This window comes from Puma concolor, chromosome B2 (assembly GCF_028749965.1).
Source record: "Puma concolor isolate L17-30 chromosome B2, mPumCon1.1.hap2, whole genome shotgun sequence".
Classification (NCBI taxonomy): Eukaryota; Metazoa; Chordata; class Mammalia; order Carnivora; family Felidae; genus Puma; species Puma concolor.
The window spans coordinates 25,345,288-25,827,137 of NC_141671.1; the positions used below are offsets into that span (position 1 = coordinate 25,345,288).

The 481,850-nt window shown below is 44.4% G+C and overlaps 3 protein-coding genes, 4 long non-coding RNA genes, 1 other non-coding gene and 2 pseudogenes across 9 annotated transcripts; 4 read left to right on the top strand and 6 right to left on the bottom strand.

Annotated features, from left to right (window-relative positions):
- Window positions 1–110,079: 110,079 nt before the first annotated feature.
- LOC147580802 (uncharacterized) lies at window positions 110,080–213,175 on the bottom strand. Its single transcript, XR_015251115.1, has 3 exons — window positions 213,060–213,175; window positions 198,616–199,599; window positions 110,080–110,234 (listed from the first exon to the last, which is right to left on the bottom strand). It is a non-coding gene; the product is annotated as an uncharacterized LOC147580802 (long non-coding RNA).
- Window positions 212,176–397,239, top strand: SLC22A23 (solute carrier family 22 member 23). Of its 2 annotated transcripts, XM_086706405.1 has the most exons (11): window positions 212,176–213,411; window positions 253,273–253,376; window positions 259,175–259,329; window positions 345,189–345,357; window positions 366,413–366,540; window positions 375,761–375,863; window positions 377,841–378,073; window positions 379,725–379,757; window positions 379,890–379,913; window positions 380,988–381,111; window positions 392,761–397,239. In XM_086706405.1, the coding sequence occupies exons 1-11, from the start codon at window positions 212,743–212,745 to the stop codon at window positions 393,116–393,118; spliced, it is 2,100 nt and encodes a 699-aa protein (XP_086562531.1). In that variant the 5' UTR covers window positions 212,176–212,742; the 3' UTR covers window positions 393,119–397,239. The 2 variants fall into 2 exon arrangements, with proteins under 2 accessions (XP_086562531.1, XP_086562532.1); XM_086706406.1 differs by lacking the exon at window positions 379,890–379,913 and having other exon boundaries at window positions 212,178–213,411.
- On the bottom strand, window positions 286,609–286,710 carry LOC112853815 (U6 spliceosomal RNA). The gene has a single exon (XR_003222941.1). It is a non-coding gene; the product is annotated as a U6 spliceosomal RNA (small nuclear RNA).
- Window positions 347,970–361,950, bottom strand: LOC147580803 (uncharacterized). The gene is made up of 3 exons (XR_015251114.1): window positions 361,639–361,950; window positions 353,528–353,655; window positions 347,970–353,087 (listed from the first exon to the last, which is right to left on the bottom strand). It is a non-coding gene; the product is annotated as an uncharacterized LOC147580803 (long non-coding RNA).
- A 1,904-nt stretch (window positions 397,240–399,143) lies between the features above and the next one.
- On the bottom strand, window positions 399,144–409,504 carry PSMG4 (proteasome assembly chaperone 4). Its single transcript, XM_025917251.2, has 3 exons — window positions 409,244–409,504; window positions 402,714–402,789; window positions 399,144–399,334 (listed from the first exon to the last, which is right to left on the bottom strand). Exons 1-3 carry the CDS (start codon window positions 409,415–409,417, stop codon window positions 399,213–399,215), a joined length of 372 nt encoding a protein of 123 aa, XP_025773036.1. The 5' UTR covers window positions 409,418–409,504; the 3' UTR covers window positions 399,144–399,212.
- Window positions 409,505–438,957: 29,453 nt separating this feature from the next.
- On the bottom strand, window positions 438,958–442,557 carry LOC147580804 (uncharacterized). The gene is made up of 2 exons (XR_015251116.1): window positions 442,201–442,557; window positions 438,958–440,703 (listed from the first exon to the last, which is right to left on the bottom strand). It is a non-coding gene; the product is annotated as an uncharacterized LOC147580804 (long non-coding RNA).
- On the top strand, window positions 441,894–445,069 carry TUBB2B (tubulin beta 2B class IIb). The gene is made up of 4 exons (XM_086706408.1): window positions 441,894–442,081; window positions 442,890–442,998; window positions 443,282–443,392; window positions 443,748–445,069. Exons 1-4 carry the CDS (start codon window positions 442,025–442,027, stop codon window positions 444,806–444,808), a joined length of 1,338 nt encoding a protein of 445 aa, XP_086562534.1. The 5' UTR covers window positions 441,894–442,024; the 3' UTR covers window positions 444,809–445,069.
- Window positions 445,070–455,198: 10,129 nt separating this feature from the next.
- On the top strand, window positions 455,199–456,488 carry LOC147580805 (uncharacterized). Its single transcript, XR_015250783.1, has 3 exons — window positions 455,199–455,295; window positions 455,645–456,043; window positions 456,368–456,488. It is a non-coding gene; the product is annotated as an uncharacterized LOC147580805 (long non-coding RNA).
- A 1,802-nt stretch (window positions 456,489–458,290) lies between these two features.
- LOC112853396 (small ribosomal subunit protein uS12 pseudogene) lies at window positions 458,291–458,915 on the top strand (annotated as a pseudogene).
- Window positions 458,916–461,510: 2,595 nt separating this feature from the next.
- On the bottom strand, window positions 461,511–465,135 carry LOC112853395 (uS5 assembly chaperone PDCD2 pseudogene; annotated as a pseudogene).
- Window positions 465,136–481,850: the final 16,715 nt, after the last annotated feature.

Sequence of the window (481,850 nt, forward strand, 5' to 3'; positions counted from 1 at the left end):
AATGAAGCAACAGAAAGACAAGTAAAGAAACTGATCCCATTCACAATTGCACCAAGAAGCATAAAATACCTAGGAATAAATCTAACCAAAGATGTAAAGGATCTGTATGCTGAAAACTATAGAAAGCTTATGAAGGTAATTGAAGAAGATTTAAAGAAATGGAAAGACATTCCCTGCTCATGGATTGGAAGAATAAATATTGTCAAAATGTCAATACTACCCAAAGCTATCTACACATTCAATGCAATCCCAATCAAAATTGCACCAGCATTCTTCTCGAAACTAGAACAAGCAATCCTAAACTTCATATGGAACCACAAAAGGCCCCGAATAGCCAAAGGAATTTTGAAGAAGAAGACCAAAGCAGGAGGCATCACAATCCCAGACTTTAGCCTCTACTACAAAGCTGTCATCATCAAGACAGCATGGTATTGGCACAAAAACAGACACATAGACCAATGGAATAGAATAGAAACCCCAGAACTAGACCCACAAACGTATGGCCAACTCATCTTTGACAAAGCAGGAAAGAACATCCAATGGAAAAAAGACAGTCTCTTTAACAAATGGTGCTGGGAGAACTGGACAGCAACATGCAGAAGGTTGAAACTAGACCACTTTCTCACACCATTCACAAAAATAAACTCAAACTGGATAAAGGACCTGAATGTGAGACAGGAAACCATCAAAACCTTAGAGGAGAAAGCAGGAAAAGACCTCTCTGACCTCAGCCGTAGCAATGTCTTACTCGACACATCCCCAAAGGCAAGGGAATTAAAAGCAAAAGTGAATTCCTGGGACCTTATGAAGATAAAAAGCTTCTGCACAGCAAAGGAAACAACCAACAAAACTAAAAGGCAACCAACGGAATGGGAAAAGATATTTGCAAATGACATATCGGACAAAGGGCTAGTATCCAAAATCTATAAAGAGCTCACCAAACTCCACACCCGAAAAGCAAATAACCCAGTGAAGAAATGGGCAGAAAACATGAATAGACACTTCTCTAAAGAAGACATCCGGATGGCCAACAGGCACATGAAAAGATGTTCAGCGTCGCTCCTTATCAGGGAAATACAAATCAAAACCACACTCAGGTATCACCTCACGCCAGTCAGAGTGGCCAAAATGAACAAATCAGGAGACTATAGATGCTGGAGAGGATGTGGAGAAACGGGAACCCTCTTGCACTGTTGGTGGGAATGCAAATTGGTGCAGCCGCTCTGGAAAGCAGTGTGGAGGTTCCTCAGAAAATTAAAAATAGACCTACCCTATGACCCAGCAATAGCACTGCTAGGAATTTATCCAAGGGACACAGGAGTACTGATGCATAGGGGCACTTGTACCCCAATGTTCATAGCAGCACTCTCAACAATAGCCAAATTATGGAAAGAGCCTAAATGTCCATCAACTGATGAATGGATAAAGAAATTGTGGTTTATATACACTATGGAATACTACGTGGCAATGAGAAAAAATGAAATATGGCCTTTTGTAGCAACGTGGATGGAACTGGAGAGTGTGATGCTAAGTGAAATAAGCCATACAGAGAAAGACAGATACCATATGGTTTCACTCTTATGTGGATCCTGAGAAACTTAACAGGAACCCATGGGGGAGGGGAAGAAAAAAAAAAGAGGTTAGAGTGGGAGAGAGCCAAAGCATAAGAGACTGTTGAGAACTGAGAACAAACTAAGGGTTGATGGGGGGTGGGAGGGAGGAGAGGGTGGGTGATGGGTATTGAGGAGGGCACCTTTTGGGATGAGCACTGGGTGTTGTATGGAAACCAATTTGACAATAAATTTCATATATAAATAAAAAAAAAAAAGAAAAGTAAATCCAGAGGCATCACTATTCTGGACTTCAAGTTATATTACAAAGCTGTAGTAATCAGAACAGTATGGTACTGGCACAAAAATAGACACATAGATTAATGGAACAGAGTGGAAAACTCAGAAATAAAGCCAGAACTATGTGGTCAACTAATCTTCAATAAATCAGGAAAGAATATTCAATGGGAAAAAGACAGTCTTTTCAACAAATGGTGTTGGGAAAACTGGACAGCAACATGCAGAAGAATGAGACTGGACCTCTTTCTTACACCACAGAGAAAAACAAACTCAAAATGTATTAAAGACCTAAGTTGGAGACCTGAACTATAAAAATCCTGTAAGAGAACACAGGCAGTAATTTCTTTGACATACGTTGCAACAAATTTTTTTCTAGATATGTCTCCTGAGGCAAGGGAAACAAAAGCAAAAATCAACTATTAGAACTTCATCAAAATAAAAAGCTTCTGCACGGCAAAGTGGAGAACAATAAACAATAAACAAAACCAAGAAGCAATCTACAGAATGGAAGAAGATATTTGCAAATGACATATCTGATAAAGAGTTAGTAACCAAGATATATGATGAACTTATACAACTCTACACCCAAAAAACAACTCAATTAAAAATTGGGCAGAAGACATAAAGAGACATTTGTTCAAAGAAGACATCCACATGGTCAATAGATACATAAAAGATGCTGACCATCACTCATCAGGAAAATGAAAAGCAAAACTACAATGAGATATCACCTCACACCTGTCAGAATAGCTAAAATTAACAACATAAGAAACAACAAGTATTGGCAATAATGTGGAGAAAAAGGAACCCTTGTTGGTGGGAATCACTGTGGAAAACAGCATGGAGTTTCCTCAAAAAATTAAAAACAGAAATACCCTATGATCCAGCAATTGCACTACTGGGTATTTACCCAAAGAATACAAAAACGTGAATTCAAAGGGATACATTGCCCCTATGTTTACAACAGCATTATTTACAATAGCCAAGATATGGAAGCAACCCAAGTGGACATTGATTTACTGAATGGATAAGGAAGATGTGGTATACATATACAATGGAATATTATTCAGCCATAAAAATAATCAAATCTTGTCATTTGTAATGACACGGATGGAGCTAGAGTATAACGCTAAGCAAAATAAGTGCAGAGAAAGACAAATTCTGTATGATTTCATTCAAATGTGGAATTTAAGAAACAAAACAAAGCAAAGGAAAAAAATGAGAGAGAGAGTTGAAGCAAGAAACAGAACAATCTGATGGTTATCAGAGGGAGGATGAGTCGGGGGATGGGTGTATTACGTGATGGAGATTAAAGAATGCATATGTGATGAGCACCAGGTGAGGTATGGAATTGTTGAATCAGTATATTGTGTACCTGAAACTAATATAACACTGTATGTTAACTAACTGGAATTAAAATAAAAACTTAAAAAATTCTTCTCCCTGTTATGGGTCAGAAGCCCCAACACTGATAGATTCACTGGTGTCGTCTGTGCTCTCTTCTAATGCAGGTACATAGTGAAAGTTACCAGAGAATCAGCTACCCTTGTTTTGCCCTATTGGCTCTCCCTGACCCTCTGCTGGTGTCACTGCCGTGGGGGTCGCTGTTCAGCCACAGGGAATTCATGGTGGTGGTGAGGTAGGGGTTGAGGGGTGGGAGGGCAAGCCCAGACAGAAGGCCACCTGGGGCTCACTGCATTTAGTGTCAAACCCCTGTGGACACTCAGGAAGTGACATGACCAGACACGCCCACACCCAAGCCACCTGTGCATCCCTGACCACTTTCGTGAGGACAGGGAAGGAAAACAAAGACAATACAGGGAAAGAGAACAGTGGGCCAGGACATCTACTGTAGACTGATAGTCATGGACAGCCTCTGGGGAGGCGACAAGTACTGAGAGGAGATGGATGAGAAGGTACTGGCTAAGGAGGAGGGAAGAGCGGTCCTGGCACAGGGGAAGGTATGTGTCCAATCTTGGGGCAAGACTCCTTCTCTTCTTCCCCATGCTTCTCTCCTTGTTACCTCCTTCCTCCCTCCTTGCCTCCCTCCCTCCTTCTCTCCCCTCCCCTCCCCCCCCCATCCCAACACATCCCCTGAACCAGGCATTATGTTAAACAGGACATGACCATCACCCCTGATGTGGAGCAATCTGCTCTGGGCCAGAGAGACAGAAATGAAAGTACATTTATTTACACACAGGGAGTGTGGGGAAGAGCCCCAGCAAGGCGATGTGGCTCTGGGGTCAGTGTTACGCCAACCTCCTTCTGTCATAATTTAGGGGGTTGATAATGAAGGTCTTTGAAGAAGGGGAGAAGGAGTTTTGCGGACAAGGGCTTAAGAGAGACAGGGAGGACAGGCAGGGAAACGGATACCCAGGGTTTGAGTCTATTGCTCCAACCAACTCCAGCTGCCAGGCTTGATCTCCACAGAGAAAAGAGGTGTAGACAGATGGAGAGGCGCCATGATGATGACAGGCTGTGTAAGCCTTTGGGTAGACTCAGTGCTACCTCAAGGCCCAGTTGACAACTGGGGACACTCAGCAGCAGTGAAGAAGACCCCTACCTTCAGGTCCTGTGTGCCTGTGCTTTCCTCCATTCACCCCCACCATTCTGCCTCAGACCACTGTGGAGATTCGCCACCCTGAGGGTTGTGCCCAGTGGAGAGACACCAGCTGTCAGTGGAGCAGCGTTCTACTGAAGCTTAGCAACTGAGCTACATGCCATGTGGCCTGAGCCATGGGTCCCAGCTTAGGAGCTGAGGTAGATCTGCATGCTGGCTTTGTCCCTGGGCCCACATGGAAAACGGGGGTGGGTAGAGAGACATCAGGCCTTTTAACCAGTAGGAGAAGGAAGTGCCAGACAAATGTGAGTATAAATGGAGTCCATTTCTACCTTGGCATTCTGAGGCCTGAGGGTATCACATTAGATATTAAATATTATGTTAGGATCCACGTTACCCTGCATAGTCATTTCCATGGAGATTATACATTTACTCCAGGAAAAGCAGGAGTGTGTCTTCATACAGCTCTGATGGCCCTTGCACACATAACTTACCCTGAGCACATAGTAGGTGCTATGTGGACTCCAGGGGCTTTGGGATCTGCGTCCTGTTACCCGCGGATGAGCCGAGCACCGAGCCGCCTAAAGATAAATCAGAGATCATTTACATTGGTTCGTGGATGACATTGCTTTGGGCGTTTGCAAGAGATTTACCGTCCTCACCTCCCTTCGCGTAGGATGCTGTTTAAGCTTGCATTTCCTGCACATACCCTGCCTTCCTACAGTGTGGTGAGCTGCAGAGGGTGAGCAGTGCAGAGTTCTGAGATGGAAAGGAGGAACCAGAAGGACTAAACACTTTCCAGAATAATCTACCATGTTGAAACTAAAGGTGGAATTTGTTCTATTGCTTATGCCTTATTTTGCAGGGTGGAAGGCCAGAATACAATATGATTTTATGCCCATCCCAATTCAAATCTTTACTTCAGACAAGGTGCTTTTTTTTTTTTTTTTTTTTTTTTAAGAAAAACTGCAAACCTTTTTTGGAAAGGTGGGTGCATATGCCTCTATACCCTCAGAGAAATGCCTATGACTGATACTCATATGAGAGAGTCAGCTATTGAAGGTTTGGTATCCCTTAGGCTGAGGCTGGGCTGCACATGGCAGAGAACTTCTACTTCATAACAATAGTATAAACAAGATGTAAGAGAAATCCTCTCAAGCAAAAAACAAGTCTGAGTTACTAGTCAAAGCGGGTCTGTGGTATCATCAGGGACCCAGAGTCCTGTTTTTCCTGGGACTTCTTCAGCGTATGGCTTCTGGACAAAGGTTTCCTCGTGGTTCAACATAGCTTCTGGCGCACCCGCCATCACATCCATGTTCCATATTGACAAAGGAGAAACAAAAGAGAAAAAAAATCTTCTCTAGGCTAAATCAGCTCTCTTAAAGCAATTTTCCCTCGACTAGCTGCAAGAAAGGCTAGAAGAAGGGTCTTTTTCTCGATATGTTGCTACCTTGAATTAAATTCGTGTTCTGATATTAAGAAGAAAAGGAAGGAAGTTTCTTCTAAGACACCATGTCCCCATTTAATACTGATGAAGACCACTCCTCATGTGCCTACTGTACCTGGCACTCCACAACCAGAATGGAAGGTTGTTCGTTGAATATTAGTAAAAGTTACTTTTCAAACAGCTACTCCTGACTGTTCAGGACATTAGTGGTTCATTTTGCAAAACACTTGCTGATACTGGAGATGGATAAACTCATTCAGTGCAATAGACACTAAAATATGAAAGTGCATTCGTGAGCCAATCCAGAGCTGCACGTGTGGTCATATGTAATTTTTTTTCTATTCTTTAAATTATGTTAAAGTTTATTTTAATCTTTTTCTGCTTATAGAACTAATATATAAGAATTGATTGCAAAAAGTTTCCAACGTTGCAGAACAGATACCATGGGAACAGATACCAATGTATATTCTTCCTTTTGGAGATAAATATATACAATCATAATGGAGCTATACTTTCTTTTTCACTTAGCAACATATTTAAGAAAACCTTTAATGTCACTCTTCATGGATCCTTATTATTCTATTTCATTATGTTTGATTTTTTGTGATTATTAAATTGTTTATCAATGTAATACATACGTTATTTAAAAATAATACAGTGGTGCCTGGGTGGCTCAGTCAGTAAAGCCTCTGACTCTTGATTTCAGCTCAGGTCATGATCTCACTGTTTGGGAGGTTGAGCGCCATGTCAAGCTCCACACTGACAGCATGGAGCCTGCTTGGTATTCTCTCTCGCCCTCTCTCTGTCCCTCCCCTGCTCATGCTGTCTCTATCTCTCTCAAAATAAATAAATAAAACTTAAATTTTTTTTTTAAATAATACAAATATAGGGGTGCCTATATAGCTCAGTTGGTTAAGTGTCAGACTTCAGCTCAAGTCCCGATCTTGCGGTTCATAGCTTCCAGCCCCGTGTCAGGCTCTGTGCTGACAGCTCAGAGCCTGGACCCTGCTTCAGATTCTGTGTCCCCCTCTCTCTCTGCTCCTTCTCCACTCACACTCTGTCTCTCTCTCTCTCAAAAATAAACATTAAAAAAATGTTTTAATAATAATAATATAAATATAAATTGATTTATATTTCTTCTTCTCTATCCATCCCCATTTTCCAAACCTACCCAGCCAGGTAGAATTAATTCTTTTAGCACTTTATTTTGGTATTTACCTTCATGTTTCTATGGTTTTTCTTCTACTTGTTGATTCATCAATATTAAACATATTCTATTGACTTTCTATTATGGTAGATGATGATTTATCTCTCTTACACTTACCTCTGTAAGCCTTTCAAAATAGTTACATCGCCGACATATTAAAATCAACAACCGTGTTTACGATCCTCCAATTACATAGCTCACCACTGAGACAAACATCACATTAAAGTTCTGTGTTCTTTTTGGTACAACTTTGATTTTCCCACAGTTTTTCACTTGCATTATTTTCTATGAAACTAGTCTCAAAATTTTCAAAGAGCCCCATCAAACCTACCACAAATGTTTCATCATATCAGATGGTCCTTTCTCTCACTCATATGTTTATTTACTTATTCAGCAAACAGTTCAACTGTTCAAGTTCCTCCCTCTTCATATCTGGCCTTCTAGTGATTTTTCAAAATTATTTATCTTTTTTTTATTTCAAGTTTTTATTTTAATTCTAGTTAGTTAACACATATGGTAAAATTGATTTCAGGAGTAGAATGTAGTGATTCATCACTCACATATAACACCCAGTGCTCATCCCAACAAGTGCCTTCCTTAATGTCCATCACCCATTTAGCCCATACCCCACCCACCTCCCTCCAGCAACCCTCAGTTTTCTCTGTATTTAAGAGTCTCTTGTGGTTTGTTTCTCTCTCTCTCTCTTTCTCTCTCTCTCTTTTTGCCCCTTCTGCTGTGTTCATCTGTTTTGTTTCTTGAAAAAAAATTTTTTAACTGTCTATTTATTCATTTTGAGACAGAGAGAGAGAGAGAGAGAGAGAGAGAGAGAGAGAAAGTGAGCAGGGGAGGGGCAGAGAGAAATGGAGAGAGAGAGAGAGAGAGAGAGAGAGAGAGAGAGAGAGAGAATCCCAAGCGATTCAGGGCTCGATCTCATGGACCTGAGATTATGACGTGAGCTGAGATTAAGAGTGGGATGCTTAACCAACTGAGACACCCAGGCACCCCTCATCTGTTTTATTTATTTAAATTCCACAAACGAGTGAAATCATAGGGTGCTACAGGCCCAAAGTGAAGCTTGAACTCACACCCCAAGATCGAGAGCTGCATGTCCTACCCACTGAGCCAGCCAGGACCCCCCTAGTGATTGTTTTGAACTGTGCACATGCAGGGAGGCCACCAGCGCTGTGGACAGGCCCCACCTCCATTCACCACATGCCCTGAAGGCTAGGAGGGCCTCCTGTACTGGGAGAGACCTGGCTAACAGGAAGGCCAAGGGCTAGTAGCCCTTGGACCCTCAGCCCCTGGGATGGCTCTGTCAGTGTGGGTAGAATGTGTATGTGTGTTAGCAAGTGAAATAAAAACAGTTGAGCTGTGTAGTGTTTACATTCTTTAGGTAAAAGTGAAACACCTACTTGTGTATTTGCTATGAAATAGGAGGTAGGTCATTTCAGTGATTCCCTGTACAAGTTAGATGCTTTTACATTTACATTATTTATATTTAAAGCTGGCATTGCCCAGCCCAAAGATGAACAGGAAAAAAACCATGCTAGTAATTTATAGTTTTACTTTATATTTTACTTAGAACAACATCAAAAATCAAATAAAAAATACCAACACAGGTTGAGTGAGAGAACCTAGAAGAAAGGAAAAAAATCTATGTGCCTTGAATAGCACTTTTTTGTAAGTGCTTTTTGAACAAGGTGCTTCACATTTTTAATTTGCTCTGGGCTCCAAAAATTATGTAGCTTGCCCAAATCTTTCTTTCAATTCAATCCAAAGGAATTGTTTGTTACCTGTGTCTATCTAGATGCTGAGGCAATAAAAGAGAAGGAAAATTTAGACCAGAACCCCTGTCTCAGAGGAATTTATAATATGACTGGAGAAGCTAGATTTACACATAGCCATAGACCAACCCAGCACCATAATCTAAGGTAAGTTATCTGAGAACAGCCGTAAGTAGCAGAATAGGGGAGAGAGAACAGTACTACTAAAAAGTATTACTTGTTTAAAAACAACTGCCATACAAGCAAAATAGTTAGAATTGGGGTCTCCTGGAAGAGGACATAGGGGTATGCCCTAATTTATTGTTTGCATATTCTCTGAACCCCTAATAGGAACATGAAGGTGACAGAGCATTTGAATCTGTGGTCTCTTTCTGAATGCCAAGCCTTCATTTTCTGGAGTTCATTCTCTTCTCTACTTCATATTTTAGATTTAGACTTAATAACTTCTACTTCAAACATCTGCTTATCCTCCCTAAAGCCCACAGGGTTGTGCCTTACTTCCCAGAAGTCATGGGTATGTCTGGCACCTGAGTCACTGCTGTAATTAGCTATGCACCCTGCAAATTGAGCAGCCAGACAGTCCCTTTGCCTGGGTGGGAGAGGGACAGCCATTTAACGAGAAGAGGTAATCCAGAATTTGCAGAATTTTTTCTAAGTATTCCTTGGCTCCCATTAGCCCTGGCCTTTCTAACAGCACCACATAAGCCTCTGTTTTGATTGCTTAGCCATTAAAACAGTCCAAGTGGGGGAAGGACAGACAGAAAAGAATGGCAATTTACTTCCTCAATCAATAGGTGCCTGTGTGAGGAGGCTGACAAGCACACAGGAACAAAACTTGGCCCTTGAGCCCTCACTATCAAGTCCAAAATAGTATTTCCTTGTAAGAACAGGTGGGCATATGAAACACAGCAGTATACAAACCATGTCTATGAAATCGGTTACCTCAAATGTGAAACATACATACACCCCAGTATGACAAGTCTTTTTTCTCTGACACTATAGCGTAAGGGTAGGGGGTGAGGGAAGGTGAGCTAAGACAAAACAAACAAGGAAAACCCATGGTGCCATTTTATGGAGAGGATGATGTTTGCTACTTCCACCAACAGTTTACACCTGCTACCATTGGGAGTCTCCAACCATTTACAGCAAAGACACATGACTGGGGCATTTCCTACCACCAGTGAGAGGATAGGACTCAAGCCTGCATGAAAATCCCTGTACCCTACCCTAACACCATCCCTTTCCTTCTCAAAAAAGCATATCCAAATACATGAGAGTGAACATGTTATTGTAGGGATTTCCTTGGAAACTGCTTGAATTTATTATTTGTTAAGTAGCATTTTGGATAATAATAGTTACTATTAGGGGCACCTCAGTGGCTCAGTTGGTTAAGTGTCCAACTTTGGCTCAGGTCATGATCTCATGGTTCATGTGTTCAAGCTCCATGTTGAGCTCTCTGCTGTTAGCACAGACCTGCTTTGTATCCTCTGTCTCCTTCTGTCTCTGTCCCTCCCCTGTGGGCTCTCTGTCTCTCTCAAATATACAAACATTAAAAATAAAAATAAAATAAAATAAAATAAAATAAAATAAAATAAAATAAACTTACTGTCACTACCTACAAACTACCACTCCCAAAGCAATGGAACTCACTGGGGTCATACCCCAGGTGAAGACTGTGGATATTCCTGCTGAGGAGCTCTCCAGTCTCCACTGAAACCAGAAGAAATAAGATTTTCACTCATTGATGAAAGAATAAATAAGGAAATAAAGCGAGGGAACAAGCAACCCATGCTTCTGAAAATCTTTCTTCTGATTACAATAGTAATTAATATTCAAGTAAAATGTTTGGAGATTACAGAAAAGCACACACACAATCCTAAAACACCTATAATCTCACTACTCAGAAACACTGTTACCATTTTCCCTAACCTTTATTATAAAATTTTTTTTAAATATCAAAAGTTTAAAAAATGAATATTTTTTATTCTTAGATTATGGATTCAAAATTAACATTTTGCTGTATTTTTTTCATCTTGTTTACCATTATTTTAGTTTATGATATTCTAGCCTTTTTTTTGCAGATGAATTCCCCCCTTCACCCTCAAAATTGAGATCATAGAGTCTACTGGGTTTTTTTACATGTAACATCTTAATACATTAACATAAAATGTACCATCATAACTTTCTTTAAGTGTACAATTCAGTAGCGTTAAGTCCATTCACACTGTTGTGCAAACATCACTACCATCCATCTCAGAACTTTTTCACTTTGCAAAACTGAAACTCATTAAAAGTCAACTTCTCATTCCCCTTCCCCCCAGTCCCTGGTAACTACCATTCCACTTTCTGTCTTTATGAATTTAATTCATGTTGGTAGGATCATACAGTAGCTGTCCTTTTGTGACTGACTTATTTCACTGAGCATATTGGCCCCAAGTTACATCCATGTTGTAGCATACTGCAGTTTCCTAAAGACCAAATAACATTACATTGTATGTATATACCACATTTTGTTTGTTCATTCTCCTGTCAACAGACACTTGGTTTGCTTCTACTTTTTGGCTATTGTGAATGATGCTACTATGGACATGACAGTACTCAAAATAGCTCAAAATATGCTCAAAATATGCTCAAAATATGACTTGCAGTTCTTTGGGGTATATATCTAGAAGTGGAATTACTGGATCATGTAGTAAGTCTATTTTTAATTTTTTGAAGAACCACCATACTATTTTTTATACTGGCTACATTATTTTGCATTCCCACCAACAGTGCACAAGGATTCCAGTTTTTCCACACCAATTCTTCCCCATCCTCACTAGCATTTATTTTCTGTTTGTTTTTATACTAACCATCCTCATGAGTTTGAGCTGGTATCTCACTGTGGTTTTGATTTGAGTTTCTTTAATGATTAGCGATGCTGAGTATCTTTTCATGCGCTTATTGGCCATTTGTGTATCTTCTTTAAGGAAATATCTATTCAAGTCCTTTGCCCATTTTTTAAAAATGTTTATTTATTTTTGAGAGAGAGAGAGAGAGAGAGAAGAGAAGTGGCAAAGAGAGAGGGATACCAAGGATCCAAAGCAGGCTCTGTGCTGACAGCAGAGAGCCCTGCACAGGGCTCAAACCCACAAACCATGAAATCATGACCTGAGCCAAAGTCAGATGCTTAACCGACTGAGCCACCCAGGCACCCCTCCTTTCCCATTCTTCTTCTTCTTCTTTTTTTTTTTTTTTTTGTAATTTGTTTTTAATCTTTATTTATTTTTGAGAAAGAGAGAGAGAGACAGAGTGTGAGCAGGGGAGGAACAGAGAGAGGGAGAATTCAAAGCAGGCTTCAGGCTCCCAGCTGTCAGCACAGAGCCTGATGGGGGGCTCAAACTCACAAACCGTGAGATCATGACCTGAGCTGAAGTCGGATGCTTAACTGACTGAGCCACCAGGCGCCCCTCCTTTGCCCATTCTTTTTTTTTTTTTCAATATATGAAATTTATTGTCAAATTGGTTTCCATACAACACCCAGTGCTCATCCCAAAAGGTGCCCTCCTCAATACCCATCACCCACCCTCCCCTCCCTCCCACCCCCCATCAACCCTCAGTTTGTTCTCAGTTTTTAAGAGTCTCTTATGCTTTGGCTCTCTCCCACTCTAACCTCTTTTTTTTTTTTCCTTCCCCTCCTCCATGGGTTTCTGTTAAGTTTCTCAGGATCCACATAAGAGTGAAAACATATGGTATCTGTCTTTCTCTGTATGGCTTATTTCACTTAGCATCACACTCTCCAGTTCCATCCACATTGCTACAAAGGGCCATATTTCGTTCTTTCTCATTGCCATGTAGTACTCCATTGTGTATATAAACCACAATTTCTTTATCCATTCATCAGTTGATGGACATTTAGGCTCTTTCCATAATTTGGCTATTGTTGAGAGTGCTGCTATAAACATTGGGGTACAAGTGCCCCTATGCATCAGTATTCCTGTATCCCTTGGGTAAATTCCTAGCCGTGCTATTGCTGGATCATAGGGTAGGTCTATTTTTAATTTTCTGAGGAACCTCCACACTGCTTTCCAGAGTTCCTTTGCCCATTCTTAAGTTAAATTGGTTTTCACTGTTGAGTTTTAGGAGTTCTTCATTTATTTGCATCTTAATCCCTTACCGGATATATGACTTGGAAATATTTTCTCCCATGGGTTGCTTTATCACTTTGTTGATTATGTCCTTTGATGCGCAGAAGTTTAAAATATTGATGTAGTCCAATTTATCTATTTTCACTTTTGGTGTCATATTCAAAAATCATTGCCAAATCCAATGTCATGAAGATTTTTCTCTATGAGTTTTATAGTTTTAGCATTTATGTGTAGGTCTTTGATCTATCTTGAGTTGATTTTTGTATAGAGTTTAAGAATTCAACTTTGGCTGCATAGGATCTCTTCAGATTTCCCATGAATTTTAGGCTGGGATTTTCTATTTCTGTAAATAACATCACTGGGATTTTTATAGGGATTGCATTAAATAAATAACAGCTTTGAATAATATTGACATCTTAATGATATTAAGTCTTCCAATCTGTGAATATGGATGTCATTCCACTTACTTGTGTCTTCTTTAACTTCTTTCAGCAACATTTTGTAGTTTTCAGTGAGCAAGACTTTTGCCTCCTTGGTTAAGATTATTCCTAAGTGTCTTCTTCTTTTTTTTTTTTTTTTAATGTTTATTTCTTTTTGAGAGAGAGTGTGTGAGCAGGGGAGTGGCAGAGAGAAGGGGACAGAGGATCTGAAGCAGGCTCTGTGATGACAACAGCAAGCTCAGTGTGGGTCTTGAACTCACAAACCATGAGATCATGGCCTGAACCTAAGTTAGACACTCAACCAACTAAGCCACCCAGGTGCCCCTCTTATTCTTTTTGATGCTATTGTAAATAGAATTATTTTCTTAATTTCTTTTTGGGATTGTTTTTTTGTTAGTGTATAAAAATGCAACAGATTTTTGTGTGCTGATTTTTTTATCTTGCGACTTTACTGAATTTATGAGGTGTGTGTGTGTGTGTGTGTGTGTGTGTGTGTGTGTGTAATCTTTAGGGTTTTCTACATACAAGGTCATCTTGTCTGTGAACAGAGATAAGTTTATTACTTCCTGCTGAATTTTGATGATTTTATTTCTTTTGCTGCCTAATTGCTCTGGCTAGGAGTTCAAGTACCATGTTAAATGAAAGTAGCAAAAGCAGTCATCCTTGTCTTCTTCCTTATCTTAGAGGGAAAGCTTTTGGTCTTTCACCACTGAGTATGATGTTCATTTTTCATTACATGGTCTTCATTATGTTCAGGTGTTTGAGTCTTTGGTATTTATTTATTTTTTCTTGGAGAAAGAGCATGAATTGGGGAGAGGGGCAGAAAGAGAAAGACAGAATCCAAGGCAGGCTCCATGCCCAGTGTGGAGCCCCACACAAGGGCTTGATCCCATGACCCTGGGATCACAACCCAAGTCAAAACCAAGAGTTGGATGTTCAACCAACTGAGCCACCCAGGTGCCCTGAGCCCATGGTTTCTAAATCCACTTTTTTTTTTTCAAATTTGTGTCATCCAGATTTCTCTGTTAATATTTTTACATCTAAAATATAATCTTAAAAGGTATATTTAATAAATTTTCATTACACAAATAAAGCATCCCAGTTGCAGAGAACCAGGCAATACCACTATGAAAAGGAAGTCAAATAAGAAAAAACTGTTTTGTCATATAAACTCTCAAAACTGAATCAGGAAGAAATAGAACATCGACCGACAAATTACTAGCAATGAAATTGAATCAAAAATCTCTCAACAGACAAAAGTCTAGTACCAAACAGCTTCTCAGATGAATTCTACTAAACATTTAAAGAAGAATTAATACCTATTCTTCTCAAAATGTTCTAAAAATAGAAGAGGAAGGAGAGTTTCCAAATTCATTATATGAAGCCAGCATTACCCTGATACCAAAACCAGATAGATGCACCTGGGTGGCCCAGTTGGTTAAGTGTCCAACTCTTCATTTCAGCTCAGGTCATGATCTCACAGTTTGTGGGTTCGAGTCCCACATCGAGCTCTGCACTAGGCTCAGTGCAGAAGAATTCTCTCTCCCTCTCTCTCTCTATCACTACCCCACTCATGCTCTCTCTCTCTCTTGAAATAAATAAACTTAAAAAAAAATAGATAAAGACACCACTAAAAAAAAGTAGAGACCAATGTCTCTGATGAACATAGATGCAAAAATCCTCAACAAAATATTAGCAAACGATATACAACAATACATTTAAAAAATCATTCACCATAACCAAGTGGGATTTATTCCTGGGTTGCAAGGGTGGTTCAATATTTGCAAATCAATCAGTGTGTTACATCACATCAACAAGAGAAAGGATAAAAATCATATGACCATTTCAATCAGTGCAGAAAAAACTTTTGACAAAGTACAACATCTATTCATGATAAAAACACTCAATAAAGTAGGTTGAAAGGAATATATCTCAACATAATAAAGACCATATATAAAAAGCTCACAGCTAACATCATTCTTAATGGGGAAAAACTGGGAGCCTCTCCCCTAAGATTAGGAACAAGACAAAGATGTCCATTCTCACCACTTTTATACAATTAGTACTGGAAGTCCTAGCCACAACAATAGGACAACAAAAAAGAGGTATCACAATCCCAGACTTCAAGATATATTGTAAAGCTGTAGTAATCAAAATAGTATGGTACTGGCACAAAAATAGACACATAGATTAATGGAACACAGTAGAAAATCAAGAAATAAGCCAACAATTATATGATTTATTAAACTTCAACAAAGCAGGGAAGAATATACAATAGGAAAAAGTCTCTTCAACAGTGTTGGGAAAACCGGACAGCTATATGAAAAAGAGTGAAGCTGGACCACTTTTTCACACCATACACAAACATGAACTCAAAACAAATTAAAGACCTAAAAGTGAGAATTGAAACCATAAAAATCCTAGAAGAGAGCACAGGTGGTAATTTCTTTCAACTTGTCCATAGCAACATTTTTCTAGATAAGTCTCCTGAGGCGAGGTAAACAAAAGCAAAAACAAACTATTGGGACTACATTAAAATGAAAAGTTTCCACACAGTGAAAAAAAACAATCAGCAACTCTAGGAGACAACCTACTGAATGGGAGACGATTTTTGCAACTGGCATATCCAATGAAAGGTTAGTATCCAAAATACATAAAGAACTTATACAACTCAAAACCCCAAAAATAACTAACCCAATTTAAAAATGGGAAAAAAAACCATGAATAGACATTTCTTCAAAGAAGACATACAGATGGCCAAAACACACATGAAAAAATTCTCAACGTCACTCATCATCAGGGAAATGCAAATCAAAACCACAATGTGATATCACCTTACACCGGTCAGAATGGCTAAAATCAACAACACAAAAACAAATGTTGGCAAGGATGTAGAGAAAAAGGAACCCTTGTGCACTATTGGTGGGAATGCAAACTGGTGCAGCTACTGTGGAAGGGTATGGAAATTCCTCAAAAAATTAAAAAGTAGAACTACCCTATGATCCCCCAATTGCACTACTGGGTATTTATCCAAAGAATATAAAGACAGAATTCTAAAGGATATGCATCCCTATGTTTACTGAAGCATTATTTAAAATATACAAATTATGGAAGCAGCCCAAATGCCCATCAATAGATGAATGGATAAAGAAGATGTAGTATGTATGTGTATATATATAGATATAGATATAGATATAGATATAGATATAGATATAGATATATAGATATATATAGATATAGATATATAGATATATAGATGTATAGATATATAGATATATAGATATATATAGATATATATATGATGGAATATTACTCAGCCATAAAAAAGAATGAAATCTTGCCATTTGCAACAACATGGATGGATCTAGAGAGTATAGTGTTAAGCAAAATAACCAGAGAAAGACAAATACCATATGTTTTCACTCATATGTAGAATTTAAAAAACAAAAGAAATGAACAAAGGGGGGGTGAAGAGAAAAACCAAGAAACAAACTCTTGACTGCAGATAACCAACTGATAGTTACCAGAGGGCATGTGGGCAGGGGGATGGGTGAAATGTGTGAAGGGGATTAAGAGTACACTTAACATGATGAGCACTGAGTGATGTATAAAATTGTTGAATCACTGTGTTGTACACATAAAACTAATATAACAGTGTATATTAGCTATACTGGAATTAAAACAAACAAAAGAATAAGCTGCTTTGTAGACAAAAAAGAAGCTGCTTTGTAACTTCTCTCTGCAGAGACCACTATGTGTATTTTGATAACTATTTGTTTTTATCTATTTATTTGTCTATTTATTTATTTATTTATTTATTTAAGTTAAACTATTTTATTGCAATATATACAGAAAAGTACACAAATGATAACTGTGTGGCTCCATGAATTTTGAAAAACTGAACTCAACAATACAGTCCTACCCAGATGAGAAATATAACATGACCCACACCACAGAAGTGCCTTTTCTGCCCTTCCCAACATCACCCCCATCAATGAGAGCAAGTAACCCCACTTCTCTGACCAGATTTTTTTGCCTGATTTGGGATTTTATTTAAGGTGGATAATACTGACCGCTCTTTGGTATCTGACTTCCTTTGCTCATCCTTATATTTATGAAATTCACTCATTTGTGCTTATAGAAATTCATTCACTTTTATTGCATAAAGTATTCCATGATGGAAATACCCTATAACTTATTTAAACTATGATAAAAATATAAGTAAAAAACAAACTATAAAAATAAATCTATAATTTATCTGTGTATTCTGTTCTTGGTAGACATTGGAGTTATTTCCAATTTAGGATTATTACAAATAGTATGACTCTAATGCTTTTTCATACTTGACTTTTGGTGTACTTCTGTGAGCATTTTTGTTGACTATATACTCAGAATATTCAGCTTTAGTGGACATTGCCATGGGGTTTTCCAAAATGTTGAGAAAATTATACTCCCAGTGTTTGAGCGTCCAGTGCTCCATGTACCTGCCAAAACATAATATTATCAATTTTTGTTGTTGTTTTATGTTTTTAAGTTTATTTATTTATTTTGAGAGAGAGAGACAGAGAGAGAGAACAGCAAGGGAGTGGCAGAGACAGAGAGGGAGAGAGGATCCCAAGCAGGCTCCGCACTGTCAGTGCAGAGCCTGACATGGGGCATGATCTCACAAACTGTGACAGCACGACCTGAGCCGAGATCAACAGTTGGACGCTTAACCCATGGAGCCACCCAGGCACCCCAGTTGTTGTTGTTGTTGTTGTTGTTGTTGTTGTTTTAAACCATTCTGACAGATATGTGATAGTGTTTCTTCACAGTTTTAATTTGTGTTTTTACCTTTCAGAAGTTTATTGAACATTTGGATATCCTCTGTTGTGTGAAGTACCTATTAGAGTCTCTTGCAAGTTTCTGAAAAAAATTGGTGTCTTTTCCTTGTGTATTTGTAGGTGGGCTTTTATAATATACTCTGGTTATGAGCCATTTTATATATACATGTTTTAAATCTATCTCCCATTCTAAGACATGCCCTTTCAGTTTCATAAAGGGTGTCTTTTGATGCACAAAGGTTATTTCTAATGTGGCCTAAATTCTTTACCTTTATATTCCTTGTGTAAGAATATTGTCCTATCCCAAGGTCATGAAGGCATTCTCCTATGCTATCTCCCAGCAGCTGTATTGTTTTCCCTGTCATTATTTAAGACTTTGATCCATCTAGAATTGATTTGTGTGTATGGTGTTAAATTGAGACAGGGGTCGAAATTCACTTTTTTTTCCATATATGTATCCAGTTGACCCAGCTACTCTTTCCCCGCAGGTAAGGAGTAGCTCTGCCATGCTGCTTCTATCTAAATCATAGAGATAGTGAGAGACAGAGGGAGAGAGAGAGAGAGATGATCTAGCTATCTATTTATATATCATAGATATATTATATATAATGTGTATATATGATATATATATCATATATACACACATTTCTGGATTTCTGATATATATATATATATATATATATATCATATATACACACATTTCTGGACTTGCTATCTGCTTTCATTGGTCTATTTCTCCTATGCCATGCCATGCTAACATGATCGCTCTAACGTTATAATTGATCTTGCTATCTGGTGCTGGAAGACTTCCATCTTTATCTTTAAAAGGAAAAGCAGTGGAGAATGTTAATCTCACCTCAAGGCATTAACTTTTCCCCTGGGATTTTGGCCCTTAAGCCGTTACTGCATTTTGATGCCTTCAAATGGCTGTTTTCTAAACAACTGTATCCAGACTTCTTAGGTTCCTCAGTGTTAAGACTTGGTCTCATTTGAGCTGCTTAGTCATAGAGGGAAGCAAATTCAACCATTTATTCTTTTGTAAAAAGTTATCTTTACTGTGGTAAAACAAAAATAATATAAAATCTATGATTTTAACATTTTTAAAGTCTACAATTTAGTGGCATTAAGTACATTCACAATGTTGCACAACCATCCAGTATCCAGTTCCAGACTTTTATCATCATCCCGAAACGGCAACTCCTATACCCACTTGGCAGTCACTTCTCATTACCTCTCCTTTCAGCCCAGCCATTTATTCTTACCCTAATAACCAACATTAGTAAAGTGTTTAAAAATTTATAGATGCATTCCTAAATTCTCTCACCAGTTCTTTTGGTTGGCTGTGGTTCTTTTATGTAGTTATACCATATGACAGATGAGAAAAATGGGACCCAGAAAAATCTTGATGGTTCCAACTGGGAGCCACTTACTTGAGGTCCTGAACTGCCCGGTCACAAGCCTTGCAACCTCATTAGTTTGTTGGCAGAGAGAGCCATTTTCTGTAAGATTTAAAGAGGAAGGCTCTGGAAGTATAGACCGATTTACTACTATTTATAAATAGTAGTAAAAATATTGCCTTTTATGAAACTACTAAGTATATTAATTATAACTCCATACGTGGAGGAAACAGAGGTTCTTGAACTCTCCCTGAGTTTGCAGGATATGTTGGAGGCTGAGCTGAGATGTGGGCCAGGGTCTCTGAGGGTGAGCCCAAGACTTCCCGGTGTCATGCTCAACTGTGTCCTTGGTTCTCCCACCCCCTCCTTAGATACCTCCTCCTCCCTTCCAACCTCAGATCTGCTGGTCTGTCCTAAAATACTAACCAAAAATTAATACCTTACATAAAGCCACACTGGAAGCTGGAAAATTTCATGTGGTTGAAAAAGAGCCAGGGTATCTCCTTTCCCCCAAGGGAAAGTGAATAATTGACCATCTAGCTTGCTTTTTTGAAACCCCTGCTCTATTTCATGGAACGGAACGTACAGCTGCCAAGGGTCCTTCTCGGATATCACAGGTTCTAATACAGTGGAAAAGGATATTCTTTATTCTGGGACCGTCTCCAGCACCTAGCATGCTACCTGACTGTATTGGCAGAGAGTAACTGTCATGCCACGACCTTTCTGACTGCCCTGCATGGAGCTTACCAGAGCCGGGCAGCTCCAGTGGCCTGCATGAGAGCCCAGTAGAAACCAACCAAACAAACTTAGAGCCCAGGAGGCTGAAACTGGGTACTAGCAACCAAGAGTACTCAGGAGTCATGGCACATGGAGACAGAGAAAGGAAGACAGCAGCAAACAATTAATTAGCATCAGAGCCCCAGAAGCAGACACCGAAAGCATCTGAGTCACCAAAATGGTGAAGCCTGGTGACAGCTGCCCAGAAAACTGCAGTTACCGCAGTCCCTGCTCAAGATCATCATCTTCTCTGTGTCCCAGGGCTTGTGGGGTGTCCTTCTACCCAAGCTTCCTATGCTACTAACACTCAGGAGATATTCAATAATCCTGTGCCATAGACAGACATGAATTGCAGGGGTCTTGGCAGTGGCTGCGTTACATCCCAGCTTGTCCCTCCTGCACAGCCTAGCTGCAGTAAGAATCCTTGCCTCGTCACACCAGGACCAGGCAGGAGAGCAGCACAGGACTGGAGCTGCGAGCCTAAGCTGACTGTTGCTGTCAGGTGCTCCCCGATCACTCTCCAGCCCAGAGTGGGAGTCCCTGAGGCCAACAGCAATTGCAGACAACAAGATCTACACATAGCATGGGGCCTCTGCCAGACCAGCTGCTGGTAAGGACACAGAATAGATGCTGCTTATAGTTAGAGTTTCTGCCAAAGAAAGTACAACTCAAAGGTCTCCAAGTAAGAAATAGCAACAATAACATCCGCCAACATTCAGGAAGTGCGCACAATGTGCCCGACAGGTGGCTACACCCTTTCCAGGCACTACCCTACCTTCTATATGACAGGTATACAAATGGGGCTCCTATAACTCCCGCTTTAATGACAAGGGGTAAAGGCCCCAGAGGTTATATAACTTACCCGTATTACTGACGGGTGACACAGAAACCAAACTCTGATCTGTCTGATCTGTGACTTGCTTTTTAAAGGAAAGACTTTTTCTGTATCAGTGTATATAAATCCACTCCATTCTTTTCAGTGGCCTTATGTATTGCATTATGTGGATATACCATATTATTTGAGGAAAGACCTGCTCGTATGAATTTAGGTTATTTCCATTTCTCAGACTGCTATAATGGATATTTGTATACATATATTTGTACGTAGGTGTGCGAATGTATAGGGCTTATATTCTTCAAACTAAAATGCTAAGTCAAAAGTGATCTTCAGTTAAATTTTTTTCGTTTTGAAAATTGAGGTGAAATTCACATAGCATCAAATAAAATTATACAGTTTAAAGTATCAAATAAAATCAAATAAAATTATACAGTATCAAATAAATATCAAATAAATAAAGTATCAAATAAAATTATACAGTTTACGTCATTTTGGATATTCACAATGATGTGCAACCACCACCTCTATCTAGTTCCGGAAAAATTTCAGCCCCAAATGAAACTATAAATCTATTAAGCATTTGCTTCCCCTCCTCCTCCCAGCCCCTAGCAACCACCCGTCTGTTTTCTCTATCTATAAATTTGCTTATTCAGGAGACTTCATAGAAATGGAATCACATAATATGTGTTTTGTGTCTGGCTTCCTTCACTGACATGATGTTTCTGAAATTCATCCACATTGTAACACGTATCAATACTTCATTCCTTGTCATGGGTGGGTAATATCCCACCATGTGTGTAGACCACAATTTGTTTATCCATTCCTCTATTGATGGACATTAGTGTTTCCACCTTTTGGCTGCTGTGAAGAGTACTGCCATGAGCATTTGTGTACAAAGATTTGAGTGCCTATTTTTAGTTCTTTTGGGTACATACTTAAGAGTTGAACTACTAGGTCATTGTGGTCAAAATGTTCATAGATGCTGGCAAAATGCTCTTGAAAAATTGTACCAGTGTTCACTCCTGCCAAAAGTAAAGTAGAATGCAGGTCTTCTACAATATTGCTAACACTGGATATTATCAAAATGTTTAACAATATCCAGACACAAAAGAACACATATTATGTGATTCCATTTCTATGACTGGTGAAAAACGATACATTACTGAAGGGCAAAATTTCATTTCTTTAATTAGAGTGTAGTTGGGCATCTGGGCAGCACTATTTGTCACCCATCTAATAGGCTTCTATTTTGTTAACAGAATACTGATTTTGTTTACAAGGACAGTGCGCCATCATGATTAGTCTAAGCTGGAGGTTCTCAACTGGAGTGTGGGACTGGCCTTGGGAAATGTGAGAGAATTTGAAGTTGCTACAATGATGGTGAATGAGTGCTATTGTTTAGTGTCCATGGGTCAGGAATACCAAGTGCCTCATGATTCAATGAACAATCTTCTCAACAAAGAATTTTCCATCGACAAATGCAGATAATACTTTGTTGAGAAACACAGGAAGCCAATCACCACCAAAGCACTGATGTGCTGGGAATGTACTATATCTCTGAGGATGAGGGAAGCTTCACTTCTGGAATACTCTCAGACTTTGCCCTATGTGTCTCTTCTTTTGGCCTGTTCTGATTTGGATCCTTTTGCAATAGTAAAACTGCAGTGATAAATACAGTGCTTTCAGTGAATTCTAGGAGTTTTTCTAGTGAACTATCAAAGTGGTTGCTGGAGCTCCACTGGTCTGTAGCCAACTGGTCAGACGTAAGGGTGACCCTGGGGACTCTGAACTTGCAGCTGGTGTCTGACATGAGACAGGTTGTATTCCAGAGTTGTTATTGTAGTTTCATGATGGAGGTACAATTAATTGATCATTGGCCACAAGGTTGAACTCAATCTTCAGCCTCCTTCTCTCCCCAGAGGTCAGGCTGATATCAGATGACAGAAAGCCCCACCCCTCTATCAATGGTTGGTTTTCCCAGCATGGTCAGATGCCATATCAATTCACCTTGTCAGCTAAACTATCAGATATCATCAGAGGGGCCCACCAAGAAGAACAAAGACATCCTCACTTGGGAAATTCCAAGGGTTTAGATGCTGCCTCCTAGAAACTGGGGATAAAGACCAGTCAAATTCTTTTTTGTTTATTTATTTATTTATTTATTTATTTATTTATTTTTGAGACAGAGAGAGACAGAGCATGAGCAGGGAGGAGCAGAGAGGGAGGGAGACACACAATCCGAAGCAGGCTCCAGGCTTTTAGCTGTCAGAACAGAGTCCGATGCAGGGCTCGAACTCACGGACTGTGAGATCATGACCTGAGCCGAAGTCGGACGCCCAACCAACTGAGCCACCCAGGCACCCCAAGACCAGCCAAATTCTTTAGTATACACCAGTCTTCAACTAATCAGCCTCCCTTGCAGCTGGAGGTAGCCCTGTCACACAGCCCTAGCTGGTAAGACCTGAGTGAAAATTTGCTGGGATTTGTAGGAAAGCTCTCACCATCTTTTGTTTCCACCAACCCAACTCCTCTTCTTTGTCTTGAATTTACTTGCAGTATTTGGAACCGTATTACAGCTTGGATGACTAAAGTACAGGGACAACTTGAGCTAGAAGAAGGAAGTCTTTTAGGGCTGAACCAATGAAACTTTCTAGGTTCTTTCTGAACCTAGAAAGACTTTTAGGGCTGAACTAATGCCAGTAAGGGATTCCGCCTGCCTGCTGCAGATACTTTGTTATGTGAAAATGTAACCTGAACTGGCTTTGGGTGTCATCCTTTGGGCGCCTTTACCTGTAGCCACAAGCTCTCCTGACACAGCACCTTGTCGTATGTTTATTGGCTGCTTGGTTTTCTTCTTTCTAAGCACCTTCCGCTCATGTCTTCACTCATTTCCCATTGGGTCATTTCCTGTGTGTGTGTGTGTGTGTGTGTGTGTGTGTGTGTTTTAATTTCACATACACATATATTTTTAAAAATACAATGTCACTACGTTTTTGCACCATGCTCACTTTAAATACAATTTTTATTTTTATTTTTTTAATTTTTATTAAAGTGTAATTAACATGCAGTGTTACATTCATTTCAGGTGTACAATATAATGATTTGACAATTCCATATACTACTCAGTGCTCATCACGGTAAATGTGATCACCACACGTCACCAAACAAGTTGCTACCATCTTACTATTTTCCCTCTGCTATACTTCCCATCTCTGTGGCTTATTTTGATACTGAAAGTTTGTACCTTTAATTCCCTGTATCTATTTTGCCCATACCTCAGTTTGTTCTCTGTATTTAAGAGTCTGGCTTTCTGTTTGTCTCTCTTTTACCCCTTTGTTTTGCTTCTTAAATTCCACCTATGAGTGAAATCATAAGAATTTATCTTTCTCCATCTGACTTATTTTAGTTAGCATTATCGCCTCTAGCTACATCCAATCTTGTTGTAAATGGTAAGATTCCATCCTTTCTATGGCTGGATAATATTCCGTTGTATATATATACCACATCTTCTTGATCCATTCATGTATCGATGGAAACTTAGGCTGTTTGCATTTCTTTGCTATTGTAAACAATGATGCAATAAACATAGGAGTGCATGTATCTCTTTGAATTAGTGTTTTCAGGTTTTTTGGTTAAATACCCAGTAGTGCAATTGCTGGACCATAGAGTAGTTCTATTTTTTTTTACTTTTTGAGGAACCTCCATACTGTTTTCCAATTTGCATCCACACCAACAGTCCACGAGTGTTCTTTTTCCTCCACATCCCCACCAACGCTTTGTTGTGATTGACTTGTTAGAGAGCTTTGCATATTAGAGAAAATACCCCTTTGTCTGAAATACATATTGCACAATTTTTTTTCTGTAGTACACTGTCATTTGTCTTTTAGCTTTCTTTTCAGTGGCTTTACTCTAAATTACTTTTTACCACTTTAATGTGGTCATATTTGTCCACTCCTTCATTTTTGGCTTTTGGGCCATGTATCATTCTTAGAAATGCTTATTTTCTTCAAAGGAGTGAAAGTAATAATCTGTGGGGTTAGAAACATTATTTTATGATTTTACTTGCTACACTTAAACTTGTTTTGTCATATAAAAAAAGCGTTAGACATAGCAGCAGATAGTATTAAAGGTTTACCAGGCCTGTTTCCCTATTTTCCAAAGATCGTCTCATTTAATCTTCATACTAGATAGAAAGCAGACACTATTATTATCTTTATTTCAGAGATGAAAAACTAAAGCTTACAGGATTTATGTACCTTATTCAAGGTCATGCACAGACTGAGGGACTCGCCCAGGTTTAGAACCCAGGCAGTCTGAGTACAGAGTCAGCCCTCATAACCACTCTGCTACAGTGGTAGGATTATAGGAGTCTCCATTTATGTCCCACTTATATTTCTCTCAGTCTGTCTTTCAATTATAAGCACTGTACAATGTTTCTGGCTTTTGCAAATGGCTTCTTTAGACATGTTCTGATTCCAGCAAACTCTGTATTTGATTCCTACCTATATTTTGTTGGGGTTTTTTTTAATGTTTATTTATTTGTGGGGGGGAGGGGCAGAGAAAGAGGGAGATAGAGGATCCAAAGTGAGCTCGTGCTGACAGCTGATGACAAGACATGGGGCTCGAACTCACAAACCACAAGATCAAGACCTGAGCTGAAGTAGGATACTTAACCGACTGAGCCACCCAGGCGCCCCTTTACGTTGTTTTATCACCAAACTTACTTTAGAATTTGGGACCTGAATGTTAAATAAGTACAATTTCATGAGTGTAAAGGTTTCTCTAGTGGCTCCTGGTTTGGGCTGGTTGTTGTATCAGACGTGTTTTAAGGGTCCTTTTAGGCAGGATTTGTTTTGGCAAGGTATAGTAAGACACGCAGATGTGGAGATAATTGTCAGAAGAGAGAAGTGTGTTATGTTCACAGATCCCTAGAAACAGGTAGCACGGTACACCATGCAGAGCCACATGGGGAAGCACCGGTCAGGAGGCAGAAAGCAAAGTGCAGGCAAGAGCCTTTATTGTGGTTTCTAAGGCAGGGAATGGATAAAGCAGGGCATGCAGGTTAGGTTAGGGTTGGCTAACCATTGAATAACTCCAGTGGGCTCTGTGGCATAGGGACTGTCCCTTGTTGTTACAATGTGGACCCAGGGGGATCACGGCAGAGTGACAGTGGTTCCAGCATAAGAGCTCAATAGAAAAGGTGGTGGAGATGTGGGCTCTGGATCGGTGGTTTGCATGTGAAAGGCTCACTAGCAGGTGAGCTGTTTGCTACCTCAAGGAATTGGCTCACCCTGGGAGAGGCAGTTTGTCCAGGCTCAGCAAGGCCCCAAGATGCCAAAGCATCAAAAATACAGGATAAAAAAAAAACATTATTAGTATAAGACAGCTATTGTGTTCTCTGCCCAGCACTTTTCTTGGGACTGTCTCCCTCTTCTCTATCTTATGATGGGAGTAGTAGGTACCATTATGTCACAATTGTTTCCATGCTTTTAGCGACTGCCTAAGGAGTGAGCATCTTATCTTAGGCAGCCTGGCATTTCCAGGTTTTTTTAAGTAGAACTGGGACCCACTCTAAGGAGCCATGAGAGAATGTGGGCATACAGCAGGAGAGAATGGAGTTACAATGTGGAGGGAAGCAGAGAGGAAAGGGGGAGGAAAGAGAGAGGGAAGCCTGGGGCATTGAATCTCAAATCCAGTCATCCCTGAAGCTAACTCCATCTCTGTCCTTGATTACAAGAGCGAATAATTTGCTCTTTTGCTGAAATTAATTTGAATTGGACTTTCTTCATTTGCATTTTATCTTTATGGAAGAGAAAATGTACGTGTTTTAATTTGATCTTGGAAAGTTCTATGCTGGCTTTTCAAGGAGCAGCTCCCCTCATCTAAGGTGGCATTCCAATGATTTAATAAGTAATAAATCGAATTTCCTCTGAGGTGCCCAGACAAAAATTAAGAGTGAACTTTCAAGGCAAATGGGCAGATTCGGTTGGGTTTAATCATTTTTATTTCACAAAGTTAAGTGAACTTAGTGGTGGGGGTGAATCAAGAACTTGACAAGGAGGGGGAAGACAGCATAGCTCATGAAGTTCCTTGGCAATTAGGATAGGTTTTAAGGGAGTGACAATGGGGGCAATTAGGCAAATCATTCTCCAGCAAATACCACTCCCTACCTACCCCTCAGAGAAAGGAATATTAATGGGAGGTTAATCTCCACTGTCTGTTGGTGATGCTGGAGAGTGAGATGTGGGTAGGAACTGTAAGTGGACTATCAGGAATCTTACTGCAATCCAATAGGAAGATAAGCTGGCTCTGTTATCAAAGACATCATCTGAGACCACCATTGGCTGGTCTTTCCAGTGCTGGCAAACCCATCTGTGACTCAGTGTTTCTCACTTGCTAATGTTTATCATGCTTCTAATCTTGTTTATTTAAATTTGGACTCCTCTTTCACATGCAACTTGACATGTTCAAGAGGTTTTTTTTAATACACATTACTAAGCTCTCTTGGTCTATGTGCATCTTTTTGCAAAAACAAAAAACAAACAAAAAACCTCTAACTCTTTCCCCTGGGCAAAGAAAAAAACCTGGAGTGGTTTCACTGTGATACTAAGCTGGAGGACACTTCGGGTGGCGGGTGGCTTGATTGGCTGTGGGGACAGTAACACAAGGTAAACCACAATCACACCCACTGATGTGTTCTTAGCGCTGTCTTTGGGAGTTAGAGCAGGCTTCCCAGTGGGGATTTTTATTTCTGGACTCACTAATAACAACTGACTTTAAAAGCACAAAGTTGGGAAACCTTTTCTAAATATTTCTGGATTGAAAAAAATAGTATTAGCATTGCCAAAACCAAGTGGTGCCCTTTTCCTTTTTTGAATGCCTGACCTCTTCCTGTGGTTCTTTTTCTAACACTGAACTATACCTGTCGTTGGAATACAGGTGTGGTATTGTTCCTGTTGCCCTTTCAACCTGCTTCCTGGAAACATGGGGAGGGAAAAGGCAGATATTTAGATAATCACCAAGTGAATAATTATCTCTTTTGATATCCATGTGCATTCAATTTGTGAACAAAACAATTTGTGAACAAAGGGCAGTCCCCTTTGTTATTAATTATTCATTCATTCATCCATTCAGCTACGTGTTCAATAAACATTTATTAAATGCCAATTATGTATGAATAAGGCATTGTCTTTGCCCTCTTAATGCTCTTGTCTGTCTCCCCCTGAAACTCATGTTCTAATTATGGAGACAGGCTTGCAAATAAATAGCTAGGTGACTGTATGGTAAGGTTCATCCCTGTCACCTGCTGCTGATTTGAGGTTGTTGAGAAATCTTTCCTCAAGAGGAACGAAACTCAGGGAGCCTCTCCACATGCCCAGTACTACACAATGCACATCTGCTAGCTCACTGAGTCTTCTCAACAAGCTTCTGGTACATTCCCTCATGTGAAACTGAGGCTAATGGGCACTAAATGATTTGCTAGAAATTGTACATGGGGATTAGAACATGGCCAGTCTGAATCCTCAGTGGGTGCTAACTTTGTGACAGTGTCTCCTCCTTCTAGTAAAAACAAACAAACGAACAACAAAACTCTCTTGGCTTGGCAAAAGAGACACCACTCTCTCCCAGCATTTTCTTCCCTGATTCTACCCCCAGCCCTGCGGGGATGGTCCACGTTCTTTTGGGACTTGTCACATTCTACACATTCGATGGGGTGAATGAATATAACCCATGCACTTGAATGCAAAGACAGTGGAAAGATGGGTTTATTCTTAATCTTTAAAATTTTCATAATGTATAAAGAAGAGCAGCATTGTATTTTACATAATTTTCAGCAGAATAAAATCTAATCCACACTAAAGGTTCTATACATAATATGAACAGGGAGGTCCGCTATTATTATACACTGGAAATGCCCATATTCAAAGAAAACGGACATCAGTTTTGTGGCTTTTGGGATAAGTGGCATCCTGTCGGGGGGAAGGTCCTTTGGGCCTGGGTCAGGGCAGGTGACTAGAGCTAGCTGAGGAGGTATTCATCATGGGCATATGTCCAACATACGGACAGCTGCATGCTTCTCTCGGGCCCAGCCTGCTGGCAAAGGGTCACCACATTATAGTTGATGTTCTGTTTTGGATTTAGTGATGTGAATATGAGGGCTCTCTTCCTGAAGGAAAAGGACCACGTTTTGTAAAACAAAAAAACAAAAAAAACAAAACCATCTTTCTACAAGCTCTGCAGCACCCCGTTAACACTGAATATACACAAAAGTAAAATTACTTGACAACCGACTTGTGTCTTTTGTACAATACCCCACACTCCTTATTTCCCACTCCACAAGGTACTTGGCTGGGTTTCTCCAATAACAGGGAGCCCAGGGCCCTGCTGGGCAGCAATGGGAACAGGGAATGATGTGTCATGTTGGATAATTGGAAAACTTTGATTGGCCCCTCACATTTCAGGACTTTAGCCTCAGAAATTCCCTCCTTTGCTTATCATACCAGCACCGATGATAAGTTCACTAAGAGTAGGTGGTGATTCTTCTATGAAAAACCATCCTTTTCCAATGGATGGTTCCAATGGAACTGGTGGCTTTCATTGTTGAAGGCTTTGTAGGAAAGTGCCTGCTAAACTAAAGTGAAGGGGAATTTTGGAGAACTTTGTTCAGGGCCCATGTGAGAGCTCCTGTCCTCCTCTTAATCCAGGTGCATTGTGGCTGGGAGTCAGCCTCCATGTAAAGACTGGGAGGTCTGTCAGGCTAGGCAGGTGGAGGTGACCCAGAATGGAGCACGAGCAGAGCAGCTGGGTGGCCAGTATCTCCATACCAAACTGATGCTGGTCGAGTTCATATCAGACCAAAAAAACAGCAAGAATCAACATCCCAGTATCCTTGGGCCACTGTTCTGTCCCCTGTGCCCTCCAAGCTCCTGTTTCTGTCTTTAGTTTTTATGGAGGATCACAGGGTAGAGGGAGCACGGACAAGAGAGTAGGGGCAGGAAAGAGAAAAGAGTCAGTATTGCTTGTGGGAGGTTGGACTTCCATTATAAGGCTGCAAATCAAATACTAGATGCCCAGTTAAACTGAATTTCAGATACACAGCAAAACCACTTTTAGTGTGAGTATGTCTCAAATACTGCCTGTATTCTTGTTTGCTGAAGCTGGCAACCCTATTTGGTGATCCTGAGTTTTCTGCACCTTTTATTAAGCTGACCCCACCCTTCTCATAGCTTCCAGGTGTGACTCCCACCCATCTCCCCAGACCCCGCAAACAATTTGGGGGACCTACAGTCAGCTTGGCTCACATACGCATTCTCATTGCACCTTAAACAATTCAGAGACTCCTCCACCATCAGAGCCCAGCCCAGTGGCTTTTCCTGAGTGATGATTTAAGCACTGCTTCCCTAGCTAGCGAAGGATTACAAAACTCCCACAGGCTCCTGCATGGGAAAGTTGTTTGAATCAGTGCTTCTTGAATTTTAATTGAGTGTGAGTCACCTAGGGGAACTGGTTAAGGTGCACATTCTGATTCAGCAGGTCTGGGGTGGGGCCTGAAATTCTGCCTTTCCTAACACACTCCCAGAGGATGTCCGATGCAGCTGGTTATAAACCCAGATACAATTTAGGTTTGAAGCAGGGCAGTGACTCATCCCAGACAGCATCAATGTACATGTGGCTCTTGTTAGGGGCTAAACTGTGTCCTTCCAGATGCATATGTTAAAGTCCTAATAGACTTTTGAGACCCACAGAAGGGTCTCATGTGAGGACACAGGGAGAAGTTAGCATAAGCAAGCCAAAAAGAGAGGCCTCAGAACGAGCAAACATTGTCAATGCCTTAATCTTGGATTTCCAGCCTCCAGAACTGAGAGGAAATAAATGTTTGTTGGTTAAGCCTGTGGCACTTTGTTATGGCCAACATAGCAGACTGATACAGGTTCCTTAGTGGGAGGAATGGGTCAGGGTCACCCAATAGGACCCGCAGCACCTTGAAAATAAAGGAAGAAGTAGCCCCTTCAGGCTTGTAATTAGTCTCCAAGCAGAACAGCCATTCTCAAAAGGATATAGCTTGCATCCCAGCTGGAGAAATGAGATTCTTACCTTTCCTTCACCCACCTCATAGCTTGTGTGATCTTCACAACCCCCTGGATGGACCACTGATCATGCACTTTAAGTCCCATAATCCAGATGAGTAAACTGAGTTGAGTGCAAGAATGCTGTCTTCAGAGGCCACAAATCACAGCCAAGAAGAAAGGGGAAGAAGAGGAAGAAGCACTAAATGTTTCTCTAACAATTTCTACTTTTCAAAAAAAAGAAGCTTTAACTGAGGTTTAATTCAAATTGTTTCCACAGTCAGTTGGGTTTGCCCTTTCCCATTTCTCACTGGGGCTGGGTGACATTGGGGGCTTTATAGATCACTGAGGCATCAGTGGGGGATTGGTTGTTGTTATCTGTCCATGGTGGTGGCCACCAAGCTCCGCACACCCAACCAGCCTGACCGTGGTCATCCTCCCTGCCACATCTGGGAAACACCCATGTTCCCCACCTGAGGCACAGTCATTGGTCCTCCCAGAATGTTCCACTTTCCCTCACCCTGATCTCAAGTCTCCTCCAAGTCCCCCAGGTGTTCCTCACCTTCTCCTGAGCCATTCACCAGTGGCCATTTTGGATGACCTCCCATCTTCTCATAGCCCACAGGATGCTCTGGGCTGTCTCAGGCCCTTCCTGCCAAGACCAGGCCTCCACTTCTATGCTGAATCCACCAGGGTGACTGGGGGACATCTGCTGGGCCTGCAGCTTTCTCACTCAGGAAGTGACACATAACCTTCTCTACTCTGGAGTCCCCAGCGTATTTGGGAACCCTCTAATACCCTGTCCTGGAGGCTGGGCACAGGGGGACAGGGAGCAAGACCCGTGCCCCAGATCAACACTGTTGACCAACTCTACTGCTCCCCTGAGAGTCTCCCTGGCTCCCACCCTCACCTATCCAGTCAGGATATTTAGTACCTAGTTGGTGTTGGGATGGCAGCCTCGTCTCCATAACTAATCTTTCCAAGTCCTTAGGGCATTAAATTCAAGCCCTCAGTCCTTCTGAGTCTGGACTTTTGAAAAAAAAGAAACCCTTAGGCTCTTGCAACTCAAAATTTTGTTTTGTTTCTCCTGAAATTAGTGCCTCTATGATAGGTTTTAAGAGCCTCTCTTGAAATTCTAACACTGCACATCGATTCCATTTTTGCCCTTGCTGTCCTGTTGCAACAACCCCATGGGGAGTGCAGAGAAGAGCAGCAGAGCTGTCTGAATGGCTAGCAAAAAGGCAGAGGTAAGAAGAGTCATGAAAGGGGCGCCTGGGTGGCTCAGTTGTTTAAGCGTCTGACTTTGGCTCAGGTCATGATCTCGCGGTTCATGAGTTGGAATCTCGCATGGGGCTCTGTGCTGACAGCTCAGAGCCTAGAGCCTGCTTCAGATTCTGTGTTCTCCCCACCCCCACTCTCTCTGCCCCTCCCCTGCTCGTGCTCTGTCTCTCTTCTCTAAAATAAATAAACATTAAAAATTAAAGAAGAAGAATCATTAAGGAAAAATAATTTTAAAACTACTAAACATTATTACATGACACATTAAATGACTTTCCAAACACCTCAACCTCGTTATCTTCCTGTGATTCCAGGTCTTCTGCCCAGCTGCAGGCACTGGGAGCCCTGAATTTCTTGTCAGATATCCAGACTACTACTCACAAGAGCTAAGAAGTGGAAGCACCCCAGTGTCCAGCAGCAGAGGAGCAGATAGACAAGATGTGGTTTATACACTCAAGGGAAATGGATTCAGTCCTTAAAAGGAAGGAAATTCCAACACAGGCTATAACACGGATGAACCTTGAGGATATTATGTTCGGTGAAATAAACCAGTCACAAAAGGACACATGCTGGATGATTTCACTTATATGAGGTCTCTATAGGAGTCAAACACAGAGACAGAAAGTAGAATGGGGGCTGCCATGGGCTGGAGGAGGAAGGAGGAGTCAGTGTTTAAAGGGCCCAGTGTTTCTGTTTTACAAAATGGGGAGAGTTCTTTTTTTAACGTTTATTTATTTTTGAGAGAGAAAGAGACAGAGACAGAGAGAGACAGAGTATAAGCAGGGCAGAGAGAGAGGGAGACACAGAATCTGCAGCAGGCTTCAGGCTCTGAGCCGTCAGCACAGAGCCCAATGTGGGGCTCGAACCCACAGACCTCGAGATCATGACCTAAACAAAAGTTAAACCCTTAACCAGCTGAGCCACCCAGGCACCCCAAATGAGTACAGTTCTGATGGCGGTGACACTTGCCAGACAATATGAATGTACTTACTGACACTGACATGTGCACTGTAATTGTGGAAATAATTACAATGCTGAATTTTATGCTATGTATATTTCATCACAATTTGAAAAATTACAAAATGAAAGAATCTTAGAAAAAAATAGACTCCTGTTCAAGCCCAGTCCTCCTGCATCTTGCTGGTAACAATAAAGAGACTTCATGTTTCATAAACTCCCCAGGGGATTTCAAAAACCAATTTTTAATTAAAAATATGTGTATGAACGGGGTGCTTGTGTGACTCAGTCAGTTAAATGTCCGACTCTTGATTTGGGCTCACATCATGATCTCACGGTTGTGACATTGAGCCCTGAATTGGGCTCTGTACTGACAGTGTACTGATTCTGTACTGACAGGAGCTGCTTGGGATTCTCTTTCCCTCTGTCTCTGCCCTCCCCTGCTCTTTCTCTCTCTCTCTCTCTCTCTCTCTCTCTCTCTCTCTCTGTCTCAAAAAAAAAAAGAAAAGAAAAGAAAAGAAAAAGAAAAAATATCTGTGTGAGATGTGGTAGTGGGAAGGGGATTGGGACAGGGCTCAGAGGCATGGAGAACATTGGTGGAGGAAGGCAGTGGTTGCCAGAGGAGCAGTTGGGGAAGACAGTGTTATCTCAAGCTGATAGAATGAAGTCAACCCTTTGGCTTTTCAACGCACAGTGCTCAACTTTGAAAATCAAATCCAGCATCTTGATTTCATAAAGTCTTCAAAGGTGTGGAGACGTCTGGCTAACTGTGGAAGAAATTCTCCAAATCATGGGGTTTGAAATCTAGCCTGTCTTCAAGGCAGCTCAATGTATTCATTTCCTGTCTATTTTTAAATCAGACTCAAGAGAGATGAAATTGGAAAAGGAATCCTGCTGCAAAACACAGCCTCTCTACATCAGTATTGTAAAATACCACCACAATTTCTACAACTCCACCAATAGGCAGCTCCAACCTCTTCTTCAAACACTGGATAGAGAAAGTGCCTTATAACATATGCTTTTATCCTGCCTCCTGCTCTGCTGTGAAAACAAGCTCATTCTTCCCTGTGTCTTTCTTGAAGTTGACTCGAAACTACCGGCTCCCTCATTACCCATCTTTGAAGGGGACCTGAGCTGTGACTTGGCCATTTTACCTGTCAGAACTTTATTGAGCTACACCAGTGGAATAAGAGCGATCTTGTCTGATGCTCTGACGATGAGAGGTCAAACCTGCATTGAAGCAATATCATCCCAGATGAATCTGAACTTGAAGAATCACCCTATAGACAAGAACATCTGATTTTGTCCCTGTGGGAAGAATTCTAACCAATGCCTGGTGTTTGCATGCTGGCGCATTCCATACTCCAGATGATCCCAAACCACAGCTTGGAAGGCACATCCTGCAGGTGGCATCACCCTCTTTTATAGCTGAGGAGACAGAGAGAAGATTGTGCAAAAGTTTAGTCTCTGAGCATCTGCAATATGAGCTTTTGTCCTTGAAGTCTTTTGTTCCCATTCCAAAACCATGATGGCATGTCTCCTTTCTGATAGAACTCCACCTGGTTCAGGTGTCCAGTGGCCTTTCCACAGAGAAGCTGGGGGCAGGGGAGGGGACAGGTGAAGCCAGTCATGTGATGGGGGTCCCTGCTTAAAACAGGCCAGTTGTGATGGTGGATTTGCCCCAAACCAAGGAAGTCATAGTCGTGGCGGCGGCATGGTCTTATTAGAATTAGCCAATTGAACAAAAACAGACACATAGACCAATGGAATAGAATACAGACTCCAGAATTGGACCCATAAATGTATGGCCAACTAATCTTTGACAAAGCAGGGAAGACTATCCAATGGAAAAAAAGACAGTCTCTTTAACAAATGGTGCTGGGAGAACTGGACAGCAACATGCAGAAGAATGAAATTAGACCCCTTTCTTGCACCATTCACAAAAATAAACTCAAAATGGATGAAGGACCTGAATGTGAGACAGGAAACCATCAAAACCCTAGAGGAGAAAGCAGGAAAAAACCTCTCTGACCTCAGCCGCAGCAATTTCTTGCTCGACACATCTCCAAAGGCAAGGGAATTAAAAGCAAAAATGAACTACTGGGACATCATCAAGATAAAAAGCTTCTTCACTGCAAAGGAAACAATCAACAAAACTAAAAGGCAACTGATGAAATGGGAAAAGATATTTGCAAATGACATATCAGATAAAGGGCTAGTATCCAAAATCTATAAAGAATTCTCCAAACTTCACACCTGAAAAACAAATAATCCAGTGAAGAAATGGGCAGAAGACATGAATAGATATTTTTCTAAAGAAGACTTCCAGATGGCCAACAGGCACATGAAAAGATGTTCAATGTCACTCCTCATCAGGGAAATACAAATCAAAACCGCACTGAGATACCACCTCACGCCAGTCAGAGTGGCTAAAATGAACAAGTCAGGAGACTATAGATGCTGGAGAGGATGTGAAGAAACGAGAAGCCTCTTCACTGTTGGTGGGAATGCAAACTGATGCAGCCACTCTGGAAAGCAGTGTGAAAATTCCTCAAAAAATTAAAAATAGATCTACCCTATGACCCAGCAATAGCACTGCTAGGAATTTACCCAAGGGATACAGGAGCACTGATGCATAGGGGCACTTGTACCCCAATGTTTATAGCAGCACTTTCAACAATAGCCAAATTATGGAAAAAACCTAAATGTCCATCAACTGACGAATGGATAAGGAAGATGTGGTTTATATATACAATGGAATACTACTTGGCAATGAGAAATAATGAAATCTGTCCATTTGTAGCAACGTGGTTGGAACTAGAGGGTATTATGCTAAGTGAAATAAGTCAGTCAGAGATAGATACCATATGTTTTCACTCCTATGTGGATCCTGAGAAACTTAACAGAAGACCATGGGGGGAAGGGAAGGGGAGAAAAAAAAGTTACAAACAGGGAAGGAGGCAAACCATAAGAGACTTAAATACCGAGAACAAACTGAGGGTTGACGAGGAGTCGGGGAGAGGGGAAAGTGGGTGATGGGTATTGAGGAGGACACCTGTTAGGATGAGCACTGGCTGTTGTATGGAAACCAATGTGACAATAAATTGTATATATAAAAAAATAGAATCAGCCAATTGAGCTGGGGGTGGGTCCTGTGAGAATAAGCTCATCATAGGGGTTCCTGGGTGGCTCAGTTTGTTAAGCATCGGACTTCAGCTCAGGTCATGATCTCACAGCTTGTGAGTTTGAGCCCCCATGCTATCAGCACAGAGCCTGCTTTAGACCCTCTGTCTCCCTGTCACTCTGCCCCTTCCTGGCTTGCACATACACACACTCTCTCTCTCAAAAATAAATAAACATTTAGGAAAGAAAGAAAGAAAGAAAGAAAGAAAGAAAGAAAGAAAGAAGAGAAGGAGGGAGGGAGGGAAGGGAGGAAGGAAGAAGAAGGAAGGAAGGAAGGAAGGAAGGAAGGAAGGAAGGAAGGGGAAGGCAAGGCAAGGCAAGGCAAGGCAAGACAAGGGAAGGGAAGGGAAGGGAAGGGAAGGGAAGGGAAGGGAAGGGAAGGGAAGGGAAGGATTTTTTTAAAAAAAGAATAAGAATAAGAATAAGCCCATCATGACTGGACGAGAATCCTGGTTAGAAAAAAACAATCTTAGTAACCATTGCTCTTGGACCTATGGCTCCAGACTGGCTGATAAGAAAGGAAGGGAGGGTTAGAGAGTGGCTTCTGGAAAGTGGTCTTGAGTGTTAAAAAAAGACTCAAGTAACCAACAAGTTCATGTACATGGACGTTTGTCTGGAGTGCTGGTGGTGCCTGAAACTGCAGCAGCCGTATTGCAACCCTGAGAGCACCAGTTCAAGAACAAAGCTGGACCCACAGGAGGGCCAGCTGGAAAGTGCACTCTGGGCCCTTAATGGTGGCTTTGAACAGCCGCCATACACAAACATGGAAATGTCCTACATCAGGGCTTCTTCCTGTGTGAAACATGAAAATGTTCCTGCTGTTTCAGATGAGATTTGATTGGGCACATCTAACTAGAACCATTTCTACACGAAGAGTTCACAAAATAAATAACCAAAATGTTACCGTACTATAACAAACAGAAGCTTTATGGGGAGGAAAGCAAAGTTTGCATGAGTATCAGGATAGAACAAGAGACATCATAGCAATTTGCCACTCAGAATAGGAGACTTTGGGTTAGGCCTTTGGGTCATGCCTGCTCCCATCTACGCCTCAGCACTGAGCCTGTGCTAGAGGATATAAGGTCTTTAAAAAGTTCTTTGCTTACTTGTGGTAAAATATACATAGCATGAAACTTACCATTTAAACTCTTTTTAAATGTCCAGTGCAGTGGCCTTCCACTGCCATTACCACCAGCCATTCACAGAACCCTTCATCTTTCCAAACTAAAACTCTGTCCCCATGAAACACTAACTACCCCCACCCTCTGGTAACCATCATTCTACCTTCTGTCTCTATGAATTTTACTACTCTAGATACTTCATATAAGAGGTATTTGTCCTTTTGTGACTGACTTAGATCACTGAGCTTAATGCCCTCATGGTTTATCCATGTTGTAGCATCTATCAGAATTTCCCTCCTTTTTAAGACTAAAGAATGTTCCATTGTCTGCATAGGCCACATTTTGTTTATCCATTCCTCTGCCAATGACACTTGGGTTACTCCCACCTTTTGGCTGTTGTAAATAATGCTGCTGAGAACATGGGAGCACAAATATCTGTTTTAGTGTCTACTGTCAGTTTGGGGGGGTTTTACCCAGAAGTGAAATGACTGAATCATAGAGGAATTCTATGCCTAATTTTTTAGGAAATACCATACTGTTTTCCACAGAGGCTGTACCATTTTACATTACCACTAACAGGTCACGGGCATCCAATTTCTCCTCAAGAAGAAATGTGTTTCAAAGCAACATATCAAAGCCGTAAAAACATCCACTTAGGAAAAGGCTTTATCACATCCTGTTCACATTCAAGAACAAAGCAGTGGCCTAAATATTATTATTTTAATAATTTCCACATATAATTTCAATAAATACCATGATGTGTGGGGAAATGACATGTGTATTAAAGTCTAAAGTCTAAACTCTAATGGTGGAGGCAGAATTCTTTATCCAAACATGGACTTTAGGAATTTAAGTTTTAAAGCAGGACGGGGTGGCATGCAGCCATCTTTCATGTGTCTTAGAGCTGTGTGGAGGTGTGTCTCAAGTGGGAGGCAGTGATTAATGAAACAAAAGCTGTCAGAGGAAGTATGGACCAAAGAAATGATGGCACGTAGAATGGGAGGGAGGATTCACAGGGAATCCCAAACGTAGGCCAACTAAAGTCAGATTCACAAAGAACAAAAAAAGAAGTAAAGTGCCCAGGAGGACTGAGAAAGGTGTCTCTGTAAGAGGGGGTTAGAGACATTTTCATATGTGGAGACCAAGATATCCCATGAGTTTAGGGAATGGGGCAGGCTCAATTTTATCTGATAACCCTGGTAGAGCCTAGAGTCACATTTTTCAAACTGTGGGTTGTGACCCATTAGTGGCTCATGAAATTGGGTTAGTAGGTTATGAGCAGCTTTAAACAAAGGCTGGAAGATAAGCAAAATAGAACAGAAAATATCAGAACACATTGCACTTTGTTACGTTGTGTATAAGTGTGGTTTGAGTGTGTGTGTGTGTGCATGCATATGTGTGTATACTGTATTCCAATGTATGACATCTTTCTTACCATGGCTGTGGTTGTCAGAAAGCTGCTGAGTTAGGAGCTGAGAGTACCATATTCTCTGAAGCTTGGAGGAGCTAAGGAAAGTTCTGTTTGGTTTGGGTCAGGAGCCAGATAGGATGAGGAGGTCTACAGGAACAATACATCCTCTGTTCAGGATGTCAAGTAGTGCTTAGGGTCTGGACCTATTCCTAGTCACGTTCCCTTCAGAATGTTTGCATTGCTTGGATTTGTTTATGCACTTAAACCTCTGTGAGAACAGACAATAGTAAAACCAACAAGACCATGGACATGGAATGTGCCCAAACTGGTGAGTGCCTCATTATTCTGAATCCAACTCAGTGAGAAATTATGAGACCCAATTAAAGACCCAGTTGCTTTTGTCAGAAAGGGAAGTGGAAAAAGGCTTGGATTAGTCATGACTACAGCAGAAAAGGGCTATGGAAGTCTCCAGTGCCCCTTTTTGTACCTGCAGATCTCTTGCTGGCCGTCACATTCAAATTTTCTCTTCATTGAGAGAACACTGGATAGTTAGACTTCCTTATCTCTTGCCAGAAAGAGCCTCCCTCTGAGGTGGTAGAAAAATAACTATATTTAAGAGTCAAATGATGCAGAGCTTCAGGCATTTTCCAGAGGGGAAATATCTCACTCCTTCAATTTTCGAACATTTGAATATGTAGAGTTCATCCTTTATGACTTGTCTCTTCCTTGAGGTTGCTGTTTAGAGACAACTGGAGACACTGTGCTTAGGTACATTCCTGTTAAGGATGAAGAAAATCATTACAAAGAACAAAGGCTACTTGGACAGAATCCAAGAGTCCACTCAGCATCTGCCTACCCAATCTTCCACATGCAAGCCTGTCAATTTGGACTGTTAATGGGGGGGTAGGGGGGTGGGGCATGAGCAATGTCTTCTAAGATGCTAACTTCACACACCAAGCCTGTCTCCACACCTTCATAACATGAGCCTTTGACTTTGTGCAACCACAAACAGCACAACTGGTTTTTATTTGACCTAAGTAAAACTAAAGAAAGTCTAAGTTTCAAGAAATTGACAACCAAGATATGGCAGAACATCTAAGATAACATCTGCACCAAATGGTGACACATGTATGTGAGTTTTGACCTGCTTCTCCAGGAAAAATGGACACCATGTTTTCATGGGTAATGTTCCTCCTGAGGCAGGTTAGGCAGCATGTCAGAAAGATGGGGGCTGGCTGAAGATGTCAGGAGACTCCCCACTGAAAGCACTGAGCTGAGGAAATTCTTGTCACTGACCTTTAGCCATAGCAGCCAAAGCTCCCTGTAACCCAGCCTTCTGCTGAGAACCCCAGTCTTGGGAATAACCAAGATCCTTGACCTTCATCCAAAGGTATCCTGACATCCCTGGAGCCTTCATGGACTGTCTCTGAGAATCAGGGTCATTCCCTCGGGCAGACGAGGTTCTTCCATATGGCAAGAAGCTTGTCTCCCAATGGCAGCCACACCCCCTGTTACAGCTTCAGAAGCCAATGCCAGCTGAAGATCCTGGGTTGGACCAGCCTGGACCAGAGACTACTCTTGGAAAAACAAACCTTCACATAAACAAGTCATGTAAGTCATGGGAGAAAGTGGCAGTACTCTCATGAGTAGCACATAGTTGGACTTCAAGAGGAAGAGTTCCTAAAGTAGGGAGTGAGATGATGCTAGAGAGACAAAATAATATGTGCTCACTAAAATGTGAACCAGGTTTTCAGAAGATGCTGTTCAAAGGGGAGATGGTTACCTGAGCTCTGATGCCTAGTGACCACAAGCAAATAGTATTCAGAGCCAGGACAAGGAAAGGGAGTAAGAAGGAGACAGGTTTTGAGTAGCACAGAGGTGAGGAGTTGAAAAGTGGCCCCATATTGTTTCTGTCCTATTTTCCTTAATGCATGCTGGATGAGCAAACTTCACTTCATTGCCCCATACTCCCCCTCCTCCCTACTCTTTCCAGTCAGATGATAAAATCAATGCTGTGCTTTAATTTGATCAGCAACTTTATCTTTCCAGAACTCTCTCGTATTGACCTTCTGGTTATATACTGACACCAGCACTGTGATGGAGGCAGGGGTAGCTTTGTGCAGATGTAAACTCTGATTTTTATATTATAGAACTGGAGACATTGGCAGAATCCTGTAATGGAAATAACACAAACTTCACATTTAGATAGAGCACTGCTACTTACCGATCAGTGTCATCAGTATTCCTATCTGTAGAATGAGAATACTCTACCTACCCGTAAGGGGGCTAAATTCATATGTTGAGGTTCTAACCCCCAGTACCTCAGATATGACTGAATTTGGAGACAGGGTCCTTACTGAGGTGCTTATGGTTAAATGAAGTCATATGGGTGGGCCCTCATCCAATCTGACTGGTGTCATTAGAAGAAGAGGAGATCAGGACACAGATGCATGCATAGGGAAGACTGGGTGAGGACACAGGGAGAAGTCAGCCATCTACAAGCCTCAGAAGGAGCCAACCCTGCTGACTCCTTCATCTTCAACTTCCAGCCTCCAGAACTGTGAGGAAATAAATTTCTGTGGTACTTGTTACTGCAGCACTAACAGACCAATACACTACCTCATACAACTGTAGTGAAAACTAAAATAATATCAGTGAAATAACCTAGCACTGTGCTCATCATGAAGGAGAGACTATAAATTTACTTCTCTTTCCTTCTTTTTTGTCATCCCAGTTTCCTCTTACCCTATATTCTCATCGGTTTGGCTGTGAGCTAGAGCTTAAAGTACTAGGACCGGAATCCCCAGCAGCCCATCACCGGCAAGTCGGCCAAACCCAGCTCCTGGTCTCCATCTGCCACACCCGCCCCCATTGGTGTTGTATTGGCAGAATTATTCTCCACACCCCCTCTGTACATCTGCTTCTCTCTAAAGGTGTCAGATATTTCCAAAGTGAATAATCCACAGAAATCTGGTTCCAGATTTTGGGAGCAGCATTTTGGCTACAAGAAAACCCCCCGTGACTCTGAAGCCCAGATTACCACAATGACATCAAGCACATGGAAGCTAGCCAGGACTGCAGGTGAAGCTCGCCCTGCTGAACCTGCCCAGCAGCCCAGGGCTCTCCAACCTGTGAGCCAGCTTTTCCAGTTGTGTGCAGTTGTGTTTACTTTCCTCTTGCTCTGCCTGGGCTTTCAATAAACTGGACTTAAATGTTCCTCAGCCTTGAGTTGGCTGGAGAAGGATTTGAAAGAAAGGGTCCTGTCTTTGTGCTGTGGATATCACTATAGATATCCTAGAAAGGTGGGAAGGTCACACAAGCACCACCTCCACTAGTGGTGGGCAGTGGTGGTGTCCTGGTCTCTCTCCAGCCTCCAGGTTGTAACTTCAACGCAGCCTTCCAGAGAGTCATCAACAATCAGTAGGAGTCAGCACAGTAGATCAAACCCACTTTCCATTCCTGTGACAGAGCCCTGAAGGGGACGAGCATCTTGCCAGCCAAGATGGTGACTGGTGGCAGCCGTGGCATACGTGTTCCCCTTGCCACAGTGGGAGGCCAGAGGTTGAGTTTACTAAGGACTACCTCAGCTTCCCTAAAGCATAACAGAGACGCTCTCTGGAAGGTCTGGCCCACACTGCCTGAGATGACCTTTGTCTTAAGCATTTCCTGTATGGAGCGGGGGAGCCTTCACATTTTCCATTCACTGCTTGAAGGGGGGTGTACAGGTGAGCCTTGGCATATGACCCGGAAGTGAACACGTATGCTCCTGAATGGAAATTTTTTCACAGGTCTGTTAGTTTTTACAAAGACAGACATTGAAAGTGAAGGTAATGAGATAACATTTCTTAAAATTATCGCCAAGCTTAGAGGTATGCGGGTGGCTCATTTGGTTAAGCTTCCAACTCTTGGTTTCAGCTCAGGTCATGATCTCAGGGTTTCGTGAGTTCAAGCCTCACATGGAGCTCTGTGCTGGAAGCACAGAGCCTGCTTGGGATTCTCTGTCTTCCTCCCTCTCTCTCTCTGCCTCTCCCCCATTCACACTGTCTCTGTCTCTCTCAAAATAAATACACGAACTTTAAAAAGAAATTATTGCCAGCCTTGGTACAGGTATTTATCACACACCAAATCAGTTTCTCAATTGTGAGGAGGGTGACCTCTCACACAGACACACCCCTTTCCTCTGTATTCTTTTGTGGAAACAGACTCCCATGGGGGGTAGGGAAGGACCCCCACCTTTGCACAACAAAGTCCTTTTTTGGGTCAGAGCTCTGCCTCCCTTCCCCCCACCCCCCAGCCCGACCATCACCTCAAGTGGCAGAAAGGGAAATGACCATTTCCAAAAGGGTGCTGAGGCGTGAGCAACTCTTTCCCAAATGATGAGGAATCCCTACATATCCCTGCCCCCAGAACAGGACCACATTATATGGGCACCCTGAGAATAATTTGTACCCTTTCAAGATAATGTTTTAAATTAAATAGTAATCTAACATTTATTTAGCTAAGGTGGCAATTTCTACAAATAAATGTTATGTTTTTTTATTTATGTCCAAAATAAGAGATTTATTACATGCATTCATTAGACGTCACTTTCCAAACCACACAATTTATTGACAGTCATAAACAAGCTAAATGGTTTTAAATGTGTACAATAAAATAAATCACACATTTCTAATAAAAAACACTGCACTGTGCTTTCATTGTTTTCACAATTTTAGCTGACTCTGACTACTGGCTCTAGGTGACTCTTGGCTGCCCATCTCTGCCAGCTCAGAGGTAGAGGATGGGGGTGATGTTCACTCTAGTTCTTCAAGAGAGGGGTCCCACTGCCACTGCCTCCTGGAGCTCTGCACCTGTGCCACCAGGCAGGGGGCGAGGAGGAAGCCTGAATCACTCAGTCTCAGGGAACAGTCAAAATACCTGCACATGGGGGCAGGCAGGCACAGAGCCTGGATCTCTAGCAGAGCCAAGAGAGTCTGAAAGCCCTGTAACTGTGGCAGAAGAGAGCTTCCTGACCCAGCATATCAATTCTTCCCTGCTCATTTGGTTCCCATGCAACTTGGGTACCTCCGTGGACGCCAAAAGCCCAGGGACTTGTGGTCTCTGGCCGTTTATGCACTTCTTTCTTCCTCCTCGCATGGTTGTCAGTGAGTGGAAAAGGTGTGTACTTCACCTACACTAAAGAAACATGGATCCTTTGCCTGGTCTGTTAGCATATCTCCGTCAATTGGAGCATCATTTTTTTCAGCAGAAGTGGACCTAATGTTCTTACAACAGGTTATGTAAGGGGTCAACATGGAAAAGTGAGCTAAATGGCACCAGAGTTCCAATGTATCCCAGTGAGGTCTCAGCATCCCTTATGGCCTGGTGCCCTCAGAAGCCCCTCTCCACCTCCCTCCTCCATGGACTGCCCCTTGTTCTGTCTCTGAACTGGCTACACAAAGAACATCTAGAGTCTTCCCCAAAGTCGCCACTTGAAAGTGTCCCTCCAAACCCCACCCCATGTTAGCCTCACTCCTTCCTCCTCCAGAACACAATGGGGAGGAATGGGCATGGTCTCCCCATGTCACTGAACACCCACATCAGTTTCTCTCTCCTTAACTCACTGAAAGCTTCAAAATCATGACATGAGTCTGAGATATTGACTCCGAGTTTACAAAGGCCCCTGCCTGTTAGAAATTTTTGACAGGTTTGGTTAGAGAAGCCCTCTGTGCATAATAATGAGAATTCTGTCAGGCTAAATGCCATTCTGACATTTGAAGGAAGAGTCTCATGTAATTTTTGGTTGTTTAAGGGCAAGAAGCCTGGAACTCTGTCTTCTTGTTAAAATGACAAGGAGCAACAAGCAATTTTTCTCTTCTCTTCTCCCTTAACAAGTAGGGACTAATAAGAACTTGCCATATAATGAACTTACCATGTGAAAGAACTGTTTGTGTGGGAGAGAAACACTTCAGTAAGGTACACTTCTACTCATTATCATCATCATCATCATCATCATCAGCATCGTTACCACACACTTAATTACGTGTGTGAGCAGGACTCTGCCACAGGCTCAGCAAATGAACTAACTGCCATGGTCCCTGGCTTTTGGGATTGCAAAATCTAAGGAAAAGACAGCTGGAAGACAATAGAGCAAACTATACGGTCTGCCTGTAAATGTCCAATCCTGCTGTATATAGCATCACCCGTGGTATATAGATAGCTTCTATATTAATGTAATCTCGGAATCCCACGTCTCTCCAGTGGAGATGGGCAATGGCAAGAAGATAGTGTCAAGGCGATAGCTATCACTGGATCAAAGCCTGCATCCAGGCATTATCCCAAACCCAGCCACTTTCCCACTCACACTCTTCCCTTTCAGACCCAGGACCAGAGTGGGCCAGGACTTCTTCCTGAGGTTCCCTGAGGCTGAAAGGGCTGATTTCTCTCCTTCCATTCCCCAGAGTCCTATTTTTGCTGAACAAAAGTTGCTCCTGCTGGTTTGCATTAATCTGGGTGATTTGGGGATTTGCTCCTGAGGATAGGCACTGCTGCTGGCTTCACTCCTATCTATACACCTTACAATGAGCCTACAGTTTGGGAGAATTTATACTTATGGAAACCTTCCCCAGAATGCCCTTCTCTGGCCAACATTACTCAAAAGGTTGGATCTATTTAGAGAAGGAACTCATTTAAGCCCACTTAATCAGTCAGGAGATCCCTGTTTTTATATGAGGTGTTTTTCTTAGATAAAGATTTTTCAGTTTGGGAAGTATTGATATTTTGGGCTGGATCATCCTTTTTTGGGGACCTGTCCAATGCATTGTAGGATGTTTAACGGTATCCCTGGCCCCTGCCCACCAGATGCTGGGAGCACTCCTCCCCCAAGTTGTGACAACCAAAAATGTCTTCACGTTGGCAAACATTCCTGAGGTGGGGGGAGGGTTGCAAAATTGACCTCAGTTGAGAATCACTTGTTAGATGTACTATAGATTAAAATTTTTATCCTAACAATAATAACTGCACTCAGAAAGACCCACAATTAATGTTATTAATGTTATAAAATTAGCACAGAGAGTAGAGGGATTCTAAAAATATTTCAACATCCCATACCCAACCCACTCATCCTAGTTCCTAGGATAGCTGTGGAATTGAGGTAAATGTAATCCAAAGATCAGCCCAGAAGAGCCACAGAGCATTGGGCTCCAAATCTGGAGACCTATGCCCTCCATGTAGCTCTGTGACCCTGGAGGAGTATGGCAGTGAGTAAGTCACTTTTAGTTTGGCCCTTAGTTTCTTCCTTCTTAGGATGAAGTAAAACTGAATCTGTAGCTTTCCGGGTTTCTTCTGTTGTGATCCATGTCGACATTGGAGACAATCCCATGGACATACCTCAATTCTGATGGCATTGGTAATTCAACCTTCCAGTCTGAGTGTTATTTCCAGTTTGTAGTTGAAGTTATCATTTCTCATATCAAGAATTCCAGTACATTTTAACAGTCTGGATGAACTGCTGAAGTATATAATTTTTACTATTTCCTCTAGCACTAAAATTCTAGAGTCAACAAAGTGTCTTATTCTGTCTAATTTGCTGATCAGCCAATACAAGAACAATATCCTTAATATCTGATTTCTAATCCCATTACTAACCAGCAGGCAACTCACTCTCTAAAATGCCCCCTCACAGAATCTGCCATTATAATTTATCAATCTGGTTCATTGGTAATGAATTCAATCCAGCCATTATGCTTTCCTGTCAATGACTCCTCTATTTTTTTTTTACAAGTTACTGGTTGTGAGACTACAACATTATTTATGGGTTTATAAGTATTATGGCATCTTCCTTTGTCAGAAGATATACTTTAGAACACCAGTGACTCATGGGATTATCTGACCCCTTCCCTCACCTTCATTTCTAGAAATTATTTTCAGGTTTGGTATAAGTCCTCCCAGTCATCATTCCTACAGAGTGTTGGTTTGAAGTAGTGACATAAAAACAAGATTTTCATCCTTCAATAATTGCCTGAATGGGCTAGACTTGGTACAGTTTATTGCTCCTGGCTACAGTCCATCCCTTTTGCCTCTGTTCTTGGAGTGAGGTATTTAATCTCCCTTTGCCCTAGTTTTGGAAAGGACTCACTTCATCATTTGTTGACCCACTGAAGCCATTAGACATCTAAGGAGCCCCTACGGTGTGCCAGGAATTGCAAAGATGCTTGGAATATAAAGATGAATAACATTCAAGCCTGGCCCTCAAAGGATGCTTCAGTCTAGTAAAAACTATAGTTCCAACCCAATCGTTGCTACACAGAATGGTAAGCAGGAGAAATGAAAGAAGCTTAAGTCATATGGATGGCACAAAAGAAAATAGTCATTTTTCCTGTGAGACAGGAGATTGCATAGAAGTTTCACTTGAGCTGTGCCCCACAAGATGGGTAGCAATTCTTCATGGGAGACAGGCGGGGCAGATAATGAGTACAAAGGCATGGGGGTTTGAAACAACACAGCAAGTTTAGAGGATTATGGGTTTGCAACTTGTGGCATAGAGACGTGTGCATATGTGTGTGTGTGTGTGTGTGTGTGTGTGTGTGTGTGTGTGTTCACTGGCACTTCACTGTGTTGTAGGAGGACAGCTGAGGAATAATATGGTGGCCAATGAAAATGAAGTAGAGACAAATCATGTGCGGCATGATTACGAGTTTGAATTTGTTCACAAAAAAACGGAGAACTTCTGAAGGATTTTCAGCAGAGGCATTGCCATGATCAGATTTGCTTCCTAGGAAGACATCCAAGGACCAGAATGGAGGCACAGTTAGAGGCGGGCAGAGGAGGGGCTGGAAGACGTGTGTGGGATCGAATCGGTAAGGGAAGTGAGGGAGAAATAAAAGTCTGGAATGTTGTCCAGGTTTCAGACTTCAGCACAAGTTGGATAGAGGAGCCATTTGCCAAGAAGGGAAATCCAAGGAAAGGAAGGGGTTTGGGGGGAAATGGTAACTTTTGTCAGCAGCATATTGAGTGTGAGGTGTGTGCGGAACATCCTGGTGCAAAAGTTCAGTTCTCCATCTGTGATATGAAGCTTCATGATGAAAATGTGATTAAAATTATAGAAACACATTGAAATCTCAGACGAAAGGTAATGTGGAAGCTGAGAATCATTACTTTAGTGTATTTCATATACTCTCTCCATTGCCTCATCAGTCAGTCTTTCTTTCATGGTGAAGAAAACGCTTTCCTACTCTTGATTTTAATTGCCTCTAATGCCTGCACTAGCATATTCCAGGCAGAGGGAAGCAGTGCTGCAAATAGAAAATATGGGACAGGCTGGTGCAGAGAGGATCTGAAGTTCCAGTGCAGACCGTCAGAACTCGAGAGAAGTCTCTGTCCTCAGTCCTACAAGCTTTAGACTCAACCCCTTCCACTGAATCACCTGGTAAACCCATGCCCTTTTTTGGTTTGTTTACTCAGACTTGGAACTTTTCTACAACACTCAAAATCTCTTCTCTCCTGGCACCCACGACATGACTGCTATTGGGGATTTAAGACTGAACAGGACTGACACGGTCCCTTCCCTCACAGAACAAATTGTCTAATAGCAAGAAGAATTTTTAAGGTATCCCATGACCAAGCGAAAGGGTCAAAACCAAATCAAAAAGTCTCCAAGCAAATTGTTCAACCTCAGGAAACAAATGGACATTCTCTTCAAGGGAACCTTTGGAAAACCAGCCCCCCACATACCCACATGCATATACACAGACCCCGGGGGCTCCAAGAGGGCTCTACAGAGAAAGAGAGAGCGACAAAGAAGTTCCTTCTGTTGGGCTGACACAGGATGAATCACCACTTGTATATAATCTTCTATATCCTGGAGATTCAAAATTGGCACCTCCATCTTCCTCAGCTAAAGTGTTTACATGACATTATTACTATTATTTATGACTTACCTTGTTGCCTCCAGGTGCAAGAGCAGAGATGAGCTGAGAGTTTGTTTCAGGCAAAGGCAAGCAGGATGAAATGGTGTTAGAACCTGTACTTAATACCCCCATGGAGCTATCCAGCTTCATCTTCCCGGCGTGCCACGGGAGAGGAGAATGTCTACTCTGGTGAAATAGAACCGCACCTGGTAGAAACAGGGAACACAGGCATCTTGTTTCTACCTACTGACTATGCTCTAAGAACTGCTCATTAGAAGCAAGAATACCACTATCCCTGTGGGCATTGTGCCCGGAACAATGCTTTCCTTTCTCCCAGGTCCTAGATCTCCCTCCAATCCTTTGTTCCTTTTAATTCCATCCTCATTACTGAGCACCTGCTGTTTCAGGTCCTATGATGGGTGCTGGAGAAATACAGATAAAATACACAATTCCCATCCTTAAGAGACTTACCACGTGTAATGGGAATGTCAATTTACCATCTTCCCGATTCAGGGGGTCTTGAAATGCCTCAGGTTATATCCCCTAACCATTGTGTCCTCAGGACCTACCTTCCCTTTTGATGGGCTTGGGATGTTGCTGATGGAACATTGCAAGGGAGTTGTCTACATGTGGTTAATCAGCAGAGACCAAGCAATATTTCAAGGCCTGAACAGGATTAGAGTCTGTTGGTTGGTAGTTGGGATATTAGTTGGCTACAGGTGGATTAACACCACCCCCCTTACTCCCAGGGAGAAGCGATATGCAGCTTTTTGCCAGGGCACAAGCAATCTGAGCTTCCCACCTGAGGAATGGCTCAGCAGGAAGCCAGGAAACAACTCCTCTTCCATGTCTGCCTCTCACAGCTACTAGGCTGCACTGGTGCCAGGCTTGGGGCAAGAGAACTTTTGGGAGCCGTCTGTGGTCCCATGACAAACGGCAGCCCAAAGGAGTGGACTGGGGTCTGGGGGCCAGGCCATCCTGTTGGTTAGGGTGAGAGGGCATCAAACCATTCAGAAACTTTCTACCTTTGACTTCTTTCTTTAATCTATGGCTTCCACATGTCTTCCACCAAAATCTTTTCACCTTCATCTTAATCTTATTCCAAAAAAATCCACTTTCAGAAAATATTTTGTTTTATTATTACTTTTTTGAAAGCATTTTTTGTCCTTATAATTCTTTTCTTTGCCTTTTATAACTGCCTTTTTACTTCCTTCTTTTTCTCCTGTTCTTTCACAAGAACAAGAAAACATCATGCCAAGGGACTAAAACCTGGTTCCCCTTTCCTTAAAGACCCAAGTATCCATTTCAAACCTTTCTCAGACAGGAAAGAAAGAGGCACCCATATGCAAGTAAGCTTGTCTTTGAAAGTTGCAGAAGTTTCCTGTCCTGCCATGGGTATTGGAAGTGTCAGGAGCTGAGGAAAGTACAGTGCTGTGGGGTCATAATATGGGGAGTGTCTAGTTGGGCTTGTGGTATCCAAGCTGGGTCTTGCAGGATGAACAGTATTTTGCCAGACATCTGTGCCTTTTCCACGTCTCCTAGTAACTAACACTTTAAATGGGCTAAAATAAACCCGAAAGGTTATTTTAAGGAAGGAAACAAGAGAGTTGGGAGTGGAGGTGGGGTGGAGGGGATGGTCCATCCTGCTTTGGTGTTGGCAGAGGATTTACTGGGCCACCATCAGGTATGTGAACTTCCAGTGTCTTTACTGGTCTCTCATCAGGTGGTCTCCTTCTCTTACTCTGGTCCTGGTGGCCCCTTTCCCATACTCCTCAGCACAGCCTGGTATGAGGGTCCTAGTGTGGAAGACTGAGGACAATTTCTCCTAATTTCCTGTGTTCCATAGGTACCAGAAGTGAGAATCAAAAAGCTCTAAGCCCAAGAGGTCACAGTACTTTCAAAAAAGTACCATGCCATAGTGCTGGAAAACACAGGAAGATAAATGGGCATGGAACAGGTAGCAAAGGCAGAAAGCAGATGAGGGCAGATCATCGGTGGGAAGGCTAGTGGGCTGTGTAATGTTCTACATTAGTGTTTGATTTATGGCCAGGTTGTCCAACCAAACATATTCCCAGGTGGAAGTTACTAAAGTAACTCCCTGATACGCTTGATTGCAATGTCCATGTGTCCATGCTTTCAATAATAATTTACTGACAGTTTACTGCCTGAGCATTGGCCCTTCTTGTACTGGCATTCAGGCCAGAGAATGAATATCTGCATGGATTCCACCAAGACAATTCTGGGGGTAGACAGACAGACAGCCTCCCACCTCAGGGCCCAGTGCTACACCCCATCCAGAGGCCCTTTTCTCTTTCATAGCCATGTCCACAGCTGCTTTTGTGCTTTTACTGCTATTGCCAGCACTGTGATTGCTAATCTGTGCCTGAGATCTGACCTGGTCACCTTACAGTGCCCTTGACTGCTCCAAGGCACATACCTACACACCTGGCCAGGCCACTGGGCTAGCTGCTCAGTGCAGTTGTCCCACGTCCACAGGCCTGAGCCTGCTTGTGTTTGCACAGCTGCCCAATCCCAAAGCCTTGCTGGCACTCAGGTAGTAAGTTATGCTGGGGGAAATTCGTGATCCCTTCTGCAAAAACATTCAAAACTAGTGATGAAATGAATGTAATTAGTGCTTCAACAAAGGCCAGCTCCAGCTCAACCACAGACCAGAGCTATTCTGACATAGGGAAGGGCGTGCTCTTTCCTGGTGGTAACAAGTATTTCCTTCAGTCTCTACATATGGTTTTACAAACAATGTTTGGCACACAATAAAAATTACAGGACATGCAATAAGGGAAGAAAATAGGACCTTTGGTCAAGAGAGAAAACAGTAAATATCACCACATCTAGACTTATTCCAGATTTTGGACTTTAAAACAACTATGGTAACTGTGTTAAAGGATCTAGTGGAAAAGATGGGTGCCATGTGTGAACAGAGGGAGAATTGCAGCCCAGAGATGAACACTTAAAAAAAAAAAAAGGCAGGGGGAGCCGATGGAAATACCACATTTGAAAAATACGATACCACAAATGAAAAATTCAGCCTATGGGCTTTACAACAGACTGGATGTAACAAGACCAATTGACAGAAATTATCCAAATTGAAAAGAAAAGGAGGAAAGAGAAAGTGGGCAAGACCTGTGGAACAATATAAAATGATCTCAGATGCCCATCACTGAAGTCACAGAAGGAGAAAGGAGATAGAATGGTGCAGAACAAATATTTGAGGAGATAATAGAGGAGAATTTCCAGAAATTGATGGAACATCTACCAACAGGCCCAAACTTAGTTAATCACAACTCAAGATAAATACAAAAACAAACAAAAAAGGCACACTTATGCATATTGATGGTGAAACCACTGAACACCAAAGATAAACAGAAAATCTTAAAGACAGCCAGAAAGGGTTCCCAGAGAGACACTTTGTGTACAGTGAATAATAATATAGCTGTTGATTGACTTTTCATAAAAACAATGGAGGCCAGGAAATAAAAGAATAACATTTTTAAAGTACTGAAAGACTTAAAAAATATAATTTTATATATAGATTATATGTGTTTATGATATATATGTGTATATGTTTGTGTTTGTGTATACATATAAATATATATAGTGTGTGTATATATTATACACACACACACACACATTCCTTAAATGGACACGAATACCACTTGAACCCAAACACACTCATGTGCCCTGATATCCATGCACACTTATTTATCAGGATTATGAGAGGTCCTGGGGGCTTCTACAGTAACAAAAATTATGGGCTCCTCCCCTCCATCACCATCTTGTCTGGCCACCTTGACATGTCCAGGATCTACCACTCACAGGACCAGCACACCTCGTCCCCTTTGCACTAGATGGCAGCAAGACCCTCCTGTCCCCTTTACTCCCCCAAACCCCTTATTGCAGGCTCCCCCTTTCAGTGACTAAAGCTTCTACAAAAGACCTGACAACAGGCAGGAGCTATTAAAGACCTGGCTTTCAGCTTGGAAGAGGAAAGAGAGGGAAATACAGTGAACAAGACACATATTTATTGCAGAAAAGATCTTGCCACATGTTTTATCCCTGCAGCAGTGAGATGTACTGCTGGAAGGTGAGAATCTTTTTTAAGCATGGTGAGGCAGAGAAAATGATGTGAACTCCTGGGTCAGAGATAGCTGTGTTGATATATTAGGTTCTACACATTGAGGGGAAGAGCAAATGGTGTGAAAATATCCAGCTCTTCCCTTATGCACATTTCCTTGTCTCTAAAGAAAGATCATTCTTTTTTTAATGTTTATTTATTTTTGAGAGACAGAGCGCAAGTAGGGGAGGAGCAGAGAGAGAGGGAGACACAGAATCCGAAGCAGGATCCAGCCTCTGAGCTGTTAGCACAGAACCTGACATGGGGCTCAAACTCAAGAACCGTGAGATTATTACCTTTATGATCATTAAGTTGGGTGCTTAACCAGCTGAGCCACCCCAGTGCCCCCAAAGAAAGATCTTTTTTTTTTTTTTTAATTTTTTTTTTCAACGTTTATTTATTTTTGGGACAGAGAGAGACAGAGCATGAACGGGGGAGGGGCAGAGAGAGAGGGAGACACAGAATCGGAAACAGGCTCCAGGCTCCGAGCCATCAGCCCAGAGCCTGACGCAGGGCTCGAACTCACGGACCGTGAGATCGTGACCTGGCTGAAGTCGGACGCTCAACCGACTGCGCCACCCAGGCGCCCCAAGAAAGATCTTTTAAAGAGAGTCCCATGGGTCTTTGTTACTTTTTAGTAAGAGTTCTCTAGAGAAACGGAACCAGCAACACACATATTATTACAATAATATATAATACAATGTGATATGGAATATAATTACAATAATATACAATAATTATTACAATAAGAAAGAGACAGAAAGACACAAAAAGAAAGAAAGGGAGAGAAAAATATTGTTTAAAATTGGTTCATGTAATTGTAAGGGCTGGCGAGCCTGAAATCCATAGAGCAGGCTAGAAGTCTGGAAATTCAGGTAAGGTTTGATGTTGCAGTCTTGAGTTCAAAATCTTCAAGGAAAACTAGAAACTCAGGCACAATTTTTATGTTGTGATCTGGAAGCAGAATTCCCTCTTCCTTGCGGGACCTCAGTCTTCCCCTTGACCTTCAACTGATTAAATGAGGCCCACCCACATATGGAGGACAATTTGCTTTTCTTAGTCAACTGATTTAAACTCAGTGGTCTAGGGAGAGAGGGAAGATGGCGGCGTAGGAGGACGCTGGGCTCACCGCGCGTCCTGCTGATCACTTAGATTCCACCTACACCTGCCTAAATAACCCAGAAAACCGCCAGAGGATTAGCAGAACGGAGTCGCCGGAGCCAAGCAGACGAGAGGCCCATGGAAGAGGGTAGGAAGGGCGGCGAGGCGGTGCGCACTCCACGGACTAGTGGGAGGGAGCCGGGGCGGAGGGGCGGCTCGCTGGCCAAGCAGAGCCCCTGAGTCTGGCTTGCAAAACGCGGAGGGGCCTGACGGACTGTGTTCCGACAGCAAGCGCGACTTAGCGTCTGGGAGGTCGTAAGTTAACAGCTCTGCTCAGAGAGCGGAAAGGCTGGAGGACAAAGAGAAGGAGAGCTGCTGAGCCCCAGGACGACAGAGCTCAGTTTGGTGGGGAACAAAGGCGCTCGCCAGCGCCATCTCCCCCGCCCATCCCCCAGCCAAAATCCCAAAGAGAACCAGTTCCTGCCAGGGAACTTGCTCCCTCCGCGCAAACACCCAACTCTGCGCTGCTGCGGAGCCAAACCTCCGGCAGCGGATCTGACTCCCTCCTGCTGCCACAGGGCCCCTCCTGAAGAGGATCACCTAAGGAGAAGCAAGCTAAGCCTGCCCCTCCTGCCCCTGTGCACCTTGCCTACCCACCCCAGCTAAGACGCCAGATCCCCAGCATCACAAGCCTGGCAGTGTGCAAGTAGCCCAGACAGGCCACCCCACCCCACAGTGAATCCCACCCCTAGGAGAGGGGAAGAGAAGGCACACACCAGTCTGACTGTGGCCCCAGCGGTGGGCTGGGGGCAGACATCAGGTCTGACTGCGGCTCCGCCCACCAACTCCAGTGATACACCACAGCACAGGGGAAGTGCCCTGCAGGTCCTCACCACGCCAGGGACTATCCAAAAGGACCAAGCGGAAGAATTCCCCTCAGAAGAATCTCCAGGAAATAACAACAGCTAATGAGCTGATCAAAAAGGATTTAAATAATATAACAGAAAGTGAATTTAGAATAATAGTCATAAAATTAATCGCTGGGCTTGAAAACAGTATAGCTGACAGCAGAGAATCTCTTGCTACAGAGATCAAGGGACTAAGGAACAGTCACGAGGAGCTGAAAAACGCTTTAAACGAAATGCATAACAAAATGGAAACCACCACGGCTCGGACTGAAGAGGCAGAGGAGAGAATAGGTGAACTAGAAGATAAAGTTATGGAAAAAGAGGAAGCTGAGAAAAAGAGAGATAAAAAAATCCAGGAGTATGAGGGGAAAATTAGAGAACTAAGTGATACACTAAAAAGAAATAATATACGCATAATTGGTATCCCAGAGGAGGAAGAGAGAGGGAAAGGTGCTGAAGGGGTACTTGAAGAAATAATAGCTGAGAACTTCCCTGAAGTGGGGAAGGAAAAAGGCATTGAAATCCAAGAGGCACAGAGAACTCCCTTCAGACGTAACTTGAATCGATCTTCTGCACGACATATCATAGTGAAACTGGCGAAATACAAGGATAAAGAGAAAATTCTGAAAGCAGCAAGGGGTAAACGTGCCCTCACATATAAAGGGAGACCTATAAGACTCGTGACTGATCTCTCTTTTGAAACTTGGCAGGCCAGAAAGAATTGGCACGAGATTTTCAGTATGCTAGACAGAAAAAATATGCAGCCGAGAATCCTTTATCCAGCAAGTCTGTCATTTAGAATAGAAGGAGAGATAAAGGTCTTCCCAAACAAACAAAAACTGAAGGAATTTGTCACCACTAAACCAGCCCTACAAGAGATCCTAAGGGGGACCCTGTGAGACAAAGTACCAGAGACATCACTACAAGCATAAAACATACAGACATCACAATGACTCTAAACCCATATCTTTCTATAATAACACTGAATGTAAATGGATTAAATGCGCCAACCAAAAGACATAGGGTATCAGAATGGATAAAAAAACAAGACCCATCTATTTGCTGTCTACAAGAGACTCATTTTAGACCTGAGGACACCTTTAGATTGAGAGTGAGGGGATGGAGAACTATTTATCATGCTACTGGAAGCCAAAAGAAAGCTGGAGTAGCCATACTTCTATCAGACAAACTAGACTTTAAAGGCTGTAACAAGAGATGAAGAAGGACATTATATAATAGTGACAGGGTCGATCCATCAGGAAGAGCTAACAATTATAAATGTCTATGCGCCGAATACCGGAGCGCCCAAATATATAAAACAATTACTCATAAACATAAGCAACCTTATTGATAAGAATGTGGTAATTGCAGGGGACTTTAACACCCCACTTACAGAAATGGATAGATCATCTAGACACACGGTCAATAAAGAAACAAGGGCCCTGAATGAGACATTGGATCAGATGGACTTGACAGATATATTTAGAACTCTGCATCCCAAAGCAACAGAATATACTTTCTTCTCGAGTGCACATGGAACATTCTCCAAGATAGATCATATACTGGGTCACAAAACAGCCCTTCATAAGTTTACAAGAATTGAAATCATACCATGCATACTTTCAGACCACAATGCTATGAAGCTTGAAATCAACCACAGAAAAAAGTCTGGAAAACCTCCAAAAGCATGGAGGTTAAAGAACACCCTACTAACGAATGAGTGGGTCAACCAGGCAATTAGAGAAGAAATTAAAAAATATATGGAAACAAACGAAAATGAAAATACAACAATCCAAACGCTTTGGGATGCAGTGAAGGCAGTCCTGAGAGGAATAAATCTAACCAAAGATGTAAAGGATCTGTATGCTGAAAACTATAGAAAGCTTATGAAGGTAATTGAAGAAGATTTAAAGAAATGGAAAGACATTCCCTGCTCATGGATTGGAAGAATAAATATTGTCAAAATGTCAATACTACCCAAAGCTATCTACACATTCAGTGCAATCCCAATCAAAATTGCACCAGCATTCTTCTCGAAACTAGAACAAGCAATCCTAAAATTCATATGGAACCACAAAAGGCCCCGAATAGCCAAAGTAATTTTGAAGAAGAAGACCAAAGCAGGAGGCATCACCACCCCAGACTTTAGCCTCTACTACAAAGCTGTCATCATCAAGACTGGATGGTATTGGCACAAAAACAGACACATAGACCAATGGAATAGAATAGAAACCCCAGAACTAGACCCACAAACATATGGCCAACTCATCTTTGACAAAGCAGGAAAGAACATCCAATGGAAAAAAGACAGTCTCTTTAACAAATGGTGCTGGGAGAACTGGACAGCAACATGCAGAAGGTTGAAACTAGACCACTTTCTCACACCATTCACAAAAATAAACTCAAAATGGATAAAGGACCTGAATGTGAGACAGGAAACCATCAAAACCTTAGAGGAGAAAGCAGGAAAAGACCTCTCTGACCTCAGCCGTAGCAATCTCTTACTCGACACATCCCCAAAGGCAAGGGAATTAAAAGCAAAAGTGAATTCCTGGGACCTTATGAAGATAAAAAGCTTCTGCACAGCAAAGGAAACAACCAACAAAACTAAAAGGCAACCAACGGAATGGGAAAAGATATTTGCAAATGACATATCGGACAAAGGGCTAGTATCCAAAATCTATAAAGAGCTCACCAAACTCCACACCCGAAAAGCAAATAACCCAGTGAAGAAATGGGCAGAAAACATGAATAGACACTTCTCTAAAGAAGACATCCGGATGGCCAACGGGCACATGAAAAGATGTTCAGCGTCGCTCCTTATCAGGGAAATACAAATCAAAACCACACTCAGGTATCACCTCACGCCAGTCAGAGTGGCCAAAATGAACAAATCAGGAGACTATAGATGCTGGAGAGGATGTGGAGAAACGGGAACCCTCTTGCACTGTTGGTGGGAATGCAAATTGGTGCAGCCGCTCTGGAAAGCAGTGTGGAGGTTCCTCAGAAAATTAAAAATAGACCTACCCTATGACCCAGCAATAGCACTGCTAGGAATTTATCCAAGGGACACAGGAGTACTGATGCATAGGGGCACTTGTACCCCAATGTTCATAGCAGCACTCTCAACAATAGCCAAATTATGGAAAGAGCCTAAATGTCCATCAACTGATGAATGGATAAAGAAATTGTGGTTTATATACACAATGGAGTACTACGTGGCAATGAGAAAAAATGAAATATGGCCTTTTGTAGCAACGTGGATGGAACTGGAGAGTGTGATGCTAAGTGAAATAAGCCATACAGAGAAAGACAGATACCATATGGTTTCACTCTTATGTGGATCCTGAGAAACTTAACAGGAACCCATGGGGGAGGGGAAGGAAAAAAAAAAAAAAAAGAGGTTAGAGTGGGAGAGAGCCAAAGCATAAGAGACTGTTGAGAACTGAGAACAAACTAAGGGTTGATGGGGGGTGGGAGGAAGGAGAGGGTGGGTGATGGGTATTGAGGAGGGCAACTTTTGGGATGAGCACTGGGTGTTGTATGGAAACCAATTTGACAATAAATTTCATATATAAATTAAAAAAAAAATAAACTCAGTCGTCTAAAAATATACCTTCACAGCAACATATAAACTGGTGTCTGACCCAATGATTGGGCACCATAGCTTCCCCAAATTGATACATAAAAATAACCATCATAGCTTCTTTGCAAACTTCAAAAGAAACAGAGAAGAGTTAAAGCCAAGCTGCATACATGTAATAAAGTCCTAGGAGCTCAGTTTGTGAAACAAGTTTCTCACAGGGCCTGGAGTGGGTCTGCACTTATAGATATTCAATTAAACTGATTTCACTGGACTTCAGAAACGTCTGAGTCTTCCTACAACACCATGTTTGCAAACATAAGCTTTTAAGGAAGACAGACCAAGTTTGAACCCTGGCTTTCCCATTTGTTAGCTGTGTGGCCTCAGGCCAATTAGGTAGCTTGTCTGAGCCTCAGTTCTTACATACGCAAAATGGGGATAATAATAGCCATCATACAGGGGGATGTATTTAATGTGGTTAACACAATGCCACATGCAGAGGTAAGTACTCAGTACATAATATAGCTTTTTTCTAAAATCACCAAGAGGTGTAAAATGCACTCCCTTTGTTTGATCTTCACAGAAACCACTAACATCCCATTGGCTCTTTGATGCTAAGTTCATAATTCATGTTGACTTGTCTGTCTTTTTTCCCTGAAGTCTCTGTGAGGGATGGGAGCTCCCCCTCCTTGGGTCCTGGAAGCTTTCCTGGCTCCATCCCATGCTTTCTACCTTATATTTGTCCCAGGTAAATGCCCACCTTCATAGAAAGCTCAAACTCTACGACAGCTTCAGAAAAGCTTCTGCCAAAAGTGAACATGGATTGGTGGTCAATTGACAGGTGCTCTGCCCCTTGGGCAGGGGTTCTTAAAACTCTCTTCCTGGTCTGTGGAGGTAAGGACAATTTCTGGAAAAATGATTGCAGTAAGAAGGCATTGTTACATCAGGGGACATATTCCTTCTATGGGAAAAGCAAATCTCTTGGATGCTCAGCCTCAAGGGTATGGGTGATGTTGGGGTGACCTGACCTCAGGATCCTCCCATTTCGCAGCCGGAAAACAGAAATCAAAAAATTACAGCACAGTCCTGCCATGAAACTCCTTGTTAGTCCAGAGGTTTGGTTATGCGTTACAGCTCTTTCTCTCTCTGGGACATGTAAATTCTACATCACAGATGCTGTGCTTGGCATGATTACGTTCAGCCTGCTCCAGAGACTTGAAGCCATTATAGCGTCATCCATCGTCAGCCATGTCATAGGATGCTGGCTTATTGTTGCCATAGGAGGAATGGTCTGCCGAGACAGCCCACCAAAGGGGCACAGAAAATGAGAAGGGACAGGGGAATCCCGTTGGGGCTCTCTTCCCCTGCCTCTCCTTTCTGTTTATAGGTGGTCATCTTTCGGGCAGACTGCGTATCTCCATGAAATCACTCTTTTGTATGGCCCCTGCATATACAAGTTGCGCTGAATTCTGTTCAGAATGATAGAAGGTGTATACCTATGAACACGTGTATCAACAAGACTATTGTTTTAAGACTCACTTCAATTGAATTTAAGATGTGCATGGGTACCATTTGACAATAAACCAAGTTTTATTCAAGTTAGGCAACATTTTTGTTTTGAGAGACCGACAATAAAACACTGGCAGAAACAAATTAAATAGTCAGACATATGAAATGCTGGGCAGTTGAATTAAAACAGAGATCTGATTTTAACTGACAATAGTATTTCTCTACAGGTGTCCCTACCCCCCACCCCCCACCCCAGGACTGGAACTTTATTGTTAGACCCTCAAAAAAGTGTCTGAGAAAGTGAAGAAGGTGGTCAGGTAGCCCAAAACTCTCTTTCTGATGTTATGTTTAAATTTCTCCTTTAAATTTAAATCCAAATTCCTTTGAATAAATGCCTTTGTTTATTCACAATGAAGTGAATTCTATTTAAACGGGGACTTAATTTAAAAAATTCCTGGGGCGCCTGGGGGCTCAGTCATTTGAGCGGCCGGCTTCGGCTCAGGTCATGATCTCACAGTCCGTGAGTTTGAGCCCCGCGTCGGGCTCTGTGCTGACCGCTCAGAGCCTGGAGCCTGTTTCGGATTCTGTGTCTCCCTCTCTCTGCCCCTCCCCCGTTCATGCTCGGTCTCTCTCAGTCTCAAAAATAAATAAACGTTAAAAAAAAATTTAAAAAAATTCCTATGGCCCAGCTGTTCAAGGTTCTGGCCAGTAACAGTGTGTCTAGTTCTCCCTTAAAGCCAAGTGCATATCCCTAGATGTGGAAGTTATTGAACCCATAGAAAGATATTGAACCCATGAAATGTGGAGTGCTTCTGAAATGGAGTTTTGTATATTGTTACTTCAGATTATGAAAGAACTTACACGCACATTACAGAAACATCAGAAAATGTAGATGAGCAAATGAACCATATCAAACAGCTATAATCCCAATCATCTAGAAATGGTGACTGATAGAACTTCTTGGTATATTCATTCTAAGTGCTTCCATATGCATATAAACAGGCATGCACATCATATGTGTTTTTTGTATGTATACAAACACAGACACATATCATATGTGTCATTCACATGCTCACAAACATGTCTCCTATGTGCATGCAAACATATACATGCATTGTATGTGTCTCATATATAAACATAGACACACAACATGTATCTTCCATACACACCTAAATATATACGTACACCAGATGTATCTTTCATATACATACAGTTGTCCTCAAACACATGCATCTTTCATAAGCACCCAAACATGTGAGTAGATCACATGAACCTCCCTGCACATGCAAACATATATGCATTTCATGTGTGTCTTGTACATAAACATGTAAACATACACCATGGTGTCTTCCATATGTATGCAAACACATGCACACCGTATGGTTCTTGCATACACACACATATCACATGTGTCTTTTCTATGCATACAAATACATATGCATATCACATGTGACTCTCATGGACATACAAACTATATATGTATATAACATGCGTCTTTAATATGCATATACCCATGTCAGCTTTTATGTTCATATAAACATATGCATATCACAAGTGCCTTTACTGTGTGTATCTATTGTTTTTTTTTAATAGATGATATATAACCTAGTCTACTGTATCCTGATAGTTTCACTTTGTTTTGATTTTCACTTTTGTATGGTACACATCTTTCCACATCAAGAGGCCTTTTTCTGCCACAGCATGATTTTAAATAGCTGTCTAATATTACATTGTGTGGGTACATAACAATATATTTAATTGCCCCCTATTATTAGACACTTAGGTGGTTCTCTGCACTGTTTTCAGTAGAACATCCTTGGGGTTGCCATAGTCTCAAACAGAGCTGTCTCCAAGTCAGAATTAATTTCTCCCTTTACCAGAATCTCACAGCGTATTTACTTGACACTTTCATGGCACGTTCCAGCCTGGATTCGGAGACACCTACATACAGTTGTATTTTCTCCTAACATCTTTGCCTGGGAGCAGGGGTTGTGCCTGGAAGACAGGACTTATTTGACTGAATTTTGCCTTCTTGAACTGCAATTCAATTCCATTATAAACATTTGCTGAGCTCTGTCCCACAGACTCACACATATAATAGATTCTTGGTAAATGTGAGTTGAATGGGAAAATACATTTACAAGTGGAATCCTTGCAGAAGAACCTGGTGGGCCATTTCCTTCTTCATTTGTTTTAGAGGCAGCACAGTGAAGTGATTCAGAGTGCAAGCTTTGGAGCCAGACAGGCATGGGTTCAAGGTTTGGTTCAATGACTTATGAGATCTATGACCTTGTTCCTTGGTTCCTCAAGCCTCTGTTTCCTTATCTATAAAATGAAATGAATTACAGTACCTTCCTTCATGGAGGTGAGAAGCTCATTAAAGATAATGTAAATATGACAGCCCAGTGTCTAGTGTGCAATCAATGTTATACCTCTCATTATTATTATTATTGATTTTGGGTTCCTAAATCAAATAAATAAAAATTTTGAATTAAGTGCTAAGTTCTTAGTAGGCACCAAGACACCAAAGGAGAAGAACAGAAATTTCTCACTGAAATAGCTTTCAGAACCTCCGCAGGGTCTATCTACCCAAAATCATTGGCTTGAATACCTGGCGAGTGAGTCTGTTGAAGGATTTCTCAAGGTTCAGTGGGTATGAAGATAACACAGTTCTCGGTGACTGCACAATGGGTTTGATCTGAGGGGCTTAGGGCCTAAATTGTGTTACTTATGTGTATGTGACTCTAGTTTCCAGATGGAGAACTGCACGAAATTGCACTGTAGAGACTTTTTAAAAGTGATGATACCATATTGCAGAAGACTGATCTGTATCCAAGCCTGCGACTTAGCATCAGATTACTTCAGAATATAAGTATTCTGGTACTTATAATAATAATTGCCTCTCTGGTCATTGCTACCTCTCACTATTGGTTGCTATGACCCTTTGAGCAAGAATGACTTCTGTGATGAGGGTTCTTACACTCCGGTATGGATTTAAAAAACACCTTAGGAGGCTTTGGGTTTTTTTTTTTTTTCTTTTTCTTTAATCCTTTTTCTTTCTTTTTGTTTTTTAATTGAACAAGACTTTATTTTGTTTCCTCCCTGGTTTACTTTTTTTTAAGTTTATTTATTTTGAGAGAGAGACAAAGAGAGACAGAGAGAGAGACCATGGAGAGATGGAGAAAGAGAATCCCAAGCAGGCTCTGTGCTGTTAGCTCAGAGCTGACTTGGGGCTCGAACTCACGAACTGTTGAGATCATAACCTGAGCCAAAATTGAGTTGGACGCTTAACAGAGCCACCCAGGCACCCCTCCTCCCTGGTTTAATAAAATTAGAAATTTTCTTTAAATATTTTCCAAGTATTTGATTCAATCACTTTTAAGCATCCAGACTCTGCAAAATACTGTCATTATTACACTGTGATGGACAGTAAAGCAAACTAATACTAAGGGTTTTTCTATTCTGTAAATATAAACACTTTTAAGTTTATACTTACAATAGCTTTGTGCAGTAGGTATTGTCTTCATTTTAGCAGTAAGTAAACAGAGGCTTATTCAGAATCACTGGGGCCTAATGTATACACATATTCAACCTTATGACTATGAACAACGATTTTCCAAAGTGGTTGTGCTAAGTTATTTTCTGATTAACAGGGTAAGAGCTCTTTCTAGTTCTTCACATTATTTCCAACACTTGGCATGTGTGTCTTTTTCCTTGTAACCATTGTAGTATGCATGAGGTGGTGTCTCTTGGCAGTTTTACTGTTACTTATAAGCACTTTTTATATGATATTCATTTTTGACCATTTGGAGATCCTCTTTGGAAGTGCTCTTTTCTCCATTTTTCTTTTTCTTTTTTTTTTTTAATGTTTATTTATTTTTCAGAGAGAGAGAGAGAGACCAAGTGTGAATGGGGGAGGGGAAGAGAGAGAGGGAGACATAGAATCCAAAGCAGGCTCCAGGTTTTGAGATGTCAGCACAGAGCCCGACGCAAGGCTCCAACTCCCACACCACAAGGTCGTGACTTGAGCTGAAGTTGGACGCTTACCTGACTGAGCCACTCAGGCACCCCTCTCCATTTTTCTGTTAGGTTTTCCGCCTTTCTGTGATTAACTTAAAGAAGTTCTTGATATATTCTGAATACAAGTGCTCTCCCAGATGTAGGTATTGCAAATAGCTTCCTCTGTTGTGTAGCTTATCTTTTAACTCTTAGTGATATCTCTTGTTAAATAAGAATTTTTTATTTTAATAGAATCCAGTTTTTCTCTTTCTGTTTACTGAATCTCCACTAACTCAAGGTCATGAAGATCCTCTGCTGCTTTCTTTCGAAAACTTTATTGTTTAACTTCTAAATATTTGATTAATTCTGAAATTGAATTTTGTGTATGGTGTGAGGCAGGGATCAGGCATAATTTTTCCATGTGGATATCCAGGTGAATCTGTACCTTCTCTATTGCTTGGCAATGTCACCTTGTCATATCAATACACAGTATGAACACAATCTGTTTCTTGATTCTCTATTTTATAGGTTTCATTGGTCTATTTTATGCCAACACCACCATTTTGTCTTGCATCACACATCTTATTCTGAGTTCATTTGTACTTCTTCTCGAATATCCTTTTTAAATTCCTTTCAGCAAGGTTTGTTAGTGGAAAACTCTTCGTTCTTATCTGAAAAAAAAATTTTCCTTTACCCTAAATAAAATCCTGCCTTGATTTACAATTATATTTTTCCATCATCTTGAACATATTATTATATTCTGGGTTTCTTTTGGTGTTGCCAATCTAATTGCTGTCTTTTTATAAACAGTGTCTTTTTCCTCTCTATATTCTGCTGTTTCACTTCTACTTGAATTCCTAAGGGTAATTTTTTTTTAACTTCTCTAGCCTCTAATGTTCCCTAAATCAGAAGATTCATGTACTTTTGTCAACTCTATAAAATTCTGACATTATCTTTTGAGCAGGCACTTTTATTTTCTGTCTTTAGCTACAGAACCTCTCAGTCTATCTTACAATTTATCTTAGGTTTTCAGTATCTTTATCTCTATATTTCTCCTTCTGGGTAATATATTCAAATATATAATACCAGTGAAATAATCGTGTGATCGGTATGTGTAATTTTAAAGAAGTATCTTTTTAAATTTCTCAAGATAGATTTGATTTTTTTCCAAAATTATATGTCTTTTGGTTGTAGTATCTTGCTCACTTCCTATTTTATGTAAATTATTTTATGATTTTGGCCATTTGATAACAATTATTCTAATATTTTACACTTTATTATTTTCTCTTCTATTAATATATTTTATAATATTTCAACAATTTCTCTCTAATAATATTTCTATTATGCAACAAGGTCAGGAGACCTCTGCTGCTATTTGTATCTACTGACTTGTGCTTGTATTGGATTGTTTCCTTGTGTTGTTTCTTGCAACTCTGGACTGAACTAATCTTTAGAGGGGCTTTATATTTTGGGTTCTTTAATAAGTTTTGTTGAAAACATATCTCCAGTATAGTTTCCTGTTTCTTTTTGTTTTCTAAAAGGTGTTAGGGGACTTGGACATTAAGAGATTTTATCATGTGTATTCCTGAGCCCCACCAGACACTGGTTCCATGGCACTAGGGCCAGTAATCTGAATTCTCAAGCTGCCTCAGAGGTTCTGATTTGGATGCTTCACAGACCACATGCTGAGAAGCCTGTTCCATGAGCACTACAAAGGTTCCACATGAGAGATGAAGCCTTACGTTTCTTGCTTCTATTCTTTAATCACGAGGCTACACCCTCTCTTTAAATTCCACTAATAATACGATGTGAGGATACATCTGAGTTTGAAAAGCCCACGTTCCAATAAAACTGTCCTTCACAGCCCAGGAAAATTAACTGTTCTCTTCAATTGCCCCCTTTGTTCAGCTTGGAAGTTTCTGAGCTCTGTGAGATATACAATTATTTTATTTAAGGTTTCAGGCAATTTTTGTTGCCAAAATGTTTTGAAACTTGAAAATTACTATATGAGCTCTCAGTAGTGTCACTGTGCCAGTAGATTTTTGGACAACAAAAATAAGGCTTTTACTTTTCATCATTTGTAGTAGGTACAGCTAATATGAAGTACTTTTAAAAGGCACTTCATTTTCTTAGAAAGATAAAAAAAGGTTAACAAAGGTCTGCTCATAAGAATATTGAAGGAAAAAAATAACATACCTCAACATGTGTGTTTAATATTAATTGCCTTTTTTTAAACAGTTGACACTATTGCTAATTAAACGTTCATTTGATTTCCCATGACTTACCTTCAGCAGTTTTTATCAATTATTCAATTATGGCTAATTAGCATGTTGAAACTGATTATTACTCTGTTTTGAAACACCTATTAGTTTGTTTTGAACCAAATGGCATTGAGATTCATCTTGGCTGTCCTAGTGTATTACAAGAACAACAACTGCTGCGGGTGATACACCTTAACTTTTCCACAAGTATAAATAAATGTATGGAAATATTTACATACATACACAAACATGGAACAGAAGCACTGGTGTTTGATGGAATGAGTTTCATGCGGGATTTATTTCCTGTCTCTACTATCTTCTCAGGAGGTAATCTTGGGCAAATCACTTCGACAATCTGAAATTCAGTTTTTATTACAAGCAAAATGAGTACATATTTTCAAGGGAGAGAGGGCTCTAGGTGAAAATAGAGACTTGTCTAAGCACTGCTTTTGGGCCCCTTTAGCAGAGTATATGAAAAGGAGAGAAATACACTACCCCAACCCCCCAAACCCCCAAGACTTCCCTGCAGTTTTGAGGATTCAGGAAACCACACCAGTGGGGCTGGAGCGTCAGCAGCAGCCTCCAGGGAGGAATGCAATGGTTTATAAGCATGAAGAGCAACAACAGGCAAGGGGCCTGGGTGGTCAAACAGCAGTGGCTGCTGTGCAGCAAAGGCCCCTGGAAGAGAAGCCCCACTGGGGCACAGCACTGGCAGAGTCTGCTGTGCCTGGCAGAGCAGTGTGGAGGCCCAGCAGCAGCCAGCAAAAGCCACAGGAGCCTAAAATACATCCATGGAAATTACAATTACCTGGAGGTGGGGGAGTAGAGAAGAGTCAGCACACCCTGATCATTGACTGCAAACTACTTTATACTTACAGTGACTCTGTTCATACAAGCAGGGTATCCGTAGCTCCAATTCTTCGATGACAAAAGAGAACTGCAAGGCATTAAATGACTTACTTGGAAATGTAAGTACATTGTAGTACAGATGATAATCCCAGAATTCGTGTTCTAAAATTACATTTTTGGGGGTGCCTGAGTGGCTCAATCGGTTAAGTGTCTGACTCTTAATTTCGGCTCAGGTCATGATCTCGTGGTTCGTGGGTTCTAGCTCCACGTCAGGCTCTGCACTGATAGTGCAGAGCCTGCTTGGGATTCTCTCTCCCTCTCCCTCTCTCTCTGTCCCTCCACCAGGCACTCTCTCTCAAAATGAATAAAATAAATTAAAAAATAAAAATAAAATTACATTTTTCAATGCTTTAAAGTTACATTTTTCTATTTATAGAAAAATAAAGCCATCGTGTATATATGCCTACACACCTATCAAAATGGCTGAAATTTAAAAAACTAATCATGCTTAATGTAGGAGAGGAAGTGAGGAGCTGAAACCCTCATGCACTGCTGGTGGGAATGGAAAATGGCAACAATGACTTTGGAAAACAGTTTGTCAGTTACTTAAAAAGACTACTTACTTATGACCAGCCATCTACTCCCAGGCATTTTCTACAGAAGAATGAAAGCACTTGTGCACACAAAGACTTATGTATACACAAATGTTCATGGCAGCTTTACTTGTAAGAGCCCCAAGGAAAAGAACCTCAATCAAACCCCTCAACAGTTGAGCAGGTAAACACGTTATGGCGTGCAACAGGAACATTAGAAAGCAGGATAACGGAATGAACTACTGATACACATGGCAACGTGCATAAGATCACAGTAAGTATGCTGAATGAAAGAAACCAGACCTCCCTCCCACGCAAAAAAGTACACACTATGTGATTTCATTTATATAAAATTCTAGAAATGAGGAAAGTTGGGGATGAAGGACATGTTCGTTGTCTTGAATGTAGTGATGGTTCCATTGGTCCATTCATGGGTCAAAACATCAAATTGTACACATGAAGTTCATGTGTTTATTGTATGTGTACTACACCTCAGGAAAACTACCAGGAATGAACTAAAAGCCCTAGGCTACTCTTAATTCTGTCCTGCAATTTTGTCAGTATGACTTACGGATTTTTGGTCTCGTAAGGTTTCCAGAGATTCCTAGAACTATTTGAATTCTCTTTCCTCTTGGGTATGACACTGGATTAATGCTTGAGGCTTCTTAACACCTCTGCAGATTAAGATTTTCTTTTCAATATTGAAAAGTTCTAATTTTTATTTTGAATATAGAGACAATGTGGTTAATGTCGTCTTCTTTAGAGATGCACGCTAAGGTGTTTGGGGGTGGAGTATCATAATGTCTGCAGTCTATTGACTAATGGTTCAACAGAAAAAAAAAAAACCAACAGCAAAACCCCCATATATGGAAGGAAAAAGCAAATGTTGTAAAGTGTTAAAGAGTATATGCATATTTATCATACACCTCTTTGAACTTTCCTTTAGATTTGAAATTGTGCAAAATGAATGAAGTTGGGAAGAAAACAGGCAGAATTGCTTTGTAGTGTCTTCTGCCACTCAAGCTGATAGTGGTACACTTTCCCAAGTCCCCTGGCAAATTCAATTTTTCACTAGAGGAAAGAATTTCACAGGCTCCTAAAATGATTTGATACAAAAATACATTGCTCACAGGGCGCCTGTGTGGCTCAGTCGGTTGAGCAACCGACTTTGGCTCAGGTCATGATCTCACGGTTTGTGAGTTCGAGCCCCGTGTCGGGCTCTGTGCTGACAGCTAGGAGCCTGGAGTCTGCTTTGGATTCCCCACTCATGCTCTTTCTCTCTCTGTCTCAGAAATAAATAAACATTAAATAAACATTTTTTTAAAAAAATACACTGCTCACATAGAATAGGTACTCAGTAAATGTGTAAGGAAGTAAAGGAGCAACACAAGATGGTGATAAGGGAAGTAAAATTATTTTGTTATTACTCATAATCACCAAGCAGGGTGCTCATTTTCTTACACAACATTTCTTTCTTTGATGTCAGCATCAGAGACAGAACATTGCAACGGGTCCAACAAGACGTGATCTTGTATAACTTGTGTCTTCTGGAAAGACTGCATGGATAGGAGATAAGGTAAGTCCTGACTCTGCCCCTAAGTAGATATATGATCTTCAGTGAGTTACATATTCTTCCCATGCCCTAATTTTCTCATCTGTAAAAGGGGCTAGTAAAACAAACACTATCCCAGGGGATTTTATAAAGTTAAAGGAGAACCGAAATATAATTAAAACTGGTCTGAAAAGATTAAAGTGTCACACAAATGTAAGATATATAGGCTAATAATCTTTTATGTTCAATAATGAAGAATACCTCTTTACAGAGAGCAATTTGCAGAGATGAATTACTACTTATCAGGTGGAAACATGAAATTGGCAGATACTGGCAGTTTTATTCTGGCAAACACATTCCAAACTATTTCATCCAATTCAAGGAGGAATTGAATATCTTAACGCATGCTCGCTCACTTGAAATTTCCCAGCTATTATTTTGTAGGTTTATTTCTAAACGAAGCTCTAATTTCTTTTAGGTAGGAATATTTCTTTCACTGGCAGCACCACCAGAATGAATCATCAGTCTACAGGACAAGTGATCTTTGTGACAGAGTTTTAAAATGAGAGAACAGCAGGGACACTGGTATGACAAGGTATGTGGCTCATGTGGTTTTAATGTGTGCGTTTGTGACTCACCACACAAGCCCTCCTCATGGACTCAATGCCCCTCTGGCTATGGAGAAATGGGCAAAGCGATAGATTTAGGTAATTGCCTGGATTCTGCCACCAACCACTTGTGTGACCTTGGAAAAGCTGCTCCCCTTCTTTGACGCCTCGTCAATGAAATGAGGCTGTAAATAGCTGACCTTTCAGACCCTTCTAGACCTGACATTCTGACAGGTTGATGATATGACTGGTGAAATTTATGTTAATGTTTTACATTAGTACCTTCCTTTCGAGTTCCAAGATGTTCAGGTGGGTCTAGGATACACAAGCAAGACCAGTGGATGCACACTGCAGAACTGCAGATTTCAGTTGGATACAGATCACAGTGTTGGAAAGATTAAGTCCCAGGGTGCCCGGCTGGCTCAATCGGTTGAGCATCCAACTTCAGCTCAGGTCACGATGTCACCTTTTGTGATTTCAAGTCCCACATTGGGCCTGTGCTGACAGCTCAGAACCTGGAGCCTGCTTTGGGTTCTGTGTCTCCCTCTCTCTCTGACCCTCCCAGCTCACACTCTTGTCTCTCTCAAAAATAAATAAACGTTAAAAAAATTAAAAGAAAAAAAAAGATTAAGTCTGTTTGACAGTAAACTGGATGAGGGAGAGGTCAGATCTAAGAGGTGTTGTAAGCTACCTCTTTGAGGTGTGCTCTGTACTCCTTGGGCTCCAAACACACAATGAGGCAGACAAAGCAAAATCAAGAAAGTTACAATGACACAGCAGTCCTCAAAATCAAGGAAACATTTCCCCGACCAGAAATAGAACAAGAACAGAGCCAGTTAGTGCGGCCACGGTGCCAATCTGCTGGGCTCTGGACCCTGAAGTCGGTGAAGGTTGTTGGGAGCTCCATTCAGGCAGCATAACACAGACCAGTGTGTTTCATTCAAGGAGTGGGAACAGAGCCAGGCATACTACAGAAAGTGGAAGTCTGAGGGGAGTCTTCCCGTGAAGAAGGCTAACGAGCTACCACCACCAGGTCTATGGCCACACAGGGCTGCCTCCCAGGAAGGGCAGAAGCAGCTTGATGCCAGAACCAAGTCCAAGATGCTCGCCAGTTCAGTGACATAATTGCTTCTCCATCTCCCAATATCACACGCACTGGGTGCTGGGGGAAGGGAACAAGATGGGGCACCCCACACTGCCCAACCTTGCAAGATGAGTGAGCACAGAGAGAAAAAGCAAGAGGACAAAACACTCCACCCAAGAATAAGGGCAAGAGTCAGTTTCCACTATGACTTTTAATTGGTCTTTATCCCACCCTTACCCATATCAGAGTATCTTTAACAAATAATCAGAGGGATACTGACAAGATGGGAAGTCGGTCATGTCATTCTCTGTTGTGTCTTCTCTGGTCCCCTTCAAGGTCAAATCACAGCTTCCACCCTGGACTGTAAGTATCACATGATCTGGTGTCCTGGCACTTCTCATTACTGCTCTCTCTTGTCTTCCTCCTCTTTTCCCTCACTCACTACACTGCTTCCTGGGCCTCCTTGCCTTTTCTCCAATATGTCTTCTTCTCAGTGTCTTTGCCCTGTTTCTTCTGCCTGGAAATGCCCAGCCCCCAGCCAAGACACCCTCACATCTCAACTGCTCCAAATCTGCTCATATGTTTCTTCTCAGGGAGGCCTCTACTGACCAACCCCATGTAAAGCCAGGCCACTCTTACCCCCTGCAATCCCCCTTACATATTGCCTACACTTTCAAACACTTGGTTATTAAAAGTATGCTTTTAGCATCCCCTGGGAGCTTGTTAGAGATGCAGAACTTCAAACCCCAACTCAGACCACAGAATCAGAGTCTGCATTTAACAAGGTCCCAAGAGACCTACAGGCACATTAAAGTTTGAGAAGCACTATTCCAAAAGACCACATAATTTATTTCTTTATTATATTTATTGTTTATGGCCCTAAATCCCTGTACTAGAATGTTAATTCCATGAGGTTAGGGATTTGGGTCTGTTTTATTGATGATGAGTCCCAGAGGCTAACACAGTGCTTGGTACATATGTTGAATGAGTGGATGTTTTCCTATGAATTATCTGTAAAAGGATTTCCAACATTACCTGTACAATCCAGAGATTAAATTAATAGTCTTATATTTAAGTCTAGGGAAGAACAGTATAAAATTAAGAATTTTTTTTTCACTCCTCGGCATTAAAAAATATCAGTTCACTGAAGAATACATTCAAAGAGGGTTAAGTGTCTGGCTCTTGGTTTCAGCTCAGGTCACAATCTCTCAGTTTGTGGGTTTGACCCCTGCATCAGGCTCTAAACTGGCAGTGCAGAGCCTTCTTGGGATTCTCTCTGTCTCTCTCTCTTTCTCTCTCTCTCTCCCATGCCCCTTCCCCACTAGAACTGTCTCTGTTTCTCTCAAAATAAATAAACTTTAAAAAAAAAGAATACATTCAAAGAATAAAGCATTAATGGGGAAAATTAATGCATAGCCCTCTAAGACTCTAGAATATAAAGCAGAGAAAGAAACTGAAGAAACAAAAAGCAGCCTATGGATGTCTGTCCTCCTCTTTCTCTCGGACATGTGCCTGCATGTAGGAGCTTCTTCAGCCCTACATTGGATGGAGCTGGGCAGCAGGAGGGCCCCTTTCTGACCTGGGTGTCAGAAACCCTGAGCCCTCACTTCAGGTTTGACTATCACTGGCCAGGTAAGCCATTTAACCACTCAACCTCCAAGTCTCCATCTGGAAAATGAGGGAGTGGAACTGCAGGACCTTGTAGGTCCTCATAGGTCCCCTCTCCTTCTGTGTTCTATGAATCCATCTGGTGGGGCAACCCCAACCTTCACACCCATTTCTAGGAAAATGAGCCCCAGTGGTTATCATTTCTTTGCCTTTCCTCCCGTGTGGTGCTCCATCTATACTGCATTTCATAGACATGTCACTGAAACCTTTTTGTGTATAAACCCTACAGGTGCCCACTGAGGGGATATGTGTGCATGTGTATATGGGGGAGGGGATTGACCCCACAGTTGGCACTGACTCCTGGCCCACCTTGTGCCACAGATGATCACATTCCCCCGTCACACATACTCTTGCCGCTGTGGCCTGGGGGCTCCCTTTGCTGTGAGCACACTCCAGCCTGAAGTTGAGATAGTGGACAGACAACCACAGTAGTTTCCCCTTCACCCTGTGCCCAGTCTTGATTTGGGAATAACATCTTCTGTCCCTCCTTAGACTTCGAGGCCTAACTGGAAACTGTGTAAGTTAGTGAGTTTAGTAGACAGAAGCCCCAGACTCCTAGTGATCTAACTTGGGCAGGAGACCAAGAGCAAGGAATGCTGGGTATCTACTATTGTTGTCAAAAACTGCCCTTTGTGCTTTGGAACCAAAATATAACTCCAAGACAGAGTTTGGAATAAAGAGGAATGGTAGCTTTGTTGCTTTTTGGGCAAAGGAGGCTGTAACAGCCTATAAACTTCTAAAAACTGCAAGCCTGCACAGAGGGAGGGGCTGGGGGTTTAGAGAGAAATACAGGATCTAGCTGCATTTGCAGAAATTGTGAACTTGTTGTGGCCTCCTTTGTCATGTCTTTAGGGTGATACCAGATTCCTGAAATAAAAGGCTAAGAAGGGAGGTAAGAGGTTTGCAGAAGACCGTGGGTGGGGGGTGGGGGCGGGTGGGAAAGTTACTTTATTTATTTTTTTTTCTAGAATTTATTTATTTATTTATTTATTTTTCTTTGCCAAAATTTTATTTTTTTTTATTTATATATGAAATTTATTGTCAAATTGGTTTCCATACAACACCCAGTGCTCATCCCAAAAGGTGCCCTCCTCAATACCCATCACCCACCCTCTCCTCCCTCCCACCCCCCATCAACCCTTAGTTTGTTCTCAGTTCTCAACAGTCTCTTATGCTTTGGCTCTCTCCCACTCTAACCTCTTTTTTTTTTTTTTTTCCTTCCCCTCCCCCATGGGTTCCTGTTAAGTTTCTCAGGATCCACATAAGAGTGAAACCATATGGTATCTGTCTTTCTCTGTATGGCTTATTTCACTTAGCATCACACTCTCCAGTTCCATCCACGTTGCTACAAAAGGCCATATTTCATTTTTTCTCATTGCCACGTAGTATTCCATTGTGTATATAAACCACAATTTCTTTATCCATTCATAAGTTGATGGACATTTAGGCTCTTTCCATAATTTGGCTATTGTTGAGAGTGCTGCTATGAACATTGGGGTACAAGTGCCCCTATGCATCAGTACTCCTGTGTCCCTTGGATAAATTCCTAGCAGTGCTATTGCTGGGTCATAGGGTAGGTCTATTTTTAATTTTCTGAGGAACCTCCACGCCGCTCTGGGAAAGTTACTTTAAAATTGAGCTTCACTGAAGCATTAGTGCACCATTTTGATTTTTGTTCAACTTTATGCTTTTAAGAGGTTTCACTATGTACCCAGCACTGTAGGGGAATCTCCCCAGAGTGTACAACTGCTGAACACTAGTTTTATGGGGTGTTCAATGGTGTTATTTGGAGGTAAATTTCCCTGATCTAACAAGTTTGGGAAACACTGGGATAAAGTTAAATACAGTGAAATGGCAGTGTTTCTCAGTGTTAAGATGCAAATGTGCAGTGGGAATTTGCAAAAGGAATGATAGAGTGTGAGGGTGTCTCCCATACTTATTGGCCACACAGCCCCTTTTTGCAAAGGGTCCTATTTTGGGAAACACCGAGGAGGCGCAGGACACAGAATCACTGGCCAGTTGGCCCAGTGCATCACATCACAGATGTGGACCCTTGGTCCCAAGAGAGATGAAGTAGCTTGTCCCAGGGCCTCCCAGGGTCCCCCAGCTAAAACTGAAAGCCATATTGCTCATCTCTCAGCCAAAGTAAAAGACAAATTATTTTTGCAGGCATTTAGTTAACCATTAATTCACCTTAAGCCTGTGATTTTCAGAGACACACAGACATTAGATGAAAGAAATCATTAATAATGTGAGAAAAGGGGCTTTCAGGTAACAAAAGCTTTTTAACAGTCAAATATATGCTGCCTATTATTCTAATCCCAGTGAATGAATGAATTAGAGAAAAAATTTCATAGATATTACACCATCAACTTTGAGAGCTATACCTTTATTAACACAAATAAAATTGAGGAAACAAGACAAAATAATACAGACAATTATAAACTGTAAATTTTTTATAAAAGGTCTGATTCAATCTAAAGCATAATTATAAACTTTGCCAACCTCTTATGTGTTGACAAAAATTTAGAGTAAATTATATGATAACTTCGGTTGTTATCCTGATTATGTTCTTAAAAGCAAGATTTCATATTCTGACCATAATACATATGCTGACACAACAATTTTTAATCCTCTAAGTGGAAACCATACCTTAATCTTTTCGAAATCCCCTTATCCTTGTTTTGATAGAGGAGAAAATACTCTAATGTCAGAGAAAAACCAAAGTTCAGAACCACAATACATTAACTGGTTTTTCTGGAATTTCAAACTTATGCATAGTCCTTCCAGTCCGAAGGGAGATGATCAAAATGATCAGATTATCTCTGAGGGTCATTTCCAGGTGGTCATTCCAATCAGAGCCCATGTTTCTGAAAACTCTTTAAGTACAATATTCAGCATCTAATATAAATAAGGACTTGTGGGCTCCTGAGTTTCTTTTTCTTTTGTTTGTTCTACCTCAACACACAAACCTAATAAAAAAGGATTGTAAGTAGTCATCACCAGTCTTTTGTTTCATTAATAGGAATGCAAAAATGACTACTTCACAGAGCAAAACAAGTTAGTAAAAATGTATTTGCATACACAAGGCGTATGACTTCCAAGAGCCTGGCAATGATATTTTCAATAAAGTCAAGATCATTCCTTTTTTATCTCATCACCTTGTTCGTTAGCATGGGGGAAACCTTTTAGTAGTAACAGCTCATTTTCTTTCATGTACTTTGCTGTGCTCTCTCTTTGAACAAACACAGTAGCTTCATTTTAACACATGGATAGAAAGAATGTGAATCTATATTCCTTTTTATTCTGGGAGACAAATAGGACAGGGGCTAAAACTAAAACTGGAGGGGTACCAGGGTGGCTCTGGGCTTCTAAAACTAAAACTGGAGGGGGACCTGGGTGGCTCAGTCAATTAAGCTTTCAACTTTGGTTCAGGTCAAGATCTCGTGGTTTGGGGTTTCGAGCCCCACATCGGGCCCTTTGCTGACAATGTGGAACCTGCTTGGGATTCTCTCTATCCCTTCCCTACTTGCACTTTCTCTCTCAAAATAAACTTTCAACAAACAAACAAACAAACAAACAAACAAACTGGAGCCATTACTATAGAGACAGAACCAAGGCCATCTGTAATATGTGTAACAATTTCTAAAAGACAATGCCACAAGTTTGCTGCTCCAGGCCATGGGAGGTGTCACTGTCTTTACTTTGGTTTTGCAGACAAATCCCTACACGATTTGGCACATAACCACATCTTTGAGGCTGGCTTCTAATCTTTGTCTTAACTTGGCTTGTGATTAACAATTTGAAAATGATACATTTTAAAATAATTGTTTAGAATGTATATACTTTTTAGTTCTGTCCACTGAAATGTCCTAGAAACAATGTCCAACCTAGTAATAATGAGTCCTCTTGTCTCACAGGTTATGGTTTTTAAGTATTATCCTCCACAAACCAAACAAAATGAAAATCCACAGGGCTCCTTGGAGAAATGGATTACTCTAGGTCTGCAGTGGAGAATGTAAACAATGAATGAGCCTGGATTATCTTCTTCCCTCAGATAGTTACGATGTTCTTAAAGGCTACTAGGACTCATAAACCAACCTGAAAAGCCTCCTATCGGCCGAAGAAGATGGGACAATTAGAATACCAACAGGCCAAAGATATCAAAACACACACAGTGTAATTACTTCTTGAGTTCATAATTGTTAAAAACAAGCAAAAATTAACTAGCTACTATTGGGGGATGCTTAAATGAACTTGTTTTTTGTTGTTGTTGTTTTTTTAATGGGTATGTAAAGGAAAAGAATCAAATGTTTATCTACTTTTCCTGTACAAACTGTATTATCAATAAACAAATAGATGAGAGGAAGTGTTTTTCTTTAAAAAAGTATTCCAGCCAATAAATGAAGAAGGCATGACAGAGTGGCACTATTTTAAAACAAGCTAATGGATGCATGCATTGAGCTCCAACAACCACTGCTGTGGGAGAGAAAGAACAATAAGGTTCTTCTTTTTGTTTTTAAGTTTATTTATTTATTCCTAAAGGAAGAGAGAAAGCAAGCAAGCACAAATGGGAGAGGGGCAGAGAGAGAGGGAAAGAGAATCCCAAGCAGGCTCCACACTGCCAGTGTGAAGCCTGAAGTGGGGCTCGATCTCACAAACCGCAAGATCATGACCTGGGCCAAAACCAAGAGTAGGACCCTTACTGACTGAGCCACCCTGATAAGCTACTTCTTGATAGAACAAATCACCACTGTCTAGGAAATATCACCCTCCCTCCACTTTCTGACATAAAAGGAACCTGATTGATCAGTTGAGAGGAAATATAGAGGACTGAGGAAAGTGTTAAACCACACCATGAGGATGCCATCAGCCAATAGTCTGGGGGAAACACAGGACAGCAACCCAGTTTCCACCACACATAAAATGCAAGGGGAGCATTTAGACTGACAGAGACATAGGAGACATGACAATGAATCACAGGTGTGAGTCTTATTTAGATCTTGACTAAACAAGGGGATCTTATTAAAGATCTTGATTAAAGGGGGTAAATATGACATATATGAGTCAGTCAGAAATTTGAATGATTGAATATTTGATATTTTCAGGAACTATTTTTGATGGTTTAAAGGTCTTATAATGGTATTGCAATTATGTGGGGAGAAAAGAATCTTATTCTTTTATTTTTTTAATATGAAATTTGTTGTCAAATTGGTTTCCATACAACACCCAGTGTTCATCCCAACAGGTGCCCTCCTCAATAGCCATCACCCACCCTCCCCTCCCTCCCACCCCCCATCAATCCTCAGTTTGTTCTCAGTTTTTAAGAGTCTCTTATGGTTTGGCTCCCTCCCTCTCTAACTTTTTTTTTTTCCTTCCCCTCCCCCATGGTCTTCTGTTAAGTTTCTCAGGATCCACATAAGAGTGAAAACATATGGTATCTTTCTTTCTCTGTATGATATTCTTTTAGAGACACATAATGAAACATTTAGAGATTAGTGATGTGGTTTCTAGGATCTGCTTCAAATTAATACAGAAGGGGATGTGTAGGGGTGCTAAAAATGAAACAGTATTGCTTATGAGGTCATTATTATTAAAGCTTGCAAGTTCACAAGGGTTTATTCACCTATTCTCTATTGTGCTCCTTTGGAAAACATAATGAAAAGTTTAAAAAATGACTATATGTGAACCTAAAAGCGAAAGGAAGAAATTCTATGATTACTCAAGTAACAGTTGAATCAGTACATATCTTTCTTCCTTTATCCAGGGGCTCAGGGCATGAAGGGTCTCTCTACAGCCACCCCTCCCCTAAGAAAAAAAATTAGGATTGTAAATCTTGAATGAAATTGTGGTAAATATTGTAATACCCTTACATTAAATTCAAATTCTACGCCATGTCTACCAACTGCCACTTTTTGCATAATGATGTGTGCTAAAGGCTTTTCAAAATGTAATCAAAGCAGTACAGTGTAATTATAGTCCTTTAAACGGGCATGGGACTTGCCAGTTTAATAAAACTTTCATAGACATTTAATTGAACCCTCACCAAAACATAGGCTAGATCAGTCAAGCATTCTTAGTACCATTTTTACAGATCGGGGAGAAAAAGACAACATCCAAAATTGTACAGCTATTAATTAGTAGAAAAAGTAGAACCCATGTTCTTTTGCTTTCTGTTCAGTATTTTTTCCCTACATAATGATGTTTCTTAGAAAAGCAAGGTAAGTTTTAGTTTAAATGACATATCAAGATGAAAGCACATTTTGTTATCTTATGAAATCAAGAAATAAGATTCATATGATATAAATGATAAGATTTATATTCAAGAGTTAAATCAGTTTACATTTACTTTTTTTCTAAAAATGTGGTTCATAAATTTTAAATGATTTGGAGGTTTTCAAAACAAAAAAAAATTGACTCTCTAAGATAAGAAAGACAAACTTTCCCCTGACATATCATATGGTGATTTACAATATATATTATCAAAAGGAAAAAGAATGTATTTGTTCAGTTATAACCCCCAAATACTTTTTTTTTCCTTTTTTAATTTATTCTTTTTTTTCAAATGTTCATTTATTTTTGAAAGACAGATGTAGAGAGAAAATAGGGAAGGGGCAGACAGAGACTGAGACAGAATCCCAAGCAGGCTCCACGCCATCAGCACAGAGCCTGTTGTGGGGGTTGAACTCACATATCATGAGAACATAACCTGAGCTGAAACCAAGAGTTGTGCTCTTAATTGACTGAGCCACCTAGGTGGCCCTATCTTTTCCTGACTCTACATATAATATCTTTGAGAAATTTTATCTTTAAGAGATCCTGCAAACTTAAAGAAGGTGCCTACTACCAATGCCATGATAAAGCATCATCCTAAATGTCCTAAGCAATGTCTAAAGATAAGAAAAGCAAATGAGAAGAAAATGCTAGAGAAGCAAAGGTAAATGCATGATTATTTTCAGACAACATGATTTTCTGCTCAATAACCTAAGGGAATCAACTTAGAAACTGTTTGAACTTATAAATGATTTCAATGTTTCTCCTACGGACTAGTAATAACCAGTTATAAAATAAATGGGAGAAAGTGCATTCAAACGACCAACCAAAATATTTAATGTGAAGAAAACTGCAGGACTTAACTTAGAGACAAAAAAAAAAAAAAAAAAAAAGACTTGAATAAATGGAGAGATAAAATGTTCCTAGAATATTTTATATATTGTATATTATATATTATATATATGTGTGTATATATTCTTCCCAGTTAATTTATAAATTTAATACAATTCTAATCAAAATCCCAAAGTTTTGAAGTTTTTCTTTTTGTTTTTGTTTCTATTTTTTGTGATGAGAAGAAGGATTTGGAGAAAATTAACTAAATCATTTGTAAAGTTCATCTTAAAAATTAAATGCACTCTAATAGCTTAGTGTTTTGTTTTGTTTTGTTTTGTTTGAAAGGCAAGGAGAGTACAGTCTTGAGTTACGCAGTTATAATAATGCAGATTGCCTGGTCTTGAAATGGAGCAGTGCTGGAGTCAGACCTAAATACAGATGAATAATAATGAAATGGACAACATCTCGATAGGGTGGAAACAAATGATTAACCCATCGGGAAAGATTAAGTTAGAGTCTTTCCTCATACATTAAAATAAATCTTAGATGGACTAAGAAATACAAAATTAGTAAGCTGAAAAGCAACTTTGTCATAAGCCACAAAAGACTGGGTGAACAAATGAGCTACATAAAATTGTCAGAGTCAAGTATGCCAATTATCCCATGCCACCACAAATATAACCATGAAGCAAGAAACAAATTCTCCTTTGGCTACAGGTAACAGTTGCTGGACAACCACTGGTTTAAGTAGTAAAGATATTTCATTATCTCACATAACAAAAAGATGGTGGAAAGTGGTCCCAGGTTTGGTACAGCAATTCACTGATACTGTCAGTGACCTATACTCTTTCCATTTGCATCTCCATGATCCTCTAGTGTAGGTTTTTCATGCTCCTGGAGGTCATCTCATGTTGCAAAATGGCTGTCAAAGCTCCTGTCGTTAAATCCACATTCAAGGCAAAAATAAGTGGGAAGGAACAGCACAGACAATAAGTAGGGTGTTGTTATTGTTGTTTTTGTTTGCTGGCTTGTTTTTATAAGGAACAAAAACATTCTCAGAACTCCCTCTGGTTTTCTGCTTATGTCTCGATGTCTAGATGTGTACAACAAGGCCACTCCTAGACACAAGGAAAACTAGGATTTCTCTTTGCGGTCTCCAGAGAAGAAGGCAGGTAATGGAGGAAGGGGTTGGCAGTGTGTGACTGAGCTACCCAAAATTCATAGAAAAATGGCACAGTAAGAACATATAGGTAACAAAAAGATCTATCTGTACTCTGGGAAGAGTTTTTAAAAATCAGTAAGAAGAAAAAGGGAAATTATAATAAAGAGTCTAAGGATTTTAAAAGGTAATTTATTGGGGGCACCTGGGTGGCTCAGTTGGTTAAGGGTTGGACTTCGGCTCAGGTCACGATCTCACGGTTTGTGGGTTCGAGCCCTGCATTGGGATCTGTGCTAACAGCTCAGAGCTTGAAGCCTGCTTCAGATTCTGTGTCTCCCCCTCTGCCTCTCCCCTGCTCATGCTCTCTCTCTCTCTCTCTCTCAAAAATAAATAATAAACATTTAAAAAAATTAAGGTATTTATTGGGAGAAAAAAATGAATAACCATTAAATAGATGAGAAGCAAGTGATCTATCTAATCAGTAATCTAAGAAATATCAGCTTGAAAAATATTAAATAGGGTTATGGTGAGCTTTGCCTTTCTGTGGTTAAGGGACACTGCAGTCAAGTTTCTTCATGCTTCCTTACAATCAATTCTCTCCCTCTAGGCAGCCACTCTTATGATTTCTAGCATATATTACTTTTGTAATTTAAAAACTGCTTAAAACTTAAATATAAGAAAATCCTCACAGGAGCACTCTGCACCCAACCCAAGAAAATTACAAAAAACTTAAGCTTGAGCAAATTGGGCATGAAAAATACTGTTATTGTGGAATGAGAGACTTGAAAAAATGAGATATTTGTTCCATTTTAAAAACATTTGCAAACTCTCATTATTCTGCATCAAATCCTTCTGATTTCGTTTTGTTTTCTCATGATTAAATATGTTTTGCACACAATATTAAATATGAATATGCCACTTAGAAACAGCATTCCAGGAAGGAGAAGATTTAAAACCAGCCATTCATCTGGAAAAGTTAATTTCCTTCTCCTTATTTAGGTTGACTCTTTTGGGGAGCCAAATTGGGGAGGCTCATTAAATGCTATAGTATTCATACTGGATGTAATTAGTAAAAATACCCAAGACTTCTGCTCCCACCCCTCCCCAGCAATCTTACAGTCCAGGTGAGAAGACAGAACCTTAAAAAAATTAGTTCATAGCACAGTTATTAAAGACCACATTGTGAGGACCATATGAGGAAGAAATCTGTGATCCTTACCCTGCCCATGCGTTATAAGTATCACAGGAGTGTGTGACTCTGAACACACCCTGGAAAACACCTGCTACCATCTAGACACTTAATTGTGGTCCTCATGAGGAGGCTGGAGAGATTATGGAGTTCAGGTCATCAGATTCCACCTGCTAAGTCTTGACCCTACCACTCATCCGTAACAACCTGTGTGTTGTGAAGAATCTACAGTTTGTGGCAGAGGCAGGGGGGCGGTGGATTGGGAGGGTATGGGACTAGACAACAAACATGAAGCCAACTGTGATAACACGCTCTCATAGAAGACCAAAGTGGTCTGGCTTAAGGGAAAGGGTAGGGCAAGGAGGAGGCAGTTTGAGCAAAGGCCCTATATCAGTTTGTGCAGGCTGCCATAACAAAGTACCACAGGCTGGGGGCATAAACAACAGATTTTTTTTTTCTCACAGTTCTAGAGGTTGGAAGTCTAAGATCAAGGTGTCAGCAGGTCTGGTTTCTCCTGAGGCCTCTCTCCTTGACTTGCAGATGGCTGCTTTCTGACTGTGTCTTTACATGGCCTTGGAGCGGGGACGAAGGGGTGGAGGTCTGGTGTTTCTTTCTCTTCTTATAAAGACACCTGCTCTATAGGATTAGAGTGTCCCACCCTAATAGCCTCATCTAGCCCTAATGATCTCCTTAAAGGTCCTATCTCCAAATACAGTCACATAGTGATTAGGTCTCCAACATACGAATTGGGGGGCAGGAAACAACTCAATCCATAACAAGCCCCACAGTGAGATCCATGTCCTTCATCAAAAAGAAATGAACAGTCAGTTCTGGGGGAGCTTGGAGACATGTACTCCAGCACTGTGAGTGATAAGGATGGATAGGAGTGCAGCTTGAATGATTCAAGCTCTGAGCTCACCAACACCAGGGACCCACCATCAACATGGTGCCCCTATCAAGGGCCCTTGGCCTCGGCAGGTGTTTAGGCTGAGGTGGCCTCCACTCCCTCACAGAAGGCAGGCACAAAGCCCTCCTCACACTACTGGTCTGCACACCCTGGCAGTGTCCTCCAAGGGCTGAGGAGCCTGGGAAAACTGGTGCCATGTCCACCCTGAGGAAAACATCAGATCTGAATGGTTTTAAATCCTTTGGAGCATCTTAACCCAGTCACTTCCTGCTTGTGTAAACGTGTAAGGCCCTGCACACCCCAATCGGAATTTCTCCTGGTTTGAAGGGAACACGCTGTTGTTTCCACATGGCTTACTATTGCATCTGTGCCTCAGATTTCTTTTCTCCTGATCCTCCCTGTTACAGCTTGGTTACATCTGGTAGTGGAGGGACTTCCTATCTTCCATCTGGATTCTTCCCAGAGAGTGACCCCCAGTTGGCTTTGTGTAACTCAATATCCAGGAGCTCATTGAAAATCTCTAAAAGCCCACCCCACCTTTGAATTTTGATTCTCTGAAAACCCATGAGAAAATACTGTTTCTGCCCTGAAGACCCTGTGCATGCTGCTACCATGGTGACTTTGCAACACAGTTCCCTTTAAAGCAAGCTCTGAGGACAGCAAACTGCCTGGTGGGCCTCCCCATTAGCTCAGACGCCCACCCTATCAGGACTGCTGCTCAACCATTCACATGGTGCCGTGTGCCCTGGGTATCCTGCATCGGGACAGGAAACACAAAGAAACCTTGCCTTCAGGGGCACTCGTGCATTGGAGAGCGAGAACTATCCTAGAGATAGCATGGACTTCTTGGCTAAGAAGCTTCATGCTCTGAGTGAGACTTGGGCCCCACAAGCCTACCTGTCCTTCTGAGGATTTGGTCTGAACATGTGCCTGGTCTGGGCAACCTTGGGAAGCGAGGTCTGGGAAGTCAGAATCTGGCAGGGTCGTAGTTTGGATAGTCAGATTTGTCTGGTGTTGAGTGGGGCTGATAGCAAACAAGAAGAAGATGAGGTTAGGAGCTAGAAGCCACCTGTGAGAGCAGATGACCCGTGGCCATGTCTCCTTCTCTAGTCCAATAAAGTGGCTTATTTCTAATGAAATCGAAAGATGTATATCGATATCTGACTGTGTACCAAGCACATTGGTGGGCCTATTTCCATTTTTGTAGCATCTAAATAATAACATATTCTTTGAAAGGCTCTGTGAAATATATATCTATACTTTGTGTATCCTAGGATATGTATTATGCTCGAGAGCCTCGTTTCTTTTCATTGCCCACTTTATTTCTCTTTTTCCTCTAGAATGCCAACAACCTGTAATGCAAAGCACCCTTGAGTCCCTTCCCCACCCCAGACTGTCCTTGATACACACCCAACTCTGACAGCGCTTCCCCTCCTCCTTGTCTCTAAGGCCAAACAAGAAAGAAACCTACCAAGAAGCTTTTGTTCGCTTCTCAGATCTATATCTGTTCACTTGCTTTTGCTGCTACCTCCCAACTGTTTTCACACTTTCAGGAGCACTGTGACTCTGTCTGAGACCTTCCCTGGCCCGACCCTTGTAGGGCAAATGGAACAAGATGGCTCTTCCTTGCTCTACCACCACCAAGCACCCAGCCCTTTCCAGGGAAAGGGTCGGCTACTGGGTCCTGCCCTCACTCCAGACAGGGCTGGATTTAGGAATTTTCATGATGCCGATTTTTCTTCCAGCTAGGCTGACTGTTTCATTACAAGCATTAACACCATTTTATTCATTGTAAACATGATCTATTTAAGATCACAGACTAGGATGTTATAATCAAATTACATTAAGAGTGATTCAGTTTTAAAAAACTCAAAACATAAAAAGCTGAATTTATAATAACGCCCCAGGAAGCAACTTCTTGTATCAACAAGGATTCTTCACCACAGAAGTCCTTCCATCAGTAGCTTTAAGTCCACCAGCAGGATTCAGAGAGAGACTTTTTTTAGTCCAGTGGTTTTTCATAAACTGGGTCCCATGGAGCCAGGGGGGTTCTCTGCATAGAATCCCAGGGGCTGCCAACTAAATTTTCAACCTCTACTTCAAAAATAGCAGTTAAGGGGAGCCTGGGTGGCTCAGTCGGTTAAGCATCTGATTCATCATTTTGGCTCAGGTCATGATCTCATGTTTTCTTGAGTTCGAGCCTCATATCGGACTGTGAGCTGACAGTGTCAGCCGACAGTGTGAAGTCTGCTTGGGATTCTCTGTGTCCCTCTCTCTCTGCCCCTCCCCCCATTCACACTGTCTCTGTCCCTCTCAAAATAAATAGATAAACTTAAAAAAAAAAAAAAAACAAAACAGCAGCTTAAGCCAAACAAAAGCAAAACTCGTCAGTTTCACTCTGTCTGTTCTCCGTACTGGATTTCCATGGGTAAGATTTGTTTGAAGAAAAGATTATATGACTAAAATGTTTTAAGGAACCATGAACCCAATCTAACATCATTCCTTATACAGATGAGGCCACAAAAGAGCAGAGAAATAGAGAGTCTTGCTTGGGAGTCAGAAGGAAAATTTACATATTCTAACCCCATCCAGTGTTCACTAGTATCACATGCTGCTTTTGTGTAAAGGTTAGGGGCAGCAGAAACGGAAGGAAATTAACCAAATGCTTAATTTTTAAACATCAGTAACTATCTGGAGATCACTCAGAATTGAAGAGAGAGGATCGCTAAAAACACAAAACAATTTCTCTAACACATCAGTTTGGGAATGGCATCACAAAGTCTGGAAAGTCCAAAGGGATTATTTTAAAGACATGCGTTTAATACTTGTGAATATATACAATTAAGTACAGAGGTTCTTACAACATGTTTTCATTAATTGACAAGAACACTTTAAAATTCAGATCAATCATTTGTAAGAGGAACTTCAAAGATGATTTAAGTAATTTTTTCTCTTAAATATTTCAATGAGTTTGTTTATATTGTGTTTATATACTTAGTTTGCTTAACAAACCATTTTTTACATTTAATGGTAAAAAGTAAAATGTTGAATATTCTTCTGGCCAAATTATCAGAAATTCAGTGTTAGTGGAAATTTTACTCTATGCTCACACCAAGGGGTGGGGGTCAAGGACAACAATTTTTTTTTTTTTTTTTTTGGTGGGACCTCTATCTATATCAATGATTTGAGTCACTCAATATTAGCTTATCAGCATCAGTTGGCTGCCCAATTTTGTGACATCACATGAAAGAAGTTTGGTATCAGCCAGTCAGAATAAGCTACTTACCCAGTAACCCTGCCAGACAACTCTATATGCAAGTCCCAGAGCTCTGGGACATCTGGTCAACCCCATGCCAAGGATGGAGCATATTGGGTTGGAGATTGTCCCAAATGGAAGAAATAAGGACTGGGGCCCACATGAAATCAGACCAGGCTCAGGGTGCCCGCTCTACAAGACTGTCATTCCCAGCCACCATGGGCAGGACCTCCTTGCCTGGATCAAAGGGTACTACTGACTTTATAAGTCAAGACAGTAAAAGCAATGCATATATAAAAACTCTACATACAACTTTTCAGGACTATCTCTCTGGGCAGTAATTAAACTTGGAATTGAAAATCAAAAGAGAAAGGACTTCCATTACTGTCAAACCTACATTTTGAATATCTTTGATGTGAACAACTTGCATTTCCTGTTTCATGCATCACTGTGATGTTTCTAAAGAACTCCCTATACAATCCACTGAAGATGATTATTCTAACGGAATGTGAGGCACCAACTGCCTTTTTTCAGTCACCCCAGGAATTTTTAAAAGCGTATCTTTCAAGTTAGGCACAGCAGGGAGCCAAGCCATGAGGATCCGTTTTTCCATCTGACATTAAAGACCATGGTAGTTGGAACTTGACAGAACAGTTCCTGGTTTCCATGGCCGCAGGGGAGGCATATACATTGACAACGCCAAGCAAAGTTTCCCTTCTCCTTTCTATCGACCACACTGTGGTCTGTAGGCGCTGCTATGGGCTGTGAATAATGCAGGGCATGGGATGGGCTGCTCTTCAGCCATGCAGCAAGATGGGTTCATGATAAAACCTTGGTGCTTGCACCCTGAATTTCCACACCCGAGACAGGACGGTGATGTCCCCACAGTGCTGTGGAGAGCAGCTCTTCCCAGGGACTAATTTCCTGTGGGCAGAGCATGGCCTGGCAGCCAACCTGACCCAGTAGGAGGCAGGGCCTGGGGATCTGTGTGTATTTCAACATCAGAGGCACAAAGTGATTCCTCTTACAAAAGACAAACATTGGCTGTTATGTCCTCCCTCTTCAGAACAGGATAAGATCACATGAAACCCAACCACTGCCAAATCTAAGGCTCCAAACAAGTGGGATGGGAGAGGGACATCTTCCATCAGGTGTGTTTGCTTGTTTTTCATACTTCCCTCATATGGTTCCTCCACTGTGTTCATCTCATGCCCCCTAGAGCCACAGGAGTGCTTCTGTTTTCTGCCCTTGCCCCCAGTCCTTATCCCCAATTCCAAGAGTTGTGAGCTCTGGCAATAAAAGCAGCCTCCAGTAGGAGTAAAGCAAGTCCAGCAGCAGCCTCTCCAGCACCCCGCTCTGTCCTCGTGCAGACCAGTGCCAACCAAAGTCTCATCAGGACAGCATATCCAAATAGTCCTGAGAAGGGCACAAGTCACCTCTGAAAGGACATGTTTCTAAATCCCATGTAATATGAGTAGTTGACATATTTAAGTAAAAGCCTATCAAGAAAACAGAAGAATATCTAGATGTTTCCAAGAGCAAGAATCCTCATTCCATTGCTGTTTCTAGAGTTATCTCAGAAACCCTGGAGAGAAAATCTGTTCCCCTCCCCATTTCAGATCTCCGCATGGCTGACCTTGTCACCTCCTTCAAGTACATGCTCAAATATCTCCTCCTATCTCAAGACTATCTTGAGTACCTTATTTAAATGTCCCCACACACACACACACACTGTCAACACTGCCTTCCCCATCCCCCTTCCCTGCTTTACTTTTTCCTTTTCCTGTAGCATTTATCACCTTAAAAATGTACTTATTTATAAAGCCCACTGTTCATTGTCTGACTCATCATTGCTAAGATGAGGTGGGCAAGAGTCTGTTTTGTTCCCTGATAATCATATCCCAAGTACCTATGACTCTGCCTTCCACAGAGAAAAAGGTTTGTGCAATGACTCTCAGAGAAAGCAGTGAAATTAGACTGTGATGGGCTTTTAATTAGTTAAGACATTTGATTACTAGGTTTTTAAAATGAAATACCCAAATAATAGCATGAGACCGCATTTCACTTATCCTACTTTCAATGTTTATTTATTTTTGGGACAGAGAGAGACAGAGCATGAACGGGGGAGGGGCAGAGAGAGAGGGAGACACAGAATCGGAAACAGGCTCCAGGCTCTGAGCCATCAGCCCAGAGCCCGACGCGGGGCTCGAACTCACGGACCGCAAGATCGTGACCTGGCTGAAGTCGGACGCTTAACCGACTGCACCACCCAGGCGCCCCTCACTTATCCTACTTTAATGACTAACTTACTTATTCAGAAACCACATCCTATGGATTCTACTCTAGTTGTAAAGAATGAGGGGGGAAATGGTGTGTGTGTGTGTGTGTGTGTGTGTGTGTGTGTGTGTGTAGGGCGTGGTGATTAAGCTAGAGGGGGATCCATCAAGAAGATGGATCCCTCTGTATTAGCTGGGAGCCTAAGTCTGCTCAGTGGGGGCCAGTTCTAATTTTTCAGAGCCAAGATCTCTGCCCTAGCTATTGATGAATTGAAAATCCTCCACTGGGTTCTGGAATTGCAGGAGAGATGGAGCTGCCACATATCATGCATTATTTGGTCTATAAAAATGAATTCTCACAAAACTTTTGAGATCCAAATTTATCGAAAATGGCAGCTGCCTTGGACAAGGGTCCCTGGTCAGTAATAAATACTTCCCCAGATGTGGCATGGCCACTGGAGTAATGAGGATATGCTTTGAAGGCTGTCATCAGAAGACCTTCTCCAGTCTTCTTTGATGAACAGAGGTTAGTCTCCTAAAAAAGAATCCAACACACCAGCTTCAATTTGTTTAAAACAACAACAGCAACCATGAAACCAAAAATATTCTTTCGAGCTCAAATGCCTTCACACTTTTTGTCCTGGTTCAACTGTTCAGGTAAAGAGTGAGGGGGCATCTCTGATATAGTGTGGCAAATCCAGTTTTTAAAGGCTGAAACTTGTAGCTGAAACTTCTCCTAAACAGACCACTAAACCAGCTGTGTGTCCTTGAGCAAGTTACCAACCTCTCTGGTTTTCTCATCTCTAAAACCAGATTGCTTAGAGCTAATCCAAGAGCTCTGCTTCTCCCTACAGCAAATTTCTTAACCTGAGTTTCTTCACCTGTGAAATGGAAACAATGCTTTCCTCAAAGAGTGTAAGGCCGAACACATGGAAGGCACACAATTAGCTGTAATTCCCTTTTCCCCATTTCCTTCCTCTTCTTTTCCCAGATATTACTGTCATTTTGTTTCTGTTTCTTTCCAGGGCCTGTCAGGAGTCTCCTAATGGAAACCCTGTAGGCGGTGGAAAAATGATGAGGAAGAGCACATTTCCAGGGCCTCCACCGAGACCCCTCACTCATTCCTACTCATTACCAGAGGATGGGATTTGAGGGACACGTCCCTATGGACCTATTAATAACAGCAGCTATCCTTTAATGAGCTCCTCCCCCACCACTGGCTAAGCTGGGAGCTGGACATGTGTCATCAAAGCCCCACAACAACCTTATGATGTAGATGTTTTTACCCTTTTCTGCAGGTCCAGAGAGGCTACATAAACCTTGTTAGAGAGGCAGGATTCTGGCCAAGGTGTGTTTGACTCCAAAACCCTTGTTCTTTTGTTCTTTCTACAGGCTTCCAGCTACACAGTAAAGGTGGCTCTGCATTTAGGCCAGGCAAAACAGCCTCCTCTCCAGAGGCTGCACCCTCCACCCCTGAGCTTGGCTTTTGCTGGTTATTGAAAGGTGCTCTGCTGTCCATGTTGTATCTGCGTGCTAGGTGACCAGTTCCCAATGTAGGTCACAGAGGGCTGTGGCCAGCCTTCTCTCCTCCACTGACAGGCTGCCTGCTTATCTCTCAAATACCTGAGCGGGAGCAGCAGCACCACTTGAGAACTGGTTACAAACACAAATGCTTGATCCCATACCTGACCCACTGAATCAGAAACTCTGGTGTGGGGCCTGGGAATCTGTCTTCATGACCCCCCAGGGGATTTTGAGGCCGGCACCGTTTGAGAACCATGGATGTATAATACCATGCCCTGGGTAATCTTATGCACTAGGCTATTGAGACAAGAAGAATTAGCTCAGAAGTATCCTAATGCTGGAAAATGTTGCTGACTCTGCCTTTGGCAGAGAGCAATGATCGGCTGGCCCACAATGTGCATGGGGGTTGGGGCGGGGGAGTCAATGAGGAAAAGGTCTATTCCCAGCAAGAACAAGATGTTTCCTTTACCAGAATTGGTGTGAAATAGCCAGTGCCCAGCCAGAGGGAAGGTCAAGGTAAGCCAAAGTCCCCAGGGGAGGTTCAAACACAGGGAGCTTATGGACAAACACCAAATACAGAGGACCAGAGATGGGTCAAGGTGAGAGCCATGGGCCAAGATAGAAAAGAGCAGTGACATCTAGAGTGGTCATTAATACAGCTGCAGAGAGACCTGGGCCATCTGGTGATCAGGCAGTAGATGCAAGGTACAGTATGTCCAAAGCCTGGCCGGGAGAGACAGGACACCCGCCAAGTTGTCTCAGTGCAGACGTGTGGCCATGATTATTTTTTGATTAATTTTTTTGATTATTTACCTTTCCTTGACTATTTCCCTACTGTAGAAAGAATCAAGTCCTTCCCCGTACCAGGGTCAATACACAGGTGGAAATGGGCAGTGCTGCCTGTGTAGTGAGGCAGAGAGGGGAATGCTTTGGAAAATCATTCCAGAGCCCCTTTGTCAGAATTCCTCAAATTGGGATGATACTCAGAAATGTCACATTTAGTAGATGTCGTTGCTGGGGTAATGAAACCCATAGTTGGGGCGCCTGGGTGGCGCAGTCGGTTAAGCGTCCGACTTCAGCCAGGTCACGATCTCGCGGTCCGTGAGTTCGAGCCCCGCGTCGGGCTCTGGGCTGATGGCTCAGAGCCTGGAGCCTGTTTCCGATTCTGTGTCTCCCTCTCTCTCTGCCCCTCCCCCGTTCATGCTCTGTCTCTCTCTGTCCCAAAAATAAATAAACGTTGAAAAAAAAAATTTAAAAAAAAAGAAAAAAAAAAGAAAAAAAAAAAAGAAACCCATAGTTGCCATGGGATGTTATACTCAGATCAAATAAAACACACATCATTTTCATTTCTCAATATAATGTAGTCAAATCCTATTTTTAACAGATGCTTATATTTTCTTTTTGATATTTTAATTTATTTTTGAGAGAGAGAGAGACAGACAGAGTGCAAGTGGGGGAAGTGTAGAGGGACAGGGAGACAGAATCTGAAGTAGGCTTCAGGCTCTGAGCTGTCAGCACAGAGCCTGATGCAGGGCTCAAACCCACAAACTATGAGATCATGACCTGAGCCAAAGTCAGATGTTTAACTGACTGAGCCACCCAGGAGCCTCTTCAGATGTCTATCTTAAGCCAGAAGATGGTCCCTTTCTATTGCTTTCTAGAATCAAGTAAGACCAACCTGCTTCACAGTCCACACCTCAGGACAAGATGGGGAAGGAGAGGTGACCCAGGCACTGAGTGGGAGAATGATGACTGTACCATGAAGGGCTTGCTAACCCCTCACTGAAAGCAATTTTGAATTTGGTTTGGGACCACCAATTCTTTGTCATTTCCCTTCTCCCAAATATATCACAATGTAACATGTGAGATGATAATAACGAAATTACAGATTACAAGAGTGTGGTCAAGGCAAGGAGATTCTCATTGGTGATACTTTTCTTTTTCACTGTAGGGAAGAGTAAAATCTTCATGTTCAGAAGTTAAATTATTTTGAGATTTTGTACTTCACTGGTATATTAAATAGCATTTATTAAAATGCTTTTAATTCCAGAAACATGACAATGAAACATTAATCCCCTGAAAAATCAAATGGAGATCCTTAATTCTGGTGTTAATGGAGAAGAATTGCCAGAAGGATGGCATGGTAAAACTTTTTTATTACAAAAAAAGAAGCGGCTGTGGATAGAGACAGGGATGCTGAGAGAGGAGAGGATGGTGGTCAGAGGAGGCAGGTGTAAGGGGGCAGCTGTGGCAACCGGAACAGACCGCATGGGACACACAGAAAGAAGGAGGTGCTGACCTGAACTAAGGGAGCCCCTTAAGTATACCCAGGGACCACAAAGATGAGTTCTGGATATCAGGAATTTTTTCTCTGGGAAAGAAGCTGTGTGGGACAAAGGTTTTGATGAGAAGAAAACAGAAAGACCCCAGCTGATCTCTTAGCTTGTCCCATGGCGTTCCCCCAAACCATTCCCCAGGCTTCTGTCAGAATGAACCTATGGAAACCCCAAAGTTATCCCTGTAGCTATTCTCTACTTAAAACACTTAAAGAGGGGCACCTGTGTGGCTCAGTCAGTTGAGCGTCAGACTTTTGACCTTGGCTCAGGTCATGGTCCCAGGGTTGTGGGATCAAGCCCTATGATGCTTTCTGTGCTGACAGCGTGGAGTCTGCTTGGGATTCTCAATCTTCCTCTCTCTCTGCCCCTCACCCACTTGCTCATGCACATTCTCTCCCTCAAAATAATAAATAAGCAAACAAACAAACATTAAAAACAAACAAATAAAACACTTAGTACAGTCCTTACAAGGCTAAAGCCCTACCTTGTGTGGCCCATGCCTCCCCTTCCAGCCTCATCCCTACTCTCCTCTCACTGAGCTACAGCTTCTGTGGCCTTCTCTCCAGGCCACAGACAATCCACAGGACTCCTGGCCACAAAGACTCTGTTCTCTCCTGGTGTCTTCTGCCTGGCACTCCTCCTCCTTAAGATTTCAGCTCAAATGCCACTCCTGAAGAAAGATCCCACATTGGGATAGCACCCTGACCTTCTACCTCACTTATCAGTGAATCTGTGCACTTACAGATTTGTATGTGATTGATGTCTATCTCTGTTGACCTTCTGTGAGCTCTCTGAGGGCAGGAACAGCTCTGTATTTTTTATTATTACTCTTACCCCATGTCCAGTACAATACCCGGCACATTCTGGGTGCTTAATGTTTTGAATGAATGAATGAGTGAATAAATAAAGGAAGGGAGGAACAAATGAAGCCCATTTGGCCTATTAGTAAGTGCTGCATCCTTTCTCGCACATATCTGCACCCTGCTGCGGTACAGCACTATGAGGAAGGGTGTTGTCTCCAAGATGAACTTTGCTTCTGGAGTCAGATACCCCTAGATTCAAATCTCTTCTCTTCTACCTACTACCATAGGTAATTGCCTTCAGCCAGTAACTGAATTCCTTCCAAATTCAGTTTTGTCATCTGTGAAATGGAGTCATCAGAGTATCTCACTCATCTAGTGGAGAATGAATAAAATGCACTCAGCCACATGGATAAATTCCACTAACATCTATTGGACACTTGCTGTGAACCAGGAACTCTTCTCAGTTTTTGTAATATAACATCCCACTTTATTCTTTTTTTTTAATATTTTATTTGAGAGAGAGAGACAGAGAGAGCATGCATGAGCAGGGGAGGGGCAGAAGGACAGAGAGAGAGAGAGAGAGTGAGAGAGAATCTTAAGTAGGCTCCATGTCATGGAACCTAATGCGGAGCTCGATCTCACAACCACGAGATCACAACCTGAGCCACAATCAAGAGTCAGGTGCTCAACTGACTGAGCCACTCAGGTGCCCCTTAAATTTATTTTTAATTTTAATTTTAACTTTTTAGAGAGAGTGTGTGAAAGCAGGGGAAAAGGGCAGAGGGAGAGAGAGAGAGAGAGAGAGAGAGAGAGAGAGAGAGAGAGACTCAAGCAGACTCCACGCTCAGCACAGAGCCCAACTTGGGACTCTATCTCACGACCCTAGGATCATGACTTGAGCCTAAATCAAGAGTCAGCTGCTCAAGCAACTGAGCCACACAGGCACCCCTGTCCCACTTAATGAAGCAGATCCTCTCTTTCCCCCCATATTAGAGATAAAGAAACTAAGGCAGCATGAATCAGCACAACTACTAAGTTAGTGTCAACCTGGCTATGGGTTTCCTGAGCCCTCACACTCAGTTGTCACCCAGCCTGTCTCTCACATAGTGAGTGTTCGCTTGAGGGAAGCTGTTGTTTATTTTATAGAATCAAGAAACTTCTAGACTAGCCACAAAATAATGAAGATCAATAATATCCAGAGGGGTTTCACTCTTCACTGCTCACTCCAAGGAGTCAGCATGATAGAAATCAGAATGACAGTGGGAGCAGCTTTAGGGAGTCCCAAGAACATGTTCTCCCACCGAAGAGATGACCTCCCCTGAAGTCAGACAGGCCTTTGTTAGCTAATATGGCCATTTATTTCCCACATCCTGTTGCTGTTACCCAGGAGGTTCTAGGGACCTAGACCAGCAACAGCAATGACTTCACCAGGCCCTCATCAGCCTCAGGAACTCAGTTTACTCCCAAAAAAGACTACAGAAGGAACTCAGCAGGGTCAAGCAGGAATGCCTTTCAGGGGAGCATTTTCTAGGTATTTCCACTGGTTCTTTAAACTCAGAGGTAAGAACTGGCATTTTCCAAAAAGTCCACCCACACCTCAACCCTTACCATATACATGCTCTCTCTGCTGAGCATTGGTGTGTGGTTGGGAATGAGAGGCTCTGGAGGCACAACATAATTGAGCATACCATGATCCATAAATATTTGTTGAATAATGAAAGAATAAATATGCAATTGGTCAAGAGTTGACTGAGTGGCAATTTCCAAAATGGTGGAAATGACAAGATCAGATATCCTGCTCCACTGCAGCACTGTGCTTAGAAAAGGCTGCTGAATGTCCATCCCTCTTCCATTTTCCCTTTTCTTTCTTCACAAAGTTTACTTTCGATCTATATAGACCCCAAATCTCCCTTGTAAGACAAATTCTGATGACAACTGGTCACATTGGCTTTACAGTTTCATTGTGATATTTCAATCCAACATCAATCTTATCAAGAGAAGAGCAGACTTCTTTTAAAAAAGGGGGGGGCACTTTTTAAAAAAGTGGCACTCAGGTGGCTCAGTTGATTGAGCATCTGACTCAGTTTTGGATACGGTCATGATCTCATGGTTGTAGGATCAAGCCCCACACCAGGCTCTGCACAGGGTGTGAAGCCTGCTTAATATTCTCTCTCCCTCTCTCTCTGCCCATCTACCCCTCTGCATGCTCTTGCTCTCTCTCTCTCTCTCTCTCAAAATAAATAAATAAACTTAAAAAAGAGAGGGAAAAGAGCAAACTTCTTTAAATAAAAATTTATGTTGCTCACACTTACTTTTGAAGGATGTTCTTTGGAGGTAAAACTAGTATCGAGTAGAAGAAATGCCAGTGTATAGTTACCTTCTCTAAAACATTGAATGGTGAGACCTAACTTATCCAAAGAGGTGAGATCCTTAAAAATATAACTTCCAGTCATTTCTCACATGAAGTTTTATTAAACTCTGGAATTCAGTGCCATTTGGTCTTGAAGGAAGATTTATGTTTCTGTAGACTGTGATGGATAAGGTAGTAGTTAAGAGAGCTGGACATCACACACTGCATTTAGGACCTGGGGCAAATTACTTTACCTCCATTTACACCATGAAATATGGAAGGAAAAAAAAGAATCCACCTCATGACACAGCGCAGGTCATAGTAGAAACGCACAATAAATGGTAGCTGTCATTATTTTTACTTCACCTTTATTTTTCTGTAAATTGGAAAGCAGTGGGAAAAAGTGATGGGGAAATTTTTTATACCAAGCTTACTCTAAAAATACTTTATTTTTTCTGGTCTTAGGGATTAAGAACTTATTGAGAACAAAGTTAGTAGAAGAGATAATGTCTTCCTTCAAGTCTATATAAATCAACAAATCCTTAGTTAATGGCTGTTGAATTTAGATTTATGATTTCTCCCAAGGAGTTCAGCTTCAGTTTTTTGGGAATAAAAAAAGGCAAAGACCTACTATAAATTCATTCGGAATATGTGGATGTGCATGAGGTTTATCTTTCTCTAATGATGCCTATCCTTCTGGCAGTTTGGAATAGAATTGCTGCCTACCATGGTTGTTAGGGAGGAAATCATCAAAGCCCATTTCAGATCTTCCTCCAGACATTTAATTGTATCCTACTTAGGCTCAAGCCTTACTTCATTAATATAAACAAAATCAATTGAAAAAAAATGTTCTTCAGTATTTATTATGTTTATCAGGAAATATTTGTGATTATGCCTTATCATCTGGAGTATTTTTTTTAACTCCAGTTTATATTGAGTGTCCGTCATCTCTTTATCATCAACAAACCTCACTGGGCACGTCCTACCTAACAAGACTGTGCCACATATTGGCCATGAAAAGATGTGAAAGATTCAGCCATCCTTCAGAGAAGGATCATGTTAAGCCAGCCTCTGAGACCAGCCTCAATAATGCCGTCTCCCAGTATTCACATCCTTGTGTAGGTCCCTCCCACACTGCATTGGGTTGTCTGTGTAACTAAGAGTATAGGGCAGAAGTGATGAGGTCACTTGGAATCTAGGTTATTAAAGATATTGGCTTCTGCCTTGCTCTCTCTTGGATTACTCACTCATGGAAGTCGGCTGCCATGTTACCCCTGGGGCATCCCACGCAGTGAGGAACAAGGAGGAACTTAGAAAGTAAAAGTCTCCTGCCACAGCCAGGAGAGTGAGCTTGGAAGCTGATTCTCTGACTCCAGTCAAGCCTTCAGATGCCTGCAATCTTGGCTGATGGCTTGTGACCTTGTGAGAGAACTGAGCTAGCCCCACCCCACTAAGCTGCTCTTAGATTCCTGACCCTCAGTGACAGATAATACACGCTTGTTGTTTTGCAGCAACAGATAACTAACACAAGGGAACGTCTAGCTGAGAAGGCTGTCCACACACATAGCATAAGAGTCAGATCTGCAACAGAAACAAGAGGGGAATTAACATTCAGGAAAAAGAGAGAGAAAGTTTGAGAAAGAGAGAGAGAGAGAGAGAAAGAGAGAGACTGACCCACCTGCAGGATGGGAATTCCACTCAGTGCTCCATCCAGGAGCTTGCTTCTTATAGCATCTATTCAAATGAACCCTCTTTTGTTCTTTTCCAAAACCCCAAAGTCATTCTGGTTGGGGGCTTATCAATAGGGCTGATGTTTGCCTGATATCCTCTGGTATGACCATACATGTTGGAAAAAGTTGAGTTAGGTACTAGTTAGTAAAGAGCTGATGTCCTAAGGCTCTCAATTGTTTCCCTCACCCAGGTCTACCCACACTGTAACTAACAAGTTAATGAGGGGCCCTGCAGTGGTGTCCTGGACATTATTCCCACTACTGCCCCCAAGACCAGCACCAGTCTCACTGATGAGTGTCCATGCCATTTGCCTGCCAGATCAACCAATGTGAGCTGACCCAGGACAAAGCATATGATGGTACTGTATCTTTGTGCCTCACCTCCGAAAGTAGGGACCTGTTTCTGTTCCAGTGACACTCCTTTTGCTCTGCAGTTATAAGAAATTAAAAAGGAGATTTAATTAAAGTTTCCCTCCTTTCCAAAGCTTTGTGGTCATCTATACCACCCCAAAGAGGTACTTGCTAAGGTTAGTTGTAGCAAAATGAAGAGGAACATTATGGTCTGGTAAAGTCAACGCATACACATATATTTGACTGTGTGTGTGTACATATATATATATATATATATATTACATTCATAAGATCTATGAAACAGAAGTGTGACCTGATTTGAATGACTGGGAAAAATTGTTTTATTTTCAGTCCTTATCTCTCCTCTTTAAGTGTGAAGACTTTAAAAAAAACTTTCTAATTGTTTGTAATGCTCTATATGATTTTATAATATTCTCTTATAAATTAAATACAGGTGTCAGATGAATGCTACTCTCCCCAAAATTGAGGTCACATATTTGAAAGTGCTAAGTACAGTGTCTAGTACACATCAGCCCTTAATAAATGTCAGTTTCCTTTTTTTTATCATCTACAGACACATATTATGACTTTGTTTTATCAAAAGTAGAGGCCTCAAAATACTAAAATAGCATCAATTTTTAGAAATGGAGCAGAGATTCATCTGAAGTCCCCTGTATTGTGAGTAAACTGAACAGTGTCTGACTTTGTCAATAAGAGGGTCCTGGGGTACAATGTTCCTGGGCCCCTTTCAAAGGTTTACAGATATTTACCTTGGTGGTTTAGACAGGTAGCCAAGAGCAATTTCTTAGCAACAAAGAGAAGTTCTGTCAAAGGGCTTCTTACATTTTCACTGCTTCCTAATAAAACATCCTGTGCAAGGTTTAGATGCCTTCAGATAGATACAGAAGAGAAATTCCCCTTTCAGGGAAGAGACTGCCAATGAACACAATGGGTAAAGAGAATGCCAGCTTATCAGATACAGCATTCACCACATGCTTTCCACCTGGTTCATTACTAAGGGTGTATTTCCCCATTATAGGCACTGTTACAGGCCCTCAGACATACAAAGTGCATCTGCTACTGTGAGTTTGGATCCCAGATGGCATCGTCATGTCTCTGAGTCCTGGGCTGGGATGGCAGCCCCATTCTTGTTAGTCTAGCAAGGTGGGACTGCTCACTACCCATGTGGGATGTTAGTCCACCTAAGAGTTCAAATCCCAAGTAAGCTCACAGCCCTGTCCCTGGGGCCATCATGGCCACCCAGCCTGCCTCACCCAGAGGGTAGTCCCCTGTGACCATCACCTGGGCCTGTTTACCCTTGGTCTGAATGTGGCAGGGCAATGTGTTAATGAAATAGTTAAGCCCTAATTAAAAGGCAATAAAAAAAACTGGGAAAAAATGTTCATAATTCATATGAGAAAAAAGACAACCCAATTAAAAAAAAATACAATGGTCGCAAATAAGGAATCTATAAAAGAGATACAAATGGCCAATAACATATTTTAAAAGTAATCACGTGATAATCAAGTTCAAATTGAAATGGGATACTGGGGGAGTAGAGGGGGCAGAATCAGTATTGGTAGGAGACTGACAGATAATAAAGACAAGGGTGGGCCTGTGTATGGGAACCAGGCACTCAGCTACTATGGAGAGGAAGTGGATAGATATGACATTTTGGGAAGGAAATTGGCAGCATGTTTTTTTTTAATTTTTTTTAAGTTTATATATTTATTTTGAGAGAGAGAGAGAGACAGAGAGTCAGCTGGGGAGGGGCAGAGAGAGAGGGAGAGAGAGAATTCCAAGCAGACTCTGCTCTGTCAGCACGGAGCCCAATGCAGTACTCGAACTCATGAACTATGAGATCATGACCTGAACCGAAACCAAGAGTTGAATGCTTAACTGACTGAGCCACCCAGGCACCCCTGGCAGCATGTTTTTAAAATACATGTATACCATGACCCACAGATTACACTTACAGAAGTCTGTCCTAGGGAAACAACTGGGCAACTGTGCAAAACGTACATGCAACCACGTGAATCCTAGTCTTTGTTATAACCATAGGAATGAAAAAAGCACAAATGTCCAATAATAAAGGATTGGTTAAATGAATCATACAGCAATGCAATAAAATGTTATATAGCATGACAAATGTGAAGTTTTTAAAAAAATATTTTTTAACATTTATTTATTTTTGAGAGACAGAGTGTGAGCGGGGGAAAAGTAGAGAGAGATGGAGGCACAGAATCTGAAGCAGGCTCTAGGCTCTGAGCTGTCAGCACAGAGCCCAACATGGGGCTCAAACTCACAGACTGCGAGATTGTGACCTGAGCTGAAGCCAGACGCTTAACTGACTGAGCCACCCAGGTTCCCTGAAGTATTCTGATGTGGAATAATGCTCATGATATACTGTGAAAAAATAGTTATGAAATACTGTGTTTAATTGAATATATAATACCTTTGATTTATAGATGCACCAGTTATATTGTTTTTCACTAAGGGGAAAAAAATCCACATTTGTACATGCATAAAATGGAAGCTATAAGGGAAACAAATCAGTTAAAATGACCCTAAAGTTTCTTCACCCTACAGCCAAACTCTCCTGGATAATGTTTATCTTCCTAGGAAGGGAGGAAGGATGGCTGGAGGTTGAGTTCAATCTCATGGCCAGTCACTTAATCTATCATGCTTATATAATGAAACCTCAGTAAAAACTCTGAACACCGAAGCTTAGATGAGCACCCCTGGTTAGCAGTATTCTGCATGTTTTCATACACGGATGTGCCAAGAAGGTAATACATCCTGGCTCCCAGGAGAAGAGACATGGAAACTCCACATTTAGAACCCTCCCAGACTTCACTCTATGTATCTCTTCTTTGACTGGCTCTGATTTTTTTTAATATTTATTTTATTTTTGACACAGAGAAAGACAGAGTGCAAGCAGGGCAGGGGCAGAGAGAGAGGGAGACACAGAATCTGAAGCAGGCTCCAGGCTCCCAGGTGTCAGCACAAAGCCCAACACAGGGCTTGAACCCAGGAACCATGAGATCATGACCTGAGCTGAAGTTGGATGCTCAACTGACTGAACCACTCAGGAGCCCCATGACTGGGTCTGTTTTTTATCTTTCGGCTCTAATAAAACTGAATCATAAGCATAGCACTTTCTGAGTTCTGTGAATCATTCCGGTGAATTATCAAACCAGAAGATATAGTGGCCTGGGGACCCCCAATCCTACAGCTGGCATCTGGAGTGAAGGCAGTACTGTGGAACACCAAGCCCTCATCCTATCTATGCTAATTCTGAGTGGTTGACACCAGAAGTCATCGCAGTCATTTGGTAAAAACTAATAATAAAGTAAACATGTATGTGTATTCATAGACAGTAAAATACGTAGAAGCATATGCATTAAATTTTAACAATAGTTACTCACGTGATGGAACTATCAGTGGCATTTATTTTCTTCCTACACTTTTTAAATCTTTTCTGAATCTGAGAAGTGATTTTGTTTTATTTATTAATCAGGAAAAAAAAACAACTTATTTCTCTTTCAAGAGAGAAATGACTTCAAATACTGAGAACTTTTCCCTCTTATACAGTGGATTCCATGTGTTTCTTTGTGAAAATACATTTGAAAACATCCTTTCCTGGCTCTGTCTTCATGGCACATAGAGTGAGGTCATGGTTATAAACCCAAGACACAAAAACCATTTCAAAAATTCATGCTTAAAAACAAAACCTCTGTTCCCTCTGCCTATCTAAGTGGGGAAGGTGAGAGCAGATACATGGGTGGAAACTTTGCTTTTTTATGAAAGGAAAGATTGACCGTGGCACATAAAATGGAGAGCAAATTATGAACACAACCCAATTAATTAAAACTAATAACTCTAAACAGAATTTTTTTAATTATTTATTTTTATTTTTTTTAACTTTAAATTTTTTTTTTAAGTTTATTTATTTATTTTGAGAGAGAGAGAAGGAGAAGGAAGTGAAGGGCAGAGAGAGAGGGAGATAGAATCCCAAGCAGGCTCCATGCTGTTAAGCAAGGAGCCCCATGTAGGGCTCAAACCCACGAACCATGAGATCATGACCCGAGCCAAGATCAAGAGTCGGACACTCAACCAACTGAGCCACCCAGGTACCCCCCCAAAAATTTTTTTTATGTTTATTTATTTCTGAGACAGAGAGAGACAGAGCATGAGTGGGGGAGGAGCAGAGACAGAGGGAGACACAGAATCAGAAGCAGGCTCCAGACTCTGAGCTGTCAGCACAGAGCCTGACATGGGGCTCGAATTCACAAACCATGAGACCATGACCTGAGCCGAAGTCTGTCGTTCAACCGACTGAGCCACACAGGCGCCCTGCACCCAAAAAATCTTTAATTAAAAAAAAAAAGAAAAAAGAAAAAAAAACCTGCACAAGGAAAAATGTGTTGAACTGTCTTCTCAAGTAATCCAATCTGAGGCCTTACTCCTGATTGCTGTGAGAAAGGCCCCTTTAAGCAACAAAGAAAAATAGGTCTTCATGTGCCATCATCCGTAGTATGGGTTAAGACCACAGTGCTTCAGCAGCACATGCTGTGACAAAATAGCAACCTCCACCGAGACACCCCAAGGGCCCTAATGGCATTTGCTCTGCCCCACTCGTAGCGTGCATGCACACACACACACCTTAACCTACAGCTTCTAACCTGCCATGGGAAACAGAATAACCACATTTGTAGCTACAGTAAAGGTGAGTGAGCTCTGGGTGAGCCCCTCCCAGGAGTCAAATTCTTTAGTGCTTTCATACATATACTCTCTAGCCTCTGCCTCTGGCAATCTGGACTGGATTGCCACTTATATGGCAATGCGTTGGAGCCATATTGAAGCCGCATTGAGGGTGACCTCTGCAGACATGAGGTCTTGTGGTTCTTGGGACCTCACATGGGCTTTATGCACCACGCACACTGGTTACTGATCCTTTCCTCCACTTTGCCTGTCCAACTGACATTCGATGCATGGACAAGTGATGGACTTTAGCCACAGAAGTCTACAACGTTCTGGCATTAGCATTAAGATCGAGTATTCATTGGGGTGAAAAAAGTAACATATGTCAATTTTAAAGCCCATCTCCTCTTCTCAGGCTAATTATACTCTACCATATTTTTGTGGTATCTAATTTCCATGGTACGGAAATTTACAGGCTTCGCCCGTCCCTGTGATGTGATCTGCTTTATCCTTACCACGAAAAACATGTTGATGATGAATTCTACAGCCCCTACATCTGTGACCTTTCCCTGCTCAGCAGAGCACAGGTAATTGTATTCAGAGATGTTTCCCAGCCTTGAAGGAGCAGCTGCTGGCAACACAGAGGGCATTTCAAGCTTGCAGTTGCTTGGCTTCCCACGCTCCTGGCAAACTAAAGGCTTCCATTGTGGGCACAGTACAGGTGAACCATTGATTTTTGCTTTAATGGTGAAAGCAACTTGTTCAACCCTGCTCTGTAATCCATAATCTCCAGTGAACCTGGCATTTTTTCCCCAACAGAACAGGTTAATAGGCTTAGCTACTGTGCAGAGATGTGGTGAGTGCATGTGTATGTACGTGTGTGTTTTATAACCTGAAGTCTACAGAGAAGCAAGTGAATACTCCCTCATTCTTTAAGGAATGACAGTAGAGGCTTGTACTTTCTTCTGCTCATTCCCACAGTAGTGTTTGGAGGAGACTGAGGTACCCAGGACACAATAGATACAATATCTGTGTCAGTGATCCAAGAACAAGGACAGGGTGCAGTATGATTGGATAAGACAGAGATTCTCATTTGCTTCTTGTTGTTTATTTTCATGGTTCTAATATCAAAGTTCACACAATTCTTATCATTTTTCTGTTTTGGGGCTCTATGTTCATTGTGTATCTACTGTCTAAAGTTTTCCACATAATAGATGTTCACTAGACATTAGCCAAATGAATTAATGCTAAATTTTGCTTTTTTGCTGAAGAAACTTACAAAATGCAATGTCAAGTGAGGCTTAGATCTTATCAGACCTTATTGCTATTGCTACAATGCCAAAGACTTCTGTGGTTGAAGTCCTAGCATCACCCTTCCTTGCATCAAATATTGGTGAATAAGATGGGATCAAGATGGTACCAATTTCAATGGAGATGCAGATTCTAGAGCCATTCTAACATGGTAGGAATCCTGACTCCACTACTAAGTGACCTTAAAAAATTACATAATTGCTCCATGCTCACTTTCCCTACCCAGAAATATGTATACGAGTAGTATTATACTGTTAAAGTGTTATGAGAAGTAAATAGTTTAATTTATTGGTAAGCGGAGTGTAAGTTTTGTCTATTATCATGGAGACCTTCTCATTCTCTCAGGTCCTTTCTCTCACCTGGAAAGACCCTGAAGATTATGTTCCCAAAGACATCCACAACAATGTCTCCCCTTCCAAATGCTCTTCTGCAGTATGACCTCACCTTCTTCCACCACGAGGTGAAGTTTAAGTCCCTTTCTCTTGAATCTGGACTGATCCAGTTGCCTGTTTTAACCAATAGACTATTATGGAAGTATACTGTAAAACATTCAAGATTGGGATTTAAGAGATATATAGCTTCCCTCTCTGCCTTTTGAAATACTCCTTCTTGGAAACCAACCGCCATACTATGAGGAAGCCCAAGCAACCATATGGGCCCCACCTACTAGCTGACAGTCCCACCTGAACTCCAAGCTGGTGGCCAGCACCAAGTGCTACCATGTGATTGAGGCTATTTTGGACCTTCAAGTTACTCCAGTGCCTTGGGTACATAAAACAGAATCCTCCTGATCAATCCACCAAATCCTAAGATTAAGCTACTAAGTTCTGGGGTGGTGACCAAAAATTATCCCTAAATGGTTTAAATTATCCCTAAATGGTTCCTGGCACAGGAAATGTAGCCAGTGTGTGTGTCTGCAACTGTGATCTCTATTATAATCCACAGTGGCACCACGTAGCCCCTATGCACACCCTGATGTATTTATCAAGCCCCACTGTAAATGACTCTTTAACCAGGTTGTGGACAACTCTCCCCCCTATCAGGGTTAAAAGCTCTCTTGTCTAACTTCCAAAAGGACCATTTGCTTCTCCAGATTATCATCCCTTCTTCTGAGGAAATGAGGACAAATTCTCCAGGCCTGAACCATTATTTGTCCTTCACTCTTCCTACCCAAATTCCTTGCCTCTCTTCTTTACCCCCATACTCATCTCAGGGACAGTCTCCTGATCCCTCATTGACTAGAGCCTCTCTCCACCAAGACATCGCACCCACCCTACTGCCCCTGCCTGTTCCTCAATGACATAGCCCTACTTCCTAGAGGGTCCTGCTGTTGTAATACACCCATCAGGACAAATAACATATAGTGAGAGAATGTCCCTCCTCAAGGTGAAAGTTGTGACTCTCCAGACACTCCTCACATAGGTCAGGAGCAGTTTTCACCTCTATCTTCAAGAGTTAAGTGTCCTAAACCTCAACCCATAGCCCAAAGTCTCCTCACCATGACTCCTAGAAAACCCCTGGCAAGGCCTCATGTAATCAAGACTCTAGGTGGTTCCTCTCACATAGCCAGAGTTCCTGAGTTAAATATTGGACTTTACATCCCACATCTGTTGGATTGTTATTGTTACTAGACTAATAGAGGCAAGTCATTTGCTTAAATGTCACTATACATGTAACCAATATTCAAATTGAATAAATTTAAGTTGAAAATGACATTTCGTTTCCAGTAGTTTACTTAGTCTATGCTACACACACACACACACACACACACACACACACACACACACCAGGACCAATACTGAATTATTATCAGTGACATATGGGGCATAGATTGTGGACCTATCCCACTTGATTGAATCATTACCCCAAAATAAAACCTCATACCCACTACACAGTTACTGCTCATTATCCATTCTCCCTTGGCAACTACCAATCTGCTTTCTATCTCCATGGATTTACCTATTCTAGATTTTTTATATAAACGGTGTCACAAGGGACCTTTGGTGCCTGGTTTCTTTCAGCTAACATACTGTTTTAGAGATTAATCTACATTGTAGCATGTATTAGTACTTCATTCCTTTTTATGGGTGAGTAATATTCCATTGTGTGGATTTATCACATTTGTATATTCATTCATCCATTGAAGAACATGCAGATTGCTTCCACAAAGACTTAGAAAAGGAAGACTGATATGAGGCTTAGAAATGAAAGAACGGATTAGAAATTGCAACGAATTGAAAGGTGGTGAAATTTTGGCCAAGTCAGAGTGAAGAGTTTTCACCAAAGATTAGAGCACTCCATTGAAAACCAAAAAGCCAATGTTTTACTAACAAGGATAACTCACAGAATAAAAACCTTGCCTCAGGGATAAAGAACAAAACTGAAATGAAGAAGCCATAACAAAGAATAAAATCAAGCTTGACAGAATCAAAAGGACCCATTAATAACTTCCTGTCTATAAAACCAAAACCCAATACACAATAAAGGAAGGAAAATGATCCAAACTTCTGAAAATATATTGTCCATCATGTAATAGAAAACTATTAGATACACAGAGAAGCAGTAAAATGTAAGCCATAACCAAGAAAAAACCTTAATATCAACAAATTCTGAAATTGTCTAGATGCTGAAATCTACCTATAAGGAATTATAAATAGCTATTATAAATATTTTCAAGGACTTAAAGGAAAAAATGAATAAAATGAGTGAACAGATGGGATGTATCACCATAGAAATATAAACTATAAAAAGAGTATGAGAATTCTAGAACTGAAAATGATAGTATTTGAATTTTTAAATTCATTGATGCCACTACTGACTTTACAGAAAGTGAAAAATACAAGAGAATACAATGAACAATTGTTCACCAACAAGTTAGACAATCTAGATGACATGGACAACTTCCTAGAAAAACACAAATTACCAAAAGTGGATTAGAGGATATAGAAAATGAAACCAGATCTATAAAAAGTAAAGAGATTGAGTCAATAATCAAAATCTCCACAAAGGAAATCTCAGGATCCATATAGCTATACCAGTGGATTTCACCAAATATTTAAAGAATAAGCACCAATCATCAAACTCTTTCAAAAAATATAATAGTAGAAAAACCTTCTAATTCATTCTATAAGGCCAGCATCACCCTAATACCAAAGCCACACAGATATCACCAAAAAAATAAACTATAAGCAATATCCCTTATGAATATATATGCAAAAATCTCTCATAACATTAGCAAGCTGAATTTAACAGCATATTAAAGGATTATACACCATGACTGCATGTGATTTACCCCAGGAATGGGGGTAAGGGTGGTTGAATATAAAAATATTAATTGATGTATTGCCCTACGTTAATAGAACAATAATTTTTTACTAAATACTTCTCAAATTTGGTTACAAACATGAACCTACATAATCAAGGAGCATTCGACACCACCACTGGACACAAAGTAGAAAATACAAAACACTACAACTAGGCATAACTAGTCAAACTGCTGAAAACCACAAATAAAGATAAAAATATTCAAAACAAAAAAGGCACCACCTTCAGAATAATAATATAAATTATACAAATGATGGCTAATTTCTCACATGAAACAATGGATGCCAGAAAACAGTGGAGAAAAATAGCTTTAAAATGCTGAAAAGTAAAACCTATGTGTATGTAAATATTTCTACACCCAAAGAAAACATCATTCAAAACGTGAGATTGTAGGATAAGCAAAAGCTCAGAAAATTCCTCAGCAGCAGACCTGTATAGCAAAAAATGCTAAGGAAACTTTTCAGGCTGTAAGGAAATAATATCAGAAGGGAACTCACATGTACAAGAAGAAATGGAGAGCGCTGGAAATGCTAAATGTGTGAGAAAATATAAAAGATGATCTTTTTCTTCTTTTGTTATCTTTAAAGGGAAACCGATGTTTTAAATTTTTAAAAACTATGTTAAGGGCACCTGCATGACTCAGTCGGTGAAGCATCCAACTTCGGCTCAGGTCATGATTTCAAAGTCAGGTCATGATCTTATGGTTTGTGAGTTCGAGCCCCCAGTTGAGCTCTGTGCTGACAAGGTTGGAGCCTGGAGCCTGCTTCAGATTCTATGTCTCCCTCTCTTCTCTCTCTCTCAAAAATAAAAATTAAAAAATTTTTAAACTATTTTATTATGGGGTTTAGGGCATCTATAGTAGTAAAATAATTAGACATTAGGACAGTAGTGTTTTTAAAATATGTTGAAAAACTATTTGAACTTATTTCAGACTAATTCTCCTCTCCTTGAAGGTGTGCTGCACTTAGCGATTTGCTTTCTAAGGAAGAGAATGTAGCAGAAGTGATACTATCTGATTTCCAAAGGTGGGTAATGAAAAAGATAGCTTCCACCTGCCATATTCTCTAACTCTCATCACTTCCCTGTGGAAGTCATCTGGGTAAGCACATTCAGGCAATTCTATCTGGAGGTCCTTAAGGCCAAGACTAAGGCTTCCCATGAAAAGCCAACACCAAATTGCCTGTCAGAATCTTAGATTCTGATACTCCAACCTCAGTCAACATCTTAATTGCAACCCCCATGTCAGGCCAATTCCCTGTAATATGTTTTTCTAGCACCTTGGACTTGCCTGCCATAGAATCTAGCAGGATTGTAACTAATAATTAAATTATGTATTTCTTGGGGCACCAGGGTGGCTCAGTTGGTTAAGTATCTGACTTCAGCTCAGATCATGATCTCATGGTTCGTGAGTCCAAGTCCTGCAGCAAGCTCTGTGCTGACAGCTCAGAGCCTGAAGCCTACTTTGGATTCTGTCTCCTTCTCTCTCTGCCCCTCCCCCCTCCTCTCTCTCTCAAAAATAAACAAACATTAAAAAAATGTTAAATAATAATAATTAAATTATGTATTTCTTTAATGTCTATTACCTGTACACACACACACACACACACACACACACACACACATTTGGTTTTGCTTGCCTTGCTCTCTGTTATACCCCCAACATTTGGCACAGTGTATTAACCATGTCTTTTATTTGCTGTCTTTGGATGCTTTAATATCTAGGGCCTTGCTGATCCTGGAGAAACTACCCTTTCCAGGAATAACCAATTCCTAGAGATTATAAACAATTTACCCATGAGTGTACTTTTCAAATGCAAACCAACCAATCAAAAACCCACATCCCAACCACCTTCTTCATACTTTATACCGCTGTCTCCCTGCTCCAATCACCCCAGGGTCAGGTACCAGACAACTAGGGACAGTCCCTTGTGTCTCAGAGCCAATCCTAAATCTGCTTACCCTGCCTCACCTGTTCCTTCCTGCAGAAAACACAATGAAGGCTCTTGTCCACAGCTCCACCATCCCTTGCCTCCTGACTGACCCTCATGCCTTCCCATGTGGCCCCACCATGGCCTTCAAAGGCAATCATCTCCTAATCTGTTGGCCTTATTATACCTCAGATTTTCTATTAATACATTATATCTTAAAATACACAGTACCTGGCACTCAGTAGGTACTCAATAAATGTATGTTGAATGAATGTATCAAATGAGATTACAGTACAGTAAAACCTTGGTTTGCGAGCAAAATTCGTTCCGGAAGCATGCTTGGAACCCAAAGCACCTGCATACCAAGACGAAATTCCCCATAAGAAATAATGGAAACTCAGAGGACTCATTCCACAACCCAAAAATATTCCTATAGAAATTATTACAATACTGTAATATAATACAAAATAGTAAAGAAAATACAAAATATAAAGAAAAAATAAATAAATTAACCTACACTTACCTTTGAAAACCTTCATGGCTGGTGTGAGGGAGACAAGAGACAGAAGGGTTATTGTGTAGGACGATTTTCACTATCACTAATGAAATCATTACTGACTATTGGCTCAATGGAATCGTTTTCTGCATGGGGGCCATTGTATACACTCTAATGGATGTTGACTACAGTACAGTGTTAATAAACTCTTGTCATAGACTGTATTTAATGTAACTGACAATAAGGCAGCAGAGGAAAGGGACTATATCTGCAGGCAGGCTGACCTAGAATGAAGCAAAACATTCCTAAGCTTCCTCTGGTCTGGAAAAGCATAGGACTGTCCATAGGTGCTTTGGAGGGACAAAAAAATACACTAGTGCCAGTTGTGGGCACCTTCCAACGTTCTGAAAAATCACTGATTTCTGCCAAACACCACAGCCTGTGACCGAGCATCCGAGCATGGGAGATGATCACCTACAATCCTGCAGCGAGAGAGAGAGAGAGAGAGAGAGAGAGAGAACCATTGGCTCGGTTGTGATCATGTGACATTTGTCATCACGTACTACTCATATTGCAAGACATCACTCATTTATCAAATTAAAATTTATTAGAAATGTTTCTTCATCTTGTAGAACACTCACAGAATAAGTTACTGACAATCCAAGGTTTTACTGTCTCTTAAAGATTGCAGTGTTTCCAACATGTAAGTAATGATCCTCTTCCAGTTTTTTCCCCTCAAATGTCCTCTTCTTTACAAGTTTGTGATTTGGGATGTGGGTTCTCAAGCCACAGTGCCTTTCTAGCTGTGTGACCTTGGGCAAGTTTCTCACCCTCTCTGAACCTCAGGTTTTCCTATATACAAAATGTGAATAATAATGCTTGCCTCACAGGATTTTGAGGAACAAATAAGTTCACATTTACAAAGTTCTTATAACACTGCCTGGTCCACATTAAAGTGCTTAAAAACATCCATTGTAATTATTATCCCACCGACCCCTCTCTCAGCTCCCTCTGCTGATATTTAGTAGGCAAAATTAGAGTACAGCTCATATCCCTTTAGACTGTCATAGGTCCTCTGGAACCCCAGAAGACTCATTTCTTTCCAGCCTGATCAGTGTCATTGTTAGAGTTATGAGGAATACGGAACGAAAATCAGCGACAATAAACCAGAGTTTTCTTTCCATTCAGAAGATACGCACACTCCTAGTGCCATTTGTCACCTTTTACTCTCAACTTGCTATAGAATTCTGCTTCTAAAACTTCTCCCCATTTGGGTTTAGAATTAGCTTTTAAACTCATAAAAGGAAAACAACAGAGATGCAAGTTTTTCTCTTTAAACAATGCAGCCATACATCAACCAAAATCACTGCGGGCATCCCATACAGCTCGCTCACCCTGCTCTCTCACCTCTCCCAGGGATTAAATGAGCTCTGGTATGTCCCTGCAGGATGCTTTGTCAATCTGATGAGGACATTTGGGTATAAATTCCCCTCTGTTGGGCTGAAAATGGAAGGAGATTTCTCCTTCCTGAGAAAATAACAGAGAAACTGGAGTAAGAACAAAGAAAATGTGAAGCAAAAATAAAATTCACACTTGGTACAAAACAGGAAAAGATTTTAAGACTGGCTGTTTTCTTTCTCAGTGCAATGAGAAAACACTGGCCTCTACTCAGATTTTAAGATTTAGAGTTTTTATATGGTAGGGAAAGGTTTAGTTTGTTTTTCTTTTTTTTTAACCCAAATAAATAGAAGTGATTAGTATGGACCAAATCATAACATAATTCTGAGTTATTCAAAAGAGATGGAGAGGGACCTATACCCACATACACTTGCCCACTAATTCCTGTGTGTCAGACAAAATTATCTGCTCATAGACACCTTGAGGTCCTCAGAAATCAAGACAATATCTTTCTTCCTTATCTGTGAGTGCCCACTGACAGGACTGGTTCACAGTAAGTACTCAGTAAATGACAATGCTGGGAGGCAAAGGAGAAGTAGGTGTAGATAATTCATTCTGAATAATCAATAGTTCGCAAATGGTCCTTCCTTTCAATCATCCTCTTGAAGCCCTGTTAAAATTATGTAATGGTGAAAACTGAACACATGGATCTTTTCTGAACACAATCGTATAGAACTACTTTAAGAAATAAGAAAACTCTCAAATAAACAACCTAAACTTACACCTAAAGGAGCAGAAAAAAAATAAGCAAAGTCCAATGCCAGTAGAAGGAAGGAAATAATAAAGATTAGAGCAGAAATAAATTAAATAGGGACTAAATAACAAAAGATCAATGAAACCAGGAGCTGGTTCTTGGAAAAGATCGACAACATTGATAAACCTTTAGTCAAGTTCATTAAGAAAAAAAGAGAGAGAGCTCAAATAAATAAAATCAGAAATGCAGGAGAAATAAAAAAATAATACCACAGAAACACAAAGGATTATAAGAAGATATTCTGACAAATTATATGTCAACAAATTGGACAACCTAGAAGAGATGGATAAATTCCTAGACACATATAACCTTCCAAAACTAAATCAGGAAGAAATAGAAAAATTGAACAAACTGATTACTAGCAACAAATTTAAATCAATAATCAAAAAACTCCCTCCAAAAAGGTCCAGGAAGAGATGACTTCACAAGTGAATTCTACCAAACATTTGAAGAAGCATTAAAAGCTACCAATCAACATGATATATCACATTGATATGAGAAAGGATAAAAAGCATCCAATCATTTCAATAGATGCAGAAAAAACATTTGACAAAGTACAACATCCATTCATGATAAAAACCCTCAGGTTTAGAGGGAACCTACCTCAACATAATAAAGGCCATTTATGAAAAACCCATAGCTAGCATCATGCTCAATGGGGAAAAGCTGAGAACTTTTCCCCTGAGGTCAAGAACAAGACAAGGATGTCCACTTTTACCACTTTTATTTAACATAGTACTGGAAGTTCTAGCCACAGCAATAAGACAAAGAAATAAAAGACATCCAAATCGGTAAGGAGGAAGTAAAATTTTCAGTATTTGCAGATGACATGGTACTATAAATAGAAAACCCTAAAGACTCCACCAAAAACTACTAGAACTAACAAATGAATTCAGTAAAGTCACAGGATATAAAATCAATGCACAGAAATTTGTTGCATTTCTATACACTAATAATGAAGCAGAAGAAAGAGAAATTTTTAAAAAATACCATTTACAATTGCACCAAAAATAACAAAATACCTAGTAATAAACTTAACCAAAGAGGGGAAAAACATGTACTCTGAAAACTATAAAACACTGATGAAAGAAATTGAAGATGACACAAAGAAATAGAAAGACATTTCATGCTCCTGGATTGGAAGAACTAATGTTAAAATGTTCATACTGCCCCAAGCAATCCACAGATTTAAAGCAACAAATATCAAACACATTTTTCACAGAATTAGAACAAACAATCTAAAATTTGTATGAACCACAGAAGACCCCAAATAGCCAAAGCAATCTTGAAAAGAAAAAGCAGAGCTGGAGGCATCACAATTCCAGACGTGAAGTTATATTACAAAACTGTAGTGACCAAACAGCACGGTACTGGCACAGAAATGGACACACAGATCAATAGAACAGAATAGAAAACCCAGAAATAAATCCACGATTATATGGTCAATTCATCTTAGACAAAGCAGGTAAGAATACGCAATGGGAAAAAGTCTCTTCAACAAGTGATGCTTGACCAGCTGGGAAAGCTGGTCAGCTACGTGCAAAAGAATGAAACTGGACCACTTTCTTATACCATACACAAAAATAAACCTACGGTGAGTTAAAGGTATAAATGTGAGACCTGAAAACATAAAAATCCTAGAAAAGAACACAGGCAGTAATTTCTCTGACATTGGCGGTAGCAACACATTTCTAGCTATGTCTCCTGAGGTGAGGGAAACAAAAGCAAAAATAAACTACTGGGACTACATCAAAATAAAAAGCTTCTGCACAGTGAAGGAAACAACCAACAAAACTAAAAGGCAGCCTACTGAATGGGGGAAGATATTTGCAAATGGCATGTCTAATAAGGAGTTAATATCCAAAATATATAAAGAATTTATATAATCCAACACTCAGAAAATAATAAACTCAATTTAAAAATGGGTAGAAAACATGAACAGACATTCCTCCAAAGAAGACATAAAGACACATGAAAAGATACTCAACATCACTCATCCTCAGGGAAATACAAATCCAAGCTACAATGAAATATCACCTCACACCTGTCAGAATACCTAAAACCAGAAACACAAGAAACAAGTTAGTGAGGATATGGAGAAAAAGGAACACTCATGCATTATTGGTGGGAATGCAAACTGGTTGCAGCCACTTTGGAAATCAGTATGGTGGTTTCTGAAAAAATCAAAAATAGAACTACCCTATGATCCAGCAATTGCTCTACTGGGTATTTACCCAAAGAATGCAAAAACACTAATCTAAAGGGATACGTGGGACCCCTAAGTTTATTGAACCATTATTTACAATAGCCAAATTATGGAAGCAGTCCAAGTGTCCATCAATAGATGAATAGATAAAGAATTGGTATATTTATACAATGGAATATTACTTAGCCATAAAAAAGAATGAAATCTTGTCATTTCCAACAACATGGGTGGATCTAGAGAGTATCATGCTAAGTGAAATAAATCAGTCATAGGAGGACAAATACCCTATGATTTCACTCATATGTGGAATTTAAGAAACAAAACAAATGAGCAAAGGAGAAAAAAGAGACAAGTCAAGAAATGGACTCAACTATAGGGAACAAATTGATGGTTACCACAGTGTAGGGGAGTCGGGGGATAGGTGAAATAGGTGATAAGGAGTAACAGGATACTTATGATGAGTACTGAGTAACGTACAGAATTGTTGAATCATTATATTGTGCACCCAAAACTAATATAGTACTCTAAATATACTGGAATTAAAATAAAATTAAATAAATTAAAATTAAAACATAAAGTATTTTTAGAAGTTTATTTTTAATATTTTATTTATTTTTGAGAGAGAGACAGAGTGCGAATTGGGGAGGGGCAGAGAGAGAGGGAGACACAGAATCCAAAGGAGGTTCCAGGTTCTGAACTGTCAGCACAGAGCCCAATTCAGGGCTTGAATCCACAAACCGTGAGATCATGACCTGAACTGAAGTCAGACCTTAACCGACTGAACCACCCAGGCACCCCCCAAAAAGTACTTTTAATTACAAAAAAAAAAAAGCAACCAGAGTTAATACCTAGTCTTCTCAAACTATTCCAAAAAAATAGGAGAGGACAAAAAGCTTCCAAATTCATTCCATGGGGACAGTGTTATCCTGACACCAAAACCAGCAAAGACACTACAAAAAGAAAACTACAGACCAACATCTCTGATGAACATAGATGTAAAAATCTTCAATAAGATATTAGCAAACGGAACTCAACACTATATTTTAAGAAACAGTTGCCACGATCAAGTGGAATTTACTCCAGGGATGCAAGGGTGGTTCAGTATTGCAAACCATTCAATGTGATACACCACATTAATAAGAAAAAAGATAAGAACCATATGATCATCTCAGAAAAAGCATTTGACAAAACACAACATCTGTTCAGAGTAAAAACTGTCAACAAAAAGGTTTAGAGTTCCCAGAGTGAAGTGCAGCTGGTCCAGGCCACAACAGAAGAACATGGCATCTGCAGAGCAGAGGAGTGCATGTTCATAGATGTGGGTGGTCCCAGGAATAAACCAAGAGAGGTATGTTTCCTAGGGAAGTGATTTGAAGAGCTGCCCCCCAGGAGGGAAGCTGCTAGCAAAGGCCAGGAAAAGCGCCTAGAAGTTAATGGACTGGTTGATCACATTGAAGCTAAAGCCGGAGAGGAAGGAGCTGAAGAAGTGGTGTGTTTTGTAAAAAAAAAAAAGTACGGATGGGTTGACAACTGATTCAAAACGAATTTGGAACTTCAGGTGCCAGCAAAGATGGAATGAGCCCATTTTCACCTATTTCTCCTACTAATTACAGCTAAAAACTCTGGACAAAATACAAAAACAACTTCTGAGGACTCTGGAAAGTAAGTAAGAGCAGATGATTTAGGGAAGGAAGTCAAAACTTGAAGGATGACCAATACAGGAGCGAGTTTACTCATCTTTTCCTTTATTCTCCTGTCTTTGACCTAAAGGGCGAGCCACTGACAGAAACACAGAGAGCAGACAGCAAGAACTCCATGTGTAACCCATTCTTCCTAGCCAGAGGACCAGGAAAAGAGACCCCGTGAGTCTGAGAGTGTGGAAGGAATCTATTTCTTCACCTCTCCTTTTTTCTCTTATTTTTCTATCTCTGCTCTAAGGGTAACCTCGGTTGCAAAACAGTACTGTTTCTGCCACTGCAGCATAAAACCTAAAACCTGAGGTGGAAAGAAAACAAAAACAAAAACCCTGTTTCTTTGGCCAGAGGAACCATGAAGAGGGGGTAAAGAAAGTGTGGTGAAATCCTGGTGAGTAGAGAGCTGGAGGCAGGCATCCCCTTATTCTGAGAATGAACCAGTGAAAGTCCTTGGCTCACCCCTGAGTGGCATATACATGCAAGGGACCCAAGGAAGCATTTAGCAAAGGTTTTGCAAACTGAACAACTATCTGAAACAGCCCCAGAGCTTCCAGACTAAGCCCTGAGTAATACAAGCCGGGGGGGGGGGGGGGGGGGGGGAGGCAGTCACAGAGCATGGGAGGGGCTTGGAAATTTGAATTAGATATGGAACCACCACTCACAAAAAGTGAGTCAGGACTTGCAACCTGAACTGAATCAGTTGGTTTGCCCACTGAAGAAGAAAGATTAACATTGTTCAGGGATATTTATTTATTTACTTACTTACTTATTATTTTAACATTTATTTATTTTTGAGAGAATTACTCTGGATTTTTCATCAAAAACCATGGAGGCTAGAAAACATTGGAGCACATCTTTAGAGTGCTAAAAGAAAATATTCGTCAATCCAGAATTCTATATCAAGTGCAATATCTTCAGAAATTAATATGAAATATATTCTCAATGATTAAAAACTAAAAGGATTTGTCATCAAGAGAATCAACTAGGGGGGCCTGGGTGGCTCAGTCAGTTAAGCATCCAACTTCAGCTCAGATCATGATATCAAGGTTCATGGGTTCAAGACCTGCATTGGGCTCTGTGCTAACAGCTCAGAGCCTGGACCCGGCTTTGGATTCTGTTTCTTCTCTCTCTCTTCCCTTCCCCCGCTTGTACGTTTTCATTCTCTCTCTCTCTCTCTCTCTCAACAATAAATAAACTTTACAAAAAAGAGAGAGACATCAACTAGAAGGATGTAAAATTCTATGGGCTGGAGGAAAACTTATAACTTCAGAAACCAAGGAAAGGCAATCAGGTTGGCAAAGATCTGGATAAATATTAAATTACTTTTCTTTCCTTATATCCTTAAAATATGTATGACTATTGAAAAAAAAAACTACAATATCTCGTGGGGTACCCAATGTATACAGAGGGTAATATGAAATATATGGTTGTAAAGCTTCTATGTTACATTTTTAATGGTAAAGTTGGTAATGGTCAGTTGACTGTAAAAAAAAAAAAAATGTTATGTATATTGTAATACCCAGAACAACCATTTAAAAATGCAAAGATATATATAGCCAAAAAGCCAAGAAATAAAGAAAAAATGGAATACCAAAAACATTTTCCAAGAGTCCAAAGAAGCAAGGCAAAGGGGAACAGAAGAACAGAAAATGGCAGAGAGAAGACAAACCAAAAACAAGTAATATTATACTTAATAAAATAAAATGACTCTCAAATGCATTCTGCTAAGTGCAGAAAGCCTGACTAATGAAGTTACATACTGCGTGATTCCATCTACATGGCATTCTAGAAAAGGCAAAATCACAGGTATGGAGAACAGACCAGTGGTTGCTGGCAGTAGGGATGGAGGTTGGTGTGATTACAAAATGGCGAAACAAGGAAATCGTTTCAGTGTAATGGCAGCGTTCTGCATCCTCCGTATGGTGGTGATAACACAGATGTAAGCATTTTTCAAAGCTAATACATTTTGCTCTCTGTAAATTTAAACAAAATTCTGTTTTAATCCAGAGCATGTGACTGCCCAAAACTGCATGCCACTTTCTTATGGCCTGGATGTCTCCACCAGGATCCGGCTTGGGAGCTCTCTTATAAGTCAGCTATTTAAAAATTATAACACTGTATTAAACACTCATTATGCAAACAGGACAGCCCATTTGAGGGAAAAGAAATCTATTTAGCCCATTAATTAGATGGACTATATTACTGATTATTCCAGAAAACCAAATCACTCTTTCCAAACATTGTTTTGAAAAGCTACTAGCATTCCTACTTGGCATGCCAGGAATACACTCAAGACCAGGACCTCTCCCACCTGCTGCCCTCCCAGGAACCCAGGGTGGGGAAGTGTTGCCAAGAGGGGAAGGTATTTGCACTGATGGGGCAGCTTTTCCTAAGTTGTAGTAGTTTGTTCCAAATGCCTCCAGTATGAAATAAGGAAAGCAACAAAATGTAGAGTAGAAAAATCATAGCAGGAAAAAATAAGATGTGTATATCTTCTAGATGATGCATGACAATTCACACAAGACTGTGTATGTAATAACATAGCTTGCTTTTAACAGTATCCACAACGTACTTACTCTGTAATAGTAATGCCACCCTTCGGCCTGTCTTGCCATCGAGTGTTCCCTAAACAAGTTTGTGCCTTGACTCTAATGCTCTCCCTGCCCAGGCATGACTCCATCTTCAAATCACCATGTGAAATACAGCAGAACTGCTGAATTGGCAGTGCTTGGAAATATCATTCCTACTTGCATAATTAGAAATACACTTACATGACAAGTTGCTTCTAAAGGCCATGTGTCACCTATAGGAGTCTGCTCCATTATTTTCAGTGGGCAATTTTTAACTCAAAGGCTACTCATCGGGGGGGCTTTGTAGATGCAATTGCCACCAAATGCCAGTGAGTAGCCAGCAGGAGTGTCCGTGACATGACTGGGAAGAGGACAGGATGATCACTCCAGCTAATGATCTGCGGTGACAAGCAGACTGCTGTCAATTTAGAATGAGTGCTTGGACCAGCTATCAACTTAATGAAAATATGTATTGTGCCTTTAAATTTAAATATCATACTTATGATGAATTCTTAAGCAGGAATTCTTGCCAATTACTGGTTTTCCTCTATCTTCATGTTGAAAAACAGACTAGACTGTTGTGACAGCCATAGCTGAGACGAGCTGACACTACCTTCCTTGCTCTGCCCCCATCCTCTCCCTCTGCTGGGAATTCAAGTCTTATGGGCCACCTGTGCTCCTGGTACCACCATCCCCAAGCAGCTACCCCAACTTCTCTCCACTTGACATGACTCTATTTCCATTTTCCCCACCCTCTCTTTGGCACCCTTTGGATTTTTGTCCCCTGGAAAAATTTTAAGCCCTCACCAAATGTTCCTTACCCTACTAAAATCCATCTCTGCCCTCCAGCCTCTCCATCCAAACCCTTTTCCTATCTCTCCTCATCCTCTGGGCAGTCCGCCCTCTCCCATTAATCTTCTGCAAACAAATAGTCTTCGTCAATGGCTCATGCCATTAGTTCTGCTATACACGACCCAGATAACTTCTAGCCCTTTCTCCTGGGCTCTACACAGTCTCCTGCAGTGTCCAACAGGCCCCTCATCTTCAGCAGTTTCCAGGAACTCTTTGCCTGTGTCCCCCACCCACTGCCCCTCCCCAGCCTCTCCCTACCCAACCAGGTCATGTTGGTCTTTCCTCCTGGCTGCCCACTCATCCTTGTGACAAATTCCTGGTCGGCCTTTGAACACAAGCTCAAGTCACCTCTATAAACAAAACCCCAAATATTCACTAACTTCCAGGAGGTGCGAAGACCTCACTCCTCTCTTCTATCAAACAATATGCATTTTTGTAGTATAACAATTATTGAAAAATTTTGCAATCAGTTAATGTAGTCTCTCCCGATTGACCTAGAACATACTAAAGGCATTCTTTTTCTCCTAACCTGTTCTTTTCTTCCTCTACCTCCCTCTCTTCCTTCTTCATAATTTTCTTCCGTTTTAGTATTTTATTTTTATCCTTTTGTGCATAGTTCCATATCTGGCTATGAGTCCTTACTGAATGAAGAACTGACTAATTGTGGTAGGATGCAAGATGTCCGAATAATCTACCTTCATTTAACAGATGAGAAAATTCAAAGTGAAGCCCAAGGAGTGGATATAATTTCTCAGACTCACATAGCTTGTGTCACGCCAGTGCTGGAATCCAGATACTCTGAGTCCTAGCCCTAAGGACTCTTTGTAGTGTGCTACATTTCCTCTCTGTATTTAGAGGCACTTCCTTTTTTTTGATAAGTGCTTTCAATCATTAAAAATTACAAAAATTTACAGAAAGGTGCATTTACTCTGTTAAAATCTTTTAAAGACTTCTAAGAATGGTAATTGTAGCTATCATTTTTTAAAAAAAGAAAAGACATAAACCTCCCAGACACATACAACAAGGAATTATAAGAATTACAACTATATTGAAACTATGGAAATCTGTCACTTTTACCAACTTGAAAGACTATCAGCCAGAGGAAACACGGTTTGGATTCAATTCAATGCCATCTTTATTCACTGAAACACAGCAATTTTTGAATGAATCATCTGGCAGGGAGGCAGGGTGGGCAGGGAACCACTGGGCAGGGAACCACTGGGACAGGTAACAGGCTCTCAAGCAAAGTAAACTGGATGCCCTCTTTGAGTCTAGAACATTCTCCAGTAAGCGTCTTCACCGGGATAAGAGGGGTGGTGTGGATCAGGATGCTCCAGAGAGAGAATTACCCATTAACCTATCCTAAGTGCTAAAAGAGTTCTACTAGCTCAGACTATAATTTATAAATATGATAAAGCACAGGTAATTTACCAAACTCTTGAGGAGAATGAGCATCTAGAAAGAAGGACACTAAACTAGGCAACCAGCACAAATGGCTCCCAATTAAAAAGATTTAATGCAGAAAACAGAAGATAATCTTTTATAAATTCTGAATAGTATTCATAGTCACATCTAAAGGCCCCTCTGAAAAAGAACCTACCAGAGACATAAAAAAAAAAAATAGTTGCAGGAAGAACAATAATTAAAGAAATATAATATTTAAATCAAAGAACTGAGAAGCAGAAAGAATGCTGTTAAAAATAAAATTTTAGAATTGGTAAATCAGCAGAAGGCAGTCCCCCCCAAGCATGATAAAATAGGAAAAGGGATTGACATTGTAAAGTGAAGAAAGTTAAAGACCTCAGAGGATAAGTCTGAGAGAGTCAATATCAGCATCATATAAATTGAAAATGTACATACCCAATGACAAAACAATTATTAAGAAATACTAGCTGTGGGGCACTGGGTGGCTCAGTCAGTTGAGCATCTGACTCTTGATTTCATCTCAGGTCGTGATCCCAGAGTCATGGGATAAAGCCCCACATCGGGCTCCTTGCTGAGCATGGAGCCTGCTTAAGATTCTCTCTCTCTCTCTCTCTCTCTCTCTCTCTCTCTCTCTCTCTCTCTCTGTTCCTCTGCCCCTATCCTCTGCTCATGCTCTAAAATAAAATAAAATAAAATAAAATAAAATAAAATAAAATAAAATAAAATAAAGAATTTTAAGGTATAGAATTTGTCACAGTAATAACAATCTTTCATGGCAATTTTGTAAATTTGTGTGAATTCATAAATTAGACATGGGGTGAGAACATGGGTGGCTCAGTCAGTTGAGCATCTGACTCTTGATTTCAGCTCAGGTCATGATCCCAGGGTCATGGGATCAAGCTCCGCATTGGGCTCTGCATTGAGTGGGGAACCTGCTTACAGAGTGCCTGTGTGGTTCAGTCGGTTAAGCATCTGACTTTGGCTCAGATCACGATTTCAGTTTGTGGATTTGAGCCCTGTGTCAGGCTCTGTGCTGACAGCTTGGAGCCTGGAGCCTACTTCAGATTCTGTCTCTCTCTCTCTCTCTGTTCCCAAGCAAACAAACATTTAAATATATATATAACAACAACAACAACAACAACAAAGATTCTCTCTCTCAAAAAAAAAAAAAAAAAAAAAAAGAGTGCTACACACTCCAAAATGATTTTCTTCCCCATCCTAAATATTAAAACTACAGCAACCTTCAGTCCTCATCATTACGCCATTATGCACAATATTGCAAATTAATGAGTTTTAAACTATTTTCTGAGCAATGAATGGAAGACAGAGAAATAGGAATAAAATCCCAGATTATTCAATAAAAGATAAGGGGAATAAAAGGGAAGTAAATGCATGTTACAATTCTTGGCTATATGAAAGCTGGTGGTTATGAATAACGTTTAATTCTTAACTTTGATAGAATAATATAGGGAAAGAATATGTTTGTAATAATTTAAGAGTAAGCACTTTAGAATAACATTTAGATATAGTATTTCATATCCCTAGAGCAGAAAAAAAAAGACCAAAAAAATGATAAAACAAGGAAGAGGCACGAAAAGTGAAAGGAAGAAGCAATCAGAAATCACAATGAACATAAAACATAAAATAAGATGGCAAGAGAAAGATTAAGTATATCATTCATCACAATAAATAATAGTGGGCACGGATAAAATTATTCTCCTTGCTATGTCTTATATTCAAAGAAAAAAAGAACAGATTAAATAAAAGAGCAAAAAACAGCTAAATGCTATTTTCAAGGTACTTATCTATAATAAAGGATAAAGAAAAAAGGTAGAAAATAAAGAAGCGAGCAAGAATAGATCAGAACACTGCTCACAGTGGCAAATGGCAAAAGTATTAACATCACACAGAGTGCACTCTAAGGTCAAACATCAAATAAGGCTGAGAAGAATTTTAGTGATAAAAGGTACTATCTCTAAAGAAATTGTTACAGACACACACTAAACGATATTGTTTGGAAATACTTGAAGCAGAAAACAAAACTAGGAATTCAAGTTTATTTTAACAAGATCACAATGAAATTTATAAACTGATATCATATCCAGTAGAAAAAGAATTAATATGATGAGGTCATTTGAACTGCATGATATGCTTTATTTAATGGACATACGGTTTTTGTATAAAACAGAAAATCTTTTTAAAATGCTCAACTATTTACAGAAATTGTTTATAAACTGTGCCATAAAGAAAATCTTAAATTCATAGATAGATAGACGTTAGATAGATAGATATAAAACGAACATACTATATTCTCTGACAACAAAACTAAAACAAGCCGCCAAAATATAGCCCCCCCACCCAATCTAACTACCTAGAAATTGAAAAGCACTCATAAATAATTCATGAATTAAAGATGAAATAATTATAGTAACAGACTAATTAAATAGAAAAATGACCACAGAAAGAACTCTACATTTCAAAACCTATAGAATATGGTCAAAACTCTTATCAAAAAAAAGCAAAAATACTTGAAAAAGTAGTCTCCTTATTGCTAAAAGCATGGATTCTAGACTCAGGTTATACAAGTTCAAATCCCAGCTCTTCCACTTACTTAATTTGTGTGATCTTGGAATAATTATTTCACCTTGCCTCATATGTAAAATGGTAATAATAATAATAATAATAATAATGCCTATCTATTATGGTGTTGCAAAAATGAAATGAGGTACTCCATGTGATCTCCTTCCATAGGTGGTCTGTGGAGGAGATAATAGATGAGAGAGAGAAAGAGAAAGAGAGAGAGACCGGGGAAAAGATTGAGATTGATTGGTTGATTGACTGATTGACTGATTGATTGATTGACAGAGATTTTAAATGTTATGGAGTGAATTTTATTGCCCCTCCCAAAATTCTTATGTTGAAGTTTTAATCCAGAATATCTCAGAATGTATTTGGAGACTGAGACTTTAAGTGGTAATTAAAGCTAAATGAGATGATGAGGGTGGGCCTTAATCCAATTTGACTGGTGACCTTATAAGAAGAAAAGTTTGGACACACAAAGAAGACCAGGTAAGAACTCCGCAACAAGGAGGCAAACTGCAGAGAGAAGACACAGAAGAAACCAACCCGCTGACACCTTGATCTTGGACTTCCAGCCTCCAGAACTGTGAGGAAATAACCTTGTATTGTTTCAGTCCCCCAGCTATGGCACTTAGTTATGGCTGCCCTGTGGTGAGAGCCTCTCGCTGAACTGTGTGTGAGTCTAATGTTGAAGGTATGTGTATCTCATACAACACTGCCTCTAAAGAAACCCATTCTCCTCCCCCAGTACCCAAGTGGAAGAACAGAGATTAGATTCATCAACGGAGGGAAAACTGTGCTGAGAACTTATGAGAGCTTATGTGCTGAGAGCTTACTCTGTACACTGCACTTTATGGTCAATTTAAGGAATTTTCAACAGCAATTTTTTAGCCCTAGGGGCTACTTTAGAGCTTAAACTTAGCTAAGCTATCACTCCACAGGATAGCATGGTACCATGTTTGTTGCCGACAGAGAAATGCACAAAAAGATCACCAGAAACAGAAATAAATGTGTGTGTGTGTGTGTGTGTGTGTGTGTGTGTGTGTGTGTTCACTATGTGGAGTGGGACTTCCCAGACCCACAACTCAACCCTCCTACTTGGAGTTTCCTCCCCAAAGAAGTTTATATAGAACAGGTAACAAGGCAACAAAAAATAGCTATTAGTAAATGGGGAGGAATGGAGTTACCCCTTCTTGCCAGTGCTGGGTGATCCGTAGAGTCTACTGGATGGAATCTACATAGCTCAGGTCCGCCTCGGTGACTCACAGACCTGGACCCCTTAGGACCACCTGAGAGCTGCTGACCCATCCCCAGCAATCGTGATCTATGTGGTCAGAGTAGAGGCAGGGAGGTGAAGAGAAGAGAGGGAAAAGCTGGTTCATCCCAGGCTGCTACCCACAGGAGTCAGGAAGCCCAGAAGGGGAGGTGGTCTGCTAGGTGGGCTGACCCCAGCAACAAAGCAAAGGGATGATCATGCATACACTCCCCTGCCATGAAATGTCACTGCCTCCCCCCCTCCATGTCTCAGGTTTCAAACCCCATCGAATCATAAACCATGACTTTTCCTCTTTGGAAGAAGAGCTACCAAAGGGAGTGAAGAGGGAGGAGACTGAATGAAAGTGAGAATATCACCCACAACAGTCTGCAGGAATTGTCATGTTGGTGAGGGAAAGGTAGGTGTCTCATAAATGATGCTGGTACAGTGGGGAAGGTGGAAAGGAAAAATATTAGATTTCTGCCCATCCCGAAACTTGCTACCATGAGGAAAATAAATTCCACACAGTCACAGACTTAAATATTACAAAATGATAAACAAAACTATTTAAAATATTAAAAAAACTCTTTAATTGTGTGAGGGGGGATTCTTTCTAAGCATGAGACAAAACCCACAAGTCATAAAAGCAAAAATTGAACTCACTGATAAGAATTACATAGCTACTTAAGTACTGAAGACTTGTAAATGAAATTAAATGCTAACAAACTAAAAAAGATTTGCAACCTGCATCACAGATGGGGGTAAGACAGTAATTTCAATATGTAAAGAATTCTTGAAAATCTATAAAGAAAAGACAAAATACTTGTTTTAATGAATAAGTAATGGGAATAGAAATGGCCAACAAGCCTATGAAAGAGTTTTCACTATAAACAAGGAAAGACAAGTGATCACAGCAGTGAAATTCATTCATCCGAATTGCTAGACAACATCAAGTACCTGTGAAGGTGTGGGAGACAGGTCTTTTGCTCCCAGTGGGAGATCAACTGGTACAAAAACAATTTGTCACTATGCATTAAAATTTAAAAGAAATTCCATGAAGACACAGCTAGCCCGGGCACAGGGCTCAGTTTGGGAGAGGCCAGAGACACCCCCAGCTACTTCCTCCACCAAGGACCTAGTCCTGAATCCCCTGGACCCTTTCACCCTCTGCCCAGGTGGGGGCAGCAGCCAAGGGGGTCTCAAGGTGGGGATACACTGGAGGAGAATATTGACAGACCTCAGAGCCTGCACCTTCATTACCCTCCTTCCCACTTTCCCCCAAACTAGGCCTGTCCATCTTAAGGACCCATCAGCAGGGAACCAGACACTTCCCAGGGTCAAATCCTTGGCTACCATTTTCACTGCTTGTTGCTACACCCACTGAGCGAAGCCACCCATGTGGGGAAGCCATCCTGACTCGGCCAACCCACAGTCCACACCTGGAGCATAATCATCTTTGCCAAAGTAAGCAATTACCATTTTGCTGATAATTATTAAAAATGTTATTAAAAATTCTAGCTAGTGAAACCCCTTTGGGTACCTACACCGGAAAAAACCAACACGTGTGCAAAAGGAATTGTGTTCATCTGAGCCTTGTTCGCAATGGTGATCTATCATGAACAACCCAAATAGTCAGCTGCAGGGAGTGGGGTGCTGTGTCCATATTATAAAAGAGCATGTTGTGGTCAAAAGAATAAAGCAACCAATATGAAGTATAACCAATATTTTGAGTTCATAAATGACCTTCAGAATAATACATATAATATAATTCATTTACAAATATATGTACACACATATGTATATATGTGTATTTGTGTCTGTACGTGCCTGTATGTGTTGTTTGTATAGTAAAGCCACCGAACTACGTACTTTTAAGGGAACATATGTACATGCAAGTGCACCTGGGTGGTTCAGTCGGTTAAGCCTCTGACTTCCTCTCAGGTCATGATATCATGGCTCATGAGTTTGAGTCCCATGTCTGGCTCTGCGCTGACAGCTCAGAGCCTGGAGCCTGCTTCGGATTCTGTATCTCCCCCTCTCTCTGCCTCTCCTGTACTCACACTCTGTCTCTGCCTCTCTCTCAAAATTAAATTAAAAAAGTAAAAAATATATTTTTTAAAAATCTGAAAGAACACATGCCAAGTAAGAATAGTAGTAACCTCTGGGGCACCTGGGTGGCTCAGGCGGTTGAGCATCTGTGTCTTGACGGGCTCAGGTCATGATCTCATGGTTCATGAGTTCTAGCCCTATGTCCAGCTCTATGCTGATAGCACAGAGCCTGTTTGGCATTCTCTTTCTCCCTCTCTCTCTGCCCCTCACCTACTTACACACAAAGTCTCTCTCTCAAAATAAATAAATACACTTAAAAAATAATAATGAAAAGTTAAAAATTTAAAAAAAAGAATAGTTGTTACTTCTGAGGAAGGGGTGGATGGTCAGAATAATGTCTTAATTTCTCATGAGAAGATAGTCATTAATTTATATGCATGTGTATAATGTCTATACATATAGATGTATACGTAATTATATATATATATATATATGAAATTCATAGAATAAATAAAATTGGCCCCTAAGCTTGTGAAAAGGTGTTTGACCTCACCAATAATTAAAGAAATACACATTTTTTAAGTGGCAAGGGCTATCCTTTCATTTGTCTGGCAAAGAGTAAACAGTATGAGGATTTCGGCTGTTAGAAAATGTATGGATAAAGGAGCATGTCAGACATCCGTCACCCCGCCGCACACCCCCAGCCCACTTTTTATTCCGGTCGTTGCTATAGCAACCAGCTGGGAGGTACAGCCTGATGGCTTCTGTCCTCTGTGCACGTCAGTCTCTTGCTCTCTATCCTGGCCCCACCCCAGCCCCCAGCTCGCTGGGCCATTGTGGGCATGTGAACCATACGGGAAAAGTCCAGAGATAAGGTAAAGGTCCAGAGGGGCACATCCTGGGGGCATCCTGGGGGCACCCCTTGACAGAAGCTAATAGTACATGTTCTCGCTTCTCAGAGAACAATTCTGAGCACATTCTATACAATTCCTCTGAGGGTCGCAAGAGGGAAGTCACTCTCAAGGCCCACAGCCCTGACCAGGTCACTAATTCACCCCTGCCCTGGCTTTCCCACCTTCCCTGTCAACCCTTCTTCCCACACTCCCACTCCTATTCCCTGGAATTGCTTCCCAAAGTCAACCAGCTGCACACCAGCCCCATCAGGCTCTGCCTTCTGAGAAAATGTAAGACAGTCTAGGATTTGCTGGAGGACAGGTGAATCAGCACAACATACTTGGGGACAGTTTGGTGACTCGGAGTGAAGGGTGAGCATGCACACCCCAGCTCTACAACTCTACTTCTAGACATGTATTCTGCGGCTGACTGGCAACAAGAGAAAAAAAGATACTTTCATTCATTCATTTATGATGAATCCATGTACTGTTTGTTCATCCATTTCTGCTCATCTGCTTATTCTGTTCTGTTCCAGGCGCATGATGACTAAAGTAACTCTTACTCTTCTTCTGTTAGGAAGAGTTAGCCAGTAAGCAACAGACAAACGTAGAAATGTATCCTCACCTTCATCGTTCTTAATAGGAAAGAAAAAAATCTAAAAACAAAGTAGGGGGGGCTAAATAAATTACATTGCCTCTATCCATACAACAGTTTAAGCATGATGCCATGAATAGAAACAGTTCTGAGTCCCATTAGGTAAGATGCAAACGATTTATTCAGTGAATAAAGCAGGTTGCAGGACTGCGTGTCCAGTGTGATTTTATTTATTTTTATTTATTTTTAAGTTTATTTATTTATTTTGAGAAAGAGGGAGTGATCAGGGAAGGGGCAGAGAGAGAGGGAGAGAGAATCCCCAACCAGGCTCCACACTCAAGGGCAGAGCCTGATGCGGGGCTCTATCTCACGAGCCATGAGATCATGACCTGAGCTAACACCAAGAGTCAGTCAGTCGCTTAACTGACTGAGCCACCCAGGTGCCCCAAGAGTGATTTTATTTTTTAATAGAGTTATTTATTTACACACATATGCTCACCCACACCCCAGGATTATACCTCAGATATTACTAATGGATTTTCCATTTTTGCCTCAGTTCATAATCCATTAGCATCCCATCTGCCTAGAGATGATTTGGGTTTGTTGCAGAGAAGATAAAAAGAGAAAAGATAGGCTCATGTGCAAAATAAGCCTATGCAGCAAGACAACTCGCAACCAGGGTATTGTCTTACAAGAGGATCTTCCGAATGTTTTCATCCCCCTTGCAGTACTCTTCTTTGTAGAGAAGAGGTGTCTTCCCCACCCCCGCCCAACGATGGCCTGAGTCCAGTAGCAAAGAAGGGTTTGCTGGAGGAGAGGAAGAGAGGAGTCTCCAGGGTCAGAAGGTCAGGTCTTACAATGTTTATTTTCTTCCATCTTGGCTTCAGCCCAGAGAGGAAGAAGTGCATTAGATAAACCAAGGCACACTGAGAGGATACTGGGCTTTTGCTTCTGCTGCCTGTCCAAGACCTTGAAAAGCTCTCACTGCCTAGCTGTCCCACCAGCCACCATCAACCTGTTGGAATGGCCGGGCAAGTTGGAGGCTCTGGGCAGGCTTCAGTGCCAGTGAGCATGGACGCTGGATGGACACCCAATGGCCAGCTCTGAGCCTGTCATGTCAGTGTATGGGGACCTCACAGAAGGGGGCAGGGTGAGCAGGTGAGGGGCCTGGATGGAGGACAAGACAGGGAGAGGCCCAGGGGTCTGTGGACAATGGTGGCAGGCAGTTCCCTCCAGCAGCGGTGGCTAAGTGTGAGACCAGATTGTGAGTGTCATGAACCATAGAGTTCACTGAATGCCAGAGGGAAACAACAGTGGGAGCATGAGCCATTTCCAGCAGATGACACAGCCCAGACTGCTAGACCATTTGGTTAAGGCCATCAATGGCTGCTGCTTTTCAAGGAGCAAGGCAGGAAGGGAGAATGAAGGGCAATCTCAAAGTCTGGACACATTTGCCTAGAGAAAGTGAAATTCTCTGAAGAACCTGTTGACATCTTCAGATCAAAATTTGAGGGGCGCCTGGGTGGCTCAGTTGGTTAAGCGTCTGACTTCAGCTCAGGTCATGACCTCACGGTTTGTGAGTCTGAGCCCCCTGTCAGGCTCTGTGCTGACAGCTCAGAGCCTGGAACCTGCTTCAGATTCTGTGTCTCCCTCTCTCTCTGCCCCTCCCCTGCTTGTGCTCTGTCTCTCTCTGTTTCTCAAAAATAAATAAATGTAAAAAAAAATATTTTTAAAGAAATTTGAGCCACATTGGACATTAACATATATTTATAAATTAACAAATACAGTATCATTAAAAATGCTCTCCCTGCAGGCCAGTTGGTAGGGCTCAGAAGGAAGACCAGATTAGATGTCGATAAAGGCAAGAACCTAACTTTGTCTGCGCTTCTGAGCTACAGTGTGAGTCAAGAGTCTGGGCAGATGCCCACACCTCTATTGCTGGGAAAGGGCATGGGAGAGAATCCGAAGCAGGACGGAGATCTTCCCTCCTACTTTGCATACTTTATCCGTTTTAGATAATTTTACAAATCTGGAGAGGTATAAAAAGAAACACCCAACAAATATTTAGAAAGCCAGTTTCTCCCTTTCATAAAATTCCTGCATTCCATACTTCCTGGAGTGCCCTCAGTTGTCCCTGCTCTGTGCCCTTTAATTACCACCAACATTCCACTTGCAGTATTTCTCTCAGTGACTGGTCAGACCAGAAACTGAAACTTTTATTTTCCTTTCTTTCTTGTTAAATTTTAGTCTCCCTTCTTGTCAAGCTTAAAAGTTTCCTTTAAAGTTTCTTTCAGGGGTGCCTGGATGGCTCAGTCAGTTAAGCATCTGACTTTGGCTCAGGTCACAATCTTAAGGTTTGTGGGTTCGAGCCCCCTGTTGAGCTTTGGGCTGACAGCTGGGAGCCTGGAACCTGCTTCGGATTCTGTGTCTCCCTCTCTCTCTGCCCCTCCCCTGCTAGTGCTCTGTCTCTCTGTTTCTCAAAAATAAATAAATGTTAAAAAAAATTAAAAGTAAATAAAATACAGTTTCTTTCACTCAGAGAGAAATGATATTTAAAAGATATTCTGAGTGCACCTACATGGCTCAGTTGGTTAAGTATCTGACTCTTGATTTCAGCTCAGGTCATGATCTCACAGTTCATGGGTTCAAGTCCCGCATCAGGCTCTGTGCTGACATTGCAGAGCCTGCTTGGGATTCTCTCTCTTCCTTTCTCTCTGCTCCTTCCCTGCTTGTGCACTTCTCTGCTCTTCTCTCTCTCTCTCTCTCTCTCTCTCCCCTCTCTTCCTCAAATAAATAAACATTTAAAAAAATAATAATTAAAATAATTAAAAATAAAAAATATTCTGGGAAAAGGGCAAAAACAAAGAAGTGGGCCACCCCAGCCTCCCTGCCCATCTGCCTTGCCCTTCCCAGCAGCCACCCAGCAGCCCATTGTTGGGTTAGGCGTTCAAGTCTTCATTTCAGCTCTGAGCCAGGTCCCCAGTCACTGCTCATCTGGGGGTTTTGGGAGTTCCCTTGGGGAATCACCCTGAGTAGAACTGAGCAGGTTTCACCCTCCCCACAATGGGCACCCAGAGGGACTGTGGAAACCTATAGTCCTCCAGGGGAAAAAGGTGGGAAGGGAGTGGAGCCAGGAAAAAGGGAAGGAAGAGAAAGAAACATTTCTCTATCACCTTCTGTGTACAAGGTATTATGCCAGCGGAGTGCTTCGACACAATGTATCTCAGTGCCTCACTGGTTCACGTATTCATCCACTGGGCACTTCCAATGCTTTATTCATCGGACACAGATTTACTGAGCTTCTATTTCACACCAATGAGCTCTTCTAGGCTCTTCATTCTATGCGCTCCACTAGATGTTATTCCAACACCTGGGGTTAGATATTAGGGAGACAAGGTACAGAAAATAAAACGACATATTTTCTCAAAAAGGCCAGGCAAGGCTTGTACACTAATACCCTGTACACTCTATAGTAAGAAGGAGCCAAGACCAAGACCTGAGGTTGGAATGAGATCTTCCAGTCTGGCCCCTGGCTCTCCGGGCTGTGCATGGACAAGTTCACCTGTTACCACAGCTGGTTCGGGGCTCTGGATTCCCCAGATACAGTTAAAATGGAAGACTGCAACACAGCCCTCGTTATGAAACACACACACACCCCCAAAAAACGAATATTAACATGTCACCTTTCCATGGTGGCTGACCTCAGGAGTCTCATTTTTCACATTAGTTGTAAAAATCTCACATCGAAAATAAGAAAACATAATTAAAAGTAACTAAGTAGCTCAAGGGTGTGGTCTTGTTCTACAACTATTGTCCATGTCAAGTGCTGATATTTTAAGCAATTGCCCTGATCCTGGGACACCTGCACCCCTCAGACAGGAGGAAAAGAATAATAATCACTCCTTGCTCTGTGCCAGTCACTAGGTACTCAGCGTCCAGTAACTCATCGAACACTGAAACAACTTTCCGAGCTGGAAGCCACCACTATTCCCACATTACAGAGGATGAACCTGAGGCACAGAGAGGTTTGCTAACTTACCTAAGGTATCACAGCAGAGTTGGGATTATAACCCAGGTTGTGGAGCACTGGAACTCTATGTGCCTCTATTGTAAGGGTTAAATTGTAGTGTAGGGCTAATGCTTAGCTTGAAAAATAACAGCTTTGTGTTGACACTGAAGGTTAAGAGATAACAGCCTTGCTTTGCTCTGGTAAACTACACCTCATGCTCTTGTAAATTAGGCTTCACCAATTAAGGAAACAAAAGTTCAAAGAAAAGAGCATCAGAGGCAGGGTCAAGGAGATCCACTGGCTGCAACTTAGAGGCAGAAAGTCTAAAGTAAACACCTCATTAGGCAACTGTTTCTAACTCATCTGGAACCTGTTTCTCTGTTCTGTTCCCAGGTGATGATAAAACGATGTGATCGGTTATAAAAACTCTGTACCCTGGCTGTTCGGGGCCGCACTCTTATCAAGAGTGTTGGTCCCGATCGGTCGGCCTTGCCTCTCATTGTAATAAACTTTGTTGTGACTGTCACTGGTGCCCGTAGCATTCTGTTTCAGGAGTCGTGTGGATGCAATACTATGAAAGAAAAAAAAGCACTGGGGCGCCTGGGTGGCGCAGTCGGTTAGGCGTCCGACTTCAGCCAGGTCACGATCTCGCGGTCCGTGAGTTCGAGCCCCGCGTCAGGCTCTGGGCTGATGGCTCAGAGCCTGGAGCCTGTTTCCAATTCTGTGTCTCCCTCTCTCTCTGCCCCTCCCCTGTTCATGCTCTGTCTCTCTCTGTCCCAAAAATAAATAAACGTTGAAAAAAAAATTAAAAAAAAAAAAGAAAAAAGAGCACTAAATTCCCAGCCTTCGGCCCCTGTTAAGATCCTCATTGTGCCCCAAAGAGCTGTGAAGTTTAATGATAGAGTAAAGGGATATATTTTACAATCCAACCTGCCATTCTGACCTAAGAATTCAAAGAGTAGTTACTTTTCCTTAAATTCATTTCCCAACTTAAATGGAACCAATTTTCTTTTAATGCTACAACTTTGATCTTTTATTCTGATTAATGAATTATAATCTCTTAGTATCATACAGCTTGAATATGATTTTATCCTTCCTGTCCTCGAGAAATAGAATATGGTTACTGATTATATAGACTTTGCTGGGTCCTTTCTTGGGTCTCTGGAAGGCTGGACAACTTCTGGGGACACTGAGGATGGTTATATGTTTCGGGATATCCTACACAAAGCCAAGGCGGAGAAATCCCTTGGAATACATCAGTAATCCCTGTCAAGTCTCTCCTTAATGTCAGTTTTTCAATGGATTTAATCTGAAAAAGAAAATGATGGTGTGGGCAGTAAATATACAGGCTGACTGTATCAGAAACAGAACTGCCCCCCCCCCCCCACTCCCCCGTGGGTGACCTCACCTCCAGGAGTCCTTCCACGAGGACCCAGGAGCACTTTCAGGGACCTAAGTCCCCCAGATGCACACAGTCGCAGCTTCCCGGCCTACCGGGACATCACACAACTGGGTGACGTGAGCTTCAAACTTTGATTCTTTACAATAGAAATGGCAGCTGGCTTTTCTTCCGGGATTAGAATAATCATAAAATAAATTGTTCACACTGAACTCCACATTCATTCCCGTATAACGAAAGCTGAAAACAAAGCAAAAATAAAACAAGACCAAAACCTTTTCTGTGCTTAGTGTTGCTCAGAATGAACATGGCGGTCCTCACTTCTGGGTGACCAGTAAGATCCCACAAGATGATGAAAGATCAGCACAGGGGGCTCGCCTCCCCCAGCTTTGGGCAGAGGGACTACATCATGTTGCTAGAATAAAAATCCCTGGGGCCTTTATTAAGAGCCACACTTTGGGAAAGCGGGACACATCTGCCCACTCTAACTGCCTCTATAAGTCCTTGCTGCAGTGAGGAACATTCAGAACTGATGCTGTGAGGGCCTAGTTACTTTTAAATAAAACAAATGAAGACTATAAATTTTAAGTGAATAAGTGTGGGGCCTGCGGACAGAACGGGGGCCTCACATGACGGGGAGAAGTAAACCCCAGGTGTTCCTGGAAGCCCAGCAAAGGCAGTGCTGTGCCGTTCACCTTCTGAGCCTCTGCCAACCTTCCATCCCTGCCAGTGCTGACCAAATGACTTAACTCTTGAAGCCTCTCTGCTCCAATGCTTTGGAGCCAGTGTTATGTTCACATCTTACCTTCTGGCCTTGAGAATTGGCTTCTCACTGCAGATTCACACCCTTTCTGCGCCTTTGAGAACTGCCTTCCTGGTGGTGGGAGTGTCACAGCTGGTGGCTGTCAGCTGAGAGGAATTGCCTCTGCAGAGACAGCGGCCTTGCCCAAGGTCACGCCCTCTGCCCAGGCAGCTCATCCATCTGTCCATCTGTCAGATGTTGGTCACAGCAGCTCCCGCACCCTCCCTTCCAGGTGCAATGGCTCTGAAGAGCCCTTCTGCTCCTGAGGTCCAGGTAAGAACGAATCATTTTGTTGTGACAGACTCTCTCCTTGACCAAATTAGCCAGGCTCCTCTAAGCCCACTTCTCCACTAGGCCTACACCTTGTCCTTGAACAAAACACTGACATAGTTTCTAACAGCTTAAGGCCATATCCCTCTGATGACTCTAGTGCCCCTCAAAGCACCCACCTGAGAAAACTCAAGGCTGCCAAAGGAATTGAATCCTTTGCTCCAGTCAACACCTAAAGACAGGGCCCCCTTTCCCAGCCTCCGTGGGATGGTAGGAACCTAACTTCAATAAGCACCCAGGATCAAACCCAAATGGGTTTCACATGGACCTGAACCCCCTCCTCCCCAACCCTGCTCCTTGGAATTTTGTTCTTCCCTGACTCTAATGAACCCCACTCATCCCCCTTGCCTCTTCCCTCACTCTCCCTTTAAAACAGCTGGTCACCTCTGTACAAACTGAAGTAGAGTTCACTCTGGACCCTCTTGCCCATGGCAGTAGCATGTTCCTAGCTAAAATCTGTCCTTGACACTTGTTTATCTTTGACAGTTGCATGACCTCTCAATTTACCTGCTACCCAGTGAGTATATGGCCCCAATCTACTTGTTTAACTACCTGCTAGGCATTGATCCCAGGAGCGTCCTCCCCCAATAAACTCCATGAAAATCTCTTTCTCAGAGTGTGTTCCTGGGGAGTCACAGTATTTGGATCTAGAAGACACACTGAGATCTCCAAGGCAGTGAATACAGAGAAACAAAGGGTTCCAGGGACAGGGTTGGGGTGCTCTAATATTTAGAGGGCCAGAAAATGAGAAGAAAGTAGCCAAGGGACTGAGAAGTAGGCAGAGGGGTGCAGGGACAGCCAGGAGAGCACAGTGTCATGGGAGGCAGGAGGAGGTTTGCAGAGGAGAGGGATCTCCTGTGTCAGACACTATTGGTTAGTGAGACAAGGACTAGAAACTGACCTTGTGACTGAGCAACATGAGGTCATGGCTGACAGTGATGATGTCTTGGAAGGGCACTTTGCGTCTTTTAGCATGCCTTCAGATACATTACTTCTTTTAATTTTAACAGTAACCACAGAGAATGGATGGGATAGATGTTTATTCTACCTATAATGATGGCATATTAGTTAGGATTTGCCACAGAAACAGAACCAATTGGAAAAATGTGTGTGTGTATGAGATTTATTGTGAGGATGGTGCTCATATCATGATTGTGGAGGCTGACAAGTTCCAAGAGTGAATTGGCAAGCTGGAAACCCAAGAGAGCTGATGGTGTAGTGAGTCCAAAACCCTGAGAATCAAAAGAACCAGCGGTATCCAATGATGTAAATTCTAGTTCAGAGACTGGCAATCTCAAGATCCAGGAAACAGCTGATGTCCCAATTCAAAGATAGTCAGGTACAAGGAATTTTCTCTTCCTCAGGAGAGGCCAGTCTTTTGCTTCTATTCAGGCCATCAACTGATTGGATGAGGCCCACCCACACTAGGGAGAGCAATCTGCTTTACTTAGTCTATCAATTTAAATGGCAATCTCATCTAAAATGGTAATCCCCCAGAATAAAGTTTGACCAAGTATCTGGGCATCCTATGGCCCAAAGTGACACATAAAATTATCCATCACAGATGGTTAAGACCAAGCAAGACTCAGTAAGACTGTCGTTTGAACCTCCCAGTCTGTGCTAACACAAGGCAGCCCTAGCGAACTAATATAGATTTTGGCACTGGAAAGTGGGGTCCTACTATAACAAATACCTAAAAATGTGGAAGTATCTTCAGAATTGGGTGATGGGTGGAGGTTGGAGGAGTTTTGAGATACATGTTAGAAAAACCTAGATTGCCTTGAGAAATGATTGGTAGAAATATGGATGTTAAAGGCAATTCTGGTGAGGCTTGAGAAAGAAGAGGGCTGTGGAGAAAGTGTCCATTTGTCTTAGAGAATACATATGGCATGAACAGAACGTTGCTAGAAATGGGAATGTGCAGGAAATTCTGGTGAAATTGTCACAAGAATCAAGGAACAGATTATCAGTAATTACCAGAAAGGTGATCCCACTAAATGAAATGGCAGAGGGCTTGGCCCAACTGTGTTCCACGGCTTTGTGGAAAGTAGAACATATAAGCAGTGAACTTGGATATCTAACTGAGGAGATTTCTAAGCCATGTGTTGATTTCTAAGCCATCCTGTTTTCTGTTGTCTAAGCCACCAGGTCTGTGGTACACGTTATGGCAATCCTAGAAAATGAACACAGCAGGGGAACACCTGACTGGCCCGGGAAACCCTTTGAGCACCTGGCAGTGAGGGCATGAGGCATTTTGGAAGGGAAGGAGGAGCAGGGGAAGCCAAATCCCAAAGCAAAGCTGGACTGTGGAGGGCTTTCACTGTCTGGTGTCTGCAAACCAGAACCAGGAGGCACAGTGATGGTTCCCACCCTGCCCTGCTGGGACCCCTCACAGGATGGATTCCATGGCTCCTGGTCATGCCCACGCTCACCTGGCTTCTCTCTAAAATCTAACCTCTGTGCAGAAGGAGAACTTAGTAGAGAAAGCGGGATGGATGTGGCAAAGCAAAACTGCCTTCCATTCAGCTCACTTTTCCCTTAATGAGCAAGAAGTCAATGAAGCAGCCCTGAAAAGAAGCCATGTTATTGGCCAATGGGTGGCAACATCGAGTGGCCAGGACTGCGCTGGAAGAAGTAGCTCATCGAGAGTTCTGGTCACAGAGAGAGGAAGGACATATGTGCAGGACACGTTCACCTCCCTCCTTTGAGTTTTGTAGGGTGGCGCTCAATGTCCGGAGACCCGCCAGACACACAATTTACCAGGACTGCAATGGAGGTGAGGAGGGGTATAAAGCCTGACAAACGCCCACCTGTATCACTGGCCAAGATGAATGCTGAGCCCTCTCGGGCCTGCCAGCTCACGCAGCCAGTCAACCAGCTCTCTTCATTTTTGCCTAAGAGTTCAGAGCCTGACTCAAGGGAGAAAACTCTTACGTGGCAACCACGGCTGGCCTCCCTGCCACCGGGTTTCTGAGCACCTGGTGGAGGTGCTGGCAGGGGGTGCTGGGTGCAAACTGAGCTGGGTTGCCTCCAAGGACCCTGGAGACTCTAACACGCTTTCTAACACGTGTGCCAAGCAAATCGATTGCCACGTGGTTTTTGGTGGAGCGAATCCGATTCTCCATTGGCTTCCATTACAAATCTAAGAAATGTCCCGAAACAAACAGAAACTATCCCCATAGGCTGAGATGAAGGTATCAATGAGAAAATCTTTATCAAGCAATTAGCTGGTCCAGGAGAGCTTGACCACTGGTCACTCACTCCTCTCTCCTCTCCCTCTGGGACCTCCTTTTCCTCCCTGACTACGGGAGAGCTGGCTCTTTGCCCATGTCCTGCAGCACGTCCCCCTGCTGGCCAGCTTGCTCTGCCCAGAAGTCTGACATCATCCACACCCCCATCAAGGTTACCAGCCCCTCTTTCCACCTTGGGTTCCCCAAGGCCCATTTGGCCTTAAATCCTAGTTTGGCTTCATGCCCACTCCTGCCTCCTCACAGGACTTGTTCTGTACCTGGAGAAGAGGGCTGGTCATCAACACAGACTTAACAGCTAGCATCTGCCTATTTTCACTCCTGTGTAACTGGAATCCAGGCATTTCGCCCATGTCTATGGGTCCCACCTCATCTGGCCCCACCTGGATGGCTGCGAACACATGTCCCTAACCACAGCCCCACCCCACCCCTACCCCTAGACCTTTCTCTGCAGCACAGATATGTGGGTTTTCCTTCCATGCCACTCCCATCAGGTCACTTTTCTCCACCATCCTGTTAAAAAGAAAACCACAACAAAACTGACGCTTACATACAGAGAATTAGTGGATACCACACGGAAGGGGCCTGAAATAGGTGATGGGGGGGGGGGCAAGAGGACACTTACCAGGATATGCACCGAGTAATGCGTAGAAGTAAGTGTCGAATCACTATATTGTACCCCTGAAACTAATATAACACTGCATGTTTATTAACTAGGCTGGAATTTAAAAAGAAAAAAAAAAAAACACTGGCTCAAAATGGCATCACTGAGGCCAAGCCACCAAACTGGGACTTCGTTCCTAACCTAATTACAGTTGCAACCACCCTGAGAAATGTAGTTTTCAGGAGTCAGTCAGGAATTTTCTGGTCAGCACCAATGAGGTAATCTTGTCACAAGGGCCAGTCTCTCCATCCCGCAGAGGAAGATGAGGTAATCCACCTAGTAAAAACCCTCCTCTTTTCCCCCTAAGGAAAGGTGACCTTGCCCCTAAGAGTTGTTTCTTTTCTTTTGCTAACAACTTTCTGGCCCCACCCTCCTTCCTTATAAAACCTTCCATTTTGTACAACTCCTCAGAGAGCCCTTGCATTTGTGAGGTGAGGAGCTGCCTGATTCATGGATCGCTTAATAAAGCCAATCAGATCTTCAAGTTTACTCAGTTGAATTTTTGTTCTTGCTTTGGTTTGGTTCCATAGCTTCCTGGACCCTGCGTGGTTCAGCCCCTCCTGTCTCTCTGACTACCCGCTCAACCGCTCGCCCCAGAATTCGGTGCTTCAGGGCTCAACACTTCCTTCCTGTTTCTCAGACTCACTGTTGCCTCTTCAGTAGGATGATCCCTTTTCTCCTTTCCCAGATCCAGGTCTCCCTGCACAACCTGGCCAATTCATACTCTTCTTCCTTCCAGCTACAACTTTGAGGTCACTTCCTCAGGACCTCTCAAAGTCCCAGGGGAGAGTCCTTCTCTGCTGTCTCCCCTCATACCTTTAATGATCCCACCCAAGTCTTTTCATAGAGCAGTGTCAGGGCCCATTCATGTTCCTGTATCCTCCACTAGACCTGATTATACACTTTATGAAAAGGGGAACAATGCCTTTTATTAACCATTTGCCTCTGGCACCTACCACAGTGCTCAGCACATAGTAGATGTTGAACAAAAATCTATTGCATGAGTGAGTGACCATTGAGTGACCAGGACTCAATCAGGTAATTCAAGAAGATAATGTGTCTGGAAGAACTTACTCTCATTTACGTACCTGCGGTCCAAATCAGGCCCATATCCTATGTTTGCAAATAAAGTTGTATTGGCATAAAACCACCCCAACTGGTTTGCTGTTGTCATGGTTGCTTTCCTGCTCCCATGGCAAAGTTGAGTTGTGACAGAGGCCATCTGGCCTGCAAACCCTAAAGTATATCAGCTAACCTTTTATGGAAAAAGTTTGCTGCTTCTGGTTTGGATGTCAACATATAGGTGTGGCTCCAAAATAAGGCAAGATGTTTATTAGCCAAGGTTCCACTGTTGGTAACTGAAGCTTTGTCCAGTCAGTTCACTCCTCTAGCAAGGATTTCTTTTATCTTTATCATCTGGCTAATCTTATCAACTATCCTCAGCCTGAGATCTTTGGTAGTAAATACCTCCCTAAGTGGAGTTAATTAACTCTTTCAGGCTCTACAGTGACATTGAAAATCCCCTTGTCTGGGAATCTAATTGCCCTCTGGGGGCCATAATAGGTTTAATTCATCCTTAAAACAAATTTCCCTACTCCAGTGTCAGCAGGGCTGAATCACCAGCCAGGTGAATGGACTCCCAGTCCCTTTCCTGGGGGTTTCTGGAGGTCTTGGGAGCTGGAGCCTTGGGTCACATTGCAGCTGAGGGAAGGTTAAAAGAAGTTAGCCTCAGCCCCTGGACACTTAGGAGAAGCTGGGCAAGCCCCTGCATCAGGAACCACAGGGGCATCCTGTTTCTAGATTCGTGGCCATCCTCACCCATGGAACACTAAGGAAGGCCTGTTCCCAGTCAAATCTTGGGAGGCTATCCACATATCCCTTGGGAAGTCTGCCCTTGGGAAGTTTTCTTAATAATGTGATCAAGACTTGGGCGCCTGCGTGGCTCAGTCAGATGAGCATCCGACTCTTGATTTCAGCTCAGGTCATGATCTCATGGTTCATGAGATCAAGCCTTGCATCAGGCTTTGCGATGACAGTGTGCAGTTTGCTTGGGATTCTCTCTCTCTCCCTCTCTCTCTGCCCCTCCCCTGCTTGTGTGTGCTCTTTCTCTCAAAATAAATAAACATTAAAAAAGAATAATAATGTGACCGAGCCCTCTTTAGCAGGGTAGCAACTGCTTGGGCTAAGATTGTTTAAATAGGGTCTGCAACCAGCTAAGTATCACAGGCAAAGCGTAGCATTTGTGTCCCCATCTTGCATACCTGCCCAGGGTGGTGTGAGGTCTTTGTGGACAAAAAGGACTCTGTTAATGCAAAGATAAAAGAGTCCCTGTGTGACCTCTATGGGCAAAAAGGACAAGTAGTAAGGTCCAATTCCACTGCTACTGAAGCTCAGGAAGACTGAGCTTTTCCCAAGTCTGAAGTACAGGCATCATGGCCTGATGTCAAAAGCAGTTACACTTGAGTTCTGGGTGGGGAGGGAGAATTAATTTCCAAATATCAACTAGTTCCTGTAAGGATGCCTTTTGTGTATTTGTTTTACTGTTTGCCTATTTCCTATTTACCAAGCCTGTTTTTAATTTTTGTAGTTGGCATTTTTCCCCATAGATAGTTTCAGATAATTAAAGCATTAATTAAGATACTATTTCTGGGGATAACAAAATGTCAGGTGGCAAGAAAGCGTATGTGGTCCCTTCAGCAGTAGACGGAATCCTCTCTGTGAGATGGCAATAACCCACGTGGGTGCATGCTCACTTAGGGCCACGTGCTGCGCAAAATGCCTTCTGCTGATACCTCAGTAATCCTTGCAGCAATCCTGTGAAGTGCCTGTTCATCAACCACACCCACACCCATACCACAGACGAGACAACTGAGGCGCCAATAAGGAAGATGCACAAGGGAACTTTCTTAGTCTGGGCTCCCTCCAAAGAAGAGCCTGAGACAGACTTTGGGCACAAGGTGGTAACTTGGATGTTGATCCCAGGAAGTCCGGGGCAGGGAGGGTAGGGTATGGAAGAAGGAAGTCAGCGTAAGCTTGTGTCATCACAGGACATGCAGAATGCCTCCAAAAAAATGCAACAGAAGGGGAGCTCGCAGGCACAAACATTCTCTCTCCAGGGCAGAGAGTAGACAGCCCTATAGTACGCTCTGCAGGCAAGAAACAATCAGGTGCTCGGGGCGCCTGGGTGGCGCAGTCGGTAAAGCGTCCGACTTCAACCAGGTCAAGATCTCACGGTCCGTGAGTTCGAGCCCCACGTCGGGCTCTGGGCTGATGGCTCAGAGCCTGGAGCCTGTTTCCGATTCTGTGTCTCCCTCTCTCTCTGCTCCTCCCCCGTTCATGCTCTGTCTCTCTCTGTCCCAAAAATAAATAAACGTTGAAAAAAAAATTAAAAAAAAAAAAAAAAGAAACAATCAGGTGCTTCTGAGCTGCAGTCAGGGGCGGGGGGTGGGGGGGGCATGCACAAACCAGGAGAGCCTGTTGCAATAAAACGTAGGAAGAATTCAAGTCTGGGTCTCTCGGACTCCAGAGACCACCCTCCGCACACCACCTTCCCATTCAGCCGGCCGTGAGCAGAGCTTCGCCCAGGCTGCCCGGAGTGCAGGAGGCCTTGCATAATATTGATGGTCTCACCTGCCTCCCTGTAACTTGGTTCTAAGTGTAGTGAGGAAAATGGGCCCATGTGCCCCATGGGAAGAGTTTGCCCTGCTGGCCCAGAGAAGACAGTCTGCCTTGATGAAGGTAGGCATGTGAAGGCCCCGAGCCACAGATGCTGCAGGCTGAGAACGGTACAGCCCAGGGAACCCTATTCCTGGTGCGGTCGAAGTGAATGGTGCCCCCGAGGGTTGCGCAGAGAACAAGCTGGGTGACTGTACGCCGTGGCCCTGGACCCAGCACCTTCACTGTCCTCTGTTTCCCAAGGTGCACCTGCTCTCAGACGCTCTAGGCCATGTGTTCTCTGAGGGGACCTATGAGCATGACCCCTTCACCTCTGCCCGTTCCCAGCTGACCATAGGGCATCACGCCATTCGAGATTCTCAGCACATCCTTAAGTCTCAGTTGCCCCCTGAGTCCCATTAGTTGGTGGGGCCCGATTCACAGGTGACCTCGATCACCCATTTACCTCCTGTGTCCTGCTGAGCAAACTCAGGTCACTTCTGAAAGAAAGTTACAGAACCCCTGAGGAACATGTGCCCTGGAAGAGCCCTTTCTGTAAGGACTGTGATGGTTTCCACGGCTAGTGGGATTAAAGTCAGCTTTGCATGGAGCATCTCGTTGTGAATAGGAGCCAGCTGCCCCTTTCTCTACGGCCTGAGTTAGAGACTGGATCCACTGTCACAAAGGGGAGGGGGAGCCAGGACTTGGGGGACAGCAAGGCAGTCTCCAACTGCTGTACTTTTCTGTAACCCTGGTCTGAGACCATAGACCATCTGCCTTCTCTCAGAAACATGACAATTTATGGTCCAAGATCCATCAAGGATTTAATAGAAACCTAAATATTAAACTCAGAATGCCAAATTTTGTACCTGAAGTAAAAGAAATTTCTAAGAGATTATCAGAACGGTAAAATTAAAAGTTCATGCTGAAAACATGTCTGTGCTTTTTCTTTTCCTTGCAAAATTGCTGTTAAGTGATCTACGTGACCTCATTGGTATGGAATAAATGTGCAGTTAATAAAAGCCTGTAAGGACCCAACTCTGCGATACACCCAAACCTTTTCCCAGACACCCATGCCTCACAGATTAAATGATCATTCTAAAAATATTCAGAGAATTTGTGGGTGTTCATTTTCATGTAAAAGGATATCCACTCATTTACTCCTCAAAGGCCAAGCACTTTCCTGATGCAAAAACGAAGGCACCTTAAGATCTCACCTGTGGGTAAAAAAGACAAGGGTTATCAAAAGATATATGATAGTTACAACGCAATGAGACAAGTACTGTAATAGAAGAGAGTTTTCCTTTGTTTTAAGTGCAATAGAAGCATAGAGGGGCCACACTAATGCTGCCTGGATAAGTCAGGGAAAGAATGAGTCAGAGAGGGAATTTTCAGTTGGGTCTTGAAGGATGGGAAGGAGTTTTCCAGGGTGGTGGGAACATTCCAAACAAAGCAGGAGGTATAAGCAACAGTTTAAGGATTTAAAACATTCTGGCATATTTGGAGGGCTTAAATAGTTTTCTATGCCTGGAGTATGGGGTGCCAGAAGCAAGAGATGAGAAATTGTAAGAGCCTGTGTGAGCCAAAGCTGGAAAACTTTGTCAGGACCCCATTGCAATGATAGCTTCAGGATGCTGCTCCCAGGGACTCTGTCAGCTGCATTAACTATTATATGGAAACTGAGATTAAACTAAATGAACGGCTCAGATTAACCGAAAGCACAGCCTTTGCCTCCCTAACAATGAAAGAAGGTAGTAGTCTCTCACTTGATGAAATTTGAAAAACAAGGGACTCTTGGCCCCAAATATCTTCTAGACCAACCTGATCCAAGAGTTGAAATGTCACTATCTGAGTGCCATCCCTTTAGATCGGAAAGACATTTTGGTTTTCAATGTCCCTTAATAAAAGCACATAGTCTGGGATGAGAAAGCACCCTGAATCCTGTGAGTTGTTGTACATTTTCCTGGTTACTGATCTGGTGAGCATCTCGTCACTTTGTCACTGGCCACTCATGGTTCCGCTTCTGTGAAATGCCTATTGTATGCTTTTCCTAATTTTTCTATTGAGCTATTTCTTGATTTATAGTCATTCTTTATACCCTCTCATTGCTAATCTTTTATCAGTTATATGTGTGGCAAATATCTTCTCCCAGTTTAGTGGCTTGTCTTTTATTTTATGAACACCTGCATATCTCTGTTAACGCCTCACCTGGGATCCTTGAGTTTTGTACCTGACAGATGGTCAAGAGCTCAGTTAGGACCCAAGACAGAGTTTCTGGCCTGGAAAGAAAAGGCAAGACATAGCAAAGAGAAGAAAAAGTCCAAGAGCTTGACTCAGCACACATCAGGCTGATGCTCAGGCTTGATGCGTGCTCCTCTCTGTCGCCACGGTCACTTCCCCTGCCCAAATGTTCAAGCCACAGCAAACTTTTCAGAGATCTGAATGCACCATGCTCTTTCTGCCACAGGGCCTTTCCCCATGCTATTCCTTCTACCTGAATGCCATTCCTAACTCCTCCCCCAACCCACTCTGCCTGGAAAGTGTTACTGCCCTGTAAGTTCTCACCTCATTGTCCTCTCCCAGTCAGATTCCCTCCAAGAGGCTCTGACTCATCCCTGATGAGAATCTCACCTTTTTTTTTTTTTTCAATCTGATAGTTTGGATATTAAGATTAAGTTAAACATTAATGTTTTCCTCCAAAAACATATAAACTAAACCACCTCTTAATACAAACAATAAGGTAGGCATATTAAGTAAGTAAACTCATGATTGAAACAATTTCTTTGCCTCTGCAAGGACAGACTATGGTAAATCTGTTCTTGAGCTTCTAGGTTTAAAAAAAAATTAAACCTTTTTGGGGCACCCAGGTGGCTCAGCCGATTGAGCATCCAGCTCTTGATTTCGGCTCAGATCATGATCTACTGTAGGTTTGTGGGTTCAAGCCCCACATTGGGCTCTGTGCTGACAATGTGGAGCCTACTTGGGATTCTCTCTCTCTCTCTCTCTCTCTCTCTCCGCCCCCATCCTACTCTCTCTCTTTCTCCCTCTCTCTCTCTCTCTGCCCCTCCTCTGCTTGTGCACTCTCTCTCTCAAAATAAACATTAAAAAAAATTAAACTTTTAGCCAAGGCAGTGCAAATACTGTCACATAACAAAATCCTGGCCATTATACAAATGCGCACATTTCGTTTATCCGTTTCTTGGGGGTTTTTTTTGTTTTTTGTTTTTGTTTTTGTTTTGTTTTTGTTTTTTAAGAAGCATCTACACAAGATTTGGGGAAAAACCCAGTACACAGAAAAGTGAGGTGGGGTGCCAGACTGGCTCAGTTGGTTAAGCTACTGACTCTTGATTTCAGTTCAGGTCATGATCTCATGGTTGTCGTGAAATTAAACCCCACCTCTGGCTCAGTGCTGGAGCGTGGAGCCTGCTTAAGATTCTCTCCCTCTCTCTCTCAAAATAAATAAATAAATAAAATTTTTAAAAAATGAGGCTTTGGCCAAGCTAAAAAAAAAACCCAAGTAAACAAAATGGGACCCCCTGAACCCACTCCACCCTGCCTCCCACACCCCACCCACAAAACAGTTATCCTAGGAACTATGTCTTTCACATTTTATAAATATTAACTTCTTAAACCTGTGTCTTTGACCACATATTGTCATATTACAAAAAAGAAATATCAAGTAAATACACTGTTAATCAGCCAACTGCTCTGTAAGCCACCACTTTATACCTCCTGTGCCCACGTCCAAAAAAACCAATGGTATGTTCATCATCTCCACCTTCAGATACCCAGAAGACAGGAGACTCTCATTTTTTACTCCTAAACTATACATTTATCTCCCCAGATAGATTCTTAACTTTTGTGGGCAATGCATTCTATTTCTTTTGCATTCCACACGTTGTGCAGCCCAGTGCTCAATGCATCATTAGCTATTTAATACATTTTTTAAAAGAACAAAATGATAAAGGTAATTTGGAATGCAATGATACTTGTTAATTAGGCTTCCCTGATCACTAGTAGGGATATTTGCATTGTAAGTCCAGCGTTTCATAGAAGTCACAAGACGGTTTCAACTGAAGTTAGAACTTTCATCGTCCACATTTGACTCAGAAGCGGGAGCTTCTGCAAGGACACCTGTGGATGGTGTGCAGTGATAGGGCAGCCCAGACTCTTGCAGGAGAGGCACCCCAGGCCTACATTGGACTAGGATGTACTTGCAAGATAAGCCTTTGCAGTAGCCCGTATGCCTTTATTTAATTTCACTGGCTAAAAAGAAAATAAAAATTATCCTTTCAGGATCGCCTTCAAAATCTATTTGGAACATCCTCAGTGCTATCAAACCATTATTCTTTGAGGCTCCTGGGTGACTCAGTCGGTTAGGCGCTTGCCTCTTGGTTTCAGCTCAGGTCATGATCTTGTGGTTCATCGGCTTGTGCCTTGCATGGGGCTCTGCACTGGAGGGGCAGAGCTGGCTTGGGATTCTCTCTCTCTCTTTCTCTCTCATTCTCTCTCCTTCTCTCTGCCCCTCCCCTGCTCACTCTCTCTCTCTCTCTCTCAGAATAAATAAATAAACTTTAAAAAAACTTTATTCTTTGAATATGAATGGATTCATTCACCTGAGTCAGTTCAACAAATGTGTTTTGAGCACCTAGGATAGAATGACAAGACGAATGACAGAAAGCAAGCTAAGTCACAACATGGCACACATGGGAACACCTCTGCAGCCACTTATACCTCTGAAGCCGAGTGGAAGGTATGGCTAGGAAGACACTGAGGAGAGGACTTGAGTTTTAATCCACAAAGCTGTTTCCTCAGAAAACACCATATTGAAACGAAAGCACCTGCTATCTGGGTGACCGGAACCACATGTCAAATCCATGGCCAAATAATGTCAAATAGTCTTATTCTTCGCCTGAGGAGTCCTGCTCCCTAGCTTTAGGTGGGTGGTGATGAGCCCACCCAAGGGGAAGTGCGGTCTGCAAGGGAATGTGCTGGGCTGAAGACTTTCTGTCTCAGGGGGTGATCTCCAGGCTGAGTTGTTAGTTGTTGAGCATCTCTCGGGAAGCAACTGACCACTTCCGTGCCTCCATTTCCCCACGGATGACCCAAAGAGGAGGAAAAACCCCTTTATGCTGCATCATCAGGTCACTCAAGGATAAGAAGGGAATGCCTGATGAGGGTTTGCACTCAGAAATTTTGTTGTGATGAATAAATCATGCTGAGTATTGACACCATTATTGATGATGGCTGGGCTCCCATAAGCACTCATCTAATTGCGTTTATAAAATTCCTCTCCAAAAGGCCATATTTAGCAAAAGCAAAAAGATAAAACTAGTGGAGGAAAGGGGGAATGTGAAGAATGCCCCATCGGGAAAAACGCAGGAGTCCACACAGCTAGAGTAATCTGACGGTGGGGGCCCAAGCACCAGACTGATTTCAGATCCTGCTTCAGACACTGCCCACGGCAGCCCAGCCTGCCCTGACAACAGGACTCCTCGGTGAGACTGAACAAAGTGCCCTGCACGGGACAGCATGATCTATAGCCTCGCTTTATATCTCTTATTTCTATTCTGGGCATCACGCACACATTCCATTACCTTGCCCTCTCCTCAGAGGTGAGCTTGTCTGGGCTCCAGTTTTATTGTTCCTATGTAATATATAAGAAAGGATCAGATAGACACTACAATACCTTCCAGCCCAAGTGTTCTTGAATCCCGGTCATAAAACTCATAACTTTTTGCAGGGGAGGGGCAGAGAGAGAGAACCCCAAGCAGGCTCCACGCTGTCACCACAGAGCCCGACTTGGGGCTCGAACCCATGAACCATGAAATCATGACCTGAGCCAGAATCAAGAGTCGGGTGCTTAACTGACTGAGCCACCCAGACGCCCCTAAAGCTCATAACTTTCACTCATCACCTTCCATCTTCACAACCAGCCCTTGTAGTAGTTCTCTTTTCATTCCCATCTTACCGACGAAGAAACTATGGCACAGAGAGGTTAAGTAGCCAAAACTGTGGCCACACAGCATGTACAGCAGAGCTAAAAATTCAGACCTGTGTCTCTCTGACTCCAGGGTCTGAATTCCTAGCTATTATGCAGAATAGTGTCTGCAGTGGTTAATTTTATGTGTCAACCTGACTGGGTCACAAGATGCCCGGCATCTGGTTAAATGTTATTTTGGCTGTGTCTGTGAAGGTATTTCCAGAATAGATTAGCATTTGAATCTGTAGACTGATGAAAGCAGACTGCCCTCCCTAATGTGGGTGGGCCTCATGGATCTGTTGAATTAGATAGAATAAACAGAACTCTTGTCCCAAATAGAACAAATGGGTGCAGGAATGGGGAATTCTCTGTCTGCCTACCTGCCTGTTAAGCTGGGACATTGGTCTTCTGTCCTGGGACTTGGACCAGGGCTTACACCATTGGTTTCTCTGGTTGTCAGGCCTCTGGACTCAGACTGGAACACACCAGGGGCTCTCCTGGGTCCCTGCTCTTGCACATGGCAGACTGTGACACTTCTGGCCTCCATAATCACGTGAGCCAATCCACATGATAAATCTACATATTTATAATACATAACTAGTAAATTAGGTACAGATTGACTCTATTGGTTCTGTTTCTCTGGAGAACCCTGACGCCTCCCTCTCAAGCTAAATTCATCCTCTGTGGTTCTTTTCTCTTCACCAATTCCATGGGATAAGATGATGAAATTAGAAGCCTGGATGACAGGACTGTCACCCATCTACCTAGTCAACATAAGTTGCTATTATGTTAAACAAGCTCAACATAAGTTCATTGTCTTCAGTGTGAACTTCTTTTTTTTTAAAGGTTACATTTTTTATTTTTTTTTTTATGTTTATGTATTTGAGAGAGAGGGAGAGAGTGAGCATGTGAGTTGGGAAGGGGCAGAGAGAGAGAATGCCAAGCAGCTCCACACTGTCAGCACAAAGCCCGACTCAGGGTTCAAATTCACAAACATTGAGATCATGACCTGAGCCAGAGTCAGATGCTTAACCCACTGAGCCAGCCAGGTGCCCCTTAGTGTGGACCTCTGAGTTAAGATGGCTTTCCAGAATTTCTCTTCCCAAGTTTTGATACGAGTAAGGGGAAAAAATTACACTGGCTAAAGAAAAAAAACAAAAAGAATTTCCCAATTAGCAACCAAGGAAGAAATGGGTATAACTCAAACACAGTACATTTCAAAACTTGGAAGCCAAGGAAAGGAAGACTATGGCATGGAGCACAGAGCAGAGACCTAGCTTAGCTGGGTGTTCAGGTAGCTGCCACACCACCCACAGAACCATAACTGTGGTCCCCCCAAACCCTGAGAGCCAAGTTAGGAGATCCATGTCTTTCTCCTCTTTTTTTTTTTTTAACATTTTATTTTATTTTTTGAGAGACAGAGAGACAGAGCACAAGCAGGGGAGGGGCAGAGAGAGAGGGTGACACAGAATCAGAAGCAGGCTTCAGGCTCTGAACTGTCAGCACAGAGCCCGACGTGCAGCTCGAACTCACGAACCGTGTGATCATGACCTGAGCCGAAGTCAGATGCTCAACCGACTGAGCCATCCAGGCGCCCCTCTCTCCTCTTCTGACCCAGGAGAAGCAGAAACAGTGGTGAGGGAGAAATGGGTAAAACTGGGAAGTGGGTTGGGGAAATAACCTGAACCGCTGGGAGCAGTTCTCACAGGAGTGGGGGACACCCTACATTTAGGGAGAGTGGAGCCTCTCAGCAGGTATTGAACAAAATTCCCTTCCATGAAAGAAAGTCTGGCTAGTTCAACAAATACACGGGCCCATGTCAACTGAGTCCCTTCCCTCTAGATCTGCAGTTTCTCTTAGGCAACAGAAAGAGGGCCACTGTCTTCAAATTTCTCATAGAGAAAAACACCTTGGTCTCAGAGAAGGAAGGAGTGATGTCAAGCTACCCTTTTTTATTTTCTTTTATTTTTTTAAGTTACCGTCTTTAAGTCAGAGCAAACAGAAGGTCTGGAGAGAGCTCCTCAAGCATGAGTCAGATGAAAGAAATGGCCGAGCAGCTACGCAAACATACAGCACAAAGAACAGGGAAAAGGCATGAGGGGAAGGGGGAGAGAATTCACCAAGAGTTCAAAGATGAGAAGATAAAGGAACAAGGCACGAGAAAAGGCAGGCTGTACACCTAAAGAAGCAGGCAGTGAACAATGAATCTGTGTCACTGTAAAACACACACACTTCGCACACCAGCAGGAGTTATGGTTACCAACCAGAATGTGAGTGACAGATAACGTAAACTGGGACGATGTAAAAATAACTGTATTCGTTTGCTAGGGCTGCCATAATGAAGTATCATGGACTGGGTGGCTTGCACAACAGAAATAGCCTTCTAAATCAAGGCTAGAAATCCAAATCAAGATGTTGACAGGGTCATTGTTTCTGGAGGCTCTAAGGAAGAATCTGTTCAGGCCTCTCTCCTAGCGTCTGAAGGTTGCCAGCAACACAAGGCATTCCATGGTTTATGATTGGACCGTTCCATCCTCTGCCTCTGTCTTCACATGGCTTTCTTTCCTCTGTGTGTCTGTGTCCTGCTTCTTATAAGACACCAAGCACTGCATCAGGGCCCACTGTACTCCAATATGACCTCATCAACTTTATTGCATTCTGCAAAGACCCTACTTCCAAATAGAGTCACATTCACAGGTACCAGGGGTTAGGACTTGAGCATATCTTTTAGGGAATTCAGTTCAACCAGAAATAACAATACAACTGAATAGAATTTAGAGGAAGAGGAGGAAAAATGGAAGCACTATGAGAATGCCAACCAATATCCTCATCTTCATTTGGAAGGAGACAATAATGTTCCAAAATCCAAACACATAGGGCAGAGGTGTATGCGGCTAATTTTTCTGTGAACTCTTATATTTAGAGAATATGTGGTAAAGAAACATTTAAGCCTCAATGACTTCAGTTTATTTTTGTTCTTTTATAAAATAAATAAAATTTTAATATAATGCTTTCTGTTCTTTCAAACATTTTCTAGTGACTACTTATGTGGTCCAGTAAGCAATTCTGATACTAACTTCCTCCCTGACAACTATCAAAACCATCAGAAAGTACATGACTAAGCCAGAGCCTTAGTCATATTTGAAGCTCCCCAGCTAACAGCATGCCTGGTACATAGTTGCTGCTTTATAAATACTTGCTAAATTGGATTGTCTTGTTGCTAATTCTGCAGTGTTGTACCATGTAACATACAAGACCAATGCCTCCCAGCCCTCTGGAATCTTACATCTGTAGAGGTACATGCTGTCTAGTTTTCAAAGACTACATTTTCATTTCTCTTTTACACCCAACAGTCTAACTCTGGGAGATTAATTCCAGACATAGCTGAGGGGGAGACAGCACAGTTGTCCTCAGATGGGCTGACCCTGTACTGAAAGGAAAATGAATCCGTTCTCTCCGTGGGAAATGTATTTCGTGCCCCCTGCTCTAAAGTCCTATTCTCTGGCAAGATAGTAATTTCATCCAAGGACTGCAGAATCTGCTGGTTAAAAGCCAAGGGTGAATGGGTCAGCTCCTTGGCCTCAGCACCTTCCCTGCAGAGGGCATTGTTACTGCTGAAGAACGTAGCCAGGTTCAGAAATGGACACTGCTGCTGACAGAGGCAGCCAAGTGTGCTGGTACATTCATAGACCATCATCATCTTTGCACGCCCGCGGTCCTCCCTTCCCTCCCACACCAGCTCGCCTCCAACTTATTTGGAAGGCAGCAGAGGGCTACTCAGGGTTTAGTAAAGACACAGACAGCATGCACGTGTGGAACTGGCCTTAGCTATTATTAACAGTCTCTTGGGAAGGAGAACCAGGGCTGAATGCCTCTCGCCTCTGTCTGGTGTAAATGGCTCTCTCTTTCTCCTTCCCTATCTGTCTCTGTCTCTCTGTCTCTCTCTCTCTCTCTCTCTCTGTCTCTCTCTCTCTCTCTCTCATTTGCACCCCAGTGCAATCAATATTTCACTCCATCACAGATTCGGGACCTGACAGGCTGTGGTTGCCATTCCTGTGCTGACTCATCCATGGAGCCCATCACGGGCCAAGTGCTCCCTCTGGCCAGAAATGCTACTCAGTCGAATCTCCAACTCTGGCTTATCTTTGCTCCAGTTTCCTTTTTCCTTTTCCCCAGAATGTCATTTCAATCTCCTGCGCCTTATCACCCTGGGAGTCCCAGAGAGACATTAACACAGGCATGGAGGGTTGCAGGACACTGATGGAAGGTGGGCATGGAATAGCCTTGTCCCTTGTAAGTATCAAGAAGCAGCTGCTAATAAGAAGCACAAACGCTGGTGATCACGAGTGAAGTCTGGAGCCAAATAACACACTATAAATAGCTGCAACCCCTGAACAGCATATTCTGTGTCCAGGTTTGATTTGATTTCCTACTTTTATAACCTAAGAAGAACTGCAGGGGTGGAGAAAAATAAACACTCATTTAAATTCTTTCCTAGAATGTCAGCTGTCAGGTGATAGAGATTTCCAGCTGGCTGAACCTCAGAGATTACTGCTTTCAACGTCCTCTGTCCACAGAGGAGACAGAGGGATGCCAAGATAGCCTATGTCTCCAAGGTCTCACAGTGGACAGGGTACTGGGTTTCAGTCCAGGGCTATTTTCTTGCCAACCTCTTTGTGTACCACCATCCTAATTTTTATGCTGTTAAGTGCTTTACTCTTTGAGGTCTATGGTTTGGACCAGGTGGCTGATAGCAATGCCAACAGAGAGACCTGTTTAGGAACAGAAAGCATGCTTGCACCTGGTGATAGAAGATCACACTGCAGCCAGGGCCTCCGGGTAAGGGCAGAGACAGCCGGCAGGATAAACTGGGCTGGAGCTTCAGCAAAAAGGGCTCCTGGGGTTACAGGAGATGAGGCTCTCATCTACCTCTCTATTGCACATTGGTGGCAGAGGACAGACAAACGGACCTCACACTGGAGCTTTTGAAGAAGATAATGAGCAATTTGGCATTCTGCATCTTTAGGCCACAATGCAGCATGATTTCTTCTGAAAAGTTCTCCTTCCAGCCTTGTGGCAATCTCTGCAGAGAGTGTGTTTGGCTTCCATTAACTCTGCCCCCTTGGTTTGCAGTGAAGTGGGAGTGAGGGAAGGGGCGGTTGTGATAGGAAATAAGGGGAGATGAAGGGTAACAAGGTGGGGAAGTAAGTGGGGGGAGAGGATGGGGAGTAGGTTCGGGAAATGATGGGGTGTGAGGAGATGACGGGAAGTGAGGGAGCCAGCGCGGCTCTTGCGCTGTGATCCTGCAGAAACAACAGGGTTCCTCACACTAAAGTTCAGGGTTTCAGAGAATGCTGGCCCATGAACTAAGGGGACAAAGGGAGGACCATCCGGGGCTTAGCAAGCCAAACTACTACTCCAGGGCCTGTCAGCCCAGAGTTCTCCCAAGGAAGAACGTGGATATGCTATTTTGATGGAGTCGTGGCAGGAAGTAATAAACTGAGGGAGGAAAGAGAAGACCCCCCTAAGGTACCTTATTTGAGTCTGAAATCATAGGATCGTAGACTCAGAGTCAACAATCACCTTGGAGGCCATCTGCTGGTTCAGGGATCCTGTGTAAAAGTGTTTGCTCAATCAACCTTCTTTGAACCATTCCAAGAAAGGGCTCCTCTCCTCACAGATGAACCATTCCCTTCACAGAGCTCTAACTGCTAAAATATTCGTCATTATACAGAGTCAAAATGGGCTGCCCTATATACTCTAGCCTTTATTCTAATCCTTCCACGTGATTCTCAGAAGTCAAATTATTACACCTTCGTAACACAGTTCAGAGGCTGTGCGTGCATGCACCCGTGCGTATGTGTGTGTGTGTGTGTAGGGAGGGGGAACTCCCACATCATTTATACATATGATCTTGGCAATTATAAGCAATTAGCAAACCAGTGATGTATTCAGTTAGAGGTTATCAAGGACTAATTCAAAACTCCTATTTTTGCTTCATAGGTCTGTTTGAATTCATGATTCCTGAAACGATCCAAAGAAACAATCTCAACCAACTTTCCAAAGCTGACATTGGAAATCTTAAAACAAGCCTCAGCCTTTTCCCAAGATGTAACCCCCATCTTCAATATCTAGGGATTCTGCCTCGTCACTAAGCCCAGAACCTTCCAGCTTTTTCTTATGCCTTCTTCTCTTCCACCCTGATGCTGAGTCTGTTGGACCCCTCAGCGCTGAGACCCTGCCCTGGCTTCCAGGAGCAACACGGGTGTTCCTTAGCCTCCAGCCCTGGCCAGCTCCAGCCCCGGCTTCTCCTACCCACAGCACCCAGTTCAAGGTCCCCAAGCTGCTGGTTTGCGTCACCTGCCAAGCAACCTCTCAACATCCCACCCTCTGCCTTAGCAGCCCAGTTTCTTGCGGTGCTCTCCCCTCTCTCAGTGCATCTGAACTTGGCACTAGACCCCTAGCCTGAGCCTCTCTAGGGTGCATGTCCCAGCCACACCTCAGCCTGCTGTCCCCAGCTCTCTGCTCCTGAAGAGCCCCCCTTTCCCCCTAGGCACCTCACAGGAGCAGGCTGTTGGTCTGAAACTCTCTTTCTTGTGCAACAGCCACTCCTTCCCTTTACCATTCACCGACCTAACTCCTTGTCCTGGAGCCTCACTTTCTCTGCGACCCCTCCCCAAAGTTATCAGGCTGCAGCCCCTCCTTGATCTGCACTGGGGTGCCCTGTACCCCCTCCCAGGTCTCCCTGGACTGCCTCCATGGATTGATGGCCTCCATCAGGGAGGGGCCCCACCGTTGTCATTTGTGGCTGCTTCTCTTGCACCAAGCCTAGTACCTGGTCTGTAGGAAGTGCTCAGTGCACACTTCTGAGGAAATAAGTATCCCCTGGTGTACTGAATGCAGCTCAGATACCCACAGAGCCCTATAGCCATAATCCTAAAATTCCTTTCCATCCTTCTCTCCCACTCTGTCTCCTTGTACAGGCTACATGTCGCAGACCAACTGCTCTTCTCTCTTCCAACAGACTGGAACATTTCCACTATGAGACTCTTGCTCACAATAATATGTACTGCATATACGTACTATGCATATATAATATACTAATACATAATAATACTCAATCTTATACATTAACTTAATGTATAAAATTGAATGTATTATTTAATATACAATGTTTAATAATAAATTACTAAACAATGTTATTATACATGATACATTAATATAACAATATAGCAATATATTATACATAATATAATATAAAGTGATGTAATATCCATAAGATATTGATATAATAATATGTCACACATAAGCTATTATATAATAATGTGTTATAATCTAATAGTTTATCATTATTTATTACTGAGTATTCCCATATCATAATTAAATAAAGTGGTATGTGCACATGTGTGTGCATGTGTATGCATAAGAATAATACACAATACATCCTTTCTGGGCCAGCACTCTCCTGGACACTTTGCATTATTCCATTAATTCTCACAACAGCTGTGAGCTCAGGTGGTTTGTACCTTGCCCACCCCTACTGCTCAGTGAGAGTGGATCTCTTCCTCCTCCTCATGACCCTGGTCCGCCTTTATGCCCCTTTGGTGCTGAGCACACCTCTGAGTCTGTTCTCTTATACATCTATTAGGATACAAGTCTTAACTCCCTAATGCATGGGCCGTATATCAAAAGCCAGAGGTAATCCAGTTCAGATTGGATTACACATGGCCCCCACAACAAGCCCACACTTAGAGAATTGATATAGAAACAGGTGTGTGATTCATACATTTGCTAATTGTGTTCTGCTTGCAGACATTAACATGGCTAAATCTTTGGTATAGTCCTCAGACCCATTAGTTGAATGTCATCTATCCTGTTACTTTGCTCATGACATGGTAGTTCCACCAAAAATAGGACTTAAAACACAGGTCTGATGGGTGGTTGACATGGGAGGGGCTGGCTTCTCTCTCAACCTCCTAAAAAATGTCCCTATACTTCTTAGACTTACAGATGAAACACTGTTGCCTGGGACTGCACCACACCCCCAGTTGTGCCTCATCCCACAGTCATGGAGGGCCACCTCTGGTCCTGCCATCCTACTCCCTCAGGCCACTGGGAAGGGCAACAGAAATACCTTGGTCAGTAGCTCTCTCCCCCTGTGAGGAGCTCAAGGCCACCAACGGCCCTTCAGGCACACCACCATCCATACTAGCAACCTGTGCCTTTCTCTTCAAAGGGTTCAGCAAAGAACCCTCCTCCTCTCCTACCAGGAAGCAGGGTCAGCTGGAGGCATATGGGTACCGCAAGAAAACTAACATTTTAATGGAATTTGATACTATTCAATATCCATTCTGAGGAGGACCTGAATGTCCACTCCAGCTCTCTTCCTTCCTATCCCTTCCAGGCAAAGCTCAACTCCACACCACAGTCCCAAGCAATTCTGCTCAGGCCCCAGATTTATAGATCTAGTCTAGAAAACAAAACAAATTAAGGCCAGCAGGGAACTGGCTCTGCATTCTCTAGCAGGCACTTTAGCAGCACGTTGGAGGGGGAGGGGCTCCCCCTCACATTAAAGAAAACAGCCCAGGCTTCTTCCCAAGCACGTTGGGCAATCTGCCAGAGTCCAGTTCTGTAGGGGCATGCCCTTTCTCTCTTCCTCGTTACATTTTTAGGACCGTGATGGTGGTGATTGGAGGCCAGACTCCCCAAAAGCAGGGCCTGAGACCAGGATTAGTGTGCGTGTGATTTATTCAGGGTGGGGACAGCAGAGCAGGCAAAGGGAGCGACCACACCCTGGGCTGCAACACCACTGCTGCACGTTGTGGGGAGGAATCTGGAGTGAAAATTACTCATTGAACTTTGTCCTCTGTCAAAACAAGGGACCTGAGCTCTATTCTTCTTCCACCAGACAGCTGTTGCTAAAGTGCTCCCCATTCCCCCACTCCCAGACCCTGGTGGGACTGCACATGCAGGCAAATGTCTCCAGTCCCCCATGGGTATTCCATGGAAGCAAAGCACAAGGGCACAGGGCTGGGCACACAAGAACAAGTGGGGCCATGGGAACCTGGGCAGAGTACCAACAGTGGCCCCTGCTGTGGCCCATGCTGAGTGGCACTTTGGGCAGTTGCTGCCCAGCTAGGCCACTCCTTACTCTGGCTCTGCCAAGAATTGGGGATTAGTAACCTCATAGAATCCATTTATAATTTTGGCATCATCAGGTAACCAAGATGATCCTCAATCTTAATCTCCCTTTCTCTCTCTCTCTCTCTCTCTGCGCACAATGCATGCACACACACACACACACACACACACACACATTGTGACATGTGGAACATATGCAGACATACGTTCCTGACTGCCTCCGAGCACAGCAGAAGAGCAGTCAGCAAATGCTGGATTTCATCTGTCCTTGGCTTTGAGAAGACTCACCCAGGTGGGAGTCCCCTCCTTCCCACTCAGCATCTAATGTCCTTGTGCAACATCACGGCCCCCATGCTGCTGCTTCCTGCTCCCCTTTCTTAGTGCTTCTGTGTCTGTTTGCAAAAGAACATCTGTTTCCTGAATCCTGCTTCCTTTTGTCATGGACCTTGTGTCTTCCTCTGTATCCATAGGATTTATTTGTGAATCCTTTTCTGGAGAATGCACAATTTGTATACAAACCCTTCTCTAACCCTTCTCACAAGCTCCTGGAGGCTGGGTTCTTGGCCAACAAGGATTCGGATTCTCTGAAGTGCTGGTCCACACTTTATAAGGCAAAGAGCTACCTGTTCCTACTGATTTTTACAGTTTCTCCCAATTTTACTGTGGTCAAAGCCTGTGGGCTGGGTGGAGGCTACCTCACAGTCCCTACCCCTGAGACTTCACCTGACAATGGGCATTATAAAGATGCCACAGAGAATATAAGGAACATATTCTAGAAGCAGATGGCCATTGTTGAGTCCCATTCCTACCACTTGCTAGAGGAGGGAGTTAGCTCACTTTCCCCATCTGTCAAATGGGGGTAATAATAGTAACTACCCACCAAGTTCTTCTGAGAAAACAAGATCATACAAGATTAAGTGAACAACACAAAGTCTGGAGCACTGTTAGCATTCCAGAAATTAGTGGTGGTAGGCACTATACCAGCAGCTATTGTTATTATTGTGGGGATGGACCCAAAGAAGGACATTAGAGAAATTTCCTCTGGTGTTGCAAACCAAAACCAAATATCATTTTCTGGTTGTTGACACTAAGAACACCCAAATCCCAGGGGCAAGCTCTGCTCCTTTGGTCTTTTGCATGGTCTTTGGTCCTATAAGAAGGAGGTCCTCAGCACAGGGCAATACCCAATAACAACTCACTAACTGGATCTGCTTCAAGTGGAAGGAATTTGTGTGTGTAGCTGTGTGTTTGTGTTGGAATCAAAGTAGCGGAGACTAGCTTTGAGAATTGAAAATAGGGGCACCTGGGTGGGTTGGCCAGTTAAACATCCAACTCTTGGTTTCGGCTCAGGTCATGATCTCACAGTTCATGGCTTTGAGTCCCTCATTGGGTTCTGCACTGGCAGCACAGAGCCTGCTTGGGATTCTCTCTCCCTCTTTCTCTTTGGCCCTCCCCCACTTGTGCTGTCTCTGTCTCTGTCTCTCTTAAATAAATAAATAAATAAACTTAAGAAAATATTTTTTAAAAATAAAATTAAATTGAATAATATCGATTAACTTGATATTTCTCTGGATCTTAAGACAATGTATTAAAAGGCAGAATCAAGCTCAAATTGGCTAAAACCAAGAAAGAGTTCATACCTTTTAACATTATCTTCTCCCTACCCACCCACCCAAACTTTCTTTTGTTTTAACTTTTACTTGTGACTTATTTTAAGTTTACAAAAGAGTTATAAGAATAGCACCAAGAATTCTTCATACCTTCACCCAGTTATCAATTAACATTTTTCTGTATTTCCTTTATTACTCCTATCTAACTGCATATGTATATTTTTTCTGAACAATTTGAAAGTTAGTAGCAAACACCCTTTATCCCTAAATATTTCATCATGCATATTCTACCTGGGAAACCCAAAAGACCCCACCAAAAGGCTGCTAGAACTGATACATGAATTCAGCAAAGTCGCAGGGTACAAAACCAATGGACAGAAATCGGTTGCATCTCTATACACCAATAATGAAGTAACAGAAAAAGAAATCAAGAAACTGATCCCATTTACAATTGCACTGAGAACCATAAAATACCCAGCAATAAACCTAACCCAAGATGTAAAAGATCTGTATGCTGAAAACTATTGAAAACTTATGAAGGAAATTGAAGAAGACACAAAGAAATGGAAAAAAAACATTCCAGGCTCAAGGACTGGAAAAATAAATATTGTTAAAATGTCAATACTACCCAAAGCAATCTACACATTCAATGCAATCCCAATAAAAATTGCACTGGCATTCTTCTCAAAGCTAGAACAAACAATCCTAATATTTGTATGGAACCACAAAAGATCTCGAATAGCCAAAGTAATATTGAAGAAGAAAACCAAAGCACATCACAATCCCAGACTTTAGCCTCTACTACAAAGCTGTAATCATCGAGACAGTATGATATTGGCACATAAACAGACACATAGACCAATGGAATAGAATAATGAACCCAGAACTGGACCCACAAATGTATGGCCAACTAATCGTTGACAAAGCAGGGAAAGTATCCAATGGAAAAAAGACAGTCTCTTTAACAAATGGTGCTGGGAGAACTGGACAGCAGCATGGAGAAGAATGAAACTAGACCACTTTCTTACACGATACCCAAAAATTAACTCAAAATGGACCAAAGACCTAAATGTGAGACAAGAAATCATCAAAACACGAGAGGAGAAAGCAAGCAACAACTTCTTTGACCTCAGCCGCAGCAATTTCTTGCTCGACACATCTCCAAAGGCAAGGGAATTAAAAGCAAAAATAAACTACTGGGACCTCATCAAGATAAAAAGCATCTACAGACACATGAAAAGATGCTCAAAGTCACTCATCATCAGGGAAATACAAATCAAAACCACACTGAGATACCACCTCATGCCGGTCAGAGTGGCTAAAATTAACAATTCAGGAAACAACAGATGCTGGTGAGGACATGGAGAAACAGGAACCCTCTTGCACTGTTGGTGGAAATGCAAACTGGTGCAGCCACTCTGGAAAACAGTATGGAGGTTCCTCAAAAAATTAAAAATAGAACTACCCTGTGACCCAACAATAGCACTACTAGGAATTTATCCAAAGGATACAGGAGTGCTGATCCATAGGGGCGCATGTACTCCAATGTTTATAGGAGCGCTTTCAATAATAGCCAAATTATGGAAAGAGCCTAAATGTCCATCAACTGATGAAAGGGTAAAGAAGATGCGGTTCATATATACAATGGAATACTACTTAGCAATAAGAAAGAATGAAATCATGCCATTTGCAGCAATGTGGATGGAACTGGAAGGCATTTTGATAAGTGAAATAAGTCAGTCAGAGAAAGACAGATATCATATGTTTTCACTTATATGTGGAACTTGAGAAACTTAACAGAAGACCATGGGGAAGGGAAGGGGAAAAAATAATTACAAACAGAGAGGGAGGGAGGCAAACCATAAGAGACTGTTAAGTACAGAGAATAAACTGAGGGTTGATTGGGAGGGGGATGGTAGGGAAGAGGGGAAAATGGGTGATGGGCATTGAGGAGGGCACTTGTTCGGAGAAGCACTGGGTGTTGTACATAAGCGATGAACCACGGGAATCTACCCCCAAAACCAAGAGCACACTGTACAAATTGTATGTTAGCCAATTTGACAACAAATTATATTTAAAAAAAATATTTCATCATGCATTTTGTAAGAACAAGAATATCCTCTTACATAACCACAATAAAATTCTCAAATTCAAGTTATTTGACATCAATACAATACTATGACCTAATTAGCAATACATATTCTATTTTCATCAGTTGTTCCATTAACATCCTTTATGGATATTTTTTCCCGGATTTAGGATACAAACAGGACCACATGTTGCATGTACTTGTCATGTCCTTTTTCCCTTTTCATATAGAACAGGTCCTTATCCCTTTTGCCCTTCAAGATACTGATATTTTTCAGCTTTATTGAGGCATAACTGAAAATACTGATCTTTTTGAAAATATGGACCATTTTCTTTTGGAAAATGCCTTCAGTTTGATCCTGTATAATATGTTCTTGTGATTAGATTTAGATTAGGCATTTCTGGCAGGTGTACTACTCGAGTGTTGTGTTCTCAATGGATCCCATAGGGAGGGACCTAATATCAGTCTCATTATTGCAAATGGTAACTTTCTCATTGGTAGGGTGGTACCTAATCATTTTCTCAAAGAAGAAACCAAATGTGGTTTAAAGATGTGAGTCATCCATCAATAAATTTATAAATTTAACAAATCTTCCAAAATGTACTAATAATTTTCCTTCCTTCAGAAATAAACAAGCAGATTCACTCAAAATAAACAAGCAAGCATAACCCTGGAAAAAAAATCTAAAATGGAAGAAAAATGAGGAGGGATTGGTCTCCCCCCGTTCTTAAAACGCATCAGAAAGCCTTGGTAATTAATACAGAAGGGCACATGAATAGACATACAGCCCAATGGAACAGAAGAGAACACAGAGAAATAGACTCAAATGTATGCAGGGCATTAATATATGACAAATATGGGTACTGTAATCAGTGGGTAAAGATGGACTTTGTAATAAACAGCACTGGGACAAGTGGATAGCCAGTAGGGAAAAGGCAAAGTTGGAACCATACTACACCTAGTACATCAAGGTAAAGTCTGATGGGTCAAAGTTTTAAATGTAAAAAATAAAACTATGTAAATATTACCAGCAGGCATTCTACAACTATGCTGGATCTCATCCACTTCCCGCCCCCACCCCATAGAGTGGAGATCCACTCACCCTCCCTATTCTCTGCTGGAAGGCTGCCCCATGTGGATGACCCCAGCAGGATCCTGCACCCTCTGGCCAATGGGGAGCCATGAGAAGACACAGGAAGTCATGAAGGAAATGAGGGCAAGATATTCACTTCCTGACTTCCGCTGTTTCCCCAACAGACACAAGTGCTCTTCTCTAGTTGGCCTGGTCTACACAGCTCTCTTTCCCTCCAGGCTACAATAACTTCTTTGCTCCTCACCCTCTGGAGACCAGGGTGATGACACCTCTGTTGTCCCTAGGCCCAGATTCTTGCATCACCCTTTGGAGGTCCCTAAATCTTGCCCACAACCTTGTAACTAATCCCTTTGTATATCCATTTGTATATCACTCTTGAATTATCCTGATTGGGACTCTGATTGGAACTCTGATTGGTAGGATAACCTTGGAGTAGATTGGCATATCTAACTATGTCACAAACTCTAGAAATAAATAAATAAATACCCATAATTGTAACTGGAAACAATAACAACTTCTACATAAAAAAATATAATCAACGCACAACACAAAGCAAAAAGACAACAACTAGGGGAAATATTTGCAGCTCATGACACAAAAAAGTGTTTTTCTCCAAAATATGTGAAGAGCTCCCAGAGAGGACAAAGAGTAAGATCACAAGGCCAACAAAAGAATGGGCAAAGGTCACAGACAGTTCACAGAATAAGAAATCCAAATCGTACTAAATACTTGTGAGCCAGACACAAAAATCAAAACTCCACTAGGGTAAAATTCTTCCTTGGTCAGATGGGAAAAGTTCTGGAAGTTTGACAAAACACCCTGTTAGTTAGGTGCTAGGGAAGTAGGTGTTCACTCTCAGTGGGAACGCCAAATGGTGCAGCCCCTACTGGGGATATAACCATCAAAATTTCAAATGCACTTTCCCTTTGACCCAGCGCCCCTGCTCCTGGGGTTATATTTGATCAGTGTGAACTGACAGCTGATAAGATTATTCCTTACAGCATTGTGTGTGATACTAAAAAAACATGGAAACCACCCAAGTGTCCATGTCTGAGGAACTGCTACATAAACCTATGATTTATTCACATGATGGAATAGTCTATAACTGTAAAAAATATTTTTTTAAATGAGGACTCTTCCTGTGAACTAACATCAAAATATCTCCTGGACACACCATTAAGTAAAAACAAAAAAGTTCCTAAATATGGTACAATCTGGTATGCCAACTTTGAGGTAAGAAAGTAGGAAACAGGTACATCATTTCCATGTTCTTGTGTTGGCATAAAGATGCAATGAAGGATAACAAAGAGACAAATGATCACAGAGACTTGGGGTGGAGGCAGGAGCATGTGGCTGGGCATAGGATTTTCTCAGGGTCTACCCTCCCCACTGGTTCCATTTTTGAACAATATGAATGTGATGCCTATTCTAAAAGATGAAGAAGATAAAAGAGGAGGGAGCAGATGACAGATGGAGAAAATGAAAAAGAAGAACAGAAAGAAGACAAAAACAAAGGAGATGAACATGGGGTTGGAGAAGTAGACCATGTTGCTTGGGACTGAGGGCTGGGTGAACTCTGCTCCCTGTTTCTTGGGTTTTAAGAGCTGCAGACAGGGGGCCAGAGGTAAAGAACATGGGCTTGGGAATAAAACAGACCCTTGTTTGAACCTTGGTGCTCCTGCCTTCTTGCCGGACAGATGGCTCCACCTCTGTGAGCCACAGTGTGCATAATGGGTGAGTGAGGAGAGTAGTACTGACTTCATACTGTTACAAGGACTGAATCAGGTAATATATGCCCATAGAAAGTGCTGGCTCACAGGAAATACGAGACATTATTATTTTCATAGCTTTCAGGCAGCTATGTTGAAAGGTAAGAATTTAATTGCCCATGTAAACTCTTTTTACCGAAAATTCTCCCAGGAAAATGAAATTACTGTCTTCCAAATAAATACCGAGACTTCTATTTTGAGATGCATTGCTGAGGGCTTTTTGCTCTGCTGTGGTGCCATCATTTAATTAGCCTCCATTAAGGATACAAAATGTCAAGGCACATGCTTTATTCTCAACAAAGGCAGCCTTGGGTTTTCCCCTCTCTTTCCATTCTTCTTTCCCCTCGATCTTCTCTGTTCATTTCATCTCTTCTCCTCCTCCGTTTTCTCTTCTACTTTTGCCTCCCTTCTTCTGGGCCTCTGTAGTCACAGACAACATGGATGTTAAAAAAGGAAGCGACCTTAGGAGACCAAAGGTTCAATCCACTCATGTTGCAAAGTCCAGAGAGAATAAGGGTTCACCCATGGTGCACAAAGTGGGAAGAGGGGAGGTGGCAGGGAGGAGTCCACCCATGCTGGTGCCTACCTGTACTGTCCCCTCTCCAATGCCTTGTCTCGGCCATTGATCTAGTTCTGAGGAGCAGGAGAGCCTGGCAGTCATCAACTCTCTTTCCAGTGCATTGTTGATGGCATTGACTTTATGCCTTAGAGCATAACCTTTGTAAGTTTCCAAAAACACATGCTGTTGCAGATCAGAAGGCTTTTCTCCCAAGACTATCATCTCTGAGTTTCCTTTTTCTTTGCTATGTCTTTTAAAAAATTATCAAAGGGATACATGTACACAGTTAAAATAAAAAAGAATAAACTTGTGATGAAAAATGTTACTTTGAACTCTTCACTATTCTAGTATTTGCAGCTATAATTCTAAATAATATGATTAGATCATTATTTCTTGGTTTATTGATTTTAGACATTATCCACTGACTTCCTGTTATGAAAACTGGGCATTCTGTGTCTTGCATCACCTTGGCTCTCAGTCTCCAGTTCCACCACCTCCACCTTCTTCCTGTTGGCCAGATTGGTAGTCTGCATTTATAATATTATGACCAGGAACTGTGATTTAGTTCACTCCTTATACAACTTTTTAAGGATTTATATATCTAATAATAGCTATCACTTTTAGAGCCAATCATTTTTTTTTGTTTGCTTTGTCTGTTAATTCTTCTGAAAATCCTCAACGAATTATGAAAACCTGAATATTACTGCTGACCCACATAACCAAACATATCAGGTATCTATCTTACCTATTCTAGTTTTGTTTTTTGTTTTGTTTTGTTTCTTGTTTTTGTGGGGGATTTTTTTGTTTGTTTGTTTTTTGTTTTTTGTTTTTTGGCTACATCTCTCCTAAACCGTCAGTCCTCCGACCTCAGTCTGGACCAGGAGTATCAGTCTGGTTTCAGATTGTCTTCAGCTACATCTCTCCTAAACCGCCAGTCCTCCAACCTCAGTCTGGACCAGGAGCATCAGTCTGGTTTCAGATTATCTTCTCTGGAATGCACCCCCTCCTCATTCTTGGTGCACCCTGTTTCCGTAGCACACTCTCTAATAGTGCTCATGAAATTGTGCATGAGAGGTCAATATTTTTATTTCCTTATTTTTTTAATTTGAGAGAGAGAAAGAGAGAGAGAGAGCAGGGGAAGGAACAGAAGGAGAGGGAGAGAGAGAATCTCAAGCAGGCTCCACACCCAGTGCCAAGCCTGACGTGGGGCTTGATCTCATGTGAGATCATGACCTGAACTGAAATCAAGAGTTGAACGTTCAACAGACTGAGCCACCCAAGCACCCCAAGAGGTCAATATTTTTAGACCATGCATATCTGGCAAATGTCTTTATTCTACCCTCCCTATAGAATGATAAATTGGCAGGTTGAGAATCATCTCTCCCTAGTCCTCTGGCTTCATGGTTTTTCAGAAGCCCCATAAAACTTGGATTTTCTTGCCTTTGTATGTGACTTTCCCCCCCCGCCCCCCTTCTAGAAACATTTAGGATCTTTTCTTACTGGTGTTTTAATATTTCAGCAATGTGTCTTAGTTAGGGTGTTTTTTTCATTCATTTTGTTGGTTATTTTGTGGACCTTTCCACCTAGAAATCTATGTATTTCATAGTTGAACTGTATGTTTAAGATTTGTGCATTTTATTTGTTCCACCTTAATAAAATTTCAAGAACCAGGAAGGAGGAGCCTATTTTGGAGCTCAAAAGCTAAAATGTGAACTCTCTGTACCTGTGTTCCCTCTCTTGAGGCAATAGATGCTTCTAGAAGAGCGGGCAAAGGCAATAACTGTGTTTACCAAAAGTAGGATCACAGAATTGTCTTGCCTCCTTTACCTAGCTGAGTCCTTATAGTTGTCCTCTCAGGTATGTGGGTGTTATTACCCCCATTTTAGTGATGAGAAAATCAAGATTCAGAACATTTAAGTAAACTTCCATTAAAATCTCACTGCTAACTTACATTTCAACCTGACTTGGATTCTTCCTGACCACAAAGAGCACATTCTTTGCTTTTTGATTGTTTTTGTTTTTGTTTTGTTTTGTTTTGGTAAATGTTAAGCCTCCATTTGAGATTGTTAAGAATGTGCCAAAACTTCATAAATTTTATGCTCCCTATGTTAATTTCCTATCCATTTAGAAATATTCAATATCCTGAAAATAACATTAATAGACAGAAATAAATATAAAAGATTCTATGGAGAAATTTTAGTCAATTCTGTTTTTTCTGGAACTCAAAGACATTCACTGAATGTATTTTTTTTCCTGCCATTCTGGTACATATAAGGAAGTGCTAATCACTGAAGCACGTAAAATGAATCTATGTGAAACATATATAATAATGCATTTTGTATGTTTAGGTGTTTTTACAAATAAGGTTTACAAAGGAATATGATGACATAAATTATCATTTTATTATAAACATAATTTATAAATCATAAATAAGCAGCAATTTTGGAAGACTATTGAATCTTGGGGAGTATATGATACTTTTATTCCTTATTGAATCTGTAATATTTAAAATGAAATTGAAGGTAGACAGATAACATTATTTGGACAACCTTTCCATGGCCTGTGGAAGTCCATCTCACCATCAGCCTGTCTACATTTCCTGAGGTGCGTTTTCATGGGTCACTTCCAGATCCATGCCACTGCCTCCAACAGAAAATTCAGTGCCACGGTTTCCTTGCAATCCTCATGTGCTCAACCTTCTCTGTACCATATCCAACAGATGCAGAATTCAGCCTCTCTTCCTTTACCACAGAGACCAACTAACAGGAGACATTTGAGAATTTGGCACATTTTCCTAAAGGTTTGGAAAACCTTATGTTACAAAAAAACACCAAAAATCTTTGTTTGCTTACTTTTTTCTTCATTTTTACATACAACAAACTCCATTTATTATTTTTTTATTGAGGTATAATTGACCTATAACATTATGTTAGTTTTAGCTGTACAACATTAATGATTCAATACATGTATACATTATGAAATGATCACCACAATAAAGTCTAGTGAAAGAGATTCATCACCATACAGTTACAATTGTTTTTCCTGTGATGAGAACTTCTAAGATCTACTCTCTTACCAGCTTTCAAATATACGATACTGTATTATCAACTATATGGTCCCAATGTTGTCCATTACATCCCCATGACTTATTTATTTAATGACCACCTTTGCCCACTTTGCACACGTCCCCCTAACAACCCTCACTTCTGGCAACCACCAGTCTGTTCTCTGTACCTATGAGTCAGTTTCCTAATATTTTCTTTTTCTTTCTTTCTTTCTTTCTTTCTTTCTTTCTTTCTTTCTTTCTATTCTGCATATAAGTGAGATCATATAGTATGTGTGTTTTTCTGTCTGGCTTATTTCACTTAGCACAACACCCTCTAAGTCTATCCATGTTGTTGCAAATGGCAAGATTTCCTTCTTTTTTACGGCTGAATAATATTCTCGTGTGTGTGTGTGTATGATATGTACAAATATACATGATATATACACACATATCATACAAATATCAAATATATATGATATTTTCTTTATTCATTCATCCACGGATTAATTAAAAGTTCATGTCCTTAATTAAGATTCTGGAGTGCTCCCCTGAGGAATTATAAAAGGGGTCAGAGAGGAAAGAAGGAAGGATAGGCCACCAGCTGCTAAAAGGAGATGTCTGTGTGCACCTGGTATCACATTCCAGACTTGAAATTATTTTGCTTTCCATTTTCTCTCTTTCTGCACTCTTAGGGAGATGCTCAGTCTCAATCTCCCAAGTAAACTCAAATGAAAATCTAAGCTCCCTGAGGCCAGCAAAAAGTATTTTAAGATTGTTTTGTTTCTCCCATACAATAGCTTTTTAATTGACTAAAAGGCATCTCATTATCCTGCCCATTTGATTCTAAGATGATATTTTATCGGCACTGACCACTTCTCCATAACCACAGAGGCAGAAAGAGTATTGCTGTTGGACATGTTTCCTTTAAAAAAAAACATTTATTTGGAGGACGACCTGGCACTCCTTCCTGTAAACATGATGAGTAAAAAACAGTCAGCTGGATCCCTGTGGGGTTTCCCCATCAGACAGGTTATGATCCTTCTAGCAGACTCCCAGTTAATCTACCTATTTCTTTTTCATTTCAGTGGTACAAAAGTAAATTAAGCATTTCGCTTTCCCTGGTGACAAAGAGGCCTCAAATGAAGAAGGACTACTCATTGCCATCATAGAAATCTGGAGAAAATTGAGGTAAATATTTCCCTGACAAATGAAATCTTCAATTGGATTCTCTTTCCACAATTAAATTTTCTAGCTTAGCCGCCTGGTTTGCTATGCAGTGATTAATGCATTAAACCAATTAAACTCTAAGTAACTCTTCACATTTGTTTCCCTATTGTTTTTAGAAGCCCGCACACAGAATGAGTCTGAACCAAAGGTGTAATTTATTTGTCTGCAATCTTGAGTCAGTGAGTTCCCTCAGGGTATCTTTCAACTGGTTCTTTCTTAATCTCAATGGAGTTTGTTTTTTTTTTCTTCAAAATATGTGATGTATTTAGAAACAGGTTACTCAGCACAGAACCCAAGGCGTTCCATGTTTTCTATTTCAGAATTCACCCACATGACTTAAGAAACTTCAAAACTATGTACTCTATGCTTTTACAGGTCTGATTTGGTACGCAGTGGTGAGTGTCGTTACTGTGCCTCTTTTATCACAGAAATCAGAAACAGCCACCCTCTCTAAATGTGCCTGTCATTATTGGAAAGGTAAATCGAGAATACAGGAGAGGCAGACTTCACCCACCCTTTCAAGTCTATTAAACTTCTTTTAAAGTTTTTATTTTAATTCCAGTTAACATAAGCTGTTATGTTAGCTTCAGATGTACAACATAATGATTCAACAATTCCATACACCACCCAATACTCATTACAAATGCACTCCTTAATCCCTATCACCTATTTCACCTATTCCCCCTCCCCACCTCCCCTATGGTAACCATGAGACTGTTCTCTATAATTACGAGTCTGTTTCTTGCTTTCTCTCTCTCTCTCTCTCTCCCCCCTCTTTGCTTGTTTGTTTTCTTTATTAAATTCCATATATAAGTGAAATCATATGGTATTTATCTTTCTCTTGTCTGACATATTTTGCTTAGCATTATACTCTCTAGCTCCATCCATTTTGTTGCAAATGGCAAGATTTCATTCTTTTTTATGGCTGATTAATATTCCATTGTATATATAAACCACATCTTTATCCATCCATCAATCGATGGCCACTTGGGCTGATTCCATATCTTGGCTATTGTAAATAATGCTGCACTAAACACAAGGATGCATGTTTGAGTTAGTGTTCTGGCATTCTTTGGGTAAATACCCAGTGGTCAGTTGCTGGATTGTAAGGTAGTTTTATTTTTAACTTTTTGAGAAACCTCCATACCGTTTTCCACAATGGCTGCACCAGTTTACATTCCCACCCTACAGTGCACAATTGTTCCTTTTTCTCTATATCATCACCAACACCTGTTATTTATTGTTTTGTTGATTTTAGTCATTCTGACAGGTGTGAGGTGATTTCTTATTGTAGTTTTGATTTGCACTTCCCTGACAATAAGTGATGATGAACATCTTTTCATGTGTCTGTTGGCCATCTGTATGTCTTGTTTGGAGAAATGCCTGTTCGTGTCTTCTGCCCATTTTTTAGTTAAATCATTTGTTTCCTGGATGTTGAATTGTGTAAGTTCTTTATATGTTTTGTATACTAACCCTTTATCAGATATGTCATTTGCAAATATTTTCTCCCATTCCATAGGTTGCCTTTTAGTTTTATTGGTTGTATTCTTTGCTGTACAGAAGCGTTTTATTTTGATGTAACTCCAGTAGTTTAGTTTTGCTTTTGTTTCCCTTACCTCAGGAGACATTATCTAGAAAGAAGTTGCTACAGCCAATGTCAACAAAGTTACTGCTTGTGTTCTTTTCTAGGACTTTTATGGTTTCCAGTGTCACATTTAGGTATTTATTCCATTTTGCATTTTTTGTGTATGGTGTAAGAAAGTGGTCCAGTTTCATTCCTTTGCATGTTGCTGTTTGGTTTTCCCCACACCATTTGTTGAAGTCTTTTTTCCATTAGATATTCTTTCCTGCTTGTCAAAGATTAATTGACTGCATGCTTGTGGATTTATTTCTGGATTTTCTATTCTGTTCTATTGATCTGTGTGTCTATTTTTGTACCAGTACCATACTGTTTTGATTACTCCGGCTATGTAATATAACGTGAAGTCTAGAATTGTGATGCTTCCAGCTTTGCCTTTCTCTTTCAAGATTACTTTGACTATGAGAGGTCTTTTGTGGTTCCGTACAAATTTTAGGATTGTTTATTCTAGTAATTTGAAAAATGCTATTGGCATTTTGTTAGGAATTGTATTAAATGTGTACATTGCTTTGGGTAGTATAGATATTTTAACAGTATTTGTTCTTTCAATCCATGAGCATGGCATGTCTTTACATTTCTTTGTGTCCTCTCTTCAATTTCTTTCCTCAGTGTTTTATAGTTTTCAGAGTATAGGTCATTCACCTTTTTGGTTAGCTTTATTCCTAGGCATCTTATTATTTCTGGTACAGTTGCAAATGGGATTGTTTTCTTAATTTCTCTTTCTGCTGCTTCATTATTGGTGTATAGAAATGCAACAGATTTCTGTAGGTTGATTTTGTATCCTGTGACTTTACTAAATTCATGTGTCAGTTCTAGCAGTGTTTTGATGGAATCTTTAGGGTTTCCTATATAGAGTATCATGTCATCCACAAATAGTGAAAGTTTTGCTTCTTTATTACTAATTTGGATGCCTTTTATTTCTTTTTGTTGTCTGATTGTTGTGGCTAGGACTGCCAGTACCATGTTGAATAAAAATGGTGAGGGTGGACATCCTTGTCTTGTTCCTGACCTTAGGGAAAAAGCTTTCAGTTTTTCCCCATTAAGGATGATTTAGCTGTGGATTTTAAATCTATTAAACTTTATGGCACAGCAGCATTAAATAATATCTTATATAAAGTTCAAAAAAAGTTTTCTTCCTAAACATTTATTTAGCTTTTGGCCTTAGGCTAAAAGAAAATCAAAAATACATATAACTATTAGAACCCAGATACAAGACCACACTTTTTTCTCAGACCAACAACTCTTCTAGAATATTCATGAAACTCTATGGTGCATGGCTGAAAAGACACCAGAACTCAAGCTTCAGATGTGCTACTACTTAACATGTAACAGTGGGTGAGTTACTGACCCTGTCTGGGCCTCAGTTTCCTGATGTATGAAATGAGGATAATACCTGGTCAGCCTGCCTCACAAAGTTGTGTTTGAGTTCAAATGATTTAAAGCCTGTGGAGGCCCTTTACAGTGTGTGAGGTTGTCCTGCCACAGGGCATTGTTGTGTGGCTTTAAAAGAAAAGATGTTTACTTATTTATATTGAGAGAGAAAGAAAGCGCATGCATGCGGTGGGGGGAGGGGCAGAGAGAGAGAGAGAGAGGAAGAGAGGGAATCCCAAGCAGGCTCCACACCACCAGCACAAAGCCTGATGTAAGCTCAAATGCACAAACCGTAAGACCAGGATCTGAGCTGAAATCAAGCATCAGATGCCCAACCAAATGAGCCACGCAGGCGTCCCTGTGTGGCTTTTTATTATTGATCTTAAAGTCAACTTAGAGAGGTCTGCAAAAGGACCATGTGGTACAGGGGGAAATTGTCAGAATGCGTAACATTTTATTCTCAATATTTAATTTCTCTTTTTGTACGTATTTATGGAGTATGTGATTTGTGTGTGTTTGATGGTAGATTGGCTTGCTCAGCATCCATTCCAACCTTTTTTCTGATTTGTCTTCCTGATTGCAAAGGCTGGAAAGCCGAAAAACTATGCTTCCCAGACCACTCATGGCTAAGGCTCCAGAGGCAATTTATTTACCTTTGTGTATTGCCCACGGTTCTCATTTCTGTAAACTTGATCCGTTCACATCTGCCCTACATGCATATACTGAACAAGCCTTATCCTGGACAACCTGCTTGAGTCACCTCATCTTGGCCTCCTGCCTCCATAGTAGTGGCCCCCACCCTCCCTACACACACCAGGAGGGCTCTTTGTGGGGTGGGGAGTGCTTTCCAAATACAAACCAGCCAATCAGAGCCCATGCCCCAACCAGCTTCTCTGTGGGCTAGCACACTTCAGCCACTGTCCACCTGCTCTAATCACCCCAGGGTCTGGTGCCAGACAGCCAGGTATAGCTCCTATGCCCCAGAGCATGCTGAAATTTTTCAAACTAGTCAATCCTAAGCCTGCTTACTCCACCTCATCTATTATTTCCTGCAGAAACCCCAAGAAAGACTCTAATTCACATTTCCCCTCTCTTCCTCTGCCTCTTGGATGACCCTGGTGCTTCTAGTGTAGCCCTGAATGATGTGCGCATCGCTTGGGATCTGTGAGATATAAGCTATCCTTTCGATGGCAACCATTTCTTGATCTGTTGGCCTCACCCTACCTCAGGTTTTCTATCAATATGCTGTATTTTCAAACATGTTGCAGAGCAGCTGAACTCACCAGAGACTTGTATTTGGAAGATTAAGAGAGGAGGTGGGGTATCCATTTGCTGAGTCACCCAGGTGCACAGCCCTGGAGCTACAAGTTTGGCAGCAACTCTCTGATCTCTGCTTTGCAGCTAAGGCACTCAGTTCCTGGAGCCAGGAGACCGTGAGTGTGCCTCCTAACCCCACAGTGCCCCGAGTGGCAAAGGTAGGAGCTCCCTTGTCAGGCTGGGTCTGCAGTGTGTTCCTGGGGGCCAAGGTTTTACAGTAAAACCTTGGTTTGTGAGCATAATTCATTCCAGAAACATGCTTGGAATCCAAAGCACTTGTATATCAAACTGAATTTCCCCGTAAGAAATAATAGAAACTCAGACGATTCATTCCACAACCCAAAAAATATTAATATCAAAATGATTACAATACTGTAACATAATACAAAATATAAAGAAAAATAAATTAATTAACCTGCATTTACCTTTGAAAACCTTCATGCTGGTGTGAGGGAGACAAGAGAGAGAAGAGTTATTGTGTAGGACGACTTTCACTGTCACTAATGAAATCACTGCTGACTATTGGCTCAATGGAATCTTTTTCTGCATGGGGGCCATTGTATATGCTCTAATGGATGTTGACTACAGTACAGTATGAATAAACTCTTGTCATATACTGTATTTAATGTAACTGGCAATAAGGGATCAGAGGAAAGGGTCTATATCTGCAGGCAGACTGACTCAGATTGGAGCAAAGCATTCCTAAGCTTCCTCTTGTCTGGAAAAGCAAAGGACTGTCCATAGGTGCTTTGAAGTGACAAAAAATACACTAGTGCCAGTTGTGGACACCTTCCAACATTCTGAAAAATCACTGATTTCTGCCAAATACTGTGGCCTGAGACCAAGCATCCGAGCATGGGAGACAGTCACCCACAATCCCACAGCAAGAGAGAGAAGTACCATTTGCTTAGTTGTGATCATGTGACATGATTCAGTGTCATTTACCACTCATACTGCAAGACATCGCTTGTTTATCAAGTTAAAATTTATTAGAAACGTTTGCTTGTCTTACGGAACATTCACAGAACAAGCTACTCGAAATCCAAGGTTTCACTGTATTAGCTATAATGGGGGATGGAAATAGTGAGGGAGTGGTTATTGAGAAGTAAAGGGAACTCTAAAAACATTAGGAGACACAGATATAAGAAGCAGCAATACCTCTAGAGCTGAAAGAGAATGTCCAAGGAAGAACTATGCCCCAACCTTGAGCTGGGATCCAAGACCTGCTAGTGAGGTCATGGCTGTGGCTCAGTCAATAGCATACAAGTTGCTGTGGTGTCTGGCCAGTGGAACTTGCTGGAAATCTGTCCTCTAAAGTACTCCCAGAAAGCTGTTCCTGGGAGGTATCTCAAGGGACTTCCACTACAAACCTTCCTGAAGGGAGTGCCAGGAAATTTTGCTGACCTCCAAGTGCTCCTGGCTATCCTGCATTGCAGGCCACAGATTCAGCTCCAGGATCACAAAGCAGCTCAAGGAAGGGAAGATTTGGTGAACAGAAGTATTGAGTCAATCATTGATAACAGTCCACCCCTTTGGCTACTTGGCTTCTAGATGCATTTTTTTTAACACACATGTGTTAAAATGTGTACTCACCCCTTTCCCAAATGAGGAGGCACAATGGCCATTGTACCCATCACTGGCTATGTTAATTACTTCTCCAATTCAGCCATAGTCCCACCGAATATTCTGTCACCTAAAGACTAAATGATAAAGTGTATTCATATATAAAATAATAATGGAAGGGGAAGAGAGAAGAAAAAGACTATCATACACACATAAAGACATACACAGAAAAGCAAAGAGAAAATAGGCAGAGCTACTTCAGTCCCCCTTAATGTAACTGGTCACAAGGCTGTCACTGTTATCTGTGGCTTCCTTCTTCCACCTCCCATTCCATATTTCCCTTGCCCTTAGCCAGAACTTCAACTGGTTGTTTAAGTCATAACCTGGTAAAGTGATGCAAAACTTCATTGGCAAAATGGTCTGAATCTTAAATAGTTATTTTCCCCTTTTTCGTGGGGGAGAAGGAAAGGTCTGCAGTTTTCTATAAACCTCACTACTAGGCATGTAAATATTTAGAGTTACCCTAGGAATCCCTGGGTTCCAGATACCATCCCCATTGCCCTACTGGGTAGCAGCAACACGTTCTCCCCTTATTTATTGGGATTGATCACTCAAGCCAGTAGAATGACTTTTTCTACCCAGTGATTAGTGATATAATAAACCCAGAATAGCCCTGTGGCAGTCTCATGCAATTCATTGAAACCACTGTGGTGTCCAATAGTGGAAGCATTACCCCTTGGAGTAATATCTCCAGACTAGCAGAGCACAAAGATGCTGGCTAGGATAAGAACATTCCTGTGAGTGGGTTATTAATGACAATGGGGAGAAGAACAACCCTTCTTCTATTTCTTGAATCCTAGATCCGTGGATCTTAGCAAAGGAGAAACATCCTTTAAGACAGAATTCCATTCTTCAATCTGTTGTGTCCCAGCAAGCATTCTAACAGAGTCTTCTTTAAGCAATTCCACGTTTCAGTTAAGCTAGCTGGCTGCTTCCAGGTGATGGAGTGAGTATATGGGCAATTTCATGACATGAGACCATTTCCACACTTCCCTCGTGAAGTGAGTTCCTTGATCAGAAGCAATGCTGTGCAGATTACCGTGACACTGAACAAGGCATTCCAGAGTCCACAGCGGCAGCCCTGGCAGAGGCAATACAGAAAGGTGAGTCATATCTATATGCAGAATATGTTGTCTATTCCTGTGAGGATGAATCTCTGCTCCTTCCATGATGCAAGAGCACCAATGCAATCTCCCTGTCCCCAGATGGCTAGCTAGTCTCCCCCAGGAAGATACCATACTGGGGACTTAGTGTTGGTCTCTGCTGCTGGTATATTGGACACTTAGAAAAGTTCCAGGCTTTCTAACATGGAGGCAAGCAATCCAGTGGAGTCTTCCTGATCCCACAACTGTTTGACTGAGATAGAGGTAGGAGCTCCCTTGCCAGATGAATCCTACAGTGTTTTCTAGGAATCTTTTCTTGGATCTTATAACCTATTCTTCCAGATATTTCTAAGTATCTAATTTCTTGTATTAAATCCTTTATGTTTAACTTTTTCTCTTATCTGTAATTAAACCCTGTGTGTTACAATGCTTTATAATTAATATATTTGTATGATTGTATATGAATATATTTGATATGTCTGATGAATTTTTTAACTAATGGATATACATGATTTAAATATTTTTAAAGACTTAACTAGAGGGCATGCAACGGTCCCTTGTGGACATAAAATTTTACAGGACTCCTGGAACACTGTAATAGTTACCAGAGGGTTATCTGACCCAATCTCAAATTTGCTTTAGGCTAATGAAGCATGTAGCATAGCCCTCTGCCATGCCCACATGCTCATGTGCCCTCTGACACAGGTGTGGGCAGTTGTTTGAACATGGTGCCCTCGTAAGGACAAGTACCTTGAAATGGCTTCTGCTGCTGCTGTTCCTGCCTCTTCTTCTTCTTTATCTTCATCTTCTTCTTCCTCCTTCTCCTTCCTCTTCCCCTTCTCCTTCTTCTTTTTCCCAATCACACTTAGGTCAAATTCCTTTACCTATGCCTAAACTATGTATATCAAACAGATGCTTTAACCTTTGTGATTTTAATGAATGGTACCAAAAAGCTCCATTGGGTCTAAATCAAGCTTTTAATGTCCATTTTAGTCTTGTGCTTTTCCAGCTTCACCTGAGGCACACTCAGAGACACACAATGGGCAAGAGGGCCAGATGGCTTCCTGGCCATTTCTCTGCCTCAAAGCTCCACTACACTACACTCTCCATGCCACCTCTGACCCCCAGAGTATGTACAGAGGAGAGAGGAAACACAGGAAAATGTCACAGGAGATGTTACGGTGTCACATTGGTAGCCTCTGGAGGTGGCTCTCTCTCCCACAGGCAAGTTTGTGGTTTCCTTAGAGACCTCATCTCCTAGGACCCTCCCATTGCCCCACTGCTGGGTGCAGGCTGTGCCCCCTTGACTGGCCATGGCCAGCACCCTCTTGGCTCCCACTTGCAGAGGTAGACCCCGCTTTGACTCTCTCTCCCTCCGCTCGGGCATAGTTCTACTGGAACAGATCACACTGGCTGATTTCTCCACTGGCCACTCCTCCCAATACCCTCCCCCCCAATCCTGCTGCTGGCAGAACTGCAGAAGGCAGCTCTCTTCTGTGCCATCAGAGCACCTGCAGCCGCCAGGGCCTCCAGCTTCCTCAGGCACCAGTATTTGTGCTCACAGGTCACTCTCCATGAAGTTCTCTGAGAGTGCCCCTTACCTGACCTGTTGTGCATCAGAAGCACACGCCTTCCATGACACACAGCCTTCAACAGCCCATCCTCAGAAGTCCTCTTTCTTCATCAGGCTCTTCTGATCAGTCTGAACACAGGCAGGAAGTGGGAGACAGGCAAAGCCAGCAGGGCTAAAAAAAATCTCTTCTCTCTGTATGTGGTCGGCTCTGCTCATAAGGACTGGGCCCTGTTTTCTGTTATTGTTTTTTGTGTTTGTTTGACTTGGGTCTTGGTGGTGCTTTTATCCCATCCAGAAAATAAGAAAAGAGGAAAAATGGCATTTCAACATAGTGTTGTGTTAGAATCTTCCTCTCCTGGCTCAAAACACATTCAGGTTCTCCACATGTGTATTGTTCTAATAATTCTTAGCGGTAAATAGGCTCACATGCTAATATTATACCCGTTAAGATAACCAAAGCAACGTGAACTAAGGGCCTTGCAGGGGCCACTTAGGGAGTTATCATCTAAGGCTCATTTGAATTATACATTTTCCCACATGATGTTAATAATCTATACCCACAAAATAGCATTGTATTTCCACGTGGTATTACATCCGTATAGCTTATAATAATGCGAACAAGATCAGAAATGGGTTGTCAACCAACGTTGTTCACAGACATGCCAGTTGTAATATTTCTCACTCATTTGTAACTGACACCAGCTGGTGTCATGCTGACCCTTAACACCTAGATGACACTGGCCTGAATCCCTATTCCAGAAGTTCGGTGCCATCCTCAGCGTTTCTCCTGGTTCTCTCTGGCCCCGAGCCCATATACTCACCAAGGTGAGTTCAGTCTGCCATGTGTCCCACACTGTGTGTGCAAGCGACCCCCCGCTGGGCCCAGTGTGGATCTGCAGGTGGATGACTGGTCCTTCCTGGGTCTGTACTAAAGAAACAGCACCCACACAGAGCTCTTGTCCCCAACACATTCCCTGAAGACATGAGGAGACAGAGGAAGTTTTCACCAGAATAAAGTCAACATTCCTGTCCCTGATGTTCTATCAGCTCCTCCAAGACCAGGCACCACTGACCAACCACACCCTTCAGGGCCTACCCCAGGGTTGGCCTGATCCCCAGCACAGCTCAACTCTTTTCTCCCATTTTGCCTCATTCCTTCCTCCTCGATTGCTGCCAGGAACTCTGAGTTCCTCCCATTCTCTCCAGCTCTCCCAGCCCTATGCCCGGACTCAGCCCTGAACTCTTCTTTGCAAATCCAAGTCAAGATGCTGGGCTGAAATTAAGGGACACTTTTTCATTAGTAGCACAACATTTCATGTTTACCCTCTAACACTTCCTTTAAGAGAATCGAACCTCCTTGGGGCACCTGGATGGCTCAGTTGGTTGAATGTCCGACTTCAGCTTGGGTCATGATCTCATGGTTCGTGAGTTCAAGCCCCACATTGAGCTCTGTGCTGGCAGTGCAAAGCCTGCTTCTGATCCTGTCTCTCTCTCTTCCTGCCCCTCTCCTGCTCACCCTTGCTGTCTCTCAAAAATAAGTAAACATTAAAAAAAGAAAAAGCTTCAAAATGAGAATCTAACCTCCTCAAAAAAAAAAAAACTAGATTGATTTTATTTCAAACAGCAATTTGTTTCTTTTTTTTTAATATACTATATTTATTGAAGTAGGTCCAGGGAGTCCTCTATTTGGAAAGACTTTATATTTCAGTTGGTTAGATTTATGAGACTATTTTAAACCCAGAAAATGAAGATTTCCAATCCATCCCACCCTGACTCCCAGAAATTAACACAAAGTAGTGGAATTTGCTTAACTACTAGATTTTATAGGCATCATTCTCTTTGTCAAGATGCTATGGTTAAAATCAAATGATCCTGAAGTAGCTATGAAGATTTTCAGGCCAGATGTAATAAAAGAAGGAGTAGAAGACAGTAAATTGTCTGTTCCTCCTTACTGCATGGGCATCCAGGTCTCCCTGTCAGCGGATTTGGGCCCTGATGATTGATCCTGCTTCACTCATCATTCCCTATCTCACCCTGTGCCTCTCAGTAGACTTTCTGAACACTTCCTGCTGGGGCATCATCCATCTCTCACAAGCCAGAAACAATTCTTTAGTTTAGTTTTGTTGTGAGTCAGCCTACTCCCCAAAGTCCCCAAATGGGTTTCTTCAAGTTTGTACATTTTAGGTGTCAGTCTTCCCAATAGACACCGAGCTCGTGAATCTGTAACGGTTGTTCCACAGGGCAGATTTGCTTTCCTGAATGGCTCTCAAAGCATTCCTTCTTCCCTTACCAAAAAGAAAAAAAAAGAAAGTCAAATCATGGATAAGCCAACTAGTACACCATTTCTTCTTTCCCTTATTTCTGGTTTCTTCTCCCCTCTGAATCAAGCTTTTATCTCTGCCCTTGAGGATAATGTCCCAAATTAGGCCCAAGTATCTTATTTAAGTCACTTTTAAAATATAAATAATGGAATTGGAACGTAGTTTTACAGGAGGGAGGAGAAGAAGGAAAAGGAGAAGGAGAAGGAGAAGGAAAAGGAGACGGAGGAAGGAAGGAAGGAAGGAAGGAAGGAAGGAAGGAAGGAAGGAAGGAAGATGGAAGGAAGGAAGGAAGGAAGGAAGAAAGGAAGGAAGGAAGGCAGGCAAAAAACCTCATCACACCACAATCCTTTTCTCTACCTCATCACACCACAGTCCTTTTCTCTCCTCCACAAACACCATCTCCATCCGGAAAGCCTTTCCCCATCAGTGATCTATTGCTTTCAGGCCAGCTTTATGTGGAAAACAAGTAATTTAGGGGCACCATAAAAGCTTATTGATTACCGATGGTCCACTCTGTGGTAGGTACTTAGGCAAGGAGAAAGAAGGAAAAATATAAATAATCCCCAAGTTTACTTCTGCAAAAATAAATGGGCCAAATACTAATATGGCACCTTCCCAGCCCAGATCATTTCTTGCACTCATTAAAATTCAAAAGCTGTGGTCCAAGTGTGTCCTGGAGGAAACTTCCCAGAGTCTCACTAATGTATCTCTCTACCCCACCTCTCCACTTCCAGCAAAGGCTCTCCAAGGGAAGAAGAGAAAGAAAGCCAGTGTCTCTCAAACTGGAGCGCATGTCAGAATCACCTAGAAGTTCTGTTAAACCACAGCTCACTGAGTCCCAACCCCACAAGGTCAGGGCCAGCCCGATAACTTGCATTTCTAACATCTTGATGATGCTCATGCTGCTGGTCCAGAGATCACTGAGAACCACTAGTTACAAAGCAGGAAACTATAGTGGTTAAGAACACAGTGTCTGAAAGTCAGACTGCCTGGATCCAAACCCTTGTTCCACCTCGCTCACTGTGTGGTCCTGGGCAATTACTTGTTGGTGCCTTAGTTTCCTCATTTGTAAATGGGAGTTAGGACTATAATCCTACTTCATAGCATTGTCTAAAGAACTGAATACATTTATATGGATAAAGCACTTAGAACAATACCTGGCACATGGTAAAAACCATACACAGATATTAGCTAATATTATAAATTTTTAAACTTAGACGATCGTGTTGTTTGTTCTGTGACCCCAGTCTGGCCCAGAGTAAGCAAATCCACTCTGCTAAATGTCTTGCATGTGAATCCACATTTTCCCCTCAGCTGTTTGCTGTTAGACTGAGACTAGTCAACTAATAACTGGGCCTCAGTTTCTTCACCCATAAAGTGGGAGAGTTAGAGAGTTGGTTTCAAGGTTCCTTTTAACATAAACACAAAGTGATTTCTGCAGCTTACTGGAAGACCTTTGAATGTCCCTGGCTTGTAAACTACATCCAGTCACACCTTCTTTTTAACGTTCAAATGTAAAAAGTGTCTGCATCCTGCACCAGTTAGAGTGGCTGACAGTGTGTGAACTTGCTCTTGTGCTTCTCTTCTTTGTTGGGCGTATCTCCTGCTTCCCCATTTGGTTATAGCCAAAGGGAAAGAAAAGGAGCCAAGCCAGACACAGGCACCTCCCATAATCCTTAGGGCGGCCCTAAAGGGGCAGGTGGCATTGCCCCATTTTCCAGAGGAGGAAACTGAGCTAAGAAAGACAGTAACCTGCCCAGAGTTACCCAGCCGGCAAGCAATGAAGCTGCAATCTGAGCCTTGTTCAGAGGCCCGAGGGAGACACTGAGGGGTGGAGAGGTGGGGGTACAAACAGACACAAATAAGCAAACCAGAATGCCCCCACAGGGACCAGTGAAACAGAGTGGGCATGCTCTTAGCATGGTTGCTAGTTCTCAGCGTCTATTTGACACAGTCATCCCAGATTCAACCATCAACAAGGGCTATCAGTACCTCTCATCTGTGCCCCCAAAACTCCACAGGAGAATGAGGGGTGCCCAGCTGTTCCTCTTCGTAGTTCCTTCCGCACAGCTATTCCCCTGCTGGTGGTCAGAAAGCTCACCACTTCCTCCCCCAACCCTGTGCCCCCAGGGTAATCATTCATCTGTTAAGGCTGGGTCCATCACCACCCCTCCATGGGGTTTCTGGGGCCAGCGCCCTCATCCTGCAGTGACCCTCCCTCAAACCACCACCATCCCCAGCACCCGACATGTTTATACCTCAGCATCTGAGACACTTTAAACAATGCTTTCCTTCCCCTATCTGACCCTTATTATGGGCTAAATTGTGTTCCCTAACACACAATTCACATCTGAAGCCCTAACCCCCAGAGGTAACTAGGGTTAAATGAGGTCATTAGGGTGGGCACTAATCCAGTATGACTGGCGTTCTTTTTTTTTTTTTAATGCTTATTTATTTATTTTGAGGGAGAGATAGAGAAAGAGAGAGAATGCATGCACGAGCATGAGGGGCAAAGAGAGGTGGGAGAGAGATTCCCAAGCTGGCTTTGCGCTGTCAGCATGGAGCCCAACACAGGGGTCAATCTCACAAACCACAGAGATCATGACCTGAGCGGAGATCAAGAGTTAGACATTCAATTGACTGAGCCACCAAGGTGCCCCAGCATGACTGATGTATTTATAAGGAGATCAGGACACAGACACATACAGAGGGAAGACCATGTGAGGACACAGGATAGAGATGGCCATCTACAAGCTAAGGAGAGAGGCCTCAGAAGAAATCAACCCAGCCGACACCTTGATCTCAGCCCTCCAGGCTCCAGACCTTGAGGAACTGAATTTCTGTTGTTTAAGCCACCCAGCTCATGGTATGTGTTACTGCAGCCCCAGCAGATTAATACACCCACCCCAACAAATGTAATAGACACTTTATCCTCTTAGAGATCAGTATTGTTCATCCTGGAAGTTCATGCCTGGACACCCTTGTGCCTGGGGTAGTCCCTGGTTCCTAGGAGGCCCTCGGGAAGTGGATGTTGACTGAATCATTGGATGAATCCATATATACAGTGTCCTGATATTTCATTAATAAAGCCCCATTGTATGCATCAGATATAAGAGACACATGAGATAAACTGAGGCCCCTTACCACTGCCCAGAGCTATGCTTGAAAAACAACAGGCAAAAGGGAGTGGCTGAAAACACACAGGTTTTACTTTTGTTGAATGTGGAGAAAATTTTTTAAAAAGAAGTCCCAGATACCCAGAGGCTCACCTGGTCATGTTATTCTCCTATTGAACATAAGCCTTGGCACAGAACACCAACCCCAGATGTCACTCTGAAACCACAATAAAATGAGACAAAGCAAGGCCAGTTCATAATTTCATCTAAGCACAGACAAAAACAAGGTCACTGTGTCGCCCACAAAAATACTCTTCCCAAAGTTCCCTGTTTGTTTGGACTAAAATGACTGGTCTCCGTAACTAAGAGACACTAAATTTCTGTTAAGCCACCCAGTTTGTGGTGACTGCTACTTTGCCAATTACAGCTTTATGTTGTTTTAGTCTCCCCTCTTCATAAAGATTTACTGAGGTGCCCAAAGAATTTCTCCCACTTTCTGACAGCCCCCAACCTCCAAGCAGTCAATCTATAGAGCCAATCCTGACTTCCTTAGACCCTCCCCCAAATCAGGTAACCAAATCCCCAATCCTACAATAGGTCCTAACACCCTGCTACTGGATCCCCTGGTTGTTCACAGTGATATTCTCACTGCAGTTAGTAATGAACCCCTAATGTGTCCCTGGTGATCTCAGGCTGGAGCCCCTTGACAATGCTGTTCAATTGGGTTTTGTTTGATGGAGTGGGATATACTAACTGCCAAAAATTTAAGAAGGGGTGTCAAAAGGAAGATGAAGTGGAGTCATTAAAGTTTAAGAGGAGAGGTTTGTCAATTTCCAAAAGGAGAGACAGGTTTGGTGCCTCCATGGAGGCACCAAGAAGGTTGCCTCTATGAGGGCAACCCTTTCCTCCACCTCCCAACAAAAACTGCAATAGTGTCAGTACCATTCACTAAACTCTTGAAATTGCGTCTGGGGTTGGGGCAAAAGGGGCTGAATCTTATGATAATTGGCTGAAGAAACTGGCTATCCGCAGATACCTTCAGAGAAGTGAGTGGCCCCAAGAACTATCTATTGGGTTACCAAGACTCCCTCTTCACCAGTCTGCAAACGTCTACAGGGCAGTTTGGTAGTGATAAGAATAATTTCGTCCCCACAGTTTCCTATACCATGTGCTGGCCATGGTGGGTGATCAAGACTGATTAAGGAACTTGGTGACAATGACATTTCTCCAACCACTCCAGGAAACCCTTCAACCTTCCAAGAAAGCTGGTCATGAAACCCACCACTACCCTGCCCTCAGCTGATGGGATTTGCACTGGGCTTCTAGACCCAGGCAGCTAGTGTATAGGCTGGCTAGTGGTTCCTGAAGTGGACCTGAACCAAGGATTTGGGGGACCAGGAATGTCAGTGGAGGATGAAGAGATTCTGCTCCTTTCGGGGGCAGTTTGTATGTAAAATAGATAGAAGACATCACAAGTGAACTAGCTTTTTTTTACTGCTGCTGCAACAAAGTACCACAAAGTTGGGTGACTTAACAGAAATTTAGTGTCTCTTAGTTATAGAGACCAGAAATCTGAGATCAAGGTACTGGTTGGTTCTTCCTGAGGGCTGTGAGGGAAAAATCTGCTCCAGGCCTCTCTCTTGGGCTTGCAGAAAGGTATCCTCACATTCATATGATGTTCTGTCTGTACGTATTTCTCTGTGTCCAAATTTTCCCTTTTTATAAGGACATCAGTCAAACTAGATTAGCACTCACCCTGATGATGTGGGAGGTCATCCAATTTAACTTGACTTCCTCTGTAAAGGCCCTATCTCCAAATAAAGTCATCCTCTGAGCTAATGGAGGTTAGGACTTTGACATAGGAATTTGGGTAGGATACAATATAACCTGTAACAGTGAGTAACTGAGTGAACATTAAAGCAGACAATGAAAGTCAACATCTTGTGGGGCACCTGGGTGGCTCAGTCGGTTGAGCATCCAACTTCAGCTTAGGTCATGATCTCACAGTTTGTGGGTTTGAGCCCCACATTGGGTTTGCTGCTGTCAGCAAAAAGCCTACTTCAGATCCTCTGCCCCCCCCCTCGACTCTCTCTGCCCCTCCCCTGCTCACACACTCTCTCTCAAAAATGAATGAATATTTTTTAAAAAGAAATCATCTTGTACGGTCCCTTTCAAACTATAATATGCACATGCATCATCTGAAGACCTTATTAAATACAGGTTCTGATTCAGTCAATCTTGGGTGGGCCCTAGGATTCTGTATTTTTAAAACAGTTGGCAAGATGGTGCTGATGCCGATGCTGGTGGTCTATGAATCACATTTTGAGAGTGGAGGGAATACAGCCTCTCCCAGGACTATTCTCCTCTTGGAGAGGTCTTGCTAATGTGTGAGTAAGACTGAGCAATTCTCAACAAGGAAGTGTGTTCTGTGAACTCAGGGCAGCAGTTCTCAACCTTCATAGCACATTAGACCCATCCAGGGAGCTTGAACAAAGTCCTCATGGTCCCACTTCCCAGAGATCCAGATTAGTCTGGGATTGGTCTCAGTATTTTTAAGAAGTTCCCCAGGTATTTCTACCACTGCTCTCAGGTATCTTTTCCACAGTTCATATATGAACATTTGTAACAGGTGCACTAGTTCAGTAAGTGACCTTAATTGTGACAATTTCAACCACCAATGTCAATGGTGGGAAAATATCTATGGACAGACAAGTCTTTTGTTCTTCAAATAACAGAATGAGGTCATTTTAGTGCTTTGTGAGATCATCCTTGTCTGAAAGTATAGGGGGCTGAGACATCGGCTGTCGTGTCATTTCCCTTATTTAGAACAGAGAAATTTACTCATTTTCTGAGAATGCATTGAGCTGTGCTCAAGCCAAGAACTAACTCCCACCCTATACAACACCCATAATCCTCAAAGGACAGGAAACAGTCTTTTCCGTTGTTGGTGGTGCTTTAGCAGAAAGAGGATGTCTGGATGGAAGTGGGCCTTCTGCCACCAGTTCCCTAGGGACCGTGACACAGTAGGTTCCTACTGTCCCTGCAATCCTAAGAACAGGTGCTTGAAAATAATCAAATATATCCATGAGACAATTAGCCTATGTAGGCCTGTTAGTGTTGGCAGTGAAGGCAAGAAGCTGAGATCTGGAAAAAGAGGAGAATGGCATTTCAAAGAAGAGGGTTTTTTAAAAATCATACAGAATTTGAAAACATAAGCAAAAATAAAATGTGCCCCTATCAGCCTCTTTATCTAAGTGAACACCAAGTCTTGAACACTACTATTTAGAACTCACATCACACATTGTGCTGTAACTCCCACTGATGACTGTCTCTCCCCTTGACTGTAAGTCCCTTCTTGTAAGGCCCGTGTTATCTGCATCAAAGAATCTCCAGTATCTAGCACAGTGCCTAGCACAAGGCGACATCACAGGAGGGCAGGATGTCTGCAGGGTCGCTGCTCTATTCTAGCACCTGGGGCATAGAGGAGTTCAGCAACTATTTGATGAATGAGTATCTGAGGACTCAAAAGTCAAGTTCTCACTATCCAGAGGCATGCCCTACCCTAGAGCTTTTCAGATTATTTCATTCGTGCAGATCGATGCAACTTTAGCAGGAGAGAGAATGGAAAGGGTGGGAGGTGGTTGCAGTGACGAGGTAGGAATCTTCGACCTTGACCTTCCTTTTTCCCCTGAAGATAGTCTAGATTCCAACAGCCCAGCCACCTAGTTTCCTGCCCACCACTGAGATCTGAGAGTCAGGAATCCAAGCTGCCTTTCTATAGAGTGGTGTTTCTTTATAAGATGACTGAAGTGTCCTTGTTGACAGCTCTTCTGTCTCACATTTCAACTGCTTCCCACGCAGTCCTGCCCTGATGCTCCCAGCTTTGCCTTCAAGTGACCCTGAAAGCTGTCTTGTTCCAAATGAGGACCCAGCGCATTTTTGCCACCGGCAGGCACCCTCGGGCCAGGGACCACACATTCTAAATAAATTCAGAATAGCACAGCTGATATTTTGGAAACTGATTAGTAACCTGATGTTTGCTCGGCTCAGCTCTTAAGTTAAAATCTATTCATATCAATCAGCTAGTAGCTATGGAATATGAACTGGGAACCTGGGACTCTGCTAGGTCAAAAGAAACACAGAGTAGGCCATATCTAAAAGCAGTTTCCCCCTTACCTGGGGAGGCCCGGGTAATGCTGAAGACAGCAGCTAGGTGCTTCACTGTGGGACGCGGATGCTGACAGTAACAGCAGCTGAAGGATCGGGGGATGACGAGGAACAGCGGCAGGTGGAGAAGGTAGGGGTGGGACTTGAACAGGGAAGCGCTGAAAGGGGGAATCGTGGAGTGTGAGGGTGGTGTGGGCACCAAGGCACAGGGACAAGGAAAGATATGCTGTCTCAGGGCACCTCAACGAGACCAGCCTGTCTGGAGGGTGGGTGTGTGGGTCAACAGGGTTACCTAGCTGGGTGAGCCCAGCTGCCAGTGGTTAACTAGCTGGGTGGGGCCAGCTGGCAGGGGACATGCAAAGCCTTGGTGTATGAAGCAAAGCAAGTAATTCAGAGAGATTGGTCAGGAGGCAGCATAGGAGCAACCAGGGGTGGCAGAGACATTAATTAGGAGGAGTAGGGTAGGCTTTAGGAGGTGCTGGCCTGGCCTGGGGTAGCTGGGGTGGGGATGGGAAAGAAAGAACAACTCCAAGGTGAAAATGGAAGGATTTGGTAATAGATCAGATGCAACGGATGGAGAAAAGAGAGGCTTTAGGTAAGAGAGGTAAAAAGATTTGACGCTGCTAGGTTAAAAGTGTAGGGCAAATTCTTGTGTCATAAAAATGAGCTGAAGAGTTATTTTCTTCCTTTTTTTAAAAAAATAGTTTTTTAGGGGCACCTGGGTGGCTCAGTCAGTTGAGCGTCTGACTCTTGATTTAGGCTCAGGTCACGATCTTGCAGTTTGTGGGTTCAAACCCCGCATAGGGCTCTGTGCTGACAGCTCAGACCCTAGAGCCTGCTTCAGATTCTGTGTCTCCCTTTCTCCCTGCCCCTCCCCGGCTCGCACTCTGTCTCCCTCTCTCTCTCAAAAATAAATAAATGTTACAAAAGTAAAAAAAAAAAAAAAAAAAAAAGCTTGGCTGAACCGTATTTTGTGGAAGGTAAATCCTGCAAGCAATAAAATTGGATATTTAGCTGAGGATATTTCTAAGCAATATGTTGAAGAAGTGCTTTGGTTCACTTACAGAAAAACATGCTAGGAGAGAGAAATCGGAAGCAGTGACTCAAATAGACACATTTGTATGGCCATGTTCACAGCAACCAAAGGTGGGAGCAACCCAAATGTCAATGGAGGGATTAATGGAAAAACAAAACGTTGTCTATACATACAAAGGAATATGATCCAGCCTTAAAAAGAAAAGAAATTCTGACACATGCTACATCGTGGATGAATCTTGAAGACATTGTCCTGAGTGGACTAAGCCAAACACAAAGAGAACAATACTGGATAGTTCTATTCATACAAGGTTCCTAAAGTAATCAAATTCATAGAGACAGAAAATAGAAGTGTGGTTGCCAGGGGCTGGGGAAGGAGGGATGGGAAGTTAGTGATCAATAGGTAGAGACTTTCATTTGAAAAGATTAAAAAGTTCTGGTCATACATGGTGGTGATAGTTAAACAACATTGTGAATGTCCTTGATGTCACTGAGCTGTACATGTGAAGAATAGTTAAAATGGTTAAATTTTCTGATACCTATATATTTTAGCACAATTTTTAAGAATAATAAAAAAGGTATATATTTAAATGTTTATTTACTTACTTTGAGAGAGAGAGAGAGCACACCCAAGGGGAGAGGGGTAGCGAGAGGAAGAGAGAGGTTACCAAATTCAGCCAGTTCAGCCAAGTTCTTTACCACTTTATAGTAAGGATTGTCTTTCCTCCAGTTTCCAATGTTGTTCCTCATTCCTGTCTATATTTCTACCAACATTTTGTTCATGGTGACATACATATTCTCTACGATGACAGAGGCTTTCTCTCTAGCTCTTCTCTTTTCTTCCTGATGCCTCACCAGAATCGCCTTTAACACCCATATTTCTACCAACGGTCACATCAGGGAAACCTAGGCTTTTCTGGCATGCACCTTGAAACTCGCCCAGCTCCTCCCCATCACCCAGTTCCAAGGCCATTTCCACGTTGTGGGGGGCTTTTTGCAGAGCACACCAATTCTTGGTACCAAAATCTGTATTAGTCTGTCCCGGCTACCATACAAAATGCCATGGACTGTGTGGCTTAAACAGTAAAAACGTATTTCCTCCCAGTGCTGGAAGCAAGAAGTCTAAGATCAAGGTGTCGGCAAATTAAGCTCCTGGTAAGTGCTCTCTTCCTGGCTTGTAGGGGGCCACTTCTTGCTATGTCCTCACATGGCCTCTTCTCTGTGCATGTGTGGAGAGAGAGCGATCTCTGGCATCTCTTCCTCTTATAGGAACACCAGTTCTGTCAGGTTAGAGCCCTACCCTTATGACCTCATTTGACCTTAATTACCTTCTTAAGTGCCCCATCTTCAAATAACAATGACACTCGGGGTTAGGGCTTCAACATAAGAAACCCTTTCCACAATTCAGTCCATAGCAGTATGTGTCTGTTTTAGGTGACAACATGGAATGAGCACTGGACCTTATTCAGGTCAACTTCTGCTCTCATCCTGGCCCTTCCTTCTTGGAAAGCCATTTAACTACATTAGCTCTCAGTTTTGTGGTCCAGGGAAACATGACCTTTCCCCAGAGTTGTATAAAGGGTTAGATCCAATCGTGAATGCGGAGGCATTTCAGTACCCTGCACACCTAAGGGATTCCTAGTCACAGCCTTCCAGGTTTAACAGTCAAACGACCAAAGCCCATCTCTATCCTCATCCCTGGGGACACACCCCTCATACTAATCTCTTGCCTGCTGGTAAGTGCAGGAATGGTAGCATCCTCTTTTTTGGGTACTTTTTTTTACTGCTTTGGGGGGCACGGTGTTTTAGAACAGAGACCAAGGGTAGCAAATACTGTGTTGCAAAGGAGTCTCAGCACTGTCCAGTTTCAGCATGGCCTGATTGGGTGGTGGGGCCTGCCATGCACAAAGCGGGGAGGGGCACACTCAACCCAGACTACTTGGGGCTTTGGGTGTCAGTCACTGGGCTCTCATTTATAATTCCCCAGGTTCTCAATAACCCTACTTACACTCTCCAGTATGGGGATTTGTTGTTCAAGGTTATGGAACCATAATATCAGAAGGTAGTAAGCTGTTTGATGATTAAACCACAAACTAAGATCCTGTGAATCCTCAGTATTCCCAGAAATGAGCATAGAGCCTACATGAAGTGAATGTTTGATGAGTGAGGTCCTGCATGCATGCACAAAGCATTGCTAAGTTAGTATTGCTAGATTTCATGCCTCAAGCATCATACCTTGAATTACGAAGCAAACAGAAAACTGCCACGTATCATCTCAGACAAGAAAAATACTTAAGAAAATTAAACCAATAAATAGTTACAAGCAGATTTACCTATGTTGACAGGCATCTCACTTCTGTATGCTCTAAGAGTACTTTTGTCACTCTGAGTACTTTTCTCACTTTTGTCACTGTCATTCTATTTTGTCTCTCCCATTAGACAACGAACTCCCTAAGGGCCAGAAGCCCCTCTTAATCTGTGTTGCCAAAGCTGGGCACACAATCTCCCACATCAGTAGGATTGTTTGTGGGACAGAAGACTCAACAGATAAATGAGGAAGGGAGCTATCAAGTTCCCAAAGCTGGAGATGCCAGCCATGACTTCCTTTTCTCATTTCTTTCTCCCATATCCCATCACCTAAGGGTACCAAAGCGGTACCACTTGATTTATTTTGGTCTTTGTGTCTGCAAACGCATACATTAGCTGGCTTTTTAAAAAGAGGTGGCTATTCAAAAGACTGGAATTAGATGTTATTTTGGATGCTCACAGAGCTAATTATGGGATTAGAAAAATGCCCTTACCCTGAACAGGAATTGTGATGCATCTGATTATTTTTAATGTAAAACATGAAGCAAACATAATTCACTGTCATTTTTAATGTCCTGGTACATTTCAGAGACCCACTTAAGATAAATGATTTTCAAATGCCTGATCAGTCTGGTTTGAAAGCCTCTATGGAATTAATGTTCTATAATGTATTCAAATCATTTTAAATCCAGGCCCTGCTTTGATATTTGTTTTTCACTGCCATCAATGATGGAAGTACAAGTTCACATAAATAGGACATTGCCAATGGGATGTGTTCTGCCCCAGCCATTAATTCCAAGGCTCATTTTCTATCACAACCTCGATGAACAGAGAGGTTGCAAGACAAGCCACTGGAAATGTTTATCATGACCCATGAGTAGTGAGGCAGGATAGAGGTGGAGGAGTATAAAATTGTGTGTGTGTGTGTGTGTGTGTGTGTGTGTTCAGCTTCAGATACTTATAGATATATACAGAGGAAAGATTTTGAAATCTGTCAGATATAACAGAGAAGAGTTTTTAAAATAGATACACATGGTTAAAACTCAGAACATGTGAAAAAATGATTTAAAAATTTGGCATTAAAAAGTCAGTCTCCCGCCTCTTACTTAATAGTTCCTGGTATGTCTCTCCAGCATTCCTCTGTGCACATGGGGATATATTTTATTTCCCCCCACCAATAGGATGATTATAAACAAGAAGTGCTAATTGCAGATGACATTTATTAGATATTTACAACATCCTCTAAGTGTTCGTTTAATCCTCAAATTAATTCTAAGAGGTAAGTATTATTGCTACCCCCATTTTATAGATGCAGAAACTGAGGCAGATACAAACTGAATTAAGTAATTTGCCCAAATGAGTGGAGAGATAGGATTTGAACTAGGCAGGGTTGGAGATCCGACCTTCTACCCTCTTTCCACTCAGTCAGAGAGAAAACTCTGCAGAGTTTATGTCCTCTCCAAGGGGATGAACCATTTCAGAATCAAATAAACCATTGCTCCTTAGGTATTAGAAGATAGGCCAATGAGGTCGCTGCACCATGAAGGGTAGAGTAGCAAAGACTGTCCCCAGCCAGAGAGCCATGGTAGGGTCATCACTGCTACAGGTTATCTCCGTGTCTGTGAAGGAGACCCGTGCTGCTTCTGAGGTATGTCTAAGGTTTGGTAGAAATGTAGGTGAACCTGGGCAGTCTTTCTGTCTACTCCAAGATGAAATCCAAGCTCCCTAGAATGTCATGACCTAGCTAGCAGTGAATTTGTCTACCCAGCACTTAGGGAAGCCTCTTACACAGGAGATACTGAATGAATGGATGCCCAGAATGAAGAATGAAACCATTCACTAATCAAAAAAATGATTGACAGCCATTATGGGCCAGATACTGGGCTAGAATGTTGGGAATACAGGGGAGAAAAGGACACATTTCTGCCTCAAGGAGTCTACAATTTAGAGAAGAACACAAAGAACACAAGTAGGCATACAGGATGCCACAACGTGGTGTTACAAATATGATGGTATGTGCTCATGGGGGTACCGAGAATGGCCCCTGTGTCTGCAGGAACCTGTGGGTATACAGGTGGGAAACAAATTTCACCAGACAATTCATCAGAAGGTGTGGGTAGGATTAGGGGAAACAACTGGGGATTGATGTGGTATAATAAAAAAAATTATTGGGGTGCTTGGGTGGCTTAGTCAGTTAAGCATCTAACTCTTGGTTTCTGCTCAGGTCATGATCTCACAGTTCATGAATTCAAGCCCGTGTTGGGCTCTGTGCTGACAGCATGGAGTCTGCTTGACATTCTCTCCCCCTCTCTCTGCCCCTTGCCTCTAAAAATAAATAAATAAACTTAAAAATTTTTATTTGGTCTTTGTCGTCCATTCTTGATACAGAGATTCTAAAATTCTTAGTATTTCCTGAGTGATGGGCATGTCTTTTGTTATTTATAATGAGCCCCTTTTGACCATACCTGAGTTTATGCTAATAAGGCAACTATTGGTGGGCCCTTAGACATCTTTAGGATGGTGCTGGTCCACAGAGGAACCACCACATGACTAGAGGGCTGGAAATTTCAGCCCCACTCTCTGACCTCCTGGGAGAAGAGAGAGCTTGGAGGTTGAGTTCAACCATCAACGGCCAATGATTTAATCAATTGTGTGGAAGTAACAAAACCTCCACAAAAACTGAACAAAAAGGCCCAGGGGACTGTCTGGTGAACATATTGATGCATTGGGAGGGTATTTCACCCCATCTCCATAAGAACAGAAGTGCCTGTACTCAGGACCTCCACAGACCTTGCCCTACACATCTCTTCCATTTGGCTGCTTCTGAGTTATATACTTTATAATAAAACTTTAGTTGTAGGTATAGTACTTTCCTGAGTTCTATCAGTCATTCTAGTAGGTTATCAAACCTGATGGTGTGTTGTGGGAATCCCTGAATTTGTAACCAAGTTGGACAGAAGTATGGGTCACCTGGAGACCTGGGATTTGCAGCTGCCATCTGAAGCGGCAGGGGCGGGGGTGGAGAGGGGCAGTCTTGTGGGGCTGAGCCCCTTAGTCTGTGCTAACTCTGGGTGGTTAGTGTCAGGATTGAGCTGAATTATGGGACATCCAGTTGGTGTCCAAAAAAATGGAGAACTGTTGAAAAGACATAGGGGTGTTAAGGTACCCAGAGTCTGGCAGCAGAGAGAAGCTATTGCCAGCCCGCAGAACTGAAAGGACAAGGAGAAATACCAGTGGAAATCAGGGAGAACAGGAGGCATGCAGAGAGGCGACTTGGGCAGGAGCATTCATCCTGTGTGGGGCTGGAGCTGAAGATTCTGGGAGAGTTAGGGAATTCTCCCACCTATCAGGGAGTACCAGCCAAAGACCCCAGAAGTGGGCAATACACTTAAAAACCAAAATTAAGAAATAAGATGGACAGCATCAGGTCTTGCCTTTGTTTCCACTGAGAAGAACTTACCAGCCTTCCAGAGAAACAGATCAAACTAGACTACATCTGTGCAGCAACTATTGTAAAGAGACATCATTGTATTAATAGCTCAGAAAATAGTTAAGAAAACCTCAGTCGAGTTTACCCACAATGTTGCATTAAAATCCTGAGTTAGAGAACATAACTTTATGATTTCTTAAACAAGATCTAAAAAGCACAAACAACAATAGAAAAGGGTTGACAAATTGGACTACATTAAAATTTAATACTTTCATCTAACGAAAGTCACCATAATAAAGGTAAAACCAATACCAGCAACAAAACAAGCCATAGACCTGGAGAAGATATTAACAATGCTTGGAAATGATAGAAGGTTAGTATCCAGTATATGCAAAAACCCCTCTAAATTATTGTTTGTAAGAATGAACAATTGGGGGGTGGGGTGGGGAGAATGAACAACCCAAATCTTCACCAATAGGGAAATGAATGAATTATTGTAATAACTTTGTACAAGTAATACTAAAATAGCAGTTCAAAATAAATGTACTAGATCTCCAAGTATCAAGCAAGACAAATTTGGAAAATATAGAATTGAATAAAAACATAAGGTGCATAAAACCGTATGAAGTGTCATTTATCTAAAATACAAACATCAGTACATATTGATCATTTGCAAATATACACGTAAAAACATAAAAGCACGGATGGAAAAGATAGACACCAGGATCTGAGGAGGGGATGCTGAGGGGAAGGTAAAGGGCAGGATGGTGGAGGAAGTGAAAGGAATTCCAAAGTATCTCTAAAAACCACAAAGTAGATATGCCCACATTTGTAAAGTCCGGATGGTACATGCTTATACTATTCTCTGTTCTTTTCTACATGTTTGAAATATTTCAGAGAGAGAGAGGCTCTTCCAGGCATCTATCTGGAGCAAACCCACCCTGAGCCCTCCTTGAGCCCCAGCCACCCTGAGCTACGTGCTGGTCCCCAAACAGCCTGGTACACCTATTCTCCTCCCTTGAGATTCAAAGTGGGGATGACCAACATCGATCACTAGCGGCTTCTTGAACATGTGGATCTCAGGTCCCGCCCAGACCCAAAGATTCAGAATCTGCATTTTGACAAGCCCCAGGTAACTCCTAATGTACATTAAAGTCTGAGCCGCCTCCCGGAAACTGCTCCTGCTGCAATCCCTCCTGCCCGCTGTCCCTATTACCAGCCAACTCCTAAAACTCTAATCTGGATGTAGTTAAATGATTGCCTGTTCTAAGGTTTCTTTGAACCCCTGTGTAGGTCAAGAGTTGTTTTCTCAAAACCTGCAGCGTTATTATCATTTGCTAACTGGACTGTGAATTCCTTGTTAGTCTCCCATTATAAGCCTTTAGACAGTCGTCCTTTTCACAATATATGGCATTGGGCATAAATTCAAGGAATGTTCCACGAATCCACAAGACCCACATTTTTAGCCACGACTGGCCATCATTCATGTTAAAACTGTTCATCCAGGGGATGGGAATGTCTAGTTCTAAAGCACTTTAATACATGGAATCAATGTCTTACCACCTTTTTAGGCTCTAAATATAAAATAAATTAAATATGCTTTTAAATTTTCAGCATTTAAGAAAACATGCATGCTTGGGGCGCCTGGGTGGCGCAGTCAGTTAAGCGTCCGACTTCAGCCAGGTCACGATCTCGCGGTCCGTGAGTTCGAGCCCCGCGTCAGGCTCTGGGCTGATGGCTCGGAGCCTGGAGCCTGTTTCCGATTCTGTGTCTCCCTCTCTCTCTGCCCCTCCCCCGTTCATGCTCTGTCTCTCTCTGTCCCAAAAATAAATAAACGCTGAAAAAAAAAAAAAAGAAAACATGCATGCTTAAAATTTTGTAGCAAAGTGCTGTTTTTTTGTTTTGTTTCAGTTTGGTTTTTAATGGCACACCTTAGTCAAGCAGTGTTAAAAATGTCTCTACTTCAGGAACTCTTAATCTTTCCAGAAGTCTGGGCCCCATTTGAAAGCCTGATAAAGATGTGGGTCTTCTCCCCAGGTAAATGCACATAATTTAAGTTTATAATTTCAGTATCTACAAATTCCAAAGAAAGTCTAAAAGGCTGTGCAGGATAGCCTTACCTCTCATTGTTTTAGGGTTTTCCACAGTGTCATGTAAACAAAAATATGTCTGTGGACATTCCCACCATATGATATCTTTGGCAGCAACTTCATTTCTCTTGCTATAAAAGTAATCCCAGCAATCCCGTGAAAAGCATGACCACCTAATAATGTTTGCCATCACCAGCTAATAAAGTGTATTCAATTTGAATTAATTGCACAATTTCCACCTATAAGTCTAGAAAACAAGAAGTCAGCACTAGAATCAATACTTACAGTCAGTCATAGGCAATCACAAAGGAGGGATGTGGGCCTGAGTAAGGAGTGAGTCCTATCTTCAGTTGCCTGGTTCAAACAACATTTTATGAAAAGGCTTTTTCCCCCCTCAAGATACATAAAATGTCCTTGGTAGCAGTCACAAAAGCAGTAGAAATCTTTTATTCTATTTACAAACACCATCTAACAACCACATGGTTTAAGCATTAGAAACATGTAAGGGGAGCCTGGGTGGCTCAGGGCATTAAGCGTCCGCCTTTGGCTCAGGTCATGATCTTGTGGTTCGTGAGTTCGAGCCCTATGTCCACCTCTGTGCTGACAGCTCAGAGCCTGGAGCCTCCTTCAGATTCTGTGTCTCCCTCTCTCTCTGCCCCTCCCCAACTCATACTCTGTCTCCCAAAAAATGAATAAAACATTAAAAAAATTAAAAAAAAAAAAACATGTAATGCCCAAAGGTATCAATAGAAAGGAGGAGCCATCTGTGTAAGATTCCGGTGATGTAAGAAGCCCAGATCCTGAGGTTTAATTCCCCCAGGCTGCCTCAAAGGAATGTCCAATGCCCACCCCTCCCAATGGGTGACCCTCAAGCCCTTCTGAAAAAAACACCACCTTCCAGGAATACTCACTTCTCCTGACATTTAGTCATCAGATCTGTGAGTACATTAGTACAAGAATAGTACTAATATAATAAGGAACATTTGCACTGTTTTCAGCTTTGCAAAGCTCTTTCACTTTGTGTAGGTCTAGAATTTTAATTATGTTGCCAGAAAGAAAGAGGAGTTTCCTTCTCCACAGAAGCCCTGGGCCCCCTGACAAACCCCCAAACAAACCACCAACCTGTGTGGCTCTAAATTAGTGCTGAGTCATGGGAGCCTGGTCTATTTGTTGCCTCGTTTGTGTGCAGCTCTCAGATATTTGTGAAATGATTCCCTGGGGACATAAGTCAGCTCTTCCTAGAATCAGAGTGAGGTCAGAGGTTGATTGAAAAAGACAGAAATTTTGAAAAAGGCAGAAATTTCAAGCAAGGCAGAATTCATGAAAGAGCCTAGCGTTTTCAGAAGAACAGTCTTTCTTTCCGGGACTCATATACTTAAAAATGTGGAGATACAGTGAAACTTCGGATGAGTGACATTTTATTTTGGATTTTGATTTACTTTATTGCATTGATATTCTTAAAATAAGCCATCTCCATCAAAATAACAGAGGTAAACATGGTAGTACTTACTTCTGCCTGTGGCTGTTTAAATTCATTGGCCTAATGGGGGAGTCCCTGCAGTCTCTTGTGGGTGAGGTGGTTTCGCCTTGTGTTATCCATCCATCCACTCACCATTTACTGAGTCCCTACTAAGCACAGGATATGAAGGATGCACCCTTGGGTCTTCAAAGAGCTTGAAGTCTCTGGAGGAACTCAGAGAGAGCCTATTTTAATACATATAAGTTATTTGTTTACAGAGTGATGAAGGAGGAGAATCATTGGTATAAATCCATCATTTCTGCTAAAGGGAAAAATGCCCTGTTGATTGTATGTCAATGGTATTATTATCGATCATAAGATATTCTACACAATTTCAGTTCCCAGGGAGGCAGCACCAAGGATGTATTACGGGGAGTCGGAAAAACTGAGCTCTAGTCCTAGGCTGACCTGTGATGAACTGATTTAAGTCAAAGGATTCCATTTCTCTGGGGCCTCAGTTTCCTCTCCCAGAAAAGGAGGCTTAAGATAGGTGACTAGAGACGCCATTCAGCTTCATTACTTGTTATCCTTTAAAAATCGCATTTTCTTCCTGAGAGAGGGAGAAATTATTATTATTTTTATTGTCTTGGAAGAAAACCAGATGCGGTGCACTAGTAAATACAGTAGCAAGCTCAACCCTGAACAAGCTGCTTCTTCCCGTCTTATATTTTGACCAGCCGCCATTGGTGGCCACCTAGCTCTTGAAACAAATGAAAAGAATGTCCTCCTTGCCCTGGGCATAAGCACAAGTGGATATTTGCAGAGGTACAGAAAGGCCTTACTTAGTGTGTGTTCACACTTGGGTTTACTGCAAAACAGCATCTCTTAGCAACACAGAACTTCAAACAGTGAGGCTGAATTCCAGTGTGGACACTTCCAGAAGGGAGTAAGCAATCGATGTTGAAGGGGAAAATGAGAGACTTCTGATGGAATCCAGAAACCATGGTAACTAGAAGAGGAAGGGGACCCACCTGAATTAGTTTCCCCAGAAGGCTTAAGTAGCTGATTAGCATGTTACCCTGAAGTGACCGAAGATCCCCATCAAACTATTGATAAGGGTTCGTGGTGTTGAAACTTGCCAAACTGCCATCGACAAGATTTCACACCCTGAGGTTTAATTAGGTAGGGGAATGTGAACGGGGCACCCATCACATGTTTACTCCTTTGAAAGGGGAAAAATAAAAAGCGAGGAAGAGAGAACCCAAAGGAACAGGACTTTGTATTCTATCCTTTTATCTTCCCGCTGTTAGAAAGTGAGGCCCATCCGAGTAACCAGTAATAGCAAATATCACACATACCTTTATGTAGAGGACATACATGCAAGGAAGGATTTAAATTCTTCACCAATTCCTCTTGGGGTTCAGACAGTTGTCATTCTCATTAAATGAAAATGTGAAGGATAAACACTGGGCAAAGATCAAAAAGGGGCAGTATTGTAAAGCGGGAACAGAGAAGAAAGAAAGCTCTTTAGCAGCTAGCCACAGCCTGATCTCGAATTGCCTTTTTACCAAGGTGAGGGTGCCTCCCCTGAAAAGCTTTCCTGTGCCTCAGAAGAAAATCATTACTGTCAGAACCACCTTAAGGACAACAAAAGACCTTCTTCCTCCTTATTTTATACTCACAGATCATTTTTAGCCCCAAATGGTATTTCTCAGTTTAATCACTAAACCTGGTTTAAATTGACTTTAGCTACTTTTCTTAAAGTCAAGAGCATTAAAAAAAAAATCACAAGAGAAAATATTCAAGAGGATGTGTTGCAGACTCCAAATGCAATTTCAAGAAAAGAGGGCCAGAAAAGGTTTGAACAATGGCTGCACCTTTTTCCTAAGACTATCGTCCTCTGTTGAAGAGGAGAGAGATTCATAGGTACACATTCAGGCCCGCTCGTTTAAAAATATCTCTTTCTGTATGTAAAAGTCTCACCTGATGCAAGACATTTTTAAATGAATTGGGGGGGGGGGGAAGGCAAAAACAAAAAATAGATTCACAGGTAATAGAGTTTAGATTCTCCTTTTTTGGATCTTTTCTGCAGAAAGTTTCCCGAGGATCTCGGGAGGTATGTTTGGCTCCCTTGATGACTCAAACCAGCTCTGGCTCCAGCCCAGAAGGTGAATCCCTAAGGCCTCTAAAGAAAAGTGAGGGATTGAAGTATTTCACCTGTGCTTCTAGTTAGTTCCATTTGCAACAGCGGGATTTTCTGGGCATCTCATACAATGAAGATGGAGAGGGAGAGACAGAATTTTATACTCCAGAGACTTTTCAGTGGGAGAATATTTCTGAACCTGGAACAAAAGAGAATCAGGCAAATTTATAAGAAGACCTCATTGTCTAGAGTTCTGTTTTGTTCATTGACTGAAGGTTAATGCCGAAATTATCCCCTTGACTAGGTAAACAATTCCTGGAGTGCTTAAAGGGCTCAGAGGTGTCTCCAGGGAGGGCAGTGGGTGACAGTAATGGCCTGAGGATCTATAAGTGGACATTTTCCTGTAGGGAGCACTTTGGGGTTTCCTAAGGTCACTGATGTTAGAACAGAGAGGAAACTGGTCCCAGAAGCAAGGGCACTCACAGGGGCCAAGGAAGCCCACCAAGTGTGACTCTGTGCTGAGAAGATGGAGAGAGAAAGGGGAAGCAGCCCTCTGGCTGGGGATGAGCCCTGTCAGATCTGGACATTCATCCAACCGAATCACAGAGATGAGGGAACCACAAATCCCTGCTTTGTGGAGTTTACTCCTATCAGAGCCAGGGATGGGGGTGGTGTGGGGCTGGAGGGAGGGCGGTTACTGTAGTGAACCAGAGTCCTGAGTTCTGCTGTGAGGTTGAGTCCTGGTTCTGATATGTGCGACCTTGGGCAAGTTACTTGACGTCTTTAAAACTTGCTTTCCGGAGCACCATGGCAGCTTAGTCTGTTAAGCACCCGACTCTTGATTTTGGCTTGGGTCATGATCTCACAGTTCATGGGGCTTGGGATCCAGCCCCGCATTGGGCTCTACGCTGACAGCGTGGAGCCTGCTTGGGATTCTGTCTCTCTCTGCCCCTCCCCCACTTGTGCTGTCTCTCTAAACAAACAAACAAATAAATCTTACTTTCCTCATTCCAAAATGGTGCAAATGGTGCTTCCTTCACAGATGTGAAGGGTACTTTAAGTGAAGTAACACATGTATGGAAAGGTGTCAGAGGACTCAAGAAATGGAAATTATGATCATTATTAAGGTTACTAGGACTGTGTCAGATTTCTGGTTCCTTCAAAGATGCAGAGCAATGTGTTTGCAGCAAGATGAGGCAAGCAGGATGAGGTAAGGCCAGAACATAGCATCAGATCTTACTAGTGGATAAAATCAGGGGCAGGAAACAGAGGCTGCTCCTGGTGCAGGCTGGGTCAGGAGGATGAGACCCTGTCCACAGCATGACGGTTCTCCACTCTTCGTGATGTTTATTTAGCCTGGTAGACAAGATAGAGGACAGGCTTGCCTGCCCCTAGACTGAGGCAACTGGGGATTCAGAACAATACACAAAGGCCTGGGCCAGCAAACATTCACTACCAGGAACTCTGACCACACGCAGCAAACTCCAGCTCTGTGTCTGTCTGACTCTACTGTAGAATTATTTAGCAGAGCTAATGGAATGAAATGTCCACTGGGGATTTCAACCTCTTTTCTCTATTTGATTGATATTGAAATCTGACCTCAGGTTTGTGGTGATGAAGAATCAGATAAACTAAGCATAGCTATCTCAGGTGGTTGGGGTCAACATGAACGCTTCTGATAGCACCTAAGTAATACTGGATGTTTGTATAACTGCTTACATTTGCAAGTGCCCTATGTTCACATTGTCATTTGTTTCTCACAGCAACCCTGTGTGATAGGTGGGTGAGGCGGGTGTTATGATGATTCCCATTCTACAGATGAAGAAACCAAGGGTCACAGAAGTGACTGGACTTGTTCAAGCTCACACAACCATAAGGCTGTGAGGTCTGGACAAATAATCAGGAAGTCTGACTTCAGATGCTGTTTACCCCACATGATCCTATCGAGTGTTTCTTTGGCCTTGAGACTTTTATCCTCATGTACTTAGGCTTTGATGCCTAGAAGTAGACCCTAAAATGGGGCTTCATGTGCAAGGAAAAAAGCAAGGGAACTGGGGCTTTTGTTGTCCCACACTCACCTGTCACAGGTTAAGGGGGAACTAAACTCCCAGGGACTTCCTGCTCTCCTGAAAAATCACCTTCACTGATTCCAGAGCAGTGCTTTGGAAGTAAGTCTAAGTTACAAGCTGATGGAAGTAAAAGCCCTTTAAAGCTGACCTCCTTTTCTCCAACCCCCAGACCTCCAAAAATAGTTAAAAGGGTCCTGAGGGGTCTGACTGAGCAAAGCACTGACATCATCCCCATAGTCACCTTAGCCAGGGGGGCTTTGGAAGTCTTGTATCCCAATCACCTAATGATGGGCCATGTTAATGGTTCTCCCATACTTGCTTTAGATGAAAGATAGGGTTTAACTTGGAGTCCTTGGTGGTTCTGTAGCAGTTCTCTCTAATTTTTTTTCCTGAGTTATCCTGAAAAGGAGGAGGCTTTCCTGACACAGCCTATAACTAACAACACACCTACTTTCTGTCTTAGCTTGGGGACCCACAATAATATCTATATATTTAAAAATCTAGAATTTGCACATAATTTCTAACAGGAACAACAGAAATGGACATTGTTGTTACTCCTTCTGGTAACTGTGCCTGGGAAACTCTACTATTCCACTTTCAATCATCATGGTTCAGACTTGGCTACCGCTACCTCCATGACACGTGACTAAGCCTAGCCAATTAGAGCATCATGGGCTGGGGACCATAGTGATAGGGTAAAAAATAGTACTGCCCCAGCCAATGAGATTGGCTGTGATATTATTGGAGCTTGTAGAAGAGAGGCATTCTCTTTCTGTCAGAGCCGCCAAGCTGAGCAGAGGAAACACCACACTGAGCCTGAGAATGAAGGTAACAGAGATGGAAAACAAATCCAAGACATGGAAACAGACCATGATTCAGTCATGTGTAAGGCCATACAATCCTTGGTCTTTCTGATTACATAAGCTTATAAGTCCCTTTTTTGCATAAGTCAGTTTGCTTTGGATTTTCTATAGTTTATATATGAAAAGATGCTAATGCCCTTACAGTATTGGTAATTTCTTATAGATTTTTTGCCATGCAAGGAAGTATGATGAGACCCTAGTATGCTGCCTAAAATAAGTCAACTTTTCAGATAAGGACATGTAAAGAATTCATTTTAGCTTTAGACTCACTCACCAGCATATTCTGTGGCATCTTTTCTTGTTTCCTCAAAGAATACAGGCATTATTCTAATTTCATAAACATGTAAGTTGGCCTATGCTGGGTCAGATGATGCCCTCTCCAGCCCTGGGTTCTTTATTTAATAGTGGCCATAAGGACAATTTTTGTGGATCCAAGGTATCATTTTCAAAAAGTGAGACATGACTTACTGTATAAGCCACCAATCCTACTCCTGGATATTTATCCAAGAGAAATTAAAACATATGTCTACATGATGACCCATATATTAAGGTTCATAGAAGCTTTATTCAAAGCAGCCCCAAACTAGAAACAACCCAAATGTCCATTAAAACATAGAATGGATAAGAAGTTCTAGCACAGTTATTCAATGGAACACTACTCAGCAATAAATAAAAAGGAATAGAACACTGATACATGCAACAATACGTGGGTAAACCTCATAAGCATCTTGCTGAGTAAAAGAAGCTAAACATGGAGCATCTGAGTGGCTCAGTTGGTTGAGTGTCTGACTCTTAATTTTGGCTCATGTCATGACCCCAGGGTTGTGGGATTGAGCCCCACATTGGGCTCTGCACTGAGTATGGAGCCTGCTTAAGATTCTTCCTCTCTCTCTCTCTGCCCCTCTCCCCTGCTTGCACTCTTTCTCTCTAAAATTAAAAAAAATTTAAAAATAAGAAACTAGACACAAGAGAACACATGCTATACAGTTCCATTTACTGTAAGTTCTAGAAGAAAAAAACTAGCCTATATGAGAGAAAGCAGATCAGTGGTTGCCTAGGGTCTTGTGTGGGATGGGGGGACTGGTTGCAAAGAAACACAACAGACCTTTTTGGGTGAGTGCAACGTTTTGTATCTTGATTGGGGTGATGGTCTCACAAATGTATACATCATGAAACTGTACATTAAAAATGTGTCAATGTAAAATATACCTCAATAAAGTTTAAGTGAGGTATTTCCCTAGGATTTTCTTAACTTTAAGACTCAAAATGTTTATATTTAAAGTAGTATCATCAAATTTTATTCTATAAATATTATAACTAAATGATACTATAGACATGCCATGAGGTCCACAAAATTTTCCAAATAGGCGATTCTTGCTACTTCTTTTGTACTTTCATTCCTGCTGTCCCTTCAACTGGGAATACACTCTTCCCTCTTCACTCCCTGACACAATCCTACATGTTATCTGATTCCTCATTCATTCATTCATTCATTCCCCAAATATATATGGAGTGTCAGGTCCTGTGACAGGCAGTGGGGTTGCTGAGATATAAATAAGGGGCCCCTGCCCTTTAGGGACATATGCTAGAAAATGGAGTTTTACTTGAATGCCGTTAGATTTATATTCCCAGAATTTCCTGGCTGATAAAAAGACTCTGTCAAAGACCGTTAACCTGGAGGCTACAGGCCGCTCTATTACATTACCTGAACGTGTGCTGGTTATTCCATACCCATGTATTTTGCAGCCTCCCTAAAGGTACTGTGTTAACTTTGAAGAAATGGAATCTTTGAGGAGGTTAACAAGACAGGAGGAAAACATCTCTGAGAAATTAAAGGAACACTTGGTTACAGTACATTCCTAGATCTATGATGAAAACATGACAAAACACGGAAACGTAACTCAAACGAAAGGGGAATCCGAACAGTTAGAGTTGCCAAGTTTCTCAGATGGGCCTTGAGGCTTACCCCGGCTTGGTGGCCTTTCAGACTAGAGCCTGGACCACAGCTGACTAGTTTGCTGATGGCATTTTTTTTTTTAGGTTTATTTATTTTTGAGAGAGAGAGAGAGGGAGACAGAGAGTGAGCGGGGGAGGGGCAGAGAGAGGGAGACAGAATCCAAAGCAGGCTCCAGGCCCTAAGCTGTCAGAACACAGCCAGATGCAGGGCTCGAACACACAAACTGCGAGATCATGACCTGAACCGAAGTTGGACGCTTAACGGATGAGCCACCCAGGCACCTCACTGATGGCATCTTTTAACATTTTGGAGTATTTTTAAAAATTGGTTACTATAACAAGATTTTATTAGCATTTATTTTTCAATTGTTTACATTTTCTTCTTATTTACATCTTCTTCATTTTCTTCTCCCCCATCAACTTTGGGTTACAAACCATTAAAACTTTACTTGATTAAAAACATCATCACAGAGCTAGGACCTATACAGAGAAAAATTACTGATTTGCACTTAAATGAAATATTAATGTTTGAAAAGACTGTTAAATCACCTTTTTTTAAAAGAAGTTTTTCTTTTAGAATAATTTTAGACTTCTAGAAAAAGTTGCAAAGATAGCACACAGAGTTGCCATATACCACACATCTGATTTCCCCTATTATTGATATCTAACATTTGTCACAACTAATGAACCAATAATGATACATTTTTATTAATTGAAGCCTAGTTCACTCAGATTTTCTTAGCGTTTACCTAATGTCCTTTTCCTGTTCCAGGAACCCATCCAGAATGCCACATTACACTTTGATCATCTTGTCTCCTTAGCCTCCTCTTGGCTGTGACAGTTTCTCCAACTCTCCCTGTTTTTGATCACCTGGACAGTTTTTAGTACTGATCAGGTATTTTCTAGAATGCTCCGCAATTGGAATTTGTCTGATGTTCTCCTCGTGGTTAAAATGGGGTTATGGGTTTGGGGGATGAAGATCAGAGAGGTAAAGGGCCATTCTTATCACATCATGTGGAGGCTACATGCTATCAACATGTTTTATCACTCTTGATGTTGACCTTGGTCACTTAGCTGAGGTACTGATTATCAGGTTTTTCCACGGTAGCTTTTCTCTCTCTTTTCCCCCTTCCTTTCCATACTCTCCTCTTTGGAAAGAAATACTCTGTACAATCCACAGTTGAGAGTTATGTTCCACCTTGAGGGCCATGTATCTACATACATTCTTTGGAATTCTTCTGCAGAGAAGATTTGTCTCTTCTTCCCATTTCTTTTTTTTTTTTTTTTTTTATTGAATCATTTATTTATATCAGTATGGATTCATGAATATTTTATACTTTGGGTTATTATCCAATACTACATGATTTTGTTGTTCAAATTAGCTCTTTCAGTCGGCTCCTGTGACACAACCCTATCATACAGGGGGTGGTTTCAGCATTTCCTTACTTTGAGGCACTACAAGGTGCCCCGAGCTCATCTTGTATATTTCCAGCCCTGGTCCTGGAAGCAACCATAGCTCCAAGAAGCCTTGGTTCCTTTTAGTAGAGAATGGTATTAGAAACCAAGAACTGATATTAGGGGTACTCATTACTACTGGGGTGTTAAATAACATTTTGAAAGGTGTTTTACTTAAGTTTAAAAACTTAGCTTCATTTTTAAAATACTGTTAACAAAAAATGTTTCGGTGACTTTATCTATATATTTATATGTTATTTTACTATAGAAGCACTAAATTTTTATTCAAAGCTCTATTCAGTGGCCAACAAGTTAGACTGACAATAATATGCATATATGGCTAATTTTTAAAATTTTTTTTAAATGTATTTATTTTGTCAGAGAGAGAGAGAGAGAGAGTGCACGTGAGCACCGGTGTTGGGGAGAGGCAGGGAGAAGGAGACAGAATCCTAAGCAGCATGGAGAATCTAGAACAGACAGTTTGGAGCCCACCTCAGGGCTCAAACTCATGAACCATGAGATCATCACTTGAGCCAAAACCAAGAGTTGGACACTTAACTGAATGACCACCTAGTCATCCCTAATTTTTTTAATATGAAAAGTCTTTCATGATTTTCATGACTTTCATGACTCTAATAGCCATAAATTCAAACCAAACTTATTAGACCAAACATTTATCTAAAAAAATTTTTAATCAAAACATCTTGCCGTAGAAGGTATATTCTAGGTCTATGATTTATCCCATTCAGGATTATTCCCTACTCTCATACTTCTAGCTTCTAGTCATTGAAAGAAATCAGCTTCATAGATTCAGATTTGGCCAGGAGAACACCTAGACCATCCAGTTGTGAGTGTTTCTTCATCTCCATTTAGAATTATGAGGGAAAGAGGGGGAAAGAGTTCTTCAAAGAGCATTCTTTTTTTCTATCTTAGGAAGTTAAAGCCTTTTTCTCTAAACTTGTTACTTGACTGTTGTTCCCACAAACCTTCCTGACAGTGGATTGCTCATTCAATGCTGAAAGTGTCCCTACTTAAAACCTGAGGTTCCTTTGCAGATTTTGGGATGATTCGCCCAAGCAAAAGTGGCTGTTTCTATGCTGGAATGAAACATATAATGTTTACTTGTCAGTCCTCTGATTCCACCCTTTTTCTGGTGTGTGTGTGTGTGTGTGTGTGTGTGTGCGTGTGACAAAGAATATTCTTAAGCACAATAAGGCAAATGTGACATCTGTGATTCTTAGCAAACAGAAGCCAACATCAAATTCTAGATCAATTTTTTATACTAATTGTTTTTTAACTCAATTAAAGAGTTCAAAATTAAATTTTGACCAAGCTTTTAAAAGTAATTGGGCCTTATCAATCACATTTACAATTGAATAGAGTTTTGCATGGAAGCCTTATCTTCATTTTGTTATTTATTTTATTTGGCCTTTTGATCAGGAAGGATGAATTTGGCTCTACCCTAATGAGTAAGTTTTTCTTAAGATATTACCTGTAGTTTTCTTTTGGATAGATTATGTGACATTTTTATTACTTCTGCCACTGAACAAAAGTAGATTTTTCATTTTCGTTTATGCTAGGTCTTGTAAATGTCAAATCTCTTGTTAGAAAGTCAGAGTTAACATTCCAAAAGTCAAAGGATGATATAAATAATGTTCAAGTATACACATTTAGAGTTTGAACTAATTTCATCTCACTTTTTCCTACCCCCCACCCCAATCAAGATAACCTACTTTTCAAACAATTATTTGAAAGAGAGAAATCAAACTATAGTAAGAAAAAAATATAAAGACATAACATTCCAAACTGTGCTATCTATATTTCAAGTATAAATAAAAAACAGGAACATACAGGGGCACCGGGCTGGCTAGTCAAAAGAGCATGTGACTCTTGATCTCTGGGTCATGAGTTCAAGCCCTACATTGGGTGTAGAAGCTACTTAAATAAATAAGCTTTAAAAAGAAAACATGAACATACAAGTAAAACTAATGTGAATTCCATTTGCTATGACTAGTATTATACATAATAAGCTAATTAACCCTGACACCAATTCCTTGGAACTAACTTTTACAGAATTATGGAGGACTTAAAATTAGATTTCTATCAACTTTAGAAGTAAGCTAAAAATTTTTTTCCTCCTGTTATCTCCAAAGAAATAAAATTGTTCAAGTATATTCATGATTAGGTTGTAGCTTTCATTTCTTTATTTTCTCAATTTTTAGGAAATTACAAACTAAGAGATTATTTAACATGCTTTTTCAAAAGCAAGAGAGAATGGCTCAGCTTCCTTACAGTGTTAAATGACAAAAGTTCAACAGAGTAAATTTTAAAGATCAAATCGGCTTTATTAATTCATTTATGAATTGGGCAACAGATTCATGCTTACAGCTGAGAGCTCCAAAGGGCTATAGGAAGGGAAAGGTTTTTAAAGACAGGACAATGAAGCCATAAACAAATAAAAAGATTCTTTCAGGCAAGGTTACCTTCTTTTAGGGACAAAAAGGTCTTAGTGTGTGGATTACTTCATCTTCCTTTGGGGGATGGAGAGGCCCCGTGTGACAGATGACCTTATGGGTACTGACCAGAAAATTCTTGACTGACCAGTTAAGACTACATTTCTGGAGGAGGTTGTAAGTGCAATTAAGTTAGGTTTTAAGCCCCAGTTTGGTGACATGCCCTAGCATAAGTGACTCCATTTGGGGCCTGTAGCTTTCTTTTTGACATTGGAGAAGAGTGAGTTCAGGATATGAATACAAGTTTAAGGTCATAAACTCAGATGCTTTGGGGGGCCAGACAAATGATATGCATGAGGGGCATGTGCCAGGCAGGGATGAGGGGCAGTTGGAGAATACCTGCCCATCTGCTATACTCCAAGGAAGCATGGCCCTGCAAAAGGGAGCATCAAAAGGCCTTGGGCTTCTTCTATGTCATTGTTGTTTTTGGTTTTTTGTTTTTAATGTTCAGTCTCCTGATTTTCAAACATTGAGCATTATTTTTCTGGAAACATTGTGTGTGGTCTGTGAGCTGCATTTGGCTTACAAGCCAATCATCTGCAAGCTGATAACTGTGCACAAGAACATCATACTGGGAGCTAATCCGTTTACAACAATAACTTATAAGAAGAAATATAATTGTTGGGTCCCCTCAGTGGCTCAGTCAGGTAAGCATCCTACTCTTGATTCGGCTCAGGTTATGATCTCACCATTTGTGAGATCAAGCCCTGCATCGGGCTCTGTGCTGACAGCCAGAGCCTGATTGGGATTCTCTCTCTCTCTCTCTCTCTCTCTCTCTCTCTCTCTCTCTGCCCCTTCCCCTGCTCAAATAAGCATGCATGTACATGCTCTCTCTCTCTCTCAAAGTAAATAAACATTTAAAAACTACATAACTGTTAAGTTCAAATGAATTCTCATGCTGGCTGATCTGAGCAGTGTATATGAGAGAGTCAGCAAATAGGAAAAGGTTGCTTGGTGGCTTAAGAATCACAGTAAATAGAGCTGCAGGATCCTGGATGATAATATCATCCAGTGATAATAACTTGACACCCTCATTTACTCAACAGATTGAGGGTCCTGAGTGTATTGAGTGCCCTGCATGTGCCAAGCACTGTGTCAGGCACCAGAAATACAGCTGAGAACAAATACAAAGTACCTGTCTAGAGGCAGGAGGTAGTAAATAAGTAAATGAGAGAACTATTACTTAGCAAGAGCTATCGCCCAGAAGAGTGAAAGAGGGTAATGAGATAGTGGGTGCCGGATTGGCTCCCCCATACTAGCTGGTGAACCTCTATCCTTACCCTGAAGGTTATCAGAGTGTTAAATTCTCCCTTCCTTCTTGCAGTCTAGCTTTCTCTGTGAAGCCATTGGTGATGTCTTAATGAATTGAAGTCCAGTGTAATTTAAATTAGTTACTTTTTAATCTTGACTACATTTGGAGGGGGGAGAACCTTGTTCTGAGAGGGATTTAGGGAAACCTCTAATCTAATCAGGAACTTAATTAAAGTTAAGTCAGGGCTGGGTCAGGGCTGCAGACAGCTAATTGCAAACATTTTATATTGGTTCCTTTTAGTTTGAATTTTAGAGGGTACCATTTTCTAGTGCACTTCCAAATTCTGAGAATGTACCATTTGAGGATTTTTATCACCTTTGGGGACAAGGACTAATAACAACATGGCAATGAAACTTCTCCCCAGGGCTAGGGTTTCTCCCACCTAAAAATGTATATTAACAAGTATCTCTTAAAACCCCTCTTGGGTAATCTGACTGGCTCAGTCATTGGAGGGTGTGACTATTGATCTCAAGGTTGAGTTCGAGTCCCACTTTGGGTATAGAGACTACTTAAAAATAAAATCTTTAAAAAATTTTTTTAAACCAAAAAACCCCCCAAACTCTTCCTGTGGTATTATAATCTGCCCCTGCATGTTAAAATGGAGACATCCTGGAATGTCAGGTCAGAAGATCTGGGTTCAAAGCCAGTTATTTGGCTCTGCTGTGGGCAAACACTATTATCTGACAGACACGTGACTTTTATAGCCTCATCTTGGAGACCCACCACTTGGGGGTCCTGTGAGGACTGAATGAGAGTGTGTATTAGAAAACTAACCCTGCAGAGTTCAATATTATTTATTCTTATGATTGGAATGGCCGTCAAGGTCACTGGCAATCCTTATTTTGTGATGAGTTCTAAAAAAAATGCGTCCTTGTGACTTTGGGGTACGGAGGCAGAGCCCAACACAAAACAGAATGCTTCTGGAAAAATCAGCTACTGAAAAGGAAATTAATATCTGTAAAGCCATATTTAAATTCAGAAATAAAATGTAGATTTTATATAATAGTAACAGCGGTGGTAATAAGAAACAGCCACTATTAAGCACTTTCTCTGTTCCAGGCATGGTCAGCACTTTGCATTTATAATCCTTTCTAATGGCGAAAGGGGAAGAGAGAGAAAAAAATCAAGGTAATAAATAATATGAACTTGGAAAAGAAATCATTACTATACAATGTGCCCTATCACCCCCAAAAGCTCTTTAAATGCGTGCGTGTTTTGAGACCCATTTCTCGGAAGATTGGTGTCTTCTGCAGCCCTGCTGGCCCCTTTGGCCTACAGTTATCTAATCTCCCCTTCCAGCCACCCAAGAAAGTCCATGACCTCCTCCCATCCCCAAGGCCCAGCTCACCAACAGCCTTCAGAAATAATTCTCTCAGATGTGCCAGTATTTTAGTAGTAAGCACATAATGCCCACAACAACAACAAAAAGAACTGCAGGTTTAAAATGTAAGCAAATAACGGAAATGCAAACGAATACCTTTTTTATATGTAGCTTAGAGTGTATTCTTTTGTAAAGCAAAAGCATTTCTTTTACATCCCCCCCCCCCCAAATCCTACTGGAAATGGATTGCTCTAAGACTTCCATTAATAAACTTCTCAGAATGTGAAATGTCTCCAACATGCGGGGACGCTGGGGTGAAAGGTGCCACGCTATTCTCATTTCTGCCAGTCCCCGGGTGCAGGAGGAAATATGCTAATGCAGCCGTTTGCCGCAGGGCTGGTGTTATTTATATAGTGCTGGCTGGGCAAGGTTCGCGCTGGAGCACGGGAGAGGAGGGAGAGGTTTGTCTTCATGTGTGTGAATATAGACGCGTGCGCCTGTGCACTTGGCATTCGAAACGTGAATTCAAGATCTTGGGGAGGGGGTGGGGAATACCATCACCATTCACGTTTATGTGTATACAGTATAACTCGTGTTGGCCATGTATCCTTCTAGCATTGTACTTATACAGCATGCACTCTGGAGTGGGGAAGAAATGGCGATTTGGGAGTAGGTGCCGCGGTCGGTCGCGGGTGACCCGACGCTGCGGGTGACGAGCGACCTGATATTGGCAAATGCGCATTCTTGACGCTGCTCCGTGGATACAAAAATCAACCGTATCTGAATCCCTAAAAAGTGCGAGGGGGTGGTCCCCGAACGCTGGCTACTCTTGGGCTCAAGACTGGGAATGGGGTGTGGACAGCGGGATTGCAGGCACCTCTGAAGCCAACAGAGGTCACCGAGCCCCGGCGCAGGGGCTGGGTGGAAACCCCTCGAGGCTTCGGGAGCCAAAGCCTTGAAGACAACCCGCTTCACACGCTCCGCGCGCACGCCGACTCCTCCGGGACCCTCAGCCCACCCGCGCCCGCAGCTGCGCGCTCCTGCTCCTGCTCCTCCTCCGCCTCGCTCAGCGCGGAGGGGGAACAAGCAGGGGATCCTCCAGCCTGGCAGGAGCGGGGTGTCCCGTTTCCCCGCCCTCCCCCACCCCTCCGCTCCCGTGGATCCCGCGGCGGCGGCGGCGCGTCCCGGCTGGAGGGGGCGCTCGCGCGCAGGAGCCGGGCGCAGCAGGTGCCGCGGTTACCTCCACCTCGGCGGGGGGAGAGGGGGCGGGCCGGGGGCAGGGGAGGAGGAGGAGAAGGGAGGCCGGCTCGCGGAGCCGGAGAGCGCGGCGGCTCGGCAGGCTGGGACCCGAGCTCGCGGCTTCCGGGAGGCGCCCGAGGCCGGATAAATACATCCCGCGCTCCCGGGGAGCAGCGGACGCTACCCGCACCGCCGCCCGCGCCGCCTGCACAGCGGTCCGCAGAGCACCGAGCCGCCCGGCTTAGGCGCGGAGCCCGCTCCTCCCCCTGCGGCCGGCGCGGAGCAGCGGAGAGCGGCTGGCTCGGCCGCCGGCGCCCGGGCCGCGGAGCCGATGAGCGGCGGCGGCTGAGGGCCCGGGCCGGCCTCTGCCCGCCCTCTGCCCGGCGCCCGAGCGGGGCCGCAGCGCCCGGGGCGCAGGGTCCCGGCCGGTGACATGGGGGCGGACTGAAGCACCCGGGGCGGCCGAGCGCTCTCTCTCGAGCCGCGGGCCCTCCTCCGCGGCGGCGGCGGCGGCGGCGGCTGCGGGCGCCCGGCCCGGCGCGCTCTGCCCGGAGCGCCCGCGGGAGCCTCCGCCGCGCTTCTATGCGCCTTTGCGGGAGCCGAGGGCCCGGGCCATGGCGATAGACCGGCGGCGCGAGGCGGCGGGTGGCGGGCCCGGGCGGCAGCCGCCCCCGGCCGAGGAGAACGGCTCCCTGCCGCCCGGAGACGCGGCGGCCTCGGCGCCCCTCGGGGGACGCGCGGGCCCCAGCGGCGGTGGCGGGGAGATCCAGCCGCTGCCCGCCCCGCATCCCGCCGCCGGCGGCCAGCACCCGGGCTGCAGCTCCGCGGCGGCGGCGGCCCCGAGCCTCCTGTTGCTGGACTACGACGGGTCGGTGCTGCCCTTCCTCGGGGGCCTGGGCGGGGGCTACCAGAAGACCCTCGTGCTGCTCACCTGGATCCCGGCGCTGTTCATCGGCTTTAGCCAGTTCTCGGACTCTTTCCTCTTGGACCAGCCGAACTTCTGGTGCCGCGGAGCCGGCAAAGGCGCGGAGCTGGCGGGGGTCACCGCCACGGGCCGGTGGGACTCTGGCGACGTGGCCAACTGGACCAGCCCCCCGACCACCCCCTTCTCCACTGCCTCCTGGGGGGCCGCAGGCAACCTTAGCAACAGCAGCGGCGCGGACGGAGGCGACACGCCACCCCTGCCGTCCCCTCCGGACAAGGGGGACAACGCCTCCAACTGCGACTGCCACGCGTGGGACTACGGCATCCGCACAGGCCTCGTCCAAAACGTGGTCAGCAAGGTAAGGGCTGCGACCGCCCGGGCGTCGCGTCCTTCCCCCGAGCCTTTTACTCCTGGATCTCTTTCACCCTTCCCTCCGTCTCCCTCCGAGCAGACCGAGGTCCCTCAAAGCGATGCCAGCCTGTGTGTATGCATCTCGCGTTGGCTTCATCCTCCGTCCCCCAAACCAGATGCGCTTGCTTGGGTGTGAAGCAGGGGCTTTTCGCCTCCCTCCTCGGGGACACTGCCTTCCAACCCTAAGGGGGCTCCACAGCCTTTTCTAGTTTTCACCGGAACTCCCGTCCGAGTGCACATTTGGGGAGAGCGCCCCTCCCCCTAAAATGACTTGGGCTCCCTTCACCTATCCTTCAAACTATCACCCCGGTTCAGCCGGGGGTGTCCCTTGCGAAGGATAAGGCTGCTGACCTGTCAGCCGTCCAGCTCTGGAAGACTCGCCTCATTCAGGGTCTGATGGCTAGAGCCAGGACCATGGCTCTGGCTCTAATCTTCTGTGGGGCTAGAGTGTCCTTATGCCTCCCACAAAGAAATATCTATCCGTGGGACCGATGTCATGTTCCCAGGTGTTCATTCCCGCAGACCTCAGTCATCCCGCGCCAGGTTTGGAAACAGACTATTAAAGCCAACTAAAGAACCCAGGTGCTGGCCACAAAAGCAAAGAGCTTGGGAAAATTCCCTTTCCCCCCTCATCATGCTTATCCCTCTCCAAAGATTGGGATGTTTGACTTTAGATTTTGCCACCCAAGTGTTCCCTCAAGTGTTTTCTTGGGACTTTAGTCATATCCCTATAGAGTAGAGGAAGGAAACTAAGAATCTGTTTTGTATTCCGGGCCCACCACTGCTCTTATATAGCAGCTGCTTTTGTCTGAGTGAGGCATTGAGACCCTGGTAAGATTTTAGCAGAGCGGCTGCCTTGCTGAGAGTCCTGTAGCCCCTCTATAGAGGTGTTGCATTGTGTGAAATGGAGCAGCAGTGTTTTTTGAGAAGATGTGTGCCAGCAGAAAAATGCAGAATGGGCAATGTCTGAAATCCAGTCCCTAAGACATCTGTATTTTCTGCTTTTCTTAACATCTAGGAGACATTGTATGCCCATTTGTTAAGCAATTTGTGTTTTTTGCCCTTTCTGTGTTTTAAATAACAAATTTACATTTCCAAGTAGTGTAGACCTTTCCCCTCCCACCCTTCTGGGCAGTTCTGGGCAGAATTTTAAATACCTTGTTTAAAAGTGAGACTGAAATTGGACAGTTTGTAAAAATCAATGTGCATGCACTTTCTCCCCCAAATGAGTGTTAGTAAACAGTTGTAGCTCATGGATGTGTAAGATGAAACTCTTACATCATCATAATCGCTGTTTTAATCTTGTACCAGACTGGCAAGAAATGATCTGTCCTGTGGGAATTGACAGGATTCACTGTTAATGGGGAAGATCCTTCAGGCTAGGTTCACCTTGAGGTGTACCCCAGCCCCAGCCCCACAGCCTCTCCTTTCCAAAGGTGTTTTGCTGTGACCCTCTCCCATCCACGGAGGGCAGTGTTTGTTTTTTTGTTACCATCATGGAAAAATTCAGAACAATGACTACAGTGACAATTTTAATACTCTGACTGTGAAAGTAAGAATTTGGCAACATTTTCAAATACTTTAAACCCCTTTTTTAAAGTAGAAGAGGAATAATATAGATGAAAGCGAATGTGTTTAGAAGCTGTTCCATCCTGGGGTCCAAGGGGAGGGGAACTTGAAAGTTAGGAGGTGGGAGAGAGCATCATTATCCTAGTGGTGGGGACCCATGAACAGCTATTTACACTGCCATGGAAGGCGGGATGAAAAAACTAAAATAGTTCTTGAAAACTGGCTTTTAAAGCATATTGGAGAGCTGGACAATTTTTCTAAATTAGCACTCAAGAGGGTCAAAGATGGTAGGAATGTGTGCACTATGCTTTAGGGGCGCTTGATAGCTGTGCCATGGTTACATGTAGCAGACACGGAGAAACTGGGAGCTGAAGACCTCCGGACAATAGTTAGAGATGCATTTTCCTGTAAAATAAAGACTAGAAAGGACATATTGATTTTCACGCACAAATGAGATCTAAATAAAGGACTGTCCTGCCACAGCATTCTATTTCCATAACAAATGCTTCAAAGAGCTCCTTGAGCACATTTGGCATATACTAAGGCCAGACTTGCACTGAAGCGGGCTGTGCACAGCGGATACTGTATCAGATGTACAAATATGGAATGTATACTGTGATGGGTGCAGCATTCTAGAGGTCAGGTGCCTGTCAGCTTTTGTTTGTATGTAGGAGCAGAAGTGAAGATAGTTCGCTTTCTGTCTGTAGATTGAAAGTTCAGAGTCTGAGAAGTTGCCTTTTGTACCCTCTTTCCTCACTCCAAACCATGATCTTCCTACTTGCAAATAATCTCACGCAGTGCCTTTGTCATTAGATTTGCCTCAGCCTATACGTGGCCCTCCAATATGTGTCCTATTCTGTCCCTAAGTGTTAGGTGGGGTGGGGAATATAGAAAATCTGCCAGGCATATATTATATTATATTATATTATATTATATTATATTATATTATATTATATTATATTATATTATATTGCATTATATTATAAATATATATTATATTCTGAACATAGGTTGTATTATAAATATATTATTATAAATATACATTATTAATATATATTATATGCATTACATAGGCTATCACATATTTTATACGCATATAATACCACCTACACATGTGAAACTGCCAAGCCACTGGAATCCCAGGTTATAACACTTAAAAGGGATCTTTGGGCTGATGAGCCTATCTCCCCTCCTGATTAATATCCCTGACATGGATACCATTTCCAGGATGGGAAGGGAGGGCCCCATTGGCTATTGGCTAGGCAGCTCGCTCCATAATTGCAGCCAAGCATGTTTTTTGGTGAATATAACTCAGGTCATCTCACACTTATTTGTATGGCTTGCCCCCTCTGAAGGGTTCTTTTTCCTTTGTATAATACACGTGTTCAGATATTTGAGGATACCCAAGTGGTTTCTTCCCTGGCTAAAAAATCCCCAGCTACTTCAGACATTCCACACATAACAAAATTGGCCATAGCAATTGCTCTACTTGACATATGTGTGTCTTAAACAGGACACTCTGAAAACAGCCTGGCAGACCCCATGTGTTCTAATCAAAAGGGACCGTAGATGGACCCTATGCTTCCGATGACAAAACCTGCAATTGATGCATGAAAGGCTTTCAGTAAACATGACAAGCTTCTGTCTTTATAGGATTACATTAAGTGAAGAGATTTCTCAGGCTGCACTTCGGTGACATGGCACATGATGTAGATTTCATCATAGTTTTGCGTTATTAAATCTTTCCTGTTAGGATCTTTTTATTTCTGTTTTATGCCTTGGTCCTTGGTATTTGTTATCTGTCCCAAAATTTTCAATGCCTTCAAAATAATCATAATAATAATATGACTTTTTGTGTGCAACCATATAAAGTTCTCCAAACATTTATCATGTTATTTCTTTTTATTAAGAATGTTGAGGGGCGCCTGGGTGGCTCAGTGGGTTGAGCGTCCAACTTCAGCTCAGGTCATTGTCTCGCAGTTTGTAGGTCCAGCCCCGCATCAGGCTCTGTGCTGACAGCTCAGAGCCTGGAGCCTGCTTCAGATTCTGTGTCCCTCTGTCTCTCTACCACCTCCTGCTCATGCTGTCTCTCTCTCTCTCTGTCTCTCAAAAATAAATAAACGTTAAAAAATTAAAAAAAAAAAAAAAAGAATGTTGAATAATCCAGGTACCTGGGTGGCTCAGTTGGTTAAGCGTCCAACTCCTGATTTCTGCTCAAGTCATGATCTCACGGTTTGTGGGTTCGAGCCCTGCGTCAGGCTCTGTGCTGATGGCATGGGGCCTGCTGGGCGTTCTCTCTCTCCCTGTCTCTGCCCCTCCCCTACTCATGCACACTCTTTCTCTCTCTCTCTCAAAAATAAGTAAATAAAACTTAAAAAAAAAAAAAAAAGAATATTGAATAATCCAAAGCCCGCCTTAACGCTGAGCATTATTGTGGATTTCCAGGTAACACATACCTGAGTGGGCCAGGTGTGGTGTACCTTGAGCCCTGTGTTCAACTGCATAGCTCTGCATTTTATCTCCCAGCCATGTTGAAAACCGTGTCTGTGTCTTCCTGAAACTAATCTAACCAAGCTCTGCAGTCACTTAGAGGTCAGCTGTGGAAGAACTGAGGCTGGACGTGAGCATTCCCTGGCAGCTCAGATGGTCAGAGATTTTACACAAGGTTAACAAAACCCCATGATTCTGTTGCCTTTAAAATATTCTTCTTAATAATTTGCATCGTTATCCCACGTTGTTCCGAGTGAATCTTCCTTGGTTTCCAGTGCTCACGACTTCCTTGAGTAATAAGCACGATCCTTTTCCTGTATATGAAGCTTGGGATGTTTGTCCCCAGTCTGATTCTTCTTCTGTTCTCCATGAATTCTCAAAAATTGCTGGCTTTCATCCTGTAAGTACATCTGAGAGTTGTTTAAATATCCTGGGAAGTAATTTGTATTCTTATTCTGGGGCTCAAGTCTAGAAGTATTTAAAGTGATTCAGTACAATTTAATTAGGGTTAAAAATAATTACAATTTCATTGCAATGGTAATATTTTAAAAATAACCCAGTGTTAGGTCATCCTAATGGTATTTCATTTATTTTGTCTAGTGTATACAACACAGTAGTGGACATCTTTATGCATATCTATTTTTAGAAATTGACTGTAATAGATAATACATGCACATGTTACAGAAAGCGGACAGTAAAAGTAACATTTCTAGCCATCCCTGCCTCCAGTTTCCCTCTTCAGAAGCAACCATGGTTACCAGTTTCTTATGTATCCTTCCAGAAACAGTCTAAGTATATTTTCATTTATATATTTTCCTCTCACAAACAATGACATAATATATACATTGTTCTATGCCTTTTTTCACCTAAATTGGGGATGGGTGCGTATCACTACTTAGAGAGCCCCTCATTGTTCATCCATTGTATGACCAGGCCATAATTTATTTAATTAGTCGCCTACTAAGGGGGCATTTAGGTTGTTTCCAGTCTTTGCTGTTACATAATATATAATGAAATTCTGATATGCATGAAATTCTTAGAAGTGGGGGGTCATGGGCACATTGGTGGCTCAGTGTGTTAGGCGGCTGACTCTTGATTTTGGGTGGTGATCTCACACATTGTGAGTTCGAGCCCTATATTGGGCTCTTGCTGACAGTGCAGAGTCTGCTTGAGATCCTCTCTCTCTCCCTCTCTCTCTGCCCCCTCATCTGCTCTTTCTCTCTCTCTAAAAGTATAAATAAACTTTTTTTTTTAAAAAAGTGGAAGGTCAAAGTAGGCTCTGTTTTTATTTTGATACATGTTGTCAAAATGCTCTCTCTAGAGATCTTAACCAATTTACACTGCCATCAGTAATGCTTGAGGTCCTGTTCCCCACACCCTCCCTGGCCAAGGACTTACACACTTGAACATGTCTCCTAGTTTGATATGTGAGGTGCATACGGTTATTGTTGTAATCTGCATCTCTATTGTTATGAGCCAGGTTAAAGACGGCTCTGAAATTTCTTGAGCCATTCATGTGGCCTTTTCTTTGAACTGCCTCCTTAGGGACTTTGCCTTTGTGTGTGGTTTGGGGGAGGGGGTTTATTTTCTTACTGATCTGTCAGAGTACTTCAAGCAGAAAGTAAATTAACTCTTTGGATGTCTTGTGAATGTTTTTTCCCATGGTTTTTTTGTGTGTCTTTTTATTCTATTTATGCTGGTTTTGTTATGCAGAAACTTTTGATTTGTATAGAGTCAAATTAATCTTTTCTGTTATGATTTCTGGGTTCTGCATTAAGATTTAGGGCTCCCATAATCCTGGAATATCAGGAAAACACCCGTACTTTCTTCTAATTTTTTTTTTTTTATCTTAGTTCCTCTTTAATTTAGTGTTGCAGGTATCAGTTTTGCTTTTATTGAGCTAGTAGGATAAATTGCTAGAAAGGGAAGTAAATATTGGGTCTGTGGGTATAACCAGCATTTCATGTGGGCTTTGACTTGCTCCTAACAGTGTCCTAAACATTGCATTTGGCAGTGGCCCCGGCGAGAAGACCAGAAGCTACACAGTTGTTAGCAGCTCTTGACATGTTTTGGGAGCCAGTGATCATCCCCACGCACCAGGGTTCACCTTTCCTTCATTGTCTTGTCCTGAGCCAGCTGCAAAACCTCTTCTTTCTTTCTTTGTTTTTTGTTTTTTTTTTTCTCTTTTTCCTCTTTTGTCCGTAGCATTTTCAGCAGGTCTCGATTCATTTTGGCCTTCAGCCCAAGGTAGGACTGAGTCAAAAGTTGATGTCATTTAAAAACATGATAGGCTTTGTGGATCTCAGTGTGGGCGTCGCCACAAACCAGCATTGTGCAGGGGCCAGCTGGGCCTCTCCGGACTCTGAGCCCGTGCCCCCATATCCATCCACCTGCACACTCAGGAATGTCTTACTGTGGCTTGGAATCAGCCATGGTGGGAACAGTTACCCCATGGAACTGGCAAACGCTACACATGGGGTTTTCTTTTTTCTGCAGAGAGCCAGTTGTTAAACAATTATTGTGCCACCAAGTGTGACCCTAGGCCACCCCTTTCCTTTTTTTTCTTTCTTTTTTTAACTTTTCTGCCTCCTTCCTTCCATAGATGAGTCCCTTTTCTGGGCCAAGCCTTGTGCTATGTGTTCGGGATACAATGACATGTAGACAGCTCAGCTCACATAGAGCTTATAGACTAATGAGGGAGTCACACCCTAACTAATTAATAATAATCCTTTGAGGTGCCTGGGTTTGCTTTTGGCTTAGGTCATGATCTCACAGTTCGTGAGACTGGCCTGGGCTCCAAGCTGATGGCGCAGAGCTTGCTTGGGATTCTCTCCCTCCCTCTCTCTGCCCCTTCCCCTCTCTCTCTCAAAATAAATAATAAGTACACATTGAAATAATAATTCTTTAATTACAAACTGAGTTAAGTGTGTAGAAAGAAAGGGAAATGAAAGACTAAAACAAAAAGCCTGGCCTAAACTGACTGGTCTCTGAGTGCAGCTGACATCTGAGTTAAGATCTTAGGTTTGAGTGGGAGAGAGACAGAGAGAACGGCACTTGCACGGGCCCTCTGGTATGTGCCAGCTTAGAACTGACAGGAGGCAGGGAAGGTGGGAAGGTGGGGAGGGGTGGCTCATGAGTCATGTTCAGAACGTCAGCCATGAGATGAAGAGCTGAGGGGGTGAACCGGGATGGAGGGCGGCCAGGCAGAGCATGTGAAGGGAGAAGGGACCTAGGACTCAGGGTGTGGGGCTCTGAAGAGAGGTTGGGGGGAGGGGAGGGGGTCAGATGGGGAGAGGCAGTCTGACCAAAGTCTCAGGTTGGGAGGTGGGGCGGGGAACCGGGTAGCTTGGGCTGTAGGGAGCAGGCCGGCCAGCCCAGAAAGCGGGTCTGAGGAGGAGCTGTGGGAAATTTTACTGCTGCTGCAGGCCCAGACCAGACCCCGGGGCAAGTGGGCCTGAAGCCTCTTTCCAGGGCTATTGATAGGAAGCAGCACTGGCCCATTCGAGTGTTCTAGCATTTTCTCCTGCTCTCCTGGTCAAAAGAGGAGAATGCTGATTTCCACAAAGCTGAAAGACCCTGACAGGGGAAACCATCAGTCTAGAATTTACTTTGATTCAACCAGCTTTACCTTTACCGAATGCCTAGTGTAGGTTAAAAAAATGAATTGTCCTGGGCATGGCTAACGTATAATATTCTCTTCCTAGTCCAAAGTCCTCAGTTTACGGATGAGAAGACTGAGGCTGGAGTGAGTGTGGGGGGTGTCGCTGACTTAGAGCCACCAGCCTATTAGGGCTAGAGTCTGGTTCCCCTCACCTGTAGGGTACTCTTGCCTCTGGCCAGGAGCAGCCCCCATGAGGGGAGAGGGGCCGGGAAGAGCTGGAAGAATGGCTCCTGCCCATTCTCTTGGACTTGATCCCTTTCACTGGCCTGTCAGGGTCCATCCTCCTGTGCTGCCTGAGGAGGGTCATACCTGTCAGGAACTGCACGCTGAGGTGTGGTTGGCTACACTGTGGCTTCTGGGGTGGGCTCGTGCCGACCACCTCTCTGTGCAGATGTCACTGACCTCTGCTCCTTCTGCCTTGTTAGCCCACTTGCCTGGGATGCCCTTTCCTCCTTCCTTCATCCGTTTGGTCCCTGTTCCTTCTCCAGGTCTGCTCATCCTCACTCGGTGTTTCTAGCACCCAACCATCCCTTTGTCCTAACACTGGCTGTATGGTGATCAATGTGCTCGCTGTCCCCCTCCCGACCGGAGGTGTGCCTTGTTCGGCTTTTACCCACAGTCTTCCCTGTAAATGTCTGAGCTCACCTGAGTTTGCTGTCATGAAAAGAGGAAGGGCTTTTTAGTTTGGCAGGTGTGGGTTTAGGTCCTGACTCTGCTGCTTACGCTCAGCAGTTATTACCAGCAGCTGTAACAGTTACAGGTCTAACTCTATTATCTGTATCTTTGGGAGTGGCAGGAACCTCGTCAGCAAAGTGGGTCATTGCTCACCTTACCTCGAGGGCTGTTGTGAGGCTAGGATGAGAAAAGCTGGGGAGAGCCCACTGCCCTCCCTCCAGGCACCTGGCAAATCAGGAGGAACCTGGGAATCTCAGATCCTTTTCTCCTTCCTATCTGTGGGGTGAGGACCAGCGGAATGAGTCATCTGAGAAATACTTAGGTGGGGAGGAGCTGACAGGCCACACCTGGAAGTGATTTATTCCTCGGGCAATCCGAGGTGTCTTTCTCCTCCGCCCAGAAACTGATAACATAGGGGAGCAGGTGTGCCTTTCATACAGGACACAGGAATCCAGGGAGGCCTGAGGAGTCAAACCAAAAAGGACCCCTAGTCTGATGAAAAAGACCATTTAATGGCTTTGTTTTCAGGTCACTGGTCACAGAGCTCCAAAGGATCTGAAAAGGAAAAGCCTTTTCTGGCCAACCTTGAGGAATGGGAGGGCAGGGCCCTGTCAGGGGCTTCATGCCTCCACAGAGGTCTTCGCTCAGAAACCTGACTTCATGCCCCTGGGTGGAGAATGATCTAAACATGTTAAAACTTCTGGGTTAGCTGTGCTGTTGAAAACAGATCAGAGAAACCGTGGACTTTTAGAGGAGTTGATGGTAACTTTGGACCTTAATGGCAGGCATCAGAGGGCTAACTTCAGGGGGTGGGTGAAGACCAGCCCCTGCCCCACCCACCTGGAGTGCTGTCCTTGCGGACTGACCCCAGGAACCTTCAGACTTTGATCTTCTGCAACTTGGGGTCTGTTCTTTCGTTTGCTGCAGGCTGCTCAGTGCTGGTCATTATGTGTGGGCAGATCTTCCTCTGAACAAGTGACCTAGAGATTGACAAGCCCTATATTGCTAGGAAAGAGGAACAGTGGTTATTGACAGATTTAGCTGGATGTCCCCTAAAATAAATCTTTGCTGAAAAAGAACCCTGCTGGGGGCTCTCCAGGCCACCCCATTTGCATAGGATTATATTCTACAAAACCTCTCCTGGGACTCTTTTGGTTTGCAAGTAACGAGAACAAATTTCAAATTCACAAAACAGAAAGGAAATGTCTTGGAATGATGCAGAAATGGCTCACGGAACCTGGGATGGGATCTGAATATTGAGGGACAGGGGGTTGGATCTTTCGAGAGTCCACATGTGCTCTCGACCCTTTCTCCAGAAGTCCGCTTTGTTCCCCCTGCGGACTGGCTTTGTCCATGCTTTTGCTTACCTGGTCAGGCAAGTCAGCACAGAGGCCAGCATTCCTCTGTCGATTCCAGATTTTCGGGTGTAGATCTGATGTCCAGCTTGGGGCTGGGGTGTCAGAGCAGGGGATACAGTCACCTAGCGCTGGGACAGCTCCTTTGAACCGTGTGACAGGAGGTGGGAGTGGCAGTTCTTTATTGGGATGCAAGGGATTAGAGATGAATCTTTTTGGCAATTAATTGGGAATAATTGAATATTGACAGTTTAACTATTAAATGCTTTAAATGAAGTATTCTTTTTCTTCCCAAAGACTCGGGATGTAACTTACCTGGCTGCTTAAGCTTAGTATGGAATTGGCAAGAATACCCTCCTGAGGCTTTTTTTTTTTTTCTAGAAATAGTGATAAATGGTTTCATTTATTAGCTCCAGATCACAGAGGGAGCTTGGAACCAGCCCTTGGGCGGTCACTGAAACAGTTTTACAAATAGTCACCCCCACCCCTGCCCCCACACAGGGTGAGTCTCCTTGTTTTTCCAAATCTTTCTGGTCAGGACCAGCAACATAATTTGTGGGGCCCATTGCCAAAGGAAATGCAGAACCCCTGGCTGAAAAATTATTAAATTTTTTTTTTCAACGTTTATTTATTTTTGCGACAGAGAGAGACAGAGCATGAATGGGGGAGGGGCAGAGAGAGAGGGAGACACAGAATCGGAAACAGGCTCCAGGCTCTGAGCCATCAGCCCAGAGCCTGACGCGGGGCTCGAACTCACGGACCGCGAGATCGTGACCTGGCTGAAGTCGGACGCTTAACCGACTGCGCCACCCAGGCGCCCCTGAAAAATTATTAAGATCAAGACAGTGACTGCCGAGCATGAAGCCAAATGTGGGCCCTTCTGAGTAGCAACGCTTCTGGTGACCTCCAGCCTGTGGTCTCTCACCAAGCCAGCTGTCACTGCTAAGCAAGCGTCCCCAAGCCGTTCCAAGCCTTTCTTCCTGACTTGTCAGTGTCTTTTCTGCTTCTCTGGTCCTTGGTTGTGTTTTGTATCTTTTTCTAGATTTCTTGTAGTAAAAGTGAAACACACTTTTTGTGGGTCTGTTTTTCCCAGGGAACAGCTTCAGAAAGTCCTGGCCAGTTTCGTTTTGAATGTTGAGTTTGCTCAAGGTGTGCCACAGCCAGAAGGAGCCAGGGAGCATTCTTACATTTGAAAACACTGCCCCAGAAGTGGGACAGTTGGTTTACTTATCTGAGCAGTAAACCAAACAGCTGAGTCATAGGAATGTGTGGTAAAGAATGTTAAGTCATAGGAATGCTAGTTAAGTGTTTATCAGCCTTTTTTTTTTTTTTTTAGGGGAGAAGAGGGTCAGCCCTCCCTCTAATTTAATTCTGTTTTAGCTAGCAGTCACACTTTATTTCTTCATATCATTTGAAGAAGAAGTGCAAAGGAGATGATGCCAGTGTAAAGCCACCACGAGCATCCCAGTGGTCATATTAAATTATGGATGGGTTATGCACTCGGCATAGTAATTTGCACTACAGAGTGTTTCCTCCCAGATTAGATTAAAAGCTGCTTTTTTTTTTTCTGTGTGTTTAAAAGATGCTTTACAAATTGGGCACCCTTGATTGTTACATACTGAGAAACTCCACTGTTCTCAAATGAATATACATGAGCATTTGCAGTGAACACAAAGTTTTGTCCTACTTTTTCAAGTTTTTTTTAATTGTGGTAAAATGCACATAACAGAAAATTTACCATTTTAACCATGTTTAAATGTACAGTCGAGTGGGATTCAGGACAGTCACACTGTTGGGTGATCACCACCACCATCGTGTCCAGAAGTTTGTCATCTTTCCAAACTGAAACTCTGTATCCATTAAACACTAACTGCCCACTCCCCTCCCCCAGCCCCTGGCAAGCACCCTTCCACTTTCTGTGTCTGAATCTGACTATTCTGGGGATCTCGTGTGAGTGGAACCATTATAGGACTTGTTCTTTTGTCACTGGCTTCTTTTACTTCGCGTGACATTCTCAGGCTTCATCCAAGTTGGAGCCTGTGTCAGAATTTCCTTCCTGTTTAATGCCGAACAATATTCCATTGTATGTATAGACCACGCTCTGCTTATCCAGTCATCCGTTGATGGACACGTAGGTTGCTTTCACCCTTTGGCTGTTGGAAATAATGCTGCTGTGGACATAGGTGTTGTCCTACTTTTTTGAACACAGTTACATACAGCCCCTCCTTCCCTCCCCTCCCCTGTTAGAGGGATTTCTGCAGCCACATGTGTGGCACTTGGCCCTGGCCCATCTCTGTAGGCAGGCCTTCTGCCCTGCCTTGGGTAGGTGACACAGAGGGGTAGAAGATGGTTTGTGCCCTGGAGAAGGAGCTCATGATGTAGCTGAGACCATCAGTAAGTGGAAGGTTAATGTGGGACCAGCTAAGAGGAGGGTGTGGGGGCCAGGAGCCGACGGTGTGGGGTGCTGAAGTGAGCATGCCCAGGAGAGCAGGTGAGGTGTGTGCCCTGACCTGTGAGTCCTCACCATGGGTGAGGGGATTTGGGTGCTGTGGCATTGGAGCTGGGTCCTGAAGGTGGGCTGGGGTCTTAAAAGATGGAAAGGATTGAGAAAGGGCCTTGTGTGCAGAGGAACTGACAAGGGCTGGGAAGAGATGAGTGCAGGGTGCAGGGTGGGGGGCCGTCACACAGGCCACCAGAGTCAGTCCTTGGAGATAGGTTTGGTTTTCCCCCAGTGGACAGTGAGTCATCTGAGCTTTGTAATGGAGAAATGACAGTAGAGACCCAGGGCAGGGGTACGCCCAGCCCCAGCCTGGGTCCACATGGCCCTGTGTCCTTGGGACCCCTGCAGCAGCCCTCTTGGCCTCTCCGGCTGCCACATGCATCTCCTGCAGCACGCATGTTGGTTTGGGCCTCCATGAAAAACGCTCACCAAGCTCCCATCACAAGTGTGGCCAAGTCCCAGGGGCTGTGGCCCTCCCCTGGAAAGCACTGGCTTGGCCCAGCATCCCCGCCTCGCCTGCTGGGCCTTGTGGTCTCTGTGCCACAGATGGTGTCAGTTTGCCTGATGCCAGATCACTGGGACTGCTTCAGTGATCTTGGTCAGCCTCTGCATGGCATTGGCAGTGACCATTCAGTCTTCACTCTCTCTTTGGGATGGGGGCAGGGGGCAGGGGCTGGTGAATGCTGCTTTTCTTTGATTTTTCTTCTGCCTCACTGGCTTCTCTTCTCTTTCGGGAATCCTTGCCATCACCCTCTATCTTCAGATCATTCCCCAGTGTCTCAGTCAGCTCGGGCTGAGTAACAAGTACCATAGACTGGGGGACTTACCCAACAGACATTTAGTTCCTCTTGGTTCTGGAAGTCTGAGATCAAATGTCAACAGGCCTTCCAAGGCCTCTCTTCTTGCCTTGTGCATGGTGTCTTCTCCCTGTGACCTTTGTGTATGTATCTGTGTCCTAATCTCTTATTACAAGGACACCAGCCCTGTTGGATTATGGCTCATCCCAATGACCTCACTTTAAGTTAATCACCTCTGTAAGGGCCCTGTCTCTATTTACATTCACATTCTGAGGTACTAGTGGTCAGGACTCCCAACATTTGAGGGCTTGGGGGGCTTTTTTGGAGGGTGATAGGCCACAGTTCAGCCCATAACATCCAAGTTCCAGCACACCTGAGTAGGGCAGCACCAGATCTTTATCTGTAGCCTGAATGTTTCCTCAAAGCCCTAAACCTGTGTATTTGGTTAACTACTGGCCTGGACCTCTCATCTGGCCCCTGATCTTTTCCACCCCCCCTTGCTTCAAATCCCAGTGTTTTGGTCCTAAATTGAAGATGAGAAGCTTCCTTGCTTCAAATCATTTGTGGTTTGTGGTGTTCCATGACCCTCAGGATGAGGTTGGGTCTGGTTGGTTGGTTCTCGGGGTCCTTGATGGTCTGAACCCTGCACACTTCTCCTGCACTGCCCCCCCCACCATCATGCCTGTACAGGGACTCTGTGCTCCAGCCCCCAGTTTCTCAAACAATACTTGACCTTTGTATGTGGTGCTCTTTTGGCCCAGAATACACCTGCCCTCCCCATCATCCTGTCACCTTCTTCAAGCCTTTCCTGCCTCCCTATTCCTCCACTCTAATCCTCTGTCCCTGCTTTCCTGGCCCAGATCTGCATCCATGGTACCTGGATCTAGTAGGTGCTCAATTAACATTTCTTGAATGGTGAAGGTAAAGGGATAGTAAAGGGGCCTTTACTCTCATCTGGGCAAAGTAAGGTGATTTAATTCTAGGATGATAATAATAAGCCAGAGGACAGGTACATAGGCCAACTCAGACCTAAAGTCTAATTTCAGTGAGTTATTGAAAACTAAGGAAGGTGATATAATATATTTGAAATAGCAGCTAATCAAACTTGAATTCATGCTAGGTTATAGAATAGATTGTATGTTTACTTTAAGTCCTGGTTTTTCAGAACTTTAAGTCACAGAGCCTTTTCTTCTCATGAAAGTGACACATAAAACTGGTCTGAATCTAGGACTGCAGTGGTGGTGGCTGGGGCTCTTCAGGTCACCCGGGAACTTTTGGAACCATCTATGGGACCCCAGCATCAGTTGTTTAAAAACATTCTCTGGATGATTTCCACATGGTACAGTTTTTCCCCCAGGGGACATTTGGCAATGTCCAGAAACATTTTGGGTGGTCACAGCTGAGAAGGGAGTGCTACTGACATCTGGTGGGTAGAGACCAGGGATGCTGCTGAATATCCCACAATGCACAGGACAGCCCCCACAGCAAAGAATGATTCAGTTGAGCATGCCAAGTTTGAGAAATCCTGGTCTAGGCTAATACAGAAGTTCATTGTTTTTTCTGACCATACCCAGCAGATGGCCAGGGTCAGCCCGGGTGAGACCTTGGTTCCTCTGTAACCCACAAGAGGAGCATTGGTATGCAGGCTCAGGAGTTATAGAAGAGCGATTCATCACACCAGGAATTATCACAGTTCAGCCAGGGCCCCTCTGCCTTCTGTGAAGAACGGGTTTGCTAAGTGCATTAGTGGTATAAACTAAGTGTCAGCAGGCACGTTTAGCCTACCTAGGGAAGCGCATTATGAAACACTGCCTTAGCATATTTATGTACAAATGAATGTTGCTAAACGACCAAGTCACTCATTAAAGGAGGTCCTTTGAAACTGCTTGGAATAATGGTTAATTACTTGAAAAGGAAACATTTATTTGGAAGTAAAAGGTATTTATTTTCAAAACGTCTCTAATTCAGACCAGCTTTTTCCATAATTAATTCCCATTAAGGTGGTTTGATAATGTTTTCAGCAGCAGGAAACAAGAACTCCCTCAGGGGACAGAGGCCAAGAAGTAGAGTTCAGAATCAAACATAAGCACTGTTTACATTGACTGAGTAGCAGCTCGGGCTTGACCTTTCCCTTGGGCACAGGCAGTGAACCTTAAGTGGTCTTCTTGTGACATTTACCTGTGCTTATCTGTGAAAGTAAGGATGTGAGGTATCAGCTAGGGATGCTGGTGAGGCACCCCCTTAATTAACCTAAGCCAACTCCCTACCTCAGGGAGGTCCTGACCCCAGTCAGCTTCCATGCCCTCCTCAGCAGTGGACTCTTTCCCTCCTTAGATGTTCATGGCATAACCTGGCTGTCCCACTCATTTATATTACATTTGGAGAGTTTGTGCTTGATATCCTTGATATCCCTAATAAAGAACTGTCAAGGGCCACAGATGGTGAGACAGCTGAGTGTCCTGGGGCAGGGCAGAGAGTCCTATCTCGCTCTTAGAAGGAACTTTCAAGTAGTAAATAAAGGTGCTTCAACTAGAGGTCATCCAGTGAGAGGTAGTGAAATGCAGGAAGGCGATGTGTCTTCATAGGAGCCTGGTAGTTTCTGGAGCCGTGTTGTATGGTGAGTCATTGGATCTTCTGTGTTCCAAGGTAGGATTTTTATTGTTTCATCTTAATAGATGATTTATTTTTAATCTTTTTTCTGGGAAGTCCCATAAGAAACAAGTTTTCAAATATGCGTATCATCTAGGCTGTGAGAGTGTTTTGGGGTTTTGTTTTTGTTTTTGTTTTATTTTTGGTTTATTTTATTTTGTTTTATTTTTGTGTAGCTGCTGATAACACGTTTGAATTAAACTGAATTGTGCTTAAGTATAAGCAGTGGTTTCTCTAATTAATTTCTCATCTGCCATTGGATTTATCCCCATTTATAATTCTAGTTCTTCTTTGACAGGACCTCAGATAAGTGACTAATGGGAGGGATGGTGAAAAGGAAAACTATAACCTCGATTATGAATCTCATCTCCAAAATCAATTTGGGGGAAACTGAAATGACCTTGAACAGGCAAAAGGTTACCAGGGAATTTAAACACTCATAGTTTATCCTACTGAAAATAGGTTTTTAAATCTACATTCCTTTAGTATGGGGAGGCAGGACACACAGCAGTCTTTTTTCAATGATCTGTTTGTATAGCAAATAGAGTGGCCTAATCTCATATAGTTAAAAGTATGTGCAGGGAAGACACCCCCGAGAAAAGTCCAGAGCAGCATGTGATATGCACATGTTCACTGAGCAGGCTGTCTGTGCAAGGCACTGTGCTGGAGCTGCTGGGGAGAAGGAGCCCGTGGGCCGTGCCTTGAAGATAGGCAGAGATGGGCAGTAGGAGAGCAGTCTGGGCAGAGGGAAGAATGGAGCAAACTGATGGTGAAGAGGGGGAACAGGTATGAGCGGGGGAATAACCAGAACGTAAGGCCTGTGCAAGGAATGGGAAGAAGTATGTGTTTTCAGCGAGATGGGCGAGCACGTATGGTAGTGTAAAGGGTTTGAAAGCTTGGAGGGTTCATGAGGGTGCTGTCTGCTGCACATCGTAGAGAACCTCAGAGCAAATGCACTTAAAAATTATCTAGAGGGGTGCCTGGGTGGCTCGGTTGGTTGAGCCTGAGTCTTGGTTTCAGCCCAGATCATGATCTCACAGTTCGTGAGTTTGAGCCCCATGTCAGGCTCTGCGCTAATGGTGAGAGCCCCACCTCTCTCCCTGTCTCTCTGTCATAAAACAAATAAACTTAAATTTTTTTTTAAATAGACAGAAATACCTGTGATGTTTCCAGAAATCCAGAGATAGGATGGGCTCCCCTGCATGCTTCTGGGCCTTCTTCAGCATTGCTTCACGCTAATGCTGTGTTAGTCCGTACTGCAGACTGGGGGCCTTGAACCACAGAACTCGTTCTTCACAGCTCTGGAGGCCAGAATCCCGAGATCAGGGTGCCGGCAGGATAGTTCCTTCCGAGGCCTCTCTCTTTGGCTTGCAGATGGCCATCTTCTCCCTGTGTCTTCACATGGTCTTCTCTCTGCGTGTGTCTGCTTCCGAATCTCTTCTTATAAGGACACCGGTCAGCGACCTCATTTTAACTTAAACCTCTGTACAAATCCTTTCTCCAAATACAGTCACATTCTGAGGAATGGGGGTGGGGAATGGAGGGGGTTAGGACTTCAACAGGTGTATTTTTTTTTAATTTTTTTTTTAACGTTTATTTATTTTTGAGACAGAGAGAGACAGAGCATGAACGGGGGAGGGCCAGAGAGAGAGGGAGGCACAGAATCTGAAACAGGCTCCAGGCTCTGAGCTGTCAGCACAGAGCCTGACGTGGGGCTCGAACTCACAGACCGCAAGATCATGATCTGCGCCGAAGTCGGATGCTTAACCGACTGAGCCACCCAGGCACCCCTCAACAGGTATATTTTGAGGGGATACAATTCAGCCCATAACAAACACCGAGTTCCTTGTAGTGTCAAGGTGGCTTCCTATGACAGCAGGTTATTTGTTGTCCCCCCAGCCCCCTGGTGACTTGGAGAAGAGGGAACCAACAGCCTTCTCCTTGAGCACAGGGCACGAATCCTTCTCTGTCATCTGCCCTCCCTTATCACATGCCTGCCCCTGGACTGACACCACTCACTGGGAAATGCTGTGTGTGCACTACGGATGGGCCACCTTACCCTGGGTGCTATGGGAGGAGGGTGTCTGTGTAAGCTGACTTCTGCAAAGAATGGCACTGGTGAGAGGAGGCACTGTAAGTTACCAGCACAGCCCATCGCTCTCTGCAGAGAGTTCAGATTTCCTCTGGCAGGTGATGGGGTATTGAAGGATTTAAAGAAAATTTTTTTATGTTTATTTATTTTTGAGACAGAGAGAAACAGAGCATGAGTCTGGGAGGGGCAGAGAGAGGGGGAAACACAGAATCTAAAGCAGGCTCCAGGCTCTGAGCTGTCAGCACAGAGCCCAACGCGGGGCTTGAACCCAGGAACTGTGAGATCATGACCTGAGCGAAGGCAGACGCTCAACCAGCTGAGCCACCCAGGCGCCCCAAGGATTTTTTAAGCAAGGTCACGGCAGCATGACCTTTCCAGGTGCCCTTTATATTCCCAGCCGTGTACTGGCTGCTCTAAGCAGGCCCCTCGATTCACCCTTGGGAGAAGCCAATGAGGCTGCCCTGTTATCAGCATCTGCCAGGTGAGGAAACTGACATGAAGGTGCTAAGAAACTCGACCGGGGTCACGCTGTGGACAGGTGGTGAAGTCAGCAGCCCACCAGGCGTCACCCCAGCTCCAATATCTATGCTCGTTCTATGACGGCAGTGCCACATTTTCAGAAGACAAAGCTGGCTGTGCTGGAGGAGAGGGGGTAAGGTGCCAAGTGGTGGTGCTGCTGACGCTGGAGACCCAGGCCAGGGGTGCTGGAGAAGGAAGATAGAGCAAAGTCACTGACGTAACTGACGGAGGGAGATGGGAGGGCATGAAGCTTCAAGGGGGTCTGAAATCCAGGTGTCTGTGGGGTTGGCTCCTTCCAATGGCTGGGGGAAGACTCTGCTCCAGCCCCTGGTGGTTGCTGCTGTCTTTGGTTTCTTTTCGGCCCATAAATGCATCACTCCCATCTTCCACCCTCCTGCAGCCTTCACCCCATGTCTTCCTATCTCCACCTCATCCTCCCTCCCTGTGTGTCTCTGTGTCCAAGTTGCCCCTTTTCATACAGATACCAGTCACACTGGGTTGGGGCCCACTTTAATGATGTCATTGTAACTTGATTACCTCTGTGAAGGCCCTGTTTCCAAATGAGGTCACGTTCTGCGGCCCCGGGGGGTAACACTTCACCAGAACTTAGAGGGGGTGGCAGGGGTGGGGAGACACAATTCACCACAGAGCCCTTTCAGGGAGAAGGAAGAAGGTTCCAATCACTGGAACTCTGGTGATTGTATCTTTCACGTCAGTTTTGCAAGAAGGGGGCTTTCCATCCATTTTGGTGCTGTTGGAATCAAGGTGGTGACAGAAAGGGGCAGGTGAAGAGAAGAGGTAGCTGTGAACAGGGTGGGTACCTATGGGGTACTTCACACGGCAGGGAGGGGAAGGAGGAGGACACAGAGGCTGTGGCAGGTTTACTGGGGCCCAGTGTCTTACATGTGTCATCGCTGAGTCCTGACCACAGCCCTTCTGAGAAGTGGGACTGGTTCCGGCTTACTCATAAGGAACTTGGACTTAAGAGAGATTAAAGGAACGTGGCTAAATGGACCCAGCTGACCAAAACGGCAGGGGTGGTGGGATTTGGGCCCCTGAGGATCAGCGTTCCAGTTCTGGGGATGCATCACTGTCCCTGTGAACGGGCTTCTGAAGGCAGGCATTTGCGGAGGCTCCTTACCAGGGTGGTCGTAGCCCTGCATTTCTAGGGAAGAGGGTAAACCCAGGGTAGGGATCTGTTTTGCTTGCGTTTTGATACAGTAACAATAACACTCTTGTTTGGAACTGACGTACAACCCATAAGCACATTTGTTTAGAATCTCAGGCCTTGAAATAGCAACTGTGTAACTCCCTCTGTTCTCAGTGCTTGGCCTCCAGATCTACTGTAGAAGGGGAAAGTACAAACACATGCCTTCCCTCTTTGTGGTTAATCCAGCTATTTGAGATGTACTGTCAGCCAGGGGTCTGTGCCCTGTGCGGCTCCTTCCCCTTTCCCTCTGGCCAGTGGGAGGAGGAAACTGGGAAGCCCCAGTCACTTTGGGTATTCCTGTCTTATCTTTGGGGACCCATTTAAAACAATTTCCCAGATTTTTGAAGGTGGAGGTATCATTAACACGTTGGTAAAAGGCACATATCTTAACTGTATAGGTTAGTGGGTTTCAACTCCTCTTCCACCCATTAAGTACCATTTACATGAAGACAGAGAACATCTCCCTCACCCTGTTCAGTTCCCTCATGCCTGTCCAATCAGCTCACCCCCACAGGCAGCCACTGGTTTAATTTCCAGTACCCCAGCTTAGCTTTGCCTAGTGCAGAATGTCACAGAAATGCAGCCACACAGTATGCAGGCTTTTGTGTCTGCTGCTCCACCCAGCCCCATCTTTGAGACTCGTCCCAGCTACCATGTAAACCAATAGTCTCTCCCTTTTGCTGCCACACAGTATCCCATTTTGTTTCTCTCTTCACCAGTCGATGGACCCATGAGTTGTTTCCTGCTTCTGGCTATTACGCATTGACTGCCAAGAACATTCATCCTTTCTGGTCCTTACTACCTTCTAGCTCTAATATTTAAAAGTTGATTGACAGAATCAGAGCAGCTAGAGAGAAATCTTGACTTGTTTATAATCTAGGTAAGTTTCCTTCTTTGTCTTTTCTTTTTATGGGTAGAAGCAGGAGTGACAGGGTGCCTGTGGGAAGGAGGGGCCCCCGACTCTGTGGGGCGGGAATCTCGATACTATTTCCCTGGCCCTAGAGAGTTCTGGCACCACAGCTCCAGTGACTCACTCCTCAGGTTGAGGAGGAGGCCCTAAGGATGGTGGTTGCGACAGACCAGGAATAAGGACAGGCAGGGAGAGGCCACACCTGGACAAGGTACTGCCAGGCAGCTGCTGTCACCAAAGGGTTCTGATGTACACTTGACCCTTGAGCAACACAGATGTGAGCTCCAAGGGTCTACTTATGCATGGATTTCTTTCAAGAAATACAGGGCAGTAAACTTATTTCCTTTCTGATTTTCTTGATAACATTTTCTTTTCCCTGGTTCACTTTATTGTAAGAATATAGTATGTAATACATATATAACACATGTATTAATCAACTGTTTATGGTATCAGTAAGACTTCTGGTCAACCGTAGGCTGTTAGTAAAGTTTTGGAGGAATTAAAAGTTCTATGTGGATTTTCAGCTACATGGGAGGTCAGTGCCCCTAGCTCCCACCTTATTCAAAGGTCAGCTGTAGTTTCCTCCCATCTCTTGTGACACAGAGCCCCGGGCAGCTGCTCCCGTGACACAGAGAACCCCGTGCAGCAGCCAGGCCTTCCTGCCTGTTTTGTAGCTACCTCCCACTGGTGGCAACCTCCTCTTCCTTTCTTTCTTTAACAAGATGAAGGTCAGGGGCTCCTGGGTGGCTCAGTCAGTTAAGCATCTGACTTTGGCTCAGGTCATGATCTTCCAGTTTGTGGGTTCAAACCCTGTGTCAGGCTCTGTGCTCAGAGCACAGCTCAGAGCCTGGAGCCTGTGACAGCTCAGAGCCTGGAGCCTGCTTCAGATTCTGTGTCTCCCTGTCTCTCTCTGCTCCTCCCCCCACCCCTCAAAAAATGAATATGCTTTAAAAAAAAAAAAAAAGAAGAAGAAGAAGATGATAATGACCCAGGTCAATCTTGTGAGGGCAGAGACCTCAAGGATTAAAGAACCTTTGGAGAAAACCCCAGACAAAACACATGGTACATCCCCTATCAGCCAGCCCATAGCTGGATGGAAATGGTGGCAAGGCCCCAGTTTGCAGGGGCCCAAGCAAGGGGAATTCTTCTCTGATGGAAAATCCTGCTTGTTCCCTTCACTGGATTAAGGGCAGAGTTAGGGGAGTATTTTTTTGTTCATGTTTATTTTTTGAGAGTGAGAGAGAGCACACACATGCACACACACACATAAGCAGGGGAGGGGCAGAGAGAGGAGGACATAAGATCCAAAGCAGGCTCTGCATTGACAGCACAGAACCCGACACGGGGCTTGAACTCACAAACCACGAGATCATGACCTGAGCCCAAGTCGGACACAACTGACTGAGCCACCCAGGCACCCCTAGGGGAGTAATTCTCAACAGGAATGAGGGAATTAGAGGAGAGTAGGCCCTCCCAGGCTCTCAGTACCTGTCTGAAAACCTTAAAGGAAGCCATAAAATGTAGGCAGACGTTGCCCACCATTTTTAAACATACGACCATGTGGCATTTTTCACAGGGTTTTCACATTTCTGTTTGCAAATCACTCGGCGTTTTGTCAGGAGGTGTGTTTGTGCCTGTGCACACGTGTCAACCCAAGATGACCTGCATTTTTTTAAAGCTGGTGAAGCAACCAGGGGTGCACTTTTAGTGAATAACCATTTAGAGATTGGAGACCCCAACACGTTCACCGTACTGACCCATTCATCATGATGGCTGTTGAAATGACAAAGCCCAAGAAGAAGGTTCTCCCTACATTTAGGCATTTAGTGTTTTGAACAACGTTTTTACACAGGAGCAAAGAAGCTTGGTCCCTTTAGGCTTTGTGAAAGCAGTCCCATGATTTGAAAAAAGACGTTTTTTTTAAAATGATTTTCAGCGTGGGCTTTTTCATGGTCTCGCAGCCAGCTCCCCTGCAAACCCTGAGTGGTTGGGAGGAATTCAGTGCACATCCAGTGGGGATCCGGGCTCTCCTGCGTGCGGGTGCTGTGTGGAGTGGCGGTGGGGAGCCCAGCGTGGAGCTCAGTGCAGAAGACCCAGGTCTGAATCCTGGTGCTGCCTCTTCGCCTCTATGAAAAGCTGGGGGGTTCTTTAGCCTCTGGGAACCCCACTGCCAAGGTGGAGATGACGTTTACTGCATGAGGCTTTGTGGGGATTAAACCAAATGACTGATGTGCTCGCTCTGTCTCAGCAGAGTGTGTATTTTGAGTCCTTCTCTGCAAGAGGCTCGCGTTGCACTTAGGAGGGCAGTCACGCAGTCGGCTCTGTAATGCACCTTGGAGCTTGCTGCACTGTCCCAGCCATTAACGTTAGACCTTTACAACAAGTATGGAAGGTCACCGGACATAATTAAGATCAGCCCTGGCAAATGCCAGCGTTTGCAGCCTGTGGCCAGCCAGCTGAGCCATGGAGACAGGCGGCTACTCCACTCTCTCTCACTTTGAGAAACCCTCTTCCTTTGGCCCCACCTCATCTCCAGGCTAGTCAACTGTTCCTCATTTAGGTGCATTTCCTAGGTCTCCTTAAATGCTCTGGTTCTCAAAATCTCCTCTCCCTGCTTTCTAAAACATCCAGGGGTGCCTGGGTGGCTCAGTAGGTTAAGCGTCTGACTTCAGCTCAGGTCATGATCTCATGGTTCACAAGTTCGAGCCCTACATTGGGCTCTGTGCTGACAGCTCAGAGCCTGGAGCCTGCTTCAGATTCTGTCTCCCTCACTCTCTGCCCCTCCCCCACTTGCTCTCTCTCTCTCTCTCTCTCTCTCTCTCTCTCTCTCAAAAATAATTAAAAACATTTAAAAACAAAATATCTGTGCAACTCTCCTAGCTAAGAAATGAAAGCAGTTCACACCTAGGTATAAATGACTGATAGGATTAATTCTCTTCCTTTCTGGGTTCATCCACATCTTTAAACCTGTTAATCAATGACTAACCAACAACCTGCAACCCTCATGCTCACCCATGGGCAGGCTGTTTTGAAAGTCTTTACCACCCTCCCTCCCACCCTGTCCCATGTAGAGCCAGGGTCAGGGATTTGGTTGTCTTCCTGTGAAAAAGGCTGAGATCTTTGATCAGGATATGTGTAACAACAGCAGCATCAAGCAAAAGCTAAAAGAAGGTTTGCTTTCAGTTAACATTTTAATTCCATTTAAAATTTGTTTTGGATGAATTTCAGCTCTGTAACATGGTGTGGGAGGCCCCCCGCAGCATTCGCCCCCTGTCTTGTTCCCACCTTTGTTCTAACTCCGTGTCGGGCCCAGGCGTGGGTCTCCTTCCTGCCCCATGTCAGGCCCAGGTATGGGTCTCCTTCCTTCCCCATGCTTCTGCCGTCTTCTAGTGCAGCTTTCTGCTCACCCACAGCCCCATACATGCCCAAGGCTTGGAAGGTTCCCACAAAGAAGTCATGATGAGAAATGGAAACTTAGACCCCCCTGATGCACTGCTCGGGCACCTAATACACATCCACCATCAAGGCCCTTCATTTCTCAGAGTTGTCATTCTTATTCGTGGCCATTTTCCATTCTTAGACTTTCAACTCTTCAGAGCCAGGACAGTGTTATTCCCCTGGGGTGTGGCACCCTGTAGGTGAGCAGTACATGGTCATTAAACACTGAAGCTGTGCCGTACTCTGCAACACGCAGATGAGCTCCTGGTGGGCCTGAAGGAGAAAGCAAAACTGCTTATGTTGAGGGCCGGCCCTAAGAGCTTGGGGTAACCTGCCTGGAACGTCGTGTGAGGTTGATGGTGAAGGTTGAGGGGCACGGGTGACAATGTGACACAGGAAGGTGCGGTCACTCTTCCTTTATTGTGGGGGATTTTCCTTTCCACCGTTCATTCACGGGCAAGTTGGAGGGGAAAAGATATCTCCCTGCAAGATATAGTCACTCCAGTGGCAAGAGGGTGCCATGCAGAGGGGTCCGGACCTTGCAGATTTTCCTTGGTGTTAGAATCCACAGGACTGATGATACACAGGAAGGAAGTGGTTGCACCACTATACTCTGCTAGGATCTTAATTTGGGGCTCTCTTCAAAGCGATAATGCTGTCTGTGCGTGAGTTACATGGAACACTGGTGAGCCCACATCCCCGTCCCACATCTTGAGTTTGTCATTAGCAGCACTGGAATACAGTGAACAGTTGAAGCTAAGACTTGAAAATACACTAACAAAAATTGTTTTCTTAATGGTGGTAAAATACACATAAAATTTACCATCTTAGCCATTTTTAAGTGTAGAGTTCAGCGGCAGTAATGCTCACACTGTCGTACATCCATCATCGCCATGCTTCTCCAGAACTTCATCTTGCCCAACTGAAGCTCCATCCCCATCTCACTTCTTTGGTGTAGATGACTTTTAAAAGAATGAGAGAGTGTGTGCAGTTTCGTACAGAGTACACGCAACTGGTTGTGGGCTGGTGAGGGGGTGTCCTCCTTCGAGGGAAGCAGGGACGCACAAGGGCAGTTACGTTGCTTTTGGAGGAGGCTGGATTTTACACAGCTGATTGTCTCTTGTGGTGGTTGACCTTTTGCATATCGTTTCCTAAGAGTATTTCATGTTTGTCCATCTGTTATCAGTGATCTTTTATGATCTCTTGCAAAGACAGAGGAAAATAGTTATCATTTTTATTTTTTCTGACCAAAAGGAGGGAAAACAAATCCCTATGCTTGCTTTCAGTGGCCCTCGAGTCATGTGATTAGCGCCCCGCCTCCCCACACGTGGCTTGCTGGAGTTGACGGGACTCCTTCACTCCAGCCTTAAAATCCAAGAATTGTCATGTTGTAATTCAGATTGTGATCAGAGAGTAGTATGTCATGAAGGGCAAACAGAAAACACATGGCCAACATTTCTCGTATGCTGCAGTCCAAAAACACACCCTTTGAAGGGGGAGAGGGTTTCCAAGGTCAAATAAGTTTGGGAAATGCCATGTGTAGATCCCACCCTTCAGGATTCGTGATGCCTGTGAACATAGTCAAGGCTCTGACAGACCCGGCAAATGAGACCCCAGCTGCACTTTGTTTAACTGGATGTCACCACAAATTATGTGACCGTCCATTCCCTTTTTGAAATGAACATTTCCTGGTGCTTTTTCAGGCATGCTGCCTTGAGAAAATGCTTTAAATGCTGACTCAGAGGTGAATGGGTTTTAAAGATGCAGCCACACATGGGAGCACAGTCCAGGGGCAAGGTTTCGTTTATGGACCATTCACTTTATCTCATCGTTTGCTTCCTGTCTGCCTTAGAGGAGGAGTGGGGAGCACCTAATGTGTGGACAAGCTTTGTAAAGGCTGCTCTGTTGAATCAGTGGTTAATGGAGAATAGTTTTTTTTTCTTAATGTTTATTTTTGAGATGCAAGTGGGGGTGGGGCAGATCCCCAAGCTGACAGCACAGAGCCCGATGTGGGGCTTGAACTCACCAACTGTGAGATCATGACCTGAGCTTAAGCCAGCCGCTTAACTGCCTGAGCCACCTAGGCGCCCCTGTGGTTAATGGAGAATATGAATTTGGATTGTATGAATTGAACCTTTTCAGAGCACGCCTTAGGGCTGGGATGGAATTCAGATGCCCTGGCTTAGCTAAGCCAAGCCAAGTTCATCCAGATAGTGATTGCAGTTAGCACTATAGCAGAAACCCCACGGTTTTCTGAGGCTCACTGGGATCAGAACAGCTGTTTATTGTGTTCACTGGAAGGGGCTCCTCGAGACAAGTTCCCGGGTCCTGTAACTTAATTCTAGCCCATTAGCAGCAGAAGGATGTCCTCTCTGGAGCTAGCCCCTCCAGGCCTGTCATCAGCATTAAATACGATATAATTCTGACCATCTGCAGCACTGGGTGGGCTGAGGACATCCAGAAAAGCCACATTGGAGGGCCACTGGGAAACCACCTGGAAGCCATGGTCTTATAACTTTGCAGCTATGTTGGCTTGAAAGGGTCCCTTGTAACTCTTTCTCCTCTTGGTGAGATTCAGAACACCTAGCACATTCTCCATTTCCTTCTCCCATACATCTGGCTAGGCCCACGTGGGCTCCTGGGATCTGTCCTCAGGAGAATGAATTCATGGTAGGAAGCAGGGCCCCCAGCGAGATGATTCTGGCTTTGACTTCAGGATGCTTTTGAGTTTTATTTGAGGCAGAGTCTTAGAGAACTGTCTGCCAGTGAACTTGTGCCCAGGGTGTCAGAGGCATCCAAAGTGGAAGGTAAAAGGCCCTTTCCTGGGGCAGGGCAGCCCCCCTACTGCTCCCCGTGCCCGTGGGCTGTGTCTGCATGTTAACACCCTCCCCGTCAGCCCCGGGCATCTGAGGAGACAAAGTGCATAGTCACATTTTGCTGTCACGTTGCCAGCTCGGCACAGTGTTTGTAGAAGATTAATAGTTCAGGGGGGGAAAATATAAACGTGGCTTTGGGTAGAATAGTGTTGTCTGCTGCTTTTTCTCTTTTTGATCAGAGAAATAGTATTTTTACTGAATGACTGTGGAGGCTGGGAAATGGAGCTGTTGCTGCTGATGAGGTCAAAGTGAAGGGCATTGCATCCTGAGATCTGGCGGGGACTTGGAGAGCATGTAGAAACCCTGTGCAGAGCTGTGCCCCTTCTCCTGATGGTCCCTCCCCAGCTGTGAGCACAGCTGTCCCCTCGGGGGGCAGCTTCTTTACTGGCCTCTCCCACCTTCTGTTTTGGCAACTAGCTATGCAGACAGTATATACAGCCAGTAGGATACCCCTTCATTTGGATCCGTTAGGGGTAAGCCTATGTGAGTAACACAGACTCAAAATATCAAAACCCTTTTTGAAAATAGCTTAATTATTCTCACATTCAGGTGTTACTTATCAACAGACATCAGCCCCCAAGGAGCTGCTTAAATGACAGAATTAATGAGTGATCCTCACCTTGTACCAGTGCCTACGCGAGGCACATTCTTTATGTTATTGACTCAGAACAAACCTACAGTGTAGGTTTTGTGACTGCCCTATCATAGATGTTGAAACTCAAGCCACTAGAGGTGAAATTACTTCCCATGGTCACACGACTATCTGGGGCAACAAGAGAATCAAAACTCAGGTGCATCTGATGCAGAATCTGTGCCTCCCAGACATGACACCACCTCCCAACAGTCACATCCGGACCCTGGGCTCAGCCCTCATGTTGGGTTAGGTTTCATTCTTCCAGTGTTCTTGTTCCTCCTATGATGCTCTTCCTCGGGGGTGATGACAAACAGCTCAGCCCAAGTGCAGTGAAGACAAAATTGGTAAAAATTCAACGACTTGTGCTGTCCTCTAGTTAGACCATTTGCTGTGTGCAGTAACGTGGGCCAGGGCACAGGCCAGGTGCAGCCTGCGGGCTCTGTGCACGTTGTCCTCAGCAGGTCCGTGTTGGCTGTCTTCATGGAAAAGGTGGTACCGCTTTCCAGTCCGAGTCAGACAAAGCAAAAACATCCTTGTTCAAAGAGACCTTTTCACCTAATATTCATGCCCTTTCAAGATGCATAGAGCAGAGTTGAAACAGAAGAAAAGCTGGGTTAGCTTCTCAACTACTCTGGTTCGTACTATATTATAAAAAAGATAGCCATTCGACAGGAAGCCCAAAATTTGGTCTCCATTAAAATGCTGACCTTGACTTTTCCCAGCACTTTGGTGCTAAAATTTTTCTATGAATACTAAAGATACTGTGATATTCTTATTTTTAACAGTTACCATTTATGAAACACCTGCTATTCACAGGCACTTTCTAAGTTGCTTTGGTTCCGTCACTGTAACAATGAAATAACACCAAAGCCTGTCCTACTTCCACTATAATGCTTTGCTTCTGTGTCTACGAAGTGTTGCATACCCAGCAACACCAAAGCTGTATAACCTATGACAATTGGGGCTCCTGAGTGGCTCAGTCGATTAAGCATTTGGCTCAGGTCTGATCTCACCGTTTGTGAGTTTGAGCCCTGCATCAGGCTCTGTGCTGACAGCTCAGAGCCTGGAGGCCGCTTCAGATTCTGTGTCTCCCTCTCTCTCTGACCCTCCCCCACTCGCACTCTGTCTCTCTCTCTCTCTTTCTCTCAAAAATAATAAACATTAAAAAAAAATTTATAACCTATGTAATACAAACCAGGGAGTTGTTTTTATTTGCATGAACTAGAGCTGTTTCTTTGAGTTTATTGGGGGAAAGGATAGTAGTTTTCATCAGACATGGATTTCTTATCTTCTCTTAAAGATCCATTTGACCTCAGACTAGTTGCTTCACGTCTCGTAGCCTTGGTTTCTTCATCTGTAAAATGGGCACACTGATAAGGATACCTGTGTTGTAGGATCGTTGTGATATCTGAATGAGAGAGGCTGGTCACAGCAGCTTGCAGCGTGCTAGACTATGGTAGTTAACAAATGTTAGTTCCTTTCTTCTTAAAACAATGCCTAATTTAGAATAGATATTTATTCTATTAGAGAGTTCTTTATTGTTTTAAGAAAAATTTCTCATATATTGAATATTCTATTGGTTTTTGTAATAAAACTAGAATTATCTTTCCCTGGAGGTAAGTTGCTAATAGTGGAAAGGTAAGCGGAAACATTTAAAACTATATTGCCTATATAAATTTTGTATAATAATTATGTATTAATTATTTAAATTAAATTACATTTGAAGAACTACAGTCACGGTGGGGGGAAGAGTAGAAGATGCATGGTTCAGTGAATACAAGCAAATACAAAGAAATTCTGGGAGTGGGAGCTCCTGGGTGAGGATGCAGCTTTGCATATCCCCCCTTCCAGACATTAGCTTAGAGATTAGGGTTATAGAAATAAGACATGGTCCCTTTCTTGCAGGGACTCACAGTTTAGTTCTGGGGTTGGCAAGCTTTAACTGCGAAGGGCCAAATAATAAATATTTTCAGCTTTGCAGGCCTTATGGTCTCTATTGGGTTATACCTAACCCTGCATAAGCAGTGGAAATGCCTAAGCAGTCAGAGACAATATGTAAATGAATGAGTATGGCTGTGTTCCAATAAAACTTTATTTACAAGTCAAGTGGCAGCATAGTACTTGGCCTGCAGGCTGTAGTTTGCTGATCCCTGAGCTAGTAAAGAAAAACTTGTAAACAATAGGTGATTACAATATGCATGTTACATAGTCTGCATGTTTGTCATGATACAGGATGTCATAGAATAGGGAGAAGGGGTCTCTGATCCAGTACAGGAACAAGAGACACCCTCAATTGAGTTTATTGAACTTGATAGATCTATGGAAATGTGTTCATTTGAATCTTTGTAATTTTGTACCCCTCTCCCTGTTCATTTAATTGTGTGCTTACAAAGATAATGCATGCTCATTGAAAGAAAACAATGCAAGCAGTACAGAAAGTCAGCACACTACAATGCACTGGTGATATACAATGTCATTGTATATCATTGGCTGAAATGAGTTTTGTCCTTCAGATGGGCATTGAGCCCAAAAAATTGGGGTGTATGTGGATATTGTGGGGCAGGTGCAGAAGAGCAATGCAGGCGAGGACCACGAGGCTTTTGGGGACCTGGCGGGTGCTTTGGTATGGCTGGATCGTGCCAGGGGTTGGCAGGCAGGTGGGGCAGGCATGTGAATTGGAGGGGAGGGGCAGCTCAGGTCATACAGAGAACTTAACAGGGCTGTGTTAAGTCAGGCAGTAGGATGGGATTGAGGCATTTGTTTTCAGCAAACGAAAGATGATTTTCCTTCTGCCTCTGAATTCTTCTATGATTGATCACCTGGCTCATCAAATTCTTCTCATTCCAAAGGTTCCCTGATCCAACTGTCAAAAGTTTCCCATACTTGGCTCCTTCCAGAATTAGTGGAGCTATTTTAAATGTTAATGTTACAGTCCAGTTTTGCTCAGGCATTGTGTCATACTAAAAGATACCCTCTAGTAACATATGAAGCAACTTTTTAATTTTTCAAGTTAAAAGTCTTCCAGTTACTTAAATATGAATTAGTGTGCTAAGGAGCCTGTGTGTTGATTTCACTCAGGGCATTAATAGTTCCTCCTGTTTAATGCCTAGGACTGTGGAGGTTTTTCTTTCTTTCTTTCTGGCTTTGCAATAGGCCTCTTTAATTTAGAGGGCTTACTCTTAATTTCCCTTTATAAGGGTAGCTGGTGAGGGCCATTAGTAAAATACGCATTTTGGAATTTGGAAAGACTCTCCAAGGTTTTGGTTGGTAGAAGGGCATTACTTATTTATAATCTCATTGCCTTGTGGGATATAGATACAGTTTCCCCAAATGCCAAAGGGGGCATTAAACCAAATGAATAAGAATATTCAGTAATATAAACCTCTGCTGAGAACAATACATGTCTTTATTTCCTTTAAGAAAAAGTAAAGGAAAATCAGTGTCTCCCATAGATGATCCTACATTGACTAGTAAGGGCCTGTTCAGGTGGTTATTTTTCTGTTTACTTTTAAAATTCTCTTCGATCACAGTTTTGTATTTCTAGCCCTTTAAAAAATGGTCAAATTCAGGAAGAACCAGGGAAGCCCCCAGTATCAATAACTAAAGCATTGCAGTTTTCATTTCTCTTCCTGGGAACGTGACAGCAGGAAGTGGCAGGCAGTAAGAGTTGTCATTGGAAAAAGAAATGAAGAAACGAGATAGAGATCCCTGCATGAGGGTTAGAATGAATCCAAAATTACTACATTAATCAGAAATGGGGCTGTGTGAACTTTAAGAAACATAATCAACTTTAATGCCTTGGTTCTGGATTGGGTGTCCTGCAAATGATTGGGAATGAAGGATTTCTAGTCGAAGTGTGTCTTAATATCTAGCATGAACGGGCTTGCAATAGATTTTTGGTGCAGCTGTTCCCTTCGACATGTCTTGGTTTTTTGGCACTAAGTTAAGAAAAAAAAAAGAAAGTTCAAGAGCAATTTCAGTAGCAATTAATGAAAGACAGAGAAACAAAACTAAAAAAAAAAAAAAAAAAAAATCCCCCCAGAGTACCTGGCAAGGGTGTTTATTATGTCATATAAGGAAGCTTGCAAGGATGCCAACTTTAATTGTCAGTTGTGTTGGCTACTGTTGGCAGTGAATCTCCTAGAATCGGAGGGTGAGCTTAGAGGCAAAAAGCAGAGAGCAATTTGGGGTTTTCAGGACATGCAGTATATTTTGAATTTTGATGAAGTCTTTTAGGGAAAAAAAAAATCCATGTACTGCTAGACTAAAAAATTATTTAAAAACACAGGGTAGAAGAGGCTGCCTAAATGTCGAGGAGCTGATTGTAGCTAATGTGCTTTGTCAGATTGCTCACGTAGAGTGTGTGCGTCCACGACTGATCTTGCAGGTGGATGGGTGTGTGCGCACTTGCCCATTTCTATGGTCTCCAATTAAGAAATGTGGAAATGGCAAATCCATGGTCTATAAACCAGTGGTTCATGAGAAGCTGCTGGAATGCTACTTTAGGGAGAAAAAACGGTGGCAGAAGAATGCTGACCTTATATCTCTCTAAATTCCTACAGCTCAGTTAGGAGTTTTATTTTATTTAAGCTTTTGAAATTTTAAGTGGCATTATCCCCTTTGTAGTGCTGAACAGAAATGTTTCCTTTTATCTCAACAGACTGTCCTCAGCTTTAGAACAGACGACTTGCAGAGTGATGGGTGAAAGCATGTGGCTTCTAATGGAGTGAGCTCATCACTACAAGAGATGAGCTTGGGGAAAATTTTCTTTTTCCCATTTGTAAGAAATATGCCTTTGCTTTAGTCAATGAGCATTAACATAAGCAATCTTTGGGCCCTGAAGATCTGGTTTTAAGTCAGTTTCCACACCAGCTTCCTTTAGGCTTGAGTTTTTAAATTGTGTTAAAATGCACATCCCTGAAAAGGTGGCAAGGTTTTTGAGTGTTATTTTTAATTTTTAATGATTTTTGTCTTACCCTCACCACCACCGTTTCTGCCTACCATTGTGGGAGTTTACATTATATTTGCTGTATTTTTTCTGTCATTATAAGGTTCATAGATTCATTGTTAGAAAGTTTGAGAAAGTCAAGGAAAGAATAAAATCAAAAATAAAGCTCAGTCTTAATTCAGCCCTCCAGAGATAATCACTTTAATAGTTTGGAATACCTTCTAATAATTTTCCCTACATACTTAAATATCTCTTCTATTCACTGGTTTCTTTTTTATTCTGAGTTTTTTTCATACCATTACATCATGAGCATTTTTCTCAATCATTAGTTTTCAAAGGCAAATTTTGTTTTAATGGGTGTTTTGAATTTTATTTATTTTGAGAGAGAGAGCGAGAGCGCATGCATACATGAGTTGGAGAGAGGCAGAGAGGGAGAGAGACAATCCCAAGCAGGCTGCGCTGTCAGTACAGAGCCCATCGCAGGGCTCGATCTCACCATGAGGTCATGACCTGAGCTGAAATCAAGAGTCAGAAGATTAACTGACTGAGCCACCCAGGTACCCCAAGGCAGATTTTGTTTTAACTGACACATGGTGTTACATTAGTTTCAGGAGTCCAACATAGTGACTCAACAAGTCTCTACATTATGCAGTACTCATCACTGTAAGTATGTTACCATCTGTCATCATACAACATTATTACAATATTTATTGGCTGTATTCCTTATGCTATACATTTCATCCAGGTGAAACTTTCTACCTGGAAGTTTGTACCTCTTAATCCCCTTTACTTATTTCACCCATCCCCTACCCCATCCCCTCTGGCAACCACCAGTGTTTTCTCCGTATTTATGAGTCTGTTTTTGTTTTTGTTTGTTCACTTATTTAATTTTTTAGATTCCACATGTAAGTGCAATTATATGATATTTGTCTGACTTATTTCAGATGGCCCTCTGTGTCCATCTATGTCATCACAAATGGCAAGATCTCATTCTTTTTTTATAGCTGAGTAATATTTCATTGTATATATCAGAAGCAAAATTTTAATGACTGTATAGTATTGAACATTTAGTCAAGTTCCCATTTTTTATTTTTATAGGTTAACAATCAGTGAACATCATTGCACTGAGACCTCTGTGGGTATCTCTGATAATTTCCTTGGGAAAAAGTTCCAAGAAAGGGAATTACTGGGGTAGAGTGCACACTGTTTAAAGTAACGTGATGTGTATTGTTAAACTGCCTTCTGGAAACAGGGTCTAGTTTACATTCCTAGCACAGATTTGCACCTTGGTGTTTCTCCTACATCTTTAAGAAATTAAAAAAAAAATCTTTTTTTTTTTGGAATCAAAGTGTTGTGCTTTGATTTTCATTAGAGGAATTGAGTATTTTTCAAATGTTTTTTAACCATTTGTTTCATATTTTGTTAACTGAGTGCTTGACCCATTTCTAGTTGGAGTATTAGTCTATATTGTTATGTAAATGCTTATTAAATATTAAGGATATTAACTCTTTGTATATTGTAAAATACACTTTTCCCTCTACCCTCCTAGGTTCTGTGGCTGGGGCCCTGGAAATTAGACTGGCAAAAGGTCGATGAACAAGAGAAAAACAGTTTATGAACGTATGCAGTGTGAAAACACACAGGAGAAACTCAGTAACTCAAAGGGGTGTTAGAACCTGAGCTTATACAAATTCTGAACAAAGTACAGTAAGTTTTTAGAGAAGTGACAAGACAAAGGAAAAGGGGGTTTGGCTGTCAGGGGAGGCAAACCTGGGAAGATAAATATGTGGGGAAACTCATGGAAGATAAGGTTCCCTGTAGTGAGTTTTGTTTGCAGACCCATTTCTGTGCAGACTTTCTGTCTTGTTCATGGCCATAAAACTTCCCAGGAGAGGGGATTTATAGCAGTCCTCATTTCTCAGAAGTTTCTGCTTTTAGTCAGATAAAAGAAACCGTGAGAAGGCTTCTTTTTGTATATGTTGACTCTCATTTGCCTTCAACTCAAAATAATCTTTATGCCAACATGGCATATTTTGGAACGGCATACTCTGATCCCCTAATATATTTGAAAAATTTAGATCTTTATAATTTTGTTTATGGTATTTTTAACCCATGGAAGTTTCAAATAATAAATAAGCAATAATTTACATAATTTAAATCATAGTAAATAAATGAATAGTAATTAAGTCGTAAGGGTTAAAGTGTTATAAAATCTGTCAGTTCTTTCCTTAGGTACTTTTTTTTTTTCTCCCTTAATTTTTAGAGATTTCATCTCCATTTCAAAATTGAAGAAGTAATCTGTTTTCTTCCAATATTTTCATGTTCTTGTTTTACATTTACTTTATCATAGGATTTATTATTACCAAAAGTAAGATTGCTTTTCTTATCTCCCATTGATTTTGCATCTTCTTTAGAAATTTCATTAGTTTCCTTGATGAATATTTTTCTACTCTGGCAAGTCAAGCAATTAGATGATTCCTTTGAAAATAATGCAAATTTTATTTCTTTTCTTTTAGCTTATCCTTAAAATATATAGATAGAAAACAGTCTGCCAGATTTTCCACAACCTCTGCCTTTTTTTTTTTTTAATATTTTTTTTTAACGTTTATTTATTTTTGAGACAGAGAGAGACAGAGCATGAACAGGGGAGGGGCAGAGAGAGAGGGAGACACAGAATCTGAAACAGGCTCCAGGCTCTGAGCTGTCAGCACAGAGCCTGACGCGGGGCTCGAACTCACAGACTGTGAGATCATGACCTGAGCTGAAGTCAGACGCTTAACCGACCAAGCCACCCAGGCGCCCCCTTTTTTTTTTTTTAAACAGAACATGTGCAGCTAAAATTGAGAACACTTTTTAGGGTCAGCTGTCTCACCATTTAGTCATGGCTGGCAAGCATCATGAGGCATCTCCATAGAATGTCCCTGGTTTGGGAACAATGGCAAAGAAAGCAAGCCTAAGATTAGGAAACGAAACGGGGCCATGACTTTAACGCTTTTATGGTCGTGTTAAACCTGCTGATGAAGTGTTAACATGCTTAATTAGAGGATTGTTTTCATTGTTCTGTAGGGAATGGATTTGAGGGAGGCCAGAGTTAATGCATGGAGACGCTTGTATTAGTTCAGGAAGGGAGGATGGTGACATGGCCCACATCCTGTCCTCACCCTGCCAACTCGTCCCAAGGAAGTTTAATCAGGTTCTTTGGTTCAATTTGCAGATAACAGAAACTACTCCAGGTGTTTAGGGAGTAGGGATCGAATACAGGGAAACAGTGCTCACTAAATTGCAGGAGCAGCTGTAGGCTGGGCCTCCAGAAGGTTTCCTAGAACAGCTCCCTAGAACTGGCCCGCCCAGTGAGGAGGCTAAAGAATCAGGAGGTCACTGTCCAACTGCTGGCTCACGATTACACCTGAGCCACCTCCAGATGGAGCACTGCTAGATCTGAATAGCAGAATGGATGGCCCACTTACCCCCACTGCACACTCTTCCTAATGCAAGTGATCCCCCAAATTAGGTCTGGGTTGTGTACTGGAAGTTATTTTAGGGTGTGCAGCTGATTGACAGAACCTAAATCACCGCCGAAACCTTAGCTGGAAGGGAGTCCGGAAGTGGTTTGTTTTTAGCCTCCCAGCTCACATTGCAGAAACACACACCAGAATGATGAGTGCATCCCCACCAAGTCCAGGTCAGTCAGGTTGCCCGTAGTGAAGACGGAGTGTGGGGGATGGGGGCAGGATATGTTTGAAAGGGAGAATCCTCTGGATTCTGTGATTGTGTTGGTGGCATGCAAAGGGTGTAGAGACTAATGTCAGGGACAAAGTACATTTTAGATTCTTTTTAAAAGTCTATTTGTTTATTTTGAGAGACAGAGACAGAGAGAGAGAGAGAGAGACAGAGACAGAGAGAGAGAGAGAGAGATTGAATCCCAAGCAGGCTCTCTGTAGCATCAGTGCAGAGCCCGACGCAGGGCTCGAACTCATGGAACCATGAGATCATGACCTGAGCTGAAAACCAAGAGCCAGACACTCAACCGACTGAGCCACCCAGATACTACATACATTTTAGATTTTTAAAAGTCTCTTAGTCCTTGCTTAGCGAAATGACTAATTGCTCTATTTTATCAAGAGTTGGTGTGAACATATTTCAAGAGAAAGGTGATCTCAAAGCTTCCTCGTGCTTCTGAAATTCTTTTGGAGATATTACTGTGTCTGAACACATTTTGTCTTCCAGTTACTTTTGTCCATCCTAGAAGCAGAAGTCAAAGGAAGGGACGCCATCTCCATGGATTCCCTCAGCCCCACCCTACCCAGCTTCTGGAATGTGCCCCAGGGGTGGTGTTACAGACAGATCCCCAGGCATGAGACACCTTATCTTGGGGAGTCTGGAGGCAGTTTGCTTATTGTCTCAGAGAAGTTGTCTAGTCTTGTGCCTAATTGAGGGGGTCAGGGCACCCTCTGGGTTCCCTGACCCCCTACCCCAAGCTGAGAACAACCATGCTGGCCGACACTTCTAGGCAGGCTTTCTTTCCTTACTGGCCGTGGAAGCAGTTCTGTCTCTCTCAACTGTGTTTTCTTTCATTCCAGCATTGTTAATTGATACAAGTTGTGTTAGGTAACCATGGAAAGTCTTATTAGGTAGCAACTAAATTGGGTTGTGGCTGCCTTCGGCTGGGTACCATTATTGCTCAGGTGGCTGAGCTCACAACAGTATTGGCATTATCCCCGTCTCCCTGAATATTTTCATTAAAATCTCTTTTGTCTCCTGGCCATCTCATGTAAGCATAATGTACTCTTTTGCGTCACTTAGCCTCAAATAAACTCATCAATGGGAAGTTTGGGTGGAGACATAAGCCAGTGATTCTTTGCCATAGAGCCAGCAGCTGGTGCCCTCCTCCTCAGCAGCAGCCTGGGACCAGGAGGCTCTCCTGCCAAGAATGTGCCATGCTGAGGTGCAGGACAATCTGACGTGATTGGGACATTAATGATTACAAGTGTTGTAGGCACCTCCTCTTCAGATTGGCCAGGTGTGCTTATAGACGTAGCTCTTAGTCTTGTAATCAGTTGCTCTGTGGGCAGGATCTGTGCTGGGCAGAGAGGAGAGAAAACAATTCAGAAATGGTTTCAGAATATATAAACCTAGCCAGAGAAACCGAATATACACACACAGTTATGATGCCATAACTCACATTATAAAGCAGAACCTGTATTTCTGAAGATGGGTTGCACCTTGAAAGGTGTTTATTATTAAAATATATATTTACTCCAGGGGTACCTGGGTGGCTCAGTCAGCTAAATGTCCGATTTTGCTCAGGTCATGATCTCACAGTTCGTAAGTTCGAGACCCATGGCCAGCAGTGCCCTGACAGCTCAGAGCCTGGAGCCTGCTTCAAATTCTGTGTCTCCCTCTTTCTCTGCCCCTCCCCTGCTTGTGCGCTCTTTCTCTCAAAAATAAATAATAAAACGTTAAAAAAATTTTTTTAATATATTTATTCCTGGAAACAATATATACATGAATATTGGTTTTCCAGATTTGCCTCCAAAAAGCCCACTTAAATCTAGTTTTACATTCCTTCATTTGCAGTACAAGATAATAGACAATACTGTCATATGTGTTTCATGCAGTTTTTGGCTGCATCCTGCCTTTGGTGAGTTGATTAAACCCCAGCCTTGGACTTCGAAGCTCATTCACCAACCTCAAAATGACAGGGAAATGGCAGGACAGGGCTGGCCACTGGTTCTCAGACTTAAGCAGGCATCAGAATTGCCTGGAAGGCTTGTAAACTACATTCCTGTGATTCACTCCAGGAGTTCTCATTCAATGGGTCTGGGGTGGGGCCCAAGAATTTGTATTTCCAACATGTTCCCAGGTGATGCTGAGGTTGCTGGTTGCTGGAGCACAGTTTGAAGACCACTGGAGTAGACACAGGAGGAAATTTACTCCCTAACGTATCTCAATTCTTGATGATGAGATTCTGTGCAAGCAGCAGTGCCCCGCTCCCAAACACCTGAATAAATCCCGACAAGAACCAAGCACAAACCATCCTTTGTTGACAAGGCCTGTGTGGTCTGTGCTTGCATTCCCTTTCTTCCTGAGCCTGGCATTGGACATCACTCTGCAAACAGATGGGGTAGAAGAGAAATTTATTCTCTCCATGGTCTCTGGAATTCGAACATGCCTTGGGGACATCAGGGAACAAATGTGTGTCCCAAGGAGTCATGGAACAGTGTGACAGCCTTCCTCCTTTGTCTAGGCCCAGTGCTCTACTCTGCAATGGCAGGTGCAGAAGCTTGGCTTTTCCCAAAGTCTGTTGAAGTCGAGACCCACAGCTAAGAGTTCCCAGGGAGGCTCCCTCAGGCTTTCCAGAAGTTTGGAAACGGGGGACAGGACCAGAGCTTGCCATCTGGGTCTCAAGATGGACAGAAATGGGGGCAGTGGGAGGTACTGAGTAAGACACAGCTAAGATCAGGTTTCACCCCAACGAATTCCCATTTCTGCTTCCAGAACTTCTGACATGTCCAGCTCCCCTGCCTTTTGTGCATCTCTCCATCTCCACTCACCTGAAGTTCTTTAGCCACTTCTTTGTGCCAGAAGGAGGACATCAATGGGGTGATGTGGGGTGGGGGCCGCAGCCTTCATAGCGTCACCAACGGAGATCCTGCCGGTTTGCTCCTGTGGCCCAGATATCTGTGGATTTGAACGCTGTGCCCTCCTCACATGTCTTCCACTTGGACACACATCACCTCCAGGGAACAAACATGGTTTTCTCTTTTGATTTTGCAAAAGGACAACAAAAACTTTGGAGACTTGTTTTATTTTTTATTAAATAATAAAATGGAATTGTAAAAAGCGTCTAAATGCTGTATTTACCAATTGATTGGCTTTCTCTCTCTTCTCTAAGCAGATAGCCTCAGAATGGAATAAGGGAAAGCATAAGGGACACTTACAAGGGAAAAAGTGAGAATGTTTTGTTAGTTGATATTTCAACATTAACTATTAAATATTTTTCAGACTGCTTATAAAGCACAGGGGAGGTTTGGAGGATGGAAACACAGAAGTTGCCTTTAATTTTCTCATGTTGTGATACCTCTTGCAAAAAGTTGACAGGGCCTTCCCTCCCTGCACATGTGACAGCTCTGTGGGTGAGAAGGGGTGTTGGTGCCCAGCCTCCTAGCTGCTTCCTCTCCCTCAGGTTATGTCCCCAAGTAGCTGGCACAGAAGAGCATGTGCCCCCACATTTCATGGGGTGCTCCCTGCAGACTTTTATGGTCTGTCCTGGACTAAAACATTACACTGCCTTTTGTGGGCAAATTCTATTTCTCATTGTTGTATTTTCAAACACATGGAAGGGAGTCTTCATGGGATGTGTGACTTGGTGCTCCAAATGGTGTCATGATCCTTACTGTAGTTGTTATATTGCCCTTATGATTGACTACAACTGGCATCTGTGTATGTTTCTCTCTGATTTATTTTCTATTTGCCCCTCTCTAGTGGGATCTTGTGTGTGATAATGCCTGGAAGGTCCATATCGCTAAGTTCTCCTTACTGGTTGGATTAATCTTTGGCTACCTAATAACTGGATGCATTGCTGACTGGTGAGTACCAACATGCCGTGTGCACGAACCTTTGGAAGCCACAGCAAGCCTTTGCTGGCTAAAGAAGAATGGTCAGTGTTAGCTTACTGTAACTAGGTTTTTTCTCTGCCCTGGTGTTGGTGCTGGTGCAGAGGGCTGAAGCCATCACCTGGAGAATCCAGAACCAAAAGGATTGGCCAGTGCATACAACAGACCCTTTTGAAGTGAGAATTTAAAGTCATTGCAATTTGCTAGCTGCTAAGTCTAGCAAAACCTGCATGCAACTTGCAGCCCCATCTGCTCCTGATGTTTATTGTTGTGTTGGGAAGAGTTTGAGGGCTCTGTGGGCTGGGCTCTGAGGAGGTAGGTGTATGAGATGCATCAACAAATGGGGAGAGGAGGAGCTAGAAAGTCCACCCACATGATTTGAATGGGTAGGCTGATGACATTTCCAAATACCATGCAGATTTCAGAGAGGCACAGTCCTTTACAGTTGGCTTGGCCAGGAGACACCTCTGCAGGGTCCATGGGGAAGGTGGATCTTGTAAGGTAGACAGCATTTGGATAATGGATGGATATTTGCAGGTGGAGGAAGGGTGGTGACCAGAGGTGAGAATGAATATGCTTTACTTGGGTGGGTAAGGAGTTCTTAGTGCCTGGAGCAAAGTGTGTGGTTCATGATAAAGTGAGAAGGTTAGAAAGATGGAGAGGAGTAGTGAAGAGAATTATAATGATGATGATAATGATGATGATAGCAACAATATTAGCAGCTAACACTTACTGATTATTGTTGCCAGGCACTGTGCTAAATATTTCTATGCATTAAAATATCCCATCCTCAGAGCACCCCTGTTAGGTAGATACTACTTATTATCTTTGTTTTATAGTAGAAAAACAGAAGCACAGAAGTCTAAGTAAAATCCCAGGTTTACTCAGCTTTTCAAGCTGGATTTGAACAAAAGCCCAGTGGCTCCAGAGCCTGCCTCTTCACAAGCATGCTACAGCACTTTTATTTAAGGCACCATGTGGTCACAAGGACAGCAGCGAGCACACATCTGAGCAGCATTGCCCAATGGTGACGGGGTTGTCCAGTAATGAGACTGCTCTAGGAGAGAGGTGTGGGGTAGCTGTTCTCCCACTCTTGACATTGTTTTGTTTTTAAAGGGACTTTTTGTGAATAGGGACTTCTTGGACCCAGTGATGTAATAAGGGCTAAGAGTGATATGGAGCAAACTCCTGACATCGTGGCTTTGCTCTGCACTGTTCCTGTACCCTGGTTAGCTGACACAGCTGGTTGAGGCCGTCCAGCAAGAGGCTGGAGGGGGGCAGGGGAGCAATAGAGCAGCAGGTGGGGCCCAGAGGGGTTCCAAAAGCACTTTCAAGTTCTGGAAATTTCTTTCCAAAAGCAAACATCTATTTGGGAGTTCCTTGCATTCACAGGTAATGTGACTTCCTGTGTGTTCAGAATTTGCTTAATCAGCATTTGTAAATGCTTCTTAAGGACAAGTTCCCTGGGAACGGTATCAGAGAAGCTGTCAGTGACCTCTGAAAACCTATACTACAGCCCCCTTGAGGGTTTTTTTTTTTGACATGGTCATGGGGAGGAGTGGGGAAGTGGGAGGAGCGTAGGGTTTTTTCCACCAAATACTTGAGCGTATAGGTTTTCAGAGTAAACTGTTACTAATTTGGAACATACTGTAATCCCAATATTTTCACCACAAGGACTTTTGTTTCCCAGTGATCTGCGTTGAAATAGATGAGGAAGATATACTAATATAATCCATGTCACTTCTTTCTAAAAACTGCAGAGTTGGCTGAGGTTTGAGTGTCCTTATTCAATTATATAATGGGAAAGTAAACATGGACTTCTATTAATGGATCAGTCTGTAATGGCTTCAACTGTTTAGAAGTTGTTTTTGTGATTTCTTACCTCTGGCACATACCTGCTGTTTGCGTCCCTGATCACACACCAGGCCTGGGGACAAAAGGCAGAGGAGTTTGGAGGTCTCCTTTTGCAAATAGCCAGAGCCTCATGCTGCAAAGCCACGTCTCTTGGCGGTTGCTTTTCCAAAGTCTGGGGTGAGTGGGCGAGGGGTGCCCGGAGAGCCAGGCCAGGCTGCTTTGTGCTGTGGTTCTTGAACATCTTGAGAGGGCCTCAGTTCCAGCTTGAAAGTTTGGTGTTTTCCACCCTGTATTTATTATAATTTATTTTTGGCCTTTGACTCCCTGCTAGAGCCTTGCTGAAAGGAAATAAGCACATTTAGAGGGAACTTCAAACTTCACAGCTGCTAGCACCCATTTCATGGCCACATAGGGAAGTTGACCAAGTCCTAGGTTAAGCTTTCTAAGACTGAAGTCAGCATATAATGAAATTCAGGAATACACTTTTTTTTTTAAAGTCATCTCTACACCCAATGTGGGACTTGAACTTACAACCCTGAGATCAAGAGTCAAATGCTTTATTGGCTGAGCCAGCCAGACACCCCAGTACACCTTTTTCTTTAAAAAGGTATCATTTTCCACACAAATCTTGTTTGGGGATATACACTATATACTGTCCTATAATGTGTTAGTTGAGACGTTTGAAAGGGAATAGCCCAGTCTCTGTTCTTGCTAGATGAGCTCCCTTCCTTCCGTGGTTGGTTCTGTTGCTGGATATTGAGCACACTTCCCTCCACGAGCCCTCTACATAGTCTACAACTGGCACTGGGCCCTGGGTCCTGGGCCCTGGCCTTTCTAGACTGCACCAGAGGACCCCTTGCCCTCTAGCTCCTGGCTGAACCTGGCCATGGGGAGAGAGTACCAGCTAGAGGTCTGAAGGAGAGATGATAGTGAGGCGGGATGTTTTTGTCCCCAGCTGGGTCTCTGCAGGGCTATCAGAGGCTAGCTGCCTCCCATTAGGAGCCCCTCCACATGGCACCTCTCTCTCTGGGTTCCCAGACCATCTTCCCCCTTATCCCCCTTCTGCTAGCAGACCCAAATTTCTCTTACAGCCTGCCCAGCCTTTTGCAAATAATCCCTTTATTAAAATCTCCTCAACTCATTTTGAGTGGGGCATCTGTTCCCTATTGAGAGCCTGTATTACTTCTCAATGGCTGCTGTGACGAATTACCATGCACTTGGGGGCTTCAATTAATGAACTCACAGGTCTGCAGTTCATGGAAGGCTAAATTCTAGGTGCCGACAGAGTTGCATTTCTTTCTGGAGGCCCCAGGAAGTAATCCTTTCCTGTGCTTTTTCCAGCTTCCAGAAACTGCCCACATTTCTTGGCTTGTGGCCCCTTTTCTAACCTCAAAGCCAGCAATGGCAATCAGGTCCTGTTCACGCTAATATCTCTCTGGCTCCCTACGGCCAGAAGAGGGTCTCCATGTACTTAGACTGGATCCACCTGAACGAATCACCACCTCGTCTCAGGGTCTTTAATCGTATTTGCATCTGCAGAGCACTTTTGCCATGAAAGGTAACATATTCACATGTTCTGAGGAGTAGGACGTGGACATCCTTGAGGCCTTGAGGGCCACTCTTCTGCCCTCCTTTAGGTCCCCCGTCTGCATTACAGACTTAGGAGTGTAGTTTTGTCAGACATCTCTGAGCGGGATCCTCCTCTGGATGGAGCCAGTTCACACTAAGACTCCAGCGATTGTAACAGTTGTTGAACGCTTACTGAATCACATATCCCCACCTGACAGTAGCCCCCTTAGGTCGGCAGTAACTGGTCCCTCCTAAAGAAAACTCAAGGCCCGTTTGAACAAGCTTAGTCTTTCCCAAGATCACGTAGTTTCTAAGTGGTGAACCTGGATTCAAATCCAGGGTGTCTGCTTTCAAAGACCATGTTTGCCCCAGAGTTCCTAAAAATAATTTTTACTTCATGATTTTAGCAACCATTTGGGATGGAGAGATTTAGAATAGTTTCTACAAGTTAAAAAAAAAAAAATCAGGATCTTTTCTAAAGTATTGGAACAGGGCAAACCATGTTTGGTGGGCAGCTGGGATGTAGATGTGTAGGAAGGAATCATACAAGCTAAACATTTAACTGTTTGGTCTATGCTACACATTGTGCCTGTATCTGCCATCTCTTAATGATCTCGATGCTGTGAAGTCAGACTGTTATCCCCACTTTACAAACAAGGGGAGAAAAGGGAAATAAAAATGGAGAAGGTAGATCTCATCTTTGTTTTCCTTCATTTCAGGAGACCAACTAAGCCATATTCTAAATTTATTTCTTTAAATGAATTGGGTTTGGATAAAACTACGTATAGAATCTTAGGCAACAAGGGCTTAATGACCCCAGCACCAGTCAAAGGGACATAATGGCTAAAAACTCTTGACAGGATAGTTGACTTCCATTGGCATTGAGTTCATGGCCTTGGCTTCATTTCATTAAACTAGTGTGACTAATGGGGATGGTTAGAAGCCTAAGAAATTATGGATGAAATTGTTTCCTGTAGTACCCTCCCCCCAAATTTTCTTGAAATTATATCCATTTCTTTCATAGGACAAGGATATACATTACAGAGTATTGGTTTTTTCTTAATAGCTTTATTGAGAGGTAATTTATTTACCATAAAACTCACTCAGTTTAAGTGTATAACTCAATAAATATTAGTATCTTTACAGAGTTATACAACCATCACCACATTCTAAGTGTCAAACATTTCTAGCACCTTAAAAGGAAATCTTGCATTCACTTCCAGTCATTTCCCTATTCTCATCCTGAGCCCTAGGCTGTGAATCTACTTTCTGTTTTTATTGGTCATAAGACTGTCACAAGGATGTCTAGGCGAGCTTAAGCCATTCAGCAACTCTTTAGGTGTTTGGGGTGCCAGGCTTAGATTTTTTTTCCCCTTGGCAGATAGTCCACTACTCCAGTTTTTCTGTGAGCTAGCCTTCTAGTTCAAGCCAATTATATTTATGTTAATTTGTGTGATGGAGAGTTTGGTTTTGTTTTTTGGTTTTTTTCCTAATGAGTTGATGAAGGAAAAGTTGGAAAGGTAGCACTGGAAGGATGGAGAACTAGTGACTTCCTTTCCCTGGGACCACCCCTACTGTCCTGCCAGCCCCACCTAGAAGCACATCGCCCCCTAGCGGTCACCGATCTTGCACAAGCCCACTCTGTAGCCCGCCAACCTAGTGTTTGTGCTGCCCTTTTCAGAAACACAGTGGGCTGGGTTCTTTCGACCACCACCACCGCCCCCCACCCCGACCCCCCCGCCTTGCTGCCTAGTAGGCTTCACTTTCAGGTCCACACTCCTTATTTAAAGTTCAGCCTGTCCTAGTTTAGCCTGTGATCCCTTAAAAAAAAACAAGCCAGCAGCCATCAGGGCCCTGATTCTGATAGGCCGCATGTACCTGAGGTCAGGTAGGACGACTTAACATCCCAGAAAAAGGAAATGAAGCCACTCAGCTCAGTGTCCATGTTGACTTTGGAGCCAAATCCAAAGGTCAGCGATTTCTCAGCACATTTTATGCTGGGTGTGTCGAGGTTTGTGTTTGGGGAGTTACTATTGATTTTGTTACTCTTGCCTTGAATCATCCTCCTACATACTTAGAAACAGACTTGCCAACAGGAATGGAGTCCCTGTCTCAATTCTGTTCAGTAGCTGTTTGACCTCTGTCCCCTTATGTACAAAACAAGGGTTTGGGCTGAATGTCTCCTGAGGGACCCCTAGATCTACCAAGTTGGTGTAGACACTACAAAGCCTTTTACTGTAGTGAGTACAGATCAACATCTGTAGAGCACCGGCTAGATACAGGGTTTCAGCATCTAGCATTCATCCTGTTTAACGATGATTCCTAATTTTTTCCCTCTCCATATGCAGGGTTGGCCGGCGGCCTGTGCTGCTTTTTTCCATCATCTTCATTCTGATCTTTGGACTAACTGTGGCACTGTCAGTGAATGTGACAATGTTCAGCACACTCAGGTTCTTTGAAGGATTCTGCCTGGCTGGGATAATTCTTACCTTGTATGCATTACGTAAGTAAGAGCCTTCACAATTGTCTTGAAAAAATTAGTAAAAGTAATTGCTGCTGCCTATGAGGTTATGGGCAGGGCGCCCTGCGTGCTGGCGGTTTGGGATGACAGTCTTTTGGAAGCACAAACTCTAGTGGCCTCAACTGTTCTGGAAAAGTTTTTCAGGCAATGTCATCCAACACTCCGTTCTGATTTCCAGCTTGGGCTCAGGGCTCATGAGAGGACGTGGAGGGTCACACAATTGCTTGGAGGAGTGGGGATCAGCCCGCTCCTGATATGGAGGGGCTTTTGCTTTCCTCCAGAATCTTCTGTGTTGACATTCTGTGTACTTCCAAATCCAGTGCGTAATTGGGCATCCCTGAACTTAGTTCCGGAACAACACACTGAGTCCCACTGTTGGTTGGTCTAGGCTCAGCATTCTGATTGGCTCTTTGACAGTGTTTCTTACTTTTTTTCTCGAGGGTTATGTGGAGTCCAAATTTTCCACATTCTGTCGTGTCCAGATGTGGCCTTATGTAATCTGGACTTGAACCCTCAGCATTGGTATTTGAAGAGCAAATGGTAGCATTTGTTAGTATTTGCTCTTTTTAGGGTGAAGAAAAATGTCCTGCACTGACCTATCATGCTCGTTGGCTGTATTAATTCCCTTGTCAGATGTGGTTATATGTCACCTCTTTGTAGTTGAGATACAGCTGCAAACTCACAGGGAGGAGGAAGGTTTTAGGCATTGATGTTTTACTTATTTCCTGGTTTTATACTTTCTATTTACCTTGTAGAAAGATCTGTTAGGGACAATGTAAAATGATTCATAATGTATTTTGCCTGTTTCTTTCCTTTTGACAACATGGGTAGGAATCACATCAAGTGGCAATGCCCTATAGTTCTGATTTTCTTAGATTTGTATATTAGACTCAGTAACACTTTTGGGTAACCTGAATTTTTGCTCCCTATTGTAGAGAATAGAAATAGGATCACTTTATAACATAGTCTTATAGTCACAAAGGAGGAATGAGCATAGAGAAAGGTGACAGATGTATTCTTCCAGATCCACAGCGGGCAGGTTCTGTCTTCCTCTTCCAACACTCAACTGAATTTTACTTTCTTAGAAATCACCGTTGCCAATTTTTATTTGCATTTATTTTGGAACCCTTGCTTCTGGCAGGGAGGGTTTCTTTAGGAATATGTGCATTCAAGGTCAGTGGGTCTGGGTGATGGCTGTTTGGAGGTTTTGTTTCTTTGAGCAAACAACATGGGCATCAGGCTTGAACGTTTGCAGACAAAATGCCAGTGCCAGTGTTTGGCCCTATCCACCCTGCGGTCCGTGGAGAGGAGGAGGTTCCTTGCTCTGTTTTCTGGAGGAGAGCCCTGGCCCTGCTTTCAGATGCTCACCTGCCCCACACGTGTGCAGGCGTGATGGGTTTTCCCCTTTAGGCAGCTGTCCTTGCCAAGCTCCAGGTTCTCTCAGGAGGACATCAGCCCAGTGCATCCTCACGCATGCCGTGAGAGGCAGAATAGAATGGCTCTGCTCAGGAGCATTTCCTCCATCTCACCACCCCGGCACTTCTCAGACTCAGAGAGGGAGTGTTAATGGAAAACTGTCGGAAAACAAAGATGGCATACCAGTGTACCTTGCATGCCAATCGCTAGTGGATGGCTGAGGCTGCCAGAGAACTCAGAGAAGCCTTCGGAGGACACTGGGCGAAACCACCTAGAGCCATTGGCCATGTCTGCCCGTGATAAGCGAGGAGGGTGGGGAGGCACTTGCCATCTGTACGACTCTCCCTGAATGAAGCCAAAGCAGGAGACCAATTCTCCTGACCTGCATTGTTTCAGCCTCACATGGAATGGTTTCACTGACGTGTGTGGTGACATCATGCCATCCGCCCTGCAAAAACTGTTGTTGTGTTTACTATGGAAAATGAAGCGAAGGATGTGTCTTCATGAGATTACACAGTAGAAAGTTCTCTGCCACTACAGAACCATGCTTGGGTGTGCTTGTCCCAGGAAACTGCTGTGCACAGAATCATATAACCTGGTCATCTTCAGACTTTTTTCTGTAAAGGGCCAGATAGTAAATACTTCAGATTTTGCAGGTCTCTGTTGCAGCCACTGGACTCTGCCACTGTATCTTGAAAACAACCGTAAATAATATGTAAATGAGTAGGTGTGGCTGTGTGCCAACAAAAATTCACTTACTGAAACAGAAAGCAGGCCAGGTTTGACCAATGAGCCATAATATTTCAGCCACTGATATGTGTGAGTCTCTCTCTGTCCACTGGCTTCTAGGGAGCTCTAAAAAGCTTAGACTCTAATCTAGCATGTGCGTGATGGGCCTGTCAAGCTGAGCTTTAAACTCTGGCCTCTCTCCTAATTCCTTCTGAACTTTCCTGCCTTCATTTGTCTTTCGCCCCATTTTCCTATTTCCGTAATGCAAGTGTTAACTTTATTGCGTGTGTTTGTGCTAGGAGCCTTACATTTTTTTTGGGAAATGAAGCCAGGCATGAATAAATAATTATTTTCTTAAATCGGGATTCCACGTCAAACACTGTGACAAATATCATTGCAACGAACATTTTCAAGTATCAACCTAGCAGTCCTCTGAGTTAATACCGTATCTGATAGAGCAAAGTTAAAAGGATGTCAGCGAGTAGTGGGAGTTCATTGACTAATATCTAGACAATGTAAATTAGGGGGAGGTTGAGTCATGGCAGGAGAGCTAAGACTGGCAAGGGGAATCGAAAGTGGAAATGAAGTTGTAACAGGCAGACCAGATGGGGTAGGATATGGAATGTGCTGGGCTGAGATAGCCCATCTCTCTGGCAGTTTGGGGCAAAGACAGAGGCTGGTGATAAAACGTTGAGAGGCAAGCTCCCCAGTCAGTCAGGCAAGCTGAGTCTACGTGCCTGCTAGTGTTTATACCCGGGTAGTATATGTGCTTAGTTAATGCTTGGGAATTTGTTTTGCATAAAGGAAAGGTCACAGGGTTGAAATATTTATTGACTCTGAAGAAAAGTTTTTATATTTGGGACATTGATTATTTGGAAAATACATTCTTAATGGTCCCAACGTTTTCTCCCTGCTTCAGCCGTGAGGTTTTTTATCTCACTTAATGCATCTGCTGGAAAGGCCTGTACTGTCTCAGAAGAGAACTGGATATTGTCCTTTTTTTAGCCTTGCAGGTGCTTGGCGATGTAAGGAGGGGAAGTACTGATTTGTGCACATTTTGTTTCTTGTGTAGCTTGCCGTGAGCGTGGACTCTCAGTTTTGAGAAATGCTGCTGACTCGTGAAAGTTTTCGGCTTTATGTGCAAGGCGGCCTGAGGTTTTTTGTTTTTTGTTTTTTGTTTTTGTTTTTTGTGGTTTTTTTCTGCTTTGGAATTTTTCTAAGGTACATTCCAGTTAAATACGCCATCCTTTAAACTTTTGTTTCTTTCAAGTCATCAAAGGGAGATGTGGTTGTGTAATTAGGACATAAAATAGAGATTATTGGCATCTTCCCCAGGAGTTTTTACATGGAAGCGGAGTGCTTGGCACCAGAGTGAACCAGTGAAGGTGGATGGGTTTGTGTGTCCCTGTCTTCCTGGAAGGCCATCATGAGACACTGAAATAATTAAATATACTTGGGCTCAATCAGGGGCTTAATTGTATCCCTTTGCCTCTGGACTGAAAAAAAAAAAAATAAGGGAGAAAATCTTGACTCTGCTAAGCAAGGGGTGGGGAACCACAGACTGAGAAAGGAAGCAATGGATTACATTTCCTTATTTGTTTATGAATGAAGTCTTCTCAAAGACTAAAGAAATAGTCACTTTTCAGTACAGGCTGTCATGATGCCTTGTGGTATGAATTCTTTCTCCAGCTGGGTTTCATAACATCACAGAAGGGTACTGCAGTATCATTTCAAATGTATCTTTCTTCAAAAGAAGCCCATACGAGATTATCGTTTTTAAGTTAATTTGATGTTGATGTAACAAGTCTTATGGGAGACAATTTTTTTAAATATAAATACTTTTTCTAGTCTCTCTCCTCATTTGATCTCTGTCTTCCCCCTCCCCATCACTGCCAACCTCCCCTGCCCCCAATTTGAAATAATGAACACTACTTTTTGCTGGCAGAGACCATATTTTAGTTAATATGGGCAAATGAATGTCACCTCCTTTGTTTTGTTTTTGGACCTAACAACTGTGAACACTTTTCTTGAAAATTGCTCTCAAAGCTTCATGTTCTCAGTAGAACAACCCTCCCTAAACCCAATCAGCCTCAATAACTGGATGATTTTTACACATAATCAGGCAGTAACCAGAAGTGTCACAGGTGACTAAGGTACTGAGTATTTCGCAAAATTAGAAGCCAGGTCTAATTGGCAGATAGACTCAGAAAAGACTTGAGTTTGCTCAAGGGGTGATGTTCTCTGTCTCACATGGCACTGATGGGTTTAACTTCACACTGAAGTGGTCAAGTAATTCCTAATGTGCTGGTGTTGGGTGACTCTTCCTCACAATTGCATATATTTCTGTAACATGCTGTCTTTCTTAACTATTATTCCTTGGAACATATTTCAGTCAGATGGGTTGTTAACACCAAAGTCATACTGTACATTAACAAAAGAAGAAGAAGAAGAAGAAGAAGAAGAAGAAGAAGAAGAAGAAGAAGAATTGACTGAGCCAAAACTCTTCAGGTAGTGAGTTGCTGAACTGTGGAATAAATAGAACGGTGATTGCCACTGTCCGGTACAAATGACCTCCCCTGGCTTGTGGTTCTCTTCTTCTGTGGAGCAAATATTGGCAGCGCGTTCGGGCAAAGGGGAAGTTTCACGTGAATTTGTGGTTGTCCACCACAGCCTTCCTCTTTCCCCTCTCACCCCTCCCCATCTTCAGATTCTGGGCCCTCCCCAGAGCAGCAAGACAGAGCCAGAACCCTGATCTTCTGGCGGGACCAGCTCTACTGACGGCTTTTTTCCACCAAGGAAATGAATCAGAGTTTACCAAAAGCCTTTGACAAATGCTTTTTTTTTTTTTAAGCTTGGGAAGAATTTTGCGTTTATCCAGATTCAGACTAGAGTAGCTGGGAAATCAGAACAGACTGGGGCTTCCCCACCAGTCTTTTTCTTCACTGGAAACTTTACTAAGCACGCAGGCAGACTGTGAAGAGTAAGGGAGTTAATCTATAAGCAAATACATATATATATATATATATATATATATATATATATATATATATATATCCTCTCCCTCTCTACCTGCCTCTGTCACTGCTCTGAGGAACCATCGCTTCTTGGGGGTAACCAGGAAATATTGAGTCAGTACAGAAGCTCCTGGTCTGTGAGCTCTAGTCCCCAGGAGGGAGACAGTGTGGCAGCCAGTTAGGGCCATGCTTCTCACTGGCCCCACACGCTGGGGATGAGTTGTCCAACAGAGAACCAGAAAATGCCACTGAGGACTGATTTTTCTCACTTTAAAGTGAGGGGCTCTTACCCAGAGGAAGGGTAAGTGGCTGGGTGGTGTCATTGAGCCCCACACACCCAGTGTTCTTCTGTCCAGAAGTCAGGCCAAGACAGCGTGTATATATTATCTAAAAGTATAAGTAGGCTTTGAAGCACCTCTTTCTTTGGGTGTTTTAAATTTGCTGAAGATGGTCCTGTCTCAAAATCACGGGGATAAACAGCAGATATTTAGATATCCAGCATTTTGAAATCAGAGTATTGGATGCTGAAAGCTGTATGCATTCTTAAGGACGAGGTTTTTCTCACACTGGAATTTTAGTGGTGCTTCAGTTGAAACAAAACAGTTCACCACACTAACAGGGGAAGTAGAAAGATCTAGAAATCAGGAGATCTGAGCTATGGTGTGAGCTCTGCCATGGACTGACTCTGTGTCAGTGACAAATTGCTTTATCTGTAAGCTTCTGTCTCCCCTGTCTATTAAGTCAGGGCACAGGCTTTCAAACTGTGTCCTGTGGAACTGTTCAATCCCTTCCTGGAACCATGTGTGGGGGAGATGGACAGAAAACAACAACAAACAAACAAACAAAAACAATGGATTCTATATGACAACATTTAATATTGCTGTAAAAAAATAAACCAATAACAACAAAACCAAATGGAAAACCACAGGTCTCCACCATTCCTTCTATGGCTCTTGAGTTCTAAGCTCAACTTCAGTGTTGGAGGGGCATGAAACCAGATGTGCTTGGACCTTGAATTGTGTTACTGTGTCTTGCCAGATAAACCCTCCTTTCGATAGTTTACCTTTTGGTCTTTGGTGACCCTCATGGAAACACAAGACTGCTTTCTTCTTCACTCATTTGCTTGGCAAACATGTGAGGGCTTACTAGGTGCCTGGGGAATGACTTGGGCACTTACCAGGCACTGTCAAGTGCTGAGCACACAAAGGCAGACGCACCTTCCTGCCGTCCAGGACCGTCAGAGGTTAATGAGTAAAGATGAGAGACAGGCCCTGGTTGAAGTGAGAGTGTCAGGAAGCGACCTCTGAACCATGAGGTCGGGGTCAGGGAGAATAGGTGCTTGCTATTTGCAGTGGGTGCTCAGAGGTCAAGGAGACTAATAATTCTGGGGACTTTGGGTGATTTGGGACTGATTGGAACCCAGAGTCTGAATCACAAATGGCACAGCCTGGGAAGGAGTCTGGGACAGTGCACAAAGTCCCATCCTCCATGACCCTGGGACAGTGTCAGGCTACTGAAGGATCTCAAGCAAGAAAGGCAAACCTTTATGTGCTTTGGGGGAATCACTTAGGCTGTGGCAGTGGAGAGCAGACCAAGGAAGAAGGTCATGCTAAAAGCTGGGAGCTGGTGCAGGATCCAGGTGCAGAAGAAGAGCCTGAAAAAAGCCATGGCCACAAGGAAAGAGACTTTAAGGAGGTGGAATCCACAGCCTAGCTGATTGAAGAACCGGGAGAAGGGAGAGGGGGGACCAGGTGGCCAGCTTGGACAATTGGATGGATTTCCCCCCAAGTGATGAGACAAGAGATGCAGCCCAGGCATCCTGATTCCAAATCCTTTAGGATTTAGAAGCTACTGTCCACTCCCTTCCTCTGGCAGGTTTGGTAGGGGAAGATGACAGCTTCAGTCTCAGATAGGGTGACTCGATGGTGCCTTAGGGGTATCTGAGGGGGTTGCTTAGCAGGTGATTGGCTGTTCAGAAGTAAGGTCTGTGTGTCCTCAGCATAAAGGTAGCAGTTAAAGGTTATGGATAACTGAGATCACCCAGACTCTGTGGAACATGAGGAATAAATGGGTGGAGGTAGAAGAACTAGTTGAGGGAGATGGGAAGGGATAGCCTGCATAGTCAGTGGAAAGTCTGAATAGGCTAATAAGCAGGGAGTCAGGGAAGGGGCCGAGTGTCAAATGATGCAAGACCGGGATTGAGAAATGTCCATTGGATGTAGCCATGATTGCCCAGTAGGTCAGAGTTAACTAGAGCAAAAGCTACCATAATTCAATTTAGTGATTAATGTAATCTAAATCATTTCAAACATAGGTTTTACTTCCTGTCCTCCCCAGAGCAGCACTGCCTTGTCCTTAACGTCAAGTATTTTGAGAAAGGAAATAACGGGGTTTTTTTTTTTATTGTGATTAAATATATATAGCATAAAATTTACTGTTTCAACCACTAAGTGTACAATTCAGTGGCTTAATTATACCCCATGTTGCTGTGCAAGAAAATACATTTTTAACAATGGCAAATGTTCATTATAATTGAGAGAAAAAATTGAACTGGAAGGCAAATCTGGAATGACTATTTTTCCTTGAAGTCATCTGAAACAGTACATTTTTATGGCTCGAAATGGGGCATTTAGAACTACAGTTGAATTAGAGATGTGGTTTTCGGGGTATTGTTATTATTATTAAGTTTATTTATTTTGAGAGAGACAGCATGAGTTGGGGAGGGGCAGAGAGGGAGAGAGAGAATCCCAAGCAGGCTCCACACTGTCAGTGCAGAGCCCAACACAGGGCTCAAACTCATGAACCATGAGATCATGACCTGAGCCGAAGTCAAGAGTCAGACCCCTAATCAACTGAGCCACCCAGGGGCCCCTTTTATTCTCTATACTTTTATTTATCTTTTATTTTTTTAATGTTTATGTATTTTTGGGAGAGAGAGACAGATAGAACGTGAGTAGTGGAGGGGCAGAGAGAGAGGGAGACACAGAATCTGAAGCAGGCTCCAGGCTCTGAGCTGTCAGCATAGGACTCGAACTCATAAACTGCAAGATCATGACCTGAGCTGAAGTCAGACACTTAACTGACTGAGCCACCCAGGCATCCGTTTTAAATGGTAACTCAGAAAACTTGCTTGCGGTCCCTTCATGCAGCTATTGGCCTATTGTGGTCCTGTTGTCTTCATGTTCTGCCATGATATTTCCAAACCCCCAAGCACATACACTTTAAGGTCCAAGTGAGATTCTGGGGGTCTGCTTAGAATTAAGTGATGTGTCCCCTGCACAAGCATCCTCTTTGTCTTTGGAAACTGAAAGGTATTTGTGTCCCTTCCAACCTGTGCCTTTTGAAAATATATTTACTTTGTGTCATTTGCCCTCCTCCGTGTCAGGAAGATGGCAACTCCTATTTTTGACATGATTTGTGTGAAAATGTCTGCTCCCAGGACAGGTGTGAGTGGGGTGTGAAGAGAAGTTTTCCTTTGACATGGCACAAGGTTCGTTTTCTGTTGTTCTTCCCCAATGACTCTTCAGGAGGAAAAGCTGTTCAGGAGCCACTTTCCAGTTGCTGGTCCAAGAATCCAGAAGACTTGGCCACTATGTGGGATGACATGATGGACAGCACCTGGTTTTATTTGTTGGTTTTGCTGCCCCTCTAGAGAAGTGTTCCCTCTGCAGGAACAAGGCCCCCCAACCCAATATCCAGGCTTTTAGGGACCATGTGTCAGAGGCTGAGCTGGGACGTCCTGTTAGGCTCTCTCCTGGGTTGTGGGGTCCCACTCGGTTCTTCTACCTGGAACCCACTAAACTCTATGGCGGGCAGGCCCTCCCTTCACCCCGTGTACAGCTCTTGCTGGCCGGGTCTCTGGATGTGGTGATTCTCTGTGAAGTTGGACCCCCCGGGGCCTCTGGGCATCTTTAAGGCTGTGACTCTACCCTGATGGAAACCAATCTCGGGGAGTCTGAGGAGCCCAGCAGCATAACACCTGGGCCAGATGCCCCAGAATGAGACCGCAGGGCCTCCCTGGGCAGCATTCTCAGGTGACCGAGTAGGACAGCTCAGAGGCCCAGGTTTCGAGTTCCCCCTGAGTCTCCTGCATGCAACACAGAGCCTGGAAAACTATGCGTCTCCGATTGAGGGCTACTATTTTCCCCTCCTTCCTCCTTCTGTGGGGCCTTTGACGATTCTTGTAGAAAAGGGTACTTTGTGTCCAACCGGAGTTGGTTCTGACCACACTTCTTTGAAAACTGAAAGGTGCCTGTGTCCCTTCCAACCTGTGCCTTTTGAAAGCATCAAGGCTTGATATCTGCTTTGTGCCAGTTCTGGGAAAGGGCTCAGAACTCTCTCCAAACCCCTGTCAGAGTGGGGGCAGGGGAGGAATTAGGGCCATTTAGTTCTAGCCCAGCCCCCAGTCACAGCAGTTTTACATAAGAAAGAGCTATTGCTAGTTCTGCTGTGACTTGGAATTTCTGTTTCTTCCCTGACATCTATGTAATTTGTCAAGCTGGCACAGCCCTGTCTATCTGGCCATGGGCTCTAATTGCAGAGGCGACCAGGGGTTCCTGAGATGGAGTAGCGTGTAGGGATAAAAATGATTTACTATGTTGGGGTGTCTGGGTGTCACAGCTGGTTAAACATCCGACTCTTGATCTCAGCTCAGGCTCAGGTCATGATCTTGCGGTTTTGGAGTTCAAGCCCTGTGTCGGGCTCTGCGCTGACAGTGTGGAGCCTGCTTAGGATTCTGTCTCTCCTTCTCTCTGACCCTCCCCTGCTTGTGATCTCTCTCTCAAAATAAATAAATCAACTTTAAAAACAAAAACAAAGGACCATGTTTGTAAATGTTATTAGCTTCTTTTGTGTGTGTGGATGGGAGGGCGTGTGACTGCCCTTCCTTACTGTGTAGGAGGTCATGCTGGGAGGCTGCCTGGCCCTTCATCCCCAGTCATTTGCTCACTCTTTAGCTGGTCTCAGTGCTTGAAGCATGATTTTGTCTGGTATCTCATTATATCACTCCCTTGCTTGGATGGATGGATGGATGGATGGATGGATGGATGGATGGATGGATAAGTAGATAATGTCCCTTCTTTCCTTTTAGAAAGAGGCACAGGCAACTCTAATGTGCAAGGGTTCGACAGATTATCTAAGGGAAGCCTTGTGCTGTGACCTCCCTTTTCACACAGTCCATCATGTGCATGGCATGTATGTAGCATGGTATTTCACAACTGAGTAGTATTTTGATGTTGAGGAGTAAAAAGGAGAAACTGAAGAGGTCACGATGATAGTTGTTTGGTAACAATAATGTATTTATTGAGCATTTTCTAAGTTCAGATACTATGCTAAGTTATTAATTTATACACACACACCCACATGCACACAACGTTTCAAATTTCATACTAACCTAGTAGATCCTAATAATGGGCATGTTTTAGAGATAAGGAAACTGAGACCTCTAGTCCCTGTACCTGCCTGCCTACCTCACTAGTAGGGCCTTTAAGTAAGAGCTAATACTTATTGGGTTTTTACAACATACATTGCTGCTATGCTGAGTGTAATACAAATATTTAATTTAATCCACCCCATCATTCTATGTGTGGGCACTGTTATTTAACCCATTTAACAAATGGAAACTTGACATGTGGGTGAGGGTAACTTGCCCAAGGTCCCTTACCAGAGGTAGAGGAGCCAGAACTGAAAGCCAGGTCTGCATGGCTCCAGTGTTGTTTCAAACAGCCTTCTTTTTCTTTGTCTTAAAACATGTTGTTATAGGATTATTTAAATGTGTACAAATATCTTATAAGGAGTACATTACTTCTTATAACTTCTAAATAACTATAAGATCAAAATATTGACAACATCCAATTGGAAAACTGATACTATCCAAATTAATTGCGATACTTTAATGTGATAGATGATGGTCTTTTCTTGAAGGGGAATCCCCGCTCACCCCTGTTGGGTTAAATAGCAGAAAGGCAGAGCTTCAGGTGCAATTTCATATTTAATCTACTTTGGCATTTGGACTTGAAAAATTCCAGTGTGCATGATGCCTTTTCACATATTTTGCTGTCTAAACCACTGCGAGCCATTCTAAGGCTTTGCCGTCACGGAACACTCCAACCTCCTCCTGTCCCATCCCTGCTCATGAGTGCACCCGTGTCACTCATTCTAACAGGGTGCCTCCTGAGGGCTCTACCAACCCGTCTACTTCTCTTGAAGGTAAAGGTAGGTTCATGGCATTATTCAAATACTAACTAAACTAGCGTTTAATCCACTTATGACTGGAATCGAGACTAGAAACCATCATTACCACCTGTTGCTTAGTACTCTTGTGCTATGTGATGGGTACCCTCTGCCCGATGCCAGGCTCCACTGAGACCTGTGTGCCTATGCCATGGCACACATGTGGCCACTCCATTCTCCTGCTACTGTGTGTGGACTCCTGGGAAGCCTGCATTTGTGTAGCCTGTCATGATGACATTTGGTCTTTGTGAGTATACATCCAGATGCAGATGTGAGCTTGGAAATCTTAGGTCCACACTGGGTTACAAACTCCTCATCTAGATGAGCCAGGTTACGACTAAGATTTTCATTGACACAAGAATATAAAATTTAAAAATTCTTGTAGACCTCCAAGAACGCATCCACAGATGGCCACAGTCTTCCCGCCCCACTTCAGAAGTCCGTGTTCTAGAATGTGACCCTACCGAGGTGACCCATTCTCCCTGTCCTCTTTCCTTCTGCCCTCAATTCCCACTTTGTTACTGTGTTGCGGCTCAGCTCAGACCTGCTCCCTGCTCCGTTGTCCCTGTCGTGGTTCAGCTTCCACTCTGACTCTTGGCCTCGTTCTCCAGCATCCCAACACCTACCTCAGCCCCTGTCACTAAGAAGCCTGGCCAGCCTATATAGGACCTCTCTATAGGTGGCGGCCGTGCAAAGATGGAACAGAGGAGGGACTGGGAAGGTTTTCCCAAAGGGGTCAGGCCATGGGGACAAGATGTTTGGGCTTTCTCTGTGGGCAGTGGAGAGCTGTCATCAGCTTTTGTTTTCTTTTGTGGGGAGATAACTCTCGGGATCTTTCCCTTGTCCCATGGGCTGCCAGGAAGCAATACTCATTTGAACAGTTTGACAAGTTTGACCCCTAAATTCCCCCCTTTGATGTATATGGCATCCCTGGGAAAATTTAAATAGAGAACTAGTCTTCCAAATCTGTATTTCCCACAAACGAAATTTACCAAAACCATTCCTTTTCTTGACAGTGCTGTCACTGACAAGATGATCTTCTTTGGAATCATCGGGCAGCTTCCTCAGGCTTCTGGTGGACTCTTGAGTCTCACGCATAAAGAGCCTACGAACCACATACAAGAATTATTGTTAGAACTTTCATGTGAGCTTGGAATTGTCAGGGAGTATCGAGTTCCTCTAGGATACATGAATCTTGTTCTTTAAAAGGGTTTAATTGAATTACAGAAGGCGCCACCCAGTGAGTCCCCGGATGAAGTCCTGGGATATCACAGTGCCCAAATCCTGTTTTACCCAAGAACACAGTGGTGTTCTCTGACCTGTCCATGGTTGGATCTTATTTTCCATTTCCTTTGTGGGGTCACTGTACGGTCTTATTTCATGTTCTCTTCAGGGGGTAATTGCTCTTTTGCTGTTTTTCCAAACTCTCCTTTTTGGCCTGTTTCCTTTCTGTCTTGTGACGCTGGAAGTGAATGTTTGCACAGTTGGCCTTTCCATTCCGTCACTGCTGCTTCGGTGTTTGTGTGGAGTGGGGAGGGAAGGGGACATGCAGGGGACAGCCTCTGCTGCCCCCAGCACACTGAAAGATCACTTTTGCTTCCATCCGCCCTTTTTTAAAGGGGACGACAAGGCAATTCGAAATGGAAGAACAAATGAAACTCTTTGGACAATTACCTTCTGAAGTTGTAAAAGAAAAAAGAAAACCAAATGGGGAACGTATGCTTTTATTTTCTCTCCCATTCTCTCTCACATGTGATCCTATGAGACAAGGCAAAGCAATCATAATAAACTATTTCTAAAGAGTTTTGGAGCACAGCTTTCTAAGAGGACTTGCTGTAACAGTGGGAATGTCCTCTCTCTGCACTGGCCAGTGCTCTAACCGCTGGTCACACTGGACATGCAGGTGGTGCCACTGAGGAACTGAATCTGTAATTTCTGTTCATTTTATTGTATTTATTTTTCAAGTTTTCTAATGTTTATTTTTGAGAGAGAGAAAGAGAGAGAGAGAGAGAGAGCAGCGGGAGGGTCAGAGAGAGAGGGAGACACAGAATCTGAAGCAGGCTCCAGGTTCTGAGCGGTCAGCACAGAGCCCGATGCAGGGTTCGAACCCACAAACCATGAGCCGAGGGTGGACACGGAACCGAGTGAGCCACCCAGGTGCCCTTTCTGTTCATTTTAATTAATCAAACTTAAGTAGCTTCAAGTGGCTAGTGGCCACTATATTGGTAGATCTGATGGAAATGTGGCATTTAATCATCTCCATATGGTTTATATCATAAACTTTGGCCTCACTACCAGGTTCGACACTCCTATATCCACCTGCCTAGTGGATATTCCACTTGGTAGTCCCATAGGCATTTAAATTCCGTCTGGCCACCGTAGTACCCTCCTCCTCCTCCCGCAGCCTCAAACCTCCTCCTCCCTCATCTTTCCAGTCTCAGTAAGGAGAAACACCACCTGTGCACTCGTTCAGGCAAAGATATTTGAGCCACCCCTTCTTCCCTCTCTCTTGATCAGCCTCAGCCCTTCTCCAGAGTGTATACTGAGTCCCTGGATTTCTGTCCACCTCCACCACAGCCCCCGAGGCAAAGCCTTTCATTTCTTGCCTGGATAATCATAACTTCCTGATGGATCTTCCAGCTTCCTGCCCAAACCTCTACAACTAATTCTTCCCCTACGACTAGGGTGATATTTCTGCAACGTGAATCAGACCTTATGCTCACCTACTTCAAACGTTCTGTGTTAGTTAGCAACAGCTTCACTGTGAAACACTGAAAACCAAAACAACAGGGATTTAAACAAAGTAGAAGTTTGTTTCTGCCATCAGTATAGTCCAGGGCTGACAAGGAGAGTCTCGTGACACTGGGGTCCCAGACCCTTCCTGTGTGCCAGTCTGGCTGTCATGTCCATGTGCTAGCCAGCAGAGGAATGGAAAAGAAGAGGAGGGAGCCCTTCTTCCCAGTAAGGTTACTTTCCAGAACTTGTAGTTACCACTTTGTACACCCCACTGGCCACAGCTTAGTAACCTGCCCACCCCAGTTGCAAGGTGGCTGGGAAATACTGTCCCGTTTTGTATAGACATATGCCTGCAGGAAGAAGGGGAGAATGGTGTCTGGGATGACTACGGTCTTTGCCACACCCTCCAGAGGCTTCTATTGTGCAATGTAAGCTGCTCACCATGGCTGTGAGGTTCTATGGGGACTGACCCCTGCTGATCTCCCACGCATTCCAGCCAAATTGACCTTCTTTTGTTTCTTTACATGCCAAGCTCTCACTTGTTCCCTAGATCATTTGTACCAGCCTTTCCCCTTGCCAGAAACATTCCATCCCTGACATCTGTGGGCCCAGCCATGTCTTGTCACTATGATTCTGCTCCTGTGACATCTGCAGAGCTTTCTCAGACCACCTATCCAATCGGCACTCAAAATTTCCTTAAAATCATCTGCCTTGTTTTAAGCATCTACCACTCCCTGAAAATAGATTTATTTATTTGCATTCCCATACATACCACTCACCCACTCTAGAGTAAACTGCACAAAAGCAGGACCTTATCATTCTTTTTCTCTACTATGTCTTCTGCATCTGGCACAGAAAAAGCATCTAAATATGAGTTGGATGAACGAATGGACTCATGGAACATGATGAAAATCTATGCAGCAGTAGTTCCGAGTAGATGTAGGTGTATGACTGTAAATTAGTAAAGCTGGAAGGGGTGGAGTTCTTAGTTCAATTCCCACATAGTAAAGATAAGGATAACGGACAACTGATGTCACATAGGAGGTTATAAATAGTAGAGATAATGTGCTGAGACTTCCCGTGACATCCTCATGCACTGGATCGATTTGGACAGGACACCAAAAAAGTTGGTTGGGTTTAAAGCTGCCCTCTGGGGCGCCTGGGTGGCGCAGTCGGTTGGCGTCCGACTTCAGCCAGGTCACGATCTCGCGGTCCGTGAGTTCGAGCCCCGTGTCGGGCTCTGGGCTGATGGCTCAGAGCCTGGAGCCTGTTTCCGATTCTGTGTCTCCCTCTCTCTCTGCCCCTCCCCCGTTCATGCTCTGTCTCTCTCTGTCCCAAAAATAAATAAACGTTGAAAAAAAAAAAATTTAAAGCTGCCCTCAACCATGTCCCACAACTATTGATTAATGAACTGGTAGCAGTCAGATAAGCTCTTGGCGACTTGATGAGGACATTTATGTGCCAATAATGTTGTAATGAGCATAAAGTTAAGGGCTGGTCAAGAATGAATGATGCCATAGGGTCGCCATCTTCCTTTTATTTACCATAATTAGTTGATTTCCCCCAGGGTCATTGCTATTATCTTCATCATAGCTCCATGAGAGAGGGAACAGAACCTGTCTTGCATCCTCTGTGTGACACACAGTGCCTTCCCAATAGCCCAATAAAAACTTCTGAGGAATGATCAGTGCATCACTAAAAGATGGGGGGGGAAATCCCATCAGGGGTTTCTGGTAAGTTTGGGAAACTTTCCATTGTTATAAAGAATCAGGGTATTGTTCTGTCCATGCAGTTCACCAGATTCATTTAAAAAGTGGAACCAACATCAACAGTAAGTCTTCTGGTTCGCTCATACTGGTGTGTGAGGCTTTTCGGCAGGACTCCAGCTTCCACGTTAGAGTCCTTGGCTCTAACTCTGTCCAGCCAATGGTGTGATTGACAGCCAGCATTTTATTTCAGCCCATAGGACCTGAAACCAATGTTTTGAAAATAAAGAAAGCAGAGTTTCATATATTCTGTGTCCTCCCTCAGGGTCCAGTGACACATAGCAGTCCAATATGGGGTACATGCCAGCTCCCCCGTTTTTACCCAACCTTCCATATGTGACACAGATTGATCATGAAATGGAGCCAAGGTGGCTGCAGGGGAAGCGTCTCAGCCCAGATCATTCCTTAGCATATATTAAAACCTGCTGGTGGGCATAAAGTGTATCCACAGCTCTGTCCGCCTGGAAGGACTAGTTTACTCTGGGCTCTAAGGCTCTCCCTCATGGAGAGCCTGGGGGCTAAGCTCATTGCAACCATGAATAGAATTCTGGGCCTGCATGGGTTTGAATGGGGACTTGACTAGGCATTCGCATGGAGGAAAGAGGCAGTAAGGCAGGCAGAAGGACACAGGATGTGCCTAGATCTCTCTCCATTCTCATGGAGGGGATCGTTAGAATTGTGATGAGTGTGTTCTGGGATTTGAAGCCAGTTACTTGAGATGGCTGAGTGTATGTAAATTTTCCAGGCAATTGTTCATTTTTCTTCCAAACCTTTTCTTCTTCAGTGTCATCAGATATAAGATTTAGTTCAGGCCAAGAGGTTGTGAAGAGAGCACCATTCCCTTATGCCTGACTGTTGCTTACAGCTGGTAGCTGTTCCAAAGGAGCTAAGAGACAGATGGCAGCACCCAGCCTGGTGATGGCATGCCAGGAGAGGTCTGTGCATTTTATCCAACACTGGACCTTTTTTGAAACACAAAATTATGATGTCACTTTCATCTATTAACTCACCCTTGGACTGGCTGAGTATTCTCTTTTGAGGACAAGTGACATCAACTTTGCAGAGTTAGCAAAAAAGGCAAATATTTGAAACTGGTTCCAACAAGGCACTTCTTCAGTAACAACTGCATAATGCTGGTTGGTTTCCAGCATCTGCCCACAACTTGAAATGTGCTTTCCCCTCATGCCTGGTTTGCATGTGTGCATTATGATGCTTTCACAAATCAGGAACAACAGCCTTTTCCCTCGTGCGGGCCGAATACCTGTATATTAGCTCCTTCACCCTGATGAGTCTAGACCTTCATGAGGTTGGAGTAGAAGGGGATTGCCAGAAAATAGCCTGCAAAGGTAAAAGACATGGAGTGGTCAGAGAGCAGCAGAAACAAAAGCTGCCAGAGAGGTCTGCCTAGACGTTTGTCCTGCCCTCCACCCAACTTCCTCCCTCAGAGAGCCCTTCCTCGACTCTTCACTCAGAATTCACTAGCTTACTTCTATAAGCACACTCCAATTCTTTGCTTCAAAGAACATTTCAATTGTGGTAAAATAGAAGACCACATAAGATTGACTATCTTAACCACATCTAAGCTTGTAGCTCCGTGGATGGTATTGTTGTGCAGTATCACCACCATCCATTTCAGACTGAAACTCTGTCCCCATTGAACACCAACTCCCCATTCCCCTCTCCCCGCCCAGCCCCTGGCACCCACCCTTCTGTTTTCTGCCTCTGTGAATCTGACTGCTCTAAGGACCTCATAGAAGTGGGTTCCTCCACATTGGAGCCTGTGATAGAGGCGCCTTTTCATGCCTGGGTAATAGTCCAGTATATGTATATACATTTTGTTTGCCCCTTCACCTGCTAACAGGCCCTTGGGTTACCTCCACCCTCTGGCTATTGTCAGGAATGCTGCAGTGAACATGGCCGTACAAACACTACTTTCAGTTCTTCTGGACATTCACCCAGAAGTGGGATTGCTGGATCCCACAGACCCCCTTTCCTCATCTGTGAAACCAGAGGTTGGTCCTCGAAGCCCACTCTGTGCTCTGGGGCTATCTCCAGCAATGCTTGGCATGACTGCTGAGGAACAAGGGCCCTCAGAGCCCCCAGCCTGCGGGGTGGGAGTTGCCCAGCGGTGCCAGTCACCTCTGTGGCACTAAGAACAAGGCTCTTGGAAGAACTTCCAGCCTCCGTGGCTGCTTTGTTTTGAGCCCCTCCTTCGATTTTGCAAACAAGCCAAGTGTTTGAGGAGGGATAGGGAGAAATGAGTTACAAGTGCCCACTTCCAGGGCTCATAGATGTTGGCTTTGTGTATCGTTTCTGTGGAACAAGTGAGTATTTCTTTTTCCTTCTCTCTTTTCAGCTGGGAGGCTTGTCTGCCTCCTGCAATATCTGTATGGCCACCTCCCCACAGCAGCCCTGCCTGCTTTCCTCTCTCCCCTCCCCTCCGGTCCCTTTCTAAACTCCTAACTGTGCTTTCTGAGCCTTGGTGGCGTCCGGGGCATGTTTCTAGCTAATGTTGAGTGGGGTCACTTAAAAATCCGTCTTGCCAAGTACGTAAAGATGTAGGAAAGATATTTGTTAAAGCTTATTGGCATGTCTTCTCCAAGTCCAGCAGGGACTGATGTTTAATGGGGAATTTTCTCGCTGCATCAGGGCACGATGCGTTTAATTTGGCAGCATGCTGCTTGAACTCAGAGCGGGGTCACTTATCACAGTATTTTGGCAGCCTAATGGATTATTCTGTGGATGTTCTCTAGAGAAGATGAACTAAAAAAACTTGGGTGACCAAATTTGCCCTCACAGCATCCCACCTCTAATGCATCTCTCCGTCCTGGCAACAAAGTGTTCTCTGAGGAATGTTTGGCTCTGAGGACAGGGTTTTTTGTTTTCCATATGGGCCAGTAACAGGTGCTTGTGTGGGGTACCATAGCTAGGTGGTCGGGGATACTCTGACCCCAGGCCAAGCACTTGCTGTGACCTTAAGGGACTTCCCCAAGGAAGTTTTTAAGGGAACCCAGACGGATTGAGTCCAACAATGAGGGGCAAGTCTAGTCTGTAATAAACTCAGCACTTGTGTGGCATCCATTGAGGCATCCGTGTTTTGGAACTCTTTTGTTTTATTGTGAAAAAACATGCATAACGTAAAATTGACCACTTAAACCATTTTTAAGTGTACAGCTCAGTGACATAAAGTACATTCACACTGTTTTGCAGCCATCACCACCATCCCTCTCAGAACTTTTTCCATCTTGCAAAAATGATACTCTGTACCCATTCAACACTAACTCCCCTGCCCCCTCCTCCCTGGAAACCACCCTTCTGCTTCCTGTCTCCAGGAGTTTGACTACTCTAAGGACCTCATGTAAGTGAAGTCATCCAGCATGTGTCCTTTGTGCCTGGCTTATTTCACCTGGCACAGTGTCCAAGGCTCATCTGTGTTGTAGCCTGTGTCAGAATCTCCTTCCTTGTTAAGGCTGAATAATGTTTCATTATATGTCTCTACCACATTTTGTTTATCCACTTATCTGTTGATGGACACTTGGATTTCTTCTGCCTTCTGGCCATGGTGAATAATGCTGCGATAAACATGGCTGTCCCCTACAAACATGACTGTCTGAGTATTTGTTTAAGACCCTGCTTTCAATTCTTTTAGATACATCCTCTGAAACAGAGTTACTGGATCAGAGTTTTAAGGACTCTTAAACTCACTCTATTCTTTGGAGACTATCTTTGGAGTTCTGGCCTAACTTGTCATAAGAATTTAATCCATAAAAGATTCTGTTGACATTTTTCAAAATAGAAGTAACAGGAGGCAAAAAACGTGGTCATTATTTAGTAATTAAGGTACAAGTTTGAACTAGGAGGCGTGATGATGAAACCAGAAGAGAAGACAGTGCTGGGTTTGTTTTTTTAATTTGAGAAAGAGAAAGAGCCCAAGCTGGGGAGAGTGGAAGAAGGAGAGAGAGAGAATTTTCAGCTAAGCGTGGAGAGCTCAATCCCGTGACCCTGGGATCATGACCTGAGCTGGAATCAAGAGTCAGATGGTCAACCAACTGAGCCACCCAGACGTCCCTTCTTTGTAACATTATGTATATCCAAGTTTATTCTTGCCACTAGAGAAGTGTGGTTTTTAACTGATTTTCCTACTGCTATGATTTAAAGATATTTATAGCACTCACAGTGTTCACTTTGTCTATACTTTAAAAGTATTTTTAGGTAAATTTAAGCATTTTTAGATAGAATGCTTGTTTAAAGATAGAATGCTGATAGATTAAAATCTATTATTGTAAATTTGGTATATTGTAGGAGATTCTTTATTTTAGAGAAGGAACATCTGCTTTGCAAAGATCCACCATGGAGTGTCTTTACCATTGTTAGCTGGTGCGCTAATATTTATTTATTCCAGTGCACTAATATTTAATTCAACGTACAAAAAATTCACTTACACAAAATTTTATATTTCTGCTTATAACAGTCTCTAATCAATAAGCATCTGCTGTATTAATGAAGTACCTGGTAATTTTGGCCTGACACCTTCTTGGTTTTGTTCATAGGTTTAAGTAGTAGGAGTATACATCATTGCTCCGCACAGAACAGGAACTGTCATTGTTCTCAGCCCGGCAGAAAGCAGAGGGGACTTTCGGATAGCAGAGTAAACATGTTGCCACGGCAAGAACCGTCTTTATAAAAGACAACTCTGATCACATCTCTGTACTCCCTGGCTTCAGTCTTTCAAAGGCTCAAGTTGCTTTTGGAATACAGTACACATTTTTCACTGCGGCTTGCAAGGCTTACTAGCGTGGCCCCAGGGGATCCTTGCCAGCCTGAGTTCCCTACGCTGCATGTTCCTTGCTGGTTTCAATTCCTTGAAAACGGTGTAATCTGTTGCATCTCTGGACTCTTGTACAGACTATTCTTGGCTAGAACACTCTTTCCTGACTTTTTCTCAGGGTGAAATTTGCTTTTTAAGTCCTCAAGTGACATGTGCCATTTTCTCTAGGGATTCTCTCCAGAGATCCGCGTCTGAGTTAGCCGTGCCTCCTCTCTGCTGGCCCCTCCCCTCCCAAAGCATTCTCTGCTGTCTTTCTTTCTTTCTTTTTTTTTTTCATGTTTATTTATTTTTGAGAGAAAGAGAAACAGAGCTCAAGCAGGGAGGGACAGAGAGAGAGGGAGACACAGAATCCAAAGCAGGCTCCAGGCTCTGAGCTGTCAGCACAGAGCCCAACACAGGGCTTGAACTCACGAGCCATGGGATCATGACCTGAACCACAGTTGGAGGCCCAACTGACTGAGCCACCCAGGCGCCCCTCTGCTGTCTTTCTTACTGAATCCTAGTGCCCATCACAGTGACTCTACTTGTAAAATTCAGTTCAATTAAATATCAAGTACACATTGAAGTACCAATAAAATACATCAAGTATAAAAGATTCTGACACTATGCACATTTGTGCATATACCACCCAGTTCTAGAGAAGGAATATGGTCGTGACTTTTGAAATGCCCTGTGTGCCCCTCCCAAGCCCTCCCTGTGTCCCTGCTGACCTCCCAGTAACCATGAGCCTGGCTTTGGTGTTCCTCCTTACCCTGCTTTTCTGTATAATTTTGCCTCATTTTTTAGGATCCTTAAACAATATATCATTTCATTTTGCATGGCTTGAGGCTTTTAGTAAGTCGAATCATAGAGCGTGTGTTTTTCTGTGTGTGGTTTCTTTTTTTCACTCCTCATTATCCCTTAGATGCATCTACATTGACCTTTATAGCTGTAATTCATTTCACTGCCATGTGAATATACCACCATTATCTGGCCTGTACTTGTCTTTTTACATATTTCTATGCCTTTTCTTTCCCTTATGCCCCATCTTTATCCCAAGAGACAATTTTAAATTCCCCAAGGGCAAAGATTGAGTTTATCTTGCCCACTGTTATGTCCTAGTGTCCTGCATGTAAGAAAAGATCTGTTAAATGAGCCGCAGTAAATTTTGCTCTGAGAGTTTTCCGGTGAATGGTAATCAGTACAACCGCATTCTTGGTTGACAGAGGCTTTTCCTCCCTGCACCTTCCCGGGCTCTAGCACTCTGGACCAGGGCTCAGGTAACTTCATGTATCTAGCCAGATGGTAAGTATTTTATGCTTTGAGCCATATGGCTTCTCATGTGACTACTCAACTCAGCTACTGTAGAGTGAAAGCAGCCATAGATGATACATAAACAAATGGGTGGTCCAATAAAACTTTACTTACAAGAATAGGCATTGGGCCGTATTTGGCCCACAGCCTATACAGGGTGCCAACCTCTGCTATAAAGTACTTTCCTGGTTCCATGTGTCTGGTTCTGGCCAGTGAGTAGAAATGACACGTTTCTTCTGGTCTGGAGCATTTAATTACTATTGACCAGTACAGCTACTGGGTCAAGAAAGGAAGCCTTGATCATCTTGTGCCTCCCAGGGGGACCGTCCCGGTCTAGCACAGACAAAGACAAATATAGTGGGCTTATGGCACCTTATCAGGCCTTAAGCAATACGATACAGCTATAGTCAAAGTGGAAAAGTAGCAGTTTTCAGACTAGGACCAACATGCATGTTCAAGGTTGTCATGAATGTATATAACATAAAGACTATGTTACAAAGGCATGGATCAAAATACTGCTATAATATTTGAGTTGCAGGCTGGGTAAGAGTTTGGATATCCATCTTACCATCTTTTATCCCTACGCTTTCTTTCCTGGTTCCTTTCTAACATCTGAGGCTTGAGCCTGGCTGGCTCTGCATACAGACAACTGAGAGCTAGTGTCTTAACTGTGTCAAGCACACCAAATATAGCCTGATGGAGGAAATGCTGACTTCTGTTTGTTGAGTTGAGCAGAACAGCTTCTTTGGAGAGTTCTAAGTATAAGTGGAGGGATGTGATGTCCTGGGTCATTTTCCTTACATTAAAGTGGACCCCCTTGTTTTCATGATATGGGCAAACCCATATCATGGGTAGAACGCCACAGTGCAAGAATGCAGGCTCGGACAAACAGATCTGAAACCTGGCCCAGTGTTGGTCTTCTCATCATTTAAGTGAGAATACTTATACCTGCTTCACAGGATTATTGTGAGAAATACAACTTGCTCATTGCGGTAGCAAATTAGTTTCAAAGCAATGTGGCTGAAAGGAGGTCCAGATGATGAGGATAAGCAAAAGAATAGGAATGACAAAAGCCAGAACGTACCATGCACTGCCAGGCACTGTTCTAGCTCGTTAGTCCTCCTTTTACCCTCACAGTGACAAGGAGGGTACTGTTACTGGCCCCCTTCATAGATGGTGAATAAAGCACCAGAGAAGGCAGGTCACTTGGCTAGTAAATGGTGGAAACAGGATTGTTACACATGTGTCTGGCTGGAGAGTCCCCACCCTTCACCAGGGCACTGCTTATCATGGTATTGGTACTGAGGCTTTAAGTCTGGCTATAGCAATAGCCAGTTGTGATTGGGGAATGCTCCTGAAATCCCTCACCACTGAGGTGACTTGGTCAGCCCATGCGGCTCTCCTGTAGTTGATTATACCCACCTATGGCAAATTGAAAAGTGCCAAAGCTACACTGTGATACAGGTGCTGTGGTCATTGGCCAGGCAGGCATTGCTAAGCCAGGAGTCCTGTCTCCCACCTCCCCAAGATGTTGTGCCTCAGTGCTCTATAAACATAACATGGCAAGGGACTTCAGTTAGTCCCAGGGATGGTTCTAGGGCTCTGATGAAGGAGACAGAAAGTGATCTAGAGATGTCAGCCATTTCTCTAAGGACACAAAGCAGCCAGGAAATCACGTCAGTGTCTTCACATATGATATGTATTTGGAACATTTTAAAAGAATTAACTGCACATAACAAAGTATAGATGTCACTGGTGCCTTTTGCCAGTATTTCCCTTGAGATTGGGCAGGTCTATGTGTCTAGTTCTGGCCAATGAGCTGTGAGCAGAATTGACATGTCCCTTCTGGTCTGGAGCATTTAATTACCCGTGAGACACCCTCTAGGCCTCTAGCATTTCAACCAACAACCTTCAAGATGGAGTCTGATCTTTGAACCTGCATCCCAAGTGACAGTGATGAGCAGAGCCGGACCCCCCCGCCCCACCCGCTGCCAACCCTCAATGGGAATGTAGTGTGGGCAAGAAATAAATTTATGGTATTTTAAGCCTCTAAAATTGTTAAGAGTTGTTTATTACTGTAGCATGACATAGTTCATGACTAATATATAAACATACTGCAGTTTTCTTGCAAACAGCTTTTTTATACAATTTTTTATTACTATTACTTGATAAGAGTTAAGCATGAAAGAAATGTTAGTGTTGACCTTGGGTGTATAGAGTTTTTTAGAGAGTAAATAAGTTCCAAAAATAGAGTCCAGTTCCATAAGACCTTGTAACATATTGATAAATATACCAAAATGGCTGGCTTCCTGATACTGTCAAGAAATGTTTATTTCCTTGGCAGGCCATTGTTAGGGGACTCAGATGTTTATAAATACTATTAACTGATACATGCAAGTTACTCCCTTGATATTCTTCCTATCAATTCCTTATTGTGGTTTGAAATCACTCTTTAGGGGCGCCTGGGTGGCGCAGTCGGTTAAGCGTCCGACTTCAGCCCGGTCACGATCTCGCGGTCCATGAGTTCGAGCCCCGCGTCAGGCTCTGGGCTGATGGCTCAGAGCCTGGAGCCTGTTTCCGATTCTGTGTCTCCCTCTCTCTCTGCCCCTCCCCCGTTCATGCTCTGTCTCTCTCTGTCCCAAAAATAAATAAACGTTGAAAAAAAAAAAAAATTTAAAAAAAAAAAAAAAAGAAATCACTCTTTATAGGAAGACCTTCTACTAACATCTTATCCAACTATGTCAGACGTTACAGGATAGGTCAGTGTAGGTGTGGTGTTCAACAACATCATTCCTATTGGCCTGAACTGATTTCTGTTCATTTGCAACTTCCACCTAAATATTTTAAAAACCTGCTTAAATTGTCAAGTTTGGGCAAACCATTCACCCCACTAGCCCTGTAGAGTTAGTGTATTGTCCCTATACAAGCACTATTCCAGCCCAGAACCTGTTTTCCATTCATCATGTCTTGAACAGCTACCGTTTAGGATTTCTATGTCTTTCACCTTCTCTCCCCCTTATCCCTCATCATGTTCTTCATATTTTTCTCTTTCTCTCACTCACACACTGGCATTCTCTCTCTCCCACTCCCTTGTCCCCCTACACCCAAAGATTTAAATTGGTCCTGTTGTAAGATCCCCGACACTGGGGAAAATGTCTGCACGTTACTCATCACCCCCACTGAACACAGCTGTAGGAACCCTTTGAAACGCTTCTGCTGGGAACTTAGGGAGACTGGAGTAGTGCTCAGTAATCTGAGCCCACCCAGCTGCATGACTTCAGTTTGAACTGCCTAAGTTTCTGCCTCAAGCACGTACTCCAGAGGCTTAGGTTTTCAGCTTGTGTTCAAGGTGATAGGGAGCAGGGGTAGAATGTGTGGGGGAAATTTAATATTGAGGGAAAGGAAAGATGGCAGCGTTCCAATCCCCACAAGGTATGTTTGCCTTTCTCTTTCACATAAGCTAAAGTTTCCAAAACCAAGTAGAAATGCTGTCCATCCTCCCCTCTCCCTCCCTGTGCGCTGTAAGTGTGATGCCTTGAGTTTGCCACACGGTGCCCTTTAGTTCACTGACAGCGTCCCATAGCCTGGGATGAAAATTTCATCCTTGAAAAGGAGAAGCACAAGGAGAACCCTGAACTTTCTCAGGGAGCCTTTGATGATCTTTAAGGTTTATCGATTATCATTAAAAAGTGGGCCTTTCTGGGGCACCTGGGTGGCTCAGTCGGTTGAACATCCAACATCAGCTCAGGTTATGATCTTGCGGTTCCTGGGTTCGAGCCCTGTGTTGGGCTCTGTGCTGACAGCTCAGAGCCTGGAGCCTGCTTTGGATTCTGTGTCTCCCTGTCTCTCTGCCCCTCCCCCACTTGTGCTCAGACTCTCTCCTTCTCAAAAATAAAAAAGTAAATATATGCTTAAAAAAAAAAAGTGGGACTGTCCCTCAGAGAGCTTCTAGTTTAGTAGGTTATAAGACATTTGCCAAGAAGAAAGCACCTGTTGGGGAGAAGTCTCTAAAGCCCCTTTGCTCTGCTCTCTTGTCTATATTCAGCATTAGAGTAGAGCTTGTCTCAGAGGTAGGCCAGGTAGAGGAGAGAATCTCCAGGGAGCTTGTTAAGGACTCAGGCTTACATCATGGAGAAAACAATGCAGACCGGGACAGGCTGGCAGGGAGGCCCAGACCAGGCTATCCTATAAAGACAGGCCTTGCTGGAGCTGTAACGTTGGGCCCAGACTGCAGTCCAGCTCCTCCCTCCTGGGAAAATCTGATGCTACGGGAGGTTAAGAGATGTACCTACGCCCAGACAGTGTCTGAACCAGAGTCAGAACGGAAACCTATGAATAACCGTCAGATGCCCCTCAGATACTGGAAGGAGAGTGGAGTTGTCAGGGAATGTACAGAAAGTAAAAGGAATGATGGCTTCACATGGAAAATGGAGGTCCATTGCCTGAGTAGTAATGATGGCAATGGCCACTTTGTAAAAAGTTTTGTTTCAGTGCCCTGCAAGTGTTGCTGACACATGGGCTTTTAATTCCTGGGAGAACCACCCAGATTCCCCTTGTGCTCACCTGATGACCATATTGACCTGTTGACCACAATGGCCATGGTGACCTCTGACCTTCCAGTGCACCCATCTGACTAATGCAGGCCCACCTGAAGGGGCTGTCCGGAGTGTCAGCAGTGCTAAATATTATAGAGAGTTGAGAACATGCAGGAATTAGTTACAAATGTGTTAAGTGTGTACCATTGTTGATACTTTCCTGATAAACAGATGGCATAGCGATGTCACCCGTCTCTGATATGTGCATCCTGGTCGGTAGTAGAACCACTCATAGGAGCTGCCTAACAGCATTGTCCTCAGCCAGCAGACTGTGTATGTCCTTTTGACCTTGGAGTGGCCACCAAGCCATGGGGGAGACTTGATATGTTCTCGGAATGTGCATTCTATGGAAGAGATAAGACCCTAGATGTGAGGCATCACCACCCCCTTCCCATGGGGCAACTGCCCTGGCCAGGAGTGTGGAGGCCCCCCTGGAGTAGGTGCCATCTTAACTTCAGGAGGGGTCTTTGATCCCCTTCCCGGGGCTCTCATTCCTGTGGACCCACCCCCCACCCTTTACTCTGCTCCTAACCCCTTCTCCATGCCTTCATTTGTACTTGAAATGCCTTCTCCCTCCATCCACCATTTGCAGTTCCAAATTCTACCAGTGTCTCATTGAGCCAAGTCAAAAGGCCCCTTTTTTTTTTCTCTTTTAAAATCCGGGATGCTTCATGAATTTGTCATCTTGTGCAAGGGCCATGCTAGTCTTCCCTGTATCATTCCAGTGTTCGTACATGTGCTGCCCAAGTGGGCACAAAATGCCTTTTTTCTACAGAGATCCTCCACCCCCCACACCCCAAGCCAGGGTGCAGCCCCCTGAGTCTCTGAGCCCCTGCCCCACTTGACTATACTTTTTGTATAATCAGTGTTCCTCTCCAGCCAGCTTACAGGGTAAATGTGTGTCCCACTGGGCTTTGTCCAGCTGACCCCACACAGTGTTTGTACAGTGAACTACACCCAAATATACTGACCTGTATTTAACGGATCATAAAGTATTTGTAATAGCAGTGCATGAATTAAGGATTGATGCAGGGAGCGTTAAAAGTCATTGGAAATTCAGGAGTAGAGAAGAAGGACATGAGCACTGAGAGCTGAGAAAGCCTTCCTGTGGGAACACGGGCTGGAAGCAGAGGTGTTTCGTGGCAGGGAGAAGAAGGCACATTCTAGAATAAAAGAAGGCACGAGGTGACAGTGTCAGATGCCAGCTGCAGAGTATGAGCACAGGGGCAGTGGAAGGGGGCAGGGTTGATAGGGGCTCACACCTAGCCCGGAAAGGCCGGCTTGCGAGAAGAGCTAGGGGAGCATTCGCTTTGCACCATGATTTGGTGTTGGCCTTGTTTGGCCAAGGCTCACATGAATTGCTCAAATCAGACCATGAAATGAAGAGGGAGGAGGAAGAGGCTGGGTGTCCATCCTTTGGTCTGGCTTCCCACTAGTGGGTGCCACCCTGAAATGACTGCACCATAAATGTTTGTCTTCTGAAGCCAGCATTAGTGTTTATTGCTGTGTTCTTACTGGCACAGTTGTTTAATGAAATCTGCAGGATCTTTATTACCCCAAGTACAATGTGTTTTTCCAGAGAAACATCTATGGCTATAAAGCATTCAAAGATGAGATATAGAAAAGTCTTCCTAGTGCCTGCTAGAAATGGAATGGAAATACACACAGCACCAAATGAATTTGTTGCTAGTATTAAAATTCCTAGTTTGCCAAGTACTTGAAAGGCAAATTCAAGTAAACAGAAGAGACATGTGCTTTCCTCTAAGGGGAATGTTTTAATCAGAATAGAGACAGTTGATAGACATTTATATCCAGATCTCTTCTTTCTGCCCCATTAAACTAGAAATTGGTGTTTGCCAGTAGTGACCTAGTATATGTGTACAGGGCAAGATAATTAACTGGAAGGGGGCCATTTTGCAGAACTGCTTAGCCTGTCATATTTAACACCAGCCTTGTATATTCGGTACAGATATACAACATTAGAGGCTTTACCTCCCCTCCCTGGAAAGAAAGATTGTACACAGAGCAGTAAGTCCGGTAGGACTGAACCATTTCTCCCCAGAGCTCCTCTCTTTGCCCCACTCACAGCCACGGCACTGGCTCACTGGCCCTCGATACTCCCCAGTGATCAAGTTCACTATAATGCATGGCCACTGTAGTAGGAGCGAATGGTTTAGCTGGATGTGTAACTGTGCAGGATATGTGGAAAAGCAATTAGCTTCCTGAGGGTCAGGAGCTGATATTCTATTTCAGAACACAGAGTGTGCTCAGATATAATCATGAGAATTAATCTGACTCAACTGTAGTTGTATAAGCAATATTGTGACAGGGGGTGGTTTGTTTTGAAGCTGGACGTACTGGAAACTTTAAATGATGAATAGCGGTGGATAAAGCAACTATCCACTCATTCATTTCTTGTTGGGCTTTTAATTTTTTTCTGCTTTTTTTTTCTTGTAGCTTATTGTCATTTAAATGCTCACTTCTTATAGCTCTTAAGATTGTTCCTGTAAACACATTGTTTGTGTGTGAAATAGACAACGTCTGTATTTTCTTTCTGGACTTCTTACTCCTGTCCTGTTAGTATCACCATGACTCACTCAGTTGCCTGCCTTTAACACTCTTGCTACTGTCATTAGATACCAGATCCATCCAGTCCCTCTTTAGAAATGGTTCTTTAAGAACACAGCTCCCATCCTAATTCCATCCTGAATTTGTTGGAATCCTGAAGGGTGAGAGCGGGGAAGAATGACTGAGATGGTCAGGGACCACGCGTCAGCTGGTTGCATTGTCCTGACCCTGATTGCCTTCACAGCAGACCTGGCACTGGCCCCACAGTGGGTCTGGGGCTCTGGCCACACCTCGTGCTGGGTGGCATCACTTTGTCCAGCAGCCTCTAACCTCCTCACCCTGCTGCGGGGCTCTGGCCCGTCAAGCCATCCATCTGTCTGCCCCCAGATACATCTTACCAAATAATCCCTTGGAACACCATCACTCTCTTCCTCACGGGCTGCCCATCGGTTTGAAACTCTGTTCATTTAAGGGTTGCCATGGTTTGGTTTCACCCAGTTTTACCCAGGCACACCTGTATTCCAGCCAGTCTTCTCTTGGTGCTCTCACCATATATGCTGGTCATTGCAGGGTCCACCTCTTTGCTCATACTGTTACTGCCACATGGATTGCCTGTTTCCCCTTCTGACTATTCAGAACTTACCTTTGAGATCCCCCTCAGTGTTCCCTGAGACCTATCATTACAGTTTCAGACCACGCTGACTTCCTCCTCCTGAACGGTGGTTCTCTTCCATCCATCTGTGCCTAAATGCTTATTGTCTGCAAAGTGCGGTGCTATACAGGAGACCCAGAGGTGTGCTGCATGTGAGCCTGGCCACACAGCTCAGATGCTAGCACAGGCATTAAAACATGCATATAAATGATGTTAATGCTGGGTGGAATGTAATAAGGACTGTGGTTGTTAAAGATGTAGGTAAAATTGAGCCTGTTTACACTAGTTCAGATTCACCTCTGGATCCAGAGAGGGAGATGATGCAGCATCGTAGTTAAGGACTCAGATTCTGAAGCCAGAGGAGGTGTTGGCAATAATGAGGCAGGTGTGTATTATGTGACCTGGGGTAGTACGTCTCCTTTATGAGCTCAGCTTCCTCCTCTGGAAGAATGGAGATAATAACTGTGCCCACCTCCCGGGGCCGCTGGGAGAATCAAATGAGTTAACACTGGAAGTGCGCAGGAGAGTGTCAAACACACGGTAAGCACCAGGTGAGTGTTAGCCATTGTCATCTCCACCTGCCATCACCTTGGTCCTCATGGTCCTCCCCATCATCATCTCTTACACGTGACTGCAAATTTCAAGGACAGAAATGACAAGGTTATTATCTCCCTGAGCATGTGATGGGTGCTTGGTCAACATTTGAATAGAACAGTAGGTCATCTGATACCTGGTTTCCCGTGTACTCTGCTTCAGGACCAGCAGAGTAAGTGGGCTCTCTTTCTGTACCCCCCCACCAACTTCCTATGCCTGGCACAGCACAGAAGGACAGTGTTCTGAAGTGAATTGGTTGAGGGTGGTTGTGTCAAGAGTCCCCAGGAGCACCCCCAGGAGCAACGGGGGAGTCACTAGGTCTCACAGGACTCAGCATCTCAGCATCTAGTTTGGCTTATAGCAAAAGGATACAGAGAAAAATTAGCAAAGGGAAAAAACACATGGGACAAAGTGCAGAGGAAAGCAGCCTTCGAGAGTCCCTTCCGGGTGGGGTCATACGGGATGTGCTTCGCTGCTCCAGCAGTGAATTGTGACAACATGTGACAATTGTGACAACATAAATGTTGTCTACCAGGGAAGCTCCTTAGAGACCCAGAACCCAAGGTTTTTCCCAGAGGCTGTTCACACAGGCACCTTCTGCTGAGCATGTACCAAACTCCAGACTCTCAGAAGGAATGCAGGTGCTCAACATGAACCACATTGTCTGTACAAACAGTATGGGCACAGTGTGAGATACTCATCAGCTAAGGAATGGTAGGATTCCTGAAGTCCAAGTTCTCAGATGCCCGCCGAGGGCCAGCCACGCAAGGAGGCCCTTCTGAGGATGGCATTCTCGGGTCTGCTGTGTTGACGCCTCTGAGCACAACAACTCAGACCGAAGCTACATGTTGAGCAAGCTTTTGACTAATTGGAATTTTACAGGAAAAAGAGAAATCTCATCCCACTGAGCATATTTTAAGCACTTTATTAATATTTGGTGATGAATTAATAATGGGGAGAAAGAGATTTGAGGCTAAACTTTGGAGAGGAGAAACAATTCTAATTTTGAAAGCGAATTTTGGCCCAGATTCTTCTGTAATTTCTGCGTTCACAGGCTTGCACCTAACACCTGCACTGTGCTTCCTGCTCTCAGTGGCTGACATGGCGACTAAGCCAGGAGGCCAGAATGTGTCCTGAGCCCCCTGTGCAGAGACCCAGGGGAGCATGATTCCACAGGCACCAGAGCTGCAGGCTGGTCTCTGGCCTTGGACTCCACCCCCAAACATTCCTTCCCCACAAGAAAATACATCTCAAGGATAGGAAACCTCTCCCTGGCCTTCTCTGCCCTGCTCTGCCCATGATCTGGACAGGATGCCCAGTATAGCTGTTACAAGGAATCTGCAAGCTTAGATGTTAGTGCGCCTTGCCATTGTTACTCTGTATTTTAAAATTCCTATTTTCCAGGGGTGCCTGGGTGGCTCAGTCAGTTAAGCATCTGACTCTTGATTTCAGCTCAGGTTATGATCTCACGGTTTGTGAGTTTGAGTCCCTCATCAGGCTCCATGCTGATAAGTGCAGAGCCTGCTTGGGATTCTCTCTCTCCCTCTCTCTCTCTGACTTTCCCGCCCTCTCCCTCCCCCCCCCCCCCCCGTTTCTCAAAATAAATAAACTTAAAGAAAAAAGCTTAAAAAAAAACTTAAGAATTCCTGTTTCCCGTTACCTCTTGCTGTACTAGCACCCTACTTTGAAATACCAGAGGGACGTGATTGGCGTGAGGTGTGTCCCCTCACTGAAGAAAAAGTTCACTTGTGCCAAGACTCCTCGAAGTGGATCGTGTTCCCGAAGTTCCAGCTGTTTCGGGCTTCCAAGTGTTCATGCCCTTAAGGCACAGCTTCAGCTCTAGACCAGGTTAACCTGCCTGTTTTACAAAGCACTGACACTTCTAGGTTTTTGAGCACAGACCGAAACGGTCCCTCAGTTTCATCATCTGTAAACTAGGGATGATAATAGGGATGATAGGTAATACCTATCCTACAGGATTGTTTTTGGCTTAACAGAGATACTGTTTTTATTGGTTCTAAAATGCGTCCTCCCCTCCCCCCACACACACACATTTCAGCATTTGTGAAATCAGAACGCATCTTACAGTCAATGCTGTGTCAGAGGTTAACTGGCAGCTTTTTCTTTTTAGTGGTACATTCAGTAATGGTACACCCTAAAATCAATAACACCATAGATGAGATGAAATACTGTAGAAGTTTATAGCACTTAACACAATGCCTCATAGGGAACAAATGTGCAGGATAGTTAGTTGTCATTGCCATTATCAAGTTCATTGTCATCATCAAACAGAGTACTCCTCCAGGAAGGAGAACAGCTCTTTTTCCTGTTTAGGTATAGGAGCTTTAGAACTCACAAGACAAAGATTTCCTATCCCCACTTGACAGATGAGCCAAGTGAGGTTCAGGAAGTCCTGGTGGCTTAGCTTCTCCCACGGAGCTGGCAAAGTGCACACCTGGAGTCTGCAAGCTACAGTCCACTACCAGACCTGGGCAGCCTTTCTAAAATTTTTTATTTTTAATGTTTATTTTTGAGAGAGAGACAGAGAGAGAGAGAGTACGAGTGGGGGTGGAACAGAGAGAGAGGGAGACAGAGAATCTGAAGCAGGCTCCAGGCTCTGAGCTGTCAGCACAGAGCCTGATGCGGGGCTCGAACCCACAAACCGTGAGATCATGACCTGAGCTAAAGTCGGATGCTTAACCGACTGAGCCACCCAAGTGCCCCTGGCCAGCTGCTTTTTTAATGTAGTCTGTGAGCAATGAGTGGTGTTTAGATTTTTTTTTTAAATTGTAAACATCAGAAGAAGATTCATGTTTTTTGACACATAGAGATTATAAGAAATTCAAGTTTCAGTGTATATTCAATAAAGTTTTATTGGAACCCAGCCCTGTTCATACATTTACATCTAGTCTGTGATGGCCTTTGCACGACAGTGGCAGAGGTGAGTGCAACAGAAACCACATGGCCCCATGACACCTAAAATATTTGCCATTTGGTTTCTTAAGGGGAAAATTTTGCCAACTCCTCTTTGCACTCTGACGGGTGTCCTTTTGAGGAAAGAGAGTTTCTTGTTCATCATTTTATCTTCCAGCCTCGGTAAGCACTCAGTAAGTGCTTGCTGAATTGAATTTCTGTAATCAGTCCTAAGTCTAGGAAGTAAATCTCAAGTCATGCTGGTTACCATGGCACCAGATAAACATCAAAATAAAATGCCCATAAGCTCAAGGAGAGGAAAACCAGTTACAGAAACTCTCTAAGACACTTTTTCACATGTTCACATTTGTTTTGCAGTATCTCTTAGAGAATAAATAAAATGATTCCCTAAGGACAAGGCCACATTCTAGGAGCAGCTGAATGGGTAAATAAGTCTCAGGTAGGAGATGTTTTCAGAAAACCGAGCACTTACAGTTCCCTGCTCATCAGCCCTCAGAAGGTGTGCCATACAGCTGCCACAGGGCCAAGTGCAGATGGCAGGGGGTTCAGCTGTCAGAAGACCCTTCAGCAGGTGTGTGAAGAAATGAATCCATGATGTCCTGGCTTTGAAGGCCCTGTTAGTTTCAAGAGATCAATCAAATTATTGAAACTAAACCAGGATCAATGTTTCCTCCTCATTAAATGTTTACAACGTAGGCAAGCATAGACACACGCAAGGTCATTGTAGGGCTTGCTCAACTTGGAGTTTGAGCCAGCTGTGGGGCACATGGGTCCACAGTCAGGCGATGGGTGCTGAGGTGAATGAGGAGCTCCACTCTGTCTGACTGCAGGAAGTAAGTGGCACAGGAACACCCTGGGGGCTTCCTGTGCTGGCAGCTAGAGCAGACTTAGACCAGCATAGCTGGCCAGTGCCCCAGCCAGCTCTGCAGTTATAGCCCTCTCTCCCCGCCCACCTGGAGACTGCTTGCTCTGGAGCTCAGGGGTCCCTCAGGAGAGAGCTCCGTTCATTACACCCCGGTGGAGAAAGCCTCATGCAAAGTCAGAACCAAGAGCTGGGGCCACCTGCCCTTGGAAGTTTGCATGGACACTGCCCCCCGCCCCCAGCCCCCTGGGAAGACCTGAAGTTCCTCAAGGACCAATTCAAGATTCTTCAAAACTAGTTTTAAGCATTTAAATTATTTTACCAAGTAATTTCCCTTTTTAAGTCATTCCCCCCACCAAAAAACAATTTTAAAAATACTTCTTTGCATTCCTACATGTGGCTAACCACCTTCAGTTTTATATAGAAAATCAGTGGAGGGGTGCCTGGGTGGCGCAGTCGGTTGAGCGTCCGACTTCAGCCAGGTCACGATCTCGCGGTCCGGGAGTTCGAGCCCTGCGTCGGGCTCTGGGCTGATGGCTCAGAGCCTGGAGCCTGTTTCCGATTCTGTGTCTCCCTCTCTCTCTGCCCCTCCCCCGTTCATGCTCTGTCTCTCTCTGTCCCAGAAATAAATAAACGTTGAAAAAAAAAATTAAAAAAAAAAGAAAATCAGTGGAAAAATAAGTTTAGGAGAAAAAAAGCTCCAACCAAGGGATTTTTTAAAATAGAAGTGTGTGTTATGTAAAGTGAAGTTCAGGACACTGTAATCCATTTTCTAATGGTCATCCTCATAAAATTGGATCTATTTTCATATAATTTGCCTCATTCTCTTAAAAGTGTGATGCCCAACAAATATTAGTTGTGGTTATAATGTAGTGAGTTTTTTTTTTTTTATCTTGAATATGGATATGTACCTCTTATGCTTAACCGACTCTTGCATCTGACTCTTGATCTCGGGTCTTGATCTCAGGATTGTGAGTTCAAACCCCATGTTGGGCTCCATGCTGGGCGGAAAGGAAAGGAAAGGAAAGGAAAGGAAAGGAAAGGAAAGGAAAGGAAAGGAAAGGAAAGGAAAGGAAGAAGAGAAGGGAAGGGAAGGGAAGGGGGAAGAAAGAAAAGAGAGGGGGAGGGAGGAGGGGAGGGAGGGAGGAAGGAAGGAAGGAAGGAAGGAAGGAAGAAAGAAAAGAAAGAAAGAAAGAAAGAAAGAAAGAAAGAAAGAAAGAAAGAAAGAAAGAAAGAAAGAAAGAAAGAAAGAAAAGAAAGACAGAAAAAGAAGGGAGGGAGGGAGGAAGGAAGGAGAGAAAGAAAGAGAAGGGAAGGAAGGAAGAGGAAGAAAGAAAGGGAGGGAGGGAGAGAGAAAGAAAGAGAGAAAGAAAGGAAGAAAGAAAAGGAATGAAGAAAAAGTATCTATATGGAAGGGAAACCACTTCTAATATTGAAGAAGTATTGATTGTTTCAACATAGACATGTTTTAAGACTGACGCATCTCAGCAGTCTTTGGGCTAAAATGCTTGTGTGGATGAGGCTAGGGCCTCTAAAAAAAGTGCTTCTAGTTGAGAATCTAAACCTATGTTTACACCATTATTTCTTTTTTTTTTAATGTGTATTCATTTATTTTGAGAGAGAGAGGGTATGCATGCATACCAGCAGGGGAGGGGCAGAGAGAGAGGGAGAGGAAGAATCCCAAACAGGCTCCGTGCTGTCAGTGCAGAGCCCAGTGCGGGGCTTGAACTCAGAACTGTGAGATCATGACCTGAGCCAAAATCAAGAGTTGGATGCTGAACAGACTAAGCCACCCATGCTCCCCTACACCATTATTTCTAATAAGCAAGTTACACGTCAACTTTTGAAAAGCATTTGTGAGGTGGAAATTGCCTCGAACATAGGGTTAGAGGAAAATTATAGAGAGTTGTGACTATAGTCCTTGCTTGTCATAATTTTTTTTTTTTGTCCTTGTGTTTTTAATTAGGGGCCCCAAAGGGTGGGACACAGGATTCACCTGCTTTCATTAGTTCCCTTCTGCCTGGAGTGTCCCTATCTGTCTTGTGAAGAGATGCTTGAAGGGGTCTGGAGGAATTATCAGCTGCGCTAAATTATTCATGGGAATATTAAGAAGGAAAAAATGTATTTTCCTTAAAAAAAAAAGTAAACCTTACACGTTAAGTGACAGTCAGAATGAGGTTAAAAATAGAGCCATCTCTGGGAAAGACCACAGAATTTTAATTAGCTCATCACTCTGAGCAGTTCTGACGTGTCAGCAGGTTGGTCCCAGAGGGGATGCCAGGACCTCTGTGCTGCATTCACATTTTTTTCAGTACGTTGAGGTAAAAATAGGAACTGTTGTGCAGCCTCGACAGGCTGCCCACAGAGCCCACCTTATGAGCAGCATACATCTTGGCAACTGGAGTTGGTTGGTAGCAAGCCCCGTGTGGAACGCCCTTTTCCGTTTTTCGTTTCTGCTGGTTCTTGCTCTCCTTCCCTGATTCCTGTTCTTGTGCCCCCGCCCCTTCACAGCTGGTGAGCCCCCATTCTGTGGGGATCCTTTTTGCAGAGCATCCTTTTAATTTCCCTGAAATCTTACAGATTGAATTGCCCATCCTTGACTTTTTTCAGCTTTTAATCGCTCTGACCCACTTTATGTTGAAATTTGGCCAATTTGACAGAAACGAAAGCTCCTTTTAAAGCAATACTTTTGAGTCTTCTGAATCTTTTTTGGGTCAGAGACCCCTTCAAGAATTTGATGAAAACAATGGGTCCTTCCCCTGGAAAAAATGCATGTCTCTGTCTCTGTCTCTGTCTCTCTGTCTCTCTCTCTCTCTCTCTCTCTCTCTCTCTCTCTCTCACACACACACACACACACACACACACGTGCCCACACAGTTTTACATAAAACTACAGAATATTCATGGTTATCCCTAAAACATATCTGTGGATCCTAGGTTGAGAACTACAGGCTCTGGCTGAGCACCAGGGCCAGGGGACCTGGACGGAGCCTGACTTGTGACCTAAACACTAGGATCTTGTGGAAGATGCATTCTGGGAAGAACCCGAGTGAGAAGCATAAAACCAAGATGGAGGTGCTGTCAATTACTTTGTCATATTGAACCAAGGATTCAAATTTGGGTTGAAAACCCCGGTACCAGAAAATACCTTTGGCCAAAATGGTGGGGATTTCAGTGGTTGCGACTTCCCACCCCAGAAGGCCTCCCAGCTTCTCTCCACCCTCAGTGGCCTTGACCTCGCTGGAACCCAGTGATGGGTTTTCCACGTGACAGGCGCTTGGGATGCCTGTAAAGCTGCAGAGAGCCTGAGTTTCTGGATGAGGCTGAGACAGCATAGTAGGACTTAGCATTCAAGAAAATGTGACTTAGCCCACTGAGAAGGGTGTGGGGACCAATGGCTGGGTTTTGCCCTGTGGTAAGCAGAAGGAACGCTGGTTACTCATTTGAGTCCCAATTGAGGACATGGGGTATAAGTGGGGATGGGGCACATCTAATCCCTTTTTTGCCTCATGTAACTAATCTTTAAGTGCTAATGAGATCCTTCGGCAGAGCAGCCACTAGAAAACCTCACCTAGGATGTAGTCTGCGTCCTTCTACTGCTACCACAAGCTGTGTGAGTTCGGGCAACCTGACTCACCTCCTTGAGCCTCAGTTTCCTCATCTGTGAGATGAGAATACCAATATCTTCCTCTCGGGGTGGTTATAAAGCCATGTAGTGAATGTCTGGCCCCTCCTCTCTGCTCTCCATGACCCAGATGTGGCTCGGTCCTGGCTGGGGTGGCCACGGGCCTGCACTGCTTGTGGGGGAGGGGGCGTTGGCAGCGAGATACATAGGGCTATCTGCAGGTGCTGCTGAGGCCTGGGCCTGGGGCTGCGAGAGGATGGCCCTGCAGGTGCCATCAAGCCTGGCTCACTGATGCCTGAGGTGATGGCATATAGAAATAGACTTTTTCAAAGATGACCAAAGGACAAGGCTTTGAATATCCCAACTAATTGCACTTGCCTGGATCCCTCATTCTGCCTTGAAAATTTGATTTCTGGACTCCTTATGTGCTTTGAATTCCTGAAGCTTGTGAGACAGAAGCAGCAGTGACCTCCAAGAAGCCCAAGAAAGCAGGAAGCTCCTCGAAAAAGAGCATTTCCCGTGGTCTACACATGCGCTTTCTCTAAAGGTTTGCTAGCAGCGATGTCTGGCACGAAAAAACAAAGATGTTTGATCAGAAGTTCATGGGGCACATGGATTGACCGATAGCTTTGTTTGTGTGTAGGTAGGATCCTGTTCATCTGCTCACTGCCCCAGACTTGAGATCGTCCCCTGCCCTTTCCTTCTAGAGGAAATACCTAGGACGATTGCTGTAACACTGACAGATTTCAATGAAGTTTTATTTTTAAGTAGAGGACAGGGTGGGGACACAGGTCGCTTGCTTAAGCTAAATTGTGCCTACCATTGCTCCAGGGCCCACAGTGGCTCCTGGCAGGGGAGAAGTGGGGTGAGCTCTGTGGTTTAGTATTCCTCTAAGACTGATATTTGGGGTGGGTGTTTTGCTTATGAAAAAGGTCTGTGTGAGTTCTGTGGACTTCAGCTCAACACCTGTCTTATAGTAACAACAGAAAAGGAGATTTTTAATGGAATTATTCTGGAAAATCCATAATGGATAGTTTCCATGGTTATAGTTTTAAACTATGTTCTTTAATGTTTAATCCTTTGCCAGAAATACTGTGAAATGGAAAACGTGTGCTCTCCAAGGGCAGGTGTATCCTGCCAGCTTTGCTCACTGCCGCATCTGCAGAGCCCGAACAGGGACAGGCACACAATGGGGACTCAGCATATACTTAGTGCCTGATTGGGCTGTTCTGGAAGCCAGTGTTAAAGGAAGTCCTATCCTTTCTCCAGGCTCTGTGCCAAGCTAGGTTGATTGTGGTCTCCTTCCATGTTCTCCAGACCCAGAATACTGGTTGGAAGACTGGTCCATCTCTAGTCACAGCTTAGTGACAAGCAGACCCCTGTGTCTTATCCTCTTGTTCCTTTCTTTTCCCAGTGGCTCCCAGGGACCAAGAACAGCTTCTGATCCTCCCTCTGATCCCTTCTCCACTCCACAGCCAGAGTGACCTGTCTAAACCCCAAACCCATCACATCACTGTGCAGCATCAGATCCTTTCAGGGACCTGTGTCCCAGGCATCCTGAGCAGAAGGCCCAGCAGTGGATATGGGGTGTGTCTCCTCCTTCCCTGGGTGGCTTCCTTAGCCTGGAGTAACTGTTCCCTCTCCCGCAGCTCCTTCACATGTGTGCTTCATGAACTGACGCTGAAATGAAGCAGTGGGGGGACCTCCTGAAACCCTCCCTCACTTCTGTGTCAACTTTAGATGACCTTCCTGTAAGACCTCATCCCATGGTGTGAGCAAGGCACTTGGGACAGGTGTGACCTCATCCTGTAGGAAGAGCAAGGTACCTGGGCGGGTCATCGCACAGAGTGAATAGGGCACGTGGGACAGATGTGACTTTATCCACAGTGCTTTACTTGTCCTGACTATTGGTTTTTGGTTTTTGTTTGAATAAGGGAATGAGCATGAAAGAACTTTAACCTAGGAGCCTAAAAATGTGGATTATGGCCCTAAAGTGAGAAATTTACTAGCTCTGTAACCGAGGCCAATTCACTTCAGAGAGCTGAGAGTTGAGTTATACCTATTCCATTTTACCCCCATCACACAGGATCAAACATGCTCGCATGCATGGAAAGGGTTTTGTAAACTAGAAAACTCCGTGCAGGTGTTCATTGGCACTGTCAGGGCATTTGGTGTTCATCTTCAAGGGAGGGAATATTGCATATTTGTGTGCAGATTGGATAATGAGCTTTTTTCTTCTGTATATGCCTTAGCTTTGTCCCATCCCAAAGGGACTGATAAGAGTGCCCCAGCAGAGCTGGACGGCAGAGGCAGAGTTTGGTAAGGGGCGTGGACGTAGGTCCACGCTGAGGTCCTGTGCTTTCTGGGCCAGTGGGTCAGGCCAGGTAAAGTCAGCATCCATCTGGGCCTCTAGACCAGACTCGAATCTCATGGCCTGAAGTTTAAGGATACGCTTTGGCTGTGCCTGGTAGGTGGCTAATGACTTGTGGGGCCAGGCAGTCCCTGGCTCTGTCCCATGTCTCTGTGTCCTCTTGGAGACATAAAGCTAGTACCGCTGAGTGTGCCAGGATAGGAAGGGTGGGGGCAGTGGGGTAATTGCTGAAGTGGAGCCTGAGTAGGGGTTGAGTTGGGCCCCTCTCAGCACTGCCCCTGGAAGAATCTGCTTCTTTCTCCCCACAGCATGGCAGTGGCTGGAGCAAGAAAGAACCAGCCTACAGTGCTAGGGTTTCCTTTTTTTGGAAAGGAAAACCATTGTCCTTGTAGAGTAGGAGGCAGATAGAGTAGGAGTCAGGACCCTCAGTTCCTAGTCTTAATCTGGGTGTGGCAGCAGGGCCCCCCACTAGTCCTGGAGCTCGCCTCAGGCATCATCCTATCTCATCAAGGTGACCCCTGGATGGCCAGGCAGTGAAAGGGGAACTGAGCCCCTGAGCCATGTTCTTACTTCCTCCTCCTCGCTTTATCCCTCCCAGCCTCCCCTCAGCCTGTGCCCCCTGGGCCATCAGTGTTCTCTGAGGAGGAAGCCTGCTGTGGCCGCAGCATCCCAGTTGGGCCATGTCTTATGTCCTGTTTTGGCTGGTGGCCTGGCCCCTGGGACAGAGCACCACAGGCCCCTGCTGGCTGTCAGCCCTGATGTTACATGGCTATCTGAGCTCTCTGAACCTCTCCCCTGCTTCTGTGCACAGTGAGGACAGGTGAGGCAGGGCTGCAGAGAGAAAAAAACTGGTGAAGGGAGAGACAACTGCTTGTGTTTTCTTGTTTGTTTTGAAACAGTACAAACCTGAGTCACATGGAAAAAATGCCACTGCTCAAGCATGTCACACCTTTTTTTTTTTTTAACAAAGAAAAGTCGTCCTTAAGGAAAAAACAAAAACAAAAAACTGAGGTCAAATGGTTAGATTTCTAATACTGAAAATTGCAGTTCTAGTTATCCCCTCTTAAAAGAACCGTAGAAGTGAAGATTCTCCTAATCTGGCCCAACCATCACTATTAGTGTTCATATCAATGTGAACCAAAATAAATATTCATTGAACAGCTGCTTCCAAACTGAAAAAGAAGGCAGCATTCTGGCCTCAGTTTGTAACCACTGAATCTGGACCTCCTCTCTACATCTTCTACGACACCCTGCACCCTATTTCCTGCAATTGTCTGCTAAAAATGGTGCCTTCCACTGCTGCCTCTGAAGCAGATTAGCAAACTATGGCCCGCCACCTGTTTTTGTAAATAAAGTTTTATTGGAACACAGCCAAACAAAACAAAACAAAAAACCCACGTTATGTCCTCAGCTGAGTGGAGGGCCCGTTTCTGACCTAGTCAGAAGTTACGGGTGGTGGGCTGCAGGACAGGGTACCTCAGGGTACCTGAGGGTAGCAGGGAAGGGCCCTCGTTAGACTTTCTCAGAGCAGGGGATGTCACCTGCTTTAGGCACAGGGATCAGGCCGCCTAGGCTGGCCGTAGACTGCCGGAAGCTGTGGTGGGCACAGATCCCATCAAGTGCTGCCAGCTTGGTAGGAAGTGAGGTGAGCAGAATGCTAATAACAGCAGAACAGGAAACTGTTCCCGGCTGAGTGCTGAGCCATCAAGTGCGAATGCGGATCAAAACTCAGTTCCTCAGCCTTGGAGCATCCGTCACTGAAAGGCTGTTAATTGGCTGAGCCTGTTTAATATTTCATTCACATCCATGGAAACAAAGAGGCTGGCCCGTGGCAGAGGCTGACACAGAACTTTCCCCTTTCCCCGCCACCCTGTCCCCCTTGCCCTCAAAAATCTTGATTTGATGGTCCTCTAACATCTCCACTTAATTCAGGTTGTGTCTCCTGGCTAAGAGGGGCCCACAGGCTTCTGGGACCTGCAGCTGTGAACTGCTGTTTTCCACTGTGCGGTCTGAGTGGTGGAGAGACAAACCACATTCATAGATGACACATTGGGGATCTCCTCCTGCCCCAGAATTCTGGTCCTGCACTATCTTCTTCAGGAAGATTGGTCTGGGGCTTTGTGAGTGTCATTAATCCTAATCCTACAACGCTTGGCTCCATGAGAGATCCCAGGAGGACCCCAGCAGGCCCTTGCCTATTGAACAACTAATTGGGTCAAGAACGGGTTTCAATGCCTGATTAAAATGTACACTAATTTTTTTTTGTTGTTTTGTTTTGTTTTTAATGTTCATTTTCTTTCTGAAAGAGTGCGAGTTGGGGAGGGATAGAGAGAGAGGGGGACAGAGGATCCAAAACAGGATCTGTGCTAACAGCAGACAGCCTGATGCAGGGCTCAAACTCAGGAACCATGAGATCATGACCTCAGCTGACGTCAGACGCTTAACCAACTCAGCCACCCAGACGCCCCTATACTAACATTTTTTGAGTATACTTTAAGATGATACCATGTGTGTGTACATGCATGCATGCCCAGTAGAGGTTTGCAGAGCCTTTAACTTACTGATATGCATATGAATCTCTGAGGAAGGTGAGCCACATGTTTTCTGTGTTTCTTTATGGTCTCTGCGTGGCAGCTTGAGGCAGAGCAATGTTGGGATTTGGGGTGTTTTCTGGATCTCACTGTAGTTCACCCAGGGTAGGGACTGTGTCTGTACTATTAACATGGGAATGACTCATGTGTCATACTTCACTAATGTTTATTGCACAAATGCCTCTTATAGTCCATGGAGATGGCCTTGTGTTTCTTATCACCCCAATGATATGTTTCAACAGAAAGAATATTAAGAAACAAAGCTATTGAGGGTTTTTCTTGGATCACATAGGGCTTGCTCTTGTCAAGACTGTGCTTTGTAGAGAGGGTGTTCCCAGCACTTTCAAAAGAGAGTGAGGTATTGGTGATGCAGAGAGATCTCTCCAGGGCATCAGCCCAGTCCCTTGCCCTGAAACTGGGAATAAAAGTGTAAATCTGAGGGGCCAAACCCCAGAGTTTTGGAAATTGAACTAGTGATAGGTAGGCTCCCCACCTCCTCTCAGGACCTTGGCCTGTGTGACCTCTCCTAGCCGCTGAATTTCAGATACCTCCATCACTGTGACAGGTTGGCCCTTACCTGGCCATGCTATATGAGGTGACTCAAGGCACTCGAAGGACAGAGAAGGACAGGACGTGGGATAAACCACCCATTGGCACAGGTTTAATTCATCCAAGTTTTTAAAAAGATGAAAAATGTTGTAGAAATCATCCTAAAGCATCTTAAAAAGGGAAGGCTTAGGGAACCCAACATCCTCCCTTTCAAAATGCCATTTGATGTGGATTGTTGATGTTTTGGTAGAAAGGTGACACAGAGCGTATGTTTTGTGGGATGCAACTACAGGTCTTCTTTGGGAAGGAAGCCCCAATCTAAATCCCAGCTAGATGATGTCCTAAGTCGTTTGAAGAATTTAAGTTGGGGACAAATGTAAAATGCATAGAAATAGAAAATAAATTATCTGTGGATATGTAAAATGTGGGGTGCTTTCTGCAGCCTGGATGTGGGGTCCTTCCAGCCTCGTGCTCCTCTGTTGCTGCGTGGGGCAGCAACATGCTGCTCTCCTCCATTACTGACCCACTGTGCTCTAGCTCCTGGCGTGCCCCTCCTCCCACCATCCCATCCTAGGGAAGTCCCCTTCAGTTCACCCTTCTCGGCCTGCTCTTGGCCCAGGCAGGATGCCCACATCATTTGGAGTGTCTGTTGGAGGACGCCTGCTTCTCTCCTGTCTCTATCATGGAGGGCTCAGCTCCTGGTTCTCTTTGTTCCCTAAGTACCTGGGACAGCATCTGAGGCTGAGATGAGCATTGAACCATAGGTATAAGTGGAAGTGTGGAGATGTGTGTAATGAGATTGTCAGGGTTAACCTTAGGAGATGAAAAGGCCCTGAAGCAACCTCCCCCTGCTATTGAGCCAGTGCCTGAAATCTGACCATTCGAATGTCATTTTCTATTTTAAGCCACATCGGACAGAGACTTGACCACTGAGAATGGTAACACAGCAAGCTCTATGAATCACTTCCATGTCTTGGTGATTGAGTTTATCTGATCCTCTGAAGGAAAAGAGGGGCCAGCACGAGGATCCTTGTGTCCTTGTGCAGGTAGAATAAGGTAGGGATGGTCATAGACCCCGGGGGTCAGTGTCCCCAAGGGCAAATACACCTACTTTACATCTTGGGGTTTTTTTGTTTGTTTGTTTCTTTCTTTCTTTGTTTAGAGGAGGCTTTTTTTTATTATGATAAAATACACATTAAATAAATTTTACCCATTTTAATTATTTTAAAGTGTACAATTCAGTGACATTAAGTACTTCACATTGTCATTCCAGAACTTTTTCATCTTGCAAAACTGAAACTCTGTACCCATTAAACACTAACTTTTCATTTTCCCTCCCCGACCCCCTGGCAGCCACCTTCCTACTTTCTATCTCCATGAATTTAATGACTCTAGGGACCTCATGTGAGTGGGATAATACGTATTAATCCTTTTGTTACTGGCTTATTTCACTGAGCATAATGCCCTCAGGGTTCATGCATGTTGTGTCCTGTGTCAGAACTTCCTTCCTTTTTAAGGCGGAACACTATTGTATTAATGAGGGATATACCCCATTTTGTTTACCCATTCATTAGCCAGTGAACATTTGGGTTGCTTCCACCTTTTGGCTACTGTGAATAATGCTGCCATGAACATGAGTATACCAATATCGTTTTGAGTCCTTGCTTTCAGTTATTGTGGGTACATATTCAGAGGTGGAATTGCTGGGTCATATAATAATTCTGTGTTTAGCTTTTTGAAGACCCACCATGCTGTTTTCCACAAAGGCTGCACCATGTTAAGTTCCTACCAGCAGGGCACAGAGGCTCCTCTTTCCCCACATTCTTGCCGTTCTGGCGGGGGCAAAGCGGTATCTCATCGTGGTTTGGATTTGCATTTCCTGAATGATCAGAGATGTTGAGCACCTTTCCATGTGCTTATTGGCTATCTTCTATCTTCCTTGGTTTCTATTTTGTTTTAAGCTTGAACTCATGATACTCATTCATGTGGATACTTATGTGTGTGACCTGAGAAGAACCCCTCAATGATGAAAGATAGATGAGATGAGCAGCCAGCCTGGCTCACAGCATCTGCTGCCTGCCCAAAGGAGGCGGCTCCTCAGGGAGATGCTCATTCTTGCACTGCCCCAGAGTGACGTGTTCCAGGGTCCTAGTCCTCACTCCCCCTTCTCAGTGCCCGTCCAGCTCTCAGTTGCAATGATCTGTGACTTTGGGCGTGGCCTGTCTCTCTGTGGCACTGAATTTATCAGGAGTTTTGTTTTTTGCAGGCGCGTAACCTGGACTTCCCGTCCTGTCATGCTAAGTGACTGGGATGCACAGGGGTGAAGGACGGGGAGGAGGGGGCAGCGAACCTGATGGAGAAATACCACGGGTAGGGGGAGAGAAAGCAGGGGATGCCAGAGCTTCCGTTTGATGTTGGGCAACATCTCCCAATGCCTTTGCCAGCCTCCCAAAGGCAAATCCCTGCTGTCTGCTTTTCACCAGAGCTGGGGCTCCTTATGGTCCTGTAGTTGGTTGATGACACAGAAACCCTCCCAGAGACTTTTTGACACTGATAACCAAACCCGTTCTCTCAGCCTCTTCTGCACAGGCCCTTTTTCTCCAAGGAGTTGCCTCCCACCCTGTCTTAGTGCCCTTTTCTCCCCCAACACTCTACCAGGCAGGACAGTCCTACTGACTTTCCCCTTCAAGGTCAAATTCAAATGCTGATTCCTCTGCAAAATCCTCCCCAGGATTCACTCCTGCAGCATAGGCATCATACCTGGGTGTGCCTTGTCATGTGTCTCCTCCATCAGACTGCTGGCCCCTGAGGCCAGGAATGCGGCTTAGTCATCTCAGCATCTCCCCAGGCATAGCACCACTGCATCATCTTTGCTGCATAAGTAGACAGGATGCATTCATTATGCACAACCATCCTTCTGTTTTCCCTTATTCACCATTATTCAGTGTTTTCCCTGGGTCAGGAGCTGAGCATGGGACATTGAGTAAGAAATGTCTCTAAACTCAAGGAGATGTTAATTTGGTTTTAAAAAAAAAAAAAGACACTAAGTTTCGATTTATGACATGGTTTTAGATATTGTTTTGATACTTAAAACAATTTTTTTTAATCTTTATTTTTTCGAAGGGGGAGGGGCAGAGAGAGAAGGAGACACAAAATCTGAAGCAGGTTCCAGGCTCTGAGCTGTCAGCACAGAGCCGGATGCAGGGATCAAACTTAAGAGCCACGAGTTCATGACCTGAGCCGAAGTTGGACACTTAACTGACTGAGCCACCCAGGCGCCCCTTGTTTTGATATTTAGAAAGGCATAAACAACACAACATATGGAGTTGAGTTTTTGAAATAGTTGAGATCTGTGGCTAGTACAGTGTGTAAAAAGCTGGGGAAAACACACCTACTCTGTGCTTGAAGTCATTGTTTCATGCTAATTGACAAAGGACTAGTCTGTGTAACATTGCTGAACCACATATGTTTACATATGAAAGCTGTCTGGATAATTATTAGCGGATACTTTACTGAGGCTATGACAAGTCCTCCCAGCTGGTTGTTTGCACTGGGGGTTTTACAGTGCATTTGACCTTCGCCTAAGGTAAGGGAGGGTTTGTTTGGTAGAAACAGTGATAAATATTCCCATGGCATTTCAGAGCTGCTGGATTTTTGAGACTGGTAATGTGAGGTGGGCGCTGCACCGAATGGAGCTTTTCCTACAGTGCCTGCCTCGTTCGTGTCTTATTTCTCATTCTGTTTTGGTTTTCTCTTCTAGGCTGCATTGCTAGATTGTCTGCTTCAAGGTTGGGTGTGTGGTCTCGGCTGCCTTTCCCCCCAGGTGTGTTTTCCCCAGCTTTTTACACACTGTACTAGCCACAGACCTCAACTATTTCAAAAACTCAACTCCATACATTGTGCTGGGGCTCGCCACAGTGGTTGGAATCTAGAAACCTCTCTTGGAGACACTACTTGGCATCAGTGTGCCCATGAACTGACCTTCCAAAGGGCCATTTCCTATGTTAGAGATGGGAATAGTACTTCACGTCCCTATTTATAGGATTTGGTGAGGGCCTAGGAGGTAACACCTCCAAAAGTGCTTTGAAGGGCTTGGGCGTAACTGGACACCTTATTATGTGTGGTTGTTGGTATCCAAAGCCAAGGGTCCAAGCCAGCCAGTCCTTACACCACACGGGTAGGAGGGAGATGGCCCGGCTACAACAAAGCTCCCAACTTGAGAAGAGAGGTTGCACACCTGGCCTCCCAGCTCAGTGCTAAAATAAACATGCCCGTGTCTTGAGCTGAAGATTTGCCCAGAGAAATAGAAAGGCCCCATGTGTAGTGGCAAAGTTTAGGGTCAGCTGCATTTGCAGAAGCAGAGGAGGAAGTGAGGGGCTGCCGGGATCACTCCCCAGAGGTTTTCCTTTCCTTGAGAAGGTTGGCGCCCCCTCCCCCAGCCCCACCCCGCCCCATGGGGGTATGGCCCTTTACCCTTGCAGGCCATTAGGTTGGGTTTAATACATTATTTTATGATCCATCCAGTTCTGTGAGCTGTTTAGTTGCTCACCATCTCCTTCTGAACAGTCCCTGTAGCCCCTGGTCCACATGCCAAGGGCTGACAGGCTTAGGGAAGGCACTCAGAAGAAGCATGTGTGCTTTGATTTCTTCTATCATTATTAATGATGAACTAATTCTGACATCAGGTATCTACCCGCCCACTCCCCAGACTCAGAAACAGAGCTTTATTAGCGTAGTCTGACCCTCTTGCCCCACATCTTCCTCTTCCCCACCATTTCCAGAAGTTTTGTGTTGCTCTTTATCATCCCTGTGAATTTCCTTTGGTTTTTACTAACATCTCTACTCACCCTGCCACCTAGTGCTCTCTAGAACGCTGGAGGGTACTGTTTTGCCCTTTTTAAAAGCTCAAAATAAGTGAGAATCATACTGTATTTGTTCTTCTGAACTCCCCCCCCCCCCACCTCTTTTTTCCTTTTTGAACACTCAGTTTTATGTTTGGGAGGTCCCTACATGTCGACAGGGGTAGAAGGGATGAACTGGAATAGTACCAATTTTGATAGTTGGGGCTGATTCAGGATTGAACAAGACTTAGACCCTCCCTTAAGAAATAGCACAGGAGTGAAGTAGATGAGCCAGGAAATAATGTGGTTCTGTTTCGTCTGTGTTAAAGTTTGGAAATTTGTCTTTCTCCTAGTTTTTAAGTTCAAAGCCTTCTACCACACATAATAAGTTCATCTCTCTCCTCTGATACTCTTACTTCAGATTTTCAGTTTGAAGATAAGACAATTGATAGTTAGGGCCTTTCTGTTCATCCTATTTCACAATGTAAAGATGAAGAGATTCTAGTCCATACTGGGGAGTGAGATGATTTTTTTGATTGGTGAGGGCAGTAACCACCAAAGGAGGGGACCGTTTCCAAGCTGCTGGAGGACAAGAACCCCAAGATAAGGATTTAAATACCAACATTCTGTAGAGGTATTGAAGCAATGTGTTGTTTGTTTGTTTCATTTTTGTGAACTCATTAATAGAAGCCTCCGTATTTTTCCTGTTTCCTATTTAAAGAAAATCATGGAGCACAAAGGCATTCAAATACTTCATGCTTTTAGGGACAGAATCAATGCTGTAATCCTCTGACCCTCAGATCATTGCTTTTCTATTACACCATCTCACCCACCCATGAACTGACAAAGCCACCATCTTAATTGACGTGGAAGGACAATTACTAATTGAAGGAGATGACATTGAATTATGAGATTCAGCAACCAATTACATGGTAACTTGGCTCAGCGTATTACCTTCCCCATTATAGACATTCACTAATTATTTGATTGATTAGTAGGAAATTAGAGATGGTGTTGTTAATTGAAATCTAAGCAACCCCTCCAACTTCTTGTCTTCCCCCTAAGGCTCGTAATGGGCATCTACTAAAAAACAGAGCATGTTTCAATTTATGCTGTAGTTTATCCACTAACAAATGGCTCACCCATCATTTATTGAGTGCCTGCTGGATGCTGGGGCTCTAAAGATGAAAAGATACTGTCCTGACATTGAGGTGCATGGTCTCTAGTATGACTATGGCATCTGACCATGGTACAGTGTTCGCTGTGACGGAGGCACATACTGAATGCAGTGGAGATATCAGAGAAGGACAGTCTCAACCTTTCCGAGATTTTCTTTCCTTCGCTTAATTCGCCTTTAGGTAAAGGTGTTGTTTAACAAAAGGCAAGAGAAGGGGGAGTCTCTGAGTACCCTTATTTACTAGCTTTTTGGCAAATGTACATGTCCTGCTGATTTTACTATGGAGTCTTCTTGAAAGGAGTATCTGTGCCTCTGTGGGGAAAGGATCATTCTGTCATGCTAAGCTGTCTGTGTGTTTCTGGCTTGGAAGTTTCTCCCAGCCTTTCTTGGGGCTCTTGTCTGGGACTTGCCAACTCTAAGGAATAAATACCTATGATTGTCATTGAAATTCGCACAAGCCATTCAAGTCTGCCAGTGAGGTTTACCTAATCGGGAACTAATCAGTCACTCCTGGGAACTCCTGGGAACTCCTGGGAATTCAGTCAACCTGCCCAAGGAGTGGTATTTTTTCCCACTGTCTTCCTAGAAAAGCAAAGCAGCCCACCCCTAGGAGATCTAGAAAACTGTCTGGCTAGGATTTGGAAGGAGCCTCTGCATGTGGCTTCTTTGGTACTGTCATGTTCAGAGCTAGGGTCCTGGGAAACATTCGCCAGTGGAGGAGAGGGGTCCGCCCCTACTAAGAAAGGGGCTGCAGGGGCTCCTTGAGTCGAGGCCCTTGGGGACAGCATTCCTGGAAGGAGAACTCACAGGAACACGTTGGAGTGGCAGTGGGAGGGACACAAAGAGCTTGTCAGAGCTTCTGTAAGAAGAAGAGGAGGCTCCCCCACGACCTCCCCACCCCCTTCCCCACCCCACCGCCCACCTGGGAGAGTAACACTTGGCCCATTTGGTGATTTGGGACCAAAATACTAGCAGTTCTAGTCTTTTTGTTTTCATTTGAACTTTTTTCCTGATGGCTATACCTATATGATTTTTTTAAGGGTAATAGACACCTAATTCAGAGCAGTGGGATGTTTCAAAACCAAGGGTCTCAGCGTTCTCAACTGGGTATGATTCAGGCCACTTGACCTGAGAGATTTTGAGGAGACACGGGCTGTTGTATAAACTAAAACAGCCACAGAAAAGGGTAAATTTGGCAACTTGAGAGGCTTGGGGAAGGGAGACACCTCTTAATTGGAGTTCTGGCTGCAGTGTGGGGAATCGAACAGACAGAGCCTCTCTGTTTTTGTTCATTTATTGGAGAACAAGGTTTCAGTTCCGGCAGCCAGGTAAAGCCCCTAGTCATATGTGTTTTGCAGCACTCTGCTATCTCTTCTTCCAAAAGATAAAGGTTATTCTTTTGGGCACAAGCAATTCTTATATGTAATATTAGATTAAGCAGAGTTTTGGCAAGTCTTGGCTTCACCTGATGTATTGTGGGACAGTCAATATTTGTACAGTAATTATATTGACTTACCGCCTTCCTTTTTAAGTAAGACTTTTTGCCCTGCTTCTCAGCAACAAAGTTCTCTTGAAAGCAAGCCAGTCATCAGGGGTTGGTTCTGTTCACAGCAGGAAGGTCAGGTGGGCTATCTAATGTTCTCCCAGATGTTTGCACTGCTCTCAACACATCCGCATGTCGGACCCGAATGAGTTTCCAAAGTGTTGTGCAAGCTGAGGTTTTGCTACGTGCTTTCCCTTCTCAGCAAAAACCTCTCACTCGGATTAATGACAGAATTGTAGTCTTTTCTTTTACCACTGGTAAGCAGCACTAATCGTTCTCAGAAGTCACAGAAACTTGCTGCTAAGACATTTGCAGTTTTCACATGATGTGAGAATATGATTTAAGGACCCAGGTGATTCCTTTTTCCATGATTCCGGTGAGTCCCCATAGAGACTTGTGATTTACAGGTAGAAAAATGAGACTCAGATGGAAACAAAGGGCAAAGCCTGTAGAAATTAAACCCTTGCAGCGAGGTTTCTTCAAACCCTTTTGTTGTAAACCATTGTTATTGTTGAAGCTTGACACTCTAGCGCACTCCTGGTCTCTCACTGTGTGTGTGTGTGTGTGTGTGTGTGTGTGTGTGTGTGTGTGTGTGTTTAGTTTTTCCCTGGCAGGGTACAAAGACAAGAGACACTTTTCCTTTCATAACCTGCCCTTCTCTGTGGTCCCTGTAGGCCCAGGTTTGTTTTTTGCCTTTCTTGCCCACCTTCCAGCAGAGGGAGGCTGGAGAAAGCTTCCCCCTCCACTCTGATCTCACCCATCTGGGAAGGAGCAGCCCTGCCAGTTGGGCCTTGGGCGATCATCAACCCTGAGCATTCCTTCCTGCTCTCCTGTTTGCCAGGCCAGGAGGGAACCAGGGCTGCCTCAGGGGGATCCCACCATCTGCAGAGCACGGGACAGGCCTTGGCATTGTTTTCCTTATTCCTTAATCCTGCCCAGGTAGGGATATGCATATCTAATGAGAATACATTAGAGCCTTGGTCTCCTGACTCTGTCCAAAAGGAAGCAGCAAGTCTCCTTGGCTACCATTTTGGTACCAAATAGCAGAAATATGGCCTCCATTAGGCCAGCTGCTATGGGAAGTTGGGGGGGGGGGGTGGTTTGGGAGAGAGGTGGTGAATCTTCAAAGTGGCCAGTGGTACGTTCTCGGGCTGAAGCTGGGACAGGCAAAGAGGAGAGGTTTTTAGAGCTGCTGGGGTTGGGTGGGAATGGAGGTCGGGGAAGAAAGGGCCATTTATTCAGCCGCAGTGACTGCTCATTAGTTCTGACTATACACACTTGGCGAAGGCTGCACATGGGCCTCGCATTCTCAGACAAAACCCCAGGGTTTGTCGTCCATTGCCCACCTCAGCCATCCCACCCCCATAAAATCTTGAGATTTCTTTCTGCCAGCATGAGTGATAACATCAGATTACTTTTCCCTTCACCTTTTCCTTCTCCCCTCCTTTTTTCTACCCCACGAGGCTAAATCCCCAGCATTTTCCACCATACTCTGATTACACTGGACAAAGAACCATGTGCTGTGATGCTAACAGGGAGATTTCTTTTCTATGCCGTGTGAGCCTCACAAAAGCGGAGGCTTTAGCTGCGGGGCCTCCCCAGCTCTCACTTTCTTTCCTGTAATTCTATACAAATGGCATTAGCCTTTTATGATCCCTTTGTTTGCAACTATTCTGAGGGTACTTTTCAGCTGACATTGGTTTCCTGAATTTTAAGTGAACTTTGTTCTAATCAGCCTGGTGGTATTTCTTGTAGAGGAAATGCAGGCTCATGATTTGTAAGTTACTAAAATGCAAAAGGGATTGCTTTTTAAAAATCTTTCTCTCCCACCACAAATTAAATGCCTCAATAAGAGAAGAGCATTAAAAATTAAAACGCCCTTTGATGATGCTAGCTCATTGCCCTCGGAATACGTGAGCATGGCCATCTCCCCCACACCCTGAGAAATTCCATTTGTGTTATCTCTGATATGAAGATAGCTCAGCCTCCTTGAGGACTCTGTTCTCATAATAAAAATCATTATTTGCTTTCTTCAAGTGATATTACTGATTTTTCTGTTACAAGCTGAAGTAAAACTAGAACGTCTTAGCTCTGAAAACCAATTTGACAAATTAATCAGATAATCCAGTCTGCACCTATCATAGCCTTAGAACACATGTCAGCAAACTTTTTCCATAAAAGGTCAAAAACTCAGTACATCAGGCCACCTGGGCTGTACAGGCTATGTTACGGCCACTCAGCACCAATGTTCTGGTGTGAAAGCAGCCACAGACAATCTGCAAGTGAATGAAAGTGGCTGTGTTCCAATAAAACGTTGTTGGCAGACACTAAAATGTGAATTTCACATAAATTTCACACAAGAAATATTATTCTTCTTTGGTTGTTTTGAACCACTTGAAAATGTAAAAACCATTCTTAGCTCACACGCTGAATAAAAATAGGCAGCAGGCTGTGCAAAAACAGGCCGCGGGCAGCATTTGGCCCACAGGTCATAGTTTCCTGAGCTCTACTTGACATTTGATCTTAACCAAAAGGCCAAGCGATGATTCTGAATCCTATTCTAAAGCCATATTTTATTTTATTTTTATTTCTTTAATGTTTATTTTATTTATTTTGAGAGAGAGAGGTAGAGTGCCAGCAGAGGAGGGGCAGAGACAGAGGGAAAGAGAGAGAATCCCAAGCAGGCTCCAAGCCACCAGCGCACAGCCTGGCACGGGGCTCAGACTCACAAATGGTGAGATGTTGACCTGAGCTGAAATCAAGTCAAAGGCTTAACCGACTCAGCCACTCAGGTGCCTTCTAAAGCTGTATTTTCAAACTACAGTTCAGAACGAATCAGTCAAGGGGAGCCTGGGTGGCTCAGTCGGTTGAGCGTCCAACTTCGGCTCAGGTCATGATCTCCCGGCTGGTGGGTTCAGCCCTGTGTCGGGCTCTGTGCTGACAGCTCAGAGCCTGGAGCCTGCTTCAGATTCTGTGTCTCCCCTCTCTGCCACTCCCCTGCTCATGCTCTATGTGTGTGTTTCTCTCTCAAAAATAAACATTAAAAGAAAAAAATTTTTTAATGCATCTGTGGGTTATGAAGTTCATTTGGGGGGGTCCTCTCAGCATCTTAAAAGAAAAAGAAAAGGATTTAGTACATCACACATAGTAAGAGTTAAATGTACTGGGTCACTCTGTTGAGCTTTCAGAAAGAATTTTATGTCAGCCGTGGCCCTCCCCATCCCCAGACTTTGTATACCCCAAGGAACATAAAGAGTCAGAATCAGCAGAGTGCTCAGGTTGTTAGCCAACAAGAGGGACAGAAGCGAGCGTGGTCACCTTACTTCATGTGTCAGAGCAGTCAAGACTCAACATCGATTTTCTCTCCTAGATCTGTAGTTGGAGAGAGAGAACGGCAACAAGCAAATATCTATGCTTATGATATTAAGTTGGTTGGGGCACTGCACATGAAAGAAATTGCCTACTTTCATGCTTTGTTTCTTTCTAAGCAGTTCTAAGAATCCTTCTTTAGCTCTCTGCTCTTCTGCCGCCCCAGACTCTGTGATATTTAAAGCACTTGGTTGGGTATTCAGTATTCTTCACCAAACAGAAACACAATTGTGTGTGGGAAGAGGGATGGTGCATTTTAATCTGATAAAAACAACTTATGCCAACCATAACTGTTAGCCTAACTGCAAGCCAGGCTGTGAGGAGGTGGAGGAGGAGGAAGCAAGGAATATTTGGGCACTATAATAATTCCGGGCCCACAGGGGATGCCCTGGAGGTCATCCACATCCTAGAGAAGGTTCCAGGAACTCCAGGGGCCCTAAGGCTCTCTGGGACTGTGGCTTTGCATTCTGGTGGTCAGGGTCGGTCGGGCTGAAGAGTGTTCCAGCCGGTAAGATGGGGGAGGGGGCAGGAGAGATGGACCATTAGTTTCCTGCCTCTCAGACCAGTTCTAGAAAATGAGAGTGGGGAGGAAGAAGAAAAAGTGAGGGATAGAAACATGTCTGGAAACTGAACAGTGTGAAGCTTCAGCTCAGCCCTGTGCTTCCTGGTGCTTGGGGATGGCCTCCCTAGAGGCCTCTGGGCCTCCTCAGCTCTGTAGGCCTCCACAGAGGGGACATAAAAGGAGCAGGGAGAATAGCCCTGAGGCCAGCTGGATGCTTCTGGCCGATGAGTGGGAAACACTCCATCTAGGAGCTTTTGGGAGGAGAGGAGTTGCTGGCTGAAGCACAAGGAGAGTCATGCTTCCGTGTTCTCTGGCTGAGATGATGCTTTGTGGCTTTCTTATTTACCCAAGGGGAGAAATGTTTACTCTTCTGAAGGGATAATGAAAGATTAGCTTCTATTTCCAGGGTGGTGGTGAAGGTTGAAGTACAGGGTAGAAGGGAAGAGTGTCGGATGCTTCCCCTTCAGAACAAAGACTCTAACTGACACCAGATGTCTTCTCCCCTACCCTGACCTTTGGGTAACTGCTTCTGACCTGAAGGTTGGCTGGGAGGGATATCTCCTCATGGTCAAGGACCCTTGTTGTAAGGTCCTTGATCAGGGAATGTTCCCTAGGTGGAAGGTGTGAAGCCCCCTGTCCCCTGTGCAGTTTGTCAATTGGATTTGGAGTGAGTAGACATGTAGTGAGGTGTCGAGCCTCAGATGTTGGGCAGGCAGGTCCTGGGAGTGGAGGAAAGCTTCACACCCAGCTCAGTATCTGAAACATGGTGGACACTCAAGGAATTGCTGAGTTAGTAAATGCAGAATGGCAGGGTGTGTCGTTCTGTCAACAGGGCCAGTGTCCTATATGGATGGGACAGATGGGAGCCAGCAAACCAGGCAGTGGCCCGCCTCAACACAGAATCATGAGAGAGGAAGATGAATAAAATACAGATTGGTATTGTCATTCGAAGCAAATGGCCACAAATCAGCCAGAGCACACCCTTGCAGATGTAGGCAGGTAAAACGGAAGCTCATGGAAAATAGAACCCCTATGGGGTGCCTGGGTGGCGCAGTCGGTTAAGCGTCCGACTTCAGCCAGGTCACGATCTCGCGGTCCGTGAGTTCGAGCCCCGCGTCGGGCTCTGGGCTGATGGCTCAGAGCCTGGAGCCTGTTTCCGATTCTGTGTCTCCCTCTCTCTCTGCCCCTCCCCCGTTCATGCTCTGTCTCTCTCTGTCCCAAAAATAAATAAACGTTGAAAAAAAAAATTAAAAAAAAAAAAAAAAAGGAAAAGAAAATAGAACCCCTGCTCCAGGGAAGATGGTGGTTGAGCTTTGCTTTAAAGTTAGGACCCCGTCATTTGGAGTAGTTGTACTGGGCAGTGGTCAGAAAGCAACTTCCTCCCTCCCTTCCCCACTTCCTTCCTTCCACAAGCACAGAACACCTCTAATGTTCAGGAGGATTAGAGATACAGTGTTAAAGATGTGATATGGTATGCCCTTAGGTCTAGGACAGGATGGAGATCTATATCTGATGATACAGATAATCAGCCCCCCAGGTGGGACAAGTGCTATGAAGGAGGACTCTAGGGTGACTTAAAGTAACACGGAAGAACTGATTTTAGGTGAGGGGATAGAGGAAAAAAAAAAAGGCTCTCTGAGGACATGTCACCCTCACAGGGACCTCGAGGGCTAACAAGGGGAAAGACAGGAGAAGAGCATCTGGGCAGAGGCTTCAACCCCAGATGTCCTGTGGCTGGGAGAACAGAGTAGCCCAGCATGGGGACAGGCAGAGAGGGAGAAGATGTGGCCTGGGGATGGCTGGAAGAATGAGGACAGTGTCAGGAAGAATCACCAGGTCTCCAGCATGAGCTGTGAGCAGGTATAGGTGCTTCTTACTGAGGAGGGGAAGCTGGAGGAGAAACAGTGTGGGAGATCCAGGAGACCCAAACAGAGATCCAAGCCCTTGGGGAGTTCATGCCGTGGTTGGGTCTTGCTTCCTGTTAGGCGGGGAAATGACCAGGTATTTCTGCTGCAGTTGAATTCCATACTCTACATACAGTTCTGCTATTAGAAGTAAGATCTGGGGAAGCTCAGACATTAGCAGGTACAGCACTTAAATCAGTCAACCAACTGACCTTTATCCGGGGCTGGGTCAGTTTTTACTACATCATAGGGGACTGCCAGGAAGTAAGGGAGGAGGACCTGACCCTGATGCAAGTTAAGATGCATTTTAGGAGCTAAATACATATACATATAAGATAAAATGACCATACAAAATGGGAAGAAGCTACGTGTCTGGCAGTGAAGAAATGGGTAGGGTCATTAATGGTGTAGCCATCAGTCACACCTCACACACTCACGAAACACCATATTTTAGGGGAATATTTAATGACTTGAGAAAATGTTTACAATGTCATGCTAAATAAGGAAAGCAAACTTACAACCAATATCGTTTTTTAAGTAACTCTTTAAAAGATGAAGAGGAAATGTTCTGGAATATCAACACTGGGCATTTGGATTACTGGTGATTCACTTAATGTAGACTTAACCTATATTTTCAAAATTTCCTGCATTGTTATGTGTCTTAATGTTTGAAGTTAAAATGTGAGTGTTGCTCTTTAAATGCTACAAGGGAACATGTGCCCTATGTCAAATGTATGTCCTGACCCCAGACAGTTTCACCAGGTCCTACGACTCTAAGCTAGATCTTAGAAGGTGAGTAGCATTTGTCCTGGGGGTCAGCAAGGGCAGAATGTTTTTTGTAATGTTTATTTATTTTGAAAGAGAGAGAGAGAGCGTGCGCATGTGCACACAAGCAGAGGAGGGCAGAGCTTGGGGGGGGGGGGTGGGCGGAGAGACAGAGAGGGAGGTAATCCCAAACAGGGCTTGATCCCACACAGGGCTTGATCTCACGACTGTAAGGTCATGACCTAAGCCAATGTCAAGAGTTGGACACTTAACTGACTGAGCCACCCAGGCACCCCCAGAATATTTCTAATGGGAGGACTGGGATTAGCAATGGCACCACAGAAAATAGACCAGAAGGCATCGGCAGGACAGTAAGGGAATGAGTACCACTCAGGTGCGCTACCTGGATGGTGGTGGGAAGGCACAGCTAGAAGAGTCACAGGAGGTGCTGGAATTCTAACGACTATAGGAGTAGAATGCCAGCAGAAGGGTTTCAATAGCAACTTGATGGTTAAGGAATGATCTTGTAAGCTCTGTGGCAGATTTGGAGGGGGAGAAGAAGGGGACCCACCTAAGCTGGAGCAGTAGGACAGAAATGGGGAGGACAGTCAGATCTAAGATCTGTAGGGAGAAATCTTGCTGGATCCAAAGACAGAGTCCTGACAGGGGGAGGAAGAGGCCCCCACCTCTCACCTGGGGTGGTGAAGGGGTGTGTATGCCATTAACAGATGTAAGAGGTCAGCAGAAGAGTTGACTTCTGTGGAGGAGGGCAGGGGCAATGGGCAATTTCGTTTCAGATGTTGAGTATTGGGTTTTCCACACGGCAGAAACTTGCAAGCTGAGAAGCAGAGATGTAGAACTGGAACTTAGAGGGAAGACAGTGCTGGCAGGGCACGGTGGCATCCTTCATGTACCAGAGGGGAGTCCGTGCCTCTAAAGGACAGCAGCCCGTCTCTGGCTTTGAGCAGCTGGAGCACAGAAGAGGTTCAGTGGTACCAGGGTGAACTGCACCCAGGTTGTAAGTAGTCTCTGTGCCCAACATGGGTGTTGAACTCACAACCCCGAGATCAAGAGTCCTGTGCTCCACCAACTGAGCCAGCCAGGCACCCGTGAAACACTTCACATGCTTGGATAGAAGCCCTTTAGTAGCCCAGGGCAGCTGACAGCAAGGCTGGGTTCCATGTCCCTTCAGGGTCATGTGGTGTTTTCTCCAAAACCAAAGAAGCCTACAGCAGACTACATGCTTTAGAGAATAAGAGACCCCCAAATAAGGGAAAGGCTCATCTGTATGTATAGTAGGTTATAAATACAAAACAAGAACAAAACTGAAATCTGTTTACCATCAGGTAGGCGGTTCTTTTACAATGATTATTTGGGGGCAGAACAATTATTTGGGGTTTCTAAGCAATGGGAACGTATTACTGTCGTCAGCTGCTCAGATCACATGGGCCATGCCACATCGCATTTGTGTGAATACAAGTCCCACTTCTTATCCTGGGAAAGATGGCATGTTTTTAGAAATCTAGGCTACGTGTACTTTCTTTATAATTTAAAAGTGAGTGGTTTCCTGCTAAGAAACTATTTTCTTCGGGTGAGTAAAGATGGATCGCACGAAACTAAACATGTGTCTTCGCATTTTTTTCTCCATCATTGAAGTCTCTGTGGCCATTGAAACCCTTCCGTGCTCATTCCCCAAACGCTAATGCCTGGATTCTCCTGGATTTGAGAACATAATAGAAGTGGCACTAAAGTAGAAGAGTGTAAAGAATTCTGACCAAGCCATGCATTCATCACATTTGGATGAGGGACATATTTATTACAGACTTAGCAATGGATCTTTTGTCAAGTATTGGACGATAAAGAGCCATTTTCTTTGTATAATGGAAGCTTACTCAGTGAGGGGTCCCCTTGTTTCCTGACACTTAATATTTATTGAATGATTTACCAAGAGTACAGAGATGGCCACCTCAACCCAGGTTCCCAGAGCTGCCTAAAGACAAAGCAAAACAAAAACAAACAAACAAAAACAAAAAAACAGTGCTTCCTGTGAATTTGCTTATAGCTACACAAGCACCTTCATTCTGTCTTAAGGAGGCAGCTGGCAGATAGCTTGCAAGAAGCTTGTTCCTGAAGTTATTTATAAAGATCAAAGGTTATGATATTGAGGGAGGAGTATGTGATTGCATAATGATTACTTATTTCAATATGCTTAAAGTTTGAAATTGGTTCTTTTAAGATGTGCTGGCCATTTCTACCTCGAGAAGAAGGATATTTATGAATCATTCCCTGCATTCAAATTAGTTTTGCTTTAACATTCAAAGAAACTCCAAACATTCTAGAATTGTTCTTAGTTGTCCAGGAAACTTAGAACCCCCATGCAGTCTGGTTCTAGAGTCCAGGCAGGATCTTGACCACAGAGTTGTGTCGAACACCATTGCTTGTATGCTTTGAACTCTTCAGTAGAGCATTTACTGGATTCATTTAAGGGGTCCAGGGGGGCTTCTATATCTGTTGTGTTTTATTTCTTATCCTCACTTAAGCAAAGGGGGAGAGGGAAGATGACAAATGGAAAGATTTGACCAAGCCAAACGTTGGACACCCAAATGTTTTCTATTATCTCTTATACTTTTTCCATTATACAGTTGACCCTTGAACAACACAGGTTTGAACTGTGTGAATCCACTTACACGTGTTTTTTTTTCAATAAATACAATGCATTAATGTAAATGTATTTTCTCTTCCTTACTATTTTCTTAATAACATTTTTTCTGTAGATTACTTTATGGCAGGAGTACAGTATATAATACATGTAACATAAAATGTGTGTTAATTAGGGGCTCCTGTGTGGCTCAATCAGATAAGTGTCTAACTTTGGCTCAGGTCATGATCTTGTGGTTCATGGGTTCAAGCCCCACATCAGGCTCTGTGCTGACAGCTCAGAACCTGGAACCTGCTTTGGATTCTGTGTCTCCCTCTCTCTCTGCCCCTCCCCTGTTCACACTCCATCTCTCTCTGCTTCTCAAAAATAAATTAAAAACATTAAAAATTTTTTTTAAATGTGTGTTAATTTACTGCTTATGTTACCAGTGAACGATAAGCTACTGATAGTTAAGTTTGGGGGAAGTCAAAAGTTATATATGGATTTTCAATTGCATGAGGGTGTCAGTTCCCCTAAATCCGTTATTGTTCAAGGATCAACTGTACTTGAAATATTTCACGATGTGAAAAAAATTCAAGTTCAATTTAACCTTTGTATTTATATTTTCTTGCAAATGTCTTTACTTTGACACTTTAACATCAGAGTTTAGATCAGTGTTGTCTAATAGAATACTTGAAATGTGGCTAGTGCAACTGAACAACTACATTTTAAATTTTATTTAATTTTGAGTTTATTAAATTTAAGTTTAATTTCAACTTTATTAAATTTAAGTTTAATTTTAAATAGCCATATGTGGCTGCCATAGTGGACAGGTGCAGTTCTGGAAGAAAAAGCTGCAAAAACCAGGATAGTCCTTCAGTGCTATCAGAGACTGGACTGTATATTCTAATTTGTGAATCATTCCTTAGGAAAAAAAAAATCCTCTTAAAGGCTTATTAGGAATTAATGAACCAGTCTAAAATTTACCAAAGGAAATAATATCCTAAATATTTATAGAATGTAAGTTCCTTCCAGTGCCTTCTTGTACTTCTCCTTGTCCTTTTCCAGATGAAACCTCTTGTTCCCTTCCTGGTAAGAGCTACTCTCTAGCAGATACTAGTGTTTGACAAAGATTAGCTCTTCACTAGGTTTAACTGCATCCTAGTCCCTGAGGTCATCAATCAGTGTCATTATGTTTGAAAGCAGATGGACAATTCAAAAGCAACCTATGGTCCTTAGACATTTGACTGGTTGCTCAGTGTTTAATTATGTCTCGGCAAACACTGGATAGAGCCCTCGTTGATAAGCGTAGTTTATTAAGGGCTGGTCTTGTTAACAGTCCTGGTGATAAATTGTGCTAGTCTTATTGAAAAGACATGACTAAAAGGAAGCTAGTGTGTTTGGAGGATGTGTTGTTTGCTTTGTTCTGAAAGGATAAATATGGTGTTTAAAATCAAAAGCTCTGGGGCGCCTGGGTGGCGCAGTCGGTTAAGCGTCCGACTTCAGCCAGGTCACGATCTCGCGGTCCGTGAGTTCAAGCCCTGCGTCAGGCTCTGGGCTGATGGCTCAGAGCCTGGAGCCTGTTTCCGATTCTATGTCTCCCTCTCTCTGCCCCTCCCCTGTTCATGCTCTGTCTCTCTCTGTCCCAAAAATAAATAAACGTTGAAAAAAAAAATTTTAAATCAAAAGCTCTGAATCCTGGATATCATAAACCATATGACCTGATGCCTAGTTGGTAACCAATCTCCTGGGACCACCCTGTAAAATGGGATTAATTCTTGTTTACATGACAAGAATATGGTTAGGACTAAATGCAGGGATGCAGCTGACTGTGTTTGCTAATGAAGGAGTCCAGAATATACCACTGTGGCATAAGGGTTATTTTGAGATGAAGACATTTGAGAATCGATAGATGCAGGACGAGGCTTTCTCTGTGCTCCCTTTACTGCCTGAAAGCAGATCCTTCCAAAAGAATTCAACTGTCATAAACCCTCCTTTAAGAGAAGCTTCCTGTACCAGAGAGAGGAGTGACCCTGTCACCAGAGATGAGAAATTGCTTACATAGACTTTACTAAAACAAACTTCGCCTTTCAGTGCTTTCATTCATCTGTTTTGCAGTCATTTGCCACCATTTACTGTTTGTTAAAATCCTAACTCCCTCCCCATGTTAAGATGGTAGATAAGCCCCTAAATTCTAACCACTTCTTTGAGCCACCTTCTTTATGATCCCTTGCAAGCACACGTTCACCAACAAACTTTGTCTTTTCTCTTCCTAATCTTTTGTTGGTTTAATTTACAGGCCCCAGTGATTGAATCTAAGAGGATATAGAAAAGTTTTTCCTCCCCAACACTAACAGGTGAAGGTGTTCTTTGTACAGTAGTGGTTTGTGATGGATGGAAAATCCCGGCAATTTTGCTGACACTTGATGACAAAAGTTCTCAAACTTTAATGTGCATCAGAACCTCTTGGGCCCCCTGTTAAATTCTGGCCTCTGGGGTTCTACCCCAAAAGTATCTTGATACTGTAGGTCTGGGTCTAGGGCCCCAGGGAAGTCTGATGCAGAGGGTTAAGGAACCCACACTTCAAGAAGCACTGTTTTCAGAGACCTCTGCATATAGGAAGATCAAAAAGTGTAGGCAATGACCCAGGATGGCCCAACCTTGCATGGTTTCTGGGCTGTACTTCATTCTGAATTTCCATTTTAAGTTTAGGGTTTGGTTTATTTCAGTTTGTTAGCTACGGTTAAATAACAAAAATTCAACGGAGTAAATTTGAAAGCTCTAGTTGGCTTTATTAATTGATTTGTGATGCAGGCAGCCTCCCATGTAGCAAGTAGAGGGCAGCTCCGAGGAGTTGTGCAAATTGGAAGGCTTATAGGAAGAAGGGTGGGACAGGGAAGAGATTAGCAAAATGAACGAAGAATTGTTGGGGCGCCTGGGTATCTCAGTCGGTTAAGCATCCAACTTCGGCTCAGGTCATGATCTCAGGTCTGTGGGTTCGAGCCCCGCGTCAGGCTCTGTGCTGACAGCTCAGAGCCTGGAGCCTGTTTCAGATTCTGTGTCTCCCTCTTTCTCTGACCCTCCCCTGTTCATGCTCTCTCTTTCTCTCTCTGTCTCAAAAATAAATAAATGTTAAAAAAAATTTTTTTAATAAAATAAAAAAAAAGAATTGTTTCAGGCAAGGTCACCTTCCCTTAGGGGGAAGTGCTGGGGGTCTTATTAGGTGGACTACTTCATCCTCCTTTGGGGGATGGAGAGGGCCCATGTGACAGATTGATTGGTGTGACCAGAAAATTCCAGACTCAATGGTGAAGACCACATTTCTGGGGGAGGTTGAAACTGCAATTAGGTTAGGTATTAAGGCCCAGTTTGGTGACTTGGCCTGGCAAAAATGACTCCATTTTGGGCCTGTGGTTTTCTTTTTAACACTACACAAAGACTTTTTGAAAGAGTTGAATTATGATAAGGAGATATATATCCTTGAAATATCAAACCATAACGAGTTGATTTGAAATTCAGAGCTCTACTGTAGCTGGGGCACAGGGATGTGGGAGCATCTGGCTCGGGGGGGGTCCCAGATGGACTAGGTTCGGCCACTCACCGCTGACAAAATCCACAGGCAGAGAGATGAGGGGTCATGATGCAAGAAAGGAATTTATTTCCATGAGGCCAATACTGGGAGGACATGGACTAGAGTCTCAAAGACTGTTGCCAAAGTACTGACAATCCTAGCAGGTTTAAGTCAGGAAGATGTGGGACAGAGATGGGCAGGTACGTGCAGGTGGGCCATGAAGGTCAGGTGGGGTGGCTGTGGGATCAGTCACAGGGGTCTTGATGGCTCAGGACAGCCCTTGATGCTCAAGGGGGTAGTTTTGGCTCCCACAGGGAACACGGTGTCTTCTGCCCCAGTTCAGAGATGAGCAGGAATGAAGAACTTAATCAGTTAGAAAGTACTGACAACAGAATGCAGGTGCCAAAGTCCTCTTTCATCAGCTTGAAACAAAATGGTCACTAAAAATAAGTTTTCATTCTGACACCCCTAGCACTTAAACCGACACTATTTACCTAAAGGAAGAAAATGCTAGCTTCGGAATTGTTAAATCTAGATGATCTTCCTACCTCCACAAGTCAGATTGCTTCCTGTCTCCCTGAACCAATGTTTAGGTGCACCTGAGTGGCTCAGTCAGTTAAGCACCCAACTCTTGGTTTCGGCTCAGGTCATGATCTCATGGTTCGCGGGTTCGAGCCCCATGTCAGGTTCTGCAGCTGGCAGCACAGAGCCTTCTTGGGATTCTCTCTCTCTTCCCTCTCTCTCTGACCCTCCACTGCTCTGTCTCTCTCAAAACAAATAAATAAACTTAAAAAATATATATGTTTAATCACTTGGGCCCTACGAATTGTTTATGAAATGAGAGAAGTACATGGAAATTAGTTATATGACTTAAAAAAAAAACTGTTAACTTTTCTTTGAAAGTATTTACTTCAGTTATTTATTTGGCATAAAGCACATCACTCGAATTTTATTTTTTTCCCTAAACCAGGCATGGGGAGGGTGAGGCATGGGCTGGAGCTGTTCTCCATTTGTATTTTGTGGCCAAGCGGGGCTTTGGCTTCTCTCCCTCTGCCCCACCCCCAACTCTGGCAGGAAAGCCATGGCTTTGGTCTCATAGATGGTAAATGAATTGTTCACTTGGTTTCTGCTCTTTTGCCTCCTTCTCTTCTGTCAACTTTGTCAAAGGCAGCCCAGCATGAGTCAGAAGTGCTGGCTGAACATTTACCCCCAGAGTCTGGGAGTGTTTTGTGTGGTGGCATTTCCATGTGAATGTCGTCTGATACCGCAGAAATGATTAACCAGGGACTGCTGCATCACCTCCAAAGTGCTGTAAATGGAATGGCTTCTTCTGTGTTTTTATGTCCTGGGCTGAAGGGACAGGGGGAGAGAGAACAAAACAAACCCACCAAAGGAGTTTTCAGTGAGGTCGGACAGTTGTCTTACCAAACATGAGCATCAGGTGTGCCCTTGCAACTTCCAAATGGCCCCTTGGGCCATATAAAAGGTAGACTTCTGGAATAACATCTTTTGAACAACAAAAACAACAAATTTCTGTGGCGTAACTTTTCTAAACTTTAAATCCTTTGCATTTAAGGTTTTCCTCCCAACTCAATATGAGGGAATGCTTTCTGAGAAGCTCATCCCACTGGGAAGAGCATTTGAGAATAGGGCCAGCCTGTCTAAGGCATTAATGTGCAGAGTATTTCTCTTCACAAAATACTATGTGTTCTGAACATTTTTCTTTCAGAACCAAGCACTCGCAGGAGCCATATAATCCCTGACTTCACAGCAGGCCGTTTTCAATAGTATAAAATGATCGGAAGGCATTGTTGCGTGCAAAATGTGATTTTAATGACCATGTGCACACGGAACATAAAAGACAGGCCTCCTGACCGCTCAGCTTTCCCCCTAAAGAAAGAATGTAGTGTGAAAACACTGCCCTTTTAAACATAAATATTCCAGACCTATATTATCTCCATTTCTGCTTTTCCAACTACTAAATGTGTCTGTTCCAAGTGGATCTCCATCAAAATCCACAAATATCTTGGGGAGATCTCCCTGCTCTCCCATTTTCAGCACATTGTGGGGCTGTGTGTTCTCTTTCAACCCCTGTCTGTTTTCCATAAGAATTGCACTCTGTTGCTCTGTAAATTTGCTATGGCAATTGTCTCATCCTTTTTCACGTAGGACCTTGGAAATCTTTTCTTTTTCCCCCCTTTACACAGTAGATCATTTAGCAAGACCTTTATATTGTGGTTAGAAATCCAGTCATTTTGGAAGTTGCCATTCTTATGCAAAAAGTCCCCAACTTTTGCAAGAGTTAGAGACTTTTACAAAAGTTCTTTTATATCATGGTTACCTGGAACTAAAGGGACATTTTTGTCACAGCCTCTGTTATGGTTGTGAACAGGCCCCCTGGCCAGCCCACAGTCGAGCTATGTCCTTGAATTATACTGATGTGCTATGTCAAGGGACTATCATTCATTTTCTTCAATTCTTGCTCCGATTCTTCCAGATGGTACCTGTGATCATTTCATAAGAGAGACAGGAGTACACGAAGTACCCTGCTTAATGCCACTCACTTGGTACCTAAGTGGAAGATGGAAAGTCCAACCAACTTCAAAGCTTCCATTCTCTCCACTGCCTTCTCCAGTCTGTCATGCTTGGATAAAACTGTTTTTGTAGGAGAGCCTATGGGGAAGCAAGAAAAAGAAGGTGGATTCTCGTGGATACAGTCATTTTTAATCCCATACATCTGTCTACATCAGGAGGCCAGCCTTTGGGCATATATCCGAAAGCATTATGAGTTGGAAAGCTGAAGTTCTCACCCCAGGAGGCATGGGGCCAGGGCTCGGGAACTCAGCTGCACTGGGGAGTGGGCAGGAAACAAAAAGCTTTAGAGCAAAGCTTGACACAGTCTTTGAAGACGGATCATCATCTGTCTCCGTCGAAGGCCTGTGCACACGGTGCTATATTATTGGGTTAGGGATAGCATGGGGAGGGCAGGGGAAAGTATACTAGTTTTCTTTTTTAATCAGAATTGGCAGGGAGTTTTAAGAGATATGAAACCCTGATTGGCAGGCAGGAAGCTGGCATGGATTTGAGTTGTGATGGGAATAGTAGCCACAGAGCCATTGTGTCACCTAAGGGATGACCGACTACCCTCTCCCTTGACCCTCCCTTTCTCTGTGTGTTCTCTCCACACCCCATCATGTGGCACTGCCACCACATCTCTTAGGTTTCAGCTTAGGGATTCATGTTCTCTATTAAGCCCTCCTGTACCCCCACTCCCTGCAGCTCTCCCCCTGAAGCCCCTACCTTGATATCTCTCTTGCCTCTTATTCTCTATCTTATCATTCTTGCTGGAATAGCACTCTGGGCTGGAAAGAGCCAATGTTCTCAGACAAAAGGAGAAAATTCAAACGTCTACATCTTCTTGTACAATTGAACACTTTTACTTTTGCACACACACTTTTCTTTCTCAACATTGTTCCTTTTTAATAATTATTACCAAAAAAAATCATCACACAATTATAAAATGTTACAATTTTAAGAATGCAGGGGCACCCAGGTGGCTAAGTCGATTAAGCATCCGACCTTGGCTCACAGTTCGTGATCTCACAGTTTGTAAGTTCAAGCCCCTCATCGGGCTCTGCAATGACAGTGTGGAGCCTGCTTGGGATTCTCTCTGCCTCTCTCTCTGCCCCTTCCCCACTAGCACTCTCTATCTCAAAATAAATAAAACTTAAAAGAATGCAACTGTAGGAGAGGAAAAGTCTTTTCCTTTACTCTCTTAGATTCAATTATCTGGGGCCATGTAAGTTAAATGGACAAAAGGCAGATTAACAGGAGAAAAGACAAACAAATTTTATTTGATGTTAATATTGTAACTTTTGTGTGTACATAAGGTCTCACAGAAAATAAAGTGAAAACCCAAAGAAGCGTTAGCTCTGAGAGGTTATATATAATTTTAACAAGGGGCGATAATAGCAATAATATATGGAGATGGAGAGGTTACCTGCAAAAGAAAAAGGGTTTAGATTTCTAAGATTGGTCAGTTGTGGAGATGTAACTATGTGGGGGAAAGCAATGGGAGATAAGGGCAACTTCAGAGAGTTGTGTTATGAGGACTCTAGTTGGTGGCATCTCCAGTGACAAGAATCATCTCGTTTCCTCATCCTGGAACAGGAAAGGGAAAGGGGGACACCTTCAGAAAAGCAAATGTATTGCCCTGCTTTAGGCAGAAAGGAGGAGGGCAGGGGCACCTGGGTGGCTCAGTGGGTTGAGTGTCCGACTTCGGCCCAGGTCATGATCTCGCAGTTCGTGGGTTTGAGCCCCATGTCGGGCTCTGTGTTGACAACTGGGAGCCTGGAGCCTGCTTCCAATTCTGTGTCTCCCTCTCTCTCTGCCCTTCCCCTGCTTGTGTGCTCTCTTTCTCTCTCTCTTGCTCAGAAATAATAAATAAATTTTACTTTAAAAAAAAAAAAAAAAAAAGGAAGGCCAAGAAGCTTTTCTATATCTGATGTTTCTCAGCTGCCTTCAGCTCAAAGCAGTTTTTCCACCAAAGTGGCATATCTTGGAGTGACAAACTCAGATCTCCAATGTTCCTTTTACAAATGAGAAAACTAAGTACCCAGAGGAGTGCTCAAGGGTCACTGAGGCAGAGCCGAGCCTGGGGCCTCGCTGGACCTTTCTCCCACCCTGGCTGTCTACACCCTTTGTAGAGCGCGTGCACACCAGCACACAGGGAATACTGACCCAAGTCCTGTGCCTTTCTCTCCTATTACCATTCCACTGGGACTCCACAGAGACCTGGGCTTCAAATCTGCCCCTTCCCTTCACCAGCTGTGTTTGTGAGCCAGTCAAGTAACTTTGCTGAGCCTCATGTAAGAATGTTAACACCTAGGGGCACCTGGGTGGCTAGTCTGTTAAGCATCTGACTTCAGCTCAGGTCATGATCTTACTGTTTGTGGGTTCGAGCCCCACGTTAGGCTCTGTGCTGACAGCTCAGAGCCTGGAGCCTGCTTTTGATTCTGTGTCTCCCTCTCTCTCTGCCCCTCCCCCGCTCACTCACACGCGGTCTCTCTCTCAAAAATAAATATTAAAAAAAAGAATATTAACACCTACCTAAGAGGGGGGTTGTGCAGATGAAATTTAAACAAGATGTGTGTATAGTACCCCACCCCACTGTGCACGAATCTGTGTGCATTACTGAGCCTGTCGCAGTCTGTTCATTCATTGGCACAAAACAGATCATAATCACACACTTTCGAGTTTCCCTGCAAGAATACAAAGAAATAAAAATAAAAATACAAGGTGCCATGCACAGTGACTGGCACATAGAAGCCCTCTGTAAATGGTACGTGTGTCCCCCACCCCCAGCACCACCGTAGGAGCTCAGTAAATATCCGTCGGAAGCCCTAGTGGAGGAGGGGGAGATTCTCTAACAAATAGGCCTGCAAGCTCTTCTGTTGTAGAACAGCTTTGAGAAGCTCATCACATCTGTGTTTGGTGCAAAGAGCCCTCCCAGGCTCTACTCATGATGGATCCTCATGCCCTCACATCAGTGTGCTTCTTTTTTTTTTTTTTAAACTTTTTTTTTTTCAACGTTTATTTATTTTTGGGACAGAGAGAGACAGAGCATGAATGGGGGAGGGGCAGAGAGAGATGGAGACACAGAATCGGAAACAGGCTCCAGGCTCTGAGCCATCAGCCCAGAGCCTGATGTGGGGCTCGAACTCACGGACTGCGAGATCGTGACCTGGCTGAAGTCGGACGCTTAACCGACTGCGCCACCCAGGCGCCCCAGTGTGCTTCTTAATAAAAAGCTACAGTCCTTAGTTTACCAGATTCTCTGGCTCCTGTAGAAAATTGTGCCTCTCTCATTCCTGTGTTTTAAGTCAGCAGACACTTACTGAGCATCCGGCAGGTGCTGAATGCAACGCTAGATATGATGGAGGACGCAGAGAGGGGCAAGCATGCATCCTCCTTCTCAAGGATCCCGTGTCCGCACAAGGGGAAGGCTGTGTAAGAGCTTCTAGCATGCACTGGCCGAGTGCTCTGGGGTCCAGAAGGAAGAGGTTGCATCTGGCTTGGCCGTCAGGGAAGGTGCAGAGACAGCTGGGCCTTAGAAGGTGGGTAGACAGAGGCATGGCAGCTGGGAAGGGCAAGGGTGGAGGGCACAGTGTTAAGGCTTGGAATGGCCTGATTTGCCCAGCACATTGAGTTATGCAGGGAGAGTAGAGAATGAGAGAGAAATGGGCCAAGAAGGCGAAATCAGAGAGAACTGTCAACAGCATGCTCAGAATTTGGACTTGACTGGGCATTTTCAGTAATAGTGAAATATAACGGAGCCATGCTTTAGGGTCAGTAGTCTGTCAGCACTCTCAGACGAATTTAGGGGAGAACCTTCTTGAGAAGCTATTGTAGCAGTCCAAGTGAGAAACAACGTGGGTAGCAGAGGAAACGTGCCATGAAGACTCTGTCTTCTGCCTCCAACCGCCTGGAGTGGATGACCAGGAGGACATTCTGGGAGCATTTGCCATCTGCCGAGTTGAGTGACTTGCACATCTCTGTGTGTGCACTCTCCATAGCTTCCAAGAGCCACCTGTAGGAGACAGCAGAGCAGTACTTGAACATAGTGCTCCCCCAGGGGCCAGCTTGGAGTCTGCTGTGTTATAATCTCCTACGTCCTAAGCTGGAGGGACAGACAGAGTCCCCCCAGGAGAGACAAGCACCTGACTTCCAGGAGGGAAGAAGCACACACACTCCCTGGAAAGGCGAGGCCCCTGACTAAGGTTTAAGAAGATGAATGGTTGCCTCGAGGCCACACCACTGTAATTGGGGTCACTGTAGGGCAATACCCAGTGGAGTAAACTTGAGTCTGGCTGTGGAAGAGTTTGGCAAACTGGTGGGGGATTGAAGCTGAGGAGTATTCTGTTACTTGAAGCTTATAAAGATGTTACTCAGCATCTATTAACTGAGCCCACACTGTGCATGCAGCAGGACATGGGTGTGATGAACACCGTGTGACCTTTGGAGTTCCCTAGATTGGACTTCAGAGCCGTGCCCTGTGAGGCTTTGTTCCCTCTTGGGACGAGAGGCTTTGCCACAGAGGAGGCGTTGTCTCACAATTTCCCAGGCTGGACTTGGCCAAGAATTAGTGCTCTGTAGTGTCAAATTCCTCACCTCCCCTCCCTCAACCCACATATGAGAAATTCAGAGTCAAACACCAAGTAGAGCAAACTGTCAGAAACAAGATGGCAGGGGTGCCTGGGTGGCTCAGTCAGTTAAGCATCCGACTCTCGGTTGCAGCTCAGGTCATGATCTCACAGTTCTTGAGTTCAAGTCTCGCACTGGGCTCTGCGTTGTCGGTGCAGAGCCTGCTTGGGATCCTTTCTCCTTCTCTCTGCCCGACCTACCATGCTAGTGCTCTCTCTCTTTCTCTCAAAATAAATAAATAAACTTAAAAAAGAAGAAGAACAACAACAACAACAAAACAAAACAAACAAGATGGCCCTGGGGCAAGATGGCAGTGGAACTTAGAACATCTCAGAACATCTTAGAACATCTCACACTCACTTCTACTGAGAATACTGCACTTGGTTTGGGAGGAAAACCACTTGTTACTCCTTCTGGCCAGTATATCCCCTCACCACAGATCTAGTTCTTGAAAAATCCCTTCCCAGTTGCTGGCCTGATCTGACCCTTTGTTTAGTTGGTTGATGTTCTTAGGTTGAATTGAGTACAAGGGGGTTTTCCAGTTTGGTGGAGGGGGAGAAAGCTAATTTTAACTGCCCTGTGGCACGTCAAGTTTAATTTTTGTTTTTATTGTAATCTCCATTTAAAAATAAACCAGAAGCAATCCAAGTGACTTGTATTCTCCAGAAGCGAGGCAGTAAAGCCCAGAGAATCCCCGGCTTGGAATTCATGTTTGCTTTTGCTACCAGCTAACTCTGTGACCTTACTTTCCCCTTGAATAAAACGAGCAGTTTGGGTGAGGTTCAGTGGCTGCAGGCTGCCAGTTAGTGGCCAGACCCTGACCTTAGGTATGTTTTGTGTGACCCAGACAGTGTTTTATTTTCTAATTGAATTTAAAGGCCTTTAAATGGGTGAGCACTGGGTGATTTGCCACAGGCCCCACCCCCCCACGCCAGGTCAGTTTCGCACGTTTCTTCTCTGCCTGGCATTTGACTCCAGCAGCACTGGTGGGTGTTCTCTGAGTTTCCTTTCATCTGAAATAGACTAAGAGTTGAATTTCTTTGCAACACCAGGTCTTTTGTGCCTCTGCCTGCCTTGCCCTTTGGGCATTGGAAGAACTATTTTCTTCAATAGGGAAAATAAATCACATGTCTGGTGATAGGAAAAAAGCAAGCATCCAGTCTTGCCACAGCCAGTGGGCCAACAGGTATTATAAGTTGTAAGGTAGCTTTGTTTTGTTTTATTTTTTTTAATGTTTATTTATTTATTTATTTATTTATTTATTTATTTTTTGAGGAAGAGAGAAATAGAGCATGAGTCGGGGAGGGACAGAAAGAGAGAGGGACAGAGAGAGACTAAGAGAGAGACAGAGAATCTCAAGCAGGCTCCACACTATCTAATGCAGGGCTTGAACTCACAAACTGTGAAATCATGACCTGAGCTGAAATCAAGAGTTGGCCACTTAACCAACTGAGCCACCCAGGTGCCCCTGTTTTAATATGCTAATGCTGCAAAGGAAGAGTCAGTTGTGAGATCTCAGGCTTGAGGTGTATAAAACTTTGCCTACATTGTTCAGAGCACTGGCTTGTAAAGTGTGGTCCCTGAACCTGTAGCATCTGTAATACCTGGGAATTTATTAGAAATGTAGATACTGGGACCCTGAATCCAAATCCCCAGACGTGGTACCCAGAAATCTGTGTTTTGTCACCTTGAAAATAGAATGATAAAATAGTACCTACCTCATAGGCTGATTAGGAGGATAAGATGATATAATATTTGTAAAGTCCACTACAAGAGTTCTTAAAGTTAGCAGAATCACTACAGGGTTTGTTAACACAGATTGCTGGACTCAACCCCAAATTCTGATTTGCTCAGTCGTCTAGAGAAAGGCCCTAAAATTTGTGTGTCCATCATGGTCCCAAGTGATGCTGATGCTGCTGGTCTGGGTCCACATTTGAGAACCAGCCTTTTTATAGACACTCTCACCCGGGTGATAAGTCATCAAGGAGAACTGGGGGAGTAAGGATTGCTATTCGGTATAAGCTGGTCAGGCAGAAAGCTTCCCTGATGAGGTGACGCTTGGACACAGACCCAAAGGAAGGGAGGACAGACCGCTGTGACTCTAGGGAGGGTGCTCCAAGCACAGGGGACAGACAGAAGTGCAGCAAAAGGCCATTGTAGCCAAAGTGGCGTGATGGAGGGGGAAAGTTGCAGATGAGGAGGTCTGAGGGGTGAGGGAGGGGTGGAGATCACATGAGGTCTTGAGTTATTGTGAAAGGCGTTGTTTTGCTCTGAGTGCAGTGGGAGGGTGACATGACGGGTGAAATTATCCATCACCCAGAGTGATCATGATTATATACTGCTGCCTCTTCTGAATTAACTATATTTCTGAGTGAAGAAATAGACCTCGTTGGTGAATAAAAGTCCTTTACAAAATAGTTCAAGGTGAAAAAAAATGCACAATGAATGATGGAATTAGAAAGTCACATCACGATTTTGTACCCCCTAATGACATAATTGATAACGGGCATCGATCATCAGAGGATGCCAAAACCAGTAATGGGAATGTTGGTAAATGAATCCAGGACAGGAGGCTGAGAGGCCACCACTGGAATCAGGTGATTAATCTTCACATCATCTGAAGCAGGTGAGCCCCTGGGTGCTGTGAGGTGAAGTGCAAACCCACCCAGGAACCTTTCTTACCAAAAATGTTGAACTTGAGTCCAATGAGATCTTTTGGTCTAGCTTCCAGTTTAGGGATAAGGAACCATGGGAAAGTAATCCCATAAAACCAGAACCCCTCTGGCTTCTCCAGCAGAACCGGGCCATCACGGAGAAGGAGATGGGGAGGGGCTTTTCTAGCTTGAAGGAGACCTAAGAGATGTGCCACATATAGATCTTACTCGGACCTGATTTTTAAAAAGTTATACCCACATAGGGACATTTTTGAGGCAACTGAATATTTTGAACACGAACTGGAGAGGATATAGTATTAAAGAATTATTATTGATTTTTTCCAATATGATGACAGTATTATCTTTATGTAAGAAAATGTCCTTTTTTAAAGAGACATACATTAGTCTTTAGAAGTGAAATGACATAATTTCAAGCATTTGATTTAAAATATGGGACAGACTAAAAGAGAAAAGAGCAGAAGAACCAAGAGAAGCAAAATATTGATCATTGCTGATCTTAGCAGATGGTATATGGAGATTGGTTATCCTATTCTCTCTTTGTGTATTTGTGAAAAGTTCTTTCAGAAACAAGAGAAGATGGGAAGCTAAGAAAATAAGAAAAAAGAAAGGCCTTATTTAGAAAGACTAAGTTACTAATAATTCTTGCCTATTTAGGAAAATTACTCCACAGAGTGAAATGCACTTTCTCTTACTACATGTTACAAGTAATGATACTATGAACTAGTACTGAGATATATTCCATTTACTGTGAACCCAACCCTGAAACTCCTGGTTGCTTGCCAGTCTCATAAAATAACGACAATATCACCAGTCATTGCCCTCGGACATCTCGGGAGCCAAGTGCATGCCGCTTGAAGTCAGAGCTGTAAGTAATTTAGGACTGTTCTGTTTGGCCACACTTATTTCCAATAGCAAAGCCTGGGAGGTTTCCATTTGTTCATATTCATAATCTAATTATGCAAACGTGATCAGTTCATAAGTGTGGTTTTAATCCAAAGCATGGACAGTACCAGAGAAAAGGAAGAGTGAGGATTGTTACTTTGGAACTGCCAGGTGGAAAACCTGGATGATAATTTGTAAAGTGTGGAATTTCTAAAGTGTGGAATTTTAAAGGATGATGATTTCTAAAATCACCACTCTCTGCCTCTGTGCTTTCACTCAGCTTGAATGATCCACAGATCTGAACTGCAGGGATTTCAGTGGACTTGAGGCTGTTTTGGTGTTTGAAGTCATTTCTCTCCTTGGATTTTTCTTCTCTTATTAAATACCAGGAAACCAAAAAAGTGGTATTAATTTAAATTCTTCATTATGTACTGCTGCATGTCAGGCATCACTGTTTTTGTTTTTGTTTTTTTTAATGTTTATGTATTTTGAGAGAGAGAGAGCATGAGGGAGAAGCAGAGAGAAAATCCCAAGAAGGCTCGACTGTGTCAGCACAGAGCCTAATGCGAAGCTTAATCCCACAAATCGTGAGATCATGACCTGAGCCGAAATCGAGAGTCTGGTGCTTAACCGACTGAGCCACCCAGGCACCCCCATCAGTCACTGTTTTTTAAACAGTGTTTCTGAGCAGAAACATTCCTAAGCATTTAAACCCCCATGCCTCATTTTGAGTAATTGTAATGTTATTTTAAAAAAACATAAAGTAATTGAAATAATTTATTACCTGGAAAGGAAACTGAACTTTTTACAGTTCATAATTGGGTAGCTGGGTTTTATGGTTAATATTTCTCTCAAATTTTGATCAGCATGTGACTGCATGCACATGTAAGACTAGCTTCTGCAGATTTACTGACTGATCTCAGCCACCATAACTGATTCCATCATAGAAATCTAAGAAAGGAGGAACAAAAAAGTGACAAATCTAGACAGGAAGAGTCCATGATGCAGCTTTGCATCATGCAGATATCCGAGCCCCTGCTGTGTGCCAGGCACTGTCCCAGGCTCTGGGGGAGGGCAGTGAGCAAAGCTGAAGAAGCCTTGGCCCTCACAGAGCTTAGACTCTGGCAGGACACAGCACAGAGGCCATACACACCAGGGGTTCTGTTTGAAAACAGCGCCTGCCTGTAGCAGAGGGCTAGAGATGCACAGGGGGGACCTGGCTTCAATTCCTGCGTCATTTCTCCCTTAGCTCTGTGATCTTGGATGAGTCACTTAACCACCCTGAGCTTCAAGGTCCTCTTGTGTAAAATGTGCATTAAAAACAATATTTATGGGGCGCCTGGGTGGCGCAGTCAGTTAAGCGTCCGACTTCAGCCAGGTCACGATCTCGCGGTCCGTGAGTTCGAGCCCCGCGTCAGGCTCTGGGCTGACGGCTCGGAGCCTGGAGCCTGTTTCCGATTCTGTGTCTCCCTCTCTCTCTGCCGCTCCCCCGTTCATGCTCTGTCTCTCTCTGTCCCAAAAATAAATAAAAAACGTTGGAAAAAAAATTTTTTAAAAATAAAATAAAAACAATATTTATATCATAGAGTCGTCGTGCAGGTTAAGTGAGTTTAATTTGTGAAAAATGCCTACCAAAGTGTTTGGCCCCCAGTGAGTGGGAGTTGTTACTCAGGCCAGCAGTGGAGACATTATACTAGGTTACTGGACTGGTAATTAATTCAGTACTTCTACATCCGAGCTTTAAATGCCTCTGTCCACATGTCTGGCAGACAGTAGAATGTGATTTGTAAGAAATATGTCAATTTCTGTGCTTTTTATTTTCCCTTTCACTAAGTGGAGAAGGCAGCCTCTCGGACTCTTCTGAGCATTCCTTCATGACAGGAGGTCCTAAATGAAGAGGAAAAGGGAGTTTTCCACAGGGAAGATTCAGAGCTGTTCTGATAATAGCAACCTTTTACAGCCATACCCTCAAATGCTATTTGAGTCGACATGACTGGCAATTTCAGGCCCTCTTCTATAATAAGGAATTCCACAATCACATGCGCAGAGGTCTGTTTTGCAGGATCCTGGGGGGCCCTGTGTCCTCGGCCAGGGCCGTAATTACTGAGTGACACATTCACTTCCAGGCCCGGTGGGTAAGTGGCCAGAAGGAGAGGTTGAGTGCAGTGAGGAGGAGAGAGGCTCACAGGCGTTGGGAGACCAGAGGCCAGTGAGAGATTGGAAGGAATTCTTCTTGCTGGGAAGGGAGGAGGAAGGGGGAGCCCACAGTGGCTCGGGGGCTGCTTGGAGGGGGCTCCGGTGGCTGCTGGGTGGGCAGCGGCAGCCATGAGGCTGAGCCGAGTGAGCCAGGCTGGAGGAAGCCAGTACCCGGGTGAGGCGGGTGGTGTTGCCAACGCCTGGTCTCCCAGATGAGGTGGGAGGACACCACTGAGCGAGCAGGGCCTCTTCCCACTGGGCAGTTTTTCTCCAGTGGCTGCAGTGAGTGCGCTTCTGAGCCATTTGATTGATAACAGAGGAGGGTTGGCAGAGGAGAGGGAGAGTGGGCTCCCTTTGAAAGGACCGTGACTTTGGTCAAGTGGCCTCTGAGAATGGCATGCGTTCTTGCATGGGGCTGTGTAGTGTGGTCAGTCTTTATGTGGGCTTGCCCCCTTGCGGGGCCGCCAGTCAAAGTGTGCCGTTTCCATAGGTGTCTCATTCCCTGGGCCATTCCGGGAATCGTGGTTAATTTTGGTGCTTGGATATGGTTTGGGGAAGACGCTGCCCTTTCCTGAACAGGTCTCACCCCCCTCTCCTCCCTAAACTTGTGCTGGCTCATCCTGTGTGGACAGGTGTCTCAGATCCAGTGAGAATAACCTGGGACAGTGCAGCCAGGGAAGCTGCAAAGGCCAAAGTTTCTCATAAAGCAGGGTGTGCAACAGAAGTGTGCTCACCCCTTGCCGAACCCGTGAGGAGGACTGTGTGCTTTTATATGCTCACAGGCCTATCCCCAGTGCAGCTGTCTCTGCTCCCTTCCTTAGAAACTCGTGTATGAATTAATCAGGGAGGCAGGGGCAGGCCTGGGCCTGGGCTTCATGGTTAGAATGAAGGACCACAAGGGGGACGTGGATGGCAGGAAGAGAGGGATCTCAGGCTTCGCCCTCCCCCACCATGCCTCACAACCTCAGGTGGGGTGAAGGCCCTTCCCAGAAGAGACTCTTTTCTTTTTTTATATATAATTATTTTTTTTAATTTTTATATTTTTTTGAGAAAGAGAGAGTACAAGTGAGCAAAGGGCAGAGAGAGGGAGAGAGACAGAGAGAATCCCACAAAAGGCAGAGAGAGAGGAAGAGAGAGAATCCCATGAGGGGCTTGAGCTCACCTGATGCAGGGCTTGAACTCACGAACCCTGAGACCATGACCTGAGCCAAAGTCACAGGCTTAACCAACTGAGCCACCCAGCTGCCCCCAGAAGATACTCTTCTTCTTTCCAAGGAGCTTTGTCAGCTTTCCCTGGATAGCAGAGACTATTAAAAAATAAGAATCCTATTATGGGGCTTGTACATCATATCACATCGTTTCAGTCAGTTCTGTCCAAATTTTGCCTAAAACAGGATAATTTAGGCCCCTGGTGGAAGAACTTCATTCACTGGAGTTAGTCTCTTAGCGACCTGAGCCCACTCAGACCCTTACAGCAGTGGCCTGAGGTCTGTAAGGACAACAGTAAGTAGGAAGCCTTCTATACCAGTTAGTTATGCGCCAGTGTGAGCCAGGTCCTATTATTATCTGCTGTATAGATGACGAAACAGAAGCACAGAGAGGTTGAGTGATTTCACCAGGCCTGGACGAGGCAGGAGGAATTTAACCCCCACTGTCACCTATACCTGAGCCTCTACTAAGCTCCCCCTGCAGAGCACACTTCCTTATTCTCTGGTGTAAATATGATCAGTCAACTGCACAGATTCCTTCACTAATTGCCAACTCTGATCCAGAAAAATCCCAGAGACTCATTGTAGGAGAGCTGGGAGCATTTAGTAATCCCAAGAAAATGTAGATTTCAGCAAACATGCACAGAGCTTTTGGAATATGTATTTTAAGAAAGAAAAGGCCCGTGGTTTTTTCACTTACATATTCTAGAAGGATGGGACATGTCTTTTTAAGCCTGGTTCCAAAGTGATTGTTTTTAAATCAAATATTGTAATTCCCAAATCCAGTCAGCAGTTAGGTAAGTGTGCTGACAGGGGTTGGAAGGTGGGGACAGAATACTTCTGGCTGGCAAATACCTTAGACACTGACGCAGAGATGAGCTCTCCCAGCTAATGCCATCACAGACCCTCATCTCTCCCCTAGTGCTCCTTGGCTGGAAGCTTCTCCACACACGGAGCATGGCCCTGGTCCAACACCACATCACTCACCCAAGGGGGCCTGAGCAGGAGGTCAGGTGCACCTGCTGCTGAGTGCACATATCCACGAAGACTGCTTTATCTGAACAGGGCATCTTTTTTTTCTAATTAAATTATATAAGCAAGGAGTATCTAAAGTTATTATTTGGCATTGAATACCAGCTAAACCATAGGCTTTTAAAACCCATCAGGCTGGGGGCGCCTGGGTGGCGCAGTCGGTTAAGCGTCCGACTTCAGCCAGGTCACGATCTCGCGGTCCATGAGTTCGAGCCCCGCGTCGGGCTCTGGGCTGATGGCTCAGAGCCTGGAGCCTGTTTCTGATTCTGTGTCTCCCTCTCTCTCTGCCCCTCCCCCGTTCATGCTCTGTCTCTCTCTGTCCCAAAAATAAATAAACGTTGAAAAAAAATATTAACAAAAAAAAACCCATCAGGGTGAACATTATGACACAGAATAAATGAGACGGCAGAACCTTTAGTCTCAGCCCAAGGAGGACATTGAGGTTCTTGGTGGAACTTCAGGGGTGTTTTCTAGAAGAACTTTCCTCCATGGTTGTCACCTGAACTTCTAGGCTCTGCCTGCAGCACCTCCTAATTATCCAGGTTCCCCTTAAGGTGCCCTGTTGCCCACAGAGTTTGTAGCATTTCTGGTTCAGAGGTCACAGTGGTGCTGGATTTGAGTGCTGGAGCCACCCGGACCCACCCTGGGGACTCTGCACCTTTAAAACCATCCAGACCACATGGCTAATTTCAGCTACTTCTGCTCTGATGCCATCACTTCGAGCAGGAGGGTGTTTGAAGTTTGGTCCCCTTGAGTATGAAGCTTCTTAGTGGCTCTTGTAGAATCATGGAATTTCCAAGCTGGATGGGACCTTGGAGAGATGTTTGTTCCCTTTTCAGATTGACCCTCAAATCCCTTGTGGGGAGGTTGTCAGTAGGACAGAGCATCCTCTCCTAACCCTGTGCTCCCAAAACAAAAATAAAAGCCATCGTGGTGTTTCTTAGTGCAGAGGGAAACAATGCCACCATCACAGGTTTGACTTAGATGCCCCCTTGAGCTTGGCAGTGCCCTGTGAGGCTGGGGCACCGGGTCCAGGCTGGCCTGGAGAGAGAAGCAGATAGGAGGTGTCGATCCCCACTGGCAGCACTGTAGGAAGTCCAGGTGGCCAGCTGGGCCAGAGGCTCCTGAGACAAGGCTTCACAGGGAGCCCTGTATGACCCTGCATCAGTACAATAAGCCTGCCCTCTGTATCAAGGCTCAATCAGAGAAACAGGAGTAGGAGGAGATCTATAGGAAGAGATTTTCTGCAAGGAAGATGCTTACACAACTGTGGGGGCACATGAGGCAGATCTGAAATCCAGAGGGCAGGCCAGCAAGAAGAACCGGCTGGAACTGAGCGAAGAGTGAAGCTGCTGTCCACAGGCAGGATGTTTTCTTTTTCCTCCGGGAAGCCTCAGCTCTGTTTGCTAAGGCCTTGCTACTGATTGAGTCAGCCTCACCAAGATTAGGATAATCTCCCTTACTTAAGGTCAACTGATTATGGACTTTAATCACAGGTATAAAATACCTTGATAGTAGCACCTCAATTACTATTGATTGAATACCTGAGACTGTAGCCTAGTCATACTGACCCATCACTCTGACCTTCACATCCTTCTTCCAAGGAGCAGCTGTGGGCCAGCTAATGACCCCCACACACACTTTGATGTCTGGTTCCCCTTGGGTCTTTGTCCTCCCTCACATGGAGCAACTGACCTGGGAAGCACGCTTCCTTTCCTCCAGGAAATTTGTAAGAATCTGAAAGCTTCTGAAAGCACATCCTGCTAGGGTTACAGCCCCTGAAAAGCTCTCCTGTCCCAACACCACATCTCCAACAGAAGTCACCCGTGGTCCCTGGGCTGCTCCTGTCCCCTGCGTGATCAGACTGCTGTGGTTGTGATCCCCTGTTCTTCTACAGGCCAAATGCCTCAGTTAAGTCTTAATTACATGCTGTTAATTCTCATAACCTTTTGCAGTTCCTCTGTTTATCATCAAAATACATCAATCTTGGAAGAGTAGCTTTTAAGCCTTCTCCATGAAGGCATTAGGGGAAAAGTAATTTACCAGTAGGGATTTTTGATGTGGTTTTCTTGGAATCACTTGATTCTGGTTTTTAATTGGTGGATTGTTGCTAGGCCTGAGAGAATCTCCGTGAAATAAAATACAGGATAACCTTGGTTTGTGAGCATAATTCATTCCAGAAAGATGCTTGTAATCCAAAGTACTCATATATCAAAGCGAATTTCAAGAACCATTGGCTCCATTGCAATCGTGTGAAATTCAACATTACATACTATTCGTATTGCAAAACATTGCTCATTTATCAAATTAAAATTTATCAGAAATGTTTGCTCGTCTTGCAGAACACACAGAGAACAAATTTCTCATGATCCAGGGTTTTACTGTATATGGAGAAGAAAGAGTGCAGACTGTCACTGTGGGTTATTTCTCTTTTTCAGTCTTTTAGAACAAAACTCAGTCCTACCCTGAATCCATTCATTCATTCATTCATTCATTCATTCGTTCACTCATTCATTCATTTATGTTTTTTAAAGTAATCTCTATACCCAGTATGGGGCTAGAACTCACAATCCTAAGATGAAAAGTCTCATGCTCTACCAACTAACCCAGCCAGGCATGCCCCTTCAGTCCTACCCTGAAATTCACCAGATCAGGTGAATAATAATAAAGAGGTCAAATGAGACAAAAGAGTGACTTGCTAATAATTACATTATTATATATGGTAATAATCTGTATTATTACTTTAAAAAGCCAAAATATCACTTTTTCCACATGCAGGCGCTCCATGCTTATTTAATGCTCACAATGGCCCATTTTACAGATGACAGAACTCACAGATGACTGAACCACGGTCACAAGCTTGTAAGTGCTGGGGACAGGATTGAAACCTGGCCTGTCTGGTGCCAGAGTGCATGTTCTCCACGTTTGAACCTGTGATGCCTCACCTCAGATGATCTTTTTCTGTGACGCTTAATTGTTTTACATAATGAAGGGGGTGGGAGTTGTTTGCCACTCATAAGTGAAAATCTGCTAAGATGACTTTAGGTTGGGCCTACAGTACAAGTGGCTCTAAGGAGTATTGCATGCAGCATGCAGCCCAGGCCACCCACAGGTGCTGCTGACCAGCTGGCACTTCAGGTCTGTGGATGCCTGCCTTTGGGTGACCTGTTCTGCATGATCCCCAGGTCCTGAGGAGGCAGTGGGACTGGGGATACCATTCCCTGCTGGTGGCAGGTTTCTCTGACTTTCAAGACCAAAACCAGTGGCCCTGGCCTGGTGGCTGTAGGCATCTCCAAGATGTGTGAACCCTTACACCAACTGCTCCTGTTTGCAGAGCTAGGAGCAGGCCCTTTGTGGGCAGAAACCATCTATGTGCCGTCCCCATCCCTTTTTACCGGATGCCAGGACTTAAGGCTTTAATGCTCTGATGTATTTCTTCCTGTCTTCCACTTCAGGAAAACTGATTTCTCATCATCCAAAAGGGAACATGTGATTAATGGCAAGTGTAAAGTGCCCACGGTTCTTTGATAATTGCTTCTTTTTTTTTTTTTTTTTAACATCTTTATAGCCACCTTCAGACTATAGTTGATTTCAGGCAGTTGGGAAGGCATTTCTGGTGAGTCAAGGCTAAAAAGGTCATTATATGCAAGTGTCGTACCTGTGTCCTTACATCAAATCACTGTGTTTCCCCTGCCCTAGCAGGAATGCTAAAATACATATGTATCAGCCAGACTGCTCTTACGTTTTTCTACCTGATGAAATAAAGTAAAATCTCTGCTAAAATTCCTAGCAAAAACAGAAGTGGAGGGGTCAGAAAATTATTTTACTTATTCAGCTCTCAGATAGTGTGTCTGGGAGGCAAAAACATTTCTCCTGCTATGGGTGAGGGTAACCATTTTGGGGAAGGATACTTAGCCAGTGCCTCTCAATGAGTGATCTGGGGATCTTGATGAAATGCGGAAGCTGGTTCTGGATGTCTGGGTGGGGACTGAGGGTCTGTGTCATCCCTGGCAGTCTCAAAGGTGGTGCAGATTTATCAGGACGTCTCAAGGAATTAGACTTGGACCACCTATGGGAGAAGGCCGAGAGAACCCTACTGGAGAGAAACTGACAGTTCATCATTGTCATATCGACAGTAACACTGACATATGCACCGGTCACAGCATGTCATTTGCAGCAAGGGAAGGGTGAGAAGTCAGACTGTGGAATCATTTGCCCATCAAGGGACAAATTTGGCCTCCACAAACCTAGACCCTCCTTCGGAAAGTTGCCTTGTGATCCTTCATGTGATAGCATGGAGTGTAGACTAGTGTGTGGGATTAGATGTCCCAAAGTGGGTCTTTGGTAAAGGAATCTAGTTGCGGATAATTTTCATACTTACCATATTACAGAATTACCTATCACAGGTGGTGGAGAGATAAACCACTAGCTGTGTGCTGTGCCCACTGCACCAGCAACCCACTGACATGAAGCCATTGTGCTATTTTGACATTATCTCTCTGACTTTGTTTAAAGGTTACCTGGGTGGCCAAGTGCTTCATTTTCTCTTCTGAGGGTACCTGGGTGGCTCAGTCAGTTAAGTGTCTGACTCTTGATATCAGCTCAGGTTATAATCCCACGGTTCATGAGTTTGAGGCCCGCACCAGGCTCTGTGCTGATAGTGCAGAGCCTGCTTAGGATTCCCTCTCTCCTTCTCTCTCTCTCTCTCTCTCTGTCTCTCTGTCTCTCTCTCTCTCTCTGTCTGTCTGTCTCTCTCTCTGCCCATCCCCCACTTGTGTGCACATGCACTCTCTCTCTCTTAAAATAAATAAACTTTTTTTAAAAAAAAAAAGGTTACCTGGGTGGTGAAGTGCTCCATTTTCTCTTCTGATAAGAGCCTGTGCTGAGCCCAGAGCCATGAACTTACCCTGGCTAATGCCAGTTTCTGGTTTCCATGGCAAATCTATGCATGTGCTTAATAAGTGAAAGCTAGCACGTGCACCAGTTTGCCCTTTCTAAAAAGCCCCTGATCTGTTATTTTTAAGAGCAGAAATGCCAGGTCTGGAGCGAATACCTGAGTCCCACCAGAAGTGATCTTTAAGTGAGCCTGATCTGTGCATGTGGAAAGAAAGAGCATCACAGTAAATGGCCAGGAGAGGGATGCTTAATCCTGTTTTCTTAATTAAATGGCAAAAAGTCCTTTATAAGCTACATTCAGTGAGGCCAGGTTTCTCTCTCACTCACTGGTAACTGCAATGATGGTCTGTTTGTGGTGGAGCAGGAATGGAAACGTTGATGACTTTGTTCTTCTTTCCTTGCAGTCGAGCCAGTGTGGATATTGGCTGGCATGATGTCCTATCCTTGTTAGGGCTGATTCTGTCCTTGTGGCCAACTGTAATTTGTCTGTTTTTCCCTCAAACCTGCCCCCCCTCATATTGCCTTTCGATCTGCTACCTCAGCTCTGGTCTCTAGACAACCAGCAGAAGGGGCGTAGCAACCGATCTACAAACAATCTTTGAATAGAGAGGCATAAAAAGTATTCTCTCCTGAGAGTCTTTCTGCTTTTTTAAAAAGTCATTTTAACTCTACTTTGGGGGCACCTGGGTGGATCAGTTGGTTAAACATCCAACTTCAGCTCAGGTCATGATCTCGTGGTTCGTGGGTTCGAGCCCCATGTCAGGCTCTGTGCTGAGGGTTCAGAGCCTGGAGCCTGCTTCAGATTCTGTGTATGTGTGTCTCTCTCCCTCTCTCTCTCTCTCTCCCCCCTCCCCTGCTCACATTCTCTCTGTCTCTCTCAAAAATAAACATTAAAAATATATATACTTTTTAAAAAGTCAGCTTTGAGGAATACTGCATATTATAGAAGACTAGCAAGCAAACACACATGTTCTGTAAGGGAAATGTAGAAAACCTGGCTCCCATTCTAGCCCTGAGGACCTTGAGTATAGGAATTTACATACTAATCTGTACTGGCTGGCACTTGGATGCTACCATTTAAGCTTTGTGACCCTCTTTTTTAGGTCAAATTAAGAGCATAGATTCTTTTGCAAACAAGGGGGACCATGGTGCCCCCCGCCTTCAATAGACAGTTATTGAAGGCAGACAATGGTGTTGTTTTGAAGCTATGAAGATGAACCAGATTTGCCTCTGTCAGAGGAGCTGACTATCTAATAGGGACAGAGGAAGGGTAGTGGGACACACCCATGTCATCATGGGCTGCAGAATTCCAGTATGGAGGAGGAGATACTACATGGTCCAAATCTGCCTTATTGATTGTTTTTTGTGGGTTTTTTTTTCATTTTTTTGTTTTTGTTTTTGTTTTGTTTTGTTTTGGTCTTGTTCAAATAGATTAGCTGTGATGCAGCTTGGTCTGTGTTGGTCTCACAAGTGTGAGTAGGTTGCCCGGAGCTCTGAACTCCGAAGGAGCACTAGAGTCGGGGCCAGAAGGAGGGATGGTGCAGGTGGGTGGGAGTGAACAGGTGCTCTGTCCAGAGGTTGAGGGGGTCCCCTAATATGGCATCATGAGGGGAAGGAATGGGAGCACATGAGTCTGAGAGGGATCCTGCCTTACAACAAGCTCAGTAACATCCAGAGAGCAGAGGAAGTAGAATTGTGTGATACAAATACTATCCCCATACAAAGCAGCGTTTCCTAGTTTCTGGGCTGGGGGCCACTCTGAATTAGAGCGTTCTTTTGCCACTGACTTGCTCTGTGACCTCGAGCAATGATCGCTCCCTTCCCAGTTCAGTCCTCAGCTCATCCAGCTGTAAAAACAAGGATCTCAACATTGACATACGATGTAGGGCTCTCGTGGAGTCCAGCAAATAAATACGATTTTATAGTTGTTGGCTGTTTGAGAAGTGCACTGACCATGGTGCACCCGTGGTTCCTCCAGGCTACGGGTCAGGGTGCTCACATCTCTCTTGTCCCTTCTGTGTTCCAGGAATAGAGCTGTGCCCCCCTGGAAAACGGTTCATGATCACGATGGTGGCGAGCTTCGTGGCCATGGCGGGGCAGTTCCTCATGCCCGGGCTGGCCGCCCTGTGCCGGGACTGGCAGGTCCTGCAGGCCCTCATCATCTGCCCCTTCCTCCTCATGCTGCTCTATTGGTCGTGAGTATCCTCCCCACAGGCGTCACCGCCTGGTACATCTGCAAATGCTTTCTGAAGGGCGCATCCCCTGGAGAGGAGACACATGAAGCAAACGACTGGGGTCCCACAGTGCCCCGGCTTCTTGCCGGTTTCAGCTTGTGCTTTTTTGTGTGTGTGAGGGAATTTTCCTCTTTTATGAAATTTCATTTTTTAAACACTTTATCTTGGGAAATGTTGAAACATACACAAAAGTAGACAGAAGAGGGGAGTGAGTTCCCAGGTGCCCTTCACCCAGCTCCAGGAACCTGCCCTCTATCAGTCTGCTCGGACTCCTGCTTGCTGGGTTCTTTTGACACGATTTTTATGAATTGATTTGCAAAGGGCGGGTTCTTGTATTGGAAGGGGTGAAATACGGAGATGTTCAAGGAGTGATTTAGGAAAGCCCCCTTATCACTTCCAGATTAGGGATGGTCAGAGAGACTATGGCCCATGGACCAAATCTGGCTCGCCATCTGTTTGGGGAAATAAAGTTTTATTGGAGCACAGCCTGCCCACATGTTTGCATAAGTGTCATCATCTCTGGCTGTTTTCACGCTATAGTGGCGGAGTTGAGTACGTTCCACAGACAAAGTGGCCTACAAAGCCGAATATATACCCTCTGCTCCTTTACGGAAGAAGTTTGCCCACCCCTGCCCTCGATGAGTCCACTGGGACTTTTCGAACCATGTGTGACTTTGGCTTTTGGCTGGGGTGACTGTAGGCGGGAAACAACTGAACACACAGGGCCAGGGGGTCTGACCTGGGCAACCAGATTTTTAAAAACATCGATGTTTATCAATTGGCTGAACAGCCGAGGTCGAAAAACCCCACTTGTGAATAGAAAGATGTTTAGGGGAAAAATGATTGTTTGGCCTTTTTTATAAATAACTCTTTTCTTTCTTTCCCGGCCCCTCCCAGCCCCTCTTCATGCCAACAGTCACTTCACACCCTTAGCGCGAGACACTGTAATATGGATAACGCGTACTGTGTTGTGTTGCTCTTGTTTAGTCACTGACGAAAACCAAATTTCTGGCAAGAGGTCAGTTGTGTCGTAGCTTTCAGGAGCAGAGAGGGCTGCTCATCAGGCTTCCTTTTCTAAGGTGCCAGGGAGGAGAAGAAAGCATCTACCTTCTAACTTCACGGTGCTGGGCCCTGGCCCCACCCTGCCGGTAGGTCCTGCGGCAGAGAAACCGTTGGGTGAGGGCACAGGTGCATTTTCCTCCAGAGCCCAGCTCTTGCTCACTAGATCAGGAGAGCCTCAGCAGCAGGCAGCTGGCGGTAACAGATGAAAAAAGGCCACCTGCCGGGGAGCCGCGCATCAGGGGCCAAAACTGCGCCTGTCTCCTCTTCTTCTCTCCCCACGCTTCCTCCAGCCTTGCCAGCCCGCTGGGGTTGGACATCACACCCCCTCCCGCGGGAGCTGTGCATATTTCAGGACATCCTGCTCCCTCCAGCAGGGTCGCAAGAGGCAAAGAATGAAATCGTTTCCCAAAGCAGGATGGAGTAGGCAGTTCTTCCTTTTAATCTTCTATGCAAGTCCTTCCTGTTCCTTCCCTTGGTGCATCCAGAGTTTGCTTCACTTGTTTTGGAATTCAAGGGCATTGATTTATTTAACAAATGCTTATACCGTGTTTGCTCCATGTCAGACACAAATTGCAAGCTCTGTACAAAGAGTAGATTATTCAGTCTTTGTGTTTCATCACCCCATTGTACAGATGACAAAACTGAGGTCTCCCAGCTGGCCCTTGAACCCAGGCCTCTCTCAACCACACGCAGCATGGCCTCCTGCCTTCCCTGTGCTTCTGTCTCATGTCTCTGACCACTGGAAACCCTCGCTCTGTGAGGTCTGGCATCATCTCAGCCACCTCCTCTCACTATTGCCCCAAGGGCCCCCAGGGCTGTCTGCCGGCCCCTGGGGGACTGGACAAGGTAGGCACAGCCTCTTGGAGGCTCACACTCCCATACAGGAAGATGGGGTTGTCCCCACCACCTCTAGGCTTTGAGTCTCAGCCAGTGTTGTTTCCATCTGTCCCAGTTAGGAGGACACCTGGCAGGGGAAAAATGGCAGGAAAGGGTTTCCTGGAATAGGTCTGTGGACCTGACCCACATGGTAAAGGACTGGGGGTTTTGCTTATCGTATTTTCTCTCTTATTTAAATTTAAAAAGTATATCAAGGTTTAATGACAGGTAGGACATTTGTTTATTTAAATATGTTATAAAACCTAAGGAAAAAAATCCTTTAAAACTCACAAATGTAAAAATAAAACTTTATAATGAAAAAGGGCACCCAGGGTAATTTAATAAGTGAGACGTGTGTACACACGAACAGATAGACGGATGAATGTGCCGAGGCACTGACGCCATGTGGTTACAGCTCTGGTGCTGCCCTCTGGGGTAGACCAGCTCTACCCAAATATGTTACCTGCTGCGATCATCACAGTACAGTAAAACCTTGGTTTGCGAGCATAATTTGTTCCAGAAACATGCTTGTGATCCAAAGCACTCATATCTCAAAGTGAATTTCAAGAACCATTGGCTCAGTTGTGATCATGTGATGTTCCATGTCACATACTACTCGTATTGCAAGACATCGCTCATTTGTCAAGTTAAAGTTTATTAGAAATGTTTGCTTGTCCTGCAGAACGCTCACAGAAGAAGTTACTTGCCATCCAAGGTTTTACTGTAATTATTTTTTATTCATATTATTCTCTAAGGGGCTTGGCACATGTTTGACCTACAAGTGCTCATAAATATTAGCTACTTTATGACTGCGATTGTATCACTTCTTCATATGCATGGAAACTAGGATGTAGCCAGGGGCAGGGTAAAGAAATCACTGGTGAGGGACATATTCCACCTTTGTCTATAGCCTTGAAAGTCTCCGTAAGAATCATGGTCTTTTTATCGCCTGCCACCCTTCCTCCCACCTGCTGCGGTAGGAAGTTCCTCACTCCTGAAGCCTCCGTAGTTGGACAGGATGAAGTGGGCTGCTGGGGAGCGGAAAGAGCTGCAGCACCAACCAGCAAGGCCAGCTGTTGGTGACAAAATGTTGAAAGCCTCTCGCTTTCCTTTTAATGAGCAAGTATATATGGTGGGTACCCAGGGTGCTCTCAGTACCTCTAAGAACAGATGCAGAAGCAGGTGTGTAAACAAGGACCATAAGCCAAACTGCATAACACAACGTCACCAAGACGTAGGGTCTTGGCTTGGGAGCAGTAAGACAAAGGATGGAGATTGGCTAGAAGGGATTCTGTGGTCCAGAGGGTTGGCTAAACTGACAGGGACCCTCCAAACACACACCCAAGGCTGGATAAGACCCTGCACCAACCAAATATGTACACAGTGCTGAGTTCCAGTGCCAGAAAGGGGAACTCCTGGGGCCCAGACCAAGGAGAATGTTCGAGCAGGAGTGGACACAGACACAGCCTGCATGGCACATGAGCCAGAAAGAAGCTCAGAGAGCTTGAGGTTTAATACCTGCATTGAGGGCTGGAGCTGAGATCTCAGGCCCTTTCTGCACTTCGAACTGAGCTCCTTGAATGAATCCAGGCCTCCAAACTGTGCTGTTCTAATAACAGGATTAGAAAGTCTTTTCCCATCATAGGGACTCCCCTCCAAAGGTGGCTGACACCTTGGACTGTGGGCATAAATGATCCACCCTTACGACAGTGGAGCCTTGAAGTCTTGCACCACACATGACTATGGGTTCCAAATTTCAACCGTTCTCCAAGATTGAGAAATAAGAACCAGTGAAGCTCGTTGGACCCTCTGGGTCAAGAATAAAACCTCCCATGGAAAATCACTGGAGCCAGATACTCAAGACTCACGTAGAAGAAAATTTTCACCAAGGATGAACTCACAGCCAAAATTCACAGGGTCCACAGGAATCCATTAGGAGGGCCCAGAACTATAAATGGAGAAGTTTGCATCTCAGGAACTCTAGGAAATACAGCAATCTGAAAGAGAAGTGGATTCAAATAATTTATTAAAGTAGTTACTACCACCTCATGCCAAATTCTGTCCTAGATACTAAGGGTTCTAGAGAGGACCCAGACATGTGAGCAAAAATCTCATTTGAAACATACATTACAGTGGGTTATATGGGGGTGGGAGGGAGGCCAGAGACCATAAACCCATAAACAAGCAAATAATATTCTTCAAAGAACCACCACTATGTCTATGAAACCAAGCGGTAGGTAGAGAGGAACAGTGGTCAGGATGGCGTCTCTGAGGGAGTGACATTCAGGCTGACACCTAAGGAAAGGATCAAAGAGAGGAAGTCACACAAGGTTCTGGGTGAGAAAACAGGCAAATGGGAACAGCAGGGCAAAATCTGGCTTCCACTGGAAGAGGAAGAAGACCACTGGGGCTGAGAACAAAGGACAAGCTCAGACACACAACGGGGTTGTCTTCAGCATGATTGGGTTTGTTCTAAAAGCCATGAAAACACGTCAAGGTTTAAGCCAGGGAGGAGTGTGCTCTGGTCGGTGCTGTGAGAAAGTCTCTTGGTGACCGAGGGGAGGATGGCCACTGCCGCGGGGCCAGGAGTCTGCACTGGGGGCAGGCAGGTTGCTCACCTGGAGAGGCCTGACTCCAGGTGTGTTTGGGAGTAGCCCCCGTTAGGGGTGCTGCTGGGCCTATGAGGGCAAAGAGCAGCGGCTCGGGCTGTTTCCTGGGGTGGAGAGACAGGGCTCTCTGTGGTGTGGAGGCCCCACCAGGGACTGGAGCATGGAGTCCTATCCTGAGGGCAGAGCTCAGAGAGTACATGCCCAGAAACAAGATGACCAGCTGGGGGGAGCTTCAAAAAGGGATGGTTTGATCCTGAGGGCAGTGGGATGGAGAGCTCAGCCATGATTGAAAGCCAGCCCGATTGGAAGTGTACGTTTTTTATTAGCCAGGTGTGGGGTGAAGTTAGCAGATCAGGAGATGACCTCCACAAAGAAGACAGGTTGTTACTCTCTGTTCCCTAGAGAAGGGGGCACACCACATCCCAGGGGCCCCACAGGAAAGCACCAGCTGGTCAGGAGGCAGAAGGAGGGAGGGGAACATGGGCAAGAGCCTTCACTGTGGTTTCAGCCAGAAGAAAGGGGTGAGGAAGGGTAGGCAGGCTCCAGGTTAGCTATTTGGAGTAATTTCTGCAGGCTGTGGGGCTCAGGGGCTGCCCCTGGTTGTCTGGCATCTGGCCCTGGGGCGATCAGAGCAGGTGGACAGCGGCTGGAGTGTGAGAGCCACAGAGGAGGTGGTGGGGGTTGTGGGCTCTGATTGGTTGGTTTGTATCTGAAAGGTGTGCTCACAGGTGAATTGTTGGCTATCCCTAAGAATTGGCTGACCCTGGGGGGGTGGGCAGTCTTTCCTCCCAGAAACATCAGAAAACATAGAAAATAAAAGGGCATGATTAATACACGGCCCTACAGCAGCTACAGGGTTACAGAATGCTCTCGAATGAAGTGAGCCCAGGACTGGAGAAGCCAGTCAGGAAGAGGTGGCAGCAGCAGAGGCACGATGTGCCTGGGGACCAGACAAAGTTTGACAGGGGGTGTGGTGAGGACAGGTGAATTCTGGGGAGGATGTGGCGTGTGCATGATTTGTGCCCCACCAAGTGGAGCCAAGATAGGAGTTTGATGTCACTTCATGAGCTGCCTGGGGATGCTCATACCTCCCAGGTCCAGGCAGGACCCACTGCAGTTGGCCTGCAGGCTTAGGTGAAGGGAGAGCTTCACTGGTGGCCCAGGAGAAGGAAAGGATGTGCTTGCTTGGGAGCTGGTATTCCAGCATGCTTCACAGAGTCATATTTAGGCACATTGTCGTGAAGCAAAAACAGAGGAGAGGATTCTGTGAATATTTCTTATCTGAATGAAAATCCTGTCAGAGGTAGTGGGTAAATCCACTGGCGGATGCCAGTGCCTGAAGCCAAGATCCACACTGCCTTTGTCCCTCAGGACACTAAGACCAAATAGAAGTGCTTCCTTAGTCATTTTTCTTAGGCATTCATTATCACTCAAGTCAGAGCAGTAGAGCTTCCATGCTAATCTAGAAGGAAATCCTATCGATCCATCCTTTTTCCAGAAGAAATGTGGAATTCTTCCAGGGTCACAGAAAACAAATGGAGGCAGGGGGCAGAGGTGCAGATTCAGTAGCCAAAATACTAGAGGAAGGGAGAATCCAAGAGAGCATCTGCTTGGATGTGGAAGTAGCCAGTGACCCCCGAGTGGAAGAAGGGGCTGATTGGAAGGGCTTCTGCTTTCTGATTGCACAGTGTGTAAAAGGTGTCCCTTCCAGGTGGCTGCAGCCTGCTCCAGGACACACAGCTCGGGGACAGGGTGCCCTTCTCAGCCAGGAGCCCTTGTGGGGAGCAGGGTGTTTGGGGCTCCAGGTCTGTGATAAGCGAGAACATCTAAGAAAACCACAGGGTGGAAAATCAGAAAGGCGATACACAGAACAGGTGGCACCTGGCCTTCTGGGTGGGTCTCGTTGTAGAAGAATGACACAGGAGTGAGAAGGTAGTGGACAGGGCACCCACATGGCGTCTATATAAAGTGTTTGGAGGAAACAGCACCAAGTATGGATTCCAAGAGATGATGAAGATGTTACTGCCGCTCTTCCAAGATGTCAGTACGTGACATCACCATGCCTTAACATGTAAATTAGTGATGCTGGGTATGCGTGATTATTTGTAAAAACAAGTGTATGCATGTCAGCTTTGGACCCGGCATGTGCTGGGGAACACTTGTGATGCCAGTTCAGTAAGGTCCCCATGAGTGCTGTCATTGCAACATGAGGACATGAGCAGAACATGAGTGTCAGGGTATCCTCATGAACATGGCAGACACCATCCTAACTCTTGGAACAGCTCGGCAAGGGAGGGAAACATCACATTTCACATCTCGAGCCTCCTTTGTGGCAGAGGCACAGTAATATATACTGATTTGAACATGTCTTCAGATTTTAGGAACACACTTTTCCCGAGATCAGCTTCAAGCTTCTCTGTGTGTGACACTATATTAACCATTAACCCTTGGATTAGGTTGGTGGGATTATTCCTGGTTTTAGCTGGGGAAACCAGGGCATTTAGAAAGCTTCACCAGAACACTCAGAAGTGTGAGAAAGTCATTAAAAGCTGGCTTTTGAACATCAGTGGTTCTTGTTATGTGGTCCCTGGACCAGCATCATCATCACCACCTGGGAACGCATTAGAAACACAGATTCTCAGGGGCGCCTGGGTGGCGCAGTCGGTTAAGCGTCCGACTTCAGCCAGGTCACGATCTCGCGGTCCGTGAGTTCGAGCCCCGCATCGGGCTCTGAGCTGATGGCTCGGAGCCTGGAGCCTGTTTCCGATTCTGTGTCTCCCTCTCTCTCTGCCCCTCCCCCGTTCATGCTCTGTCTCTCTCTGTCCCAAAAATAAATAAAAACGTTGAAAAAAAAAAAAAAATTTAGAAACACAGATTCTCAGATGCCACCCCAGGCATACTGGGGTCAGAAGGTCTAGGGTGGGGTGCAGTTCTGTGGTTTAAGAAGCCCTCCAGGGGATGCTGATGAGCGCTCAAGGTCGAGAAGTATGATGGGTGTATCATAGAAGAAAAAGCCAGATGTCCTGCACATGGACTGAGGGACCTGGTGCTCCCCAGATAAAGGCGCTGTTGAGGCGTGAGGGAAGATCTGACTGAGTCAGCTGTGGAGAAGCCACACGTCTTGTAGGAAGAGGTTTCTCGGCTCTGTAGGGAAAGAAAACAGATGCCATCCTTGAGGATCAGTGAGATATCATGCAAGACCTGGCTGTCCAATCCAATTCCACTGTGGAGAGCAAATTTGTCTCGTCATCTCAGACAGCAGATGTCATACGTATTCCTGGAACTGATGAAAGAAGGCAAAAACTCTGGGTGCTGGATCTAACACTTTTATCCGCACTATGCAAACATAAACCTATACACAGGTATGTTTGGGAGTCTTAAATTACAGCCTGTGATCAAGGTTAATGGGAAGGAAGGGTTTCTCCCACCTTGCTTACCTGCCCTCTGAGCAGGCTGCTTTGGGGCATCTTCCTGTGAGTTTCTACCTCCAAATGCAGGAGAGCATTGCATACAGTTTTCTCTTGCTCTCTTCCAAGACTGTTAGCCAAGTACCGAGTTAGGACGGATTCTCATCTTGGACTCACCTAATGCGTGTTTTGCATGAGCTGCTTCGAGAAAGAACAGATATGTTGGAGAGTGCTTTGTTCAGTGGGAGTTTCATCCTGACGAGAGAAAAAGTGCTGTTGGCAATCCGTGTGATCATCAAAAGCATCTGGAAAAGCAATAAGAAGATAATAAACCGTATGGGAAATAATGAGGAAATTAGAGATGGATCAAGCAGCACTGAATAACACGGAGAATAAGTAATAGTATCAATTCCCCAAATGAAAGATAAACCTTGAGACAGAGGAAATTAGAGCACGCTGTCATAAGGAACTCACAGGGTAGAGGAGTAAAACAATTAAAATCCTTAGGAAAAAATAATGTGCTAAAAGGGATTTTAATTTTTAAAAATTTTGAGAAAAAATCCATTGTAAAACATTTAAATGGCCTCAGGTTAGATAAGTATCCAGCATAAAAATTTACTAACAATTCTAATATGTAAATGGTCCTAAATATCATTGGCTCTTTTAAATATCATCAGAAATATTTTGGCCAGAATAATTCCACTTCTTTTTTAAGTTTATTTATTTTGAGAGAGTGCGTGAAGCAGGGGAAGGGCAGATAGAGAGAGAGAGAAAAAAATCCCAAGCAGGCTCCACACTGTCAGCACAGAGCCCAACGTGGGGCTTGAACTCATGAACCATGAGATCATGACCTGAGCCAAAATCGAGTCAGATATTCAACTGACTAAGCCACCCAAGCGCCCCCAGAATAATTCCAAGTTTTAACATATCTGGAAGGTTTGCTCCTATCCAGGTGCTGCCCAGCATTTTCAATAATTTGGTCCCTTAACTCCTCTCACTAATCCTCTGAGGTAGGGACCAGGATGGCCTCCAGTACAGGTGGAGAAACTGAGGTACAGGGATATTTGCAGCTTGCCTTGAGGTCCTAGTACTGGTACCTAGAGCCAGGATATAAAAACCTGCAGGCAACCCAGAGCCAGGATGAGGACCACAAGCCTCTTGGCTCAGTCATACATGCAGTGGTGCTGCTGGACCCCAGGGATAGGACCGAAAATGTCAGGCAGATGAGCAGAGCCCTGGCCCACCGAGAGCAACATGCACCAGGCACAGAGCAACACTTCTCACCAGGGGAGTCTTCTCTTCTAGTTCCTCTTTTTATATTTGTTTAACATTTACAAAAGTATTCCTTTTTTTAAAAAAAAAATTTTAATGTTTATTTTCGAGAGAGACAGATCATGAGTAGAAGAGGGGCAGAGAGAGAGAGAGACACAGAATCCAAAGCAGGCAGCAGGCTGCAGGCTCTGAGCTGTCAGCACAGAGCCTGACGTGGGGCTGGAACTCAAGAACCACGAGATGATGACCTGAGCTGAAGTCAGATGTTTAATCAACTGAGCCACCCAGGTGCCCCACAAAAGCATTTTTTTTTTAATTTTTTTTTCCAACGTTTATTTATTTTTGGGACAGAGAGAGACAGAGCATGAACGGGGGAGGGGCAGAGAGAGAGGGAGACACAGAATCGGAAGCAGGCTCCAGGCTCTGAGCCATCAGCCCAGAGCCTGACGCGGGGCTCGAACTCCCGGACCGCGAGATCATGACCTGGCTGAAGTCGGACGCTTAACCGACTGCGCCACCCAGGCGCCCCCAAAAGCATTTTTTAAAATCATTGGGTTATCAGTACCTTCCTTAATGGGGGGCTCAATAAAAATTTGTTAAGTTGATGAATTAATTTTGCTTCTTGTCATTGTTAAAATTATTTCAAAAGACCCTTAAATTTTTTTTTAATGTTTACTTTTTAGAGAGCGGCGGGGGCAGGGGGGGCAGTGTGCAAGTGGAGGAAGGGCAGAAAAAAGGGGGGACAGAGGATCCAAAGCAGGCTCTGTGCTGACAGCAGAGAGCCCGATGTGGAATTTGAACCCACGGAGTGTGATCATGACCTAAGCCGAAGTCAGACGGACGCTCAACCAACTGAGCCACGCAGGCACCCTGACCCTTTAGATTAAATTTTATACACAGATACATAAATATATTCATTCCAGCGATGATTAGTCTTTTTTCTTGCCCACACACACTTGAGGGACCCAACACTTTCTTCCGTCAAAAACAGTTTTATTTCAGAAGGGGGTCAAAGTACCACATGCTGAAAACTCTATTACTGGTAGAATAAGGGCCGCAGGGCTCCCTGCACAGCAGGAGGGAAACGGAATTCAGTTATACCAACAGTAAAGTCACTAGAGAAAATGCTTGCCTCAAAGGAAAGTGTAAGAGGTAAACCATAAAAAGCATATAGCCTCTGGGAGCTTGAAAATGTGCAATAATTATTTTTACAGGTTATCAGATAGTTAATTTGGGGAGACTTCTAGGAAATTTAAAGCCAAAAAAAAAATTACTCAAATCCCATTAGTCTACCAGTTGTCCAGATGGCGGGAAGATTAGGTAATACTTACCAAGGCAAGTGTGAAAATAAAAATGGTAGCCCACATTTCGATCGTAACAATTGAATGAGCAATAAAAGGGGAGATCAAAATGTTCTCTGACTTGGTGTTTGGGGATTTGCTAATGGCATGGAATTTTAAGGAACCCTCAGGCAAGAGGCTGCCCATTTTTAATTTGTGAGTTGTGCAGAGATTATGTAAAATAATAGGAACCCCTGTGGTCAACAAAACCACTTCCTCTTCAAAGTGGAGAAAGCCTGGTGAACATGGCAACAAGTGATCCTTAAAAACCACGTGCTGAAAAAAAAAAAATAAAAAAAAATAAAAAACCACGTGCTGTGCCAGAGGATATAGCCTCTGCTCTAAAAGCCAGTGTTACCAACTCCTTTGTCGCACTGTCCCCACACCTGGAATGTGCTGCAACATTCCGTCTCACTACCCTGTGGAAGCTGGGGTGCTTCAGGCCAGCTGGAGGAGCACTGACCTCGGTGGGGGGGGGGGGGCAGCCAGTGTGTGCACGCATGTGCATGTACATGCATGCATGTGTGTCTTTTGTGGGAGTGGTGGGGTCGGACGGCTGGGAGCAGGCAGAAAGCAGGTAGATGGCCTCCCAGTGACAGATGTCTAGTGATAGCTGCTAAGCGGTTGCCCCCCGGACTGCTGGCAAGTGTCCACGTGGACAGGAACAGAGAGTGAGGCCAAGTGGCCCAGCCCCGTCAGCTGGCCACTCTGGCAAAGTACATGCCTGGTGCTATGAAGTGGGGGTTCCGGACAGATCAGGATGACCTCACTCAGTCTCAGAGACTGTTTCTGTTGAGGTTGGGAGGGTGAACGTGCTAATAGCAAGAAGCTGCTTTCCAGAGTCAGGTACAAGGTCAGGGTGGAACCGGCAGGGGCCACCCTCATGATGAGTCCATGAATGTGTGGCCTCCGTGGGCTCCTTTGTTATCAAGATAGGACCCAGAAGGACAGAAGCAGACTCTGGGGAGAAGGTTGACAGGACTCCCTGGACAGACTGCTACGACAGAGGTGCCAATAAAATTCCAGTTAGAAGCAGGTGCCGCATAAAGCCTCTGTTGCTTCTGCCTACTTCTCTCCTCCAGTTGTTTTCCAACATCACAGTTTTTTTAGTGTGATTTGCAAAAATGCCTGCCAAATTAATTCCCCCTGTAGCATTATGTTTTGAATGCCCTGGGTGCCTTATACTTTCTGTGGCCTCATAATTGCTTACATGGATAAATTAGTAAAAGGAGCTGGAGAAAGAGAATATAAAGAGGGAGAATGTGGAAAAAATCAACCCAGGTACACTCAAGGCTACAGAATCTTTTTAGGTGAATTCCAAGCATTCATCTGTTTAGAACGTGAGCTGAAGGATGTTTTCAATTTATCACAACTGTTAAGTATTCTGGGGTTGCTTATTTAAAAGGCTAGCTCTAAAGACATTTTAGTTACTGACTTCATTCTGCTTGGCAAAAACATAAAGCAGTGTTAGAATTTGTACAGTGCATTGCCCTGATCAGTATCTTTTTTACCTTTCAGAAGAAGGCAACAGTCACCATTACCCCCATGAAATAAATCTAGAGAATGTTGGTGCCTGGTAAGGCCTTGGTGTCATTCCATACCCCCCACTCCATTCTATAGATACAGGGAAACTGAGGTCTGGAGGGTGATGTGACTTGCCCAAGGTCACAAAACTAGTATATAAACACAGGGTTCCTGATGTATTTCCTCTATAATTTTTCTGTAACAGAAGAATTATGGCTCTTAGGTGGATACCATTTTGGAAAACATTAGAGACACAAAGTTCTGAGTTTCTGTGACAGATAATTAAGTGGAAAGGCCATGTAATTATGAAAGAATTTTATATTCTACAAAGAGATTTATATGAAGAGTTTATTTGTCTCGGGAAAACTTTGGGGTTTAACCATCCTAAAAGCCAATTTTTATTTGATTTCATGATACTCATCCCTTCTCACTTAAGTACTAAGTTTAACTCAAATCATGATTTAAAGTTTTGTTTAAAAAGAGCTCATTTATATTCACTTGCTATCCCCTGAATTGAACTGACTTAATTTTATATATATACATACATATATGTACCTATGTACACACATGTATATGCATACATACATATACACATGCATATGTATATACATGTGTGTACATATGTATATATGTGTGTGTATAAATATATATCAGACAGAACTAAAGTTTTAAAAAAATCCAAGTGAAAGCTTGTTTACAGGAACCAAGCTTATATTATTATAAGAGCTTTGGACCAGAAACTTAAGATAGTCTCCCAATTTGTAACTCATTCAATTCTAGACTTTGATTTTATTTTTTTTAATTTTGAGAACCTTTTCAGGATTTTATGTGATAACTTGGTGATAATCTGAAGTACCAACAGCTACAATTACCTCTAAATCAGAAGCACCCTTAGTACAATCTGAGATTTTTTTTTTCACATACACATTCAGGGAAACTTGACTTCTACAAAGCCTTTCATGACCCTTGTGTCCTTCCCTCTACATTGGATGGCCTACCTGCCGTAAGCTTTTACCTGTAAGGTGTCTGTTAAATGACATGTTTTTCTCTGCTGGCAGGTTGATCATGCCCTGTATACATTTATTCCATGAATGATGTAATGTTGTACTTGACAGTGTGAAGACATACCTCTCCACGTGTATCGCCCTAAAATTAATACTTGAAGATAAAATTAATAAGAGTATTAGCTGTTAATCTTAGTAACCTCTGTCCTATATTTCCTTTATGAATAAATATTCTAGGACAGTAATTTAAAGAGTATAGACATGCTTTTAATGTAGAGAATTGCCAAGTTGGCGTCTCATCAGAGCTGGTGTTAAATGTATTAGGAAGAAGACAGCCTAGATAGTATACTTGTCTGTGTCAGGTTCTCCAATTGGGTAGAAGAAATATGTGGTTTTATCTTTAAATGTGAAAGAAAAATACTGACTTCGTAGTATTAGGAAAGGATCACAGTATTGAGTTTTAATTACTGATTCTACTGAGTGACTACACAGGTTACAAAGACCAACGTGCGAAAACAGGTCAATGAATGTAAATCAGATGGGCTTATGACTTAGCCAAATAACAGAGAAAGCAGGAATGAAGGCAAAGATAGGAAAGCATATCAGAAACAACACATGACTGTTAAATCATAGAGTCTTGTGGTCTGAAAAGCATGTGGTGAATTGGGGTTGCTAGAGAAGCAGATAGGGTTCTCCTTGTCTGAATTGCTCACAGACACACAGCTTTGAAGAACAACCACCTCATAGTATCAATTAGGCAAACACAGAAAATTTATCCGCCTACGATGACATGGTAATATCAGTTGTGACGCTATTGGGAAAATAAGGTTTATGAAAATAAATTTTCCATATACCTCTTTAAGAGTTAACACTTTAGGGGCACCTGGGTGGCTCAGTCAGTTGAGCATCTGACTTCGGCTCATGAGTTTGGGCTCTGTGCTGACAGCTCAGAGCCTGGAGCCTGCTTCAGATTCTGTGTCTTCCTCTCTCTCTCTCTGCCCCTCCCCTGTTCGAGCTCTGTCTCTCTCTCTCAAAAATAAATAAACATTAAAAAAAATTTTTTAAAGAGTCAACACTTCATTGTAGCTATTTGGTGGGCATCTTTCTTTTAAAAGTTTTTTTTAATGTTTATTTATTTTGGGGACAAAGAGCACGAGTTGGGGAGGGGCAGAGAGACAGAGAGGGAGACACAGAATCTGAAACAGGCTCCAGGCTCTGAGCTGTCAGCACAGAGCCCGACACAGGGCTTGAACTCATGGACCGCGAGATCGTGACCTGAGCCAAAGTTGGACACTTAACCGACTGAGCCACCCAGGCGCCCCTGTAGGCATCTTTCCAAAATAGATTTTCCTGGTTTTGAAGCAATGTGGTAAACAGCATGACATGCAGAAAATTACACTGATCTAGAGATCTGAAGACCAAGTTCCAGGTCTGACCCTGCCGCTGATGCTACCCTTTTCCCCCAGGAGGGCATGGCAGAGGCTCAACCCATGTGCTTGCCCTGAGGAGCTGAATTAAGTGCAAATGAGAGACACCCCCCTCAGACTCCGCGGTTTATTTTTGTAACTTTGCCTTTTCTTGGTGGGTGATGAGAGGGTTTACGTCATGGCACTAGGCACATCTGTGTTATGGTGGGATGAGCCTTCACGGCACCTGATCAAGGTTGGAACATCTGTGTTTTCCCATGTTGGCTGCTGTCCTGCTGTCTTTCCCAAGCCGGTGTGCACCCTCTGCTCCTTGGCCTGGGGCTGTCTAGACCACGGTTGTCTGAACGGGAGCCTCAGAGTTCTTTGAGGAATGTCTGTGTTTCAGTGGATGGCCTCTGAAAGCTGCAGGTGATTGAGTCAAAGACCCTTTTCACTTGACTGCTGATTCTTGGCTTTTTGTGGAATAATTGAGGCCACAGGGTGAGTGACCTATAGAACGGTGGTTCTGTCATGTTCCAAGTACGTGCTGGAAAATGATGCTGCTCAGCTTGTTCTGATGTTGGACCAGCCTTGTGTCAGGTGCCCCCAGCCCACAAGTAGGAAGTTAGTGTAGGTCATATCTAGGACCTGGAGATAGAAACCACTATGCACACATCTGAGGGTGATGCTCTCTGCACCACTGATGCAGTCTGGCAGGAAGGGAATTTTTGAGGGTGAAACTCGCATTTGTCACCGAAAGTGGGGGCAATGCAATATAGCAGAAGAAACACCAAGATCTATCAGTGTACAAGTGCCCACAGTATGATTGGAAGGATTCGCCCCCACCAGGCAGGTGTATTTGCCCCTGGAGGGGAGAACGACGGGAGGGCAGAGGCCTTCTCAAGGGCACCAGGATTGGGGAAGGGTTCCAGGAGGGCTGGAATGCTTTAATTTTTTAAGTAGAGAATGGATTTATCTGTGATTTGCTTAATGCAAAATGAATTCCATAGCCCAAGCCTTTGATCCAGTCTCCCCAGCTGTAGTTCGGTGGATGGTGGCCTGCCTATGACTGCCAGAAGGCCATCAGGAGAGCCAGACAGGGCGCTGCCTGTGTCATTCAGGCAGGCACTCGGCAGGTGCCCCGCACCCCCCTCATCATCCATGTGCAGCTCCACCCTCGCCTGTCCCAAATTCTGAAGTGCCCAGCCCCCATCCCATCTTCAGCTACTCAGCATCAGATATTCGATGCTTCTGCAGTGAAATGTTTGTGCATTCATGAGGAGCTGTGCCTGAGACTCGTATCCATTAGGCCTGGTTCTGCCTCTGGTGAGGCCAGGCCAGTTCAGGCTTCATTGCCAAGTGAATTAAATCAGTAAGGTTTTTGGATTTCAGAACCTTTGGGATTCTGAAATTGTGACTGAGGAATCAGGGACCTTCTAACCATCCTGATGTAGCTCGGAGAAGGCCTCAGAACAATCCATCATTTGCCTTGGGGCGAGAGGCCCGTCAGACCTGTGATCTTCAGCAGAGAGAGGATATGTCTGCCTGACAGGGTCCTCCATCTGCCCTTACTGTGCTCTTTGCTCACTTCCTTTGCAGGATTTAAGACCAGAGCAGGTCGAGTGGAGACTTCAGATTTGCCTACATCCTTCTTGCAGAAGCCCTGGGGTTCATTGAACCACCTGGCTTGGAGCGATCCCAACCTCTCTAGTCATGGGTTCAAATTCACCTCTGTCACTTACCAGCTGTGCAAGCTGGACCATGTGCCTGTACTTTCTTTGCCTCAGTGTCCCCATGTGTAAAAGAGGAATAATAATAATAATAATACCTCATACAGAGCTTGAAAGAATTAAATGCTTGCAGCTTTTGAAACTTCCTGCTCTGCTCCTGGGGGTTGAGGCAAGCCATTTGCTCCGTGGACACTTCCTTCTTCCGGAGCCACGGCCTCCTCCAGCAGCCATCTGCAAAGCTATCTCCCAGAGAAGCCACTGTGGCTTTTCTGCCAGGTTACCTTTCGTGGTAGCAGAAGTCACTCTCATGGCCACTTTCTCACCATATCTACACAGGAGGGGACACCAGGCAGACGTGGCCGCCCACTGCCTGCTGTGCTCTTTTATTTTTGTTGAAAATGATCAATTTCTCTAAGGTTCAGCTGCATTCCTTCCAGGTCCTGGGCTGTCAGCCGGCTTTTTAATTTGCATGGTGTTATTACATTATGTACTTGTCAGGAGAGATTTCATTAAATTCCCATAACGTGGCCACACTACATGTTATCCAAACTAAAAAGCCATCTCTGGGCTTTCTCAGAGGCCGATGGGCCAACAAGTTCTTTATGACTTTGCAGTAAATTTAAATATGTGGAGGGCATCACAAAACTTCATTATTCCATACATGTGCTCATCGGGCTTGTGGTTTTCTGGAACACCTGAGGAAGCATCACTAGAACGGTACCTCCTGAGCTGCTGTCACCTGAACACCATCTGGGCATGTGGAGTATGTTTCCTTGCCGCAGCCACTGAGGTTAAGGATGTGGGCTCCTGAGTCAGACTGCCTGGATTCTGATCAAGCTCTGCCACTTAACTAAAGGTCTGGACTTTCTGTGCCTGATTGTCCTTATCTGTGAAATGTGGGGAGTATTACTCTACCCCATCAAAAGCTTGACAGAGCTTAGTATGTGGGAAACATGCAGAAGGGTGCCTGGTGGTCGTAAATCCAGCCCTAGGGAAGGTGGTTTGCAGTGCCATTTGCCACTGGCAGCAGGGTTGGGTGGCTAATGGGAACCGGCCCGTGTTCTCATGCTCAAGTCTCCCCAGAGAGCACTGCTTCTTCACTGCAGGTCCTTCTGGTCAGACGGCCGCCACTCATGAGACTCCAGGGCGCTCAGGAGCCTCTGCTGCCTGGGTCCTGCCGCTCTCCCTCTCCTCTCTCTTCTCACCTCACCCCCAGCATTCCGTTTTACCAGCTTGCAGCCCCACCCACCGCCAGACACATGCTGTTTCACATCCTGCACCTCTTCTTGGGGTCCTGTCCCCACACCCCTCCCACAGCCATGCTGTAGTACCTGCCCGTCTCCCTAAGGAGCCCAAGCACAGTGCTGCCTGACAGTCTTCCCTGCACCTCCTTTCTACAAGTGCTCACTCTCCTTGGCCCCGGTTGTGTCCCATACTGCACAGGCTTCTCTCCAAATCACTTATTGTGTGTGTGTGTGTGTGTGTTTACTTATTTACTTTGTCCATCTACCTGTTTATTTACAGAGATCTCCTTGTACAAGACTCTGACGTTGTGGTCAGGGATACATCCATTTGGGATGATCAACACATATTAGAAAAAAATACTTTGGTGACTGAATGGGTGTTTGAGCTCCAGAACAGGCCCACACCCACCTCTTAAATACAAAGACCATGCCATGCATTTGCAAAGGTGCTGTCCTTGAAGCCTCTTCCACAAGCTTTGCAAGTCTCAAAGATTCTCCAGGAAGAATCTTCCTCATTGTCGTTTCTCGTAAAGGGTATTTAATTATTCTTAGCCATTTTTAGTTACCCAAAGTCTGTTGTCCTCAGGCATGATTTGGGTGTGACAAAACAAGTGATAGAGGGTGACGGGGGCAGCCAGCCGGGTGGGGCAGCATCCCTGAGACCCATGAGCCTCTGCACCGCCAGACTGCACGTGACTCCTTCCCCATGGGACTGTGGTCTCTGTGGCTTTGAAACCTGGGGAAAAAACCTCTTCTCCTGAAGGGCAAGGGCTCTGTGGGTCCTGATAAGAGGTGAGCAGCTGTCCTCACTGGAGTTTAATGCCTAGACTGATGGGATTTCAGTAACAAAAATGTTGGCTTTTTATGCGTAATGCAGGGCTTTACCTTGAAGACAAAATGGCATCAAAGAGACATCACTTCGTATTTTCCCAGAACTGTCACCTGCCTCCCATTCAGGGATCAAAACTGTTCACAGTGAGCATCTCCCTACAGTTCTCCACACCTAGCCCTACCCTGTTGGCAAAGCTCTAGGGTAAATCGAGGCCGAGGACCTCAGCGTGCTGGGGACATGCAAACCTTGTGTTCTGGTGGATGACGCTCCTTGCTTGTTTACTGGCCCTGTGCCTGGAGCCCTGGGCACCTGGGGATCGGCCTCGGGGTAGAGGTGAGCTGTGCTCCTCCCCACTGCTGCCTCCTGTGCTCTGGGCCCTGTTCTTCTCTCATCATGCTTGTTTATGGTCTTGATTTTCAAATTCCGCTCCCTGCTGTAGAGTTCCATAAACATTGGATATAAATTATTTTCAATTATTTTAAAAGAACTCTAAGCTTTCTCATGTTGTATACCATATTTTACACTTCAGAGACCACCTGCAAAACCACCATGTTGTCAGAGTAATACATTAGCTGGTGTCCTGGGATGCCTTTTAACAAGATTCTCCCAAAGTGGCGAAGCATATTTGGACCACCTGCAAACGTGCCCACGTGAGAAAGGCGGCAGCTGTGTGCTGGTGCTAGCGATGGGGCCTGTGCGCTGCCCCCAACCCTGAACGGCACACCGTGGTCCACGCAGCCCCCTGGTCCCATGCTGAGGCCACAGCCATGCGGAGCCAGCGAGGCCCTGCACTGTCGCTGTGCCCAGTAGTCAAGTGCCATGGCAGGTGTCCCTCCACGTTGGGGGCTGTCGTGTGGGGCATCCGGAAACGGGGGTGCTTCTTGGCTGGCCTGAGGCTCTCTATCCAGCCTCCCCAGCATTGTTTATAGAAGCACCTTGATCAACACACAGGTCCCCACCATCACCCGCCGTGGGGCCAGCCACTCAGAATGGCCTGTGTGAGGAGTGCTCTCTACCCAAATCAGGACCTAAAATCTGCAGTCAGGAGCAGCTTAACCCACTTCTCAGAGCTCAATAACTTGATCAGACAGATTAGAGGACGCAGAAAATGAGCTTGATTTAATAGTTGTGTTTGGGATCCTGCATGAAGAAATGGAAGATTTACAATCCAGCTTCTGGATTACTTTAATTAGAGGCTCTCCAGAGCTAGTAGTATGGCCAGCGTGGAGCAGTTACAATAGTAACGTCTCAGCAGCATTCGCCATGACTCCTTGATACTGTGTAACTGAAGTAAAGTATGGTGATAGCCGGAGCCCTGGCCTGATTTCTAGCTTTTGCTTTTCTCCCAATTAGGGGGGCCACCTCCTCTATAATAAAGGTCTAAGGGAACATAGGGAACCCCTGTTCCTGCATGTGCTGTCTGTGGCCGCTTCTGCATATGGCAGAGTTGAGAAATTATCACAGAGACCTCGTCGTGTGCGAAGTCTAGAATATTGACTTTCACCTTGTACAGAAAAAGCGAGCTGACCCTGCTCCAAACAGGCACGTTGTTCTGTTTGGCTGACTTGTAAATGTCGTCATAAAAGGAAACTTAGAAAGTGCTTTGATAATAAAACACTAGTGTTTTTTTTTTTTTTTTATTGGGATCCTCACAAGATTTCAGACTAAGAACAAACAAGGAATCTGTTGCTAATAAAACTTGAAAACTGCTGTCTTGCAGCATCATCTCAGAGCAGTGTGGCATGTAGTTAGCAGCAAGATGAAAATAATTCTATAGGCAAGTCCTGTGAAATGTTCGAAAACTGAAAATAACTGTCCAGTTGCTCGTGCCAGGCATTTTTTAAACTTAAAATAATTCTATTAATGTTTGTTTTCATGACAACATATAACAAAAGCATCCCTTCAACAAACTGCTTAAACATGCTTTAGAAACACATAGTTATTTGGAAGAGTTTACACTGATTTCTTTTTTTTTTTTTTAATTTTTTTTTCTTTTTTTTCTTTTTTTTTTTTTTTTCAATGTTTATTTATTTTTGGGACAGAGAGAGATACAGAGCATGAACGGGGGAGGGGCAGAGAGAGAGGGAGACACAGAATCAGAAGCAGGCTCCAGGCTCCGAGCCATCAGCCCAGAGCCTGATGCGGGGCTCGAACTCACGGACCGCGAGATCGTGACCTGGCTGAAGTCGGACGCTTAACCGACTGCACCACCCAGGCGCCCCTACACTGATTTCTTGATATAATTGGTAGGATGTTATTCCTGTGTGCCACATTTTAAAAATCGTAAGCTTTATACTTTTTTTAACTTTTTTTTGAGAGAGAGAGAAAGAGAGAGAGAGACCCTATGAGTGGGTGGGGCAGAGAGAGAGAGAATCACAAGCAGGCTCCACGCCATCAGCACAGAGCCTGACGTGGGGTTCGAACCTGTGAAATGGTGAGATCATGACCCGAGCCGAAACCAAGAGTCAGACACTTAACTGACTCAGCCACCCAGGCGCCTCAGTTTTATACTTTCTCAAAAAAACAATTAGACACCGTCCACTGCTATGGTTTGGCTCAGGAGAGTGCTGAGCATTCACTGGCCTTCACTGCACGTGGGTAGGAATGAACACCACCCACCTGTGAAGCTTCTAGGCTCAGGACAGAAGCTGTGCTTCTGGATGCCCTGCAGAGTTGAAGACATTCACCAATTCCCTTTGTCTCTTTGAAGGATATTCCCCGAGTCCCTCCGGTGGCTGATGGCTACCCAGCAGTTTGAGTCTGCAAAGAAGCTGATCTTGCACTTCACACAGAAGAACTGCATGAACCCTGAGAGTGACATCAAAGGTGTGATGCCCGGTGAGTACTGCTCACATCAACCCTGCAGCCCCACCCAGGTGGGGAGAGGTGCCTCCCATGTTGGACCAGGAGTCATCACTCTCCTACCAAGCAGCTTCCTTAGCTGTTTATCTGCAGCCAAACTAGGAATGTGGGTGAATTGAAATTCTCTCCACCTTCCTTTGGAGAGAATTGGATTCTCTCCTGATTGAGTCTAACACACTGTGGCACCCCACATAGTCTCTCCAGACCCAGAAGTGAGGCCTGAGCCTAATATGCACCCAGCTGTCAAGGAATATTTGGGAGGGGGACAACCTGAGTCTGGAACACAGCCTTGCCTGCCAGCCAGGTTTATATACCAGCAGAGTCCTGTCTGGGGGTAGGACTTGTCTGTACTATCTCTCTTTTCCCTAGCATGACCTTCATAGATGCCATTGTTGGTTTCTGTTGTGACCTGTTTGTTGGGCATCCGAAGCAGTGGAAAAGTGAAGTATTTTAATATAGCAGTTCAAATCCATAGAATTTGTCTGTGCCAGGAGCATCACCACAAGCTAGATGGGGGCTTTCAGGCTGGGGATCCTATATTAAGTATCACCAGGACATCATTAAAATCCATATTCTTGGGCCCCTCCCTGGTACCCAGAGATTCTATCCAGTAGATTTGGAATAAGCTCTGAGAAGCTGCATTTTTAATAAGCACCAGAAGAAATTCCGAGGTACATGGCACACAGACCTTTTGAAAGTCCTGATAAAACCAGTCCCAAGCTCTGACCCACTGCAACAACCTGACAACCTGGTGTAGACAGAACTGTTGTTATAAATTTCCCAGGAAAATAATCTGCAGGCTCTAAGACAGAACATGCACATCCCCCTCTGCATGATCTGAAATTCTGTCCAACAGATATTTTCGAAACACCTGCTGTGTATCAGGCATCAGGCACTGTTCTAGAACAGAGAAGGAAACAGGCAAAGCCTGGCTTTCGTGGAGCTTACCGGCAAGCAGGGGAAGGCATGCAGTGAACAATTAAGTGTATAATACATCAGGAGGAATGAATGCTGTCAGAAAAATCCAGAGTAGAGAGATAGAGGGTGGTGGTGAGGGGTCACATTCAGATGCTCAGGGGTAGCCCGGCTCCAAGGTAACAGGTGAGCAGAGACCTAAGTGCAGGAGAATGGACATCTCCATTCACAACAGGAAAGGAACATAGGAGGTCTGAATCACACTGGCTAGGAAGGGCTTCTGGAATCATCTATTCCATGGTTCTTAGGCTTTTAATTAGACTCCTGATTCAGGTCTGGGGTTCATGGTCAATAAAAGTCCCCCAGATGCTGCTGCTTAACCAGGTGGCATCCTTGCCTTGGCCTGTACCTATGACCTGGCAGATGGGGACAGCAAGGCTAGGCAGCCTCCACCTATAGGGCAGGCTTGATCTGCCAGGCACTTCAGCACAGGCAGAAGAGTTCAGGAAGCCTGGAACCCTTGCATTACTGGATTGAGGAAGGACATGAACCAGGTCTGCTTTACATGAAGAGTACTGAGTGCTCGTGCTTTGCAGAGGGACATCTGTGGTCCCTTTTTATCCAGTGGCAATGATAATAAACAGAATAACATTTACATAGTGCTTATATGTTAGTCACTTTTCCAAGTGATTTGCAAATACCAGCTTCTATTTAATGTAAAATCTAAGTGCTTCACATATATTAACTTCTATTTCTTCACAATAGTCCTCTGAGAGAGGTACTAAAATTATCCAGAATTGCAGATGAGGAAACTGAGGCACAGAGAGGTTAAGCATCTTGCTGAAAGTCAGACTAGTAAGTAATTGAGCTGGGACTTGAACCTGAGAAGTCCAAGAGAGGCAGCTTCACTGTGCTACTTCTGAGAGATCAGGGGGAGCTGAGAGACAGAGATACTACTGTAACTGTGGAGAAGAATGAGAATTGGATTCATTTCCCCTTTGGGGCCATGTTTGCTCATTTTGGAATGTCCAGCCATCTTCCCAAACTTCTCTGGGCCACATTCATTAGCAGGTTCATGCTCTTAAGTCTTACAGTATAATTTGTTTCTAGCATTTCCCTAATTAAATCACCACAATCCACTTCTTTCCGGTTAAAATATTGTCTGGGAAAAGCTTGTTTTCTCAATACTAATTACACTGATTCATTTTCCTCCTATTTTTGGCAAGTGGTATTCCATCTTTTTTGCCTGTCTTTGCTTATGAGTTCTGCTGCTGTTCCAGCGGGAGGCGGGGGGAGAGGTAGCTTGATGCATGTGACTTTCCCCCTCTTGGGAGGGTTATCACTGCGTTCACTCCCAGGGGATACATGTTTCCCCTCTGCCTCTGGAGTTCTGCTCACTCCCAGCTGTCAAATGCGTTGAAGCCAGTGCTGGGGGAAGGTAGGTGAAGTCTGCTTCATCTGAATCGGCCGCTTCCAACTTTCTTAGGCTGGCTTGTTTTTCTGCTTGGAATCTTTTTCCCATCACCTCATCTCGTCCACCTGCCAATACCTGTCCTTTACTGGGACTCACATTAATGAGTCTTCTTGTCTCTGACCTCACTGCCCCTCCCCTCACATCACCTGCTCAGAAATCCCTCAGCAGTCTCCAGGGGCCTTCCAACTAGATCCCTAAGACCTTCACTGAAGTTGCTCAGAGACCCTGTGTCACCTCTGCCTGCCTCTCCAAGGCGCTGCAGCCCGCATTAGGCTCTCAGAATACACCGAATGCCTCCCCTCTGCAGGTCCGTCCCCACACTGGGTCCTCCTGCTACCCCATCTATACTGTGGTCAGCTCCTCAGGGACGAGGTCAGACCTCCAGTTAGGTGTTTTCCCCCATCATTCACAAGCAGCTGTAGCTGACCAGTTTCTGTGGCTCCTTGTTGGGGCCGATCACCCTGCCATAGACGAGAGCTGGCATGGCAGCCTGGGTGTGCAAGGCTGGGCTCCCTTGCATCCTGGCACCAGCAGCAGACCTAACACGAAGCAGGCTTACCCTGAATGTCTACTGAACAATTGAATGGAGGCCTCCTGCAGTCCAGGAGGGGGCAGGGCAGTTTCACATGGGAATCGGCCATGGCTGCCGGGCACCTCACCTCTGGGTAGATGAGAGTCTCAGGCCTGGATGCATATGGGGGTTGGGGTGGGGGCAATGCTCATGCCCCTGCCAGCACATCCTTTTGCATTCATGCTAGAAGAAAACCTGACGTTCCAGAATTATCCATGCCCTTTCCTCTTTTAAAGCCATCTTGGTTTATCTTTGAACATGTCAGCTTTCCCCAGCAGAGTTGATAGCTGAATTTAGGTAGATAAGCGGATGTGCCTCCTGAGTGTCATGGTCAGTGTCATTCCTGCAAACATTAGTGTCACAGAAAGCGACCAGGAACTGGCATCTGTCCTCACGTCCTAATTCCCAAGACTTTCAGCGTCCTCTCAAGAGTCCGAGTGCTGCTGGCCCCAGCTGTGGCCTGTAGACTGCAGCCCACCGTGAGAAGACATCTTGGAGTCAGACCTGTGCTCAGCCCCTGGCAATAGTAACGGTAACACAGGCAGTCATTGGGCAGTGACTCTGCAGGCATGAGTGACACTCTCCACCGGCATTTGATTCTCACCAGAGTCTTAATGAGGTCAGTCGTCACATCATCCCTGCTTGACATATGGGGATGTGGGGCCCAGAGAAGCTAAGTGTTGGGAAGCACTGCTTCTTGCTGCTGATGTGGCTCCATGTGGAAGGAGCAAGCCCCGTGTGGGGAGTGGGTGTCCTCTGTCCTCATGCATCAGGCCCTCTCTGGGAAGCACCCCCCCGGAGAAGCCTGCCTGGCCCAGCATTGCCGGATGGGAGGGTGAGTCCCAGCATGAGGCCCATGTGGGGCTGCCCCCTGCCCTTCTCAGTAATCAGGCTTGGAGTCTGCCCTCACTGCCCCCTCTGTCTTGTCCATCTGTTCGGAAACTAAGGTGAGAAGAGGGTCTGTGAATTACTCCTCAGAGTCCCCAGGTTAGGTAACTTGCCCAAAGCCACACCACTAGAGAGTGATGACACCAAGGTTGGCCCAGGCAGGCTGACCCCAGCGCTCTGATCCTAACCTAAGTGGTTACAGAAAATTTCTCCTCTGGGCTTCAGGCCAGCTGCAGTCACGTGCACAGAGAGGGAGTCGCAGAGGTCAGCACTGCTGGGTCACTTGTCAAAACTTTGGGTAGATTTTGAAGAGAGAGCTGTGTGAGGTGACTTCGCTAAGGTCCGTATAGTTGCTCTCATCTGCTTGCTTCTGAAGCACTTATCCAAATGGCCAAGTGCCATCATTTCTAAATCCACACCTGAGGACTGAGGGGCTGTGTGGGGGAGACAATGGGCGCCTTCTCTACTTCTGAGCTTGGACCTGGGCATCAGAGCCACTGCCTTGGAGCTTTTAGTGCATGTGATTGACAATGGCTGTGATGGGGGTGGGGGACTGCTGTGCTGCTCTTCCTCTTCCTCCTCCTCCTCTTCCCTCTGCTCTTCCTCCTGCTGTTCCTCCTCCTCCTGCTCCTCCCCCTCCTGCTGCTGCTCCTCCTTCTCCTGCCATTCCTCTTCCCCCTGCTCTTCCTCCTGCTGTTCCTCCTCCTCTTGCTCCTCCTCCTCCTCCCCCTGCTCCTCCTGCTCCTCCTCCTCCCCCTGCTCCTCCTCCTGCTGTTCCTCCTCCTCCTGCTCCTCCCCCTCCTGCTGCTGCTCCTCCTTCTCCTGCCATTCCTCTTCCCCCTGCTCTTCCTCCTGCTGTTCCTCCTCCTCTTGCTCCTCCTCCTCCTCCCCCTGCTCCTCCTCCTGCTGTTCCTCCTCCTCCTCCTGCTCCTCCCCCTCCTGCTGCTGCTCCTCCTTCTCCTACCATTCCTCCTCCCCCTGCTCTTCCTCCTCCCCCTCCTCCTCCCGCTGCTCCTCCTGCTTCTCCTTCTCCTGCTGTTCCTCCTCCTGCTGTTCCTCCTCCTCCTGCTGCTGCTCCTCCTCCTGCTGCTGCTCCTCCTGCTGTTCCTCCTCCCCCTGCTCCTCCTCTTTCTGCTCCAACTCCTCCTCCCCCTCCTCCTGCTGCTCCTCCCCCTCCTGCTATTGCTGTTTCTTCTCCTGCTACATCTGTTTCTCCTCTTCCTGCTCTTCCTCCTCCCACTGCTCCTCCTGCTCCTCCTCCTGCTGCTCCAACTCCTGCTCCTCCCCTCCTGTTATTACTGTTTCTTCTCCTGCTACATCTGCTTCTCCTGCTTCTGCTCCTCCTGATTCTGCTCCTCCTCCTCCCGTTCCTCCTCCCCTCTTCTTTCCCCTACTTCTCTTGTCTTCTCCTTTCTATAACTGTTGCTTTCCCAGTTTCACCCGTAATGCATTAACAGTGCACACAAGCATCAAAGCACAGCCAGTTAATCTCACACCCCCATCCAAACAAACGCAGATTATCGTCGGTGTGTGCTGTCCCTGCATCTCTGAGCCTGGGCTTCGGTGCACTACCACCGTCTTCTCCCTGCGCTATCCTCAAGAAGCACGGTTTGGCCCCTTGCCTGGATCTCTTACATACGTAGAGGTCATGTCTCCTTCTGCATGTCTGCAAGGACACCTCTCCCTTCTACAGCTGTTTGGGGGGGAGCCAGGACAGTCTTGGTCAGCCAGAGCACTGGGCTAGGAAGGCTGCCTGCCCACCAAGGGCCATGTGGGGCTTCATCTGCTTCCTTCATTTGGGCCTTGTAGGAGCATTGTCCCGCTTAATAGCTGAGAAACTGAGGCACAGAGCAGCTTTCCTAAGGAAGCTCAGCAAAGAGAATCAAAAGTGGGATTCTGCCAGGTCTCTCAGACTCCTTGCTGTATCCCAGGTTAGGTTGTGACCAAACATGCAGAGGAGAAGGGGCAGGGAAATACAGGGTGGAGTGGGAGCTGCTGGCTTGTCAAAACTAAATAAGCCCCACTTGGTTTTGTTTTGAAATTATTCTTTCTTTTTTTTAATGTTTATTTTTGAGAGAGAGAGAGAGAGAGAGAGAGACAGAGGGTGAGTGGGGGAGGGGCAGAGAGAGAGGGAGACACAGAATCTGAAGCAGGCTCCAGCCTCTGAGTTGTCAGCATAGAGCCCGATGTGGGGCTTGAACCCACGATCCATGAGATCATGACCTGAGCTGAAGTCAGACACTTAACCGACTGAGCCACCCAGGCGCCCCATTTTGAAATTTTTCTAATGGCTGTGAATCCAGAGGGTCAGAGAGCTTGGGAGGAGAGACAGGGAGAGGAAATGCTTTTATCAGTCATTTCCTTGGTGCTCAGAGTCTGATCAACTTGCACTTCCCCTTCTTACTCTCAGATAGCCACATTCAGGGACTTCGGGACATCCCTGATTTCTGTCTGATGACTAGAGAGACAGAAAGGCCTCCTGTATTCAGTTACCTTAGGGTGTCTCAAAAGTCATCTGATGTTTCTCACAACTCAGAGATGGGGGATTTTTGTCCCAGAGAAACAGACCTAGTGCTGAGGAAGCTTTATGTTGTTATTCATAGGCTGGTAGGGTATGTAACAGAGACAACATGTCAATAGCTCCAGACAGGTTAATCTAATTCCATTTAGAATAATGCAGTTACCCCTGTAGACTACAGTCAGTTCTTTAGACCTTGGGCTCTACAGTTTAATCCTATAAAAAAGAAAGATTAAGTCACAATTGAAATTGCTGCAGTTTCTTTTCTTTTTTTTTTTTTTAACGTTTATTTATTTTTTTGGGACAGAGAGAGACAGAGCATGAACGGGGGAGGGGCAGAGAGAGAGGGAGACACAGAATCAGAAACAGGCTCCAGGCTCTGAGCCATCAGCCCAGAGCCTGACGCGGGGCTCGAACTCACGGACCGCGAGATCGTGACCTGGCTGAAGTCGGACGCTTAACCGACTGCGCCACCCAGGCGCCCCGCTGCAGTTTCTTTAAACATCTATTTCATATACAATAATGTATTAGCAGTTAGGTTTGGACCACATTACAAAAAGAGATTTTAACTTCTGTAAACATGCTAATAGACATTTAAATTTTCTTCTTGGATGACTTCCATGGTGAGCAAGTGTGGCTATTATAGTTGATTCCTGATGAGTTTTATAACCGTGAAGATACTAAGATCATTGGATCCCGCATTATCTGTTAACCGTAACATTGCCATGCTCTTTAAAAGTTTTTTAGTGTTTTAGCCATGGGGAAAGGATGTTTGTAAATCAGATTAGTCTGTTTTTGCAGAGGGGAAAATAAAGGTTCCGAAGAGCTTGGGAGTCGAGGGGGATCCATGGATAGACACCCAAAGTGCCAGCTGTTCAGGCTTTTGCACACACCTCAGGCTTTGCACCTAAAAGTGGGAAGGAAGAAAGGTCTGGGAACTCAAGTGGCATGGCATCCCTTCGACATCGAAAAGGTTTTTCCTTCTCCCTTCAATGCCCCAGCTGGTGACATTGATCCAAAAATTTTTCTGTTTAAGTAACTCCTAAAGCCTTATGGTTAAGCAACATATTTCCCTTCAAACTGGAACCAAGGAGGTGGAAGAGGCCCTAGGAAGTGCCAGAGAGCACATCAGTAGCAGTCCCCATGCACATGGCTGCTGCAGGGTCTGTCCCGAGGTAATTCTGTTTCCTCCAAGCACAGAAGCCCTGCCCTCATTAGATGGGGCCTTCCCACCCATACTACTTGGCTTTGTTTGTGTTTTTGTTTTCTTTCAGTAAATGTATTTTGCAATAATTTTAGGTTTACAGAAAGGTTACAAAATTAGTACAGAATTTCTGAATATAGTCTCCCCATTGTTAACATAATACCATAGGACCTTTGTCACAGTTGAGAAACTGCCATTGGTAGAGTAGTGTTAGGCAAACCCCAGCCTTCATCTGGATGTCGCCAGTGTCTCCATTAATGACTTCCTGTTCCGGGATCCCATCCAGGATGACACTTTGTTGTCATCTCCCCAGCCTCCTCTGGTCTGGGCCTCGTTTCTCATGGCCTTGACAGTCTTGAGGAGCACGGGCCACCCAACCAATGGGTTAGGTCTCCTTTTTCTTGTTGAGCTCCTGAGTAGAGAGAATTACTCCCTGAGGACCTGCTGGGCTAGGAGAGCACGGAAGGGCCTTGGGGGCTGAATGTATGGCATTTCTGCTCACAGACACAAGGGCAGATCCTGAAGGCTGGGGCATTTCTGTGTTTTGACCCTCCCTGTTAAACTGCCAGGTTGACACCTGGGCTTCAGCAAATGTCAATGTGGCCTTGGAGCACTAGTGGACTCTGTTCAGAATGGCTTTCAGAGCTAATTTGAGCCTCATGAGGAGTTCTAATAACTTTGTAGTTGGTCATATCACTCTGAGGCAGAACACTGTCTTGCTCAGCCCCCAAAGACCTTTGACTGTTAACTAAAACGTACATATACACATATGTGCGTACACACATATATGCACTTCTGTGCATACGTGCTCATGCGTGTGTTTATTTCTCTTTCCAAAGAGATGCACACCCTTAGGGGCCGCATCAGAAGGAGCAGCTACAGCCACAGCCACTGTACTTCCCACCTGTGAAGTTAGGGAGCATATGAGCACGTGCTTCTCCTGGTCTCTGAACAGTGGGTGAGGTGGACATATCAGACTCCACACAGAAAAGAACTGCTTGTTTTAATATGACCTGAACCTGATTAGTGCCTCTGTAACCCAAAATGTCATTTGGGTTTGTTTTTTTTTTTTTTTACATGTTTTAGAATGTTTATTTTGAGAGAGAGAGACAGAGCATGAGAGCATGAGCAGAGGAGGGGCAGAGAGAGAGAAGGAGAGAGAGAATCCCAAGCAGGCTCTGTGCTCTCAGTGCAGAGCCCGATGTGGAGCTCGATCCCAGTAACCATGAGATCATGACCTAAGCCTAAATCAGGAGTCAGACACTTAACCGACTGAGTCACCCAGGCACCCCTGTCATTAAGTTTGGTACTCAGGCAAAGTGGAGTGAGTCTACACTCATTGTTTATTTGTATGTACCCTGCCTCCCTCGCAAGAAAGGCTTTGCTGTGAAAAGGTACACTTAGGGTGTGCCTCGGCTCCCTTCAGGCCCCGTGGGGAAATTTGAACGGCAAAGTCAGTGTTTCTGTGAATGCGTTTTCTATCCTGAGAGCCAGACCCTATCCTCTGGCTTAAAGGAAAAAAAAAAAAAAAAATTGCCCCTTTTCATGATGCCCCAATTGAGGAACGCCTAGGAGGCTGCCTATCCAGGGTCTTGCCGATGGGTCACGGGTTCTCTTTGTCTGCAGAGCTGGAGAAGGAGCTCTCCCGGAGGCCCAAGAAGGTCTGCATCGTGAAAGTGGTGGGAACCCGGAACCTGTGGAAGAACATCGTGGTCCTGTGTGTGAACTCGTGAGTCACAAGAGGGACACGAGCAGGGTGGAGGTCAGGGAGAGGCTGGAGAAGAGAGTGTCTGGAGGGGAGGCCGGCAGGGCCCTCCTTCTCCCACAGCTGCATCTTGAATTACAGCTACAACTCGAGGGCCTCTGGTCAGCCCAGGGCTTCATGCTTGACCACGGGGCCCTGGATAAGTCTGATAAGCCCCAGGGTCCCTGTGTAGACCAAGAAGGTCTTTCCCATCTTGACTCACAGCTCAATAACCCTGCCCTTCCCTGACCACACAGAGTGGCCCTCACTCAGGGTCAGAGGTCACCTCAGGTGAGGGAGGATGTTAACTCTCATTTGATGTTAGAGACTATTGGAGGGCAGGGGGCAGGGTTTGCAGTCAATTTTGAAAGGCATCAGGACTCCTGTCCTGGAAAGAGTCAGGCCTCTGTTCCTACCATTCCCCATGGCTATTTCTATCAAAGCCACTCCACTTCATCAGTTCTCGATGTTGGGGCTCCTCCTGTCACCCTTGTCCTACAGACAAGGACATGGAGGCCCTAGCCACTCCGTTGGTCAGGGCTCGAGCCCTCAGGCTTCAGCCTCCCTGCCCAGAGTCGGCTCCAGACATGGCCACCGTGCTGCTGTCCAGTCTCAGGCAGATGCCGGCTAGGCTAATGGGACCATTACAAATGGAGTGCCTTTTCCAACTTTAGTTTGGAAAAAAAACACAAATTGTGACATAGGGGAGATGCCAAGTTTCTATTTTAATGCTACTTGTTTGGGGAAAGGGGGATCAATCTCTCTGACCTTGTTATCTTAAAATTACCTGTTATGATCCAAAGACTTCCTTCTTACCAGAACAAAAAGACGATTTCTGTGAGACCTCTGTAGGCCAAGAGACAGAGAAAGTCATCTGGGATCCCCAGAGATTAACCGAATCTCCCCAGTTGCAAGATTATAAAGCGACTGCCCCAGCAGGTCCTTTGCTGAGTATGTCCCAAGTGGAAATGAGTTCATTTGGCAAACAGCAGCTTCCCCTGTGGGGGCAAGGCTCTGCCGCAGTTGACCTTGATGCATCCTCACAGTTTGATGAAAGCACTTTGATTTCCCCAAAGCACGGAAGTGGGGGTTGGGAGAGAAGGACATTTGTCACTCTGGGGTGGGTGCAGAGCGCTGATGCGCTCCCACAGCACTGCCCATGCCCTGAACATGCACTTGCAGCCTCCCAGGTGCATGCGTGCATTCGTACCCCTACCCCCCCCCCCCCCCCCCCCCCCCGTCTCCCCAAGTGGACATCTGTCTCCAGCGGGTGGGACACACATTTCCCAGCAGGTTTATACGAGCCTCTGGAGGCGATAGAGAGGCTTGACCCAGGGCAAAGGGAGGGAAACGATGATAAATTAAGAACTGAAACAAAGTCTCTAAAACCAGGTGTCTTCATTTGGCCTGGCTTCCTGCTGGCTTCCCCAGGGTGTGTTTGTCAATAGCAGCAGGAATGGGTTAAGCAGGTAGTTCTCTGGGTGGATCCCCAAGTTTCCAGAACCCTGAGCACTGAAGGAAAAGTCAGAGGTCCAGATAGGCAGTATGTCTAGTAACCTTCTGCAAGCTGCTTACCCTCTTTAAGCCTTTTTTCCCATCTCTAAAATGGGTCTGACAGCAGCTCTTACGGTGCTGACATGGGATTAAGTGAGTTGACGAATGGGAGCGCTTTGTCTTACATGTTGGATCCATTTGATGGTGTTTGAACAGAATGTCTCACCGCTTTCATGCTCACACTCTCTGCTAAAGTGATGGTGAGGAGAGTGATCAGGCACCCCCATGAGAGGGCTGCTGCTGTCCTTTCTCTGAAGTCTCTTTGCATTGCACCCCATCAGACATGCGGTCGTGGTAACAGCATGTTCTCTGTGATGTGTTGAGCTGCATGTCTGTTTCCTGGTCACTGAGCCCTCCTGTCCTTGTACGCCTGCACACCGCCCCCCTCGGTGTGTGCGTCTCCCACAGGCTGACGGGGTACGGGATCCACCACTGCTTTGCAAGGAGCATGATGGGCCACGAGGTGAAGGTGCCGCTCCTCGAGAACTTCTATGCCGACTACTACACCGTGGCCAGCATCGCCCTGGCGTCCTGCCTGGCTATGTGCGTGGTGGTCAGGTTCCTGGGGCGCAGGGGAGGGCTGCTGCTCTTCATGATCCTCACCGCCCTGGCCTCGCTCCTGCAGCTTGGGCTGCTCAACTGTGAGTGGGGGTTGGGGGTGCGGATGGGCCACGGGGGCAGAGCCTGGGGGAGGGGAGCTGGCCTGTGACCAAAGGGTGTTCAGCAGAGCTGGGGGAGACTTTAGGAAGTTTTCTGTGACCCGAGCTATTATTCCAAAGCCAACAGCTTGAGGGAAGTACCTTGGGAAGGACAGATTTTAACTGGAATATCCATGGTGACTGTCCCTGAGTGCACTGTGCCTTTCCCCCTCCTGCCCCAGCCCAGCCCCCGGGCTGCCACTTGGAGCCTTCCTTCCTGGGTTCACCACGATTCCCTGCACGTGAGGCCTTCCCAGTCCTGGTGGACATGACTTCACTGACGGCCAGACTGTTTCTTTGTGACACATCACATGACCAGAAGAACAAAGCACTCTTTCATGGAAAACAAGGGGGACATTTGGACACCCCTGCATCGGGACACTGCTTGTCAGCAGATGTTCCCAAGTTTACCAGCTTGCGTTTGGGCCAAAGAATTCCTCAGTAAATGTTAAAAATAATTTAAATGAAAAAGAGGGAATCCATGTAGCGCCTCCAGCTGTGGGAGGCGTACTTGGTACAGCTCCTCGTGCATGGAAAAGGCACCAGGCATCTCTCTCTGACCTGCCCAGAGCGAGACACAAAAGAGCCGGGCAGCCAAGCCTGCTCTGAGCAGGCGCAGTCCTCCTGGGACAGGCTGGGACACTGCAGGAAACAGATGCCACCGGTCATCCCCCAGCTTCACAAGGAGAGCCAGGAATCAGACTCACGACTGTCCTGGTGCAGTGGGGCTTCGGGGAAGACAGCCTTCACGTCATCCACGGTGCGAGAGTCTGTATCCAGAACAGAAAGAAAAACTCCACACTTTCTCAACCTCATTGTGCAAACCGGATTAAAGAGCAGCTACTTGCAAACCCAGGAGCCCTTTCGCTAATTTGGTCACATCCTCATGCACTCCGTATCTTGATGGGAGACTGGTCTTATTGTCAGCTGTGACCAATAAGGAAATGGAGAAGTGGCAACTGGCTCCTGACCATCCCATCCCCTTGTGCAAGCTCATGAGCTTTGGGTGACAGCAGCAGCCCCTGGGAGTGTCACAGAGGCCCTCTTTGTCCCTGAGCAGGAATGTCCCAGGCACTCCTTGCACACAAGTAACTATGAGTATCAGGGCTCGGAGCTCGCAGAAATGTCGCCTGACGGGTCTGCCCCTGCAGAACTTGCTGCTTCCTTGAGACCAGCAGTGACTCTGGGATAATTTTTTCACAATGAAGTTAACCCTTTGGCTTGAGGACTAGAAGGTGTGCTAGAGTCTCTGTTCTGAAGAGTTCCATTTTCTCCCCACACTTGGAGGGCAGAACGGTGTTAGCCCTCTCCCCTCCAAACAAAACGAGTTTTGTTTAGTCAGGTGCTAATCCCAGGGTCTGGGGACTCTGTTAGCCCCAGGTCTCCGTGTCCCTCTAGCACTTGGCCCCTCCATGGGTGTTGGTTCTGCTCCCCAAGTGGGCCTGGCGGGCTGGCAGTGGGGCCAACCCAGACGTGGAGGGGAGTTGGCTTAGAAACTGGTCCCATGGAAAAGCACAGTGACAGCTTTGTACCTAACATGCTTTCTCTCTCCCCTCTTTACCCACCTTCTTCACCCTCGTCTGCATGGGCCCAGTGATTGGGAAATACAGCCAGCATCCAGACTCAGGTGAGCCCCAAATGCCTGTGCTGTGAACATCACCATTTTTTATTGCACCCAAATACACGTTTTCATAAAGACTCACAGACCTGTGGTTTCCCTTCCCTCTCTCTTTCTCCTCCTCTCTTCCTACCCTTCAAGAGTTGCAGCTGAAGTTGGCCGTAGGTTGGACACTATAAGCATACATTTGTATTCTCTACTCCCTCTTGCCTCTAGAAAGAGCACCTCGTTTCCCCGTTTGCGCCCGGCTTGCACGCATGGCCTCACGTCTTCCGCCGGCATGGGCGGTCAGCACAGGGCACCCTGGTGCCGACGCAGTGCCACGGGCTATCTTTCGGACAGTGCCTGGGTGACATCAGAGAACCCCAGGGAGCATTGGAGGCCTGGCTGACTGTGCTGCCTGGGGAAGCTGCTATCCCCCTTTGTGAATCGTGAAAGCTCGCTGCTCTTGGCCACGGGGATGGCAGAGCTGGTGTCCCGCATCTTGCTGGTCACACACGCCTGGCCTGACCCGAACCCATGCTGCCAGGGCTTTCTGCAGCGGGCTCCCTGAGTTCATAATGCAGCCTTGCAGGGAACTGAGCTGTGCCCCACGTGTATGACCCCAACAGCATGCCAATACCCTGTGCTAGATGATGCGTGGGTGTGTGGTCAGACTCTGGTGCCATTTGCAAATGCCTGGATGGGTTAAGTCTGACCCTCTGGGCTGTAAATTCTTCTGTTTGGGCTATTTGAGTTTTATTCCCTTAAATCCAGCCTAGTAAACCCTGTCCTGTGTACTGGACGGGTCAGCCCTGAGGCCGGAATAGCAGAGACCTTCCTTCTCTGAAAGCTGGGATAGAAGGGGTGTTGCTAGAACACCAGGGAGACCAGCCTTCCCCTCTTTACCCACCTTCCCTCCTGCCAGGCCCGGCTTGTGGCCTAAGGAACTCTGGCAGAGTCCGCGTGAGCTCTAGCATTCGAGGCCCACAGGAAATCACGGGAACCCCAACAAAGTCTCCACCAAGAGGGTCTGACCTCTTACACCTGACGTGCTCCTCGGTCTCCAGAGGGAACTGAGTGCCCTAGTCTGCACTTCTACTGGGGAAGGAGGAAGACCCTTCCTGTGGTCCCAGGCCTTCCTCCCACCCCTGTCCCACTGCTGTCTCTGCACCCCTCCCCCACCCCCTGCCTGCCGTGCCAGCCTCCTTTTCCCTTCCCTCCTGCCCCGCTCACTGTCTCCCTCTGATTCTCCTTCAGGTATGAGTGATAGTGTCAAGGACAAATTCTCCATCACGTTTTCCATCGTGGGCATGTTCGCCTCCCACGCGGTGGGAAGCCTCAGCGTGTTCTTCTGTGCAGAGATAACCCCCACAGTAATCAGGTACGTAATGGGAGGTGCCTCCCCAGGGCATCTTCTTCCTAGGACTCAGGAGAGGGCGGGAGGTTTAGCAAGGCTTGTGTGGAATGAACCAGCATCAGCTTTGTCCCACCCTGGCCTCCGGATGAGGGCATGGCTTGTGTGCTGGGCCTGTCAGGGCTTCCGATGGGGAAATTTTCCCTGACTCTGAGGCAACCGAGAGTCAGCCGAGAACTTGACCCTGGGGTCCATCCAGGCAAGCAGCCTGAGGAACAAGGAGCAGGGACCTTTTCAGGGTATAGGAAGCTCGTGCTTAGCTACTTTTGTTTTAGTTCACAAGGTAAGGTTTGATCCTTTCTCATGCTATGCCCACATAGTGATACATGGATGCTCCATGATGCTATTAAGATCACAGCATAATAAAAGGGTTTCCCTTCATTTAAAAGGGCATCACTAAACTACAGAGTCGTGTCATTTTCCTGGTAATTACTGTTTGTGACTTATGGAAGAGCTCATCTTGATTTACATCACACTGAACTTTGCATGGGAATATCATTAGCATGTTTAACACACATGCTTTTTAAAAAATATAAATTGTGAATAAATCAGGCAGTTACTCAGCCATGAATTAAAATGCAGAAGTCAGCTTGATGCCACCCATCCACCCTTACTTGCCCACATGAGCAAACAAGTGGAGCCCAGTACAGTTCAAGGCAGGACTTGTGCAGACTAATCATTTTAGCCCCTCGGGTGCTGCATGGGGCTCTGGGAGCAGACAGGCAGGTTCATGGACTTTCTTCCTACATTTCCACGAGTCATGCTGACCAGAGAAATTTCACATGACCTCATTTTGCTTCATTCTCCTGGATTATTACAATACATGCCAAGGAACTGTATATTTAAGAAAAAAGCAATTAAATGCCAAGTAATTCATCCTGTTCCAACCCTCTGCTAAGCCAAAGTGAAGAGCCTAAAGCTTATTTCATGCTAGAGGTTGCAAAATGCCTTAGGCGGACAGCATCTCCCTCAGTGTCCTTTCTTTACCTAAATTCCCTTACTTTATGAAAGAATGCAGCAAAGAGGGTTCTTTCATTAGTGCCCAAGTCAAGGTTGGACCTTCTGGCTTTCCAGCTGGCCTCCCCGCAGATTTGTGTGATTATGTATCGTTCTCTGGGAGCGGCCAGCTACCCCTGAACTCTGGGAGTTGATAGACCTCATTAGTCATTGTTAGATTTTGCTTAACAAGCTAAACTGAAGGAAATACAGTATCCTTTTCCTCTTTGATGCAAACCTGGAAAGATTATTTGGGAATACAAATTCAACAACTATGTTCTTAGATTCGGCTTGCCAAGATGACAAACTGGAAAAAAATTTGACCTTTGGTGATGTTTTTGTACTTGCCGAGGATGAAAGGAAATCAAGTACAAAGGGGGTCTCAGCCCAGGAGGGAAGAGTTGCTGGTGTCACTCCCTTACCCTTCCCTTCAGAGTCTCTTTCTTGCAAATACACTCAGGGACAATTCCCATGGAGTCCCTGGACAATAATTGGCCTCCCTCCCCTCCCCCCACTTTACAAAGATAAATCCAAGATAAACTAGGATGAGCGGCTTGGGGTGTGTGAGCTTCGTTTTTGTTTTTTGTTTTTTTTTCTTTTTCTCATTGAAGTGTCATTGACATCCAGTGTTATATTAGCTTCATTTTTCTTCATACTAAACTAACCTTTTTTTACAAGGCTGTTATTAAAAACGTACCTTCTGAACCAGGACAGTAGCCAAGGTTAAGATGCCAGGATTAACTAACTAGAAGAAAATAGGAGGATAATAACTTTTTTTGAACAAAGGCTTGTGGAAATCCATTGTCCAAGAATGACGGAGACTCAGGGCACCTCTTGCTTTTTTGGCTCAGGTCACAATCTCCAGGCCTTGGGATCAATCCCCACCTTGGGCTCCGTGCTGAGCATGGAGCCTGCTTAAGATTCTCTTTCTCTCCCTCTGCCCTTCTCCCCCACTCAAGAAGTCTCTCTTTCATTCCCTCTAAAATAATTTTTTTTTGTTTTAAATTAAAAAAAAAAATTGACACTCACTAGAATCTAATGAACTGATTAATACCATTGTTTCATGAGACTCCATCCAGACTTTATATTACAGAGAAGCACTTCCCTCTGACCCAAGCGTGGTCCACATGCTGTTCATTTATCATCAGCTGATGCAACAAGTTCTTGGATTCTCTTCCAAAGGCTTCAGGAGTTACGTGCCTCTGCAGGCAGACAGGGACGAGAGAGAGAGAGAGACAGAGAGGGAGAACGAGAGGGAGAGCAAGTGAGAGAGGGGAAGACCTGTCTGCAGCACCCTCTCCCCTTTGGCTTGGTGAGAAGTGGCCAGGGGCCCTGGTTGGTCTACAAGCAGTTGGTGGCTTTTTTGTGCAAGATCATCTTTTCCATGCAGTGTCCATCTGGAAGCTGCAGGTGGGAGCCCCTGAGGCCTTTGCTGTCTTGCTCACCCCTCACAAAAGGGATCAGTTAATAGAGGAGGCAGGCACTGGTGATAACAGGCCCATTTCATTTTCCAACAATTCCACACAGATTCCTCAGAGCCCCTGGGCCTTGGCTGTTAATTCTCTGTTCTGTCTGAGCTTACCTAATCCTTCCTGGTGTCTTCTCCTGCTTTCCTCCCCTCCAGGCTATCTGACCCCTTTCTTCTAGAAACTTCTTTCTTGGAACTTGCCTTCTCGGAGAACTTCCTTCTGAGTAACTCCTCCCTACGCCCACGTCAGGACTAAGAACCTGGGCCCTGATGTCCTCCTCTCTAAAGTGCCTCAAGGACAGAGATGGCCTATGTGTAATGTGACATCTGGAGTCTGTTTAACCTTTCTAAAGATTTGTGTCTTACATAATCTACATACATACATATATTACAAATGCTGAGGACCAAGGAGCCAAGGCACACTGGCTAGTTCAAGAGCAGGGTGAGAACAACCAAAGTGCAGAGGATGTGGCCTAGAGCCTCAGACTCGCATCTCCAGCACGAGGAAGGAGTGACATGGAGCTGTGTGTGATCCCAAGGGCTGCTTTTCTGGGTGGCCTTAGGCAAGTCCCTCTGCCAGCCTTCATTCATCTCTTTTGCCCTAACATGAAACTCGTTATGACTGCCTTATTATTTGGCGGGGATGCTGAGGGGAAAAAGGATATATAGAAAGGATCCAGCCTCAGCAGATGACAGTTGATATTATTAATTATTCCTACCTGAATGTTGTTGGCAGTTATATTTATTTCTGTAAGAATTGGCACAAATTTTTGTTTACCCTTGACTTACAGAAATAGAGTAAAGACAAACTAAGTAATATAAAAGAGGAAGTGAAAACTGGGAGGTTTGTTCTGTTTAAATGCAAGATGCTGGGATTCCAGTGTTTAAAAGCATAATTTCAAGATTCTAGAATTCTTAATTTAAGCTTGCTACTTCTAACAGTCGGCCTGTGTATTAGTCTTTATATCTTTAATTTAGATACTATTACTAGTAACATAAAAGCCAGTGGATATTAAAATTTTTCTGCTTCTAAAGCATGGGGAGGCAAAATTTGCCCCCTGGTTCTCTTTTAACTGTAAATTGAGGTGGCCGCCTGCTGTGATATTTAAACATGGGCATATGCTGCCCTCTAGTGCCAATCTAAAGAAAAGCAAAAAATCACAGAGTCAGCATTTAGAAGAGGAAAATTAACGTAATGTTAATAATGACCCCATTCTCTAAACTGAGATTTCAGAAAAACAACACCAAGCCAAAAATGGTATACCAAATTCTTCCAAAAGCGTCCCTCACCTTCCTGTGTAATTTCAAAGTATCCTTGATAGAAAACCAAATAGCAAATTGCTTTCATGGAAAAAATATATAAAGATATACTGCGGGCGCCTGGGTGGCGCAGTCGGTTAAGCGTCCGACTTCAGCCAGGTCGCGATCTCGCGGTCCGTGAGTTCGAGCCCCGCGTCGGGCTCTGGGCTGATGGCTCAGAGCCTGGAGCCTGTTTCCGATTCTGTGTCTCCCTCTCTCTCTGCTCCTCCCCCGTTCATGCTCTGTCTCTCTCTGTCCCAAAAATAAATAAAAAACGTTGAAAAAAAAATTTAAAAAAAAAAAAAAAAGATATACTGCATATTATATATGCACATGGACTGCACCTTATATACACACACATATGTAGATACTTTTCTTAAATGAGCTAATCCTACCATAAATCAAATATATATGGCAGGATTTATTACATATTTTTATATTATGAAGTAAGACTTTCATGCCATGCCAACTTCTCTAACGGTGAATCTGTGAACCCCCTTCCTTGTGGGCCTGTGTCCTCTACCCTCCTGTATATTAACTCATGTGTGGACTTCATTTGCACTAAGCAAGTTAAGTCTCTCTCACTGCTAGTCAGTGCCGTCCACACTTAACGACAAGAAGGTCAGGCAGAAACCCAGAAGGTTTCAGAGAAAATGATGTCTCACTGGTATTAACAGCCCCAAGGAAACACACCCATTACCCCCAGCATCCAGTATGTCCCTTGCAGCATCCTGTGGCTTCCAGAGTGGCCAGAATTATCAAAAAGACTGAGTGGCTATTTTGGGTGTTCATATTATCCATCTTACAGATGGTTTTACTCACATCACCCTTCATAATGGCTGTCTATATTTAACCTACCCCATTCATTTGGGTGAGCTGACCTTCCTACCTAGGAAGCCAGTATAGTCCACAAGCATCCAATATTTATTAGGCATAAATAATACGTGCCAGTTGGTATTCTAGAAAATAATCCTTGCCCTTGACAAGCTCATAAACTAAATGAAGATGGTGAGCATATGAGGAAATACTAACAAAAAGGTACAGAGTGTCTTTAAAAAGTGGTCTGGGACTCTGCCTGGGAAGGAGGTTGATATTTGGGAGATCCTCCCTCTCCAAAATATTGCTATTCCTTATTTGTGTCCCCTTGTTGGCCCAGTAGCACAATGGTGTGACTATTCCTACAGTACATCTGGTCTCTCTCCCTTGGTGAAAGGCTTTCTTTCTTTTTTTTTTTTTTTAAATGTCTGTTTATTTTTGAGAAATGGAGAGAAAGAGAAACCAGGGGAGGGACAAAGAGAGGGGAGACAGAGGATCCAATGCAGGCTCTGTGCTGAAAACAGAGAGCCAGATGTGGGGTTCAAACTCACGAACCCACAAACCGTGAGATCATGACCTGAGCCGAAGTTGGATGCTTAGCCAACAGAGCCACCCAGGTGCCTCTGGTGGTGGAAGAGTTTCTAACTGGTGACACATCACAGCCTGGTGAGAGCTGGCTGTCTATTTTCTTCCATAGCTAAGGCTAGGAAATTCCATCACTCACTGAGTGTATTAGTTATCTATTGCTGTGTAACAAATTACCCCTCAGAACTTAGTGGCTTAAAACAGCACAGGCTTGCTGTCTCACAGTTTCTGTGGGCAGGAGTCAGCAAGGCCTAGCTGTATCCTCTGCTTCAGGATCTCCCACAGGCTGCAGTGGACCAGGGTAGGATCAGTCTTCAAGCTCATTCAGTAATGGGTAGATCTCTTAGTCTGTTGGGTCTGCTAGAACAGAATACCACAGACTGAGTGGCTTATAAACAACAGTAATTTATTTCTTACAGTTTTAGAGGCTGGAAGTCCAAGATCAAGGTGTCGGCAGATTTGGTGTTTAGTCTGATTCCTGGTTCATTGATGGCCATCTTCCCCCTGTGTCCTCACATGGGAGAGAGGTGAGGGAGCTCTCTGGGGCCCCTTTTCTAAGGGCACTAATACCATTCATGAGTGCCCCACCCTCATGACCTAATCAGCTCCCAAAGGCCCCCTCCTAATACCATCACAATGGGGGTTAGGAATTGGGGGGTATAGACATTCAGACCATAACAGCAGGATTCAGTTCCTCTCTGGCTATTGGACCAAGAGCCTCAGTTCTCTGCTGGCTGGAGGTCACCTTAGCCTTGCTGCCTGGAGTGTAGCAGCATAATAGCTTGTTTCATCAAAGCCAGCAAGAGAATCTACTAGAAGTAAGTCTTTCATAACCTAATCACAGAAGGAACATCTCATTACCTTTGCCATATTTTACTGGTGAAAAGTTACTGCGTCCAGCTCACACTCAAGGTACAAGGGTATGAATGCTTGGGAGGTGCGAATCATTGGAGCCACTTTAGAAATCTGACTGGCATGCAGAGGGATACCAAACTGAGTTCACCTGGTTCCTGCCCCTGAAAACCACTAATGTCTGTTAGAGACACAGACACAAACACAAAGGAGTCTTTGGGCTCTGTAAGGTGCACCGAGGGGAGGGAGGACGGGGCAGCTGGGCCAGAGCACTTTTTCGGCTTGGTCATTCTGTGCTCTGGAAACTGCCGGGACTGTGATTTGCAGAGAGACGGTGGCCCGGGAGGAGGGATGTGTATATCCGAAGGAGAGGCAGCAGGGAGCGAGTGTTCATTCTGAAGGAGCAGGGAGCCTGGGCAGGGGTCCCTGGGAGGAAGAGGGTGGGTGGGTTTGAGGCAGCTTCAAGAGGCGTCCTTTGCAGGGTGTGGGTGGGAGGCCAGGGGGAGAAGGAAGAGGAAGGACCAAAGTGGCACCGGCATCCTCTGCCACCTGTGGGTCTCTCATCCCTGGAGGCTCCGGTGGACCCATGAGAAGGGCTCATGCTGTCTTCATCCCATCAGTTCTTGAACTTGCTCAGCCCCAGCTGGGCCCCTGCCGTCAGGCTTCTCCCCAGCACTTGCGGGACAGACACCACCACCCGAGACCAACCCACCGATCTCCCGCTCTTCCCTTCACTTCCTGCTCTGTGTCACTTGTTGAATATTAACGCAGCAAGAAGTTAGAAATACACCAATATTTCTGCTTTGTGAGGAGAAGGGAGAAGGAGCTTAGACAGCTGGGAATCAAAACAGCCAACGTGCACTCAGCACGTCCTGTCCCAGCAGTAGGGACACAGTGCCCCGGCTTTGCCGATGCATGACTTCTTGTCCCCGTTTCAGATCCTCCCTGAGGCTCACAGAGGTGAGGCTGCTCATGACAGAGCCAGAATTCTTACCCGGGCCCACCGGCTCCCAACCTGTGCTCTTAAATCAGTGCATCTCCAGCCTGGGGAGCAAGAAAGGTCTGTTCGGCAGCTGCTCTGGCCTGGCCTGTGCGTGTGGGCCAGGCGGCTGCCCGTTTTCACAACCTCTACCTGAACAAACCCCAGTGAGCCTCTCTGTGCCAGGCCCAGGGACCGCAGGGGACGAGACTTGTCTCCTTCCAGAGCAACGGATGGGGAGACCATTTCCAGCTGGGGAACCAGCAGAACTGAGCAGAGCAGAGGCGAGAGCCTCACAGAGGGAGTGGGGTCGGGGGAGCCAAGGAGTTCAGGGATTGGGGTGCAGGGCCAGGGGTCGGCCAGAGGCCAGTGAGCGTATTCTAGAAAAGGCACTTGTCAGCAGTGAGGAAAGAACCTGAGGGAATAGGAGGAGGACACAAGATATGCTAGTTAGGGGGGTGTGACCCATACAGGCTGAACTTGGCCATGGGGCTTGGCCATGGGTTGGACAGAAGAGGCTGGGATAGGGAACAGACTCCCAGGCTCTGGCTCTGTCCTGGGGGCCATGTGCTTGGTGAGCCGGCAAGGGGTGTCACCCCACCCCCACCTTGGCCTCAGCACAAGGGACATGAGGAAACCCCTCCCGCGTGTGAAGGTACAAGACCGCTGCTCATTTGGGGCTGAGAGAAGGGAAGGGAGAAGTGTCTTCTCTTGTTATGAAACATGACAAAATGGGGAAGGGAGACTCACCCACTGTCCCACCCAAGCACAGGATTGTCATTCTTCTGTTCCATTCTTTGTTAACGTGTTTCTTTACATTTCTTTTTCTCTTTTTAAAAAAAAATTTTAACATTTATTTATTTTTGAGAAAGCGAGAGACAGAGTGCAAGCAGGGAAGGGGCAGAGAGAGGAGAGGGGGACACAGAATCCGAAGCGGGCTCAGTGCTGACAGCAGATAGCCCAACGCGGGGCTGGAAACCATGAACCCTGAGATCATGACCTGAGCCAAAGTCATATGCTTAACCAACTGAGCCACCCAGGTGCCCCAAAAAGTGTTTCTTTTCTGTGCTCCTTCCTGTCTTGGCCGTAGAGTTCTGATCTGTCTGCTTTAAGGTGGCACTTAGGTACAACTGTCAACCTGGAGAGCCCCAAGGCACCTGCCCTCCCTGTCAGAGTCCCCCTTGTTCCTGTCACTCCTGCACATCCAAGACTGGCCAGCAGGACAGCAGGAGCTCGCCCCACTCACTGTTGACAGCAAAGGCTCCAGGGAGAAGGAACCGGCTGCTCAGCTACCCAAGCCTGAGCAGGGGTGACAGAGAGGGGCAGCCACTGGAAGCTTTGGGGGTTTGTGTCTGCAGGAGGACCCAGTCCCCACAGCTGGAATAATTTGGGGTGTTTTTAACAGCTTTATTGAGGTATAATTTACATACCATATAATCCGTCCATTTTAAATCTACAATTCAATGATCTTAGTGCAGTCGCCACCATAAACCCAGTTGTAGAACATTTCCATCACCTCCAAAAGTTGTCTCCTGGCCCTTTGCAGTCCGTCTCTGTCCCCACTCCCAGCCCCAGACAATCACTCATCTTTCTGTCTGGCAGATTTGCACCCCCCTTGCCTTTTCTGGTATTTCATAAATGGACGGTATTTCACATAAATGGAATCATATAATCAGTATATTTTTGAAACACACCCATGAGCACCTGTTGCACCTCACCCCCTTTCTTCCTGCCGAATACTGTTCCGTTGTGCATGGCGTGCCTTTTTTTGTTTATCCAGTCACCTGTGGACGGACATCGGGATTCTTTCTGGTTTTTGGCTATGATGAATAATGCCGCAGCGAACCTTCGCTTCTAGGTTTTTGGGTGGTCTATGTTTTCATGTCTCATAAGAGTGAAATTGCTGGGTCATACAAAAGTTTATATTTAATTTTTTCACCAACTGCCAAACTTTTCCACAGCCGCCACCCTCCTTCCTCGCAGTAGGGTTTGTGGGTCTCATCTTCTCCTCAGCCTTGCCAACACAGGTTACTCTCTGCCTTTGAGATTCCTGCCGTCCTAGTGCGTGTCGGTGAGGCGGTGTCTCATTGGGGTGGGGATATCCATGTCTCTAATGGCCAGGGATACCATACACCTGCTTGTGTGCTCCAGGTGTTTTATAGTTTGTACAGTTTCTCTGGAGAAATGTCTGTTCAGATCTGTGCCTCATTTATTACATTGGGTGTCTTCACACTAACGGTACTTTATATATTCTGGATACAAGTCCTTTATCAGACATGCTCAGTAACCGTGTTCTTCCAGGCCGTGGCTTCCATTTTCATTTTCTTGAGAGTGTCTCTTGAAGGGCAGAAGTTTTTATTGTGATGAAGTCCTATTGATCATTTTCTCTTCTAGATCCTGCTTCTGATTTCACATGTAATCTTTGCCGCATCTAAGATCACAACAAGCTTCCCTTATATTTTCTTCTTAAAATTGTTGTAGGGTTGGGGCACCTGGGTGGCTCAGTCGGTTAAGCGTCCGACCTCAGCTCAGGTCGTGATCTCAGTTTGTGGGTTCGAGCCCTGCATCAGGCTCTGTGCTGACAGCTCAGAGCCTGGATCCTGCTTCCAATTCTGTGTCTCCCTCTCTCTCTGACCCTCCCCTGCTCATACTGTCTCTGTCTCAAAAATAAACATTAAAAAAAAGTGTTCTAGGGTTAGCGCTTATACTCAAGTCCTCAAATCCATTCTTTGTTAACTTTTATGCGTGATATTACATAAACGCCCAACTTTGTTCTTTTGCATGTGGATTTCCAGTTGTCCCAGAACCATTGTTGAAAAGACTCTCCTTTCTCCATTGAATTTGCCTCTGTCAAAAATCAGTTGACTGTAAATGTAAGAGTTTTTTCTTCTGAACTCAGTTGTTCCATTGATCTATCGACACACCAGTATAATACCACACTGCCTTTATTACTAGAGCTTTATCCTAAGTCCTAAAATTGGGAAGGTAAGCCCTTGAATTTTGTTACGTTTCAAAATCATTTTGGTTCTTCTGGGTCCTTTACATTCCCATATAAATCTTGGGATCAGATTATCTTTTTCTGGAAAAAAAAAAATAGTCATCTGGGAAGTTGATAGGGGTTGTGTTGCATCTATACATTCCTTCTAAGATGGAAGAATTGCCATCTTGACAGTATTGAGTCCTCCAAACCATGAACATGGAATGTCTCTTCATTTATTATATATTTTTAATCTTTTCTCAGCAATGATTTATAGATTTCGGTATACAAGTATTGCAATTTTTTTGTTTTTATTTCTAAGTATTTATTCTTTTGATGTTGCTATAACTGGAATTTTCTTAATTTCATTTTCAGCTTCTTTGTTGCTAGCATGTTGACTTTCGCACATTGGTTTTGTGTCTCATCCCCTTGTAGGTCAGTACTTTTGTGAGTTAGAGCCACCTATAGTGCCAACCAAGAGAATCAGAGGCTCCTCCGAGAGCCTGCTGCAGGGGCCTTCTGCCCAAGCACATCCAAGAATAAAGGTCACTTTACTAAAGGGTGGTACATAAGCTCTTAATCAACTCCAGTGAAAGTTCTTCCTTAAAACAACTGAAATCCACATCCCTGTACCCCTGTACCCTCTGCCCACTGGTCTGGGTCTGCTCTCTGAGACGACCCCTTTCTTGAGACAAGACTGCATCCATCAGGCCCCTTCATTGTAGCTCCAGTGCAGAGACCAGACAGCCCTCCCTGGCCTGTTCATTGCAGGGCCCAGTGGGGCCACAACTTCCTGTCACCTGAATGTCATGGTCCCCTTTACTGCAGCCCAGCCCTGCACTGCTTTCTCAGTGGCCACATGATACCTTATCCCCCAAAATATGCTTTTATGTCAAAGGAGAGATGGAGCTTTGACGGATTTTAATGTTGCATACCTACTAATCTCTCTAGAACTTTTGGTAGGTTCCCTCAAATGGCAGAGGAACGGAGATAAATGGCACTCGCTCTAGGCTTACATTTAGAACTTTCTGAGCTCAGTGCTGCTGTGAATTTCTCTCAATCACAGTGTAAGTTCCTGGTATAATAGCTCCCCAAGCTGGGAATGATGGTATGGTGTGCAACAAAAAATAACGACTCACGGTGAGAAAAATTATTGTCCTTCAAAGTATCTCCCAGTCTGTCTAGTTATGGCCAGAGAAAATCTGTTAGTGCTGGTATGTCTATATTACTCTCTTTAAACTCTGTTAATCCACCCCCACCCCTACTCCCCAGTTTCTAAGTGAAGAGCAAACCTTGGGAAAGAGCATAATTTAATAATACTTTGTTTTTCATTGCATATCATTTATGGCAAGTGGTACTGGTTTTCCATTTACAGTAGTGTTGTGAAATTGCCTTTCAAAATAAAGTAAAACAACTTGCGCTGGTGAGAAAAAGTATTCTCTAGAGGTGGTACAAAGCCGGCCAAGGCGAAGGTGGTTTGGGATGTCCATCATGTGGGATACACTGGGGTGGTGCCATGAACTTGCTCCGTGATCCTGCCCAAGCGTGTCCCCTCCCTCCCCGCCCCCCCCCAGAGTTGCCGTGCCCTTCCATGGCGGCGTGTGACTGTGGACACTGACCATGTGTGCTCGTGCCCTCCTGCAGGTGCGGCGGGCTGGGGCTGGTGCTGGCCAGTGCGGGCTTCGGCATGCTGACGGCGCCCATCATCGATCTGCACAACCAGAAAGGCTACTTCCTGCACCACATCATTTTTGCCTGCTGCACGCTCATCTGCATCATCTGCATCCTCCTGCTGCCTGAGAGCAGGAACCAGAGCCTGCCCGAGAACATCTCCAATGGGGAGCACTACACACGGCAGCCGCTCCTGCCGCACAAGAAGGGGGAGCAGCCCCTCCTGCTCACCAACGCCGAGCTCAAGGACTACTCTGGCCTCCACGACGCGGCCACCGCGGGGGATGGGCTGCCGGAGAATGCCACGGCCAACGGCATGAAGTCCATGTAGCTCTCAGCATGGCCTTCCCTGAAGGGGGGCGCTGTGGGCTCCAAGGGTTTGGGGCTGTTTGGGCACAGGTTTACAGACCAAGGACCGAACACGTGGCTGGGGGCAGGGAAACCCAATTCTGCTGCTGATGCCACAGATGGTAAGACTGTCAACTGGTGTGGGGAAACTCTGTCTTTCCAAGACTCTAAGGACCGTGTTTGAAGAAGCAGACTCTTTGGAAATAACCCTTTGGACTTTCTTTTCTGCCATGAAATGTTTGTATTTATTTTGGTCATTTTTACAAGAAGCACTTTATTCCCTTTTCCTCTGATCTCGAAACGGAACCACCTCCTTCGGAAGAGGGACACGGCCACCAAGGAGGACGCTGTAGGCAACCAGCGCAGCGGTCCTGGAGGTTACACGCCATCGTTGCCCAGCACCCCACAGAGGAGCCAGGGGTCGCTCCCTCTGGGCCCGCTCCCCCCAAGGCCGCCTGCCTGTGTGCAGACTGACTGGTCGTGGAGCATCTCCATGACCACATTGTAGACAGAGTGAAATGTAAATGATTAGGTTTTTGCTAGAGAGTCTGTGTATGGTTTTTAAAGGGTTTTTGTGTGTGTGTGTTTGTGAGGTAAGAGCTTCTGTTCCATGTGTTGGGGGAAAGCAGCTCCCAGATGTCATTAAAACCAGCTTAGTCTTCCTTCAGGATCATCCTTTCGTACTTGACGCTGGAAGGTGTCTGGGGAAAAGTTTGGACATTTCACCAGAAATCCTAAACAATGAGTGGTACTACGGCCACAGTTCGCTGACGCAGGCTTGCCTGGCCAAGCTCATGACGAGCAACAGTGTGGAGACGTGAGACATGTTAACATGATCAGGAATCCTTCCCAGGTTTGGCTCCAGCAGGAAAGCGCCCCATTCACACTCAGCTTCTTGGCCAGCGCAACTTGAAAACAGGCTACTCTCTGAACTGAAAACCACTAGGGACATAACTGAAACAGACGCCTGAGGCAAACCCACAGGAACGAGGGGTGCTCTCCCAGACACAGCCCGTCACCCACATCTCGAGCACACACCACCGCGTAGAGATCACCAGCCCGGACGACTGTCAGCTCTCACTGACCTCACGCTGAGAGACTGCGAAGCCTGTGGGAGCCGCTGCCCCCTCCAGCCTGCCTTTGCCTGCTTCCTGCTTCCTGTCACTTCCGTCAGCACAGAGGGGGGCTTAGGGCAAGGAGTGGGAATCTCACAGGTGAGTCCACCTGACCTCCAGCCTCTTTAAAGCATCAAGACCAGTGGAGAGAAAGCAATAACTCACCAAAGTTCAACACCCATCCCCGATAGCCAAGGGTTTTCATTGTGTTCCTCATTTTTGTCCCAGACAGTGAAGGCTTCTTCCTGCCTTTCCAGGTCAGGCTTTCTCCGCCTGTCTGGGGGTACTTCAGAGGAACCTTGGAGGGCCTCCTCAAGGACACCCAGGGGGCCACTAGGAAACAACACTGGCGCAGGCAGGCACTGCCTTGTAGCAACACAGGCACCCGATTTTTTGGACAGCCTGGGTTCTTTCTAGAATTGTCCACCTCTGCACTCTGTGACATATGTCTTTGCTGTGAGCTGTGTTCTTCCAGGGAACTTGTGGCCTCGAGTCTGTGAAGCAACTAGGTGACTTCCAGCTGACAGCTGCTAGAACTCAAAAGGGCCAGAAAAGAGATTGCTATAACTTCCCCTTCTCCCTTTCCAGCTTTCCACCTGGCCTATTCTCAGTCCACCCACCTCTCTCCTCCAAAACTGCTAGACCCCAGTAGGAGCCCTCAGATGTGATAAAAACATTGCTGGGGAGGTGAGCAGACTTGCAGGCATGCGTGATTCCAGGGAGTCAACTGCACTGTGTCTGACTCATCACTAGTGCCTGGGGTGTCCAGCCTGCCTGCAAAGGAGGCCACCTGGGAAGCAGGCTGCCTGGGAAGGAAAGCCATCTGGGAAGGAGGCTGCCTGGGAAGGAGGCCATCTGGGAAGGAAGGCCACCTGGATGGAGGCCGCCTGGGAAGGAGGCCGCCTGGGAAGAAGGCTGCCTGGGAAGGAGGCCGCCTGGGAAGGAGGCCACCTGGGAAGGAAGGCCACCTGGGAAGGAAGCCACCTGGGAAGGAGGGCCTCCTGGGAAGGAAGGGCGCCTAGCAGTCTCTCCCCATTTCTACCTGCTCTGAGCCCAGCTCACCCAGGCCTTCCTTCATGTCGGTTAAGTCACTTTTGTTCCATGTTTCAATGTTAGTCTGCATTCACCTTAATTTAAAAAGAACTTTCTTTACATCTGTGCAGCCTTCACGTGCCAAACTTGTGACATACCTTTTGCCTTTTTTAGAGTACTTGCTACAAAGCCACCTGGCAGCAAGACCCATTAAGTCCAGGACACAACGTGTGCAGCAGTCAGGCCACAGGGCAGCTGGGGAGGCGGGAAGGAGCCAGTGAGGTCCCTGGGGCTGCTCCTGGCCGGGTACATGTCTGCATCCCTCACCCCAGCCCCGGGACACCTTGCAGTGCTGGGACAGCCCCCTTGCTGTCCTGCAGGACTGGAGCGTGTTCTCTCGCTGGTCACGTAGACCTTCTGTAAGAAATGTACTGAAGCTGTCATGTGCTGCCAGTAATCTCTATCCAGGAAGGCAGAGGCGAGGCACAGCACAAAGTCCTGTTGCTTGGTCTCTGAGCTCCATCTAACGTGACAACTACAAAAACTAGTCCAGCAGAGACAGCACTGTCGCTTCAGCGATCGGGACTAACTCATCATCCACTAGAAGAGAAGCTAGCGTGAGGACTGGGCTCTTGGGACCAAAGTCTGGCAGATGTGAAGGAGGCTGTCTTGCCAACAATCAGTGAGGTCTCAGCAAAGAGGTCCCACAGCTCTTCTCTCCCAGCAGCCTCAGGGTCGGGCTGAGCTCCTGTCCTGTTGCTGGTTCAGCTTAGGGATTTCTGAAGCTCTTGAGGAATGCCTTTACGAAATGGAGCCAAAGCAGAAAAGCTTCCGTGTGGGCTGAGCACTGGGAATTCCCGTACCAAGTGAGCAAGGCAGCAGGGGCCCACCGGAGCCTGATCCATCTCTGCATGGGTGGGGGCTGAGGCCACCAGCTCCCTGGCACCTGTCAGTAGTGTTTGGACTCCTCGGTCCTGTTTCCTTCGTCGTTAGTGAGGAAACACTTCTCAGGCACCTGCTATTCAAGTCCGCCCTCCCCACCACCTCCACCACCCCACCCCCCACTGCCCGGGGAGACATCCCAAGGTACGTGCTCCAGCTCTCCTCCTCCTCTGCCACCCACTCGTGCATCCCGCTATCCTATCAGGGAGCTGTGATCCCCTTTCAATAAAAGTTATGCACAAATGTGAACACTTGAGACAGGGCTGGATATTTCATTTTGTTCTTTTCCAGAAGTCAACAAGAACACCACATGCACTAAATATTAGCACCCAAGACAAATAGGAAACCGTTTTAAATGCTTTGTTTTCTAAAAGAGTATAATCACTTTCAACTAGGGAAAAGGGGCTGGTAAGTTGGTTTCGCCACAGAACAGAAAGAGAGCAAAAATAAACCTCGTAAAGGAAGTAATTGCACTCAAACATTACCACTTCCTAGAGCCAAACAAGAAATGACTGAAGTGCCATTAAATGAACCGTGTGACCATCGCATCGCCCAGCCCCTAGGTGGCGCGCAGGTGCACGCACATGCTGGGGGAGCCCACACTTCAACTCTTTTAAAGGACACCTCACTTTAATGTATTGTGTGTTTTGGAAAAGCAGTACAGTGTGTTATGTCTAGTGGGGAATACTTCCCTCTGTCCTTCCTGCAACCCCAACATTTGAGGTTTCTCTGTAAGAACCGTGTTACTGTACATGTCGACCGGGATTACTCTGGAGGTGCTCATTCATAGCACAAGCCTAAATGGGGTTCTGAACTGTCGTTCAAAGCTAAACGTCTGCATGATGTCACATCTGTTGTACCTTTGGGGAAAATTTGTATGTAAATGTACAGAAATAAAAATGTTGCCCCATTAACAAATTTCCACTGGAATGTCTTCCCTACCTCATCTGATGGTATCCAATGAAGGGCATTTCACAACCATTGACTACAAAGTAATAAAAACTCTACCTGTTTATGCAGCTCTCACTGTCCCTACTTCAGCGCCTCTGTAAACCGAGTCTTTACTCTCACCCTGAGGGGACAGCGGGTGGCCTCTTACCTCGCTTGCAGGGTCCTAGTCTTAAAAGGCAGGCAGAGGCAGAGATTGGAGTAAACACAAACTGTTCACTTAGTGATATTCTCAAACCACCTGAGAAACGGGAGCCATCAGGAAATTGGAGAGTTCTTTTCTCTTGTGTGTCGATGTCCTACTCTGTGGCCTGACAGTCCCTAGAGAGGTCAAGAAATGACTCTCTTACACTGTGATTCTGGGAGGAAAGACTGATAACCCAAACTCTCTTTAATGTAGTATTTTTTAACAAGAAAACACTATTTCTTTAATAAAGTATTTATACCAAACTCTTCTCTCCATATCCCTGATTTTGTGTTACTTACTCTTCTTAGAGAGGGGCCCACCATGCTTGCAACCTACCATGTGGCCGAGGCCTTCGACATTAGCACAGGAAGTCTGCAAAGGAGGCAAGTGTCTTAAACCCCAGATCGGCTCCTCTCAAGTGCCTTTATGTCCTGGCCAGAGTGTACCCACCCCTGGTTGCCTACTAGCTCAGTACGAGACTTTTGCCACTGCATGAAACATGTTACAGGGCCCTCAACTATCTGCCTCTAGCAACAAAAGGGGTCCACATGGACCCTGAAGATTAGAAAATCCTTTGCCAGGGGTCCTCAACCCTGCCTCTGCAGAGCAACATTGTGGGGAGCTTTCCAACTCCACCAAAACCTGGGCCGCAGGCCATCTGAACCTCTGGGGAAGGTCAGGCGTGGGCAATCTATGAAGGCCACCCCCAGGGATTCAGATGTGAAGCTGGGGTTAGGAGCCACTGACCCATGAAACACTGGCTTTTAGAAAAGAGTGTGAAAGAAAATGTGTAGTGTGGGAAACTAGAAAGTCCGGAATCCACTACACGTGGCAGGCAGGAAAGGGCAGGCAGGAAAGGGCTACAGTTCGAAGGTAGCCAAAGCAGGTTCTTAGGACTTGGGAGAAAAGAAAGTGATAGCAAGAAGAGCAAGGAGGAACTAAAGCATTTGGATCCATAAAAATGAAGTGGGTAAATACAATAACTGACATCTAAATTGTGAGGGCACTCACAGAGTCTGCAAAACATGTAGGTGTACTTAATCCTAACAACAACCCAGTCAAGGCAGAGATTATTCTTGATTTACAGGTGAGGAAACAGGGCCCAGAGAAGTTAGAACTTCACCCAGTCCATAAATCCAGTGAGCAGTGTGAGGCAGGACTGGACCCAGGCCCAAGGGAGAACACGGCAGGAGGAGCCATGCTGGGAAAAAGCTCAGCCAGAATGGGACAGGAAGAACATAACGTGAAGCACAAAGACTTATTACCTTAATTCTAATTGGGAATGTACACAGCAGGGTCATAACTAATTTACCTCCTTCCTAAATTATCAGTTCCAACAAAATCCCTTTTTATTTTATTTAAAAAAAATTTTTTTAACATTTATTCATTTTTGAGAGATAGAAAGAGACAGAGCATAAGTTGGGGAGGGACAGAGAGAGAGAGGGAGACACAGAATCCAAAGCAAGCTCCAGGCTCTGAGCTGTCAGCACAGAGCCTGATGTGGGGCTCGATCCCACGGACCGTGAGATCATGACCTGAGCCGAAGTTGGACACATAACCAACTGGGCCACCGAAGGGGCCCCAAAATCCCATTTTTTACCCCAGCTCCCTAGTACTGAGCGGTCACAAGGGGAACCCCACCTGCCCATTTTGCTTTTCTCCTCCCCCAAGATGATCAATTGTAGCCTTTGGCCCCAAGCTGGTGAGGGGGAAGAAGGAAAGTTAGGAAGATTAACCCTTTAAAAACAAAACGTCAACACATACATGAACCTAATGACAAACAGTGAAATTCAATCCATTTATTTAAATGTACATTGTACATAAGTTACAAATCCTCACTTCTGCCACTCTGCCTAGAACTTTTCCGGAAAAGCCTCCATTTCTTCCTTGATCCTGTTTTCTACAAGTAATGCGAAGTTACTGTCCGTGTTTTGAAGGTTATAGCTGACAAACACTTGTTTGTTGGTCTTCCTGGCTAAAAAGAGAAAACATTGGCACAGACGTGACTGAAAAGCCTGGAGGCTGTGTGCACCTCACACCTACCTCACAGCAGAGAGATGCCTGGGACAAGACAGCGAGGTCACAGGGAGAGAAGGTGGATCTAATCTGTAATGCTCTTCCCCAGCAGCGGCCACAAATGCAGACTACAGTCATTGAGACCCCCTCCTGCTCTCTGCCACAGTGGTTCTCCAAGCATGGCCCCACCTCAGCAGCAGCACCTGAGAGCTTGTTAGAGCTGCAGATTCTCAGGCCCCCATCCCGGAAGCAGGGGGTGGAGCCAGCAACCTGCTTCACAAGCCCTCCAGGGGATCCAAGCGCTAATCCACTATTCTACTTAAAAAGTTGGTTTGGTTTCTTTGTGGATTTTTTTTTCACTTTTTTAAAATACAGATAATACCAAAGTATTTAAAATACTTAATTTCTCCTTCAGTACCACCCTCTCTACCAATTCCAGTCTTTTCCCAGGGATAATCCTGGGGCTACATTTCTGTACATTTATATAACACACACTTACATGCACATATTGTGTGCATATACACACAAATGTAGGACTTTCAATTTGATGTTGAAGAGACATTTTGACCCTTTCTACAGAACCAACAGTTGGGATGTACTGCTCCAACTACAAAAATCAAGCACAGTCACATGCCCAGAATCAGAAAGACCTATCCTGAAGGCAATTCAGGCAGTAAGCCTAAACCAGTTAAATATCGACCACACCAGTGATGACGCCTCCTCACTCAACCTGGCCTCACCACACACACAGGGCAAGTGCAAACTCCTACTCCCCACAGAGACACCCACCCGCCCTCCCCCAGCCCACAGACATCAGATGACCATGCCAGCCCTGTCATCAAAGGTGAAAACACGGTGAGGTGAGGTGAGGTGAGGTGAGGTGAGGTGAGGTGAGGTGAGGTGAGGTTGGCATCTGTCAAGTCACAGCCCACTCGGCCTACTCTTGTTCGGTGGCAGGAAATTCCTTGTCCCCAGAAAGGGGGGGGGGGGGGGGCAATCACTCTACTTGCTCAGACAGGCTCTTACAGGGAGCAAAACTATCTGCCTGCACTGTTCACCCAGCAGACCCAGCTGTGCCCTCTGTGCTGCACAGAATAAGGGCGTCCCCATGCACACCAAAGCCCTCCAATGCTTCTGGGGTTACTCTGAACCCACTAGATCTTCTCTTTTTCTACTTCCTTTCATCCTCCATATAAGATACCGTTTCAGGGAGCGCCTGGGTGGCTCAGTCAGTTAAGCATCCAACTTCGGCTCAGGTCATGACCTCACAGTTTGAGTTCAAGCCCCATGTTGGGCTCCACACTGACAGCTCAGAGCCTGGAGCCTGCTTCAGATTCTGCCTCCCTCTCTCTCTCTGCCCCTCCCTGCTCATGCTGTGTCTCTCTCTCTCTCAAAAATAAATAAACATTTAAAAAAGTTAAAAACAAACAAACAAACAAACAAAAGATACTGTTTCAGGATGCTTCTCTCTTCTCATTACCCCTCTACACAAACAATGTATTTTCAACGGCAGGGTGGAGACCTAAGCTCGAGATGACCAGAACAGGGAAGGGCAGTGCTGGACAGCCCCCTGGGACCCCAGCACTAGTGCATCACCAGACCCAGCCACATCATACCACTGACTTTTCCAGCTTTTTCTGTGTGCCTGTCCTTGCTGGGACTCAGGACTCAGGACTGCCAGGTTTTGCTGATAACAAGGCAGGAGGGACCCTTCGTTAATATCTGAGTTTAATAATAAGTTGGTGAGGACTTATTTTGTCTATGTTCTGTCACAATTTATACAGATTATTATAAATTGATGGAAACCACATAGGAAAAATATTTGTTAAATTTGCACAAAACTAAAAAAAAATAATAGTTTGTTGCATACAAACTGCTCCTAGACTTTGATCTCAAGGGTACCCTTGGGCCCATCTTACTTTATTGGCATAAACAATTTATTCGTGGCACAGCAAACAAGCCCCCGCCATCCTCTACCAGAATCCGTCTCTCACACTGGGGTGATCCTATAAACATGAACACTCTCCCACGTCTTCATCTGACCAGGCAGGGCATGCAGTGGTCTATACGATATTACGTGTGTCAGCCCTTCAACGCTGGTAAACACAGAGTGATGCACGTAGAAGCCAAGGGCATCTTGTCATCAACTAACTTCACGTGGTTCAGAAAAAAAATAGTATCAACACAGGGAATGAGAGCAACTGGGAATCTAGGCGAAGGCTAAGCAGAAATTCCCTGTATCTTTGGGGCAAATTTTCTGTAAATGTAAAATTACTTCCTAATAACAACTTACCAGAACTTACTAGTTTGGTTACTAGCGCACACTAGTTAGTAGCCAGGTTTCTCTAAAAAGGTACAGTAAATGTTCCTAAAATGCCACAGCTGCCCTCGTGGTTGGCCCTCCTCACACACAGAACTCAGACTGGCAAGTCTAGAATGACTAGTCCTCACCCCGCCCCCTCCTCCCCCACCCCCCCTCCAGTGTGTGGCTGTGCTGTTCACCCAGTTGCCTCCCTGAGTGACCAGCATATAAACTTCCACTAAGCAGGGATAGGTTGATAGAAATGTCAGTGCCACTAAACCAGAAGCTTCTTAAAGTCAGGACCCAGACCTCAGCCACTGTACACCCCAGCACCAGGACATGGGGCCCCATAATGGGCTCTGGAACCGAACCGACAGGGAGCACTGGTGAACACGATGCCCGAGGAGGAGACAGAGGTTGCCCGGCTGTCCCATGTCTCCAGGTGCGCTGGGAGACGTGGCGACTGAGCACTGGCAGAGGGCAGAACACATACCATCCTGACCCCAACTACCTGGGTATTTCCAGAAAGTATGTGTTTGGGGCCCGGGAGAGGGTGGCGCTTTTAACCTCTCGTTCTTGCTCACCACCCTCCATGCCACACTCAGGTCAGGCCAGCCTCCCCTCTTACGATCTCTGAACAAGGACAATCCCTCCTGTGCAGTGCTGGCAGGCGGCTGCCCGGGGTCTCCTGAGTCACCAGGCGGCTACCCGGAGCCACTGCCTGATAGGTACCGTGGGCACCACTCACACTCTCCTCCCACGAGGAGGTAATGTGTTTACAGGAGGGAACTGAATCACCTTGTCATTCATCAGCTTGCATAGCAGCCAAGGCATGACGTGGGAGGCCCTTAAGAACATGCTGGCCCTGAGACAGTGGTCATGGTCAAGGGCATGGACAAGCCCTCCTTAAAGAAGACATCTGTACTCATCTCTCAATACAAGGATTCTTTCCTTCTAAAGTCACTGGCCTCATGGTTCCATTAAACAGCGAGGTCCCCACCCAGCTGCTCCTGCAGCACCAGCCGTGGGCACGTACCTAAGCGCTGGGCAAGGCCAGAGGAGGTCGTATCAGAAGTGTCTCCGAGGAGGGAGGTAGACACGGGGATGGAATCCTAAAAAGAAACAAAGAAAACAATGCTGCTTCTCCATCGGCCAAACTTCTGTAGCTTCTGACTCATCCTTCCTGGCAATGGCAGGTTCTGGTAGGTTAGACACTTTTACCAAGAGGAGGAAGGTCTGGCATCTGTGTCAACAGCCAGGTCGGTTAACCCTCTACTGTATGTGATGTCACAGAGCTAGGACAGACGAAGAGCAGTCACTTGAAGCTGGCATCACAGTGCTGTTAATAAGCTATAAGACTTACTTTACACAAAAGGCTTGTTTTAGGGTTGGAAGCCCCAAAGCATGCTGAAGGGCAACATTACCACCAAGAGATCATTAAGGGCACAGAGGAAACCTCGTCACAGAGTCTGGGTGCCACTGCTACCAGGTCCCTCTAGCCCGCAAGTCAGGCATCAACGGAGAAGGCAGGACGCCAATCTCCTCATCCAGACCTGTAAGAGAGCACACGGCTCCATGCCCCTGAAGGGGTCTACGCTCTTCAAGGTCAACAAGGGCCCTATGAGTTTGCAAAAGGACATCAGTCATCAGGGTCCAAATAACGAATAAAGGAACATCAGATTATGTTTGGCCAATCCTCATTTCAGATAAGAAGCAATAAAACTAAAGATAAATAAATGTGGCCCTTCTGAAATTTAGAAGAAATCTTACTTCCAATTACTTTGGGGTTTTGCTTGTTTGTTTATTTTGAGAGAGAGAGAGAGAGAGAGAAAGTGGGAGGGAAGGAGGGAAGGAGGGAGGGAGGGAGGGAGGGAGGGAGGGAGGGAGGGAGGGAGGGAGAGACAGAGAGAGAGAATCCCAAGCAGGCTCCACACTGTCAGCCCAAAGTTCAATGAGGGGCTCAAACTCATAAACCAGGAGATCATGACCTGAGCCGAAATCAAGAGACGAACGCTTAACTGACTGAGCCACCCAGGCGCCCATCCAATTACTTTTGGAAGTAACTCCCCTTACCATTAAACTTCCTACCTAGCTTAGGAGAAAAAAAATCACTAACTTATAATATGGTCAAACTTACTTCTATCAAAATATTAGACTTCTAAAAGAAACAGCCTCAGTACAGAGGCAAGATTTTTAAAAGAATAAGCTTCTGCCACCAAAGGCTCTGGGGTTGGTGCCCATCCCCCCACACTGTCCAGGTAGAGACAGGTGAACTGAACAAACACCTGCTGTGTGCCAGATACTGTGAGTAAAGCATGGATCAGAGACTGCTCTTTGTCTCCTAGGGGTTCAAAGTCACTTCAAAAGGAGAGAGAACTTGTTCAGGTCTATAAGAGATGATCAAAAAACACAGGGTAAGAACAAAAGCATTTACTGCAAGCTTTTTTGTTGAAAAGATAACAAAAACATGATCTTAATGAATATGCTGTTTACAAAGTTCAAGTTCAACATTCAGCTCTATGCTAATAGTATCTAAACTCTAGAAAATCTACCTTAACAAGGTGGTCATTTCCCACAAAAAACAAAACTAAAAACTCCATATTGTTACCCTTAGTACTTCGTTATTTCCAAAATCATACTGCACCCAACTGGTCTCCCAGGCACACATAGGCCTAGACAGTTTTACTGTGGATGGGGCACCAAGTGGGCCCAACACATGCTAAATTACCTGAGCAAATAGGGCCCCATGTCCCCTTTTCCCTGGTCTCAGGCCAGCCTCCATCATGTTGGGGGAATCTGTATCACCCTTGTTCTAAAGCCTCTCGTGGTGCCACAAACAGACCACGTGGGGCCAGCTGGAAGAAAAGCAGGGCATGTGATTTTGTTCTAGATGGTCTTGTCTTGCGTGTAGGGGTAGAGGGGAAAGGGAGGAGGGAGGAGACATCACAGACCCTTTGGTGCCATCCTCCATGAATGGGCCAACAACCTTTTCCTAGGAAGGGCCAGAGGGTAAATCGTTTAGGTTTTTGTTGTTGTTGTTGCTTTTTTTTTTTTTTTTTTTTTTTTTCAACGTTTATTTATTTTTGGGACAGAGAGAGACAGAGCATGAACGGGGGAGGGGCAGAGAGAGAGGGAGACACAGAATCAGAAACAGGCTCCAGGCTCCGAGCCATCAGCCCAGAGCCCGACGCGGGGCTCGAACTCCCAGACCGCGAGATCGTGACCTGGCTGAAGTCGGACGCTTAACCGACTGCGCCACCCAGGCGCCCCTGTTGTTGCTTTTTTTAAATGTTTCTATTTATTTTTGACAGTGAGAGAAACAAAGCACGAGTGGGGGAGGGGCAGAGAGAGAGGGAGACAGAATTTGAAGCCGGTTCCAGGCTCTGAGCTGTCAGCACAGGGCCCGATGAGGGGCTAGAACTCATAAACCACGAGATCATGACCTGAGCTGAAGTCGGACACTTTACCGACTGAGCCACCCAGGCGCCCCTAAATCATTTAGTTTTTTATGGAGAAGGTCCAGTTGTAACTGTTTGATGCTGCTATCAAATTACAAAAGCTCTGACAGACATTAGTGAATGGATGGGCAAATCTATGTTCCAATAAAACTTTGTTACAAAAGTACACTGGCAGCAGGCCAGCCTGTAGGTCCTGGTTTGCCAAGCCCTATTCCACAGAAATCCTGTGTTTCCTGCTGTAAGCTATGGTCTACACTTCTCTCCGGTTGGCTGGGTGCTCTGTTCCTGAAGGACAATGTACAGGTACACAAGGTGGCCAATAAGTGGGGAATGAACTTCTGACAGGTCTGGTAACTGAGACTGGCCCCTTTTCCTTTTCCTACCTGATCTTCCTGGAATGTGAGTTTCCATTTGAGGAATACACCCTTCTAGGAACTATGACTACCAAATGGTCAGACTGCCAAACTGCACCAAAGCAGCCCACAGGAGGAATCCTGAAATTGACTCAAGGAAGCAATGCCTGGTTTTACTAATGAGCAGTCCTGGGCCCCATGTGACCCACAGCCTAACCCACTGTCTATGACTATAGCCTTAGGACTATGAAAGAAGGAGGTTCCAGGGCACCACAAGCTCCAAACACACCACCGTATCCATCACCCTGTGCCCCCGCAGACCCTCTACCTCTCCCCTCCAATGAAAGAAGACATGGAACTGCCACCTGCCCAAAGGCCCAGCTGCGGGTACCCACCAGAAAAGAAATAAAAGAAAACCCACCCAGGAAAAGAACAGCAAGAAGGGAAAGGGCAGAAGAAGGACACTATGTGAAGACATCCAGAGGTCCCATTCAGAGGCTGTCTCCTTCCCGAAGCCTTGCCCAGGTCCTGCCTGATGGCTCTCTCCTCTGATTGCCCACCACCCCAAGGGCCCCTTAGAGATTACAATCCTTACAGTCTGCCAGGCTGCAGGTTACTACTGGTAGCCCTCCCTAGCAAACCCAGAGTTCCTCCAGGGGGGCCTCATTGTTTCATTCAGCAATGATTTAATGAGCAGCTTGCCAGGCTACTCCTAAACCAGACAAACCTCACCTCCACCATGGATACTGACAATAAACTGCAGAGGAAGCAACACTGGGGCATGCCCATGTACTAAAGCAGGGAGGAAGGCAGTAGCAGGGGAGCTCTACCAGGTAGCAGAGCCTAAAGGGTTACTGTAAAGTCTCTGACCTGTACTCTGAGGTTACCTCTTGAAAGGTCTGCGGCAGAAGGATGACAGTATCTGATTGCCGTCTGCTGCCCTGCAGGGAACTAGCCACATGGCAGTGTTGTGGGCTGAACTGTGTCCTCCAAAAAGAAAAGTCCACATCCTAACCCTTAGCACTTGTGAATGTGACTTTACTGGAAATAGGGTCTTTGCAGAGATGTAAGTTAAGATGAGATCATAATGGAATAGGGTGGACCCTTAATCTATTATGACTGGGGTCTTTACAAGAAAACACACAGAGAAACACACAGAGAAGATGGCCAGTGACACCACAGGCAGAGATCTGAGTGATGAAGCCACAAGCCAAGGAATGCCAGGATTGCCCCCAACACCAGAAGACGGGAGAGGCATGGGAAGATTTCTCCCTACGAGCCATCAGAAGGAACCAGCCCTGCCGACACCTTGACTTTGGACTTCTGGCCTCCAGAACTGTGAGGGAATAGATCTTGGTTGGTTTAAGCCCCCCAGTTTGTGGCACTTTGTCACAGCAGCTCTAAGAAATGAACACAAACAGCAAAGGGGGAATCAGGCTAGGAGGAAAGGAGATGCTGCGGGCTTCACCGAGGGCAGGCTGGAAAGGAGGTGAGAGGTGTGTAAGCAACCTTTTAGGCAACCAACTTGAACAATGGAAACCTGAGTAAGATAGAAAGGCCCACAGTGCCCTCCAACCCCTTGGCTGAATACAAACAGGCCCATTAGGTGACCCACCTCAAAATATCCTTAAGTCCTAGCTGACCAATGGGTGGGTTACTTACACTTGGGCACAGGTGTTGGAGAAGTAAATAAAGTACGCCAAAGATGGCCAAAGGAACTAAAACAAACTCTGGTCTCTTGCTTAGAGACCCCTCCTCCAGGTTCTTCTTCCTTTGCTGTGTGCACGAAAACCCCCACAGATATGGAAGCTGGCGGCTATAAATTACCCTCCTCACTTGCATTCCGGGCTCAGACCTTTGGAGAAACAGTCTCCTCTGAGAACACTGGTGTGAAATAATTATCTCCAATCCACAAAGATCTCCTAGTGCCGCTTGGTTTTTCCGCCAGGGTTCCAGCCTAGTTCCGTAACACAGGTACCAAAAAAGGAAAATTCCATTAGAACCCACACCCCCTTAACTACAGCCCCTCACCACTGCCTCCAGGCAGTCTCTCCCTTGCTGTCCTTCCCCCAGCTCCCCTGTGGTGTATTCAATAAACTTCTACCTCCTTTGTTCTGCCTTGGGTGAATTCTTTCACTGACCCAGCCAGGCCAACAGGGTGGTTGGATTCCCCCTATGTGTTGATGGACAGCAGTGCCTACAGATTCACTGACACTCGCCATGGGGAGAGTGGGAGAGTAATCAAGGTTCGAATGGAGTTTCCACAACAACAGATGGGCTGGCTGTGAAAGAAGCAGGTCTGAGGGAAGAGGTTAAGAGTTAGGTCTTACTTTTCTAAAGAAAACATCCAGATAGCCAACAGGCACATGAAAAGATGCTCAATGTCACTCCTCATCAGGGAAATACAAATCAAAACCACACTCAGATATCACCTCACTCCAGTCAGAGTGGCTAAAATGAACAAATCAGGAGACTATAGATGCTGGAGAGGATGTGGAGAAACAGGAACCCTCTTGCACTGTTAGTGGGAATGCAAACTGGTGCAGCCGCTCTGGAAAACAGTGTGGAGGTTCCTCAAAAAATTAAATCTACCCTATGACCCAGCAATAGCACTGCTAGGAATTTACCCAAGGAATACAGGGGTGCTGATGCACAGCAGCACTTTCAACAATAGCCAAATTATGGAAAGAACCTAAATGTCCATCAACTGACGAATGGATAAAGATGTGGTTTATATATACAACGCAATACTACTTGGCAATGAGAAAGAATGAAATCTGGCCACTTGTAGCAACATGGATGGAACTGGAGAGTGTTATAAGGGAAATAAGTCAGGCAGAGAAAGACAGATACCCTATGTTTTCACTCATATGTGGATCCTGAGAAACTCAACAGAAGACCAAGGGGGAGAAGAAGGAGGGAAAAAAGTTACAGAGAGGAAAGGAGGCAAACCATAAGAGACTCTTTTAAATATTGAGAATAAACTGAGGGTTGATGGGGGTTGGGGGGTAAGTGGGTGATGGGCATTGAGGAGGGCACCTGTTGGGATGAGCACTGGGTATTTCATGGAAACCAATTTGACAATAAATTTCATATTTTTAAAAAAAGCAGCACCTTAGAAGTAGCGGGTGGGGGGGGTTGGGCGGGGAGGAAGGAGTTGGATCTTAAAATATGTCTAGTGTGAGATGCCTATCAGATTTTCAGGTGGAGACACAGGAGTCCGAGGTCTGTACTGGAAACAAAGAAAATTAGGTGTGTTCAATACAGAGATGGCAGGAAAACTAAGAGGTGGATACCATCCTCCGGGAGGGGGAGTGTGACCAGACAGAAGTCCCACGACAAAGCCCTGAACATTCCAACTACTGAGCGGGGCTCGAGGAGCCAGCAGAGGGGCGCCCGCCTTAAAGATAGAGGAGGAAGGGATCGGCGGGGATCGCCTGGGGGCCCACGCCCGGCCGACGGCATTCGGCTCCCCACGGATGGTGCAGGCCAGAACCCCGGTTCCTTAAGACATCACAGGAAGAGTTCCGGAGAGCCCCGAGGCCCCCTGGGCCCAGGAAAGACTGAGGCCACAAGTAGGGAGCTACAACCCCCACTATTCCGGGCGGGCACCAGGCGCGTGCCTGGACCCTCAGTCACCTTTCCTCCCAGCCCCCGCCCCCATACCCGCCCGACCCCTCGCACCCCAACCTTCCACGCCGGCCGGCATTCCCAGTCCTTCCCCCAGCCTCCGCCCCCTCCCGACCCGCACTCACGTAGCGATTGCACATGGCCACCGCGAGGTTGCGCAGGTGAGGCGTGGCCCCCACCCACAGGAAAAGCGAGTCCGTCAGCCGCATGACGTGGAAGTGGACGAGCTGCTCCCACAGCCTCGCGCTGAAGTTGTGCAGGGAGACGTCCCCGCCAGCGGCGGCCGGCGGCCCGTCCATGCCGCCCGGCGGGCCCACGCCCGCAAACGCCGAGACTCCGTTCCCGCTGCCGTCGTCGGCCGGGCCAGACCCAAGCAAGCGAGCGACGAGAGGTCGAGCGCGCTTTCGCTTTCGGTCCGGGGGAGAAGGCGGGGCTAGCCCGGGACGTAGGCGGGGCCGGGAGTGGGCGGGGGCGGGCGGCTAGAAAATGCCGAGTAGGCCGGGCCCTGGCTCCGCTGCCCGCCGGCCTCTCCCGGCGACCGGGTCTACTGAAAACCCGCGGTCCTCAGCAGCAGGGGCTGGGCGGGTGTCCGGCGGTGACCTTAGGGAGTCTGCGGGCGCCTGGCAGAACCCGCCCTTGCTTGTTCCTTCCCTCCTTCACCCCAATTAGTGTTCGATGAGCAGCATTCAAGGGCTGGAGCTAGCTGCCTCGTCTTCCCAAGTCCTGACTCACAGCCCTTCGGAGACAACCGCTTTTAAATTAGTGCCTTAAGCGCTCATAGCGCAGCCGCCTCCCCTCACACCGTCTTAGGTTTGGTTTACCAAAGTCCTCCTCCCCTAGCAGCCCTGTACCTTCAGGGAAGCCTTGAATGCAGCTAGGCTTTGAGAAAGGCAGCAATATTGGGAGAAAGCACCTAAAAGTTGAGTCAACTAAATTGGCAGGAGGCTGGGCTGGAACTCTTGATTGAACTCAGACCCCCTGAGGTTTGTAGTCTTGGGCAAGCCTGGGCCTTGGGGTGACCTTTTAACTTTTCTGAGACTCAGCTTCCTCATAGGCAAAACGAAAATAAGAATAGGTAACTTTCAGAGGAGTAGAAAGCATGAGTCTCTATGTAGGAAGCACCATCAGTGGTGGCCATTATAACGCCTGCTAAAGAACCCGTTAATTGGACATTGCAGAGTTGAAATAAGAAAGCCTGCAATATAAGAGAATGTTTATGGTAAAAGCAAGCAGGACCCATTTTGTCAGATTCTGTTACAATAGGCCCTTGGGTTTTACATCAAAACTATCAGAGTCCAGGGGTGCCTGGGTGGCTCAGTCGGTTGAGCGTCCGACTTCAGCTCAGGTCAGGATCTCGCGGCCAGTGAGTTCGAGCCCCGCGTCGGGCTCTGTGCTGATAGCTCAGAGCCTGGAGCCTGTTTCGGATTCTGGGTCTCCCTCTCTCTCTGACCCACCCCGTTCATGCTCTATCTCTCTCTGTCTCAAAAATAAATAAATGTTAAAAAAAAAAATTAAAAAAAAAAATAAAACTATCAGAGTCCTACTTTTTAAATCTCTAATAGGTCTCAGTTGACTAAGTTGAAATTTAAAAGGTTAAGTACTGGGGTGCCTGGGTGGCCCAGTGGTTTAAGCATCTGACTTCTGTTCAGGTCATGGTCTCAGAGGGCCTGAGTTTGAGCCCCCATTGGGCTCTCTGCTATCAGCATAGAGCCTGCTTCAGATCCTGTCTCATTCTCTCTGCCCCTCCCCTGCACGCCCTCTCTCTCTCAAAAATAAGTAAACGTTAAAAAAAAATAAAAGATTAAGTATTTTTACAGGTCTATTCTATTTGCTAATTAGCAATGATGCACTATAATAGTTAACTTTCAGGTCAATTTTTTAAACAGCTTTGTTAAGATATAATTGACATACAATAACTACCCATATTTAAAGTGTATATATTGAAGTTTTGACACATGTACAACCAGTGAAACCATGGCTACAATCAAGATAGTGAACATGTCCATCAGCCCCGGAGGTTTCCTCAAGCCCCTCTTTAATCCTTCCTGCTGCCCATGACCACTAATCTGCATTTTGTCACTACAGATTAGTTTGAATTTTCGAGAGTTTTAGATAAATGGAATCATAGAGTATGTACAATTATTTTTGTCTGCCTTTTCACTCACCATAGTTACTTTGAGATCCATCCATTGTTGTGTGTATCAATAGTTCATTTCTTTTTATTGCTGAGCAGTATTCCATCGTATGGTCACACCACTCTTTGTTTATTCCTTCACACACTGATGCTCATTTAGGCTGTTTCCAGTTTGGGGCTATTACACTAAAGCCGTTACCCATATGCTTTCACTTCTCATATATAAAGACCTAGGAGTAGAATGGTTGTATCATATAGTAGCTGTATGTGTAACCTTTTAAGAACCTGACAAACTGTTTTCCATAGTGATTATACCATTGTACATTCCCATCTGTGTATGGAGTTCTAGGTCCTCCACATCCCCATCAAACAGCAAGAACCATGCCAACTACTTGATATAATCAAGATTGTTCATTTTAGTCATTCTAAGTGGCATGTAGTGGTATCTCATTATGGTTTTAATTTGCATTTCCTTAATTACTAATGGACATCAGTTTATACTTCACGCCATGCACAAAAACAAACTCAGAGTGGTTCATAGACCTAAATATAAAATTTAAAACTATAAAACTTCCAGAGGAAAATGTAAGAGGAAACCTTTGTGACCTTTAATTAGACAAAGATTTCATAGATACAAGAAAGCATCATGAAAGAAAGCAAGATCCATAAAAGAACAAATTGGTAAATGGAACCAATGGAGCAGATGATCTCACCACATCTCACCTCTAACACCCTCTAATGCTTCATCCCCTAGACAACAAACAATTTTTAAAATGAGAATTTATATCTAAGGAATCCAGAAGAACTGTCTGGAGAAATTGGGCAACTTAGTTAATAGCCTATTGCCTCGATGCTCTCCTCCACACGCACCCAGCACAGGTGGAAGAGAACCCCTCTCTGCACCCACGTCAGGGTATTGAGCACCCCTGGGAAAACCACCTGACCCAGCAGGTGAGGGTCACAGTCAGCCATGGCCCTCAACATCAGTTGCCCCTCAAACATTACCCTGCAGTCCCTAGACTGTGTCCTCTCTCATTTATTCTAAGGACTATTCTCCTCAAGCCTTAACCCTACCCGAGCTCAAGTTCACCAGATAAGCTGCCTCTAATTTTACAAAGAAAACAGAGGTTACTCTTATCGTCATCTGACCTCATTCTTGCCATCTTCTCCTCCCTCCATTACAGTGAGTTTCTCCTCCCCTGTCAAAGGTTAATCTATCCACCTGTACTCTGAACCTGTCTTTCTCCACATCCTCAAGAATTCTGTCAACTTTGGTGGCTTCTCCAAAGGGTCAGTGGTGGGCTCTGAGATGTACGACCCAGATCCCCCTTCAGGAAAGGACTTGTCTCAGCTGCTGGAAAAGCTGTTAGCAGAAAGTCTCCTATTGTCACCTCTTTTGGAGTTTGAATACCCCTCCCAGGGCAGCTCACATCCAATGACTGATGGAGGTAATAGTATAGAGGTCAGGCCATTTCAGTCCAATGCAAGACAACTATGATGGGCCATTTTTGCTCCACAGTGCCCACGGATTCAACTGAGGACGATTACAAGAGTTGTATTCACCTTACACCATCAGAGGAAACTATGGATGGATGATTGGGATGCTGAGTGTGTCACCCCAGTCAAATCTTATGGTCCCTTGCTCAGTTTCCAGACCTAGAACCCAATAACTGAAGACATGTCCTGGTCCCCCACAACACCATAGTAAGTATACACAATATTACTATCCAGCCCTCCCCCAAAGAGACCGAAGGTCATTTACTCAGGTAACACTATGCTAGGGAAACAGGAAGACCTGAGCATTTTAAGAGTCAGAGTTGGAACTGAGATATGCAGATCTGAAGTGTCATCTTGGTCTTCCTGCTAAAATGGGCGCATACAGGAACCAGACATTAGATGGAGTCCCGCCAAGGGTCCATTTGGTCTGCAGCCCCATCTGGGATCATTTGCCTGGTCCCTGAATATATAATTGGAATAGGCATAGTTGAAAGTTGGCACAATCCCCACGGTGGGGCCTGTACCTGGGGGGTAAGAGCTATCATAGTGAAGAAAGCCAAGTGGAAGCCTATGAAACTGCCCCTGCCCCAGCCAAGCAATATTGCATCAAGGGGAGCATGGTGGAAATTAGTGCCACCCCTAAGGATCCAGAGGATTCAATGGTGGTGGCCTTCACCATATTTCTACTTCCCCAGTTGAATCCTGGAAGGTGGCAATAGACTACAATAAACTCAACCAAGAAGCAGTCCCAATTGCAGCTGATGTGATATCTTTGATAGAGCAATGTAATAAGGCCTCAGGTACATAGTATGTGGCCAAAGCTTTGGGAAATGCATTCTTTTCTATTGCAATCAGAAAAGAGGAGCAGAAACAGTTTGCATTTACATGAGATGGACAATATTCACATACAGTTTCATCCAAGACCATGTTTAATCTCCACCCTCTGTCAGAATGTCATTTGAAGAGATCTAGACTATCCAGACATCCCACAAAATATCACACTGATGCCTTACGTGACTATCACTTCTGTTTCACCAATGCCCTGTCTTGAGTTAGCACCTATGGCTGCATGGGGGATCCCATAGGAATAGCTGAAGAATGAGATAAAAGCCAGAGCTTGGATTTGGGATGGGTCAGTGCGTGGGTGCAAGGTACACACGGGCGCAGCTGTGATGCGGCCTCACTCTGGCAGTGCACCTGGTCATCCATGCCGTGTGGGCAGAGCAGTAGCCCCAGGTCAGAGTGCACACAGACTTAGGGGCAGTGGGGAATGACTTGGCCTGGCCAGTCAGTTAACTGTGGGAAAGATGGGAAGACGGAGAATAGGACAGGGAGGTCGGGGGAAGAGGCATGTGGATAGAGGGCCCACAAAGTATGAAGATCCCTGTATCACGAGTGTTATGACCCAGCAGAGAACATGAGTGGGCAAAGTGACACAGCTAGTTGATGACAGCCCCTGTCTCCCACCACCCAGACTGGTACAGTAAACAGGCCATGCACAAAATAGCCACGGTAACAGAGGCGAGGTTGTGTGGGGCCAACAGCATGGAATTCTGCTTGCCAAGCTGTTCTTGCTGCTATCACCAAACATCCTACCTACCCACAGAGACCCAGGCTGACGCTCTGTTATGTGCAGCACCACTGCTCAAGGAGAACTGACCACTACATAGCAAGGTGGGGATGTTGGGTTCTTTCCACCCAGAAGGACCAGCAATTTGTTGTGACAGAAATAGAACCACGTGGTGGGTATGTGTTTGCCCTTCCTGTCCACAGAGCCTTAGTGCCATTATCTGAGTGCTTACAGAGTGCGTGATCCTCCGGCATGGCTTTGCATGTGATGTCACATGAGACAGCAGAAGAGGTGGGAGAGTGGGCCCAGAACCAGGGGAGCCAATGGCCCCCTCACACAGTCTGTGCTACCCACAAGCTGCCCACTGAAGACAGAAATGCTCAGAGATGGTAATTTACAAGGATGGAGAATCATCCCTGTGTCGAGCCCAGCAACTCAAAAAGAAGAGTCACCATCCTGGGGGAGGGTCTCCATCCTCATCATAAGGAGGAGATGGGGCTGTTGTCACCAGGTGGGGGCAGGGAGGAAACTGTCTGGCACTCAGGTGACCTACTTGGGTGCCACTTGGTACTCCCTTGCCCAGTTGTGACAGCAGATAACTGTAACTCTGGCCTAAGGGCAGATCCTCCTTCTAGGAAAGAATTGTTGCCCAGCTGCTAGGAACATAGGGCCTTCAAGAGTCAATCCTTTAGTGATTACCTCTGCTACTGAGAGCTGTCTTGCCCCAAGGTCTTTCCTGGGACTGAGGGGGATGGGTGGTGGGGGCTCTCTGATGGGGGCAAGGGAAAAAAGATGCAGCCACTTTAGCCCAATGCACTCAACTCTGACAGCCACATGAGCTTCAGAGGTCCCCATAGGGTCAACTGAGGCTTTTCCTTCTTCCTCTGCCTACTCCTACTTCCTCTCACTCCCCTGCAAGGGTATTGATCCCAAGGGTACTCCCTAATAAAATATTCAGATTAAACTCTGAAATTGCTTTCTGGCGAACCCAACCTGGGACAGGCTCCTTCTATGGCCTGTTCTCCTCTCACCGTATGCATTCCTGGGCAATTTCATCCATGGTAATGATTTCCTTGACACCTAATCTCTAAAGTATGATGTACAGCCATCATAGCTCTTTTTAGAGGCACGCACATGCTGCACTGCCAACTGGCCTTTACTTCCCAACTGTCCCCAACAACACCTGGACCCTCAGTATGTCCATGCCCAATATCATCATCTCTTCCATCCTCACCTTCCTGCCCCCCCCCTCTTTTCCTTACTGTATTCCCTACATTGGTGAATGTTCCCGAACCACAACTAAAGAATCTTCTCAGTTACTGCAAACAGCACTGCCTGCGGATTTCTCCCACACTCCTCCTTCACATCCGCCCCACCTGCGCTTCCATCCTGGTGCAGACCCTGCCCTTCTCTTCTTGCCTGAACTTCTGCCCTGGCATTCTGACCGGCTCCCCTGCTTCGTGTTGCAGTAGGCCCCAGTGTGTCTTTCTCACCATCGCCAGAGAGATCTACTGAATGGATAAATCTGCTCACAGTATTTCCTGTAATGAAAAATTCTTCAGGGATGTTCAGGGATGTTCTCAATGCCTTTGCAGACATACAAGGCCCTCACCCAGCTGTCCGTCTACTTATGCCTGTCTCTTCCCTCACCTCCTGCTTTCCTGAACCCCACAACGCGGCCAGAACCCACCACCTCTATTTGCCTTGTGCACCATTGTTCATGCTTCCCCCTGCCTGGGCCCATCCCTGACTCACCTGCTGGAGAAACCCCTCAGCCTGAAGTCAGCCCCAGTACCACTCCTTGGGGTAGCCCTTCTGGCCCTTCATCTTCACCTCCCCCAGAGCACTCATTTTAAGTGCTGGCCTGTATGCAGGCTCATCATCCTTCTCAGGAAGCTCCTTGAGGGCTACAGGGCTCTCGTCTTCAGTGCCCTGCACCTAATAGGCACAGAACAAATATGGATTGAGTGGTTGAGTGAGTAAATGAGTAAATGCTGGAAAGATAAATAAGGCCTCCTAAGGCCCTTAGGCTGAGGCTAGGCCTGGCTCCACCACTAATTAGTTCTAAGCCTCTCTTCTAGGTCTCTGTTACCTTAGCTGTAAACTGAGAAGATCGGCTTAGATGATCTGTAAGGCGCCTTCCAGAACTAATGCCCTTTGCAGATCAGATAAGAAGGAGGAATGGTAACAAGAGCCTTGCAGTCGGCCAGTCCCGAGCAGGAGGGTGTAATTCTTCCTGGTGCCACTAGATGGCAGGTGGGAAGGAAACGGGCTAACTGCGCCTGAGAGCTTTCGCTTTCGGAAAGCAAGGCTGAGTGGCTGGATTCCCACTCTTTTTAACTCAGGAACTCTGTCAGGGGTAGTGTTTTCACCAGGCTCTGCAATTTTAGAATGCTGAGATGACACAACAAGTCTTGTTTCTCAGGAAGCCCACAGCCCACGGATGCAAAACACCCAGCTGTACATCGCCAAAGAGGCCACCCGACTGGCTGTCTGCTCGAAAAGAGGGCCAGGAGGGTATTAGTGCTTTGATTCATCCCTCTCCTCTTTCTGCCACCAATCTGGGCTGTGAATTTCAGTAGGAACCAAGAATTACAGGATTTTTTAGATGACAGATAAGGAAGCTGCTCTGTGGGGAGGATTACCTGTCACCTCCCTTCCAGGTGAGGAAAGATGAGTCTTGGAATTATAATGCACGCCATCTGAAGATAGAGCTGCCCCTGGCACATTCAAAGTGCAATTAAATGAGTCATAAGAACATCCAGGATGTTTTCAGCATCACAGCATTCTCTCATGAGACCCTTGGGCATTTAATCCAAAACCCAACCCAAACTCTGTTATATGCTGTGATTGGTGATGTGGTGCTTGGTTTAGCAGTAGGCTGGGTTATGCTTTGGTAACATTTTAATCCTGCAAGGGCATTGGCATTGGGGGGTAGGAGGTAAGGTGGGAGAACTTTGCTCCATATAGTTTTTTAGGGACCCCAGACAACATCTGGTGTTGGGTCTGGCAAAACAGAGATCTACAGTGTTGGGTCTGGCCTTTTGATGCTCTGACCTAGAAGTGACATATCAAATCTTCTTGTAGCCCATTAGCCAGAAACTGTCACCTGTTGTTGGCTCCCTGCATCCGGGGGAGGGGTGTGTGCAAAAAACTGGGAGGCAGACAGAACATTTGGTGAGCACCACTGTCCTGCTGTGGAGGCCACCTTCAGGCCTGTTGCCTGAAATGCTTGAGCAATGGAAACTTAAGGCAAAAGGGCCCACAGTGACTACTGAGCTGACAAACAGTCTCCATAAGTGACCACCTTGAATGACCACAAGCCCTAACTGACCAATGGGCTACTTACAACCAGGCACAGTTACCAAAAAGGGGAAAATTCCATAGGTTCCCAAACCCCCTCACTGCACCCCATAACTACAGCCCCCTACCACCACCTCCTGGCAGACAGTCTCTCTTTTGCTGTCCTGCCCACTGCTCCCTTGCAGTATACTCAGAAAGTTCTCCTTTGATCTGCCCTGGGTAAATTCTTTCACCACCCACACCAGTCAGAATGCCCCACACCTGCCACAGTGACAAGATGTACGAATGATTTGCCGAGTCACTACATCTGCCAATCAGTGTTTGTCCAGATTCTCCACTGAGGAACCCCTGTGGCCTGGAGTCAAGAGGTATAGCCCAAAGCTCTGTTCATCACCCAAGTGGCCTCCCTCTGATCTAGAGAGCAGAGAATAATTCACGTTCTGCTCCAAATCTGCTCCTCCCACCAAACCCAACAAACTGTCTACAACTGAACCCAGTAAGTCCGCTTTGGTTCCTGTTACTACAGATGAACCTTCTGTTGCCACCCGAAGCTAACCCTACACCTGTGCACCTGTCCCCTTCCTCCTCACCCCTCCTCAAGGACAGCATGCCATTGATTTGTATCTCTCTCTCCTGTATCATGGATCTTCTCCTCTCTACTAGGCTATTTTCATCAGCATACAGATATGAGCTTTAAAATATCTTTCTTTGCCTCACATCACTCTGACTACCTCCCTGTGTCCCTGCCCCTTCTATAGAAAAACCCCTGGGAAAGGCTCCCATGGCTGTCTCCAGATCCTCGCCTCCCTTTCTGTCCTGGCATGCTGCCCTCCCTTCACTACTCTGCTCTTGCCAAGGTCACTGAAGATCTCTAGATGTCAAGGCCTAGAGTCTCTTCCTTGCCCTGGGCAGCACTGACTCCAGGGACAGGATTCTGTCTCTTCCCTCCCTGCCCCTCCTCCCAGAGCCTCTGCTGGTTCTCACTCATAGTCCCAGCCTCCCCCGTGGAAATGCTCCATCGGCAGTTCTCTCCTCCAGCTGCCCTCCTGCAAGGTGCTCTCCCCCAGCCCATGGCTTCCATGCCTTCTGCACACTGATGACTCCCACATTTGTGGCTCTAAGCTTTCCTGAGCTCTAACCCTGTTCTAGAGTCAGCTGCCTACCCAGCACCTCCACTGGAGTGTGTGTTGGAAACTTCACAAGGGTCCCCCACAAAGCCTGCCTTCCTCACAGCCTTCCTCATTCAGAAAGTGGCACCTGTTTTCTTCCAGGCAGTCAGGTCAAAAACCTTGGCATCTTCCTTGACCCCTCTCATCCTCTCCCAGCTCACCCCATGCATCAGCAAATCCTGCTGGCTTTGTCCAGACTGACTGTGGCCATCCTCTCCACCATCAATCAGCTCTCGTCTGGACTCATGTGCTGACCTAAATGGTCTCCCTACTTCCGCCCTCATCCACTTACCATCTATTCTCAACATAACAGTCAGAAGGACTCTTTCAAAGCAGTTTTCCTCTTACCTTATTTATGAAATAGAAGGATTAGGTTCTAATACCAAAATTGTCTAATTTGAGCAGTCTGTGTCCAAGGGAGGCTTCCAGAATGTTAGACTTTCTTGGTGCTATAAGAACAGTTCATATTTTTTAAAATTTCCTCTATCAGTCCTTGAATCCCCCCAAAGGCAAGTACTCTCAAGCACATCCACCTCTTCCCTGCCTCCATCCCTACCTTCTCCACCCTGCTTCCCCCATCCCCCACTCTTCACAAGTGCAGACAAAATATTTTTGCTGGCTGCAGCTGTCCCATAGCATTTCTCAGCACACGGAAGAAAAACCCCTGCCCAAGTTCTAATGTCATCAGGCTCCGGCACAAAAGGAAAATAAGCTAATCCTATCAGGTTGTTGCAGGGGGTGGAAAGAAAATCTCAAAGTGGATTGGAAACAAGTTGACCATTGTCACTGTTGGTCACAGGCAGAATCCACCACAAAGAGATTTTTATAACTCTTTGAAAATGTCAATATAGTTTTCTTAACCAACAAAGCTTCGATACGGCTCTGCCTTACCCAGAGGACAGCTGGTAAGTCAACTGTACCTCTGCCATTTAGACTGGACAGCCCTGCCAGGGGCCCCGGAGGGGGCCGTCCCCTTCTTCACTGCACCCCAGCTACACAGGAGCCCAAATTCTACCCTCCCACAGTGCAGGTGCAGGTCTGGAGCAGCCATGAGTGGGGAATAAAATTGTTCCTCCCTAGTCAGGCGAGCCAACGGGGCAGCCTATGCGCATACTTACTTGTTTTAGGAAAGGGCACAGCCTGAGGATTTAGGGAAGCAAAGCAGGAAAGGGGTTTCCAACAAGAAGCAGTTTGGAAGCGACAGACGGTGGCAGTTTGTCTTCACCTTCCTGATACCTCTGCTTCTTTCAGCAGCTTTTACGATACACTGAGCTCTGAGCCATAGAGTATTTAATCTTGATCTCCAGGTACACACAGATTGTTGCAGAGACAAGACGATAATTAACAATGGAGGGCAGGGCACACGCAGGCCAGCAAGGGGTCCAGGGGCCAAGTACTCACAGGTCAGGAGTTCAAGGAAGGCTGGGTAAGGCTGGACAGGCAGTTGGGGCCTGAATGAGGGGAGGTGGATAACAGGCTGAAAGAAGAGAAGAGGGTGTACTGGGGCAAGAGGGAGGTAGATTTGTCCTGGGAAGTAGATTAGCCCAGCTGGAAAAGAGCGATGTCACACATTTGAAGACTCCCACATTGTCCCAATTGAGCCTCACAAAAATCCTGTGAAGTAGGTATTATGATTCACAAGGAAATGGACGCTCAGAGAATAGATGAAGTGCTCAGAGGCACCCATGCCCTGCAGGTGGAGCTGGGCCTCCCTTAGATCCTGCACCTACCCAGATACTCCTCTCTCCCCACTGAACATGCACTATGCCGCCTCGCACGTCAACTCGCAAGGGCTGTTCATCCACAGCAGGCCCTGAAGATGGATCGTGGCTCTGAGACCACGTCACTGAAGCCAGTGGGACTTGTATTCTGTCCCTTTGCTCTAGGTGTCTTATCCAATAGCCTGGGATTCCCCCCACACAACCCTAATTTGTAATATTTCAATTACGTGCAGGCTTCAGTATGATTTTATCTTGTGACTCCACGCTTTCTCATTGAGCAAACTCACACATATGGAGGGATTGTTTTAATCGGCAGCATGTACCCTGCTGAGGAGAGGTGAGGAGATATGTGATAGTCCATATGTGTGCCTGTGTTTGGGGGTTACTTTAAGGCTCTGGGATACACAGAGGGTTAGTAAGACACAACAAACTCACCAGGAAGCAGGCACAGCTCTACTATCTCAGGGGAGGCAGAATTTACATCCCTAGGCCCAAATTAGTGCCTAGTGAAAGACCATCCTGTCTGCTGGGTGAGTCTTCTGACGCTTTATTAGAACCCTTGGCCTGACGTCAGAGCCTTGTGCCAGAGATAAGCAATCATGGAGGATGGCAGAACAAAAGACTGTTTCTCTCCATCTCTCTTTCCCTGTCTCTCTCTCTCTCTCTCTCTCTCTCTCCCCCCCTCCTCCTGCTGAAACAGATCACGTGATGCTGAAGCAGCCTCCTTCTGCAGAGGCCTTGTGGATGGGAGGGGCAGGTGGGCTGGCTGTTCAGCACACTGTGGGGTTTTTTCCAATAATGTTGAAACCTTCCCCCCGGCTCCCGCCCCCGCATTGGTGCCGGGACACTGCATGACTCATGAACCATGGCCTGTCTGTCAGCCTGGTCACTTGGCCCTTCTGATTCCCCACACTTGGCCTTTTGAGTCCTGATGGACTGTAAGTAAACCTCCATCTAATCCAAAGATGGTTCTATTCTTGGCACAAAAGAAATCTCCTTTGCAGAGAAGATGGCTGCCTGGAGGGCCTATTTCTGCACTTGTTTTATCTTTTTGGCACAGAAAGCAAGCACAACTACCCAATACAGAAAGATGCAGCCCATGAAAGCAGCTGTATTTCAGGGGGAGTCGAATAAGCCAAGGGATAAATGAAAAGATCCAGTGACAAAATGTCCATTCATCGGGTTCACTCAGCAAACATTTACTGAAGCCATCTGTGCCCCAGGCATTGCACTGAGGGCTGGACAGACACAAAGATGCCCTTGAGAATGGTGACCACACCTCCCCTGAGCAGTCCAGCCCTGGAAGCTCCAAACAAGCACACCACAGGGAGCGGGAGACACCGGCCCACGCAGATGCAGCACGGCTCACCATCCACGGTGCTACGGCGTCTGAGGAGCGGAGGTGTGTGTGAGTGTGCAAGGAGATGAATGAATCTCAGAAAAAGAAGCAACACATCAAAGAGTACATACTGGCATGGGGTGCCTGGGTGACTCAGTCGGTTAAGTGTCCGACTCTTGATTTCTGCCCAGGTCATGATCTCAAGGTTCATGAGATTGAGCCCCTCACTGAACTTGGTGCTGACAGCATGGAGCCTGCTTGGAATTTTCTCTCTCTTCTTCTCTCCCTGCCCTTCCCCCACTCATGCTCACTCGCTTGCTCTCTCTCTCAAATTAATGTTTATTTATTTTTGAGACAGAGAGAGACAGAGCATGAATGGGGGGGGGGCGGTCAGAGAGAGAGGGAGACACAGAATCTGAAGCAGGCTCCAGGCTCTGAGCTGTCAGCACAGAGCCCGACGCGGGGCTCGAACTCACAGACTGTGAGATCATGACGAAGTTGGAAGCTCAACCAACTGAGCCACCCAGGCACACCTCTCTCTCAAATTAGATAAATATACTTAAAAAAAAAAGAGAGAGAGCAGGAACATACTGGCAGATTCTATTTCTATGAAGTCCCAATATAACTACACTAACCCTTGGTACAACAGGTTGGGGCAATGTTAATTTTGGAGGTGAGAGGGAGGACATCAAGGGGCTTCTGGAAGGCTGGTAGTGTTCACTAGGACTTGTGTCGAGCTATACACCCATGACCTGAAGGTTGTTCTGAATCTAGCCTTCAGCAGCTTAAAAATCTATTTATACATGTCTTTACATATATTTGTATATTGAATCGGAGAGCAGGAGGTCTTTAAAGGCAGCTATTCTATGTATTACCTTTGCTCAAGATCATATCTAAATAATTCTGGCCCCTTCAGTGTTCACCCCAAACTTTAATATGTCTCCCCCCAGGAGGTCTTCTTTATGGCCAATCTCAGCCCATGAAATGCAGCCATCATGCCCACTGATTATGATGATGGCGTCTGGTTTGCACTGGTGACTTCCCAAGCAGCTTTTCATTTATTCGTGCACATGGTTATCCTCCAGACATTTCTGAGTTCCTACTGTGCGCCAGGCACCAAGGATATTAAAAAAAGAAGACAAAGCTATTTTTAGTGAAAGAAATGGACCAGTGAAAACTATAAGTCAGCACAGCAAGTGCTGGGCTAAAAATAAACAGAGTGACTTAGGAGGCTCTCCAAGGGCAGGTGGGGCTGATAGGAGAGCTTCCTGGAAGAGGTGAGAGCAGAGCAGAATGAAAGGATGATGAGGAGTCCAATGCACTTGGCAGGAGCCCCGGGCAGGGCAGTGAGGGCATATGCATGAGGGGGAGGAAGCCAGATGGGGGAACAGCAAGATGATGGGAAGGTGGGGGCAGTAAGGGAACACAGGCGGTACCACAGGATGGAGCCCCTTAGGAAGCCATTACTCAAGTAGGGAGAGACATAATTAGCTAAGAAAGGGCAGCAATATGGAAGAAAATGGCAGAACTAAATTCAATAAAATGCCCCCTGTCGATATGATCCCCTGTAAAACACTCAGCTGAATGTCTGGGAACCCACTTAGAAAGGTAACCTTGTCTTAAAGAGGAAGGAAATTCTGGGGTGCTCAGGTGGCTCAGTCTGTTAAGCGTCCAACTCTTGATCTTGGCTCAGGTCATGATCTCATGGCTCATAAGTTCGAGTCGGACGTCGAGCTCTGTACTCACAGTGTGGAACCAGCTTTGGATTCTGCCCCAACCAGCTCTCTCTCTCTGCCCCCCACCCCTGCTCACTCATGATCTCTCTGTCTCTCTCAAAATAAATAATAAACTAAAGAAAAAAAAAAAAGGAAGGAATTTCTGACATGTGCTACCACCACATGGAGGAAACTTGAGGACATACGCTCAGTGAAATAAGCCAGAAAGTTCAAATACTGGATGGTTCCATGTATAAGGGGTTCCTAGTGTAGTCAAATTGCCAGATACAGAAAGTAGAATGGGGGCTTCCAGGGGCAAGGGGAGGGGAAGGAGGAGTCAGTGTTTAAGTGGGACAGAGTTTTAGTTTTGCAACATGAAAAGAGTTCACTGGATGGATGGTGTGATGGTTACACAGCTTTAAGTGAATGTACTTAATGTCACTGAGCCATAAATTATACATTATGGTAATTTATACTATATGTGTTTTACCATAATTAAAAATTAAAAGGTAAAAAAGGAAGATGACCTTGGCTTGGAAAGTCCATCATCTTGTGAACGAATTTAACCAAACCCCATCATCCCAAGGTGCTTCTATGTACAGTGTTGCCCAAAATATAAGAGGTCCTCCTCCAAGAACCCAGAACAAGTAACAAATTATCGACTCTAGAATGACCCCATTTTACAGTTCTCCTAGCTTCTGAATCAACTTCATTTCCAAAAGCCCTACGGGGTCAACAGCCCATTTTCTGGACACCGCTCTGGAAGCTGTGGCCACAAGCCCACCATGCGCAGCTTCTCAGGGCAGGAAGAATCACTGCTTAGCAATTGTTAACTGCTTGCTGAGTTCCCTCTAGCCCTGACAGCAGCACCACGAGGAGAACTGACCGTCTCATCAAGAGGTCAAACAGTTAAAAAAAAAAAAAAGCTCAATGTTTATTTCATTTTTGAGACAGAGAAAGAAAGAGACAGAGCACAAGTGGGGGAGGGGCAGAGAGAGGAGACACAGAATCTGAAGCAGGCTCCAGGCTCTGAGCTGTCAGCACAGAGCCCGACATGGGGCTCCAACTCACAAGCCATTAGATCATGACCTGAGGTGAAGTTGGAAGCTCAGCCAACTGAGCCACCCAGGTGCCCCAGAGGTCAAAGAGTGACTTGCTCACAGGCCCGCAGACATTGAGCCAAGAGGAGAAGTCAGTCTGTGCCTTTCCCATTTAATCTGCTTAATTAACTCCGTTGTACTTTTCTTTCCTCTCTATAGCATTAAAATGCATGTTCTCGTTCTCAGTTCTGACACCAAGATTTTCTTCCCAAGCATTTGGCACATTGGATGATCCCCCATCCCATAATAGAACGAGGATAGTAGTTACCAATCAACGGTGCCTACCACGCGTTTGGAACTCTGCTCAGGGCCGTTAAGTGCTCACACTACCAGTATAGGGAGATACTAATCTTCCTTGGGTTCACCATTTAATTACAAAATTCGATTCCAAACCTGATGCTTTTCCCACTCTGCTCTTCTTCATTCATGCATTATGGGCTCCCCTTGAAAGTATATTTAAGGCTTCCCTCCAGGTTAAAGAGAATGTAACAACATACTTAACTTTGTCACATACTCCTGCGACCTATTGCTTCTCCTATATCCTGCCCGGCCTGCCCCATTCCTTCCAGGCCTCTAACTGGACCTAATGTCTAGTCCAATAACAATTCCAACACCAATGGCACTTGTCTGCATGGAATACAACCCCAACGCACCTGTTGACTAGCCCATGGGGAAAAGACCCATATCCTCCTGGATGGATGCTGTGCCATTCCTGGATCGAAGTCCATCTGAGGCTGAAGGATGGGCAAGCAGCTGCCCAAATCCTGCCCTCCTGCCGATCGCTCCTTCCCAGATGCAAACCACAGAAATTCTTGCAGCCAGTGGGAGCCGACACTAGAGGGGAGGAAGCACATTCTCTGTCTCTTCTTTTACCTTTCAAAATGTCATTGCTAAGGTAGGGCCCAGAGGGCTCATGGTACAGGCCTTCATAAAGTCGTGGTAGAATCTAATAATTGGTAATTCGAATAGTTGATAAAGGCATAAGCTAGAGGATCTGTAACCCGGCTTCTATGGCAGTGTGTGCTGTCTTCTCCCGGCTGCAAATGAAAACCCCTCACGTGGTCACCAGCACCCATCCCACTGCACCCTGAAGTAGACTTTTATGGAAAAGGCCCCTCCCCCCACTCCAACCCGCAACAAATCACAAGAAGCTCTGCGGGCTCCGAGCCTTGTGGCTGGAGGCTGGGGCCAAAAGAATCCCTGATTTTGCATTTGAGACCCAGGGGGGTTTGCTCCGCCACCCCCTCATATAGCAAAGTGGGCTTCAAAGTGCAATATACAAACACTGAACATGGGAACATGGAGACTTTCTGGGAGTGCAGTGACGTAGAGCTCTAAGGGTTTGTTTGCAGATCTAAGCTTTACACATACATCTTTTCTGTAAGTGTTGTGCCTGCAAACGTTCTGTGTTCTGAGGGCTCAGCTTTTCCAACTGGACTTTCATACTCCCCCAGTGCAGACTTCACAGAAGAACGGCACACATCTCGCACCAGGGTTCTTGCTGCAGGAACAGGAAACTCTCTAAATTGCCCCTGAGTCCCATGCAGAGAGAGACAGAGAGTGTAGTGAGTGATGTGGAGGCGGCATGGCCTGATTTCATCCCGGAGTCAAACTCAGGGCAAGCCTGCACACCCAAACAACCCATCTCTCTTACAGTAAGAAAGCACCCTTTATGGATGGAGGAAGGACTTGGGATTTGACCGGAACAGGAGTCTGAAAGTATCATGCAGAAGTGCTGGATAGGGACACCTGGGTGGCTCAGTCAGTTGAGCGTCTCACTTCGGCTCAGGTCATGATCTCACAATTCGTGGGTTCGACCCCCTCATTGGTCTCTGTGCTAACAGCTCAGAGACTGGAGCCTGCTTCAGATTCTATGTCTCCCTCTCTCTCTGCCGCTGCCCTGCTCACACTTTGTCTCTTTGTCTCTCAAAAATGTATAAACATTAAAATAAAATTTTTAAGAGGTACTGATTACAGGGATTATAGGGGAAAAGTGCACATACCAAATGGAAAAGAAATAAAGCATAGTAGATGGAAAGACCTGAAAAAGTAGAAGTCATTAAGTCACTTATTAACTAACATTTGAGCTGAATTATGTGTAGAAATGTGGCAGGGACCATGGTATTAAGTCTCATATTTACTTATGGCAATATAGATTAAGGTGACAGTTTATTAAAAAGAAGGACAATATAGGGGTGACCCATGGCTCAGTAAGTTGGGCGACCAACTCTTGATCTCGGCTCAGGTCATGATCTCACATTCGAGCCACACACTGACAGCTCAGACAGAGCCTGCTTAGGATTCTCTCTCTGCTCCTCCCTGATTCATCTCTCTCTCTCTCTCTCTCTCTCTCTCTCTCTCTCTCTCAAAATAAATAAAATAAACTTTATACAAAAAAAAAAAAAGGAAAGACAATGTGAACATTTCACACACGTAAGATTAGCGAGGCACCTCCATTGCAGAAAACAGGCCTGAAGGTGAGGCAGAACTGGCGTTAGCCACGTGCAGTTTGCTTGTTAACACACATGCTCACGTGCAATAAAATTGCAAGTTTGGTAAAATAACGCACCTACCCTCTCTCTGCAATAGCAACTCTCGATAGCTAAAGACTGACAATTGTTTGGGGGGGGGGCTGGGAAGAAAAATAGCAAAGATCAATGACACTAAATGAACAATTTTTCATCCAATCTGTGTTCCACTGGTGCAGGCGAAGGGTGTGGAAGAATATAGACAACGTAAGATTCAGCGTGCAGTTCTGCAGGCTGTGGGGGAGGTGTCACACCATGGCTGTGATAACACTCCGGGACCCCTGGGTGCCAACCTGAGAGGAGTTCAAAGCACACGGCGGCATTATCTCATCTCAGGAAAGCACGTTACTATTCTTATTATTCCTACCTACAGATGAAACTGCACTGAAGATGCACTGCAGGGGCAGGTGGCTGGCTTGTTCAAGGTCTCACAGCTGGTCGGTGAAAGGCTGAGAAAGCAAATTCGGTCGGGCAGCTCCTTCCTAGTGAATTCAGCTGCCTCGTGTTGTGTTCTGAATCCATTTGTCACTGTAAAAATAGTCGCCTAATAAGAGGACCTACCTTCCAACCCTCCCACTGGCTAACCTGACAATGAGTAAGTATGTCTGGTAAAATATTGACCTTTGTCTCTCTGTGTGATATTACCTGTGGATGAGCCCCGAGGATGGAATTCATTTAGCATTGAACTTCACCCTTTCCTGGCTATAGCTGTTCAATAAAGGAGTAATTTTTTTTTTTTACTTATTAGTATTTTTTTTTGGTGGTGGTGGTGGGGAGCACTGTTTAATTTGGGGTTTCCAACACTATTTTCTTAGCAAATTAGAGGTCACTCTAGTAATGATTCTTTAATAACTAAAGACACCAATGTTTAGGCTGTCAGATTATTTCTTTGTTTGCTTGTTTTGAATGAAATCCTAGAATCAGTCACTAATTTTCCTATACCAGGTAATCTATAGTCATTCAGATAGAGAAAAAGAGTGAAGGAAAGAGAAAAGATGGTGGGGGGTGTGGGGGGTGTGGAGCCATATTGGAGGCTGGAGCAGTGTCATTACTGAATGTGGCAGTGAGATTCAGATAACCTTGGCTGCACCTGTCTAATAAAGCCATCCCAGACACTCTTTTATTATAGTATCACCTAAGTCCTTTGTAACCTATAATTACGCCCTCATCACACATGCTATTTAGCAGAGAAGAGAGGTTATGGAAAAGAATCAAGACAGGGATGAAAAAAACTAACGAAGGGGGAAGGAAATAAGAAAGAACACAAAGGCAGGAAACTGCAGACTTGAAGAACTGTACGTTTCAGTTGGCAAGGCTAACTGCAGTGTCCGTCCCCGGGGGGCAGCGATTCACGCCTGATTCATGCACTGCTATCTTTCTGGCGCCTAGAACAGTGCTTGACACACAGTACATATTTGTTGGATGAGCTTGATGGCCTCTAACATTGTTTTAAAGGACGAACTGGGTGTGCCAGGCTGTAAGACAATGCAGTTGACCCTTGAGCAACACAGGGGTTAGGGACTCCCCAAAAATGTAACTACTAATAGCCTGCTCTTCACTAGAAGCCTTACCAAGAACATAAACAGTCGATTAACACGTTTTGTATGTTCTATGTATCATATACTGTATTCTTATAATAAAGTAAGCTAGAAAAAAGAAAATGTTATTAAAGACATTATAAGGGGGGGTGGGCGCCTGGGTGACTCAGTCGGTTAAGTGTCCGATTTCAGCTCAGGTCATGATCTTGCAGTTTGTGAGTTCGAGCCCCGCATCAGGCTCTGTGCTGACAGCTCTCTCTCTCTCTCTCTCTCTCTCTCTCTCTCTCTCCCAAAAATAAACATAAAAGAAATTTTAAAAAAGTTATAAGGAAGGGAAAATACATTGACAGTATGGCACTGTATTTATTGGAAAGAAAATCCACATGTAAGCGGACCCACACAGTTCAAACCCGTGGTGTTCAAGGGTCACCTGTGCTTCCAAAGGCCCTGAGGGTCCTACACTGGGCTTCCTAGTTCACCTGGAGGAGGAGGCCAGAGCCCATTTTCCTTGGAAGTCCACTGGGCCTCTTTGCACATCTAGAGAAAGCACTAGTATGTCATACCTGGTCTACACCTGGAACCAAAGGTGGCTTTGGGAAGCACTGTGAGGCAAGCACTGTTTTCCCAACCTCACCTCCCATTGTGACATAACCCACTCTCCCTGGGTTCTTCTGATCCTGAGAAATATAGGGTCAGAGAAATCCATGCACCTTTAAAGTGGCAGCGTGCCACCACTGTCAGGAACACATATGATTTCAAACCATTTCTAGGATAAAGACAACAACTTGTACAAAGAAACAAGTCACATGTGCTGCCACTCCAGATCACTGATTTCTTGAGTGAGGAAATTAGTGGAGGTGCAGACCTCCTCACTGCACTTCGGTTTATAGAAATGTTTCTTTTCTCCAATTTAGAGTACCTTGACATTTCTTTCTTTCTTTTTTAATGTTATTTATTTATTTATTTATTTATTTATTTATTTATTTATTTTGAGAGAGAGAGAGAGAGAGGGAGGGAGGGAGGGGCAGAGAGAGGAAGAGAGAATCCCAAGCAGGCTCCACACTGTCAGCGCAGAGCCGGATGTGGGGCTTGAGCTCGTGAACCATACGATCATGACCTGAGCCAAAATTAAGAGTCAGACACTTAAAACTGAGTGAGCCACCCAGGCACCCCACAGTACCTTGACATTTCTGAACGTTAAAAATATATATTAAAGGTAGTTCATTTGCATAATGTTTACAATAATTCATAACATAACATTTACAATAATTCGCTAATCACTCAAATTATAGTAACCAAAACAAAACAGTTGGGTCGTACTGCAGGCGGCTTCATCTTCAGAGTCTTCTTCATTTGCAGCTCAAAATGCACATTTTGTTTAGGTCAGCCTAAGCAAATAAAAAATTTAATAAAAGTAGTACAACGAAAATGGGTTTGAAGCATGGAGAATGTTTCCAACAGTCTGTTTGTTGTCACGATGAAGGTCTGACGAGGCCTGTGAGTCATCCCGTGACCAGCCATGAGAGGAGGGTTGAATCTGGACCCGAAGACATTCCTGAATCTCACAGAAGGTGAAGACAATAGTCCCTGGTCCTGGGTTGGGCCGAGGGTGGAGTGGTCTTTTCAGGTCAGGAGAAGAGTATGTGACAGCCTCGATTCGAAAAGGTGGACTCTCTTCAGGGCCAAAAGACACGTCCCTGGGTCCAGGGGAAAGCCTGCTTCAATTTTGCAGTATTCCCTAAGTCTGAAGGAGAAGCTCCATAAGAATGAGATGTGGACGAAGACGCAGAGGCCCCCCCCCACAGTGATGAGGTGTCCAAGTGGACTCTGTGGCATCTTCTTATTGAAAGTCTGTGTTCTCTGACACCAGCATTACCTTTGATAGTCATCACTATAAAAGGAAAGAGTTTCTTGGGTTTATTGATGAAGGCTCCTGGAGGCTATGTCCTAGGTAATTTTGGAAGAGAAGAGAGAAGAGGAGAGGAGAGGAGAAGAGAAGAGAAGAGAAATTCGGAGCTATGGATACATCATCCATGTGGGTACTGGGCACAGCTGGTATATGCCTCAATTCAGTGAGTGGAGAAGAGAAACATGGTGAAAAGGATTTCTCTCTGCGGGTCCTGGTTTTAGCTGTGTGAATTTCTGTCCCAGGCTCTGGCGTATTTCCCCATCCTCTCCATGAAGGATAGTGGGCCAGCTGTCGTGAGCTTTCTCACCATGAAGAACAGTCTGGTCATAATTCATTCAACATGTCTTCATTCCCCTGCTTGTAACTTTTCACTTCTGCAGCTGGTAGTTTCTGTTGTTTCTTTTCCTATTTATACCAACCATGAATCAGGGCCTTTTTCAGAACCAAGTCTTTCTCTAGTTAGAGATCATTAAGGATCTGTATTTTCTGCTGCAAGGTTTCTTCTTTTGTTTTCCAGCAGAATTATGGCCGAACGGCATGCCTAAATGACCCCTCACCACTCAGCTCATGTTGGAAACAAAGGATTTAGCAAAGATTCGTCTATGAGCACTTTATCTTCTTCCTTCTCTGATTAAAAAAAAAAAAAAAAAAAAAAAAAAAAAAAAAAAAATCCCATTCCAATGATCTCTCTGTTTCAATTGCAAAATGTAATTATTTAAAGTTTCAATTTCCTTCCCTCTGCAAGCAAGGCTTTTTAGACATCTTTCTACGAGTTCTCATATGATTTTGTTGGTCCTCAGAGTGTTCCTTTCCAGTCATTTTCCCACAATAACAGCTCCATGTTTCTCTTCAATTTGGTCATCTTCTTCTTTAGCCTGGTGGAGTTTAGACATCATCTTTTGCTAGGTCAGCTTCATTACAACATACTTTTCTCTCTGAAAGTTTTCTAACATTCCTTAGAAAAACATGATGTTTTTATAAAAGAGTTTTGACTTCCCCATACATGGCGTTTGTCTTTTGTTGTCAAAGAAGCAGAATTTTCTGCTGCCACAGGATTCCTTTCTTCCAACCCTTTGTGTCACTAAACCCTCTCACCTCAGACACTCTTATTTTGCATAGTGAGTTCAAAAGGCACCTTTGTTGCTTTGATCTTCTGTCTAAAATCTTACAATTTTCCACCTCTGGGCGTATATCCAAAGGATACCAAATCACTAACCCTAAGAGCTAAAATAATAATAATAAAATAAAGCAAAACAAAATAAAATTAAATTAAATTTTAAAAAATCTTACAGTTTGTTTAGGATTTTATTTTTTATTTTTTTATTTATTTTTTCACGAGATATTTTTGAACGTCTGTGCGATCTGCTTTTCCATCATTTGATAATCTTCTGCTCTTTGTGGCAGAAGTAGCTTCCTGAATAAACTGGCCAACAACCAATTCCCTGGGAGGCGGTAATAGGTCCAATTTGTGGGAGATTGGTCAGCCTCAGGTCGTCAGCCAGGGTCACCACCAGCATCCCGGAATAGCATTTGCAACATCCTTCACTGAAAGAGTAGAAATTCCCCCTCTCTGAAGGATTTCCATATTTGTTTCCAGGCTATATTCAGACGTACCATTATCGCTTAGGTCACAAGCTATTAAAAAGCCAACCTTTCTAAGATCTGTTTCTACATTCTTTAGGATCCCCTTTTTCCCCCACAAAATGACTCACAGATACTGTATTTCCTTAGTTCTTCTATGTTCAAAAACACTTGTTACCTTTAAAATTAAAAGGCAGTGTAACTGGATAAACAAATATTGGGGCATACTGTGTTTGAAAATTTCATGAGAATTGTCCTATTATTGGGATGCCTGGTGGTTCAGTTGGCTAAGCTTCTGACTCTCGGTTTTGGCTTAGGTCATAATCTTATAGTTCATGTGTTTGAGCCCCGCATTGGGCTCTATGCTCACAGCACTGAGCCTGCTTGGGATTCTCTCTTTCTTTTTCTCTCACTGCCCCTCTCCTGCTCATGCTCTCTCTCTCAAAAGAAATAAATAAACTTAAAAAAAATTGTTCTATTATCTTTTAGCATCCAATATTGTTTGGGAAAATCTGGGACAACTGTGATTTTTGTTTCCCACCTTTATGAATGACTTGATCTTTTTTCTGCGTTGCCCAAAGGAATCTTTCTTTACCAACGAGATCCAGAAAGTTGATATTGACTGTTTCATCTTTCCCCTGGTTCATGAAAGATGGGATTTGCAGTTTTGTGTCTCCTCCTCCTTTCCTCATTCAGGAGGGAGAAAACCACTTTGTTCTGTCATCTCCAAATCTGCTCATGAAGATAGTTGTCTGATTAAGTCCCCTGATTTATATGGTGAGAAATAGGAGACAATCAATCAAACAATGCTGATTTCTAAGGAATGATTTCCTTCTCTCCTTCCCTTCTGCCGTATTAGGTAGGCTTAACCAGGGATCTCAGTCATGCATTACCAATGTGGATAAGAGAGTGTGCAAATGCAAGAGAAGGGCTGGGCAGCTGCTTGTAGGGAATTGGAAGATCATTCCAGAGAAGCCCTCATTTTCTGGACCCTACAGTATCAACCATCCTGCTGGAACAGCATGGTCTGGGAAAGATGGGACTCGGCCTGGCCGGGCTAGGAGGTAATGATGAAGAAGGAGAAGGATAGTTTCGTACTACTTACCTGCAGAATAGCCTGCTCCTGCTTCAGGTTAGAAAAGGGCTGGGTTTTTTGTTTTTTGTTTTTTTCTGGTTGCCATCTGTTTGAAGTATTTTATTTGCTCAAGGACTATTTGTTGTTTGCCTATACTTAGTGTAGGAGATACAAAGGCTAATCAGACATAGTATGGTCCCTGCCACCAAGGAGTCACAAACCAGTGGGAAACTGAGGCATGTATGGAACTAGTTCTAATCTAATCTAGAAATCTCAGAGTGGGGCAGGCAAGGGCATCCTTTGTAGTGTGAAAAGAAACTATGAGAACTCTTTTTTATACTTATTTCCTATGGAAATAAATTACTGGTTTTTAAATGGTTATTTATGTATCTTGAGAGAGAGAAAGTGCGTGTGTGCATGCACACACACACACACACACACACACACACACACACACGCAAGAGTGGGGGAGGGGCAGAGGGAGAGGGAAGGAAAGAATCCCAGCAGGCTCCTGCTGTCAGCACACAGCCTGTTGTGGGGCCCGATCCCATGAACTGTGAGATCATGACCTGAGCTAAAATCAAGAGTCTGACACTCAACCAACTGTGTCACGCAGGCACCCCCCAAAATAAATTACTCTTTAAATAAATGTTCAAATGACACTGGTATCCTCACAGGATGCTTATGTTTTTGGGTCACATGTCATGAATCATTCCGTAGAAAGGGAAGTTCATAAAGGAGGAATTGACAGTAGTTTGCTGACCATGTTACCTAGATTTTGCTCCACTGATCTTCACAACTGGGCAAGGGACTTGAAACACTACAGCAAAGAAGTGGTGAAGTGAAGGTGATGTTAATGATGTGAACACATAAGGAAATAGCAGACCTGACACTCTGCTGCTTATGTACGCTCTTAGTCGGGCCCGCTGCCAGGTAAGGGAACCACAAGGAACTCCAGTGTGGCAAGATGTTGGCCAAAATAGGGGCGCCTGGGTGGCTCAGTTGGTTGAGCGTCTGAGCCTGATCTCACAGTTTGTGAGTTTGAGCACTGCGTAGAGCTCTATGCTGACAGTTCAGAGCGTGGAGCCTGCTTCGGATTCTGTGTCTCCTTCTCTCTCTGCCCATCCCCCGCTCATGCTCTGTCTCTCTTTCTCTCTCTCTTAAAAATAAATAAACATTAAAAAATATTTTTAAAAAAGATGTTGGCCAAAATAAGATTAAAAGGTACAGAAAAGTGTATTTGAAATATTAACACCTGATATCATTAATGATGTATCTCAATCTAAGTATATACACCTTAAAATACTGACTTAAAACAATACACATATATAGTTTATAAATATATATATATATATATATATATATATATATACTCAACTTTTCTTTTTTTACTGCATAAGCTTGGTGACCATTGCTTTAATGTAATAAATGCAGAACCTGTAGTAGGAAGGAAGAAACTTCTGGATATGCATAACAGTTCATTGTTTCAGGCAACCAGAGGGTATATCACAGATGGTTGAGCTGCATCATCAAGAATGAATGAAATGTCACCAGATGAAGAAGAGAAGAGGTTCATTTCAGGTTGATGGAACAGTATGAGCAGAGACTCAGAGGCTCAGACAACATGACCTAAAAAGGAAAGCAATGGGCAAGTTCAAGTCTTCTAGAATGTACCATGTCTAGGCAGGAGGGTGGCAGGAAACACAGAAAAGGTGGATCACACCCAAATTCCAAAGACTTGAATTCTATGCTAGGAATTTGGACCATGCACTACAAGCTATAGGGAGTTAATAGAGATGAATGAGCAAGATCCAATTAGGAGTTTAGTTGTCTGATATCACTGTCAGTAGTATATTGGCCTGGGGAAGTGTTAGACTAGGCTTTACAAGGATACCTGGAGGTCAGCAAGGAGGAAGTCAAGGCCAGTTAATGGGAAGGTCAAAGGTCTGTCCTGGCAGCACTCCACAAGAAGCCAATCAAACCAGACAGGCCCAAGATGGTAGATGAGATGACAGGAAACCGCTGACTAAATTGGGAAGAAAAAGCATGAAACCCTGCTTTCTGCCCAAGTAATGAATATTCTGCTCCCCTAGGTAACAACTATCAATAAAAGATAAAAACCCAGGGATGCCTGGGTGGCTTAGTGGGTTAAATGCCTGACTGACTCTTGGTTTCTGCCTAGGTCATGATCTCATGGTTCATGGGATCAAGCCCCAGGTAGGGCTCTATGCTGATAGCACAGGGCCTGCTTGAGATTTTCTCTCTCCTCTCTCTCTGCTCCTCCCCAACTTGTGTGAGCATGTGCATTCACATGCTCTTTTTCTCTCTGCCTCTCTCTCAAAAAAAGAAAAAGAAAAAGAAAAAGAAAAAGAAAAAGAAAAAGAAACCCAACCCCTAGGGCAAGCAACACTCGCCCACTCTCAACCCCCAGTTTACTTGGCAACAGAAGGAGCAATAAATGATGATATTGACATTGGTTTTAAGGATATCTACCTATTGGGTTCCTGGGTAGCTCAGTTGGTTAAATGTCCAACTTCTGCCCAGGTCATGATCTCAGGGTTTGTGAGTTCGAGTCCAGTGTTGGGCTCTGTGCTGACAGCTCAAATCCTGGAGCCTGCTTCTGATTCTGTGTGTGTGTCTCTCTCTGCTCCTCCCCTGCTAGCGCATTCTCTCTCTCTCAAAAATAAACAAACATTAAAAAAAATTTAAAGGATATCTATCTATCACCACTTATTTTTCATTGGGAAATGTAGAGTCCTATATTAGCACCAAGACAAAAAATGCCGCTTAATATTTAGGAGATACTGAGAAACCAATCTTTTTTTTAGTTCACTTTTAATTGTGGTAAAATGCACAGAACATACAATTTCCATCTTATTCACTACTAAGTGTGAATTCAATGGCATGAAGTACATTCTCTAAAAGCTGTACATCCATCACCACCATCCATCTCCAGAAGTCTTTTCATCTTGCAAAACTGAAACTCTGTCCCCATTAGACACTAACTCTCCATTATCCTCTCTCCTCAGCCCCTGGCAATCACCATTCTTTCTCACTATGAATTTGACTATTCTAGGGACCTCATACACATGAAATCATCAAGCATTTATCCTTTGATAACTGGCTTATTTCCTTAGCATAATATCTTCAAAGTTCATCTATGTTGTAGCATGTGTCAGAATTTCCTTTTTTTTTTTTAAAGGATGAGTAATATTCCATTGTATGTGCATGCCACATTTTATTTATTCATCTGTCTATGAATACTTAAGTTCTTCCACCTCTTTGAAGTTGTGTATAATGCTGCTACAAACATGGGTGTACAAATACCTCTTCTTTTTTTCTTTAATTTTTTTTAAAGTTTATTTTTTAAGGAGAGAGATACAGAGCATGAATGGGGGAAGGCAGAGAGAGGAAGACACAGAATCCGAAGCAGGCTCCAGGCTCTGCATGGTCAGCACAGAGCTCCAACTCACAAACTGTGAGACTATGACCGGAACTGAAGTCAGAGGCTTAACCAACTGAGCCACCCAGGCGCCCCTACAAATACCTCTTCAAAACTCTACTTTCAATTCTTTGGGGTGTGTATGAAAAACTTTATCTTTTAATAAGTTACAATGTTTTTCCTCTGGGTTATTTTGGGTTTTTAAAAAACTTTTTAATGCTTATTTATTTTTGAGACAGTGAGAGAGAGACAGAGCCTGGAGTGGGGGAGGGGTGGAGAGAGAGAGGGAGACAGAATCTGAAGCAGGCTCCAGGTTCTGAGCTGTTAGCACAGAGCCTGATGCTGGGCTTGAACTCACACTCGAACTCATGCTCAAACTCATGCTTGAACTCATGAGAACTCATGAGTTGTGAGATCATGAGCCCAAGTCAGACACTTAATGGACTGAGCCACTCAGGCACCCCTCCTCTGGGTTATTTTGAAAGAGGTAGGTTCCCTTAATGCATTATTTTCTTGAAAACGTAAGGAGGATATGCGCTGGCACTCCAAAGTAGGCTGGGCATGTCAAGAGAAGAGTTCCTGTTCAGAAGCTGACCTATTTCTTTCTTCTGTGAAGACATAGCTAAAGTCCACCAGGCATCCAAATCCAAGAGGCAAGGGGGTTACCATATGTATCTATATCTATCTGAATATGAGTGTTTTAATTTTATTTAAATGGCAAGCAAAGGTCTAGGGGCCCATGTAGAAGAGAAACTGTGAGCTGCCTAGCTGTCTGTGAGCAGCAGCTGCTGGTGGAAGTTTCTAAGGTGTGGTGACAGAACTGCCATCGCATGAATCCACAGCAGTCTGCCACTGCCACTTAAAATGGCTCCCGAATGTATCTTCTTGTGTGCAATTCATTTCATTAGGGATTTATTTATAAATTTGTCTACTGCACGGACTGCACCTTGCAAGCTGCACCCTGTCAAGCTTAGTATTTTATAATGTTCCCATTTAAGAGTACTCTCTACTCCTGTGTTTCTGCTTTTGCACAGTCTGGCTCTGTATCTGAGATGCCATTTACCTAGGATTCACAGAGCGAGCATTCTCTGGCTTGCCCTCCCCCAGCCTAAGAGTCTTACAGATCATTGATACACTGGGGGAGGAGGGGCTGCTTATAAAAGGGCGCCGGCGCCTTGGAAAGCCGGGTTCTACTCCCTCTGCGCATTTGTATGACAAAGAAGGCAAATCTCTTCCGTGAAAGCTCAGCACTCTCAGCCTGCACTGAGGCCATTTTAACCCAAATTCGAACGCAGGCAACGGGAAAGCAGCCAGCTTTACCAAGGAACAAAAGTAAATATTTCCGCACTGCCCTGCATTCACGGGCTCGCAATTTTCTCTGCTCATTCCACTCTTTTGTTACCTGGGCCGGCTGGTCCCCACAGAGCCCCACGACTGCGGAAGGTCAAGGGCTCTGAGACTCACAGCCCCGCAACCCTTGGACCAAATAGCACGGGGCCGACTCTGCCGGGAACTGCTGGCTTTTCCTCAGGGGAGGGGAAGGCCTGGGAGTGGGGGGAGGACAGTGGGATATGAACAGAGAGAATGACAAAGCCGAGAAAGCGCAGGTCTCAGTGGAGCCTAGGAAGCCCCCGCACCACCTTCTCCCCACAGTCACAACATAGGGCTGCGACCCCTTCCCCTGGGCATTTGACTTCTTTACATAAAAGTTAGGATTGGTAGCTTTCCAATACCTCTAGCTGGAGAGTATTGGGAAGAGTTAAAAAAAGAAAGAAAAGAAAAGAAAAAGGAAATAATGATGGATTTGCGGTCTCTTTCAATCTCTCTTCATTCATTGGCCAAGTGTCGGTTGCCTAGGAAACCGCGTGCCTCTCGCTGCGGAGTAGGCTGTTAGGCTAACCGGGCTTGGAGCTGTGTATTAAGTGGTGAATGCAGACAGGCAGTAAGGAAATGCGAAAGCTAGAGGTCTTGTGATTTCAATAAGCGTGTAAAACAAAACAAATCTTGCTTTAAGGAAACAATGCTTTAAAAATTCACTACCAATTCAGCTGTACAGTACTCCCTACCAGACTTCAATTAATTAAAACAGTGACTCTACGTGTACTAATAGATAAATGCAAAATCACTTGAGAATTTGCCATTTAAATACTCTCAATGTTGTGAGGGCAAATATAATTTTAATTGCTTAGGGGGTATCCTACCTCAGCCATACAATCAGTTATGCATAAAATAAATGTTGAATTTTATTTTACACCAAGTTATGTCTACAACTTCTGGTGAAGGGAAAATTGAGAAATATTAGCATATCATTAAAGCTACTTAGCCTGTAAGTGATGGTGAAATACACAGTTCTGACACCTTTAACGCCTGATATACAATGACCTAGATGGAGAGGAATTCTGTGTAATTCACAAAAAGAAATGCTGGAAGACGCAAATGCGGCCGGATCTCTTTCCATCACCAGCCTCTCCTCAGGAACTATACGGAATAAGAATAATAAGGATCAGCAGATAAACTGAAAGGTTTGGCTGTCACCAACGTAAAATCAGCTTCTTGTGAAAATAAAAATGTGCAGCAGCATAAATCCAAAAAGGGCGGGGTGTGGGGGGGAGGCAGGGGGAGATGTAAAACCGAGAACAAGAATGCCAGCTTCGCAGCGGCTGGGGGTGGGCGACAGTACCCGCAAACGTGTGAAAGGAAGGGCTTCGAGTTCCAGCCTCACTCTATCCCAAGCCTTTTCCCCCCCGAAGTAAACCCGAGAGGAAAGGGTCCTTTTATCCACATAATCTTGAGCTCACGCTTTCACCCGACACTCCGCGGAAATCTGGCTCTGAAACCGAAGCTGAGAAAATAAACCGTTAGGTGAGGGAGGCTGGAGGCCGGCTCAAATTTCCCGGCATGGAGCCGATCCCCTGGAGCCCCGCGCGCCAGGGTTACCCCTCGGCCCTGGTAGCCAGGAGCTAACCGCTCAGTGAGCGTCTACACTGGGCGCGGGTGCCACCCTCGCTGGGTTCCTTCCCGCACGCCTCGGTCCCATCGCAGCCGCCCTCCAGGTCCGGGTGCTGACACCAACCACAGCTCTTGCGGCCCCAACGTGGCCCCCTTCCCCGAGGCCTAGGGGCCCGGAAGACGGGATTGCAGACCGAGCCCTGTTTTTAACTTGCTGTGTGACCTCGGGAATCGTTCACCCTGGACGTTTCTGCATCTGTAGGAGCTGGATTAGAAACTCGGGGTCCTGGGTCTTTGGAACCCCGCAAGTGCGGCATGTGGGCGGACCTTCGGCTCCTCTGCCTCTCTCCCGACCCCCTCCTAACCCCAAGAAGGGAAGCCGCGTCTGGGGAATTCTGAAGGTTCAGTCTGGGCGCCATGGGTGTCTGGGGGAGGCTGGGCTTTTGTTCTCTCGGTTTCTCTTTGTGCACTGGAATTGAGTTGAAAGCCCCCCTTCCACCTCCCAGCGGGAAAGAAAGGCGGTGACAGCTTGCTGATAGTTCTGGGAGGGTCTCACTCAACAGCTGCAGGCTCCGCTCCCCCACGGGAACCCGGGTCATTCGGCCCTTCTCGCCAGAGGATGAAAAAGGGTCACGTCACCTTGCAGGCGACCGGTCCTGAGTCGACAAGGGGAAGGGTCCTGCACCCATGATATTGCAAGGATCAGGTTCCAGGTCCGTAGTAAACATTTCATGCACGCTTTCAACTCTCACCCTTAAACACAAGCAGATTCCGCACCCCGCCCCCAATACACACGTACACACGAAAAGTAACAAAGAGATAATCTCCTTCGACTACCTACAAACTGTGGATTTTAAAGTGTCAGTGCTCAGAGTCTGCGCACGCGCTCTGTACGCGTCAGGGTCTCGGGTGGCCTCTCCCTCGCTGTGCCGCAGTTTTTAGGCGTGTCCCTCACCCCCAAGCAGTAGCACCGAGGTTGGGGACCTCGTGGCAGGCAGGCAGCAGGGTCCAGCACCTGATGAAAGATAAGAGTGTTAGCGGTGGAGCGGGCGATGATCACCCTTGAAACCCATCTCCTTAGTGGACAATAGATGAACCAAATCCAGACAGGAGGAGTGCCTGGGGTGTGATTTTTAAATACTCAGTTGTGAGAGGTATCCCACATATTTGTGAGCCCTTTGTTCTGCCGCAGCCCCGCCCCCCGTACCCCACCCACTTTCTGACCACTGGACAGTACCAGTGCGCGGACAGCCACACCCACCCCATCTACTCCCAAGGAACAAAAGCCAGTCCCTGGGGTGGAAGGGTCTTTGGTACCAGCCAGGGAGCTGGGGAGTCTCGGAGAGAGTCGGGTGGGGCTGGAGGGGGCGCGGAGGTCGCCCCACCCCTGGATGCAGCAACCGCAAGCGAGAGGGAGCCAGAAGCCCTTAACAGAGACAAAAGAGAGAGCTAGTGGATGCTGGGGGAGGGGTGGAGAGCCCCCTGGGGCTCCTGGGCTTTGGATGTCCAGGGGCACTGTTCTTCAGACCCCAAAAGCCTTATCACACACGATTTTCCTCTGGGCTCGCGTGTGTCCCAAGGCTCTGTGTGACCGGGGTTCGGCCGCTGGACAGTCGGTGGTTTCTAGGGTTGGGGAAAGAGGCAGTGGTCTCACGAGGGACGGGTAGCTTAGAGATCCCTGGCCGTTGGCTGAGGGGGCGCCTCAATCAACGCTGGCAGAGCAACCTGCCACATATGCCCTCCACCTCAACCTTCCACCTGCCAGCCTCCGGAGCACCGTGCGCTCCTTTCCAGAGCACCTGAGGGCCTCTCCACCTGCTCCAGTCTCCCTGCTCACCCCATCTAGTACCAGCTCTCCCCCCATCACCGGCCTACCACACGGGTTACCCTAGCTTCGCCCACCTCCCGCCCTCAGTTCCCTCACCTACCCCCAATTCTCAGTACCCATCTCTTCCACCTCCCCCCATCCAAGTCCTAGACAATGCCCACGCCCCCACCCTACTACCCTAAGCCCCCAGCCCTCGCCTGGTCCGCAAGCCTGTGCTGATTGGCTGCGGGCCCAATGTCCAGCCCCCGGGATGGTCCTTGGGGCTCGGAGCATTACGTCAGCTGGGCCTGGAGAGAGCTAGCGCGAAGGGGACTGGGGGGCTCCGGCTGGGGGCGCGGCCTACGCAGGCTGCCCCACCCTCCCTGCATAAAAGGCCCAGTCCGCCGGGCCGACGTTCTCAGCCAGTCGGTTCCCGAGCGCGTTCCCGGTGACCCCACAGTGGGTGTTTAAGGGAGGACGGACAGCCTGACCAGACGCCGACCAGGGCCAGAAGAAGCTAGCTAACACCATGCGTGAGATCGTGCACATCCAGGCGGGCCAGTGTGGCAACCAGATCGGCGCCAAGGTGGGCGCGCCGCGCCGGGAGGGGTCGGGGGGGTGGTGGGGTGCCTTCGCCTGCAGCCCCTCGGGGTTCCCGGGTGCGAGCCTCGACCTGAGCAGGCCCTGGGTTCCCCAAGAACAGACCTTCCCGGCTGCTTTGTGCGGCGGTGTGGGGCGTGGGCTCGGAGGCGACTTGGAGGGGGGAGGAACCTCTCTTTCATTTTTGCTGTAACTCATTTGGAATCCCGGCCACTCCTCGGTCTCCGCTTCCTCCCTGCTCCTTACTTGGCAAGGCAAGCGTGCCTGGAGAAGGCTCGGGTGTGTCCCCGAGGCTGTGCGCGCGGATTTACCGGAGGGGCAGAGACTCCCGGAGAAGTGGTTTTACCCGCTGGAACCCCAGGCGAGCTGTGGGGGAGGGGAGGAGAGCGATTGTCTAGAGGTCTCAGGACGTGCTTTGAATCCTAAACCACCCTCCTTCCGCTGCCTCCGGTCCCTGCTCCCCAGCCCACCCCCTCCGCGCCCGCCTCCTGCTGCCGCATGCAGCTGCGACTCTGAGCGCGCAATTCCGCAGTCGCTGGAGCCCGCAGCTTGCTGGCTGCCCCCCTCGACCCCGCCCCGACGAGACTCCCACCTCCTGCCGCCGGCAGCTGTTCGCCGGGGAAACGCCCAATTTCAACTTTCTCACCCTGTAAAATACAAGCCTTGAGGCTGGGCCGGGTCACGCTGCCTGAAAGTTTGGGTTTTTGCAACTGAGTCGAGGGCTTTTCATTGTGAGACGCAAGCTCTCTGAGAGGTCGGGCGTGGCTAAATGCAAACTTTTTTCTGTGTCTTAGTTTTGGGAGGTCATCAGTGATGAGCATGGGATCGACCCCACTGGCAGTTACCATGGAGACAGTGACTTGCAGCTGGAGAGAATCAATGTGTACTACAACGAAGCCACTGGTAATTGCTTTACACCTGCCCCCCAGGCCGCCCTTCAGTTTTTTACTCTCTAGTCCCCAGGACTAACTCCAGGAGTGTGGCCCCAGGGGAGGGAGGACTCTAGGATTCAGGATTCCCACTTTACACTGCATGATTTCAATGGGTTCCCCGGTTCACAACCAAAGCCTTTGAGCCCCTCCTATGTCCTTTGTTGGGGACAAGAGCAGTGCCTGCAAAAAGGAGAAAAGCCTTTCTCTTTAGAGCTCTCGGCCTATGTGTCTAAGTCCAGCTGTGTTCCCTGCAGGTAACAAATACGTACCTCGGGCCATCCTGGTGGATCTGGAGCCAGGCACCATGGACTCGGTCAGGTCTGGACCATTCGGCCAGATCTTCAGGCCAGACAACTTCGTGTTTGGTGAGTGACTGGCATGGCTGATGGCATGGGAGGCTCATTTGACAGCTCAGGGTGGAGGGGTATATGACTGCCCAAGGGAGAAAGTAGCTTACTGTGTGAAGAACATCCCTGTTGTGTGTGCCAGTTCAGTCTTCGTGTCGGCTAAAACAATTTGCCTTTCAGCCTTAATAGTCAGGTATTCCTAGCCTTTCTTATTTATAATTATATGTATAACCACATATTTTAATGTCTGGTCATTTTGGTGATAATCTGAAGTAATCCTAACACTGACTCATTGATCTACATGAAGGGGTGTAAGGTAAAAAAAGAATTTAATCCAGTCATCAGTGACTTACGAAGTCTCTCCCTCTGGCAGGCCAGAGCGGTGCTGGAAACAACTGGGCAAAGGGCCACTACACAGAGGGAGCCGAGCTGGTCGACTCGGTCCTGGACGTGGTGAGGAAGGAATCAGAAAGCTGTGACTGTCTGCAGGGCTTCCAGCTGACCCACTCGCTGGGGGGCGGCACAGGGTCTGGAATGGGCACCCTGCTCATCAGCAAGATCCGGGAGGAGTACCCCGACCGCATCATGAACACCTTCAGCGTCATGCCCTCGCCCAAGGTGTCAGACACGGTGGTCGAGCCCTACAACGCCACCCTGTCGGTGCACCAGCTGGTGGAAAACACAGATGAAACCTACTGCATCGACAACGAGGCGCTGTACGACATCTGCTTCCGCACCCTGAAACTGACCACCCCCACGTACGGCGACCTCAACCACCTGGTGTCGGCGACCATGAGCGGGGTGACCACCTGCCTGCGCTTCCCGGGCCAGCTGAACGCCGACCTGCGCAAGCTGGCCGTGAACATGGTGCCCTTCCCGCGCCTGCACTTCTTCATGCCCGGCTTCGCGCCGCTCACCAGCCGGGGCAGCCAGCAGTACCGCGCGCTGACGGTGCCCGAGCTGACCCAGCAGATGTTCGACTCCAAGAACATGATGGCCGCGTGCGACCCGCGCCACGGCCGCTACCTGACCGTGGCTGCCATCTTCCGCGGCCGCATGTCCATGAAGGAGGTGGACGAGCAGATGCTCAACGTGCAGAACAAGAACAGCAGCTACTTCGTCGAGTGGATCCCCAACAACGTGAAGACGGCCGTGTGCGACATCCCGCCGCGCGGCCTCAAGATGTCGGCCACCTTCATCGGCAACAGCACGGCCATCCAGGAGCTGTTCAAGCGCATCTCGGAGCAGTTCACGGCCATGTTCCGGCGCAAGGCCTTCCTGCACTGGTACACGGGCGAGGGCATGGATGAGATGGAGTTCACCGAGGCCGAGAGCAACATGAACGACCTGGTGTCCGAGTACCAGCAGTACCAGGACGCCACGGCCGACGAGCAGGGCGAGTTCGAGGAGGAGGAGGGCGAGGACGAGGCTTAAGCTCGCGGTGTAAAGCGGGTTAGGGAAAGCTGAGAAGGAAAAGCACGGGGGAGGGGGGCTTAGTGGTGAAAATCTCGTGGCAGTCGAAGGAAAGAAGCATGGTCTTCTCTAGGTGTGTGCGCGGCATCTCTGGTGCTCTTCACTGTTGCCTGTCATTTGGTTTCCTTTCTTTTTGTAATATTGACGACATCAGTGTAACATTTGAGCTATTTCTGAACTACTGTTGTAACGGCTAAAATCACATAAACGTTTGTGTCCTAATGGTGTCCTCTCTTCTGCCTCCTTCTCTTTATTGAGTTCTTTATTGCCATTTGAATGTAACGTTTGGAACACATTATATTAAATTCTTCCTCTAGCAAAGGGAAGGGATGGGTGAAAATGAATTTACCGATGGCATGCTAAAATTGAACCAACCACAGTCATACCCAGCTGAAGATGTGACATCAACCCGAATTTGTAAATGCCTTTAAATATTTTATTAGTTGAAAGGTTGCCTACTTGAAAGCCAACTAAGTGTCCTTTCATGTAGAAATCCTACTGTGTCTTCACTTGCTTTACCAAAAAAAAATTTTTTTGAATAAGTTACTCCGTGCAAACAGCACAAAATTCTAAAGGATAGAGAGTGGAAAGTACGTCTCTTCCTCCTGTGTTTCTTGCTACACTTTTCCTCCCCGGAGGGCAACCATTCTTATCATCGTTCTTTCCTGAATCCTTGCAGAAATATCCCATATATCTTCAAATCTGGGTAGATTATTCCCTTTTTTTCCCTTCACACATTTTATGATAGGAACACTGTTCTGCTGACTCTTCTTCACTGAACAGTTTATCTTCAAAATATAGAGAGCTTCCCTCCTTTAAAAGGATACACAGTATTGTGCCATACTTTATTTAACCAGTTCCCTACCAATGGACATGTAGGTTGTTTACACTTTTTTCCTACAGTATAGTGCCACAATAAATAATTTTGTGTATATGTCATTGTGTGTATGAGAATAGCTATCCCGTAAATTTTTCCATGGAAATTTTCTGCCAAGTTGTGTCATACTCTGCCTTAGTTTGGGCTGGTCAGTTTCTTTTTTGGGGAAGAGAAGCGGAGAGTAAGTTATAAACAAAGGTACAAAATTTGTTTACATACCCTTATAGAAAGAAAAATAAATAAAACACTGGAGCTATAATTTTTCTGATTTTTTAAACAAATGCAAAATTGGAAAAATTATTACCTTAAATCTGACCCTGTATTTATTTCATTCTACTTGCTTCTATTCCTACACAAATGTTTTTTTTGTTTTTTTTAATTAATTTATTTTTAAGGAATTTTTTTTTTTTTTTACATTTACTTATTTTTGAGAGACAGAGTGAGCAGGGGAGGGGCAGAGAGAGAGAGGGAGACACAGAATCAGAAGCAGGCTCCAGGCTCCGAGCTGTCAGCACAGAGCCCAATGTGGGGCTCAAACCCACGAACCGTGAGATCATGACCTGAGCTGAAGTCCGACGCTCAACCGACTGAGCCACCCAGGTGACCCTGTTCTTTTTTTTTTTTTTTTTAAGAAGGAGGAGAAGGAGAAAAGATGAGGGGCGGGTTAGGGATTTCTGTTTTAAAGAGGCTGAGGTATTCATGAAAACAGTTCCAAAGAAAAAGTGTGAGCAGCGTCATTCTAAATGGTGTGAAAACAGCCCTCACAATGGAAAAGAGCAGCAGTTTACTTTACAAGAATTATATATTATAAAAACTAGACCTAGTGATGAGTAGGGGCACGAGTCAAGAGTCAGTGACTTCTGTTTCAATATTCTGTATTTAACAATGAACTGGCTGGTGCCATTCCTGCTGGGCTGATGTAAAGCTTCCAACAACCTAATTGAAGGGGAACATTGGTTTTAAATGCCCTGAACACTTGGGTCAGCTGCCAGGGCCCCCTGGATCCTTGGCCATGCATTCCCCACAACCTGTCAGACACATGATCCAGTGACTTTGGAGAAGACAGGGATCACTGCCAGGTGCTTCTTGGCATATCGTAAGTATCCTGCCTCTTTTGCACCTTGTGAGAAGGGGACAGGCAGGCACCCAGCAGGCCAGCCTGCTAGCCTGTCAGCATACCCAGGTCTGTGTGCTGCTAGACCTTACTTCCACATGATCAGAACAGTGGGTGCCAGACTGACCAGTCCAAGCAGATGCTCTGGGGCAAAGCTTTAAAAGCACAGTTGTATACTATGACTTGGAATGCATACTTAGGAAAACAGTTCAAAAGCAAGAAAATGCAGACTAACACTTAGATTAAAAGATACTTTTTGAAACTCTTAGTTTCTTTTGTTGCATTACCATTGTACATTGATGGAATTTGTAGTGGTGGGGATAGTCATGGCAGTGGGGCTGGTGGGGCTGGTGGTGGTGGTGGTGGTGAGTGTATGTGTGTACGTGTATGTGTGTGGGTTTTCACCCCTCAACAAAGGAAATGTTCTATTGCTCCCTGAGGTGCCACCAAGAGGATATTCACTATTAGGCAGACACAGTATCCAAATTATAAAACCCACTGGGATGTGATGCAGGATTCAAAGGTTGGGATTCAAAGGTTGGGGTTAGGGAGGAGAAGCTGGAGTTACCTTGAGGTCCTTCCAAGAATCTGAGAAGGAACAGAAATCCCATATGTTCCAAATTTGCCTGCCCCTCTACATCAGCCCCAGAGATGATCTTAGACTATGTCGGAGCTCCCATTTCATCACAAGTGTGTTCAATTAATCGAAATTTGAACCAAAAGTAACCTTAAGAGATCATCTAGCTTGACCTCTTTATTTTGGAAGGGAAGAGATTGAAGCTCAGTGACTTTTGTCTAAGGTCACTGGACTTTTTCTGTACAAATCAGATCTTGGACTCAGTGTTCTTCTCTCTACAACATCTCTCAGGTTCTGTTATATACAAGGCCACATGAAAACGAGAAAGAGAAATGTCCTGGCTTCCAGAAAAAAACTCCAATGCAACTCAACCTCCCTGGATAGGTTGGGCACAGATGAAATGCTGAAGGGCCTTTGTCTCTAGTGGCATCACTGTTTGACTGATGATGCTGAATTTCCTGGTTCTAAAACACTGCAGATACACTGTTCTAGTGTAATCATGGTGGCTAGAATGTTCTGTCGGGGGATGGTTGCTGTGAAAACGAGTAGGAAGTTAATGAGTAGGAAGTAGCACATTGGAGTGCCACCTTCTACACATCCCCATTTTAGTTAAGATGTGACTTATATACTAGACAAAGCTGTTTGACAACTACTGTAATGCTAATTTCCTTCCAGTGTTTAAGAGAGATTCTATCATGTAGTCATGCTTTTTTTAAATGCACCTCAAAGTTGAGCTATTACCTTGAAAACTGGTCCACTCATACCTTTGTTTCTTAGAAGCTTTCCCCCCCTATCTTCCCTGTTCCTCGTTTTTCTTCAGGCATGCTTGCCAACACATACCCAGAGAAGCCTATTTGGGTGCAGTCTATTTCACTCAAAATGTTTCATAGTCATATTTTCTTTTCCTTTTAACTGAGATAGAATTTACAGGCCATAAAAATTCACCTGCAGAAGAGTACAAATCAGTGAGTTTTATTATATTCACAGAGTTGTGCAACTATTACCACTATGTAATTGCAGGGCATTTTCATCATCCAAAAAACAAGCCCCATGCCCATTGGCAGACCTTCCCTCTCCCCTCTTCCTCCAGCCCCTTGGCAACCACTACTCTTTCTGAAACTATGGATTTGCCTAGTCTAGACATTTCATGTAAATGGAATCATACACTCTGGTTTTTTTGTGTCTGGTTTTTTTTTTTTTTACTTTGCATAATGTTTCCAAGGGTCATCCATGCCATAGCATGTGTCAGTGCCTCAGTCCTGTTTATGGATGAATATTATTCCATTGCATGGATATGCCACATTTTGTTTATCAGTTCATCACTTGGTGGACATTTAGGTTGTTTCCACTTTTTAGCTATCAAGAATAATGCTGCTGGGCACCTGAGTGGCTCAGTTGGTTAAAGGTCCGACACAGTTTTGGCTTAGGTCATGATCTCATGGTTTGTGGGTTCAAGCCCCACGTTGGGCTTCATGCTGACAGTGTGGAACCTAGTTGGGATTCTCTCTCCCCATCTCTCTCTGTCCCTCCCCTGCTTGCTCTCTTGCTCTCTCTCAAAATAAATAAATAAACTTAAAAAATTAAAAAAATAATAACACTGCTATGAATATTCGTGTGTGTGTGTGTGTGTGTGTGTGTGTGTGTGTGTGTGTGTGTTTCTCCTGGCTATATACCTAGGAGTGGAATTGTAGGGTCACATGTAACTCTATGCTCATAATCATTTTGACTTCCACCTAACGATGTAAATGCTTTTGAATTTGCCCAGATGGCCAAGATAAAATAGAGATTAGGAAAGCCTTGGGATTTTGTACTTGTGCACTCATATAGAGTCTTAATATTGTATAGTTAGAGGAATGGAGGGGACTGTAGAGATCTAAGCAAGGAAGAGGGGGAAGAGGGAGGGTAAAAAGGTACCTTCTAGCTAAGTAAGCCACTTTAAAGATAATGTCAGGAGTCCCCCCAAAGACTTCTTCTTCCATTGCATTGGCTACCCTTTTTGCAGGGAAGGCTGTACAAATAGGCTTTTGGATGGACACATTATCCCCCCAATAATTTAGAGGTTCTGTTAGAAAGGAAGAAGTGGAGAATGGACACTGGATGGGAAACTGGCAGTTTCTTTCATAATTAAAAAGTGGTCAAGAAATGACATTAACCCAGATCTCTCAGCTCCTTTCCAGTGCTCTCTGTAGATATAAGTTTGCAAAGGGCTTCATGTTTGAAGTGCTCATTTTCCAAAGCAGAGAGCTGAAGACTGAATGAAAGGTTTCTTTTCTTGTCTTGTCTTTTTTTAAGTAGGCTTCACACCCAGTGCAGAGCCCAACTCATGACCCTGAGATCAAAACCTGAGCTGAGATCAAGAGTCAGATGCTTAACCGACTGGGCCACCCAGATGCCCCTGAAAGAAGATATCTCTTCTTCAGGATTACAATATTTAGAAAATTTAGAGTCAAATTTCTAAATCAAAATGTTTACTTAGTTCTCAGCATTTCTAATTTGTGATCAACTGATGACAACACACATTCATGACTTCTAGAGAAATTCCTTTCAAAGATCTATAATGAAATGTTCGTAGTAGTAGGTTGTGCTGATCGTGAACATTTGGCCTATAGGCCAAAGCAATAGCATTTTTCTTTCATGAATGTATTTCACTGTGGCTTGCAAACTTGATCACTGAGGAGAAAGAACCAAAGCTACTTTGGTGAATTGAGTGGGAGGAGAGGGCACCAGGGAACACACCAGGCATGAGCAACTGTGGGACCACATGGGTCACATGGAAGAAATTATGAGAGACACCTGCTCAGGAAGATACTGGTAGGCGTCAGTGACTAGTGCAAGTCAAAGGGCTAGAGGGCCAGCCCATGCCAGGGAATCCGAGATACCCACATCCAGAAGTAGCTGGGAATCTTGGAGGTCAGCTGAGAGGGACAAGCTTTCAGAGGTTAGGACAGGAAGAGTCAAACATTAAGTAGGAAAGATTGTTCAAAGTTAATGCTCTGACGAGTGAACTATGCCTAAGTGAGCCAGATCTAGAGAAGCAAGTTACCAGACTCTGCTTTCCTTTAGATCTCTGAGTAGTTAGGCATGATTTTAGGGTCTCATTTACAGGAAAGAGGAAGGGAATCAACATTTACCAAATGCCTACCATGTGCTAGGGATGTTATTGCAGAGACTATAGTGTAGAATGAGAAACACCTCATTTATGTCATTTATTAACTTCGGGTCCTTAACAAGCTCCCCCCCCCCACCTCTCTAAATCCTCCTATAAAACAGAGTTCTTAATATCTACTTATCAGAGGTTTAAATGTCATTGGGGTATATACAGTGATAAGAAAGTGATAATGATCAGTATTAATCGAATGTGAACTGTTTGTTACACATTTTTCTCATTTCATCCTACAGAAATGCTATATAGTTTAGGTGCTTTTGACTGAGTCCAAGATAATTTAAAAGTTTGCTCATGAAAAGGTAAGTTTTGGAAATTATCGACTCACATAATCAAAAAGTGCAGGGGCAGATCTTTCAAGTTCCACCATGATTACATCTGGAGCCTCTAAATATGTTATCAGAACTTTTTCCTTTATTACTGTCCTGCCTCCGCCTTCTGTTTCAGCTTCATTCTTTGGCAGGCTTTCCCCACATAGTGGCACCTTTAGGCTCATTTCTACCCACCCTATTGCTAGAGAACCAGAGAAAAGAAGAAGGTAGACTGGTCAGAACTGTGTCAGGTGCCCACCCCTGAATCAGTAATGCGAGAAAGGAAAAGACACACTGATCAACTAACTACCTGTATCATGTGCCCTCCTAGCAGGTGCGCAAGGAAGGGCCACGTGACTGACAGTCTCATTGTTTAGGGAACCGACAGTTTCTAAAAGAATTCAGGCTTAGATTAAACAATTTGCCCCAAATCACTCAGCTCTAAGTGGAGGATCTGGATGTAAACCCCAGGGATTTCTGACTCCAAAGTGCATGATGTTTGCAGCACAACATCAAAAAAGTGATGAGAGCCACATAGAAAGGGATATCTAGAGCAGCAGGTGAGGACACATGCCTGATACACAGATAAGCAAATCTTCAGAGGTTCCATCTTGACTATTGACTCAAGTCTAAATTCAAAGAACTGGACCATCTGGCAAACCTCTTTACCTCCCTTATTAGTTTCCAATATTCTGCACGAATACTTTCTTTTATTAATTTCTCCAACTAAAATGTCACACTTCCTCTTCTCCATCCTTCACCATTGTAGATACCATCCTCCCCCCTGAGGAATATCCTGTTTTACTTCTCTTCCCAAAATGCTTTTCAGCTCTTAGCATTATACTAAGGTTCTACTTCTTCTCAGAAAACTTTCTTTACCTGATGCCTCATGTGGCACATTCTTTGCATTTTGTGTAATAAAAGCCTAGTGCTAGGAGCCAGGCCATTTCAACTCCAGTCCTAACATTTTCACCTTCAATTTTGGTTATTGTTCGTTGGTTCTCTATTATGAGTGAGGTTTTTTTATTCCATTTTTATCTCCACTATTGGTTTCATTGTGTGTATGTTTTTTAGTGGTTATTCTAAGTTGTTCTTTTTAATTTTTTTAATGTTTATTTTTTGAGAGACAGAGACAGAGAGAGAGAGAGAGAGAGAGAGAGAGAAAATGAGTGGGGGAAGGGCAGAGAGAGAGGAATACACAGGATCTGAAGCAGGCTCCAGACTATGAGCTGTCAGCACAGAACCCAACATGGAGCTCGAACTCACAAACCATGAGATCATGACCTGAGCTGAAGTTGGTAACTTAACCAACTGAGCCAGCCAGGCGCCCCTCTAGGGTTTTTAAGATAAATTTTTAACTTACCATCATCTACCTTCAAAATAGTGTCTCATTTCACATACAGGATGAGATCCTTCCAGTAGCGTGCTTCCATTGGCCCTTCTGTTTTCTGTGCGTTTGTAGCCATATCTTATTTTCACATATTTGAAAACCCCACTCTACACTGTCACTGCTTTTCTTTAAACAGTTATCATTATAAAACATTAAAAACTAAGGAAAACATATTTATCCACATATTTACCAATTCAGGTCTCTTCCTCTGTTTGGGTTGAATAACATTTTCTTCTACCTGAAAAGCTTCTTTTCACATTTTTTGTTCGCTGATCTTCTGGCAATGAATCTTTCAGCTTTTGTTTGGCTGAAAAAGTCTTCATTCTGCTTCATTTTTGACAGATATTTTTGCCGGATATAGAATTTTACATAGACGATGTATTTTCTGCCGACACTTTAAAGATGCCATTCTAGGGGCATCTGGGTGGCTCGGTCGGCTCAGGTCATGATCTCACCGTTCATGAGTTCTAGCTCCACATCGGGCTCTGTGCTGATAGCTCAGAGCCTGGAGCCTGCTTCTGATTCTGTGTTTCCCTGTCTCTCTGCCCCTCTCCTGCTCATGCTCTGTCTCTCTCTGTCTCTCAACAATAAATAAATGTTAAAAAAAAAAAAAGTTTAAAGATGGCATTGTATTGTCTCCTGACTTGTGTTGTATGAGCAGTCACTAGTCATTATGTTTTATTATGTAGTATGTATGTAATGTTTTATTATGCCTAGCTGCTTTTATTAAGATGATCTCTTTTCTTCCTTTTTTTAAAAAAACTTGTTATTTAAGAAGAGTGGACATACTTGGAATAGGTTGGATCTTTTCAAAGCTTGCTTCTAAGCTACAGTAGGGCAAGTCCAGAGTACTCTTAGGTCTCGGGATAATTTAGCCCCACTATTAAGGCAATGCCCAGGAGGCATTTCCATTCCAGCTCACAGGAACACAAATCATTCCTAAGCCTGTGTGACCTCAAGGAATTGTTTGGTTTACTGCTTTCCAGTTGTTCCTTCCCTATTCTTGAGTAATTTCTAATTTTGTATGTGCCTGTCAATTCTCAGCCCAAGACTGGAGGGGACCTTTCTGCAGATCTCCAGAGCTCTCTGGGTGAAGTTCCCCGCCCCCCCTGCCCCGGTCTGTCATGCATTGCTTGTTGTGCAATGTCCTGAGAAACATTGATTCATATATTTTGTCCCCCTTTTTAGTTATTGCAGTCAGGAAGATATATCTAACGCTGATTGCCTCATCACAGCCAAAAGTAGAAATCTTCTCTTCATTTTCTTTGATTAAAATGTGTTTTCGGGGCACCTGGGTGTCGGTTGGGCGCCCTACTCTTGATTTCGGCTCAGGTCATGATCTCACGGTTCCTGAGTTCGAGCCCTGCATCGGGCTCTGTGCTGATGGTGCAGAGCCTGCTTTGGATTCTCTCTCTCTCTGTCTCTCTGTCCCTCCCATGCTCGCTCGCTCTCTCTCTCTCTCTCTCTCAAAATAGATAAATTTTAAAAGTGTGTTTTCTTTCTTTCCATCTACTAATTCTCTTAGTGTCCTGTTTATTTGCTCTTGTGTTCCTTTTAATTTGGACTTGATTTATAACTTTTTCTTTATTTTTGCCTTTTTTTCTCAGTTCTTTTACTTATTTACAAATATTTATTTTCTCCAAGAATCTCATGTCAGAGTTTTTCTAATTTTAACATATTTTTTCCTTACATATCTGTTATCCTTTGCTTGACTTCTTTTTTTGGCGAATTTGAAATTTGAGGTGAGTTTTCACTAGTTTGTATCTGTTGTCTTTCTGGCATACTTTCATCATTTGTAAAGACATTAGTCTGCTCCTGTTTATTCTTGATTTTATTGGATTTGATCATGATCCTTTTCTGTTGCCCATTTTTAGATGAAATGAGTTTTACTGTGGTTTTAGGACTAAGAGAAAGGCCAGGATAGTTTTAAGGGGTGAATGGCTCTATAGCTCCCCCTTCTGTTGGCTTCAGAAACCGCCCTACTTTAAAGATCTGCTTCAATGTTGCCTCTCCTTCATTTTTACTGGGATCTTCTTTTTCCTTTGCTGCTGTTAATCTTAACCTCCATATCATGGAATCTCCTTCCAGCAGTTTTTACTCACTTTCAGGCTTGTTCTGAAAGGGATTTTGGTTTTTTAGTTTGAGCATTCATTTAGTTAGCTTTTTGGTCTGTTTTTTGTTTCTTTGGGTTTTTTTGGGTTTTTTTGATGGGGGGGGGGTGGTGCTGATGGGGAAGGATGGTCAAGGGAGATTCAAACCTATGGTCCCACCTCCACTATCTTCCACATCTCCCAGAATCCAGTCATTTCTAAAGTCTTGTAGTTCCATCTGTCATGTTTCTATTTAATTATTCATTTACTTCAACAAATATTTATTGGGTACCCACTGCGTGCATGATGTTGTGCTAAAAATTACAAATAGGAATAAACATACTCTAGCCTTCAAGGAGTCTCCAAAGTCAGTCAGGGAGGCAAGTAAAAGCACAATTAAGTACAGCCAGACTGCGGTAAATGCTGTGAAGGTGCCATGGAGACACAGAGATGACAACAACTAATTCTTATTGGTTTGAAGCCAGGGCAATTTTCATAAAGAGGCAACATTTACATTCTCCCAAACTAAAAGGTCTAATGTGATCCACATAATAATAGGAATCAGGATTCTTGTAGGAGGCTGGACTGATTTAAACAGTAGCTCTTGAAACAGCCAAGCTATGTTATTAAAGAAAATGCAGCGAGATAATGAGTACTGTCTCCTGTACAGAACTGTGTGCTTCTTGTCACCCTCAGCATGGACTCCTTTTCCTTCTATTGTTTTATTTGCTAGCAATGCTGACAGGTCTCTGGGAGGAAGACGGTATGACTGGCACTTGTTGTAGATCCTATCTCTTTCTCTTCACAGGAGACACACCAGACTATAGCTTGCCACTCTTCTGCTGGAAGCGGGGTCCTGCACTCAGCATTCCTGCCTTCTTGACCTGTGGTGTTCACCGCCAGCCCTGCACCATCCAGTCACCTGGGTAGGCTCACAGGCTGCCTCCTTGGCTAGCATTTCACACAATCAAGCTCCTTTGTTTGGGTATTCTTATAAAGCCAAGGGGTTGGTGTGTGTGCTGGCACAGGAAGAGGGCGGGCTGCCATCTACCCAGCTTTTACCCAGAGCAGTCTTTGTGGGCAGATCTTCATTATACAGCACCCATGTGTGGGTCTGACTTCTATTCATAAGAATTTTTAAAAAAAATTTTTTTTAGTGTTGAATCCTGTACTCAATTATGCAAGGCTTCAACTAGATTTTTTTTTTTTTAACATAGAAGATGTGGTTATTTTCTGCAGTATTTCCTCAGTCTGTGATGCTATTGCTTCTTACAGAACCAGAAGCTCAGAAGCAGGAGGAGGCCAGCCAGGCAGGAGGTGGAAGAAAGGAGGATGTGAGCTAAAGAAGGCCTTCTCTATATGAGCACCAGTAATGACCTTCCAGAAAGAGGAGCCTGTTAAGGAGAAACACAGCTGGAAGCTGTTGACTAAAAGAGGAGGAAGAGGAAGAGAATTCACAGTCCAGGACAGGAGGGATTAACAGCCTTCCTAGATGCCCCTCATCCTGGCCCTTCTGGGTGCCCTGCCGTCCCCAGACCAGCTTCTATGTCCAGGCCTTCAGGCAAGTCACTGCAAGATCACCACTCCTCCTGCAATCTAGGGGTTCACTGACACTCCCGATTTCTCGCCAGGTGGGGAGCCCTTTTGCAAGATCGTTCCTTTAAAAAAAAGAAGGTTTGTTTGTTTTTTTAAGTTTATTTATTTAGAGAGAGACAGAGAGTGTGAGTGGGGAGGGGCTGAGAGAGGGAGAGAGAAAGAGAATCCCAAGCAGGCTCTGCACTGTCAGCATGGAGGCTGATGCAGGGCTTGAACTCATGAACTGTGAGATCATGACCTGAGCCTAAATCGAGTCGGATGCTTAACCAAGTGAGCCCCCCAGGCACCCCTGTAGGACAGCTCTGTAAGATGAACTTAGAAACTTCATTGAAGAAATTAGAAACTAGAAACTCTAAAGGCGCCTGGGTGGTTCAGTCAGCTGAGCATCTGACATTGGCTCAGGTCATGATCTCACAGCTCAAGAGTTCGACCCTGCGTAGGGCTCTGTGCTGACAGCTCAGAGCCTGGAGCCTGCTTTGGATTCTGTGTCTCCCTCTCTCTCTGCCCCTCCCTCACTCATGCCATGTCTCCCTCTGTCTCTCAAAAATAAATAAACATTAAAAAAAAAAAAGTAAAAGAAACTAGAAACTCTAAAGCTTGGAAGCAGAGGACTTCTAAGCTGCAAGATTCTTGTCCTAACTCAACTGTCTTGCAGATTGTCTCAGCTGGCACCGTCCACTGGGCTCCCCTCTGCCATCTTCCTTACTTCAACCCTGTCTGAGTTGAGCACCAAGCAGAGAGACTGGGTCATCTGGGCCACAATGGACCTGGGATGGGGCCCTCTGTCCTCCTAAGTACTGGTTTCCTTCTTTCTCTCACTTCTGGGCATGGCCTGAGGTGGGAGCTCTGGCTTTGGGCTACCCAGGGTTTCTGTTTTGTTCTTTCAGTTATCCCTGAGCCACTGGCGATGCAGACACTTCCCCTTTGGACAGTCGGTATTTCTCTCTGGGGCTTCAAATCTTCTTGAACAAATCCTTCAGCTCCATGGCCTTAGCCTGGTATTCTCCCCCCACCTTGGCTCCATTTCTCCTGCCTTCCACACACACAGTCAACCAGTTGTTCATGACAACAACATCTTTCAGTAAAGATCCCTCTATTTGTCCCAGACACATGGGCTGGAGTTTGGGACTGATTATGCTTCAGTTACGGGGACTTAGTAGGAGCACCTTGGTTCCAGGGAACACATCTACCCTGCAGTGAGATGGATAGCCAGATCTATATGTCCTGTTTTAACTCTTTTTTTTTAATGTTTATTTATTTTTGAGACAGAGAGAGACAGAGCATGAACGGGGGAGGGGCAGAGAGAGAGGGAGACACAGAATCCGAAGCAGGCTCCAGGCTCAGAGCCATCAGCCTAGAGCCCGACGCGGGGCTCAAACTCACGGACCGCGAGATGGTGACCTGAGTTGAAGTCGGACGCTTAACCAACTGAGCCACCCAGGTGCCCCATGTTTTAACTCATTTTTAAGCCATTCACTAAGTCCCAAGTTCCTTCTGAATGCTTTCTCTAGCTTTTAGCTCATATGTCCAACAATAAATGAGCAAAGCTCTTTTGCTGAAGGTTTTGTCCAATAGAGCATCAAGCAGCTCTGCCACCGGTGCCCAAATGATAATCTGGCATCGTTCTGATTATAAGCTGTGTGACTTGGGCGAGTTACTTAACCTCTCTGGGTTTTAGTTTCTGCATCATTAAACTAGGAATGGTCATGATGGCTGTTCTATAAGGTTATATACAAATGCAATACCTAGAACAGTGCATTTGTGTACCTAGAACAGTGCTAAAATAGCAGTGTTTTTTTTTAATGTTCACTTATTTATTTTGAGAGAGACAGAGAGAGCGTGTGAGTAGGGGAGGGGCACAGAGAGAGGGAGAGAGAATCGCAAGCAAACCGTGAGATCATGACCTGAGTGGAGATCAAGAGCCAGACACTTACTGACTGAGCCACCCAGGCGCCCCCAGTATTTGATATTATTACTGATTGTGGTCAGGACTATGGATAGCATTAAACACGGTACAGAAGAACTGTCATCTCTCTCTTTTTTTAATGTTTACTTAATTGATTTGAGAGAAAGAGAGAGACAGAGAGAGAGAGAGAGACAGAGAGAGAGAGTGCAAGCGAGGGTGCACAAGTGGGGAAGGGGTAGAGAGAGTGGGAGACAGAATCCCAAGTAGGGCTCGAACTCACGAACCGTGAGATCATGATCTGAGCCGAAATCAAGAGTTGGACACTTAACCAACTGAGCCAGCTGGGCACCCCAGAACTGTCATCTCTTAAACAGAGTGCCCTCCCAGCCAAGCCTCCTACCTGTCTGTCCTCAGGAGGCATGGCTGGTACTCAAGTCAGAGAACAGAGGGATGGTGACACCACACACACACACACACACACACACACACACACACACACACACACAGTAGCTGAGTGAGGAGAGGGCATGGACGAACCTCATTGTGGGCACTCCTAAAGTGTAAGGTTGAGCTCTTTGGCTTAGGCCCATGGTGCCAGCAGGACGGGCAAGTGTTGGGGGATTTGCACTGCCAGGAAGCTCCATAGCCACCATTGAGATCAGAGGTGGTGTGATGAACAGCACAAGCGAGCTTGGGCACAGCCCCGAAGGCCAACCATTTTGGAGGTGATTCCTCTGCAAAAGAAATTGTGTTGGAAAAAGTAGGGGTTGAAGACAAACAGCCAAATTCTGTATCAGAAAGTGTGTCAGGGTCCAGGTGATCAAGAAAGGCCATAAATAAATAAATAAATAAATAATCACAGCCTTTGTACCCAATGATGGTTGTTTGAATTTTATTGAGGAAAATGATAGAAGTTCTGGTGGCTGGATTTGGTCCCAAAGATCATGTTGTCAGTGACATTCCTGGAGACATTAAGGATGTCAAAGTAGCCAAAGTCTCTGTTTTGGTTGTATAAAAGGCAAGAAGGAAAGACCAGGATCTTAAATTTGATGGTGCACACACGACAGTAATACATTTTCATAGGCAAAAAAAAAAAAAAGGAAAAAAAACCAGGCAAGTGTGAGGTTGAACTTTGTGAAGTTGCTGGGGTTTGGGAAGAAACTCATAGATTCCTGTTAGGTCCCACTTGGAGCCTCAGGAGAGGAGAAGTAGGGAAATGGGGATTTCTAGCTCTTCTCCCCTCTCCCAGGTCCTCCTGATGACTCCTTATGTAGGGCATAGCTTCCACACCCAGACTGACACCTCAAACTTTAGACTGCCTGCTCTCCCCCTCCCCCACCCCAGGGCACTTGTTAAAATGCAGATTCTGACTCAGTTGGGGACAGGGCTGGCTGCCCTACATTTCTTTTTTTTTTTTTTTTCAATATATGAAATTTATTGTCAAATTGGTTTCCATACAACACCCAGTGCTCATCCCAAAAGGTGCCTTCCTCAATACCCATCACCCACCCTCCCCACCCTCCCACCCCCCATCAACCCTCAATTTGTTCTCAGTTTTTAAGAGTCTCTTATGCTTTGGCTCTCTCCCACTCTAACCTCTTTTTTTTTTTTTTTTTTTTCCTTCCCCTCCTCCATGGGTTTCTGTGCAGCCACTCTGGAAAGCAGTGTGGAGGTTCCTCAGAAAATTAAAAATAGACCTACCCTATGACCCAGCAATAGCACTGCTAGGAATTTACCCAAGGGATACAGGAGTACTGATGCATAGGGGCACTTGTACCCCAATGTTTATGGCAGCACTCTCAACAATAGCCAAATTATGGAAAGAGCCTACATTTCTAACAAGCACCCAGTGGATGCTGCTGCCGCCCCCACACCATCCTGTGAGTAGCAGGGCTCTAGATAATGTTGTCGGTAGAGTTTTGACACATTCTAGCTCTGGAGCTCCCAGGATAAACCTTTCCCTGGCAACATCAGCATATTAAAAACAAAATGAAACAAAGCTGCACCTGGTTGTGCCTGTGACAGCGGTGTCACATTCCCCCGCCCCCACCCCACCTGTCTGGAGAATTTCATAATCTACTTTTTTTGCTGCAAACCCACTAAGCCTATTAAAAAGGAACTTTTTCTTTTCCTTTATTCACTGATCTTTCATTCAACAGGTATTTACTGAGCACCTACCACGTCAGAGGCACTGTGTAACACAGAAAAATTCGCACCCATGCCTTGGACTGTGGCAGGAGTCATTATTGGAAATGAAACCTGACCCTCTATTATTTCTCTTACAATTCTGCTTCCACACCGTATAGTGCAAGCCCCCTATATGGCACTTCTGATACCTGCTGAAAGCAGACTTACCCTCTCAGGGACAGCTCACCCTACCTCCAGCCCTGCCCAGTACTATATTTCTGTCCCCACAATCTCCTGCTGAGCAGTTCTGACCTTTGGCACCTGCTCCATCCCTCTTCCTGTAGACATTCCTTGCTCACCCATCCATTTCCAGATGTGGCTCCCCTTTCCCAATCCGTTTTTTCTGGATGCCCACGTGGATTTCCTGCACCCCCTTGGTTCTGACAATTTTACACTGAAATTCTGCTTCTCTCTCTGCTACACTTGAAGTTTCTTAAGTGTAGGGAATGGCCTCAATCACTTCTCCATCAGCCAATTTTTGCTGAACTGCGTTTTGTTATAAGTACTATGCCCCCTGGTAGGAACCTCTGCCTGGTGGTTTTCCCATCTGAGATGCCCATGGACCTCAACCTGCTTCCAAGTCATTAGTTTTGGCCTCACAGCTGCTGGCAAAGGGCTGGGCTACAGACTGCTGAGGAATGAAAAATGTTCCAGGGTGAACGTGCATCATCCATGCTATGTGACATTTTACAGCCCAGCTGTCGGGCCAGAATCAATAAAAACCCTGTCAGCACAGGGTGAGGAGAATATGAAGTAGGCAAGCAAAGGGCAGGAGGGTTTGGTGCTGATGTCTCTGGCCAAGCATGTTACCACTCTAGAGGGAGAGTGGGTCAGGAATTTTAGATCTGCTCCCACCCTGGAAATCTCAACTTTGGATATAATGCAATGGAAAAGGAATCCAAATGCTCTGTGCCTTCTAAAACTAGTTCTATCTTGCTTCACCTAATGTTTGGCACGGCTAATCTTTCCTAATTTGACAGTTTTGTAACCATTTCACTTTACATCATCGGATTGCTAAAAATCCATTCTTAACAGAAAACAAAACTTCTTTTTCCTTACTTAGGCATATTATCCACTTTTATTGTAGAAAGACATATACATATAAGTAAAAGGATCATTTCACTTGGTCTCACCATTCATAGGTAACCAGTTCACACCTGGTATATGTCTTTCCAGATTTATTTCTGTGCACATACACATGTACAAATATTTTGATGAAAATATGATCATACTGTGAATACCATTTATAATGGCCCCTTGGTATGGATCAGTTTAGATCAGTTTAGATCCAGATCTTGTTTGGTGTCCATATAGGTCTGTACTGTAAGACTGCATAGTCTTGCGCTGCATGGATGTACCAAAATTTATTTAATTCCCTGTCACTGGACATTTTTGTTGGACATTGTAAGCAATGCCTAAAATAACATTTTTGTACTAGTGTCTCTGGTATAATTATTTCCTTAGGATAAAGTCCAAGACACAGAACTGCAAGGTCTGAGAGATTAGCAGCATTTTTAAGGCTTTACAACGATGTCTATGAGGTGTATCTGTTACATCTTGCTTCATACAAATTCTTCTGTGTATCCAGAGCCCAGTCTACAGCTTTGAGCACCAGGGAGGCCAGCCGGGCGGCCTAGTCAACACTTCTGCCTAGTATGTCTGCCTCAAGGTAACTGAGTTGCTGAGGCATGGCCTGGAATTCAAATACTCTCTTGGCACTACAGGGGCAATCTGGAATACCCTTTTCTGGGGGGATATTTTCACCAGGAATCCAGATCAGGACAACACTTCCGCCAATCTCTGAGAATCTTGTCCAGATTCAAAAGCTATGGTAGGTTTAAACTTCTGGAAGATTTTCTCTTCCCTGGACTCATGTTTTGCTGTGGAATCCAATTCTTTCTCGTGCGCTTCACCCACGCTTCATATGATCTCTGCAACATCACCCTTTCCCACGACTTCAGGTTGTAATGCCATCTTCTGTTTCTATTACGATTTCAAATCCTTAAAAGAGGAAGTGGGAGTCTGGAACTCAACTATCCAAAGCGGTAATGTGCTTTGGGACATCTGGAGCAGGTCTGGGGGCCCAGATAGCCGCAGGCCCTGAAGAGCACCAGACTCCAGCTGAAGGCACAAGGATTCTCCTGTCTGTGGGGAGGATCCTCAGGAGGTATCTCATAGGAGTAATACTCCTTTTTCCTGGTTCCTAAAAACTCACAGCTGTCTTAGCCCGGTGGCTCTGGTAGCTGAAGAGGAAGAAGCCTCGGTGGAAGGCATCCCACGGTGGCCAGGCAGCGACACGTGGACACGTGCACCTGCAGCACAAAGTGCTCCATGAGCGATGAACTACGCACAGCTCACAGGCCGGCTGCTACCCAGGCAGGCCCCGCCCGGCCCCGCCCCCTCCGCGGGCTGCTCGCCCACCTCCGTCAGAACTGCTCCCAGACAGTTCTCTCAGCCCAGCGTGTCCTCCTCCCCAAGCCCTGCTCCGCCTCCCACTTAAATCCTTCAATATATTCATAAAAGCTGTTTTTAAATCCTTGTCTGATCCTGACATTTAAAAAATCTGTCATTTCTGGCTCTCTTTCTATTGCCTTGATCTCCGCACCCCCGAAATATGGGTCACATTTTCATACTTCTTTTCATGTCTACTATCTTTTGATTGAATTTAGGATATTGCAAATGTTTCATTTTCGAGCATTTGGATTTTGTTGTCCTCTTTGACAGAGTGCTGGGCTTCCTTCTTGCAGGTAGTTCTCTTACTTGCAGATTGGCAGGGTCCTTCCCAGGCTTGTTTCTAAGCTCTGTTGGGTGAATCTGGAGTAGCCTTTACTTTAGTGCTACTTAAGTTCTGTTCCTCAGGTGTGACCTTTCTGGGATTTCTACTGAATATCCTGGGTGTTCATCGACATATCTCCATGTGGCTGGTCAGAACTCAAATGTCTCCAGTGCCATGCATGCTATAATTACTAAATAGTTTCTTTTTTCTCTGGTAGCTGTTCTTTGCTTGGCCTTATGGAATCTCCCCTGTATATCACAGAAGCTAGCCTTCAGCCAGAACCTTCAAAAGTGTCATGCAGATTTATGGAGCTATTTCCTTGCGTTGCTTTGCAACCTCAGCCTCCCTCAGCGTTCCAAACGTCTGTCTCTGTCTTCTCAGCTCAGCAAGACTGCTGTGCTCTGCTTGGATTCCTTCTCTCGGCACCATGGTTTAGAAGGTTCTTCAGGCAGAAAGCACAAGTGATTGTAGGATTCAGCTCATTTCCCCTTTTTTTCAAAAGGTGTGTGTTTTCTGAGGACTGGAAACAGTGGTTTCTTATATCCTGTCCAGTGCTCTCATTGTTTATGGCACAAGAATTGGTCTGGAATCAATTTACTTCCTATATACTCTTTTAATGAGGTTTGGAGGGGGTTATTGTGTGGTTTTAAAAAAATACAAATACAAAACCAGTATACTGGTTCTAAGAGAGGTTTTCCTCACTCTTAGAAAATAAATGGGTAAAAATAAATAGTACCTTTTCTGCCTCTGAAGACATGTGATGCCACAAAGGGTTGCAGCAGCACCCATGAGGGAAGCTGATCTAAGGGGAAGGCCAACAGGATGTTGACAATAACAGTTCTAGAAAACACCTAGGTCTGTGATAACATCAGTGAGATGACCAACCCTGAATCTGTCCTAGCTTTAAACTAGCCATTCTCAAACACTTAGTCTCAGGGCCCCTTTACAGTCTTAACAATTATTGAAGATACCCGGGTGGCTCAGTCGGTTAAGCATCCAACTTTGGCTCAGGTCATGACATCACGGCTCATGAGTTTGAGCCCCACATTGAGCTCTCAGCTGGCAGGACAGAGCCTGCTTTGGATTTTCTGTCTCCCTCTTTCTCTTCTTTGTCTCTCTGTCCCTCCCCCTGCTTGTGCACTCTCTGTCTCTCAAAAATAAGTAAATACGGGTGCCTGGGTGGTTGAGTCAGTGAGCGTCCTACTTCTGCTCAGGCCATGATCTCGCAGTTTGTGAGTTTGAGCCCCACGTAGGGCTCTGTGCTGACAGCTCAGATCCTGGAGCCTGCTTTGGATTCTGTGTACCCCCCTCTCTCTATTCCTCCCCTGCTCATGCTGTGTCTCTCTGAGTCTCAAAAATAAATAAACATTTAAAAAAATTTTTTAATAAGTAGACATTTAAAAAAATTAAAGAAAAAATAATTATTGAAGATCCCAACGAACTTTTGTATATGTGAGTTATAGCTACCAATGTTTACCATATTATTAATTGAAATTGAGAACATCACAGAACATGCATTTATTATTAATTTAAATAGATAATTGGGACACCTGGGTGGCCCAGCTGGTTGAGTGTCTGGCTTCAGCTCAGGTCATGATCTCATGGTCCACATTGGGCTCTGTGCTGACAGCTCAGAGCCTGGAGCCTGCTTGGATTCTGTGTCTCCCTCTCTCTCTGCCCCTCGCCGGCTCAGAGTCTGTCTCTCTTTTTCTCTCTCTCAAAAATAAACATAAAAAAGTGTTTAAGTAGATAATTAATCTATTATAGAATCTAAAACCGATGACATATTACCACAACCAACATTTTTATGAAAAATAATGCCTTATAAAACAAAAAATAACTTAGGGATACCAGTGACATTGTTTTACATTGTTTTTGCAAATCCCTTTAATGTCTGGCTTAATACCAGACAGCTGGATTTTCATAACTTCTTTTGAATTCATTTTGCTCTTATCTGTTGTTTTGGTTGAAAAAACAAACAAACAAACAAATCTGGCCGCACTCAGATATGTAGTGGAAAAAGGCAGGAATATTTTTATTCATGTTGAGAGAATTGTGGATATTCTTCTTTAGTAGACACCAAAAACTTAACAGGTTACAGTTACTTACAGGTTATTTATAATGTGGGCTCTGAAAGGATCTCCAAAAATACTTATACTCTGTTACAGGACTCAGGACATTTTTACTGTACAGGGTCAGACAGTCAATATTTTCCACTCTGCAGGCCTTGAAGTTTCTGTTACAGCTGCTGAGGTCGGCCAGTGTAGCTCGACAGCAGCCATTGATGATATGTGAACACATGAGTATGGTTGTGTTCCAATAAAACTTTATTTACAGAAACTTTTTTGAAATAAACTTTTTGTAAACAACTGTTGACTTCTGCTTTATTACAAATTAAAATCCATCGGTCTATCCTGCACTTGGGATGGATGTTTTTCATCATGCCAAGGCCCTGAAAGGGTTTTAGGGACCTTCAGGGGTCACTAGATCACATTTTGAGAACTACTACTGTAATATTTTTGTTATATGAGGTCAAACATTTCTTATTGTTAAAGGCATTTTCCGTTGGATCTTCTGTTCCTTGCAGCCAAAAGCATCCTAGGTGATACATTCTTGGGTGGTTTCTCAAGCCAGAAATATGCACACTAAGTTTCTATTTTGGATTGTGGGAAATGGCAAATCAAACCCAACCACATTCCTTCCCGCCAGTTTGGTGTGCGGGCAGTAGAATGGAAATAGCAAATTGCATGTCCAGACTGAGAGGTCCTGAGCCCGCTGGGAGCCTCACAGCGCCCTGGAACATTGCCAGAGAGCTTCAGAAAGTTTCACGTTTTCACTGGGAAGAACGGAGGTAACCAAAGAGTCTTCATTATCTAGACAAGGGGCATATTAGGATTCTCTAGAGAGACAGAACCAATAGGATATATATATATATAAAGACATTTATTATAAGAAATTGGCTCTCATGATTATGGAGACTGAGAAGTTCTGTGGTCTGGTTTCTGCAAGCTGGACATTCAGGTGTAGTTAGAGGCTGAGTTTATAGGCCTGAGAATCCAGAGAACTGTTAGTGTGAGTCCAAGTCTGAGAACAGAATGTGGATGTCCCGGCCCAAACAGTCTGGCAGACAGCAAATTCCCCCCCCCTCTTCCACCTCTTTGTTCTAATTCAGGCCTCCAGTGGATTGGATAACGCCTGCCCACACTGAGAAGAGCAACTGTTCTACTCAGTCTACTGATTCAAATGCTAATCTCATCCAGAAACACCCTCACAGAAATGATGTTTAGCCAAATATCTGGACACCCCATGGTCCAGTCAAGATGACACATAAAAGTAACACTCACAATAGGACAAGGCAGGATAAGTCAGCATGAACTTTACAATGTCAGACTACAGGGGAATGCCGGTGTCTGAAAATGTGTGACCATGTAGGAGGACAGTGAACAGGACACCCCTGTCTGATAAGGTCCCTGTGCCAGCATCACATCTGCCTCCTACTGCTTAGAACCAACCTCAGGGAGCAGAAGGAGAGGGTGAAAACTCTGAGTTGACTGAGGGTCTCTTAAATTGACAAGTATTAATCTACAGTGACTACATTGGCATTGTCATTTCTGCCAAACAGAATAGGGGCTCTTGAGATGGAAATTAAGATCAATTTTAGGAGGACTTAAAAATTTTTATATGCCTTTGTTTAAGCACTAAAAATTCATATTTCCGAACAATGGACATCATCAGACTCAAAGATTTTGCCAACCTGATGAAGAGAAATATCCCACTATCATTTTACTTCTTCTTTTTTTTTTTTTTAGTTTATTTATTTATTTTGAGAGAGAGTGTGTGTGCAGGAGGGGCAGAGAGAGAGAGAGAGAGAGAGAGAATCCCAAGCAGGGTCTGTGCTGTCAGGGCAGAACCTGATGCGGAGCTTGAACTCACAAACCATGAGATCATGACATGAGCCAAAGTCAAGAGTCAGATGCTTAACTGGCTCAGCCACCCAGACACCCCCATTTCTATTTCTTAATTATCAGTGAGGAAAAGCATCATTCAGATGTTATTGGGGGCACTATTTTTGAATCCCCCACAGTGCTTTTGAATTCAGGGCAGTTAACGTTACAGTTTAGAATCTGCAGACAAACCTATGTGCACAGAAATGGGTGCTGCTACTTTAACCTTTTTTTTTTTTTTTTTTTTTTTTTTTTTGAGAGAGAGAGGGAGAGAGAGAGAATGAGGATGGGGCAGAGGGCGAGGAAGACTGAGAGAGAATTCCAAGCGGGCTCCATGCCCAGCACACAACCCAACTCGGGGCTTAATCCCATGACCCTGAGATCATGACCTGAGCCGAAATAAAAAGTTAGATGCTCAAATGACTGAGCCACCCAGGTGCCCCTACTTTTATCTTCAAAGTGAGTAGACTTAACAGTTTGTCAAGGACTAAATAGACCACTTACAAGACATATTGCTCCATTTCAAGTTGACTTTCCGCCCTTTTTGTATGTTGATGCTGTTTACCATGGAAATTCCATTTGTTTTCATTCCTGCTATGCCTTCCACTCAACTCTGTTGACTGGCTTCTGGAAACAAGGCCAGGGCACTAGGCTCTGCGTGATTCAGGATTTTGTTACTTCCCAAATCTCTCTTCTCTTTAGCAATATTCTAATAAAAATAATCATATACTTCTTATACTATATAAATATATAAATATACTATATATATATACTATATATATACTATATATATATATACTATATATATATATACTATATATATATATAAATATACTATATAAATAATCATATACTACATTCCTCATGACAGGCAAGTAATTTTCCGTGTTGTGCAATTTTCTTATATATATTAAACAGCTTTGGTTTGCTTGCCTGCAAGGGTAATATCCATCTATAAATTACTTTGATTAAAAACAAACTGGGGGGCGCCTGGGCGGCTCAGTAGGTTAAGCATCCAACTCTTGTCATTGGCTCAGGTCATCATCTCAGTTTCGTGAGTTTGAGCCTCACGTCTGACCCTGCACTGACAGTGCAGATCCTGCTTGATATTCTCCCTCTCTCTCTCTGCCCCTCCCCTGCTTGCACGCTCTCTTTCTCAAAAATAAATAATATATAAAACAACTTTTAAAAAAAATGGTACACAGGATAAAGAAGATTCCCTGAAATCCCACTTCTCTAACATAGCAGTTATTTGCTTTTTTAATATTAGCTTTAATCATTGTTTAACTACACAGATATTTTACATATTTATCATGCTGTGTCATTAAGCATTGGTTATCAGTCTGCTATATTTAGCCTACAAACATGATAAAACATAAGAACAATTGTATTATGGATTTTCACAGTCCTTGGCTGTTGTGAAATTCAAATATCATCACCTCTCTTTATTCTACATTTTAAATTAATTTATTTATTTACTCATTTATTCAAGAAATATAGGGGTGCCTAGGTGGCTTATTCGGTTAAGTGTCCAACTTCTGCTCAGGTCATGATCTCACGGTTCACAGGTGTAAGTCCCACATCAGAGCTTGGGGACTCTTTGGATTCTGTGTCTTCCTCTCTCTCTGCTCTTCTCCTGCTCATGCTCTCTCTCTCTCTCTCTCTCTCTCTCTCTCTCTCAAAATAATGATAAATGAACATTTTAAAAAAATATTTATGGTGCTAGGCAATGCAGGTACAAATATAAATAAGAGAGACATTGTTCCTGCTCTTAAGGATATTACAGTCTAGGAAGGGAGATAGATATCATCATGTGATTTTCATGCATTTACCCATTTGAGCCTTGCATTCATGTTATATTTGCACAAGCATCAAAATAGGAATGCCCATTTTTTTAAAATGATCTCACTAATTATGAACAAGTGGACTGATATGTGGCAGCTCTGTGTGTTTTGGATGATCGAGTTATTTCCTCAGGACTATAAAAGCAGAACCATGGCAGGGATCTGGAAGACTTTCTGTCCACTTTTGTGGTTTAATCTCCAGACAGCACTCCCTTCTACTTCCTGCCACAGGATGGGTAGTCAGATAAAACGTTCTTCTGAATGAGAAAAACAATTAAGCATTGAAAATGTGAGAACAAGAAAACACCAGATAAAAATAGAACTCACCAGTCTGCTTTATGAAACACATTTTTAACTGGTGGATTTAAAGGTAACAGTTTTAGCTTATTCTATCCTTTGTGGACTACACCGCATCTATAAAGAGGAAGTCAGCAACACATTAACTAACGGTACCACCTGGTATTAAAAAAAAAACGGTTTTATGTTTCAGGCCTAGAACTAATCATTAACCCTTTAAAAAAAAACTTTTAAAAAATTTGTTTAAGAAATATCACTTAAAACTACCAAGTTGAAAGAATAGCACAGTCAACTCTTGTATACCCTTCTTCTAGTTTCAACAGTTTTTCATGTTTTGCCCATTTTCTGGCATTTGCTTGTGTATAGATATACATTTATATATATATTTTTCTGAATTATTTGAAAGTAGATTATAGACATCATAACAATTCACCCTTAAAAGTTTCAGTGTACCCCTCCTAAGGACAAAGACCTTCTCTCTTTTTTTTTTTTAATAATTTTTTTTAAAAGTTTATTTTTTGAGAGAGAGAGAGAGAGCAGGGGAGGGGCAGAGAGAGAGAGGGAGACACAGAATCTGAAGCAGGCAGCACAGAGCCCAATGCGGGGTTTGAACTCATGAACTGTGAGGTCATGACCTGGGCCTAAGTCGGACGCTCAATCAACTGAGCCACTCAGGCACCCCAAAAACATTCTCTTATATAACTACAAGGCCATTACTACCACCAAGAAACTTATCATTAATTCATTAGTGTCACCTAATATCCAAATGCCAGCCACAACATCCCAGGATCGTGAGTTGGCTCAGCCCATCTTCCTGCAGGCCTTGCTGCCTGGGCACTGAGCCTTGTCCCAGCCCTGTCCCCTGCCTGTCCAAACCTAGAAGTCTGACTTGGAGCAGAGACTATGTTGGACTGCCCAGAGCCTATGTCAGTCACCTCCATCCACCAGCACAGACCTCTGGATGCTGATGCCTTCCCACACCCCTATAATTGAGCTCACTGTTCCCTATCCCTGTGGGCTAGACCTGCAGCCAGGCTGATGCCTCTTGACCTTGACCTGTGGCCATTCAGTAGCTGTCCATTGATATTTCAAATGGCAAGTGAAGATGTTAATCATATGTAATAGGACTGGCCATAGACATTTCCAACTTGTTCTTGAGCACAACGCTACTAAAACAAAATGGCTTTTAGCAGCAACACCCATGACTTAAATTTCATTAGTATTTATGTCAAAAGAGAGTTGCTCATAAAAGCAAGGTGCGTTTCATCTTCTTAGTGAATGAAAGGAATGCCTTGGACCGATGAAGACCAAATTGTTGACAGTGGTGAAGTGAACTGCTTCAACTCTCATTCCCCTTGCTTATTTAATCTCTCAGCCTAAGCCTGTCTCTTGTAGCAGGGCAGGGAGAAAAAAACTCTTCAAGTCCCAGTGGCCATCTGCAATGACCGTGACAAGACTGAACACAATTAGCAAAGATTCCATGCGAGGATGAATGGGTCAGGTGACACACACATTTGCCAGCCCTGGCTCTTGTCCTGGTCACTTGCAGGTCCAGAGAACAGGGAGGACTCTGCAGAGCTCTTTGCCCATGGCAGAGAGATGCAGGCATTTCTCAAGGGCATGAGGTTATTTGAATAAGGAGTACTCCCTACTCCTGCCCACTAGGAAGGGGAACTTGCTGGAGGGACAAAAAGCCCAAGAGAAAAGGAAAAAGCCTAGGAGTGAATAAAAATAGAAACAGGCTCAATGCTCTGGCAGGCAAGATTCTCAGTGAATCTGGTCCTTCAGTGAGTAGAAATATCTCATTGAAGTGTAATCCCATGGGCAGGCTTTTGGGCTTTCTGTTTTCGCCACATTAACACCCTGACAAAGGGCTGCAGCATTGTTGATGCAGGAAGTGAAGGGAAGAGTAGATGGCTCCCTCCCCCCCTTTTTCCCTTTCATGCAGACAGTCCTGGAGGCTGTGTAGTGGTTACCTAGGCAACTGTGGATGTGAAACTCCAGAAAATGTGCTGTCAGGCGGCAGGAGATGCAACTGCTGAATTTTCTACTGGCATGACACGATGCCAGGCCATTTTCTTAACCCCTCTGAACAGTTTCATCCTGCACCAGGAGGAGATCATCTCTACCTCATGTGTGCGTGTGCGTGTGTGTGTGTGTGTGTGTGTGTGTGTGTGTGTAAGTGCCTGAACTGACACTAGAACACAGAAGGAGCTCAGCGTGGATCTCCCTTCTTTCCCACTCACCTCACAAACATGTTGCACTGAATAGGCACCACTGAATAAATGGGATAGAGATCTGATATAGAAACAGTTTTGGTAACGAACGAGACATTAATTCAGTTTCTATAACTGGAATGATACTTAACACTTGATAAGAAAGTTTAGTTTTGGTGTTAGGTGGTAAATCTTTTGTAAATTGAAAGATCATTTGAAATGCAAATACTTCTAGTTTATTGCCTTTATTAATTTGAAAGTTTGAAAACTGTAATGTTTTAGATGCTCCTTAAGCCAATACAGCTGCAATTAGTAGGGGTTTGATGAGCCTCATAAATAGCACTCCCTTTTTTTTGCTCTGCATGAATTCAGACCAAATGAGAGACGGCTGGAGGAGTTGGACATAATATCAATGGCGAAATGGCAGCATTATTACCAATAAAACCCATAGTACTGACCAAGCAACAACAATGGGCCTTTTGATGCTGCTCCTTAGAATTGGAAAGACTTCACATTCCCACCCCAGGCCGTGGCCCCTCCCCGTGTTAGCACCCCGGCCAGGGATGGGCCTCCTCGCCTCCTGGTGCAGGCCGCCCACAGCACCCTCTCCCGGCAGGCAGACCACCATCCAAGCAACACAGTGTAATTAGAGGTTGCAGACCATGTGGGCCTTAAGGACTTCAAAGGAGTTAAAACTAGATGTTTCCAATTGAATTAAGGAAACGAATTCCCCCTTCAGGACTCCGAGGCTCCTGGAAGTTGGTCACCAGTGGAAACTTAGCTGAGCCCCTGTCTTCAAGTGCCTTCAGCTAGAAAGCTGCCTCACCCACACGCATGGTCCCTTCCTCAGGGACATGTTGCATGTTGAAGAGGGCATGAAGGTTTAGCCCCCTTGCCTCAATTTGGGACATCCCTGAAGGATCATCTCCAGGGCATCCCCTGGGACTCCAATATGCTTCTTGGACAAATCTCTCCAAGTCTGTTTCCCGAGGGACCGTTGGGAGACAAGTAATTTTCAAGTAACTGGATCATGTATCCAGATTGTAAGGAGGTGATAGACTCTACCATACAGAATTATATCTGGAAACTCACATTCTTCTGTCATTTTCTTCATATATTTATACAATCATATTTCTCCGCATTTTTTTTTTCTTCAGTTGCTTCTCTGTGGAGTTGCTATTCATCTGATGTTGGGCCTCTGGCTGGCCCTCTAATTTTTTTCAGTAAATTCTCTCCTATTTTCCATACCCCTGCCCCTTTTAGATTTGCTTGACTTATATCTTCCAGGGTCTCAACTGAGTTTTCAATTATGTTCTTATATTTTCTAATTTTTAAGAATTTTTCTCAATTCTTTAATTTTACCTTATATGTGTTCTATTCTTATTTCATGGATACACTATATCATCCCTTCTCTGAGGAGATTCATGAAACTTTTATTTTTTTTTCCAACGTTTTTTTTTTGTTTTTTTTGTTTTTTTTGTTTTTTTTGTTTTTTTATTTTTGGGACAGAGAGAGACAGAGCACGAACGGGGGAGGGGCAGAGAGAGAGGGAGACACAGAATCGGAAACAGGCTCCAGGCTCCGAGCCATCAGCCCAGAGCCCGACGCGGGGCTGGAACTCACGGACCGCGAGATCGTGACCTGGCTGAAGTCCGACGCTTAACCGACTGCGCCACCCAGGCGCCCCTTTTTTTTTTTTCAACGTTTTGGGTTTTTTTATTTATTTTTGGGGATTCATGAAACTTTTAAAAGATGTTTTCTTTTCCCTTCGTAATTTTCTCCATGTTTCTTTCTTTCTTTTTAATCCTTGTTTACTTGTTTGAGCCTCTGTCTTTCATGATAGAAGCTTTTTATAAGTATCTGGTAATCTTTAGTTGTATGCTCATTTTTTAAAAGTTTATTTAATTTTTTTTTCATAGACAGAGAGCACAAGCAGGGGAGGGGCAGAGAGAGAGAGAGAGAGAGAGAGAGAGAGAGAGAGAATCACAAGCAGGCTCCTCACTGTCAACACAGAGCCCAACATGAGGCTTAAGCTCATGAACAGTGAGATCATGACCTGAGCTGAAATCAAGAATTGTATGCTTAACTGACTGAGCTACCCAGGCCCCCTGTGCGCTCATTTTTAAGACAGAGTCACTAAGAAGCTAATCGGGACCTCCAAGCCCATGTGTAGAGTGTTTTGAGCATAAGATTCATTAGGTGAATTATGGGTGATCTGTCCTGTTGTTTGCTTGGAGAACTGTCAGTGGCAGTGTACAAATTGGACAATAGCTGAATATTTGCTCTTTGATGGTGAAATTTTGTGTGTCAACTTAGCTGAACTATGGAACCCAGCTGTTCAGGCAAACAATAGTCGAGATGTTGCTGTGAAGGTATTTTGTAGACATGATTCACATTTCAACCAATTTACCGTTTTATTAACAGATTACCCTTTATAATATGGATGAGCCTCATCCAATGGTTGAAGTCCTTAAGAACAAAAACTGAGGTTTCCCAGACATGAATCCCTTCCAGACTGTCACATAGAAACCCTGCCTGAGTTTCCAGCATGTGGGCCAGCCCTGCAGATTTCAGGCTTTCTTGGTTCTGTTTCTAGAGAAACTGACTGATACACACTCCTTTACCATATGATTTTGCTACTCCACCAATCAAGAAGTGGAGTCTATTTCTCCACCTCTTGAATCTGGATTTGGCCGCATGACTTGCTTTTGCCAACGGGACATTAACAAGTGTGATACAAGGAAGGGTAGGAAAAAGACTTGTGGATTGGGGCTTGCCCTCTCCTGCCACTGGGGACCATTTTGCCACCACATAAACAAGCAGGATCAACCTGATGGATGATGAAAGACACATGGTTTTTCCAGCTGACATCAAGCCAACTGCCAAACATGACAGTGAGTCCCTCACTAGACCAACAAGCCTGCCAGCCAATAGACATGTGAGTGAAGCTACCCTAGAACATCAAGCCCTAAATGAACTGGCCCATAACAAAACCACTCAGCCAACCCTCAAGCCTATAATTAGTAGTAAATATTTTGTCTTAACCCACGAAATTTGGTGGTGGATCTTTATGCAGCAAAAGATAGCATATATAATCATTATTATTACGTCTTTCTTCTTAAAATGATCATATGGCTCAGATTATCCCCACCAATACCCTGCTTCTTCTGCCTGGCTGCCAGCATTACAACTGATGAGTAGAAGGCTGGAGTTTTGAGCATTCATAATGTAAATATTCATTTAGTCCCCTGAATAAAGTATGGCCAACTATGAAGTTTTAGAGGACATAAGGTGTTCACACAGGAGATTACCCTCACTTCTAACAACAAGTGCCAGTTCAAGGGGCCCCCAGAAACACACTCAGTTTTAGTAATTTGCCAGAAGGATTCACAGAACTCACTGAAAGCTGTTATGTTCATGGTTATGGTTTGTTATGGAGAAAGCATATAGGTTAAAATCAGCCTAGACAGTTTAAGTGTCTGCCTTTGGCTCAGGTCATGATCTCATGGTTCGTGGTTTCGAGCCCTACATTAAGCTATCAGGCTCTGTGCTGACAGCTCAGAGCCTGGAGCCTGCTTCAGATTCTGTGTCTCCTTCTGTCTCTGTCCCTCCCCCACTCACGCTCTGTCCGTCTCTCTCTCAAAAATAAATAAACATTAAAAAATATATATTTTTTAAATCAGCCAAGACAGGAGACACTTGGAGAAGAGTCCTAAAGGGTCCAAATGTAGAGATTCCAGTCATCTTGTCCCCATGGAATCAAGGACAATGTTAATCCCTAGGATATGTGTATGAAACACACACAGCCAAGGAAGTTCACCTGAGCCTGTGGGGTCCAGAATTTTTATTGGGGCTTTTATCTCCTGCCATCAGGGACACATACTCCTCACATGGCCAACATTTAGTCTCCAGCCCCTTCTGATACCTTCAGTCTCTAGTTCCTGGGAGATCTAAACTAGTACCAAAGCCCTTATCATAAAGCACATTGACAGACTGTCTGGTGGCTAAAGCCCTCAAGCAAATAAAAACACTCCTATTAGACATTCCAGGGCCCTAGAAATCACTTCCCAGGAGCCAAGAGCAAAGGCCAGACCTCCCTTTGGATAAGAATAAGTTTTCACTATACAGGTCACCCCCAAGCTTTTGGCCAAGACTCTGTTACAGCAAAACAATTACCTTTGTCTGGGCATCTATAATTAATATAGTATTTACTACACAAAGCAATAGTAACTCACCCTATAAAGCCATGACATACATGTTCATATTATTGTACTGGGTTGATTACTCTTTTCCCTTCTCAATGTATGCTATTTGTACTTTATGATAATCTTGTACAGAACTGTTTAGCACAAAAATTAGGTGATGGTTAGTTAAATCCAGTTGTTCCTCAAGCCAGTCATTTTATAAATCCTGATGAGGCCTTAATTCAATTTCTTAATATATTTGATTATCAATATCAGTATTACCATAAGACCTGTGTACTTAAGGTGGTTAACTCTGATCAACAAGGCCAGTGTTACACCATATCACCATATCAGGTTGCACAGCAACCTGAAAAATAAGAGTCAAAAGATCTGCCATATTACCAGAGCCCCACTGAGTCATTATCAATTAGTCCAGTCCATCATTGAATCTTATGATTTCTCTCTGAGTCATGTCACTCAGTTTGTAGGCTTCCATTTGACTGTGTCAAGGTTCCAAAGGCAAGAGTAGTCCACCAAAGTGTATGGCTCCACCCTTTCAGGCATCTGGTGTAATTGGGCTAAGAGACAATACCATCTCTTGTCTGAGTCTCTCTCAAGGCCCCAATATAATAGTGCATTTCCTTCATTGTGTAAACCATTTATTCATTCCTTCTATCCTCACCTTTTATCCTCACCATTCCTCCTTCTCCACATTTACCGTTTTAATTTTACCAAGCATTTCCACCTTCTTTTTTGGAAAGGATGTTATGTTTGGCTACTGTATTGGTCTAGATTGCCAGCAGCAATACTAGTCTAGCAAGTACCTCTCCCTCAATCCTCTCTCATTCATGTAAGATAGGGTTACATGTGTACAGAAATAGTGGACTTTCTTGACCTCTCGATAGTGTAGCTGCATTCACTGTTAACCTCAGTATTGCAAGATGAGATAAAGGCACCACCCACTCCATCAGACCCTTAGTAATTCTGACATAAGATTCAAAATTATGGTGACAGTTTCTTGCTTAGGGATCATCCCTCCTACTGGCACCTGTGGTTGTTGCTCTGTTCCCAGTACCACTGTATTAGGTAGGAAAAAAGAAAGTTGAGGTTATATGGGGAAGAATTGTAGAGTAATAGCATCCCCTCCTATCTCATTCCCCAGATCTCATAGAAAAATGGAGAAATCTACCTGATGGGTACACTTCATTGGCCCTCTTTATGTTGAGTGTGAGCACATACTCATGAAGGCATGTAAGCCAGCCCTTCATGCCTTAATCATTGACTGTTCTAGTTATCTATCAAACTATCAGGATCAAAGTATGTTTCTTGAGCTGAAGACATGTGACTTGATGGCACAACTTGGTACGATATCTTCTAGTTCAGTCCTTTCATAGTATTTTGGACATTCACCTCTATCACTAGGTATGCAAAACTCAATCGAGAGCAAGTGTCTACTATGGCAGGAACCTAGTTGTAATCTCTAGGAGCATCAGCTCGATTTGACAGCTATGTGCATGGCCTTCCCCTTGGAGACTGCCCCAGAGCCATCTGCAGCCTCTCTCTTTCTTGTGGGCAGACTGTACAGTTGGTATTTTGTGCTTCATAGGGTGCAAGAGGAATATGTTTAAATTTAGCCGATCTCTGAATTGCTATAGGACAACACAGGAGGCCACCTCAAGTGAGTTCACAAGGATTGCCACTGGCCAATTCCAGCTACTTCCTGATACCAGGAGGAGGTTCTTCTCATAGGCATTGACATGTCCTACTTTAATGTACCTCTTGTTGTGCCTGGGTGTCTCAGTTGGTTAAGTGTCTGACTCTTGATCTCAGCTCAGGTCTTGATTTCAGGGTCATGAGCTCAAGCCCTGTGCTGGGCTCCACACTAGGCATGAAGGCTACTTAAACAACAAAATTAATAATAATTATTATTATTACTATAATAATTATAATAAAATCATAATAAATAATAAACAATAAAGTTTTAAAATAATAAAAATTCCTATAATGATTTTCATAAGGCTGTACCCCATATGGATATCCCTTTAATAGGCCAGCTTTCCATTGTCTATCTGCCTGACCCCACAGCCCGGCCATTGGCCACCACCATGAGTCAGTAAAAACCCAAACACAGAGGCAAATAGCAGGCATTCCAGCCCACTGAGCTGAATTGTTTTTATTTTCTTCAATAAGAATGGCTTGGAACTGTTCACTTTGGAATTCTTACCCATAAACCAAGAGGCTTTTTGTTGGTCAATAGAGAGTTGGTCAATAGAGAGTGGTCAATGTCTACTCAAGTAGACATAGGGGCTAGCAGTGCCTCAGGTGGTTCCAAAGTCAGACCCAGAGAAAAAGGAGCTCCCTGCTCAGGAATATATCTCCTTGTTTTCCCTTAGCACCATTTCCTATATAAATAATTTCTTTTTCTTTTTTTTTTTTTTTTAATTTTTTTTTCAACGTTTATTTATTTTTGGGACAGAGAGAGACAGAGCATGAACGGGGGAGGGGCAGAGAGAGAGGGAGACACAGAATCGGAAACAGGCTCCAGGCTCTGAGCCATCAGCCCAGAGCCTGATGCGGGGCTCGAACCCACGGACCGCGAGATCGTGACCTGGCTGAAGTCGGACGCTTAACCGACTGCGCCACCCAGGCGCCCCAATAATTTCTTTTTTATTATGGAACTCTTCTGAGCACTCCCCTCCCCATTATAATATTTTTAGGACATTATCCAAGACATTATAGGTATTTCAATATTATTCTATGTCTTTCAGTCATAGGAACAATTTCAACCCATGTCAAATAGCAAGCTAGTAATTGTCTTTCAAATGGGAATGTTCTGGAACTTTCAAATGGAAATCCCAGTGGTCATTGCTGGGTGGCACTCGCAGGCTTTTGCCATTAGCTCCAGTCTGCACCCAACATAGGGTTATTGTACAGATAATCTGTCTGTACCAGCACCCCAGTCGAATTAACAATCTGTGTGGGCTCAGGCAATGTTTTTGACTCCCATTTAGCTGTCTAATTAATAATGGCTGAAAGGAGGCTTTACATGACTTCTGTATGATGATACTAGGTAGGGGAAGCTGCCTCAATTAGACACAATATTCACCCCCATAATATATTCAGGTAACAGAGACACAACCACTTCTCATAGTCTGTTCAAACATTTCATCCAACTTTTCATCTGAATCCCACTATTTCATTCTCATCCACCCAATCTAACTGTAGCCACTGTCAGAACTTTACTTTCAAGCATTGGCATCATGGCGCACAGGGCTCCCATGTCAAGGAGTCCCAGAAACATCATTCTTAGACTCCTTAGCTATTTTACCCACTCATGTGCACAAACCCTTGGGCCCTTTGGCCAATCATTAACTTGATTAGGTTGTGGAACCATCACCTCAAGCAATTCTAGGGAGGTTTTCCCATTTTCATCTTTGCCATCCAACTTTTGAAATTCTTTCAAACTAGGGTGAATAAAGCAGATTTGTGTAAGGCCTTTCAGTGTGGGGTCCTTCAGTGGCTCTCATCAGTCTGTCCAGTTTCTGAGATTGCTGCAGTAAGACCTTTATTTTGGTCCCTTCTATGTCTGCTTTATTTATCCAGTAACTGTTTAAAGGTTTCTATCTTCCTGGGATGGGTCTCTAGACTCTCCCTTTTGTCTTTTCCCCCCATTATCTTGCAAATCTTAACTATCTGTGGCTTCAGTTTAACTATTTCCTTTGGTGACAGACAGAACAGACTGATTCCAAAGTTTGGCTCAGCCTCAAGACCCATCCCAACACTCTACCTTTCATTTTGGTTATTACAGATAACAACAACCAAGGGAGTGATATTTGCTTGTTTCTTGTTACTTTGCACTTCCTTATGCATCCAGTGAGACAACTCCTCCAGGAGCTGGGGCCAAATTTCTAAATTCTTTTGGTAACTTTTACCTCCAGTAACAAATTGTGGCACAGCTCCAGTTCTGTATCCTAGGTGACCCTGTGGCCACCCAGGAATCAAAGCCTCACCACCCCCCACCCATTCATTCTTCTTTCTTGAACAATGTTTCCATGAGTCAGGGTCAGGCTAGTGAATCCCACTTCTGACACAAACAGGGAAGCATTTGGGCCAACGTGAAGTCAGAGGGAACAGTCTCCAAAAACATCCTTCCTTCTGACACGAGCTGCAAGGTCAACAGTCTCCAAGATTACCCTTAGGTTTGATTATTCACTAGGAGGACTCACAGAATTCACTGAAACCTGTTATACGCACAGTTAGAGATTTGTTTTTAAAGGGAAAGTCTATAAAAGATACAGATTAAAATTAAGCAAGAGAAGAGCACAAAGGGAAGAGTCCAGAGGAGAACTATACACAGAGTTACTGTTGTCCTTCTATGGAATGAGGACATGTCATTCCCACTGCATTGATGTGCAACAATATGCAAGGGGTACTTCCCACTAGAGAAGTTCACCTGAGCCTCAGTATTCAGAGTTTTTATTGTGCCTCATGTGCATGTGGATGTCCCAGCCCACACATCCAAACCCCATCATCCCCTTTTTACATGCAGTCTCCCCTTGGTCCTAGGGGTACACACTGAAGGCATGGCCTGCCCTCAGGGAGACAAAGGGAGAGAGACTTATACATGTACTACAAGTGGGCTCAGAGCAATTTGGGCAAGAATTTCAGACATTCTGGGATTTGGGACATGATCCAAAAGAGGGGTACAAGCTTTGGGTGGATATGACCTCTTGGTTCTACAAGTGTCTCCTATGGGGAGGTGCATGGCAGAAAGGAAGAAAGGAAGAATGAAAGAAAGAAAGAAAGAAAGAAAGAAAGAAAGAATTAAAGAGAGAAAGAAAGAAAGAAAGAGAAAGGAAGAAAGGGAAAGGAAGAAAGAAGGGAGGGAGGAAGGAAGAAAAGAATGCCCATAATTGGAATAGATCCTGTTATTGAGCTAATCTTATTAACCCACATCAAATCTTTAGCTAGACTGCCTGCTTTCATCACCATAAAATTTTGATTTCAGTTCTTGAGGCACTAATTGATCAAAAAGGCTTACAAAAGCATGTTATATCTATGAGCCTAGATGTGGAATCCCAGTCCCAGACAAAGAGGCTTTACCTTCTTTCCTTGCCAGGTTATGAAGAAGCCTTAGAACAAGAGTCTAGGGGATTGAAGGACTCTCAGAAGGCTTGACTGTCACAGCAGATCACACAGGGAAGATTTTTGCACCTGGAGCTGCAGCTGTGTGGGCCAATGACAAGTGTGCCAGAACTCCTACATGTTCCATGTTCTGCTTCAGGAAATGACCAGAACTATGGACAATCTTACCAAAGACACCAACATCATCACCAGAGAACCAGGGGAAACTCCAGTGAATAGTCCTTAACAATTGTCTGGCATGCATTGGACAGGATTCTGGCTTGCCAAAAGGGTGCCTGGGCAGTGGTCAGAAGTACTACTGGGCATGTATTCCCATAACGTCTATGCCACCACCAGAAATATTCACTGCACACCCAGAAATCCACCAAATTGCCACTGTCATCTTCCTTCTGCCATTAAGTATGCTTCAAGTCCAACATCTCAGAGCCTTCTTAGCTAACTCCCTTCAAATTTCAAATTGTGGCTGTACTCCCTAACTTAATCCTTAATAATTATTCTTTTAGTGTATCCCAAAGTATACCTCTGTGACACCCCTGATCTCAAAGACCCTCTGACACCTGTCAGTCTTAGGACATGCCCAGCAGATGATAACAACTAGTCTTTCTGAGCCAACAAGAACATGGAAGCCAGCCCACCTCTGACAACCAACTGAACCAACACCAACCTCACAATGACTGTTATTCCATCCCCCAGAGCAGATTGTATGCATGAATAAAAGGAGTAAATGACCAAGTGTTCACAATTTTCCACTTCTTACCCTCTACTTTGCTTCACCCAAACTTATGTAGGCTTTCCCCTACCTACAACCCATAAATTTGGCTTGCACCAAGTTTAAACAAGCACACTGGTGACCACCGACCTCCTGAACAGTTCAGTGTGAGAATCTGCTGACTTTGGAGAAAAATATTCCCCACTGCACAACCTGATTTTACACCTGCAGCCCCACCATCTTCCCTCCTCATCTACATAGTCCCTGCTGATCCTGCCCACCTCCCCCCTATAAAAGACAAGTCTGTTCTGATGGACATTGGATGCTTGCAACTTTCTGAGATCAGAATGTTAGATAATTTCCCTAATGTGAGCACCATCTGGACGTGATGATACATAATGTCAGAGTCTGACTTCCTGTCTGGAAGGCGGCAGGTGACCGTCCTGGGGCTGGGACTTCCCACCGCAGTGGGCGAGGCAGGAGCCAGCGTGGTGCAAGGGTGTGGGCGGGCGCCTGGACAAGGACGTGGTCTCTTTCAGAACCGCCATATTGCCCACCCCAACCTCCCCGCCCCCTTTCCTGCTGCAAATTCACAATGGAGCCTGTGCCCTCAGCGTGCCCTGCTCTGGCCACTGTCCCCAGTCGGGCTCCCAGATTCCTCCTGCCTGCCCTTCCCC

What these genes read in the sequence shown, in the direction of transcription:
- SLC22A23 (XM_086706405.1), top strand. Translation starts at nt 212,743, where the DNA reads ATGGCGATAGACCGGCGGCGCGAGGCGGCGGGTGGCGGGCCCGGGCGG. An exon ending in CATCAAAGGTGTGATGCCCG is followed by an intron (nt 366,541 to 375,760) that starts GTGAGTACTGCT and finishes CTTTGTCTGCAG; the next exon opens with AGCTGGAGAAGGAGCTCTCC. An exon ending in GCAGCTGAAGTTGGCCGTAG is followed by an intron (nt 379,914 to 380,987) that starts GTTGGACACTAT and finishes ATTCTCCTTCAG; the next exon opens with GTATGAGTGATAGTGTCAAG.
- PSMG4 (XM_025917251.2), bottom strand. Translation starts at nt 409,417, where the DNA reads ATGGACGGGCCGCCGGCCGCCGCTGGCGGGGACGTCTCCCTGCACAAC. An exon ending in TGGCCATGTGCAATCGCTAC is followed by an intron (nt 402,790 to 409,243) that starts GTGAGTGCGGGT and finishes GTTTCTTTTTAG; the next exon opens with GATTCCATCCCCGTGTCTAC. An exon ending in TGGCCTTGCCCAGCGCTTAG is followed by an intron (nt 399,335 to 402,713) that starts GTACGTGCCCAC and finishes TTCTCTTTTTAG; the next exon opens with CCAGGAAGACCAACAAACAA.
- TUBB2B (XM_086706408.1), top strand. Translation starts at nt 442,025, where the DNA reads ATGCGTGAGATCGTGCACATCCAGGCGGGCCAGTGTGGCAACCAGATC. An exon ending in GCAACCAGATCGGCGCCAAG is followed by an intron (nt 442,082 to 442,889) that starts GTGGGCGCGCCG and finishes TCTGTGTCTTAG; the next exon opens with TTTTGGGAGGTCATCAGTGA. An exon ending in GTACTACAACGAAGCCACTG is followed by an intron (nt 442,999 to 443,281) that starts GTAATTGCTTTA and finishes TGTTCCCTGCAG; the next exon opens with GTAACAAATACGTACCTCGG.